The 576,716-nt window shown below is 42.8% G+C and overlaps 3 protein-coding genes across 11 annotated transcripts in view; 1 reads left to right on the forward strand and 2 right to left on the reverse strand.

Moving 5' to 3' along the window:
* The first annotated feature begins 84,392 nt into the window (after positions 1-84,392).
* On the forward strand, positions 84,393-210,881 carry MAP3K4 (mitogen-activated protein kinase kinase kinase 4). 7 transcript variants are annotated; one of them, XR_004029408.1, is made up of 28 exons: positions 84,393-86,152; positions 128,222-128,412; positions 142,431-143,794; positions 164,737-164,979; positions 167,593-167,739; positions 174,972-175,129; positions 178,563-178,679; positions 180,424-180,523; positions 180,629-180,712; positions 181,730-181,996; positions 183,342-183,491; positions 185,009-185,170; positions 185,646-185,779; positions 186,551-186,629; positions 187,333-187,411; positions 190,582-190,678; positions 191,785-191,928; positions 195,444-195,544; positions 196,262-196,342; positions 200,040-200,231; positions 201,428-201,498; positions 202,206-202,322; positions 202,414-202,504; positions 203,219-203,378; positions 205,305-205,427; positions 206,114-206,220; positions 208,564-208,743; positions 210,346-210,881. XR_004029408.1 is itself a non-coding variant. In XM_030809934.1 (27 exons), the coding sequence occupies exons 1-27, from the start codon at positions 85,998-86,000 to the stop codon at positions 210,364-210,366; spliced, it is 4,824 nt and encodes a 1,607-aa protein (XP_030665794.1). In that variant the 5' UTR covers positions 84,393-85,997; the 3' UTR covers positions 210,367-210,881. The 7 variants fall into 7 exon arrangements, 6 of the variants coding, with proteins under 6 accessions (XP_030665794.1, XP_030665795.1, XP_030665796.1 ...); XM_030809934.1 differs by lacking the exon at positions 202,414-202,504; XM_030809935.1 differs by lacking the exon at positions 202,414-202,504 and having other exon boundaries at positions 187,333-187,399.
* Positions 210,882-223,848: 12,967 nt separating this feature from the next.
* Positions 223,849-422,534, reverse strand: AGPAT4 (1-acylglycerol-3-phosphate O-acyltransferase 4). Of its 3 annotated transcripts, XM_030809941.1 has the most exons (10): positions 422,166-422,534; positions 417,713-417,978; positions 333,469-333,731; positions 265,064-265,233; positions 252,964-253,125; positions 252,161-252,314; positions 247,994-248,096; positions 245,350-245,425; positions 233,093-233,291; positions 229,866-230,433 (listed from the first exon to the last, which is right to left on the reverse strand). In XM_030809941.1, exons 3-10 carry the CDS (start codon positions 333,644-333,646, stop codon positions 230,339-230,341), a joined length of 1,137 nt encoding a protein of 378 aa, XP_030665801.1. In that variant the 5' UTR covers positions 333,647-333,731; positions 417,713-417,978; positions 422,166-422,534; the 3' UTR covers positions 229,866-230,338. The 3 variants fall into 3 exon arrangements, with proteins under 3 accessions (XP_030665800.1, XP_030665801.1, XP_030665802.1); XM_030809940.1 differs by lacking the exons at positions 417,713-417,978; positions 422,166-422,534 and adding an exon at positions 375,870-376,105 and having other exon boundaries at positions 223,849-230,433; XM_030809942.1 differs by lacking the exon at positions 422,166-422,534 and having other exon boundaries at positions 417,713-418,080.
* Positions 422,535-451,038: 28,504 nt separating this feature from the next.
* PRKN (parkin RBR E3 ubiquitin protein ligase) overlaps positions 451,039-576,716 on the reverse strand; it is a 1,393,859-nt gene continuing 1,268,181 nt past the window's right edge. The window contains exons 10-12 of the mRNA XM_030809943.1: positions 490,203-490,286; positions 462,627-462,744; positions 451,039-453,405 (exon numbers count right to left, since the gene is read on the reverse strand). Coding sequence (XP_030665803.1) covers positions 453,293-453,405; positions 462,627-462,744; positions 490,203-490,286 — 315 coding nt within the window. The 3' untranslated portion in view covers positions 451,039-453,292. The remainder of the gene's footprint in view (positions 453,406-462,626; positions 462,745-490,202; positions 490,287-576,716) is intronic.

Below are 576,716 nucleotides of genomic sequence, written 5' to 3' on the forward strand. Positions count from 1 at the left end.
TGTAAAGAACCCGGTATGGTGCCTTGTGTTGTGTAAACTACTCATTGGACAGGGGACTAGTATCCAGAATATACAAGGAACTCAAACATCTCCACAGCAAAAAACCAACCCAATTAAAATATGGGCAAATGATCTGAATTATCAAAAGAAGACATTACAAATGTGCAAGAAGTGTATGAAAATGTGCTCAATATCACTAATCCTCAATGCAAATGCAAATCCTCAAATGCAAATTCTCAAATGCAAATCTAAACCACAATGAGCTATTGCCTCACCCCAGTAGGATGACTATTGTCAAAAAGACAAAAAATAACACACGCTGGTGAGGATGCCAAAAAAAAAGGGAACTTTTCTACACAGTTGGTGGGAATTTAAACTACTACAGTAACTCTGGAGAACAGTATGGAGGTTCCTCAAAAAACTACAGATAGAAGTACCTTATGATCCAGCAATCTCACTACTGGGCATTTATCCAACAGAATGGAAATCATTGTATCAAAGAGTCATCTGCAGCCCCAGGTTTATTGCAGCTCTGTTCACAATAGCCAAGACATGGAATCAACCTAGTTGTCTGACCACACATGAATGGTAAAGAAAATGAGATATATTCATGCCATGGAATACTATTCAGCCATAAAAAAGTGGAATCCTATTATTTGCAGCAACATGGATGAAACTAGAGGACAGAATGTTAAGTAAGCCAGGAGCAGAAAGGTAAACACTGCGTGTTGTCACTCATAGTGTTGCCATAGGTGGCTAGTAAGGTATGAGCAGGGCAGAAGAGGGCTTCCCCCTACCACTGCCCCAAACACACAACAGGAGTGTTGCCAACCATTAGGTGATGGTCAGGTGGTAATTAACTGTCTTTCTAAAGTAATAATTGGTCACAGCTGGCACCAGTGAAAAGCAGTCTCCCAAGAGACAGAAAACATCTGAAACTGGTCATCAGCAGCTTCCCAATAAGATCTCAGAATTGGGTGACTGGGGAGAAGGAACCTAAGACCCCGGAAGCATGCCAATGTATAAAACCCCCAAGTCCAAAGGTCAAAGCGCACACTTGCCTTTCAAGTCACCCACTTCGCCCTATTCCAAGTGTGCTCTCCTTCCTTTCATTCCTGCTCTAAAGCTTTTTAATAAACTTTCAAATCCCGCTCTAAAAACTTGCCTCAATCCCTCCTTCTGCCGCATGCCCCTCAGTCAAATTCATTCTTCTGGGGAAGCAAGAATTGAAGTTGCTGCAGATGCATATCGATTTGCCACCAGTAACAATATGTGGCAGCTAAAAAAGTTTATCTCAAAGAAGTAAAAAGTAGAACAGAGGACAGTAGAGGCCTGGAAGGGTGGGGAAAGGGGGAATAGGGAGAGATTTGTTAAAGTCTACAAAATTACAGCTAGAGAGCAGTAATATGTTCTAGTGTTCTATACCACTGTAGAATGAATATGGCTAACAATAATATATTGTAAAGTTCCAAGCCACTAGAAGGAGCATATTGAATGTTTCCAACACAAATGAGTGATAAACTTTGAGATGACTGATGGATATGCTAACTACCCCTCTTTGATCTCTATACACTATATGTATTGAAATATCTCTATGTACTCTGTGAACATGTGCAATTATTATTTGTCAGTAAATTTTTTTTTATCTTGATCTCGTAGAATAAGAGAGTAGAATGGTTGTTACCAGAGGGTGACGAGGGTAGTCGGGGAGAGGAGAATGGAGAGAGGTTCGTCAGTGGGTACAAAGATCCAATTAGATTGAAAGAATAAGTTCTGGTGTTCCGTTACACACTAGGGTGACTATAGCTAATAATTATGTGTTGTACTTTTCAAGATAACTAGAAAAGAGGATTTGGAATCTTCTAACTAAGAAGAAAGGATAAATGTTTAAAGTGAGGGGTATGCTAATCACCCTGATTTGATCCTTATACAATGTATCCATGCATTGAAACATCACACTGTACCCCATAAATATATACAATTATTATGTGACAATTATAAATAAAACTTCTAAAAGGAGCTTAGTACAGTGCCTAGTATATAGTGATTAACCAATCAAGTATAGCCATTATTATTATTATTATTCCTTCCTCCCAGTGGTAAATTACAGTGCAATGATTAAAAGTAATAACTTGAGGCCCAGATATTTGCACTGGAACCTGGCTCTCCCAATTTCCATTGATGTAACTATGGGCAAGCGAGTTTCAATGCTCTGATCTATAAAATGGTAATGATAATAACAGAGAAAAATCTGGCGATTATATCATGGTGTGGATAATTCATGGTGCTGTTTGTGCCTGGCACAGACCCACAAACCTACAATAAATAATAGCTAGTAGTAAAATAAAAATTCTAAGCAAGTGTATTTAGATTAACCACCAATGCTTAATTGCCCCCTGAGGTAATAATGTCTTTATCTAATTTCACCTTTCCATTTATTTGCTTATCGGAAGATTCATTCCTAGAGGAAGGCTGAATCCAGAGTGTCTGAGCTCAGTGACAGCTTCCCACATGAAGGTCAAGGGCTGTCTGCAGCCCTTGGTGGAATCCAGGCTGCCAACATTAGTCCTTCCACTTAGAGCAGTTCTTTTTTTTTTTTTTTTTTTTGAGACGGAGTCTCGCTCTGTCGCCCAGGCTGGAGTGCAGTGGCGTGATCTCGGCTCACTGCAGGCTCCGCCTCCCGGGTTCACGCCATTCTCCTGCCTCAGCCTCCGGAGTAGCTGGGACTACAGGCGCCCGCCACCACGCCCGGCTAATTTTTTTGTATTTTTAGTAGAGACGGGGTTTCACCGTGGTCTTGATCTACTGACCTCGTGATCCGCCCGCCTCGGCCTCCCAAAGTGCTGGGATTACAAGCGTGAGCCACCGCGCCCGGCCTGGCTTTCTTTCCTAATAGTTTACAGAAGCAGGAGGCTGGTGAGGTCCCATGAACAGAAAGCTCAGGGGAACACATGACCACGTGCTTAGAAACAGTACCATTCCACAATGCCCACTAAAGAGCAATGTGATCATTCAACCAGGGAATTCTGTCATTCTCATCTCCAGGCCCTGAAGTGAAGGTTGTGTTTGCCATTCTCATCTTGGTTCCCAAGTAAAGGATATCTCTATTGACATCCAGATCTTCCCATCAGTTTCTCCTCTAACCTGTACAAACACTCCGGGTCCTGAGCACAAGGTGTCTGAAGAGCTGTGTGTTGCCAGGACTTGAGGAGCAAAAGTAGGAAGGCAGCTGAGAGTTAGGAAATACAGAGATTCTGAAGAGTTACACATGCAGGAAGATGGACAGAAACCCATTTCTGACCACGCCAGCCTTTCTGCCATGAAGGATTAACAAATACATGGGAAAAGTGTTTTTATAGGTTGGACAATAGACATGATAGGCCTAAGAGAATTGAGAAAGGGAATCAAAGGAGATCAACCCCATCATTAGCCTGGCATTCTGCCTGGAGACCCTTGTTGGATGGAAGGGCAAGGAGATGGAGCCCAAGCCATAGCAGTCTCACTGAACTGAGGAGAGAGACTGAAGTTTGTGATGCCTCAGGCAGCTGAGGTGTTCTAGGCTAGCCAAGAATGAGACGGGATTTGTGGAGAAAGGAGATCCAGGAATATGCATAGAAGTCTCCTCAAGGCTTTGGCTAAATAGAAAGCTGCGTATGCACAGGGAGAGGTTCCACAAAGAAAGGAGGATAAAGGACAGCTACTGGGGAAACAACAACTGCAGGGGAACAGTGAGCACAGTGGAGATGCCAGAGCTCACATAGCACTGGGGGATATTTGAGTTCTGACCACTCTGAGAGAGACACCTCAATGAACATCTTGGGCATTCATTAGAAACCAAAGAAAGCCATATTTTGGGAGTAGGATCATTGTATTCCTAGAGTAAAGGCAACTCCAGAAACACTCAAGCAAACCTTTTCCCAAGCAACTATAAAAGGATCCAAATGATCTCCAGGTAAATTAACTGCCTTCCAGAAGAAAACTCAACCCCCCTTAGAGTTAAGGAACAAAGTCTAGTTGCTCAGTTATGTGGCTTCTTCTACAATGTGTGACCTCAATTAAAGATTTACCAGACACACAAGAAGCATTTAGTGTGATCCATAACCAGGAGAAAAATCACTCAACACAAACAGACCCAGCAATGATAGAAATGACGGCATTGTCAAGAATATTTAAAATGTACCTATGAGAACTGTGTTCAGGGATATAAGGAAAACCTGACCATGAGAGAAACAATTGCAGAATATCAAGAGAAAGAAAAAGAATTAAAGAGCCAAATAGAAATTAAAGAATTGAGCAAAGGTAATCTCTAATGAAGAATTCACTGGATGGCCTTATCATCACTTTCGACATTACAATAGGAAAAGTGAACTAGAAAATAATTCAATAGAAACTAGACAAACCACAGGAAAGACACACACACTCACACACACACACACACACACAAAGACTGAACCAACTAATCAACAGAGCCTCAACAACATCTATGAAAACATCCAAACATTTCATATACATGTTAAGCATGTCACAGAAGGAAAGGAAAAAGATATTGTGACAGAAATTATACTTGAAGCCATGATGGCTGACAACTTCTCAAATATCCAGAAAACAAACTCACAGAGTCAAGAAGCTCAATGACTCAGATATAGAATTCTAAAGAGGAAAACTCTGTGCTCTACTGGGGTACATCATAGTTAAATTGTCCCAGTTCAAAGCTAAGAAGAAAAATCATTTCTAGAAGCCAGAGGAAGGAAAGAGCCTTTAATGTAGAGGAGCAGTGACAAAAAAAGTGTGATGCCATCTCATCAGCAACAAAGCAAGTCAGAAACCATGGAATCACGTCTTTAAAGTGACAAAAGAGAAACAGAAGATTGACCTAGAACACTATGTCCAGAAAAAAAAAATCCCTTAAAAATGAATTTATACAAAGGAATATTCTGTACCTCCCCAAAACAAACAAACAAAAATCTAAAACCCTGTCTGATTGGCAGGTTCCCATAAGAAAACGTGTTAAAGGCCAGGTGCATTGGCTCACGCCTGTAATCCTAGCACTTTGGGAGGCCAAGGCAGGTGGATCCCTTAAGGTCAGGAGTTCAAGACCAGCCTGGCCAACAGGGAGAAACCCCATCTCTAGTAAAAATACAAAAAAATTAGCTGAGTGTGGTAGCGCATGCCTGTAATCCCAGCTACTCGGGAGACTAAGGCAGGAGAATCGCTTGAACCCTGGAGGCAGAGGTTGCAGTGAGCAAAGATCACACCACTGTACTCCAGCAGGGGCAACAAAGCGAGACTCCCTTTCAACAGAAAAAAAGAAAAAAAGGTGTTAAAGTCGGGCATGGTAGCTCATGCCTGTAATCCTAGCATTTTGAGAGGTCAAGGCGGGCGGATTGCCTGAGTTCAGGAGTTCCAGACCAGCCTGGCCAGCCTGGTGGAACCCCATCTCTACTAAAAATACAAAAAATTAGTCAGGCATGGTGACACATGCCTGTAATCCCAGCTACCCAGGAGGCTGAGGCAGGAGAATTGCTGGAACCCGGGAGGCAGAGGCTGCAGTGAGCTGAGATCTCAGCACTGCACTCCAGCCTTTTTTTGTTTCAAAAAAAAAAAAGTAAAGGTGTTAAAGAAAGCTATTTAGGTAGAAGGAAAATAATACCAGGTAAAAACCTTAATCCATACTATGTAATAAAGAAGCCTGGAAATCGCAAATGTCAAGTTCATTGTAAAAGATTATATTCATCTAATTGATTAATGTCTTTGACAGATCGACTCATTGAAGCAAAATGATAGTAATGTACTTTTTTAACATATGTAAAGGAAAAAGTTTGAAAACAGTAGCATCAATAACGTAGGGAACCCATGGAAGTATACAGTCGTACGTTTGTAATGTTATCCATGATGTTAGGTAATATTAGTGTGTGGTTGAATGCAGTAGGTCCAAGAGGGATATTGTGAGTCTTAAAGCCACCACCAGCATTAAAACATAGAGGAATAGATAATTAGACTACTCCATTATCCAAAAGAAGGAACGAAAGGAAGAGTACAGAATAAAGAAGATGAAGTCCAGGCAGAAAATGCATAGTATCCTGACCGACTGAAACTCAGCCCCCTCCTAAGTGAATTCCATGAAACAAGATGACACACTGCATATGAAAGGCAGAGGTGATTGAGTAGAGTAAAAAGCAAAGCCCACTGAGGTTCTTTTACAAGCAGTGCCCTTTAAATGGAAAAACTGGATGGAAAACTAAAGTATGGAAACACTATACCCGGAACATGTGAAGCAGAGGAAAGCTGGAGTGGCAATGTCAAGATCAGACAAAGGAGATTTCAGGACAAGAAATAAGACCAAGATCAGAAGGACATTTCATGAGTGAAAAGGGTTCATCCATGAAGACGTACCAAGGCTAAATGTGTTGTACCCGAATAAGAGCCCATCTGATATATGAAGCAATGACTGACAGAACTCAAGAGAGAAATAGATAAGCCAATAATCAGAGTTAGAGGTGTCCTTCCTTCTCTTTCACTATAGTTATAAATCTTCCCCAAACACAATAGACTAGAACAAATATGCAAAAAATCAGGCAAAATTCTATTATTCCCCCCAAAATGTTGACCTACTAAACACTGTGCCAAACTGCAGAATACACATTCAAGTGTGCATGGAGCATTCGCTGAGGTATACCCTACATGTGGCCTTTCAGCAAGTCTCCATAGATTTAAATGAATTAAAGAGTGTGTTTTCTGAACACAATAGAAAGAAGTAATGTACGAATAAGGAAAAGTTTGCTGACTTCTCAAAGATCTGGACGTGACAAGGCACATTTCAAAATATTCCTTGAGACATAGAAGAAATCACCAAGGAATTTAGAAAAGTTGTGAACTGGATAAAAAAGAACACAATCTATCCAAACTTGTGGGATGCAATGAATGTTTTTAGGGTTTTCTTTAATGTTAGATGCTCTTAGGAGAAAACAGACATGTGAAAATCAATGATTTCAGACTGTAGTTCTCAAAGTGTGGTCTGGAGAAAACTGAGGACCCTTGAGACACCTTCAGAAGGCGTCAACAAGGCAAGGGTACAGTGGAGTTTTCCAGTGGCTCCATAATGTGCAATGGCATCATCTCTCTGATGGCTAAGAAAATAGGTGATTATCAACTTTTTATGTTAAAGAATTTTCAGTTTTGGTTTCTTTCTTTCTTTCTCTCTCTTTCTTTCTTTCTTTCTTTTTGAGACAGAGTCTCGCTCTGTTGCCCAGGCTACAGTGCAATGGCATGATTTCAGCTCAGTGCAGCCTCCGCCTCCCCAGTTCACGCGATTTTCCTGCCTCAGCCTCTGGAGTAGCTGGGACTACAGGCATGTGCCACCATGCCTGGCTAATTTTTGTATTTTTAGTAGAGATGGGGTTTCACCATGTTAGCCAGGATAGTCTCCATCTCCTGAACTCAAGATCCACCCGCTTCAGCCTCCCAAAGTGCTGGGATTACAGGCATGAGCCACCACACCCAGCCCTGTTTTGGTTTCTAATGCAATAAATACTCATCATGTATATTGAAAAATGAAAGCTCCTTAAGATCCCCAATACTTTGTAAGAGTCTCAAGGGGTCCTGTGAGCAAATACTTGACAGTTGTTGATCTAAGATCACAGCTTAAATATCTAGACATGGAAAAGCAAATAAGATTCAAGAAAGTGAATGGAAGGAAATAATCCAAACTAATTACATCCAGTGGACAAGAAAATAGACCATCAAGGGAGTAAATCCATGAAAGAGAAAGTTGGTTCTTTGAAAAGATCCATATGATTGACCAAAGTCTGGCTAAATAGATGACAGACTCAGGAGGGAGCACAACCATCGCCATCGGGAGTAACAGGGGAGAGGCGCCATTGCTATAGCATCCTCCAGGTCTGAAAGCTGAGAAGATATTGAGAACAACTGTACGTTATCAACTCAAGAACATAGATAATATGGACCAATTCCTTAGGAGAACAACAAATCAGCAAACCAGACACCAAATAGATCACATAGAGACAGAGAGCCAGAAGGAGGTACATTTGTATATACATAAAACAATCTACAAGACACACCTCAAAGTCTTTCTTGGGTAATCTGGAGGAACATATTTGGCAGAAGGTGGAAAGAGGGTATTCTGATCCTTTCTTATACACACTGATGTTTTCTCTCAGTTTTCTTCTGGAGCATAGACGACTTTGAATGTGTTATAATAAGAATGATAATCTGTCTTTGAAATGTTCACAGTTGTTTCGAAGTTGAGGACTGTTTGTGCATATTATGGGACCTTTAGTGAGAATATTTCAAAGTCGCTTGTTAACATTTTGTTACAGCAAAACATAGAGGCTTCCAGATGCCCTTGTATCTTCTCCCATCTCTTGTGACCTGTATTGTTTTGGAATTTGCAGCAGCCTGACCAGGAACAACTGCAAGAATCCAGATGCTGAGATTCGCCCTTGGAGTTACACCATGGGTCCCAGTATCAAGTGGGAGTACTGCAGCCTGATGCAATGCCTGGTGACAGAATCAAGTGTCCTCGTGACTCCCAGTGTGGTCCTGATTCCAAGCACAGAGACTCCTTTTGAATAAGGTAAGAAGTATGTGGCCAGACAACCACACCCTTGGACATTGCGATGAAAAGAGTCGCAAAATCTTCGTGACACAGAAGCCTTCCATGCTGCATGGGAAGCTGAATGTGTACTCAGGGTCAGCCAATGGGAAGGAAGCCTCAGCGCCTTCTCTGGGAGAACCAGAGCTGTGGCGTTGGGCACCCCATGAGAGGGTGGTGTCATTAGGAAGCATGCAGACCCTCTAGGGTGCTGGACTTACAACTCCCCTGGTTATTCAACCGATCATTTCAATGTCCTAGCCAAAATGGATATTCTAACCTCCTGCCAAATTTGTGATGATTAACCAAGCCCGTCATAAGCCATTCCTGGCATTTCTTCAACTGCGCAGCATTCATTGCCACCTTCAGCTTTGCCGATTTGGAGGAATGCAATTTCTGAGCCTGTCATCCTTGAGAAACCTAACACTACCTCCTTAATTCCTCATCATCTTGGGTCTACATAGTAGTGCATACCCAGCAAATGGTCCATCTTCTTAGCCTACCTCCATCTTAGGCAGGCCCTGCACACCTAGGCTTTGAGGGGAGGAATTTCTCGGTATTCTTGCCCCTGCTTTTCACAGAACTTCTATCTGTGTAGGTCTTTGAGAAGAAGAGTAGTGGACATCTGCTTTGTTGCAGCGCAGGATCCTGGGCCCAAGATTCCCTGTCTCCCCTCCAAGGGAATAAAATTTGGGCCTGTACCTCTCGCTGAGAGACAATGTGTCTTTGTCTGAAAGTCCTAGATGCAGGACCACTCCCTGCCCCATCCCCCAGAAGCTGAAAGCTTTGGCTTTGGAGGAGCAGTGGCCTAGGCAAGTAGGCCAGGGTTTCATGTCTGCCCCCTGCTGACAGCCAGTCTCACCACCTACAGCCTGTACAGCCTGTTGCATGCCACACTGGTCTCCTGCCTTTTTCTCATGAACACCCAGAAGAGGTCTACGCAAAACAGCATGCACATGAGTTCAATTTTGAATTGTAGGTACTCTGATATGTTTTTCATTCCCTGATTTTAATTGAAATATTTATGACAACTTACTAAATTTCTAGAATCCTTTGAATCTATTGTTTTTTTTATTTTACATTTTGATTTGTGTATTAATATAGAAGCCTGAAAAGTGCTAATCCTCAGATTATTCTGCTTCATGTGTCATAAATTTTTTCATGTTTCTTTTTTGTAGACAATACTGAGCTTGATTTCTTCTTTTTAAATTTCAGCACCAGCTGAGCAAAGCCCTGCAGTCCAGGAGTGCTACCAAGGTGATGGACAGAGTTATTCAGGCACATTTTTCACCATATCACAGGAAGAACGTGTCAGTCTTGGTCCTCTATGACCCCACACTGGCACCGGTGGATTTTACTGTACTATCCAAATGCATATTTCTATCATGTTAGCCATAAGAGGGACAATAATCAACTAAAATTTCTCTTAGCTGACCCATTCTTCAAGCTAACTTTCCAAGTGATCTCAAAATAAATTAGTTGCCCGCCAGAAGAAAACCTGTTCAGAGGTAAACAACAAAATCAAATTGCTCAGTTATGTGGAATCCACAATGTGTGACAGAAATTTAAAAATTTACTGGACATAAAAAAGCATTTAGTGTGATCCATAACCAGGAGAAAAACCAGTCAACATGCATAGACTCAGAAATGATAAAAATAATGGAATTGGCAAGGAGATTTAAAATGTATGTATAATAATTATGTTCAAAGATTTAAAGCAAATGTAAACAAATGAATAAATGAATAATATCAAGAGAAAGAAAAATTATAAAAGGGCCAAATCAAAAATAAAGACCTAAAAAAAAGGCATCTCTGTAATGAGAAAAATCACTAGATGGCCTTAAAGATAAAGCTAGCTAGAAAACATTAGGTTAGTGCAAACCACAGCACACACACACAAAGCCTGAGAAGATAAATAAACAGAGCCTTAAGGACATCTGTGAAAATATCAAGACATTTAATACATGTTTAAAGCAAGTCACAGAGGAGAGGAAAGAGATATTGGAACAGAAAAAGTACTTTAAGCAGTGATGGCTGAGGACTTTCTAACCACGGAGAGAATGATAAACTCACATAGTCAAGAAGCTCAATGGATCAGATATAGAATTTTAAAATGTAGAACCATGATTTATTTGGACACATTATAGTTAAATTGTCCATAATCAAAGATAAAAAGTAGAATCTTATTTGAAGCCTGAGGGAAAAAACGTACCTTCATATAGAGTAACATGACACAAATGACTGATGCCACATTTGTTTGTTATTTCAAGCTTCCCAACAGGCAGTGCTGTTCTCATCCCTGGTGTATGAGGAGGGAGCTGAGGCCTTCCACAGGTTTTGTGCCTAACCATGGTTGCAGCTGATAGACACAACCCATTCAGGTCTTAGGTTGCAAACTTAAGCTATGTGTACACGTTAACATATCCACCTCCCATACCAAACTGTGTCGAAATTACAACATAAGTGAAAATATTTTATTATCTTCAAAATTTATTTATTCCCAGAAAACTCATGTTTTCTGTAATTATAAATTGTTATAAAATATTAATCTTTCCCCCAAATGACTTTATGGTGTATTATTATATTCTCATTCTCACAAAAGAAGGCAAGAGTGGTAGCATTAAGTGGAAAGTGTCTATCTTAATTTTAATTGTTGAATCTGTACTTTTCCCTGGCATAAGGCTAAAGCAACCAAGTTATATATATGCTTTAAAACTTCTGTTTTAGTGTTCAAAGATATTTAGGAATAAATCAATAGACCTCTCTATTTTAGACGTGAAATAAGGACCAGAAAGCATCATTCCTCTTTCCAGGCAGTGAAATTCCTGCCTATTCATTAACTGGCAAAAGAGTAGAGGAGGGAGACCAATGGTCTTGGGTGGAACGCCCTGCGGAATTCCCTGGGATTGAGGAACCACGCAGAACCCTCAAGAAGAACCCACACTGGGCAACAAGAGGGCGGCCCCATGTGAGGGAGGGGGACCTAATCGCATGTCCTGATTTCCTATTTTAGCCTCACTCTCTTCTCTCCTCAAATTCTTACCACTCCCTTTATCCTCTGACTCACCTCGTGGCCCAGTTCCTTAAAGGGGACAGAAGGTGGTGGCAAGTTGAGAAACCAGCAGTGGGCAGACGTTTTATTTTTAATGTGAAATATCTCTTAGGGGGCTAAGGTTGATCTGTTTGAGAAAGTACTTTGGGAAAAAAAAACAGACTCAACTAACTTATAATGTTTCTAGTATGTGTTCATTTCGACTTAAAATATTATTTTAGCAGTTCCTCCTGGATAAGGCACCTCAGGAATTATGTTATCAGAAATTCTGTATCCACATTCTTTTCTTTTTTTTTTTTTTGTCATTTTGGTTTTGACTTGGGTGGTGTTGGTATAGCTTTTGCCCAACTTTCCCCTGGTAGTCGTTGGATGCACTCAATTCTACAAATGTGATTTTATAAATTAGTTGCCCTCCTAATGGCCTCCTGGCTGTACATTCTTCCCGACCTGCATAATCCCTCAGCATCATGAAAGCACAGAGGGACGTTGAGCAGAGCTCTGTGCTGGCGCCACCGCACTCTGTAGCCTGTAAGAGAGCAGCAAAGAGGAATGCGTTGCTCAGGTATAGACGGGGGTGGGTGCATAGAGACTTCCGCTGTGGCACGGCCCTTCATGTCCAGGGTAGGCATGAAGCAATGGACTATTCCAGATTGTGCATAGGAAACCACACTGCACTCTTAGAGGGATTTTTGCTCTAAAGACAACTAATTCAAAATAAGGCGCTTTCTACCTGAAAGAACGGCATGAACTGAGAAAAGTTATATATAGAGAGAGATCTCTGTGTACTACAGTCAGGTTGCGCATATTCTGAGATTTATGTATTCTTATTTAGTTCAATTCCTTATTTATTGACCACTTACTGTGTACAATATTGTATTAGATTCTTTTAGGATTACAGTTGACCCTTGATCAATTTCAGGGGTTGGCACACTGACCATACACAGTAGAAAATCCAGGTATAACTCTGACTCCCCCAAACTTAACTACTAATAGCCTGTTGTTAACCAGCAGCAGTTAATAACATGTATTTTGTATGTTATATGTATTATATACTGTATTCTCACAATAAAGTAAGCTAGAGAAAAGGAAACGTTTGTAAGAAAATCATAAGGAAGAGAAAATACATCTACAGTACTGTTCTATATTTATCTGTACAGTAAGTTTACACTGCCTGTTTACAAGATGAATTGTCTGTCTGAAATGGAAGCAACCCCAGCTGCAGACCTGCCTCCAGTACGTATCAAGCAATTCAACTTTCTCTTGTAATGTCATGACTTTTCTCTGCTTCTTGGGAGCACTTCTAGCATCAGTAGTGCCACTTCATATGGATCCCATGGTGTTATTCAAGGTTTACAGTATTGCACAAAACAGGAGGAAAAATACATGCAAACAGGGAGAGGGCACTTTTTACTGTGATGTGCAATTCACTTGAGACAAACTGCTCATGCCGGGATGTTCAGCATCACAGAACGTTTTAAGTGGATACTCTCAACACCTGAGCTCATTGCAACAGCAACAGGAGGAGGCTACGAAATTATTACAGAGGTGCAGTGTGCACTATGGTTAAGTTTATTCAGTTATAATTTTTTTTTTTTTTTGAGACAGAGTCCAGCTCTGTCGCCCAGGCTGGAGTGTAGTGGCGCAATCTCAGCTCACTGCAACCTCTGCCTCCTGGGTTCAAGCGATTCTCCTGCCTCAACCTCTGGAGTAGCTGGGATTACAAGCACTTATCACCACGCCCGACAAATGTTTGTATTTTTAGTAGAGATGGGGTTTCACCATGTTGGCTAGGCTGGTCTCAAGCACCTGACCTCAAGTGATGCACCTGCCTCAGCCCCTCAAAGTGCTGGGATTACAGGCGTGAGCCACTGCACCCAGCCAATGCAGTTACAATTTAATCCTGCATCTTTATGTTTGTTTACACTTCTCTTGACTGAGAATAGCAGGGCATATGATCTGTGAGTGTGCGCATAAGTTTTGATTACTTTTAACTTTTTGTAATAGTTTCGTGTATATTTAATGGTAGCAAATGATAAAATAGACTAAGTATCTAAATACACTTTATGCATTCATGACATACATAACTTTCTCTTTATTTTTTCAATATGTCTAGCTACGTGGTTTGTCTTTGAGTATTTTTCAAATTGCAACAAAACTCCAAAACATTTCAGACCTGTGTTGTTCAAGGATCAACTATACATCTAAAAAGTACAAATCAGTGTCTACCCTTCCCCAGCCTCTTTACCCTAAAGAAACTACAGGAAACTTTCACGCACCAGATTTGTGGAGATTCTGCTGCTGCACTTGTAGGAGGCATAAGAACATTCAAATAAGATTGGAGACAAATTGAATTTCCTTAGCTCTGCCCAGCATGAGGCCTGCAATCAAGATTCACTGAGGTCCTGTTATGAAAGAATGGATGTCTCTTCCAACATTAAAATGGTAAATTCCTTGCAAGTATTTACAAAGAAAGTCATAAACACTGCCGGGCGTGGAGGCTCATGCCTGTAATCCCAGCACTTTGGGAGGCCGAGACAGGCAGATCACCTCAGGTCAGGAGTTTGAGACCAGCCTGGCCAACATGATGACACCCTATCTCTACTAAAATACAAAAATTAGCCAGGTATGGTGGCACACACCTGTAATCCCAGCTACGCAGGAGGCTGAGGCAAGAGAATCACTTGAACCTAGGAAATGGAGGTTGCAGTGAGCCAAAATTTTCCACTGCACTACAGCAAGACTTGGAAAAAAAGAAAGAAGGAAGGAAGGAAGAAAGGAAGGAAGGAGAGAGAGAGAGAAAGAAAGAGAAAGAAAGAAAGAAAGAAAGAAAGAAAGAAAGAAAGAAAGAAAGAAAGAGAAAGAAGAGAGAGAAAGAAAGAAAGAAAGAAAGAAAGAAAAGAAAGATGAAAGAAGGAAGGAAGGAAGAAAGGAGAGAGAGAGAAAGAAAGAGAAAGAAGGAAGGAAGGAAAGAAGAGAAAGAAAGAAGAAAGGAAGAAAGTAAGAAAAGAAAGAAAGAAAAAGAAAAAAGAAAGAAAAAGAAAGAAAGGAAGGAAGGAAAGAAAGAAAGAAAGAAAGAAAGAAAGAAAGAAAGAAAGAAAGAAAAGAAAAGAAAAGAAAAGAAAAGAAAGAAAAAGAAAAAAGAAAGAAAGAAAAAGAAAGTCATAAATACAAGGAAAGGTCAACCTCACCAGGAGGTGAGGTGGAGTTCACCCTTCTGTCGCACCTGAAGTGGAAACTGCAGCCAGATCACAACTTCCTAGGTGACGCATGTCCGTGCAGTCTGGACTGCATTGCTGGCCTGACATTTGCACCTGCCAGCTCCTTGCCACACCCACGTTCCACCTTCCTCAAGCCCAGGCTCTGCTACCTGGGAACTGCCATTCTAGGCCAGCTCGTTTCATCACCATGAACATCTCTGAATAGCCCCAAGAGGATAGTATCATTTCCAAATGAAAACAGCAAGAACTTAATTAATCTATTAAGGACTCATACGAAGCATCCCTCTGACATCATAAGGGACCTCAGCAAGTTTCTGTCCTCAATGCCAATGTGCAGATTGTTTTTACTGCTGTTTTAGTGCATTAGGGCATATCAGTGAGGAGACTTGTAGTAATTAACCTGGAGGTGGCTCTTCTTTCTTTAGTTGCCCTTTTCCACATGTTAGCCTTTGTTCATCAGTCCCTGGGACCGTGCAATGAGATGCTTATCAGCTCTCATGTCCGGTAAAGAGATAGCTGGCTCAGTTAGCACAGTGGTTAAAATGTAATCCACTAGGGGACACTTTCTTTTTCTTTCTTTCTTTTTTTTTTTTTTTTTTTTTTTGGAGATGGGCTGGCTTTGTCACCCATGCTGGAGTGCAGTGGCACAAACATAGCTCACTGCAGCCTTAACCGCCTGGGCTCAAGTGATCCTCCCACCTGGGAATCCAGAATAGCTGGGACCACAGGCGCATGCCACCACACCCACCTGTGTGTGTGTGTGTGTGTGTGTGTATTTTCTGTAGAGACAGGGTTTTGCCATGTTACCTAGGCTGGTCTTGAACTCCCAGGCTTTAGGTATCCTCCCACCTCAGCCTTCCAAAATGCTGGGATTCCAGGTGTGAGGCACTCTGCCTAGCACTAGCGGACACTTTTTAAGGGAGCCCTGACTAATTTGAGCCTCAGTGAGGTGATATCTTTTTAATTGAGTTGTACTTCAAAAAGTCTAGATACCTATTCATCTTTGAAAAAATTAATTTTCCTTGGCCATGCTTAAGACAAATATTAGCAGAGAAGAAGACAGTCAGTCCCAGATAACTTAGCAGCCTGCACTGAGGTGGCACCAGGACTCACCAGAGGAGAAACCAGGGTCCTTCTGCCCTAAGTTCCAGACCCACCATGAATAAAACAGAGATGCACCAAATCATCCTTCCCATCTCTCACATTCGCTGGTCTCTAAGCTCATTCAGAAAAAAATCCCATCTCACAGTATGTGGGGGAGACCAGTCATGCAGAAAACCTTTAAATCTTTTCAGAAAAGCAAATGAGTGCACACAAAAAAATGGTGAAATCTGAGCAAGGTCTCAGGACTAGTTTCTGACATTGTGCCAATGGCAACTTCCTGGTTTTAATCATGAACTATAGTTATGTAAGATATTGCCTGGAGAAGGTGGGGCCACAGGTACAGGGACCTCTCAGTACTGTATTTATAACTCCTTGTTTTTATAATTATTTCAAAACAAAAATTATGTATTTGTATGTATGTATATATGTATGTATTTGCATTTATATGTGACTATATTTAGATACATGTGCCTATTTTGGGAGGACTTAGGATGATATAACTGCGTCCATACTAGTTATGAGAATTCCCAATGTCCAGGGAGAGTCCAGAGTAATAGAACTTCTAACTCAGGGTGCGGAACTCAGCCTTTGGCTGATTCTCGTGAGCTCAGAGGACACATGGGAGGGACAGAGAGGCCTCTCCACCACCACACTCCCTCCCTGGCTGGAGGCCAGATGGTTAAGGACTGATGGGTGCCAGAGAGCAGCAGCCCCCCCATGTGAGTCCAGAACCCAGAGACTAGAGGAGTCCATGCCTGCTCCTGCCTCCCAGGTTTTCAGGGGAGACCCGCCATCTCCACACATCAGCAAAACAGAGGCCCTGAGTAATGACTTATCCTTCCTCCTCTCCTCCTGCAGCCTGACCAGCTCCTGGGCTCTGCAATCCATAGTTGGGGAGGAGAGAAGGGAATGTCAGTGGAAACCACTTTTGCTATAAACTGTCATCCTTCAGATGTTCTTTCAGTGGGTACAGTGTTTATTGCTGTGCTAGGTGCTGGGGAATCAAGAGTAAATAAGGGGCCACCTCTGCCCTCAGGCAGTTTTTGGTCTCATGGGTTTGGGGCAATGCAGGACTGTAAACTGGAATGGTAAAAGTGAAGTGGCCCAGGTCCCATTTGTTGTAGTGGTGCACAGAGAGACAGTCTTGAGAGGTGAGGAGACACTTCCCAGAGGAAGTGACACCCAAGTCGAAACTTAGAAGACAGCCAGAGGGGTGAGAAAGGAGAAGAATTCCGAGGAGTCCTAATTAGGCAAAAGGAGTCGGGCTGGCAGGACTGAGGGAAAACAGAAAGAGTAAGCAGATGAGCTGTAAGTCTGCCTTTCTTCATAGTCCAGGATCATAGCCCTCCTGCACAAATAACTCACAATCTTCCTGTGCCCAGCTATCACCAGGCCCTCAGCTGATAGAAAAATGCAGGTTATCCCACTGCAACCTTGGCATTATCAGTACTGCACAAAGCCCTCTTCAGCACACAGCACAAGCAGCAGCCTATAAAACCCCCAGCAAGCCTTTGTCTCATGACAGTCAGCTCCTCTCTTGCTGGCCTGCCCGTTGCTCCCTTGCCACATATTTTTATACTTTCTTTAATAAGTCTGCCTTTCTTTATCTACAACTGTCTTGGTAAATTCTTCTTACTGCCCATGGGATACTGGCCTCAGATAGTTACTGATCAGCAGCTACACATTCTCTAAGCAGAAGAAATACATATGCAGGGTCCCAGAGGCAGGAGGTGCAGGCAGATCAGAGGAATTTGGCTAACATGGGAAAATGGTCCAATTGTCCAGGCTTCTCACTCTGTTGCAAGAAGCTTAGACTTCAACCAAAAAAAAGGCAGGGACTACTGTTACTGAAGGCTTTTAAAACCCAAGGGTGGCCTGATCCCTCTGATTGTAGCATGGTGAGGAGATTATAAGAAGCACAGGGTAGGAAGTGAGAGATGAAAGGGGCTGAAGGAAGGCAGTAGAGAAAGAGAAAAGGGAATGGATTAGGGGATGTTGAGAAAGTAGAACTGACATGATTTTGTGACTGATTGAATGTGGGGAATGAAATCAAGGATGCTGCCTGAATTTCTGTCTTGAACATCTGGTGGATAGTGGCATCATTCATTAAGAAGGAACACATAGGACCAAACAAGAAGAATTTATCTGGGGACAATGTCATGTTTGGGAACTTGTGAAATCCCAAGTGGAAATTTCCATAGGGAGTTGGATATCCTGATGTAGAAGAGGGGTTAGCAAACTACAGCCCATGGGGCAGCCCCTATTTTAAAAAATAAAGTTTTATTTACAGCCACACCCATTCTTTTACCATTGTCTGTAGCTACATTTGCCCTACCTTAGCAGAGTTGAGCAGATGTGACAGAGATGGTACAATGACGATAAAATATTTGCTATCTTTTGCTTTACAGAAAAAGTTTGCCAATTCCTGGTCTAAAAGAGAAAGAGATCAGAATTCTAGCCAATTACAGTTAAAATGTCTGCTTTTGCAAACTTGACCAAAGTAAATGACCAAATGGACACATTGCCAGGGCCCCTCCAGAGCCTCAGAAGGGACCTGTTGAAGTTGTCTATTGCTACCCTGTTGAAGTTGTATATTGCTATGGGATGAATCATCCCAAAACACAGTGGCTTAAAATAAGAATTGTTTTATTTCCTCACAATTCTGGAGGTCTGCTGGGCTTGGCCAGGTGATTCTCTTCCTTGAAGTCTCTCAAGAGGATACAGTCAGATGGTGGCTAGGGCTGAAACCATTTCAAAGCCTTCCTCACTCACATCTCATGGGTGAACCCAGCTGTTGCTGGAGCCTCATCTGGGACTATTGGCCAAAACACTCAGAGCTTCTCCATGTGTCTAGGCTTCCTACCAGAATGGCAGTTGGTTTCCAAGAGAATTGGGCTGAAGCTAATTCTCCTTTATAGTCTAGCCTGGAAATCCTCAAGTATCATCTGCATCAGAGTCACAAGCCTGCCCAGATTCTAGGGAAGAACACATAGACCCCACCTTTCCATAAGAGGCATATGGACCTCACCCTGTAAGAAGAGTACATATGGCTGAGGTCTTGTGGCTGCCATCTTGAAAAATACAATCTGCCATTGGATTCATGCAAGGAAGGGACCCTGAGCCTGAGCATTACTAGCTTCCCTGTACATTGGTCTCTATTTACTCATGTTCTATAATTCATCCCCTTCCAGAGCTTGCCAAAAGTGCCCCCCTAAAATCCCTCCCTCTCCCACCTTGACACAGGTGAAATCCTTGAACTTTGTTGCCCAAATAGCTTCAAGAACATCTACTTCTACTGAAGGTTGAGCCAGAGGTTAGTCTCCTCCCACTGGCCAGTGGGGTCAGTGGTGGCACGAACCCCCAATATCACTGTGTCTTTGTTAGGTAAAACGACTTGTATATTTATGGCAGGTGGCACCAGAGGAATAAGCTCTGGCTGCCATTGCACGCAGCAAGTTAGGCTTCCGCTAATTCAGAGGATAGCCCCCCATCATGTTCAGTCGGGGGTATAATCACAGGCAGATTTTTTGGGACTCAAAAGTGCTGCGATCTTTAATTGCCATAAACATGCAGTCCTTCTACAAAGCATGCTGAAGGATGTGCTTTTTGGCACTGTGGTTGCAGGATTGGCATGGATTTTTGGCATTTGTCCCACCTTCTATCTCAAACCAGTAGTCCCTCCAATCTGACATCATGGTATTGGGGGAGACCTCTGAGTGCTTGGCACAGCCAGCCATGTAGTATGGAGCCACTTCTGTGGCTGTACCACCATCTGACTGTAACCTCATGAGAGACCCCAGGGGAGAGAACTGCCTGGTCACGCACAGCCAACCTCCTTTTCCCCTTAATGGAACATTCTCTCAGGAAGCCTGGCTGTTTCTAACAAACTGATCTTGGCCCAGAGCCACCCCAATTTGTACAAGATTTTATATCTCTGCACCTCAATAGTCATTAGAGTGCTGGCATCTCAGTATTTTTCTCCCAGGCAGACTGCTCTGGCCCACCGAGTGAATCAGTGGCTGTGTTTAGATGGTTAGGAGGTTCCTTCCAAGTTTAAAACAGTATCTAAGCCTCAACTGTAAATCAATCGGAGAGACTCCCCAACCCTAATCACCAGCACTGTCACAGCTCCAGTCCTCACTCTACCAAGATGTCCTTTTAGAAAGACAAGGACTAAAAAATGCTCACTGAGCTTGGCGATGAGAGTCAGTAGAGGGGTGGGAAGAGAAGCCATGCCATATGTCTCAGCCCATTTGTGCTGCTGTAACAAAGAGTCACAGTCTTTGATGGATTACCCAGATGACAGCCTGGGTAACCCATACAGGGCAGAAATGTATCGTCTCACAGTTCTGGAGGCTTCAAAGCCCCCAGTCAAGGTGCCAGTTATTACAGTATCCTCACGTGGCAGAATGCAGAGGGTAAGAGGATGAACATTGTGTCTTCACACAGCAGGACAGTGAAACAGCCTGAACCCACTCCCGCAAGCTCACTTTAAAACAGCATTAATCGGCCTAAATTCCCAAAAGTCCCTGTCTCCCAACACTGTTGCATGAGGGATTTAGTTTGTACCATGTCGGGCAGGGCGCACTGTAATCCTGTACTTTGGGAGGCTGAGAGAGTGGATCCCTTGAGCTAGAAGTTTGAGACCAGCCTGGGCAACATGGGGAAACCCTGCCTCTACCAAAAATACAAAAATTAGCCAAGTGTGGTAGCACGCACCTGTAGTCCCAGCTATTTGGGAGGCTGAGGTGGGAGGATCACCTGAGACCAGGAGGTCGAGGCTGCAGTGAGTCAAGATTGCACCACTGCAGTCCAGCCTGGGCCATAGAGTGAGACCTGGTCTCAAAAAAAAAAAAAAAAATAGTTTATAACACGTGAATTTTGAGGGACATATTCAGACCACAGCATCACAGCTGAAGAATCAGTGGGAGACAAAAATGGAAACAGTGTATTAGGATAACTCTGAAGAAATGTGTCTGCAATGAAGCCAAGAGAGAATGAGCTGGAGGCCCTGGGAGTGCAGACGGCATTTCAGTGCTCACAGGGAAGCGTCCGTAGATGGCAAGAAGAGAGGAGTTACCAGGGGTGAGTTCCTGAGGAGAGCAGGGCTGTCACTGGAGGAAAGGTAGTCCTGCGGGGAAAGTAGAAAGGAGTTGGGCGGCGACAGGGAGTCTGCTGTCCTCACAGCACGAAACGGAAGGAGGTTCCCTCAGGACTCTTTTGCCTCCCGGAAGTACAAGGCACCTCCATCTTCACAGCATGAAGGGTGCGGGATGGGGCAGGAAACCGGAGGGAGTCCAGGTTTTGCACCCGATAAGGAGACGCACAAAGGTAACGGGTGGGAACACAGGGCCCCTGCAGCCTCAGGAGTATCAGCTGCGACCTGGTTTGCTCATGTCATCATTCGTCGTGGGCACCTTGTCCCCGGGGCCGGCCAGTTACTTGGCTTCCTGGCCCATCATCCTGCCGGAAGCATCCCCAGCCTGGGGATGTTGGAGGGGCCCTGGCCCCACCTGGCTGGGGATGGAGTGTGTGAGCTGCCCTAGGCTGAATCTGGGTGCGGGAGGAGAGGGGACTTAGAGGAGAGAGGGACGGTGAACTTGGTTTTGTGTGGCTGGCTGGAGTGACAATAACAAACGACTGTGTTTGAAATATTAAATTTCCTTCTCTCATCAAGAATTCATTGTACCTGCCTGGCCCCTGAAGGTGATTGAGTTTGCAATCCCTGATGTTATGGGCTGAACGTTTGTGTCCCCCCAAAATTCATATGCTGAAGCCCTGACTCACGATGTGCTAGTATTTGCAGGCAGGGCCTTTGGAGGTGATGAGGGTTAGATCAGGTCATGAGGGTTAGATCAGGTCATGAGGGTGTGGTTCCCATGATGGGATTACTGCCCGTAAAGGAAGAGGAAGACAGCAATCTACACACACACACACACACACACACACACACCCCGTCCCTTTCCCTCCTCGCAGAAGCCGAGGAGATGCCATGTGAGGATGCAGCAAGGAGTCGGGCAGTCTAAAAGCAAAGAAACAGATTTCATCAGACACTGCATCTGCTGACACCTTGTTCTTGCACATCCAGCTTCCGAAACCGCAAGAAATAAATGTCCGTGTCTAACCCCCAACCCTACCACCCCACCTCCCGTGTGTGGTATTTTGTGATGGCAGCCCCAGCTGACTGAGACACCTGGTTAGACCGGAATAAGCAGGTGAGGAGCACTGGGGGAGGGGTAAGAGAAGAAACTAGACTGGGCCAGATGACTGGGGGAGGGGAGACTGCCTTGCTAAATATTGTGCATTTTAACCCAAAGGCTGTGACAAGCCACTAAGGCAGGGTGTGCCACAAACTTGAGGAGCCCCAGACTCCTTGGAAAAGGAAAGAATGTCATTTGTGGAGAAAAGGGCCCCCCCCCCCCCCCGCCGCCACACACACACACACTTTTCAAAGATCATATGACCTTTATAAAAGGATAGGTCCTCTGGTTCTTAGTGTTACAGCTCAGTAAGTGAAGGTGGTTGCTTGAATTAGTAAAAGCCCTTTTCTGAATCCAACAGTACCTGAGTCCCTTAAGAGTGGCCAAAGAATAAAGAATCCACTGAGTTGACATTCCAGTTCAGTAAGTTGTAGGGACATTGTTTTGAAAGAATCGGTAGGCAAGGGAGCACCAACCCATAACTCACCTCAAGCCCAGTCCCTTCCGGAACCTTTCCCTGTCTGTGAGCAGTGATGGATTATTGCAAATGTTGTTTAGTTTCATTTGACCTACTTTGCAAAACCAAGTTTCAATATACGAGTAACTGTGGGAGCTAAGGCCACTGCATTTGATCTCTCTGAATATCCTTTCTACCCAGGCCGCAATCAGTAGTAATCACCATTGAACATCCATGAAGCAATTCTTCCAAAATTACCTTGCATCAAAGACTGCACAAGAACTGCTCTAAGTGGAAGAACTGATGTCAGCAACCAGGGTTCCACCAGGGGCTGCAGACAGCCCTTGACCTTCAGGTGGGAAGGTGTCACTGAGTTCAGACACTCTGGCAATCCCTAGCAATCAACATTCTGATAAGAAAATAAATGGAAAGGTAAAATTAGACAAAGAGATTATTACCTTAGAGGACAATTAAGCATTGGTGGCTAAACATACCCTTACAATTTTTATTTTACTACTAGCTATGATTTATTGTAGTTTGTCCATCTGTGCCAGGCACTAACAGCACTATGAATTGCCTATACCACACTACAATCACCAGATTTTTCTCTTTTATTATTACCACTTATAGATCAGGACATTGAAACTCATTTGCCCAAAGTATGCCAATGGAAATTGGCAGAGCCAGGTTCTAACCCAAATATCTAGGTCTTAAGTGATTACTTTTAACCACTGCACGGCGATTTACTACTGGGAGGAGGAATAATAATATCTCAACTTGATTGATTAATGCCTACATACTAGGCACTTTACTAAGCTCTTTTTTAAATGTTTCATTTCATTTGTAATTGACACATAGCAATTGTACATATTTATGGGGTTCAGTGTGATGTTTCAGTGCATGGACATACTGTATAATGATCAATTAGGGTAATCAGCATATCTAACACTTTAAACATTCATCCTCTCTGTGTTGAGAAAATTCAAAATCTTCTAGTTGTTTTGAAATATACAATATATTATTATTAGCTATAGTCACCCTAGTGTGTAATAGAACACCAGAATTTATTATTTCTGTCTAACTGGAATTTTGAAACCATGGACCAACCTCTCTTCTCTCCCCAACTACCTTCCTCATCCTCTGGTACCACTATTCTACTCTAATTATATGAGATCAAGCTTTCAAAAAAAAGTTTGTCAACAAATAAGAATTGTACATATTCATAAGGTACATAAGATGTTTCAATACATATAATGTATAGTGATCAAATCAGGGTAATTAGCATATATGTCATCTCAAATGTTTATCATTTATTATATATTTGTGTCGGGAACATTCAACATCCTCCTTTTAGCTATTTGAAACTATTCACTGTATTATTGTTGACATTCTACAGTGGTGTATAACTAGAACATATTCCTCTTTTCAAGCTGTAATTTTGTAGCCTTTAACAAGTCTCTCCCTATCCCTCCCTTCCTGGGACCCTTCTCAGCCTCTAGTATCTTCTGTTTACTTTTTACTTCTTGAGATCAACTTCTTTTAGCTGCCACCTGTGAGTGAGAACATGCAGTGTTAATCTTTCTGTTCCTGGCTTGTTTAACATAATGTACTCTAGCTTCATCCATGTTGCTGCAAATAATAGGATTTCATTATTTTTTATGGCTGAATAGTATTCCATGGTATGTATATACCACATTTTCTTTATCCATTCATGTGTGGTCACACAACTAGGTTGATTCCATGTCTTGGCTATTGTGAACAGAGCTGCAATAAACCTGGGGCTGCAGATGACTCTTTGATATAATGATTTCCATTCTGTTGGATAAATGCCCAGTAGTGAGATTGCTGGATCATAAGGTACTTCTATTTGTAGTTTTTTGAGGAACCTCCATACTGTTCTCCAGAGAGATTGTACTAGTTTAAATCCCCACCAACTGTGTAGAAAAGTTCCCCTTTTTTCTGCATCCTCACCAGCATGTATTATTTTTTGTCTTTCTGATAATAGCCATCCTAAATGGGGTGAGCTAATACCTCATAGTGGTTTTGACTTCCATTTCGCTGAGGATTAGTGATATTGAGCACATTTTCATATATTTGTTGGACATTTGTATGACTTCTTTTGAGAAATGTCTGCTCAGATCATTTGCCCATATTTTAATTGCATTGGTTTTTTGCTGTTGAGATGTTTGAGTTCCTTGTATATTCTGGACACTAGTTCTGTGTCCAATTAGTAGTTTACACAACACTAGGCACCATACCCGGTTCTTTACACACGTTATTTCATTTACTCCTCACTCCAACCCTATGAGGGAGGTGCTATTTACTGCCACTCTCATTTTACCCATAGAGAGTTCAGCAGAGATTCATAACTTCCCCAAAGTCACACAGCTTTTGTGGCAGATGGAGCAGGGTTGGATGCCAGAGCCGGGCCCTCCAGCCCCACGCCTGGCTGCTGCAGGAGCCCGCTCATCTGCAGTCACTGCCATAGGCATCAATGGTAGTACCCAGATTAAGGATTTATTGAGCACCTACTGTATTCACAGAACTCTGATCAGTCTGAAAGCCCAAGCAATGAAGCAAACAAAGCCAAGGAATGATAGAAATCGCAGAGTTCAAACCAGAGTCTAGGGCCTGAAGTGCACTGCATGGGCCGGGTTAAACTGAATGAAACATTCCTATTTTGATCCTTTTCATTATTTATCATTCATACCCATGAATACCTTTAAGGGGATTAGTGTTAGTTGCAAAGTGAACAACAAATAGGCAACAAATCAGCTCTTCCAACATTTTCTTCTCCTGAAAAGGCTCTTTGAAAGCCCTGTTTTGCAGAGACTTGCTCCTTTTGCATAACGGGTAAATCGTAGGAGACTTGGTAGATTATGCTACATACTTAATGTGGAAAGGTTGCTTCATCCAAGAGCCTGGAGTTTTCGTAGACATTGTCCTGATACTTCCCCTTGGGCAATACCAGCGCCTGCAGGCAACAGCTCTGACGCACTTAAGACTTAAATACTACCCACAGAAGTGCTGGCTTGGCTGGGAAAACCTTTTGCTAAACAGAAAAGCAACATTTTTTTTTTATTTTCTGGAATTTGCAAACAGCATTTATTCTCAGCCTTGCCTTCCAAACGTTCCAATTGGACATTGCTGGGCAGCGTGGAAGCAGAAGCGAAAGTCGGCCAGGCCGGCAGGGGGCGGCACACCCCACACTTCGCTGCGCGCCCTCGCCTCCTTGGGAGGGAGTGTCCAGTTCTCAAAACCTGTCGTGGGTTTTGTCCCAAGTGACTTCAGCCAGCAGATGGTTCAAGTCCTGAGGCTGCAAAATTCGGGGTGGAAGGAGTGGGGCGTAAGGCTGAGAGTGGGGAGAGCAATCCAGGGGCACCAGGGTGGGAGCCGCAGCGGGCCCGTGGCCGCCCGGAGGACACTGATGCTTCTGGAGCGCGCGAAGGGTCCCCCGCCGGAGAGGAACAAGGCCGCTTGCGCTCCGCAGAGGTGCGGGCACGGGGCGGGGGCCCGGGGCGGGGGCGCGGGTGGGCGGCCCCCTCCCGCAGGCCCATGATGGCCAGGCCAAGGCCGCTGGGAAAGGCAGGACGCTCGCCCCTGCGCTGCCAGCTGGGCTTTTCTCCTTCTCCCGCCCTGTGTTCCAGGGCGCGACCCCGTTCGGTGCAGCCGCTGGCTCCGGGGCTGAGCCCCAGGTAGGTGGGTCGCAGGCCCTGAGAGAACTGGGGGTTGAGGGCGTTTCTGCTTCTACGCGCAAGCACGGGGAGCCCTGATGCTCCATCCCCTGGACACTGGATTGGAAACTGTCGAGGGCAGGAGATGTTTTGCAGGAGGCCGCCCTCTGTCTTCCTCTGTTCTAACACCTGCTGGACTCAGGGAATCCTGATACCTGTTATTTTTTACCAGAAAAAAATTCTAACAGCAGAAAAGTCAATGTGATGGGTTACGCCCCCTTAACGTGCCCCATTTGACCTTGTAAGCTTCCTTCCACAGACTGACCTTGTTTTGTGCAATCAGTGTGATCTTATGTCAGCTATGCAAAACAATTTTTGTTTACTGAATCTGGTTTAAAAGGCAAGAAGTTGCTTCCCATAGGGCACTTCGATCCTCTGTGGAAAGGGATGTGTATGCCTTGAAACACGGACAGTCACATGCGATGCTTGGTTTTGTGTAGCACTAACATGAGATAATCTTTTCACTGGTTTTCAGAATTGTGGAGAATTCACTTAGGAAAATAAGCATGTGTGTCAATGGATGACTAATATGGACATGTACTTTAACTGATTTCACAGAAGCAGTGCTCCTGATATTTTGAGACACTAATTTTATTTGGTTCTTCTTTACCATATGATCAATTAGCTGCTTACCTTATAAATTACAGAGGAAGTTTAATGCAGTCACAGCAGCACCCCACACAAAGAAGGCAATCAACAAATGTAGCCTTGATAAGGGTCCCTCCCTAGGCCAGTCACCTACTCCCTCTGCTGGATGACAGCCATCCAGTATCTGCACTCAGCTCCCACATTCCCGGAGCTTCTCTTCTCAGACTACACAGCGCCCAGAGCTTCAGGTCTCTCCATATCCTTCATCAACACCTCCTGGAAGTGTGAGACCTTGGAGAAGCCCATGTCCTCCAGGTGTGGCCAGGAGAGCTGAGAAAGAGCCCTCGGGTCCTTTCTTATCATCCCTTGTTCAGGTGTTCTATTTCTGTTAATCCTACAAATAGTCATTTTAAAAAATACCATTCATTTTAAACCAGTAGCTCAGCTGTCCTGTGTAAGCTCCACACCCTCAACTCTATAGCTGATTACATAGTTCATTATTAAGCTAATTTAAGAAATGTTAAATATATGAAAAAGTACAGAGTGAACACTGTAGCAACTTACCAACTTTCCCACAACCTGCAGTTAACAATTGTGAACACTTTGTCCTTTTAACTTTTCCCCAGTCCCTGGAATTTCCTCATCTCTAACCCAATCTCCCTCAGCCACAATCATGATGAAGTGTGTACTCATCCAACCTGCTTTGGAACATTTAAAAATTCTTTTAATTCATTTTTAAAAGTCAACTTTACATATGCTCATAGTTTAAAGTGTCAAAAAGTTCTATAAAAAAGCTTGAATTTCCTTCTCCCCAGAGGCAAACACTTCAACTCTTTAAACTGATCCTGTTGGCATTTACCTTCAAATCTCTAAATAACCTTCTGACCTTGGTACTTCTTTTTTCTGTTTTAATCATTACCTGTGGACTTCCCACCCTGCAATATTAGGATTTAGTTCTCTTTAATGTACCATCAACAATATACCACACACACACACACTGCACACACACACCATACATACACTATGCACATACACCGTACTTATGCCATGCACACACACCATATACACACCACAAATCCATAACACACATAAACTCATAAACACACCATGCACACCACACAGCATGCACACACACACCACACCCACACACTATGCACACCCTACTTTTCATTGTTTGAGGAACCTCCATTCTGTTTTCCATAATGGCCACAATTTACATTCCCCCCAACAGTGTGCCAAGCTTCCCTTTTCTCCATATCCTCACCAACACGAGTCATCTTTTCCCTTTTTGATAAGTCATTCTAGTAGGTTTAGGGTGATATTACTGTGTAGGTTTTTCTTTTGTTTTGTTTTTTATTTTTAGAGATAGATCTTACTCTGTCACCCAGGCTGGAGTGCAGAGGTGTGATCATAGCTCACTGCAACTTCAAACTCCTGGGTTCAAGCAATCTTCCTGCCTCAGCCTCCCAAGTAGCTAGAACTACAGGTACACAATACCATGTCCAGCTAATTCTTTATTTCTTTGTAGGGACAGGGTCTCACTATGTTACTCAGGCTGGTCTCAAAACTCCTGGCCTCAAGCAATTCTCTCTCCTTAGCCTCCCAAAGTGCTGAGATTACAGGCATGAGCCACCATGCGCAGCCCATATGTTTCTTTGATTTGCATTTTTCTGATGAGTAGTGAATTTGAGCACCTTTTTATATACCTGTTTGCCACTTGTCTGTCTTTTGTTGATAAATGTCTATTCAGGTCCTTTGCCCATTTAAAAAATTGGATTATTTGGGTTTTCTTTTTGCTATTGAGTTGTTTGAGCTTCTTACATATTTTTGAAATTAACTCCAATCAGATGTATGGTTTGCAAATATTTTCTCCCATTCCTTATGTTACCTTTTCATTCTATTCATTGTTTCCTTTGCTGTGCAGAAATGTGATGCAATCCCATTTGTCTATTTTGTTTTTGTTACCTTTCCTTTAGGGTCATATCCAACAAATCAATGCCCAAACCAATGTCAAGAAGCTTTTCTTCTATGTTTTCTTCCAGTAATTTCACAGTTTTAGATCTTATGTTTATGTTTTTAATCTATTTTGAGTTACTTTTTGTATGTGGTGTGAGATAAAGGTCCAATTTCATTCTTCTCTATGTGAATATTCAGTTTTCCCGGTACCATTTATGGAGGAGACAATCTATTTCCCATTTTGTGTTCTTGGCACCCTTGTCAAAGATCAGTTGAATGTAGATGCATGAATTTATTTCTGGATTCTCTGTTTGGTTTCATTGATCTTTGTATCTGTTTTCATGCCAGTACCGTACTGTTTTGATTACTGTTGCTTTGTAATATATATCGGAAAATATAATGCTTCCAGCTGTGTTCTCTGCTCCAGATTGTTTTGGCTATTCAGGTTCTTTTATGGTTCTATATGAATTTTAGGATTGTTTTTCTTTTTTTGTAAAGAATTATATTGGAATTTTCATAGGAGTTGCATTCAATCTGTAGATCACTTCAGATGGTATAGACATTTTAATGATATTAATTCTTTCAATCCATGAACATGCGCTGTCCTTATATGTGTCTTCTTTAATTTCCTTCACCAATGTTTTATAATTTTCAATGTACAAGTCTTTCACTTCTTTAGTTAAGTTTATTCCTAAGTATTTTATTCTTTTTGGTTCTATTGTAAATGACATTGTTTTCTTGATTTTCTTTTAAAAATAGTTGTGTATAGAAATGATACTGACTTTTATATGTTGATTTTGTATCCTGCAACGTTACTGAATTCATTTTAATAATTCCAACAGTTATTTTGTTGAGGCCCTAGGGTTTTCTACATATATGATCATGTCATCTGCAAACAGAGATAATTTTACTTCTCCCTTTCTGATTTGCATGCCTTTGCTTCTTTTTCTTGTTTAATTATTTCAGCTTGGATTTACAGTACTATGTTGAATAGAAGTGGTGAGAGTGAACATCCTTGCCTTGTACCAGGAAATCTTTCCATTTTCCACTCTTTGATTATGATGTTAACTGTGGGCTTTTCATATATTACCTTTGTTGTGTTGTGATAAGTTATTTCTATGCCTATTTTATTGAATGTTTTAATCATGAATGAATGTTGAACTTGTCAAATGTTTTTTCTCTATTGAGATGATCATGTTGTTGTTTTTTTTGTTAATGTGGTGTATCACATTGACTAATTTGTGTATGTTGAACCATTCTTTTAATGTGCTGTGGAATTGGGTTTTCTAGCATTTTATTGTGGAATTTCACATCTGTGTTCATCAGGGATATTGGCCTGTAGTTTTCCTTTCTTGTGGTATCTTTATCTGGCTTTGGTATTAAGGTGATGCTAGACTCATAAAATGAATTTGGAAGTTTTCCTTCTTCTGTTTTTTGGAAGAAATCAAGAAAAGTTGCAATTAATTTTTCTTTACATGTTTGATAAAATTTACCCATGAAGTCATCTGGACCTGAGCTTTCCTTTTTAGGAATGGGAGTGGGGTTGATGACTGATTCAACTTCCTTTTGTTATTGGTCTATTCAGGCTTTCTATTTCTTCTTGATTCAGTTTTGGTAGGTTGTATGTTTTTAGGAATTGATCCATTCCTTCTAGATTCTCCAATTTGTTGATGTATAATCGTTCATAAGAGCTCCTTATAATACTTTTATTTCTGAGATATCCATTGTAATACCTTTTTTCATTTCTAGTTTTATTTATTTACATTTCTGTCTTCTTTTCCTAGTCTAGCTAAGAGTTCGTTGATATTATTTTCTTTTTCAAAAAGCCAAGTCTTAGTTTTGTTGTTTTTTCTGAGGGGAAGGGAGTTCTCTTATCTATTTGATTTACTTTTGCTCTGATCTTTATTATTTCCTTTCTTCTGCTAACTTTGCTTGGTTTGTTCTTCTTTTTCTACTTCTTTGAGATGTAAAGTTAGGTTGTTTATCTGATATCTTTATTTTTTTGATAAAGGCATTTTTTCTTATAAACTTCCCTGTTAATACTTCTTTTGCTGCATCCCATTAGTTTTGATATATTTTGTTTTCATTTTCATATTTTTAAAACATTCTTTGACTTCCTCTTTGATCTAATGGTTGTTCAGGAGCATGTTGATTGGTTTTCATGTATTTGTGAGGTTTTTTTTACTGTTATTGATTACTAGTTTCGTTCCTTTGCGATTAGAAAAGATATTTGAAATGAATTTGCTCTTCTTGAATATTTTAAGATTTGTTTTGTGACCTAGCATGTGATATATCTAATGCTATGTGCACTTGAGAAAATGTGTTTTCATTTGCTGTTGGTTTGAGCAGTCTGTGTATGTCCGTTAGGTCCGTTTTGTCTTTAGTGTTGTTAGTTCTGCTGTTACCGCTTTTCTGTCTGGATGATCTATCCATTATAAAGAGTACAGTATTGAAGTCACCTACTGTTATTGTATTGCTGTCTGTTTCTCTCTTCAGGTCTGTCAATGTTTTCTTTATATATTTAGATGCACTTGGATGTTGGGTGAATATATACTTGTAATTGGTATATCTTCCTGATGAATTGACCCTTTTATCATTATATAATGACCATCTTTGTCTCTTGTAACAGTTTTTAAAAGTCTATTTTGTCTGATGTAATTATAGCCACTCCTGTTTTCTTTTTGTTATCATTTTCATAGAATATTTTTTTCTGTATTTTCATTTTCAGCCAAGGTGTGTCCTTAAAGTTGAAGTGAGTCTCTTGTAGGCAGCATGTGTTGGATCCTAGTTTTTATCCTGTTCAACTACTGTATGTCTTTTGATTGGAGAATTTAATCCATTTACATTAAAGTAATTATTGATAGGAAAGAATTTGCTTTTGTCATTTTGTTAATTGTTTTTCTGACTTATGCCTAATTCCTTTGTTCCTTTCTTCCTATCTTTCTGTTGTCTTTTGTTTAAAAAAATTGGATAATTTTTGGAGTGGTATTCTTTGGATCCTTTCTTTTTATCTTTTGTGTATCAACTAGACATTTTTTTGTTTTGGTTATCAGGAGGCTTACAATAAACATTTTATAATTGTAACAATCTATTTTAAGTTGATAACAATTTAAGTTAGATTGCATACAAAAACTACACTTTTACTTCTCCTTCATCCCATTTTGTTATTGATGTCACAATATACATCTCTTTATACTGTGTATCCATTAATACGTTATTATACCTATATTTATTTTTAATACTTTTGTCTTTTATTCTAAAGTTAAAAGTGAAATATATACCATCATTACACTATTAGACTATTTTGAATTTGACTATATACTTACATTTGCCAGTGAGCTTTATATTTTCATGTACTTACATGTTACTAGTTAGCACCCTTTTGTTTCAACTTGAAGAATTCCTTTTAGCCTTTCTTTTAAGGGAGGTAATTCTAGCAGTGATGAACACCCCCAGCTCTTGTTTGTCTGAGAAAATCTTTCTCTCTCTATTTCTAAAGGACAGACTTTTTGTGTGTAGAATTCTTGGCTAACAATTTTATTCTTTCAGCACTTTGAATGTAACACCCCATTCTCTCCTGTTCTGCAAGGTTAATGCAGAAAAATTTGCTGATAGCTTATGAGGAGGGGAGCAGCTGTATGTGATGGTCACTTTTCTTTTGCTGCTTTCTAAATTTACTCTTTGTCTTTGACTTTTGCCAATTTACTTATAATGTGTTTTGGTATAATTTTATTTGGGTTGATCCTCTTTGAGGATTTTTGAGTTTGATATACCTGATGTCCATATTCCTTGCAAGGTTTTGGAAGTTTTCAGGCATTATTTATTTAAATAAGGTTTCTGTTTTTCTCTCTCTTTCCTTCTAGGACTTCCATAATATATATATTATTTCCCTTTATAATATCACATAAATCCTGTTGGCTTTCTTACTTTTTTTCATTTTTTTTCTTTTTATCATCTGACTGGATAATTTCGGTGACCTGTCTTCAAGTTCACAAATTCTTCTCATTTTTATAGAGCCTGCTGCAGAAGCTCTTTGTTGCATTTTTTTCCCATTTCATTCACTGCATCCTGCAGCTCCAGAATTTCTGTTTAGTTCTTCTTTTATGATTTCTAACCTTTTGTTGAAATTCTAATTTTGTTTATGAATTGGTTTTCTGATTTTTATAGATTTATCTGTTCTTGTTCTCTTGTAGCTCACTGAATTTCCTTAAAAATGGTTATTCTGATTATTTGTCATACAGTTCATGTATCTCCATTTCTTTGGGGTCAGTTACTGGAACTTTATTAGTTTCTTTTGATGGTGCCATGTTTGCTGCTTCTTCATGATCCATACAGCCTTGTGTTGATGTCTGTTTATTTGAAGGAGCAAACACTTCTTCCTGTCTTTACATGCTGATTTCTGCAGGTAAAGACCCCCTGCCATGTCCTCAGACTGATGAGACTGCCTCCAGGATTGTAATTGAGTGAGATTGGAGTCAGGTCACATGGATGCTGCAAGGTCTTCATTTGGATCCACTTGTTACTGGAGGGTGCAGGCAGGCAGGGTTACTGCTGGATCCCCAGGTGCATGGGACTGACTCTGGGACCACGATCAAGTAAGGCTGGAGCCAAGCTACAGAGACGCTTCTTGGTCTGCACTTGAGTCCACAGATGGTAGGCCTGAAATCAGGGTAGACAGGTGTGGCTCCTGCTGTGTCCCTGAGTGGTCTTCCACCTGGATGGGTGCCTCTGGGACTGTGGGAGAGCAGAGATGGAGCTGAGTCACAGAGCTGCTTCATGGTCTGCAGTCAGGACCAAGGTCAGCAGTCTTGTTACCAGAAGTGCTGATGGGTATAGGGTGCTCTCACGGTCCCTGGGCGGGCAGGCCTGCCTCCAGACCACCATTGAATGGATCTGGAGCTGGACCACAGGGCTGCATCAGGATCCACAGTCAGGACTGAAGTCAGCAGTTCTACTACCAGGGGCACAGACAGGTGTCACTGCATTCTTGAGCAGGCAAGACTGACTCAGGATGATGGTAGAGTGGGGCTGGGGCTGGGCCACAGGCCTGCTTCAGGATCCACATTCAGGACAGGGGCAGCAGGTCTGTTACTGGGGACACAGACAGGCATGGGTTATTCTGGTTTCCTTACCAGATGGAGCTGGTTGCAGGCTGCAGCCAAGGGGGCCTGGAGCCAACTCCATAGAAGGATGGGGCTGCTTTGGTGTACAGCTAGGACCACATTCAGCAAGCCTACTACAGGGGTTCAGGTCTGCTTTCTTAAAGTACCTCTCCTCCGTCTCGGGCTTTACCGGGGTTTCATAACCTCCTACCTGGATCCTAGAGCTCCCACAGAGGCACTTTTGTCCATGAATGGCTGCCAGATTATTGTCTGTGTCAAGGAGACAGAGGATGCAAGCTGGAGACCTCCTGTTCCACCATATTAATCATATCACTCCAATTTTTCTTTTGTTGCATGTGCTTTTGGTGTCGTGTCCAAGAATCCTTTGTCAAATTCAAGGTCATGAAGATAAACCCTACATTTTCTTCTAAAAGCATTACGGTTTTAGCTCTTATATTTATGTTCTTTTGAATGTGGCTATCCATTTGTCCCACCACTATTTGTTGAAAACACTGTTTTTCTCCATTCGCACCCCTGTTGAATATCAATTGACTCAGTAATCTTAATATCTTGTATGTCTATAAATGTCTTAACTCTACCTTTATACCTAATTAACGGTTTGGCTGGGTAGATAGTTCATTTTTACTCAGAACTATTTTTTAGTTTCTGTGGCGCTGTTAAGATGTCTTATGCCATTCTCATTCTTTATGCTTTGCGTGCAACCTGTATTTTCTCTCTAATAATTTGTAGGACTTTTTTACTGCTAGTACTCTAATACTTCATTATGACATAACTCATGTGGGTTTGTTTTTTGGGTGGGCCATTTAATTACACAAATTCACGTCCTTTAGTTCTAGAGATTTTTCTTCATCTTCATTATAAACACACATATACACACATACATATGCATACATGTGCTTCACTTTTACTTGTTCATATATATAAATACACAAACATTATGACATCTCAGTGATATATACGCACACATTTTGACATTTTACCCAAGAAAATATGGATATTCTTTTACATAACCATGATACTCTTTCAACATACTTTTAAACATTAAAAATAATTCCATAACATTATTTAATACCCTGTTTATATTCTAGTATCTCTAATTGTCCTCAAAATGCCTGTTATAGTCGTCATTGTTCTTTGAGTCAGGATCCAGTCAATGATCACGTCTTACATCAGATTGTTGTGTCTCAATTCTTTCTTAATCTAGACTAGCCCTACACACACACAGGCACACACGCACACACATGCACACATACACACATGAATACATACACACACTTTTTCTCATTGTTCATTAAATTTTATTTTCCTGATTAGCAGGGATTTGATGTTTTTTCTGTAGATTTCTTCCTACTAGCCTGTTGCAAATTTTTATATTGTGATTTGTTTTTGTTTTGTTTTGGTTTTGTTGAGACGGAGTCTCTCTCTGTCGCCATGCTGGAGTGTAGTGGTGCAATCTCGGCTCACTGCAACTTCCACCTCCCAGGTTCAAGCAACTCTCCTGCTTCAGCCTCCCAAGTAGCTAGGATTCCAGTTCACACCCAGCTAATTTTTTGTATTTTTAGTAGAGAGGGGGTTTCACCATGTTGGCCAGGATGGTCTCAATCTCTTGACCTCGTGATCCGCCCACCTTGGCATCCCAAAGTGCTGGGATTACAGGCGTGAGCCACCGTGCCCGGCTGTTTTGTTTTGTTTTTAGACACACACAGGGTCTCTCTATGTTGCTCAGGCTGGTCTCAAACTCCTGGCTTCAGGTGATCCTCCTGCCTCAGTTTCCCATATAGCTGGGATTATGAGCACAAGTCACCACATCCAGCCATTTTTTAAAAAATGTTACCTATCCCTCCCAATGTTCCTTTTCCAAGTCATGATAAAAGCACCGAATAGAACTGGACTGATGTCATGGCCCTCTGGCATGGCACTAGAAACCGCTCTTCAAGTGGATGGCGATCTGTCCAGCAAGAATTTTTGGATACAGTAATGTCACCTGCTATAATTTCACTTCATGCTTCTGCTTTTTGCACAGGGCTAGCGTGAGCATCCCTGTGCAATGGCTTATTGGGAAATTGATGTGCATTGCACCGGAAGCAATCTCCTCATCTTCCTGCTTACTCATCAGACTGAAAAAGGAAACACAGACTACGATTCATTGTGTGGCTACAAGGCACTATGCATTTTCATACAATGTATCTAAAGCCCATAATACTCACCAAAATAAACCATTGCTGCCACAATTTAAGAGATGAGTGGAATGAAGCTCAGAGGTAAAGTAATGGGTTTAAATTATAGTCTTATCTGACTCCAAAAACCATTCTCTTGCTATTCCTTCACACAGCTTATCAGGATCACCATGTCCTGATCTTTTTCTGAGCATTCAGTCTCCTATTTCCTTTCTAAGTGCTCAGCAAAACATTTGCCAGCCCAATTCTTAATTTCATTATCATCAGCAAAATGAATAATCAGAATTAATTAGTGAATGGTTTCTTCCTAGCACCCCTTTAAGAAACTTTCCCCTGCAATCTACATGGGCACTAGCTTCAGCCCTTAACTATAAATAACAGTCAGTAATAAAGAATGTAGAAGCCTAATAATAAAGGGTCCGGGTTTTTAATTATTCAAAAAAAGTTTTAAATGAAATCTCCTCCAAACATAGACACACACACACACACACACACACACACGTACACACACACAATGTGAAAATCTCAAAGACAACTGATGATTACTTTTATGCAAATTTATGTGATAGTAAAGAAATGCACAGTAGGTATGAATCTCCACGTTTTCCTTACCTTTCAAGAAATAACTTTAAAGAAAATAGGAATATTGTTTAGTATAGGAAACTCTGGCCAATAAGATGAAATCTATACCTGCATCTAGAAGCTTCACCTGAGAGATGGCTAAGCCTATTTCCTAGCCCCCAAATCACCTTGGTGCCTATGCCATCTCCTCACGGGTGGTAATCTGAGAAAGCTGTAAAATCCCTTCTTTGATCCCTTCTGGGACTTCACCGATTGGAGTAGCTCTTTTCTTTGGTTCAATTACATCAGAAAATAATTAAACCTGTTGGAATGAATAAATAAGTCAACTTCCGACATTTTCTTTATTCTGTTTATTTTATGTTTTGAGACAGAGTCTCACTCTATCACCCAGGCTGGAGTGCAATGGCACCATCTTGCCTCACTGCAGCCTCAACTCCCCCAGGCTCGGGCGATCCTCCCACTTCAGGCTCCCAAGTAGCTGGGACTATAGGCTTATACCAACACACTCGGCTACTTTTTATATATTTTGTAGAGATGGAGTTTTGTCATGTTGCTCAGTTTAGTCTTGAACTCCTGGGCTTAAGTGATCTGCCCACCTCAGCCTGCCAAATTGCTAGAGTTATAGGCAAGAGCCACTACACCTGGCCCAACATTTTCAAATGCTAATTGCAAAATATTTGTCTTTTGAAAACTTTACATTATAAATTCTTTAGATGGAAACAAAAAGTTATTAGGAAACCAAAATTAAAATGAAAGGCAATAAAATATTGGTTATTCTTCCATGTATTCATATAACAAATGTGTATAGATTGTGCACCATATCATAGGCCTGGGACAAAGCTGAATTGAAGAACAGGCAGGCATGGCCATAGCCCACACTGAGCTCACAGGTGAGTGGGGTGACAGACAAGGACACAGGCAATTACACTCAGTGTGGGAAACCCACAATGGGGAAGCAAGGGGTGGTGGGTGTCCATTGGAGGCCTAACCCAGCATTGGTGGAGAGGGTCAGGAGAGACTTCTGAGGTCATTTCTGTGCTGATATCTGAAGGAAGAATGAGTGAGAAAAGTTGGCTGAGGGTGTGGGGATGGAAGGAATAATCTTTCAGGCAGAGGGAAGAATATTTGTAAGATCTAGAGCTAATTGAAAGGCACGCATATTGGAGGATATAAGCATAACTGATAGTGCCTGTGAGATGGGTATTGCCAAAACGTGAAGCTGGAGAAGTAAACCAAGATCAGACCATGAAAGTCTTTACAACATACCAGAGAGTGACATATTGGGTTGACATATCAGCAGGGTAATGCTGTGGGTAGGAGTTCAGTTAGAAGGATGTTGAAATAATGCAGGTGCAAGGTGACAGTGGCCTGAACCAAGATAATGGTGGTGAGTGTCTAGGGAAGCAGGTGGCCAAGGATGGACTTGGATGGATTGGATTGGGAAGTGGGGGTGGAGTGGTAGGCAAGGAATAGGGAGAGGTGGAGTACAGAACCCAGGTTTCTGATTTGTGTAAAAGGTGATGATGTTCACTGATGAAAGAGAACACAGGAATAGCAACGGATGGCAGGGAATGTGGGAACTTGACGGGTGGGTTGAATATTCAAGTAGAGACATACAGACAGGTATCAGACATACATGTAGTCTAAGGAATATAAGCATGGAGTTCCCAGCACAGAGAGGCTTCTTGAAGCCTCAGGAGTCCACATGCAGGGTGAGAAGGGAAGAGAGGTCAAGGCACAATCCCTGAGGAACTCCAGCATCAAAGGAGGAGAGCTTCAGGAGACGAGGAAACATGGAGGAAGACATAGGCTTTTAGGGAGACAGTGGAGTATGATATCACAGGCTCGACAATGAACAAAGGTATAGTTGCACGTACATTGGTGCACAGAAAACATTCTTTCTGAGATTCAAACATGAGCCCCCTGGTTTCTTGTTCAGCTACTCTATTCCTGGCATATAGATTTAAAGGCTTATAAACAATCCTGGCCTGGGAACTTAAAATCTGTGTGACGAAGCCAAACACAGAAATAATAGCATCAGTGACCAAAACAGTGTATTTATTACAGAACCTGAAAGTGCTCATCACTTTGTGGAATTTTGGTTAAAATGTCTTACTACCCATTCACAGGTAGCCCCCTCCTGAGAGAGGCCCACGACAAGGGTAGTGGAGGCATAAAAAGTCCTTCATTTCTCAACAATGAGAATGAAAGGATAGCCATTGGTGGAAAAGATGGTGGGCTTCCAGTGGGCTGAAAGGAGAAAGAAGTGGTCACTGATGTTCCAGGCTGAGCGAGCCCATATAGACACCCATGATGTGGGGATGCAGAAGAGAGGGCAGCCCAGGAATTCTGGAGAGGCACCGCACTCAGATACAGCCCAGCATGACCCAGGGACAAGAAGGGAGTGATTGAAAGTCGATAGAGAAAGCATTGGCCCTTACTTCACTCACTGCTTCCCACAGAATTCCTAGCAATCAAGACACTCCTCCCACTGCCCCCAGGCAGGAGGGCAGACATTTTATCTCTGCAGAAAGGGAAGCGCCAGAGACAGGCCTCTGGACACTGACAGCTGGGGCTACCCCCAGAAGAATGAGAGTACCCTTCCTGAGCACTTAGGGACACATTTTGTTGGGGTGGTTTTTTTTGTGGGTGGGAGGCAGGCTTGGGAGCCGTGTTCTGTGTGAGGGCTGTGATTGGATGCTGTGGCCCAGCAACAACTCGCATCACCCAGAGGAACTGGGTGCTTTGGGTTCATTGTCTGAAGCCTGCCAACAATGATTTTGGGTAGCAGCTCTATTAGAAAAGCCATGAAATTATATTATGGAAATTGGACCAAGCCCATCTCCATTTAGTTCATTGCTTTATAACCAGCTCATGAGGTTAAAAAAAAAGGAAGTCAACATTAAAAAGTTCCATTCATTGAGGTGGTGTAGACCCTAACTTTTGTCTACCTTTGTTTGCTTGCCTGCTTGCTTTTTGTTTTGGAATCTAATTTATTTGTAATTATTTGTCTTGTATGTAGTAACCATCACTTGCCCCCTAACCATTGAAAAGAGAATTTCTTGACGAGTTAAATCAGAGGCCGTCTCTTACTCAACCTTACCAAATTCATTCTTTCCCAGTTGTAATTTATTGCACCAGCTGCCTCCCCACCTGCCAATTCTCCTTCAGATATGCCTCCTCTGCAGCATCACTTAAGATATTTTTATTAGAATTAGAAAGTGTAGCAAATTACGTTTATTTTTCCTTTCCCTATTGCTTCTATACAAAATCTCCCCATTTATTTTCTTTGAAACTATTTACAAGCAATTGCTTTAACCCTACTCCCCCAGCATACCTGTGTTTATGTTATCTTTCTTTTATCACAGTACATTGAGCTGGCCCTCAGGTGGATTCCTCATTTTGATATTATTGACACTTCTTTTAGCTTTACTGGACTGCTTCTCCGTGTGCTTTTTTGACAGTCATCCTGTCAAGGTTTTCTTTCAATCTATTTGACACATTTTTTCCTTTTTTGTTGTTGTTGTTCTTTGTTTTTCAAGATGGGTCTCACTGTGTTGCCCAGGCTGGAGTGCAGTAGGACCATCATGGCTCACTGCAGCCTTGAACTCCTGGGCTCAAGGAATCCTCCCCCCAGCAGCGCTCTGAGTAGCTGGGACTACAGGCACGTGCCACCATGCCCAGCTAAGTTTTTTTTTTTTTTTTTTTGGTAGAGATGGGGTCTCACTTATGTTGCCCAGGCTGGCCTTGAACTCCCAGCCTCAAGTTATCCTCCTGCCTCGGTCTCCCAAAGTGTTGGGATTACAGGCGTGAGCCACCGCACCCAATCTTCCATGTTATTAAAGGAGAAATCCTAGTAATGAATAAAAAAAGACTTTAAGGTATAATTGACAATAAGTTGGCCTTTGCCATTTAAACAAGGAAAATGAGGGCAACAGATCCTTTGAATGTGTATAGAAAATGCTGCTGGGGAGTGGTTTATGAATTTTTTTTTTTTTTTTTTTTGAGACGGAGTCTCGCTGTAGCCCAGGTTGGAGTGCAGTGGCGTGATCTTGGCTCACTGCAAGCCCCGCCTCCCAGGTTCACACCATTCTCCTGCCTCAGCCTCCCGAGTAGCCGGGACTACAGGCGCCTGCCACCACGCCCGGCTAATTTTTTGTATTTTTAGTAGAGACGAGGTTTCACCGTGTTAGCCAAGATAGTCTCGATCTCCTGACCTCGTGATCCGCCCGCCTCAGCCTCCCAAAGTGCTGGGATTACAGGCGTGAGCCACCGTGCCCGGCTCGGTTTATGAATTTTTAATTAAAGAGATCAGAGCCAGGCAAGGTGACTCACACCTGTAATCCTGGCACTTTGGGAAGCCCAGGCGGGAGAATTGCTTGAGTCCAGGAGATCAGCCTGGGCAATATAGTGAAACCTCTTCTCTGCAAAAAAAAATTTTTTTAATTAGCTGAGTGTGGTGGCACATGCCTGTAGTCCCAGCTACTTGGGAGGCTGAAGTGGGAGGATCCCTTGAACCTAGGAGTTCAAGGCTGCAGTGAGCTATGATCACAGCACTGCACTCCAGCCTGGGCGACAGAGCAAGACCTTGTCTCAAAAATAAATAAATAAATACATAAATAAATACATAAATACATAAATAAATAAAGAGATCGGAGGCATTGCTACCATAAAGTCTTTGCTATTGTTTTCTGGTGTCATTATAACAACCAGCATGTTTTGAATATCAGAATTATCTGTGACATTAAGTATGTATTTGAGCAACTGTTAAAACTATGTGTAATGGTGGCTCACATCTGTAATCCCATCACTTTGGGAGGCCGAGGTGGGTGGATCATTTGAGGTCAGGAGTTTGAGACCAGCCTGGCCAACATGGGGAAACCTGGTCTCTACTAAAAATACAAAAATTAGCCAGACGTGGTGGTACACACCTGTAATACCAGCTACTTGGGAGGCTGAGGCAGGAGAATCACTTGAACCTGGGAGGCGGAGGTTACAGTGAGCCGAGATCATGCCACTGCACTCCAGCCTGGGTGATGGAGTAAGACTCCATCTCAAAAAAAAAAAAAAAAAACTATATATAATCTATTGGATTTCTCAGAAATGGATTTTCCAAAGCAAAAGAATTTTGACTAGTTTATGTTCAAACTATGTTATATTTTATGCATCTGCAGATCAAAGATTACTTATAACTGTGTTAATGTGCCAATGCCCAGAAGAAAGATAAAAATATTTACCAGCATTTCTAGGAAATGAATGATATAGATCAAGCAACAGGATATTTTTATTTTTCATTCACATTTTTAATGAAACCATTTCCCCTTGCATCACGAAAACTTTTTTCTAATCAAAAAAAGAGAGAACTCAGTATCGCATGTGGAAACTACCTCAGAGTTTCCTATGCCTTATTTGTTGTTAGGAATCTAGACATCATAAAAACTCAGAATATCCTCAGATTTTGTTTTGTTTTGGTTTTGGTTTGGGGTTTTTTTGAGACAGGGTCTTGTGCTGTCACCCAGGCTGGAGTGCTATGGTGCTATCATGGCTCACTGCAGCCGCCACCTCTTAGGCTCAAGCAATCCTCCTACCTCAGCCTCCCGAGTAGCTGGGACCACAGGTGCACACCTCCATGCCCAGCTAATTTTTTGTATTTTTTGTAAAGATAGGGTTTCGCCATGTTACCCAGGCTGGTCTCGAACTCCTGAGCTCAAGCAATCTGCCAGCCTGGGCCTCTCAAAATGCTGGGATTACAGGCAGGAGTCACTGTGTGCCACCTGTCCTCGATTTTTACCTTAATGATTTCAACGGCTATTGCCTAGTAGCTATGGAGCAAATAAGTACAAATTCGTATGTTTGCTAGATTGGGAATATAATTAGTGAAATCTAGAAGATACTTTTACAGTTGCTTTTGATGATGGTCTTATGGCCAGTACATTATTATTCAATGGTATCTTAATTTCAAGAAGAATGTAGACTCACAGATACGGGACTAATTAAAGTGGAAAGGTACATTTACAGATAATCACAGTCTGGTTTTTTTTTGAGGCACATGAGTAGAGTTTCAACTTACACTATTGTTAAACGTATAATGGCATATCCATAGCCCTCCGTTAATCATTTTTTTGCCTCTTAGTTTATTTTCATGTTTCCTTTGAAAGAAAAATACTAATAAAATTACATAAAGGATTTATTTTCATAATTTTATGATCTAGAAAAGTAGTTAACATATAAGCCCATTATAGCTAAAATTATCCTGAAAATACATCTTCACACACCTCATACCACTACTACAACATCTATTTGCCTGAGCTCCTTTCCTCTCCACCCGCCAATTTCGTCAAAGCAAAAGGACCATCCCACTACAGAGTAAAACCCTAGGGAGACAGAAACAAAACAGCCAGGGAAGATCTAGAAATCCAGTTAGAGCCAGCATAGCACAAGATAATCAGTCATTAAAAGAAGTCACATATTTAGGTTTTGCAAAACGTTTGTAAATTTTTTTACTTTAGATATAAAAGGCCAGACTCATTTTTCTAGATTATATCTCATATATTTTGAGGTTTTACATTTATGAAACAAAACCATGATTTCCTATGTGTACAATTTCTTGAAAGCATTTCAACAAACATTTTAAGTTTTAGTTTTTGTTAAGGAATTTCACCAAAGGCCTCTTTCTAAATCTTTTTTTTTTTTTTTTTTTTTTTTTTTTAGCTAAGGTTACTGTTTTCCAACTACATGGTACAACATGCAGGCAACTCTGGGCATGTGCACACAAGTGCACAACACACAGCCTCAGTGTCATGGGTAGAAAGCGTATTCACCAAAGACCTATTTTTAGATGAGTGCTGTGCCAAACTATACTGTTTCATTTTTTTAGGTTAAGAGCAATATTTCATTTAAAAAATGTTTTTAAAAATGTGTTCAAGCTTTCTTGGGAATAATCCAACGGTTTTGCTAAACCTTCCCCTTTCTTCGAGGGTACAGAAGTACAAAGAGTATATTCAATTTGTTACGTAAAAGAATACTCAAAGAAGACTGAAGCTACCTCCAGTTAGCAAGTTCTTTGCCATTCAGGTAACAATTCATCACAGTTTGACAAGATCACTTTTTAAATTTAGGCTTAAGAAGGAAGGCAGAAATAGCTCTGGGCAGAGAGGAAAGGTTCACATGGATGTATATAATGTATTGTGGTTTGATATTTTACCCCACACCCATATTATAAATAAACACGACTGAAGTACAGTGTAAAAATCCTCCAAATAGTCACTGTGCTAAAACCAAGCATGTGTGCTATATTAAGAGAAGTGGTATCTATGGTACTTTTCATGATAAAATGCTTATTTTCCTTTCCCCTCTCAAAAAAAAAAAAAAAAGACTATGAACTTCTTCATAGTGATTGTATAGTTTGTAATTTGAAGTTCAAATTACATGTGGTTAGAGGAGTGCAGTCAATTTTCATTTACAAACTTTGTAGATTATGTGTAGGTAGTTTGCTTTCTTTGGCAATCATTTAAAATCTGGCTGGCCTCTGCTTGCTGGCCAAATGCTTCCTGGGATTTCTCTCCTTCCAGAGACCTCTTTAAATTTCCCTAGAGTGTTTCAAAAATAACTGCTTTTAAAGATAGGCAAACCTAATTACAAGAAAGGAGCAAATGCCTGGGGTATCTGAAGTTAATGCATGTTGTTTTGGTAATCTGCTATTTTGAATGATGACATGAGCAGGCAGTGTGTCATTCATGTTACCAGCCCAGGTGCCAGTCTCCTACCAGTTTGTTTACCTCCAGCTCCTCTAGAAACAAGTTAAATGATGACTCAGGCCTGGTGTTGTGCTGTATTTTAGCACTTAAAATGATTCAACAGAGTATACATTGATTTTATAGTTCCTTTGTAATGAAACCTTGGGAACCATTGTGTTTTTTAAATATAGACAAATGTATGTATTATTACCTACCTCGTTGAAATCAGCAACTTTGAGGAAGCTTAAAACAATGATTCCTTTTTGGGAGTCCCCTTTTGGGAAACCAAAGCCCCGTTATTTTACATGCTCATATGCTAATATCACACTCATTTGGGATGAGAATTAACCACATGTACTATTTGCAACAGCCATTCTTTCATTAAACAAATGTGTCCTGACCTCCTATTCTGTATCAGGACCACGCCAGGGGTGAGGCATGCAAAGATGAAGGAGGTAATCCCTGTCCTCCAGAAGGTCAAAAACTAAGAAGGAAAAAAAAAAAAAAAGCTAAGGAGGGAAACTGAGCCATAGAGAAATGATTATAATAGAGTTTAGAATATGCAAGTGTTAGTGTGGCCACAGGGTTTTCTGAGAATACAGAGAAGCTTGGTCTGGGTGGGGCAGGCAGGGAAGGTTTCCTAAGCAAAGACACATGAATTGAGTCAAAGGGGATGAGCACCAGCACGTGGCCAACCAAGCAAGGGGAAGACACAGGTGGGAAGCAGGTGGTACTGGCAGCGGGGACAGACCCATGGGACACAACAGCAAATGCACTAAAGAGCGTGATGCGCCTGAGGACCTATCAGTACTTTGGCCCTGTTGGCACACGGAGTGAGAGATAAGGAGGAGCAAGTGGGGGAGTTGGAAAGGTAGGCGGGGCTGGCACATGGAGGCTTTGGGACTTCAATCAACTTGGACTTCATCTTTAGCCCATAGGAAGCCCATCAAAAGTTTTAAAGCAGGGGAGTCATGTGGTCAGAGGTGCACTTTTTAGGTAGATCAATGTGTAGAGGACAGAACTAAGGAGAGCAGGACTGGACCCTGGAGAAGAGCTGGGAGACTCTTCTAGTAGTCAAGGTGAGCAATGAACTGATGGTGTTAGGAGTGGAAGGGGAGATGGCCTGCAGAAATGGCAACCTTCAGATCAGCAGAACTTGTTGAGTGACGAGATATGAAGGGTGAAGGAGCAAGAGAAGCCAAGAGTGACTAGAAGTACTCGAACTCAGAAGAACTGACGGCTGGAGAGATGGGAGCAGGGAACAGGGTCCATTTTGAGGGCAGATGATGGGGGAGGCTTTCCCTCCACCTCCCAGCACACATACACACACACACACACACACACACACACACACACACAAAATTTACATCTTTGTCTTGCTCCCATAATGCGCCATACTGTCCCCACAAGAACATTGTAGCACTTCATTGTCTGTCTTCCTCACTAGACTATAAGCTAACTGACAACATGAATTGTGCTTGCCTTCTTCATTGTTCATTCCCAGAGTCAGCAGACTGCCTGGCACACGGTAGGCATTAATAAATATGTATTAAAGGAATGTGTTCCATTTCAGATCATAATTAAGAATCAGCCATATATTTTCAGTTATTTTTTTGCAATATTTTTATGACAGCTCTGCTGAAGTTATTTAATAAAGAGACTCCATCTCAAAAAACAAAAAGAAAGAAATTTCTGCTCTTTATAAATTACCCAGTCTTGGGTATTCTGTTATAGCAGCACAAAGGAGACTAAGAAAACATTAGGCACTTTATGGAGTCAAAAAAACCCAGAAAACCAAAAAGTTAGAAAAACAGAAAGCCCAGACTCTGAGTATCATTGCCATGAAACTGTTTCCCAATGTTTTGGATGTATACAGACTCGCTAAATAAAAAATAAATCTATTCAAGGTCGGGCACGGTGGCTCACGCCTGTAATCCCAGCACTTTGGGAGGCTGAGGCGGGTGGATCATCTGAGGTCAGGAGTTCGAGACCAGCCTGGCCAACATGGTGAAACCCCATCTCTGCTAAAATTACAAAAAATTAGCCTGGCATAATGGCGAGCACCTGTAATCCCAGCTATTCGGGAGGCTGAAGCAGGAGAATGCTTGATTCTGGATGTTGCAGTGAGCCAAGATTGCGCCATTGCACTCCAGCAACAAGAGTGAAACTTCAGCACAGGAAACTAACAAAGGTCACAAAAAAAATTAATAAATCCATTCAAGAGTGGCATTTGCTGTTTTCTGTGTGCCTCCCCATTGTCTTATGACCCCAGTGGTTGAACAAGGTAAGAAGTGGGTCCAAAGAAGACGTCAGCATCCATCGTGTGCTCCGTGAGTGCCTGCGTTCTCCCCAAAGCTGCTCAGTGTGTGCTGCAAGCTCTCTTTTGTTGCCAGTGCCTGTCCATCCCTAAAAAGCCTTGCATTGATTCTGCTTCTAAATGGTTTCCCCTTTTTGCAAAGCATCATTTATACCCCCAGAGAAAAGAATGCGAGCTCAGAGGCGTCTTTGTCCAAAGAAACTTCGAAGGCAGATTCCTTGAGCTCTCAAGACATTCCACAGACAGTAGTTCCTTTCCTCATGGGTGCATGTATTTAACTCTGGCAGGAACCTTTGACATATTTTTTCCATAGTTCCTTTTATTGTGATTTCCTAGGAACATTTCAGTGTCAAAAATGTAAGTAGAAAAGAAAGTATGCAATATTCTTGCTAGGTTTCAAACAAACAAGAAACTCTTGTTTTACATTTTTTTGATAATAACTTTCTTATGAAAACTATGGGTATACCTTGCTTACATGGAAAATGTGTTATGAAATAATGTGTACAGATTACATTTCTGTGAATCAAATCCTTCTAGGTGAGATGGTTAAAGGAATTTGTTTTGCTCTTTGTTTAAAGTGAAAAGTGTATTTTATAGGGCAGTCTCTTAACTTGCCTGTGTGCTAATCCTATGCATTATTACATCAGAATAACTACTTCCCCTGACCCTGACCCAAGTCATGGCTACTTCTTCACTTTGATGACCACTAGGGTCTCCTCACCAGCCCCTTAATTCCACCCTTGCCTTTAGTACAGCATCCTTAGTGATCCCTTTAAAACATAAATACATTTTAAAATTTAACTCCTCTATTCAGAACACGCCAACAGCCCTCCATTTCCTTCAGAGCGGAATCCAGAGTTCCTACAATTGCACTCACCTTTTTGACCCAGCAATCCCATTACTGGGTGTATACCCAAAGGGTTATAAATCATTGTATTATAAAGATATATGCACACGTATGTTTATTACAGCGCTCTTCACGATAGCAAAGACATGGAACCAACCCAAATGCCCATCAATGATAGACTAGATAAAGAAAATGTGGTACGTATACACCATAGAATACTATGCAGCCCTAAAAAGGAATGAGATCATGTCCTTTGCAGGAACATGGATGAAGCTGGAAACCATCATCCTCAGCAAACTAACACAGGAACAGAAAACCAAACACCAAATGTTCTCACTCATAAGTGGGAGCTGAACAATGAGAACACATGGTTACAGAGAGGGGAACAACACACACTGGGGCCTGTCAGTGGGGGACGAGAGGAGGGAGAGCACCAGGAGAAATAGCTAATGCATGCAGGGCTTGATACCTACATGACAGGTTGATGGGTACAGCAAACCACCATGGCACATGTTTACCTATGTAACAAACCTGTACATTTTGCACATGTATCCTGGAACTTAAAGTAAAACAAAAATAAACACACAGGCACTGGCTGCTCCCTCCACCTGGAATTCCTTCCCTACATACCCACGTGGCCATTCCCCTCATCTCTTTCAAGACTTCCCTCAACTTTCACCTTCCCAGGAGGCCTGCTGTGACCACTCTGTAAAATTGCAGTCCCCCCTCACCCCCTTCTCCTCCTCTTTCCCTGCTCTGTTTTTGGGGCTTACTTCCTTCTAATACACTATCATGTATTTGCTTACTTATGTTTAGTGTCCTCATCACTAGAATGTAAACTAAATGAAGACAGAATTGTTTCCTATTTGGGTGGCTGCTATGTCTGCAGTGCCTAGCCTGGTGCTAGTACAGAAAAGAAATCCAAACATTTATTAAATGAACAAGTGAATGAGTTCATTGGGTGTTTTTCATGTGTAATCTAAACAGAAGCAAATTTTAATTTTCTGTATAGTTTAAAACTACAAGAAGGGTAAAGTCCATTAATGTGTATATTTTGAAAAGTAGGTTTTGTAAGCCAGGCATGGTGGCTCACACCTCTAATCCCAGCACTTTGGGAGGCTGAGGTGGGAGGTGGGCCTGAGCTCAGGAGTTCAAGACCAGCTTAGGCAACGTGGCAAAATTAGCCGGGCATGACGGTGTGTGCCTATGGGCCCAGCTACTCAGGAGGCCAAGGTGGGGGGATCACTTGAGCCTGGGAGGCGGAGGTTGCAGTGAGCCGTGATTGCGCCACTGCACTCCAGCCTGGGTCACAAAGCAAGGACCGATCTCAAAATAAGTAACTAGAGAGAACATTCTTTCTTTCTTTTTCTTTGTGGTGGTCCAAGAATTTCCTAAACTTGGGTAGGCATAAGAGATAGTAGCAAGAAAGCCCCGACTTAGGGCTTGGTCAGAGCATTTGACCACTCTCAGGTTTTGTCTCAGTAAAATATGCGTAATGATAGCTGCTGTTGTTGTGAGGATTAGAGATAATGTACGTGAAGTGCCTGGCCCACCTCGATGACTACTCCCTAAATAAGCTTTATGTCATTCTCTGGATCTGCCCTCAGCAGTCCCAACAACTTAAGACATCTAGAGAGCAAACAAACAAGCAAGCAAACAAAAAACTCCTGTTTCCTACCCGGAGCCCTTTGCCCGCCACACCCTGAAGAGTTCTTTTGAAGACTGCATAGTGAGGACATCAAAGCTATGCACCATCCTGCAGTTAGGGAGGAACAGTGAGTCAAGGACCAGATCCTCTCCACTGGCCCAGGATAAAGCAACTGCTTCCTTCTGTAGACTTGGTGCGGCTCGCATTTTACATCTGTGGGCTTTTGATGTTTTCGAGTCTTTTCCTTGTATCATTGTCCCACAGTAGTCCTGTGAAATAGATAAGGCAGCTACAGATACTCTCAGCAACAGGCTCCAAACGACTTGCCTGTGGCCACAGGGTGTCCTGGACTTTAAGTGAGTGCCCATTTCTGCAACAAATATTTGACTCCCTGTTTTCTGCCAGGCGCTGTTCTAGGCACTGAGAAGAAAGTAATGTCTCTGTTCTCATGGAACATACATTTTAGGGGAGGGGAAAGGGACAAGAAGCAAATACAAGTAAATATGCAACATGCCAGGTACACAGAGTGACAGGCTGCAGATGTGCTGGGGATTGGCATTTGACAGAGAGAAATCAAGTAAAGCCTTGCTGAGAAGATGACATTTGGGAGGAGACTGAAGCGTGTTGCAGTGCCGACGTGGCAAGGCCAAGGGCCCTGAGGCAGGACCACACCTGGATGCCTGAAGCACAGCAGGGAGGCCAAAGAGCCTGGAACTCGGTGGGTAGGTGGGAGAGAGTCAGGAGAGGTGCTCAGAGAGCACACAGAGGATCGGGGCTTGCCTGCCTCTCTAGGCCATCATAAGGTTGGATTTTCACTGTGAGTAAGATCAGACGGGAAGCACTAAGGGTTTTCAGAAGGGGAGTGACACAAGCTGACCTACCTGTTATCAGAATCATCTGGCTGAGGCCACCCAGACAGGAGGGAGCCAAAGGGAACCAGGGAGAGCAGCTTGCAACAGGTGCAGCCGGGAGGTGTTGGCAGCTGAGACCAGGCCTCTGGCCATGGGGTGTTGAGAAGTGGTTCAACTCTGGCTATATCTTGCAGGTAGAACTGGAAGATTTTGCTGAAAGATTGGACGTGGCGTTCAGAGAAACAGAGATTTTAATGACGAACTCCAAGTTTTTGGCTGGAGCAACTGGAAGAATGAGGTTGCCATGAACCAAAAAGAGAGATTGCAGGTGGAGCAGGTTTTTGGCGTTTTGTTTGTCTGATTGTTCTTCAAGGGGTGTAGGCGAAAGCAGGAATTAAGCTTGGGGCATGTGAAGTTTATTAGATATACAAGGGGAGATGCCTCACAGGCATGCTGGTAAGACGCTGGTAGGAGCCCAGGGCCTCATCTGATATCGGGATTCATCAGTGTTTAGCGTATACAGGCTGCTTAAACCCATGAAAGTAGAAGAAATCATCTTGAAAGTGGTGTAAACAAGGCAGCAGCCAGAGGTTGCAATGCGCTAGGACTCTAGCATTTGCTGGTTAGGGGAGGGAAGGAACCAGCACCGGAAGCTGACAAGGTGTCACCCATGGCAGGAGGAGAGCTGGGGAGAGATGGTGTTTGGGAGGCCAGGGAAGAAAGTAGGGGGTGGGGTGACCTCTGTCTGTCACATGGTGCTGATAAGTCAAGCACCTGAGGTCTGAGATGTGACCATCCTTCCAGCAATGTGGAGGTAGCTTTGGTGAGCTAACCACCCATTCTTTCTCTTCCCAATACAAAAAAAAAAAAAAACAAAAAACCACGAGATTAAAGTCTCAGGCTTTACTGGTAAAAATTAAAGCCTCAGACTTTAATATTATTTTTTATATTGGCAAGAGAAATAAATTGTTTTCTATATTGGAAAGAGAAATATTTTTAAGCATAAAAAATCCAAGGGGGAGCTTGGATTTTTATTTTTAGGTTATAACTTTAAATTTTTTTTATTTATAGAAACAGAAAAATTGCTCATAATCCCATCCTCCAGAGGCATTTTTATGCATTTTTTGTTATATTATGTTATGTTATATATCCATGTTATGTATATATATTTTGGGCATGTGGAACCTTCTTTTATAAGCATAATATATCCCTAGGTCATTGAAAGCAGTATGCACACATTATTTTTAGTGACTGGCCTTCGTATCCTATAGCATGATATGCAATAATTTATTTGATTATTCCTCTTCCACTGGATCTAGGTTCCCAAATGTTTACGCTTATATATAGTATTGATAATCACTTCCAAGCTCTCACTGGAAGTTAGTTGTTTTGGATAGCTAGCTAGAAGTGATGGAAACCAAAGGGAGTCAAGGGTGCAAACATTTAGAGCACCTGCTACATATCACCAAATTGCTTTTGAGAAAGTTTGTATGAATATACACACATACCCAAAACGAAGGAGGGATGCCTTCTTACCACTCTCTGTTGGCTCTGCTATCATCAATTGTGTTAAAATGTTTATTTCTGATTATTAAAGCAATATTTTAATTGAAAATTTGAGAAGTCAGAAGTTCATAGAGAATTTTAAAACACAATAGAAACAACAGTCTTTTAATACTTTTGGGTTTTTTTATGAATTAGAATCATACCTTATGTGTTTACACACACACTGTATATATATATATATATATATATATATGCATATGTATTTATTTCTTAATTTGGCATCACTTGGTGAAGCATTTTCCACGTCATTAAATATAATTCCCAAACATGGCTTTTAATGACCCTGTAGTCTTTCATTCCATTGGAGTGCTATTACTTATTTGCTATCCTCTGATTGTTGAGTGTTTGTATTAATTTTTAGTATCAAAAATAATGCTTATATTCAAATCATTGTATGCATCATTTGATTCTTCAATATAAGCTCCTAGGCCTGGAGTTACATGATCAAAAATGAAAATATATTAGAAATTTTCCCCCCGAAAGACTATACTAATTTTTGCTGCTACCCACATTGTGAAAAAGGAATGCTTGTCTACTGTGGCTCCCCCAACACTGTGTATCAGTCATTTTTCAATTTTTTTGATAGTAGAGTAGAGATAGTTTACCAGTGATGTTTGCCTTTTTTCATGAGCTTATTATGGATTACAAAGATATGGCTTTTGTTCATGTCTTTTATCAATTTATCTGTTGGAGTCTTGTATTCTTCTTAGTTATCTGGCAAAGCCATTTACACAGTAAGGGTATTGATGTTATGCCATATTTGGGGTAAATATTGCCCTCACTTATTTGCATCGATTTCATAATGGCATTATATAATCTATAAAGTTTTAACATCTTATATCATCACATTTGTCAATATTTTTCTTTTCTTTAAATTTTAGAAAATTCTTTGCCATCTGAAAGTAATATACATCTACATGTTTATAAATTATAACTTAAGATTTCTTTTAACTGTTTTAAAAGTTATTTATTTCTATGTATAGCTAAAGGTAACACCCTAAACTGCCTTTTTTTCCCTAGAAGTAACCAAATTTACTCACGTAGGCCAGGAATTTCTATGACATGTTCCAAATTCAGCCTCTCGCTGAACACTTCCAGAGCAAGGCAACGTAAATAGTAAGTGACCTATTTGAACAGTTCTAATAGTGTGGGGTTTTGTCTGGGAATCAGTCAGCATATCACAGGCTATACTGCAGTCATCAACAGCTCGCATCTCTTCTACGCCTTGTCTGGAAGTGAAACCCCTTATTTCTACCTGTAGCCCATGGGCCAGAGCTAGTCACATGGCCCTACCTAATTGCAGGGGCCTGGGGAAGGCAGAGAAGCCAATGGAATGAATGGTTTGGGAGCATCACTCTCCTGCTTCCTGCCATTTGCTGCCTTGTTGGCCCCGAGAACACAGAGTAAAGCTTTTCCATACATGTTTTCAAATATTCCAGAATAGCAATGATATCGCCTTTCCCCACGTATACCTATTGCCTTGCACACACAAACGCTGAATCCTGGGTAGTATTCTGATTTTCAGGAATACAAACCCCTATTCTTTTGATTGTTCGTTCTTTCTATGATGCAGTTTCTCATCTCCTTGCCATCCTGGCGACCCGTTTCTGTATGCTTTGTCACTTATTAATACCCAAAATGTCTTGTGATTAAAACAGAGATGTGTATTCTACTTATTTTTCCATTTCATTAGCTTTTGGTCTTATGTTCTTGAAGGCAGAGCCTGTACCTTCTTCTCCTTGATAGCCCCTTCCACTACACCTTCCTATCCAGCCAGCACAAGGCCTGACTAGTAGCTTCTCAGTTTGCCAAATGAATTGTACACCAGTAGTTTCCATTGACCGGGACTGTGATTCTAACCGACACAAGAACCCATATCCTAGAGCCATTACCAAAAAGCAATTCATTCAGCTGCTCTAACTGCTTTCTGTTATAATCTGCTCAAGTCATACCATTACATGCCATTTCTGTGCTTCAGCTTCTCAGTGCTCACTGCTGCTACATGTTTTCCCATTGGGTCTTGATGAATCACTGGAGTGTGAAAAAGTAGACAACCTAGAAAAACAATGTCGCCAAACTGACAGTGATTGTGAAAATCTTGAAGTCTCTGCTGATTTAGAATGAGGAAGAAGAAGGGACGTTTTAAGACCTCTTCTCCAACTCCTTGTACTATTTTTAGATAGGAAAATTTGCCTTGATCAGTCTTGTATTCCTTGAACAAAAAGCCTTCCTTCTTTGCCACCCTCCCCGACAGGGAGCTTCATTGTTCCCATAGGGGCAGATGGTGACGGTGGGGCCAGAGGAGTCTGTAAGGGCCAGACTTTTTCACAGATGCTTCTGCCAGGAAAATTTGCCCTGGTGACATTTGAGAGTGTTTACAGGGCAGTATAAAGTTGGCTTCTGTATTACCCAATTATCTGTGCCTTATTTATGTTCCAAACCTATTTAAAATGCTGAGCAGAAATACTTGCATCTTACAACCCACGATAAATGCTGTGCTAAAAATCTGTGTGATAGCTAGTCATTACATGTATATTAAATCCTTGTTGGGATCCAGAGACACAGTTTGTTCTAACAGTTAGCCTAGATTCAAACTTTTATTAGGACACCTAAGTATACTGAAGCTTAAGCTTAAATTTCCCCTTTAACCAACCTAATAGTTTCCAAATACACATTCATCTACTCATCATCTTCTAACTTCCTTCATTATCATGACTGAATGCTAGGAGTCTATTTTTCAAAAGAGCGAGACTATCATTATGCCTCCCTTGAAACCAGTGAAGTTCAACTCATGTCAAACTGCCATTCATTAAATGCACACTAAATGCATCTTTAAAACCCAGTAGTTCTATGCACTACCCTAAAGGTATTTTCTAACATTATTTCCAAAACACTTTTTTGTTCCAAGTAATGTGAGTAGGCCTAGCAATTAACTAATTTCCAGCCAAGCCTGAAATATCAAAGGTTAGTCCTCAGAGATGGTAGTGTGCGAAAGAATGGGCGCTCTTGTTTGAAAATTCAGCTGTGTTGATTTTACAAGTCGGGACTGGAAAATAGCCAAAAGACTTTATTAACCTTCTTTTCAATCTTTCCTAAGAATTCTCTCACATCTAAGATGCCAATTACACTCCACAAATTCATGCTTATTTTGTGGTGCCCTGGGGTTGCCTGCCTGCTGTTATCAGTAGAGTTAACTGCAGTGGGTAGAGGTTTGGGACTGAAAGAATCCATTTTAACTCAAGAACAGGGCATCTGTTTCCCCTGGCATCTCAATCAAGTTGGGGGCTCGTAGGATGCCCCAAAGAAGAGGAAGGACGTTCCAACACACATTGATTCTTTGAGGCTTGGCTGGTGGCTTGATGCTTACTATAGCCTGGCTCTGTTGACTACCTGACCCTCCTTTTAGTTCCTATTACTCTTGACTCAGAGGTTGGAATCTTTATTGCTCTCTCAACTGTACTTTTGCTTCTCCATTCCTCACCTCTGGCCCTTTCTATCCTCAGGCCCTAAGACTCTCTCCCTTGGTCTGCCCCAGCTCTGAGGATGGGGTCTGCAGAGCTGCACTCCCCAGGTTTAAAAACGCCTGCTCTCATCACTCAGGAACATTGCAGAGAAAATCCAGATACACTGTTTACGGTATGATGTGTCTCCATTTGCATATACTTCAAGAAGAGAAACATGAACAGTTGAAAGTGCAAAAACTGAAATTTGTTCAGAGATAGATGTTAGTAAACTTTTACATATAAATTCAAAATATATACAAAAATGGTGAAGTATTTTGTGTGGACAGTGACCCCTGCACAGAATTTTTTTTGTAGCACAGCAATAAGCCCAGATTTCAAATAGAGGAAGCTGGGATGGTACATAGACTATAAACCTATCAGTCTTTAAGAAGTAACCTATTCCCCCTTCCCCATCAAAACACATAGTCAAGCACATTCATTTCTCTCTAGTAGTATTCATTCTGGTAAAGACTGTGTTCATGTTGCCATAACTAAAAGTCTACAAATTGAGAAACTTTCATAAAAGCCAACTATCAACATGTCTGAAACATGTAAAATGTTGATATAATTGAAACCCCTCTTCAGTACTTGCTAAATACATGTTTCCCCTCCCTTAACATCAAATACACCATTGTATAGCTATGTTTGGAGTTTAGGATTACAAGGCCTGTTGGATTCAAAACACCACAGAAAAACAGCCTATTCTGGTCTGTTCTAAATTCATCAATTATTTAAAAAATAACTATCAACTACATAACTGGAATGCTTTAAAAAAAGTGTATTTATTAAAAAAAAAAGAAATTGTATCAGATAGACTGGTTATTTGGGATACAATACTCTCCACATGGTAGAAGATAATAAAAAATGGTCCTAAAGCTCACCTGCTCACGAATTGCGAATAACTGAGGTAGATACTCCCTGCCTCAAGGAAGTGGGGCATAACTCTCCACTCTGCAAATGCAGGCTGCTCATTGTATAGTAATTTCCTTCCAAAGTGTACTAAACAGAGCAAAGAGTAACTGTACAGTGAGAAACCTACAAACACTGTCAGGCAGGTGGTCAAGGTGAATGCCAACAGTGATACGTGCCCTTGATAGGATGTGATGAGAAGGGCACTTCACCTCTGTGGTCTTCCTTCCAAAAACCCGTAACCTTAGTCTACCCGTGAGAAAAACATCAGAAAAACCCCAGCGGATGTCCTTTCTACAAAACGCTTGACCACTACTCCTTAAAACTGTCATCAAAAAACAAGGAAACCCTGACAAACGATTAGAGTCAAGAGGTACCTAAGGCTACATGATAATTAAACATAATATGGTATCTGTGAGAGGACCCCTGTGCACTTTAGTTAATAATAATGTACCAGTGTTGGCTCATTAATTGTGACAAATGTACCATACAATCGAGATGTTACTAACCGGGTAAACTGTGTGTGGAGGTTACAGGAACTCTCTGCGCTATGAGTTCACAGTGGTTCTAGAAATCTAGAACCATTAATAAATAGTCCTAACAAACCATCCAAATGGGCCAAATATGACTTTCCCTACAACCAAGTATGCCTTTTAACAACTGGCTTCCAGACACCACGGCTGCTGCCCAGCGACCTGTCTCTAGACCTAATGTGGGACAAAATGTTCCCCACAACATCTTTCGAGTTGTTCCATATATCTGAAGCCAGGTTAGAAATTTCCAGGAGTCGTCTGAATGTGCGTCTACCCTAGAACAAAGTCCCGTGTGGATGTGTTGGGACACATTTGCCATCCATTGCCTGCTGAGACATTCCTTCCTACCGTCTGAGTCTCACTGTGGTTTCCTGCTACAGAAGTTGAAAATCCCAGTCCCCAGCCCAGGGCTGTGTCCTTTGCTCCACTGCCAGACACACCTGTGCCAAGTGTAGAATCAGGAGACAGGACGGAGGCACCTGCCCAGCGGCAGCGCTGTGATGTGGCTAGTGGCAGTGTGGGCTAGCAGGATGGGCCTGTAACGGGGCACCAGCGTCCTCCCTGGGCCGATTCTGCAGCAGCCTGTGGGCATTTGTTCCTATCCATGAAGCTCTGAACCTGGTTTTCTGGCCCTCCTGGCCAGGCTGACGCCATGCAGTATTCTTTATATCAAATTGTTTATTTTAATATGCATATGAAAGGCTGCACGAATTGTACAAATATGGCCTAATTTTCACTAAGCAAACAGATCCTTATTAGGACTCATAGCGAGAAACAAGACGCTAGAAACCCCCTTCACACCCCGTGTCAGTGCTAACTGATCCCATACAGGTAATCACTCTTGTGACTTCTCAGAAAATGGCTGTCTCACAATCTAGTTTTGCCTGTTTTGAAGCGGAATAGTACAGTGTGTACTCTCCAGTGTTGGGCTTTTTTGACTCAGTATTTTGTGGTGAGAAGTTTCCTTCTGGTTCGTGTTATTGTAGCTGGTTCACTCTGATTGAGGTGCTGTTTTCCATTAGAGGAATATACATACTGCAATTCATTTAGCCATTCTACTGTCGATAGATATTTGGCTTGGGTCCGGGTGTGACTCCTATGAGCAGTGCTGCTATGAACATTCTTGTACGTGTCTTTTGGTGCCAGTATTTTAAAAGATAAACTCCCTTTTTACTTAAACATGCCAGAATTCGCTTTTGTTGCTTTTAACTAAGAACTCTTATGCTTGAAGTTACTACAGCTGTAAAATCTTCAGAGTCTCTGGTCATTTCAAAGCTGAAAGCCAAAGACATTTGGAACAGCAAAGGTAGAATTACACGATGATAGCTATGTGTGATGATTCATGGCATGATGCCAGTTCTAAAGTGTTATATATTCTTATGCTTAAGCTTTGATATTTATTTTAAAGATCATTTTGTATCTGCTTTTGCTTTTTTAATCTTGCAAAGCTATTTAGCCAAAAACAGTGCTTCAATCTGACAATGCCAGTTTTTAATGGGATTTAAAAAAAAGATGAATAGCAGTATTTCTTCATCCATCTCTACCCAAGAAACAGTATACTTTCTTGTTATAGCGTGCATGAGAAGATCAACACTGGGCATTTTGCTACATTTTAGATTCATTTTGTTCAGAGATCTTTAAGGATTAGTAGGTCTGAGTTTTTAAAATATTTTATTTCTTGCAGTGCTTAACACAGCGTCTTATTAATACAGTTAATTAAACTGATATTTGCATTATAATCACGTAAGCTTGTGAGAGCACTTTTGAATCAAAGCGCGATTAAGTCAATACTATTATTTTCTTAGGGTCAGCTTGAAAGACAGTTAAAGAAGGGTTACAATAGCAGACTGGTTCAGTCACTTATTAGATTGACTGTTGTTTGTACTGAATCCTTCTTATGGTAGATTAAAATGAATTATTTTAAGGGCTTGGTCCTTTTCCAAGTAATAAGTTTCACGTTGTTATAGTCCAGTGATTTATTATTAATGATTTTATAGTGCTTTCAAGTCACCTCTGAGTTATTTCTCATTCATGTTAATATGGGCAAGGCCCATTCATAACCAGGGTTCTGGAAGGGAATAGGGGAATACTCCTAGTTTACAATTTTTAGCAGGTAGATTTGAATGATATTAATAGCCCTCTATCTTGTATGTTTTATATTGGAAATAGCTTTGAGGTTAAGTATGCATGGGTTCAAATATTGGCTCCACCATTTATTGGGTCTGTGACTTTGAGTCACATAGTGACACAGGTAATGTCCCTAAGCCTCCATTCTATAAATGAAAATGGGGTCATGGCACTTATTTTGCAGCGTATTTGGGAAGCTTAGGTGAAATAATGCATGTAAAATGCCTACACTGTACTTAGTATCAAGTACCTACATGTTAATTTCCTTCCATCTGCATTTCATTTTTAAAAATTCTTCTCTACTTTAGACATGATGCCTAATTCCTAGATGTTTCTTAGTCGATTAGCATACCATGTGATTTCACTTCTGTCTGCACTGGGCAAAGCAAGCCTTTGAACATCATCCACACAACACTTCTAAGGGAACTACCCACTCAGGATCCCTACTGGCTGGGCAGACAGGTGTGGTGCTCCATCATCTCCATCTTCCCCCAGCCCCCCAAGCCATAACCAGCTGGATATGCATCTGGCCTGAGATAAACAAATCCATAGGCTGGCCAGGGAATATATCGTGTTGGAAGTCGAGCTGGGCCAAAACCATAAATCTCTGTTAGGAAAGTGCGCTGGTGAATGCTGGGCAGCAGCTGAAAGGATGTCTGTCGGGTGTGAGAGTTTGGGCCATGCACTGTGAGACCATAGGCTGTGATGAGGTGGAGGAAGCTGGCCAGGAAAGACAAGGGAAGGCAGGGACAGCAAGGAGGGGCTGAGCCTTCATGAGGCTGAGCATCAGCCCCTGACCTGCCTTCTGTCAGGTTCCACTTCCATTCCTCTTGTGTCCTTATGAAAAACCCTGTTTTTCCTGAGTTGGTTCGAGGATGCTTCTGTTCCTCGAAGCCAAAATAGTCTGGACAGAAAACTGCCTTAAACACACATACTGGAATCACAGAATCCTCCAGGAAAACTGTGATTCACTCACATCAAAGTTTCATGGGAAGGAACACCTTCAAAACTGTTAGTTTTGGAAGGATAATTAAGGACACTACAGCATGAAAATGAGATGTTGTTGACTGGTTGATTGATTGAGACAGGATCTTGCTCTGTGGCCCAGGCTAAAGTGCAGGGGCATGATCATGACTCACTGCAGCCTCGACCTCCTGGGCTCAAGTGATTCTGCCCAAGTTTTGGCCTCCCCAGTAGCTGAGACTACAGGTGCAGACCACCATGCCCAGCTTTTTTTTTTTTTTTTAATTATTTTCAGACCACCATGCCCAGCCTTCTTTTTCTTTTTTTTTTTTTTAAATAATTTTTAGAGACAAGAGCTTGCTATGTTGCCCAGGCTGGTCTTGAACTCTTGGGCTCAAGCAATCCTCCAGCCTCAGCATCCCAAATGTTAGGATTACAGTCATAAGCCACCGTGACCAGCCGAGCTGTCATTTAAAGGTTAGGCTTAAAACTATGTTATTTATAGGATTAGATCTGATCTTGAAATGGAAAATAAGGAGTTGGCATGCCAAAAACACCCTACTGATTCCTGTTCAATGATTTTTAGTGAATCATTTCTGTACTTTCCTTCCTGTTTCTCCTTGTGATCATACGAAGCTCTCTTCCTGTGACCACATTCAGATTCTGGGCTAAAAGATGCTGTGAGTGGAAGCATGATTTTACATGGCAAACATGCTAACATGTTGCTGTCAAAGTCTGTGTCAAGTCCAAATGTTTGAGAGGAAGCTAAAATGACAGCACCAAGTAAGAGTATCTTTTGCTCATGTGTTTGCTAACAGCACAAGTGTGTCAAACTTGAGGAAATGCATCTATAAGGCCCTGCGCGATGTTAAAGGAAGCACCTATAAATTCTCATCTCGGGAACTCTGTAAGCCACCAGAATACTTTAACTGATGGCACTGAGTGTTAGTTTGTGCTGAGACAGACATCGTGGCACTGTCTCCTCTCACAGCACTGTGCCTTTTGTACAGCTCGTGGGAACACACATAGACACTAGAGAGGGCACACAGGAATCTTAGGCTGAGCAGGGCTGAAATCAGGGTATGTTGACATTTCTTGTAGGTGCACTCAGAGTTCTAAGTGCTTTAAACTGCTTTTTTCTGATTTATTTTACTCATTTAATCTTACCTAGATATGTTTATTTGTGATTATTTGCTTAGCACCTGCAATGCAAAATCCAGTAAAGAATTCCCAATTAATATCTGTGGCATTTTTTCTTCACTTTCATTTGAGCTCCTGAATCTTTTTCCATCTTTTCCATCGTGTATCCCCAGCACTGGGGGCAGTGGCTGGCTCATAAGGGGAACTCAAAATCTGTACTTATTAAATGAATAACTGTGCAGTGTTTTGACCTCCAAAAGGAACTCAATCCTTTGAGGTTGATTCTACATAAATAAAGCAGAGAGGATACAGAAGGTATTGGACTTTACATGTTGGCTCTGATATTTATTAGCCGTATCTTAACTAAGGGAGCTAACCTCTTGGCCTCGATCCCATCCTGTAAAATGGGAATAATATCTAACTGCGTCGCAGGTTTCCAGCAAGGACTAAAGGATGGAGTGTATGCGATGCTCCTGGTACAGAGTGGTGTTCATGATCATGGCTGTAAGTCTTCTAAGAGTTAAGTGGTTGAGAACGAGGACTTTAGAATCAGACCGTGGCCTAGTCTGCCATTGTCTTGCTGTGTGATACATGTAAATCACATGGCACTGAGCCTGGCACATAGTGCATGATGAGTAAATTAGTGCCATTATTATTAACAAAAGTCAATTATCATTATGGATATTATTAAGTTACTTCTCTAAAACAACATATAACAATATTCAAATCCATTTAGAAGGAAGAGAAATAAAATTTTAGAAGAACTCAGGATGAGAAAATTCTGTAACACAGCACCAAATTTAGCTTTGGGTTTCTGGGCAACCATGGCAATAGAAAGAAACACAACAGGTTACATCATGATTGTCAGTTATAATTAGTTCACTAGAGCTGTTCTTCCCAGTACAGGACCTGGTGGCCACAGTTGGCTGTTGAGCATTTGAAGCGTGGCTCATAGGAATGATGATGTGCTGTAAAAGTAAAACACCCTGAATCTTGAAGATCTACTATGAAAAAATAAAATATCTCATTAAGAAACTTTTATATTGGTTGCACGTGGAAATTGTGGTATTTTGGTTATTTGGATTAAATAAAATGTATTATTAAAATTACTTTCACTTATTTCTTCTGACTTTTAGTATGGCTATAGAAAATAAACAATTTCATGTGTGGCTTACATTTGTGGCTCACATTATCTCTCAGTTAGTCAACATTAAACTTTTTTTTTACTCTCAGTATTCTAAGTAGAATTTATATTATTTGTATTTTTATATTAATATAAAATATAATTATAAAATCATCATATAATTATATATCATAAACATTATAAATATATAATAAAATGTATAATGCACGGTAGAAATATATTAATATATAACAAATATCTATTATATGATTAATAAAAGATTTATAAAATAGAATGTTATATGTTAGTTTATTATTATATACTTTCTGTTGTTTATAAACAGCTTTGGATGTTCAAATGGGTAATATCTTCACCTACAATTTTAAAGAAAATTTGATAACTATCTTGGCAGGGAGAGAAGTATTAATACTAATAACCACAATAGCTACCATTTATTGAATGCTTCCATATGTGCCAGACACAGTCCTAGTTTCTTTACATATATCAGTCGTTTAAAAACTCATAAGTGGTGCAATGAACTGAATGTTTATGTTTTCCCCCAAATTCGTATGTTAAAACCTTATCACTAGGTGATGGTATGAGGAGTTGGAACTTTTGGAAGGTGATTGGATGAATGGCATTGGTGCCCTTATAATAGAGGCCCAGACTGGGCACGGTGGCTCACACCTGTAATCTCAGAACTTTGGGAGGCCGAGGTGGGCGGATCACCTGAGGTCAGGAGTTTGAGACCAGCCTGGCCAAAATGGTGAAACCCCGTCTCTACTAAAAATACAAAAAAATTAGCTGGGCATGGTGGCACATGCCTGTAGTCCTAGCTACTTGGGAGGCTGAGGCAGGAGAATCACTTGAACCCAGGAAGTGGAGGTTGCAGTGAGCTGAGATCATGCCACTGAACTTCTGCCCGGGTGACAGAGCAAGACTCTGTCTCAAAAAAAAAGAGGCTCAGGGAGTTGCCTCACCACTTCTACCAGGTGAGGACACAGCAAGAAGGCACTGGTTATGAACTGGGAAGCAGCCCACACCAGAAACCAAATATGCCAGTCCCTTGGTCTTGAACTTCCCAGCCTTCAGAACTGTGAGAATGACATTTCTGTTGTTTATAAGCCACCAATTTATGGTATTTTGTGATAGCAGCCTAAACGGACTAAGACAAGTGGTATGATTATTCTTACATTAAACCAAAACCCTTCATAACTGGCATAAGATATAAAAATATCTTCTTCTACCTCTTCGGTATCATTCACAGCATTGACCAAGATGCAATAAGTGGGTGTTGGTCAGTAGAATACCTCCTCTTTCCCTATGTCCCTCAGCTTAGTAATAACAAGATATTTAAAGATTTATGAAATTAGGGAATACATTGTCACCTGGAATTTTGTTGTGATTTGCAGTCTGCAAGAAGAACATTGTGTGAGAAATATCAAGTGAGAGTGGAAGAGTCTGCAGAGGGCCTCCCTGGGGCTCACCTGTGCTTTTGCCTGAGCTTCGCTGTGTCAAGGTAAACTGAGTCAGAAAACCATGTGGGCAAAAAGCATCTCCAATTTTTTTTAAAGCTCAAGTACTGTGAAGAAATATGTTACAGCTTGTTTTGAAGGAGTCCATAAAAAAAGTCTCAAAGAGGCCGGGCGCGGTGGCTCATGCCTGTAATCCCAGCACTTTGGGAGGCCGAGGCGGGTGGATCACCAGGTCGGGAGATTGAGACCATCCTGGCTAACACAGTGAAACCCCGTCTGTACTAAAAATACAAAAAATTAGCTGGGTATGGTGGCGGGCACCTGTAGTCCCAACTACTTGGGAGGCTGAGGCAGGAGAATGGCGTGAACCCAGGAGGCGGAGCTTGCAGTGAGCCGAGATCGTGCCACTGCACTCCAGCCTGGGAGGCAGAGTGAGACTCCATCTCAAAAAAAAAAAAAGAAAATCTCAAAGAATAGTTTTCCTAAGAGGTAAAGGTGTAAAAGACAGCAAATGAATCTGGTCCACTTGTCCCCAGCCCTATACACTCAACTGAGACCAGCGGAAAGAAACCACGCAATTTGGGAAGATACATTTTAAAGTTTAACTGCAAGCCAAAAATATAAAGATGAGTCCTGCTCTAATTGTGAATTGCAAGAAGAGCCAAGAAAACCTGTATCTGGTTTAGAAGTCAAGACCTCTAGAGATGGGGAAAGCTTAGAAGTCACTTATATTAGCCTGTTCTCACACTGCTAGTAAAGACATACCCAAGACTGGGTAATTTATAAAGGAAAGAGGTTTAATAGACTCACAGTTCCATATGACTGGGGAAGCTTCACAATCATGGCAGAAGGCAAAGGAAAAGCAAAGGCACGTATTAAATGGCAGCAGGCAAGAGAGCTTGTGCAGGGGAACTCTCATTTATAAAACCAACAGCTCTCGTGAGACTTATTCGTTACCACAAGAACAACATGGGGGAAACTGCCCCCATGATTCAGTGCTCTCCACCTGGTTCTGCCCTTGACACATGGGGATTATTACAATTCAAGGTGAGATTTGGGTGGGGGCACAGCCAAACCATATCAGCATTCAAAAGAGAGTTGCAGAGGTGGGTGTAGCTTTGGAAAATAGGTCTAATGAGCAAAGAATATGGTAGTTTATGTTATTTTTCTGAGGAAAAGCGAGGAAGTTAGTAGTGATTTAAAATGCATGGACATTATTGTACTAGTGTACAGCAGGATTCCATCTGTACTAATGCTGGACAGAATGAATGGTCTTAATTGATCTTAAATGTGGATTTAGGTTTAAAGCTAAAAGAATTTCAAGTCTGAATTGTAAACCATTGGTCTGGGCTAGCAGTGGAAGGTGAATATCTTTCTTCCTGGAAGTCATTCCATCCACTAAGCTCTTAGCTACCTGTGACAGTTTGAAGGTGTTCCATTAGATGAAACTGAGTCCTTGGCCATGCTAATTGGAAAGCAGCACACTACACATAGCGGTCCTCTCTAAAAACAGTGACCTTGACCTGCACAAGACATTTTGACAACAGCTCTCCTAAATTTAGGATGCTTCATCCATGTCTTATTAGTTCTCAAAACACACAGTGAGGTAGGAGGGATGCAGTTACTCATTCTTTTATAGGACTGAGTTTGAGAAAATGAAATATAGAGCTTCGGGAACTGGCCCTCATTCGCGTAAGTGGATCCAGGATCACAAAGAAAACGCTTTCTCTAAAATATAAAGCTTTTCCTTAAGGCTGTGAGACAATTTGCAGGAAAAACTTTTGAATGTTATGCTTTCTGAATTGCAGCAAATACATTTTAATTCAAAACTCCTTGCACTTGACCAGTATAAAATACCCATGACTGAGGCAATGTTTCGCATTTCCACAAGGTCATTCTTCAGTAGTTGATGAAGGCACAAAAATGCACTATGTTGGATCATTAGATCTGTGGAGTCCACAGAGCCCTCCACACCTTGCCACAAATCAGAATACAAATTTGTCTGATCAGCTGGGCATGGCTCATGCCTGGAATCCCAGCACTTTGGGAGGCTGAGGCAGGAGGACTGCTTGAGTCCAGGAGTTAAAGACCAGCCTGGGCAACGTGTGGTACCCCCTCTCTACAAAAAATAAACATTAGCCAGGAATGGTGGTGCGTGCCTATAGTCCCAGCTACTCGAGAGGCTGAAGTGAGAGGATCTCTTAAGCATGGCAGATTGAGGCTGCAGTAAGCCATGATCACACCACTACACTCCAGCCTAGGCAACAGAGCAAGACCCTGTCTCAAAAAACAACAACAAAAAATTCTTCTGATCACATTGGCAAGATTCTGCAGCTTAAAAGTTGCATGGTTTATTCATTTCAATGAACTACAATTTTTGTTCCAATACAAACATCTCAGTAAAGCCATTGATGATCAGAACCTAAAACTACAGCTAACTGAAACCCGACTCCAATGTTGGTGGTTTTTAACAGCTGCATATGTGGAAGCCGGGTAGCAAGTAGAAACCCATTTTCAGCAGACACAAAGGGCTGCTACTGCCATGGCCATGACTCATCTCGATTCATAAATGTAGACGTGGCTCTTAGGCACTTTAGATTGAGATACAAGTTGATTTTTAAAAAATATTTATGTCGAGCTAAGGTAAAAACATTGTTAGCATCAGAGCACAAAACCAATAACAATTTAAGATAAGCATGAGGGGCCGGGCGCGGTGGCTCACGCCTGTAATCCCAGCACTTTGGAAGGCCGAGGTGGGCAGATCATGATGCTGGGAGTTCGAGACCAGCTGACCAACATGGTGAAACCCTGTCTCTACTACAAATACAAAAATTAGCCAGGCATGGTGGCACGCGCCTGTAATCCCAGCTACTCAGGAGGCTGAGGCAGGAGAATCGCTTGAACCTGAGAGGCAGAGGTTGCAGTGAGCCGAGATTGCGCCATTGCACTCCAGCCTAGGTGACAGAGCGAGACTCCGTCACGCACACGCGCGTGCACACATACACGCACGCACGCACACACACACACACACACAAAACATAAGCATGAGGGATCTCTGGCTTTATCATAATTATCTTTATTGAAAGGGTCCAAGGAGAATAACAAAGATTTCAAAAAGATCACTGTGTCTCTTCCAGCATCGCACCACTGGACAGTCTGGAGGCACCTGGGATTGTCACTGAGGTGCTTTTTGTTTATTTGTGGGTTCAGAAATTAGCTCATAATCCACGCTGGGCTGGTTAGGATTGGCCTCAGTGTGATGATGGTTAACCCACTGACCATTACATTCAGAGCCTCCTGCTTGTCAAGGCCACAGCCATTGCCATTGACTCCTTCAAGTTCCTTCTGCTCTCCCGGTTGCCCCTGCTCCTCGCTAGGCTGCCATGGGTGTAAATAGTTGCTCATAAGTCTTGTGGGCTGAGTCCTGGGCTTTATTATTTGACTATTTAGTGAGCCTTTTCCAGGTGCTAGATGTTGAAGAGAATATAAAAGAAATGGGAAACCTTTGCTCCCCCAGAGAATGCAGTCCAGCCAGGGAACAAATGTAGCACACACAAGACAATCAAGTCTCAGGCAAAGGCTGTGCGGGAGGAAGTGGGCATGTGGGCCAGGAAAGCCAGGGCGGGGGATGAAAGGGGCCGCCTTGGAGGCTGAGGACCTCATCACGATGGAGGTGGGGCAGCAGCTGGATCCAGAAGGATGGGGGGGTGGGGTGTTTGGCTGGGCAGAGAGCAGAGCGGACACTTATGTTTGTAGCTGTTACTGAAATGTCATGCGTGCTTGTCTTATCTCCCAGCTGGATTGCACACTCCTTGGGGTAGTGACCTTTCCCTCGGTAATCCGCACAGAGCCATGCATACAGTAGGAGAATAATATACCTCTGCGAAATGAGGTCATTCTGAGAGTGTTCAGCAATAAAGTCAGGAAGTTAATTTGCAGTTATTGAAACTGTTAATATTGGTAATGAGACATCTTTTGAAAATCATTGTTACTCTCTTCTGAGCATCTCAATGCATATATTCATGACAAACCTTGACTGGTTATCTTAAATTGTTAATTGTTTCATGCTGTGATGTTGACAAGGTTTTTTCTTAAACTCAACATGAGGAATGTTTAAAAAACAAACTTTTATCCCAGCCTAAAGTGCATAAGAGCCACTTCTACAAAGCAGGGAGTGTGATTTGCAAAACATGGCCTAGAGGAACTGGCATTTTGTTTTGTTTTGTTATGTTTTGTTTAATAATTAGGAGATGAGATCATTGAACTTGGAAGCCTGATAGCAATGGGAAGCCGACTGTGGACTGCAGATGTAGAGGGTCCACTGGGTGGGATTTGTCCATGTGCATAGAGTGCAGTGAGGCTGCAGTGTAGGTAGTGATGGGGCTCCCTGTCCTCACCTGCTTCACTGGACCTAGGAACTAGAGGTGAAACTAAGAAAGGAAATTACGGCAAAGAGAAAGACTGCATGTGGAAGGCAAGGAGTATCTTCACACAAATGCGTTTTCTGTATTTTTTTTTTTACATTAACCAACAACTCTTACTTCGTATTGATACAAAGCACCTTAGTTTCTTGTCTTCCAAAGAAAAAATGGGAGCAAACCCAGTTCCCAGATAAAAGAATCAGAATACCCTCCCACACACCTGCCCTCATGTGACTGAGGCACTTGGCCAGTTCATAAACAAGCCATGGTGATGACCTACAACAGACGCGTCCCGACCTGGCAGACCGCAGGGGACGTGAAGAAGCTTGGCCTGAAATATTCTGACGTGTCCCAGCCTCACACTCACATAGTTCCTGGGCACCCAGAAAAATGGGGCCTGGGAATACTCTTATTGAGAATCTGGCATGAATGAATCACACCAAAGACTGCCAGCTAAGTGAGAGATTTACAGTCTCCAGCCTTGAGTTCTGAGTGTTTTCAGATGTGGACAGGGTCTGAGACTGTCACATGACAAGCCATGGGCTCTATGCCGAGGCAGACTCCTGCTCTGTGCTGCTACTAGGGAACCGCAGCAGCTTCGAAATGCGTTCTAATCTGCCCTCTTATTGTGACAGTTTGTATAGTACTTAGAACCTAAAATTAAGACTCTAAACTGAGAAGAGTAACAGGCTCTCCAGTAGCCACTGTGGATTTGCATGTGAAGTGCAGACTGACATTTGAAACTCTTCACTTTTTACCCCCCACTCATCTTTCCGACCTTGTCACCCAGATCATCTGAGTGGTCTCCGTCCCTGAATCCCTGCATGCACCTTTGCTTTCTGTCCTTCCCTCTCCCTCAGGTCGCTCCCACCAGCCATGATTTGAGTGCTTGCCCCTTCAAAACTTGGGTTGAAATTTAATTGCCATTGCAATGGTATTGGAAGCTGGGACCTTTAAGGGGTGTTTGGGTCGTGAAGGCTTTATTTTTCTTATTGTGGGAATGGGTTTGTTATCCTGGGAGGGGAGGGGGTTGACCCCTCTTGCTGCCTCTCCCTCTCCCCCTTTCTGCCCTTCCTCTATGTGATGCCTTCTGTCGTGTTATGACAGAGCAAGAAGGTCCTTGCCAGATGCTAGCACTTTGATCTTGGGCTTCCCAGCTTCCAGAACTGTCAGCCAGTAAATTGCTGCTCATTGTAAATTACCCAGTCTGTGGTATTCTGTTATAGCAACATAAAACAGATTAAGACACCACCCTTTCTGTCTAGTGACATCCCATTTGTCTCTCAAGGCCCTACTCAAATGCCACCTTGTGCTTGAAGCTGTTTAATCAGCCTCCCTTAGAGTGATCCTTCTCCTCCCAGAAAGGCCTACGTATATTGCTTTAGAACAATCATGTTTGGTAAAATGAATAATCTACCAATTTTAGCTTGATGACCCATTGCTCAATGTAATTTATTAAGCTCACTTTGCCACATCAGGTACAGAATTAGACACTGGGGGGAACAGAGATGCAAAGAAAACCAATGAGCTAACAGAACACTGGAGTCTAGTTTGCACACTGACGTGCAGTATTTCTAATGTACCCATAAACATATTATTATGCAACATTTATACAAAGGTTTAAATCTCATATCAGTAATTATTCTCTTTAATATAGAAGTATAGTATTATATGTATAATAAATATTTAAACATACTGTATATTTTATATTTAAAAGATACTTATAAATCTATTATTTGTACTTATTTCTAAATGTGAACTGAAGAATTTGTTTAAAATATAGATGCCTGGGTCCTGCCTCAGGGTTCTGATTCACTTAGTCCTGGTTGAGGCCAAACGATCTGTGTTTTCATGTAGAGATTCCTAGGCTAGTGGTCCAAGGACCTGCTGGGAGAGACATGAGCCTGGGATGCCCTGGCACTGCTCTGACCTCTCCTCCTTCCTCCCTTCCTCAGATTTGGTTATCGAAAAAAAGAGCCAAGCTCTGTAAAATATTGGAAGAGATTTATTCAGGGCCAAATATGAGTGACCATGGCCCGTGACACAGCCCTTAGGAGGTCCTGAGAACATGTGTCCAAGGGTGCAGCTTGGTTTTGTATGTTTTAGGGAGGCATGAGACATCAATCAAATACATTTCAGAAATACATTGGTTTGGTCCATAAAGGTGGGACAACTCAAGCAGGGGCCTCCAGACTATGGGCGAATTTAAACATTTTCTGGTTGACAATTGATTTAGTTTGTCTCAAGACCTGGGATCAATAGAAAGAAATGTTCAGGTTAAGATAAAAGATTGTGGAGACCAAGGTTCTTTTGAAGTCTTATACAGGCTGCCCTTAGAGGCAATAGATGACAAATGTTTCCTATTCAGACCTTTAAAAGGTGCTAGACTCTTAGTTAATCTCTTGAGGATTGGGAGGGCCTGGAAGAAAAAGATCTAGCTATGTTAATAGAGATTCTTTACAGATGCAAATTTTCCCCCACATAGGACAGCTTTGCAGGGCTATTTCAAAATAGGGCAAAGAAACATGTTTCGGGGTAAAATATTATGACTTTCTTCCTTGTCGCATAATGTTATGCCAGAGTCAGAATGGAAAGTAAGTCACAACATATAGGGTTAAATAAAACCCATCTCATGAGAATTGATGGTTTGTAGGGCATGACTCTCCAGACCCCTTAGATAGGAATTTGGGCAAGAGAAAAAAAAATCAAAGCTTAATCCTCACGGTCCTCTCCCAGTGCTGGACTCGGTGAGAACCCTGTGTGCTGGCTAATTTTATGTGTCAACTTGGCTGGGTTATATGCCCAGATACATGGTCAAATATTATTCTGGGTGTTTCTGTGAGGGTGCTTTTGGATGATATTGACATTGAAATCAGTGAACTTTGGGCCAGGTGTGGTGGCTCATGCCTGTAATCCCAGCACTTTAGGAGGCCAAGGTGGGCAGATCGCTTGAGGTCAGGAGTTCGAGACCAGCCTGCTCCAAATGGTGAAACCCTGCCTCTACCAAAAAATACAAAAATTACTAGTTGGCCTGAAGTCCAAGCTACTCAGGAGGTTGAGGTAGGAGAATCTCTTGAACCCAGGAGGCAGAAGTTGCAGAGAGTTAAGATCACACCAGTGAACTCCAGCATGGGGGACAGAGTAAGAGCCTGCCTCAAAAAAAAAAAAAAAAAAAAAAAAAAAAATCCATGGATGTTGAAAGCAGTTTGCCCTCCATAATGTGGGCAGGCCTTATCCAGTCAGTTGAAGGCCTGAATAGAAAAAAAGCCTGATCTCTCCTGAGCAAGAGGGAATTGTATCAGCAGTCAGCCTTCGGACCTGAACTGCAGTGTCGGCTCTTCCTTTAGTCTCCAGCCTGCTGGCCCACCCGACTGATTTTGGACTTGCCAGCCTCCATAATCATGTGCACCAATTCTTTAAAATAAATTTCTTTCTATACATGCTATAAACCAAAAAGTGTCTGAAACAGGTCTCAATCAATTTAGAGGTTTATTTTGCCAAGGTTGAGGATGTGCCTGGGAAGAAGAGACACAGCTGCAGACAGGTCTGTGGCCTCTGCTTTTTCCAAAGAGGGTTTTGAGGATGTCAACATTTAAAGGGGAAAAGGTGAGTGGGAGGAGGAAGAGGAACAGTCAATTATGCATTTGTCTTGCACTCCATAAATCTGCATTTTATATAAGATAAATAGAGTAGAAGAAGGTGGGGAGACAATTTCTGCTTGTCTTTGTCCCCTACCTGTGAAGATGTGCTGTTAATTTACATTGTCAGGGTGAGGGAGGCCACCTGGGGAAATATGTGACCTTCTATCTTGTAGCTATCTGTTTAGGAACAAAACAAAGGCATTTTTTTTGTTTTGCTTTGTTTTTTGTTTTTTTGAGTCAAAGTCTCACTCTGTCACCCAGGCTGGAGTGCAATGGCGTAATCTTCAGCTCACTGCAAACTCCACCTCCCAGGTTCAGGCAATTCTCCTGCCTCAGCCTCCCATGTAGCTGGGATTACAGGTGCCTGCCACCATGCCCAGCTAATTTTTGTATTTTTAGTAGAGATGGGGTTTCACCATATTGGCCAGGCTGGTCTCTTGGCCAGGCTGGTCTCAAACTCCTGACCTCGTGATCTGCCTGCTTTGGCCTCCCAAAGTGCTGGGATTACAGGCATGAGCCACTGCGCCCGGCCTGGAAGTCTGTTTTTTTGTGTGACTGAGTTCCCAAGCTTAGCTTTTCCCTTTGGCATCATGAGTTTGGGGGTCCCAAGATTTTTTTTTTCTTTCACAATGCTCTTGGTTCTGTTTCTCTTGAGAACTCTGACTAATATGCCCATGATCATTTGAACTCAGCTCCTTACTGTGGATGACATGCAGTCAAACTTCATGCCCATGCCTCCTGGCACATGTAACAAGAGGCTCAACTCCATCAGAACCATATAGGGAGCCCATGGAAAGTACAGGTTCCTGGTCTGCCTCCTCAGAGGCTCTGACTCAGCAGGGCTTGGTTGGCTCTGAAATATGCAATTACAGAGCAGTTGGCTATTTTTTATGTATGTGACTCTAAATCATTTCAAAATGTGAGTTCCTCTAGTGTAGAGCACTGTGAAAAGCACAAACATAAATAAAAACCAGTCCTTCTGGGGATTTCAGAAATCAAGCAAGAAATTCTATTTTGCAGTATTTTTGAGTAACAGAACCACACTGACCCATTGTGCTTGGTTGAATAGCATCACCCTAAAATACATGTCTTTCCCGGAACCTCAGAATGTGATTATATTTGGAAATATGGTTGTTGCAGAGGTAATTAGTCAAGTTAAGATGAGGTCGTGCTGGAGGAGGGTGGGTCATTCATTCAGCGTGACTAGTGTCCTTATAAGAAGAGGAAAAGAGACACAGAGACAGACACAGAGAGAAGATGGCCATGTGATGACCAACGCAGAGATTGGTGTTACATAGCTGCAAGCCAGGGGATGTCAAGGATCTCTGGCAACCACTGGAACCCAGGAGAGAGGCTTGGAACAGATTCTCTGCTTCAGAGTCCCCCAGAAGGAACCCACATTTCTCACACCTTGAGTTTGGACGTCAAGCTCTTATAACTGGGAGAGAATAAATTTCTGTTGCCAACCAGTTTGTGGTACTTTATTATAGCAGCCCTAGAAAACTAATATGCCCACCCACTGTAAGCAACTGGAAAATGGGACAAAATACATAAAACAACTATTTTCAGACATTGAGCAACTGGTAGTGCAGGTCTGTGATCCTTGAGAGAAGGCAAACCAATGGGGTGGGGCAGCACCCATGTGAACAAGCATCGCAGTCAGGGCTGTGTGGCAAGTTCTGCATTTGTAGTACTGGGTCCCTACTGGAAGGAACTTTTCACAATAGGCAACAGCTGGTTATCTAAACTGCTGCATTCCCAGCTGTAGCCTGCACAGTGGTGTTTAGATTGGGCACTAAGTAAAATAACTGAGGAATATTCTTGGACCACATTTCCTAAGCTGACTGTCTTTGAAGGTCTGGACCTATAACAGTGATTCTCAACCCTGGCTGGACATTCGAATTACCTGAAGAATCCTTTCAACCTGTGGGTGCTGGGGCCCCATCTCAGATGAATTAAATGTAGATCTATTAGAGAGGCAGGATCCAAGCATTACTGTTTTTTACAACCTCCTCAGATGAGTGTATCGTGCAGCCAAAGAAGAGACTCATAGATCTTTATCCTACTTTCCAACTACTCACTAAGCCTCTTTTAATAATCCTGCTAAAACCTAATGTAAACAGATATTTTTCATGTGGGTGTCCTATAAGTTACCATCTAATATTACGTAAGTGCATTCTTACATATTCTTCCAAATAGGTAGACACTTTGTGTCACAGGTTATTGTCCTGTTAGTGTCTTCCCACTCCACTCTAGGCACTTTTCCTCTGAGAGCCACACCACAGCTTCTTGATGCCCACGAGGGGATTCCTGGAGTTGCTGCAGGTCCTCTCATCCACTAATGTGAAAGCAGGTGAATTTGGTTCCCAGGGCCGCTATGGCAAAGCACCACAGTGTGGCTTAAAGCAGTGGCTCACGCCTGTAATCCCAGCACTTTGGGAGGCTGAGGCGAGTGGATCACGAGGTCAGGAGATCAAGACCATCCTGGTGAACACAGTGAAACCCCGTCTCTATTGAAAATACAAAAATTAGCCAGGCGTGGTGGCCCGTGCCTGTAATCCCAGCTGCTCAGAGGCTGAGGCAGGAGAATCACTGGAGCCCAGGAGGCGGAGGTTGCAGTGAGCCAAGATCACACCACTGCACTCCAGCCTGGGTGACATAGCTAGACTCTGTCTCAAAAACAAACAAACAAACAAGAAACAAACAACAACAACAACAAAACAAAAACAGCAGAAATCTGGGCTTTCACGATTCTGCAGGTCAGAAGTCCCAAATCCAGATGACAGCAGGCCATGTTCTCTTTGAAGTCTGTAGGTTAGAGGATCCTTCCTAGTCTCTAGCATCTGGTGGTCTCTCTCGGTCTATTCTCCCCTTCTTTTTTTTTTTTTTTTTTTTTTTTTTGAGACGGAGTCTCACTTTGTCACCCAGGCTGGAGTGCAGTGGTGTGATCTTGGCTCACTGCAAGCTCCACCTCCCGGGTTCACACTGTTCTCCTGCCTCAGCCTCCCGAGTAGCTGGGACTACAAGGTGCCTGCCACAATGCCCGGCTAATTTTTTGTATTTTTTAGTAGAGACGGGGTTTCACTGTTAGCCAGGATGGTCTCGATCTCCTGACCTCGTCATCTGCCCACCTCGGCCTCCCAGAGTGCTGGGATTACAGGCGTGATATTCTCCCCTTCTTATAAGGACACCACCTACACTGACTGAAGGACCCAACCTACTTCAGTATCTTACTCGTGTTAACTTGATTATGTCTCTAAAGGCTGTATTTCCAAATGAGGTCACACTCACAGGTACCAGGGGTTAGGACTTTGGTATGGCTTGAATGTTTATGTCTCCCCCAAAATTCATGCTAGAACTTAAACCCCAACATGATAGTATTAAGAGGTGCTGCCTTCGGGAGGTGATTAAGTCATGAGGGCAAAACCTTTATGAGTGGGATTAGTGACCTTATAAAAGGGCAACTAGCTTGGCATTTTTTTTTTTTTTTTTTTTTTGCCCTTCTGTCCCTCCTGCTATGTGAGGATGCAGCACTTTTTCCCTCTGGAGGAAGCAGCGTTCACTTTGGAAGCATCTTGACCTTGCCATTCAAAGTCACCAGACAGGGAATCTGCCAGTGCCTTGATCTTAGACTTCCCAGCTTCTGTAACTGTGAGCAATAAATGTGTGCTGCTTATCAACTATCCAGTCTCATGCATTTTGTTATAGCAATATAAACAGATGAAGACAGACATAAACATACTTTTTGAGAGATGCAATGCAACCCATACCACCAGGATTGCCACATGCTTGCTGATTTCACCTAGTAGGGGGGCTTAGCTATCTTGGCTTGAATGTAATACTGCCATCTTTTCTCTTGGTCATCCTCTTTAAGCAGAGGACTTTTATCTACCCAAGCAGAATTCTGTGTTCTCGCTATTCGAAGTGCAGCCCAGCCTCCCGCAGCCGCTACATCACTTGTGATGCTTGACAGAAATGCAGACTCTCTGGTCCCACCTCAAACCTACTGACTTGGGAATCTGCAGCTTACCAAGATCTCCAGGTGATCCATGTACACTTCAAATTTTGAAAAGCAGTGGTTTGCATAACAAAAAAGATTCAGCTTCTGATATGGTTTGCATTTGTGTCTGTACCCAAATCTCATGTCAAATTGTAATCCCCAATGTTGGAGAAGGAGCCTGGTGAAAGGTGATTGGATCACGGGGGCAAACTTCCCCCTTGCTGTTATCATGATAGTGAGTGAGTTCTCATGAGAGCTGGTTGTTTAAAAGTTTAAAAGCACCTCCCCCTTCACTCTGTCTTCCACCTTCTCCACCAATGTAAGATGAACTTGCTTCCCCTTCATCTTCCACCATGATTATAAGTTTCCTGAGGACTCTCCAGCCATACTTCCTGTACAGCCTGCAGAATTGTGAGTCAATTAAAACTCTTTTCTTTGTACATTACCCAGTCTTAGGTGCTTCTTTATAGCAATGCAAACATGGACTAATATAGAAAATTGGTACCTAGCAGTGGGGCATTGTTATAAAGATACCTGAAAATTTGGCAATGACTTCGGAACTGGGTAATGGGCAGAGGTTGGAACAGTTTGGAGATCTCAGAAGAAGACAGGAAGATGTGAGAAAGTTTGAAACTTTCTAGAGACTTGTTGAATAGTTGTGACCAAAATGCTGATAGTTATATGGACAAAAAATGAAGTCCAGACTGAGGTCGTCTCAGATGCAGATGAAAAACTTAGTGGGAACTAGAGTAAAGGTCACTGTTGGTATGCTTTAGCAAAGAGACTGGTGGCATTGCGCCTCTCCTCTAGGGATCTGTGGAACTTTGAACTTGAGAGAGCTGATTTAGGGGATGTAAACCGAAAATAAAAATCTAAGTCCCCCCCAAACATCTGAATGGACTTCCTCCTAGGCCATGGCACTTTAAAATTTAACCTGAATTTAACCTGAACCATGACTGGTTCAGGCCATGATAGGAAGTGGGGGTCGGACATGCCTCATTATGCCTATTCAGCATTAACATCAACACATACCTTAAGTCTGATAAGACATATTTACAATATAATCTCTCTGAAGCCTGCTACCTGGAGGCTTCATCTAGATGATAAAACTTTGGTCTCCACACTTCTTATCCCAACACAGACATTCCTTTCTATTGATAACTCTTTCAACCGATTGCCAGTTAGAAAAATGTTCAATCTACCTATAACCTGGAAACCCCTGCTTCAAGTTGTCCCACATTTCCAGACTGAACCAATGTATTTCTTAAGTGTATTTGATTGAAGTGTCATGTCTCCCTAAAACATATAAAACCAAGCTTCACCCCAACCATCTTGGACACGTGTTCTCAGGATCCCCTGAGGGCTGTGTCACAGGCCATGGTCACTCATATTTGGCTCAGAATAAATCTCTTTACCTATTTTACAGAGTTTGACTCTTTTCATCAACAGGTATTTGGCAGAAGAAATTTCTAAGCAGCAAAGCATGAAAGATGTGGCCCAACTGCTTCTAACAGCATAATCTCATGTGTGAGCAATGAGATGATCTGAAACTGGAATTTATATTTTAAAGGGGAGCAGAGCATGAAAGTTTAGAAAATATGCAGCCTGACGATATGGTAGAAAAGAAAAACCCATTTTCTGGGGAGGAATTCAAGCTGGCTGCATAAATTTGCGTAAATAAAGAGGAGCCAAATGTTAATAACCAAGACAATGGGGAAAATGCCTCAAAGGCATTTCAGAGATCTTTGTGGCAGCCCCTCCCATTACAGGCCTGAAGGCCTATGAGGGAAGAATGGTTTCATGGGCCAGGCCAAAGGCCCCACTGGGCAGGCCTTGGGACACTGCTCCTTGTGTCCTAGTCGTTCCAGCTCCAGCCATGGCTAAAAGGTCCCAGATACATCTGAGGCCACTGCTCCAGAAGATGCCAGCTATAAGCCATGGTGACTTCTATGTGGTGTTAAGCCTGTGGGTGCACAGAGAGCAAGAGTTGAGGCTTGGGAGCCTCCGCTTAGATTTCAGCAGACATATGGAAATGCCTGGATGTCCAGGCAGAAGTCTGCTGCAGGGGTAGAACCCTCATGGAGAACCTCTACTAAGGGCAGTGTGGAGGGGAAATGTGGGGTTGGTGCCCTCACACAGAGTCCCCTCTGGGGCACTGCCTAGTGGAGCTGTGAAAAGAGGGCCACTGTCCTCCAGACCCCAGAATGGTAGAGCCACTGGCAGCTTATACTGTGTGTCTGGAAAAGCCTCAGGCACTCAACAACCTTGAGAGTAGCCATGGTAGCTGAGCCCTGCAGAACCACAGGGGTGCAGATGCCCAAGGCCTTGGGAGCCCACCCCTTGCATCAGTGTGTCCTAGATGTGAGACATGGAGTCAAAAGATATTATTTTGGAGCTTTAAGATTTAATGACTGACCTGCTGGGTTTCAGACTTGCATGGGGCCTATAGCCCCTTTGTTTGGGCTGATTTCTCCTTTTTGGATCAGGTGTATTTACCTGATGCCTGTATCCCCATTGTACCTTGGAAGTAACTAACTTGTTTTTTATGTTATAGGCTCATAGACAGGAGTGACTTGCCTTGTCTTAAATGAGACTTGGACTGTGGACTTTTGAGTTAATGCTGAAATGAGTTAAGACTTGGGGGACTGTTGAGAAGGGATGATTGTATTTTGCAATGTGAGAAGGACATGAAATTTGGGAGGGGCCGGGGTGGGATGATATGGTTTGGATTTGTGTCCCCACCCAAATCTCATGTTAAATTATAATCTCCAGTGTTGGGGGAGGGGCCTGGTGGGGGGGTAATTGGATCATGGGGGTGGACATCCCCCTTGCTGTTCTCACAAGATCTGGTTTTTTAAAAGTGTGTAGCACAGCCAAGCACAGTGGCTCACGCCTGTAATCCCAGCACTTTGGGAGGCTGAGGTGGGCAGATCACAAAGTCAGGAGATTGAGACCATCCTGGATAACATGGTGAAACCCTGTCTCTACTAAAAATACAAAAAAATTAGCCAAGCGTGGTGGTGTGCACCTGTAGTCCCAGCTACTTGAGAGGCTGAGGCAGGAGAATGGTGTGAACCTGGGAGGCGGAGCTTGCAGGCAGCCGAGATCACACCACTGCACTCCAGCCTGGGTGACAGAGTGAGACTCCATCTCAAAAAAAAAAAAAAGTGTATAGCACCTCCCCTTCACTCTTTCTTCCTTTTTCTCTGGACATGTAACACGTATTTGCTTCCCCTTCACCTTCCACCATGATTGTAAGTTTCCTAAGGCCTCCTCAGCCATGTTTCCTGTTCAGCCTGCAGAACTCTTAAGACAATTAAACCTCTTTTCTTTATAAATTAGTCTCAGGTAGTTCTTTATAGCAATGCAGGAATGTACTAATACACCTTCCTTTTATACTGGTGAATGATCCTGGTTGTTGGAAACACATAATGCCCTTAGTTTAAATTGAAAATTAACCACTAGACAATCTTTTCTCAATTATCCTTCAAGTATGTATAGTCCTTCAATTATATTTTGAAGTGAATTTGAGGTAAAAGCATTCTGAAGTTAGGATTTCAAATTCTCTTAGTTTAAGCAAAATGACTTTAGTCAAATCTGAATTGTCAAGTAAATTATATAAGCAAAACCTTCTAATAGGATTATCTCCAGCCAGTACTCTCCAAGTCTGAAAGGAGTTGGGGAAGGGAGTGATTAATCTGGAAAAAAAAAAGATTTTTGTGTTGTCATTTTAGGGGAGAACCATGAAATAATTATTCTCAAATGTCAAGTAGATTTATTTTATATAGTCCCAGATAGACCACCAGCTAGACATAATAGGGAGACAGATTTGGGATTGTTACAAGCTTTAATATCCTATGAATAAGATTTGTCAAAATATGGAGCAGACTTCCTTATAGAATTGAGAAATTCAACCATTGGACACTTTTGTGATTGATGGAAAGTCTTGTTCTGAGAATAAGGGTAAATCAGATGCCTTTCAGCATGTTTCCAACTCAAGGACTTCATGACGTGGCAAACTACTCTGAAAATGTAAACTTCAGAAGGATGAGTCCTTGACTTCGTGGAACTTATTTCTGGCCCTTGGTTGGCTCAAAATATTTCTGATGTGCATCAGAGCCATATCTCAATAAACATCAGTGTTTAAAAGTCCATTTCCATATTTATTTATTATTACTTTTTCCTTACTTCAGTCAGAATGATGTTAGAAGCCTTTTGTTTGTTAGTAAGTGTATCTGCACAAGCAGCCAGTGGGACTGTAAGGATTCTGTACTGTCAGTATAAAAATCTAGGTTATTTCTATTCTTCATGATATTTTTGTGACAAAGGGTTTCATGTATTGTGGAGTTAACATGGTTTTTACCCTCTCATACTGAATGTCTATTTTTTTTTCTTTTTTTTGAGACGGAGTCTCACTCTGTCGCCTAGGCTGGAGTGCAGTGGTGTGATCTCAGCTCACTGCAAGCTCCACCTTCCGGGTTCACACCATTCTCCTGCCTCAGCTGCCTGAGTAGCTGGGGCAACAGGTGCTCACCACCATGCCCGGCTAATTTTTTTGTATTTTTAGTAGAAACGGGGTTTCACCGTGTTAGCCAGGATGGTCTCGATCTCCTGACCTCGTGATCCGCCCATCTCGGACTCCCAAAGTGCTGGGATTACAGGCATGAGCCACTGCGCCCGGCCTGAATGTCTATTTTTTAAATATAGGTTTTTCTCCTTACTTGTGTCCACCTTGGTTGTCTCCAATTCTTGTGAATGTCTGTTGAACTTAAAAAAAAAAAAAAAAACTTGTTTATGATGTTTCTTATAGTCTACTTGTACTACAGTAATTTATATCTGGGATTTATTTCCCCATTGATATATCCAGGCTGTTGCCCAGGCTGGAGTGCAATGATGTGATCACAGGTCACTGCAACCTTGACCTCCCAGGCTCCAGTGATCCTCCCATCTCAGCCTCCTGAATAGCTGGTGGGAGCATGCCACCATGCCCAGCTAATTTTTGTACTTTTTGTAGAGACAGGGTTTTGTCATATTGCCTGGGCTGGTCTTGAACCCCTGAGCTCAAGCAATCCTCCCACCTTGGCCTCCCAGAGTGCTGGGATTACTTACTGGTGTGAGTCACTGCACCCAGCATTCATTTATCAATAGACATTTCACTGAACGGTTACTGTCTACAGGGTGTTATTCTAGCTGCTGAAGATACAGTGATAAGCAAGAAATATTGCCTGCTCTTGAGAAGATCACAAGGAAGAAATACACATGTAATCAGTCAAGTATACAGATGCAGATAGGTGATATAGGGCTAAAATAATGGTTTGCCCAAAGTGCTATGGGAACATTGAGGAGGAGCACCTAGCCAGCAGGTTAAGGCAGGCTAGTGGTGGAGGGCAGGGAAGTCTTCCAAGAGTGGTGTGGGAGACACACAAACAGCATTGAAAGGAGAAGTGACTTTGCCATGTGGAAGTGAAGGGCAGAGGCCTCTGGCAGAGGGCATGGGAGCTCCTTGATGTGATGTCATCTCAGTTCTCCTTGCCTGGTTCCATGTCATGCACATGCACTTGGTGATTTTAAGGGATCTGAAAATAATACAGGAACTGCAGCTTGCTGTTTCTGGTTCTCTAGGTCTTGCACATGGACATCTGAAAGAGAAATGAAAGGATGAGAATCAGGCATGGTCTCTAGATGTTTTGGTGGGAAATCACTGAAATCTTGGCTCACAAGAAGAGTGAGCTCCCTCAGGAATTTCCATTTTTTAAGCTATCTGTTCCTCATGTTAGCAAGATCCTGGAGAGGGGTATTGAGAAGTCAGAGCAGGAATGGAGAAACATGGGCTCTCCTGGTTTTAGCTGCCTGCATGTCCCAAAGGAAATGAAGTGGGTGCTCCTCCCTATGGGTTAGCACATGCTCACGTTTTATATGTTGGAGGCCACGTCCTTTCCCTTTATTTGTTTCAATCATTTGGGTAATTCCCACTATTCTAATTATTTTTTGAAAACATGCAATCTTTAATTCTTTATCTAATGATTTGGAGCCCCTGGGGGTTCAGTTTAGATTCTTCATACAGAGGAGAATGTCTGCAATAAGGGGTGATTTATGTCATGGTGGAGAAATAACAAAAACAGGCAAATCACCTCTCAGAAAATAAACAGTGGAGGTTTTCTCCAAATTCCTACTACTCAGCCAAGAAGGATGAGATTTAAGGTTATAAGGACTATTTTAAAAGTGTGTAACTACTATTCACCATAGCAAAGACATGGAATCAATCTAAATGCCGATCAGTGGTAGACTGGATAAGGAAAATGAGGTACATATGCACTATGGAATACTATGCAGACGTAAAAGAACAAGATCATGTCCTTTGCAGCAACATGGATGGAGCTGGAGACCATTATCCTTAGCAAACTAATGCAGGAACAGAAAATCAAACATCCATGTTCTCTTTGATAAGTGGGAGCAAAATGATAAGAACACATGGACACATTGAGGGGAACAACACACACAGGGCCTGTTGGAAGGTGGAGGGTGGGAGGAGGGAGAGGATCAGGAAAAATAGCTAATGGATAGTGGCTTAATACCTTGGTGTTGAAATAATCTGTACAACAAACCCCCATGACACAAGTTTACTTATATAACAAACCTGCAGATGTACACCTAATCTTAAAAGTAAATTTTAAAAAAGTTTACTATCTTTTGTACATATCCAGTATTTCTTTGGTGTTTTACCAGTAGATAGAAATAGATGCCACTGTATCATTATGAAATAAAAAATCAATGTGTGTCATGCTTGGTTTAGATCCTCTCCAATGGACGTGAGGTTTTTATTGCTCTCTTTTACTGAGTCTGCCTTTCTCTGCGTGTGCTGGACTGAAAAGTAATCAGCCCCTCTGGTCATGAGCAGATTGCATGTTTGTGCTGTCTGTCTTTCTGCCTCTGCAAAGCTGGGCAGAGCTGTAGAGGAGCCACCAGAGAGCAGAGGGCCAGAACTGCTGAAGTTTTTGTCTGAATGTTCACACCGGAGTCTGGTGGGGGGGAATTGAGAAACCAGAACAGGAATGAAGAAATGTGGGCTCTCCTGGTTTTAACTGCCTGCACTTCCAGAAGGAAAGGAAGGGATGTGCTCCCTCAGGAATACCACAAGGAAGGGAGGAACTTATTTTAAGTAAAATGCAGCACCACGCTAATAATAATTTTAAAAACTATAGCCTTAGAGGTTTTACTTTTTAATAGCAGACATAACCCTATTTATCATATCACTTGTTTTATTGAGACCATCCTGGCTAACATGGTGAAACCCTGTGTCTACTAAAAAATACAAAAAATTAGCCAGGTGTGGTGGTAGGTGCCTGTAATCTCAGCTACTCAGGAGGCTGAGGCAGGACAATCGCTTGAACCCGGGAGACGGAGGTTGCAGTGAGCCGAGATCACGCCACTGCACTCCAGCCTGGGCAACAGAGCAAGACTCCATCTCAAAAAAAAAATTTTTTTTTTAAATAATCCTGTGGCAAAATCCATAAAATTGATTAATATACTAGCCTTGAAATATGCTAAGATGTTACAATTATGCCCTTTACATTTATATATATATATACACACACACTATATAGAGATGAAATTTGAGACTTCATAATAGTGGTAGCATATGTCCAAGGTTTTTGAGTGTTTTTGGCAAAGCAGAAAGAACATGCATATGAATATGTAACTGGTTTTGTGTATGTCAAAATTGGGCTTTAAACTCATGGTAACCAATGTTCAGAATGTTACGTAGCTCAACCTAGGCTAGGTCTTCAGTAGAACTTTAGCTTTTTAAACTCATTTCAAAGTAAAGAAATTCCATAAGGGCTATGTGGATTCAGTCTTGAGGACAAAGAGTGAAAGGTAATTCTCTGAAGATTTTGTTGTCATTGTTTTTAAGAACATGATTAGGCCAGGTGCAGTGGCTTACACCTGTAACCCCAGGGTTCTGGAAGACTTGAGGCCAGGAGTTCAAGACTAGCTTGGGCAACATAGTTAGGCCTCAGCTCTACAAAAAAAAAAAAAAAAAAAAAAAAGGTTTAAAATTAGCTGGACATGGTGGTATGCATCTGTAGTCCCAGCTACAGCAGAGGCTGAAGTGGGAGGATCACTTGAGCCCAGGAAGACCCTGTCTCCAAAGAAAAAAAATAAATTAAAGGTAATGAGACAATGAGACCAACCATGTGCTAAACAAGAATAAAATTTAAGAGACAAAAATCTAATAACTTAAAAAAATAACTATTTCATGAATGCAACAATATTTACTCAGTTCTACTAACACCATGTTGGGCACCAGAGACATTTGGTCCCTAGGCAAAGGTCAGAAGGAAAAATGGCTTCTTTCCTGAAGGAGCTTACACTATAGCAGAGAAGGCAGAAAAGAAATCTGGGGGCTCTAAGGAGCTCACTGGGAGCCCTGGAGACAAAGTGGGGGCACGGGGTGAGATGAGAGGGTTGTCAGCCAGAGAAACAGCTTTCCTGGACCCAGCGTGGGGGTGGGGCAAAAAGTCACAACACTTACATTGAATATTTAGTACCAGTTAACTTAGGTTTCTATACATGATGTATTACTTGATTAGGTAAGTGTAAATTTGCTTGGTTCCTGCTAAAATAGATAGTATCCTCAAGTGGAAATCAAAAAACAAGAACAAGCCACACGTCTCCCGGATGCTGATTATATTTGCTAAGTGTTTTGTGACTTGGACACACATGTCTGCATTATCGGCTAGCTTAAATTCGCTAGTCATACCAAAGAATACGTAGTACAATGCTGTTTAAAGAAGAGATTTATTTTATTATTTAACTTTTAAAGTCTCTAATATGCCTTCTAAGAAGGGTTCTGGCTCAGAAAATTGCAGCAGAAAATCGAGTGCAGAACTAGAATTACAGAAACTTAAGAAATACTTTTACTGAGCTTTCTTTACACAAGAAAATGCACGGAAATGAATTATACATGGATACCAATTGGTGATTTTTAAAAATTTATAATTTTAAAAATTAAGATAAAAATTAGTTTATTTCTTTTGAATACTTTTTTGTTTTATCTCACCCTTTACTAAGCTGTTAGCTTGGTCTGTTGTGCTTACTGCTACATCCCCAGCATCTAGTACAGTTCCCGACACATATATGCACTTAATAAGTATTTGTCGAATGAATATTGTTGAGTAAATAAGATGAAGGTCAATTCAGAAATTCAGCACTATCAGGCTACATACCTACTACAGACTATTATAAAAAACTAGAATGAAGCAGTTGCTTTTAACGACAGAGAAATGTCAGTAACATACTTTGAGCACAATATAGCTAATTTCACAACTGGTCTTTAAATATAACATACCTATAATCAATTTAATGTTTTTCTTTGTTACCAGAGTTGTTCAAAACGTGCGTTTTACCTATCAAAGCTGAACCAAGTGAGGTTTAAGAAATCTGCACATTTGAATGTACTTAATTTTAAAAGATTCTGGTTTTGGATTAACTCTGGATTTCACCCTATGGGAAATTTTGTAAATATTGTCAACTTAAAAAAAAAAAACTGTGAAGCCCCAGCGCCAAGAGTAAACGATGCATTGGAATTTCAACAGGATTTCTGTAACTCTGAAATAATCTTTAGCATTTCTTCTTCCCCCCACCCCCTCAGTGTAGGAGCATTCCAGTCCAAGTTTCTGGGAGATCGCTATCGAATCTTATGACGCTGGGGTGAGAAGTTTTGCCGGGTTGAAATGAGGGGGTCACTTTAATAGTCTGGAATTCCGGAGACTTTATTTCAAGTCTTAAAAATTCGAGCCTGTACAAGGCTGCGCTGTCAAGAGACCAGAGTTGCGAGCGTCTGGGTGACGTCCGTCCTCCTGGAAGGTGGGATCCGGGTGGCAGGTCCCTGGGCGGCGACTCCGTCCGGGCTCACAGCGCCGCGCCCGCCCCGCTCATCGGCCCTACCCAGCGTCCCTCCCAGACCGACGACAACCTGGGAAGCCTCGAGCGCCCAGCCCGCCGCACAGCCCGGCTCCGCTCCACAGTCCCCCACTGCCACAGGTCGGGGCGAAACTTGGCGAGCTGGCGAGACCCGGCTCCAGGACCGAATCGCGCCGACACTTGACGGCGCTCCCCGCCCCTCCCTGCCGCCGTCACCGCCCCCGTCCGGACGGATTCCGGCGCCCGCCGCCGCAGCCACCGCCGCCGATCTGGGAGGCTTGTCCCTCGCCGCCCACCGTAGCCCCGGCGCTCGGCCGGTCGCCGTTTCCAAGATGGCCGCGGCGCGCACGGCTCCTGCGGTGGGGTAGAGGCGGAGGCGGAGCCGAGTCACTCCCGCACTTCGGGGCTCGGGTGCTCCGCGCCAGGCTGCAGCTTACTGCCCGCCGCGGCCATGCGGGGCTCCGTGCACGGATGAGAGAAGCCGCTGCCGCGCTGGTCCCTCCTCCCGCCTTTGCCGTCACGTCTGCCGCCGCCATGGAGGAGCCGCCGCCACCGCCGCCGCCGCCACCACCACCGCCGACGGAACCCGAGACCGAGTCAGAACCCGAGTGCTGCTTGGCGGCGAGGTGAGTGTGGCGGCCGCAGTCGGTCGCTCGCAGAAAGCGGGGCGGGTCCTGGCCCGAACTCGGTCGGGCCCGTGGGCCTCTGCTTCCCGCCAGGTGGGGAGGGAAGCATCCAGGCTCTGCAGGCTGGGGCGGGAGGGGCGCGGTGCATCCCTGGTTCCCAGGGGACCGCGGCTGAGTCTGTCCGGCGACTCCTCCCGGGGTTGCAGCTCCGCAGGGTTCCGCTGGAGCGTGTTGCCAGCTCCCCTTCCTTTGCAGGCTTCCCCAGCTCACCCTCAACGTTGCGGGGGCTGGGAGCAGAGTGCGGCTGCCTCCCCTGCCACTAGCTTCGGAAGAGTGGCCTCACTGAAATGCCTCTCATCATTGCTGAACGAAAGTGGTCCCTCCCCTCTGCCCTCATTCGAGTAAATGAGACATTCGGAAATCGAGTGCGTACTGGCTATTTCCCCGTGTTCTCCACCTTCTCTCCTTTTGCCCGCTCCAGAGAATGCCTGTCATCTCTTCGGTGAGAAACTGCACTTAGACTATGCAGACAGACACGTTGCTTTCCTTTTCTGAGGGCCCCTTACTGTCCTTTAGTGCTAGTATTGTGCAGATTGTTGCTCACACGTGCACAAAAGTAAGGATTCATTTGTCTAAAACTTTGCTACTGCAGGAAGCTCTAAGGTGGAACTTCGGTAACCAAAGCATTTGTTGCTTCTTCTTCCATACTCTATTAACTTATTTTTATGTCTTTATTTTTTTTTAATTGGGAGAACAAACTCACCATAACCGAGAATTTCCCTCTTTTTACGTGCCTATGTTTGTATGTTCAAATGTCCTCTTACTCCCTGTCCTTTGCATCCCAGAGTAAACTTGCAAACTGCTGCCCCCTGTCCCCTGTAATGAAAATACCTCGGCAGCTCCTATTGGCATCTTATGGTCTTGCTCTATAGTTCTAGGAATAAGGCAGTAAAGTGTCCTCTTTTTCCTGCCTAAAGAAAATTCACACCTGTAGCTGTAGTTAGAACTGAACACAGGACCCATAGTCTTGCTTGTCATCATTCAGTTGGCCCAAACAAATTTGTTTTATTTTATAAGCTGTGAAGAAATTAGTTGCCTCTCTTAATTCTGAGATAGTTCTGGGTACTTTTAAGGAACAGCTTCTCTGAATAATGGTATAGGGTGTAATGAGAATTCCTTTGGTTCCTTTTGAATACATCTAGTATTTTTAGAAATTCTGTCAGAAAGTTTATTATAAATTTGCTAACGGATTCAGTTTTTGAGTGATTTTGATACCTTTTTCTTTAAAATTAATAGTGAACACTTAATGCTTAAAGTAGGCCATTGTTTTTACTTCTGTTAACCCATTTAATCCTTTCAACAACCCTATGAGGTAGGTCCTGTTACACTCTCTTTTATTTACAGATGAGGATGCTGAGGCACACAGGTTAAGTATCTTGTCCAGGGTTTCACAGCCGGTAATGAAGAAAGGTCTGGCTGCACAGCCCATGTCTTTAACCACCGTGAAGAATTCATTATCCAAATGGGCAGATCAGAAATTAGAATTCTGTATAACCCTACTCCAGAAAGAAATGGACATGAACATTCTTAGGTAAAAGCGAGAAGGGCAGAGAAATGAAAATGTGCTGCAAAAATGACTGCTTCTTCAGTGTTAAAAAAAAAAAAAACAACAACTTGATTTTTCAGTCAGACTTTTGTCTTTGTTATAATAAAAATAGGTCAGGATAATGGGTTTCATCCAACTGTAAGTGAACAGCAGTGTACGGAACAAGAAGATCTGAGAAATATTTTTCTTAGCAACATTGCAGTTAATTTTACAATAGAAAATCTGTAAAACAGATTATTTGACAAAGCTGTTGTTTTCTCTTTTTTATGTCCTCATTGTCACCACCTGCTCTTCAATACATAGAACTGACCTCTGACAGAATTACTGTAGATCTTTGGTAAAAGATGTTGCAGGGGCTATCCAGTTGTTTATTTGAACTTTTTTTTTTTTTAACCATTTTAGAGGAGCTCAGTGTACGTGTTGAAAATGTGTGAAATCCACCTCTTTTTTTTTTTTTTTTTTTTTTTTTTTTTTTTTTTTTTTTTACAATTTTCTTTTGTATTTTATTTCAATAGTTTTCTGGGTACAGGTGTTTTTTTGGTTGCGTGGATAAGTTCTCTAGTGGTGATTTCTAAGATTTTGGTGCACCTGTCACCCAAGCAGTGTACACTGTACCAAATATGTAGTCTGTCCCTCACCCTCCTCTGAGCCTTCTCCTGAGTCCCCAAAGTTCATTATATCATTCTTACGCCTTTGCATCCTCCTAGCTTAGCTCTCACTTATAAGTGAATACGATATTTGGTTTTCCATTCCTGAGTGACTTCACTTAGAATAATGGCCTCCAGCTCCATCCAAATTGCTACAGTTGCCACTATTTCATTCTGTTTCATGGCTGAGTAGTATTTCATGGTGTATATATGCCACATTTTCTTTATCTACTCGTTGGTTGATGGGCATTTAGGTTGGTTCCATATTTTTGCAGTTGTGAATTGCGAATTGCGGCTATAAACGTGTACTTGTGTCTTTTTCATATGATTACTTGTTTTCCTTTGGGTAGATACTCAGTAGTGGGATTGCTGGATCAAATGGTAGTTCTACTTTTAGTTTTTAGGTTTTTTTAGTTTTTTTTGAGACAGAGTCTTGCTCTGTTGCCCAGGCTGGAGTGCAGTGGCGTGATCTCCGCTCACTGCAACCTCCGCCTCCCGAGTTCAAGCAATTCTCCTGCCTCAGCCTCCTGGGTAGCTGGGATTATAGGTGCCTGCCACCAGGCCCAGCTCATTTTTGTATTTTTAGTAGAGACAAGGTTTCACCAAGTTGGTCAGGCTGGTCTTGAACTCCTGACCTCGTGATCTGCCCATCTCGGCCTCCCAAAATGGTGGGATTACAGGCGTGAGCCACTGTGCCTGGCCAGTATTTTTAAGGAATCTCCATATTGTTTTCCACAGTGGTTGTACTAGTTTACATTCCCACCAGCAGGTGTAAAAGAGCTCCCTTCTCACCACATCCATGCCGTTGTCTATTTTTTAAATTATTATTTTTAAATTATGGCCATTCTTGCAGGAGTGAGGTGGTATCTCATTGTGGTTTTAATTTGCATTTCCCTGATAATTAGTGATGTTGAGCGTTTTTTCTTATGTTTGTTGAAAATGTGTGAAATGCCACCTTTTAATACATTAGAGACCAATAATGTGATAATTTATGCTACCAGGTTAACTGGTTTTGCCACAGACTAGAATAAAACTCTGTTTGCCATCTTTGTCACGTACTTTATGTCTGTGTGTCATTGATTAGGAAGGTTGAATTAATGCACAGGCCTTTTGTAGAATTCAGGCCTGTACATGTTGGCCTCCAAAGCTGCGCAGCAAGTGCGCCATCGTGGCAGGTGCAGCCAGCCCAGCACATCTGCCTGGTGTGTGCTTTCCTCCTGACCCAAGAGTGTTATGCAGTGACCCAGCAACACAAGACAGGAGGAGAGGTCATAGTACTCTATTCTAGTTTTATTGCTTGCTGTCAGTTGCGGATACTTTTGTCCTTATTTTTGATAAGGAATTCATGATAAGGATAGCTGTTGTTATTGTTAGTTATTTTGAAATAAACATTGCTTATCATTTCTTTTTCAAGCTTCTGGGGCAGTTTTAGGAGGATCCTGAGGTGACTAGGAGAGCTATTAAAACTAATTTGGAACAATTTACCTTTGTGACTTATTGGATCTGTACAGCTAAAACACAGAATAAATTGGATATTAAGGCTGATATAATGCTCTTGTTTACTGTAACCTTTCATTTAAAATATTCATATTAAAAATAGCCTCATTGTTCTCATTGTCCTTATGAGTACATGCTGCATAAATTTAACAATTAACTTTTTTTAAAAAATGACTTTATTATTTACTTTATATATTTATTATAAATTCATTTGAAAAACTGGGTCTCACTACTAAAAAACTAGTTGAATGTCATCACTCCTAGGCGATTTGCTCTGCCTCTCAGCTTGAATGTCCACGTTGAGCCTGTGTGTTTCAGTCTTGACCTTGTATGTCACCTGTTCTCCCTGGCGAAGTCAGCCTCCTGTGGCGCTCCAGAATGTTGGTGCAGCATCAGTGATGGTCATGGCTTTACACCACTGTAACAGTAGATACCATTGGCGGGGGTGGCGTTAGGCAGAGAGGAGTCACCAAACGGCAGTGATGGCAGAAACTTCATGTTTTCAACTGGGGACTTGTCACTTAGGAGGACTCTGTGGTTCCCTTTAATTTTCTGTCATTGTTAGAGGCCACTCTGTTTCCTTCATGTATGCTCTCATGGTGTCCTGCAAATCTTGTTCTGAGCTCTGCTGAAATACGGGAATATAAAGGTCTTGTCTGCTCACTGGATACATTTGTTGTAATAACTTCCTGTTATTTAATAATTCCTCATTCCTCATGACTATGATTTTACTCATAGTATTCTATTGTCTCAGCCTTGTCATTTGACCAGGTAGTATGTATGCTGTTTAAAGACTCTTTAACGTTGCCTATCAGTAGGCTACTGGAAGTAGTTTCTTTAAAGAGAAAATGGGAAACGTGAGAGAAGGAGATTAGCTGAAGACTCCGTAGGTCTTTATAAGCTGGCACTCCCTTGGCACGATAATCAAGGCCCAGGCACTCACTGTGCTTCGCTTCTCAGGCACAGATACTTGGCTTTGTCTGTACACCTGGTTAGTCAGTGTGTTCTCTTGCCTGTAGAAGCCAAAGTATAATTAAGAGATGGATTAGTAAGCATGATATTAGCAAGGGAAATGAGTTGAATGATCCTGGTGACTCATGTTAGCAGACCAGTGAGGTGGGCTTGCATCCCTATCAGGTGCACCCCTGCTTCTGAATGAGAGGCAGTGCGATCCAGACTTACTCTTAGGTTTTTGTTTTCTAGGCATCACACAGGCTGCTTTTTTTCCCTCGTGTCACAAACTTTCTTCAGTTGTTTGAGTTATAGTATGTTTGTTTTTAATCTTCAGTCTTTATAACAAACCTTGCTTTTCCTGCTTTAATTTGGGGGTATATTTTATCCTTCTCCCTTTAAGACTTTTTTTTGTTTTTTTTAAACCTCAGTGGTACGGTACATTTTTACTAACGGTGAGTCTCAGAGGATCACCTTGTCTCCATCCCCCATCCAATATTCTCCCCATAATCTCTATCCCACCACCCCTCGCCAAGAATCCTTTAGCATAGTTTCTCAGAACGGTGTGGCAAAGATGTCAGTGGTTGGTGCTTTCATAAAATTCTTTTTGAATATTGTGTTCAAAAAGGATCATGGTGGTGTGTGGCTTTTCTGGATTTAAGTCATAAAATTAAATTTAAAAAATTAGAACCACATCAGAATTCTGTCCAGTTATTAAAAACTGTGTTTTTAAATAATGTTTAGTGACATGTGAAAATGCTCATGATACAGCTCCTTTTGGGGTGGTACCTGAGTATCTATTTTTAAGAAGATTCTTAAGTATTTCTGATGTATGCATACTCACCACTGTGTTCAGCAAAAACAAGCAGACTATAAAACAGAATTTGCAGAAGATGGGAGCCAAAATTTGAGGTGGTTGTTCATCTTATACACATATTTGTCCACCAGCTGTGTCTGCCCTACCTCACTGTCTTCCTTCTACCTTATTTGGGGGAATTCCTCTCTTGACTCAGACTACATGGTATATATTGGAGCTGCCCTCTTCTTACAGATGCCAGGCCATAGGCACGACACTTGACCCAGTCCAGGCCAATTAGGATTCTTTCCTGGGATTTTTCAAATTGGAGCTGGGAGAGAGAAACGTGCATTTTACTGAAATATATGCTGAGAAGTCATGAGCCTAGAGCTAGCTTCCTGAAGCTCCTACAGAGGACCTGGTCTCAGACAGTGATGTTAATCCCCAGAGAAAAGTAGAGGGGCTGAAAGAGGTCTATGGCCAGTTGCCTTTAAAATAAATAAATAAATAAATAAATAAAGAGATGGCAGTCTCCGTATGTTACCCAGGCTGGATTCAAACTTCTGGACTCAAAGAATTCTTTTGCCTCGGCCTCCCAAGTAGGTGGTACTACAGGTGCGCACCACCACACTGTCAGCCAGTTGCCCTTTTATGCTAGATTTGTCCCTATTTTTCTCTTGATTTGATGTGAGCTAATCTCTATTTGTGCTTAAACTATTAGTTTGAGTTAAGCTTCTTAAAACCCCAATACCCAGTGTGATCCCATTTTAAAAAGTGTATGTGCATAGAAAAAAGATATAAAGAATACATACTAATTTTTCCTAAAACTTTTTATGATGAACATGTTACACATTTTATTTTAAAATAAAAAGCTAATCAGAGAGCCTAAATTCTTAACTAGCTCATTTATAATTTTAAGTTTCCTTACGTTGAATTGTTACTAAAATTGAAATTGATGAGAATCCATGTGTCATATAAAGAGAATATTGTTGCCAAATTTTAAATGATTTTATTTATTTTTGGTATCTGTGAACTATCTGAGCTGGCTGTAGCAAGCTGCTTTTAAAAAACTGTTTACCTCAGCTTGGGTAATAGAGTATGTAGATTAGAAACAACTGCAACAGTAACAGAACAAACACAGGACTTACAGTAGGGTGGTCTTTTACATTAATAGAAATACTTAAAATCTAGAACTGTGTTCTCAACATGTATATTGTGTTAAAATGCTTTCCCCATTTTAAGGGGTGTACTTGAAATGTCTGTATTTTAAAAGTTACATTATTCCACTGGCAGTGAGTATGGTAGGTGCATTTTTAGACCCCTGCAGATCTCACGCTGTGTAATCGAGTGCCTTTGCCTTTAAATATTTACTCACTAGCAGGCAACATCAAGTTTTGTTTTTGAATTACAAGAACATTCATGTTTTGCAGTTTGCAGACCTACCTCAGCAGTATTGGTTTCATGGGTCATATGGATGCCACGTGTTTATAAATTAGCAGGGAAAGCTATTAGGAATATATTAGGCAGTCTATCAAAAGCATTTCATACATGGATTTCATTTCAGACAAAATAAGCCTTCTGTGGAGAAAAGTAGATACTAAGCTTTAAAGCTGATCAGATTTGATGTTTTCAGTGGAAGCTTTTTTGTGTGTGAGCAGGCTATTTGAAGATACTGCTGAAATGTAGAACTTTCTGAATGGGGCTTGTTAGAGGACAGCTAGTTTAGAGTTGTCAAATTAATAGAAATTGTCAACCTTTTTAGTCTTTCAGTGGGGAACTTTTGGACGATAGTACATTTATTTTATTTAAAATCCTAAAGTCTTTTTATGTGGGAACATAAAAATGTAGATATAACTTGGTTTTCTCACTCAATTTTTGGAGTTAGTTTGTTGTTGTATGTGTAAGTATTTAGTTCTTACTCAGGTAAGGATTTAAACATTTGCTAATACAAGTTCTTACGGATGGTAGGACTCAGTGTTCATTTCATCCAACTTCCTAGCCATTGCTTATAGAATTACAAGAATTGAGCTCTTCTAAGATCATGTGGGCTGTGCGTCTCGTTTTAGAGATGAGAAAAATGGCCTAGAGGGGCTGCAGCTTTCCCAGCTGACAGCTTAGGCTCCAGATCTGCAGGCCCTTCTTGCCTTACCCTCGCATCGCCATGTGCTCCCCTGGTCAAGGTCCAAAGCCAAGGTGTTCTCCAGCCACCTGCCATACATAGCCCAGCTTAAGCCCATGTGCACAGTTACTTGGCAACCGTGGAATGCTGTATTTTCTGGATGAATTGGACTCAACAGGATCAAACGAGATGAAAGATTTGTTTTCAGAAAAAAATGCAAATAGAAAATATGAAATCCTCTTAAAACTCATCATCCACAACGTTTTTCCCCCATGAAACTTTTATTTCTTACTCACAGAATGAAGAAGAGCCAATGCTCAGAAATTTTAAGATATGTTGTTATTTTCAGGGGTCAGTCTGTAGATCAATAAGACAGTAAGATTCTAACTTCTGGTCTGTAGTAGTGGTTTTGAAACTGTGGTTATGGTTGTGACCTACAGTAAGAAATATATTTTACGACAGTGTGTGTATGCCTTATAACCAAAAGAAAACAATTTTGAAACAATATTTGACCTTGCAATATATGATACTCAATTCTTATTCTGTTCTATTAAAAATTGTTCATCATAACCTACTAAATTGATTTTATTACCCACAAATGGGTTGTGACCCTCAGTTTTAAAAGCATGGCTCTACCCAAAATAAAATGAATGCTGTTGTACTTTGTACCTTGTCCCTTGAGACTGAGTCAGGAGAACAAGTACACTATTTGTCTACTAAATGATCAAATGGAATTTTGAAGAAGCTCGGCAATACTTACTTCTTGAAGACCGCATTGTTACCCGAAGGCAAGAGTAAGAATGTATCTATGCTTGTCTCTCAAGGTTGTTCTCTTGGCTGCTTATCCTTAAACGACAAGAATTGTAAAGGTCAGCTTAAAATCTAGGATTAATTTTAGAGTAAAATTGGGATTGGCATTATGTGAATAATTTAGGTAATTTGTTGATCTTTCTCTGAAACACTAACCTGTGTTTAAAATTTTTCACATAGAGCAGTCCTTAAGAAAAGAAAGGAACTCATTTCCCCCTGATATATATACACACATATATATGTACACCATATATATATACACATGTGTACACCTATATCTATACACACACGTGTACACCCATCTATACACACGTGTACACCCATATATACACACATGTGTACACCCATATATACACACGTGCATGCACACACATACACATATGTGTACACACATACACGTGTGTACACATATATACATATATGTATATTACAATATACACATATATACACACAATATATAGTGTATAATATACACATATATGCACACGCATATAATATATGGTGCATATTATAATATATAATATACACATATATAATACATGTGTATATAAGTATATATGTGTACACATATATAAGAAATAATCCAAATCCAAATACTGAAAAATTTACAAAAAATGTTTACAAAAATATTTTTATCAAGTTATTAATTACAGGTGGAATCATGTATGTCTCAAACTGTGTTATAAATGTTATCAAATAACTCAAACAGTATATTTCCCATCTATATATTCTGTATATGCATGGTATATATGTCATATGTAGTCTATGTTAGGGTACAGCAGTTTCACTTTAGGTCTTAAGCATTGCTTACTGTAGGGTCCACCTTGACATTTCCCCCGCTTCCCCCTAGAATAGATGAGATCCTTCTGTTATGTGTCCTCAGAGCCCCTGCAGTTTGCCACCATTTGTAATTATATATTTGTGTACCTATTTGTTTATTATATTTGCCTTCAGTAAACTCCACGAGGGCTGGGGCATCGTCTGTTGTTTTGCTTACTTTTATAGCCTAATTCCTGGCTCGTTGCCTAACAGCAGGTTCTTTGCCGACACTTGTATGAAGGAGGCAGAGCATAGGTTTTGGTCGTAGATAGGCTTTGAATGTTGTCTTTTGACTGCTGGCAGTAGGATTGTGGGGAAGTAATTTAACCTCTCTCAGTCTGTTTCCTTATTTGAAAGGCAAAAATAATAACATCTTCCTAGGTTGTTATTAAGATTAAGTAATTTCTATAGTAAGTGCTCAGTATTAGCTGTTATTATTACATTTCTCTTTTCTTCCTCTTTTTGGGCTTAAGGTGAAAGAGGTGAGTCCTGTAGTGATTTTCTTAAAAAGCCACCAAATATGCATTGAGGTTAGATACTTTTAAAAATAGCTGCAGTAATCTCCATTCAAGAAACATTTTCCCCCCCGTGTCTGCAGAAGCCATAGAAATAAGAAAAAGGTTTTTTTTTTTTTTTTGGATCTAGCTTTTCCAGATTCTCTCTCTTACTTTAGTTGTGGTTTATTCTGCATATTATTCCTACAGGTGTTTGGAATTCTGACTGGCCCTTGGATCGTCATAAATCATGCTATTAAATTAAGAACTGTAATGCTACTGATTGTGATTGTTTAGGTTAATAGGCACAGCTGTCTTTTTCTGTGGAAATTCTTTTTAGTTCATTTAACTTGTGTCTTTATAACTTGGATTAATTTTCTTTTCATTTTTTAAATGTTATACACTAAGAGGAATAGTTTTCAGATTGATCTAGCGACTGCCTGAGAAAAGTGAATGAAATCTTCTTGCTTAATAAAACTGACTTAATCAGTTAGAAATTTTCCTGATTATAAAGGCAACCTGTATCTATTATGGAAAACGATGAATCATATAAAGAAGAAAATAACCAATTCTAAATCTGCCGTCTAAAAATAGTTACCATGAACATTTTGGCTTTTTTTTTTTTTTTTTTTTTTTTGAGATGGAGTCTCGCTCTGTCACCCCGGCTGGAGTGCAGTGGTATGGTCTCGGCTCACTGCAAGCTCCGCCTCCTGGGTTCACGCCATTCTCCTGCCTCAGCCTCCCGAGTAGCTGGGATTACAGGCACCCACCACCATGCCCGGCTAATTTTTTGTATTTTTAGTAGAGACGGGGTTTCACCATGTTAGCCATGATGGTCTCGATCTTCAGACCTTGTGATCCACCCGCCTTGGCTTCCCAAAGTGCTGAGATTACAGGCGTGAGCCACCGCACCTGGCCGGCATATTTCTTTTCTGTGTATTTTTTTTATACAGTTTATTTTTACAAGCTGCCATATCGTGAGCATTTTCCTATGACAGACAATGGCAAACTGTATTCCTCTAGATGTATATCCCATAATTTAATAGTTTGAATTTGATCACATGATATAACATATGGTTTGTGACATATGATTCCACTTACAATTAGTGACTTGATACAAATATTTTTGTGAGTTTTTCAGTATTTTGGATTGTTTCTTTAGGATAGCTTCCTAGGTCATAAGATATTTAGAGTCTTAAGGCTTTTGAGAGGTATTGCCATATTTCTTTCTAGAAAGGTATTAAGTTATTCATACCAGTGTGAAAGACAAAATGCACTGGATAATTTTAGTTACAAAAGCATATTCTCCTAAATTGTAATGAGGTATAGATAGCTTAAGAGGAAAGGGCTCCTTATATATTCAGAAAATAAAACATTAATAACAGCAACAATATTCTCAACAGAATCCACAGTCATCCTTGATTAGTTCATTCAGTCGTATGTAATTCCTTTTCCACTTGATCTTTAGTTAGCAGTCTCATGAATTTATCTTCTTCTTGATTAGAGTTCTAGAAATCCTGAGTCCGTCCACTGGTATCTTCTCAAAGTTGTTTAAACGTTACATCAGAAGACTACCGCAAGGTACCTGGCATAGTCCTTTTCCTTGGGTCCTAAGACAGCTCTTCTTTGTTGAAGACAGGCACTCTGGCCTGTAGCTGATTGTAAGTGCTGTCAGGGAAGCAGCAAGGTAAAACGAAAACCTATCTGTAGATGACAAAATAACTTAAAGTGGCTGTGGTTAACTTATTACTATAATTTTGAAAAGTGAAAGATCCAATGAGATTTCATTATAAGAATAAAGCAATTAATAAGGATATTTGGTTGTTTCTTTGTTGTACAAGATTAAAGTCATTCCAAAATTTTTTTAAAGAAAATATTTATGTAAACATAAGGATTCTATTTTCAAGAAAGGGTGGTTATTCCATTTTTATAAATTAGATGCAATATCCACTCTTTCTGGAAAATAGAGTTAATCTTTACTGGGAAATAAAAGTATATAATATATAATTACTGAGAAAAAGAAGTTCAGATATAACATATGATAGTTCTGATATATGCCAACAATATACCAAGCATATAGTTAAAATACACCAAGAATATCAGAGAAAGAAATTCTGTAAGTCCGGAATATGTCTTGAACATCTATCTGTGCGTATTAATGAAACATCATAGGTAAGTAATGTGAATATCCATTTGAAAACCACTGACCTGGAAGATACTAGATTCAAGTTAAGTTGGGACCAAGTTAACATTTAAAAAACAAAACTGAAATTATGACCCATAATGCTGTGCTTTTGTCTAATATCGAACAAAGCAGCACCAGGACTGTGATAAATAGCAATGTATCATTGTCAATGAGAGCACTGACAATTTTCTGTTAACTTCTATAGCAAGCAGAGTCTGAAATATTTACAACATTTTACCTATACACATTTAACCTAGAGACGGCTAAGCATCTCTTCTGACTTGACAACTCATCAATAACAACATGACAGATAAACCTAATTATTTTCTAGCACTTCTTTTTTTAAAAGGTGAAAGAACAAATCTTTGTGATTGTTTTGGGGGCCACCATCTGGGAAATCTCAAAGACAGTTTTAGGTGCAAATGATATTTATGATTTGATTTTGGTAAGGTAAAATATCAAAAGTTGTCAGGAGATTTGAAAACTTTAATTAAGATAGGATCGTGGATTACCAAGAAATAATAGTTGACTTTATATTTAACCCAAATGACAATAAATATTTTGTAAGTAAACATAAGTGGTAACATGATCGTAAAGAAACTTTCCTGAAAGAGAAACTTGTTCCTTAAATAATCAAGGACATAATAAGTCGGCATAAACCATAGAAGGTTTTCATAGTAAAACAGAGAATCTTGCTGTTTGTGCAGATAACGTAGAAAGTAAAGAATAACTTTTACAGTCTTCTATTAAGAGCAAACCAGTAATCTGATAAACATTTGACATTGAAACAGAGAAAACATGATTTTAGTTTTGTATCAGTATAATATTTGATACTAAAGGTCTTTTTAAAAACCTTTTTTAAAACCACCAAACTTACCCAGGCTTGACCATGACAAATAAAATTCCCTTTCCATGAACCTTCTACAGCTTTCTTATCCAAAATGAACACATTCATTAATGGACTCAAAATAAGACACAAAAGTATATAAACTTTTTTTTTTTTTTTTTTGAGACAGGGTCTCACTCTGTTGCCCAGGCTGGGGTGCGGTGGTACCATCATGGCTCACTGCAGCCTCGACCTCCTGGGCTCAAGTGATCCTCCCACCTCAGCCTCCCCAGTAGATGGAACTATAGGCACATGCCACCATGCGTGGCTAGTTTTTAAGTTTTTTGTAGAAATGGGGTTTCTCCACGTTGCCCAGGCTGGTCTCGAACTCCTGGGATCAAGCAATCTGCCTGCCTTAGTCTCGCAAAGTGCTGGGATTAGAGGTGTTAGCCATCATGCCCAGCTTTAAACTTAAATTGTGTTTAATGGTCAGTGTTTTAGTACTCAGGAATGGTCTAGGTATCTAATGAATACCCATTGATTAAGTCAATTTAGTATCAGAAGTTTTAAATTACCTAGAGACCTTGGAAATTATCTTCAAGCTGATGTGATTATTGAAATAAAGTTTGTCAGATAATGATTAAATTTGATTAAATACAAATTTACCTTTTTTAGAATCTTAAGCATTAAGTAGCAGTAATGTTAGCTTATTTGATTAATAAACATGTATAAGTTTAGGAAGGACATGCACAAGTAGAATAAAAATCTGTGTATATTTAACACACTGATAAGTCAGGGAAGACATAGCTGTTTTTTTGTTTTTTGTTTTTGTTTTTTGAGACAGAGTCTTGCTCTGTCGCCCAGGTTAGAGTGCAGTGGTGCAATTTCGGCTCACTGCAACCTCCGCCTCCCAGGTTCAAGCACTTCTCCTGCCTCAGCCTCCCGAGTAGCTGGGATTACAGGTACCCGCCACCATGCCTGGCTAATTTTTGTATTTTTAATAGAGACGGGGTTTTGCCATCTTGGCCAGGCTGGTCTCGAATTCCTGACCTCATGATACGCCCACCTTGGCCTCCCAAAGTGCTGGGATTACAGCTGTGAGCCACTGTGCCGGCCGACATAGCTGTTTTATTAAACCAACAATATAAACTAGTATCAGTTACTAAAGGTTTACCTAAATTGTGTGAATTTGAATTCTTAAACTGTTTCTGAGTTAGTTTCCATGATCCATGCCTTCTTTTTTCTCACATTGAATTAAAGGTTCAATTTCCTTGACTTCTGAGCATTTTAGGACTATTCAATTTATAGAAGGACAGCTGGCCTTCCGTATCTGTGGGTTCTGCATCTGTGGATTCAACCAACTGCAGATTGAAAATACTCAGAAAAAAATTTGCTTCTGTGCTGAACATATACAGACTTTTTTATTCTTATTATTCTCTTAATAATTCAGTGTAACAATCATATACGTAGTAATTATGTTGTATTAGGTATTATAACTAATCTAGAAATAAAGTGTATGGAAGGATGTGCGTAGGTTATATGCAAATATCGTCATTTTATATCAGACAGTTGAGCATCCCAGATTTTGTTTTTCCAAGGGAGGTCCTAGAATCAGTCCCTCATAGATACTGAAGGATGGCTGTACTTACCTGCGAGCCAGTCAGAATTGAGCTCTCTCCTTTAAGGGATTTTATAACCTATTTGAGAATATCATCTAGAGGTAGGAAAATATACAAAATATACACTCACATGATGAGAGGTATAGGCCTTTCATAGTTACAAACAGACACAGAACACAAAGAGAAAGCCTATATATTCAATTTTAAAATTTTAGTCATGGATCAAGCATACGCAAATGTAACATTCTCCAGTCCCGAGATCTGCTTCTTGGTGGTCATGAAATTCCTAATTGATTTGAGCTCAAAGTAGACAAATATAAAAAAATAATCAGGTTCTCTGTCATCTTTCCTAACAGAAAAAATATCCCTATTATAACCCATTAATTTGTTTATGGAGATTGACAAACTGTAAAATCAAAAGTAACCAGCAACAGAAATAAAGCAAATCTCAGAGTAAAAATCAGTTCCTTACTGTGCTGCAGATGAGCAAGGTCCAAAGCAGAGGGCCAGGAATTGTACTCATTGTTGTGTCCCCAGGTCACAGACCAGAAACAAGGCACAGGGGAACCCAGAGGCCTTGTTACTTGGGTGGAGTCAACAGGGATCTGAAGGCAAGGTCTTCATCCTGCTTGAGTCCTGGCATCAAAACAAAGGAAAAATACAGTGGACAGTTAAGGAGACGATTTTATTCGGGATATTACAGTGGAGAAAAACATTCACTATTGAGGAATGTCTTGAAGAGAAGGGAGAAAACTTAGGGTTTTATAAAACGTGGGAATTATTGAGGAAGATGCGGGGGGGGCTAATTTTACAATATGCAAGGACACGGTGGTCCTTTGAGGTTAGCCATTTCTTGGAACACAGAACGTGGATTTCCTATCCATTGCTCTCTTAAGGAGCACAGGGCTCAGATAAATTTAAACAGTTGTCTCAAGTGATGGGTGTGTAAGTGCCCAACTCATTGTGTCCTTTGTAACATTGAATATTTTCATTTGTATCAAATAGTTTGAAGTAATTAATTTTAAATACCCAGACATGATCCTGTATAGCCTCTGAAAATCTAAAGGTTTTTCTCCTTTTTAAAAAAATTGCTTTGGTTCATATTTGGTGCTTCTGCTCTTTAACAGACTTTGTTTCTAGTAAGGTCTTGCTTATTTAACTTACAGATATTGAGCTTTTAGAGAGTAGTATTTCATCAAACATAAAAGGCTGTCAATTGTAATATGCAACATAAATTTTATATGTCACTAAGGAAAAACTGCAATGAAACTGACGCAGTGCTTTTTTTATATCAGTTATAGGGTACGGTGAAATATCAGAGATGTTAAAATTAGGGAAAAACGTGTGTTTTAAAATCAGTGAAATATGGCCTTGACTCTTGCTTCTAATTAAACTCTTAATGTGATAAATATGGTAAGGCATAGCTATTGTCGTCTTCTGTGAAATTCTGGTAAACCCATAAAGAGTAGAAAAAAGGTAGGAAGGCAGAAAGTGGGATAGAGTAGAAAGTGGGATGCAGTGATGATATTTATTACATAATATTTGATATAACTTCAGTCTACCAGTAGGAACTTTTGTTGGGTATCAGTTGCATACTCATTTTTGCTGGGTGTTTTCTGATATTTCTTTCTAGGAAACTGTTTGTGATCTTAATTTAACCGGTCTTTTGTTGGACTTTTAGGATGTTTCTGTTTCTTTTGCTCTTATGAATGAGGTTAAAAGCATTGTTTTTAGCTTAATGTCTATTCAAGATGTTTTATTAGAGTAAAATCCTGGAAATATAATTACTATATCAAAGTGTGTGTGTGTGTATAAATATATGTAAAATTATAATCCATTTTGTTCTTTACAGAATTTTACATATTGAATTTTATGTATAATGGGGGGAGCTGTATAAGCGTTGACATAATGTGGTAATAGATGAAACAGGAGCTGGCAGTTGACCAATTATGTAGGACCTTGTAGGTTCCCCTCTACTTTGTGTTTAAATTTTTGTATGATACTTATTGTTGTATAATTTAACAAAGACATACTTGTGTATATTACATGTGTAGCTTGATAAATTGTTCAAAAGCAAATACAGCGTTATAAAGTTTACCTGTGTGAAGAAATAAAATGTGGGCAGCATCCTAGAAAATCTCTTCCTACTTCCTGCACACACTACCCTTTCTTTCCTCATTATCCTGACATTTACTGATATTTTACATCTACTACTCTCACTCAGCATGGTGCCTGTGAGGTTCATCTATGTTGTTTTGGTTGACAGTGGTGGTTCTTTCATTCTTGCTACTGTAAAATACTTGTTACTGTAAAATGTGTAACATTTTGCTCAATGGGTATAATGTGTATACCCATTGTATAAATGTATCATGGCATATTCATTTTTTTAAGCCATCTGAACCTTTTTTTTTTTTTTTTTTTTTGGGACGGAATCTCGGTCTGTCACCAGACTGGAGTGCAGTGGCACGATCTCGGCTCACTGCAACCTTCGCCTCGAAGGTTCAAGAGATTCTCCTGCTTCAGCATCCCTAGTAGCTGGGACTACAGGCGCGTGCCACCACGCCCAGCTAATTTTTGTATTTTTAGTAGAAACAGGGTTTCACACCTGTTGGCCAGGATGGTCTCCATCTCTTGGCCTCGTGATCCACCCGCCTCGGCCTCCCAAAGTGCTGGGATTACAGGTGTGAGTCACCGTGCCTGGCCTGAACCATTTTTAAGGGTACAGTTCAGTAGCGTTGTTAAGTACGTTTATTTACACTATTGGTGCAGCCAATCTCCAGAATTCTTTTTATCTTGCAAAACTGAAACTCTATACCCGTCAAATAACAGCTCCCCATCTGCCCCGGTAAACACTGTTCTACTTTACAGTTTCATGAATTTGACTACTCTAGATACCTCATGTAAGTGGAAATCATAGAGTATTTGTCTTTTTCTGATTGGCTTATTTCACTTGGTGTAATTTTCTTAAGGTTCATCCATGTTACAGGGTGTCAGAGCTTTCTTCCTTCTTAAGACTGAATAATATTCTATTGTGTGTACATATCACACTTCATTTATCCATTCATCCATTGATGAACACTTTGGTTGCTTCTATCTTTTGGAATATGTGCATTTAAAAAAATCTTTGAAATGCTCTTCAGAATATTTGTGCCAATTTCCACCAGGAGTATATGAGTTTATTTTTGACATTACAATAATAATTTTTAAGTCTTTGCTAGTTTGATAAATTAAAAAGCCCCTGAGAACACATGGACACAGGGAGGGGAACAACACTTACTGGGGCCTCTCGGGGGAAGGAGGTGGTGGGGGAGAGCGTTGGGGAATAGAGCTAATGCATGCTTGGCTGAATACCTAGGTGATGGATTGATAGGTGCAGCAAACCACCATGGCACATGTTTACCTGTGTAACAAACCTGCACGTCCTGCACCTGTACCCTGGGACTTAAAAAAAATAAAAAATAAAAAGCTCTTAAATTCTTCCATTTTAAATTGTGAGGTTGAATGCTGTTTTATGTCACTCAGCTATTTACATTTCTCCCTATTGTGTTTTAAAAATTATTCGTGTATCCTCTTGACTGTACTACTTGAGAGTAGTAACTATTATCATAGGTATTCCATTTATCCCCAAAGTGCCTGGTACTATATGCACCACATGAGATGCCCAGGATGTTTGGTAAATAAATCAGTAACTTTCTTTGTTGATGTATTAGAACCTCATAAAATTGTATCCTTATCATATTTTTTGGTTTGTTACAACTTATTTTTAAAGTATTTCTTAAATAGTTACATAATAAATAATCTCAAGTAATATTTGTTGGAAATTATCCAATTATCCCTATTTTAGGCTAATAAAAATGTTTATTTTTAATAAACATTTCTTGGGCCAAAACAATATAGTGTATATATTTTGTTTCTTTCAAATGTTTTTTAAAAAGTTCACTTAAAAATCATGTTATTCCATTAAATTTCGTTTTCCTACTTAGTCCAAGTTTATTGCACAATTGCCTACTCTTTATTTTTGTTTAATCAGAGCAGATAAGCTTGACTGTTACTAAGCCTAGGTTGAGAATCATTACTAATCACTTTGCTATATTTACTATGACTAACCCCTGTTAAATACTCAAACATTAATAGTTTATTTAAGAAGTTTAAAGAAGAATTTATCCTGCTACATGCGGATGTCTGATAGAACCTACTTGTAGGTCGCAATTTTATGCAATTTTTGAATTCACAACTCTGGAAATTTTGAGTTAAGGTTAATTAATTGAAGGCTGTGAGATTATTTTTATTGTGTATAGCTTTGGGTGTGCTTTTTTTTGATGCCTTTTATTCCCAAGCATATGATCCTTCGAGTACCATAAGGCAGTCACTGAAGAAAGAACTGTACCACCTCTGGTGCTTTTGCTTTAGACCCTTCATTGGTGTGTAATTCTTGAAGTTCTTGTAAGGAGAGTGGATAAATGAAGAGGACAGCAGAAAGAAGGGGGTGGGAAGGAGTTAGGGACTACAAAGAAAGAGAAGATGGAGAGAAAACAAGGTGCTGTGTTACTTCAAATGACATTCATTGTCCTAATAGGCTCATGAGAGGGAAATCTGATGAAGAATTTGAAAGTAAAATGCTTTTAAGGAAAGTTTCTCTGGTAGAGTAAACCCAAATGACTCCTTTAATGCAGAGGTTCCTAAACAGGCATTGAAGTTATCAACCCCCATGTAGGTAAATTGATAAAATGAGTGTGGTGACTTTTTTTCTATAAAGTTAAATTAATTTTTCAGGATTAAATTCTGTGTTTTTGGGAAACAGCGGAGACAGTAGATTTTAGGTATTTTCAGTGTCTGAGTGAAATGGTGGCAGTCTCGTATTGGTTGCCTTTCAACTCCCCTCCCTTCTTCACACGCTTAATTTTAGGTATGTCTTGAACAAAAATAAATAATTTAGAAACTGTTTCTTTATACTTAATTATCTGAAGAAGTAGGAAGTCAGAAGTAAGTGAGGGAAAATGCTTCTGGAAATGCCAGAAACCGTCATGAAAGTTCAACCCCAGAACTGAGCTTTTATTTTGCAAAAGAAGCCCTTAGAGGTTTACTTGGCTCTTTGAATATCTGAGTCTTGTTTAACAGAGACCCAAAGGAGGAGTATGTGTGTATTGAGGAACAGTTACTAAAAAGGGAGAGCAGTTAGCCTGACTGGGTGAATGAAATAGTAAAGCTTAACTGTACTGACTAGTAGTCAGTAGTAGTTCACTGCTCCAGTCCATCCTACCCATCTGGTTTATTCCTTTCCGGACAGACTCATTCATATGTTAAGTGCCGGCTGTGTATCAGGCAGTGCTAGTGCTGGGGCATGGGGCCCCAGCTGTGAATGAAATTGGTATGGTCTCTACCTAGTGACTGGGTCCTTTAAGAACCTTGATTAGGCCCAGAGAGCTTTTTGAGTTGGCGATCTCCCCACCCTCATATTTAGCTGAAATTAGGGTGGCCATGCATTTCAATTTGAGTCCACATTTGTGAAGAGGCCTTAACTTGCCTCCCTACACCAATTTGCCACTCAGTAATAGCTAAGTGTGAGGCTCCTTTAAGCTTGAAATCCAGGCCCAGTAGTCCTGCTGAACCCCTTGCCTCTGAGAATTTAGAGTCTTAATTCACTGAACATCTTCCTAGTTCCTGAACATTGTGTGTTCTTTCTCAGCTCCATTCCTCTGTATGGGTCGGTTCCTATGCGTCAGTTGCCCTTTCCTCTCTTTTCTTTTGGAATCATTTCAAGTGGTGTTTCTCTTGGGAATATTCCCATACTCCCCAGCCAGATAATCTTTTTATTATATAAATCATAATATAAAGCATGCCCTGCCTTCAGAGAATTTATAAGCTAATTGGAAAATACGTAAGGTAATAGAAATTATAATTCATGGTCTGGTGCAGAACTGTAATAAATTTACATCTATAATCTACCTATATGCTATCATATAAGTGACATAACATGTTGCTTTATATAATTATTACAATGAACTTATAAAATACATATGCATTTTCAGATAAGGGAGGTGAGCCTTTAAGAGACGTATTAGTGCAGAATACTGGGAATCTGGTCTCAAATCCGTATTTGTTAGTCTATTTTATATGTTATCTCCTTAGACATACACGAGAAAAGACGTTGTGAAAGATTTAAATAGTTTATTACAGCAGTGAGAGAGATCACAGGAATGATTAATTGCCAAGTAAACTATCCAGGGGTGGGAGGAGGCCCTTTAGGCTGAGGTGGGAATGATATCTAAATGTATTGTGAGCATTTGGCATGTTAATAAAAACATTATAACATCATTTAAAAATGGTCCCATCATAATTCATTTTATGAGTATACCATAGAGCTGGAAGTTACTACTAGTTTCTTCTTCTTCTAGACAACACTGCAGTGAACCTCTCGGTACATACAGCTTTTCTGGCTGCTCTCTTAAAAGAATTTCCTGAAAGTAGAATTTGAAAGGATTTTGAACACTTTTAAAGGTTTTAATATCACAATAATTTCCTCTGGAAAGATTGTACAAACGTATATAGGTCATATTAGTGCTTACCTTACTGTATTCTTTCTAGCTTCCAGTGTTACTAAAAACTGTTTGCTAATTTCCTAGGCCAGAGAGAGCGATCTTGTTTTAATTTGGGTGTCTGGTTATTAGTGTAGGTAGGACAGTTTTCATGTTTCATTGCTATATAAATTTGTTTGCTGAATTGTCTTTTCGTTTTGTTTGCTCGTTTTCTTGTTGGTATTTTGCAGCTTTTCTTCATGAGCCTTTTCTAAATTTAGGACAGTTATCCTCAGTTTAACTTTTAATATGGCTTAGGTAATTTTTTTTATACATACATAGAAGACTTAAGCATTCTCATAATTAAATCTTTACCTTTAAGTTTTCTTCCATTTCTTTAACACTAGAAACCCCAACACATGAAATTAAGGGAAATAATTTCAGATTCATTTTCTAGGAAAATAATTGTTGCAGGGCAGGCGAGCCCAAAAGTGAGGTTTAGCCCGTGGGGGTTCTTGGCTTTGCCCAGGAAAGAATTCAGGGGCACACCAGAGGTAGAAGAAAACAGCTTTATTGAAGAGGCAGCGTTACAGCTCTAGTGGTGTTAAGCTCCGTGACTGCTCCTGCAGAGCAGGGCTGCGCTGTAGGCAAAGAGTAGCACTCAGGGCAGTTCTGCAGTCATATTTATACCTGCTTTCAGTTACATGTAAATTAAGGGGCAGTTTATGCAGAAATTTCTAGGGAAGGGGTAGTAACTGCTAGGTCATTGCCATGGAAAGGGGCGGTAACTCTTGGGTGTTGTCATGTCAGTAGTAAACTGGCACACTGGTGCGCGTGTCTTATGGAAAGCAGCTTCTGCCCCATCGCTATTTTAGCTAGTCCTCAGCTTGGTCTGGTGTCTGAACCCTGCCTCTGGAGTCCAGTCCCGCCTTCGTTGTAAACTCTAAGAGACCTTATAATGTAGGTTTTATGTATTTTGTATATCACGTAGCAGGCACTGAATAATTGACTGGTGGTGGAATGAATTGTCATTAACATGACTTTTCTAATAACCTTGCTGGTTCTTGGCACCTCTTCCTTTATGCAAAATGCTCTCATTTTCTGAGAATTAATGAACTAATAAAAGACAAAGGAGTGCCCTTTCCTTTTAGGCTCCTTATGCAAGATTTCTACCCCTTTTGTACTACTGGGTATTACATCTTATGTACCTGGTAAAACTTTCTTCCTGGAAATGGTATTTGAATGAGAGTTAGTGTAGAACCTGTCATAAAATCCTTATTTCCCCTTGTTTTAATGTAAGTAGGTTTGCTTTCCTTCCAAATTCTGCTAGTTTGCTAGTGCTTTTTCAAATTAATTTTTCAGAATTTGAGTAATAGGTGATTATTAAAATGAGTTAATTTGGTTATGCAGAGAGCTATTCCATATAGTTTCCAAATTTAGTGCTATTCACAATTTCTTCTAGAAATAACAGGTGAGATAGTCCCTTTTTTTGTATGAGGATGCTGAAATCCTGTACTAATCTTAAAGTACATATATTTGAATTCTGGACTACCAAAAAACATTGTGTCTCTAGGATATTAGAAAGTGTTCTCATTGGAATTGGAATTCACATGGAGAGGGAGAGAACTATAACAGTAGGGCTCTTGCCTTTACTTATTTTTTAGATAGCTTTGTTGAGATACAATTCATATGTCATCCACCCATTTAAAATGTCCAAATCAATGGCTTTAGTATATTCACAGATATATGCAACCATTACCACAGTCAATTTTCAAACATTTTAATTACCTTGAAAAGAAACCCTGCACCACTTAGCCATTACCAACCCACTGCCGGGTCCCCAACCCTCCCATTGCTGAATAACTGCTAATTTACTTTCTGTCTCTATATATTTTCCTATTCTGAACATTTTATATAAATTGGATCATATAATATGTGGGTTTTTTTGTGACTGGCTTCTTTCACTTAGCGTAAGATTTTCAAGTTTTGTCATAGTATAAATTATAGTGCATTCATTTATGTGGTTTGAACAGTATTCTATTTAATGTGTATCTTTGTCCATTTGTATTGCTGTAAACTTTTGCCAGGGACATGGATGGAGCTGGAGGCTATTATCCTCAGCAAACTAACACAGGAATGGAAAACCAAACACCACATTTTCAGTGAGAGCTGAACGATGAGAACACATGGACACATTGTGGGGGAAACAGCACACACTGGGGCCTGTTGATGGCGGGAGGGAGAGCATCAGAAAGAACAGCTCATTGATGCTGGACTTAATACCTAGGTGATGGGTTGATCTGTGCAGCAAACCACCATGGCACACGTTTACCTATGTAACAAACCTGCACATCCTGCACACATATCCTGGAACTTAAAATGAAAGTTGGAGTGGCCACCATCACCACCACCACCAACAGAAGAATACTCGAGGCTGGGTAATTTATAAAGAAAAGAGGTTTACTTAGATCACGGTTCTTCAGCCTGTACAAGAAGCATGGTGTCAACATCTGCTTCCGGTGAGGGCCTCAGGAAGCTTCCACTCAAGGTAGAAGGAGAAGGGGAGCCAGCGTGTGCAAATCATGTGGCAAGTAGGAAGCAAGAGGTGGTGCGGGGCAGGGGGAAGGTGCCAGGCTCGTTTTAACAACCAGCTCCTAGAGTAGCACTTGCTAGCACTCATAGAGAGAATTCACTCATTACTATGAGGCTGGCACCAAGTCATTCATCAGGGATCTGCCTCCATGACCCCAGACTCCTCCCATTAGTACCCACCTCCAACATTGGAGATAAAATTTCAGCATGAGGTTTGGGCACCAGATACCCAAACTATAGCAGTGGGAGTACTACGTTTTGTTTTTCCACTCCAGCAGTTGATGGACACTGGATTGTTTTCACCTTTTGGTTATTATGAATAATACTGCTATATAAATTCATGTATAGTGATTTCTCCATATCCTTGTCAACGTGTTGTCTGACGTTTTGATTATAACCATCCTAGTGGATGTAAAGTGCTGTCTCATTATGGTTTTGATTTGCATTTTTCCAGTGGTGGTGATTATCTTTTCAGGTGCTTGTTGACCATTTGTATATCTTTTTTGGAAGGTTGTTTCACTATTTTTTTGTCTTTTTAAAATTGAATTTTAAGAGTTCTTTGTATATTATTTATATAAGTCTCTTATTAGATACATGATTTGCAAATATTTTCTCCCATTTTTGTGGGCTGTCTTTTTTACTTTCTTGATTGTGTCTTTTGCGTAAAAGTTTCTAATTTTGATGCAGTCGGTTTATCTGTTTTGTCTTTTGTTGTTCGTGCTTTTGTATCATATCTAAGACCTCATTGACAAATATGAGATCCTATAGCTTTACCCCAGTTTTCTCTTACACATTCTAGTTGTTACATTTTGATCTTCTATTCATTTTGAATTAATTTTCACATATGGTGTGAATTAAGGGTCCAACTTCATTCCTTTTCTTGTAGCTGGTTGTCCTAGCACCGTATGTGAAAAAGACTGTCCTTTTCCCATTGAACATTCTTGGCATCCCAATTGAAAATCCATTGACCCTAGACATACGAGTTTATAGCTGGACTCTCTCAGTTCTGTTCCACTGATCCCATGTGTCTGTCTATGCCATTATCACACTGTCTTAATTACCTTTGCTTAGTTTTGAAATTGGGAAGGTGAGTCCTCCAGCTTTACTCTTTTCCAGGATTGTTTTGGTTGCCTTTATCTTTTAACGCCTTGTATTCTTGCACTTGGAATAGTGCTTAGCACGTCATAGCTTTTTGTAAATATTTATTGCATGGATGGTTTAAAGTACCCAATGCATGCAGTTTGAATGGTGAATTAATATCTTTAAATAGAATTTCCTAGCTGTGTCTATTTTTCAGTATTTTGTAACATATCCCAGTCCCTTGTTATTTCTATGTTAATGAAAGTTACTAGTAATGATACATATCTTGGGAGTATATTGCTTTATTAAAGGTCTTGTGTGCACTGAAAAAAGAATTGTAGAAGCGAAAAAAGAACAACAAAGGCCTTAGTTTAACTAACATTATATTAAATTACAAGGAAATGTTTAGGTTCTATACAGTTAAAATTATTCTTGGTAGAGGAGGGATACATTTGTATAGTTAAATGTAGGTTTTCGGAAATTGAGTGTTTCTTGTCTTAATTAGTGTATTAGAATTTTTATTTTGATGATCCTAGCTAAGTCAAAACAGTTCGGTGGCATACTTGTTTCTGTTAATGATTTTTCCCCCTCAGTAATAGAGACCAGGGTAATAGAGCTACTAACTGTTTTTCTGACAAGCACTTAAGGAACTGCCAAAAGTGTTGTATATTTGGTCTTCTGGTACCATCTGTAGTTGAGAAGTATGTCACTTTCTGTTTATTTGGATATTTTAAATAGTATTAGCTTTGTAAAAGCCTAAGTTTTAGAGCTTTTATATGCCTAAACATTAGGTCCACAAAAAATCTTTGTGATCTTATGTAAGTTATGGAAACGGGCCCAAAGAGGTTAAATTTTTACAAAATAAATGGGTTGAATTTGACTATCTGTAAGTATTTTAGCCTCCAAAATGAGATGATTTTTGCCTTTTTATGTAAAGTAAACATAAACATATACATATTTTTGAACAAAATTTCCCTTCTCCTTTGCTTCCTAAAGACACTGCTGTGTAATCCTATTATATAATACTTAGCTACATCATGTAGTCAGTCACTTGGAAGGTTGAAGATCAAGTACTGTTTTTCCCATACGTGTGATGAAGCTGATTGTGCATCATTTTATTATAACCCTAAAAATACACGGAACAGTTTTTTTAGATTAAAAAATATAAATATGCTGGGTTTTAGTGATATACAGTAAACTCTTCTTATGCTATTTGGAATAGACTCGAGTATAGAGTGACTGTTTCAGACATTAGACAACAGGCTGTACACGATAGTAATCCCTGAGGCGAGGGAAACAAATAAGGCCAGCCTTTTGATTACCCTGGCTTTTGCCTGGAAGCCTATTCCAGACTGTGTTGCGGGGAGGAATACCAGGCAAAGCGGAGTGAACTTGCCGAGTGGAGGAGGCAGATTGGAGTTTGAGGAGGCTGAGGCAGTTGGAAGTTGAGGATAGAGTTCTGGAGAGGAAGGAGTGATCTAGAAAAAGAGCTCCAGAAAATTTATATAAGGCCTTCTTGAGTCTTTGATGAATAGATTGTGTGGAATAGAAACTCTGCAAATTAGGCAAAGAGCCATTGAGGAGCTGTGAGCTGTGAAAGGTTTGCAGAGCTCACACAGGGCTGGGAGGCACTTGAGTACCAGTTGGTTGAAGTGGAAAGTCTTTGTTGCACTGGACATTTGGGACATTCAGTAAAGACTCGGAAGGATCACAGCTTAGTAGTGAGGTTAGGCTGTTTCTAGAGGAAAAGCTTCTATGGAATTGACTTTAACCAAGCTTGAAAACAAATCTTAAAAGGATAAAAAGGAATTTGAGATAATTTAATAGCCTACAAAAAAACTCAAAGTCTAATCCTCTTTAAAGGAAGACAGTAAAATCCAGATAACAACAGAAAACTCGTAATATCCAACATCTAATCAAAATATGTCAATAAGCAAGAAAATATAACCTATAACCAGGAGAAAAATTAGTCAATAGTAACAATCCTAGAAGTGTAACAGGTGATGGAAGTACCAGGGGTTGCTAAAATAGTATGATTATAATTAGGCTCAAGTATTTAAATGAAAACATGAATATTGGAGAAAAAAGATGTAAAAAAGATCCAAATGGAACTTCTGAAAATGAAAAATACATTATGTGAAATGACAGATCTGCTGGGTGGGATATCAACAGAGTAGACACAGCAGAAAAACATCAGTGAATTTAGGGATATAGCAGTAGAAACTATGCAAAATGCAATGCAGAGAGAACAAAGACTGGAAAAGTGTACCAGAATACCAGTGACCTGTGGGATAGTGTCAGGCGGTTAGCATGTGTTTTGAGTTTTAGGAGAAAAGAAAGAGGAGAACCGAAAAATTTTTTTTAAGAAATAGTGGTTGTAAATGTTTCAAATTTGTTAAGTGCTGTCAACTGTAGATTCAAAAAACTCAGTGAGTTTAAAGTAGGGTCAACACAGAAGAAACCCTGTCACTGGAAGATCACTGCTTAAATCTCTTGTTCGTCTATAGTTTTTACCTTTGTTGCCTGTCTTAAAAATAGCTTTGTTCTTATAGTGGTTTTTTTCCTTCTACTTTTACATCTCTGGTGTTATATTTTGGAAACATTCTTCCTTTCTGTCATTTACCACAGTTTCTTCCATGTTTGCTTCACATCTCTTTCTTTTTATTTTTGAGATGGAGTCTCTCTCGCCCAGGCTGGAGTGCAGTGGCGCGATCTCAGCTCACTGCAACCTCCGCCTCCCGGTTCAAGCAATTCTCCTGCGTCAGTCTCCCGAGTAGCTGGAATTACAGGCGTGTGCTACCACACCCAGCTAATTTTTGTATTTTTCTAGTAGAGACGGGGTTTCGCCATGTTGGCCAAGCCAGTCTTGAACTCCTGACCTCAAGTGATCCACCCGCATTGGCCTCCCATAGTGTTGGGATTACAGGCGTGAGCTGTGGACCACGCCCAGCCTTTCTTTCAAAAGGCTTTTTTATTGTGTTTAGTCATAACCTTAATTATGAACCATTTAAGGAGCTTTCTAATTATTTTTGTTAACTGTTACTAGATAAAATGTTAATTCATGTTAACCATGTTAAAAAAATTTTTTTTAACTCAAATTTGTCCGAATAATTAACCATTTTTGTAGGGTATATGGAGGCCAGTATCACTCCAAACATGAAACAACAGTGTGTCATAAAAAGGTGGAAAATTATTTTATTCACTGAATCTTTTGAGATTTATATGATTTTGTAAAAAAGTCAGTTTTGAATAAATCCTATGTATGTGGGTGGGTGGAGGCGTCTCTGTCCCTGGCTAGTACAACAGGAACTTTGTAGCTTGAGCATCGGCTTTGAATTAGTTATGCATCTGACACCTGTATCCTTTAGGTGTTGAATACATGTCACCATGAGACATTTCTAAAAGAGAACCTTGCTAACTGTGTGATAAATATTAGGTCAATGCGTCTTATCCTTTTTTGGGGTCATAAACTGCATTTGAGAACCTAAGGAAAACTGTGGACTTTTGTTTGTTTGTTTGAGACAGAGTCGTGCTCTGTAACCCAGGCTGGACTGCAGTGTCTCCCTGCCCACATGTGTGTACTTTTCTAAGTGAAGAGTCCTGGGCCGGGCACAGTGGCTCATGCCTGTAATCCCAGCACTTTGGGGGGCCAAGGTGGGTGGGTCACGAGGTTAGGAGATTGAGACCATCCTGGCCAACATGGTGAAACTCCGTTTCTACTAAAAATACAAATATTAGCTGGGCATGGTAGTGCGTGCCTGTAGTCCCAGCTACTCGGGAGGCTGAGGCAGGAGAATTACTTGAACCCGGCGGGTGGAGGCTGTGGTGGGCAGAGATCTCACCACTGCACTCCAGCCTGGGTGACAGAGTGAGACTCTGTCTAAAAAAAAGAAAAAAAAAAAAAAAAAGAGAAAAATGCATGCATGCGTATAACGAAAAATTACATTCAAGTTCAGGGAATTCTTAGTTTTTATGGTTGAAATATAAAGTAATAATGGCTTTGATGCCACAGCTATTTTTAAAATATTCCCTATGTTTTGTACATGTTGCATTTAATGATACACTGTTAGACATTTCTTTTCTAAAACTATATGTGGTATTTATATTGGGAATACACAGGGCCTTTAAGCCCCACATTTCCAGTAAATTCCACACTGACCTTATGTGTTCAACCACAATTACCGATTATGTTCTCCTTAGTGAGGAAAGCTTTAAGGTTAAAAATAGGAGGTTTTATTTTTTCTTCTAAAATTTTTTAGACTCATTTAAATTTTTCTCAGTTTACATAGCTTTTAATTAAGAAAGTTATAGTTTTCATGAGACAAACCTGTGTGTATCTTTGAGTACATCTTTGATGTTGGGTCATGTTTTATTACCTCTTAGTAACTTGCCATTTGTAAGGATTTTATAATTCCAAAAGGCATTGTTCCTCTCAAGTGAACAATTCTTTTCCCTCTGTTAGCTACCAACAGGTCACTTGGTCTTGATTGCTGGAGTATAGACAGAAGCTGTTGGGGATAAGACATAACGTAGTCTGTTCCTGCTCCTGCCTGCTGCTTCTGGGACTAGGATTCACTCCACCTGCCCCACCCTGGGTTATCATGAGCTCCTTTCACTCTCAGATGAGCCCTGCTCTTTCCTGCCTCAGATCCTCTGCACATGCTGTACCTTCTGTCTTAGCGGCTCCCCACTTTCTGCCTCCTTTTTCCGGGCAGTTTCTTCAGAACTTTTGTGTGTCAGGTGAAATGCTCCTTCTTCAGAGAAGCCTTCTTTGTTACCATCTTCCTAGTTCTCCAGGTTAGGTTCTATCTGCTGGTGGGCTTTGTCACAGCACTTTGTTCCCTGTAATCTTCCTTCATAGCATAATTCATAAGTATACTTGAAATACACTTGTGTATGTAATTCTGCACTAACTCTCCAGTTCTCTATAGATTGAAAGCTCCATGAGGGCAGGAACAGTAATGTGTTTTTCCTCTTCTTGTCTGGTGGGGTCATTGTTGAATGAAATAAAGACATGACTGTGATTTCCCTTGAGGAGCTAATAGTGTAATTTGGCACACAATGTGGTATGAAACAGATAGTGTGTATTTTTACCTGTAAACAAATCAATCAAATTATTAGAATAAAGGCCCAAGAAAACAAAAAAAAAGTGAATAAAAGAAAATGGTGTACATTTAACACATTTATATCTTCTTTGTCTCATCCCTTATAGAATCCTGTTTTCAATGAAAAAGGAAAAAAAGAGTTGTTGTTAATTCAAAATTACCGTTCTGTAGTTTAAAAGCCTGTTTTCTATTTCAATACACACACACCAGCACACACCCAGGCTCATGTGAAAGGAACGGAGGCCCAACCCTGATCTGATGAGGCTGTGTTAGAAGTGCTACACATTGACCTTCCTGGAAGGCAGAGTGTAATCCCTACATTTGGTACGGAAGATAAATAGCTATCTGAAAGAGACGATTTCAGTTAGACCTTTTATTTGACATATACAGATAAATAAACCAGGCAGAATCCCCGCTTTTTCTCTCATTTAACTTGTAGCCAAGCTGGGTCTCCCTGGAGCTGAATTTAGATGCAGTATCTTATCCAGAGTAATACCTTTATTTATAGCTGAGGAAATTTAGATCTAGGATGGTTAAAAAGCTTCACCAAAGATGTGAGTCCTAGAGCGGACCAGAGAACTGGCTCTCTGAACTGCCAGTCTATACTTTCTCCTGGTCTCTCTCTTATGCTATGCTCTGTCTCCACCTGGAGGGACTTTGTCCCACAGGGGAAGTGATCCTTATCAGTGTGAGCTACAAGTGAATGGTCTGCTGAAGATGGGAGGGCCTTGGGCCTTGGAGTTAGATCAGGACTCCAATTATGGCCCAGACACTTGCAAGATGAGCCATCCTTTTCCCTACTCTGGGGCCCAGGAATTATGCTAGTACCTGTAGGAGTCCTTGGGTACCTGGCACATAACAGAGCACCTCTCATCATCTATAAGAATCGACCTCTTGTGCAAAGGATCCTTCCCTAAAATGGTTCTATAAGGTTCTGATAAAGATGAAGTGAGACTGTGTGATATCGAGCATAGTACTTACCAAGCATGGTAAGTACTCTGTGCCTAAGGGTAGCAATTACACTGGTACAGTGAAAATTCTTCATAACTTAGTGGGTAACAAATTATAGAGCTGATTCAAAACATAAACAAGTATACATGTTTTATTCCTATTTAACGTTATTTTATTGTTTTTTTGACCATTGTCTTAATTTTGAATCTTCATTCATCTGTCTCTTGCAGCTTTTTATCAAAAGGTAGCACTGGAGTTTAGTACAGCATTTTTCAATCTTCCACCATCTGTGTAACACCTTATAGTTTTTGCTGTATCCTTGTACCACCTATCCTATTATTTTCCTTTTTTTAAAATTTATTCTCTTTTTAGGAAGTCTATTTTAGAAGGAAACTTTATCATGATAGTAAACATGGAAAACCTAAATAATTTTGCCATAAATAGAAAATAATTGTAACAATAAATGACTTTAAGCACATTATACATGTGCCTCCAGAAGTCTTTTAAATACCACATTATGAAAAACATTGCATGTGGTCTTCCATCATGCTGACCTAGAGCCATTAGTCAGTATTTTTAGGTTATGCTTCTTCAGTCAGCCTCCTGGAGGAGGAATGGTAACTTCTCCCTAAGGATGGAAGAGCAGAATTTGCCATTAAAATAGGAAGAAAAGACATGATTTATGGCAGTTGATCAGACTGTGTTTATGGCACTGGTCGACGGATCAGATGCTCCTATGATGATTGTTACAATAAATATTTCCAAGCCCTGTTTCAGACTCTCTGGTCAGAATTTCTTGTGGAAGATATTGAAATCTGTATTTTTAACAAGAAGGTCAAAAATTCTGATGCACATACCAGTTTTGGTAGTCACTGTTTTAAATGGCATTTTTTCAGCCTATCATTTTGAAATTGTTTACAACCACAATTATCAGTGTATCTATAAAGAATTGCTTAATTTTATAATTTTACATTTTTAAGTTTAGTTTTGGCTCTTAGTCTTTTATACCTGTACAGTAACATCACAGTTATTAAGCAGTCATGAAACTATTCCATGTAATGTAATTAAGTCTTAAATAAACTTTTAATTTTGGAATAGCTTAATTTAACTTTTCTGTCTCTTTTTTTTTTAAGAGACAGAGTCTCACTCAGTTGCCCAGACTGGAGTACAGTGGTACGATCATGGCTCACTGCAGCCTCGAAATTTTGGGTTCAAGCGATTCTCTTGCTTCACCCTCCTGAGTAGCCGGGACTACAGGTGTGCAGCACCAAACCTGGCTAATTCTTTTGATTTTTGCAGAGGTGTGTGTCTCACGATATTGCCCAGGCTGGTGTCAAACTCCTGGCTTCCAGTGATCCTCCCGCCTCTGCCTCCCAGAGTGTTGGGATTACAGGTGCGAGCCACCACACCCGGCCCCTAGAGTAGTTTTAGATTTAGAGACAGTTGCAAAGATAGTACATAGAATTCCCCTGTACCCTATGCTCAGTTTCCCCTTTTATTAAATTTTATATAACTTTATACATTTGTCACGACTAATGAACCAATATTGACACTTTGTTGTTAACTAAACTCAGAACTTTATTCAGATTTCATTTGCTTTCCCCAGATGTTCTTTTTCTGTTCCCAGATCCCTTCCAGGGACCACATTAGTTGTGTCTCCTTAGCCTCTTCTTGGCTGTTAACAGTTTCTCACACTTTGTTTTTGATGACTTTGACAGTTTTGAGAAGTAATGATTAGGTATTCTGTAGAAAGTCCCGCAACTTGGGTTTGTCAGGTGTTTTTTTCTTAGTTTGAGGTTATGGGTTTTTAGGAGGAATACCACAGAGATGAAGTGACCTTGTCATCATATCATATCAGGGGCACGTGCTGTCAACATGGCTTACCACTGATACGTTAACCTTGATCGCCTGTTTGTTGTCAGGTTACCCCATTGTAGTGTTACTTTTTTTTCCACCTTTCTGTCACCAAAAGTGTAGCCCACACTTAAGGGGTGGAGAGTTCAACTCCACCTCCTTGAGAGGAAAGTATGTAAATTATTTGGATTTTTATTTTCTGTACAGGAGATATGTATATGTGTATGTATTTACCTGTCTGTCTGTCAGACTGTCTGCCTATCTATCCATCCATCTATCCATCCATCCACCCACCCAGCCAGCCATCCATCCATCCATCCATCCATCCATCCATCCATCCATCCATCCATCCACCCATCCACCCATCCACCCATCCACCCACCCACCCAGGAGTTATTAATATGGGCTCATGGTTGTAATCCAGTGTTACCTCATTTGTTTTGTTGCTCAGAGTGTCCCAGCTTTGGCCAAATGGGAGCTCTTTGCGTTGGCTCCTGTGTCTCTGTAACATACCTGGTGGTTCTGTTTTTGAATATTCCTCACTTGCTGGTGATGCAGGATGCTCAGCTCAGGCTTATACTGCACCTTCCTTGCCCTAGTCCCACAATCAGCCATTTCTCCAAAATTCGCTTTATTGGAGAGTGGTATTGGGAACCAAGATCTAGTCCCTGGATGAACGAGCTCTTTCTGTGCCGTCAAAGCAAAGGTGAGAGATTTTTGTGCCCAGATTGTCCTGATTTGCCTTCCCTACTCTAGTTTCCATTTTCCTTCACCAAATACTTTGGGAGAATATGTCATATGTTCATATTTCCTTGTTTTATCCTCCCAGCAGTTGGAACTAATGTTTTGAATGTGTGATGTGTGTCATAGGCCATATTTACAGTTAACTAATTTTGTAATCCAAATTTTAAGAAAAAGTAACTTCAGCTAAGGAGATCCAGGCAGCTCATCTGTCCCCTACAGAGATGGTTCTTCAGTTGCTTGATTTCTAAGAATGCCAATGATATGGAATGTTTTTTCCACAAGTAAATTTAATTTAGAATAAGGAGATTTTTAAAAATGTTCTTATTTGCGATAAAAGAGAGTGGGTAGAAGATCGTAATTCATTCTTGAATGAATTAACCTTTAATTAAAGTTTTAAACATTTTTCTTGTTTCTCTATAAACTCCTTTATGTTTTATCTTTGGCATAAGTCCCTTTGTTTGTTTTTCCTCCCAGCTTTGACATTTTTTTATCTTCCAAATTTTCCTGTCTTAGCCCTATGGTTCTCTTTAGTTAAGCCTAAAACAACTGTTTGAATGAATCATGATGTTTATTTTTTGTTGCTTTCCTTTGAATAGTTTTTGGTTGGCATTTCATGGTAGAATGTACCCACAGTGATACTGATGTGTAATAATTCTTTTCTTGTGTTTCGGGGACATGCTCCCACCTGTGCTCCCTGCTGTACTGCTGTGTGGTCAGGCCCAATCTAAGAAGGAAGGCTTTGCTTTTTTTTTTGAGATGGAGTCTTGCTCTGTGGCCCAGGCTGGAGTGCAGTGGCGCGATCTTGGCTCACTGCAAGCTCTGCCTCCTGGGTTCACGCCATTCTCCTGCCTCAGCCTCCCGAGTAGCTGGGACTACAGGTGCCTGCCACCACACCCAGCTAATTTTTTTTTTTTGTATGTTTAGTAGAGACGGGGTTTCACCATGTCAGCCAGGATGGTCTTGATCTCCTGACCTCGTGATCTGCCCGCCTCGGCCTCCCAAAGTGCTGGGATTACAGGCGTGAACCACTGCGCCCAGCCAGAAGGAAGGCTTTTCTTACAGTTTTGATTTTCTTCTCGCTATCCTATATACATATGATCTGGTATTTATCCTCAAAACTTTGGATGAAGATAGATGTATAGACACACTCACACAATTTTTGGAGGTAATAGATTTGGTAAAAAATAAGAAAGCACCCCTGCAATATGTCTTATTCTTTGTCCTCTGTTTTTAAGTACTCAAGTATTTGCAACAAAATTGCAAAAATAACAGAAATAATTACGTTTGTCTTTTTATGTGTAATGGGACTCATTTGTATTGGAATGCCCAAAGGGTTCTCTCTCTTTTTCTTTTACTTTCTTTTTTTTTTTTTTTCTTTTTTTTTTTTGTAGTTCTCATTGGAGAGTCTTTCTGGTTAACCAGAATTGAATTAATTAGTATGAAGTCTTTAAAGTGTTTTGTTATGTTGTATTTATATAGTTTTATGAGAGTTTATTTTCTGAAAGCCTTCATCTGAATTATAAACAGCTTATAATTATTTTTATTTCTAATGATGAGTAAAAGTTTATCCATGTGGGCCAGTTTGTTTCTTTGTATATATTTGTTTTCTATTTTTATGCATTCTTTTTTGTTTTATTTAGTTCAGGACTGATAAAATATGCTATATAAATCTATGAGTGAAACAGAAGACTTTATACCAGAAGACATAAATCAGGCAGGCCTCATCCATTTACCTACTTTTCCAAGACCTATTCATTTCTTATATAAAACTTACCAACTGATGTTCACAGCATCAGAATGCTGATAGCTAATAGGCTACTCTAGAATACAGAATGTGATACAGGCAGTGATTTTTCTGTCCCCACCAATTGAACTATATACTTAACAAGAGTTTCTGGTTTGTTCCTAAATCTATTTAGATCTTTACTTTTTAATTGTGATTGTGTAACTCAGTAGACTATTACACAAATCTATGAAATGTGAGTGTGAAAGAGAATTGTAGCTTCTACATAAACTAACTTGGAATGCTTTTCAAAGTGTCAGTATAGGTGAGTAACATGCAAAAAAATTGCCATCAAATTAGGTGTAAGAGAGAACTGTGAAAGCTTAGGAAGAAAAATCATGAACATCCAGAAAAATCGCTCTACAAAAGTCTTTAAATTCTTGTTCTATTTTAGAGAAATAGAGTGGGGATTGTAGATGATGCATTGTGCAACATCTGATAAGCCACAGAGTTGACTCGGAACTTCCATCAGTGGACCCGCACTAAAAGACAAGGCTGTAACCCTCATCAAAGTAGTGATTGATTAAAACCCATTCATGGGTTTAAAGCAAAAATAAAATGTCAGGTTTGTATGTGTGGCAGTTACGTATTACAGTTTAACAAACCATACCAATGTTTAACAGCTTAAAATAAAAACCATTTATTAGCTGTCATGGTATTGAGTGGTTTTTCTGCTACTTACGGTGTTGGCTGCAGAGCAGGGACAAATGGAGATCCAAAATAGCCTCACTCATAGGGCTAGCAAGTTAAGTTGGTGCTGACTGTCAGCTGGGAGCTCCTCAAGTTTGGGCTAGCTAGCTTCTCCTTGATGCGCTTCTCCACCTAAGTTGGGCTCCTTACCTGGTGGCTAGCTTTCCCAGGAGTACACAGGTGGCCTTCTTAAGGTTTAGGCCCGGGATTTGGTCCAGTGTCATTTTTGCTACATTGCATGGGTTAAAGCAGTCACAAAGTCATTCCACATTCAAGCGTAGATATGCAAGTTTGTGACCATGAGGAGGCCGGTTTCATCAAGGACCACCAAAGTAACGGCTGCCACAGTGTATTTTTTTTGTCTGCATGTTTCATTTCTAATGTTTTTATATGTATGTTTAATTAACTGTCCAACCACGAGTTCCAGTGGCATTGGATAAGACTTCTAAATTAAAATGTTTGCAAGAAAACAATAATTTGATTAAAACTTGTATTCTTACTAATAAGTGTGGGGGCGTAGGCATTTCATTATTGGCAAAAATCAACGATCCTTCATTCTTGCAGCCTTTAAAAAACATATTTTAAAAATAGTGAAATGTTATTGTATTTTAAAAGGATTTGGATAACGATTAAATCCAAAGTATAAAAGATAAACTTACTTGATTTGTTTATTCAATCAGCAAGTAGTTTCGAGCACATAATCTGCACCAGCCACTGTTCTAGACACCGGAGAAGCAGTGGTAAGGATGACAGGCTCCTGCTCTTCAGTAATTGTTGGGGAGATAGTTTCTTATTCATTTCCATAGGAAATCTGTTTTTTTTTTAATCTACATTTGTTTTAAAAAGACGAATTTCATTAAAAAACAAGTCTAAATGTCTATCTTGAAAAATAACCAAGATTAGTTAGGTTTGTAAAGGCCCTATGCTCTGAATCAGTGCAAAAGTTAGATAGTAGATGTTGGATAAGCTCAAGGTTTGACCGTTCACCTGGAGGTGAGCTGATAAATGTTCAACTCTAGGTTGATGATAAAGATAACTAACTTATTGATAAATTGACTCATGTAATATGGATAACTTATTAATAAATTGGCTCTTGTAATAAGAACCAAACATACAACCTCAAACTGAGCTTAGCTCCCTTTGATTAGTACTTCAGGCCAAGCAAGCTATGGAAATTGTTTAAAGAAAAAGGAAACCTAGAAAATCTATCCCTTCAGCCTATGTCCCTCCTCTCTTTCCCCCAATAGCAGAAATCTCCCTAATACTTATTACCTAATAGAGAATAGGTGGCGGTAGATGAGAGAACTTCACACAGATGAATGTTGTACTTCACAAGTGGATAAAATATCCATTTATTTCGAAGGATGTCGCTAACACATCGAAGGATGTGTTTTGGTTTTTTTTTGGCCGGGATGGCGTTGGGGGGCGGGGGTGGCTTTTGCAGAACCACAGATGTTTTCAGACTCATCTAATCCGACTTCATCATTTTACAGATAGCTATTTCAGGCACCATTGTGGTTTACCTAATATGTCAGAGCAGAACTATTTAACCCCAAGTAACTTGAATTTTTGTTTTGTTTTCTTTTCACACATTTTTCCTTTAAAACCTACACCAAACTCCCTTGGGTTGAGTTCAAGATGTACTTTGCCTAGACCAGATTGTAGTGTAATAATAGTACTTTAGCGGGGTTCTATGGTAAAAGAGTGAAATGTTGTTTTACATGACTGTCAGAAGTGTAGTACCAGAAAGACATTTCACATTTGTATGTTATTAAACACAAGTAAGACAAATGTTTCAGGACAGCTGATGTAGACCTTGTACTACTTTCCTCATCCCAAATCATTGGTATCCATGTAAACATTCTGAACTGGTCGGCTGACCACATTAGCTCATCTCACATGAACGATTACAAAATGAGGTTTTGGATGCTTACGGTTAGTTAATTGAAATGATGCAAGTTCTTTTGAACTTACCACTAGTATTTTTCTAGATTTTGTGTATAAGTGTTTTGTTTGTTTGTTTTAAAGAAAAAAAGAATAAAACTTTGCTTGACTTCTTTCCCTCCTATTATATGTTACTTCTAAGCTAAAGCCCTCAAACTAAGTTTTCTCTGGCTGCTTTTAATATTCTTCTCTTCATCGTTGGTTTTCAGCAATTTGGTTATGATGTACATAACAACAGACTGGGAGTTTTCTTTATAGTTCTTTAGCTCAGAGTTCGTTGGATCTGTGAACTTACGGTTTTCTCCAGATTTGAAAAATTTTCAGCCCTTCTTCAGAGATTTGTTTCTGTGCCTCCCTTCTCTAGTTTTGGACTTCAAAACACATGGTTAAACTGCTTGATATTGTCACACAGGGCACTGGGACCGTTTTTTTTTTTTTCTCCCAATCTTTTTCTCTCTGATTCATTTTCGATAGTTTGTGTTGCTGTGTCTTCAAGTTCACTGATGTTTTTCTGCTGTGTCTGATCTGCTGTTAAACCCTTATTTCAGATATATTTTTCATCTTTATAATGTCTACTTGAGTCATTTCTGGTCTGTTTCTTGTGGTTTTTCTCCTGGTTTGGATCATATATTTTTTTCTTTGGTATTTTTGTTTGTTTGTTTGAGACAGGGTCTTGCTTTGTCACCCATGCTGGAGTGCAGTGGCACCAGCTCAAGTGATCCTCTCGCCTCCGTCTCCTTGAGTAGCTGGGACCACAGGTGCATGCCACCACACCTGGTTAATTTTTTGTATTTTTTGTAGAGATGGGGTTTTGCCATGTTGTCCAGGCTGGTCTCGAACTCCTGAGCACAAGCAATTTGCCCACCTCAGTCTCCGCAGCTGCTGGGATTACAGACATGAGCCATCGCACTTGGCTGGTCATTTTTTGATAGGCTGGAAAACATTGTGAATGTTATTTATTAGGTGCTAGACTCTTTTTTAAAGAAAGTTTCTTTAAATACTGTTGGATTTTGTTCTGACATGTAGGTGTTTCTACGTTGCTTGGATGGAATGTAAACCAATATCTTTTCCAACAAGTGAGAATACCATGTTGACTGCATTAAGTAAATCCTAAGAAAGTATTAAATTCATTTTAATTATGAATTACAAGTATAGCGGCTGGTAGTACCATATGACATTTTCCTAACTCGTTTTCTGTGATGCTTAATGAGTAAGGAAGGATAAAATAGACTATGTTTTGTCTTATTTTAATATTTTGTTTATGACAGTATTCATCTTCATTTCAGTGTGATTTTTAAATGTTTACTGCTAGAATAATTAGATAATTTAGAAATACTTTGAAGTCAGTAGTTGTTCATTGTATCTATGTGAATGTATAAGGATAAGACAGATGACTTTTGGTTTTGTAATAAATGCAGATCGGAAAACAAGGGATTGTTAGCTTCTGTAGAATTATTACAAGGATTTATTCTTGTACTTTTATTTGAGAGTACAGCCACATTAATTTTTCCATGTGTAGAGAAATAATTTGTCTACAGTTGGAGGATAGCACAACACAAATATTCTTCTGGGTCCCCAGTGTAAAGTCTTCATGAAAGTTAGCCTTTTTATTATATGTACTTTCTTAGACCCTCTTTATCTGCTAAAGCACAGGACTCAATTCCCATGGCATGTAGATCCCACAAAGGTACTTATTTAATTATTTTTAAAAAATCAGCTGTGCTTATCTTTTTAGATCATGACGCTCCTCAGGTCGGGGGGCTTGACATTTGTATCACTGAGGTTTGATCTTATCAGTCCCCCTTCACAAAAATTCTCCACTTTTGCTCTGTATTGCATTAATTCATCATCCACACAGTACTGCTAGACACTAGCAAAACAAGCCATTTTATATTTTTCATAGCCCTTTATTTCCATTACTTTATTTTTTTTAAAGAAAACTTTGCAACTGAATTTCCTGAAATAGTTAGAATGTAGACCTTTAAAATTCCAAGTTATTTGTCTTAATAGTCTTAGAAAGATTCAATAATGGATGCTTCACCCATCCAGGACGGCTGAGACGTGGCCTTAGCTTCTGAGTTTACATGCCTCCTCACCTCAAAGGATGTGTTTTGAAAGAGATTTTGTTTGCTATTTCGTATCTGACTTCATTTTTCTAATTATCCTGTTATTCCCTGCTGTCTGGCTTTGATGTATTTAACTGACTAAACATTTGTGCTATAGTTTCCTGGCAGTTACCATTCTTATGTGTTAAGTGCATTATTATGAAAAGCACTGAATGAGAGCCCTATGCTGGACACTCCTGGAGATTCAAAAGTAATAAAATACAGTCTTTTCTTAGCGTTTCCTTTAAGTATATTACTGTGGAAATTAAATGAAAACAGAAACCTTATAATATTGAGTTTGAAAGAATTCAGCAGATGTTCAAATGTTAAAAGTGCTTCCAGGCCTATACCATGCTCAGCTCCTGGGTGAGCTTCTCTCTTAAGGTGAAGCAGATGAGCAAGAACTCAGGTTCCCTCACTGAGCACAGTGACTTCCAAGGCCTGTGACATGAGTGGTATCCAGCATTTAGTGAACACTTACTATATTCTGACTCTTTTATTAAGTATACATTATTGGATTTCATCCTCATAGGAATAAGTATAAGTCTAAGTATTTATTATCCTTATTTTGTAAATATACATGGTAGAGTTAAAATTTGTCCAAGGTCCGCCCAGCTAATAGGCAGTACAGCTAGAATTTAAATGTGGGTCTACTACGCCACCAAGCCTATGCTGCTTTTCATTCCAAACAGTGTTATTAACCACTGCAACACATGGAAAATAAATAAATGATTTTGGTGCTTATAGCCAGTTCTTTAAAGAACTGTATACACTGTGTATACAACTATTACACAGTGAGTATAGAAGAAGTGAGTGTAAGAAATTTCAAGTTAATATGTAAGTTTACACTTTATTGTGTGATGTTATGAGACTTAAATAATGTAGTTTAAGGAAATAGGTGCATTTAAAACATATTTCTAAATTTGCACGTGGTTTAAAGTTAGCTTTCAGGGCATTTAACTTGCATGTCTTGTGTGTACACATATGTTTAGGAGCACGTATGTACTCTCATAAAGTATTTAGAGTGGTCTTTAAAAATGCGGTTATTAAAAAAATCAGTTTTTGACCTATTAGGGGTCTTTTATAGATTTCAATATTGTAAATTTTTATAATTCTACAATATTTTTATTTTTCAAAAGGTAATTTCATTTCTGCAGTTTTGTTAATCTAATTCAATAATAATGAGATCATACATTGTAGAGTAGCTTTTCTGTTTCCCTCATGACTTTGAAATAGCTTTGATTTTATATCAAGATATAAATTGCCAGGAAGAAATGGATTATATACTGGATATAATTTGGAGTTATGTTTATAAAATATAAAGCATATTTTGTAAATGTTCAGAAAGAGGTAGACTGTGACGGGACATATTTGGAAAGAATTTCATGATTTATTCCTTCTGGTTCACTTTTTAAGAATTGTATTTGCTCTTAATTTGTATCATTAAATTTTATTTTGTTAGCTTTGCAGAAATTGAACTTTGTCAAAATAGTGATATTGAGAAGTTGGCTAGGGATAGAGAATTGGCAGGCAGTGTTTTTAGAGAACAAATTAATGAGAAATTGCATTTTGAAGGTGAAACGAAACAATTTTCTTCTTCCTCTTTTACATCATCCTTCTCCCCTGCACCTTGCTTGAGCTCTGCACTGTGGTTTTATTTTTCCCAATTTTTTATTGTGTTAAAATACACATAAGATAAAATTTAATGTTTTAATCATTTTCAAGTGGTTCAGTGGTATTAAATACATACATAATGTCTGCGCTGTAATTTTTATCAGAGAACTTAGGAAATGGACCTGCCATACTTTCTCAGTACTTCCTGCTTTGCTGTGTGGATCATAGCAGAGTGCTCCTATACATTCTGTTTTCTGTGTGTTTCAAAGAGAGAAAGAGGCGAGGCACTGAAGTTCAGGGCAGGACTGAACTTGCCTACTCGTCAATTAAGCTGTCAGTAGCTAGCACATAAGTACATTTTTAGTTCTGTCTGATTTGTATCTTCTAGTCCTTCGCTGTTTTTTCCTTAAGGCGTAAGTTTTTAGTTCTATATTTCATTTGTGTTAGAAAGAGCTCTATAAACAAGAGAAACAAAGCATAACAGCTCTGCCCACGTGGTACTCCTTGTTCATGGTAAGAGCAGCAGCAGTCACAATCATTACTCTCTTCAAGCGAAAGAAAAGTTCTCCTTTTGAGTTTTCACAGGTAAAAATGGAGGAGCACAGTGCTGAAGAGATTTTTCCGTACAAAAGTTTTACAAAGAATTATTTTAAAAATTATGAGTAAATTTGAATTCACTTAGCTGTGTTACTGAATATTTTCCCTGCGCACTGTCTTTCATAGGCAAGAGAGCACACTGGGAGATTCAGCTTGCAAGAGTCCTGAATCTGATCCAGAAGACTTCTCCGATGAAACAAATACAGAGAATCTTTATGGTACCTCTCCCCCCAGCACACCTCGACAGATGAAACGCATGTCAGCCAAACACCAGAGGAATAATGTGGGGAGGCCAGCCAGTCGGTCTAATTTGAAAGGTGAGTCTTGTACTTTAAAAGAGATGTAGGTGGGAGGGTATGGCACTTGATTGATTCTTTCTACAATAAGGTTAGCAATTTCTTTTATTTTTAATTTGATTTTCATGCTCCTGTAAAGTTCAATTTTTTATTTTTGAATTATTACCATTAGTATTAATAAAAGAGACACGTAGTTTTCCAGAGTTAGAAAGGTTTGTCCTGAGTAATGGTTAAAGCCAGCAATGCGTGGGCATTTGAAGATGTGAAAGAGGGCAAATGTTTCCCAGTGTACTAATCCAAGATGGCAACTGGTTACATGGGATAGATGGCCTTCTATTCTTTCAGTCTCTTAGGCTCAAGTTTCTAGATTTTCTCTGCCCAGAGTGGTGTATTGGGGATTTGAGGAGAGACAGAGCCAGGCTGTCTTCCCCTGGATTCCCTCTGCTCTCTGCTGGTGCCCCGGGGTGCTGTCTTTATTGTGTAGGGCTCTCTTTTTCATATTAAGCACAGTGACGCCACACCTAACAACCATGACGAAACCTGCTTTCTACTTTTCTCTTTATTTAGGATCGTAAAGTCCACATATTGCTCTATTACACATGGAGAGTTTCGTGCTTTTTTTTTTTCCCCCAACTTCCTTTTAGTGGGACGTAACTGTTCTTTTTTTGTGGTAGATGAATTGAACGATACTGCGCTGCAGCCTCCTTGTACCCTGCGTGATGGCCTGGAACCTTGTGGTTTTAGAATTTACCTGTTAATCTTAGCAAACTACTTGTCCTAAAACAAATGCCATATATTCCTGGAATTTATTCAGCTATTACTGCATGAGATGCGGATTTTAGTCTTCATCTTGTCTGAGAAATTTCTCCCTGTTGACCTCACGCTCATTTCTACCTCTCCCTTTCTTTAGTCTGTGTTCATTCTTCCTCTTTGTTCTGCTTCCTCTTTCTATAGATTTATTCCATATACTGAGCTTTGATGGCTGTTAGTGGCATCTTCACTTTGCATTCCCATCAGAGCCCTTCCTCAAGAGAGAAGGAGGGCAAGAGAAGTGGGTTTTGTTGTGTTGATTTGCTTGAGTGAGATGCTATCCAAGGGAAGTTCCCAAGCAGGAAAGAGTCTTTCCCACAAATGATTTTTCCACATAAGATACTTCTTATAAAACTTGATTTGCTGTAATTTTTTAACCTGTAGCCTGTACTTACCCCTTTGGAAATTTCCCACTGCAATTTGTCATCTTGAAAATCATTTATTGTACATTTTCTCAAAGAAATTTCTCAAATGACTATAGAAGTTTCTTATCTGTGGTAGGAATCAGTGAAGTAGCATCTACTGAATCCACATTAGTTAATAAATATTTGCTTTGTGTTAGTAAAGTAAGAAGATGCCGGTAATACACTTGCTTTTTCTTGTTGATTCATACTATTTTAGAACATGAGTTGAGAACACAATTTTCCCGTTTTATAGATTGAGAAACTGAGGCCCAGGGCTTCAGAGCAACTCTTTTTAAGTCCAGAAGGCTTGAGATAGTGTCAGGACTATTTGTACCACTAGTTCTCATGGTACTGTATTTGGACTTTTTCCTAGTACAAGCAACAGCGGTTACGCTTATCCGAAGGCAATATTTGAGTTGACTTTATAGTCTTTCACTAATCAGTGAGACAGCCAGTGTCTAGATGTTTGTTGAGGTTCTGCTGTCCTGCTGGTCTGTGTGAGAAATAGAGGGAAGGGAAAGGATTGGCCCATTTCTTCCACAACTTTTAAAATTGTTTATTTTATGAAATTATAGAATTTTAGAGCCAGAAGGAGCCTCAGAGATCATTTGCTCAAGTTCCTGCCATTTTTCAGATGAGGAAGCTAATGCTCACAGACCCTTTGATTTATAGCTATCTGATAGCAGACGCAGGACACCAAAATCCTTAATAACTTATTTTTCTTACTGCAAAAGATTATGTGTTTGTTGCAGGAAATTGTAAAAGCCTGACTACAGACTTTCTAGCTTTTTGCTATATATGTTTATGTTGTACTATCTTTACTATTTTATAATGGCTTCTTAAATTTAATAAAAAAAGTTTTACAAACTTTTTTTGTCACAGAACAGCCTGTACTTTTAATTTAAATGGCTGCTATATCATTTGTAGCAGCATCTTCACAGTTATCATTAGCAATTACTGGGTGCTTACTATGGGTTAATCACTGTGCTTAACACCTCCAAAGAATTATCTTTTGAATACTGTAATAACCCAGTGAGGTGTTGGTCTTACATAATGCAAATTGAGTATCCCTAATTCACATGCTCCAGAGTCTGAGGCCTTTTGAATACAGGCATGATGCTCCAAGGAAATGCTAATTGGAGCATTTTGAACTTCAGATTTTCGGATTTGTGGTGCTTACTCGGAAAGTATAGTGCAAATATTCCAAAATCCAAAACACTTCTGGTCCCAAGCATTTCAGATAAAGGACTTTAAACCTGTACTTATTTTACGGCTGAGGAAACTGGCTCAGAGAAGTTTTACGGCTTTTAGTTTTAAATGTCTCAGTCACATGTATATTAGAAAGTGGCTTCACATGTATGCCAGCTGGTGAATTATTTCTTGCGGACATTCTTGTTTATGAATACCAAGACAAGGTGGAAATGAGACGCCTGTGGTAGACAAGTGGGCCATTTTAATGTTTTAGTCTTGTGTTGTGGTGGTTAATAGTCCTTGAGAATTTATTTGTTCTCAGACTATTGCAGCACAGCACAGTGGACAAAAGCAGAATCTTGGTTGCTTGATTGCCCAGACTCCAGTCCTTCTGCATATGCAGCCTCCGTATCTCGTTTTCTTTATCTGTAAAATCATCTGCCTCACAGTGTCATTAGGATTCTGTATTCCTTATTAGTTATCATCATTATTATTGTAAACTCAGGGTTTCTTTTTTTTTTTTTTTTCTGAGACAGAGCTTCACTCTTGTTGCCCATGCTAGAGTGCAATGGCGCGATCTCAGCTCACTGCAACCTCCCCCTCTCCGGTTCAAGCGATTCTCCTGCCTCAGCCTCTCGAGTAGCTAGGACTACAGGCATGTGCCACCATGCCTGACTAATTTTGTATTTTTAATAGAGACGATGTTTCGCTATGTTGGCCAGGCTGGTCTTGAACTCCTGACCTCAGGTGATCCACCTGCCTCAGTCTCCCAACGTGCTGGGATTATACAAGCATGAGCAACCGTGACTGGCTGTAAACTCGGGATTTCTTCTCAACACTTACTACTTTTTTTCTTGACTTAAATCTTAAAGCAAAATTAAATAATTACATTGTTGACATATCCTTATTAAATGCCCATTTTTAGGACCCTGAGTCTTAGATTAAATGATTGTCTCAAGTCATGTAGCTACTGTTCCTGCTTCCGTCCTGCCTGGACTACACATTTCCTTGTCTGTCTTCCTAGTACTTTGCTTTATCTCACTACATAATGCTGCTAGTACATTTTTTTGTTACTGTTGCTGTTGCCTGTCTTTCCTTCCTTCCATCCTTCCTTTCATCCTCTTCCTTTCTTTTCTTTCTTCTGCCTTTCTCACGCTTTCTCTCCTCACTTCCTTTTTTCCTTTCCTCCCTCTGTTCTTTCCTTATTTCTCCCCCATTCTTTCCATTGAATCAGCATTTGAGTGACTCTGTAGGCATGTGCTCTTTTGGAAGATGAGTAAGACCTGGTTCCAGGTCAAGTAGGGAGTACACAAATGACCAACAGTACAGGCTCATCTGGATGGACACAGGAGGCAGTATTGAGAAGACCTGGGCTTGGGAAGACTTCTGGAACAAGTGACATTTGTGCTGTGACCTCAAAGCTGAGTCAGGAAGACCAGTATTTCAGACTAGCATGTGACTCATAATAATATATTGGCCCTCTCAGTATTTTGAGGAGGTTTTTAGAATTAATTAGATTGGTCAGATTTATTTAAAAAGCTGTCCAAGGAAATGTGAACTGTTACGTTATTTCTTTCTCACTGCAACAGGCAAAGCCTCTCTGAGTCATACTATTAACTTTAGAACTGCTGTCAGAGTTGGACTCATGTTTTAAACAAACAGTCACCAATAACATTTGCATTTTTCAGATGATCTATTGTTGTGTAACAAACGACCGCGAAACTTAGTGGCATGAAAGAGCAATTATTTTATTGCTCATGATTCTGTGGTTCAGGTGTGTAGGCAGGGCACAGGTCATCCCTGTCCCAGGAGGTCTGGAGCCTTGGCTGGAATAGCCCAGTTGGCTGGAAACATCCTGGCTTGGCTGGGCCCTAAGTCTGAGCCCTCATTTTTTTGTCCGCATAGTGTCTACTGGATCTCAGACATTCACGATGGCTCCCTCACTCACATACATGTCTGTTAACTTGGGCTGAGAGGGCAGGAACAGCTGAGGGTTGCTGGCACAGTTTTCTTTCCATGTGATCTTCCTCATGGCTAGCCCAGGGTGGTCCCTGGGTAATTGGACTTCTTACACGGCAGCTGTCTTTCCTCAGAGCCAGTGTTTTGCGAGACCGAGGTGGAAATTGCAGGCCTTCTTAGGCTTTAGCTTCCACGGTTGTGCAGCATCACTTCTGTTGTGTTCTCTTAGTTCCATGAGGCTGGCCCAGATTCACTGTGGGAGGCGACTGCTCAAGGCAGCGGTACCAGGTCAGGTTTGTAGGTTACTTTGGGAGGTTAACTCCTACATGCATTCATTGTAAAGCTTTGGGGAATTAGAATCTGGTCAGTCACACTGTCTTTGCTTCCCCTAGCCCCGAACCCGCAAAAATGCAAAGAAAAAAAACATCAAGCGCATCCCTGAAGGAATATAAGGACTCAGAAAGGTAACTGAGGGGACTATTTAGAGGAAGAGATATTAACCAGCAATACTGGCTTTTTAGCTATGGTAGCCATGCTTATGAACTAATTATACGAGTATGATTCTTGAAATGTTATTACCGCTGTAGGCTCAGAGTAGCTACTAATGTCCTGTGTTTGTTTTTTGTAATTGTAAATTCAGATCTTGAGAAAATTGGTAGTCCTAATTGTGGTGCATATGTGTGATTAGACAATTGACTCATTGAAATTATTTGATGGAATTATAGTGCTAATTTCCTGCAAATGGTTATCAGTGACATGTTAGAATGGGAAGTTTTAGACAGGAGAAATCAGAGATAAAACATTGGTACTAAGAAGAATGCCTACATATTAATAAGCTCTTAGTTTTATAAAGATAAGAGAGATGCACACCATAATACAGCATTATGGAATTCTACAAAGTTAGTTGAATTAGAACATCCAATATATAACTGCTCTTTTCTACTTAGTAATAGGTGGAGGCCATTGTCCTGTGTAAGCACGTTTAAACTAAGGTATTGTTTGGATCATTATAACCATGTTCCCTATAGCGTGTTTCCATATTTCCAAAAAAAAAAAAAAATACTATTGTGGGGAGCATCTTTGTTCATTTATCTTTGTCATATATGGAGTATTTTTGTAGATTAGATACCTAGTGGTGGAATTGCTGTATTGAATGGTATGTGTGTTTTAATTTGGTAGATATTGTGCATGTCATTCTGCAAAAGGACAGTTCATTTTGATACTCCTACCAACAATGTATGAATACCTTGTTTCTTTGTATTTTCTATACTATTAATATAAAAATCTGCCAGTTTAGCTGTTTAAATTTGCCTATTTCTCGTTTTATATTTATCTTTACTAAGGAGAATACAGTTGGGGATTGTGGTTGAATGCGTAAGGCCAGTATGAAATTTACTGGAAATACGAGGCTACATACAAGTACTATATTATATAGACATTTATATGGTGTGTGTGCAACCTACACACACACAGATATATACAGCTTCAGAAATGTCTCACTTGAATCACAGTATTTAATTGAATGCAACTATTTACAAAATGTGAGGAATCAAAGAAAGTTATCAAAGCCCTATTACTTTATATGGCAATCACAAGGATTGTGGGTCCCTGGAAACTGAATGCAGATTTTATTATGTGCATGTGTGCATTTTTGTAAGGAGTCCATAGTTTTAATCAGATTCGCAAATGTAGTCTGTGACCCAAATAAGGTTAAGAAGCATTGACCTAGATAACATTTACCATGAATTTAACAAAACTGCTTATCCTGACATGAGTTGGACTCAAAAGATAAAGCCATCAGATGCATAGCAAATTCAAAAGTAGTGCAAAGTCTACAAGATTCTACCACACTAGCCAAGAACAGAGATACTCCCCCAGCTCCACATTTGCTGGTTTTACAGAAAATGACTTTTTAAAGGGTCGTAAATGTCAACAAGTTTGTTCAGTAAGAGGGTATTATCTTTGTGTAAATAGGGATAGAAGGGAGGCAGTGACTCCTGTGAGGTGCACCCACTTTCTCCCCATTGATCAAACACTGTTCTCCGTGCTGCTGGCCAGTGGGTTCTGCAGGTGCAGTTAACCTCCCTAACCAGTTGATGTTGCGTTAATGAAAGGGAGATTGTCTTCCACGGGCTGGCTTAATCAGAAGCCTGGGAGCCACCTGGAGGAGAAGGTGAAGCAGCCATGGCCAGAGCGTGAGTAGGAGAAGGCTGTGGGTAGAAGGCCAAGGTGGAGCAGAGCTAGAACTGCTGCCCTGGAAGGAGGGCCTGGTGGCTTCCAGCCCAAGGAACAGCAGGACGACCAGCCCTACCTCCAGCACCTGCCCGAGGGACATATAGCTCTAGGATTCACTTTCTCAGGACCCAACCTGTCTACCTATCGGCAAATCCATGAATGCTGACCATGCTGATGCCTTCCCAGCACCTGTCTGTGGGTAACTATCTCTAACAGGAGCTCCTGGGGGCTGGAGTGCAGGCTACTGGCCTCTCTACGCTGCCAGTCATCCCTGGTCCTTCCCCTAACCCTGCTGAGGCCCAGGACCCTCAGCCCACAGGCATCTGTGAGGGAGCAAGGAAGTGAACCCCTGAGATATGGCCATTTGCAGGGCTGTCGTATGGAGGACGTGCCTCTAGGGGCTTAGCTGGTATGGGGGCAAGGGTAGGGCCAGGAGCCTGTTGTGGGCTAAGGCCCCAGAGAGGACCACGGCCATCGCAGCAGCAGCTTTAGATCTGGTGACTTTCAGGAGCACAGGAAATCATCTTCCTGATGCCTCTGGGGCATGGCCCCCAGGTGCACTTGGGCCTCAAGTGCACTCTGGGGCTGCCCTGTGCAGCCACTCCCACTACAGCTTGTGCAGGGCTCTAAGCTCAAGCTCTGTCACTACTTGTGATACCAGATGGACAGAAGGTGGACAGATTCCACCCATGGACAGGCAGATGCTCTGAGGGAGGGTAAAGGCCTTCAGTTTTTGTTTCTTTTTTTTTTTTTTTTTAGAGATGGGGTCTTGCTATGTTGCCCAGACTGGCCTGGAACCGCTGGACTCAAGTGATCCTCCCGCCTCAGCTTCCAGAGTAGCTGACCCTCCTGGTGCATGCCACCACCACAAGTTTCAGGCCTTCTTTTAAAGGGCTTTTATGTGATTAAGTCAGGCCCACTCAAGAAAATCTCCCTTTTGATTAAACAAAAATGAGCTGGCTAAGGACTTTAATTATATCTACACAGTCCCTTCTTAGCAGCAGGATGTTAGTGTATGTTTGAACAGTGGAGAGAAGGTGCTGTGTACTACAAAATGGCTGCTGCGTCTCATGGCCCAGCCTTCACCAAAAGCTGAAAATTCCTGTTTTATTGGGAAAACTTTCTTAATTTGTATGATGGTTTAAAAAAAGGCATTTTATCTAAAGACTGTGTTTGAGTGTTGGGTAAGGATGATTAGCTCTGCATTACCTGGAAGTCTGCTATCTGACGTTCCAGTTGATGTAACCTACCAGGTAAACTCGAATGAACTCTGAATAGGTTTGATTTCATACTGTGATGAGTATTAAATTTAACACCACAGGAGCTAGCTGTGGTGTTATTTGAGATTATACTTTTGGATAATGGTAGTCATTACCAATTTATAGCAATTAAGATTTTGATAAGTTATGGACAATATTTAGTCAAATATAACTGTTTCTTCTTAAGGTTGGTTTAAGAGAAAGACATTCAAACCATTTTTTTCCTTAAATGTTTGTTTTCTTTTTAATATAGCAGAAGGAAGTACATTCAGTTTATCTCATAGTTTAAATAGGAATTTAAAAGACACCCAAGCCAAAGCCCTTTTCAGGGCATTGCTGGGTGATCATTATCAGCTTCATTTTGCATTTCTATTCTAGTACTGCCGTAGCAGGATGGTAATCAGCCATAGCCGGGTTACAGAGATAGAGCAAATATTTTGCAATTTATATGAGAATTTGCATGCGCGCGCGCGCACACACACACACACACACACACACACACACACACACACGTCCCTGTTAGGAAATATCTCAAGGTGTGTGTGTGTGTGCATGCATGCATGTGCCTATATATGTGTGTGTAAATGTGTGTATCTGCTAACAGTAGTGAAATTAGAATGTTTGATTTTTTTAAGAATATCATACTGTTGTAAAATGGAGCCGGTAAAGTGGTTACAAGTCAGATTCAATCTATATAGCTAGTAAAATGTTTGTGTCAACCAGAGTGGATTTAAATCCATATTTCAGCTCTTTAGTCCAAACTTAGCCTGACTTTCAGGGTCCTGGTTTGTGTTTCCAGGCTTCCATATACAGGCTCAGTGTTCAGCCATACTCTTTTCTTTGCTGCCCTTGTGTCTCTTCTTTGCTGGCTTCAGATATGCTCTTGCCTTCTTTACTTCCCTTATTTAAGCTTCCATTCTTCGAGGCCCCAGATCAAGTACTTGCTTTTACTTTAAGCCTTTACAGACTAGTTAGCCTGTGTAATCTTTTGTGGTACTCGCTGTCTTAGCCTTTCCTTGGTCAGTTGGTACTGCCTCGCAAGCACCCTTGACAGGTCCTAGGATGGTGTGGTGGCACCAACATTGGCTAGGACCCCTGTTCTAACATTAACCATCTGTCTAACCATCTGTGTTCTGTGCTAATCTTCATCATCATGTTGTTATGAAAATTATGACAATGTCTGTGAAGCCCTTACCTGGAAAATAGAAGCTGGATAAAGCAATTTCTCAAAATGTGGACCCATTATAGCCATGTCAGAGATAGTGGAAGCAGGCCCAGGAACGTGCACGTTAGCAGGAACGCAGTGATTTTGAACGTATACTGAAATTTGAGAAGCTCGAATTAGATGATCTCTAAGCCCCTTCAGGTTGCTGACTTGCCTGGTATTCTAGTTCATCATTGCTCTGAAGATCATCTTATAATTAAAGATTATCCATCTGTTTACATCTCATTTGAGAGCTCAAATAAGGCTGGTTTCTAAAATTTGGACAATATATATATATGGGAGAACATAAAAATTGCAAGAGTTTGATTAAAAATACGAGTAATACATATTCTAAAGAGCCATGGTGGGAATTTATTTGTTTGTCTTACATCCGTCAGATGAACCGTATTACTTGTCATTGGTTCCTTTCAGTTTCGTTATAAAGTTTTCTTTTAAAAAAATTTTTATGTTTTTCTGATTTTACCAGAATTATTGGTGATTGGCCAAAGGAAAAAGTATTCCAGAGGTTTGCTTTAATTGTGCTACAAAAATCACACCATTTAATTTATAGTCACTTGGGAGATCAGGTGTCCCATTCATCTTAAGTTATTAGGAACTATTTTTGTAGTCCTGTAATTAGAACTTGCCGAATAAAACATTCTATATAGCTAACCCCTGTACTTTTTATTCATTTTCCTTTTCAGAAGCTTTGTTTGCATTTCACTTTTTTGTTAATTGCAGGGGAATTTAGTATTAATAGGAAACGAAACCAACAAGCACATCTGTCCATTAGTAATAGGCTTTTGGTTGTTACGAAAAAGTTCCTTAGTTATGTCAGAGTGGGCAAAGACAAAATGTAAAATGCTCAGGGAAATTACTGTATCTAAGTCTATAGACTACCCCTGCCCCCAACACCCTAATGTTGTTCTCAGATCTCCTTTAATTGATGAGTCCTTTATGATTTTATAGAGGCCTAACTGGTCATCAGTTGCCAGAAAGCACTCTTGGGTTTACTCTTTGTGTTAGTCCATTTTGCGTTGGCTATAAAGGAATACTTGAGACTGGGTAATGTATAAAGAAAGAGGTATATTTGGCTCATGGTTCTGTATGCTGTACAAGCGTGGCACCAATATCAACCCAGCTTCTGGTGAGGCCTCAAGAAGCTTTTACTCATGGCAGAAGGTGAAGAGGAAGCAGGCATGTCACATGGAGAGAGAGGGAACAAGAGAGAGCTCTCACATGAACTAATAGAGTGAGGACTCACTGGTTAGTCGAGGGAGGGAAGGGCACTAAGCCATCCATGAGGAATCCGCCCCCATGACCCAGACATCTCTCATCAGGCCCCACTTCCAACATTGGGGGTCACATTTCAGCATGAGATTTGGAGAGGGCAAATATCCAAACCAAATCACCCTCTCTCTCCTTCTGTCACAAGTATATTATTTTAAAAATGTAGCTACTGCTGAGGTAGAGTAATTGGTTTATCCTTTTTGCACAGTAGCTAGACAGGAGTTTGTCTAAGTTTGAATTGCATCATTATTTAAACTAAGATGTATGAGTTTATATTTTGTATATATTTTTCCAAAACCAACTTGGGTTTTGTTTTGGGGGGAAAAAAAAAGCTTCTCTGTCCCATCTTGCTCCTTTCCCAATTTGCTTTTCCTTAAATATACTATGTAGGTCCAAATATTAAACCATTGCTTTATGTGAACACAAAATTTCAAAAAATTGTGTAATAGACTGTTTTGTATGCTGTGAGATAAACTTAACAAGATTTGTATTTAACCTATAAAAGTTAGTTTTTCAGGCTTGCTAAAATGAGATTATGTTTATGTGGAAAAATGGGATTGTGGCATTTTTTTTCTCTTAGATTGCTTTCATTGTTGGAATAAAGGTCTAGGGTGAGAAGCTCCATCTGTTACTATTTTCATGTTTTGTCCCTGGTAAGTGTAGCATAGATTTGGAATAATGCTTGTAGCCAGTCTTCTGGGACTATTAAAGTCATTTAATCCTTAGTTTTCCCTTAGGACCTTTCAATCATAGATTAGAAGAACTTGAATAAATTTATATAAGAAAAGTAATACTTTTCCACTGTCAACTATTACTTTCCAATTATAAATTGTATGCAGATAGTCTGTTGGCCATTATCAATAATGCACCACATTAGTTTTATAAAGTATTTTAAAAATCCCAAAACCTAAGCCAACAAGATTGTTTTTTATTTCACAACTGTTTGTTTTCTTTGACTCAGAATCATTTATTTGGGTGTATATAGTAGCTAATCCACATTCTATTCTAGGTCTTCATTGCCTTTCTTCTGCACACTTTTCTTGGATGTTCTTATCTACTATCACGATATTAAATAATATCTGTACATACTAATAATTTCCAAATCCATTTCTCTGGATTTCTCTCCTAAGCCCAACATCTATGTTTTTTTAGTTACCTATAGATATTTCCACATATATGTCCCATAGGCACGTCAAATTCAGTGTATTAGAAACTAAACTCATTTTCTTTACCTCCAGTCCTACACAGTGATACAATGTATATGTCATTTTGTGTTTCCCAGTAATAAAGTATAATATAAATTATCTTGAAAAATATAGTGGAGTTAAATGTGGAAGCACTGGTCATTTTTGCTTTCAAAATACCATTGGTTAACCAAATAGTATGTATGTGCTCTGTTAATAAAGGTATAAAAAACACAGAGTTAAATGCATCAGAGCAAGAGAATTAAAGTTGGTCTAAGCAATTTTTTTATATAAATAAGAGTTGATAAGCATTTATAGCTAGAAACAATAAAACTGTGAAGAAATTTTCTTAAATGGACTATATAAAAAGTTTAAAGACATTTAGAAGTAGATTAGTACTAAAGATAAAAATTCTATCTTGAAAATTTTAAATTTAATAGTAATATTAGTTTGTATACTAAAATACAGCAAAAAATCTCTATGGACAGATTGGTTTAAAATCTTTTTTGATGGATCATAAAGTAAATTTAAGGCAAGTTTAATATAAGGTAAACCAAGCTGTAAGTGCTCTTAGGGAAATTTGTTTAAAAATCCATATTTTAAAACTAATTTGAATCGATTAGGAAGTAAATTTGTTTTAAGCAAATTTTCATTGGTGCATTGGTTTGTGGTATATTGGTTTGTAACCCATGTAAATATACCCTATTCCATCAAATCTGAAGATATACTAATATGTCTTTAGATATTACATTCACAACTAATCTCTTATATATTCACAACTAACCACCTAAAACTAGGTGATATTATATACTAAGAAATTATATAATAATTTCTTAGTATTATTATTATATTAATAATATATAATACAATTCTTGGTATATAAGAAATATATACTAAGAAATTATAATATATTCTAAGGTAAAAACAGCTTATAATTGATGGTGTATTCTTATAATTGGAGTTTTTATTTATTTAAAGAGATCTTTTATACTTTCTGATATGTAGATATATATTTTACTTATGCATATATATATGTTAAAAAAAAATGGTCCAGGCATAGTGGCTCATGCCTTGTAATCTCAGCACTTTGGGAGACAGAGGTGGGAGGATTGCTTGAGCTCAGGAAATTTGGGACCAGCTTAGGAAACATAGTGGGATCCTGTCTCTACCAAAAAAAAAAAAAAATTAGCTGGGTGTGGTCATGCGTGACTGTGGTTCTAGCTACTTGGGAGGCTGAGGCGGGAGGATCACTCGAGCCCAGGAAGTTGAGGCTGCACTCCAGCCTATCTCAGAAAAAAAAACTGTAAATGAAAAATATTGGCAAATTTGTCCCTAAAACTTACTTATATCATCGTTGATTATATATAACATTGTAATTTCAGAGATGTTAACATATGAAAAAATTTGTGTCCTAGATTCAATGAAATAAACTATGCCTTGAGTGTAGAGTGTAGAGGATAGATTGAGATGGCGTTATAGGTTTGGGCATTATCGATATAGGATGTGGAAATGAATGAGATCACCCAGGGAGAAGAGATCTAAGATTAGCACTTGGAGAAACATTAACATTTTATGTAGTGAGCAAAGTTCCAAGGAGGTATTTGAAAAGAAGGGACGTAAGGAAGTGTAAGAACCCAGAAGCAACAGAATGAAAGGATTTCAGTAACGTAGAGCAATTAATAGTGTTAAAAGTGCCATACAGGAAAGAGGATGTATGTGTGTTCATTTCAAAGCTTGGAATCAGATTATAGAACGTTTTCTGGTTGTTTGAAAGAAATGGGTGATTTTTGCTTTTTTCGCATTAATTGTAAATGATTTTACATGCCAGTATAATGTACTAAGCAAATTATACCAAATTAGTCTGTATGTCTTCAGTCTTGCTAATTTTAAATTTAAAATGTTATTGCCCACTTGTTTGTGGCAAAGGAGAAATAAAGGAATAGAATAAAGTCAGTGTTTTTGTCTGTCAGCTGTCTTTCAGTTTTTTATGAGAATAATCTTAGGGTGCCTTAAGTATTCTTGCATCAATGTGCCTAATTTTTTCAATGAGAAAAGTAATCCAGATAATTTACATGATTTCCTCTTAAGTTTACACATTTAGCTAATGACAAATGCAGGAATTAAATATAGATTTTCTCATCCAGGTGTCCGTCAGATCTCCCATGCTGTTTCTTCCTTCTTAAATTGAAGGTGATTACTTATGGAAATTTGGTTAAATGATTTGATAACTATGCTTTGTAGCATAGGGAGAAATAAACAGCTAGTTTAGGTGATTAGTTGTGAATATAAGAGAATACAGCAAATACTGGAAAAATGGATAATTTTTTTTAAAATATAGAAAATGTCATATATATTTTTTGATTCCTTTAATTTTTAGGATGTGGTATGCTTATTTTTCTTCCATTAGCAGTCTGAAAATATGTGAATATCAGTTTTATTGAAAATACTGAGAGTAGCTTCATATTTTAGAGTTATATAATGTTCTGTTTATTTTTTTTAATAGAAAAAATGAATGCACCAAATCAGCCTCCACATAAAGACACTGGAAAAACAGTGGAGAATGTGGAAGAATACAGCTATAAGCAGGAGAAAAAGATCCGAGCAGCTCTTAGAACAACAGAGCGTGATCATAAAAAAAATGTACAGTGCTCATTCATGTTAGACTCAGTGGGTGGATCTTTGCCAAAAAAATCAATTCCAGATGTGGATCTCAATAAGCCTTACCTCAGCCTTGGCTGTAGCAATGCTAAGCTTCCAGTATCTGTGCCCATGCCTATAGCCAGACCTGCACGCCAGACTTCTAGGACTGACTGTCCAGCAGATCGTTTAAAGTTTTTTGAAACATTACGACTTTTGCTAAAGCTTACCTCAGTCTCAAAGAAGAAAGACAGGGAGCAAAGAGGACAAGAAAATACGTCTGGTTTCTGGCTTAACCGATCTAACGAACTGATCTGGTTAGAGCTACAAGCCTGGCATGCAGGACGGACAATTAACGACCAGGACTTCTTTTTATATACAGCCCGTCAAGCCATCCCAGATATTATCAATGAAATCCTTACTTTCAAAGTCAACTATGGGAGCTTCGCCTTTGTTAGAGATGGAGCTGGTTTTAATGGTACTTCAGTAGAAGGGCAGTGCAAAGCCACTCCTGGAACAAAGATTGTAGGTTACTCAACACATCACGAGCATCTCCAACGCCAGAGGGTCTCGTTTGAGCAGGTAAAACGGATAATGGAGCTGCTAGAGTACATAGAAGCACTTTATCCATCATTGCAGGCTCTTCAGAAGGACTATGAAAAATATGCTGCAAAAGACTTCCAGGACAGGGTGCAGGCACTCTGTTTGTGGTTAAACATCACAAAAGACTTAAATCAGAAATTAAGGATTATGGGCACTGTTTTGGGCATCAAGAATTTATCAGACATTGGCTGGCCAGTGTTTGAAATCCCTTCCCCTCGACCATCCAAAGGTAATGAGCCGGAGTATGAGGGTGATGACACAGAAGGAGAATTAAAGGAGTTGGAAAGTAGTACGGATGAGAGTGAAGAAGAACAAATCTCTGATCCTAGGGTACCGGAAATCAGACAGCCCATAGATAACAGCTTCGACATCCAGTCGCAGGACTGCATATCCAAGAAGCTTGAGAGGCTCGAATCTGAGGATGATTCTATTGGCTGGGGAGCACCAGACTGGAGCACAGAAGCAGGCTTTAGTAGACATTGTCTGACTTCTATTTATAGACCATTTGTAGACAAAGCACTGAAGCAGATGGGGTTAAGAAAGTTAATTTTAAGACTTCACAAGCTAATGGATGGTTCCTTGCAAAGGGCACGTATAGCATTGGTAAAGAACGATCGTCCAGTGGAGGTAGGTTTCCAGTAGGTATTAATACAATGATGTCCTTAGTTCCATTTATTTATTGCAAATTATAATGTTGGTGTTATGTACTTTCATATTCTAATATTTTTGAACACAAATGGCAATTATAAATTGCACATATAAGCATTTCTGTAAAGTACTATGATAAATAGATCTATAAAAACTGCATGAAATTTAGTGAATTAAGTGCAAGGTGGTATGTGGAGGGAATAAGTTCAACCATGTAAATACAGGATGGCAAAGGACAGGCTGGGTATAAACAAAGATGGAAGGAAGAAAGCCATAGTCATGGATGACCACAAGCTGCATGTGAGTCAGGAAAAAAGTCCATGTCACACTCAGGTGTTTATAAATGAATAGGGCACCCAAGGTCAAGGAGAGAGTTCTTTCTCTATCCTTTGAAGTTGTTTTCTCTCTTTTGATTAGCATGTCAAGTTTTGGTCACTGTATTTCAAAGAGATGTAAATTATAGAGAAATGTCAGAATGATCAAAGGAAAAAAGCCAACACTATCTCGCAAAGTTAAAGTGTTCAGTGCAGATGATGAAAGTTTAAGGGAAGTCCTGATTTTTGTCAGACATCTGTTTCGATATGTGGAGATTTTTGTGAGAGGAATGTGCCCGCTAGAGGAAGTGACTTGAAAACACTATAGATTTGCTTTTGATAGCTTGACGTGTTATAAATTCCTTATTGTAAAGGGTGGTAATACTAGACAAGGGCATTTTGTGGGATATCGTTCTTGAGAATCCAAAATAGTACTGTACAAGTGATTTTGCTTTTCTGGTGAGTTTGCATGTTCGTCTGGCTAAAAGTGAAACCCAAATCTTTGAAATACCTTATACCCGTGTTAAGTCTGTGATTCTGAATTTTAGTAGCTGTATACATACATATGCGCAATCCCCTCGGTATCAGAGGAGGTTTGGTTTTGGGACTTCCCATGGATCCCAAAATCCTAAAATGCTCAAGTCTCTCATACAAGATGATGCAGTATTTGCATATAACCAATGCACAACCTCGTATGCTTTAATCTCTAGATTATGTGTAATGCCTTATGTAATATAAATGCTATGTAAATGGTTGTTAGTACTGTATAGTTTAGGGAATAATGGCAAGAAAAAAGTTTGTACGTGTTCAATACAGATGTAGTTTTTCTTCCCAAATGCTTCTGATCTGCGGTTGGTTGAATTCATGGATGTGGAACCCACGGATATGGAGAGCCAACTGTATATACTTGTTATTTTTATTTTTTTAACTTCAGTTTTTTTACGCAGCCTGGCTTGCTTTAAATTCATAAACGATAAACAACTTGGAAACTATGGAAAACATCTGAAGAGAACTTGAGTTTGCAAGATTTTAATTTTTTATTCCGACAGCCGGATTATGAGCCCTTCCAGGAGGAAGGGGTTAAGCATTCACATAAATTCAGGAAGATGTTTACAACATGAACCAATGCTTTGTAGCTATATTTTAAGAGATTTACTTTGAATATTATTTTGATTAGAAATCTTAAACATGAATGGCTGGAGTGGTTTAATTTCATTAAGGACATATGTTGGCAAGACAGGATTGATGTTTAATTTGTATCGTGGCCACTGGTTTTGAAGTAACATGAAGAAAAAAGTCCTGGCAGTACTGACATCCCTTGGTATCTCATCCCAGGGAGATTTGTTCCAGGACCCCCATGGACACTCAAATCCTTGGATGCTCCAGTCCTTTTTATAAAATGGTGTAGTATTTACATAGAACCTATGTGCATCCTCCTGTGTGCTTTAAATCATCTATAGATTACTTATAATACCTAATACAATGTAAATGCTATGTAAATAGTTGTTATACTATATCTTTTTTATTTGTATTATTACTATTACTATTTTAGGGACGAGATCTCATTACGTTGCCCAGGCTGGACTCAAACTCGTGGGCTAAAACAGTCCTCCTGCCTCAGCCTCCCGAGTAGCTTGTATTACTTCTTGTTGTTGTATTCTTATTTTTAATGTTTTTTCAAACATTCTTGATCTGCGGATGCATATCCCAGGGTTTCAGAGGGCCGACTGTATAACCTCACCTCTAATTCAGTGGTTCTCATAGGAGAGCAGCACATGAGATGAGGCCACAGTGGGGCGGGGGTGAGTTGGACATGTCGGGCTTCGGTAAACTGCTTCACCCACCCTCCCTCCCCAAATTGTCTTCCTTCCTCTCCAGGCTCTTCGTGGTGATTAACAATTGCTACTAATGAGGATTGTACCCTTTAGATATGTTATAGCAAGAAAAGATTGAGAACCCGTGCCCTACATCTTATATTAGAACTCGTGTTGAAAAAAGACAGTAATAGTTTCCCCAGAGTTCTGAATTCTCATCTGAGTTGTAGTTCTTTGGTTTGACCAATTGAGATTTCGCTGCAGAGGTCATCTTTGTTATAGAAAAAAAGAAACACGAATTCAAAGCTTATAAGGTATATAAATGAAAGACTTTATTAGAATTTTGTGTAGATTGTTTGCTTTTCAAAAAATGAACTACAGAAGCCCCTGTTGTTTTAAATTTTGGTTCATAAAATGCTAAGTGTTCATCAGATAATGAAAGAGTAACAGAGAGCCAAAGTGGAACTTCTTCAGTATTGGTGATTAATCCAAACTAACAAAAGATAAGGCTCTACAATTCTAATTAACTTAGTGGGAAAGTAAGATTTTACTTGTATTCCCACTTCAGGAACATAATTTCTATAAAGGGAGGTGTGTGTGTGTGTGTGTGTGTGTGTGTGTGTGTGTGTGAATATGTGTACAGTCCCCCACTCCCAGGTTTGTTTTAGTCGTTTTATTTGGTATGTCAGGAAAAGAGTCACAATTTTGAAGTCCATTAACTGGGTTTCATTCCTCACTGTGACCCTTTCTCACCATAGAACGTTGTAAATAGGAATCTTTCAGACTCAAAGCCTTTGCATTTATAGAATGGGTATAATACTACCTTCTTACCTACCTCACAAGGTTGTTGTGAGGCTGAAAAAGATACGTGGTAAGTGGTGTATTCGTTCCCACACTGCTATAAAGAAATGCCTGAGACTGGGTAATTAATAAAGAAAAGAGGTTTAATTGGCTCATGGTCCCACAGGTTGTATAGGAAACATGGCAGGCAGCATCAGCTTCTGGGGAGGCCTCAGGGAACTATAGTCATGATGGAAGGCAAAGCCAGAGCAGGCACTTCTCACGGCTGGAGCACGGGCAGGGTGAAGGTGCTCCATTCTTTTAAACAACCAGATCTCTTAACAGCTCACTCACCATCATGAGAACAGTACCAATGGGATGGTACTAAACCACAAGAAACCCACCCGCATGATCCAGTCACCTCCCACCAGGCCCCACCTCCAACATTGGGGATTACTGTTCAACATAGGGTGGGGACACAGATCCAAATCTTATCAAATGGTAAAATGCTATACAAATCAACCATAAACTTTTACTTTTAGAAGTTTTATTACTTTTTCCTCTTTGAAGCTAACTGTAAATCCATATGGGTGCAACTCTACTTTTTATTTTTAAGATATATTCTGCCTTTTAACCTCTGCCAAATAATTGTACATTTTAAGGGCATACATTTTAGGCAATAAAACCTTTTAGGTTTGAGGACTGTTTGTTTTGAGACAAAGTCTCATTCTGTTGCCTAGGCTGGAGTGCAATGGGATGATCTCGGCTCACGGCAACCTCTGCCTCCTGGGTTCAAGCAGTTCTCCTGTCTCAGCCTCCTGAGTAGCTGGGATTACGAGCATGCACCACCACGCCTGGCTAATTTTTTTGTATTTTTAATAGAGACGGGGGTGTCACCATGTTGGCCAGGCTGGTCTTGAACTCCTGACCCCAAATGATCCACCTGCCTCAGCCTCCCAAAGTGCTGGGATTACAGGCGTGAGCCACCGCGCCTGGCCAGTGTTTTTGTTCTTAATTGTTAAAATAACCAACAAGGTACCACAGATTGTACATAATGCATATTTTGCAGTTTTTGTGGTTTCAGTGATAATAGGAATGAATATAGGTGAAGGATTTTGTAGAAAAGAAGAAATATACGTGGGATGTTTGATTTTTCTTATTTATGTCTTTATATATTTTTTTATTATGTTACTTGTAACCAGTGTTTGCAAAGCACATGTGATCTTACGTTTAATTTCCCTTTGTAAGCATGCTTTACAAAATAATTTTTTTTTTGAGACAGAATTTCGCTCTTGTTGCCCAGGCTGGAGTGCAATGGCGCTATCTCAGCTCCCTGAAACCTTTGCCTTGGGGGTTCAGGCTATTCTCCTGCCTCAGCCTCTGGAGTAGCTGGGATTACAGGCATGCGCCACTACGCCTGGCTAATTTTTGTATTTTTAGTAGAGACGGTGTTTCACCATGTTGGTCAGGCTGGTCTCAAACTCCTGACCTCAGGTGATCCACCCGCCTCGGCCTCCCAAAGTGCTGGGATGATAGGTGTGAACCACCGTGCCCAGCCCGAACTAATTTTTCTCTAAAACTTTATTATATTTCAAAATCTTTTAAAAGAACTGCAACTAGTGATACTAAAAATAATCTATTTGCTGTTTGTTTTCATAATATGAATGCCATAAATACCTTTAATGATTTGTTCAAAATTATATGAAGTTGTAGCTCCGTACCTTCTGTAAATTGATTTCCTCAGGACACATTTCTGGTTACATAGGCAGTCTCTAATTGAAACAAATGGATTAGTTTCCAGAGTCCACTTGAGTAGGCAGTTGTTTGGGATCTTGAAAATACTTATCTATAGAAACAGTCTTGTAAATAAGAGAGTCTCAGATTATCAAATGAAACTTATTTAAATCCATGTAACTGAACTAATAATACCAGCTGCAGTTTTATCCTGGCTGTAAGGACTATCATAATAGGAAAAAATAAGAGGAAACCTTACCCTCCCCCATGTCCATTTGTGGACCCAGATACAATCCAAGGTCTTTTTTATATTTTTTCATTTATCTTCTACTTCTCTTATTCCATTGCTGTTTAGAACATCCCAGGATCTTATTGTTTGTACTTATTTTTCCCACTTTGCTGTAATACCAATTCTTCTAGTCTTGAGTATTGTTGATCTTGGGTCTTAGGGATGAATGTATCAGCCATTTCATAATGTATCATGGTCTCCCTATGATAGGGATTGTCTTGCCTCCAACTCTTGCTTCTCCTTCATTAGGTGTGCTTGTATGGTGACCCTTCCCAACCCTGCTTAAAAGTTGACAAGTCATCTCAGCAGTCCAGTAGTTTCCAGGTGTCCTTCCCAACAGTTAACTGTAGCTAAGGATGGGTTTTGTAATACTATTTACAGTTCAATTTAGCTTAGAAATTAAGACTAAGTAAACATGTGTAAGAGATTTATCCTTAATATCAAAACTACTCCATACAATTGTATTTTTTAGAACAAACTTTTCATCTTGGAATAATACCAGATTGAAAGAAAATTTGCAAAGATAGTACAGAATTCTTATATGCTCTTCATCCAGCACTCCTTAATATTGACTTCTCACCCTATACATTTGTTAAAATTAATATATTAACATTGATACAAAGTGCTGTTAACTAAACTACAGACTTTATTTGGATTTCCTACTTTTTCTACTAATTCCCTTTTCTGTTCTAGGAACCAGTCGAGGACACCACATTGCATTTAGTTGTCGTGTCCACGAATCTGGATTTGTCTGAAGTGTTCTCATGATTAGACTGGGGTGATGGGCTTGGGGATGGATGCCACAGAGTTGAAATGCCCTAGTCGCATTACATTGTCACTGGTGATGTTAACCTTGATCACTTGGTTAAGGTGGTGTCTGCCAGGTTTCTCCAGGAGTTACCATTTTTTCCTTTCCATACTCCAATTCTTTGGAAGTCAGTCACCACACACAACCCACTCTCAAGGGGAGGGAAATTAATCTCTACCTCCTGGAGGAGGGAGTATCTAATATATTATTTGGAATTTCTCCAGATGGAAGTTTTGCTTCTCATTTATTTGGTCATTTATATCAGTATGGACTCATAAATGTTTGCTGCTGTTTTTACTTTGAGTTATAATCCAGTACCATTGTTACTGATTTTGTTGCTCAAGCTGTTCTTGTTTTATCGCATTGGATCTCTTTCAGTTGCCTTCTGTGTCGTTTAATATGCTCCCCTCCTTTGTCGTATTATTTTCCTTTTGATTTGCTTTTTGAATCATTTCTTACTTTCTGGCACCACAAGATGCTCTGGGCTTGTCTTGTATTTTTCCTCTTTCTGTCCTAGGATCAGCCATTTCTCCAAGGAGTTCTGGTTCCTTTTACTGGTTAATGGTATTGAGAAATGAAGATGTGGGCACTGGGTGTGTTTGGTGCTGTTGGGGTGTCATTGCTTTTAGGCCTTCTCAGTGATAGAATTAGAAAGTACAGGTATGTCTTCTAACCTGTGTATACACACGGATCTATAATTCCCTATCTATCAATCTAAAATAATCATGAGTTCATACTGATATCTCTGGCTCTGATTCAGCACAAGGTTCATTCTGACTTTCCCCCCTTGCTTATCTGTAAGTAACTTCTCTTATAATGAGAAACCTGGCTCCCATTACTACAATTAATTACATGTTTGTTCAACCCTACCCTACCATACGCGTAAAGTAGTTTCAGAATTGCTAACCGGTACCCCTGTGAGGAATAAATTTATCAACTAGGGTGTAGTGTTTCAGTCAAGTTCCTTTTGTCTTTAGCCTTTTATAGTCAAAACACTATTCTCCAAAGTAACTTAGGTCAGCACCTTTTTCCTTCACCTTCCTCAGTGAGGTGGTATCATACTTTTGTAATTTAATTTGATTCATTTATTTCATCTGGGTTGCATCCTGGGATCCTCCAAAATCCTGATTGACTTTTTAAAATGTGCATACTCTAAAGTTCACTCTGTAATGTATAGTTCTATGGGTTTTGTGCAAGTTAAAATGTTAAATACAAAATACTGTAATATGGTTATTTTGTGCTCCTTTTTTGATTTCCTTATGAACTTTATTTTCAGAAGAAAAAGATGAATATATTATAATCTAATGTACAAAATGTATAATTGTCTGACTTTGTTGCCTCAAATACTAGGAATATTTTTGTCTTGGTTACTGTCTTAATTGCTTTCTTTAGAATTAGAAACGATCATGTAGTTCTTATAAATTTAATGGCCAATGAAATACTCTTTGTCTTTGGATTCTAACAAGAGTTGTGCTAATTTTTTCCTGTACACACAGGAAACACTGAAGAGGTTGCCGTTTATATTCAAAGCAGACAAAGCATGTAGAAACTAGGAAGTCAATAACAGCAGCTACCGTTTATTGACCCTTACAGTGTCCCAGACTCAACAACCCTGTGAGGTGGTGCATTTTCCAAATGCAGAAACCAGTTTAGGTACAGTAGATAACTTTCACAAAAATCACAGATCTATAGATTGTTAGAGGGATTCAAATTCAGGATCCTGGGGTACCAGACTTTATCCTAAATGGTTTCCAAACCTGGCTGCACATCAGCATTACCTAGAGGGCTTTTAAAAATACGTGTGCCTAGCCATTCTGAGAGTAGGACAAGTCAGAATCTCCCAGTGGGGGGCATGAGCACTGACATTGTTAACAAACCTCCTACGTGCCTCACGTGAAGCCAGACCAGCAACAGTGTAGTTCTGGTACTCACTGGCAACACTGATTAGGCTCCAGTGGTCCTCCGCCCCATGCCTTTAAGATCATGCTGCTTAATACAGTTGTTAGAGTTAACTTTTTACTTGTTTCAATCATTCCCTGTCTGATTTCATAAGATTACAAGAACTTTGTAATTGAATGACATGCTAACAAGCACATACTTGCTCATTTGCCTTTAGGTTTTCTGTTTTCTTAAACATACAAACATACAAAGGAAAGTAGGAAGTTGTGTACATTATTTTGGACTATAGTGAGCAAACCGACTCAAACTGATGTAATATTACAGGTAGGATAGAAGTCATCAACTTTCAGCTGAGAACTGGATCCCATGATAACAACAGCACAATAGTAATATTAAGAAGACTAGTAGCTAGCATTAACTGAACACTCGCTGTATGCCGGGGCAAGGAAGAGGGCTAAGTAACTTGATCAGGTCACAAATCTAGAAAGTGGCAGAGCCAGGATATGAACCCAGAGCTCTGGCTATAAAGCCTTGTATGCTCTTGACAGTGTACAGACTCCCAAAGTTACGTTTTGTCCCACACAGTGTTTTAAATATTTTTTTTAACTTAGTGTCTAACATTTTTAAATGGGAAAATCCAGATTTTGGGTTTTCCTTGAAATACTGGGAAGTCTGTCAACACTGGGTCCACATTCCCACGTGACTAGCAGCATAAGGGCTCCAGTTTACCACAGTATCCATCATTTGTCTTATGGCCACCCAAGTACACCTGCTTACATGACTTACTGGGCCTGTGTAGGAATTTCAGTTTGTGATAGGATCCCAGTATAGAATCACAGAAACTGACTTTTGAAGGGTAATGTAAAGCCTATTTGTATCTAACACTTTTTTAAAAAACAGTATGCTTTTGTTTTATTTATTGGAGTATCTTTTTAAAGTCCCTGTCCTCTGTCACTGCTCAGAGTAATTATCATCTGGTTTATATTTTCTAGAGTTTTTTGTGATTCTATAAATAATGTCTTTGTTATGTAACACATGTAATTTTTTTAAAACAAATGTGATAGTGCTATACATATCCTACTACAACTTGAAGGGTTCCCCCCCCGTGTTGTCTACTTTGGATCTGTCCTTATAGATATATATATATATAGCTCTCGTTGTTAAATTCCATTTAACAACTACATGATATTCCATTATATGAATGTACTGTAACTTATTTAATTATTTCACTCTTGATGGAAATGTAATTTTTTTGCTTGTGTAAACAGTGTAGCGACAGACATTCTTGTACACACCCCTTTATGAACTTATTCTGTTGTTTTTGTAAGAATGCTTAATTGAAATGGAATTGTTAGGTCATGGGGTATATGCACATTCACATCTTTGATATATATTGCCAAATTGCTCTCCAAAAAGACTATACTAATTTATACTTAAAACAGTGTAGGAGAAATTTGATTTTTCCTCATTTTTGTAACCATGATCAGCAAAAAATGTAATTTCATTGATTTTTTTTAAGTCAGAGCCTCACACTGTTGCCCAGGCTGGAGTACAGTGGCACAGTCTCGGCTTACGGCAGCCTCCACCTCCCAAGTTCCAGTGATTCTCATGCCTCAGCCTCCTGAGTAGCTGGGATCACAGGCGTGTGCTACTGCACCTTGCTAATTTTTTTGTATTTTTAGTAGAGATGGGGTTTCATTATGTTGGCCAGGCTGGTCTTGAACTCCTGGCCTCAAGTGATCTGCCCACCTTGGCCTCCCAAAGTACTGGGATTACAGGCGTGAGCCACTGGCACCCAGCCTAAATCTTTCTCTTCATTTCTAGTGACACTGAGCCTGTTTTTCATGTTTATTGGCCATTTGCATTTCGTTTGCTTATTTATTTTGCTCATTTTCTGTTAGGCTGTTGGAACTATTTATGAATTTTATTCATAAAAGTTATTCAAAATTTTATTTATTTTATTCATAAAATTTATTCAAAATTTATGAATTTTATTCATTTTTCTATGATGGTTGTAAATATTTCTTTCAATTTGCCTTTTAACTTGTTTAGGATACTTAACACTGTATAGAAATTTCACATTTTTATATAGTCATGTCTGTTATTATTTTATGACTACCTTATTTTATTTGTACTCAGAGATTATTTTAAAATTTTATAATTGTCATGGTTTTCTTTTTACACTTTGAATCAGTTTGCAAATAATGTCCATGTGTTGTCATTGTTCATTATATTTCTAAAATGTTTTAGTCTGTAGATTCCCCCTGCCTTTTTTTTTTTTTTGCCGTATATGAAGAAGCAGGGTCATTTATCCTGTAGGGTCTGAATTTTTATGATTGTATTCCAGTTGCCCCACATGTTTCCATTTTCTGTGTCTTCTCTGTGAATTGGCTGTAAATTAGAGTGGCTTGATCAAATTCAGGATTTTTTAATTGGTTGATTGTATTAACACTACTTTCCCAGGATACACACATATCTGACTATTTGTGCCATTAGTAGTAGTTGATGAACATTGCCTAGATTCCTTAATTCATTAAGGGCTGAAAAGTGAGGATATTCTAATCCTCTCATATTTTCTTCATTTATTAGCTTCTTTATTATTCATTTCATCTATTAGATATTGCTATAAGGATAAACTTTTCCTCACCTATTATATGGTTACTTAGTGGAATAGTTGACACAAATGGCAAGATAAATGTGCTTGATTCTTTCCCTTTTATTTACTGTTTTTTAAAATAATGATGTGGTTTATTGGTGACTAATTAGTGTTATTAGTATGATTTTGAACTCATGAATTTAAACATATTTGGTATGTTTCAATCCATGGATGTCATTACTGTAATGTATTGAAGTAATCATTGTAATTAATGTTCACGTCCCATCTTTGGACAATGGGAACATATTCAATTGGCTTGACTCCTTTTTTCACAGTCCTTTGATAGCTTCCATGTTATTTAGTTTAACTGGCTATTCTAGGCTGACATTGTATACCTGTTCCAGGTTGAGAGTCAGATATATTTTGTTTTCCTTTTTTTTTTTTTTTTGAGGAGTGTCACTCTTTTGCCCAGGCTAGAGTGCAGTGGCATGATCTTGTCTCACTGCAACCTCTGTCTCCTTGGCTCAAGTGGTTCTCATGCCTCAGCCTCCTGAGTAGCTGGGATTACAGGCATGCGCCACCACGCCCAGGTAATTTTTTGTATTTTTAGTAGAGGTGGGGTTACACCATGTTGGCCAGGCTGGTCTCAAACTCTGACCTCAAGTGATCTGCCGGCCTCGGCCTCCCAGAGTGCTGAGATTACAGGCACGAGCCACCGCGCCCAGCCACTGAGAATCAGATACGTTTTTAAGGAACCCTAGTTCCTTTTATTGAGAAATGGTATATTCCAAGACCACAGTCTATACACCAGCATTGTTCATTGCAACTGAAATTGTGGCTGGTCATTGTTTTACTCTTTAGTGGACAGATGAAAACACATACACAAAATGCATCACAAGTCCTTTCTGATAGTTCTGATTCAAATTCAGGATTTGAGAATTTTGCTTAATCTCTTCTGACTTAATCCATATATCACCGCCTTTCTTTTTTATTGAGAAGCTCAATTCTCTGTGATACCAGGTGTGACAGAATATCAAATACTGACTATATTCCAAAATAGACAATCATCTCAGTGTGATGACTAGAAAACAGTTCAAGTTTTGTTTTTGACCATCCTTAGGTTATAATCCTCTATGGATGTAACATCAGATAACTACATTTTAAAGACACTCGGAACATTTCTTCTCGTGGCTCTGCCACTGGCTAGATATATAGTTAGATTATCTTCTTTTTTCTACTGTATTTCCAAAATAATAGCTTTATTGAGATATAATTCACTTAGCATAAAATTCACTGTTTAAAGTGTTCAGTGGTTCTCTGTATTTGGAATTGTGCAACCATCACCACTGCAACCATCCTCACTGTGTAACTTTGGAACATTTTCATTGCCCCTAAGTCCTGTACCCTTTAGCTGTCACCTCCACAATTCCTCTGCTCACTAGCCCCATCCCTAGGCAACCACTAATCTACTTTCTGTCTCTTAATATTTGCCTAGCCATATAAATGGGGTCATATGGTATGTGGTCGTTTGAGACTGGCTTCTTTCATTTGCATAATGTTTTCAAGGTTCATCCTTGCTGTGGTATGTATTGGCGCTTCATTCCTTTTTATGACTGAATAATATTCCATTGTATGGCTATACCACGTTTTGTTGATCTATTCATAGATTTCTTAAAATTTTATTTTTAGGTATTGGTTTTTAATTTGTTTTTATAAGAATTATGTAAAGTACTTGGTTTTACAAGAAAACCTAAATGTATTCTCAAAGAAGTTTAGCTTCTCTGACAGGGATAGTTAATCTTTTAAAACATTTTATGTTTTATACTTCTATTTTTTAGTGTAAACTTTTTGGAAGTATGTAGTTTTGTTTGTTTATTTACTTTTAATGTTTAAGATTAGTTTATTTCCCCCAAGATGTCTTTGTATTAATATCTTTACATAATACCCTTAATATCCCCCCTTCAATTTTTTAATCTGTTTGTTCCCAACTTTGAGCTATATTGGAATTATCCTTTTATTTCCAAAGTTTCATTTGAAGTAATTTTCTTTTACTGCCAGTGAAATGCCAAGGTATTTCATATGCCCTTTCTTTTCCCCCAGATGGTGGTGGTGTGGTATATCTGTATTATCAGATCATACAGCCATGTATGACAGTACTTTCTCCCCCATAGCTATCATTTAGTCTCAGTTCTTCAGGGTTGTGTGTATGTGTGTAGATAGATAACATATTTATCACAGACATGTAGATAGAAGTTTCAGATTTTGTTTAAAGGCTCATTTTTAATTGTTATATCCCAGTCTCTTGAGTCATTCTGGTTGAGTGACACCTGTTCTTTAGTAGGTTTCTGAGTAAGGGTTCAGGAGGACAGCATTTCCTGAGTTCTGCCATGTTTCTAACAGTTTGCAACATTTATACTTGGAAGTTTGTTTGACTGTCCATCAAATCTTTGGTTTGTATTTTCTTTCCTTGGATAAATTTGTTATTCATTGTCTTTTGACAGGAAGCATTGATGTTGAATGGTCTGATGACAATGTGATTTTTTGTTTCCACTTACAAGACCTTTGTTTGCTGAATACCTAAAGGATTTTTTTTCTTTAAACTCTGCTAGTTTTACATAGTGTTGGTTTTTCCAATTTGATATTTTCAGATACATGGTGTACACTTTGAATACATAGTTTTGTTTGTTTGTCAGTCTGTTTTTTAAATTTCTAGTGACTTTCTTAACTTACAGTTTCACATTTTTGCTTCACTGACTCAGTTCTCTTTGGGAACTGCTCTTCATATATTTTGGATCTACTTTGCCTGTCTTCTCTGTCACTTCATTTCAGATCTTTTCTTTTTCTTAGTTTCTTTTTGAGTTATAAAGTTTTCTTTTGTTGACCTCATTTCAGTGAAGGCATTATCTGTTCTGTTTGTTTGCGCTTATGTGCCTTCTAGTTTGTTTTTGATTTTGGAAATAAAATTGATTTTATTTTTGATTAAAAAATTAAATTCTGGGCTGGGTGCGGTGGCTCACGCCTGTAATCCCAGCACTTTGGGAGGCTGAGGCGGGCGGATCACCTGAGGTTGGGAGTTCAAGATCAGACTGACCAACATGGAGAAACCCCATCTCTACTAAAAATACAAAATTAGCTGGGGTGGTGGCGCATGCCTGTAATCCCAGCTACTCGGGTGGCTGAGGCAGGAGAATCACTTGAACCCGGGAGGAGGAGGTTATAGTGAGCTGAGATTGCGCCACTGCACTCCAGCCTGGGCTACAAGAGCGAAACTCTGTCTCAAAAAAAAAAAGGGAAGAACAAAAGATGGAGAAGTAAAATCAGAAGTATATACACATTTAAGAAGTCAGGGCTGGGCAGGGTGGCTCACGCCTGTAATCCCAGCACTTTGGGAGGCCGAGGCCGGTGGATCACGAGGTCAGGAGATTGAGACCACGGTGAAACCCCGTCTCTACTAAAAATGCAAAAAATTAGCCAGGTGCGGTGACGGGCGCCTGTAGTCCCAGCTACTTGGGAGGCTGAGGCAGGAGAATGGCGTGAACCCTGGTGGCGGAGCTTGCAGTGAGCCGAGATCACGCCACTGCTCCAGCCTGGGCGACAGAGCAAGACTCCGTCTCAAAAAAAAAATTTAAATTCTGAGTTCTATCACTGAGTTTTTTTTCTAATTCTGATTTTTGTCATTCTTTTATATTTCTTATGATTTTCTTAATTTCTTTTAGTTTATTTCAGAAATTGGTCTACAATTCTCATCTGCTTAGTGGACATATCTTTCTGGCAAGCGCTCACTGTCTGGAGGGTTATTCACCTTTTTCTCTCTCTGCGTAGGATAACCTTGTGCTAGATTCTACTACAGTTCTTTTCTGTTGCTTATTTTTAAACATGATACTTGTTTCCATGAACGTAAAGGAGAGAGGGAGTTAGGAAAGTGTACCATCTTCTCTGTTATTGTTTGAGGTCTGTGGACTGTTCTTCTTCCCATGTTCTCGATCTCCTCTTCCCTTTCCTCCTGTTGTCCTTTACTGGGGAGTTGGATTTCACTTTTTTTTCTTGGTATGGAGCCCAGAATTCCTGGAAGGGAATTTTGGGTACTAGTTTTAAGATATTATGGGGCCTAAACCACTCCAGCCCTTTCAGACCTTACTGCCAACCCCTTGCCTTTACTCATGAATAGTGCCAAAATCATTCCTAATTTCACAGACGTTCTCTGTAGACTCTGTGAGCTTTTCATAGAGCACTCATCATGACTTGGGAATCTGCCCCTTTACGCCCTTCAGACACCCTGTTAATTTCCTCTGCTTCCCTCCACTAATGCTGATACCACATGGCTCTTGGAACTATTCATTGTTTTCCCGCCACCTCTTCTCTTTGGGGAGTCATGACGACCCCTTTTCATCTAGTTTTGTTGGAGGTTTGTCTCACAGAGTTTTGGTTTTGCTGTCCTCATTGCTCCATTTTTATGAGACGGCGTTGAAGGGAAATTGAAACCCTGTTGCCACCACTTTTTCCCAGAATTCTTTTTTTCAGTTTGACCTGTACTAAATTGCCAGTATTTGATCATTTTCAATGAACGAAAGTGGGAATTTTTATATAGTTTAACCTAATGCAGAGCTCTATCTTTAGATTTTACTACATTGGGAATTTCTTTTTCCAAATATATTGTTCAACATATATATTTGTGTTTAATACATACTTTGATTTCCCTTAATAACCAGTAAGAATTTCTAAAACAGCTGCATAATTTTAGAAATGAATACTTGTGATACTGTGAGGTATAGTATGAGGTAAGCATGTCATTATTTTTCTGTTAATTGCTTATAACATACATTAGATAACCCATTATTTTCCAACTTCTTAAATTGCTGCCTACCTTTTTTTACATTAAATTATAGATAATTGGGTATGTTTCTGTGTTCTGATCTGTTTATTACTGTGCAGGATTTTTCTATTTTAAATAGAGTAGGCTTATTAGTAAGGTTTGGTATCTTGTATGACAATTTTGCCCATTCTTTCTCTTCAGAAGTTTCTGTGCTGTTTTTATTTTTGCACATTTCTTTCTTCCACATGGACTTTATTATGGATTTGTCAAATCCATACAACATGACATCAGAATTATTATTGTAATTACATTGCATGGTCTTAATATAGAATCTCTAAGATGGAGAGCACCCTTTCAAGGATTAGAAGAGACACAAGATGGAAATAAAGATTTTATTACTTGCAGGTTCTGGAGGGTACATGGCACGCCTAGAGGCCACTCATGCAGAGGTCAGGAAGTGCAGACGGAGAGAGGGAGGGACCCATGGGCCAGTGCCTTCATAGAGTCCAAGGTATTGTCCAAACAGGTTTCCCTCAGGGAGGTTTAATTGGTGGGTTTAAAGCAATCAGGCACAAGTTCCAGGAGGTCACGCTGTTACAGAGGTAGTCACAGTGCTGTGTCTGCACTGTCCATGAGAGGTATGAGGGTCAGGGCCAGTGAACTAGGCTGTGTATAGCTGTCCATAGGGAGGTGGTCACCAGGAGGAAGTTGTATAAGGCAGGTATCTGGATCAGCCACATTGAGGAACTGGGAGGCAGTGTAGAACTGCACCCTGTGTCAAGGGTGACAGAACCCTGCTTCTGCTATGAGAAGGTTCCACTTCGATTCAAAGTGCATACTAAGGCAACATAAAATTGTAAGAATTTACTGTGCATTTTATCCATGTCCTTATATTACTGAATCTTCCCAGTTTGGCTAGGCTTGATCTGGGGTTTTACACTGTGTTTGATCCTGTGCTCTTCACTGGAATAAGATGATAACAGATACGTGTTCCTGCACTGCACTGTCCCTTTCTCGGCTCACTGGTTTTATTGTAATAATTTGGAATGCAAGATCCAGTTAAAATTGTGTTTTTAATATTTCATTCTAGAACTCGAATTATAGTCAATAACCAAATTATCATCGTATTGTTGTATCTGCCTATACAGATTGAAAATCCCTTATCCAATATGCTTGGGACCAGAAGTGTTTTAGACTTCAGCTTTTTTTGGATTTTAGAATATTTACAGAATGGATACCAATTGAGCATCCCAAATCCAACATGTCAGTGCTCAAAAAGTTTTGGATTTTGGAGCATTTCAGATTTTGGGTTTTCGGATTAGGGATGCGCAACCTATGTAAGTTTTGTTAAATTTACGGCTTTTATCTTCGTTTGCTATTTTTCTTTCCCTATCTTGTGATTTTCTTATTCCAGTCTAGTTGTCATTTAACTAGACTCTACCATAACCATACTTTGAATAGTTTTTTAGAGAAGGTAAGTGAATTGTACTTTGAGATCATCCCTATTCAGAGGCTGCTGCTGCTTCACATCTTAGTGGTATTTTGACTATGCCAAATGCTTTTCTCCCCTTTTCCTTTTGTTCTTTATGGAACTCTGATTGTTCTTATGTTAGAGCCCCTAGATCTGACTTCCATGTCTCTTGTTTTTACTCAAAGCTTCCATTTCATCTTTTTTTTTTTTTGCTCTGAGTTATAGTAATAATTTCTGCAGTTAATTCTAGATTATTAAATCAGTTTTAGCAGTGTTCATTATATTTTCACTGTCTTTCTTGAGTTTATTTCAGAAGTCTTAATTTATTATTTTCCAGAGGCCTTTAATGAGATCTTGTATTAGAGTATTTTTATTGTTCTCTTCTGTTTTCTACATTAAATCGGTATTAATTGAACCCAGCTGTTCTGATTCTGCCCTTTGGTCTCCTCTTAAGGAAATTGCTGTTTCCTCTGAAGTGCTGAATTTTTGAAACATCTGCTCCTCTCTGTCTGGACATGTATTGACATACCAAGCTCCTCCAGCGGGAAGGGGTTTCCTCTGTGACTGTGGAGGTCTGGCTGTTGGCTCTCCCAGGCAATGTGGTCTTGCACTTTTTTGAGAACTAGGGATTGTGCCTTTGGCTCAGTGAGCCTGCAAACAAAGTCAGCAGGCTGGGACTGCTTGGAATGCCAAAAGAATTATTTAGAATTTTATCTTAGAAAGTTTGCTGAGTTTTACAGAGCTTTATATAAACATTGTTTTCTGATATCATTATACCGGAGGCGGTGGAGGGAATCATTTATAGTGTCTAAAGCCTTCACTTAGACATACCTTAAGCTGTGAACCCTGAATATTTGAGACAGGTCTGTTAATTTAGAAAGTTTATTTTGCCAAGATTGAGGTCGTGTGTGCCTGTGACACAGCCTCAGGATGTCCTGACGACATGTGCCCAAGGTGTTTGGGGCACAGCTTGGTTTTATACATTTTAGGGAGACATGAGACATCAATCAGTATATGTAAGATGTACATTGGTTCCATCCAGAAAGGTAGGACAACTCGAAGCAGGGATGGGGCTTGCAGGTCACAGGTAGGTGAGAGACAAAACGTTACATTCTTTTGAATTTCTGATTAGCCTCCTTATGCATCGGTCTCAGTGAGCAGAGGGAACAGGCTGGGAGGCAGGTTTGCCCTAAGCAGTTCCCAGCTTGACTTTTCCCTTTAGCTTAATGATTTGGGGGCTCCAAGATTTATTTTCTTTTCACAACCCTGACCACATTTATCACAAGTAATTATTTTAGTGGCTATTTTAGAAATTCTTGCCTGTTAGGGAAACCCAAGTGTGTACTAATTTAAGTGCAAAAGTATGTATTAAATGTAGAAGGATAAATTAATCTTGTTTTCCTTAGTGCTAATGCAGATTATTAAGTGGAAACGGTGTGTTCTTCCAACTTTATATTTTAGTGGTTATATACTAACATTGTTTGATGTCAGATTATAATAAACTAAACGTCTGTGTTTTAAGAGACAAGAATTTTTTCCTTTCAGACATTTAATCTTGATGGTAATTTTATACTAGGAAGAAGGCATATCCTCGTTTCTGTCATTAAGTGTATCTCAGTTATGCCAAGTATATATGTTATTTTTGAAAATCAAAACATCCACTTTTAAAACTGTAGACCTTGTCAGTCTATCACTAACGTAATTACTGTTGGCATTAAAGGAGTACAATAGGGAATTTGAGAACTAAGAGCTTGTTAACAAGGTTGATGATATCATATGTTCCATTCTTTAGTGTTAGATTGTTAATAGCAGGGGAAGAAGAAACACTGGCACTTTTATAGGAGTATTTACCTATTAATTTATTCATCAACCATTTGTTCAGCATCTATTATGTGGCAAGTACCGAGCTAAGTTTTAGAGACCCATAGTTAACTGGAGATAAACAGTCTTTTTCATGGAACTGATGGTCTAATGCGTAAATAGATAAAATAATGCATTACAGTAAAGCATGATAAATACAACAGAGGAAGCATTTGCAAGGCACAAATACTGTGAGAAAAGCGAGAGATTAAATGAGTTATTTGAGGCAGTCACAGAAAACTTCATAGAGGAGGGTGGCATCTGGGCTTCTTCCTAATGAGAGGAAGAGTTCACCAGGGACAGAACACTGTCAGCAGATCAGAACTTCTGATAATAAAAGGAATTAATTTGTGCAGAAGCACAGAGGCAGGTTTGTTATGGGTAAAGGAGGAAAAGGTGGTGGCAGGAGATAAGGATAAGATCTATGCAGAGACCAGGCCATTAGGCTAAATAAAAGTGTCTGACACTTAGGGCTGTCAGTGAAGCATTGCATTTTAAATTAGAAGGGCTAAGACAAGCCTTTGAACAAAATCACTTTGTGGGTTATTGAGAGGTCAATGGATTCACATGTTGTAATCAGAAAAACAGTTGAAGATCCACTGTGAGTTAAGGCAGAGTGTAGAGGAGAAGGTGGATTTAAGGAGTATTTAGTAGAACTGATAAAGCATGTTAAACATCTGCATGTATGGTTCAAGGAAAGAAAAGTGTGGAAGGCCATGAATGAGCATTAATTAGTGAAAGCCAAGCTGTCCGTTGGAAATGGGAAAACACGGAAACAGGGAATCATCCTGAAGAAGATAATAGCCATAAAAATTAGTCCACTCTGCAGCTAAGGCTCTTTGTGATTCCTTGAGTCCTCTGACAGTTCTAGATGTGGGGGTTTATGCAAACCTGACTTAAGATATGGCTGCTTCTATTTGCTGTAAAGCAACTAATGGTCCAGTAGGAGAGACCAACATGTTAACAGTAGTGATTTTACTAACGTTATATGTAGTATGTTTTTAGAGCGTTTTCCCCATGTATACAGCATGCTGTTTAATCTTGATAAGAGGTGGATGATGGCTCTATTTTTAAAATGAAGAAACCAACCCTGAGAGACTACTCAGTGCTTCCAGAATCAGATCGCTAATTGACTCAAAACCAGCTTTTCTGATTTTCGGACCTTGGTTGTTTTCTCATTAAGCCACACCGTCTCTATCATGAAAGTCAAGGTAAACTCAGGGTTTAGAGTATTTTAGTGGGCATGCTGTTGGGGGCCAGAAGAAAGTCACTGGAAAGGTATCATGAGGTGAACCTTGAAAACTAAGGATTTTGAAGTGGAAAATAAAGAGGCGAGCATTTCTAAGTGGGGAGGCAGCATGGGCAGCGAGGCTGGTGACAGCACACGTGTGTGAGGGTTGGTTGAGAGGTCAGGTGGAGGCAGGAGAGAAGGCAGCACTGGAGGGTGAGACTAGGTCAAGGAGGGTCTTCCATAGCAGCTCAAGTTGTTTGGGCCATATTTGGTAGATGGGCAGGTCAGGGACAGTGCTTGGAAGTGTCAGATGAGGATATCATTCATGAATGCAGCAACAATTACTGTCCGCTGTAATCAGTGCCAGGCATGGGGACGGTCCTTTTAGTATAGTGGTAAGGAAGTGAAAGTCCTTGCCCTCAGGAAGTTCTGTCACCAAGTTATGGTGGAATGTGAAATACTCTGATGGCAGGGAGTAGGGGTTCTGGTGGGGAATGATGGGGAGGGGAGAAATAGCTTCCATGGAGCAGAAAGAAGGTGGGTGAGGACCAAAGGGAGGAGAAGCAGGGGCCTTGGGGAGCCAGGGAGGAGTGGCCAGGTGGGGAGAGAGAGTGCTCCCAACATTCCAGATCCCACTTTATGGGGAAAGGTGTAAGGAATTTGAGAGGAACAGCTAAAAGATCAGGGGTGGGGGCGAACAATGCAACACTAGGGTTCCCAGGAAGCATCACATAACAGATAACTGAGTCATGCCAACCAGGTTGATCTTAACGATTTTTTTATTTTTCTATCAGCATCGTTCATTACTGCTCAGGGGAACAAATGGACAGAAGAATTAGTGGAACTGATTAGTTTTTATGTTTTCATAAATGGCTACTTAGGATGAGCTGTTACTTGATTTTGTAATGTTTTCTCTAATTTTAGTAATTCTCTTTTTTTTTTTTCCAGTCTAGAGATAGTTGTGGATAGTACTGTATATAACCTGAAAAATAAAGTGTTCTGATCATTTTAAGTGTGAGGCAAAAATGTTAAAGATGAACCTGATTCTTTTTCTAATATACTTCTTTGATAAAAGTATTGGAATTTGGTTTTAGTTCTCATTATGGTTTCCAGCATTCTTAGAACTTTTTGGATCTATGTTGAAAATGTTGAGTTATTAAATTCATTAAATTATTAAATATTCTTTTCCCTGTGAAATTAGAATTTTTGTAGATTTGTTAGCACGTTGTAGAGAATAAGAATTTATAACCACAACCATAGGGCGTTGTCTTGTATGCTCTTTTAATCTGTGCCTGTTGAATTTTTGTTATAGTTTTCTGAATTTCCAGATCCCATGTGGGGTTCAGATTATGTGCAGTTGTCAAGAACACCGCCTTCATCTGAGCAGAAATGCAGTGCTGTGTCGTGGGAGGAGCTGAAGGCCATGGATTTACCTTCATTCGAACCTGCCTTCCTAGTTCTCTGCCGAGTCCTTCTGAATGTCATACATGAGTGTCTGAAGTTAAGATTGGAGCAGAGACCTGCTGGAGAACCATCTCTCTTGAGTATTAAGCAGGTTTGCTTCAAAGACTCTTTAAAATATTTAGCAATTATTATATTTTCCTACAGGCTTATCATTTTTATTTTAAGAGTTCCTTTTTTTTCTTAATTGTTGCAAATAGTGAAAAATGAGTGTTTGTCCATGGTTTTAAGCTGTTATTTTTTAGGGTAATTAATAATGTTCCTTATATGCAGTCCTCAAAGGTAAGATTGTGGCTCATCCTTTCTGTCATCCACTTCCTTGTTCTAAGTATTTTAAAGTTTCAGTCTTTGAAGACTAAAATTTAAAATTCATTCATAAGAGGTAGAATATAAGATTCTTAAATTTATTTATTTTTTCTATTTGAAGTACATGTAAACAGATAAATGTCTAGAATAGGCATAGGGGAGGGGTTTGGACTTTTTGCTTGCTTAAGCAGTGGTGTGGTTTAAACAGTAGTGACAGCTTATGATTTCTTCGTTGTTGTTCATTCTGGATGGGATCTTATGGATGTTTGATATCCCAGGAGCAGCAGAGGAATGGGTGGAAGCAGTTGTATCCAGCAGAATGAGTGCTGAGGAGGGTCCCTATTTATGATTTATGATATTAGCATATTGACATTCACCATATAAAATAAAAATTTCCAGACCTTGTCCCCAAAAGAAGAAAGGTTGGTATGTTTTTTGTAGACTGTACATGTCTATCCCGTAGGGATTGGAGGGCTAAGAGCTACCCGGCTCTGTGAATGGTTAAGACAAAGCATAGGCGAACAGTACAGATTGAGGAAAGACAGGTGAATACAGGTCATACAGTAGGTACAAAATATAATTTGTTTGCTTAATTAGGAGTAGAATAGAATGACTAATGAAAGTCGTTTGGAGATTGTCCCCTGCATCTCATTTCCATCCCTTTGGTTCATACCCAGCACCAGCCAGAGTTCTGTTTCCACATTAGCTCCCCTTCCTTCTCACCCTCTTGTTTCTGGTTATTGTCTTGCTGTCCACTTTGGCCTTGCTTTTAACTCATCCTCAGCATCGCAGTGGTTATCTAGGACATTTTGGTAAAAAACTTCTCAGCTCCCTTCTTTATAAAAGAAATACTTCAGAAATATAGCCTGGTAAAGCAGGGTGGAGTTTATCTTTTGCTGATGGGGCTATTGTGAGGACTAAATAGTAATGTATGTTGTAATACTTTGAAAAATAAAAACAATACTTAGATTAATGTAGCACTGCTAGAGTAAAAAGAAAGTAGAAATTTTGGTTTAAATGCATTCAAAGATCAGTTATAAGCACCTAAGTGACATCTTTAATAGAGAAATTGATAATTATATAATCTGAACAGAACACTTTTTCTTAGATTTAACTGTAGCCATAGCTCTCTTACAGTGGATAATTACTTTTAAAATATTTCTGGGAGAGACTTCTGTCAATAAAAGCAATCCATGTTTGTTTTAGAAATTTAGAAAAGTACAAAAAATGATACAAAAATCAAAATCAAAAATAATTTTAAAAACCCTGTTATTCTGACATTCAGAGACAACTGCTATAACATTTTGGTGTATTTCCATCCATTTGTTTTTCCTGCACATACATAACTTCCTACACATACAAGTAAGTATGTGTATGTGTGATTTTTTTCCCTTTAAGTATTTTTGAAAAGCAAGAATTTAAATGGCTGCAACAGTATTCTACTGTATAGGCACATCACAATTTATTTGGTTAATCACCATTGATTTAAATAACATTGTGATAAATATGCTTGTATAGAAATCTTAGTTTAGATCTCTGATTATTTCTTGAGTGTAAAACGTAATAGTAAATAGATGAGTCATACATTTTTAGACTCTAGAAAGTTTGTATCAGTTTACCTTTCTATTAGCAGCGGTGAAGGTTTGGCTAACATGTATGAAAACGAATGTGACTGTGTGATCTCATACTACAGTCCCTGTTTATTAGAATTTGCGTACGTTGTGTCTCAGTCTTTTTATTAATGGTAAGGGCTTTCTAGGTTGTCTCATTTCAACCTTCTGCCCACGTTTGGCAGGTTATTACCTATTCGATCTATATATTGCAAATTTGCCCATTTTTTGTTTTTTCCATTGATTTTTATCTATTTCATCACATAGTATTAAGTTGGTTGGTTTTGGTGGTCATTTTTTGATGGTAGACTGGGCCACAAATCACAGTAGGTAAACTATGCTAAATTATTGCGAAGGCCGCCTGCTTTTTGGTATATAAGTACCTTTGAATCTTTATTATGTTTTTGATCATTAGGAGGTTTTTCTTTCTCACATTTCTCATAATGTAAATTAGTAGAAAAATTGATTTTATTCCATGGGATTTACTTTCTATATAAGTTTGTTGTTAAGAGAATTTATTTTAGCAAAGCAGTAATTGCCTATATGGTATTTTCTCTGTGTATCCATGCTGTAGTATTAAATTCTTTTATTTTCACTGTTTTGTTGCTACTCAATTGAGACTACTAAGGTATTTACATAAAATGAACCGATCAAGAATCTAGAAACTATTGTAGGTTTTTTAGAGACAAGGTTCCCTCTGAGTTTTTTGAAGATTTAAGTAGGAAGGTATAAAACACGGATCGTCTGGTTGGAGTTTATGGCTGCTGGAACCTGTGTGTGTTGTTTTGCAGCTGGTGAGAGAGTGTAAGGAGGTGCTGAAGGGCGGCCTGCTGATGAAGCAGTACTACCAGTTCATGCTGCAGGAGGTTCTGGAGGACTTGGAGAAGCCTGACTGCAACATTGACGCTTTTGAAGAGGATCTGCATAAAATGCTTATGGTCAGAAGCAGTGGGGAGGAATTTTTCTTTCTTTCTTTGTTTCTTTTTTAAAAAAAGTAAGCCTGTATTTCTTTGTTTTGCAAACAGCGTTGGCATACATATTCAGATAAACTTCTCTAGTAATGAATTATAGAAATGATCCCTGAAAGTATAGCTTGTGTGTGTGTATTGCCGGGGGCGGTGGTGATCTTGAATCAGTCTTTCCATCTGGTATTAGATTACATTTGTTTCTCTGAAATCCACATTTAAAAAATTCTCAATTGTTTTTCAGTTGGAAGTTTTTGACAAATGTTAACCTAGTTCATTCTTTACTTGTAGAATAGTTCATCTTATGGCAGAATGGCCCAGAAGTAGAATCAAAATATGGTCCTATGTCAGTGAACCATCTGTCATCAGCCATTTTTATAATACCTAGGATGTGCTAGGGACCTTGCATGGCTCTGGGAGTGTTGAAGATCAACAAGACACTCATAGTCTGGTGGGACTAGGCATGGTAGATGCTAACACCCCTGAGGGCTAGGTGCTAGCAGAGAAGCTTGCTGAGTTGTCTGGGAGGCACTTCCAGTGAGGAAGGTGAATCTTAAAAAGATGAGTTAAGGGTTAGTTAAGGAACCTGGCACATTTGAGGACTTGTAAATAGTTTGATTGGGCAGGAGTAGACCTATTTTTATTTTGTCCTGAAAAGAGACCTCCTGTCTTCTCACGTACACTGAATGTGTCCTGTGCTTTTAACCTCTGTTCACATTCTTCTTTCCTGTTAGAAATGCCCCCTCCTCTGCTTTATCTGCCTATTTAAGGCTTACTTTCAGGTTTTATTTTTCTCTAGAAAGCTTTATCTTACAGTTTTAACTTTTAGCCTGTGTTTATACCTTCTTTGAACTCTTTTTAGCAGTTACAATTAGAACTATATGATTTAACGTTTAAACAGAGACTCTTTTCTCAGGTTGCCCTAGTTAGACTGAAAGCTTCATGATCCAAGGGCTGTAACTTGAAATTATCTTGTTTTCCATAGTATCTGATAGTGTTCATGTATCGTAAGTACACGTTAGATTCATTAGGGTATATGCATAGATGATTACGTAATGTGACAGGTTAATGAAATAATAAAGAAAACTGTATCCTTGTAGGTGGGGTGCATTCATTCTTAACATTTACTGTGTCCTGCCTAAGGATGGTTGCAGCACCTGCAGATACCACTCTCACTTTCTAAGCGGGAAGAAAAGGGGAAACAGACCTTACCAGCTAAGTCCAGACCTTTTTGTCAGAGCAATAGGAGCTCTCCTGGCAACACCACCCAGCATGTTTCCCCTGCCTCTTGTTGACCAGACCTGTTGCGTGGCCTCACTGTTGCCGTGGAGGCTGGGAATGCACATGTTGAGCTTTCCAGCCTCTGTAGTAGAAGTAGAGAAGGAAGAATGTGGCTGGGAATGAGACATATTATATCTGGCATATTGCAAGAAATCATTTTAATGAGTTAGAAATTATTCTCTATATAAAAGACCTAAGTGTGTAAAATGGCTGTATTTTGAAATACTATATATTTATTTTCTTTTTTGAGATAGGGTTTTGCTCTGTCACCTAGACTGAAATGCAGTGGTGTGTTGACGGCTTCCTGTAGTCTCAACCTCCTGGGCTCAAGCGATCCTCTGCCTCAGCCTCTCTAATAACTGGGACTACAGGCATGTGCCACCACATCTGGCTAATTTTTAAAAAAATTTTTGTAGAGTCAGGGTCTCACTATGTTGCCCAGGCTGGTCTTGAACTCCTGGGCTCAGTGATCCTCCTGCCTGGGCCTTGCAAAGTGCTGGGATTATAGGCATTAGCCCTCACACCTGCCCACTATATATTTCTTATGTCAAAAAAATCTTTATCTTGAAAAGTTGTGGAAAAAAGCAACAAGCAAATTATTATTTTTCTCTCTTTATGGGTAACTAAACCAGAAGTTTAAGAAGACAGAATATGCTTTGCTTCATAAACTGTCTTTGCTGGCCCTTTATCCTGTAGTGGCGGGGGAGCAGGGTGAGGAGCACCAGGCATGTCAACCACTCCTTCCTGGTCAGCCAGTTTCTGTGCCATTGGTGAGCCTGTGTGATAGTGGAAGCCTAGGCTAAGTGACTTACCAACATTCACAGCTAGTTAGTTTTAGAAAGGCTTAGAGTTTAGTTTTGGCATTACTGTCAATTATCTACATCTCTCTTCTCACAGATGAAAAAACTAGCAACTGTCAGTGTTTTAAAATTATGGCCTATAATGTGCTAGAAGGATCAGGGCAGAGGTGTGTTCTAAGGACTAGGGGAGCCCAAACAAAATCAGTGTTTCTATTAGGAAGGAAGGAAAGAATAGCAATTGAATTGGCAGTCAAATTATGTTTAACACAACACCCTTGTCTGGAGACCCACCGAAAACAGCAAATGGAAAAATTCCTTCTTCAGGGAAGGAGGAAATTGGCCACAATATCCTTTCCCATACCCTTCCAAAAATAAAAAGACTGTTAGAATTATTTGCCTTGAAATGTAAACTAAAATGAAGGTGAACCCAAGCTCTAAATACTTTTCCACCTTAGGCCCAGAAGGCCCACCCAGAGATTAACTAGAGCCTTGACATCTAGGCGTGTGACGGCCATGACCGAAGCCGAGCCTGTCTCTCCAGGGATTCTGTTGTTGACTGAAGAGCTGCCCGACAGAAGGAGCGCGAGCGACACCGCAGCCTTCTCTGGTTGCCAGGAAGACTTACCGAATGGGAGCTCTCTTAGCAGGGCGAGGGGAAGCAGTGATTAGCAAGTTATGATGCAGAAAGTTTGTGACCTTGGGGGCTTTACTCTGTTATGACATCCACTGTACTCGAAAACCTGAGACACTTAAGCATGTAGGTCAAAGGAAGTAACTTGGTGAGCATTTGGAGCGTCAAATCTAAATCAAAGCTGTGAATTGTTATCTCATTTCCTGGGTCCCTGGCCTCAGAAGTAACCAAGACAATAAACAGAATAGTACATGATGTAGGAACATGTGATAGCCTTAAGGAAACCACTTAAAAGGATTTATAAGGATTGAAAATATGAAAATGATGGGTGAGATGTGGTAGTTGTAGAAGAGACATGAGAGCTCACATGTGCACAATTTGAGTTTCTGCAGAAGAGCAAAGGAGCAGGGAAGCTCTAAGTTTTCATCCTACAGGTTAATTATTGAGTATCCAGTGTGTGCCAGGCAGGCACCATGCGGGGACCGAGGAGCTAGTGTCGAGCATAAACTCCCTCTTAGAGTTTAAGAATGGGGGGGGCCATGGTGATTGTAGACCATGTGAACAAGACTACAGCTGAGAAAAATGCCCTCAGGAAAGGCACAGGTCTTTTGTGGACTGCAGTTAGATTCGACTTTGTGTGGAGGTCAGGCCTCTCTGAGGGGGGGAGCATTGCAACTTACCGGAAATTTATATACGTTATAATCCAGTTTAGGTAACAGATGAAAAACTGAGACCAAACAATACTATATATTGTAGTTTCTGTAATAAGAGATTGTTTAAAAAAGCTTATAGACTGGAAGGAAATGTACTCAGTTCATGATCATTGTTGCCTCTAGGGAGGAAGAAAAGAGATAGAAGTGAAGAGAGAACAAAGGAGAAACTAACTTTCTGGTGTCTTATTTCTTGTTGAAAAAACATCTACATGTACCCTGGAACTTAAAAATTAAAGAAAAATCAACAGCAACATATCTAAAGCAAATATGACAAAATACTAACATTTGTTTATTCTGGGTGATACTTGTAGAATACTTTTTAGAATTTTTTTAGCCTCTTTGCTTTTTAATTTATAAAGAGAAAGATCAAGAGAAGCCCCTTTTTGGTAGCAGGTGCAGTCCGTGTGGGAGCCCGGCAAGAGCAAGGAACCCCAGGCAGCCCGTGGGGGCTCTGGCTGCAGATGGAGAGTAGGCTGGGGGTCCAGAGCAGATGTGAGAGGGACAGTTCAAGGCCATTCCAGGAATGCACATGCAAGTTGTTGGATTAGAGGGTGTAATATACATTCAGAAAGAAGTATAAGGATTCAAAGGAAACGTAGGCAGTGAAATGGCAGGACTGGGATGGATCAAATGTGGACAAGGTGTTGGGAGTGACTGTGGGTGTCCAGCTCCTGCAGCTGGGTGAGTGGTGAAGATGTGAGTCCGGTGAGGAGTTTTAAATTGGGCTGAGGGCATTTGAAAGCCCCAGGCTTGACTTTGCTAAGGGAAAGAGATGGGAAAAAAAAAATATATATATATATATATGTATTAATATGTATATATGAGAAAAGGGTGAGGTTCCTCAGACTTTTGGGAGGAGATGGGTCTCAGACTCAAAGCACAAGCATTGGGATTTGGAGGAACAGTAGTTCTTCTGCTATACACAAGGGAGGAAGAGAGGATGTAACCCTGTAGGTTTGCGTGTTTGGGACCAGGAAGATGAAAGATTTTATACCAAATGACTTCTATTTTTGTGTGGAGAGGTAGAGATCATCTGCTGAGAATGGGTGGGGGTGGGTATTAGCGGTTGGAGGAAAATGGGGAAGTTTCAAACTAGTGTTCTAGAGAGAAGGAAAGTGAGCTAAGTAGAGATAGAAATATAACTCCCAGAAATGTTATGTGGCTGGTGATTATGATTAGTCCCCCCAGCTTCTTGAGTGTGGGCAGGGGGAATGGGATGGTAGGCTTAAGCCAGCTTTGGGGTCTTGACCAACAGGTGAGATGAAGAGACAGTAAGGGGCTGCAAGGTGCAGGCAGCATCAGGGATGCCAGCATGCTGATTGCAGTGCTGTTGAAAGGATAAGCCCATGGGATCTGAACTGAAGCCAGAGGAAAGCAAACAAAGAAAGGGGTTGTGAGTTGCAGAAAGATGAGCAGTCAGTGGACTAGGGTTCCAGACAGGGCTAAAACAAGTTGCAGTGGTAGTGGTTGAACAAATCTCCTGGAAGGAGGAGAGGAGGCTTTATTATTGGTGTTTGAACTGGTGATTTGGGGATGGAGCAGTTCTGGCAGTGACAAGATCTAAGGTGGAACCCCATCAAAAGTGGAGGAAGGGCCACTGGAGATGGAGGCAGTCGGGAAGCTGGACTGAAGAAGTGTTCGGTGGGTTTTCCGCGTGATGCTAAGCCACGGCAGGGTGGCTGAGCCCAAGATGGAGGGAAGACTGTTAGATGAAGGCCGATTAGAAGTCCATAGGTGACAATCTGAAGAGGGGGCCAGTGGTGTGGCTGATGACATAAATCTTAAAGGGGCAGGGTCTTTTGTTTTGCTTTTTAAAGAAGAATATGTACAAATTATGGTTTAAAAGGAGCAGTTGGGGCCGGGTGCGGTGGCTCTCGACTGTAATCCCAACACTGGGAGGCCAAGGCTGGTGGATCACTTGAGGTCAGGAGTTTGAGACCAGCCTGGCCAACATGGCAAAACCCCGTCTCTACTAAAAGTACAAAAATTAGCCGGGCACGGTGGTGCACACGTGTAGTCCCTGCTACTCAGGAGGCTGAGGCAGGAGAATCACTTGAACCTGGGAGGTGGTGGTTGCAGTGAGCCAAGATCACACTGTTGCACTCCAGCCTGGGAAACGGAGCAAGACTCTGTCTCAAGAAGAAAAAAAAGGAGCAGTGGGAACAGGAGGAAGCTGACTTTGCAGCCTTAGAGTATATAGAAAGACCAAGAGTTGGCCAGCCGCGGTGGTTCACGCCTGTAATCCCAGCACTTTGGGAGGCCGAGGTGGGCAGATCGCCTGAGGTCAGGAGTTTGAGACCAGCCTGACCAACATGGAGAAACCCGGTCTCTGCTAAAAATACAAAATTAGCCAGGTGTGATGGCGCATGCCTGTAATCCCAGCTACTGGGGAGGCTGAGGCAGGAGAATCGCTTGAACCCAGGAGGTGGAGGTTGTGGTGAGCCAAGATCTCGCCATTGCACTCCAGCCTGGGCAACAAGAGGAAACTCCATCTCAAAAAAAAAAAAAAAAGAGATAGTTTGCCCCTTGGGGGCCGCAAGGAAGAAGCTGTCCTCAGGAAGGAAAAACACAGAGATGGGGAAGCTCACCAAGAAGTGAAAGGGTGGTTCTGAGCCTGGTGTTGAGGATGGTAGACCCATGAATTACAGATTCTGCACACACAACTCTAGTCATAACAGACCCAGAACTGCAGTCACACCACACACCTGGAGGGTGGAGGACTCAGACACAGTGAACGATACAGCAGAAGAGAGTTGTCTTGAAATAAAGAATAGACTTCAGATTTGCCTACTGAAAGTTATTACCAGATCTCAGAAAAATATCTTTCCCAACAGTGAAGTCCGAGATACAGCCTGGCGAAAACACCGAAACCTAGGATAGAGAAAGGAATCCTGTAAACATCTGAGTGTGGAAACCCGAGTGTAGTCACCTTCAGGATGTGGGAGAGCAGTGGTGGGTGGGCGCTCAGGCTGGCGACAGACTGCTTCACGCTGAGTCACAGTCGGGGTTGGAAGGGAGTGGAGTGATGTCTGAAAAGTTCCGAGAGAGAGAATGTGTGACTCAAATATCTCCTACCCCGTCAAGCTATTCTTTTAAGTAAAGGAGTCCATAGACAGAGTTGTTCTAGAAGGCGGCCATTGCAGACCTGTTGAGAAAAACTGCTTGATAGTTGAACCCTGCTGATCACAGGATAAATCCAAAGGAGGATTTAAGAACAGGAAGGCTGTTGTAATAGTACTTGTGGTGGGCATAAATCCCACGTCAGAACAACTGGATATTTTGGTTTTAGATCATCATTTATATGTTGCAAGCCTTGAAAGCATTTTATCACACAAATCTGGATGTTAGGAAGGGGTGGTGTGAAGAAGGGTGTTGACGTCCTCCTCTCTGCACATAAGGCACCATCTCAAGCTGAAGTAGGTCATTAAGATCCTAACCTCTTAAAGGAATAATGTTGACAGTACATTCATAATGAAAAGTTCTGGGTGCTGTCTTTTGATTTTTTCCCCTTTATTGTAGATTGTGAACATTTTTCTTGTTAGGATTTTGAAGGGGTTGTCAACAGTATGTTAAATTGCTGGGGAGTTAGCTTTGTGATTTTTTAAAAAAAATCCTCATTTAGACCTCAGCTAACAGTGGTGAGAACCTTGCTTCTCTCAATGCGACGTGCCTGTGACATCCCCCTCCCACCTTACCCTGCTGATGTGTAGCTTTCAGGTGAGAGCACTGAGTTGCCAAGTTCCACTCTCAAATGTCTCCCTTTACTTTTTGTATTTTAAGGTGTATTTTGATTACATGAGAAGCTGGATCCAAATGCTACAGCAATTACCTCAAGCATCCCATAGTTTAAAAAATCTGTTAGAAGAAGAATGGAATTTCACCAAAGAAATAACTCATTACATACGGGGAGGAGAAGCACAGGCCGGGAAGCTTTTCTGGTAGGAATTCTTGTGCTTCTGAACGCGACACTCCCACCTTCTCGCTCTCACACCATTTACTCATGGATTCTCTCCTATGCGTTTGTACGTTTAGTTACATGAAAATTGCAGTTGTCCATATCTCATATGTGCGCCCTCTTCCAAGTTTTGAGTGGTATTTTTCAATTAGGTGTGATTTTTTTCCCCTTGGGGACATTGGGCAGTATCTGGAGACACTTGATGGTCATGACTGGGAAGGTGCTCCTGGCAGCAAGTGGACAGTGGGGAGGGAGGCTGCAGCGCATTCACGGCACACAGAACGGCCCCACAACAGAATTATCCACTCAGATGTCAGCTTTGAACTTGAGAAATTCTGCCCTAGAGTAAACCCTTTTTTCCCCCAATAAAAGGAAGGAGATTTTAAGTCCTTCAAGAGTAGAATATACCCGCATATGTCAGTCTTGGTGGGGACATGCAGAACTTAAGAAGTATTTTAGATAAAGTATTTTTACTGCCACTGTTTGGGGAATGTAGTGCTCATCACAGACTCTATGAGTTTGGTGTATGTAGGGTGAAGGAATAGAAGTATAAACAAGGGGGAATCATGAAGAGAGCAGTGCAGTCACAGGGCTGAACTGGTCTGTCAGTTCTAGGAAATAAACATCTTGCATGCAAGCTTGGGATCGCTGGGCACAGGCTGCTTCTCCATGGTCTTTGCTGGTGGCCGCTGCAACTCGGACTTGCTTTGGCTCAGATGAGGATCAGTGTCCTTCTGTGCTTTAGATTCTGCTGCTGTCTGTTGGCACCACCTCCTCCCACTTGTCTCATCAGGCATTTTATTTTTTCTGTATCCCTTTTATAAAGTCTTATAAGAGCACGCCTATTCTAGTCCTGGAGCCCATTGCATTTTGTCTGTTGTATCAGAGCAGCAGCTTCTGCTGCCTACCCTGTCTCCCGGTTCCGTCGGTGTGACTTCTGCAGGACTCTGGCTTTAGCTTTGTTCTTGACTCTGCTGATCTCTCCTATGTTCAGTCTCTCAGAATCTTGTATCCACTTCTCTGTTCTAATGGCCAGTTCTTTTTACATCCTCTGTCTTTATTTGGAGTGGACAGTGAACTTGCTCCCCTCTCATAACTCCATCCATCAGGCTGTGATCCCCAGGCTGTCTTTGCTTGTCTGTTCAGCTTGGTGCCCATAGTCAGCCTTTTTTAAAAAGGCATTCATTGTCATTCACAACATCTCTCCCCCCTTACTTTTCCATGATTCTGCTTTGCCTAATTCCTTCTGTTTGCATTTTCTGTTTCCAACCTGTCAAGCTTTGTTGAAGAAATGTTTTTAAAAAAGTTACTGTTCAGCTTCACTACAAATTCATGTTGTTTAATGTCACTGTACCCTCACTTCCTCTTGTCAGTCTTTGTGTTTCGATCTTTTGCTTGTCCTTCAGATTCCCTAGAGTGCAGTCTCTGGCCTTTGCCTTCATGGTCCTTGCTCTGAGAAGCTTTTTCATTCCCCCTTCTTGTGAGCAGTCCACTTTTATTCTAGTTCTCGACTCCAATCTTTATCTGTTGTATTAGAGCAGCAGCTCCTACTTCAAACACTGTTTCTCCCAGGGTCAGTCAGTGTTGGAATCAACCCTGACTCCTTTATTCCCTGCACACACTACCTCGACTCTTTTCGGCTGTCTTTTGAGTGTATATCCAGCATCTGACCTCTGCCTCTCAAGCACTCCACACTTCACTCTTCCCAGGTTGTCATTTCTCACGTATGTTATTGCAGTAGCTCTCTAAACAGTCTCCCTACTTCTGCCTGAAGCCTCCTAGAGTTTATTCTCAACACCACAGCCTGAATGGTCTGGTTAAAGTGTGTGTTAGACCATTGTCTTCTCTCAGTTTCCCAGTGGCTCCCCATCTTAGTCAGGAAACGTAAGACTGCCTAACAGTGGCCCGCAAGGCCTGACATGGTCCTATGTCTCATTACGTCTTTGTCCTCCTTCTAGACCCTCCTGTGCTCGCTTCCCAGCCACAGTGGCTTCCTCACTGTCTCAGGCCAGGCATGTTCCAGCCTCAGGCCCTTTTCACCAGCTAGCCCCTCTCCATGGAGTGCTCTTCCTCCCAGTTATTTTCATGACTTGTTTCCTCAGGTCTTTATCCAGATGTTACCTTCTCAGTATATTTAAGATGGAAATTCCTGCCCACAACTCCTTAGTTTTTTCTCTGTTCCTTTTCTCCATAGCACTTACCAATAACCTGAAATACATTTCCCTTTCTTGTTTTATGTATTGTTGTTCTCCATCCACTGGAGGGCTTTTACCTGTTTTGTTTGCTGCTGCTTAGTACATAATAGGCACTCAATCTTTGTTGAGTAAGTACATTCTAGTATTTCTGTATAATGTTCTTTTTAAAAGCATGTTTCCAATCAGACCCCTTTCCCAATCAGATATTTTACTCTCTTTGCTTATCAGATGCCAGACTAATGAGCATGATATCCATTGCCCTCCACAGCATGGCCCCAGGACTTTCCCCTGTCCCTTTGTAGCCTAAATACCCACTACTCTTCAGATTGGATGATTTTCTTTTTTCACGAACCTGCTTGCTTGACCACATCTTCATGCTTTTTAATCATATTTATTGTTCTTCCTGGACTTTCCTTCCGCCTTTTCCATTTTCTTCCTCGCAGATTTTCCTCTTCCCACTGTTAGTCCACCTGTTAAAATTCTGCATTTGCCTGCAAGGCCCATCGCAGGGCTTTCTGGACATGAAGCCATGCCTTCAGCTGGGTCTGAAACTGCCTTCGGGGTTGGTCTTTCTCCTCCTCAGACAAGCCTAGCACTTACCTCCTGCCGCATCTGATACTGGTTCCATGCTTACCTGCTCTCTGTTTCTAGACTAAGTTTTTTTACTTGAACATCCTAAGTCAGTAAACTGTTGTTGAATTTTACTTCACTCATTTAGATTCATTTTATATACTGGGGTGTGCATTTTGACACTAGTATTTAGAATTGTGTACTCAATGAGAAGGATCAGCGAGATAGTGTTTCATGTTTATTGACTATACAAAGCTAATTGTGGGGGAAATTTGTAAAAACAGTTGCATTTAAGGAATTCCCCTCCCCCCTTATCCTGTCATTTAGTCTGAGGCCATTTTATACCATTTTTAATATTTAAGATGGAAATAACATTGGTGTACTAATCCCAGAGCTGCTATGAATACAGTTTAAGATTTTGAGGTTTATGGTGAGATACTGTGGTAATAGAGCAAAGGTAGGTATGTGCCATAATCCAGATTCCTATTTTTCCACGTCCAGGGTTTTATATTAAAAGAAGAGAAATTTTTCATTTTTGATTTTTAAACCATCAGAGCAGTAGCTGAGCCTTTCAAGTTTCTCAGTCAAGAATTAGGCTATGAGTAGGGACAGTTTTTCTTCTCTGTTTTATTTTTATTTTTGTTCCCTTAGCGACATTGCAGGAATGCTGCTGAAATCTACAGGAAGTTTTTTAGAATTTGGCTTGCAGGAGAGCTGTGCTGAATTTTGGACTAGTGCGGATGACAGCAGTGCTTCCGACGAAATCAGGTTGGAGTTAGGCTTCCTTTCCTCTTCCACTTCTTATCTCGTAGTTTTCTTCCTCATGGTGAGATCCTAGAAGGAGCCTTGTTCAAACCAAATTGTGTTGGCCTGGAAGAATTTGGGCAGTAGATGTAAAAGGATTTATTTATAACTGTCTTGTCTTTTCATGTGATTTCTTAATTATGGTTTTATGTGAAATTTTCTTTGAAGGGGAACTTAGAATTTATTTAATGTGATAAAAATAGTGCCAACTGGCTGGGCGTGGTGGCTCACGCCTGTAATCCCAGCACTTTGGGAGGCCGAGATGGGTGAATCATGAGTTCAGGAGTTCAAGACCAGCCTGGCCAAGATGGTGAAACCTCGTTTCTACTAAAAATACAAAAAAAATGAGCTGCGCATGGTGGCACGTGCCCATAATCCCAGCTATTTGGGAGGCTGAGGCAGATAATTTCTTGAACCCAGGAGGCAGAGGTTGCAGTGAGCCAAGATCGTGCCACTGCACTCCAGTCTGGGTAACAGGGCAAGACTCTGTCTCAAAACAAACTAGAGATAGAGAAAGTTGACTATAAAAAATGAGTAGAATTTTCTTTATTTACATTGTCTGAGATGCCTTTTATATTAGTTTCTGTTCTTTAAAAAATCTATGTAGTGGTCCATTAATACATTTTAATGACATTTGGTACATTTTTATTCTTAGTGCATTCCTTCTGTTGAACTTTAAACTTAAGTGTGTGAAACTATGGTTTCTCTGTTTAATTTCCTCCAATTCTGTGCAGATAGTATTTAGGTCGAACCTTTTGAAATTGCTACTCTTTGTGGTATATATATCAGGCATATAGCAACTTTATGGCCATAGAATCAGCAAGGTCATATGAGTCAAACTTAGCGAATGCTCAAATAGAACTGACTTCTCCAAAGCTAAAATGTTTTCGCTCACCATTCAAGGTTTGATGAAAAACACATTTTGAGTTTCAGAACACCTGGTATGTTTTTATGCCAAGGTTAAAGAAGTTCCCACATGGGTTCTCACCTCGGAAAATATTGAATAGCTGAGAAATGGAATAAGTAAGTTTGTAGGTCTTACAGTTTTGAGAGCTAACATGGTGGGTTCAAAATAACCCCAAGCATGTAGATTCCAAAGAAACATGAGAAAGCAGGAATGAAGATGGGGAACTAGAGAGCGGCTCCAGTTCAGGGGGCCATGGGCAGTGGTGTGCTGGAGCTGCTTCTCCCAGCTTGAGAGCTGATCGTGCACATCTCTTCCCATTCATTGCTCAGTGACACTGTACTGCTGCCTTGACATTAGCTATGATGGGAGTATTTACACCACAGAAATCAGCATGCACTGCATAAGATAGTAATTTAGGGGCAGCCAGTTGTTAAATATTTCCCAGATCACACTGTATATATTTCTTTTTAGATTATGAGCCAGGAGTTAAGAACTTAACCTTAAACTCCAAGAAATGATCATAATGAAATCTTGAGAAAATTGAGCTTCCTATTATTTGAAGGTTATTAAATGTGCCCTGCTTACATTGAAAGGATATGAATATTTTCTACAAAACTGTCAGGAGCAGGCTTCTGAATGTTTTGACTACATCTTCAATAATTGTTCGTTCCCATTTAAAAAATCCGCAGTCTTTATTTATTACTGTGATTTGGAATTTGCTTCATCTTTATTGTTAAATCCCTCTTGCACCTCTGGAATATTCCCTAATGCGTTCTAACTGGACTTGAATCCACTTGGCAGGAGGTCTGTTATAGAGATCAGCCGAGCCCTGAAGGAGCTCTTCCATGAAGCCAGAGAAAGGGCTTCCAAAGCACTTGGATTTGCTAAAATGTTGAGAAAGGTAAGCTTGCAATCCTGATTAATTAGTACCTTTTTTCTTATTTTTCTTTTATCTTATTTTTTTAATGCTAACCGTAAAGAAGTTTCTTTGTAACTGTGATCCTAGGACCTGGAAATAGCAGCAGAATTCAGGCTTTCAGCCCCAGTTAGAGACCTCCTGGATGTTCTGAAATCAAAACAGTATGTCAAGGTAAGTACTTCAAATGGTGTGATTGAAACATTTTGCCTTTCCTTCTTTATTCTAAAACGGGCAAACTTTTTCTTGAAGGCCCAGATAGTAAATACTACAGGCTCTGAGGGCTGTACCACAACCCCGGTTGTAAGACTGTCCTGTAATTCACCAGTGGAATAATGAAACAGTCTTTTTCATACTTGACTTATTAACTTGTCTTCAGAGTCTAGATAAATAATAAAAAGTTTACTCATGCTGTTTATTAATTTAGTTACACATATTTAAAGTAATGTGTATAAGGAGATAATATTCATTTTAAATAATGGTTTTGTTTTTCACCCTTATATTTCCTGATGCAGTTCAGAGGTTTTACAGTAAATCTTTGACATCAAGATCCTGGTCATCACTAGAGCCACTTTTTGAGTCAGCAACTTTACGCCACTTTAAGTTGTTTGAGATTTAGCACTGTTAGAATCCGTATGTGATGTCATCACTGGACATTTTATCCCAAGCCCACGGTTGTATCCCGCTCCCATACTGAGAGTGGGAGGGATGACCTGCACCGTGCCACCACATGTGTACCCTTTGAGAAACTGATCTCAAAGAGCCTTCTTGTGATGACCCCCCGGCTCCCTGCCCTGGAATAATTAGAGAATCTGTATTAACAATTTTTGCCTTTTTCCCAAGCCGGTGACTTTCTGTAAGCATCACAAACTGGCAGTGGTTCAGGTTTTTTCAGGCTGTCGTGCCTCCCCATCGAGTATTTTCTTTGTTGTTGAAAATAAAGCAGTGAGGAGGATGTCCAGTAATCGGGGAGACTCTGTAAGGCCTCTCCTCCAGTGCATTCAGACTCTCCTCCTCCTGCCTCCTTCAGTCACACTGAAGCCGGCTACCTGCAGTTCCCTCACTGCTCCAATTCAAGCCCTTCCCACATCCCCTTTCCGAAACCTGCCTCTCCTTTCCTAGGTTTGTTTTAAATAACATATTTATCTAATGTACAGTGTTCCTTAAGATTTGGGATTATTTCTTTTGCAGATACAAATTCCTGGGTTAGAAAACTTGCAAGTGTTTGTTCCAGACACTCTTGCTGAGGAGAAGAGTATTATTTTGCAGTTACTCAATGCAGCTGCAGGAAAGGACTGTTCAAAAGATTCAGATGACGTACTCATCGATGCCTATCTGCTTCTGACCAAGCACGGTGATCGAGCCCGTGATTCAGAGGACAGCTGGGGCACCTGGGAGGCACAGCCTGTCAAAGTCGTGCCTCAGGTGGAGACTGTTGACACCCTGAGAAGCATGCAGGTACATCTCATCTCCAACTTTTCAGCAGTGTTACTTAAAGGACTTTTAGTAAGAATGAGGGGTTTGACTACCATAATAATTACAAGTATATACTTCCCAAAAATATGCCTCAATGTGTTAATAGGTCATTTTGCAGCATAATTTGTACAATATATCATTCTGTTAAGTTAAATTATACTGGAATATTTGAAATAAACCATCTATCTGGTTTATACCTTTTCTTAGTTCAGTCATATAGTTAGATCTGTGGAGCTATGATCTAAAAGGAATTATGTCACTAATATAATTTGTAGTTCTAGAAATCCCAGTTCTCCAAGTACTCAGGTTTACTGGTTATTTAATTTTAATTTTTTGTAGTGAAGGCTATCCCCTCCCTACCTAACAGGGACCTCGTGACAGTTTATATAACTCATTAGTTATAAACTATGAGAAGCTTTCTCATTGATCTGTGTTCAGCTTAGGAACAGTCATAGTGAGTGTTCATATGCACCATGAGCTCAGCCTCACCAGAACTGAGTATACACTGGCTGCTGTATCCCTCACCCCAGCAACTCTGCTTTTATATTCCATCTCAGTGAATGGGTCCGTGTTCACTCACATGTTTAAACCAGAAGTGTGACAGCTAATACAAATTCAGCCTCCCATCTTTCCAGTTGATACCTTGCCCTGGCAAGCCAGAAGCATTTCCAGTAAATGATCCTTTCCCTGCATCCCCAGAGCAGCTGCTATAGTCGGCACTTTACCATCCCTCTCCTGAACTATTGCAGTTTCTGACTTTGAGTTTCCTTGCTTCAAACCTCACCTTCTGTCTCTCCAATTCTGTGTTTGTTTTTGTACTTCTGGAATGATCATTATAATACATCTGATTGCATCACAGATCTACTTAAAATACTGCAAGGATTCTTTATCTCTTGAAGAACAAAAGTAATAAAGTCTTGATTTCTTAATGTTTTATATAAGGCCCCTCATCTGATCTCTGTCTTATTCCTACATTTTCCTTCTTCACATGCTGCTCCAATACACACACACACATGCACACACACACACACACTCACACACACTCTGCACTAGCAGTACTGAACTACTTGAAGTTCTAGGATATCTCAAAGATGTCATGCCTGCAGTCCCAAAGGGTTCTTCTCCATGGTGCTGAATATCCCAGCTGTCAATGCCCACTGAAGTGTGTTGCTGTGTAGGAGAAGCTTTGTTTAAAAATGACTTTCTGATCAGATGGTTGTTGGCCTGGTATCCCTGAGATTGGCATTGTCTTTGGACTGGTGTTGAACTAGAATAACAACTAGTAGCTGGGTTGGTTTTTATGTCCTGTGCTTGATTTTCCTCCCAGGTGGATAATCTTTTACTAGTTGTCATGCAGTCTGCCCATCTCACAATTCAGAGAAAAGCTTTCCAGCAGTCCATTGAGGGACTTATGACTCTGTGCCAGGAGCAGACATCCAGTCAGCCGGTCATCGCCAAAGCTTTGCAGCAGCTGAAGGTACTACACTGTCCTCTACATTAGCTGAGATTTTTCCTTTTTGATGAAAGTCAGTGTGTGGTAATGTGTGTAAGGTAATATCATCCAAGGAACTTGAGCTCTTAAATTGCCCGCCCACTCACCTCTCTTCCCAATACATATTTTCTTATGTCTAAACTACAGATTCTGAGATTCTTCCTGAAGCTGTAGAATTATAATTGGAAAGGACAGAGAATTGAACTTTATGTGACTTATTCATAATGACTACATGACTGGTTAGTGGCAAAGTTGAAAATGTAGTAATTTAGGTCTCTTCATTCCCAGTGTAAATTTCATTCTCCTTTCACAATCCCCAGTATTTACTAGAGGTACTCCATATCAGCAGTGTGTAATAGAAGATTGATTTATTGTTTTGTTTAGTAAATAATTCAACCAAATTAAATATAATAGAAAAAAGTTGCAGAGAAGCACAAAGGCCTTTCAAAATTTATGACAAGCCCCAGCCTGGCTGTCTTTTTCCATTATTTTCTGTTTTTGACACTTTCTATTTTGTATCCCATTTATCAGTCTTGATCTCATCCACACTTTTCCAGGCCATCAGTTATGTCTTCTCACTCACATTAAGGCTTAACTTCTTGAAGAAGAAACACTCTCTGAAGTTACAAGTCATTTCGTAAACATTTGTTTTTCTTCTGTCAGTCTGATTTGTCTAATTTATCTATAAACATTTATTAACTAAATATTTAGGTTATCTCTCTATATAGATTGCTGAAAGAATATTTTGTAACCATAGTAAGGGGATTGCCTGATGGAGACCTTGTGTGCACTCGTGTGTAAGGGTGGGTAGAAAGGGAGACCAATTTGGAGCTATTGTGGTGTTGCTGACAGAGGTGATGAAAGCTCGAGCTAGGGCAGGGCTTCTTAGCCTCTTCAATGTGGACGTTTGGGCCAGTAATTCTTTGTCATGGAGGTCTGTCCTGTGCATTGTAGGACGTTTAGCAGCATCCCTGGCCTCTACTCACCATATCCCAGTAGTTCCACTTTTTCCTCCAAATTTCGACCATCAAAAACTCTCTGGACAATGTCTCCAGACGTTGAGGGGAGGGGGAAAAATCTGCCCCAGAAGAGAACCCCTGGACCAGGGAGTAGCAGGGAAATGAGGACAGCATGATTCGAGGAGGCCATCTGGAAGTACATGGACTTTTTCACTCTGTGGAATTGCACCCATACTTAGGGTTGAGCAACCGTCCAAGAGGAGAAAACAACAGGTGGTTGATGTATAAAAATATTGAAGATAAAAGCATCTATTCCAAGAGCAGATTATAACTAGACTATCATTTTAAATGCATTTTTTCTCTTCTATTTAAGAATGCCAAATAAAATGACATAACTTCTTCTATATTTGGTAATTCCTTTACCAAGTGGCTGACTTGTTTGTAGTGGTTAATGTCTGTGTGATGATGAACGAAATCTTCCTTTAAAATGTGGTATTGTATGATTTGCTTTATTTTGCATTAATCATGGTTTGGACTCTTTAGAATGACGCATTGGAGCTATGTAACAGAATAAGCAATGCCATTGACCGCGTGGACCACATGTTCACATCAGAATTTGATGCTGAGGTTGATGAATCTGAATCTGTCACCTTGCAACAGTACTACCGAGAAGCAATGATTCAGGGGTACAATTTTGGATTTGAGGTAGGTTCAAAATAAGAGGAAACACATGGTACAATTTAGTAATTGCTTGATAACTTACAGAAAGTTTTTGGAACCTTTTACAGTAAATCTAATATTGTAATCACAGTTTAATCAAGAATATCATCTTACATCACTGCTGTATATCAGAGATGTTAGTTTACTTTTAAACTGTTAGGTAATTGTCCAACTTTTATTTTGTGATAACAGCCATCTACTTATATTTTAAAACTTTAAAGAGATGTTTTAGATCATAAAAGCACATTCTTAATTTAAACTCAGGAGAAAAACATTTATGAAACTGCATTTTGAAACACTATACTTTCCATAATTCTTCATAATATTCAAAATATAGAAATTTTAATTGGATTTCACTTTTTGCTTTTAGAAAACATTTTAAACAGACATGGCATTATAGTGTGTGATATTATTTAATGATCATTTCCTTAATTTTGATATACATGAAATCTTCTTACAGTATCATAAAGAAGTTGTTCGTTTGATGTCTGGGGAGTTTAGACAGAAGATAGGAGACAAATATATAAGCTTTGCCCGGAAGTGGATGAATTATGTCCTGACTAAATGTGAGAGTGGTAGAGGTACAAGACCCAGGTAATGACTAAGTAGGATGTTTCTGAAACGTGTCATGTGGGGTTGGTGGTATTTGTTCATATATGTTCTGTGGGATTCTTTTCGAGCAGATGACACAGAAGGGAACACTCTAAACTCTTCGGTGATCAGGTTTTTTTTTAATGGAAAAATATATAGAGAAAACTGCTTTTTTTAAAAATTTGTTCCAAATTGGAGTTACCTTTAAGGGAACTCATGTTCATGTTCTCCTTTGACAAGTCTTCCTGATGACTAATGTGTTTTCCTCCCTCATGAAATTTGTTCATTAACCATGTTGGAATTTGTGAGGCTCAATAGTAGCTCCACTAAAGTAAACATAGTTATTAAAGTGTCATGACTGTGTGAAACATAGCTGAGTGTTCTGTAATTTGTAATGGAGGGATAGCATGGGGCACTTTTTTAAAGTCATTAAGCAATTTCTCCAAGTTAGAGAAAACACATTTGCTGCATCTGAGATTCAAAGTAGGAACTTTGTGTTATAAAACTCATAAATAATTGTTGAATTACAGATGGCACCTATCATGTCTAAAATCCTCTTCCATGCTTCCCTTGGTTTCAAAACAAAATTAAATTTTAAAAAATTATTCTTCTTTCCAAAAGGTCACACTGTAAACTTACTGAACCCAAGCAAAAAAAATGTGTTGTGTCCTAAATAGTAATTATAATTATGTTACTTTTCAATATTGTACAGGCTAAAACTGCTACAGCATTTTCTTGGTTGTTATGTGATTACGGAACTTTTTCATGTACCAGGTGGGCGACTCAAGGATTTGATTTTCTACAAGCAATCGAACCTGCCTTTATTTCAGCTTTACCAGAAGATGACTTCTTGGTATATAATATTCTAAAGTTTTTTTCATTATAAAATAAGCCAGTCACTCCTTATTTTCTGGTTGTATATGTTTTATATGTAATAGTGGTTTGTAAATATTTTTCGTGTAATGATAATGCTGAGAAATTAAAGTACTCCTCATAGCAGAGTAAGATTTTTTTTCTTTTTGTTTGTAACATTAGTGTTCAACTAAGTCAATGTCTAGTTTGTAAACCCTGGCCCTTCTAAACTATTTGTTAGATTTATATTTTTACTGCCATCATAGCTGCTGCTTTGGGGCAGAACAAGGATTAGCTCTTCTACCTCAGTGTGCATCATTTGAGAGCATCATGCTCGTGTTAAATATTATCACTGTTAGTCTGATAAGTGTCATCAGATTAGCATGATGTTGCTCAAAGTGTGAATTCATTTATTTTATTCTCCCAGTAATAGAGACGATTACATGAAAAGTTCTTTGCTTGTACACGTTATTGTGTTACGGGAAATTGACAGCTAATTTGCTTTTACTTATAAAAATGAAATACACTGTATTATTTTAAATTACATACAATTTGTGTTTATACCTATTTTCTTTTAAACTAACTGAAAATATTTTGGGTAGCATGTTTTAAAAAATATACTGAAAATTAATTTGTGCTACTTACGTAATTAAGAAAGTATGCATGTTTTCTCTTTACCTTTCCCATTTTCCTTCGGTTTCTAGAGTTTACAAGCCTTGATGAATGAATGCATTGGCCATGTCATAGGAAAACCACACAGTCCTGTTACAGGTTTGTACCTTGGTAAGACAGCCGTTACAGCATTTCTTCTGGAACATGATGATTTGAGTAGACAAATCCTCTTGTAATTGCAGTGGTTTAAAATGGTATAAGAGGTGTCTTAACGGTATTCACGAAAACGACAGTGAGAGGGACAGAATGAGGTGTGTAGACAGAGAACTCCACAGAAACCTTTCTAAATCTGACAGGAAGATTAAAATGTCAGCCATAAGCTATTCCATGCTAGCCAGCAGTATTCAATTATACATTTTTTTCTATACCAAAACTACTATTCTTTTTTCCCCCTTACCATCTTTTCTGATGGGGAGGAAAGACTGGAAGAGGGCGTTGTCTGCCAAGCAGCAGACAACTTCCCTGTCCCCCCTTCCTCACCTTTGAGGAGAGCAGTGTCCATTTCTCCACAGCTTTCCCAAGTACCCACCTTCCCACCAGCTGTAGTAATTCTGATTTGGTTTTGCTGTTTAAAAAATCAAGTTAAGTTATGCTGCTATATATATTACTTCAATTACAATTTTTGATTACAGTTTATGTACAATTTTACAGTCACATTGAATGAGTAACACTTTTATAGTATATGCTGAAATATTGAAAACAAAATATATGTCAAAAAAAGCTATGTCTTATGCCGTTCTTGAGATAGTTTGTAAATAAAACAAAACTGTATTTGTAAGTAATAAACACCCAAAAAAGAAAACTTAGAAATTTTATGCAATTTAAATTACGCAAAATATAATTCATAAATGGTAAATTTATTGAACACCAACTGTATTTCATATAGGGTACTTGCTAGCTGCAGAAAATTAAGTAGAATGAGTTTTAATTGTTGATTTTTTAATCTTCAGTTTATACCTCTTTTTCTCCCAAGGTTGTTGTGAAAATGGAAGTTACCATTTGTAAGACTATTTGAGCATTTTATATAAAGCATGCTATTGTCTTATCAGGCTTTTGCTTAAGCTATGAATAATTTTGATTTTCTGATATCTTAAAACACTTCTGTAAGAACATGTGATCGATAATTCAGTAAGAATTATTTTAAAATATTTTATTAGATAAGGAATCATTTTCATTGTGGAAAAATTACAACATAGAAAAAGTATCTAGAAAAATATGGAAGATGTTCATTTAGAAAATTTATCAATGTAGAAAAAGATTACAAAGGACAAAATGAAAATGACTTATACTTCCTGAATCCAAAGGTAGTCCCGGGTAACATCTGAGTCGCTCATCTTTCAATATGCCTGCCACTCCAAACTGCAGTGGGACAGTTAATTAATAGCGCTCTCTGGAGACTCACATGGTCCTTTGTCCTCTCAGCCACTATGGGTTAGTGGAACTGAACTGTCGGGGGCCTGGACAGCAGTTGACCTGGGGCTGCTCATTTAACATCATTGAGCCTCTCTTTTTAATGAGTGAAACTGGATGCTAATGAGGATTAAATAAGTAATAACATTGTGTAAATTCTAGTGTTCCATACACAACAGGGGTCATCATTTGGTTTTGTGTTCTTTTCTTACAAAAGAAATGAATGAAAATGAGAGCACATCAATTGTCATTTTGTTGTTATTGTTGCTTACTTTCTTCTTTTCCCCTCTGTTGTAAGCACATAACAAATAACAACCTGGTATGTAAGCTTCCATATTTTCTATAGATTCATATAGTCACACAAATGCATTCTCCCTGTACCTTTCTCTGTGCCCATTTCATCACATAGCCATATATAGGGTGGTTCATTTACAATTGGAGAAATGTCTCCATGTCAACAGTTATTGATCTCACTCGTTCTTTTTATTGGCCACACTGTGGCCGTCATGAACGTACTGTAATTCTTTCTACCATTTTTTATGGGCTTTTGTTTATTTTGGCTGTGAAAAGCATCTGTATAATCAGTGTTTACCAGTAGTGACATTTGAACATCCATTTTGTTTATTAGCTATTTGAATTTTCCTTCCAATGAAGTGGAAAGTTTTGCAGTGTTACATATACCTACTGTTAAAATAATTGTTTTGTTTCATGCAAAACATAATATGTGCACATGGTTTTTTAAACAGAATGTCTTTATTTGTAGGAAAATTTTTACTAATTTTTGACTAGTTCCCAGTGTCTTTGCTTAATTAAAGACTCACCAAACCTTTTTTTTTTTTTTTTTAACCTATGTTACTATTGAATTTCTTCCATTTGCCATTGTAATAGCTAGGATAATGAATCAGAGACACCAATTCCCTGAGGTTTTTTTGTTAACAATCCCTTAAGTTTTGTTTAGTAAGTTCTGCAAGGGAACTTCAGATCTCTCCATTTTTACTACTTCTGTCTCTCTTGTTTCCCCTTACTAATAGGAAACAAAATCATGAAGAAACAGGATTTCCAATTAGGATAAAACCTATTTGGGATAAAACATATATAGACTAAAATTATTAACATGAAGAGAAAATATGACATTAAAAAATACTAAGGAGGGTTAAAACAGATTGTTAAAAGTAAAGCAGAGAAAAGCATGTTACGGAGAGTAGGCAAAATGTAACACATGTCCACTAATATTGACATCTAGTTATTGGGAAAGTGGAATTGTCAGCATATTTGTAATCACTAGGTAAGATCTCTAATTTTAAATTTTATCTAGTTTTAAATTTTTATTTTAAATTTTATTCATATTTACCTACTACCAGAATATTTAAAAGCAGAAGAAAACATGCTCTTGAAAAAAATAACTCAGTTAAATCTACCTTATCTGGTTTAAAGGAACTGAATAAAACTCCATGCACTCAGGAAAATGACAGTGACCTCCTCTCGAAATGTCTCCAGTGACCACAGTCTTTTTAACATGTAGACAGCATAAAGAACTCCTTTTTATTAGGGAGATACCACATTTTCATGTATCCCTAAAATGGGTTAAATCGTTTGTTTAGCTCACATTGTGTATGTTTTACTCCAGGATTTTTAAAAATGTTTTTTGATGGAGAAAACTGTATATATATAATAGGGCTTTACTGACTTTTAAAAAGTGACATTTTCCATAATATTTGTGTATGTAATGTTATTTTTTACTTATATAAATGGACTTACCTTGGTCATTGGCCAAAATAAGTGACATTCCATTTTCCATTTTGACTGTTTGGTTTGATGATTTTCTGCGGACTGTATTAACAAGTTGCATTTGTTGCCATTTTTGCTGGCAGCCATTCATCGGAACAGCCCCCGTCCTATGAAGGTACCTCGATGCCATAGTGACCCTCCTAACCCACACCTCATTATCCCCACTCCAGAGGGATTCAGGTATTTGGTGCTTATCTAGTCATTTGCTTTACAGAGTGCTCTCCGATATGCATGCTGATACTTTTGAAGCTACTAGATGCTTGCTCTGAGAGCTAAACACCTTTTCTGCGTTGTTCGTACGTTTGTAAAAGCTCTTACTTGCATTATCTTGTAGCCTTTAGTCTCAAAAGAAAAAGACATGCAAATTTAAGATAACAGACCTGTACCTTTCAAGATAACTTCGTTTCTCAGCTTATTTATCACCTCAAGCTACTAAATGCTTGCTGGCTGTGGAGTCATTTTTTCCTTTCCTGCCTTTGAAAAATAACCTTCGGAAAACAAATTTGAATGTGGATAGTGTAGTCAACGTTTGAAAACAATATTAAATATCACTAAAAGTGGAGAAAAACTAGAATGACCTTTCCAGATTCAATTTTTATCTGCATATGTAATTACAAAGCAACTTAAACACTAAGTGAATTCAGAAACTATAGTACATTCACGATAACTGCCTTGAATGTGGTGGCATTTCTGCATCTTGAGGTAGTGAGCACCTTCTCTTGCCTGTATAATCACTTTTTAAAAGTTTAATTTTATTTGACAATATTTGCTAGATGAGGACCACAGTTATTTTTTTTTTTAAAGCTTTGGGGGAACTGGGGTGCAGTGACTCATGCCTGTAATTCCAGCACTTTAGGAGGCCGAGGCAGGAGGACCACTTAAACCCAGGAGACCAGCCTGGGCAACGTAGCAAAACATCATCTCTACAAAAAATACAAGAAAGATAATAGCTGGGTGTGGTGGCCGTGCCTGTAGTGCCACCTACTCAGGAGGCTGAGGCAGGGAGGATCACTTGAGCCCAGGAGGTCAAGGCTGCAGTGAGCTATGATTGCGCCACTGCACTCCAGCCTGGACAACAGAGTGCGATGCTGTCTCAAAAAAAAGAAAAGCTTTGAAGTTAGGTTTTTTCTTTTTTACACCTAGACTCAAATCTCAAAGAACAATTTGCATTTTATATTTTTAAATATATTTCACCCCCTTGCCATATTTTATTTTTAATTGAAAATGATTTTCAAGTCCGTTCCCTCTTCTCACATGTGTTCCTGAAGCTTTTCTTCTTGTCTTAGCACTCGGAGCGTGCCTTCCGACGCACGGAGCCACGGCAGCCCTGCTGCTGCTGCTGCTGCTGCTGCTGTTGCTGCCAGTCGGCCCAGCCCCTCTGGTGGCGACTCTGTGCTGCCCAAATCCATCAGCAGTGCCCATGATACCAGGTAGTCTCACCCCACCAGCGTCCCGTACCCTCACCACCCCTCACATGCGCTTGCACAGTAACCATAGTGTTAGGGTGTGTGCCGGCTGTGGTTGGGCTTCTTTGCTGTGGTGTGTGAGTGATGCTCTAGGGCCTTCCGCAGGTTGTCCGCAGGTTGTCACAGTGCCGAAGGCTCTGGCACTGACCAACACGAATAGATAAGTGTCTGATGTCAGTATTTCTTTGGAGCTGATATTAGCCAAAATGACCAAAGACTTTGCGAAGAATAACTTGATGGAGTATCATAGGAAAGGACTGGTCCACAACAGAAGGGGGCATGAGCATTTTGCCTCACAGAGCCTGGAGTCACGAGGTTAAAAGATGGCATCTAGTTAATGATCTGAGGTGGTAACATTTTATTTTTTGGGAAGATCAGTTTTCTAGCCAAATACTCTTATTTTAAATAATTGTTGATTAGAAGTAGTTTATAGAAGTGGAAAAGTTTGTTCATGGGGTTTGTATGTCATACGGAGAATAGATCAGTACTTGAGAGAACTCTCAGACAACTTGGTAAGCCCCAGAACAATTAAGTCTCGCATTGTCTTTTGTGTAAGTAAGGAGGGTCTTGTAGGTTTCCCATTCTGGTTATATTTTGGCAGAGGATTCCATCATGTTCTCCTGTCCTAAGTGGAGGAAGAGCTGTTGTTCTCTCTAAATTTCACCCTTGTACCTAAGTAGGAAGAACGCTGTCAGTATTCCCATCTTCCAATGCAAGTCAAACCAAACTATTTAGGTTGGGGGTATGTGATCTAAAAAGACCAACTTGTGATAGAACCCAGGACTCTGTGTTCAGCCCCGAGGAGAAAATAGTAGAGTTAACAGGAAGATGATGCCTGGCTCTAGATTTTAAAATAGACTAAAATGTTTTTACACTTACTTTAATAACAGTCTAAAGTTTCTACAAATATTTGCAGTCTTTTCACTCATTAAAATAATTAATACTTCTAAATTTCAGTGAGAAATGTCTATAACCTAAAAAATATCAAAGCATTTTACAGCTTAAGCAGTCAACTAAAAAAATTAACAACATTGAACAAATTCCCATTTAGCTTCCTTGTTTTTATGTTGAGAGCTTTTCATGGCAAATATCTTCATATATGCTTTTATATCCCTGTGAGGGCTGCCAAAACTGTTTTCTTTATTCATGCAGTACAGACTGAAGAGAAGTGATTTGGCCTAAAACACAGTTGTAATTGAGGAGGGCATTGGCCACCCTGTGCCCCCCTGCCTCCCACACCTGCTGTGTCCACGTTCACGTGAGACTGCTCCCGAACTGGACAATGGGGAGTGACCTGCCTCTTTTTAAAGGTTGATGCACTGTGTTTTAAGGCATTCGTAAGCTGGTAGTGTGGTACATTATGTATATTTTAGTATAAGAGTTAAATACTACAGTTAGTCTTTTCATGGAGTTTAAGTCTTTGCAGAAGCAGTTTTTCAGCATTTCATCTTAAATGCTTATCAGTAGCATTTCATAAGTATTCATCTTAAGTTTGTACATACTTAGACAATCTTTGATGTTTAGAAATTTTAGTAGTATCATAGTATGGTATCTTGAAGGACATTTTTTACACAGGATTCTCATTTACTTTATGACCGTCTGTGTGTGTGAGACGGTAGGTAGAGAAGAGCACAGCCATGTGAAGAGGTGTGGGGTGGTTGCCAGACTCCCTTCTGCATTCAAGCCCTGCGTAAGCCTCGGTGCCTTCACAGTGAGCCTGGTTCGTGGGCCCGTGAGTCACTGGTGGATTCGGCTCACTGCTCCCGAGGGAGACTTCACATACCCATGGGCTTGTGTCTCAACACAGCTGTAGGTTTGTGAATGTGCCATGGGGAGGTAGAATGAACACCAGTGCGTGTATCCCTGCCACAGCCACGGGGTGTAGCCCTTGCCCGTCTTACAGATACATCAACCAACGTTCAACTTCACTCGACCCTAGAGGTTTCGATAAGGATCTTTAATTGATTTTACTTGACCTAGGAAATATCTGTTCTGGGCTGAAGTTATCTTACCATCGTTGGTAAAGACACTTTGCAGTGGTGCTCTTGTTGAGGCTTGCTCCTGCTGGCTGGCAAGAGCTGATGGCGAATGTTTGAGAAATTTTGCAAGTTGTTGCACCACAGAAATTGGCAAACTCTACAACCCACCTCCCCATCCCCAACATCCCCCACCAGAGCTAGTGGTTCAGCATTCCCCAATACGCCACTTTATGAGTATATGTTCTTGCCTTTTACCCATGCAAAAATCTCTTAAGGACGTGGAATTGGCCAGTCTCACTTGTGGGAAATCAGGAAAATTAGAGGTGTTTAGTGATTTCTTGTGGGAAATCAGGAAAATTAGAGGTGTTTAGTGATTTCTTGGTCTCACCAGTGGTCTTTGGTGCTGCTTAGGAGTGGAATAGGCTTCCTCACTTCAACACCAGTGGTTTTCCCGTCAGATAGTGCTGAATTTTTGATGAACTATATGGCAGTAGAAATGTCCCCATCACTTCAGACTTAACAAGTACTATACTAGATTTGAGGGCTTAGGGAAATACCAGAAAAAAATGCATATTTTATAATTTGTAAATGTCTGTGCAATAGATCATGTTGCCTTCAACCTATCAATGTATAATAAGAGCATAAATGCTACCATACTTCATTATGCCATTCACTTAAAAATATACACTAAATGACTTTAATAAACTAATGCCATATTTATTTGAGGTTCTTTCATTATTCGAATTACAATTTTAACACATTCCTTATTTACTTTTAGTTTTTACTCTTTATGGGTTCATTCTGGTTGCTGAACATTTCACTTTATTCTGGAAAAACACCTCATTAACTTTGTTCTTTAATATATTAAGCTTCCTGCTCTTTTGCACTTTTGCTTGGCTACTGCTTGAGAAACCTTTAGGTATTCCCTTCCATTTTCTTATTAAGAGATTTGGAATGTTTTGGACCATGAAATGATTTTAGTACTTTAAACATAATTAAGTACATAAATATAATTTGATGGTAACTTTAAAGATCAACAAGATTTGGTTAATACGGTTTTGTTCACCCTGGGCTTAAGTTATGGAGCTTTTCACACGTCAGTAACACTTCAATAGTGTTGTGTTTTTATTTCTGTTGTTAATATAAGACAAGGTTTTATGCAGGCAGGTGCTCTCAGGCTCGGGTGTTGGCTATGGAGAGATGAAAATGGAGGCCTCCTTCCAGACTCTAGAGCTCTAACAGACTCCAGAGGACGGTCTCCACAGCAGCGCAGTTCACTTAGGGGGATAATTCTGGTGGGTCTGTCCTGTGCATTTTCCGCTGCCCACTAGATGCCAGTAGCACCCTCCCAAAAGTGTCTAAGACATTGCTGGAGGCAGAGTTGTTCCTGGCAAGCGAAGTTGTCCCCAGTTGAGAATTATTGCTCTAGAAAAATCTCACAGATCTTTCATTTTAAGTTCTATTGAATTGATAGCTCAATTGTTAAAAATATTAAAACAGGGGTTCCAGCGTCCCTGAAAATGATCGATTGGCTTCCATAGCTGCTGAATTGCAGTTTAGGTCCCTGAGTCGTCACTCAAGCCCCACGGAGGAGCGAGACGGTGAGTGTTTTAAGGTGTTAGCTGCATTCACAACCAGCCTAATCATTTGTCTCAGTTCACCAGTTTCTGTTGTTAATGCCTTTATGAGGATTCCTTGAAGATTCCTTTTTTTGGTCCTTTCTAAAGGAATGAAGAGTAAGAAGCACAGAGCTTTATGAGAAGATTACTGCTGAGCACGTTGGCCTTTTAATACAGATGGCTTTTAGCTCTGTAACATTTTATAGGTCTACTTTTGTTGCTTTAAAAATATTGTTATTCTAGATATTTTAACTGTTGAATACTTTTATTCATTTAAAAAATACAAAAGTGGCACTGTGTGTGTTGATGGTATGTGGAAGTTTTATTTATAACGCAGCCCTCAGGGACCTTTGCTCAGCAGCCACGTGGCTGCTTCTGTTGGAGTAGGGCTGGGGCTCCTGAAGCGGACATCTTGAATGAAGTCCCTAAGGAATCCACTTTGTGCACAGTATTCTGTTGTCTGTTACTCGTGAAAAGATGAGTGTAGTCAAAATCCTGTAACCCCATTAACTTCTTAGTTGGTGCAATTTTTAGAATTGATTGCAAAGATAGTTTCTCACACCCACATCAAACACACTAAAAATTAATAACCAGAAAGGAGAACAGGTTGCTTTTAACCATTACCTTGCCTTTCAGTTGTTCTCAAATAAGCATATTTATTTCATAAATCTTAATTTGTATAAAAATAACTTCCTGCAGAACCAGCATATCCAAGAGGAGATTCAAGTGGGTCCACAAGAAGAAGTTGGGAACTTCGGACACTAATCAGCCAGAGTAAAGGTGAGAGAAAGAGTGTTGAAGTTTAAAAAAAAACAACACGGTTACACATAAGGGGAGCAGTTCCAGGTAAAACTTGATTTAGCTTCTGAATTATTAGACCTCCTCTATTACTATTTTGTGATCTCACACCTCTGACATCACTTTCCATCATGTACTGTGTTTATGTACATTTCCTATTTCTTGTAACAAACTGCATGCTCCTTTGGGTCTATAATATGTTTTACTCATCTTTATATTCTTAAAGCAACTTAGCATAATTTTTTGTCCATGGTAGGAATATAATAAACATTTGTGAAATAACCATTCATAAATTAGACATTGAGGAAAAGAACTTATGAAGCAGGTGATTAATATTAATCAAAAGAACAAATAGCAGAAAAATCACTGGTCTAGTATTTAATGATCTGTAAAATGCTTTCATGTCTTTTTTTGCACAACAATATTGAGCAATAGGCAAAACAGATGTTCTCTTTTTATAAATGATAGTTTCTAAGCAGCCCAATAATTTGGCCAAGGTAGTAAATGACAGAGTGAGGACCAGAGGGCACTTCTCTCAAGTCCAGTGCACTCCATGGCAGCTTCCCTTTGAACTATGTGTGACTGACCAGAAGAGTATTTGTCTTCCAAGGCCCAGAGATGTCTGGAAGGATTTTGTGGAGGGAGGAGACTGGGCTGGCCCTTTGAAGGGATGACAGGTCTACAGCAAGCCAGGAGGCAAGGAATAGAAGGAAGTGCACCCGGAGGCCTCGTGACTACAGAGGAGAGCCACTGGGTGCAGATGCCAATGCAGGAGAGACTGGAGGGTGAGGGGAGATCAGATCATGGACAGCTGTCAGCGACCGGCTAAGTAATGAAGGCTTTGCCCAGAGGTGGTGGGCAGCCCCAGAGGCTCTTGAGCAGCTGGTGTGTTTGGAATGTGGGAGGCCGGGGATGAGTAAGATGCTGAGATAGTATAGTCTGCTAGCCAGGACTGAGGAGAAAGTGGGCAGATTGGTTAAAATGCCATTGCAGAAATTCAGTATAAATAATACGATACTGGACTAACATGAGATTTAAAAGACGTAATGGCAGCAAGAAACAACTTTGGTGCAACCACTGACAAGCCTGGTGACAGAGTAGGTATGTGTCAAGGGTTCAAGTGGGGGAGTTTTCCTAGGCTTGAGCCTGATAACAGGAAGACAGTCTCTTCAGTGGCTCACATGTAATCAGCAGTTCCCACGGATACCAGGTCTTTGCCATATTTTTCAAATCAAGTACTTTGTGGTCAAGTAAACTTGGGAACCACTTGGAATTATGTTTCTCTTGTGAGAGTTACAGTTCACATTGACATATTAAAGACCAAGGGCTGGGTGCCGTGGTTCATGCCTGTAATCCCAGCACTTTGGGAGGCCGAGGCAGGAGGATCATCTAAGGTCAGGAGTTCAAGACCAGCCTGACCACCATGGAGAAACCCCGTCTCTACTAAAAATACAAAATTAGCCAGGCAAGATGGCACATGCCTGTAATCCCAGCTACTCAGGAGGCCGAGGCAGAAGAATTGCTTGAACCCAGGAGGCGGAGGTTGCGGTGGGCTGAGATCGCGCCATCACACTCTAGCCTGGGCAACAAGAGCAAAACTCTGTTTCCAAAAAAAAAGAGCAGGCACAGTGGCTCACACCTGTAATCCCAGCACTTTGGGAGGCCGAGGCAGGTGGATCACGAGGTCAAGAGGTCGAGACCATCCTGGCCAATGTGGTGAAACCCCATCTTTACTGAAAATACAAAATTAACTGGGCGTGTGGTACGCGCCTGTAGTCCCAGCTACTCGGGAGGCCGAGGCAGGAGAATTTCTTGAACCCAGGAGGCGGAGGTTGCAGTGAACCAAGATCGTGCCCCTGTATTCCAGCCTGGTAACAGAGAGAGACTCCATCTCAAAAAAAAAAAAGGAATCTTGAGAAATTTTTTTTTAAACGTTTCTCAGAAATATTTGTCAGTGGAGCCCATGGCCTCACTGCTGTTAAAATCTTGCACCGTGCTGGGTAGATTTGCAGTGTTGTATATTGAGGCAAAGGAAACAAACTTGGATCCATATTATAAAGAGATGAGTGTAATAAGAAATTATAACTGGACCATTATAAATCTTAGAATTTCTCTTTTCAGATTAACCTTAGAGTCATCCCAGCCTTCAAAGATCTCTTCATCTGAGCCATAAAACATAGGCTCTTGGGTAGCTAATTAGGATATGGTATGAAAAGTGTTGTCATAGAGAAGTGGACAAACCATGGTTTTCAAGTTACGGGTTGTGAACCATTAGTGGGTTGTAAAATTTTAGGAGTAATCAGCATTTTTTTAAAAAAGAACAGGATGAAATCAGAATCACATGTAGTAAGGGTAATAGCTCACAAAACTGTTAAATGTGTGAAAGGTATTTCTTACTGTGAGTCATGATAAAACAAGTTGGAGAAATAGAGATACACTGCCTGATGGGAAAATGAAGAATAATGGCAATAGCTAATATTTATTGAGTTTTACTGTGTTCTAGCCACTGGGCTAAATGCTTTACAGGTATGATTTCGTGAAATCACAGCAGGTCTGTGAGATAGGTATTTTTACCTTTATTTTACAGATTAGGTTTTTAATGTATGAAGAAGTTAATTACCTTGCCCGTTGTCAAACACCTAGAAAATGGCGAGGCCAGCATTTTATCCCAGGCATTTTGATTCTAGAGCCCTTTTTCTGTACTCTTCCCAGAGAAGGGAAAATCCTTCTCATCAGAGATGGCTTCCTAGAAGAGGCGTGGCATTTCAGCTGCACTGTGTGAGTAAGATTCACTCAACAGATACTCAGGTATGAAGAAGATATTTTAGGCAGAGGGAAAGGTGTAAAAGTAATGGAAGTGAAAAGTAGTTTGGTGTGTTCTGTAAGAGTCTTTCAGTTTGGCTAGTGTGAAAACATAGAAAAGACAAACTGGGTCCACATTCTGCAGGGGTTTGCATATTTGGTTAGTAGGTAGTGGAAAACCATGAATTAAGTTTTTTTTTTTTTTTTTTTTTTTTTTGGAGACCTGGTCTTACTCCATCACCCATGCTGAAGTGCAGTGGCGCCATCTTGGCTCACTGCAACCTCTACCTCCCGGGCACAAGGGATCCTCCCACCTCAGCCTCCCAAGTAGCTGGGACTACAGGCATGCACCACCACACCTGGCTAACTTTTGTATTTTTTTTGTAGAGATGGGGTTTTGCCGTTTTGCCCAGGCTGGTCTTGAACTCCTAGGCTCAAGCGATCTGCCCGCCTCGCCTCCCAAAGTGCTGGGATTACAAGCATGAGTCACTGCTCCAGGCCTCGTTAATTAAATTTATGTAGGACAGTAACATGATCACATTTTATGTTTTAATAATAAGGCAAACGAGTGTGGAATGGAGAGAGGAAAAACTAGAGACATGCATATTACTGCAAGATTTTAGCCAAGGTTCTTGGGAAAGGAAAGCATTTTTGTGTGACTAGCTTATATTTTATGTGTGTACTGTATAAGGGGTGGCATATGCTGGAATTAGTAGCATTTGAAGAACTTTAATTCACCTGCTGTTTATCTGAATAGATAATAAGCTTTGCTGTAATGGAGTGCTAATATATATTGCTCTGTTTTTATTGGTTTCTCTTTTGGAAACTGACTTGATAACAGTGATTGGGACTAATGAGGTTTTGGTTCTCTCTGCAGATACTGCTTCTAAACTAGGACCCATAGAAGCTATCCAGAAGTCAGTCCGATTGTTTGAAGAAAAGAGGTACCGAGAAATGAGGAGAAAGAATATCATTGGTCAAGTTTGTGATACGCCTAAGTCCTATGATAATGTTATGCATGTTGGCTTGAGGAAGGTGACCTTCAAGTGGCAAAGAGGAAACAAAATTGGTAAGGAAATTAAGGAGCATAATGTCAAGATAGTCCCTGTTAGAAGTAGCAATAGTTATACTTCTTTAGGTTGAATCTTATAGAGTTGGCCCTTTTTTCTTGTAGACATAGCAAATATGCATTGTTATCTTTTTGCAGAGTCGTCTGGATTTTTTTTTTTTGGTTGTTTAATTTGTAAAATGTATTCTAAGAGCAATACAAAATGAGATTTTAGAATGAGAAAGAGATTTCTAAATGGTTCATTGCATTGGATTGTTTTGCTTAATAACCCTGGAAGTTGCCAGTGGAGAGGTACCAAAATTTGACCCATTTGTTCTAGTTTCTCTCTCTCTCTCCACACACACACACACACACACACACACACACGCAGAACATGATTTGAAGAGAGACTGGATACAAATGAGAGCAAGACAGTCTTCTTTTCTAAAACATTGCCTCGTTAATTAATTACTTTCCAGGTGGAATTGCTTCATGTAAAATTAACTGGTGGTAAATTATGTGAGGGAAGAAGTCTTGTTGTGTTTCAGATCCTTTCCCCACTTAAATGTATTTATCTGTCACACATCTAGGTCTGAAGGGGCGAACACAGTTGTATTAATAATATGGGACTTTGTCAGCCTGAGGAAACCTGATGTTTCCTTAGAGCTATCAAAGAGGGCAAAAACCACTGTAAACAATCAAGTACTTTATAAATTGGATTAATTATGTTATCAGTCTTGTTCAGGCACATATCCTCTTGCTTTAATGTCCCAGAAGGTATGTTAGGGGACTGTCTGCTCCCACACACTCCTGGACATGTGTCAGTGCGGTAGACAATGGCCAGGCTTAGTCTTGGCTGTTTTCTTCTGCTCCCAGCCCCAGCCAAGATCTCCTTGAGGGGTGTGAGGGCTTAGAAGTGTGCACCAAGGCTGCTTTTATTGGTCATTTTCATGCTTCTCCTGGAATTTACCAAAGTCGGTTCTGCTCTATTTAAAGATACTTGTAGGTAAGACATATTAAAGAGATTGCCTAAAACTTTAGTTATCAAGGAACATTTAGAAAAATTTTGGATCTTGCAATAGTAAACTGTGGTAAACATAATTAATAGATATATAAATATACATACAAAATAATTGGACAGTATTATTACAAGTTTAAGGAACGTAAGACAGCCCCCTGCAGTGGCTGGAAGTGCAGCTTGTTTGCATTGTTCACAGGAGAAGGCCAATATGGGAAGGTGTACACCTGCATCAGCGTCGACACCGGGGAGCTGATGGCCATGAAGGAGGTGAGTCACCTGGCTCCCTGGGGCCTTTGGGCCTGGCGGCTCTGGGTGATAGAAATTCCGTATAGACGCTGGCGGTGATTCAGTTCTCTGTGTGTAGAGCTGTCTTCAGCACCAGCACTGCGAGTCAGGACCAACCAGGCAGATGCACTGAGATAACACACACAGACAGTGAAGGGGCTTACGATTCCAGAGAGGATAATAAGTCACAGACAGTTCTAACAGCACAGGTGTGAGAAGGGCCTACGAGGGTGGCAGAGCTAAGTCTGATGAAGGCTTAGAGGAGAGGATTAACAGTAGTGTCTTATGGGGACACTTTGGGGGAGAAGATAACATTTTTTGATAAGCTTCAGAAACAAGTGGCATTGAAACTGCAGACATCCGGTTTGACACAGAAGGAGGAGAGGAGTGGAGAGGGGAGGCTCCAGCGTCTTGCACTTGCTGTGGAGCCGCTTCCTCCTCCACGTGGCGCTCCTCACTCCCTCTCGGAGCGGGGCCTCTTCCTCCTCTGTGCCTGGGACCTGCCGGCACTTCCATGACTTCACTCCAGCTTGGCTAAAAACTTCCTTTTTACTTAATTTTTTGTTATTTTTAATTGACAAATCATGATTATATATATTTATGGGGTGCAAAATGATGTTTCAATGTATGTGTATAATGCAGAGTGATTAAATCAAGCCAGTTAACATTTTTGTCACCTCACTTTACAGATTCGATTTCAACCTAATGACCATAAGACTATCAAGGAAACTGCAGACGAATTGAAAATATTCGAAGGCATCAAACACCCCAATCTGGTTCGGTATTTTGGTGTGGAGCTCCATAGAGTAAGCCAACCCTAATGCCACTCTTTGTGTGAGGAATCAGTGAGGGCACAGAATGGAGTCCTGTTCTACATCACAGGTCTTCTCATTTCAGAGCACAGTAACTTTGCCTAATTCTCAGGAAATCTCCATGAGTTACATCATTTCTGCCTTCTCTCTGAAACTAGAGGAGTTCTTCCTAAAATGTAAGTTGTAGACTGTAGTCATTAACCCGACATCATAAAGCACTGAAACCCATCCTGCCATTCAGAAGATTCTTCTAAAACGCCCCTTACACCACTTCTTGTGACTTTTTTTTTCAATTTTTTTACTGAACCACTGTTGAGTACACTGTTAAGTAATACTGGTTTTTCTCTTGTATGTATTTAGGGAACCGTTGTGAAATGAGAGAAAATTCAAACCTCAAATTGAGTTTCCCCCTTGTGTTTAGAAATAAACACGTCGAGGGAAGGAGGATAACTTGGAGCATCGTGGTGTAGAGCATGAGTTCCAGGGGAAGTTGGAAATGGATCATTTTTAATGTTTTTACAAATTATGTTTAAAAAGGATGTGTTTCAGTACTTAATAATGTATTTGTAGGGACAGCCCTGTTGGTCCCTGTCTGAGATTATATAGCAGACTTAATTTCAGAGGATAATAGAAATTGATCCCCTGTGATTTGGAGATGTTCTTATCCCCAAGAGCTGTATAATTCCAGACAGAGGAGGCAGGCAGACACCTCTGTAGAGGACTTAAAAACGACTGTTATGAGACACATTCAGTACTCAGGATGGCAAGTGTAGTATACCGTTAGAAAGAACATTCCTTTGGGGTGTGGCCTAGGAAGTTTTCCAGATTTTTCACTAGCGTACATGTAAGGAAAACTGTAAGCACAGAGCTGCCCTTTATTCCTCCCACAGGAAGAAATGTACATCTTCATGGAGTACTGCGATGAGGGGACTTTAGAAGAGGTGTCAAGGCTGGGACTTCAGGAACATGTGATTAGGCTGTATTCAAAGCAGATCACCATTGCAATCAATGTCCTCCATGAGCATGGCATAGTCCACCGTGACATTAAAGGTAATCCCACACCTGCCTGTCTGCTGTGGGCCAAAGCCACTGGTACCCAGCACGTGGGAGGTGCTGTGAAGACACTCATCCCATTCCCGCATACGATTTCTCTAGATGGAAATACCTTTCATTGAAATATGCCTCTATAAGGACCCTGTATTCAGAAACAAGGTAGAACTCATGTTTCTCTACCCAGGAGTTCGCTCTGTCTTTCTGTTCAACACTGCTTTTAGAGAAATCTGTTTTCCCAAAATGAAGTTTGCTATTTTTATAAGCTGATTTGGCATAGCCCGTGTACTTACCAGACATTCGTGATCAAAGCAACCTTTTTTTCTCTCGTGTCAAGATTCTTGTCTATTTATATATGAAAATCATGAATATGTAAACCGACAGTAAATCAGATCAGAAATGCACATATAAATTTGAGGCTACGTTTTTGAGACAAGAATGGGGTTTGTTTACACAAACCTTGAAATTGAGTTCTGCTGAAGGTTAATTTGGCCATGCTGATGGATTAAAAGTGCTTTTCTCATAGCATGAGGGGAATAGCTGGGCTTCTGTCTGAGAACGGTCACCGTGGCATTTGCCTTAACCACGCCATGCCCCTGACCTTTGTATTTGCAAGTCTTGAGGATAATTAAAATGGGGAAGTATTTTTGTGCCTAATTGGCCCTAGGCTGAAGAGTTCCATTCTGTCCCATAGTCTGAGGCTAACTTAAACACATTAACTTAGGAACCGACCTGACTTCTGACCAGGGACGAGGCCCAGTGTGGGGGGTTATTTTGGATTACACCAGTCTGCTTTGGTCTGGGTGTAAGAATTGTTCGTGCTCTGTAATGTGGCTCACCCTGAATCACCCAGCATACACTGGTCTCACTGGCTGCCTGCCTGTCCACTACCTTGCTTTGGTGTCTGGGGTCATCCTGGTGTTGGCTTAATTGGCTCCTTATCAGGCCGTAGCATTGCCCGTTTCTAGTCATTCTGCCACAGACACCATCCTTAGTCTCTGTCTACTGTCACAAAATGGTGTTTTCACGTTTTACTCCGTGGCAGGAAGAGACTCCCTTAGAATCTGAAGCAAGTCAGCTCACTGGTGTCCTTATCAAATGCTTTCTAGTTCAGCATGGCTAAGAAGGTACAGATGTACAGTCGTTCGAGAAGATCAAGCTGCCCCTCATAGTCAGTTGTGGGGAGCATCAACTCTGGGAGCACTGAGTTAGGAGGATTCGCTGTTGACCTCAGCTCATCAGATGGCTGCTTGTCTAACTCCATTGGCTCTGTGTTGTTGCTTTTCGAAGGAGGTACCATAGAACACAATGCCAGAGATGTGTGACTTAGTTGGAGCAATAATGTCTTGCAGCCTAGAGCAAAAGGCCAAGCTGTCCTGAGAGATGAACAGTATTCCCAAATTCTAACTAGACTACAAGTTAAGCATATGTGTTGCTTGTAGGAATATTTGAAAATTGCAGAACAGTTTTCAGTCACAGTCATATAAATCCAAGGGCCTCAGCTGGGACTCTGGAGAACTGCAGTGCGTGTGCAGCTCTCATCTACATGTCGCTTCCTGTTTCAGACACTGCTGATTGTACACATCTCTAATTCTCCAGACTGCCACCACAACAAGCACTTGTGTTTTGTATGCGATTTCTTTTTAAGTATCTGTGTGGGTTATTAATGTTAGAATTTATGCATGTATTTCAGTTCAGAATTTATTGGTCAAGGCTACCTGCGCTGGTGTTAAAATTTTGTTGCTTTGTATTAAAATTTGTGAATAAGGCTTACAAATCTTCCTATGATTACACTTTGTAAGTCAAGTTTCATAAGCCTTTCTATTGTTTAGCTTGTGAATGAAGTTCCTGGTAGTTTAGATTACCATGTAACCTTGCCCACATTGTGTTTCAGAGGCTGCGTAACAACTACTTCTTTCTTTTTAGGTGCCAATATCTTCCTTACCTCATCTGGATTAATCAAACTGGGAGATTTTGGATGTTCAGTAAAGCTCAAAAACAATGCCCAGACCATGCCTGGTGAAGTGAACAGCACCCTGGGGACAGCAGGTAGGGACCAGCCTGGTTGTTCTTTGCACTCTGACTTCATGCAGTGTGCTTGGGGCCTTCATGTTCCCTTCAACTTTGTTTGTCAGTAGAGATGGGAGAGTAGGGAAAGGTTTTCAGTCATGAGAAGGACCGCTTCCTCACACACTTGGGCTCCCACGCAAGAGCAGCTGTCAGATTGATGATTAAATGACTCCTCTTAGGTTACAGGAGAGAGGACAGCCTCTTTTTCTCACCAGAACAACTCTTTTGTTGTTTGCATTGTTTGACATTGTTTGTGCTCTGTAATGTGGCTCACCCCGAATCACCCAGCATACACCAGTCTCATTGGCTGCCTGCCTGTCCACTACCTTGTCTAAACAACACTATGATTAAATGGTAATGATTCGTTTTGATCACTTAGTGCCATGAAATTTTGCCTCCTCCTTTGCAGGTTAAATTTTCAGTTTTCCTTGTGAATACAATTAATTTGAAAATGTGTACATTCAAAAATTGTCTTTTAAAAGAGAATTTGTCCCCTAAAAAGTTCGTTCAACAAGTTGATTTGAACTATCTGTAAATTTTTGGTGTTTCTCATTACTTAATGCAGGAAAATAATATTGTACAATATTAATTTATTGCTTGGCTCTATTAATACATGGTGATGTGTTTATAACCCATTACTCTGAACATATCTGTGACTTTTAAAGCATACATGGCACCTGAAGTCATCACTCGTGCCAAAGGAGAGGGCCATGGGCGTGCTGCCGACATCTGGAGTCTGGGGTGTGTTGTCATAGAGATGGTGACTGGCAAGGTAAGCGGAGCCCCCACACCTGGCAGAGCAACTTCAGAAGGGCACTGTGCATTGACAGAACAGTAGTTATGGATTGATTATTCATTGCAAACACTGTGGGCACTAAATAGCGAACATTATTAGAGACAAAAATCTGATCCATCGAAAGAGATTAAGACAAATGACAAAGCAGAAAACAAATATTGGTAAGATATCTGCCACAGAGAACTCTTATGAGTGAATTTAAGAAGCATAAACCTCTAATTAAAACACAGGGAAGCAAGCAGTTACAAAAAGCAACATTAAGTTGGAAACATGTCCACACAAAAACCCGCACATGAATGTTTACAGCAGCTTTATTCATAATTACCAAAACTTGGAAGGAACCAACATGTTCTTCAATAGATTATTCATACAAAGGAGTATACTGAGCTTTAGATAAAAAGAAACATGCTATCGAGCCACAAAAAGACGTGGAGGAACCTTAAATGCATGTGGCTAAGTGATGAAAGATGCCAATCTAAAAAGCCTGCACACTGAGCAATTCCATCTAATGACATTGGGAAGAGGCAAAACCACAGGGACAGTAGAAAGATGAGTGGTTGTCAGGGACTGGGGGAACAGAGAGACGAATAAGTGGAGTACACAGAATTTTTAGGAGAGTAAACCTACTCTGTAGGATACACTGATGATAGATACATGTCAGTATGTGTATGTCCAAACCCATAGAATGTGCAACAGAGTGAACCCTGATGTAAGCTATGGACTTCAGTTAACAATAGTGCATTGACATTGGTTCATCAGTTCTAAAAAAATGGAGCACACTGACGCGAACTACACATAGTAGAGGAAACTGTGGGACAGGGAGGGGGATATGGGAACTCTCTGTACCTTCCAATTAATTTTTCTATAAACCCAAAACTGCTCTAAAAAGATTGTCTGTTAACAAAAGAAAACATGAAAAGATGACAACCTCATTAACCAGAATTATATATTTAAAAGTGAGATCATTTTTTTTTTTACTTAGCATATGAGTGACCTTTTTTTTTTTTTTTTGAGATGGAGTCTCTCTCTGTCGCCAGGCAGGAGTGCAAGTGGCATAATCTCGGCTCACTGCAACCTCCGCTTCCCGGGTTCAAGCAATTCTTCTGCCTCAGCCTCCCAAATAGCTGTGATTACAGGCACCCGCCACCATGCCTGGCTAAGTTTTGTACTTTGGTAGAGACCAGGGTTTCACTCTGTTTGCCAGGCTGGTCTCGAACTCCTGACCTCATGATCCGCCCGCCTCAGCCTCCCAAAGTGCTGAGTGACATTTTTAAAGATTGAGAATACTCACTTTTAGAGAGTATATAAAGAAACAGACATGTTTTGGACAGAAATTCCATGTGGTGGGGCTGCTCTGGAGACGTTTCCAATCTCTATCAAAATTTTAAATGTGCATAGCACTTAAACCAAGAAGTTTTCTGCTTCTGAAAATGTATCTTATGATGATAATATTAATGAGCAGTTATACAAATGTAAAAAGACACGCACGAACTGCGCATGGTAGCTTACCGTACACGTACACTATTATAGCAAAAAAGTTAGAGACCTTCGTTTCTAAGTTAAAAGTTAGTGTTAAGTTACTAGTAGGAAATCAGTTAATTATAATGTAGCTATGCCTTGCAGCTGCTGAAACAGATCACATATAAGTGCTCAATAAATATTAGCTAACATTATTTCTATTAGCATTAAAATAGAAAGGCAGTTGTGATATCTGTGTTATTCCAGTAAAGCCACACATAAAAGAACAGGTTCTCATATTGAAGAATACATATTGGCAATGACGAAACAATAGTTTAGAAATTAGAATGCCATACACAGTTCCTTCCCCTATGAATCTCATTTTTCATAGGATCATAAGAAATAAGCTTTGCACTAATGGAATTTTTATTTTTCAATAAGGTAGCATATTAACCATCCCTATAAGAGAATTGGGTTTTATAGACTTTTTTATGTCATTTTATATATTATATTTTTTAGTTGCATGATGATGGCTTCTAGATAATGTTGGACTAAATAGTGCACCCCAAATGGAGTAGGCAAACTATGCTGGCCACCTGTTTTATAAATAAAGTTTTGTTGGAACAGTCATACTCATTTATATGTTGTCCATAGCTGCTACCATGCTGCCATGAGATAATTGAATAGTTGTGATAGAGATCATATGGCCTGTCAACCTAAAATATTGTTTGGCCCTTTCAATAAAAATTTGCTGTCCCCTGATATATATTAATTATGAGATGCTTAAAAAGAGACTGAACGTTTCCATTGCTTGTGGCTGTATAATATTAAAATCTGATTTTTTAAAAACATCTTTTTTAGAGGCCTTGGCACGAGTATGAGCACAACTTTCAAATTATGTATAAAGTGGGGATGGGACATAAGCCACCAATCCCTGAAAGATTAAGCCCTGAAGGAAAGGACTTCCTTTCTCACTGCCTTGAGAGTGACCCAAAGATGAGATGGACCGCCAGCCAGCTCCTCGACCATTCGTTTGTCAAGGTTTGGCAGATTACTGGATAGTCTTTCTCATTTTTAAGTGTTTAAGTTCTGTTTTGCATCAAGACGTTAATGAAATTTTGAAATTTTAAAGTAGCTACATCTGAAGAAGAAAGGAACTAAATGTATTATTAATGCCAGGGATTTTTGTATGTGTTTTTTCATTTGGAAAGGAACTAAATGTATTATTAATGCCAGGGATTTTTGTATGTGTTTTTTCATTTGGAAAATGTTCACTGAGGTTCTTCTACTTGATCTGTTTTGATGGTGCGTTTGAGATACACCAGCGACAGTAAAATGGACTTTTAGATGGGACTGGATTAAAGAGTTTCCACTCTTGAGAGTGTATAGTCTACTTGGAGGGTCAAGATGGTAATGACTAATCATTATACTAAGAGCTGTGATAATGGTATATAAGGTTACTCAGAAGAGGAATTTAATTAAGTCAGCCAATCTCAGTTCTTTTTTCTCTAGAATGTACTTCTAGAGAAGGTACTTCTTAGTTGTTTAAGAGCCACGGCCAGGTCAGAAGTGGGGGAGGGGCATGGAAGACAAAGTAAAGAAACTTGGAAACGCTCAGCCTTCAGGGAGAGCCCTGTGTAGGTAGATCCTGGTGAACACAGGATGTGGACAAGGGCAGGAAGATAAGGCTGGAACAGTAACCAGGAGCAACATGAAGGAGTTTCCATTTTATTGTAAACATAAATGATGACATAGTGTTTTAGAAAGATCACTCTAGAGGCAAAGGAATTGAGAAGGTTCCGATACAGCCAGGGGGTTGGGAGAGGGCATTCCGGGTGAGTGAACATCGGCATTTAAGAGTTAGAGTGCCGTGGCTGACCCCTGATTGGATGTGAAAGGTGAGTGAGGGGAGGAGTCTAGGGTGGCTCCCAGGTTTCTGGTTTGTGTCATCAGGTCATAGACTCCATTTGCCAGAGTAGAGAAAGAAGCAGCTAGGTGAAGGGTGGGTCGGGAGGTGGTGGGTCCTCTTTGGTGGATGAAGCTTGGGATACATTTGGAACATCTGCTTGGAGATTTCACATGGGCATTTGGGTATCTGGGGCTGGCACTCAAGAGGGATTTGGGGTAGGGCACAGGTGTGGGAGACAGAAGTATTGCTGGGAGGGTCCACAGAGGACAAGGGGATGAGAACAGAGCCCTGGGGAAAAGAGCCTTGTAAGGGCCCTGCAGGAGAGAGTCCCTGGGAAAGGAAAGAAAGGGGCGGAAGAGTAGGGTGATGCTCTTACTGGTAAGTGGGAGTAAGGGACAAGCAGCTGGATCAGCTATGGAGACATTAGGGATTTGTAGTTAAATAACAATTTATGTCTTAGTTATGAAGTGCATAACAATTTATATTGACCTGAGAGTGCATATAGGCATTTTAGAAAATGCTTTCATTAGTCAATTCCCAGGCTTAACTTTAGAGCAGTAACTTACCTCTGCCATTGTTCATTACATTTCTTAAGCCTTTCTCTCTGTGCCCAGTACATTGCTGGGAGCATCAGGATGAGTGGATGGGGCCTTCCCCGTAAGACTCATACTGCCCGTATGCACAAGCACACACCTGGCTCTGCAAGGGCTCAGCTCTCTCCTGCTTCCTCACAGGTTTGCACAGATGAAGAATGAAGCCCAGTAGAATATGGACTTGGAAAATTCTCTTAATCACTACTGTATGTAATATTTACATAAAGACTGTGCTGAGAAGCAGTATAAGCCTTTTTAACCTTCCAAGACTGAAGACTGCACAGGTGACAAGCGTCACTTCTCCTGCTGCTCCTGTTTGTCTGATGTGGCAAAAGGCCCTCTGGAGGGCTGGTGGCCACGAGGTTAAAGAAGCTGCATGTTAAGTGCCATTACTACTGTACACGGACCATCGCCTCTCTCTCCTCCATGTCTCGTGCGACTGAGAACCGTGACATCAGCGTAGTGTTTTGACCTTTCTAGGTTCAAATGAAGTTGTAGTGTTATCAGGCGTCCCATACCTTGTTTTTAATCTCCTGTTTGTTGAGTGCACTGACTGTGAAACCTTTACCTTTTTTGTTGTTGTTGGCAAGCTGCAGGTTTGTAATGCAAAAGGCTGATTACTGAAATTTAAGAAAAAGGTTCTTTTTTCAATAAATGGTTTATTTTAGGAAAGCTCAGTTATATTGTCTTTTAATGGTTAACAGCTTATGAGCCAACGCAGTATGATACAGAAGTCTGTCATTTTCACTTATCTGTTCCTCAAAAGGAGGAGCACAATCATGTGTGCTAAAGATGGTCACTGGGTTTGGTGTCCCTTTAGGATCGCCTCACTGGAAAGCAAAGGAAATAAATGAAGCAACACTAATGACGTAAGGTGGTTCCTTTTAATTATTTTCTATTAACCAGCAAATTTATAACAGATAAAAGTTTAAGCCTTGTTATCACATGTTGGGAATTCACTTTATTTTTAAAGCAAGATGTATAGGTGCTAGGTCAGTGTAAATACTGCTGAATGATCTGATGAGAAAGCATCTTTTTCAGAAGTAAACATTTCAGCAGTTAGCTTTCCAAAACAGCCCAAATTATACATCATTGGTGTTTTGTTTTGTTTTTGTTTTTGCTATTAAATTTTTTTAAAAGATTGACCATAAAGCTTCCTGAAATCTTTTTGGAAGATCACTGACTCTCACTCCTTACACGTAGCCATTGACCCTGCGCAAGTAATTTCTCAAGCAGGTTTTGTATTAATCTTCCTTCAGAAGAGTAGATCCCTTCAGCCAAGAAGTTAATGTCCAGAGAATATTGGCATCACAAAAGGATTTATACAACCACTTAGAATTTTAAGACTTCTTCAAATACAGCTTTTTGAGTTATATTTTGCATAATATTTGAAGGGTACAACTTTTAGTATAGTTACATAGTTGTGCAATCATCATCTCAGTCCAATTTTAGAACATTCCCATCACCCCCAAAAGAAATCTCATGTCCATTTGCGGTCACTCCCCATTCTCACCCCCAGCCTTAGGTAACCACTAAACGATTTCCTGTTTCTATAGATTTTCCTATTCTGGACATTTCATATACATAGAGTTTTATAATATGTGGTATTTTGTATCTGTCTTCTTTCACTTCACGTATTTCTGAGATTGATCCAAGTTGTAGCGGGTTTCAAGACGTCATTCCTTTTTATTACTGAGACTGTTAGACTGCCAAACATTTATTTATCCATTTACTAGTTGATTGGGTTGTGCCCACTTTTTGGTTATTATAAATAATGCTGCTTTGAATATTCCTGCAGAAGTCTTTGTACAAAAATGTTTTCATTTTTCTTGGGAGTAGATTTGCTGGGTCATGTGGTATATCTCTGTTCAACATTTTCAGAAACTTCCAAACCGTTTTCCAAAGTGGTATACCATCTTATACCCCCACTAGCAATGTGTGAGGGTTCCAACTTCTCCATCCCCTCTCCAGTACTTGGAGTTGTGCTTTTTTTTTTGATAATGTCCATTCTAGTTAATGTACAGTAGTATCCTGTTTTGATTTGCATTTCCCTAAACTTCCAAACTTTTTCAAAGTGATGCACCATCTTATACCCTCCGACTAGCAATGTATGAGGGTTCCAACTTCTCCATACCCTCTCCAATACTTGCAATTGTGCTTTTTTTTGATAATGTCCATTCTAGTTAACGTGAAGAGGTATCTTATTTTGATTTGCATTTCCCTAATGATGGTGAACATCTTTTCATGTGCTTGTTGGATATCTTCTTTGGTGAAACATCTATTCAAATCATTTTAAAATTGGGTTATTCATCATCTTATTATTGGTTTGTAATAGTTGTTTTATGTGTTCTGGATATAGGTCCATACAGGACATATGATTTGCAAATTTTTTTTTTTTCCCCAGTCTGTGGCTTATCTTTTCATTTTGTTTTAACAATGTCTTTTGAAAAAGTACTATTTAAAAAATTTTTTTGAAGTCCAGTTTATCAACTTGGTCTTTGTTGCTTGTGCTCTTGATATCATATCTAAGAAATCATTGCCTGACCCAAGGTCACAAAGATTTACATCTATGTTTTTTTTCTAAGAGTTTTGGAGTTTTAGCACTTACATTAGGCCTGTCATCTATTTTTAATTTTTGTGTATGATATCACATAAGGGTCCACATTCATTCTTCTGCATGTGGATATTTATTTGGCCCAATATCATTTGTTGAAAAGGCTATTCTTTGTTGAAAATCAGTTGACCATAAATGAAAAGGTTTATTTCTGGACTTCCAATTATATTCCATTAATCTCTATGTTTATCTTACACCATACTGTCTTATACCATCCTGTCTTAGTTACTATAGCTTTGTATTTAGTTTTAAAAAATGGGAAGTGTGCGTCCTCCAATTGTGTTCTTCTTTTTCAGGATCATTTTGGCTATTTGGGGTAATTTGCATTTCCATATGAATTTTAGGATCATTTTGTCAATTTCTACATAAAAGCAAAACAAAACCACCTGTGATTTGGATTGGATTGCAAAGAATCTGTAGAACAACTTGGGGAGTATTGTTTTCTTAATCTGAAGTCTTTCTATCTGTTAACACAGGATATATCTCCATTTATTTAGATATTTCTTCAGCACTGCTTTGTGATTTTTGTCGTATACCTCTTGAACTTGTTAAGTTTATTCCTAAGTATTCTTTTTATTGCTACTATGGGTGAAAAATAATAATTTCATTTCCAGATTGTTCATTGCCCCCCCATATATATATATATATATATATATAAAATTTTTTTATATATATATATATATAAAAATAATGTGTGTGTGTGTATGTGTGTGTACCCTCCACACACATACACAGTACACACACATACACAGTGTGGATACACACACACACACATATATATAGAGTGTAGATATACACACACACACACACAATTCATAAATTTTTATATGTTTATCTCTTATCCTACTCTGAATTCATTTTATAGTTCTATTAGTTGTTTTTGTAGGCTCCATAGGATTTTCTACAAATAAAATAATGTTTTCCATGAATAAAAAGTTTTACTTCTTCCTTTACACTCTAGACTCTAGATACCTTTCATTTCTTTTTCTTGCTTAATTGCACTGGCTAGACCTTCCAGTACAGTGTTGAATAGTGGTGATGAGAATGGACATCCTTGTCATATTTTTGACATTTTTATCTTAGCTGGAAATTACTCATTCTTTCACCATTAAGTGTGGTGTTACAGGTTTTCATTAATGCCCTTTTTCCATTGGAGGAAGTTCCCTTCTATTTCTGGTTTGTTGAGAGAGTTTTTGTCATGAATGGGTGTTTTATTTTGTCAGATGCTCTTTATTGAGATGATTGTAAGGTTTTGTACTTTGCTGTGTTGTAATATGGTATATTACATTAATTGATTTGGGGGTGTTAAATCAATCTTGTATTCCTAAGTCCTAGTTGATCATTGGGTGTATTCCTTTTTATGTGTTGCTGCATTCATTTGCAGTATTTTGTTGAGGACCTTTGCTTCCATATTATATGAAGGATATTGCTCTTGTAGTTTTTATTTCTTGTGATGTTGTTTTCTGGCATTGGTATCGGTAATGCTGGCCTCATACAGTGAGTTTGGAAATTTTCCTCTTCTCTGTTTTCTCAGAGATTGTGAAGGATTGGTTGTGTGTGTGTGTGTGTGTGTGTGTGTATTTTTAACCAAATTCTTTTACATGTTTGATAGAATTCAGTAGTAAAACTAGCTAGGCATGAGTGAGTTTTCTTTTTGGGAATATTTTAAGTTACTAATCCAGTCTTTTTGCTTCTCGCAGGTCTGTTTGGGTTTTATTTCCGTGTGTGTCACTTTTTTTTTTTTTTAAGATTTTTGGGGAACAGGTAGTGTTTGGTTACATGAATAAATTCTTTAGTGGTGATTTCTGAGATTTTGGTACACCCATCACCAAGCAGTGTACACTGTACCCAATGCGTACTCTTTTATCCCTCACCGCCCTCCCACCCTTCCCCCGAGTCTCCAAAGTCCATTGTATCATTCATGCCTTTGTGTCCTCATAGCTTAGCTCCCACTTAAGAGTGAGAACACACGATGTTTGGTTTTCCATTCCTGAGTTACTTCACTTAGAATAATGGTCTCCAATTCCATCCAGGTTGCTGCAAATGCCATTATTTCATTCCTTTTTATGACTAGGTAGTATTCCATACGTATTCCTGAGTATTCTTTTTATTGCTACTATGGGTGAAAATAATAATTTCATTTCCAGATTGTTCATTGCCTCTATATATATATACATATATATACACATATATATACACACACACATACATATATGTATGTGTGTGTATATGTGTGTATGTATACACGTATGTATACATATATGTATACATATATGTATACATGTATGTATACATGTATGTATGTATACATATATACACATATGTATATACGTATATACATATATACACATATGTGTATAGAGAGTGTGTGTGTGTGTATATATATATATATATATACACACACACACACACACACATACATGCATACATACGTACACACTAGATATTCTTTATCCACTCATTGACTAATGGGCATTTGGGCTGGTTCCATATTTTTGCATTTGCAAATTGTGCTTCTATAAGCATGCATGTGCAAGTACCTTTTTCATATAATGACTGCTTTTCCTCTGGGTAGATACCCAGGAGTGGGACTGCTGGATCAAATGGTAGTTCTACTTTTAGTTCTTTAAGAAATCTCCATACTGTTTTCCATAGTGGTTGTTCTAGTTTACATTCCCACCAATAGTGTAAAGATATTACCTTTTCACCACCTCCACACCAACATCTATATTTTTAAATTTTTTATTGCCATTCTTGCAGGAGTAAGGTGGTATCTCATTGTGATTTTGATTTGCATTTCTCTGATCATTAGTGATGCTGAGCATTTTTTTTAGGTTTGTTGGCATTTGTATATCTTCTTTTGAGAATTGTCTATTCGCGTCCTTAGCCCACTTTTTGATGGGATTGTTTTGTTTTCTTGCTGATTCGTTTGAGTTCCTTGTAGATTCTGGATATTAGTCCTTTGTCAGATGTATAGATCGCAAAGACCTTTTCCCACTCTGTGAGTTGTCTGTTTACTCTGCTGATTATTTCTTTTGCCATACAAAAGCTTTTTAGTTTAATAAAGTCCCATCTGTTTACCTTTGTTTTTGTTGTATTTGCTTTTGTGTCCTTAGTCATAAAGTATTTGCCTAAGCCAGTGTCTAGAAGTGTTTTTCCAATGTTACTGTCTAGAATTTTTATGGTTTCAGGTCTTAGATTTAAATCTCTGATCCATCTTCAGTTGATTTTTATATAAGGTGAGAGATGAGAATTCAGTCTCATTCTTCTACATGTGGCTTGCCAGTTATCCCAGCACTATTTATTGAATAGGGCATCCCTTCCCCATTTTATGTTTTTGTTTGCTTTGTCAAAGATCAGTTGACTATAACTAAGTGTTTGGCCTTATTTGGGGTTCTCTATTCTGTTCCATTGGTCTATATGCCTGTTTTTATACCAGTACCATCATGTTTTGGTGACTATGGCCTTATAGTTTAAAGTCAGGTAATGTAATGCCTCCAGATTTGTTCTTTTTGCTTAGTCTTGCTTTGGCTATATAGACTCTTTTTTTGGTTCCATATGAATTTTAGAATTGTTTTTTTCTAGTTCTGTGAATTATGGTGGTATTTTGATGTGAACTGCATTGAATTTGTAGATTGCTTTTGGCAGTGTGGTCATTTTCACAATATTGATTCTACCTATCCATGAGCTGGGGATTTGTTTCCAGTTGTTTGTGCCATCTGTGATTTCTTTCAGCAGTGTTTTTGTAGTTTTCCTTTTAGAGGTCTTTCACCTCCTTGGTTCAGTGGGTTGTTTTTTTTTTTTTTCGTCAGCTATTGTAAAAGAGGTTGAGTTACTGATTTGATTCTCAGCTTGGTCACTGTTGATGTACAATAAGACTGCTGATTTGCGTACATTAATTTTGTATCCAGAAACTTTGCTGAATTCATTTACCAGTTCTAGGAGCTTTTTGGAGGAGGCTTTAGGGTTTTCTAAGTATACCTTCATCAAAGGCAAACAGCAACAGTTTGATTTCCTCTTTACCAATTTGAATGCCCTTTATGTCTTTCTCTTGTCTGATTGCTCTGGCTAGACCTTTCAGTACTATGTTGCATGGAAGTGGTCAAAGTGGGCATCCTTGTCTTGTTCCAGTTCTCAGGGGGAATGCCTTCAGCTTTTCTCCCTTCAGTATAATGTTGGCTGTGGGTTTGTCATAGGTGGCTTTTATTACCTCAAGGTATGTCCCTTCTATGCCGATTTTGCTGAGAGTTTTAATCATAAAAGGATGCTGCATTTTGTCAAACACCTTTTCTCTTTCCATTGAGATGATCATGAAATTTTTGTTTTTAATTCTGTTTATGTGGTGTATCACATTTATTGGCTTGTGGATGTTAAACCATCCCTGCATTCTGGTATGAAACCCACTTGATCATGGTGGATTATCTTTTTAATTAAGATTCATGTTGGATTCAGTTAGCTTGTATTTTGTTAAGGATTTTTGCATCTATGTTCATCAGGGATATTGGTGTCTAGTTTTTTTTGTTATGTCCTTTCCTGCTTTTGGTATTAGGGTGATACTGGCTTCATAGAATGATTTAGGGAGGATTCCCTCTTTCTCTATCTTTTGGAATAGTGTCGATAGGATTGGTACCAATTCTTTTTTGAATGTCTGAAAGAACTCAGCTGTGAATCTGTCTGGGGCTGGACTTTTTTTTTGTTGACAATTTTTTTATTACTATTTCAGTGTCACTGCTTGTTATTAGTCTGTTCAGAGTTTCTGTTTCTCCTGATTTAATCTAGGAGGGTTGTAGATTTCCAGGATTTTATCCATCTCCTCTAGGTTTTCTAGTTTATGCACATAAAGTTGTTCATATAGCCTTGAATGATCTTTTGTATTTCTGTGGTATCAGTTGTAATATCTCCCGTTTCATTTCTAATTGAGCTTATTTGGATCTTCTCCTTTCTTGTTTTGCTTAGTTTTGCAATTGGTCTATCAATTTTATGTACCTTTTCAAAAACCAGCTTTTTATTTCATTTATCTTTTGTATTTTTTTGTTTGTTTCAATTTGATTTAGTTCTGCTCTGATCTTGGTTATCTCTTTTCTTCTACTGTGTTTGGGTTTGGTTTGTTCTTGTTTCTCCAGCTCCTTAAGGTCTGACCTTAGCTTTTCTGTTTGTGCTCTTTCAGACTTTTTGATGTAGGCATTTAATGCTATGAACAGGATTTCCTCTTAGCACCACCTTTTCTGTATACCAGAGGTTTTGATAGGTTGTGTCACTATTATTGTTCAGTTTAGATAATTTTTAAATTTCTATCTTGATTTCATTGTTGACCCAGTGATCATTCAGAAGCAGGTTATTTAATTTCCATGTATTTGCATGGTTTTGAGAGTTCCTTTTTGAGTTGATTCCAATTTTATTCCACTGTGGTCTGAGAGTACTTGCTATAATTTTGATTTTCTTAAATTTGTTGAGACTTGTTTTATGGCCTATCATATAGTCTGTCTTGGAGAATGTTCCATGTGCTGATGAATAAGAGCAGTTGTTGAGTATAGAATATTCTGTAAATACCTGTTAAGTCCATTTGTACTAGGGTATAGTTTAAGTCCATTGTTTGTTGACTTTCTGTCTTGATGACCTGTCTAGTACTGTCCGTGGGTTATTGAAGTTCCCCCTAGTATTGTGTTGCTGTCTGTCTCATTTCTTAGGTCTAGTAGTAATTGTTTTATAAATTTGGGAGCTCCAGTGTTAGGTGCATATATATTTTAGAATTGTGGTATTTTCCTGTTGGTTTAGTCCTTTTATCATTATATAATGTCTCTCTTTGTCTTTTTTTTTTTTTTTTTTTTTTTTTTTTTGAGACAGTTTCACTCTTGCTGCCTAGGCTGGAGTGCAGTGGTGCAATCTCGGCTCACTGCAACCTCTGCCTCCCAGGTTCAAGCGATTATCCTGCCTCAGCCTCCCCTCTCTTTGTCTTTTTTAATTGCTGTTGCCTTAAAGTTTGTTTTGTCTGATATAAGAATAGCTACTCCTGCTTGCTTTTGGTGTCCATTTGCATGGAGTGTCTTTTTTCACTCCTTTACCTTAAGTTTATGTGAGTCTTTATGTGTGAGGTGGGTCTCTTGAAGACAGCAGGTACTTGGTGAATTTTTAGTCATTCTGCCATTGTGTATCTTTTACTGGAGCTTTAGGCCATTTACATTCAATGTTACTATTGGCCTTAGAGGTACTGTTGTATTCATTGTGCTGTTTGTTGCCTGAATCCCTTTTTTTTTTTCCATTGTTTTGTTTTATAGGTCCTGTGAGATTCCTGCTTTAAAGAGGTTCTGTTTTGATGTGTTTCTAGGATTTGTTTCAAGATTTAGAGCTCCTTTTAGCAGTTCCTGTAGTACTGGCTTGGTAGTGGCAAATTCTCTCAGCATTTGTTTGTCTGAAAAAGACTATCTTTCTTTCATACGTGATGTTTAGTTTTCCTGGATACAAAATTCTTGGCTGATGATTGTTTTGTTTAAGAGGGTAAAGATAAGACCCCAGTCCCATCCAGCTTGTAGGGTTTCTGCTGAGAAATCTGCTGTTAATCTGATAGGTTTTCCTTTATAGGTTACCTGATGCTTTTGCCTCACAGCTCTTAAGAGTCTTTCCTTCATCTTGACATTAAATAGATGACTATGTTCCTAGGCAGTGATCTTCTTGTGATAAATTTCCCAGGCATTCTTTGAGCTTCTTTATTTGGATGTCTAGATCTCTAGCAAGGCTCAGGAAGTTTTCCTTGATTATTCCCTCAAATACGTTTTTCACACTTTTAGATTTCTTCTTTAGGAACACCAGTTATTCTTAGGTTTGATCATTTAACATAATCCCAAACTTCTTGGAGGCATTGTTTTTAATTCTTTTTTATTTTTGTCTTTGTCAGACTGGGTTAATTTGAAAGCCTCGTCTTCAAGCTCTGATGTTCTTTCTTCTACTTGTTTGATTCTGTTGTTGAGACTTTCCAGTGCATTTCGCAATTCTCCAAGTGTGTCCTTTGTTTCCAGAAGTTGTGATTGTTTTTTATTTAGGCTGTTTCACTGGAGATTTTTCCATTCATATCCTATATAATTTTATTTCTTTAAGTTGGACTTCACCTTTCTCTGGTTCCTCCTCGATTTAACAGTCGACCTTCTGAATTTTTTTCTGGCAATTCAGAGATTTTGTCTTGATTTGGATTCATTGCTAGTGAGCTTGTGTGATCTTTTGAGGGTGTTAAAGAACCTTGTTTTTTCATATTACCAGAATTGTTTTTCTAGTTCCTGCTCAATTGAATAGACTGTCAGAGAGATCTTGGACTCAAGGGCTGCTCTTCAGATTCCTTTGTCCCATGGGGTGCTCCCTTGATGTGGTGGTCTCCCCTTTCCCCTAGGGATGGGGCTTCCTGAGAGTTGAACTGCAGTGATTTTTATTTCTCTTCTGGATCTAACCACCCAGTGGAGCTACCGGGCTCTGGGCTGGTCCTGGGGAGTGTCTGCAAAGAGTCTTGTGATGTGATATGTCTTCATGTCTCTCAGCCATGGATACCAGCACCTGCTCTGGTGGAGGCATCAGGGGAATGAAGTGGACTCTGTGAGGGTCCTTGGTTTTATTTTTGTTAAGTAAGCTTGCTTTGTGTTCGTTGGCCTCCAGCCAGGAGGTGGTGCTTTCAAAAGCGTTATCAGCTGTGGTGGTGTGGGGCGGATGAAAAGCCTATCAAGCTGTGGTGGTGTGGGGCGGATGAAAAGCCTATCAGCTGTGGTGGTGTGGGGCGGATGAAAAGCCTATCAGCTGTGGTGGTATGGGCGGATGAAAAGCCTATCAGCTGTGGTGGTTGGGCGGATGAAAGGCCTATCAGCTGTGGTGGTCTGGGGCGGATGAGGTGGTGGGCAGGGCCTTAGAGCTCCCAAGACATTATGTTCTTTGTCTTCAGCTACCAGGGCGGGTAGAGAAAGATCATCAGGTGGAGGCAGGGTTAAGCGGGTCAGAGCTCAGCCTCTCCTGGGCAGGGCTTGGTGTGGCTGCTATGGGGGACAGGGGTGTGGTTCCCAGGCCAATGGAGTTATGTTCCGAGGGGGATTGTGGCTGCCTCTGCAGTGTCACACAGGTCACCCAGGAAGCAGGGGAAAGCCGGCAGTCGCTGGCCTTACCCAGCTCCCAAAAGGCCGGTCTCATTCCCACCATGTCCCCTACAAAAGCAGGGAGTTTACTCCCAGGCAGCCAGTGAGCAGGGCTGAGAACTCGCCCCAGGCTACAAGGCTCGCAGCTGAGAAAGCTAGCACTCACAGTTCCGCGGCCGCCCACAGAGCCTGCAGCGGCAATCCACCTCCTTCAAAACCTCCTTCAAAGGGTCTGTGGATTCTCTTCGCTTTCCTGGTAAGTGTAGTTCTTGGAGCAAAAGTTTATGGTGTGAGTCTCCACACACTGTTCTGTCCATCTGAGAGGGAGCTGCAGGTTAGTCCTGCCTCCCATCTGCCATTTGCCCTCCCCAAACTTTCTCCTCTAGTTAAAGTAATTGAAGTCTGTAGGAATTTGTCCATTTTAGCTGAGTTGTCTAATTTGTTGACATACAATTGTTCATGGTATTCGCTAATAATACTTTTAATGTTTCTAAGGCTGGTAGTGATGTCTGCTTTTGTGCTCTTTTTCTTGGCTAATAATCAATTTTGTTGGCCTTTTCAAAGAATCAAATTCTGATTTCATTAATACTCTCTCTTGTTTTGCTGGTTTCCATTTTTTTTCCATACTAATCTTTATTCTTCTGCATACTTTGGGTTTAATTTATTCATCTTTTTAAAAGTTTCTTGAGACAGAATGTGGTCAAGACAAAAATGATGGTAAAAATAATCTTCCAGAGCATTTTTTAAAGTAGTTTGTAAATAGAGCTTATATCTCAAACACATTCTAAAGGTGGTTTCTCAATAAGAAAAAAAAAGTAATAATATAAAATCAAGTAGTAGCTTTTTTTTCCCTTCTACATATCAGCCTCAGTCTGCTGGGATTATATTCCTTAGCGCAGGGTTGGTGGCCCTTTCCAGGAAAGGGCCAGAGAGTGAATATTTTGGTCTTGTGGTCCATACAGTCTTGGTTACAACAACTCAGCTCTGCTGTTGTGGCACGAAAGCAGCCGTAGATCATGTGCAGGTGAATAGATGTGGCTGTGCCCAGCAAAACTTTATTTACAAAGCAAGCTGCAGGCCAGGTGGGGCTGTAGCCAGAATCAGCCAACCCCCACTCTAGAACACTAAACACAATTAAGAAACAGTGCATTCTTCTTCGTCTAGCAGAGTTTATATAAAAGAGTATCGTCTTTCGGAAGCAGTCCCCTCTGGGAGCTGGATGTATAATGCTACCTTGTTTTCTATACTGCAGTAAAAAGGTGGACTACACTGCTCAGGTGTGGTGGCTGAGATAACAAGACTGGTTTCCTGGGCTTATACAGGATACTGAAGGCAGCTCTAAAGCAGGGCTTTCAAAGGCGTGTTGTGTGGTGACACGGGAAATGAGGTGTCATCTCCCAGGGCACAGCAGCCATTAAGATCCGTGGACATTCCTTTATGTTTACAGACCCTGTTTAGGTTTCAAGAGCTTTACAAAACTCCAAAATGGCCAAGAAGAGTTTCAGCTTGCTTTTGAAGACTGCATTTCTACCTACGGGAGTATGAGTCTGTCCTTTGAAGCCTGCTCTTTTTTTTCCTGTTAAAAGATCAGTGTATTTTCCCAGAAGGGATCGGTTTGTTATTGGCTATGTGATGAAGCAGGTTAACTTGTTAGTGTGGTGTCTGAGGTCATGGCAAGTCACAGATTTAACACTGTGATGGAAATTCCCATGACATGTGCTGCTTGAAATGTTTATCACGTCACCCATCCCTGTCATCTAATAGCCTCGCAAATTCCCAGCCTCCCCTGAATTAACAGAAGGGTCACAGGCTTTCCACTCTGGGGCGAGTCCTCTGGTAACCTGCTCCAGTGTTCTGGCATTTTGTCAAGTCACTTTTTCTCTTCTTGAGACAGCTATTGTCAGTCATAGGAGCACAGTTCTTTTCATGTATCATTAGGTGGTTTGTTCTAGTCTGTTGGAATCATTCCTGTTGCAGAGTGACTTGCAGACACATGTGCAACTTCAGTGGTTTTCTAACCACCTTTTCATGTCATCTGTCCTCAAAGTTGGCAGGATTGCTTTGTTACACAACTCCAAGATATACTGTTTCTATTGCATTTTATTCTTTACTCATAATCTTCCTCCATTGCCTCTGCGTCCACTTCAGAATTAATTACTGTAAAATATGTGTTTGTTTTGGGCTGAAATCAACCTCATCATCTTGCTTGTTCATGCTGTCTATACTTGACTATTCGTGTACGTATTTGAATATTGCTGTCTCCCCTCACTGGAAGTCATTCATCTCTGCTTCCCAAGTTAATAGTTTTCTAAAACTGTCTTGGCTTTCCCAGGCCTCGCTTCAGTTTGTTGATACGTTTTTAGAGAGTGTCAGAACCAACGGTTGCTGTAGGTGTTCTGACAGTAGCAAGAGCGCTGCATTCTGTGCCGTGGATTTACGCTCATCTTCATGCAACAAAACAGACATCCCTGCCCTCATGGAGTATGTAGTCCGTAATCAGGGAGACAGACAGATCTTGCATAGGTAGTTAAATGTGAGACATGCCCCCACCCCGGCCCCACCCCCAGCCTTTTCTGTCATCCTGGTAAGAGATGATGGGAAATTTGGTAAGAGATGATGGGGAATTGGCCTAGAGAGGGAAGTTCAGGCCAAGTCTCTGAGAAATGCAGTCATAAGGAGGGAGAAAGAGAATGAAGCCTGGGGAGAGGGGCGGGGAGAGCATGGCATCATGGTAAAGCTGGAAGAGGTGGGGCAGTGGCGCAAAGGGCTAGAATGGCCCAGACCAGGCAAGGGAGGTAGCAGGGGTCCACTGCAGGGCTATTCCACTTTCCCTGCAGATACTGGCTGAGGCAGTGTAGAGATGTGCATTTTTCCAAGTTAAAGTTTCAGTCAATTTTATTTCATCCAATCCAGTAAGCTGTGTTGTCTAGTAGTATCCACACATACTTTATTAGTTTTATCTTTGTTCAACCCACCAACAAAAATTTGGAAAGATTGCTACACATGACAGAGCGACAGTACCCTAGGGTGACATGACAGCCCATATATCAGTTCTCTGTTTCACATTAAAAAGTTACCATTCATTCAATCCAAACATCCACCCAATCCACACATTCTCTCAAAGAGTAGCATGGTTCTGTCCAATACCTTGCTCTAATTCCAATTCATTCGTTCTGATAACTTATTTGAAAAGGCACATTTGGTCAGTCTGATGTCATTCTTAGGGCATCTTTGCTCTCTCCTGGCCATTACTGCTTGCTTTTATGTACTGAAAAGTCATCCATTGAATGGTCTGTTCCTGAATGTGGCCACAAAGCAGTCTGTAAAACCCACTCACTTTCCCTCCTTAAATTGCCTCCCTCCAGGTCTGTTTCCTCAAAGATCGTCCCTTAGTGGGTCACAGTAATCATGAACCCTGGGTACAACTGATACAGGCTGAGAAGTAGGAATTCACTGTTCACTTAGAGCAATTCATTCCCTGACCTGAACCGGGTGTGTTCCACCCTTGCCCATGGTTAGGTCTCTTTCCTTGATAGAACAAGCAAAAGAGGGGCTGATCCATCTCCCGTGAACATCTGTTGACTGTGGGCGGCCTGGGCCAGCCTTGCTGTGTTTGCCTCAGATGCGAGTAAGGAAGCTCCAGTTGTAGCCTCGGCGCAGCCGAGGCCATGCCATTGTTACCCGGAAGCTGGCTCTCAGCGTTGTGACTTAGACACTTTACAAGTCTGAGCCATCCCGTACTAGTTCAACAACTTTCCTTCCTCATCATCTGCAAAGATACAGAGAGAATGGCATTCTGAAATTCCATGGATGACTTTTCTGAATTTCCTAGAATGTTTGGCAAAGATCTGGCTAAAACTAGTACTATGGAATAGAAAAGGAAAAGTGACATTTGCATAAATTATTTTGGAAATGCAAAGGAATTATTATCCAGCAATCTTAACTTTGTGTACGTACCACTCACCCCCCTTAAAATTCAACAGAACCAGAGGTGCCAGAAATGGCAAAACATATCTAGTCATTCCAATATGTAAAACAAGACTGCCTTGTTTTTTTAAAAAAAAATTAAATGTAAAAATCGTATGACTCTTACCCAGTGAAAAGCTTTACTAACACAGCCCTGGGTGCTATTTCCAGATACTGAAAAGATCTAAGTAGGTGCTTAAGAACTGCTTTTTAACCCATTCACAACCTTCATATTAAGCTAGGATGAGGCTGCAGGAGCTGAGGAAGGCAGGCCTGGGTGGGAACCTGGATGTCCTTTCCTGGAGAACAGCTTTGCTATTTTCACTGGTAACTCCGAAACTTCAAAATATTGACCGTACAAAGTACTCAAGTTTATTTTGGCCTAATTATTCTTAAGAAAGGTGATTCTTTTTTAGAAAAGGGAAGCAGAAGCTAATTGAAATTCCATTACTCAGGCCTCTAGTAAGTGCCTCCTTCATGTAGTCACTATTCACGGAGGGCCATGATGGCGAGGCCCTGCTGGGGGGCAGGGCAGGGCCGTGAGCTCAGGAGCCCATCCCTGTGCTCAGAGAGGTGGGGCTCCAATCAGGAGACACACTATGTAGGTGCAATTTCTTATTTCTTAGTTTTTGACCAAAATACCAGTAATTTCAAAACAGGTGAATGTCGTGATCGATACTGTGTCAGTTGGTGATGAATGCTGTGAATGGTATTGAATGTCCTGGACCAAGAGGGACAGCAGCGTGTCCTTAGTCCTCCGCCTAAGAAGTCCATCGAGTCCTTCTCTCAAGTTGTACGTCTGTTGTTTTCAAAAGCCGTTGTAACAGGTCAAAACCGTGGAATATTTGGTTTATGTTTAAATGTACTTGACACTCCGGAAACACTCAACCTAAGCCCTGGATGCAGGAGGCAGGGATGCTGAGGATGTGAATTAGAGTGCTGGGATGTGCTAATGCCTAGGGAGGCATCAGGCACTGTGCTGGCTCGGGGGATTCTGTGATGACTGGGCCCTGGGCCTTCATTACGGTTTTGGAGTGCAGAGAGATTGGCATTTGTCAAGATTGCTTGCTTACCCTTTGTCTGGCATGCACATTCAGGAATGTGACTTCAGCTTCATTCATCCTGGCCAAAAAAAAAAAGTTCAAAAAATTGTTTTCAATTAAATTTCTGAAGATATTTGTAGGGAAACACCCTTCTGAGATGCAACCAATTTCTTGTCCACACAGCCACCATATCCTTATATAGATGGGGAAAAATCCAGAAAAGGGGGATTTTCAGCAGCTGGCTTGAAGACCCTAAATGGTCCCTTGGCAGAGGCAAAGAATGAGCCCAGAGCCTGAGATTCAAGACGCTGGTCTCTTCTGAACGCACTGTGGAGCAACGCGGTGCACCTGCAGATGGCGCACTCAGCAGCCTGGAATGCCAGCTCTCATGCCCTCACCTAGAAACGCCTCCTCGTCTGAGCGGCTGTTGTCTCTCAGCAGCACCTGTCAGCATAGCTCAGCCGCTTCTGCCCCGTGCCAAGGCGTGACTAGGACCAGAAGAGTCAGAAAGCATGGCAAAGCCAGCATATCTGTGAGCACGTTGCACATGGGCTTGTCTAAGTATTTCCTTCTCTGTAAACATCACTTAGGAGCTACGTCAGTTAAGGCGTCGTAAGACACAGGTGTGATGAAGGCATTATGAGGGGACTACTCCACAGGACCTTCGGGAGTCGCATTTTGGGGGGCTTTCCTAGAAGCTCTGGGGGAAGGAAGGAGTGGCCTCCTGGTCAGCTACAGAAACAGGCGGGTTAGGGCCTGTCTTGCTTTCATGTTCTTTTAAACACAAATGGCAGCTCACAAATATTCCTCTAAATATTCCTCCATACAGCCTAGGGCCCCCTCAGGAGACGTGCAAACCAAAGTATTTGTTTTTCTCACTTTATCTTTAACCTAATATATGAAAAGTCTGGACCATTGCTTTAGAGCAAGCTGGATTAAATCTCTTGTTTTGAGCAGGAGTAGAGACCCTAGAGAATCTTCACTGGATACCTTTGTTCACACTTTGGTCAATATTGATGAGTAAGTTCTAAAGCCTATGCGAAGCCCATTCTGTTTTGCTTGGGGACCAGCCAGACCACTCCTCCACTCCAGTGGGGCCTTCTTTGTCTTGCACATCAACTATTACAAGTTTTGGCTGGACAATTAATGACATTTAAATCACTGTCCCACATATGGATATATTAGGAAAACCCTAATGTTTTAACATTTTTTTTAATCATCAGCTACTTTTACAAGGCTTTGCATGCATTTGTTTAGGGAATACAGCAGTCGAGATATTCCAGTACTACTGTGTGCTCATATGAAAAAAGTTGGTTTTCTCTTTGTCGAAGTCAATAGGGTGGTAGACTAACTCACAGAGTGCCTTACTACTTCCTCCCGATTAATCGTGTTCACTATATAGTGGCAGAATCAGTCCAGTTCCGCAGACCTCAAGCTGCATCTTCCAAATGGTTGGTGTCTTTTAACAGAGTCCCCATGGGCTGGCTTTCCTGGAAGAAGTCCATTAAATTCCCTGCTTCTATAAGCTGCAGGAGTCGCCTAGGATATGGCCCGTCATGTCTGGGGATGACACTGCATTGCTCCAGATTTCACTCAAGGTTCGTATTTTTCTCTGCCACCTTGAATTACAGAACAGGCTCTCAGTAGTGTGATAAGCTTTAAGCTAGAATGAGATGGAAAGGTGGGAAAGACAGGAAGTGTAGCTCTCAGTCCACGGGGCCCTCCTTAGGGGACAAAAAGATGGCTTAGGCTCCGTGGGTTTTCAGCTCATAGAAAAACTAACACCCTGGGGACCAAAGCAGTTCTTTGCTGAGGAGATGGTGACCTCCGTGTGACCTGAACATGGGTGAAGATATCTGAGGAGGAGTGATGAGCTTCCGTGCAGGAGTACCCGTGGTTGTCTGTCTGTGTCATTAAGGGTGCAGGGTGGAAGGAAACCAGGTTCCCAGGCCGCATAACAACATTGTTCTTTGTGGACAGGTCAAATGACTGATGAGAAAGAGGTCCAGATCTCTCCCCAGCACACCACATTCTCTTTCGGCTCTAAGGCAATTCAAAACTTAGCGCTCACTTAGTTATTTCCTAAGAGAATTCTGCCTGCATTCCTCCAGCCTGGCACCCAAAGGCCCTAGCAGGCAGCCTGTTTGCTTGCTTGTGTGTTGTGTGATACCAGAGCCAATTCAGAAGAAAACTGAATGTCTGTGGGCCACCAGATCTATGTTTTTAGAACTTGATTACCTCTGTGTTGGATGGATGGAAGAATGAAAATGAGAAAAATAACCCATTTTTAGTACAAGAAAATTTCTGAGCATTTTTGAGAAGTAGCAACATAGAGGCAACTTTCTAGTCTTTCATCCTTGGCTTAGTGCTTTAGGATTCTTAAAGTGTGCCTCTTTTACCCTTGACACACCCTAAGAGGGTAGATATCGTCACCCCCATTTTGCAGATGGGGAAATGAGTCAGCAAGGAAAAGTGTCTCACCCAGATCCTACAGCCGCTGAGTTGCAGAGTTCAGGTGAATGGTTTAACTCAGCATCACGGACCCCTCCGAGAACCAGCCCGGATAATCCAGGCGCAGGTCCACTAGGGCGTGCTCACAGACACACAAGGCTACACACCATGCACACCTCCACTTCTCCAAGGGCCCCTCTTGTCTAAGGTCACGTCTTTTGCCCACAGATCTCTGCACATGGTGCTTCACGCCCTGTGCAGGGTGGGCAGATGTGCTGGGCACTCCCATCAAGCCTGCCTGCAAGGCCACCAGCGAGTTAACTCAGGCCCTGGGCTCTGCAGTACGCCCTTCCCACAAGTCAGCCAGGATTTGTCCCCTTTTTCATTTCTGCGGATTCAAATTCATTTGTATCAACAATGCATTATTGTCCTGTAGGCGGAGGGAGCTTCTCTAGAGCTGTCTTGTAACTCCTTGGCTTATCTAGTTTGGTTGTGCTTGATAAACAATGACTAAATAGCCAAAAACATGACTGCGTAGAATAGGCCTTCTAATGTGTGGCCAGTTTTTGTATGGAGCAGTTCATTCCTTCTCATGTTACCACAGCAACACAGGCAGCTTTTCTCGGCAACTTGCAGCTGCACACCAGGAGAAAGACGTATCCTTCCAAACTCATGCTCCAAATACCCATCGGTCCAAGTGCCATTGGTGTCTTGGCCTAAGATGACTTAATAGCTAGTATTTAATTGTTCTGCAAAAATAGCACTGCTTTTAGTTTCTTCTTCTTTTGCATTTTTGGCACCTGTTGGCTGACAGCAGTCTGCAAAGGCCGCTGGAGATGCTACAGGGCAGAACTATTCCGTGGAGTAAAATGGGAGCAGACAGGAGCCTGGAAGGAAGGCAGAAGCCTGGGGGGTTTTTTGTACATGGGATGTCGCTCTGATTTGACCCTGATCAGAGCAGGACCTGGCTCCTTTAGGGCTGCAGACAAGCTCTACATGCTGGGAAGGGGTGAGGCATTTTATAAAAAGTGAACCTGCATTTTATTAGGGGTGACTTTGGCCATCACTGCTGAGAGGAACAGTCGATGCAAGCTCATCTCACAAATCACTACAGAATGCCCAGGCTGTACGCTCATGACGTTTATGTTCAATTTCAAGATCAGTTTCTTCAGGGAGTTGGGTACATATTCAAGACTTACGCCGGGAGACTGCATTGCAGAGACCAAGCGAACCTCTCCCTTTGCTGTGTGCCAGGGACACGCTTGGTTGGTCTCCATGCACGTGCTTGCCATCTCTGCCCTCACAAATGCTCATGGGCTCCTGGACCTGTGTCTCCTGCCAGGAGCTGTGCTGGCCTGCCCACCCCTCTCAGCTGCCCACACCTCTGTGGCAGCTGCCTCCTGTGAGCAGGATCTGAAACACCGAAGCCACAGGCAAGGGCAGGATGGAGGGGCAGCGGTCTATGTAAACATACACCACAGATGACCCAGACAAGCACTTTAATTTTTTTTTTTTCTTGGAGGCATAATTTAGTCAGTCATCTCACCTAAAGCACTTTTCACTTTATCTCTGGCAACCAAGGGTTACAGAAAACTCAGCACCAAAGGATGAAAGGGGAACTTGTCCCCTTCGGTCCCCAGCCCTGCCCTCCCCTGCAGCCTAAAATACCCTTTCCATGATCACAGAACAAAGTTCACACTCACCACACAGCCATTCTCACACACACTCACACAAAAAGAAAACCAAAGCCCACTAAAGCACATGGGGAAAAAAAGATTACAAAGCATCTTCCTCCCCATCCGGCCTTGAGACCAGACTCCCTGGCTGGAGAGGTCGTGACTTCCGCCGTGCCCAGCAGGGGCTCACCCAGCCTTCGTCACCGTGTCCCACTAAGGAGGATATGCAGAGGCCACCAGTTCCCCAAGGTTCCCTTCGGATGGTGACACCTCCCTGAGTCAGTCATTCAGTTTCTGCTTGCTGTCAGAGTTGCCGTAGGCAGAGCCCTTGTCAATTTCCGTCACACCAATCATCCATCGAACTCCCATGGAGGCTGCAGAGACAGGGAGAGCAGAGTTAGGAGTAGCCCGAACAGACTACAGGGCCGTTACCCACAGAGCATGTGAGAAGGCCCGTGGCCCCAAATCACAAGCACCAGCTGACAGCTGGCGGGTTTGAGGTGCCATCATCCTCCTGGCTTTACAGTCATCCTTAAGTGTGGACAGCTATGTGACATTAAGACAAAGCAAGGCTGCTCTCGTGGGGGTTTTCCTGCTTGGACCCTGAAGGTGAATGATTTGGCAGGCCACGCACAGCTGTTCACAGGGACTCAGAGAAATCCCTGGCTGCTTCTGCTGGCCCCCAGGTAAAGAGGATTCTTTTGTGATTGAGGGACAGGAAGTTAACAGGGCATGTTTGGTGAAGTTTTATAAAGAACAGACCAGGAGCCTGGAAGATGCAAGAGCTCGAGTATCGAGTGCCCAACAAGTTTCAGCACTGCTTTTGGTGCAAGTGTTAGAGCAGTGAGAAAATCCCTGCCCTCTCCTCTGACGGCAGGATTTGTCTACACCAGAGAATGGGCAGGACCCTCGTGGGAGCCCAGTTTAATATAGGAAGCTGGAAAGCAGGGCCTAATGCTCAGAAGTTGCAATTTCAACTACTCCCTGTGGAGAGGGCAGATTTGGTGAGGTCCTTGGGTGCAGGGCCCAAGACTTCATCATTTGATGTGCTCAGCACTGGGCATGGGGCTTGGAAAACAGTCCGTTTATAATACATGTTTAAGAATGGAGAGACGAATAAGTGAATGAAATCCCCCGAATCATGATGCACAGGATTACCTAGCATTAGCATCGTGGTCGATAAACTAACTGGGACATGGATGGAGGAGCCTGGGATGGGCGAATCCAGCCCAGCCAGCAGGACCCACGCATCTCCCGTGGGTCATTTACAAACGGGAGGGCTCCTGCATGGAGCGTAACAGTAGCAGTGGGAGTGGAGTTATTGTAGAGCAGAAAGAAGTGAGTAAAACATGGACCATGTGGCCTTAGAAGAGTAAGACACAAACACAAAGTCCTTCAGGGAAGAATGCAGTCAGGCGCAGGCTCAGAGTAACGGGCCAGGGCAGTCAGCAACTCAGATGCTCCTGGAGACGCCCTGTGTCCACACTGCACCCCTCAGATGCTCCTGGAGATGCCCTGCGTCCACAAGGCACCCTGGGCAGTGCTCGGGCTTCTTTTTTTGGTACTCGCTACACACCTGGGTGGCCCTGTCTGCAGCCTTCATCCTGAAGGGGCCCTTCTCCAAGACGGCATGGGTCTGTGTGCCTTGCTGTTGCCTGCTATTGAAGCAGAAGGGCTGAGCTTGCTCCCGCCCTACCAGGGGCCCTGGCATCTGCAGTCGCCCCGGACCCTTGGCCAGCCTCAGCAGCATGGCGGGGAATGGGGGTGCCCCTGGGCCTGCCTTAAGGAGATGAGGTGCTTTCTTCTCCATCCTCTTATCTTTTTTCCTTACAAGGTATGGGTGTTGTTTTAATATTTTAATTTTTAACACTAAAATACATCTTAATTTTTCAAAAGACTATATAGCAGGGTCTATTTGAGGAACAGGAGCCAGCTTGTCTACTGCACCCATATGCTGTAGAATTGGTTGGCTCAGTCAGAATGAATGAGATAGGTTTATGTGCTGTGACCTGTTTTGGTGGTTATGATTGATCAGGTGAAAAGGCGAGTTGAAGAAACTCCACTGATGTGAGTTTATGTATGTATGTATATATGCTGGAAACTGGAACAACCATGTGCATCAAATTGTCATTAGCGATTATCTGGGAAGTAGGCTCAATGGGAATTTTCTCCTGACACACTTTCCATTTTTGGCGCTTGTATGTTGCTTGGGCCTTTTATAGTGAGCATTCTGCATCTTTGTGTTTCACAGAAAATAACTGAGTCCCGTCCATTTGGAAGAAGCACGTGATCTCTGTGTGCTTGGACAATGTGCCATCTCTCCCGGGCTCTCCAAAGCCTCAGAGAGGATGCCAGGCTCAGGGAGACAGGGCCTTTCACAGGGAAATCCTGAAGTCTTCCTTGGTTCCAGGAAGCACGGGCCTGCTGTTCATAGGGCAGGAAGCAGGCACGACAGGCTGCCCCACCATACAGGCAAGGAGTAGGGTGCACAGAGGCTTGCTGCCAAGAAGCAGCAGTAGCCCGAGAATACTGGTCACCTGGAGCCAGCGCAGATCCGTGAAAAGCTCTGTCACCGAGCGTCTCCACTCAGTGCCATCCACCTGCAGCAAAGCAGAAGCCACAGGCGCCCCCAGAGGAAGGCAGGGAGCTGCCCATCCGTCCCCGCCAGGCTGCAGCACAGGGCTTTCTTCAGGAAATGATGCCAATGGGCAGAGCTGTCTGCAGAGGACAGGGAGGGAGCACTCCCGGCTGTCCGAGAGTGAAGTGGCAGCTGCATCACCACCCAACAGGGAACGTGTGGAATCCAGCCCCGGGTGGGAGGCTGGACTGTCCAGGCTGCGGAGTGGGTCCCAGGCCTGGTATTCGAGGGCCTCGTACTCATCCTGAAGTCTAATTTTTCCCTGTGACTGCAAGCTGAGCCTGCTCCTCATCCACGGCACAACTGCCTACACAGATGGCCTTGGTCCCAGCCCTGATGCCACCTCTCCCAGGGTGGTGCTGTCAGCACCCACCAGCCCCGTGCCCTCCACTCACCCACGAAGAAGACGAGGATGAAGCTGGCCAGCGTCAGGGAAGACCCGCTCCTGATCATGCTGACCAGGAACTGGAAGAAAGGGTAGAGCACCAGCGAGGCCCAGAACAGCCAGTTCACGAGGGTCCAGGGCCGCCGGGGGGGCACCATGGGCGTCTCTGGGAAGGTGCCCGTCCTGTAGTACTCCTCCTGGAAGGCATCCTGGGGGACAGGAAAGAGGACCCTTAGACGCCACACAGGGCTCGGTGGCAGGTCCCTCCCGAGGCCCTGCTTCCAAGGGAATCGCAGAGGTACACAGGTGCCACTGGGGCTCGGCAGAACTGGGGTCTGCAGCTCCTTCCAGAAAGCATTTTGTAGGCAGCTGCTGTCTTCTCAAAGCTGCATCTGGCCGCCCCTCCCACAGGGACACTGGGAGTGGCAGGGCCGTTGCAGCTGTCACTGAATGCAGGGCGTGGAGCATGAGCCCTGGCGCCAGGCCAGCCTGGCCTAGGAGCCACCCTCTGAGGGCAGTCATCTGCATCCCTGAGCCCAGGCCCCAGTCTGTCTAATGGGGCAGCAGTGCCTTCCACGATAGGTTGGCGGGAGAATGGAGTGGATGCTGCACCGAAGCTGCCCACAGGGGACACTCCGTGACTCGGATCGGGACTCCCCACTTCCTCTCAGTGGGACCCCGATCCTTTTCGGGCTCAGTCCAGACCCTGGCCGGTCCTCACCCATTTTCCTGTTCGCCGAGCTCTTCGCCCACCACCGGCCTCATCTCGGTAAGTAAGTTTTCCCCTCCCGGGCCTATCTCTCGGGCAAATCGCCAGACCCTAGCCGCTCCCGTGACGGACACATTTTGCCCGACGCCCCTACGGCAGTGGTAGGCCGCTATCATTCACTTCTGCCTCGGCCTGCAGGGAACGGAGTTTTCTCCCTCTCCTCCTCGCGCCTCCGGCCTGGGTCCCTTCCCCTTCTCGCTCCGAAAATCCTGGTACCAGGTGGCCCACGGCCCTCGGCCTCTACCGGCCTCTCAGTCCTTTCGTTTTGGTGACGACCAACCCGAACCTCTGCCATATCACCACCCTCAGCCCCACCCTCCGGCTGCCGCCCGGCCAGCGGCGGCCCCACCCCTTACCACTTCCCCCGACCTCTCTCTTCCTTCCCCTTCCTCCGCAACCTCTCCGGCTCCCTCCCCTCCGCCGCTCAGCCCTCCCACCACTCGTTCCAGATCACACCTTCCCGTCCTCGCCCCTCTTAGAGAAGTTGCAGGGGCAGAAGGCATTGTTCGTGTCCATGTACCCTTCTCTATGGCTAACTTATAGGCTCTTACACTTCTAACTATGCCTCTTATATCAAAAAATTGCAATATCTCCTCCAAGCCTATAGCCTCACTTTCCATAATATCTATATAATTCTCTCTAACACCCTCCTTCCCGAGGAGCGCAGGCGAGTCTGAGAGCAAGCCCGCACTTATGCAGATAAAGTCCACCAAACAACCCCAGCCTTACCCTTAGGCGCACAGGCAGTGCCAGAACAGGAGCCTCACTGGGATTATAATACAGACAATGGAATCGCCTCTCGAGACCATTTTGCCACCTGCCTTGTAGCCGGATTACGTAAGGTGGCCCAAAAGGCTGTTAATTTTAAAAAACTACAAAACAAACATGAAAACCCGTCCGCCTTTCTGGACCGCCTTACAAAATCTCTCCAACAATATACCAACATAGACCCCGAGGGCCCCGATGCCAGACAACTTCTCATGTCCCACTTTTGCACAAAGTTTTCCCGACATTAGAGCTAAACTAAAAAACTGACAGGGGCCCTTTCACCCCACAGACTGAGATCCTGGCAATGGCATTCAAAGCTTACCACAATCGGGACGAGAAGACCAGGAGACAAAAGTGCCAAATGCTGGCACAAGCGCTCCAAGCCTCTCTCCAGTCCACCCCAGGCCGCAAATCAACATCTGTCAATCCACAACGGCAGCCCCCTGGGCCCTGTTTTAAATGTGGTAAAGAAGGACATTGGGTTCGAGAATGTCCAAATCCCAGGCCCCCAGTCGGCCCTGCCCAAAGTGCCACCAGCCTGGTCACTGGGCTGTGGACTGTCCCGGTCCCCGAAGGGGGGCTGAGCTGGCCCTCAGCCCAACTCCAGACCTTCTAGGAATAGCCACTGAGGACTGACGGGGCCTTGGGACTCCTCCCCCGACACATGTCATCACTTCACAGGAGCCCAGGGTCTCTCTAACAGTGGATGGGCGTCCCGTTACCTTTCTCCTTAATACCGGGGCCACATTCTCGGTTTTGCAGGAGTTTTGGGGTCCCACCTCCTTCTTTGGACCTCCTATAGTCAGGGTTGGAGGCCAAACCATACGCCCCAAGGCCACACCTCCTTTGTCCTGCTCCTTCTCAGGCCACATTTTCCCCACCGGTTTCATACCTCAATGTCCCCTTCCCCTACTGGGAAGAGACATTCTCTCTAAATTTAAAGCTTCTATCACTTTCCACCCAACTGCCATCCCTAACTGCACATCCCTCGTGGCCCTATTAGCAAGCTCCACAGACCTCACCTCCGCTCCTACTCCGCCTCCACTCCTACCACACGTCAATCCTTCCGTCTGGGATATCACTACCCCTTCTCTAGCACAGTGTACCCCCGTACAAATATTTCTCAAAAACCCACATCACTTTCACTTTCCCTGTCAGCCACAATACCCCCTTCCCACCTCCAGCCTAAAAGGACTACAACCAATAATCTCAGACCTTTTGAGGAAGAAGTTCCTTAGGCCAACCCATTCCCCGTTTAACACTCCCATTCCAGCCGTCAAAAAACCCAATGGCAAGTTCCGTCTCATCCAAGACCTTAGACTCATTAATGAGGCCGTCAGGCCCATCCATCCTCTAGTTCCCAACCCGTATACTCTTATCCTCCACCCACCTAATGCCACCCATTTCTCTGTAGTAGGTCTCAGAGTTGCTTTTTGTACCATTCCCCTCTCCCCTCAATCACAAAACCTCTTTGCTTTCACTTGGACTGACCCAGATACTCAACAATCCCGTCAGTTAACATGGACAGTACTCCCTCAAGGATTTCGAGACAGTCCCCATATCTTTGGCCAAACCCTCACCTCCAACCTAAAACTACTCCGTCTTCCTCAGTCCACCCTTTTACAGTATGTAGATGATCTTCTCCTGTGCAGCCCATCCTTAGCCATCTCCCAAACCGACACTGTTTCCCTCCTCAACTTCCTCGCAGACAAAGGGTACCGGGTGTCTCCTCTTAAAGTTCAACTCTCATCTACACAGGTCACCTACCTAGGAGTCAAAGGCGATCACTTTGGCTTTATCCGGAGCCTCCCCACCCCCAAAACCAAACAAGTTCTTTCATTCCCAGGACTAGCAGGTTCCCCAACTACTCTTTATTAGCCAAACCACTCTGTGATCTGTCCCGAGGAGCCCCGTCCGAACCCCTGGACACCACCATCCGACAACCCTTCTGAGCACTCCAACAAGCCTTACTAAAGGCCCCAGCCCTACACTTGCCCAATCTCCAAAGGCCTTTCATTACGTATAAAAGCCATATACTTTCCCTTCTAGTCTCATTCCTACATGACCCCACACTTTTCTTTCAACCATGTGCTCCCCTCCTGCCATCCTCCTCCCAATCAATCCTCAGTGCCCCCCGCCAACACAATTGTATTGAAATCCTGGAATCCCTTCTACCTTGTCCAATACAGAAGGGCCCTTAGACAACCTCTATGTGGTTCTCAGATGGGAGCTCTTTTTCCTTACAAGGACAGCACCTTCTAGGATACGCCATAGTCTCCCTCACTCAAATCATAGAAGCAAAACCTCTGCTGCCCAATACTACTAATCAACACACAGAACTCATTGCAGCCACCCAAGCTTTCGAGTTGGCAGTGGACACCTCACTCACACTTTCCAAATATGTTTTCCATATCATCCTCTCTCATTCGGCTATCTGGAAGGAAAGAGGACTACTTACCACAAGAGGAACCTCCATCACTAACGCAACTCAAATCACCCGCCTCCTTCAGGCTTCCTTACTTCCCACTAAAATCGGGATTGCCCATTGCAAGTCCCACCAAATTAACTCCTCTCCAATAACACAAGGTAACAACAAAGCAGACCCAGAGGCCAAACAAGCAGCACTCTCAACTCTACCTCCCACCATAATGCTCATCACTAATGAGCCACCAGATCCCCCACAGCCCACACAGTTAACACCTACACAACCACCTGACCCATCAAACACGCCCTCTTTACATACCTTCACTCCATTTTCCACACCGGCCCTCAGGCCCTAAAGGCATTCCTCAGTTCTTTCTTCACTTTAAGCAACTCTGACTTATAATTTCTAAAACAGCTCACGTCCACCTGCACCATCTGCCAACGAACCAACCCACAAACCCCCTTAAGACCAGGACCCTTCCCAACTCACCAGGCTAGGGGACACACTCCAGGGAGCAATTAGCAACTCGACTTTACTCACATGCCCTCTGTAAAAAGGTTTAAATACCTTCTAGTCATAGTCGACACCTTTTCCAGGTGGGTTGAGGCCTTCCCAACGACTAACAAGAGAGCAGGTACAGTTGCTTCAATCCTCCTATCCAAAATCATCCCACGGTTCGGAATTCCCTCCTCTCTCCAAACTGACAATAGCCCCGAGTTCACATCCCAAATCTCACAAAACATTGCAACTGCTCTCAACATTCCCTGGCACTTCCACATCCCCTACCATCCGCAATCCTCTAGCAAAGTTGAGCGAACAAACCACACCCTTAAGGAAACGCTAACCAAACTTACCCTAGAACTACACCAAGATTGGGTAAAACTATTACCCACTGCCCTGTTTAAACTTCGGGTCCTCCCAAAAAACCTACCCTGTTGTCTCCCTTTAAAATCATGTACGGCAACATTCTTTTCCCCTTAAACCTGGGGAGTGGGTGTTCTACTCCTTACCAAACTCTACACAATCTATACCCCTAACCCCAAAGTGGAAAGGCCCCCTCCAAATTATACTCTGCACTCCCACAGCCACCAAATACACCTGCACACCAATACCTGACAATCCCCTCAAACTCCGCATCTCAAAAACGCCTTCACTTCCTCCCATCTCGGAAGACTAACTATCCACCCACATGCATCTTCCACGTTCTCTTCTCTGGCTTCCCATCCTCTGCATCACCTCACTGTCATCCACCAATAAACCCTCCTCCCAGCCATACTATCTCTTCACTGTCAAAGAATCATATAACCTAAACAGACGGACACGCACCAACTTTATCAGCCACACTCGGTGCTCCATTAATGCCTCCACAGTTAATCTTCCCCTCCCCAAACTTTCCATGATAGAAAATGGGTGAGACCCCCTCTTCCACATGTTTCATTTTGCCGTCTGCTTTCCACATCAACAAACTAACACAGCCTGCAAAACCGAATGGCCCCAAAATTATAGTTGTCCGTGGTCAAGCTGTGTCATGCAGTGGATTTTCCAAAAAACTATCACACACACCCCCTTTTATATTACACCACCAAACAAAATGCTATTCACATCACCAACCCCACAGACCCCATCTGGGTCCAATCTGTTACAGGAGGCATATACCCCAGTAACGCTTGGTCATACCCCACACAAACCATAACCATCTCTCGATCCCTCAAGACTGACTCACAACAAGGCTTCTCCCAAATTATTAAACACATTATCCAAGGAGAGACCGAGCTACAATCACAACTAGACTCACAAACAAATCAAACCCCTCTACGTTCCTCTTGGTTATTCTTCTTAAACCAAGGATTACACCTATTAAATGCCTCCAAAGTCCCCACTTCCGATTGTTTCCTATGCACCAACCTCAACAAGCCCCCTCTTGCCGCCGTTCCCTTAGCTGAGCCCATACCCACCAATAAGTCATCTACCCCCTCAAATAGTTTTACAATTTCTGATGTTCCTCGCCTTACAAACTCGTTTCCCCATTTGCTACAACACCAGCAGCTACCACGAGGCTTTTAACACCACCTTTTGCAAACTCCTCCTTACCCGGCCCCTGTATACTGACTACATTAGTCAACTCACCTTACTCTCCTTCACCGAAAGCTTACAAGCCTACCAATTCAATCACCCAAGATCTAACTCTCTCCAAACTAGCTGCAATCTTCCTTCCCATCATGCTCGGAATCTCCCTAACAACCTCCCTCCTAGGAACAAGACTCAGCGCCACCTCTCTAGGATATAGTGTTTCCCAACTCTCAGATTTCCAGATGCAAATGCAAGATGCCATTGAGGAAACAGCACAATCCTTAGCTGCCCTCCAACGCCAAATCACATCTCTAGCTGGTGTAACCCTACAAAATTGGCGCGCTATTGACTTACGGCCGAAAAAGGAGGTACTTGTATCTTCTTACAAGAAAATTGCTGTTACTACATTAATGAGTCTCAAGTAGTTAAAACCAACATAAAAAACCTCAACCAAATCAAACGAAAACTAATGGATATAAGGTCCCAGGCCTCCTTATGGGAAGCCCTAAAGACCCCCCTCATAGCCTGGCTTCTCCCCTTTTAGGCCCAGTAATGGGCATCGTTGCCTTTTGTGCACTCCTGCCTTGCCTCATCAAATTCATGAAAAAACAAATTAATTCTATATCTAACCAAACATTTAACCAGCTTCTCCTCAGAAATTATCAACTGCTGGCGACCTGCGAAGACACAGCAGAATCCAGGGACAGTCTCACGCCCTGTTAACTGGCAGCACACCAAACAACCGGTACCAGTCCTCCAGACGCTGTCCAGCCCGCGTTGTACACCCCATTGCTCACCGAAAGTAGGTCTACCAGGTGCTAAACGTAGCTGTCCTTTTCTTAGACATAACTAATGTTTTCCCTCTTTATTTTCCTCTTAAAGTAGATTGCCCTACAAAATGACTACAACTCCACTACCTACAGCCTACTGCTTTTGCCAGTTCTTTTTTTTTTTTTTTTTTTTGAGATGGAGTCTTGCTCTGTCGCCCAGGCTGGAGTGCAGTGGCGCGATCTCGGCTCACTGGAAGCTCTGCCTCCCGGGTTCACGCCATTCTCCTGCCTCAGCCTCCCAAGTAGCTGGGACTACAGGCGCCCACCACCACGCCCGGCTAATTTTTTGTATTTTTAGTAGAGACGGGGTTTCACTGTGTTAGCCAGGATGGTCTCGATCTCCTGACCTCATGATCCGCCCGCCTCGGCCTCCCAAAGTGCTGGGATTACAGGCGTGAGCCACCGCGCCCGGCCCGCTTTTGCCGGTTCGTAAACTGCCTTCGCACAGATAGCTAGCTCATCACCAACCTCTCCTTACCTCTCAACTGGCTTACGTCATTAGAAGACCTATACCTACAAGGAACATTCATGGACCTATACTCTTACTGTGCCCCGTATATAACCTCAATGGCCCTCCTGTACCCCTTCCTCACGACGCCGCCACTCAGCAGGAAGCAGCCAGACAGATCACGGTGCCCCCTTCCCCGACATTTAAAATAAAAAAGGAGGAATGTTAGGTAACATGGGCACAGTAAGATGGCGCCGGTTCCGGGTTCTTCACCCCCGGTTCCCAGTTTTCCACCCCGTGAGCCCGCCAAGAGAAGGCCAATCAGGGAAGAACACCTCCTGCCTTTTACTCAAACCCCACCCCTAAGCCAATCACCGATGCCCGCGTAGCCCCACTGAGTATAAAAACCCAGCACCTAAGCAGCTCACCCCTTCTTCCTTCCTTCTCCTCCTCCGTGTGGCGTCGCCTTGGTGCCTCCAATAAAATCTCTTGACCGCGACCAGCGTCTTTGGTTTGAGCCCGATCGGGTCCGACTCTTTGAGTCAGTCCGACTCTTTCACTGACCTCAGGTGATCTTCCTGCCTCAGCCTCCCAAAGTGTTGGGATTACAGGCGTGAGCCATTGCACCCAGCCCCATTCACTTTAAAGTTTTCTTTGTCTGTGGTTTAAAACACTAAATCTCACCCCTCCCCTCACTTACGGCCCATGACATTGCCGCAGCACCTCCCACTGACTGTCGGGGAGAGAACAGCACCGCCAGCTCTGGCCAGACTCCAGGCTCTGGCAGAATGTCCATGGCTGATCTTGGTCATGGACCCATTTTGTAATAAAATTTGCCCCACGAGGAAATGACTCATTTTTTTTGTTTCTGTGTTACTGTGTGGCATAGTATAAAGTTGGAACTGGGAAATGTAGTTATTGAACAAACGAGAGTTGGTTTGTTTCCAGAAAGATGCATCAATCTACGAGCCGAGAGGAGGACGGGATCCTATCGAGAGGCGGCAGATCCCCGGATGAACACCCCCTGCAGCCCACAACAAAGGCACTGGGGAGGAAGCGTGCGAAGGAGACGCCCACACAGCACATCGGCTCAGCTTTCCCAGGAACTCAGCTCAGCAAAGAAATTGTGTCTTAAGGCCCGGGAGAAGAAAGAAGGGAGCAAAGGACAGGAGGAAGAACAGGAAAGAACAAAGAATAGAAGAGAAAGTTGAGGAACAGAAAGGAAGAAGTGGCTCCTCTTAGTCATCAAGTCTGGGTGAGAGAGGCTCCATGAGAAGTGCTCGCAAGCCTCGGCCTCAGCCCGCAGACATCACCCGAGTGCACGGCCAGGACTTGCAAAGGACTTACCATGGGGGCCAAGCCTTGAGGCTCCCTGCTGCCCTTCTAAGGAGCAATGCCCTTATGGTTTAAGTGAACAAACAATTGCCAGTCCCCAAAATGGTTCTTGTCCTTGAAGGCCAGAGCAGGAGAGCACAGTGTTTCCCACGGGCCACCATGCCTGCACCCCACCCAGAGCTGCTTCCGACCTTGGCCTCCACAAGACGGCTCTGAATGTAGCTTTCTTTCCCTTATTTCTCTTTAGAGACAGGGTCTTGCTCTGTTGCCCAGGCTGGAGTGCAGTGGTGCAATCATAGCTCACAGTAACCTTGAACTTCTAGGCTCAAGCGATCCTCCCACTTCACCTTCCCCAGTAGCTGGGACTACAGGTGTGTACTGCTAGGCGCAGCTAGTTTGTAAAATTTTTTTGTAAAGAGAGGTTCCTATTATGTTGCCCAGACTGGTCTCAAACCCCTGGCCTCAAGTGATCCTCCAGCCTCAGCCTCCCAAAGTGCTTACTCCCAAAGGGATTACTGGCTTGAGCTACTGTGCCCAGCCTCACCTATTTCTTAATTTGCACCATTAATGGCCAATTTATAGTCCCTTCTGCAAATGTCAAATTACAACCTGAAAAAGTACTTTAAGTTAGAAATGAAAAGTTAGAATCTGTTCACCCCATAAAATTAAGAAACCATGATGGCTATCATGACCTCCCTGGAAAAAAAGGGGGTTCTGAGGTTGTAGGTTCAGCCTCAGAGCGAGTTCATTTGGGAACTGCTTTTGTCCACAGAAGATCACACAAGGGCATGAATGGTTTCTCAAAGCCTTCCAACAACATGAGTCCCAAATGCTAACAAGCAAGAAATATTGTGCATTTTTCATAAAGCTAAATTAGGTCAACTCAAAGGATGGCCCTGTTTTCAGAGATGATGCCTTTCCCATATTAAAGAGTTTCTCTTTCAGTTTCTCTTTATGTCCATGCTTGGAAAGACCAGAATGTTGGCACACCTCTGTTGGCTGCCTGCCATCCCCTCCCATTTCGCAGAAACTTTACTTGTCCATGAAATTGAAAAGTCAGAGAACTACTGCCCTAAAATCCCAAGGTCAAAATCAACAGAATTGTCTTTCGACATACACCACACTTCTGACTGAAAGGGTGATCATTAAAATGAAATCCTACTTTGACACCCAGATTTGGGGCACGTAAAGCTTTAGATCTAGGCTCCTAGCAAAATAGGCTGATACAGAAAGGAATTGTCCCTTGACGTCTATTCACCACTCTGCTTGGAGAAACCATGCACCACTTCCACTCACTGGTCAGCGATCTTCTCGGAAGGGCAAATGGCCAGCCTCCCAGGCCTGCTTACAGACACATACTGCTTAGAGAACTCGGTGTCGCCCCAGCCCCGCATGGATAAAGGGCCTGGGCTCCAGCACCGGGCTTTGATCAGTGAGCTGGAAAACTGGGTAAAGCACTTCATCCTTAGGACCTGAATTTCCTCATCAGTAGTGTAAGAGCTTTGGAGTAGATGATGATCATTTTGAGAACCCTACCAAATTGAACACTATCTTTTAAATGTGAACATAGTTTAGAGGAAAACACCCTAAGAGACTTTTAACAAGAAGGAGATGTGCCTCTTAGCTTGGTTTACACGATGACCACATTCTGCCTGAATATAGGAGAGGAAGGGCCCGTTGAGAAAAATCTCCTTTGCCTTGATGGGCTTGAGGGCCCACGTTTGTTGTAGATTTATGTGGCTCTTTACAAAAGAGGCTCATTTTCTAAACCTTTTCGTAGCATACTCTTCTTTCAGCTAAAAGTAACATTTTAGGCCAGGCACGGTGGCTCACGCCTATAATCCCAGCACTCTGGGAGGCCGAGGCGGGCAGATCACAAGACCTCGTGAGATCGAGACCATCCTGGCTAACACGGTGAAACCCCGTCTCTACTAAACATACAAAAAAATTAGCCGGGCGTGGTGGTGGGCGCCTGTAGTCCCAGCTACTCGGGAGGCTGAGGCAGGAGAATGGCGTGAACCCAGGAGGCGGAGCTTGCAGTGAGCCGAGATCGGGCCACTGCACTCCAGCCTGGGAGACAAGAGTGAGACTCAGTCTCAAAAAATAAAAGTAACATTTTATATGCTGCCTCAATGATTAGACCAGAAAACAGAGCAAGAAAAATACTGCCTCATGCATGAAAACAGAAGGGGGGATCCATATGGTTTTGTGTTTCTCTGTCGGGGCACATATGTGCATCAGCACAGAACCTTGATAACTTAGAATCTTGTTGTTAAAAAGCTTCAGGCCTCAGACCATCTCCATCAAAGCCATCTGCATCAGAAACAGTTTGCTAGAAGTACACATTTCTAGGTTCCACCTCTAGCCTGCAGAGACAGAATCACTGGGGTTTGGGCCCGGGAATCTGCACAACTCATGCTCTAATGACAAGGTAAATGAGTCCATACATATAAGTTGTAATTTGTGTATTTGTAAGGGGAGACCAGAGAGCTATGCCCATAACCCACACAGGAAAGAGGCCCACATGGCCAGCTCTGTGCGGTGATGGCATAAAGGCATCATCAGTGAAAAAAGGTATCAGGATCTTGGTTCCAAAAACTGAGCAAACTTACGAGAGCTTCTCTACTAAAGGTGATGGCGAGTCTTTTGGACTGAAATTTGCCTAAAGGAGGCACATTTATCTTCTCCATCACACTGGAGTCTGTTAAGAGTCTTGTGGACTAAAATCCTAACACATGCCAAGTGTAGGTAGGGTTACGGTTCTTACTCAGCTGCAGAGGGCATCCTGCGAAGCTCTGGGTAATTCTCTTCTTTGAGGAACAGAGAAAAACAGAACCCGTGTCAGCCAGCCTGCATTTATGGAATTTGGGGTAAAGGTCATCAGAATCCTATAGAATATATCTGATTCTAGGGAATGACTTGTTTGGGTTTAAAACATATGGTGAATCAGAAATAATTCTTTACTGGTTAATGAGACCTGGCCATGAAAGTGCTTTTCCCACCAAGTAGAAGCTGAGCTTCACTCCTTCATAAGATCCAGTAGTTATGAGACTCCCCTCCTTGCATATGCCTTTGGAGGGAGAAACCAATGAAAGCAAAGGCCTTGCTCAGAGGACAGAACAAGTACGGGGACCCTGGGGAACTGGACCACAGACAGGAACAGGACAGGAGGCACCACAGCAGGTTCGAGCCCAGCCAAGACCAAGGTGGACCCTTGTAGGGGCTTTATCCTGCTTATTCTGGAGATGTTTTGAGACCAGATTGACAACCGAATTGTTGATCCAGAAGCAATCAAGACCATGTCCATTGCTGCAGAGAACATCCACCCCACAAGCACATCCTGCCTTAGGACCAGAGGCAGGAAAATGCGAGCAGGGGCGATTGGGGCCATTACTTCTTTCTTGGTCCACTACAGCTAGAGAATAGCTTCATTGTGTGTGTGTGAACCCTCCTTAAAAAATATTTTGCTATGTTCTTTATTGCCAAGAGAGGGGCAGCTCCAGACTCACTAATAACTGGCTCTGTGAGATCTCGCCCACCGGAGAAAGGCCTGCTACCACACAGCCACACGGCGCATCCACAGCTGCAACATGAAGGGACCCCTGGCACCCAGTGCACTGACCTTCTCCTGGTAGAGCTTGTGCAGCCAGGCCGAGCACCTGTCATCGTCTTCAGGGATGTCTTCCAGTGGGATCCTCCTGCAAAGGCAGAGAACAGCTAGCAGGGAGAAGGTGATGCCCACCCCCAACTTACACTTTCCAGTAACGGTGCTGCCATTTTTTATCTGGGTCGCCTAAATAACGTGGAAGTGAAGAGAGTAATGCAAGTGATAGAAAGAAGGGGCGTTCCACATCCACACTGGAGAAACACAGGCCAAAATGCAATTATGACCCACGAAGGAATAATCCAGGGTCCAATTCAATGGCACAGACAGATGCTGTCAGAACAGGAGACACTTGCCTCATTCCATCTTCCCTCCCACCTCACAAAAAGGCCCCCAAAACCTGGTATTTGCCTCTTCCAAAGAGGACAACACTGCCTCAGTTTCCACATGAGACAATCCAATATACACAGAATCGATGCATCAGAGACAATATCCTAGCAATTTCTTCTTAGCCAAGTAACCGACTTACTGGTAACGGCAGATTATCTCCCATCAAATGATTCCTGTGGCCTCTTGGTTAGCCTTGAGGCAGACTTTCTGCAGAGGTTTTGACAAGTCAGTGATGTGGATGGTGGGGAATTAAAGTTCTCCCAGATGGAAGTAGCCAGGGCGTCTTCCCCAGGCTCCATGGCTCGGACAGGGGTCCTGAGTCACTGCACCAGCGATAGCTCAGAGACTTGGGTGGCTCTGGGGACTGCTGCTGGCAAGGGGACTCGATCATCTGCAAAGAGCCCATACTGAGCACGGGGAGAAGTCACTCCGCCCCCTTTGCCATTCCTATTTGTTCTCAGGTTGTTGGCTCTTGCGATTTCAAGGGACGTTCATTTATACTCAATTTTGTCCGTGTCAAAGTATGCATCTGGCTTGATTTCCCAGGTCATTTCACTCCCTTCTGTGGCCTACGAATATCTTAGTAAGAAGATTTGAGAGCTTATCTATCACACTAGAGTCTGTTAAGAGAATAAAGGATGGGGTTCCGTCTTACAACAGGTTATAACGAGGCACTTCAAGGCAGTATTGTACAGAGGTAAGTTTTTCACATAATTAGAACTTACCCCATAAGCTCTTCCGGAAATATTCTTTCACCTTTTCTGTTCCTACACACACTGTACTTCTGTGAATCCTCTACTTCTTTGCTCTTTGATCTACTCCACTTTGGAAATGAGATCTCTCAAGTCTGCCTAATATTTCTTTATTTGGATAGTGGGAATGTAGTGAGTTTTGCCCTATTCAGCAACTTGACATTATCGCCCTTGATGTTTCAGTGCTTTGTGCTGATGTATGTTCAGAAAAATGCCTCAATCATTTTTAATGGGCAGGTACAACAAAAAGATGTGTGTTGAATAGCATCAAGGCTAACCTTCGTCTGGGGTCAAGAGGGTGATCTGGCTTCAGTGAGTGAACGTGCCAGTATCATTTTTGGGCTGATTCTCACACATGCTTTGGAGAGTTGCAGCTACCTGAGAGGTGAAATAATCTTGTACACATCTTGGGGTTTTCCCAAATAACTGAGCCCAGCTGGCCATCGAATGGAGCTCCTGCCAGCTGTCAGAGAACATGGGGAATAAAACTTCACTTTACTCCTAGGAGAAGATCTAAAGGTCTCCTTCAGGCAGGTGGGTGATTCTCCTGCCTTCATATGCCACAGAACTGAGTCACAGGGCAGACTCTTGCCTGCACCATCAGACAAGAAGTCAGTGATGATGACGATGCTGTCCTATTTTGATGGGAAAGCCAGAGTCGTTTTTAGATCAGAAGCTACTTAACTTTGGCTGCCAGTCCACCAAAATATCTCCCAGGAAAGCTTGGACGTTTGGTGTGGTCTGGTGGGAATGTAGGGCCCCCGGATTTTCATGGTGCTGTGTTGTAATGTGGCTTCTGTAAGGTCTTGAATCAGAAGGTTATAAGCCCCTGGGTTAGTTCTCCATTAGTGGGCATTTCAGATTCTCTTGATTAGCATTCAGAGAAGATGACCCATAGCACAACAAACCAATACGATCCCTGACCCCTGGGTTTTAATGCGTGAACTGCCATTGTGTTTACTATCTGCAGCACCTTCCAATCCTGTTTCCCACTGATTTTGGTGACATTCTGGAAGTGTTTGGCCCATTCTGTAAGCAGGCAAAGAGAACTAGTTTGACTAATATGTTCTGGAAGTGTCTTCAATAAAATCATTAATAGCCTGGAACGTAACACATAAGTGAGACACTGCAAAAGAGTTTTGCATTTGTGTCTAGACCGCCTTATATAAATACACATCTGTGTGCATTCCACACAGCAGACCCATCGCCCAAGAAAAGGGTCAATAACATATTCTCTTCACACCAACACCAAAATAATTATAAAATATGGCCTTCCATTTGTTCAACCTAAGCTCTTTGATACGAAAGAGCTGGTTACAGAGGATCCGGAAGAAGCTGGGATGGAAGGAGACTTCAGCAGATCATTCACAATAGTAGGATGTGTCAAGTTCAATGCAAAACAGACTGCAAAGAAGTCAGTGTGACCCAGGGATCCCTGGAAGAAAGTCTCTAGGTCATTTGTGATGTGTTTACTTTGAAATGGGCACTGTCTTTTCTGGAAAGGAAACAGTTCAACTTACCTAACATACAAATCTGCATGGTATTTCTTTCCGTTTAGGACTCCCAGCAGTGTTGGATTTTCATTATTTCTGAAATTGAGTGTACAGTCATATACAGCTGAAACTATAAAAAATAAAACAAATACAAAGCAGTATATAGCGTGTGAACCCAATTTTGTTCTGTAGATACACACATTGGAAGACAATAATCAAATGGCTAACTGCTTATCTAGAAATGGTGTGGTCAGATTTCTTTTTTTCTGTATGGTCCACATGTTCTACACTGAATGTGTATTATCTTTTGTAATCATAAAATCCCACTAGAACCTAGTAATAGAAAACAGGGTCATTGCTGAAGCCAGATCACTTTTTTCTTTTCTTTTGGAGATAGAGTCTCACTCTGTCACCCAGGAGTGCAGTGGTGCAATCTCGGCTCACTACAACCTCTGCCTCCGGGGTTCAAACAATTCTCCTGCCTCAGCCTCCCAAGTAGCTGGGGTTACAGACACCCACCACCACGCCCATCTAATTTTTGTATTTTTAGTAGAGACAGGGATTCACCTTGTTGGTCAGACTGGTCTTGAACTCCTGACCTCAAGTGCTCTGCCCGCCTCAGCCTCCCAAAGTGCTGGGATTACAGGTGTGAGCCACCGTGCCCAGCCCAGATCACTTTTAAAGCAATACTGCAAAGTCAGGTCTAGAGATACTGCAACGATGATTTGTAAGTTTCTAATGTGCCCAGCCTATCATTTCAGTCAAGAAACACTGAAATTTGAACAAGTGCGGATGATAAGAAAAATTATTCCAAAGGAAACTAAGGATGTGTCTCAGTTACAGCAACATAACCATTCTATGAGCATTATTTCCCCCTAGAAAAAGAAGATAGCTACAAATTATCCTAGATAAGATACTGATGAGAAACTCCTTAAGGAATTGGATTGTAGTCAGTTGAAGCTTCTTGGATCAAAGGATGAAAGAATATAGGAAGGAACGAGTGAGGGAACAGAGGAGATAAATGCACAGTGGAAACTGGCCACTTGCTGAAGAGTAAGAGCACCAGACGGTAGGAGGAACGGGTGGGAACCCCAGCAGCTGCCACCGTTTCCCACCGGTGGGATCTTCTCTTGGGCAGCTGGGGCTAGGTCTTCTCCTGGAGAAGGGAGACTCTGTCACACAGCTGCTGAGATGACGGAGGTCAGGCACTTTCTGCAGGGCCCAGCACATGGTTTGTGTTCAATAAATGATGAGCCAGACACTTCACTGGGAGCTTTACATACGTGCAAGTATTAATAAAAGGAGTGGGAGAATGGCAGGAAGGAGGAAAGGCCCTTGGTCTGGTTGGGAATACGTGGAACCAAGATTCAGAAAACAATAAATCACCATCTGTTTTCTTCTACCTGCTGCCTGACCACCGTGCGGGGTCTGCAGGTCCACTGTCTGCGCCAGCGGGCAGGGGGCCTCCTGCTGCCCTGCAGGAGAGCCTGGAAGCAGGGTCCGGAGTGCCCGAGACCACGCACCCTCGCCTCGGGGCTGAAGGCAGGACTGTTCTCCTGAGCCCTCCTGAGGAGTAGCTGCCTGGTCAGGGTGGCTGGGAGAGAACCTGGATGCTCATCACGTTTCCCAGGCATGTTAAAGCATAAATGGGTGTCTACAGGAACAGCGGTTCAGGCTGTGTGGACCATCACTGTAGTGTCCTAGGGCTTCCCAGTAAGAAGGGGCCACAGAGCTCACGTAGTTCAGCGGTTCTGACGACACCTTTCCTCCGACCTGCTCACACAGGGACCCATGCAGACAACAGAAGAGGCTGACTCTGGTTAAGCAAAGGTGGGGAGAACCCACGGGTTCCCCAAAGAGCCACCTAAAAATCAGTGACTTGTCCAACTGTCTTATTTTCCAGAGGAAACCCTCAAAAAAAGTGTCTTGAATGGAGAGCCAGCCTGATTCTAACTGCAAGGCGCATCAGAAGGAGTGAGAGCAGCCGCTGCCAGCCCCCGCCAGCCAGGAGCAAATCCCAGCTCGCCACGTACTGGCTGAGTCACATTGCGCCAGCTCCTTAACGTCTCTGAGCCCCATTGTCTTTATCTGTGAACTGAAGGCAAAAAGAAAAAGCAATGTACCTTCCTGAGTCCTGTGAGGACATCCTACACGCACAGTGCGCACAGGGCTGGCACGTCAGACGCACCCGAGACCGGTGGTGGCTATTATTGGAGAGAGCCTTGTTAACTCTCCATGATGAACAGCACAGAGCTGGACGGCCTTGCAAAGCAAAACTGAGGCAAAGCTCAGTCAGGGAGCCGCGCTGGTCCAACCCAGAGGGGATGGATCAGGAGGGGGACACATAGCCCTGTAAGCTGGGCAACCCCACCAGGGGCAGAAGGTGAGACGTGCAGTGGGAGGCAGGGGGCCCCTAACAGAAGCAGCCTTTGATTAAATGTTTATCATGTGCCAGGTGGGAGGCTGAGCCCTTTACCCAGCTTTTCGCATTTAATCCTCCTTGCAACCCTAACAGATTTTGCAGAACTCAGAGCAAACTTAGGACCAGAGAGGTTAGGTCACTTGCCCAGAGTCACACAGCTGGTCAGCAGAGGAAACAGGATTCAGTGAGGTCTCCTGTTCAGGGAGCGCACAGCGTCTTGACACTGCTGGACAGTGCAGAGCGCAGCAGCCTGGGAGGTGGAGCGGGGGACGAGCAATGGGGGCATCCTTGGCCCTGGGGCCCAGGGTCGCTGTAGAGGCAGGGACTGCAGGGAGCAGGCTGATTCTGGCCCTTGGGCTGAGCCCAGAGCAAAAGAGACATTTAGGCAGCTAGTGCCCCTCTGTGCCGCCACCTTCTAAGAGGCTGGGCAGAGGGGAAGGACCTTGGAGGCGGTTGGCCTGGTGGGCCCTCGGTTCTGCAGGCCCGAGTGAGCTGCCAAGACTCCAGAGCCTGCCTTTCTCTCTTCTCTCTGGGAGTTAAGAGCTGCCTGCCAGGATGTTGTGGGGATTGAAGGTGACACTGTGTGTGGAGTACATGGCATTGTGCCAATAGAGGTCATCAAAGAATGCTGGTAACCAGGAGAAGAGGGATGATGAAGCAAGGGAAGAATGTGGGGAAGAAGAAACTGGTTAACAGGGCTAAGGGCAGGGCTGACACACAGAGGGGAGAAGGGGCCAGGGGTACAGCCCGCCTGGCCTGGGTTCCTGCAGCCCCAGAAGGGAGTGGGGCTGGCGCTGGCCTGCGTGTGCGGGGGTGTGTTAAACCGGCAGCAGAGGCCAGCAGGGAGGGCTGCCCAGGACCTTAAACCACCGCTGCAGCCGGTGGGTCACCTGGGGACTTTTAGAGGTACAGATTCACCAACTCTGTTGCTCCAGAGGTCCTGGTAAGGGCTCGGCCATGGCTGGAGAAACCAAGGGGCCCCAGATGCAGGCCTGGGGAGGAGTTTGGGGCCCCCTGCCCTTTGCCTCAGAAGGAGGAGAGGAGACAAGAGGATAAGGCCAAGGAAGGCAGCAGCGTGGGGCCGGGAGCCGCATTCAGCTGGGTTCGAGCTCCCTCCAGGAAGGAGCCAGGTTCGCCTGAGGTGCTTTGCCTGAGAAAGAGCACAGGAAGCGGCCCCCAGGGCCTGCAGCCCACGGAAAGGGCCAAAGGTCTGCGAGGGCGTGGGGAGGCCGGCTGTGCAGGAGACAGAGGGTGCTTCTGAACTGGAGACAGAAGGGTCAAAAAGAAGACAAAAGCATGACAAGAGGCCACAGGCACGTTGTTACTATGTTGTTCTTCTTACCGATGGCCATTTAGGGTTCCAGACTCCGAGGTCAGCTGTGACAGACCACAAGGTCAGAGTTCAGCTGATGCCAACAGGTGGGCAAGAAATACCCCCCAAACCCAACTGTGCTGTCTTGGGCCTGTGGGCCTGGACCCAGGTTACCCCATGGGCCATCCAGGTACCCAGCGCATTTACACAGCAGAGGGCAGTGCTGGCCCAGGCATCCCAGGAAAAGCAGGCATAGGCCCATCCTGGGTGCCAGCCAGGGGTGCAGGTGCCATTTGTCCTTGGTTCCCAGTTCCAGAGACCGGACTTGAGCAGCCACTCTGAGCTCCTAGCCTCAGGTCAGCTGGGAAGTGCTGGCAGGAAGCAAGCTCTGCCCATCCAGAGCTGGGGCTTGTCTTCCTTGCTGCCACGGGGAGGCCCAGGGCCACGCACTCTTCCTTACCTACATTTCTCAAGCTCCTCACGGTGATGGCGAAGCCCTTGGTTCGTGGCAACAGGTGGTGCTTGAGGCGAGGCAGCCCCTTGGCTCGGGCCACCTGCATGCTGATCTCATGCTTCTTCTCCGTGAACCGCGTGCCCTCACAGTGGATCAGGAACTGGAAGGAAGGAGGCAGGAGTCACACGCAGCCCCGGGGTCACACAGAGCCCTGGGGTCATGCGTGGCCCTGGGGTCGCACAGAGCCCCAGGGTCACATACGGCCACATGATCACACACGGCCCCATGGTCACATACAGCCCTGAGGTCACACACAGCCCTATGGTCACACACAGCCCCGGGGTCACACACAGCCCCGGGGTCACATATGGCCACACGATCACACACGGCCCCATGGTCACATACAGCCTTGAGGTCACACATAGTCCTGGGGTCACACACAGCCCCATGGTCATACACAGCCCCACAGTCATACGTGGCCCCACGGTCACACATGGCCCCACAGTCACATACAGCCCTGAGGTCACACATAGTCCTGGGGTCACACACAGCCCTGGGGTCACACACAGCCCCGGGGTCACACACGGCCCCATGGTCATACACAGCCCCACAGTCATACGTGGCCCCACGGTCACACACGGCCCCATGGTCACATACAGCCCTGAGGTTATACACAGCCCTATGGTCACACACAGCCCTGGAGTCACACACGACCCCACAGTCACGTGTCCTGTGGAAGTCACACGGGGGTCCCACGGTCACAGTCCTGCAGGAGCCTCTGGGACACAGCTCCTCTGGTGCCTACGTACAAAATACTTCTCGGGGTAGTCCCGGAGGTGCTGCAAACTGGTGGCAACCGTCTTGCGATCCTGCTCCCACTTGCGCGAACAGAAGACCATCTCGGTGAAGTACCACATCCAGCCGATAATTGGGACATAGGCCAGCTCTTTCTTGGCCAGGACCTTGGAGCCCTAAAACAGAAGAAGGAGCCCAGGTGCCCATGAAGGAGACGTCACAGCCACCTCCTGGGGCTGCTGGAGACTTTAGTAGAAAAAGAGGAGGGGACATTCACACCAGACGCCTCGGGACAGTCCCAGAACACATGTTGTTGAGGCCATGGACCCTGGTGCCCTCCCCACCTTTCAGCTAGAGGTCCAGGTTGTGCTCGCCCTGCCAGTGTGGGGGCAGGGGGCAGGGGCACCCTGGTTCTCAGTGCAGACGGCAGGAGTCAAGAAGGCAGCAGCGAGCAGTCACGGGTATTCAGGGTCCTGACGATTCTCCCACCACCATCCAAATGGTTTCTAGGTTATCACCGTCACGTACTCGCTAAGCCCACTGTACAGCTGTGTGACACTAATTTGTGCACCTCTTTTCTGCAGATCTCACTGAGTTTTGTAATATTACAAAATATAGTAATCCTTGATCGCTGAAAATGTCAAATGCTAGAAAATGTAGCATTCTTAGGCATGAGGTTAACATCCTTCTCGAACAGTTGTTGGCCAAAGATTCATTTGAATCGGATTTTTCCGAGACAGCTCGACCCACTCTGCTGAGCTCTGCAGAGGCAAATGGGCGTCTCCGCTCAGAGTAGGCTGCGGAGCCCAGTGGGATCTCCAGGTACAGCTGGTCCAAGCTGGGAGTAAAACCCAGACCAGGAGATATGCTCGGTGCCCTCCACACCCGCTGCCAGCACGTCCTTGAGGCTGAGATGGGGCAGAGGCACCTGCCAGAGACCTTCTTGAGGCTGACACGGGTGCACGAGCTAGGCCCCAAAAGGTCCCCTCTGGGGACTCTCAGGGCAGTCCTGGGTCCCCAGGGCTCAGTGTGGCCCTCCCCAGCCAGGCGTCCACTACATCAGTCCCCCTACAGTGAGGAAGACCGGGGCTTCAGTGGGGTGGATGGGGCAGCGGAGACACAAAAACTGCTTTTTATCTGATGGATGTTTATCTTTTCACCTTAATTTTGGAACTGGCCAAGATGCTCCTTGATCAATGGGTCGATGCCTAAGCCGGGGATGTGAGCCGTCGGGGCAGCCCTAAACCTAGGATGGCCAGTGTGGACAGCTCCGGCTTCAACACAGCCCTCTCTCCTCTCCTCCCCATTACACCCATGCCTCTCCGCAGCTCCAGCTCGGCACAGGGTCTTAGTAAGCCGTGTCCCCCAACCTACTCGCAGGACAGAAAAAGGTCTAAACAGCCAATTGCTACCCTACTTTAAAAAAACAAGAAACTTCTTCCCTGACATGGGGTAGAAAAGGCAGGTACCTTCTATGTTTAGCATCTCCATTTTCTGATGGACTTTGTTTTTCACACAAATCCAACATGAAATTCTCTCCAAGAAAACTCAGCCATGAAATCGGAGGCGCTATCCCCAGGGGACTCCAGGAACATCCCCGTGGGTGGGTGAACCCACTGGTGTGGGTGTGAGGGCTTACCGTGTGCTGTGCCCACGATATTTTTTAAAATTATATTTACCTGAACTCATTCCAAACATGCAGTAATATGAAGGAGCTATAAATGATGATTGGTTCTGCAGCCAGGAGGGGGCCACAGACTAAAGCAGCAGCTGTTGGCCCTGGGAAGGTGACAAGTCCCATGCAGCCAATCATGGCTTCTGCCGGGGAAAAGCACTCTCAGGGATATTTCCCGTTCACAATTCTATCCTGCAAGATCCCAGTGGGTCCTAGTGGTTGGCCTCTGATGACCTGCTGCTAAATGGAAACGACAACTTTGACAGTGATGCGGGTATCTAGACCTGTAGATGGTCACCTGGGATGGGAGTCTCTATTTCCATCCCTCTTAGATCACCAAAAATGTTTAGATGTCCCACGGTAGACACGTCACGTGGGTTATGGTGTGCACCAGATCTTGTACAACACTAGAGAGGAGTCAGCAAGCTGCTGCCCTCGGGACAAGCCTGCTCCTCCGCCTGCTTTTGTAAGTGACATCCTGTGGCCACACAGCCTCTTGCCCATGTGCCTATTGTCTGCAGCTGCCTTCACGCTACACACAGGTGTGTTTTTTGACAGACACGCTGTGGTCCACAAAACCTAAAATATTCATTCTCTGGCCCATTCCAGATGACATTTGTCAACCCCTGATTTAGAGCCACTAAAACTTGTTTTCTATGAGTAGGTAATGGCTAGGCAATTGTTTACTGTATAATACTAAATTTTTAAAAGATCTGGAACAAAGGTGAGTCTATAGCATGATTATGACTTTATGAAAAAAGTAAAGCAGAGAAAAATAACAGTAGTTGTTGCTGGGCTGTTGGGAACAGGCCCCCCAAAATCTGGCCATAAACTGGCCCCAAAACTGGCCATAAACAAAATCTCTGCAGCACTGTGACATGTTCATGATGGCCATGACACCCACGCTGGAAGGTTGTGGGTTTACCAGAATGAGGGCAAGGAACACCTGGCCCACCCAGGGCAGAAACCTGCTTAAAGGCATTCTTAAACCACAAACAACAGCATGAGCGATCTGTGCCTTAAGGACATGCTCCTGCTGCAGTTAACTAGCCCAACCTATTCCTTAAATTCACCCCATCCCTTCATTTCCCATAAGGGATACTTTTAGTTAACTTAATATCTATAGAAACAATGCTAATGACCGGCTTGCTGTTAATAAATACATGAGTAAATCTCTGTTTGAGGCTCTCAGCTCTGAAGGCTGTGAGACCCCTGATTTCCCACTTCACACCTCTGTATTTCTGTGTGTGTGTGTCTTTAATTCCTCTAGCACCGCTGGGTTAGGGTCTCCCCGACCAAGCTGGTCTCGGCACTGGGCAGTCATTTATAAGTGATTTTTATTTTGTTAGATTTTCCAGTTTTTTTATTATAAACATATGTCACAGTATCCCTGTAACAATGTCACTTTTAAGAAGGGGTTGACATCAGCATGCTTTCGCCATCTGCTTTGGGAACATAAGTGAGGCTCTGGGTCAGAAACAGTTTTGTTTTTTGTTTTGTTTTGTTTTGAGACAGAGTTTTGCTCTTGTCACACAGGCTGGAGTGCAATGGCACAATCTTGGCTCACTGCAACCTCCGCCTCCCAGATTCAAGTGATTCTCCTGTCTCAGCCTCCTGAGTAGCTGGGATTACAGGTGCCTGTCACCACACCTGGCTAATTTTAGTATTTTTTGTAAAGACAGGGTTTTACTATGTTGGCCAGGCTAGTCTCTAACTCCTGACCTCAGGTGATCTGCCTGCCTCAGCCTCCCAAAGTGCTGGGATAACAGGTGTTTTTGATGATCAAAAGGAACAGAAGAGACATAACTTTCTTTATACTGGCTTAATCCATCTTTCAGCCTTAAAATTTTGGATATTATCAATATATCTAGGTTTTGATGTTAATTATGTTTGGTAAGAAACCTGTTAAAATATTAAGGTAGAAGCTTTTACTTCTTCAAACTGAAGAAATGTCACTCAATTATCTTTCCCTGGCAGGGCTGCATGAAAAGCTCTGGAATGAGACAGTCCTGTTTCTAACCAGGCTCTACCATGACCCACCTGTGTGACTGTGCTCAAGACACCCGACCTTTCTGAGCTTCTGTTTCCCCTCTCTGTGATGAGGAAGACAACACATATTCCCTGGTGTCCCTGTAAAGATTGAATAATGTATGGAAACATCTACAAAAGCACAAAGTTGAGACTCGTAGCTATTATTTTCATCCCAGAGCAAGCAGTATCTGAACACCTCCTTATTCAACCCATTTTCTCTGCCATGCTTTAGTGTAATAGTAACAACAATAGATTACATTTATTTAAGCACAACTGAATAGTCACCATGCACAGAGTTGCCCAAGTTAACTCACTTATGACAAAGAGATTAGAAACTGCTATTAAGACATACTGACAGTTCCCCCGGCAAAAGGTTCAATACGCTATAACTATCAGGGCTTTCCCAGGCCACTCAGAGGCTTCCATGTGTGATGCCGACAGCTTTCAGAGAGAATGTACAAGAAAATATAACAATTTCATCAATTCTGGATTTATTTCACAGGTCAACCTGAAAGGATTTACTGATGAGTTAGATTTATTAACAGATCTGTCTAGATACAAGCAGATTTAGACAATCTAGAATTTTCATATGGAGTAACCCACTGTGGAGAAAGAGAGTGAAACAGAGAGTTGTCTTAGGGCAGGTGCTTGGGGCTAATCTAGTTGAGCGGCCCATCCGGAGGAACCCCACAGCTCAGGGAAGCAGCCAGCCCCATGACCTGGTCTGCATCCCTGGCAAGTGGGCCAGCCCTTGCGGAGACCCTGGACGTTGGGAACAGCTGATGCAGAGAGGGCCTGAGACCCAGTACTCTGACCCTGACCTTCAGAAGCTCCACAGCCTCTGGGGTGAAAAGGGATCGGAATGAGGCCATTCTAGGTAAGGTTTTCTCCAAAATGGCTACCCATCCAGGCTTCAGATGAAGATTCCAAACCCCGGTGGCTGCATGCAGCATGGCTGGGAGCAGCAGGGTGTCCTGCTCCTGCACCGCCTCCACCCCCACTAACACCAGCAAGGAACCCCTCAGCGGCTGAGGATCTATGGTCAGCTTTGTTTGCAAACGTCCAGTGATTCGCGAAGGTTTCCCAGTAGGGTTACCAGTTAGTCAAATGAGCCAAGGTCATTTATTTCTACTAAATATATAAAATGAGGTATGTGAAGTGGAACTTCGATAACAGGTGAGATGTTCCTTAACAATAAAGCAGGCTAAGCACCCTGCCTTCGAGTCCTTTGACTGTTTTCTTGACTACCAGCTGGAGCCACTGTAGCAAATGGTTCAGTTCCCTGGAGCCAAGACAAGCCATCCAGCCCTATCACTCCAGAGTCCTCACAAGCCCCCACGGCACAGCCTCCATTCTGATGTACGGTGCGTAAGCTCATCGGATTGGAATCTTCAACCCAAGGCTGCTCCGTCCCTGCAAAGGTATTGATTAAGAAGCCCCCTATGCCAGGCATTGTGCAGGTGCCCAGAACTCAATGCTGGTTATGATTACCTGTGGCCTTGAGGTGCCCAGGGTCTAGTGGGAAGGGAGAAGCAGAAAGCTTTCAGTTTCTGTGTTCCACTTCTGCCACTAAACTCTGCCGGTAAGTTGTTGTACAGACCCCTTCTGGCAAGAAAGGTGTGCGCGAGAGAGGATGCTATGGGCCTGGAATCTCTGAAATCTGTCCCTAGTTACAGCAAAATGCAGAAAAGACTGGAGCTCAAAATAATGAACCAGTTTGTGTGCACGCGTGCGTGTGTGTGTGTGTGTGTGTGTGTGTGTGTGTTCATCAAAAGGTGAAAGACTCCATTCTTTTTTTTTTTTGAGACAAAGTTTCACTCTTGTTGCCCAGGCTGGAGTACAATGGCACAATCTCAGCTCACTGCAATCTCTGCCTCCCAGGTTCAAGCGATTCTCCTGCCTCAGCCTCCTGAGTAGCTGGGATTACAGGTGCCTGCCACCATGCCTGGCTAATTTTTCTATTGTTAGTAGAGACGGGGTTTCACCATGTTGGCTAGTCTGTTCTCAAACTCCTGACCTTCAGGTCTCCCAAAGTGCTGGGATTACAGGTGTGAGCCAACATCCCTGGCTTTTTTTTTTTTTTTTTTTCTTTTTTTGAGATGGAGTCTTGCTCTGTTGCCCAGGCTGGAGTGCAGTGGTGCAATCTTGGCTCACTGCAACCTCCGCCTCCCGGGTTCAAGCGATTCTCCCACCTCAGCCTCTGGAGTAGCTGGGATTACAGGCACCAGCCACCACACCCAGCTAATTTTTTTTTTTTTTTTTTTTTGTATTTTTAGTAGAGACAAGGTTTCATCATGTTGGCCAGGCTGGTCTCAAATTCCTGACCTCAGGTGATCTACCCGACTCGGCCTCCCAAAGTGCTGGGATTATAGACTCCATTCTTGCCAAATGCGGTAGCACAAGTGTGCCTGGCCTTGCTCACACTGCATTCCTTTCTCTTGCTTTCTGCCTTCTCTGATGCTGAGAGGAAAATGGTGTAGACCTTACACTGCCAGAAAAATCTCAAGAGAGTCTCAAAACAAAATGTACGCTGTTCCACAATTAGTCACAGCTGCAGGGGAAATGCATAAAGCAAACATTAAATGAAAGCACTCTCTAAGAATTCACCTCAGACTGGAATTAGAGACTTATCCTCTATCCACGTGGGGCAGAGTACGCGGGGTTCTTGCACTCCTGACTGGCCTTCTCCAGTCAACCTCCCTCCGTTTACCAGGCCCCAAACTATTCTGGGTTTGACAGGCATGCAGATGTGCAGAGAGGAGAAGAGGACCACACAGGCTTGAAGCAGCAGGATACTGATCACTACTGGCTCTGCTTTGAGGGGTCATGGTCACGGCTGTCAGGACACAAAGATGGGAGAGGTGCTCCCTGCACAAAGCCCTTGTCCACCCTGCCTGGACACAGGTCCTCATGGCCCCTTCCCAGTTTCTCTTCTGAATGGGCAGCCCAGCCTTTGTGGGATGGCGTTAGCCCTGCAGATGGGAAGACAGAGCAGAGGCATTACAGGGGTAGGTGGGAAAACAGGACGTCCCCAGGGCAGAAAGTAATAGGAGCAACTGGCCTTGCCCAGCACCGTGTAGCTAATAGGCGCTTGCTAAACAGTTGCAGGAAGCACAGGCAGACAGGGCATCAGAGGGCCCTAAGCACAGAGCAGGTGGGAGTGAGAAAGGGGGACAGTTCATGGGATGATACCAAGTCAGTGTACAGCAGACAGCACAGGCTGTGACCGTTTGCTGAGGGCTGCACACAGAGGAGGAGGAAGCCCCAAGCTTTCAACAACCCTGGCTTTATGATCGGTGGGATCAGACTCTGGCTTGTTAAAGACACTGCCAGAGGATCCTGGTCAACAAAGAAGGAGACCCCAGTGTGTCCAACGTGGGACTAGACTTTTACAGATGAGCATGCGCTGCCACCTCCAGGATGGTAGTCGGTATGACCCCGTGGTGCAGCCATAGTCCTGTGAGCTGCCCACTTCTTGCCCTGGCCAGTGGTTCGCCTGCTACCTCGGTCGCCACCATTATCGGGTTCCTCATCCATGTGACTTCAGATCCTGGCACACCTGCCAAACCAGTGAATGGTAAGAGGCAGAGGGTGGCATCCCAGCCCACTCCTAGTGCAAGGTCCGTGCCTGCAGAGCTGAGGATGAACTCGCATGGTGGGGGCAGCACAGGGCATCTGCCATACGCTCAGGTGATGCCAGCAGTGAGCAGGGTGCAAGACCACCCTACAGAGCTGACAAAACCATGGCGGTGGGCACACCCGCCGAAAACACCCTTCTGTATCTGGAAACTTCTAACTTGTCTTCAGCCAAACAGCCCTTGACAAGTGCATGTGTATGAAGAAGCTGGGGTAAAGGCGGTGAAACAATGCTGTGTTGCATGAACACGGTCTCCTAGAGAAACCACACACAATCAACACTCGCCGGACACGTATTTTGAAGGTATATCAATTGCTATCGTTGTCATCATCGAAAATCCTTCTGTTTAAAGAGGCAGTACAGGGCTTTATGGGCGACCTCACGCAAAGGCACTCCGCCTAGAAGGGATAATGCCACTCTCCTCCTCTCACCTTTCTCTGTGCAAAGAAATGCAATGCTGTTATTTTTCATTTGTTTTATTTATTGATTTATGTTTGTAGAGACAGGGATCTCACTATGTTGCCCAGACTGGTCTCGAACTCCTGGCTTCAAGCCCTCCTCCCATCTTGGCCTTCCAAACCACTGGAATTACAGGCGTGAGCCACTGTTCCAGGCCCGAAATGCAACATTTCGATCTGTGTTCAGGCCCAGCTGCATTACATATTTACTAAGAGGGCAAGGGAAGGTCTCAGACCAAATGTCATGTCACCGTGGGGTGGGCAGCCGCCAAGGGGCCCTGTGATCCTGGCCCCCTGGCATCCACGCCCCTGTGCACCCCACCCCACATCCCTGGGGCATGGGCTATGCTTACTGATCCACTTCCAACAAACAGTATGGATAGAAGGGATGGGAGGTCTCTCCCAGGTCCCAGTTACAGAAGCTTCATGGCTCCTGCAGGCGCCCGCTCACTCTCTCTTGCATGGCTCACCCTCAGGGGTGCAGTTGCCATATTCCGGGAAATGCTGTGTCTTAAAACAAGCCTGTGTGGCGAGGGATGCAGGCCGGGCAGCAAACCCGTGAGCAAGCTTGGAGGCAGATCACACACAGGCCCCCCACCGAGAGACCCTGCCAGATCCCCCGCTCAGCTGCACCTGGATTCCTGACCACACAGGCGGGGGACCTTTACAGCACGCTTGTTGTTTTAAGCCGCTGTTTTGGGTCTCGTCACGCTGCCATGGATAACTAACCCACATGGCTTCTCTAAGGATCTGAAGACAAATATTCCAGTTGGCCCGGCAGATAAGTATTGATAATATAATAATAGCTACTGCTCATGGTGTGCTTGCCAGGGCCTGGCGCTGCCCAGACACTGAACGATCATGCTCTTATGTAACCAGCCGGGGCCTGCTAAGGGAAAAAGATAAGCAAATGGGGACGTGAAGCCTCAGGAACCTGACCTGCGCTTGCACACCACGGTTTGTTGGGCACCTTAGTGACTTGTGCCCCAGCTGACTGTGTGTCACTCTCATCTCCAGGGAGGAAGGGTTCAGCGTGTGACTCCAAGATCAACCAGAGCCTTCAGAGCCCTGGCACACGCCAGGAAGCGTCGGCTCCCAGGAGAACCAGAGCCTCTGGGGACAGGCACTGCAATGGGCAGTGGCCACATGGGATCTTGAGTACATTTAAAAGGTTGAAAGCCTCTTTGTTAAAAAGACAATTCCGTTACTTTCCCCAAAAAGACCAACTTTACATTTAAAAATGCCACCTTCACGAATTTCTGCAAATTTCATTGACTTCAATTTAAACTCATTCCTCTTGGGCTGTGATAGGTAAGGATGAAAAATGCCTGGTCAGGAACCTTCTTCTGTTCCTTTCCTCTTTAAAAAGCAAATTCCACAGACTCCAGAAGGATCTCAACATCATGTGTTAGTTAAGAAAAAACAGAGAGATGAATGAGGTTTTGTTTTTGTTTTTGTTTTTTTTCTGAAGGTCATTGAAGACAAAAGCTGCTGCTGAACAATGAACATACGGCAATGCTGTTCCTTACCCCTTCCAGGGTGGCAGAGCTGAGCACCAGGCATCTCACCCACCGTCATTTGTCCACCTGGGCCACAGCTCTCCAGTAGATGGCAAAGCTGTTCCCTGTGACATGGGGAGGGGTGACCCCTGGGAGGACACAGGCTGGCAGCTCCCATCCGCCCCAGCCAGCGCCTGCCATGTGCCTGCCCCACTCCGTCCTCTCCTGGCGCCTGCGCTCTCTGGCACCTTGCTTTGTGAGAATGTGCACAGCAATGGCACTGGCTGTTTCTGTGGCGTTTGGAGAAGAGAGGACTCAGGGCTTAAGGAAGCACTTTAGCAAGAATCCAGAAACCCCAAGGCCCCCACTGAGCAAGGCTCCCAAACTTCCAGTGAGAACAGAAGAGGCATCGTCCTGGCCCCAGGCTCCCAGACCTGCCTATTTCACCTGTAGGGGGAGTCTCCGTAGACTCTGATCCTAAGCACAGTCTCCACCGTCAGCAGCAGGGCGCAGACCCCCTGACACACAGAATTAGTTGTTTGGGTGTTCGTAGTAATGAGTGAGGTCCTATAAATACAGTATCACGGATGAAATCAAGGGTGGAGAGGTGCGGTCCCTATGCTGCAGGTGGGATAGGCGTGCTGTTGACTTGCTTTCCCGCCATCAGCGCTCCCGCCTTTATGCTCAGAGTTGTAAAGTGATCACGGATTCGGAAGCCTTTGGGAGTAAAACCCTAAATGCTGCTGAGATTAAATTCCCGCTCCATGAAAGTCTCTTCCCGTCTTGGGGCTATGTCCTCTCTCTGGGCCTGGGTCCCTCCCTGCACGTGTTGCGGGGCTCACCTTCTCCCTCATCTGTGCCTGTCCCCGTGCCTGCTAGTGCTGGGCATCTGGGTGCTTCTCCAGCATCTCCGTGCATGACCCTCTTCTGCCAGCTCCTGCAACTCCATCCCCAACCCCATGAAGGTGCAGGTGACTTGCACCCCTCGAATGAGGCCTTTGCACATCATCAGCCAGGAAGGTATTAGAAGCCTGGTCCTTACTGCAGCTGGTCTGGGTCATTTTAGGATGGTCAAGGTCCTGTTTCTGGAGCAGGCCTTGGGCCCCAGGGCCCCTGCTTTTGTGCCCCCAACATCTTCTAGGGGAAAGAGCAGAAGCTTTGAAAACAGACTTAGGAGCTATTGTCCTCGGGCAAATCACTCAGCCAGACTGAGGCTCTGGGGGTTTATTTATAAAATGTGGATAATAATATCTTAAGGATTAGAAACTACAGAAATAAGGTGAACAGAACACGGAGTGAGCTTGTGGGCATAACGCCACCAAGGGGCAAGCAGAGATTGGAAGGCACCCCCAAGTTCAACAGGCTTTCTGCTCTACCTCAGAGACTCCTGGTCCACGAATTATGAATGTTTGCACATTCTAAGCATGAACACTACCAGAAGGTACTTACAAAGCCTGGAAAATCACCAGCTGCCTCTAAACTACGGTTTGAATTCCAGGAGACTCTGGCACCTCAGAAAGCCTAGCTGTAAAGGTGGTAAGACAGGTGACTTGACAGTCAAGACGCACCGGCACCCCATACCCTTCCCTCTTGGGCAGAAGAAGAACCCTGCCATTCACCCCTGGTATCCATGACGGGGTTAGGACGATGACATTCTAAGGGGCGATCTCTCATCAGAGAGAATAAATCCACAAAGCTGTAACTCAGATCTCTGCCCAAGTTCTCCACATCAGAGAATGGTAGTTACTAGAATGTTTGCTCTTGTTCCTAGAAATATATTTGCACACACACACACACACGCGTACACACAAGAAGATATCAAGTTAGCACTGGGAGAATAGGAAAACAAAAGGAGAAAACAGTGGGCAGGAGGCTATTTTCATCTGTCTCCAGGAACCAGACCCACTGAACCTTCTAGTCCCCTGTGTCCTCCATGGCCTCATAGCCCCGTCTCCAATCTTCTGTATTCTAAACACCACAATTTTGTCTTCAGGGGTTACCAAAAAACAAGGTGATTTCAGCAGCCCCCTTATCTATTCTACAGGGCATTGTTCCCAGGTGCAAAACGTGATCTGCAAGTTCTGGTGCGAACTCTTAGGACCTTTCCTGGCCCCGGACCAATGTACGCTGTGATTCCTACTGGAATACCTGAGTACTGCAGATGACTTTGGTTCAGCTATGTGACACAGGCTCAACCGCTACACGCTGCAGTGTGTTAAAGATGACAAAAGTCAACTGAAGAGATCCAGTTCCAAAGGCATGCAAGCTATGTGCAGCAAGTCAAGCTAGTTGGAACAAAAACAGAATTTCAGAAAAATTCTGAATTTTGCAGTTCACTCTCTCACTTAGGGACTCAAAGTTCTTAAGCCTTCAACCATCAAAATGCAGAGGTGATGTCTGCCTGTTAGCCAAGGAGGCAGTAGAGCACGGAATTAAGAAATATGGATGGGAGTGAAATCCAAATCTAATTACAGCTGTGTGACTCTGAGCCGAATATTAAGCTCTATATAACTTAGTTTTTTAAAAATGGAGTGTGGCACATCATCTATTCATGTTGCTGTAAGGATTAAATAAATGAATCATCTGTAAAACGGCCGGCAAGTAGCAATTGCTGAGTACCTCTTATGATTGCCCATAAGAAGCTGTTAAGCCTGACTCCAAGCAAGAATAAAAAGCAGTTTATTAGGACCATTTCATCAAGTAGAAACTCTGTTGATTCTTCTGCGAGTTCCGAATGACCAGGAGCAAAAAGACAAGCGGTGGGGCTGAACCAGAGAAATGTGGGAAGCAGGGGTGAACGCACTTCTGACTTACCCCTAACAGCCCAAAGCGTTCGGACAGGCTCCAGCCACAGAGAAAGTCAATTTCAAACTTGTGGTTGAGAACCACGATGGCATTTTCCTTCCCATACTTGAGGTAGGCGCGCGGGTCCGTGAAGATGGTGCATTCCGTGCCCGACCACCACTCCAGCAACATCACCAGCTCTGGAACAAACCACAACAGACAGACGTTTACTACATGCAGCCTTGTCCTGGGAGCCCTGCTGAGAGCAGGGCTCTGCCCTCCCAGCTAGGGGAGAAAGCAACTTCTAGGGGCAAAGTTCTGGATCGTTGCAGCACAGACCTCGGTCCTTGAAAGGGTTCAGAAGCGGAAGGAAAAACGAGAAAGACTTCACAACATTCTCCAGGGAAGAAGAGGAGGATGCCTGGAGAAGGTAAATGACTTACATTCCTTGATTAAGTACCTTGGGGGAAAATACATCAGAAAGCCAGAATCCGTCAAGAATTCATGCCCTTGTGTTTACTGAGCTCTGTAAGGCAGTGTGAGATGAGGTATAGAATGCTTGATATCCTGGAAAATGACTAATTGGGATACTTACAAACTCCATCAAAGAATATTAAATACCCAACTTTCCTCTCCCATTTCTGACACTTGAGGGCAGGGGAAGAATGGAGAAGGGTAGATGCAGCGGCAAGAGCCCCAGCCCCTGCAGGGCAGGGGGAGTGAGAGTCAGCCCACGGCAGGTCTGAAGATAACTATTAAAATAGTCTCTGTAGGGGCTTGTGAAAAGAAAAAGATTCTTTTTTCAGGCAATGATGACCACTTGCAGTTGATTCTTCAGTGACGCCTCCCATCCAGGAAACCTATTCCCAATCTGGCAGGCTTAGGAAGAGGCTCTAGGGTAGAAACTGTCCAGAAAAACAGTGGAATGTGGGTGACGGACTTCCAAATAGACTCTTAAAGTTGACGGTGTTCAGTAGGGGGCGAGCGCCTGAGTGCTCTGTGAGGGTTGTGCCTCCTCCCCCTTTCTTTTGAGACGGGGTCTTGCTCTGTCACCCAGGCTAAGTGTAGTGGTGTGATCACGGCTCACTGCAGCCTCAACCTCCCAGGCTCAAATGATCCTCCTGCCTCAGCCTCCTGAGTAGCTGGGACTACAGGTGTGCACCACCAGGCCCAGCTAATTTTGTTGTATTTTTTGTAGAGACGCAGTTTTGCCATGCTTCCTACTGGCTAGACTCCTGGGTTCAAGCAATCCTCCCACCTTGGCCTCCTAAAGTGCTGGGATTACGGGCGTGAGCCACCGCGCTGGGCCATGTGCCCCCCACTTTTAATCACCAGTTAGTGAAGCGTACATGCAGCAGAGGACTCACTCCCTCCCCACCCCATCCCTACCCTATAGGCAGGTGGATTTGGCCTTGACTCCAGGAAGCCTAGTGTTGTAGCTCCAGTGGCTGTCCTTGGAAACTTTTCTCCTCCAGGCTGGAGGCTGGAGGCTCGATGTGGAGCACCAGAGCCCTCTAGAAGGCATCACCGTCTAGTTTTTACGCAGTGAGCGCTGTGGGACTTTGGACAAACTAACCTCCTGACACCACAGTGCCTTCATCTTCGGAATGGGGTTGCCCCGAAGGGTTTTGTGAGCATAAAGCACCTAACACATAGCATGTGCTCAGTGTACAGCACGTTGTAAGTTCCCAGCGAATTGAAGCTATCGGTCTCCTTAAAAACGAAGAAAACCACTCCCCTTCCTTCTCCAGAAACGAACAATAAAAAGTGTCTACCTATTTCTAGGAACTGAGAAAATACCAAGCTCCCAGTCAGTTGTCCCACTAGGCCATAGCAGTGGTGGAACCAGAAGCACAAGTCAAGGAATAGTGACGCGTCCTGGGAGTTGGTTGTGGGGGCAGGAGGCGGGGAGGGGGGCTCGGGTAACAACACCCAGCCTGACAGGCAGCCTGACAAAGGGACGGAGGGATAATCTGTTACCATGGGGTACAAAGATGCCTGTAGTGCTGGGCTGAGTTTTTCTAAGCGTGAGGATGGGAAGGATCAATCTATTCCATTACTGGCCAAGGAGCACAGATAAGCACCAAAGCACAACTCCACAGGGAGTCAGGGAGACAAAGCTGATGCTTCCGAGAGACTCACATTTCCTATGTGTCACAGGCCAAATGTCTCTCTGTGGGACTCCTTCCTGCCTAAGGCCACTCTCACTGCCCCCTACCCCATTCACATGTTCCCCAGCAACCCCCACAGCCCGATCACAGCTGTGACCACAGCATGAGGTTATCTCCCCTACTATAGAGCACGGGCGCCACGAGACAGCAACTGTACTGTTGGGTTCACCCGACCTTAGCCTCGACTCCAAGACTCAGCAAGAGCCTGGCACACGGATGCTTTCAACAAATGCTGCGTGATTACCTGACGCGTTCAAGCACTCTGCGAGGTACAGGAGGTGATTGAACATTAGATCAGATCCCGGCCTCCCTCCAGCTTACTGTCCAGGGAAAAGAAAGCTACACAACCACAAAACAACATGACAGGGAAAGGAGAAAGGCCTGCTAATAGGATGGCTGCTGAATATTGTCTTCATGCATTTGGGAGTCAGACACATCCAGGCTCCGATCCTGGTGGAGCCACTTACTAGCTGGAAGACTTCTGGCATGTTTCTCAATGTCTCCCTTCTCTGTAAAATTAGGGACAGGTAAATGCCCTTAGAGATGCTGTGGATATTAAATAAGAGCATGGACTCAAGGCACCTAGCATGACATGGGGCGTAGTAGGCAATCAATACATGGACAGCTTTTTAACTACTATTATATGCATGATAATTTTATCACACACAAAGGCTCTGTGACCACTGAAGGGGAGAGGAAGGGTGCGGAGGAGACAGAGGCAGATGGAGAGAAACCCAGAGAGAGAACATCACAGAGACTTCTGGGTTACCAGGGTAAGGAGTTGATTTATTATTTCATTCTAAAGGCAATATAAAAACCACTGGAGCATTTTCAAATAGACACACACCAACATCCAATTTGCATCTGAAAAAAAAATCACTCTGACTGAAACAGGAACAGACTGGAATCGGGAGGCCAGTTAGCTGGTGACTACATCAGCACAGCGAGAGGGGATGGTGCTGGGACCAGGTGGGGGAAGACCAAATTTCCCACTCACCTCAGTAGGCTGTTCACTAGACAACTAAACTCTGAACCTCACTGGATAAAAGAGCTTTATTTCCCTTTTTTCTTTTTTCCTTTCTTTTTTTTAAGATGGTGTGTCACTCTGTCATCCAGGCTGGAGTGCAGTGGCCCAATCATACATAGCTCACCGCAGCCTCAACCTCCTGGGCTCAAGCAATCCTTCCACCTTGGCCTCCCAAAGTGCTGGGATTACAGGCATGAGCCACCACGCCTAGCCCATTCTTTTAATCAAATGATTTCACTTCTTTTTTAATTCACAGAAACACATTTATACAGTCACACTGTAAAATGATTCAAACAACCCAGAAGTATGTACAAGAAAATATAAAATTCCTCTAAATAGCTTCAGGATGTGTTACGCTGGCCGGGACTACATTTCCCAAACTTCCCTTTCTTGGATATTTCTGGTTAGAGGGCACCACAAGAGACACTCTTGGGAGGTTTGGAAGGTGGAAAGGAAATACCACCATTTCGTAGGTCATGCATGTTTTTGCTGATCTGCTGATTCACGTCTTTAGCATGAAGCAGCGGCTAGGCCTACTACTGCTCCTCCTTCCCCTGGATCCCCCGCCAGCTTCTCTGAATCCCAGGCCAGGTGGTTGTATTTTGCTCTGTGACGAAGATCGCAGCTTCTGCAGGACATCCACACCACCCATGCCAGATGCAAAAGAACTGATGCAAGTTTTAGCCCATTCTCAGGGGCTCCAGCTTGTGCTCGGTGGTTCCAACATCTTGATCTCTCCCAGTTTATATCCATCGCCCCTTCCTGACCGCCTGCCCTGTGGACTGCAAGCTCCAGCATCACTTGCAGATACAACTTCCCTACAGAGACGCGAAACAAGCCCCCACAGCTGAATAAGGCCAATGAGATGATGGCCACATATCTCCCAGTGGTTTTGCTTCTCTTACTGAACCCTGACTGAGAGGCATTTCCTCTTTACTTCCCCAACCTCCCTCCCTTCTCCAAGGTTAACCATTATGAACAGTTTGGAAAATAGTCTTATAGTTTTTTCCCCTAGGCATTTATACACATGCACGTGCACACGTGCACACACATACATACACATACTCAAAAGCTTTGCCTTTAGTTGAATGGCTTACCAGCTGATGTTTTAGTTGGATGTTCTTATGTAAATATACTGCACACAACTTACAAATATCTCCATGAATTTAGGTTTCATTTCCTCTCCTGTGTGGTTGCTTTCAATGCTATCAGCCAGAGCCTTCTCTCTACAGCTGCACAGCCAGCTCCACCTGGCAGGCCCTTCTTGTGCTGAAGAGCCTTACAGAGCTGCTTCCATTTGAGGTGGGATGTCTGTCATTCAAATTAGATGCCTCTTTTTACCATCACGCATCAACTGCCAGGGCTTTCTAACTGCTCGGGGCTCAGGGCATGCAGCATTTCAAGCACGTTCAGCCTGTCCTTCCACTCTCACCATCAGTTCACAGTGGCTGCAGATCTTGGAATTGCTCCGCCTCATTCTCTTCCCACAAGATTCTGTCCCTGTACACTCACTCCATGGAAAGGGCAGTGTCACCTCCTTTCAAAGGACATATTATTTAGAACCTCCAATTTAACTTAGAAAGTTACCAATGGGCACCTGAGCAATCCTTCCTGACCAGAAGCTATCAGCAGGTGCTGCACAGCAGAGAGGACTGTGAGAAAGCAGGGCTTTCTGTTGTTTAGTTAAGGGAAAATCACTTGTTGAGAGTTTCAGGTTGCAATCCTGTAACTAGCGTTACAATGCCAGGAGCCCTACCAGGGTAAATCAAAGAGAAGCAAAGATAAGGTATTTGCTCTTTGTCTTAGTCCATTTTATGCTGCTGTAACAGAATAGTTGAGACTGGGTAATTTATAAAGAACAGAGATTTATTTCTTATGGTTCTGGAGGCTGGGAAGTCCAAGGTCAAGAGGGCTGCATCTGGCAAGGTCCTTCTTGCTGTGTCATCCCATAGGGGAAGGCAGAAGGCAGAAGGGCAAGCAAGCATGTACTCAAGTGAGAGAAATAAGGGAAAGGGGCTGAACTCATCCTCTTAGCAGGAACCCACTCTCTGAATAACTGACCCACTCCTGAAATAATGGCATTAACAAGGGCAAAGCCCTCATGACCTAATCACCTCTTAAAGGCCCCACATCTCAACACTGTTGCATTGGGAATTAAATTTCCAGCCAGGCATGGTGGCTCACGCCTATAATTCCAGCACTTTTGAAGGCCAAGGATAGCAGATCACAAGGTCAGGAGATTGAGACCATCCTGGCTAACACAGTGAAACCCTGTCTCTACTAAAAAAAAAAAAAATTAGCTGGGCATGGTGGCGGGTGCCTGTAGTCCCAGCTACTCGGGAGTCTTTGGCAGGAGAATGGCATGAACCCAGGACTCTGCACTTGAATTGAGCCAAGATCGCGCCACTGCACTCCAGCCTAGGTGACAGAGCAAGACTCCATCTCAAAAAAAAAAAAAAAAAAAAAAAAAATACCAAAAGTTTCCAACACATGAACTCTGGGGTACACATTCAGACCATAGCACCCCTGAAACATTTACCTTCTTGTCTAGGCATCCAAACTAACACACATTAAACAACCAGAAAAAGCAACCAAGGCTTTAACTTCACAAGAATTGGAGCCATTTGGTAGTTAATTGAAAAACTGTATATCTGGGAATGAAAACAATGCATCAAATCAGAATAAAAACAGAAGAGGAAAGAGGGAAGGACTTATGACCTCCTAGAGAAAAGCTCAGAAGCTGTAAATGACCTGCACTAAGAGGAACCCTCAGTGGGAGAAGTGTAAGGAGGAAGGACATGGTCAGCGGAGATCCCAGGATCTGGAGATTCTGGGTCTTGCCCTTTAGGTGAGTGAATGCGTGGCCCAGCATGTCCACTCAGGGCAGTGCCCACCACACCTGCTGAGCACAGGGGGCAGCCCATCCAGGCCTGGGGTACACACAGACTGTAGGACTCACCACAGTGTGGAGAGGGCATCCCAAGGTGCACACACTACAGGGGATCCCAGATAGCCAGAGCCACCAAGGAAGCCTGTCCCTAGCCAGGACGGCCACCTGGGAAAGGCCAGCTGGACAGAAAGACCACAGGACAGAAAGGGAAGCCTGCCACCCGCAGAGATGTGGCCAGGGCTTCTTCAATATCATATGGCAATTTTTGAAACTTTTGACATATTTTTATTTATTATTTATTATTATTATACTTTAAGTTCTAGGGTACATGTGCACATGCAGGTTTGCTACATATGTATAGATGTGCCATGTTGGTGTGCTGCACCCATCAACTAGTCATTTACATTAGGTATATCTCCTAATGCTATCCCTCCCCCCTCCCCCTACCCCACAACAGGCCCTGGTGTGTGATGTTCCCCTTCCTGTGTCCAAGTGTTCTCATTGTTCAATTCCCACCTATGAGTGAGAACATGCAGTGTTTGGTTTTCTGTCCTTGCAATAGTTTGCTCAGAATGATGGTTTCCAGCTTCATCCATATCCCTACAAAGAACATGAATTCATCCTTTTTTATGGCTGCACAGTATTCCATGGTGTATATGTGCCACATTTTCTTAATCCAGTCTATCATTGATGGACATTTGGGTTGGTTCCAAGTCTTTGCTATTGTGAATAGTGCCGCAATAAACATATGTGTGCATGTGTCTTTATAGCAGCATGATTTATAATCCTTTGGGTATATACCCAGTAATGGGATGGCCGGGTCAAATGGTATTTCTGGTTCTAGATCCTTGAGGAATCGCCACACCATCTTCCACAATGGTTGAACCAGTTTACAATCCCATCAACGGTGTAAAAGTGTCCCTATTTCTCCAAATCCTCTCCAGCACCTGTTGTTTCCTGACTTTTTAATGATGGCCATTCTAACTGACATGAGATGGTATCTCATTGTGGTTTTGATTTGCACTTCTCTGATGGCCAGTGATGATGAGCATTTTTTCATGTGTCTGTTGGCTGTATAAATGTCTTCTTTTGAGAAGTGTCTGTTCATATCCTTTGCCCACTTCTTGATGGGGTTGTTTGATTTTTTCTTGTAGATCTGTTTAAGTTCTTTGTAGATTCTGGATATTAGCCCTTTGTCAGATGAGTAGATTGTAAAATTTTTCTCCCATTCTGTAGGTTGCCTGTTCACTCTGCTGTGCAGAGTTTCTTTTGCTGTGCAGAAGCTCTTTAGTTTAATTAGATCCCATTTGTCAATTTTGGCTTTTGTTGCCATTGGTTTTTGTGTTTTAGACATGAAGTCCTTGTCCATGCCTATATCCTGAATGGTATTGCCTAGGTTTTCTTCTAGGGTTTTTATGGTTTTAGGTCTAACATTTAAGTCTTTAATCCACCTTGAATTAATTTTTGTATAAGGTGTAAGGAAGCGATCCAGTTTCAGCTTTCTACATATGGCTAGCCAGTTTTCCCAGCACCATTTATTAAATAGGGAATTCTTTCCCCATTTCTTGTTTTTGTCAGGTTTGTCAAAGATCAGATGGTTGTAGATGTGTGGTATTATTTCTGAGGGGTCTGTTCTGTTCTATTGGTCTATATCTCTGTTTTGGTACCAGCACCATGCTGTTTTAGTTACTGTAGCCTCATAGTACAGTTTGAAGACAGGTAGCGTGATGCCTCCAGCTTTGTTCTTTTGGCTTAGGATTGTCTTGACTATGCGGGCTCTTTTTTGGTTCCATATAAACTTTAAAGTAGTTTTTTCCAATTCTGTGAAGAAAGTCCTTGGTAGCTTGATGGGGATGGCACTGAATCTATAAATTACCTTGGGCAGTATGGCCATTTTCACAATATTTATTCTTCCTATCCGTGAGCATGGAATGTTCTTCCATTTGTTTGTATCCTATTTTATTTCGTTCAGCAGTGGTTTGTAGTTCTCCTTGAAGAGGTCCTTCACATCCCTTGTAAGTTTCATTCCTAGGTATTTTATTCTCTTTGAAGCAACTGTGAATGGGAGTTCACTCATGATTTGGCTCTCTGTTTGTCTGTGATTGGTGTATAGGAATGCTTGTGATTTTTGTACATTGATTTTGTATCCTGAGACTTTGCTGATGTTGTTTATCAGCTTAAGGAGATTTTGGACTGAGATGATGGGGTTTTCTAAATATACAATCATGTCATCTGCAAACAGGGACAATTTGACTTTCTCTTTTCCTAACTGGATACCTTTATTTCTTTCTCCTGCCTGATTGCCCTGGCCAGAACTTCCAATACTATGTTGAATATGAGCAGTGAGAGACGGCATCCCTGTCTTGTGCCAGTTTTGAAAGGGAATGCTTCCAGTTTTTTCCCATACAGTATGATATTGGCTGTGGGTTTGCCATAAATAGCTCTTATTATTTTGAGATACGTCCCATCAATACCTAGTTTATTGAGAGTTTTTAGCATGAAGGGCTGTTGAATTTTGTCAAAGGCCTTTTCTGCATCTCTTGAGATGATCATGTGGTTTCTGTCTTTGGTTCTGTTTATATGATGGATTTACGTTTATTGATTTGCATATGTTGAACCAGCCTTGTATCCCAGGGATGAAGCCAACTTGATCGTGGTGGATAAGCTTTTTGATGTGCTGCTGGATTCGGTTTGCCAGTATTTTATTGAGGATTTTTGCATCGATGTTCATCAGGGATATTGGTCTAAAATTCTCTTTTTTGGTTGTGTCTCTGCCAGGCTTTGGTATCAGGATGATGCTGGCCTCATAAAATGAGTTAGGGAGGATTCTCTTTTTTTCTATTGACTGGAATAGTTTCAAAAGGAACGGTACCAGCTCCTCTTTGTACCTCCGGTAGAATTCGGCTGTGAAGCCTTCTGGTCCTGGACTTTTTTTGGTTGGTAGGCTATTAATTATTGCCTCAATTTCAGAACTTGTTATTGGTCTATTCAGGGATTCAACTTCTTCCTGGTGTAGTCTTGGAAAGGTGTATGTGTCCAGGAATGTATCCATTTCTTCTATATTTTCTAGTTTATTTGCATAGAGGTGTTTATAGTATGCTCTGATGGTAGTTTGTATTTCCATGGGATCGGTGGTGATATCCCCTTTATCATTTTTTATTGCATCTATTTGATTCTTCTCTCTTTTCTTCTTTATTAGTCTTCCTAGTGGTCTATCAATTTTGTTGATCTTTTCAAAAAACCAGCTCCTGGATTCATTGATTTTTTGAAGGGATTTTTGTGTCTCTATCTCCTTCAGTTACACTGTGATCTTAGTTATTTCTTGTCTTCTGCTAGCTTTTAAATGTGTTTGCTCTTGCTTCTCTAGTTCTTTTAATTGTGATGGTAGCGTGTCAATTTTAGATCTTTCCTGCTTTCTCTTGTGGGAATTTAGTGCTATAAATTTCCCTCTACACACTGCTTTAAATGTGTCCCAGAGATTCTGGTATGTTATGTCTTTGTTCTCATTGGTTTCAAAGAACATCTTTATTTCCACCTTCATTTTGTTATGTACCCAGTAGTCATTCAGGAGCCAGTTGTTCAGTTTCCATGTAGTTGAGTGGTTTTGAGTGAGTTTCTTAATCCTGAGTTCTAGTTTGATTGCACTGTGGTCTGAGAGACAGTTTGTTATAATTTCTGTTCTTTTACATTTGCTGAGGAGTCCTTTACTTCCAACTATGTGGTCAGTTTTGGAACAAGTGTGATGTGGTGCTGAGAAGAATGTATATTCTGTTGATTTGGGTGGAGAGTTCTGTAGATGTCTGTTAGGTCCACTTGGTGCAGAGCTGAGTTCAATTCCTGGATATCCTTGTTAATTTTCTGTCTCATTGATCTGTCTAATGTTGACAGTGGGGTGTTAAAGTCTCCCATTATTATTGTGTGGGAGTCTAAGTCTCTTTGTAGGTCTCTAAGGACTTGCTTTATGAATCTGGGTGCTCCTGTATTGGGTGCATATATATTTAGGATAGATAGCTCTTCTTGTTGAATTGATCCCTTCACCATTATGTAATGGCCTTCTTTGTCTCTTTTCATCTTTGTTGGTTTAAAGTCTGTTTTATCAGAGACTAGGATTGCAACCCCTGCTTTTTTTATTTGTTTTCCACTTACTTGGTAGATCTTCCTCCATCCCTTTATTTTGAGCCTATGTGTGTCTCTGCCTTTGAGATGGGTCTCCTGAATACAGCACACTGATGGGTCTTGACATTTTATCCAATTTGCCAGTCTGTGTCTTTTAATTGGAGCATTTAGCCCATTTACATTTAAGGTTAATATTGTTATGTGTGAATTTGATCCTGTCATTATGATGTTCGCTGGTTATTTTGCTCATTAGTTGATGCAGTTTCTTCCTAGGATCGATGGTCTTTACAATTTGGCATGTTTTTGTAGTGGCTGGTACCAGTTGTTCCATTCCATGTTTAGTGCTTCCTTCAGGAGCTCTTGTAAGGCAGGCCTGGTGGTGACAAAATCTCTCAGCATTTGCTTGTCTGTAAAGGATTTTATTTCTCCTTTACTTATGAAGCTTAGTTTGGCTGGATATGAAATTCTGGGTTGAAAATTCTTTTCTTTAAGAATGTTGAATATTGGCCCCCACTCTCTTCTGGCATGTAGAGTTTCTGCCGAGAGATCTGCTGTTAGTGTGATGGGCTTCCTTTTGTGGGTAAATTGATCTTTCTCTCTGACTGCCCTTAACATTTTTTCCTTCATTTCAACTTTGGTCAATCTGACAATTATGTGTCTTAGAGTTGCTCTTCTCGAGGATTATCTTTGTGGCGTTCTCTGTATTTCCTGAATTTGAATGTTGGCCTGCCTTGCTAGGTTGGGGAAGTTCTCCTGGATAATATCCTGAAGAGTGTTTTCCAACTTGGTTCCATTCTCCCCGTCACTTTCAGGTATATCAATCAGACATAGATTTGGTCTTTTCACATAGTCCCATATTTCTTAGAGGCTTTGTTTGTTTCTTTTTACTCTTCTTTCTCTGAACTTCTCTTCTCACTTCATTTCATTCATTTGATCTTCAATCACTGATACTGTTTCTTCCACTTGACCGAATCAGCCACTGAAACTTGTGCATGTGTCACGTAGTTCTCCTCCCATGGTTTTCAGCTCCATCAGGTCATTTAAGGTCTTCTCTATGCTGTTTATTCTAGTTAGCCATTCATCTAATTTTTTTTCAAGGTTTTTAGCTTCTTTGCGATGGGTTCAAACATCCTCCTTTAGCTTAGAGAAGTTTGTTATTACTGATCGTCTGAAGCCTTCTTTTCTCAACACATCAAAGTCATTCTCCGTCCAGCTTTCTTCCATTGCTGGTGAGTAGCTGTGTTCCTTTGGAGTAGAAGAGGTGCTCTGATTTTTAGAATTTTCAGCTTTTCTGCTCTGGTTTCTCCCCATCTTTGTGGTTTTATCTACCTTTGGTCTTTGATGATGGTGACATACAGATGGGGTTTTGGTGTGGATGTCCTTTCTGTTTGTTAATTTTCTTTCTAACAGCCAGAACCCTCAGCTGCAGGTCTGTTGGAGTTTGCTGGAAGTCAACTCCAGTCCCTGTTTGTCTGGGTATCACCAGCGGAGGATGCAGAACAGCAAATATTACAGAACAGCAAATGTTGTTGCCTGATCCTTCCTCTGGAAGCTTCGTCTCAGAGGGGCACTTGGCTGTATGTGGTGTCAAATGGCCCGTACTGGGAGGTGTCTCCCAGTTAGGCTACTCGGGGTCAGGGACCCACTTGAGGAGGCAGTCTGTCCATTCTCAGATCTCAAACTCTGTGCTGGGAGAACCACTACTCTCTTCAAAGCTTTCAGACAGGGACGTGTAAGTCTGCAGAAGTTTCTGCTGCCCTGCCCCCAGAGGTGGAGTCTACAGAGGCAGGCGGGCCTCCTTGAGCTGCTGTGGGCTCCACCCAGTTCAAGCTTCCTGGCCGCTTTGTTTACCTACTCAAGCCTCAGCAATGGCAGATGCCCCTCCCCCAGCCTCGCTCCCGCCGTGCAGTTCGATCTCAGACTGCTGTGCTAGCAATGAGCAAGTCTCTGTGGGCGTGGGACCCTCTGAGCCAGGCGCCGGATATAATCTCCTGGTGTGCCATTTGCTAAGACCGTTGGAAAAGCGCAGTATTAGGGTGGGAGTGTCCCGATTTTCCAGGTACCATCTGTCACCGCTTCCCTTGGCTAGGAAAGGGAATTCCCCGACCCCTTGCACTTCCTGGGTGAGGCAATGCCCCGCCCTGCTTCAGCTCACACTCGTGTGGGCTGCACCCACTGTCCGACAAGCCCCAGTGAGATGAACCTGGTACCTCAGTTGGAAATGCAGAAATCACCCGTCTTCTGCGTGACTCACACTGGGAGCTGTAGACTGGAGCTGTTCCTATGTGGCCATCTTGCCATGGTTGATCGCTTTTGTCATATTTCTAAAATTTCAGTTTGCCCAATTTTGGAGATGTTATTTTGACTGTGCTGCTCTCTGAGGGCTCAGTGAATGCCATCTCTCTACAAAGCAGTCACACTCGGATTCTGCTCTTCCAGCCACATCTGGCTCTGACCAGTTGCTGCTGCCTGTTCTACAAACCCCACCTGGAAATCTCACAGAGCTGGTGCCCAGTTCCTCAGGGTGATGACCGGAGAGGGTGCAGAACGCAGTAGGTGACCTCTGCAAAGCCCCAAACCATTGCCTGCTATTTAACCATTGCCTGCTATTCAACCATTGCCTGCTATTTAACCATTGCCTGCTATTTAACCATTGCCTGCTATTTAACCATTGCCTGCTATTTAACCATTGCCTGCTATTCAGGGGCTGACTGAAGAACAAAACTCAGGGGGCCATAAAGAGGTATAATCAGAGGCACAGATTTGGTTTTATTATATTTACTATTGTGCTGTTCAGCTTAAGAGGTTACTAATAGGAAAAAGTAGATAGACAAAAAGAAAGTGAAGTTAAGGAAGAGAAGCCCCTGCTGTCCTATCTGTAAAGATGGAGGAGGAAAATGATGGCAACTAATGTTTACTGAGTTCGTTTCCAACATGCGTGGGTTGTGGCCCATGCCCCTAGAGTTAGGACATGGGTGGCTGGGAGCTGAATCCAGACACAAGGGCCCAGCACCATTCTCTAAGGTTGCTGAAGACCCTAAAAGCCATGATTATATAAAAGACGATTGCGGTGTGGGGGGCTAGAGAAGGGAAATAAAAGGAAGATCAGAGTATACAATCACACCTTGACCTCAGGCAGAGCTGTGGTCAGTTCCTTACCTAGGACATAAAGATTAAAATGCCCACCTCAAAGGTTTGGTGTGAAGAGCAGATGCTAAAATATTTAAAGCACTGAATATGTGCCCTGCATCAGCCAGTACATTTTTCTTCTCCTGATTTCTACTACATTTGACCTTTGAACAACATGGGTTCACACTTCATTGGTCCACTTACATACAGATTTTCTTCCACCTCTGCCACCCCTGAGACAGCAAGACCAACCCCTCTTCCTGGCCTCCTCAGCCTAGCCAACGTGAAGACAACAAGGATGAAGACCTGTATGAAAATCCACTTCCACTTATGAATAGTACATACATTTTCTGTTTTTGATGATTTGCTTAATCATGTTTTCTTTTCTCTAGCTTACTTTAGAAGAATACTGGATATAACACATATACAAAATATGTGTTAATCAACTGTTTGTTATTGGTAAGGCTTCCAGTCAACTGTAGGCTATTAGTAGTTAAGTTTTAGGGGGTCAAAAGTTACATGTGACTATTTGACTCCAAAACAAAATAAACAATTTAAAATCAGAGAAAGACAGGAAAGAAATTAAGAAGCATGCCCTGAATCCACTTCTAGGCAGCCCTGAATCTGCCATCCCCAAAGCCCTCCTTGTTCTCAGCCCCTATTCCTCTCTAAGTAGTGGCAAGACCTGGCTGCATTCTGGTCAGGATCCCAGGGGTCCCTATCCTCCCTGGAGACCCCAACAATATTTCAAGCCTCCAGGCAAGCTCTTCCCTGACGCAGGTAGAGAGGGGTCTTAGGCTCCCCCTCCCCACCATTCCCAAGGCTCCTGCTCCTTCCTCGCTCCACTGGGTGGGCCCAGCTCCTCTCTGCAGCCCATCCCAGAAGTGCCATGGAGAATTCTACTAAAACAGGGGAGGCAAGGACCCTGTAGGAAAGACCTCACAATCCAAACACTGCTGATGGAAGCCTTGAGGAGTACACAGTTCATTGTTCAAGCACACGCCAACAGTCAGAACCTCCCGCAGCTGCAGATATGGGCGCCATGTTACACGGGGAAATGGCCTTATGATCATTAGCTCTATCCAACTTTAACAATTATATAATTACATAGGTGATTGCTATGAAATAAAACAAATGTATAATTATATATTTATAATAACCTTTTATCATTTAGCTTTTAACTGATAATAATTTAGGTTAAACATTAAAGCCCTCATCCTCAGAAGCATCCAAAATGCAAAAGCAAAGCTACTAAGTTTCTGGCGCCTGAAAGTGGTGTCATTCTTCCCTGTAGCGGTGCTGGAGGGCCGGGTCTCTCTCCTGGCATCATAAGGAGGTTTGGGAGACAGGACGGTGCCTTCACACTCACAACACCCTCACCTGGAGGTCAGTCGTCAAGTTACAGGGTGCCCACCAGACCCTCCCTGTGCCTGATAAATAAAGCCAAAACAGATTTGGTTTTATCATATTTGCCATTGTGCTGTTCAGCTTAAGAGATTACTAATAGGAAAAAGAAGTAGATAGACAAAAACAAAGTGGAGTTAAGGAAGAAAGGCCTCTGCTGTCCTATCTGTAAAGATGGAGGAGGGAAATGACGGCACCCTCTCCAGTCATCACCCTGAGGAACTGGGCATCAGCTCTGTGAGAGGGTCTGGTTTTTATTAATAAAAATTAATAAAAGCACAAAGTGAAACGATTAGCACGGAATAAACGGAAAGGTGCCACCCAGCTCTAGCCCAAGAGTTCTTGCTGTAGGTGTTAAGTGGGCCCCAGCAACGCAGTGAAGGGGAACAGTATTCAGCAGCCCAATGCGTCTCGTGTCCTGGTACTCAACACAGTCTGGGATTGCTGAGGGAGGAGGGCTGCCTGCTGCTCCCATCGCCTGCAGGTTCTGTTGTGGTGCCAAGCAGTCCCTTTGTGCACTATGCAGCTAGCTCCAAGCTGTACCACACTTACACTTCCTCCCTTGTCCCCACTCTGTCCCTTCTTCTAAGCTTCCCCATCCCTCCAGGCTCAGTTCACACCCATACTTCCAGGAAACCTCCCCTGGGCATTAGGCCATGCAGACACTGCGGCGGGGGCAGGGCAGGGGGGCGCTTCCTAACTGCCCACCACTAAGTGAGCTTGGCTCCTGTGGGCATTTGCTGGTATTTTATTTTTACTTGTAATTTTTGTGAGACAGTCTCGCTCTGTTGCCCAGGCTGGAGTGCAGTGGCAATATCATGGCTCACAGCAATCTCTGCAACCAGATTTCAGCACTTTCTGTGACACCAAACTGGGAGCCCAGCTGTGCCTGCCCCATCCCAGAATCTCCCAAGCATCTGCTCTTCCCACTCACATGTCCACACCATCAGAAGGCGCTCAGGCTAGAAGCCGAGGGCCCAAGAAGGCCAAGCTCTTGAAAGCCATCAGGATTATATTAGGGGGTGATTTTGCCCCCAAGGGGACAAAAATTGGTTCTTGGAGGGGGCGTGGGGTGGACAAAAATCTTACTCTTTTATGTGTAAAGCACAGATATGTCCACAGCACATGAATGATAGTCCCTCTGCAGTACTAAAGCATCATGGGAGATGATTAGGGAAAAAGAGTGTCTGAAAAGGCTCCTTAGAGGGGAAACAATGAAAACATTTGAGTAGCACCACAACCCGTCTTTGACCCCGACCAGTCTGCTCTGAACGGGCAGCAGGGCAAAGCAGATTCTCGATGACACCAGTGCTCAGCACAGCCCAGCCCCTCACCCCAGTACCTCGTCCCAGCCTCTCACCCTATCCCCTCACCCCAGCCCTGCATCCCAGCCTCTCACCCTATATCCTCACCCCAGCCCTGCATCCCAGCCTCTCACCCTATATCCTCACCCCAGCCCTGCATCCCAGCCTCGCACCCTATCCCCTCACCCCAGCCTCTCACCCTATCCCCTCACCCCAGCCTCTCACCCTATCCCCTCACCCTAGCCTCTCACCCTATCCCCTCGCCCCAGCACCTCATCCCAGCCTCTCACCCCCTCACCCCAGCCCTGCATCCCAGCCTCTCACCCTATCCCCTCACCCACCCCTGCATCCCAGCCTCTCACCCTATCCCCTCACCCTAGCCCTGCATCCCAGCCTCTCACCCTATCCCCTCACCCAGCCTCTCACCCTATCCCCTCACCCTAGCCTCTCACCCTATCCCCTCGCCCCAGCACCTCATCCCAGCCTCTCACCCCCTCACCCCAGCCCTGCATCCCAGCCTCTCACCCTATCCCCTCACCCCACCCCTGTATCCCAGCCTCTCACCCTATCCCCTCACCCTAGCCCTGCATCCCAGCCTCTCACCCTATCCCCTCACCCCAGCCCTGCATCCCAGCCTCTCACCCTATCCCCTCACCCCAGCCCTGCATCCCAGCCTCTCACCCTATCCCCTCACCCCAGCCCTGCATCCCAGCCTCTCACCCTATCCCCTCACCCCAGCCCTGCATCCCAGCCTCTCACCCCCCCCCACCCCCCCACCCTCACCCCCCCCCCCCCCCCCCCCCCCCCCCCCCCCCCCCCCCCCCCCCCCCCCCCCCCCCCCCCCCCCCTCCCCCCCCCCCCCCCCCCCCCCCCCCCCCCCCCCCCCCCCCCCCAGCCCTGCATCCCAGCCTCTCACCCTATCCCCTCACCCCACCCTGTATCCCAGCCTCTCACCCTATCCCCTCACCCAGCCCTGCATCCCAGCCTCTCACCCTATCCCCTCACCCCAGCCCTGCATCCCAGCCTCTCACCCTATCCCCTCACCCCAGCCCTGCATCCCAGCCTCTCACCCTATCCCCTCACCCCAGCCCTGCATCCCAGCCTCTCACCCTATCCCCTCACCCCAGCCCTGCATCCCAGCCTCTCACTCTATATCCTCACCCCAGCCCTGCATCCCAGCCTCTCACCCTATCCCCTCACCCCACCTCTCACCCCCTCACCCCAGCCCGCATCCCAGCCTCTCACCCTATCCCCTCACCCACCCCTGCATCCCAGCCTCTCACCCTATCCCCTCACCCCAGCCCTGCAACCCAGCCTCTCACCCTATCCCCTCACCCCAGCCCCTTGAGGTGCCCATTTCCATGCTGCATGTGCCCCTGGCAGGGAGTGAAGGAACCAACTCAGCCTGGAGTGCTCTCTGGAGCTCACAGGTAAAGGGCTGCTGCCACAGACACTCTCTGGAGCTCACAGGCTGCTGCAGACCGGCTCCTGGAGCCTTCCAAAGAGGGCGGGCAGCCAGCAGCTGGTACAATAAGGACTGAGAGGCGGGCACTGCTGCTCCCTGCCCATGACACAGCCTCCAAAACCCAGGAGAGGGAAACTGGGCCCTGCTTTTGGGAGACAGCCCTGACATCTGGAGATTACAGCACATGGACGCGGAGTGGACAACTTCCGGAGTGGACACAGCTTCCCACCCCATGGCAGAAAAATGCTCACAGGTGGAGCTTTCAGAAGAGGAAGCACCGAGGCATGCCACTGGCTTGAGTGAGGATAACAAGAGGCAGGGAGAGGCCCGGCACTTCCCACCCTCAATGCACCTCAATGGGAGAAGAGGATGAGGAAGGGCCTAGAGCTTCCCCTCGCCCCCACCACCACTGCCACTCTGGTGCCCTGACATTGAGATTTTAAACTCCCTTCCCATAGAGCAGCCCAAGATCATGAAGCCACAACACCATGTGTTTCTGATGACCCAGGCCTGGACCAGTCCATTTGCTTATCCATCAGGTGCAGATGTGGAGCCTGCTGACACCCAGGGCGGCACACGAGCTTGGATGTGGCAGGGAGCAAAACAATCCTAGTGGCCAAGCAATAAACACACAGCCAGCCACGTAACTACAGAAAGTGCTGTGAGAGGCCAGGTGCAGAGGCCCACAACTGTAATCCCAGCACTTTGGGAGTCCCAGGCGGGCGGAGCACTTGAGGCTAGGAGTTTGAGACCAGCCTGGCCAACATGGTGAAAACCTGTCTCTAATAAAAATACAAAAATTAGCTGGGCGTGGTAGCACATGCCTGTAATCGAGCTACTCAGGAGGCTGGGGCAGCCGAATCGGTTGAACCCAGGAGGTGGAGGCTGGCTGCAGTGAGCTGAGATCACACCACTGCACTCCAGCCTCGGCGACAGAGAGAGGGGCTCTAAGGGAAGGGAAGGGAGAGGAAGGGAGGAGAGGAGAGGGGAGGGGATGGAGGGGAGGGGAAGAGAGGAGAGGAGAGGGAGGCTGATCCTTTTGGGGGGCCCAGAAGGCCTCTCAGATGACCCGTATGTGAGGAGAGACCTGAGAGAGAGGGGAGCCAGGCTCGTGGCTCTCTGGGGACATGGGGAAGCAGGGTGGGATTCCACATTCAAGGACAGCAAGGAGGCCCAGGAGGGTGGAGCTCAGTGGGCAGGGAGGAAGGGGAGGAGAGGGTGCCAAGGGGCCTCTGAAAGGGGTCTGGCTCTTACTCTCGGTGAGACAGGAAGTCACTGGAAGTTTAGCATGATGTATAACTTGATCCACCTGAAATATGGTCTACTAGAAGCTGTGCCACAAAGGGATTGGTTTTGCCCACTGGTGTACACCCAGTGCCTGGAACCGGGGACACGTTTCAGAGCGTGACTTTGGCTGCTGTGTGGAGAAAGAAGTGCAGCAGGATATGTATGAGTGGAAGCCAGCTGTTGAAGCTACTGCAGTCAGCCCAAGAGGGGTGGCAGACTGGGTGGGCATGGTGGGAATGGTGAGAAATGATCATATTTCGGAGGATATATGCTACGGGCAGAGCCAGTGGAACTTGCTGTTGGGTTCGACATGGTGTAAGAGACAGAGGAGGATTCAGGAGTGAGGCTAAGGTTTTTCTCCTGAATAGCTGGGGAAGGACTTGCTGTTAACTGGGTTGGGGACCATCGGGGAGAGGCAGGTGTGTGGAGGGAGATAGAGGGGCAGGTGATGGAGGAGGCTGGCATTTGGGTTTGAACACATCAGTCATCCTTGGCTTAGTAGTGGGTGCTGGTGATGTTCTGGGTAGCCCTGGCCTCCCCTGGCCCTGCCCCGGACCCCCCGTTTCCACTCATCATCCTCTGGCCTCTCTGTCCCTGCTTCTTCCCAGGCTCTGTGGTCCACCTCTGCTCCTCTCCTACACCTAGCGGCACGTCTCCTCACAGCCCGTGCCCAGTCAGTCATCAGGGACAGTTTACCTGCCAGGTTTCCACCCATCTGGGCACTTGGCAAGACTAGAAATCTGACTACATTAAGCCCAGGAGCGATGAGAGCTCGGTATCCATAAATACCATTAGCCCTTAGATTTTGTTCCCTAAACACCGTACCTGTGGTGTGCGTAGTATTCCTGGGAAAACTGTCAAACTCAAAAGTATCAAGCACCCATACGTAACTTCTAGTTAACAGGCAGGTTGAGAGGAAGGAGTAGGTTAAACGCCCTCGCGGTGATCACCCACACATCCAGAACACAGGAGGTTCTACCAGGCAGTGCTGGGCTTTTCACAAATTAAGGAAAAAAGAGGTTGGGTGGGGGTCTGTTCTAAACTAAGAGAAACTTCAGAGACATAAAAACGAAATGCGGGCCGGGCGCCTGTAATCCCAGCACTTTGGGAGGCCGAGGCGGGCGGATCACAAGGTCAGGAGATCGAGACCATCCTGGCTAACACAGTGAAACCCCGTCTCTACTAAAAATACAAAAAATTAGCCGGGCGAGGTGGCGGGTGCCTGTAGTCCCAGCTACTCAGGAGGCTGAGGCAGGACAATGGCGTGAACCCCAGGGGCGGAGCCTGCAGTGAGCCGAGATTGCGCCATTGCACTCCAGCCTGGGTGACAGCGAGACTCCGTCTCAAAAAAAAAAAAAAAAAAAAAAAACTAAATGCAATGTATGGGCCCTATTTAAATCCCTATGTAAATACTCCAAATATTAAAAAAAAAAAAAAAAAAAAAAAGAGAGACAGTTTGGAAACAATTAGAGAAATCTGAATATAGGTGGTATTACATTATATTAAGAATACCATTAATTTATATTCTTTTGATAATGACATTCTGATTACGTTTTTAAGATGTCTTTTTTTTTTTTTTTTTCAGACAGGGTCTCACTCCGTCACCCAGGCTGGTGTGCAGTAGTGCAATCTCAGCTCACTGCAGCCTTGACCTCCTGGGCTCAGGTGATTCTCCTGCCTCAGCCTCCCAAGTAGCTGGGGCTACAGGCCTCCCAAAGTGCTGGGATTACAGGCCTGAGCCACCACACCTGGCCAAGATGTCTTGATTCTTTATAAAACACATCTCATGACAATGTGGGGTGATATTTCATGACATACAATGTCTGGAATTCAATTTTCACATTTTCATCAATCAACTCGATACCTGCCAGTAGGATGAAATATTTAAAGTGAAATCTAGATTCTTTGACTTTGGAGAATCCTTATGCTGTTCTCTTTACTCTTATATAGATTTTAATAAAAAAGTTCAAGAAACAAGTTGCCTCTTCCACAGAAAATAAGTCCAGGAAGCAATGACTCATCACGGCAGAGGCATCACCTGAAATCTCTCAGTCCTGGCTTGGACACCGCTGCCTCTTCTCTAGGAGTAGCTGGGAGAGAGACAAAGACAAAAATGGCATAAAACTGTTTATCCCTAAAATATAGATCAAGGCCATGCCTGGATTTTCTTTTTTTTAATTTCTGAAAGAGATGAAGATTAAAATGCAATTTGAAAGTACTTTGCATTTCAATGCCACTATATTTGAAGCGATTAAAAGGTCTAAAGTTCCCAAAGAGTAAAAGTAGTCCCTTTTCTGCCCCTCCTTTGTTTACTGTATGGAGTAGTGAGAAATTCTCGAAATCTTCCATTTTCTCCTCACCCTATTACCAAGGCAAGTCCCATTGCCTACTCTGGGCTGCAGGGCAGTCAAGCCACTGAAGTTGGACCTTTGAGCCCCCCACTTCTTGGGAGGCTGACTGACTATGGGCAGCTCTAACCCCCATGCCTCAGTTTTCTGATGGCTAACCTGGAACCCTCATGCTTAAGATGAGTGAATCAGAGCCTGACTAACACGATGATGAATCACATTTCTTAGCCTACAAATCTGGGGATCAGACTCTGGAACGAGGTACAGGCAGTCCATGAGAAACCCTGCTCCCTCCCTGCTGTCTCCCAGGGCTCCTCTATTTGCAGCCACATGATATGTTTCCAAGAATTTTAACTTAGAGCAACTCGTGTTCCTGTGCACACCACCGACGGCCCCTGAAGTCCACCAGCTCGCTGCCGTCACTGGTTCTGTCCGCCCACACCTTCCATGTCCACCACCGCCTGTCCTCCCTTCCATCTCCGGAGCTGCCCTCCTTATCCCTTGATGACCTTCTACCCGGTCTGTCTGCCTCCAAAGCCACCCGCTCCACATGCCAGTCTCATGCCTTGCCACCACTTCCTCCTGTTAGACACCTCTGCTGGCTCCGCGCCATCAACCAGATGACTGCAGGCTCCCCAGCAAGCCCCAACTCCAGGCCACCCTCTCCTTCCTCCACTTCTCCCCACCGCACTTCCTGAGCTAAAGCCCAGAGCAACTGCAACGCTGTTCCTGGAACTACCTCGAATTCTCTGTACCTACCCCAAGCTCTGGGTTCTTGCTCAAGCTGTTCTCTTGGCCCAAAAGACCCTTCCTTTCTAAAGGATGGCCAGCCTTTTCTGTTTTCCAAGTTTCAGTTCAAATAAGACCACCCACTGCCCCCTCACCTCCCTTAGGAGTAACATCTCTCTCTTCAACTCTCCTAAATCCCCCATGAGGGACACAGCCTCAGACTCTGAAGTCAGACCTGAATTTGAATTCCCATTCCACGATTTACTAATAACATCGGCATATTACTTAACCTTGCTGACTTTCAGTTTTATCTGTAAAAATGGAATAATATGATAATCACTCACAGAACTGCTGTGAACATCTAAGAAGAGAAGACTAAGGTTTGCAAAAGAACTGTGAGTGGCGATGACGTTGGTGGTCACCTTTTTCCCGGAACCTCTCGCTCCGCCTCCCGTACTTTCTTTCTCACCTTCTAGTCACAGGCACGTTTTGTCTTGTTCAGTACTCTTCTACCACAGAGTGTGCTTTCCTCAACAGGAGGGTCTTGTCTTGTTCATTTCGTTGTTGTTGCTGCCCACAGCATGCAAGGCAGGGTTTGCCCAACCGTGGGTCTCAACAAATATTGGAATCCAACAGTATGGGTGACAGCAGGAGTTGTGTAGCTAAGGAAAAATTCACCAGGATCCGAATCACAGCAAAAATCAGTTAAGGATGGTATGGTCCTGAAGCCTATTTATTTATTTATTTATTTATTTATTTATTTATTTATTTAGAGACAGGGAGGGTCTCGCTCTCTCGCTCAGGCTGGATAGAGTGCAGTGGTGCAATCTTAGCTCACCGCAACCTCTACCTCCCGCATTCAAATTCTCCTGCCTCAGCCTCCCAAGTAGCTGAGATTACAGGTGTCCACCATCACACCCAGCTGATTTTTTTGTATGTTTAGTAGAGACAGGGTTTCACCATGTTGGCCAGGCTGGTCTCAAACTCCTGACCTCAAGTGATCTGCCCAACTCAGCCTCCCAAAGTGCTGGGATTACAGGCGTGAGCCACCATGCCTGGCCCAACTTTTTTTATTTTAAAAGCACCATTATAAAATTACTAACCTGTTTAGGAATATTTAAAGCAAAGTGTAAAATCTACATAAGATAAATACCTGCTCTAAATTTTCATCTAATTAATGTCTTCTCTCACCTTTCCCTTACTGAAATATAATTCGGCTTATTTTCATTATCCAAATTCATTACCCACAGAGCAGAGAAATACGTATACATTAAAATGCAGTTTTAATGTGTATAAATATATATAATAAAATGCTATATATGTACATTCTAATTTTGAAACGGATAAACTAAGACGCCAAAATATACACAACTACCAAAATAATTTTTACAGGCAGAAATGTGGAAGGGACTCTATCCCAGCGCTGTTTTTTAAAAAACATTTTCTTCACATGAGACATTGATTGCTTCCCTATCTCAGCCTAGGAAGCCTCAGGATATTTAATTTTGTCTCTTCTCTAGGAGAAAACCAACTTTTTCAGTAGAACAGCTTTTAATTATTAAGGATTATGTATAAATTGCGCATTTTTCTATCAGACTTGTGATAAATTAGGTCACCAGATAATTCTGAGATCCTCTCCTTACATCAGTTGTTTCAAGTGAAACTTCCTAGTGTTTCCAACAACATAATATTCTGTCCCTATTAAGATGACCAGGTAAAAAACAAGGTACCCCGTTACATTTGAATTTCAGATAAATTACACATTATTTTTTAGCATAAGTACGTCCCACGCAATACTAAACGACATTATGAAGCATGCAATATCTGGGACACATACTAAAAAATCATGTGTATATGAAATTTAAATTTAGCTGGGTGTGCTGAATTTTTATTTGTTAAATCTGGCGATTCCAGTCCTTGTTAACCCAGCAGTCGCCATGGTAACAAGCACGGCCCCGGGAGGGCACCTTGGGAGGAACTGAACAGGGCACCTCTGGGTTGAGCAGCCAGCGGCCGTCGAATGGGGCTTCCGTAAACATCATTCCCTAGAGTCCCGAGAGCGACCTGGCGACATCGGCATCGCTATCTCATTTCACCAATGGCAAATGGAAGAGAGATGGCTTTCCCAAGGTCACGCCCATTCTGGGGAGCAGAATTCCTGTGCCAGCTGCTGCTGTCCCTGATGCTGAGGGCTCAGTCCTCTTGCTTTGCTGGCCTCGTGCACGGGCAGAACACGTGTTTCTTAGAATCTTAATAATTTTGAAGTAATAAATCTGTGCCTATTTTATATCCCCATCTTTAAAACATCCCTGATAAATCATTTTGCCAGGGTTTTATCTACCAGGTGAGCTTTATCTAATCAAGCTATGATGCTGGTGAGTGGGCATGCAGCAGTACTGCTAAACCCGGATTGCCTGGCAGCCCTGGGAAGACCAAGGTCAGGAATTAGGAGGCTTGTGCATCTGCGGACTGTCCTGCCTCCTCCCCATCTGGCTCTTGTGGTGAAGTCTAATGAGTGTGCCAAGACCAGCAGGGTGCCCTGAGGTCACAGCTCAGGTAATGGGTGGAGTCCAGGGAAGGGGCACCAACAGGATGGAGGAGCAGGGAAGAGGAGGAAGGCATTGAGGAATCGGGGTGAAGAGAGAACCCACATGTATTGTACACACACTGTAGCCACACAGCGAGCAAGGCTCGTCACATGCGGAACTCACTTACTTAGATCCTTAGTTGCCTGTCAGGACTATTCCTCCTCTGCACAGATGAAGAAGCTGAGGATCTGAAAGTCTTAGCAACTTGCCCCAGGCCACTGAGAGCGTGCGGACTTCTGTCTGTGCTGTGCGCCTGCACACAGCAGATCCAGGCCAGCTGCACATCCATGGGCTCCTCCATCAGTCTCTGGCCCTCTCTTCCACCTCACTGTCTCCACCTGCCCCTTCCTCACCCGCCGCCCTCCTAACCCCTCTCTTCGCCACCCAAAAAAGGGCTGAATGCCAACCTGAAATGCAGTTCTCTGAGTATTTGTTTTCATTTTCAAGATAGCACTGAGTTTTGTGCAGGCCCAGGCTCTGTTCTGTCTTATCAGTTCTGAAATGCTCCGTTGGTTCACATTTTAACATGCTGAAATCAGGGTGTGTCTCACTATTGATGGCATCCCTTAGTTTAATTGGAGCATTTATTTTCCTTTCTTAGAGATGGATGATAAATACGCACCTTACGATCAATGACTAGAGTCTATGAAATACAGGAATTAAAACAAAACAGGGTGACCTTAGGAAGCTGATGTCATTTAGATGAGCTGTATCTGAAGTGCAGCCATGTATCTGGGAAGTGCCAGGGTCGGGGAAGGGAGGGATGAACAAGGAACACGGGATTTTTAGGGCAGTGATGCTCTGCTGCAGGACATTGTCATCATGGGCACATGACATGAGGCATTGGTCAAAATAATGTATCAATATCAATATTGGTTCATCAATTGTAACAAATGTACCAGACTAATGGAAAAGTGAGCGAGCAAGCGAGAGAGAGAGAGAGAGAGAAACTGAGTGTAAGAGAGTATATGAACTATCTGTACTTTCTTCACAAATTTTCTGTAAACTTAAAAGTGCTCTTAAAAAATAGCCCATTAATTTTTTAAAACGCAGAGTGATTTGATCCTTTTATATTTCTCCCATTAAAAAAGGTTAAAGAAAATACATAAAATACTATTTTATGTTTCTGATTCTCCCTCTACCTCCCAACTGGTTTTAGCTATCTGTGACCAATCAGCAGAGAGCTCATGGGAAGCTTTACCCAGAAGAAACCAAGGGAAAGAAAAAAAAAAAAAAACGATCCTTAGACCTTAATATATTGATCAAAGGAGTAGAAAGATTCTCATTCCACCTTAACTTCTGAATATTCCAAATCTCACTCTCTAATCATGCCAATGGGAAAGAAAGACAAGCAATATGCCAAGATAGGTCTGAAGGAAAAAGGAACAATTTACATATGATCTAAAATACCCATCTCTAGAATAAAGACAAGCAGAAATAAATTAATCATTAAAAGTCAATTTTGTGGTTCTTGGGTAGTAATTAGATGTATTTATCCAATAGACTGTAATCTAAGGTTATAACAATAGTCAGACTTGGTTCTTTGTTCCCAATAAATATATCCAGATGTCCAGAGGAAAAAAGTTTTTTCCAGTCTGGATTTCCATTGAGACAGACTGGTTAGACCCATGCTAATCTTGGTTCAAATCTCCTCAGCACCCCTGCATTGGTTTTTTAACTCCTTAAGAACATAATGTGGAGAAGGCTAATCATTTGATTCCAAATACAATAACATTCATTAAGTGCTTACTATGGGCCACACCTAGTGACAAATGTTTTACAAACATTATCTATGTAACAAAGCAGTTAGCATACACTTGACAGAAGAGAACACCAAAATGTAGAGGAGTTAACATAAATACCCAGGATCACAAAGCCAGCAGATATCACACCCAGACTCAGCCCAGGCCTGTCTCACTTCACATCCCACACTCTAACCCACTGTGCTGTGCTGCAAATTATGAATAAGAAGTATGTAAAGGAGTTAAAATGTACTTAGGAACTGAATAAAACCAGGAAAATTATACCATTGCCATATAAATTCAGTTGGAGAGACGTCATTCTGAAAGCTGGCTCAGACCAAGGGGGCCAATCCCACCTGCCCCACCATGCCCCTAAAATTAGAATATCAAGGGGAATCAAGCATCTGAGACACAAGGAGGGACACTGTCCACTTCCAGCAGCTCTGGAAGTGGGTGAAACTATAGCCAGACAGGACTAAAGATGTATACATATTTTTTCTACCTGTCATAGTCCTGAAGATGTTGATTAATTAGATTAAAAGTACAAAGTTAAATTGCAGCTGTTTGACTTTTGTGGAGTGACATTTAAAATATCAAAAACAAAGATTGTGTCAGATACAGATTACATGAGTTGGGAGATTGTCTCTACACCAATCCATTCCGTAAGGATGCAGGTGCAGAAGAGAGTTACACATAGTATGGACAAAACTAAACTGCAAGGAGGCCATTGTTGCCTCAATAAGCCAAGGCTGGTTTGATTTCCTGACTATAGTATTTTCTAGCTGACGATCTTGAACAAGTGATTTAACTGTGTTTCTTTCCATGGTACTTTCAATTCTCAATTCACCTTCCTCTCCCCTGGTTAGGACCAGAGTTGGGGCAGTGTGTAGGGAGGTGTAACTCTTCTTGGATTTACAAGGATTGTCCTATTTTGTGCATTCTTTTTTTTTTTTTTTTGTCTCATGTTTCCAAGGTGCCTTTCTTCTCTCTTCCTTCTCACCTTCTTTTGCAATAACCATTTTTTCCCTCTACTAGTTTCGAAGTTATACTTTTTTTTTTTTTTTTTTTTGGAGACAGAGACTTGCTCTGTTGCCCAGGCTGGAGTGCAGTGATGCAATCTCAGCTCATTGCAACCTCTGCCTCTCGTGTTCAAGTGATTCTCCTGCCTCAGCCTCCTGAGTAGCTGGGATTACAGGTGCCTGCAATCACAACTAGCTAATTTTTGTATTTTTAGTAGAAACGGGGTTCCCCCATGTTGGCCAGTCTGGTCTCAAACTCCTGACCTCAGGTGATCTGCCCACTTCAGGCTCCCAAAGTGCTGAGATTACAGATGTGAGCCACTGCGCCTGGCTGGAAGTCATGCATTTGTTAAATATCTCAATTTATCCTTCCTAGTGTCTTTTATGTTATTCTGGCCTAATGTTCTAATATTGTCCGTCTAATTTAACTCCACAAGACTTTATGATTGTTTATACAGTGTTCATTTACATCTATCCACATATCACCTTTTTTCTCTTCTTTCATTCTTGTATCTCAGGTCATCCATCTGAGATCTTTTTCCTTTTCCTGAAAATTTATCTTCAGCATTTTCTTTAGTGAGGATATGACGGTGAAAAACACAATTATTGTTTATCTGAAAATGTGTTTGTTTTGCCATTATTCTTGGAAGTTATTTTTGCTAAGTGTAGAGTTCTAGACTAGAACTTCTTTTTCTTTCAGCACACATTAAAGATACGATTGCATCATCTTCTGGCTTCTGCTGCAGCTGGGAAGAAGTTAGACTCTAGGGTGTCGCTCTTTGGAAGGTGGTCTGTCTTTTCTCTTCTGGTGATATTTAATGTCTTTTATATTTTGGTGTTCCACAATTTCACTATGATGCATCTATGTGTGACTGCTTTTTTCTTTTATTTTCCATGGGTTTCACTGGGCTTCTTGAATCTTTGGATTAGTATTATTTGTCAGTTCTAGAAAATTCTGAGCCATTGCCTCTTCAAATACTGTCTCTTTCTTCCCCCCATCCCCATCTTCTGGAGGGACATACTTAATCTCTTTCCCATGTTTGTTAAAAAATATTTTTTCATGTCTGTATCTCTGCTGCATTCTGGATATTTCCTTCTGATGTGTCTTCCAGTTCACTACCAGTCTTTCCAGCTGTGTTTAAGCTGACATGAAACCCATATGGTGAGCTTTTCAATCCAGTAGTTTCTTATTTCTACAGGTTCTTTTGATTCATTTTAAAACCTCCTAGGTTAATTTTTACAGTTTATTGTTTCTGACAGGTGCCACATGCCCAGTCCAAGACTATCTGAAGCTAACATCATGGTTGGAGATTTCCAGAGCATCCAGGTGATTTGAATACATGGTGCGAATCTGCAAGCAGGCCGCTCTGTGGTCACCACTTTTCAGAGACTTTTATTATCCTCAGCTCAACTCAGACCAATGCAAATTTCCTAGTTGGCCACTAGACCTGTGGGGTGACCAACCTTCCTTTTGGTTCATCTTTACATTGAGGTTACAGCCTTTCACGGTTCCAGTTTTATGGAGGAAGAATCCCTGTTAAGACTCCAGGGCAGACTCTGGAGTTGTCTGTGTTGACACTGCTGGAATGCTGACAATCAGATCTGCTTGGCTTCGTGTATATCCGCAGCAACTCTGCAGTGCCCTGACTGTCTGCACTATCTTCCCTTAGATTTTGCCTGGTATGTCCTTACTATCTTGACAACTCTTTGGTACTTTTAAGAAGATTTAAAAATATATTTTATCCAATATTTTTAAAAGAAAGGTTGGGCAAAATAACCTAAGCTGCCATATTGTTAAAAATGGAAATCAGTTCTGCTGAAGGTAGTTTACTTTTCTAAGCCATAATTTTCCTGTATGTAAAAGAAGGTTACATGCAATCATTGTCTACAGCTGTGCTGTCCACTCCATTAGCCACCAGCCACATGAGGCTGCTGAACATGTGAAATGTGACTAGTCCAAACTGAGATATTCTGTAGGCATAAAATACACACTGGGTTTTGAAGATTTCCAACAAAAAAATAAAATGCCAAATATCTCATTAATTTTTATAATGGATACATTTTGAACTAGTATTTTGAATAGATTATGTTAATCAGATATATTAAAATTAATTTCACCTATCTCTTAATCACATGTGTAGTTCTCATTGTAATTTGGACGCACGACACTAATCTAAAAGATAAAGCTTCTTGGCAATGTTACAACAATGCTTTATGAGCCGCTCCTGTCTCCTCTGTCAGCCAAACCTGGTCCCCATTCCTCTGCAGAGTAGTGTATGTGTGTGTGTGTGTGTGTGAGAATGTGTGCATGTGTGTATATGCATGTGTGTGTATGTGTGTGTGTGCATGTAAGTATATGTGCGTGTCTGTGTGTGTCTATGTGTGTATGCATGTGTATGTGTGTATGTGCATGTGTATGTGTGTATGTATGTGTATTATGTATGTCTATGGATGTGTACATGTGTATGTGTATGTGTGTATATGTGTGTATAGATGTGTATGTATGTATTGTGTGTGCGTATGTATGTGTATGTGTATGTGCATATGTGTGTGTGTATTTGCATGTCCTTGCATGTGTCCTCAACAAGGCTGTTTCTTGACAGAGGAAACTTACTTTGTTCATCTTTAAGTTATCAGACTTGGTGCCTGTCACATTGCAGGAGCTCCTTAAACACTTGAGAAATTAATGAATAAAATGGTTTCCATGGATGATCTGATACACTTAGCTTTTAAAGAGGAACAACTTCCTTACTTTTAGTTTCCCTTAGAAGGGATCCTTCCTTAAATTCCTGCCTTCCTGCACCTTACCTGCCCCGGGAGATGCTTTGGCCGCCACCTTCCAAGTCCTTGCTTAATTTCTCAAATTGTTTAGAAATATAACTGTGAAGAATACTATTTATTGAGGCCTTTCTGGGGATCTCAACATTAAGTACAAAATTAAATATATTCTTCTTTTCTCCAAAAGAATATAATACAACTTAATTTAACCACACCAGAAACATAATTCAGAATTTGAAGCAAATTTCTCATTTAACCAAAAACCAAGATGAAGGATAATTCAAGACAAGAAACTGGCTCCTATTTTCAGGGTAAGAGTCCAGCTTTCCCTTTCCAGTGGCAGTCTTCCCAAAATAAAAGAAAAAAAGTAATTATTCAGAGAAGACAAGCACTGCAGGACAACCATTGGGCGGGTTATAAACACCTTTTAAATGAACATTCATTATATGGCATGTCCTGCAAGGAATGCTCCCATCATTCCAAGATTTAAAGCCACCTAGAAATACAGCAACTTCATGATCATCAGAATCAGAAGTTTGTACAGTAGCCAGTCATCTTTAAAAGCCCAAAGTGCTTCCTAGCGCACACTTCATGTAACAGTTCACTCAGCACGTCCATGATGCCCGTAGTAAAAGCAAACGTTGCGGAACTTCATCCCATGGTCAAAGCCGCAGAAGGAGAAAGAGACCTTGCATCAGGCTGTGTCATGCCTCAGTCACCTCTGACTATTCCGAAGAGGAAAGAACTCTGAGAAGGCCACCCTCTGTCTCTCAGATCCAAAACTACACATGCAGAGAACCTGGAGACACGTCGGGAGGCATGCCAGGCCCTCGGGGCTCGTCACACAGGCATGGCTCTACGCTGCTCTCTGGGGCAGGTGTCAGGGACAGCAGGCAGGCTGATTGTCTAGCATTGGCATTAGGTCAAGTCTTGAATGTGAATGTTCTCAAGGTCCGCTCCAATCCTATCTTTTCCCAAAGCCTCCTGACATTGTTCAGGCTCTCCCCACCTTGTGCAGAGGCAGCTCACACCCACAAGGCTCTGTGATTCGTGTGCTGGATATTCTAGAGCCCTTGAAGGTGCCAGGACTTTAGGACTTGCATAACTTAATGAGGCTTAATGACCCACAAACCCAAGCCAGAAAGATAACCCTGACCTCTTTCTAGAATGGTGTGGTTCGCCATCTCAAGAGCACTGTCTTTCTAGGAGAAAAGAAATGGGACCTAGTAAGTTAAGGCATCAGACACTGAGTGGTGGCGCTTTACCAAATAACAGCAAGGTTAAGAAAAAGCCAGGAACTGGAGAGGCTGGGAGCTGGAGGGAAATCTGCAGAAAAGGTGTCCTGGAAACTGTGAAAGTGTTTGAAAAGGAAAAAAGGAGGCAGTCAGGACAAACTCAACAGATAAGTCACATCAAATAACACCTAGTGCCTGGGTTGGGGATGATTAAGTCAGTGAGGGGTAGGACTGTGGTCCTACCCAGGGTCCGAAATAGGTCTGAAGCAACGGAGTTAGGGTAAAGACTAGAGTTACGAGTCACAGTTCAATCTAATGTGTTAAGAAGCAAGGAGAGGGTCATGCGCGGTGACTCAATGCCTGTAATCCCAGCATTTTGGGAGGCCGAGGCGGGCAGATTGCTTGAGGTCAAGAGTTCGAGATCAGCCTGGCCAACATGGTGAAACCCTGTCTCTACCGAAAATATAAAAAATTAGCCGGGTGTGATGGTTTGCACCTGTAGTCCCAGCTACTTGGGAAGCTGAGGCAGGATAATCGCTTGAACCTGGGAGGCGGAGATTGCAATGAGCTGAGATCGTGCCACTGCACTCCAGCCTAGGCGACAGAGAAAGACTATCTCAAAAAAAAAAAAAAAAAAAAAAAAAAAGCAAAGGAGAGGAAAAACTAGAGGAACGAGTGGTCAACTGGATGGTCAAGAAAGTCACATCGGGACTTGCTCACTGAGCAAATACTTGGGCACTTACTGGGTGCCCGGAACTGCTCCAGGCACTGGGGAAGTCAGCTGTGAACAAGAGGCAAAGACTCTGTCCTCTTAGAATTCTGTGTCCAATGGAGGAGGCAGTAATAGAAGGGCACAAGAGGTGAGTGCTTTACAGGAAAATGATACCAACCACTTTCCCAAACTTGTTTCATGGAACGGATCCAGGAACACTTTAATTTGCCGATACTAACAAGTGTTTTAGGAGATGGCTCATTTGGAAAAAAATGAAATAAACCAATGCTTTTCCCTTTGGCCTTCTCCGAACATTGAATGTGCTAATGGACAGTGAGCGCTTTCAGAGAGGGGCCAGGGCACATAAGCCCTGACCTTGCACTGCTAGCGACATTAAAGAACTAGCGTTCCATAAAACAGTTTGGGAAATGCTGCTCTAAGTGATTCTTGATGGAGTAAGTACACCTGCTTATGTTTATTTCTTAACATGTTATTCCATGTGGCTGTGGTAAATATTTTCACCATCTAAACCTAGTTGGCCCCTCCTCTGGGAAATCTTCCACAGTGATAGCTGCCTCTTCCGACTCCCAAATGCTCCCAATGCACCCAACAGGCTCTCTCTCCTCCTACCTCAGCCCTGTAGGAATGTACCGACTGATGCATGCATTACTCCTGGGGCTCATGTTTTCCTCTCCTGAACCACGCAGCCTCCTTGCCAGACATCTTTACATTCCCTGCTGCTCCTAACCTAGAGCCGTCGTCTTGCAGGAGCTCCTAGAAGGACTGGACAGGTGGAAGGGTGGGAGGCTAGAAGGAGAGCCTGGGAAGGAGACCACTGGCCCAGCCCCAGGGAGGTCACCCACAGAGGGCACCCAGGAGAGTTAAGTGCCTGCTGGAGTTCTGGAAATAAAATTACTTACCTGGACTCTAGAGGAAATGTCATCATCAATAAATACCCACTGCTGATTGATTGAAATGTGGTCTTGGCCTCACTGTCAATAGCAATGAAAAGCTACATGTAGGGTTTACCCAGACAATTTGGGCTGGCAACTTGTTGGTTCTATTTTAATAAGTTCTCTTTTTGACACGATGCATTTTCTATTTCTGTTTACCCCAACTCTTCTTCAGTCTCTCATACTTCATTCTTCCCACTCTTCTTTTGTTTAATATTTTAAAATATTTCCCTTCACTGTTCCATAATAAAGAACACATGTCTATTGTACTAATATGCTTATTGAAGAGTTTTGTGTTTCTTATTCTCAATATTAAAAGTGGATATGCAAAATATATTTATATTCTTTCCTAAATAGAATAAAACCCTCTAAATTATACTTCTTGCTTGTACCTAAATATAATCCTCAAGTAATTTTTCATGCTTTGGCAAGTGGCTCTCAGTTAAGAGTGATTTCACAATCCCCTCTCCTCCGGGACATTTGGCAACGTCTGGAGACACTTTTCATTGTCACGGTTTGGAAGGGGGATGCTATTAATTAAGGGTAGGAGCCAGAGATGCTGTTAAGCATCCTGCAATGCACAGAACAGCCCCATGACAAGGAATGATCCAGTCCCAAGTGTCAACACAGCTGAGGTTGAGAAACCTGTCTTATGGCCATGACAGTGAGAAAAATAAACCAGGTGGCAAACACTACCTTCAGGGTAGAATTTAGACACATAATTGCTCAGGCTGGGTTACATCCTGGGCCCACCATCTACTACTTGTGAGACTTTGGACATGCTATTTAACCTGCTGTGCCTCGGTTTCCTCATCTGTGATGGTTGTTATTAGGTTTAAATGAGCTCACATGTAGAAGGAGCTCCACAGAGTGCTGGGAACACTATATGCAGTCTGACCGTGTTTTCCTTTACACTGACGGAGTGCGTGAATGTTAATAGGGAAACTGACCTGGAACGTATATGTTGTTTCGAGTAAAGACAAAATTACATAGCTTATTAAGGGGTAAATATCTTGTTTATATTATCTAAGATTCTGTATTTTAAACTCCAGAAACTCCTCAAATATATGCCAGAATTACTGCTGATATTGATTCCTTTTTTGAAGCCCTAAGATTTGCTTGTTGAAATTCATGATGCAATAAGCATTTGGGACAGATTACGTATACTAACTCTAAAGAACATCTGGATATAACAGAAATGCTTAATAATGCAGGTTTTAAAAGGATTCTAGTTTGGTAATTATAGAGGAATTACAAAAAAAACCCATATTAATTGGCCTCAGTCTTTTCTGCATAAATAGCACATTGCAACACTGTGCATCAGACTTGCGGAAACACACAAAAAAGCTTTTCTATAGGACTGCGAACGTTGTCAGCAGGCATTTGTTCACCATCTCAACACATCTTCTTGTCATGCCCACCCCTCCTACAATTCTTTCAGTGTTCAAAGCTCAGGCTAACGAGACCAACTTCAAGGGCTCAAACCACATGGCTGGTGTGATGGTCAGTTTTATGAGTCTACTGACTAGAGTAGAGACCCAGTTATCTAATCAAATACTAGGTGTTTCTGGGAAGGCTTTTGGTAGATGTGGTCATACACATACACACATCGTTTCCTAAGGGAATGACAGATTCTGCTGCCCACACCGGCCCCTTGTTGATGACAGTGGCAGGCCAAGCTGCCTGGGGTTATGGCCCTGGGCATGTGATATGGTTTGGCTCTGTGTCCCCACCCAAATCTCATGTGGAACTGTAATCCCCAATGTTGGGGGAGGGGCTGGTGGGAGGTGACTGGACCATGGGGTGGATTTCCCCCTTGCTGTTCTCGTGACAGCAAGTGAATTCTCATGAGACCTGGTTATTTAAAAGTGTGCAGCACCTCCCCCTTCACTCTCTCCTCCGGCCATGTAAAGATGTGTCTGCTTCCCCTTCGTCTTCCGCCATGATTGCAAGTTTCCTGAGGCCTCCCTAGCAATGCCTCTTGTAATGTGAGTTGATTAAACCCCTTTTCTTCATAAATTTCCCAGTCTCAGGTAGTTCTTCATAGCAGTATGAGAATAGACTAATGCAGCTTGACATCAGTGCTGTGTAAAGACTCTGCCTCCTGCCCCCCGAGAACACCGGCTTGTTCCCTAAAAGGCTCCCAGAGGCACAGACTCCCTTAACGCTGCCAGGGCAACAAGGGGAAGGAGAGAGGGAAAAGAAGGGCACTAAGGAGGGCTTCTAAGGGCCTAACTTTGCATTGCGACGAATGTGGACAGAAGGAGGAAGGAAGAAATGAGGACAGACAGCGAAAGGAAAAACTAGAAATTCTGTGTTCATCCTTCAGCCACGTCCCCATGAGAAAAATGCCAAATTGTACATCACTTCTATGAGAAAATCACAGCAGAATAATGCTAATGAGTGAACACTTAACTATTGATTACTCATGTAGAAAGCATTCGATAAGTGTTAACTAATATTTCACATTAAGGCCTGTGTGCCAGGTACTATAGGAAGGGATGCACAGTAAATGATGGAGTGCGCTGTCTGAATTCAGAGAGTTTTATCTTAAATAATATGCCATTTTATCTCCAAATAACCACAGTAGAATCCTAATTATCTATGAGAAGGCCTGCACTCTCTGGCTCCTTCCATTTCCACCCAGTATCTAACCAGAGCTGGTCTGGACAAGGGGAAAAACAGTGTGTGTGCTTGGGCATAACCACAGGGCAGCGTAATCTCATTTTTTGATTGCTCAGGATTACTCTGGAGGGAATTATCAGCACCTCTTCTTTTCTTCAGTAATCATATTTACTATGTTGACCAGGGACACCATAGGTCCCTCCTCTGCTCTTTGTAAAGAATCAGGGACAAACAAGTGACATACTGGAATTCAAATGAGGCTCCATCTGTTCCTGGAGCCACGTGGTCCATGTGTTACACTGCCCTCGCAGGATGGCTCTTGTCTCTGAGAAGGTTATTCTATTTGGCCACAATTTCTGATCCATCCAAACTCATAAACACAGACACCCTCTATTGCCTCATTTTAGAATGGCAGATCCCAATCACACTTTGCATTTTGGCTGGAGCTAAAACAACACATTTCAGCCTGGGGTCACTGCAAAGCTGGGCCAGCCTGTGATCCTTTCCATCAGAGCAACAGGGAGAACGACAGCTTCCTGCAAATGCATCATCTTGCTCTCTAGCCTGCCACCGCGATTACAGCTCAGCCGAGGAAGTCATCATGAGCCATGCGGTGTTGCAAAGGAAATCTTGTCCCATTGATCAACTCAGGTTCCTCTGCAATATTGATCCTCCAGGTCCTTTCTGGAGAAAATGAGCTGGCAGGGGAGTGGGGATTGGAGGCTGTTCAAGAGACTTAATTCTGCACCTAATCAGATAAGGTGAAGGTTAAGAAGCCATTAATGAAAAATGACAATTTTCTTTGGGACTGGATTAATGAGCTCTACAGTCCCAAGAGAGAGGTTAAAGTACCAGAAGAAAAGGAAATTACAGGAACCAATTTACCTTTTTTTTTCAGTCTTATTTTTATTCAAAGAGCACTTCAGGTTAAAAATAGAATCTAGAAGTAAGAAAGTCATTTGTAAAAACCAGGAGAAATGGTTTTCTGTTCTTTAATTAGTTACTTCTGGTTTTCAAGGCTGTCATCCAAATTTCCCCACCATGAGCTCTACCTGCGATGTTCCAGGAACTCTCCTGCAATACAGAGCCTCTGTCTTCTTCAGCAGGGCTTCTCAAACTCTCATGTGCATTTGCATCACTGCAACCTGTTACAATGCAAAGTCCTACATCTGGAGAGAGGGGCCTGAGATTCCCCATTTGTAGCAACTCCAGGGTGATGCTGAGGCCCACTTCAAAAGATAGGGGTAGGTAAATTACTATGGCCCAACTAGGGCCAGGTCCTGCTCTCAGCTCTTTAGATACTCTGGCTCTCTTCATTCTCTAACCAGTGCAAGAGGAAGTTCCATTTCACAGACTATTAACTGTACTTTGACAACCATTCACCCATGATTCTTTTCCCATTTCCAATGTTCTTGGATATGCCAGTGTCCACATTAGATGTGTCAACTTTGATATGCCAAGTAGGATGCCAGTAAGAAAGATGCTTACTAAAGGCCAGTATAAGCCATTTAAGACTTATCATAAGTGTTCCTCCTCCAGGAAGTCTACCTGACCCGGGAAGCTGGACAAGGTGGCTCTCATATATACATCCAATACACACTCCTGCATGCCTATATGTCAGGCTGTAGGTACTGGTTATCTATTGCTCATAACCAAAATATGATGGCTCAAAATAACAAAAACACTTATTATCTCCGACAGTTTCTGAAGGTGGAGAATTCAGGACTGACATGGCTGAGTGGTTCTGGCTTGGGGTCTCTTGGGATGTCCCAGTCAAGATGTCAGCTGGGGCTTGCCTGAGGCTGGCAAGGTGGTGCTGGCTATTGGCTGTAGATCTTAATTCCTCTTCTCATGGGCCCGTCTGAGGGATGCTTGAATGTCTTCATGCTTGAATGTCATGGCGGTTGGCTTCCTCTGGATGAGAGAGGACAGAGGGGAAAAGAGAGAGGAAACCAGGCAGAAGCTATGGCCTCACCTCGAAAGTTACAAAGCACCATTTATGTCACTTAGTTGAAGAGAAGAGAGTTACTAGCCTGCACTCAAGAGTTAGGGAAATGGGGTTTCACTTTTTTCAGGGAAGACTGTCAAAGACATATTTAAAAATTACCATCTATAACAGACTGTATTTTCCAAAGATGGCTACAACAATATTGTATATCCCGCAGGCTCTTCTAGAACGTTAAGTCATTCCCCCATCAAGAGGTGAAATGGAATTTCCCCTTTCTTGATCTAAGAGGGCTACTAACTTGCTTGTAACCAGGATAATGTGGCAGAAAAAATGCATGACTCTCAAGGCCAGGTCATAACCTTATGCCCCGTGAATGGGGACACTGACTTTTGGAGCCCTAAACTACCAGCTAAGAAATGCTACTCCCTTGAAGCTGTCTGCCATGGGGAAGCCTGGGCTACATGGATAGGTTGCTCCAGCTGACAGCCCCAGTTGAGGTCCCAGCCAACAGCCAACATCAACCTCCAGGCTTGTGAGTAAAGATACCAGCCCTTGATTTCTGTCCCCTACTCTCGAGTTTCCCCACTGGGAACCAGGCATCCTGGAGCAGAGCCTAGCTGTTCCCATTGGGCTCTATTAAGAATCCTGACCCAAAGAATCCATGGGCACAATGAAATGGCTATTTTAAGCCTGTAAGTGATGGGGTCATTTGTTCCTGAGCATTTAGTAACTGGAATATATCCTGCATTATCATCGTCTGTTATAGTCTCTCTCTCCCATTAGGTTGTCGGATTGTAAGTCTTCTAGGGCCTAGGGTTGTGTCTAACTCATTGCTATAAAGCCAGCACCCAGCATAATGCTTAGTATGTAACCCAGGCTCAACAAGTGTTCGTTAAATGAATAATGAATCAATAAAAGTGCTTTCTTTTTCTTTTCCTTTTTTTTTTTTTTTTTTTTTTGAGACAGAGTTTCACTCTTGTTGCTCAGGTTGGAGTGCAATGGCATGATCTCAGGTCACTGCAACCTCCACCTCCTGGGTTCAAGCGATTCTCCTGCCCCAGCCCCCCGAGAAGCTGGGATTACAGGCGCCTGCCACCAAGCCCAGCTAATTTTTGTATTTTTAGTAGAGACAGGGTTTTCACCATGTTGACCAGGCTGGTCTCAAACTCCTGACCTCAAGTGATCCGCCCGCCTCAACCTCCCAAAGTGCTGGGATTAGAGGCACGAGCCACAGCGCCCGGCTGGTGCTGGGATTACAGGTGTGAGCCACAGCACCTGGCTGGGAGAGTTTTCTTTGTCTGGAATTTATGAGACCCCACTGGTTTGAAGTCCTCTTGTTGAGTTATCACCATCTACCTGTCCAGGTCAGTATTATATGCCATTTCTCCACCCCTCGTAGAGTTTTTGTTGGTTGGTTGGTTTTCGTTTCCCCCTGCCCTTCGTTTGACCTTCTAAATTCACATTGAAAGCATTCAATCAGGGACTCTTTATGATGCTACACAAAGACTTGCATACCATTAACATAAATAAACAGTAGTAATAATCATAAAAATCGTTGTGACCTTGAAGCCAAAGACACTCATGATTAATGTTGATCCTGGGTTGTTAAATGTTTAAAAACAATTTCAGACACTTGAGTTGACTTTACCTTCTCAAGACTAAACACATACTCAGGAATGTGTGCTTAAAAAAACTTAAATTTTTCTCAGTTGCATTTGGAGATGAATGCATTTAAATTTCTCACTAGTAAGTGTACATAAAAGGGATTTGTGTGTTTATTAATAATTTTGTCTTTCTAGATAAAGGTAGAGTATGTCTGAAATTTGAGGAGATGATCTCTAAGTTGGCCTGAATACATTTTCAATCACTGCATTCTCAAAATTTCTTTCAAACTGAACCAGTGCCTTATTATTTTATTGGATTTAATAGTGATGCATGCCTCCAACTTAATACGCACATAACCAATTTTATCACCAGCTCCAACCTTAAAGGTAAATACTTCAGTTACTACTTAGTACCCCCTCCAAAATTCTCCTTTTCCAGCTATATTTATCCTTCAGCTGAAGACAATTATCTAGAAACAGCACTGGATTCTTATTATCTCATGATGAAGTTTAACTCTCCCAAATTTTACAAATGTTAATTAAATCTTAAAAGGCAAACAAAATGTCAGTCAAAATTGATGTACGGTTGTTTGTCATCAGCAGCTGTTAAAAAAAAGTTCCCCAAATTCACAGAATATGAGTGCAACAGTGCCAAGCAGAGAGGATACAGACCACGATGGGGCTGATCAAAGAGGCAGGAGCTTTTTCCCCAGAGTGAAACACATATTTTCAGTGAAGCTATTCCCTTTTCTCCATTGTGCTACTTTGTAATGATTATAGAGTCAGCTATAAGAATAATTTCAATTGTGGTTAAGAAAAAAGAGTCACCTCTAAATTAGAATGATCAACAATTTTTTACAATAAACTGGGTATGAACAACGACATGACGCTGTTGATGAAAAGACACTGGACAGAAACCAGGAAGGAAGCCAACCTCGGCCTCACCACTGGGGACTGGGCAGAGGAGTCTGAGTGTCGATCTGCGGACACTCTGTGCTGGAAGGGACGTTTGGGAAGCACAGCAACGTCGTTTTGCTCAGAGTCAAAACACATCACGATTCTCTGGCACGACTGATCCTAACAACATAACAGTCTAATAACATAATTCCCCAAATGTCCAAGATACAATTGAAAAATCACTTGACATGCCAAGGACCAAGAAAATCACAACTTGAAAGAGAAAAAGACAATTGACACACGCCAACCCTGGGATGACACAGACATGGAAGATATTTCAGAAGAATTTTTAAATGGCCATCATAGAACTCTTTCAATAAGCGATTATAAACAAACTTGAAACAAATAAAAAAAAAAGTCTTCACAAACTAAAAAGGTTTTCAAAAAAAGAACCACGCGGAAAAAGTAATTAGTCAAAATAAGACACTCAGTGGATGAGCTCAGCAGAAGATTGAAGGAGACAGAGGAGAGAACCAGTGAACTCACAGGCAGAACAATAGAAATCAGCCCATCTGGACAACGGAGAAAATAGGCCAAAAAATAGTCGTTTCAGTTATCTAATGGAATATTCCAAGGACTTCCTGGTTTCCTTGAAAGTATAAAGCTACTGGCTAGGGACTTTTTCCAATGCAGATATGAATTTAAGAGTCTTATGTTTCTACCAAATCTCTGTAGACAGTGTTATCTCTCTTTTGCAAAGAAGTGTGGACAATCAATTAGTGATTCCAGAAATCCCCCAGAAGTAAAATTGCTAAATGTCTTTAACTGCTTAAAAGTAGTAATGAAATCAGTCGTTGAAGACATAAGAGCTCCTCTCGCTCCTAAATGCTCTTTTTGTATCCATCTTCTCTCCAGTGAGTACCAGTGCCCTGCCTAACACAAAGACAGGATCCGTGAGAAAACAAAACTCCTGGGTTACGTGATCAGTCTCCGGGCTTTTTTGGGTACCAATTACCATGCAGTACACTGACCCATGCTGTGAAGATGCTATAAAGCTGGGTGAACACATTTAGTAAGAAGATAAAACAAGTATAGTGCAAGGAATTTATGCTTTCAACAAATATTTATCAGTGCCTGCAAGGTACAAAGCACTGCTCTCTACGGTTGGAGCCCTAGACAGAGATCCCTCCAACAAGCTCCACTTCCAGTGAATGGGGACCTGTGGAGGCGGAGAGAGATGACAGTAAACCACCGCCATAAAAAGTAAATGAATTAGTATGTTAGAAAGTGATATTCCTTTGATAATAGAAGGAAAGGTAGAATAGTAGAGGGGAAATGGGGATGGAGTGGAGGTTGGATATGGGACAAGGAAGATGAATTCACTGAGAGCAAGATTCAGTGACCCAGTGTTGGGGAAAGGGAAGCAGGAGGAGTTGCAGGGGAGAGAGGGATTCTGAGCAGCAGGTTGAGTGGGTGGGGACAGGAGTGTGGCCCCAGCCTGAAGCTTGAGTAGGAGCTCAAGGCTTAGCAAGATGGATGCGGATCACTGAAGGCATGCCTTGAAGACCTTTTCTTGGATATTCTTATGAGAGGTAGAACAATGAGAGCTGAGAGAGATGGTAATAACCCTTTCCTAGGCTTTATTATTAATATTTCCCCCACCTCACAATCCTGTTAGTCTTGTTCAAAACAAGGCTAGGCTGAATTCCAATTCTAATAAGAAAAAAACTGAACTGTCAGAAAAACAGATTTTCTGAAAATCAAGTATATATTTTACATTTCAGTCTCCTTTTTTATACGAACGTTAGCTACCAAGACAAGCACTGTGTTACTAAAAGTAAGCTTCAGTATTCAGAGACTCTCTCCAGATGTGCCCTCTGTGGAACTACCCTAACAATGTGCTCTTGTACATTTATCATCTTTCTGGCTTTGGCAAGATCTCCCTTTTGTTCCCACCTTGAAGGCTTCTTGTTCTTAACAGCTCAATGAAACTCATGTACACACTTATGTATACAAATGCACATGCACACACCCACCCCCAACATCTGCAGGTTTAAGGATTTTTTTTTCCATAATGTTCACAAAGTTTAAGACAAAACCCAATAAAGCATACGATAACCGCTATCTCCTTAGGTCAAATTTGAATTCACTTAAAACAACAATAACAAAAAAATACTTGCAATGAACAACTTGGTTAAAAAAAGGTAACTATCATTCATCACTTAGATCTTCAAGATTCACAGCAACAGAAAAAACAATTAAGAAAAACGAACTGCAAAAGAAGTCTATGTGTTCAAAAGAAAATTATTTGGTGCTGATTTATTTAAATAAAAAATTATTTCCCAAATATTTACGTAAGGCACAATAAAATTTGATTTGAAGTCTATCAATTCATAATTTGTAACAATTCAAGCCGAAGGCCAGGATGAAATGAATGCACAGCCGCCTAACAGGAAAAAAATCATTAATAATCAAGTGAAACAATGTAACCAGAACTACCATTGGGGAACACGAGCAAACCCACACCAGAAAGAGTCCCCAAAACGGTAATCATGACCTTGTGTTAATTACCGGGGAAAAAAACGCACATCAAACAGGAAAGGCTGACTTCAAGGAAACAAAAGTGTAAACCAAATGAAAGAAGTTGGGTTGCCCATAAATCAGCTTGAAACCTGGTGATAAGTGGGCAGACATCACTTTGGTGCTAGAACAAGGCATTCCTCATCAAAGTGGAACTCTGATGAGTGACATGAGTTCCCCCACTCCAGCACCCTCTGGAGAAGAGCTGAGCAGAAAGCCACAATCAGGACTCCCAAAGGCTTGCCCGGAGGTGACGGTTGCTTTCTTCTCTACTGGGCTTCAATTAATCCATGGGCACCTATCAATTTCACCAACAGCTGTGACACTGTACGTGCCATGGGGTTGGATAAAAGGGCTTCGGTACCACTCCTCTATAAGGAAAGCCTCGCCAAGCTGCTAGAAAATTTTTTGCAAATTTAGCTGTAAAATACATTGATAGTTCTAACAAAGGCAGAAAGAGAAGGGAACTTTTCTGTTCCCTTTGTTGCTGATCTTGATACTCTGTTCCACAGCCTTGGGCATAATGAGGAGTTGGGACCAGTAGAACAGGGGGACTCTGAAAGCACAGACCAGGAGAGACCTGAACTGAGCATGTTCATAGCACGTTCATTGCAAGACTCCATGTCAGACCCTAATGGGCTCCTCCAGGGTCAGAGAGGCGAAGCCTTGGATTTTCCCACGGAGATATAAGCCCCCAAAGAGCAGGGAATGGGCCCTCATTTGTCTGTCCAGCTTTTGGAACGGTATGTACCTTAAGCAGGTGTTCAACCAATGTTTGCTGAATAAATGAATGAAGTCAATCAAGGCATAGATGATTCGTCAGAGACCAGGCAGGAGGTGATGAAGAACAGAAATGTCAGGAGGTGAAACGGGGCACTGGTATGTTCACACCCCAGGGACACAGATAGCCAAGACCCCTGTGTTTTGTTTTGTTTTGTTTTGACTAAAATAGTTGCAATAGAGGTTACTCTTGGATTTTTAAGGAAGAGTATGGTTTAGACACTTAGGAATGTCTTTGTTTAAAAAAAAAAAAGCATCTAACCTCGTAATAATTCTCCCTTTTTGAAGACCCAGGATTCAGTGTGGGTTTTGCCCAGAGCTCAGAGATCCAGTTAAAAGATAGGAAGTCCCTATCTAAATAAAACTGGTCTCCTTATACAATCCTATGACAGATTTCTGTAATTGTATGTTTGATTTGGCATCCATCTTTAATTTCCCTCTAGCACCACCAGACTTTTTCTCTGTGTACTTTATAATGTAAATTTTGCTATCTGATTTTCACCTTAGTTGTTTCCTTTAATATGCAAATTTAAGGCTATTTAGCTGACAACTGCCTAGGATTGTGAAACAGGTTATCAAGAATCTGAAAGCCTAAGATAGGATAAAACAAAAAAGGTTTTTGTGAATCTATAAGATGTACTTCTATCGGCCTGCCTAATATGTCAATGTATTTATGTGTTGTGTACACAATGTTTCACTACTGAAAATATATAAAGAGCTCCAATTAATTAGTTTAAGAAAATTAAAGCACTTGAATAAAATACTTTATCAGGAAAAAGAGACTAGTCAAATGCTTTTTCAAGTTTATGTAACTTAAGTAATATATTTAAATAAATAAGCTAGCTTTAAAATTATTGGTAAAGTAGTATTAGAAATGTCTTAAAAATTGCCAGCATATATTTTTGTTTGCATTTATTAATCAAGCAATTTCATTCTTATCCCTGCCAAATACTATAAGGTGTCAAAATTTTGGCATAGGGGTTACAAAACTATAAACCCAACCCAAGTCAGAATGATCTTTTCTTGTGTAATCTTTAATAAATAAAACATTAATATTGGTTAAATAAAAATAGCTACATCTCAAATTTAGTAAGATTACCATAACTTCTAATCTTGTGGCTTTAGGCAGTCTAGCCCACAGGCAGTAAAATTTGTTATCATCTTTGTTTCAAAACTAAACTATAAATTAAGTTCCTCCAAAAGTTAATTCAGCCTATGCCCAGGAACGAGCAAGGACAGCTTGGAGGTAAAAAGCAAGATGGAGTCAGTTAGGTCAAATCTTTTTCACTGTCCCAGTTATAATTTTCCAACAGTGGTACCATAACTTTAAATGATGACTATCACAGTTTCCATAAATAATCTAGGTAAACAAATAAAATACTTAGGTAAATGTTATAGGATAAATACTTGTAGACAAACTCATCATAATTTAGAATCTAAAGTTATATTAAATAATAGATATTTCATTATTTGGGTATTTGCCAATAAAAATATATCTGTGGGAAAACATTCTCTCTAAAAACAGTGTCCTTTTAAAAAAGATGAACAATTTTTGTCTAATTCAAAGTTTATTTAAAAGTCATGTATAAAACAAGGTAAAAGGAACAAGAAAATAAAAGAGATGTAAAGAAAGTTCTAAAAATAAAGAGGTTTCTTTGGCAAGAAAGCTTAAAGAGAAATAATTTCATATGAGGAAAAAATCTTGTATGGTAAATTTAGTCCTAGAGTAAAATGACTGGTTATTTAAGAAAGAGGGATGTTCAGGACAAACTAGAAAGTCCAAGCAGGTCATGAACAGTCTGTGTGAGTCACAAAAAGAGGATTTATCAAAAAAAAAAAAAAAAAAAAAAAACTTTTATATGATCAAGTTGTCATATTAAGTTTGGTTTACTTAGGAAAAAACTGGGATTAATTTTTTTTAATTAAGGTTATTACATCCGTGCATCACTCTGTATGTACTCTTAAAGTATTTGTGACACTGAGTTACAGGGCTTTGAGTCCTGGGTCTAAAAATGACACCAAATCCTACTAAATTTTAAACACTGACAGCAATTAAAGCCCCATCTTCGGGTCCCGTAGAAGATGCCAATCAAAATAAACTACATTCCTGAGACACAGGGCCAGAAATTAAAGCCATTTCAACTCAAGGCCCAGAGACTATCGTGGAAGAGGTGGGTGCATGAGATTGTAAAGGTCGATTTTGAAAGAAAGAATAAGTTCAGTTTCTCTATAAATTAATCATTAATGTTGAAGGGCACACTGATGTAAGACTAGCATATGGGCCCCTGTGTCAAATTAACAAAGTTTTCTTGAAGCATTAACTGACTCTTCAATAAATGTTATAAAGGTTATAAAAGGCTTATGGAAGCTGTATCTTATGGTCAAGATTAAAATTTTATAGATTGTTTACAAAATTTTGAAAAACAAATTTAATTGACTTTGTGCTATTTTTATTAGGGCTTACTGTTTGGAACATTAAGCCTCCTCTCTCAAAGAATGAAGATGTTTGCCTTTTTTGAAATCCTTGAGTTATCACTTTGGTTAAATAAATGACCCTATTTTATGATATCAAGAGTATTAAACCTTTGATATTTGACAAACTTTCCAAAATCAAATTAGAAATTATGTCTTTTTCTTACCTAATTAATACTTTAAGACATTAGATTCCCTAAAGTCCAAAAGTGACATAATTTGGCTTATTTGGTATAAAAATTATACAGGAAACACTGTCAAATATGAAATGGTGCTTGGTTTTCTTTAGGTTGTATTTGTATAAATATGTTATTGGTATGTGTTCCAAAATCAGGGTAAACTCCCGTAATTCCATTATGACTTAACGTACATTATCAGTGATAATTATAATTTTTATGTTAAATTGTTGTGTGCCACAAGGTAACAAATTTCCTTGTCAATTGTGTCTTTCACTATGGCTACCCTAAAACGTTTTGTCATCCATGGACAATTGCTTGTTTTGGTCCTCCTTAGAAGGTGGTTTTACAATCAGCTATAGAACTCTAACAGGGTTTCTGACAACTAACTTATGACAATACAGTTATTTGCATAAGTGCAGTAAGAATCAATTTTCACTTCTAACAGGCCACAATCAGAGAAACTGTTTAATTTTACCAAGACTTTGACTGGAATGGTGTGCTTTCCTTTAAGGAATAAAACTTGACTTATGAAGCCAATAACAACCCCTTGGAAAAAACTGGCCTCAAACCTTTGTCTACACAGCCCCTGCACAGGGTTCCTGACCTGTGGTAGGTAAACAATGTCACTTTCTGACAGATCCAGGAGCCTCAAGTTTATCTTGGAACCTCAAGAGGAGCAGATCACCCAGCTCATAGGTATTTGATGGCACACATCCGTGGCTGGGCTCGGCTTTAAAAAAGTCTTATCTGAGATTCCTCCTATGGAACACGGTTCCATCAAAGCCAATTTAAAAGCCTTTGTAAAAATAATTATTCTTGCTGCACCGTATACAAATAATTAGGCCAAGTATAATAAAGCAAACCAGTCCTACCATGATTTGTCTTTAGTAAAAATGGGAAACTGAAGAGAGAATAATTATGTTTCAAAACTATAGTACACCTGTTGTTAGATTCTAGTCTTATCTAATGTTTTTCAATTTTTATTATTTTCTACAGTTTGGACTGAATTCTAAGTTTTCTGGGCTACAAGTATTCAAAATAATGTTTTCAATTTTTTGTTCCTTCCTTTTTTTCCCAATTTTTCCTAATTTGGAGTCACTGAAAACTAAGCTGTGCTTTTTTGTAAAGCCCTGTGAACTGAAGCCAGACAACTGAAACTTCAAAAGAAAATAACAACAATCTATTTACATACATAAGCCACTTTCATACCTGCCTACTGATGTATGGGCTTCAGAGTAATGTGGCCTATATTGATTTTTCCAGGATTGTTCTTTCGCTTGTTGTTGTTTGTCTTCCTTCCTCTATTTTCTCTTCATAGAACAACCTTATAAAAATGAGCTTTCCTAATAACTTAGATCCTAGCTGTCTAGGAATAAGCCATCCTAGCCATGAGAGGTCAGACAAAACCTGGGAACAGAGACTCATCTTCTTCTAAAATGCTTTCTCCAAAAAAAATTTTTAAAGTGGGGCGGGGGTGTTGGGGAATGTGAAAGGAAAATATCTTAGGCCCCCAAAATCACTTAAAGGGAAAATTCAAGCTGGGAACTGCTTAGGGCAAACCTGCCACCCATTCTATTCAAAGGCATCCCTCTGCTCACTGAGATAAATGCATATTTTACTGCCTCCTTTGGAGAGGCTCATTAGAAACTCAAAAGAATGCTACCATTTGTCTCTCACCTACCTGTGACCTGGAAGCCCCCTCCTTCCTTTGAGTTAGTTGTCCTGCCTTTCCAGACCAAACCAATGTTCATGTTACATCTGTTGATTGATGTCTCGTGTCTCCCTAAAATGTATCAAACCAAGCTGTGCTTTGACCACCTGGGCACATGTCAGGACCTCCTGAGGCTGTGTCACAGGCACGCGTCCTCAATCTTGGCAAAATAAACTTTCTAAATTTACTGAAGCCTGTCTCAAATTTTTGGGGTTTCAGAAGCCTGTTGCTCCTAGGCTGCTCACCTGTACAGCATGTGACTGTACTGAATACTGTAGGCCACTGTAACACAATGGTAAGTATTTGTGTATCTAAACATAGGGCTGGGCGTGGTGCCTTATGCCTGTAATCCCAGCCCTTTGGGAGGCTAAGGCAGGCAGATCACTTGAGGTCAGGAGTTCGAGACCAGCCTGGCCAACATGGTGAAACCCTGTCTCTACTAAAAGATACAAAAAAATTAGCTGGGCATGGTGGCACACACCTGTAGTCCCAGCTACTCGGGAGGCTGAGGCAGGAGAATCGCTTGAACCCAGGAGGCAAAGATTGCAGTAAGCCGAGATCGTGCCACTGCACTCTAGCCTGGGCGACAGAGGAAGACTCCATCTCAAAATAAATAAATAATAAAATAAACATAGAAAAGGTACAGCAAAAATACCATACTCCAATCTTAGCAGACACCACTGTAAATGTGGTCTACTGCCTGAAAAGTCATTATGGGGCACGTGACTGTATTTCAAAACTATCTACGTTGACCTCCAAACCTGCTCTGCTGGCCTTCCTTAGATAAGACTAAGATAAAGGCAACGGGCCCATCTGCAGTTTCAAAAAATCAGACCATATCCAGCTTCATACTAACAGTTTTTTCTTTGGTAAGACCTACCAGCTATGTTTTTTATGTGACATTTTAAATACTTATTTAAATACCCCATAGAGACTGTCTAGATGCTTCACATTTCTATAGGCTTGAGTACAATTTTAATACTATTACGAGAGTCTTCACAATTTGGCAAGCTACATTAATGACCCTATTTAACTTATGATCCTACTCTTCCATAACTCATACGCTGCATGTGTTGTAATCCGTTGCCTAGTTAGCAAATGTTCCTGTAGAATTAAGCTTCCCCGTATCTGTGGGTTGAAAACGTTTACACATCCCAGCGGACATATTTGTGCTGAATCTCAAGGTTTCTGAGGCCATGGCTCATTCCTTCTCTGCCATTTCCCATACTCTTGGATTTACAAAACATACGCATATACCCAGCAAACACAGACTGACAGTGACGCACCCTGATCTCACGCTTGGTAATCAGGTTCAGATATCTTGGTCCTTCAGCATGAGTGTGGTTCTCAGGTCTGTCTGTCTGGCACATATTACAGGCAAAACCCATATTTTAAATGCGTAACAAGCTCTTTTTGAACCTAAAACATTCTAGTCTTTATATTCTGAGGCCTAGCACATGCCTGAAACACTGAGATCCTTGCAATAGCTGAGGGGTATACCTGCTTGGACCACACAGTAGAATAACCTCCCTTACCTTAAAAAAAAAAAAAAGAAAAGAAAACACAAAAACACAAGATCCAAGTTTCCTGTTGACAGCTCAAACTCTAAAAGTCCTACCAGCCACCAACCCATTACAATTTCTCCTTTTTAGGTAGATATACCCATTATTTAATTCTTAATACAGCATTACCTTTCAAACTATATACCAAATTGAGTAGAGTAGACATAGTCCAGTTCATCTATGTCTGCAAGCAAGACTTTTCGCGTGCACCCTGCCATGAAGGGCTATCAACCCTCCTCTGCCCCCAGAGCTGGAAAGCTGTCCAGGCTCACACATGCTTGCCTCTCTCAACTGCTCCATGTCCAGTTGACGAGGATTAAAGAAAACAAACAAAAAATACCATTCAGCTAAAGGCAGATTTGCGAGGCTGCCAAGAGCACGCTTCCCTCCTGCCTTGACAAGGCTTCTTCATAGTCTGACAAAGGAGACTAACACTCTTAGACACAAATACAAGTTGGAGATGTCTCTGTTTCAAAAAGAGTTCTGAACCCACGTTGGGGCTGGGTGGGAATAACTCAATGCATGACGGAAGCAAAGGGTCAGTGCTTTCAGGGCTCTCAGAGTAAAGCCATGAAACAGAAGAGGCAACAGCAGCCCCCCAGGCTCTTCTGTCCTCAAGCAAATGTCTGCAACAAGTGCGTCTCTTGTCCAGGACGGCAGACACCCTCTGCGGCTGCCTTCTTCAATCTTCAGGCTCACTCTCATCAGGACAGTGAAACGCCTCCGGGCAATCGTTCTTTCCTCATTCTTTCCCAACTTCCTCCCTGTGCTCCACTGTGAAAGCCAAAATGTTGGGGCATCATCAGCCCTGACACCCCGGGGCCCCACCCCAGCACTCTCTTAATTCAGATGATTTTCCCCAGTGTATTAATCCGTTTTCACACTGCTGATAAAGACATACCCGAAACTGGAAACAAAAAAAGGTTTACAAGGTTTAATTGGACTTAGAGTTCCACATGGCTGGGGAGTTCTCAGAATCATGGTGGGAGGCGAAAGGCTCTTCTTAGGTAGCGACAGCAAGAGAAAATGAGAAAGAAGCAAAAGCGGAAACCCCTGATAAACCCCTCAGATCTTGCACGAGAAAGACTGGCCCCCATGATTCAATTACCTCCTCTTAGGTCCCTCCCACAACACGTGGGAATTCTGGGAGACACAATTTAAGTTGAGATTTCAGTGGGGACACAGCCAAACTGTATCACCTAGTGATCCCAGCTTCTGTCTTAATCTGACTTTCCCCTCACACGTGGCTTTGAGTCACCTTTGCCCACCTGCTGATACGGTTCTCATGTTACACGTGTTCTTCACCTTCAGGCTTTCCTGTCCTTGTCACAATTTCCGTTTAGGTGTTTTATCATTAGGGCCTGACTCAGCGTTTCAGCAATGAAAGATGAGCGGACAGTGGAGAAGGCAAGCCAGGGGAGGGGCGGAGTGAGCACAGGCGTGGGGACGCGAAAGGACAGGGGAACACCGGAGAACTCGGTCATCCCCTTGGGAGCCAGGGAGATGCTGAGCTGGAGAAAACCTAGCCTCGGGTCAGAACTGGGCTCCCATCAATGCCTGGTACATGGTAACAGAAGGTGCTCAATAGATGTCCACCAAGTTGAATCAAAGGGCATCTCATGAGCGTGCTTTAAAAAGCCTTATGGTGTGTCAGATGGAAGACGCATTGGGAGAGGCTGTGGTGGAGACCTGTGTTAACAGCCTGTCACAACGTTGCAGGCGATATCCAAGCTCAAAAGAGATGCTTCTCCCTGTGTGTCCGTGGGGGAGTCCATCAGGTGCATGGTAACCCAGTATGAAGACACTGGCGTTATGCCTACGTTTTCTCTCACTAATCCTGTTCAGCTCTAGTTGGAGACATAGGTATATGTAATCTGTACCTTTCCATGTAAAGAAGTTGGCCACTGGTGTAGAAATTGTACATGAACAATCTCAATTTATGAACATCATAATTACCCTGGTGAAAGGACTGGCTGGAAGGGGCATGGCATATTCAGAAATCCTCAAAGCCCTGGAATTGGATCAGGGAGTCCAGCCAGAAACCTCCTCCCCTGACCCCGCCTGCCCAGACCACTGCCCTGGGACAGGCCTCACAGGCAGCACAGCTGGTGCCTCTGCTCCTGCAGGGCCCTGCGCACACCAGCTCTGGGTTTGCTCTTGTTTGGATAACATGCAGAGCTCGCCGTCACTAGACTGTGATTAGGTTGAAGGACAGGGTCTCTTGCTCATCTCCCAACTCACCTTATAGCATAGAGCATGTTCTGTGTGATGCCTGCAAAGACCAACTGAACGCGCATGCATTCACCCGGAATGCCCTGCGATGGCCGGTGTCTGCGTCTGATGAGTTGTTGCCTTGTTCTTCTGGCAAGAGAACCACATGCCCTGGGGTGGGCATGCAACCTGCACAGGATGACTGTAGATCTGTGTCCCCGTCCCCAGTGACGGTGCCAATGGTGCTGTGCTGGAAAATGTTTAACAACCAGCTCTTGTGTGGCAGGGGAGGCAGCAGGTGGGAAGGAAAAAAGCCCTGATTTATGGTTCTGCCGATTTCTATGGTGCAAATATTCCCACAAAGGTCAATGTCAAGCTATCTATATGAAATCAATGAAGAAGAAGCTGGGAAGAGATTACCAAGTTACCAGGGCTCCCTTTTAAAACATGCACGACTCCATCTGCCGGCATGATGATCTGACCAAGTGGGGAAATCACAGCAAGAATACCTTCACTTTACGTCTGTCTAGCACTTTACAATTTATTCCCCTCATCTTACAATAAAAAAACCAAGCCCAGGTAAGTTGACTGAGTCACCAAGGTGGTTAGGCCACTGTTCAGAAGCCAAGACTCCAGGCTCCAAGTGCGTGTTACCATAACACCGGGGCAGGATCCTCTGCTCCACGGCCCTAGCACAGTATGTACACATCAAATCTACCCAAAAACAGCCACATGAAAGCTATAAAGGGAGCCATAAGGATGCTAGAAAATAACTGCTCTCCTCAACACTTTCCATATCATGTAACCATATACTCTGAGGTGGCAGAGGTGAAAAAACACTGTATCTTCCAAACAGTATGATAAAACACTGTGTCTACCAAACGGTATGATAAAACACTGTATCTACCAAACGGTATGATGAAACACTGTATCTACCAAACAGTATGATGAAACACTGTATCTACCAAACAGTATGATGAAACACTGTACCTACCAAACGGTATGATGAAACACTGTATCTACCAAACAATATGATGAAACACTGTATCTACCAAACAGTATGATGAAACACTGTACCTACCAAACAGTATGATGAAACACTGTATCTACCAAACAGTACGATGAAACACTGTATCTACCAAACGGTAGATGAAACACTGTATCTACCAAACAATATGATGAAACACTGTATCTACCAAACAATATGATAAAACACTGTGTCTACCAAACGGTATGATAAAAACTGTGTCTACCAAACAATATGATAAAACACTGTATCTACCAAACAGTATGATAAAACACTGTATCTACCAAACAATATGATAAAACACTGTATCTACCAAACAATATGATAAAACACTGTGTCTACCAAACAATATGATGAAACACTGTATCTACCAAACAATATGATGAAACACTGTATCTACCAAACATTATGATAAAACACTGTGTCTACCAAACGGTATGATAAAACACTGTGTCTACCAAACAATATGATAAAACACTGTACCTACCAAACAGTATGATGAAACACTGTATCTACCAAACAATATGATAAAACACTGTATCACCAAACAATATGATAAACACTGTGTCTACCAAACAATATGATGAAACACTGTATCTACCAAACAATATGATGAAACACTGTGTCTACCAAACGGTATGATAAACACTGTATCTACCAAACAATATGATGAAACACTGTATCTACCAAACATATGATGAAACACTGTATCTACCAAACAATATGATAAAACACTGTATCTACCAAACGTATGATGAAACACTGTATCTACCAAACGTATGATGAAACACTGTATCTACCAAACGGTATGATGAAACACTGTATCTACCAAACGGTATGATGAAACACTGTACTACCAAACAATATGATGAAACACTGTATCTACCAAACAGTATGATGAAACACTGTATCTACCAAAAAAAAAACATGACTACCAAACATATGATAAACACTGTTCTACCAAACAATATGATGAAACACTGTATCTACCAAACAATATGATGAAACACTGTGTCTACCAAACATATGATGAAACACTGTATCTACCAAACATATGATAAACACTGTACCTACCAAACGGTATGATGAAACACTGTATCTACCAAACGGTATGATGAAACACTGTATCTACCAAACGGTATGATGAAACACTGTATCTACCAAACGGTATGATGAAACACTGTATCTACCAAACGGTAGATGAAACACTGTACTACCAAACAATATGATAAAACACTGTATCTACCAAACGGTATGATGAAACACTGTATCTACCAAACAATATGATGAAACACTGTATCTACCAAACAATATGATAAAACACTGTATCTACCAAACAGTATGATGAAACATGTACTACCAAACAATATGATGAAACACTGTATCTACCAAACAGTATGATGAAACACTGTGTCTACCAAACGGTATGATGAAACACTGTATCTACCAAACGTATGATGAAACACTGTACCTACCAAACGGTATGATGAAACACTGTATCTACCAAACAATATGATGAAACACTGTATCTACCAAACGGTATGATAAAACACTGTATCTACCAAACAATATGATAAACACTGTGTCTACCAAACGGTATGATAAAACACTGTATCTACCAAACGTATGATGAAACTTACTACCAAAATGAAACACTGTATCTACCAAACGTATGATGAAACACTGTATCTACCAAACGGTATGATAAACACTGTATCTACCAAACATATGATGAAACACTGTTCTACCAAACGGTATGATGAAACACTGTATCTACCAAACAGTATGATGAAACACTGTATCTACCAAACGGTATGATGAAACACTGTATCTACCAAACAATATGATAAACACTGTATCTACCAAACAATATGATAAAACACTGTACTACCAAACAATATGATAAAACACTGTATCTACCAAACGGTATGATGAAACACTGTATCTACCAAACGGTATGATGAAACACTGTATCTACCAAACGGTATGATGAAACACTGTATCTACCAAACGGATGAAACACTGTATCTACCAAACGGTATGATGAAACACTGTATCTACCAAACAATATGATAAAACACTGTATCTACCAAACGGTATGATAAAACACTGTATCTACCAAACGGTATGATGAAACACTGTATCTACCAAACAGTATGATGAAACACTGTATCTACCAAACGGTATGATAAAACACTATCTACCAAACAGTATGATGAAACACTGTATCTACCAAACGGTATGATGAAACACTGTATCTACCAAACGGTATGATGAAACACTGTACCTACCAAACAATATGATAAAACACTGTATCTACCAAATGGTATGATGAAACACTGTATCTACCAAACGGTATGATAAAACACTATCTACCAAACAGTATGATGAAACACTGTACCTACCAAACAATATGATAAAACACTGTATCTACCAAACGGTATGATAAAACACTGTGTCTACCAAACAATATGATAAAACACTGTGTCTACCAAACGGTATGATAAAACACTGTATCTACCAAACAATATGATAAAACACTGTGTCTACCAAATGGTATGATAAAACACTGTGTCTACCAAACGGTATGATAAAACACTGTATCTACCAAACGGTATGATAAAACACTATCTACCAAACAGTATGATGAAACACTGTATCTACCAAACAATATGATAAAACACTGTATCTACCAAACAATATGATAAAACACTGTCTACCAAACGGTATGATGAAACACTGTATCTACCAAACAATATGATGAAACACTGTATCTACCAAACGGTATGATAAAACACTGTATCTATCAAAGCATTTCTAGGATTTTTCCTTCCAAACAGACTGTGGAATTGGAGAATACTTTTGATCTAATATTTTCCCTCCTTTCAGGAGAACCAGAATAGGACCAGAGAAGGGAGGACTTGAAATGTTTGACAATGCCTCAGATCCCATCTGGGCCCAAGATAACCTGAAATAGAGAAAAATACAAAAATACCTTTTGCCATTATTTTCATAAAACCTATTTCTCCCTTACTTTAAATGTGCTATTTAAATTCTATCTCCAGTATGGCGAAACCAAAACCCATAGGATAAGGCAGTGGTCTTCCAATGTTTTTGATTCCTTAAAAAAAAAATTAAATATGCATCATTAGCATATAAAACTTTTATACATGTAAAATTTGTGTTTTATATAACTTAAAAAACATATAAAATGTCCTATCCGGACATCTATAATATGATATAATATGATGGTATGACATGAGATGAGATAAAAGGAACATAAACAGAAGCTCTCAGGTTTGTTTTTTCTATACCCCAATGGCTTGTCTTGTTTACCTCCTGGAAGTAGGTAAACTTCCTACCACTGCACCGTGAAGACCACACCCGATTGCCTTATAAAGTTACAAGACACCAAAGTCAAACTCACAACCTAATTTGAAAGTCGTAACTTAAGTCACAAGCGAAATTTAATGCTTCCAACAACAAATGGGCACCTTGTCTGAGAATTAATTTATTTATAAACCGTATGAATAGCTAAGACAACTTGACTTAAGCCAAGCATCCATTCATACAATTCAGTATCACATGTGTATTCCTAAACTTGCTGATTCTTTAGGGCTACCTGTTTGAAATTTAGAGTGACTAAATTCCCTATTTAAAACGTAAGGTCATTTCTTGTACCAGGGACACAGATTCACAGTAAAAAAGATAGAGATTAGATAGAAAGATAGATAGATAGATAGATAGATAGATAGATAGATAGATAGATAGATAGGCAGACAGGAAGGCAGGCAGATACATTTAAAAAATAAATGGATTGTTACTGAAAATACACAAGGCTTGCTATCACAGTTACATTATTCCTGTTAAAAACTTAGAACTCCAGTGTCCTTGCTTATCACTCTCCATTGAATCAGCTTCATGAGACTGATTCATTTGGATATTTAATATGCTTCCAATCACCAGGCATGTCAGCCACACAGCCTATCAGCCACACAGCATATCACCGGATGATCTGAGCTAATAACACACTAATGTCATCATCAGACCTCACTCCTGATACCTCCTCCTTTCTACTAAATAAACAAAAATGTGTTGGCATGAAGGGTTCATTTTGGAATAAGCATCATATGGAAAAGTTTAGCCAAATAAAAGCCCAATTCTAAATAAAATCATTTCACTAGGAATTGGGCCAGAGTGTAACAGTAACTATGAAGAGAAAACATTACACCTGAAATGAGCTGGAGAGGCAGATAGACAGCTTCCCCGATACTTCAGATTAAAAACCCTAGAAGTACATGGAACAACAGAATGGATGGCCTTGGTGAGATGACTTCATTTTATAGTTCCTCAAGCAGAGCAAGTAGAGGAACCAAAGATTTGTTGCCCTCTTTTTGGCCAAACAGAGAGGCTGCCAGTAAGACAGAACCGAATATTGCAAAATGGGCAGGCAATGCCCCCACCTGATTTGTGAGGGGTGTCCCTCTCCTATTGCCCTTCTGCTTTTCTCTACGTTTGAAGGACAGAGTTTCATTCTATCTTTCCTATGCAGACTGCCCCACTGGTTATGCAAAGCCATTCTGAAGACTCGGACAGTGTATTTATAAATTTTATTTTATTTTTATTTTTGAGACAGAGTCTCGCTCTGTCACCCAGGCTGGAGTGCAGTGGTGCAATCTCGGCTCACTGCAACCTCTGCCTCCCGGGTTCAAACGAGTCTCCTGCCTCAGTCTCCCAAGTAGCTGGGAATACAGGTGCCCGCCACCACGCCCAGCTAATTTTTTTATTTTTAGTAGAGACAGGGTTTACCGTATTGGTCAGGCTGGTCTCGAACTCCTGACCTCAGGTGATCTACCCGCCTCAGCCTCCCAAAATGCTGGATTACAGGTGTGAGCCACCGCACCCAGCCCTGGACAGCGTATTTAAAGAGATGACACAAACGCTGGATGAACATGCTGAGCAAGGAACACATGGTGAAGGAAACGTGTGAGGCTTTCCCTCCAGTCAGCAGAAAATCCACCCCATGGGGCTGGGTTTCCAGCATGGCAACCACTGGCTAGACCTGAGTGGGGCAACTGGCCCCAGGTGAGGTTACTACACAGTTTATATACAGTTTGTCACCTTCCCCCACGTCCAATGTCACCAGCCAGCCTCACTTTACTCCTTTGAGTTCCTGGATTTAAGAGGTGGGAAAAAGGATTTCTTGGCCTTGTCCATGGATAAAAGCAAAGTATTTTATTGTATAATCTCTCATTTCCTATCTTACCAATAAAATAAAGGTAGGGGTGGGAGAGACAGAAAGGAGGAAAAGGGAGAGGAGAGAGAAATAGATACCATATTAATGTGTCATTTATCAGGAAACTGGACTTCACTTTGGACTTCACCTCCACAGTAGAAGAAAAGACTTAGAACGCAGACTGGATTCATTTCCTGGGGCTGCCAAAGGACCACAGACTGGGGAACTTAAGTAACAGAAATTGATTGTCTGAGTTCTGGATTCCAGGAACCTCAGATCGGGGTGTTAGCAGGGTTGGTTCCTTCTGAGCATGTGAGGGAGGATCTGTATCACGGCTCTCTCCCAGCTGCTGGGAGCCAGGTGTTCTTTGGCTTGCAGGGGACATCGTCCTCGTATCTTCACATCGTCTTCCTCTCTGCATGTCTTTCTCTGTGTCCACATTTCTCCTTTTTATAAAGACACAGTCTTGTGGGATTAGGGCCTACCCCAATGGCCTCATCTTAACTTGATCACCTATGAAGACTCTATTTCCAAACACAAGCACTGGGCTTTCAACATCTTGGAGGGACATAATTCAGCCGTGACACCAAGCATCCAGCTCTTTCATCTCAGTTCCTTTCCATGAATGACAGCAATATTTGGGACAAGGGTTGACTATGCTCTGCTCAGGTCCTGAAAGGCACAGCCTGAAACACGCTCCTTTGTCACCCCTGGTCCCGGGGCCTCTGCCACACCCAGCCTGGAAGAAGCAGTCAATCCATCCATCAATCAATAAAAGGTGCTGATGAATTTCACCACACCTGATTTCACAATGGGCTCACTTTATATTTTCCTTTTCTACTCATTCCATAAGCCCTTCCTTATTTTGTCCTTTTTTGGTGTTTGGATTTTATTTTGTATTTTTTCCAGTTTATAAAATACATGATCATTGTGTAAAATATAAGACATCCAGATAATAAGACAATTTTCTAAAATCATCTCTAATTCCTAAAGATAGCACTCTGACAAATTTACTTCCAGTCTATATTTATAAAATTAGTATTAGAATGTACCAACAGTTTTGTATTGTGCTATTTTTACTTAGTAATATTTAGGGTATAACATGGTTCAAGGAAATAATGACCCAGCTGGGCATCTTTCTATAAAAGATTATGCATGGACAGATTTTTTTTTTCAAATTCAAATTAACAGTTTCTCAAGGCACATTTTGAACAATTGTTCGGGTCAAGACAAAAATGAATCTTGAAGTAAACTGATGGTCACAATTATTGAAATTTCTGAGGGATGGATACTTGGAGCCCATCTAGTGACAGAGGGTCAATGGCTGCAAGTTGCTGCTAGGCGCCACTGTATGCATTCCTGCTCTCCTGCAGGTGTCTGTGGATGCTTCCTCTGGCCTCATTCATTTGCATGGCAGCCTCATGACACAGCAAGGTCATGATGACATTTGATAGTTCCATCTCCTTTGGGTGCCTGGCTGCCTGAATAAACCCATTTAGCCACTTGGTGATGCCAGCATATGCTCCTTCCACCTACTGAACCACCTTTCCTCTTGCCAACATCTCACAATTCCACTCATCCCTCAGCACCTGGCTTGTGATGCTGCTTCACAGGGACGTCGCTGCACCCTGCACAGGACGGCTGGGCTGTCCCGTTCCCTGCACTCCCTGTGTGCCTCCAGTCTAATCGTCAACTCACTGCTCTACCATGCTGGGTCTATGAACCTTCTCCACTAGACTGGGTCCCTACCGAGGACAGCAGCTGCACCCCTCTCATCTCTGTTCTCCAGGTGCTGACCTTAGTGCCTGGCCCCCTGGACTGAGCTTGGGTGCACGTTTGTTAAAGAATGCCTGCTGGGCGGCAACAGGCATTCTGCAGCCAACTAGCATGCACAGGTTTGATCCTAGCAGATGTTTGCTTAACATCATCCTTGGGTGTTAAAATAAAAACTTGCATAGCATTTGACGTTTGCTTATTTCAAAGTGTGGTAGAAAAATGGATTTTGGAATCTCAGCTCTTCTGCTCACTGTTCGGCCTTAGGCAAGTCATCCAACCTCTCGGCCTCAGTTAACAGGGGAGTTGCCTGTTCACAGAGTGGTGGTGTTAGTAAATGAGGTAATGGCTAGGAAAGGTTTAGCACAATGCTTAATACACAGTCAACACGTGACAAATGTAGCAAGTGTAATGACTGCAGCTGAAAATAGCTGCCCATTAATGAGTATGCTTCTCTTTTTATTCCATAGCCCCGTGGAGTGGCACCCCAGAGGTCACAGGTTTGAAAGCACATCACTTACTACACTGACCAGTTGGACACATGGCCTCACCTCCAGAGCTTGGCTCCTCAAATGCAGGGCAGGGCTGGGTTGTGCTAAAGTGAAAGGCTCTCCACTGAAAGACTTCCTGGCCCCAATCTCTGCTCCATCACTTCCTGTGTGACCCTGGCTAAGTCACTTAAACTCTCTGTGCCTAACTACTCAAAACAGTTCCTGGAACAGTAAGTGCTCAGTAAATACTAGCTGGCTAAAAGTTCATAGAATAAAAAGGCAGAATCAGGAAGTGTTGTTCCTCAGCTTGCACAGATCGTGATTCTTTTATTTTTCTCCCATCTATCATTCCAGTATCATGTAAATTCAGATACTTAAATTCTTTAACTTGTAAAGAATTTTAAGTGAGATCTAAAAGCAATTTCTGGATTGCTTCTGCTACATTCCATTTGGCATGCTGACTTGCTAGCCTCGTATGGTCTTTTGTTGTTGTTTGTTTGTTTGTTGTACTATACATAAAGCTTTACTAAGAGAGGAGAAAACAGAACAAGGTCCATTTGTGCCCAAATATGGGATGGATGGATGGTTCTGTCCTGTTAATGCTGATTAGTATAACATGTGGCAGGTAGCACCGTTTTGTAAGAGATTATGATAAGATCTTTAGAAAACCAGACTGCAGCCGGACGTGGTGGCTCACTCCTGTAATCCCAGCACTTTGGGAGGTCGAGGTGGGAGGATCACTTGAGGTCAGGAGTTCAAGACCAGCCTGGGCAACATGGTGAAACCCCATCTACTAAAAATATAAAAATTAGCTGGGCACGGTGGCACTTGTCTGTAATCCCAGCTACTCGGGAGGCTGAGGCAGGAGAATCATCTGAGCCTGGGAGGCAGAGGCTGCAGTGAACCGAGATTGGCCACTGCACTCCAGCTGGGTAACAGAGCAAGACTCCTTCTCAAAAAAAAAAAACAAAAAACAGAAAGAAAGAAAACCAGACTGCAAGCTCTTTGAGGGCAGGACAGTAGCTGCCTTTGCTTCCCACTATTTCCCAAGTACCAAACGCAATGCCTGACACATATTTGGTGCTGAATACTTCTTGAATAAATGAGAAAATGACTTGGATGTAAAAGTAACATCTTTGTTGCTTGATTCAACATAGCTTTCTCATTTCATTGGTCCAGTTATAGATTCTGTTAGATATGAGTTCTAAATTTCTTTTCAAAGAAATAATATGTCAGTATGTTCAATTCTTTGCCTTCTACTTTTAAACGTAACTTCCTCGTAAAGCAACCTGTTTCGATTACCTGCTCCACCCTGACTCATTCCAATTACCTCCTCTACCCTGACTCCTTCCAATTACATACCCTGTCATAACCATTTTTCCCGCCAAACCACTCACCCCCGTCACTCTCTTTAAATTAGCCAATCAGAATTAGTTTAGCTTGTGCAGTCTAACCCTAGCCAATGGGGGAAGGACACAGCAGCAGAGGCCATGGGCTTCAGGGATAAGAACCCCTTCCCTTCTCTTGTCCAAGTGTGCGCTCGCCATTGCTCCATCTGTGAGGGTGCACCCTTCTATAGAAATAACTTGCCTTGCTGAGAATTAAAAAGAAAATTTTATATTCGAGTGCTATTTCTTTTGCAGCACCGAAACTTTATTTATAACAATTCCCTGTCACTCACGAGGTCTTCCAGGAGATACACCCCTTAGAACTAGAAAAGAAAAGAAGGAAGGTTGCTTTTCGTCAGTTTCCGGAAGCACCCCCGCTAGCCCGTCACTGGTGGAAGCGGAGGGATCTCGTGACGTCGAACCATCAGGGTGTGTGACTCCAGGTGAAGTCAGGCTGTGTTTGCTTGTTTCAGCTGTGCAGGTGGACACACTTCAGAAGTAAAAGGTACCCGCAGGTGACAGAGGAAAAAGAGGAAAAGGCTGTCCCAATAGATAAACTCGTGGGCCCCTTCCTCTGTTCAGGGGGCAGGGCTTTGCCTTTGGGTTAGAATCTTAGACCCACAGGCAGAAGGAGGCCTGGGCGGGTCTGAGAGGCTTTAAATTCCGTTTGTCATGGGTCACGGGTCTTTTAAATTCCTTTCCATCTGACTTGACTCACCAAAGCCACTGTTGTTCAGCTTCTCTGAAGGGGGAGATGACCAGTTTTAGGATCATGTCCACCTGCAGCCAGTTACTGAACCCTCTTCTGGGAGGTGATCACCATCTGGGAACTGATACGGATGACTCTTTGGACCTTCAAAGAGGGGACCCAAATTTGAGGCTGTGTCCTCCCAGCAGAGGTAGCCAGTAGGTCCTGCCCAACTCCACATTTTGACAGGTTCAAAGGCAGTGATATGAAGGGTTAGGACAGGGGCCACTCAGGGACACTCCCTTTCTGACATCTTGGAGCTGAGTAACTATCAGGACAAGTGAAGGAGTCAAAACCTGTTTGGAACTCAAAGAGCGAAAACTCCCGCTTAGATTGAATTGAAATGAGAAAAAGCAAACCTGTCATTAATCAGGCAGGGAGGAGAAGCATAGAGGAAGCCGGCTGCAGAGTTAGCAGAACAAACTGCTTCTCTCAAGGTCATGCAGCCGTTGGAAAGGCCACAGCGACACTCCCTTTGGGGGATCAACAGCTTTCTTACCGAGCACACCACAGACTTCCCTTGTATTTTCATTTGTGGGGTGCGGGGGTGGCCCACACCCAGTTGTTGCCTGGTCAAGTTGACAAACATCAGGAGGCTGCCACCCTCCGTCTTCTCTCACTTCTCAGAGAGTCAGAAAGGCAGCCAGGCAGGGCTGGAGAGCTAGGTTCACTTCGTATAAACTTTTAACACACAGAATGAAAGCAGATGATAGCACATTGATGCGGCCAGGATTCCCCTCAGAGAGTTACCATAGAGGAGGCTCCTGAGACGCCACCTTGCCTTCCCTGTGCTGCCAGGCAGGAGGGTCTGCAGGCAGAAGGAGCGTCCCCAGCCCAGCAATGACAGCAAAATGAAAGTGCTGGCCCAGCACCCACACCATCAGAACGACTGCTGACCTCCCTCATGGGAGCTCCTAGGCAAAGCAGGGAAGAAGAAGGAAGAAGGAAGAAGGAAGAGAAGAAGGAAAGATTGTTTTGTTTTACAGTTTGAAAATCCAATGTGCAAAAAGTACTTTATCCATAAGGAGGAGGAAATTCAAATTCAGGCCTCACCTAGCAGGTCACCTGGCAGCCACACACCTGGAGACAGTTTCCAGTGCTGGCAGAAAAGTGAATCAGTCTGCCAGTCTCTGGGATTAGAATGGCATACACAGGAAAGCACACAAAACCAGCAGGCCACACACCTTTCAGGGCGGAGATTCAGAAACACCAGCCTCTAGTAGGTCTCATTTTATGACTCATGTGCCAAAGACCGCTCTGTCCCACTAGCTTGTCTTGTTAGGTTTTCAGACCTACCTGGTGACACCTTGGTCGATAAGCACATGAGCAGATTCAAAATTGAGGCACCCTTGCCCAGAGGAGGGGCTAAAGCACAAGTCCCCAACCCAGATGGAAGACCTGACTGCCTTTTTGCCCCAAGGCTCTGGCTGGGTGGAATATCTGCTTCCTCTCAGGAAAGCAGAGTTGAGGACTCCCATTCTCCGTAATTTCAGACAGGTTCTGGTAATCGCATGACTTGCTCTGCAGTTTCTCCAGCAACTCGGAGCTCCTAACCTTCTTGCATGTACAGCCCTTGCTGCCGCTGTTCCTAACTTGTTACCAGGCCCCGATCCCACCTTCCAGATAGGAGCAGACCAACTTCTGCCAGGTCTCCTGACCACTGCCAAATCCCTTCTCGAGTAGCAAATCTGAAGTGACTTATACATCCTGAAGTATGTTACAAATGTTTATTATTATTCCAGCGAGAAACAGATACCATTTTCACCACTACATGCAGTAGTGTTGTAAGAGGCAATATAGAGCTTACTCTCCTTTTGTGAGCCTTATACAAATACAGCGGCACTCATCAAGTGTGGGGTGCGGTGGGGGTGGTGAAAAGGAAGTCAACAACTTCCCAAGAGGAAAATAAAAAATTCGAAACCCTTTATTAGAAAACTATTGGAATCTTGGTCAACTCTATTCCACCCCTTTACTTCAAATGTAGCTGAGGGTTTTGAAGTTACCTGTCCAAGTGATGAACCAATGGGAAAAAAGACCAAGACACCCTTGCCAACCCCCGCCACTCTTCCTCCTTCCATGGACACAAATTCCAATTTCCATCCTAAATTTGATGTACTTTAAGGAATTTCTAAAGCACTTTCAGACACAGTATCTCATTCTGCATTCTGAAGCAGCCATGGTAATTGGCCCTGTTATTTGTACTCAGAGAGTTTCTGTGGCCGCCAAAGGTGACGCAGCCTGTAGCAGGGGAGGCAGGATGTGTAATTTCGCAGGCTGGCACTCCAAATTCTCACTCCCTTCTTGCCACCATGTGGCCTTCCCCATTAAAGGAAGATGTGTAGCTGTGCATCCAACAGCCGTTTAAAACCATAAGCGTCACAGTCCAGGAATATTCAGTGGCAGGCTCCAGCTCATAGAGCCTGTTCACAGCAACACTGAATTTGGAAGCGGGGCACCAGGGCTGGGGGTGCGGGGTGGGGGCGGTGTCCACTGTGTTTCATTTCACTGGCGCTTTCCAAGACAATTAGGTCATCGGCAATCCTTCCCATCCCCTGCCTTTTTTTCTTTTTTTTAACCCTGACATTAATAGATTCTCCTAATGTGTCAGTTTTGTTTTGAAACCCACAATGTCAGAGAGGAAAAAAAAAAAAAAAAAAAAAAAGGCCAGTCTTGGCCACCTTTCCCTAGAGATTAAATGGCATATCCTGCTTAGTGGAAAGGCAATGAAATTCACCCTTCACCCCACTTCTTCCAACTTTCTTCCTTCTTTTTACCTTAAAGAAGCTGGCTCCATCCTCCCTTCCTCCTTCAGCATGCCAAGCCAGCCTGACTTGGCCTTTTCTGCCTACAAATCTAGGCAAAAATAAGACAAAGCAACCCTCTAAAAATCATCCATCGAGATTACATTACTTTCAAGTTGTTATTCATGAGGTTGGTTGCTGCCACTAGAATAAAATTCTCTGCTCAGTGTCTCGCTGTGTCCTGCTGTTAGCCAGGCTGTCTTTACTGCTTGTTTTGTCTCTATTTGTCTTTTATATCAGCGTGGCCTTTTGCATGAGAGCTTTACCATGCCAGGGCTGGTAACTGCTTTGAACTTACTTGGTAACACACCAAGCTCTTAACAAATATTTAATGAGAAAAGAGACAAAGATATAGCTCTGCTAGATAAAAGCGAACACAGAGATGGAAGGGCTCCGTGTCTCAAGGAAACATTTTTTTCTGCCTTTTCCTTAGAAAATCAGCTGGAAATCATGAATGCTGATGACTGTCTAAGCTCAGAGTGACTCATACGCCAGAAGACACAATTAAAGCCATGAACAGTTTCTATCTTAACTCAGAGGGAAGCAGAGAAGAGTTACAGCACAGACGCTGCAGAGTCATCTCCTAGTTAAGCTGCTGAATTCTCCACAAACTGTCTCCTCCTCTGGCTGACCAGTGGCCCAGCAAGGCTTCCTAAACACTCTTTTTACATGGCCTTGGTTACTGTGAAATAATTGACAGAGGAAGTCTGTCAGTTATCTAGAGCAAGGAAAAGGAAGCAGGAAAAGAGAATCCTATGGGGATACCAGAAATGGAGAATCCTGGTGAGGATTCTCTCAAACCTGGGGATAGTTTGCACTGGCTTATCACCATGAGGTGCCCATGAGCCACCCAGGATCATCACCCTCTCTTTCTACTGTATTCTCTTTTTCCAGCAGCCAGGACTGCTCCTCTAGAGGGAGAAATCTTCTCTTCCCACTTCAGATTGTTTAAAAATGCATCTACTATTGCTTGGCCCAAAGCCCTAGGAAGCCCTCCTCGGGGGACGTAGGCAAAGGTCATTGCTGGGGTGCACCTGGATGGAGGTACTTCCTCTGGGGAAGAAGGCACAGAGCATCACTGGGTATACCTGGATGGAGGTGCTTCTAGGTTCTTCAGTGAAATTAGACTGCCTACCCTTCATTGCACCTGGCATTGAGATGCCAGTTGTCTTATATGGTTAATTCTTGAGTTTCATTTGGAGTTTGTTCTAAACAATTTAATTAATTTGTGATGGATAAAAATCTGCCTTGCTTTCTGAATTTGTTGCCCATCTTAATTTCCACCAGAAACAAATACGCTAATGCATCCTGCGAAAAGTATCTCCACAATCCTGCTCTAAACTTAGCATGTCTTTACCATCAATCAAAAGAAAAATAGAGTACTCTTGTGGACTCTGATTCCAAATCCTGTTTCTTATTTCTTAACTCCAAATGAGAAACCCAATTCATAACCATCCACTTGAAATTTGGGTAGGGGTTATGACAGTAGAAACATACAGGATTTCATATTGCAAACTAACAGATTTTGGAATCTCCATAGGTGCATGCAAGTCACATAAATGCAGGTTTCAATGAAAAAGCATAATCAGCATTGCTTTGTTAAATTTAAATTCTGCTTAAATAGATACCAACTGCTAGAGGGTAAAAAGACATTAAAATTATAAACATCTTTTAAATCTCAGTCAATTATCTCCTTTCCCTTGATTACACAAACTCGTCTCTCTTCAAACAGCTACAGTTCCTGTCCAAATCATCTCCTACTGTCTCTGCCCTGTTGGACAAGTTTTTCCTTTTTCTATACCACTGTAGAAGCATACATACTAGGAGACCAATGTTGAGTGAAGTCTATGACAAGGAAAAAGTACATTGCATCGTATTGGATTGAATTGGTGGTTAATAGGCCACAGACAAATAGACTAATGTTGCTGTTTTACAATTATAACTCAATCTTAGGATCTTATGAACACTTTCAAGACATATTTCTATAAAGCATTGTAATACAAGACATGGAAGGTCTTGCACTCAAACTATATCCGAAATACTATCAGGCATATCTGCAAGTTCTGAGTTGTGAAAAAAGTCATAAATAGAGATATGTCTATGACTTTTTTTCCCTTACAAGTTAGTATTCTGAAGTTTAACAAATAAGACTGGATCAGTGGTAATCCATTTGGATAGTTATACACAGCTTGAATTGTCTTGATTCAAATTCAAATTTGATCATTTTATTTAAAGGGTATCAAAAATGTACCAATAATTTTGGACTCTTGGCATAATCTTAGATAGCTGATATTTTTTAATAGACAAATTTTTAAAAAGCTCATATTTTGGCCGGGCGTGGTGGCTCACACCTGTAATCCCAGCACTTTGGGAGGCCGAGGCAGGCGGATCACAAGGTCAGGAGATCGAGACCATCCTGGCTAACATGGTGAAACCCTGTCTCTACTAAAAATACAAAAAATTAGCCAGGCGTGGTGGCGGGTGCCTGTAGTCCCAGCTACTTGGGAGGCTGAGGCAGGAGAATGGCACGAACCCGGGAGGTGGAGCTCGCAGTGAGCCGAGATAGTGCCAATACACTCCAGCAAAAGAATGAGATGCTGTCTCAAAAAAAAAAAAAAAGCTCATATTTTGAAATATATTCATCCCACATATATCATTATTAATATCACACTGCATTCTCTACTTTTAAGAATAGATATAGGCTTAAGGCTAATCAAAATCAATAGCAAAATGCATTTCTAGATGTCCCAATACACTCATTCATCTTTTCAATTGTTGAAGCTCAGGCCAGTCAAATTAGTCATGTTTGAAATAGCCTAGCATAATCAAACATACACGGACACATACACACACACACAAATGAGTGTACTTAAAAGTGGAGAAATAGGAATAGGGCTGTGGATTGTATCAACGTCAATTTTCTGGTTGGAATATGCTATTCCAGTTGTGCAAGATGCTACCATAGGGAGAAACTGGCCAAGGAGTATACAGGATTTCTCAGTATTATTTGTCACAGCTTCATGTGAATCAATTATCTCAAAATAAAAAGCTGAAGAAAAAAGGCAAGGAAGAATACAATATAGTATACTGCCACTTAGTTTTTTAAAAAAATATATGTATGTATACGTATCTATATAGATACATACACAGAAAGACACACATGCATTTACAAGTATAAGAGCTATATGTATACTATTTCTGTAAGGATAACTAAGAAATCAGTAACACTGATTGGTTCTGAGGAGAACTAAAGAAACTAACAGAATGCATATTTACTTGTCATAGTATACCTGTCTGTGGCTGTTGAATTTTGAGCTACTGGCATTATTCATTCAAAAAATAATTTTGGGGGATTGAGAACAAAATAGCCATTTGAAACCTAAAACAAAAACAAAACAAAAAAAACAGCTCAGCACACAATGAAAGCCTAGTGAATCCATATCAAGAGCCATAATTCTGATACATCCACAATGAAGACGAAAATATAGAATCTTAAGTATCTTACGGCTTGAGATGCAGTAGGACAGTCTGCAGTTGATCTTCCGGAAGAGCTGCTTGTTAATTGGCCAGAGGAGGAGAGTGAAGAGCTGAATGGTGTTGATGATTAGCCCCGAGGCAATAAAGACGTAGCAGAAGACCAGGTGGCACAGGAACTGTGACTTCAGCAGTCCCGTGAGGTCCATGATGCGTGGACGCTCTTATTCAGAAATAAATACCCACAGTCAAAGATTTCCAGAAGGAAGAAAGATCCAGGACTCAGGAAGGCGTCTAAAACACAAACAAATAGGAAATGTTAGCAAAAACACGACATGCTTTTAGAGTCAGAAAAAAGGTGCCCTGAAAAGAAAAATATACACTTGAGGTTAAACTCATTGTGCGTTAGTTGATGTATCTTTATGCAAACATTGATGTAGTGCTTACTTCCCATCGAGCATGGTCTGAGCCCTTTAACAATGATCCTTCCTTTAATTCTCCCAATATCCTCTGAGGTTGGTACTTTGATTACAGATGAGGAAATTGAGGCCTGGAAGGTGGAGCCACTCGGCCAGGGTTCACCACTTCCCAGCTGGGCAGTAGCTGAGCCAGCCACGGAGCCCTGGGTCCCACTTGAGTGACGGCTGCCCACAGGACAGGCCGCAAATCTGGCCTCCCTTCCTGCTGCCATCGCGGCCTGATCCCCATTCTCTCATCCCCAGCCCCACGCCGTCTCCCTCCTCTCATTCTCCTCCTCCAGATCCCTGCTCACCCCTCACTTCCAGCAGGACTGCCCTGAAGTCAAGCCTGCCCTGGACAAGGACGAGGACATTCCCAGAGTGGGTGCCACCCCTCAAGCAACTGGGACTAGGGAGGCATTTACTTGAAAACCACCACTGTTTCTCCAGCACATGAGAGCCACCATTGGCACAGGGTGGGAGCTTTATTTTAAAAAATATTTGTAGAATGATTTAGTGAAGGTACACAAGGGCTCAACTTCGAGGATATCAGTAAATACAAGTAACTAGGAAGGTAAGAAAACTACCCCCACCACACCCCGGTCACACACACACAGACACACACACACACACAGATACACACATCCTTAAGGGTTCTCAAATCAGAAAGAAACTCAACACATACATACAGTTAGATTCACAGTCCTGTAATCAGTCTCCAGCTCAAAACAGAGTAGTGAAATGACTTTACAGTTTGGGAAATAAACGGTTTCCTTTGAGGAAAAGGGCAGGAGTTTCAAATACTCTGATGAAAAGGAAAGCTGAGGGCAGCGGACTCGCTTTTCCTGGAAGCAGAAGAGCCTGGCAGATTACCCCAGGAAGACGCCTAATGTCACCACAAACTTTCTAACAATAATAGCCGAGAGACCCTAAAATTGTTACAATCTTTATTAATAATGAACAATCTGTATACAGATGGTCCTCAACTTATCCTTCCACTGAAATTTGTTCTTTTTTTTTTTTTTTTTTTTGGAGACGGAGTCTCGCTCTGTCGCCCAGGCTGGAGTGCAGTGGCGCGATCTCGGCTCACTGCAAGCTCCGCCTCCCGGGTTCACGCCATTCTCCTGCCTCAGCCTCTCCGAGTAGCTGGGACTACAGGCGCCCGCCACCACGCCCGGCTAATTTTTTTTTGTATTTTTAGTAGAGACGGGGTTTCACCGTGGTCTCGATCTCCTGACCTCGTGATCCGCCCGCCTCGGCCTCCCAAAGTGCTGGGATTACAAGCGTGAGCCACCGTGCCTGGCCCCACTGAAAATTTCTAGCTTTACGATGGCGTAAAAGCAATATCCATTCAGAGAAATTTTAATTCAAGGCCCTACAACTCCTGATTTTCACTTTCAATACAGTATTCAATAAATTACATGGCCTATTCAGCACTTTGTTATAAAATAGGCCTTGTGTAAGACGATCTGGCCTAACTGTAGGCTAACGTACATGTGCTGAGCAGGTTTAAGGCAGGCTAGGTGAATGATGATGTTTGGTAGGTGAGGTGTATGCAATGCCTTTTTGACCTACAATATTTTCAATTTACAGTGGGTTTATCGGGATGTAATCCCATCATAAATTGAGGGGCATCTGTAAGAGTTTCACACATATGATCTCATTTTAAGGCTCCGATGAATCCCACAAGATGAATATTCTTATCATCCCATTTTTCAGAATAAGAAACTGAGGCAATGGTGAGGCTGGGCAACTTGCCTAAGCTTGCCACAGTCGGTAACTGATCTTGGGGCTCAGTTTTAACTCCGAACTCTTTCTCCTGCACGTGTCAGGGGTGTTTTGCTTCTGAGATGTGAGGCGGGAGCCCTCTTGGGCTCACAACTCCCTTTTGCAGAGCAGCCCAGAAATTCCCCCAAGGGCAGAAGACAGCACAGCTTTGAGTGCAGTCACTCCTGGGTCATGCAGGTTGGCTCTGAGGACGGTTTTGGGCATATGGAGAGTCACAGGGAGGCATGTTTGCACTTACTGGGACTATCTGGAAGGCAAGCTGCATTCCTGCAAGATTCCTATACATTTCTGATAGGAGGGAAATGGGAAGAAGCTTTTGGCCTGATTTCTCTGAAATCATCTTAGCTCCACTGAGACATCCCATTCTCTAGGCCCCAGAAGCTCCACTCTCTGGCACAAATCCAGGCCTTGCAGGGTCTGAATCATCACATCTCTGGCCTTTTGCAGACGGCATTTCCACAGATATTTCCAGGCTGGAAAACTGCTTACTGAGTTTCAACACTCCCAGGCTCCCACTGAGGAATAGGCGTTAAGCTGGCAGCCCCCGCTCAGTGCACTTGACTTTGGGAGCCACATAAATAGGAGGGGTTTACATGGGTTTGCAGCTTGGCAGCAGTAACAGTTTGATGTTGAATATTCATGCAATTTGCCCATTGTCCCCGGATTAGCCACTAATAGTGTCAAGACAATCAGGCCAGGCCAAGCTTGGGTTTTTCACTAGGTTTCTGGGGTCTAGCGTTTGTAAATTACTTGACGAATCCTTTGCTTTGCCAATTCTACACTAAGAAAAGGAAGCCAGCTGACGTCGGAAATGCAGGGGGTTAAATGCTGCCTTCCTCAGTGTCCAGTTCAATATTAGGGCATTAGGAAGAAAAATTAAGAATTCTTTTTTCCTTATAAAATTTCAAGGTAAATTGAAATTTTACCGTGCCCTTGGGTAAAACCCTCACTAGCAATGCATGAACAAGGGTCTCACACGGCATTGGTGAAGTGTGAAGAGGAACCCCAAGCAGATGAGCCTAAAGAGAAATCAGACAAGGCTTGGTTTGTTTTGGGTCTTGAGTTTCAGCTCCACCTCTGTCCTCAAGACCCATTTCCTAGCCTGCTGTGGGGTGGTTGCATGTGGGCTTGAGAGTTCAACTGCCCAAGTTTGCAGCTCTGCCTTCTCTCTTATTCGTTGTCTATTGGTACCCTATATTGGGCACATTAACTATTCTGCACCTCAGTTTTTCTATCAGTAAAAAGGGACAACAGATTCTAATCAAAATCCCAGGGAGGCTATTGCTTTTTGATTTTGTGAAACTTAGGCGGATTCTCAAATTTATATGCAAACGCCAAAACAAGAATAGTCAAGGCATCCTCTGAAGAAGAACCAGGTGAGAAGTGCTTGAGTTGTTAAATAATTTAACTGACTTTAGAATGAGGGCTGATTATTAAAAGAAACATGGCTGAATTATGTAGGGGCATGTCTGGAGGACAAACGTGTGACATACATCTTAAGTTCATTCCAGACAGACGTTTTGGGGACCCATCTGGATTAGTCCATTCTCGACTGCTATAAAGAAATACTGGAGACTGGACAATTTATAAAGAAAAGAGGTTTGTCTCATGGTTCTGCAGGCTGTGCAGGAAGCACAGAGGCTTCTGCCTCTGGGGAGGCCTCAGGAAGCTTTTACTCATGGCAGAAGGCAAAGGGGGAGCGGGCATCTTACAAGGCAGGAGGAAGAGCGAGACAGAGAGAAGGGGGAGGTGGCACACACTTTTAAACAACCAGATCTCAAGAGAACTCACTCATTATACAGTACCAAGGGGGGACGGTGCTAAACCATTCATGAGAACTCCGCCCCCGTGATCCAATCATCTCCCACCAGGTCCCACCTCCAGTGCTGGGGATTACAAATTCAACGTGAGACTTGGGCAGGGACACAGATACAAACCATATCAGCATCTTTCCCACCTTGAATAAAACAGCACTTTCTCTTCTAACGTGGCAATTAGCCAATTTCATGTCATGCTGAGGAAAGATGGTATAAATATCTGGCCAGCGATGAAAATAGCTGGAGAGAAACATTTTAAAAATACTTTGCCTATTTCCCTTTTAGCTTTGCAAGTACCTAGAATGTGACGGAAAGAGTCTTTCCAGCAAATCCACTTCAGTGGCTTATATGAGGCAAGAATATGACAAAGAATTTATGCTGTTTCTGAGCATATCAGTGCGGTACTTATGGAGTTTCTAAATCAACAGAGAACTAGGAAACTGCTGCTATGCCATATTTCTGTGAAAAAAAAAGATGTTTCTTACTATCAAGGCCAAAAATGATGAACTCATGTGCTTGACAAAGCAAAGATGATGTATTGCCTTTTTCTGGGTTTTGATACTTATGAAATGAAACAGCAGGTGTTTTCCCATCAGTGAGCTCAGAAGCAGCGTTTAACCTTTACTTTTTCCTGAAATACACCCCATGACCTTGAGAGACCCTAGGGATGGGAGTGCAGGAGGCCAAATCCTACTGGGAATTCTCTTTCAACAGGTTCACACAAAGAAATCTGGCTACAGAGGCCGGCACAGTTACCTCTGGGGGCAGACAGGCAACCCTATGAGGGCTTAAAGCATTGAAAGGCAGGGGGAGGCCAGGAGCAGTGGCTCACACCTATAATCCTAGCACTTTGGGAGGCCCAGGTAGGCGGATCACTTGAGGTCAGGAGTTCGAAACCAGCCTGGCCAACATGGTGAAACCCCATCTCCACTAAAAATACAAAAAAAAAAAAAAAAAAAATAGCTGGACGTGGTGGTGGGTGCCTGTAATCCCAGCTACTCGGGAGGCTGAGGCAGGCAAATCACTTAAACCTGGGAGGCAGAGGTTGCAGTGAGCCGAGATTGTGCCACTGCACTCCAGCCTGGGCGACAGAGTGAGACTCCATCTCAAACAAAATAAATAAATAAAAGGCAGGGGAGGCTTCTCTCCAGATAATGAGTCCCAGACAAACCACAACCCAGTGAACTAAGGCAACATGCAAAAGGGATTGTGGAAACACAAAGACATTTTTAAATCATAGAGAATAGGAAAAATGCCAGGAAACCCTATCTGGATATATTATTGGAATTTTCCAGAAGGCCGCATCTGACCCATGAGCTCAATATACATCACCTGAAAATGACTGCACCAGCATTTAAAACATAGACAAAAAGCAGTTATCGCTAGGAATCACAACAGGTTCAAGGAGAATAATCTAATCCAAATTACCTTTATTTCCCAGGCCACTGGTAGATTAGTAGATATTGAAGTTAGCCAATCATTTGGCAAAGTCTCTGGCAGTCCTCAAGGGCACATATTGAAAAAGTGTTGGCTGTGGGTCTGTGTGAAAGGGGTTCATGGCTATTTGAGAAGGTAGGTAACCGTCACTGACATTAGCAAGGTTTCCTACTGAATACCAAAAGGAGTCTCCTTCAGCATCACTTGGATGTAAAAACTGAGTCATTCATATAAGGATGGGAGAGACAAAGGGGATTAAATACATAGGGGATGTTGACTATGAGCCAACAGTGTACCAAAGGGGTTAAGTCAGCGGGTATAGACCTTTAGAGAATATTAGAATACACTGAGTGGGAAAAGTTCACAAAGAAGTATAATTCTTAACTGTAAAATAATAATGTGTGCATATATGTCATTCATACCTACATCTATTACTATATCTATAACTATCTATTAATAGTGGCTAAATGTTGGCAGAAGGATTATGGCTGATCTCCTTTTCTTCTCTGTGTTTTATTGTCCTTTTTTATGACGAGAACGAAATCCACCCCATTCTGGGCACAGAACTGGACAGACTCCGTTTCCCAGCCCCCGTGAAGGTTAGGTGTGAGCAGATGATGGGCATATGCCACAAAGGTGAGATGCTTGCCAGTCTCTGAGGGAGAAAGGGTACACTGCTTGCTAACTTGAGGAAGGACCACAGGGTTGGCATGCTCTATTAAAGTGAGCAGAAAGGTGATCATCCGAAGCACCAGACAAAAGAAATTCTGAAATGTGCAGGCAACGCGAGACCACCCAGAAGCCAAGCACTGCTGTGTGTCGGGGGGGTGAGGGGGTAATGGGGGGTGGGGGGCGGAATGCAGCATAGTTGTTGGAGCTTCCGCTGTGGAGAGGGCACTGAGAGTCAGGCAGTCTGGCTACAAATCCAGGCTTGGCCACTTCACAGCTATGGAAGTTGATTAACTTACTTGACCCTCACTTTCCTCATGTGTAAAATCAGAACAATAACTTCAGCATGAGGTGCCTGCAAGGATCAAGTATAGTAAAGCATTTGAAACACTTGCCAGGATGCCTGGAACAGGGAGCACCCAAGTAATGGGGGATTTTTCTATCATTTGCAAGAAGGCAAAGAAGGAGCAGCTAAGATAGATGACTTCATCTCTCCTGGGAAAGCCAATGAGATGGTCGTCAACTCAGTTTTCCTTCTGTACGTATCTAGATCAAGACATTGCCTTTAATTTACCTGTAAAGTGTTAAAGCATCCTCCCCCATATGTTTTCATTCTAACCTATACTTTTCTGCTAGTGACTCAGAAATGGGAAATAATGCAGTCACAAGCACCCACGTGTACTTTCCCTTCCTTAACTATGTAATCTTCCCAAAGCGTGGGATGGAGATGAGGTGATAGGGTTTGGCTGTGTCTCCACCCAAAGCTTACCTTGAATTGTTATTCCCATAATCTCCACGTGTCGTGGCAGGGACCCAGTGGGAGGTAATTTAATCGTGGGAGGGGTTACCCTGATGCTGTTCTTGTGATAGTGAGTTCTCATAAGATCTGATGGTTTTATAAGGGGCTTTTCACCCTTTTGCTCGGCACTTCTCCTTCCCGTCAGCATGTGAAGAAGGATGTGTTTGCTTCCCCTTCTGCCATGATTGTAAGTTTCCTGAGGCCTCTCCAGCCCTGCAGAGCTATGAGTCAATTAAACCTCTTTCCTTTATAAATTACCCAGTCTTGAGTATGTCTTTATTAGCTGTGTGAGAATGGACTAATTAATACACATAAGAATATGTTAAAGTGCAAGCGAGACAAACGCTCTCACTCTAGCACTGAATTTCTCAGGTACCATTTCTACCATGAAGTTCTACAGACACAGACAGCCAGGCATACACTCTCCAGCACAGCCTTCGGTCGATGGGACTCCTGAAGTGAGTTATGTATGGTGGAAGGCAGATGGTACCATATGCTGCCCAGCCTATGTTGGTGAAAACATAAGCAAATGAAAGAAAACTCAGAATTTCCCCATGAAAGAATCCAAACCGCATCCTTCTCTGTACAGAGAGCTGTCAGTTTAATGCATTAAATTAGGCAACAAGATAACCTTAGTTAAGACTTCATATTCTGTCTTATTCAAAATTCTGAAACTATTAAATAAGCATGAACTTCAGTCATACTCAGGAAGACAGGCTAAACCTGAAGTGGGATTAACTCTGCCACTAGCTGGATTTAAAAGGTATTTATTTGTTTGTTTTTAATATAGATTCACACTGCAGCACTCATCCAGGTCAGGGTGGTAGAAAAGGCACAATTTTCTTTCTTCCAAAGAAATCAGTCCAAGAAGAATTGCTGAAATAATGCTTCTGCTCACTTTAGCATCATCATTAAAATCTAAACACATTATTGAAGCTCTTTTGAGCTCAAAATCCAGAACATACAAAAAGAGATCAAAGAAATGAATGCAAATTATTGTATACTACTTTTTACATTCCAAACTAGGCTTTTTGTTTTTAATGATAATACTCCATTCTACAGAGATGAGGTAGAATGGGACTCCTAGCTTCAGTGTGAGTACAAATCCATCTTTTTAGTAAGCAATTTCACACACATATTAGGGCCTTAAACAGCTTCATACCACTTAATAGTAAACCAATTTCTGACTATCTTAAGGACAAAATTAACTTTCAGAAAATTCCCTATGTATAAAGATATTCAACCACTACTGTTTCCAATGCCAAAAATTAGAAACAATTTGTATTTCTGACATAAGGAAACAAAAAACTGAATTATGGAAGACCAACCAAATGGAATAGGTGAAGTGTCACTAAAATAGGTTTGTAGTAAAATGGATACATTTTCATTATGATATTAAGTGACAGGATACAAAATCATGTGGAGAAAATAATCACAACTCTTAAAAAAAACCGGAAGAAAAGAAAGCCTTACCAAAACACTAACAGCAGTTATCTTTGTGTACACACACACACACACACACACACACACACACACAAGTCTGTCCACCTGGAAGCCTGGGCTGGGTTCAAGACTACAGCTTCAGCATCTTTATCCTTAGGAAGAAGCTGACAAGGGGCACTCCAAGATCCCTTCCAAGTCAAACACACAGATGCCCTCCCAAGGCAAGCTTTTTCCTCTGTGCCACTGCACTCTTCCTCAACAGTGCTTAAGGGATCCAGCTCTGCCACTCTTCCCCAACTCCCATCTACAGAGAAGATTCCCAAGTGGCCCAGGTTAACCAGACGAATAAAAAAAAATAAAAACTTCAGGGATTGGCAAAGACAGCAGCACAGCTAAAGTGGGGACAGCTGGCAGATTCTGTTTCTGAACCAATATTTTGGTCTCCAGGACACAGAATCCCCAGGGACTGCGGTGCCCACAGAGGACAGGGGAGTGGATATAGTCCCAGGAGGAATGAGGGAGCTGGTGTCCAGCACACACTACATTCAGATCGCCAGCACTCCTTCAGGTTGGATGAATGTGGCCAAAGTCTCCACCAGGGCGGCAACTAACTTGTGCAGGCCTGAGGAAGGTGCTCAGTTCTCACTCCTGGCAGACAAGGCTGGGTTCAGTTTTGGCTCCCTTGGAGTTCGGTTGGCCTAATTCCTACAACCAAACAGGAGAGAAAGTATTCTAGACTGGATTTAACTGTATTTGGGACGAGCTCTAAGTAACATAGTCCTCAATTAAAAAAATCATCATCATCAGCCAGGTGCGGTGGCTCACACCTGTAATCCCAGCACTTTGGGAAGCTGAGGTGGTCGGAGCACGAGGTCAGGAGTTCGAGACCAGCCTGGCCAACATGGTGAAACCCCCATCTCTACTAAAAATACAAAATTTAGCTGGGCGTGGTGGCAGGCGCCTGTAATCCCAGCTACTCGGGAGGCCGAGGCAGGAGAATTGCTTGAACCCAGGAGGTGGACGTTGCAGTGAGCTGAGATCGTGCCATTGCACTACAGCCTAGGCAACAAGAGCGAAACTCTGTCTCAAAAAAAAAAAAAAAAAAAAAAATTATCATCATCTCATGATATGGCAGAAGCCTATACAAAATTCACGTATTTTAAAATTTCATAGAATAGTCCTTTGTCCAGTACATGATGTCTGTTAAAACAAACCAAACTCTGAAGAAACCATAAATCATACTTAACTTTTTCACTATGTCCTCTAATAAATAACCTTTAGTCCCTCTTCAAAGCCCCACTGTTCCATGATAAAAACTCAGGTCTATGGAAAAGTGATGCTTCTAAGTTTATATTTAATAGTTGGTTCTGAGTAGCTTGTGAGAGAAAAACAAATTGGCCAGAGCTTTTATACCTAGTCCACAGAAAGCTAGACTCAGAAGCAAACACAGATGGAAAACCTTGGTAACTTATTCTGTCATGAGAAGAAGTAAGGCAGAGGGAAATTAAGTGTTCTCTAAGGCTTTCTGTAGCTTTAACTGCTATGAGGTGAAAATGTTTTTGTTTTTGTTTGTTTTTGAGATGGAGTCTCCCTCTATTGCCCAGGCTGGAGTGCAGTGGCGCAATCTTGGCTCACTGCAACCTCCGCCTCCTGGGTTCAAGCAATTCTCCTGCCTCAGCCTCCAGAGTAGCTGGGACTACAGGCGCGCACTATCACGCTCGAGTAATTTTTGTAATTTTGGTAGAGATGGGGCTTCACCATGTTGGCCAGGCTGGTCTCGAACTCCTGACCTCAAGTGATCCGCCTGCCTCAGCCTTCCAAAGTGCTGGGATTACAGGTGTGAGCCACAGCACCTGGCCGAAAATGTTTACAGTTAAACATCACAGGGCTTCTGAATCGTAACCAGTGCAGCAGCATCAGTATAAGAAATGTTTAGCATATATTATCCCATTGGTTCTCACAAAAACCCGCTATGGAAGGTATTGCCATTCTCACATTATAGATGCGAAAACCGAGGTTTAGTTAGAGGAGGTGAAGTGTAAAGGGCTAACGGTGAGTAACTGTGGGGGCCCGGCCTGGGCCAGTCTCACGCTTTTAACCAGTCTCACACTCTTAACGCTGCCTGTAAGACAAGAAGCCCAGCATGCTAGACTTCATGAACTTCAGCCTTCCGGGACACCTGGGATTTCAGACCATGGTCTTGTTTCTGACTGTTGGGGTGCTCATGAGTATTTAAGCGACTTCCCTTTCACAGTCAGTCCTGGGAAGCCTCAGTGGCACCTTTTCTCCAAGTAGAAGGCCACAACCTCCAAACCCCATCCAGACCGCCCACAGCCTTGTGGGGCTGGAGGGTGCAGACCTCAGAGTCGGTACACAAACCGAGGGTGCCAGCTGGCTAGATGCATTTCCAACAACCGAGGGAGTATGAGCTATTTTAAACAATGCTCAGCAGAGGCATATTTTAAAATTATGCTCAGTCTGTGAACATCTCCAAAAAATTTTATCAACTCCTGATGAAAAATCCAATATGATAAATCCAAACAGAAATGAGAAAAATTAATCTTCCAAACAGGGGAAACGTCCACAACATTATATTCTGGTTAATAAGGAAACCTTGGCCGGGCACAGCGGCTCACATCTGTCATCCCAGCACTTCGGAAGGCCGAGGTGGGTGGATCACCTGAGGTCAAGAGATCGAGGTCAGCCTGGCCAACATGGTGAAACCCCGTCTCTACTAAGAACACAAAAAATAGCCGGGCATGGGGGCACGTGCCTTCCAGCTACTCGGGAGACTGAAGCAGGAGAACTGACTGAACCCAGGAGGTAGAGAATGCAGTGAGTGGAGATTGCGCCACTGCACTCCAGCCTGGGAGACAGAGCCAGACTCTGTCTCAAAAAAAAATTTTTTTAATTAAAAAAAATAATGAAATCTTTTCAAACATGGAAAGAAGGCAGAATGCATGTTGAAATTGTCAATTTCATCATCGTCATTGCTGCTACGTGGCCGTCGCTGTCAGCTCAATACTAAGCCTGTGAGGGCTGGAACGACACAGGAGCTGGGGACAGTGAAGGGGCAGCTCTCCCCCTGGGGTTACCAAAGTGGGGAAATGGCCCAAGACCCAGCCCTGGGCCAGCAGAAGCAGGCGTGAGGTGGCTGGCATCCCCAGCCGGCACTAAAAACAAAAAGAGAGAGCTTTATTCAGCACCTAAACCACCTCCCACTCTGCCCCCACCATCACCAAGGCAACGTGGTCAGGACCGGCAGCTCACGTCAGAGCCTCGGCCATTCTGCGCACTTGACCCACCACAAGCCTGGGTGGCCAGAGCCTGCAGGAGAGGCCCTGTTTCCTAGCTGTGTAATCTTGGGTCAGTAGCTTATGCTCTCTGAGCCTCCAGGTCTGCATCTGCTAACAGAGGTGAAATGCCCTGCCTCCCACCGTGCTGTGACAATTACACACAGGAATGCACAGAAACGGCACAACGGCTGCATGAAGAACCCTCAGTCGAAGCCCCTGCCTCCCTCCTGGGCTGACCGGTCTCCTCCTCCCTTGACCCCTTCTCCCTGGCCCCCAACCATCACCAGCTTTTCTTACTCACTTCTCCACTGCGGCTCTCATGATCCGTTTGTTTATTTCAGTAAGATTTTCCTCAGGTGGACATTTTTATCCTGACATCCACTCATCTCCAGGGCGAACCTGAGCTGAATTGACCCTAAGACCCTCAAAGCCCACTCACAAGTTTTAATGAAATGATTATGTCCTTATTCCCAGCCCAGAGGAAGGCAGTTCAGAGTCATTGGTTTTGAGGCTCTCTTCCTAATACCAGGTTAACTGTCAATTCCCTACATAAATCTCATTGAAGAAATGAGTTGCATATTCGATGTAGGGCTTGTTTCCACCTTGTGGAAGGGAGTAAAAACTGGTAGTGAGAAGACCAAGACCCTCATCACTTTGGTGCTCTCTGAATATACCTGTGTTTTCCTGATCTCAAACAGACTTACAGCGAGGAGCTGAGGACACGATTCTAAGACGCAAAGAACAGGTAGGTCACAGTGCCGTCTGCCTCCTGCAAAGAACCAGGAAGTCTTCCGGGCAGGGGTGAGGACGGGGCTGACACCAGTGCAGACAGCACGTTCCTACATCACCAGCAAATCATGGCACCAAAGAAGACTTTTTAATAAAATCTGATCTTTAATATTTCAAAATACAACAAAAACAAATAATAAAAAGCCTTTAAAGTTAAGGTTTATGGCGAAATTTAAAATGTTGGCAGTTTCCTTAAGCTTATTTTATCAGTTAGTATTTTCATGTTTAATAACCATTGGGGAAAGGGTTACAAGCGTAATCTTTTCAGTATTTCAGCACTCTACAACCCTTAAGCTGGCTCCATTATGGCTAAATAAACTCACATTTTGATGCTGTGTGGGCGGACAGGCCAGGAAACCATGAGGATAATAATACTGAACCATCAAACAGAGATCGCGAACTGCATTCTCTGACATCTCTGATCCAATAAGGCCGATAAGGTTGCACACATCTCTCCCTTTGGTCTGGCCTAGCCCACCTACTCTGTCTGGGTCAACTGATGCAGTAAGAGTGATACCTTCCACCACTTAGCCTAGGATGGAACACTGTCTTTGGCCCCCTGAGCAAAGCTCCTAATCAGTGAAGGTCACCAACCACAGACAGATGGGCCAAAACCCCAGGCCTGGGGAGTCCCAGTGTCAGAGACAGGCTATCTCAGAAAACCAAGGAGATGCGAAGTGACAGCAACCAGAGCCAAAGGCCACGTAGCAAAAGCACGTGGGCATGAGAACTCTCCTGCAAATGCTAACTTAATTTCGCACACATGCCTACTAGCAAGCCGTGCACCAACTGGCAACTTATTTTGCACTGGCCTGTGCCAACCAGGGTAGAAACCTCCTTGGGAACCGAGAAATTGCGACTGTATTCATGGTGGAATAAATAAATGCAGCCGGGGAGGTAGCCAGTATTTAGAGTCAGGGGACCTGAGTGTGATTCTCAATCATCGATCCTCATCCCCTTGGTCACGTCACCTCTGCCGTGCTCAGCTTCCTCCTTTGTCAATAGGACATACTGACATGCACGCTGGCCCCACAGGGGTGGTGGGAGATTTCAGGAGGTGATGGATGTGGAAGCCTTCTGCAGGCAGATGCTTAGGTGTCGGACATCAATCCCAATTTTATGGTTCTGGAAAATGGGAAATGGGGCCACTTGTGCACGTGCCTTTAACCACAGTGCTTCTGATTCATGGACACTAGTGTGGCATTCAGCACCCTAGAGGGCTTGCCAAGAGTAGAGCTCAGAGGAAGCATTCTGCTGCCTCTGCTGTGGCCACAGAAGCTCACTTTTAGTGGGGTGGTTCAGCGAGGGACTGCTCAGGGGAGCAGTTTAGGGGGACATAAGCAAGTGGCCGTTCATTTTCTTCTGCATCTCAGATACCAGAACCTGGGCTCTTTTCTCTTTGGTGGGCCCCTCCCTCTCCTCCTCACTGTCCGTGACGTGCCCTCAATCCTTGAGTTCTTGGAGATCCTGTCATTGCCAATCCTAGTTTCTGGTAAGGAGTGTGAGGAAGGCGGGACAATCAATATGGCTGGATTTTAAATCTCTCATTTCTTTGATTTTCATAAAGGATGCCAAATGAACCCAGGCAACTTCCCCAACTTGATTCATGCATAATGGACCTGAAGAGAGACTTAGTAGAAAACAAATGCACTTACATGCTTTTCTGACATGAATCATTTATTGACAGAATTGCTGGCTTCGAGTGCCCAAAATAAGTTGACCTGCAGTATCTTTGTTTCTAGATAGCTCTGAAAAATGGCCACAAGAATACTGAAGTACTAGGATATGAAGGATGCTTTTGAGGGCATTACAGACTGGCTATTCCTCGAAAAGCTTCATTAGCAGCAGCAGTGATCAAACATGTGGCAGGGCTTTCTCTCTCTTTTCTTACTTCAGTCATCAAGCTCAGAGCAAAAGATGCTTGGAGAAATGGTGAGGTTCTTTCCAACTTCTAAGCAGAATCCAGGACACAGTTGTTTAATTCACGCATACATTCATTCGTCCATTGAGAAGTATATTCATTCATTAGGTTCCCATCCAAGGAGCTACCCGTTCATTTATTCAGGTAAAAATTCATTGATTCATATTTAAGTTCTACTATATATTAACATTGCATTAGACTGCTGAGCACAGGCACAGGGGATTCTTTTTTTTTTTTTTTTGAGACAGAGTTTCACTCTTGTTGCCCAGGCTGGAATGCAATGGAGTGATCTCGGCTCACTGCAACCTCCACCCCTCGAGTTCAAGCGATTCTCCTGCCTCAGCCTCCAAGTAGCTGGGATTACAGGCATGTGCCACCACGCCCAGCTAATTTTGTGTTTTTAGTATAGACGGGGTTTCTCCATGTTGGTCAGGCTGGTCTCAAACTCCCAACCTCAGGTGATCCACCGCACCTGGCCTAGCACAGGGGATTCTTACAGAGCCCCTTGCTAGGTTTTAAGTGGTAAGTACCACGCCCAATAAACTAAAGCACTTATTGAGTAAAATACCCTGGGCCAGGATAACTTCCACCCTCTCCACTTCTTACAGAACAATGCTCAATAAATACTGATTCCATCTGAGTCTCTAGATGACCTAACATAATTTAATTTTCATAGTGGTAACACCGAACTGTCAAAGACAACGCAAAAGTAAGAGCATAAACTGATAAAGTCCTGTGTTTCTTTCCCATCATATTAAGCACAGGGCAGATGACGCACCAAGTTATTCTCCCTGCAAAATCCACGCAGATGAACCCACAAGATTGCTCTCCATACCATTACATGCTGTAAGCAGCCAAGTTGAGTCCTCTTCCTACCAGCACTGAAACTGCATGAGGCAATATGTTAAACTGACATGAAATAACTCAAATAAAAGCAAATTACCTGCGGAATCCCCTGTAGAGGAGGAACTCAGATGTCGGTTGAGGAACACAGAGGTGACTTTTTTTAGAACAAAGAATCTCCTGTTAAAACACAAATCCAGTAAAACTAAAGGAAATTATACTCGCCGTGTAAATCACTTAGGCAAAGCCAGGAATTTCTTGAAAGGTAAAGTCACTCCATTATAACAGTAATTCATTATACAAAATGCGTACAATTCTAAAATGTAGACATTTTACCACCTAGAACAGCTATTGACAACATTTTGGTTTGTTTTCTTCTATTCTTTGGTGAATGCATAAAGCTTTCCCCTCCCCTTTGCTAGATAAAACCATTTCAGAGGCTTTTTTTTATTTTTAAATATATAGTAGTTGAACTCCTTCATGTTAAAAACTCTCAATAAAGTGGGTACTGAAGGAATGTTACTTAAAATAATAAGAGCCATCTATGACAAACCCACAGCCAACACAGCATACTGAATGGGCAAAAGCCGGAAGCATTCCCCTTGAAAACTGGCACAAAACAAGGATGCCCTCTCTCACCACTCCTATTCAACACAGTATTAGAAGTCCTGGCCGGGCCATGGTGGCTCACACCTGTAATCACAGATTTTGGGAGGCTGAGGTAGGTGAATCACTTGAGGTCAGGAGTTCGAGACCAGCCTGGACAACATGGTGAAACCCCATCTGTACTAAAATACAAAAATTAGTCAGGTGTGGTGGCACAAGCCTATAATCTCAGCAACTCAGAAGGCTGAAGCAGGACAATTGCTTGAACCCAGGAGGCGGAGGTTGCAGAGAGCTGAAATTGTGCCATTGCACTCCAGCCTGGGCAACAGAGTAAGACTCTGTCTCAAAAAAAAAAAGTCCTGGCCACACCAATTAGGCAAGAGAAAGAAATAAAGGGCATCCAAATAGGAAGAGTGGAAGTCAAACTATCCCTGTTTGTAGATAACAGGATCCTATAGCTAGAAAACCCCAGTCTCAGCCCAAAAGCTCCTCAAGCTGATAAACAACTTCAGCAAAGTCTCAGGACCCAAAATCAATGAACAAAATTCAGTAGCATTCCTATATACCAACAACAGACAAGCCAAGAACAAAGTCAGCAACAAACTCCCATTCACAACTGCCACAAAAAAGAATAAAATACTGGCCGGGCATGGTGGTTCACGCCTGTAATCCCAGCACTTTGGGAGGCCGAGGCAGGTGGATCGTGAGGTCAGGAGATCGAGACCATCCTGGCTAACATGGTGAAACTCTGTCTCCACTAAAAATACAAAATATTAGCCGGGCATGGTGGCGGGCGCCTCTAGCCCCAGCTACTTGCGAGGCTAAGGCAGGAGAATGGAGTGAACCTGGGAGGTGGAGCTTGCAGTGAGCCAAGATTGTGCCACTGCACTCCAGCCTGGGTGACAGCGAGACTCTGTCTCAAAAAAAAAACAAAAAAAAACCTAGGAATAAAGCTAACCAGGGAAGTGAAAGATCACTACAAGGAGAACTACAAAACACTGCTCAAAGAAATGAGAGATGACACAAACGAATGAAGAAACATTCCATACTCATGGATAGGAAGAAACAATATCGTTAAAGTGTGCATACTGCCCAAAGTAATTTACAGATTCAATGCTATTCTTATTAAACTACCAATGACATTCTTCACAGTACTATTAATAGAAAAAACGATTTTAAAATTCATATGGAACCAAAATGAGCCTGAATAGCCAAGGCAATCCTAAGCAAAAAGAACAAAGCTGGAGGCATCATGCTACCTGACTTCAAACTATACTACAAGGCTACAGTAACCAAAGCAGCATGGTACTGGAACAAAAACAGACACATAGACCAATGGAACAGAATAGAGAGCCCAGAAATAAGGCCACACACCTACAACTATCTTATCTTCAACAAAGCTGACAAAAACAAGCAATGGGGAAAGGACTCCCTATTCAATAAATAGTGCTGGATAACTGGCTAGCTATATGCAGAAGATTGAAACTGGACACCTTCCTTATGCCATATACAAAAATTAACCCAAGATGGACTAAAGACTTAAGTGTAAAATCCAAAACTATAAAAACCCTGGAAGATGACCTAAGCAATGCCATTCTGGACAGAGGAATGGGCAAAGATTTCATGACGAACACACCAAAAGCAATTGCAACAAAAGCAAAAATTGACAAATGGGATGTAATTAAACTAAAGAGCTTCTACATAGCAAAGGAAACTATCAACTGAGTGAACAGACAGCCTACAGAATGGGAGGATATATGTGCAAACTATGCAAATGACAAAGGCCTAAAATCCAGCATCCATAAGGAACTTAAATAAATTTACAAGAAAAAACACACAACCCCATTAAAAAGTGGGCAAAGGACATGAACAGACACCTTTCAGAAGACATATGTGAGGCCAACAAACACATGAAAAAAAGCTCAACATCATGATCATTAGAGAAATGCAAATCAAAACCACAGTGAGACAGCATCTCACACCAGTCAGAATGGCTATTATTTAAAAGTCAAAAAATAACAGATGCTGGTGAGGTTGCGGAGAAAAAGGAACACATACACCATTGGTGGGAGTGTAAGTTAGTTCAACCATTGTGGAAAACAGTGTCGCAATTCCTCAAAGACCTAAAAACAGAAATACCATTCGACCCCGCAATCCCATTACTGGTTATCCACCCAAAGGAATATAAATCGCTCTATCATAAAGACACATGCACGCTTATGTTCATTGTAGTACTACTGCAGCTATTCACAGCTATTCACTATTGCAGCTATTCACAATAGCAAAGACATGAAATCAACCTCAATGCCCATCAATAGTAGACTGGATAAAGCAAATGTGGTACATATATACCGTGGAATATTATGCAGCTATAAAAAATGAGATCATGGCCTTTGCAGCAACATGGATGGAGCTGGGGGCCATTATCCTTAGCAAACTAACGCAGAAACAGAAAACCAAACACCGCGTGTTTTCACTTACAAGTGGGATCTAAATGATGAGAACACATGGACACATCAAGGGGAACAATACACACTGAGGCCTATCAGAGGGTGGAGGGTGGGAGTAGGGAGAGGATCAGGAAAAACAACTAAGAGGTAGTAGGTTTAATACCTGGTGACAAAATAATCTGTACAAGAAGCCCCATGACACAAGCTTACCTATATAACAAACCTGCACATGTACCCCTGAACTTAAAAGTTAAAAATAAATATACAGTAGTTGAGATTTTATTTTAAATCTACTTTATATGCTCTTTTCTAGCCTTTAACATGAAATCATATTCAGTTGCCATATTAGAATATAAATGTCCTTCTCGTAGTTATACTAGACATATCATAATTATTACCTAATTGCCTCATTATTATATTTAGGCTTGTGTTTTTTCAAGAATAAACAGTGCAATGTTTAACAATTCTGGGCACAAACCTTTTTTTTCCTGAATTTTGGGTTATTTCTTTGCAATATATTCCCAGAAACAACATTTCTGCATTCCAGAAACAAACATTTTAAGGTACCTGGTGAATATTGACAAATTGTTTGTATTGCCAAATATTGCCAAAATATTTGTAGCTGTTTATATTCTTACTAGCAATATATATAAATACGCATTTCACTACATGTTTGTCAGCAATAAGAATTCTCATTTAAAAACAATGAAAAACACAATTAAATCTTTATACAGTCTTACATTAAACTGCATTTCTGAATGGCTATGAAGCTGCATGTTTTAAAGTATTTATTAAATGCTGTTTCCCCTTCATGACTTTTTTATTGATTGCGCCTTTATCCTTTGCATATTGCTTTCTTAAATAGAATAACATCTCGCCTATTCCATTTAGAGTGACCAACTTTTTCAGTTTGTTTATTTTTATTCTTAGCTTATTGGAGGTTTAAATTATGATGAAGAACTGTAATTTCTTTCATAATGAAAGAACTCAGGGCTTCCTTCTACCCTTATTTCTTATCCTGCAGAAAACTGATAAATGTTCACTCATTTAGTCTAGTTTTTCTATAGTTAATTTTGTTTTTAGCTACTCGATCCATCTTACACTTATTTTTGGTTACAGTCCTCTGTGAAGATTTAAATGGATTTATTTCCAAATAACTAACCAGTTGTATCCAAGGCATTTGTTGAAAGATCTTCTCTACCTCATTGATTCCTATGCAGTCTCTCCTACATTGAATACCAATAAACAGAGATGAATTGAACTGTGTAAGGGTCAATTCTCTAACTGTTCCTTTTATAGATGAGAAAGCTGACAGCTAGAGTGTTAAGTGACCTGCCTGTCACTCAGCTGGTCAGGACAAAAGAGGGCTCCCCCAAGCTTGTGTGCCCCCAGCTCTTTCCTTGGCCTTGTTCTCTTGGCCTCTCCACCTGATTTCCTCTTCCTCTCCCAGAGGCTGCACAACCTTACCCTGCATTACAGACCAGCTGTTCCAGCCACCGGTTAAAGACCCGCAGGGGGGATGGAAGCTGCGCCTGAGAGCTCCTGCAAGTTCATTTGTGCCAACGTATTCCCAGGTGGGAATGAGGGGAGCCAGGTGGATGCCAAGCCCACTTCCCGGGCCTTACGTTTCCCATTCAAACCTGGGAGACATGCTCTTGATACACATAAGGGCATTGATAGTTTACAAATCTACCCATAGGGCAGTTTCTGCAGGAGGAACAAAAGCAGAGAGGTGGAGCAGCAGTTTAGATTCTTCTACAGGGATACATTACCTGTTACAGATTAGGGAATGGAAGGCCTATGATGGTAGAGAATTGTAATTATCTTCTTAACCCATTTATGCTGGAGAGCGTAATTTTTTGAATTTTTGCATGAGTGAAAAATCAGACCTTGGTGATGACTTTGAGCAGGAGGATATAAATAATTCCCACATGCTTAGTGTTCCAATAATGGAACACTAGGCAGAAGTGGGTTAAAGGTTCTAACTCAAGTGCCAGAACAGGAATGTGTGCAGCAGCAGAGGACGTGACGAGGCCTCTAGAGGCCCCGAGACCACCTTCCTTTGACAAAACTACGGCCTCTGACATGGGGTCGTGGGCGGCAGTCAGTGACTCGTTTCTTGCAGTGGTAATGGGAGAGTCCTCTCTCCAACCCAGACATTTGCTTGATTCATGGTTATTTTGGGTAAAAGTAAATAAAAGTTTCACGTTGTGAATTCCCAAACTTTGGGGAATTCCTTCATAAATTAGATGAATTCTGTGTGTCTTGAATTTTGCTTTTGCTCTTAGGTTATGAGCTCCTTCGGGGTCAAATATAGTATAAATGAATTAGAAAAAATTGTGACAATTATAAATGAATAAATAGAAAATAATTATAAAATCTGAAAAGGAAGATTCAGCAATTTTGCTTTTTCTAGAACTCTTTGAAAATACAATTGGACGGGCACAGAAGCTCACGCCTATAGTCCCAGCACTCTGGGAGGCCAAGGCGGGAGGATCTCTTGAGCCCAGGAGTTGGAGATCGGTCTCAGCAACATGGTGAAACCCTGTCTCTACAAAAAATACAAAAATTAGCTGGTCATGGTGGTGCACATGTGTGGTCCCAGTCACTCAGGAGGCTGAGGTGGGAGGATCACCTGAGCCTGGGAGGTTGAGGCTGCAGTGAGCCAAGATCATGCCACTGCATTCCAGCCTGGGTGACACAGTGAGACTCTGTCTAAAAAATAAAAGAAAATACAATTAAGTTGGAACAGAACGACTTAGGAGGGTCAGGAAAAACAATGAGGAAGTGTATTTAGTGACGCAAAGATGCTTATAATACAGAGTCAACAAAAATGTATATGAGTCCGGGCGCGGTGGCTCACGTCTGTAATCCCAGCACTTTGAGAGGCCAAGGCAGGCAGATCATGAGGTCAGGAGATCGAGACCATCCTGGCCAAAATGGTGAAACCCCGTCTCTACTAAAAGTACAAAAATTAGCTGGGCGTGGTGGCAGGCACCTGTAATCCCAGCTACTGAGGAGGCTGAAGCAGGAGAGTCTCTTGAACCTGGGAGGTGGAGGTTGCAGTGAGCCGAGATTGAGCCACTGCACTCCAGCCTGGGTAACAGAGCTAGACTCCAACTCAAAAAAAAGAAAAAAAAAATGTATATTATATGATCCAGCTTTCTTTTTTTTTGAGATGGAGTCTTACTCTGTTGCCCAGGCTGGAGTGCAGTGGCACCATCTCTGCTCACTGCAAGCTCCGCCTCCCGTGTTCAAGCCATTCTCCTGCCTCAGCCTCCTGAGTAGCTGGGGCTACAAGCGCCCACCACCACACCTGGCTAATTTTTTGTATTTTTAATAGAGACGGGCTTTCACGGTGTTAGCCAGGATGGTCTCGATCTCCTGACCTCGTGATTCCCCCCACCTCGGCCTCCCAAAGTGCTGGGATTACAGGTGTGAGCCACCGTGCCCGGCCAATATGATCCAACTTTTAAAAGGCAAAAAAATTGTGTATCTCTCTACTTAAATTTTAAAAAATTACAAATATTTTATTTGTGATATAAATAAATATATTGCACCCCCCAAGATTGAAATTCATGTGTTTCCTTCTATGTTTTTATTCTTTTACTGTATTATTTAACATATGTTTTCACAAACAATATGCAATTTATAATGTTTGAATCCTTTTGTAACCTCTTTTCCACATTCAACACTGCGATTTTGAAATGTTACATATCTAGTTTTAGTTATTTTAATTGCAAAGAGTATTCTTTTGGATGTCTACCCCCCAATTTTTTTTTTTTTTTTTTTTTTTTTTTGAGACGGAGTCTCGCTCTTTCACCCAGGCTGGAGTGCAGTGGCGTGATCTCGGCTCACTGCAGGCTCCGCCCCCCGGGGTTCACGCCATTCTCCTGCCTCAGCCTCCCAAGTAGCTGGGACTACAGGCGCCTGCCACCTTGCCCGGCTAATTTTTTGTATTTTTAGTAGAGACGGGGTTTCACCGTGTTAGCCAGGATGGTCTCGATCTCCTGACCTTGTGATCCGCCCGCCTCGGCCTCCCAAAGTGCTGGGATTACAGGCGTGAGCCACCGTGCCCGGCCGTCTACCCCAAAATTAATCTATTCCCATACTGACCAACATTCACGTTACTCCCAATTTGTTTTCAGTGCTACAGACAATGCAGTAATGAACACTGGACTTGGAACTGCTGCCTCATTCTGAAATGCACACCTCTGATTTTACTACATATTAACAAATTGCTTTTTAAAATGGTTGGACAATTAACACTTCAGGTGAATGTTTGGGGTTGGTGAGATAATAGGAAATACTCATTTTCTTCTTTATGCTTCTCCGTATTTTCTAATTATTCTACCAAGAGTATTAACCACTTGGTTAATATATTTAACTTCTTTTAAAAAAAGAAAAACTTTTCTACTGCATTTTTTAAGATCACATGAGTATGTTAACATATATCACTTGATATTGAAAAAGCTCTGTGACTTACTAGTGGACCCATTGCACAGCTAAGAAAATAGAGGCTCAGGGAAGTCATGTGACTTGTTTTCTTTGGTCACTAACCTGCTCAGGTCTCTACCTTCTCTGATCCTCAGCTTCTTCCTGTCATTCACATCGGCCTAATTGATAACACTACTGAGGGCATAAAATAAGATGATCAATTAGAAATACTAAAAAATATTAAGTGATTCACATACGTATATACACACAGATGCAACTCATTCAGCTAATATTTATAGAGCCTCTGCCACGTGGCCCTGGTGATCTCTTCTCACGGCCATGTTCTTTACGTCCTTTCACTCCTCTGCTTACAGTAACAAATAACTAAGTATTGGGAAACGGAGGAGAAAATGCCTTCCTACAAACCCTCCAGCTTCCATTCCACTCAGTCCTTCTCATGGAAAGCAGCATGGGTTAGCAAATCCTTAGATTTATTGAGGCTACTTACAACTTCCTCTGTTAATCCTTGGTTCTAAGCTCTAACATTCATTTAATTCTCAAAGATCTGTAAATACTGACTCAATTTAGAGAACAAAAATGGATTCAATACTAAAAGCCACTGCGTTTGGGTTTCATATCATTGTCTTCACAGGACTTCCTGGTTTCTAAGAAAGCAAATCCTGGCAAGGCTGGAGAGCTCCAGAAATCCAGTGCCTGGGCTCACAAAAGCCAGCCCTGACTTCGCTAAGAAAAAGCCTCAAACTGCAGAACACACCCGGCAAACTGTTCTTATCATTCTGAGGCCATGCAGAGCCAGATACGGTTACGCAGCCCTTCTGAAGCAAAGATACACTACGTCTAGACAGGCCCTGGTTCCCTGTGATAAACTCCAGATCATCACCACCGCAGGGCCCTGCTCCCAGCTACTTCATCTTTCCTGTCATACCTCACGCATCCAGCTCTCCTTCATTAGCTCTATGACAATAACTTGACGTAGGTCCAAAGAGCAAAGGAACCTGGATTTGAAAGTCCGAGACCCCTCTGCAAAATACTATTGCTTTGGATTTGAAAGTCCGAGACCCCTCTGCAAAATACTATTGCTTCTTTGGCTTCAGAAAAGCTTTTGGGAAGTGAATGAAACACACCCAGCTGTAATTCTTCTGATGTTAGAGTTATCATATGACCCAGAAACTCTACTCCTAGGAATCTACTCAGGAGAAATGAAAACACACATCCACACAAAATCTTGTACACCCACATTCACGGCAGCATTGGTCTCGATAGCCAAAGGCCGAAACAGCCCCAGTGTTCATCAACTGATGCGTGGATAAATACAATACAGTATATCCATAAAATGGAATATTCTCCAGCCACAAGAAAGAATGAATGAATTACTGATACATGCTACAACATGGATGAACCTCAAAAACATGTTAAAGAAACCCGTCACAAAACACCACATACGGTACGATTCGGTTTATATGAAAGGTTCGGACTAGGCCAATGCGTGGAGACAGAAAGTGAACTTGCGGTTGTCTAGGGATGGAGGGGGCAGGACTGGGGAGTGACTGCCGATATGTACGGTTTCTCTCTGAGGTGCTAAAAATGCTCTCAAAGTAGATAGTGGTGATGGTTGCACAACCATGAATATACAAAAAGCCACTGCACTGCACACTTGCAATGGGTGAATTTTATGGTATGTAAATTATATCTCAATAAAGCCGTATGTAAAAACAAAGGAAAAAAAAAAAACACTGGCGGCCGGGCGCGGTGGCTCACGCCTGTAATCCCAGCACTTTGGGAGGCCGAGGCGGGTGGATCACGAGGTCAGGAGATCGAGACCATCCTGGCTAACACGGTGAAACCCCGTCTCTACTAAAAATACAAAAAATTAGCCGGGCGTGGTGGGGGGCGCCTGTAGTCCCAGCTACTCGGGAGGCTGAGGCAGGAGAATGGTGTGAACCCAGGAGGTGGAGCTTGCAGTGAGCCGAGATCGCGCCACTGCACTCCAGCCTGGGAGACAGGGCAAGACTCCGTCTCAAAAAAAAAAAAAAAAAAAAAAAGAAGAAAAAAACACTGGCCCCACAGAAGACAAAACATAAGCACAGTCAGCCTTGAGTCCACACAGCCATGTCAACACATAGAGGGACACGCTGTTTAGATGGAAGGAAATGTGCCGCAGAAAGGAGTCAGGGAATTTCAGCCTGCAGGAAAAAGCCACTCCAGCCTCACCCAGGCAGAGCAAGGTGTCCTGGTGAGGCCGGCTGGCAGGATGTTACTGCCCACCACAGCACTTGCAGGAAGTAAAACAGACCCCCCTCAACTAGAATGATCTCGGAGACTGGTCCATAAGTAGGACTGGCCCTTACCCTGGATCCTGAGTACAGGCAATGGGCAAAGCTGGAAGGACACGAAGACCTGGCTAACACCCTAAGTTTCCCGGGCCAGAGGAAATCAACCCCAGGCACGCATGGTGACGGCAGCGACTGCCACCATCTAGAAGAATTAGGCTTTGTGCCTAAGATCGGGGGAAAGTCTTCTGTGGATCAAATATTTTCTTCTCCTTCCTGTGAGGCTGCTTTGAAAAGCTGAGATTAAATGCTCTGCTGATGTTTCTCACCACCAGCGCTGCTCTCTGCCGTGTGTCACGGATGAACACGTTTGCTGTGTTCACATGAAATGTGGGGAGAAGTTTCAGGGCTGAAATACGTGACAGACATGACACTCGTGTTATGAAACCAGTTTCCTCTGATAGCCACAGAGCGGGGCTGACACGTCCTCCCTGGAGCAGACTCGGGAGGTAGAGACGGTGTCTGATGGCTCCCCGGGTCCCTGCAGCCTGTACGCAGTCGACACTGACAAAGAGGGTTCCCGAAAGAAACCTGGTGGATTGCCAAAAGCTTCATTAATTAATGAAATCAGTGGTGAGATAAATAATTGAAGGGAAAGAAATGGGTTCATCAGTTTGGCAACACTGAAATTTTCATGCATTCTGCCTAGGAGACGAATAAGCTCACAAGACAGGCATCAAGAATGGATGTGCCCTTTTCTCCAGTTTTAGGTCTGGGAGAGTTTCCACTTTCCCAAAAGTTAGCCTTTGGCATCACGTTGGAGATGCCTGTTGCGCTCTTCCTGCAGACCAGCCACCTTAGCCAGTGGGCATGGAGGCGGCTGTCTTGACTTTTCCTCTAAGTCCTTACCAAGAATTTTCCTGTGCCCTAAACGGGATGTTGGAGATGGGGGTAAAGTGGCAATGAAAACAGCACTTGTTTCTAACATGAACTTTGGATCAGGATAAAAGTAGTAAACTTAAAATTCAATGAATGCTAAAATATTCCAAATATCCATCACCCGGTGAATGAAGAAACAAGAGATGGTACAGCCACAGGACGGAAGGCCACTAACAAGAAGGAACCAGTCCCGGCTCCATGCACGCCATGGGTGGACCTCAAGCATATTATGTTAAATGAACAGAGCCAGACACAGAACAATACATAGTGAATTATCCCACTGATAGGCAATACCTACCAAAGGCCAAATTACAGACACAGAAACTGGATCACTGATTGTCTGGGCTACAGACACATGTGAGGATGGATCCCATGGGCATGAGGAGACTTTTGGGATGAGAGAGGCCTTCTAAGCTGGATTTTGGTGATGGTTACACCACGCCAAATTTACCAAAACTCATTGAACTATATACACTTAAAATGGGTGAATTTATGGTATGTAAATTATATCTCAGTAATGCCATTAAAAAATCAAATGAAGACAGAAATTTTTAAAACTGCTGAAATCCAACATCAAAAAAATGATCAAAGGGTTCTTGAAATATGAGAAGTCAATTTAAATTAATTTTCTTCATGGAAATTAAAAAGGAATGTGGGCAAGAAGGAGAAAGAGATGTGAAATAGAAAAAAAGAAAAGACAGCGTTAGTCCCACCTTCTATTTCATATGGAAGTAAATACAAGCTTATTCTGTTGTTCCATTAGCTATGAACCCACCTGGTCCCAATCCCCAGGTCACCATCGGATACACAAGGATGTGGTGATGCAGTCTGTCAAATGCTTACTTTACAGTATCACCCTTGCTCTGGCACTTTCTCAACTGACTCACCCAATAATGGTACCAATGGAATAAGTGAGGTTAATTCAACATGATTTAGTTTTGGTGCACACATGCTGGCTCCATGGGATCATTTATTGCTTCCTACGTTAAAACACTTGGAAGGAAAAACTCCTGCATGCCAGAATGAAAGTTCTAGTATTTACACTTCCCAACTTTTAAAAACAGGGAATTTTACTTATCTCCAGTCTTATAATACTTTTCTTCCTCCATAAGACCTCAAAGACTGAGAGTGGCAGTTCAGAGATGAAAACTCTATGTCCATTCTCTTCCCTAAAAAGTGACTTCCCTTGGCTGCAATAACTGAAGTAACTCAAAATGACTGCACTCCCATCTTCAGGCTGTTCTGTCCTTTCTCATTTGAAAACAAATTTCCTGCAAACGGGTTGGCAGATTCTCCAAATATCTGAGGGTATCCAACAACCATTTTTAGACTTTTGTTTTGTACAAAGTTATCTTCTCTGGATCTATAAACTTTTCCACCTCTTGGTGGAAATTTTCAAATGTTTATGTTCATGTCTTGAATCATAAGACAAGCAAAATACAGAAAGAAAAAACACAACTAAAACTGACGCAAGAGAGCAATAACCTCTCACAGTCCTGGAAAACAGGAGAGTTCTCTTATTTGGGGCAACTTCAGCCTTAGACTTCACCACCTATATATGTTGGGAGATGGTTCTTATTTCTTCTCCCCACCCCGCTCCCCGCAAAAACCACAGAAACACCATCCACGGAGAGTCATTATTCAAGCTAGGTTGTAGCAAGACTTGGTTGAAAGTTTAATCACATGGCTAGATGTGAAAGACATGGGGACTATTTTACCACAAGCATTTTTTTTTTTTTTTTTTTTGAGAATGAGTCTCACTTTATCGCCCAGGCTGGAGTGCAATGGCGCAATCTAGGCTCACTGCAACCCCCACCTCCCAGGTTCAAGAGATTCTCATGCCTCAGCCTCCTAAGTAGCTGAGATTATAGGCGCCCGCCACCAGGCCCAGCTAATTTTTTGTATTTTTAGTAGAGACAGGGTTTCACCATGTAGGCAAGGCTGGTATCAAACTCCTGACCTCAAGTGATCCTCCCGCCTCAGCCTCCCAAAGTGCTGGCATTACAGGTGTGAGCCACCGCACCCGGCCTTAAATTCTTTTCAATTGACAAATAAAAATTGTACATATTTATGGTGTACAACATAATGTTATATGTTTACATTGTGAAATGATTAAATGAAGCTCACTAACGTATCGATCACTTCCCATACTTATTTTTCTTATGATAAGAAAGTTTAAAATCTATTCTTTTAGCACTGTTTAAATACACTTATTCTTAGTTATAGTCACAATGCTGTATAACAGATCTCTGCACCCCTGAGGCTTTAACAGCACCAATCATCCCTTCTATACTGAGATAGTCCTAATATGACCTTGGCTGTGCGTAGTGCATATGCTTTGAGTTGCTGGTGATCACGGACTTCTGTAGAGCCACCCGGTCTTTTGCAGGGCAGTCTGGAGTTGGTTGAGTCTCGAGTTAGTGAGTTTTCACACGTGCGCCACGCTACCAGCACGTGTGAAAACGCGCTAACTCTATACTCAATGCAGGAAAGGCTACATCATTTGCCAGGCCTGGTCAAAATGAGAATATGGGGTTCCTTTTTCAAAAACTATCAAGAATTTCAACAAGGGAGAGCAGAGCCTTACCCCAAGTGTGGGGTCCCAGGTCACACGCCCAGGAGGACTCTCTGGCTCAGTGGCACCTTGAGCTTACCAACAGGGCAACTCCTCAAATGTGACCAACTCGGGAAGCGAGTTAAGAACTGCCAAAAGAAAATGAAAGTCTTCTGGACAGGGGTCCACTTTTTACAATGTCAGCACCTAGCTCGATGGTATCTATGTGCACGCTGCACCCCCAGGGCTGAGTCGTAAGTTCACCATTGAGTCACACTCTGGTTCTTGCCTCTCTTCTCAGACCCATCCAGGAGTTGTACTGGAAGAAACTTCCATTCACCTGGCGCTATACATGTTTGGGGCTGGGGAGTCTCTGGAAGTGAACTGCATGCCACTATAACAAGCCAAGAACAGCATGTGGGGACAGGGCTTTAACAAAAGCACAGTGGGATCCAGCAGCCTCTCACTGCTTCGGGCTTCAGTGAACTGCTAGGATGACGGAGGGGCCATTACTCCCACCACACATGGGAGTGTCCACTTTCTCTTAACCCTTTCCATAGGTGATGCCTTTCATTCCTGCAGACAGCGTTTATGAAAGAACCAGCCTGGGGAATGAACACTGACCAGTCCCAAGGAGCTTGTCAAACTGCAGGAAAGCAAGATAAGAAATTCAAGTTGTAGAGTCCAAGACTAACTGCTACTCTCCTGGAATGTGCAGCGTGGTTTGAAAATAAAAACCCAGGCCCGGCTCACACCTGTAATCTCAGCACTTTGGGAGGCTGAGGCATTTGGATCACTTGAGGTCAGGAGTTTGAGTTCAGCCTGGCTAACATGGTGAAACCCCATCTCTACTAAAAATTAGCCAGGCGTGGTGGCACACACCTGTAGTCCTAGCTACTCAGGAGGCTGAGGCAGGCAGGAGAATCGCTTGAACCTGGGAGGTGGAGGTTGTAGCGAGCCAAGATTGCGCCACCGCACTCCAGCCTGGGCCACAAAAGGAGACTACATCTCAAAAAAAAAAAAACAGGATTCAGCCTGGGCAACATGGCAAAACTCCCTCTCTACACAAAATACAAACATTAGCTGGGTGTGGTGTTGTGTACCCGTAGTCCCAGCTACTTGGGGAGGGCTGAGGCAGGTGGGTCACTTGAGCCAGGGTGGTCAAGGTTGAAGTGAGCTGTGTTTGAGCCACTACATTCCAGCCTGGGTGACAAAGTGAGAGCCTGTCTCAAAAAAAAAGAAAAAATAAATAAACGTCAGGGCTAGAACACCTGATTTCACCAGGCAGGGCCATGAGGAGGTCAGGAGATCTCCTTAGAGGAGTGCACACCAAACCACGTCTTCGCCTTCTAGAATTTCCTGAACAGGGCTCGCTCTGGTGCCCGAGCTCCTGTATTCCATTCCACCTGCCTGATGCCCTTCCCTCCCCCTTTTCTCCCACTGTTGACTTGCCAAACATGTGTTTATTCTTCCAAACCCTGCTTAAGCCAGCTCCTTCTCCTCCCTGCCTCCCGCTGAACAGTCAGGTGCATCTTTCCCTGTTTCTCACGGCCCCTTCTCTATCAGCCATGGAGCTCACTGTCACAGAATGTGGCCACTTACTCACTGCACGAGTCCATGAGACAAATAACAGAAAAGACCCAGCACAGTCCTGGGCCACATGATATTGACAAGTGCTATTTCCCCTCGTGTGTGTATCTGCCATCCCACAAAGCAGGCTTCCTGAGGAGTTAAGTGTCTTTCACCATCCTATCCACCGCTCCCAGCACAGACCTGGCGTACGAGGTGGTTAATAAATATCCACAGAATGAATGAACTGAATGGTCAGTCACATCCACCGCACTGCTCCAGGGAAATGCCCAGCTCATGGCTGACTCATGATGGGACCTGTCAGAGGGATGTAGCTGTTACCCTGCGACCAGGTAAGGCATCATCATTAACAAAGCCAAAGGAGGGATATTTTACCTTCCACAAATCCAGCTAATCATGTAGTGTTTGTAAACTACATTTGACATGGCACAAGTTAGTAATTGAGCTCTACCTCTCTTCTAGGAATACATGTTTGTAAGGGGGTTTCCTCCGCCTGGTTTTGCCCTCTTTATTCCTTTTCTCTTTCTCTATGAGTGGACTTTCGGCTTCTGACTGCATTTTCCTAGCACAGAGCTGAGAATGCTGCATATCCAAAGAGGCTGGAGAGTGAACAGGCATTGAACTTCACACCTGGGTAGGGGCTCCTGGGCCAGAGACCCAGTTTGCCTGTATGAGCTGTGCAGCCCTGGGAATGCTGACCCCCAGGCTCCCCATCTGTGAAATGGAGATAAGAAGAGTTCCTAGTCCAGGGCTTGTGGTGAGGATTATCCGTAGGCCTTTGCCTGGCACATCATCTTAAATGTGGCCGTGGTCATCATTATCGTCACTGTGCCATCACCACGGCCTGGGTCCTGGCTCTGGGTTTCTTTTGTTTTCCAAAGTCACCCTCTTCTTGCTAGCCACCCTCCTTCTATCCTGAGGTTCCAGTCCTCTCAGCCCATAATCATTTATAGAACTTTAAAAAAAAAAAAAATGAGCCTGAATTGGTTGGTCCATAGTGGGGCCCAGGGAGGCCTTTTTAAAATGCTTCCTAGGTGACCCTCGTGTGCAGGCAATGTTGAGAACATGGGTTAGACTCTGCTGCCAGGACCTGAAAAGCGTGATGGAGCTGCAGCCATGGTGGCCAGTCTGTCCCTGCCACACAGAGGCTGCTTCCCACTGCTGTGTGTGAGCTCCCCAAACCCCAAACTCTTCCACAGCTACTAGCTCATTCCTTTTTTTTTTTTTTCCCCTCCTCATTATTCTCTCATAGCAAATAAAACTTGGTTTGCTTGTCCCTGGGCAAAGTCCCCAGCCCAGAGTTCCTCCTTCCACGTCTTATTGTAAAAACACAGGCTTACTGGGGCTGTTAGGGGCTGAGTTCTCCCCTTCTGACCCACTGCAAGCTCTACCCCACTTCTTCCTTTGCTCAGAAGGTTTCAGCCCGATTATTCTTCAGTCCCACGGGGAAGTGAGACCCTCATAGTGAGGGGCACCCTTTGGGTAGCTTCTTGGGACTTGAACTGGCACATTTCACATGCCTCTTTTGTTTCAAGTTCAAAAGATAACTCCAGTGCAAAAAACTTCTAGGAGAACATGAGGATAACGTCATAAACAGTGCTGATGAAAGATGCCAGTAAGCCATGAGAGCTGAGGCGGCCAGTCCTTGTCTCCAGGGAATGACAGAGGAAGAGAGGCCAGGAGGAGCAAAGCAAGCCCTGGGCCATTCCAGAGAACACGAGGGAAGGCCCACCAAGGTGAGTGACCAGAGGCAGAAGAGACAGACCCAAACCACCCTCCATCCACCCATCAGACCATCAGAAGAGATAGAGAAGGAAAAAGAGCAAAGGCAGGCATATTCTCGGCGGCGGTGGGTGGGGTGTTTCTCACACCTGCCTGCCCCACCCCACCCCACCACCAAGATTCCCAGCCACCTCGGATGCTTAAGGAAGGTGCATTTTCCCTGGTGAGGAAAGCTATATAGAAGCTGCTGAAGACCAGGCTCTCTTTAAAAAGACAAACAACAGGCTGGGCACGGTAGTTCACGCCTGTAATCCCAGCCTGGCCAACATGGTGAAACCCTGTCTCTACTAAAAATACAAAAAATTAGCTGGGTGTGGTGGCAGACACCTGTAATCCCAGTTACTGGGGAGGCTCAGGCAGGAGAATTGCTTGAATCCGGGAGGCAGAGGTTGCAGTGAGCCAAGATCATGCCACTGCACTCTGGCCTGGGCAACACAGCAAGACTCTCTTGAAAAACAAAAACAAACAAGAAAAAACAGTTCAGCCACTGGGGAAGACAGAAGGAATGGAAAGCAGGAGATAAGTCCTAATGTGGCAAAAATTGGAATGAATATAAATAATTAAAAGAATTGGGCACATTTAAAATATCTCTCTGGTCCTCTCCCCCCCACCTCCTCTCAAACTTTAACCCTATTATTCTTCTAGAGATGGAGGCCAAATGAGGATTTTAGTGACACCACCACATCTTCATTACATCATTTTGTCTTACATAACTTCCAGATTTCCACATGATTTAGGGGGCTGTGATGGGAAGTTTCTGCACATTTTGAAACAATGGGAAGTCTTTTCACCCTAAAAGAAAATTCAGGAAAATTTCAGGAAAGGCAAGAATATGAAATGCAAGTCCATGTGATTCTGTTACAATATTTAGCGACAGTGTGCTCAGGCATTGCTAGCTCTGGGGCCTTGGGAGAGTTAGTTAACCTCTCTGTGCCTCAGTTTCAAATTAGATTAGAGAAAATAATTGGCAACCCACAGGGCTGGGGGCAAGCTGAAATGAGATGCTATACAAAGCAGACAGCTTCCAGTAAGTGCTGCGTAACACATGTTGATTACAAAGTACATAAATGATTACCTTATAAGGTGTAATATGATAAGTGACCATTTGGGAAGAATATGATTGGAAAGTGACCTTTTTTCCCCCTATATTTACTATCTCAGGGCGTCAAAGACACCCTCCATACGACAAGTTACCAAACCCTGCTGGCTTGCAGACCTGTGCCTCATCTGCGCCTCCCCTCCCAGAGCTGCAGGACGCTCAGCCTCTCTCTGCTTCCTGCCGCGCCAGCCCACCTTCTTCCTCTGTGGTCTAGGAAACCTCCAGCCTCCCGCCCTGTCCCACCTCGCCCACCGGCCCACTCCTCTGGTCTCTGGCACTCCCTGAGAAGCGTGCACACTGGGACCAATACTCCCCACTTCCAGACCTAACGTGGGGGCTGTTCTTCTCTAGGAAGTATTTCAGGAAGCCCAGACTGGGCAGGGGTGGTGAGGCGTTCCCCCTGGTGTGCCCGCGCATCCCTGCCCTGCGAGTCTTATCCACTGCGTGGGAACCCCTCGCTGAGGCTTCCATCTCGCCCTCTGGGCAGCGGGCTCCTCAAAGGCACTCGCAGGGTCGGCTTCCTCTTTGTATTCCCGTGGGCTGAGTGCACGGGTTCCCTAAGAAACGCTGAAAGGGGATTCTGGAGTTGGGTGGGGAGTTGGAATAACTGGCCCCACTTCTGTCGACCTTTGAGAGCCTGAAAGCGAGGAGGGAGAAGGGAGATGGGAAGATAAAAGGAAGGGACACAGCAGTTATGGAACCCCTAAGGTCCCCCAGGACTAGTTATGGGACCCCTAGAGTCCCCCAGGGCTGGGGAGCTGAAGCCTAACTTCAGGCAGGGCAGGGTGCTGGTCCTGGGAAGGAGGTAAAGGTGGCCCCTCCAGTAAGTGAGAAGCACCAGGAACGGAAAGGAAAGAAAGGCTTGAAATACCAGCAACTGTGAGGATGGATGCTAGGAGGCAAAGTAATACTAGTGAGACCTGGGTGCTGGATTAGTACCCACGGCTGGACTGGGTGTTGGATTAGTACCCACGGCTGGACTGGGTGCTGGATTAGTACCCATGGCTGGACTGGGTGCTGGATTAGTACCCACGGCTGGACTGCAGTGGCTCAGCGCTCACTGTGAAGGTCAAGGACACAGCAATGAAATCCCCGGGTGGGAGCAGGTTTGTGAGTGCCTCTCTCAATTTGTTCCTGAGATATGTTAATCTGTTCACTCTAGGGAGGTGTGGGAAAGGAGGCTCCCTTAGCTGGTGGGGAGGGGAACGAGGAGGGCCTGTCTGCACAGATCTGGGTGTGGAAGGGGTCCTATCAGACCACCAAGCCTGGTCCAGTTCCTCACTGCATCGGGCTGCCTTGGTGCCAGGATGACCCCCACGCAGACTTATCAGGGCAGAAAGCACTAAATATTTGAATACTTTGCGGCCACGTGTCTACTTTTAAGTTGGTTTACTATTATTTTTCAATTCCCATGTAAAGTACTTCTTCATTTAAATTAATGAATTGCCACTTTGGTTGGGACCCTATTAGTCCTCAGAAATGGGTTTGCTTTGATCAGACCAACCAGATCCCTGAGTGTACCTGACAGAGCCGGGAATTCCCCTTCAAGCAGTGGTTCTCAGTTGTGGGCAAGTTTGTCCCTCTAGGGGATTTTTGGCTGTCACAAGTAGAAGTGGGGTGACTACTCCTGGCATGTAACAGTTAGAGGCCAGGAATGCGGCTGAGCATCCGATTCTGCACAGGTTGGCCTCTTCCAAAAAAGGATTAATGAGCCCAAAATCTCAACATCGAGATTGAGAAACACCCCGCCCTCAAGGAATGTCACCCTTGAGGCCCTGGCCAGGAGGCCAGCGATGAGGCAACCCTGATCACCTGACTTCTTGTGCCCATCTCTTCTCTAGGCCACAACACATATTCAGTGCTCTGCTCTATGCTACAAACGATGCGATTACACCTCCATGCCATCAGTGAGCACCCAGTGCAGTTATGAAGAGAGGACTGTAATCATTGTCATGGAATGCAATTACGCATCTAGAAAGAGTGACTGTTTTATGAAGGATGAATGGGGTGATGGGAGAGCGTCAAGAAAGCAGAGGCCGGAGGCAGATGCTAGAAATGGACTCACAGGCATAGAAATGGTTCCTATGCAGGCTACCCACACAAGAGGCCGAAGAATCTGCTCACCATCCGCCTTGCAACCTGCCCTTCCCCCAGCAGAAAAGAGACAAGAAAAGAAATGAGCCCGATGACTTACTCCTGGGAGGCAGGACACAGTCTGAGATGATTGCATTGATTGTCTGCTGATGGCTGCAGTATCCTGGGAAGAAGATGTGCTTGCATAGACAGATAGTTCTTTAAAATTTCATCCGCCTCGGTTAACCTCTACCCACAGAAGACTGACAGCTTACGAGGAGCCCATGGAGATGGGCAAGAGACCAAATTTCACTCTAGGATCAATTCAAGTCTCCCATTCTCATTTCAGAGTTCATCTAAGATAAGCACTGGCAGGGTCTTTGCAGATAATAATCTGCCTTTAAACTCAGTGGTGGATTTGTGGAAAGTCCACTGAAGAACAGAAAGCCTCTGACTCCATCCACCCACCGCCTTGGGAACTCTGAGAGCAGCCACCACAGGTATCCTTGAGAGCAGCTGCTCAGTCAAGTTCAATCCTTGGTTAAACATTGGTTTTGAGAAGAGTTCATCTTTAATTTAATGTATGTACTGCATTGTCACTCAGATGGTTTTAATCACAAGGCCCTTTCCCTTCTCCCACCACCTCTGGCTAAACCACAATAAAAACAACACTCCCTGAAAACTATAGTAGCTTGTCTTATAAAGTACTGCTGTTAGTTTTTCTCCAAGTTCTAAAATACTATCCTTTCTTGCAGTAATTTTGCTGCTTTTAACAACTGGGATGAAAGGCATGCAAAGGTCTACACAGTAGAGATTTGTTCATTATTTGAAAATATTAGCTTGGGGCCAGGCCAGCCGCAGTGGCTCACATCTGTAATCCTAGCACTTTGGGAGGCCACACTGGGCAGATTGCTTGAGGTCAGGAGTTCAAGACCAGCCTGGCCAACATAGAGAAACCCTGTCTCTACTAAAAATACACACACAAAAAAATTAGCCAGGTGTGGTGGCGCACCCCTATAGTCCCAGCTACTCAGGAGGCTGAGGCAGGAGAATTGCTTGAAACCGGGAGGCAGAGGTTGCAGTGAGCCGAGACTGCACCATTGCACTCCAGCCTGGGCAACAAGAACAAAACTCTGTCTCAAAAAAAAAAAAAAGAAAAGAAAAATATTAGCTGGGCATGGTAGCACACACCTGTAGTCCCAGCTACTTGGGAAGCTGAAGCAGGAGGATTGCTTGAGCCCAGGAATTCAAGGCCGGCTTGAGCAACAAAGTAAGACTGGCCTCTTAAAAGCAAGCCCAGTCTCACTTTTAACATTTTAAACACAACTGAAAAATAAATTTACTACACATCTGTTATGTGCCAGGTTCTGCACTGGGCATGGGAGATAGACTGTGGAATATGCCGTGGCAAGGTGTGAATGAAGGTACAGGGGAAAGCAGAGCCCAGATGCTCTGGGTTCACATCTCAGCTCTACTCCTTCTTATGACCTAGCTGAGTTGCTTCATCTCCCTCATCTTTACTTTCTCTCTCTGTAAAATGGAGCATGATGAGAGTTGTCCCATGCTAGCTTTGTTATGAGGCTTTTAAAATGAGTTAATAAATGTGAAGTCCATGTACTGGCACATAGGAGGCCCTCAGTGAAGGCAGGCTGTCATCATTCTCCCATATCCTGTAGGTCAGCCAGTCACCTCAGTGTCTCTAATGACCTCTGCAGGTTACCTGGCATATCCTAGACTGAGGCATCATCTCCTACAGGAATTTTTTTTTCTTCTATAAAAAAACAAAACGGGATACATGTGCAGAATGTGCAGATTTGTTACATAGGTATGCACCTCCTGACCCATCCTCTAAGTTCCCTCCCCTCACCCCACTCTCCAGCAGGCCCTGGTGTGTGTTGTTCCCCTCTCCTTACAGGAATTTTAGTGTCTGGCTTCAAACTACCATAAAATTCAAAATGCACCTCTCGTCTTGGAGGATCCCACACAGAAATGACCATGAAGTAGTTATGATGTTTAACCTAAAGAGAGCAGAGATGCCCGTGCCAACCAGAGTTATTGGGAACAGCTTCATGCTGATATCATCTGAGTTTAAAATAACCAAGAAAAAGAAGAACTTGCTAAATGTTTTCTCCCAAGGTCAGCCAAGCAGAGGAGTGTGGTTTCCAGAGGAACTTTGTCATGTTGCCCATATAATTTCCAGGCTGACGGTGGAACTTCAGTGGGGGAAAATAATTCTACTAAGAAGAGTTTCATGACATCAGAAAACACAAAGAGAAAGTGCTGCAACGAGGTCTCAACACTCTTCGTGTTGGGTCTCTAGAGCCTCCACTAGTTTCTGGATGCACTGCTGTTACTATTAAGAAAGCTGTAGGGGGTTGAAACCCACTTGTTTTTATCAGAACAAGACAGAGACTTGCAGTGTATTATGGGAAATCAGTTCCAAAGGACATGAGGATATTCAGTGAACTAATGGGTATGTAATTGGACGCAGGTAGCTTTTCTTTTTTAAAATGCTATACTTTGAGTCCATGTGGGGGGAGCTGTTGTCACTGGGAAATCTATGAGTAATTCACTATGAATGGGAACCTTGAGAGATTCTCTCTCTCAGCTTGTTCTTTCAGAAAGAGAATACACAAGACTTCTCTTCCTCTGTGTCTCCAGCGTTAGAAATTCCACTCTTCCCATTTAGTTAATTAACAAATGTTTACCATCCTTATGCTCAACCAGCATGGAAGATACAAAAAACATATAAAATGGACAACAGTCAACAGCTAACCACTTGATCCCTCCCTGCCCAGCACAGTGTATGCTGTGTGTGAACAATTTATAAAATTGTTCAATGAAAGAAGTATCCTGTTTCATTAGCCAATAAATGCTTCTATTAGAAGTAATACCCCCAGGGCAGGCGCGGGGGCTCACGCCTGCAGTCCCAGCTGCTGGAGGAGGGGGACTGAGGCAGGAAGACTGCTTGAGCTTAGGAGTTAGACGTCGCAGTGAGCCATGATGGCGCCACTGCACTGCAGCCTGGGTGACAGAGCAAGACCCTGCCCACCCCGCAAAAATAGTCATACCCACATGGTTTAGGGGCTGCTTCCACATTGTCTTCCTGATAGTTCTTAAGCTTCTTTAAGGAAAAACCAGTTTCCTGTTTATTGCTGTAATACATAGTGCCTGAGACATGATACTCAACACTATTTGTTGAATAAATGAAGGAACTGGGGGTGGATAGAGGACCGATGGATGTATCATGTATGTGTGAATGGATGAAGGAATGGTGACTGAAAGGTAGGACTTAGGATCAAAGGAAGGAGTACAGCAAATTAGATCGGAGAAACAAGATAAAGACAAGCAACGAGGCCGATGGGAAATCTTTGTGGGGCAAGAGTGTGCCAAGGAAAAGCAGACAGGTTAGATGGAGTGTTCCATGATAATGTTAAAAAAAATTATACTCCTTTTAAGATAGTTCCTCTTATTCAGTCAATAGAAGAAAATGGGTATCTGCCAGTCACGGGGTTTCCCTTGTAAACCCATTTGAAAACTATAACTATTTCAGCTGTATCTTGTTTTGCTCACAGTTGCATCTGTGGGACCTGACACCTATTAAACACATAATAAACAGCTGTTGAAGAAAGAGTTCATGCTTTAAGCTTCCTCTTTCCTACAGCCTGGCAGCGACTGCAGACCTTCCCAAGCCCACGCGTGAAGCCAGATTTCAGAGTTCCAGTGCTTCCTTTCCAAACTGATTCTCACACAAAAAATAATGAATGAGTTGCCCAAGCTCTAGGAAATGTTACATGATTATTATGATTATATTTCAAAATGTGAGTGATGAAAGGTGTTTCTCCAAAGATTTAGATGTCAAACAACATTCAGAAATGTGAATGTGGGCTGGGCGCGGTGGCTCGTGCCTGTAATCCCAGCACTCTGGGAGGCCAAGGCAGGTGGATCACCTGAGGTCAGGAGTTTGAGACCAGCCTGGCCAATACAGTGAAATTCTATCTCTACTAAAAATACAAAAAAATAAAAAATAAATTAGCTGGGCGTGGTGCCACATGCTTGTGATTCCAGCTACTCGGGAGGCTGAGGCAGGAGAATCGCTTGAACCCAGGAGGGGGAGGTTGTGGTGAGCCGAGATCATGCCATTGCAGTCCAGCCTGGGCGACAGAGCAAGACTTCATCTCAAAAAAAAAAAAAAAAGAAAGAAAGAAATGTGAATGCAGCTTTGTCCCATAACCATCAGACCTCCTTTCCAGAATAAAGGAGACTGCACAAAATGTGTGACATTTACCAAACCCTCATTTGAGCATCCAATAATTTAAAACAATGGCAATGGCAGGAATTACGAAGATGACATTCTGGGTAAGTTCCTGGTTCCATCTTCCCCAGTTTCGTACCTGTTTAAAGTCTAGTGTAAGTCTGGCCTTTTGTTAAGCTGAAGCTAAAAAAGTATTGGATTAGGAAGGATTCTGCCTTCTGTTCAGTCTTCCAACAGTCTTTCTTTTTCTGATTAAGAAAAACTTCTGTCCCCAAATTTACATCTGCTTATGCTTTCAACCAGCACAGAGTATACCTGCTCTACTTCTATACTAAAGACTGACTTCTCCCTTCTTGGAGTTAAGAACCCTGAACCATGATCCATTTCTTACCATCCACCTTTGCTATCTAGGACACCCTCTCCTTCTTCCCTTGATTCGTCTGCCTCCTCTCCTATAAACCTTCTGCGGCAGGATGAAGACTCTCCCACTAGTATTCTTCTCATACTAATTGCATCTCCTTGACTGGCTGTTGCCTCCCCCTTCCTTCCAGCTGGGTGCTCATCTCTTCTTTTCGCCACCCATTTGGTGGATTTTAAACTTGAAAGCACAGACTACAACTGCTGCCTTCTTCACCAATTTCACAGCAGAGCCTTGCAGACAGTGAAATCCCAATAAAATGACGACTGACTCACCCTCTGGGTGTCACCTCTGTCAGCCTCATCCATGGGACCCTACATTTACTTTATACTCACAGCTCCACTTACCTTCCCCAGACCAAAGCTGCTAAATGTTTTAACCTCTACTCAGCATCTGAATATCAGACAGTGTTTTACGTTTATTGGGTTTGGGTTTTTTGTTGTTTCTGTTTTGGCTGTGCTTCCGAGGAAGTCTTGCTCTTTTTCCTTTGAATTCTATTCCATTAGGCTTTTTGCTGTGAAATTTTGAATCTGGAAACTCAAGAGAACCGACATCGCAGACTTTGACTTACATGCTGTCAATCTGCTTTGGAAGGTCATGTGGCAAATCTGCCCTTGAGGACCATTTTCAGGCAGGAAAAACAGTAATTTCAGCCTGGCTGCTTTTCACAATTCTTTGCAAACATCAAACACAATCCAACCGTTTCTCTGTGTACTAACATGTGCTTTTCAAAATGAGTGTCATATTCTTTTTAGTAATACTTTTCTATGTGCTATGCCCTTTAAATAGTTCTCGTCTTTAACTCCATGTAGCTTTAGTTTGTTTTGTGCCATGCTATTTTGCCCCATTTTCAGGTAACTTTTCTACCTGAATTACTTAGGACCTCTGGATTTATAGCAGATTTGATAAGACATAGATGATAGTATATTTAGATAAGGATCACGGCAAACAGAACCTCACTGAAACCACCCATTCTTCCTGCTTCCACATGGCAGGGTTGCTCGAGGTTTATAAGTAATGATTTTGGCTTTAGCAGCTGGAAGGTATGAGGGCTAAGTGACCTTCACACATGTTTATCTTAAATTATAGATAATTTTAAGAGTCAAGAATGGGATTACTACTTATCTATTTTATAAAGGCTAATTATTTGGGATGCCCATCAGAAGAATGGTATCCCTTATCAAACACTTCCTTAGACGTACTGAATAAAAGCGTCAGTTTAGCCGGTACCCGTTAAGAGGCCCACTAGGACTGTCTTTCTAAGAGATGTGTTATTTCATTCTAATTATACTTAACTTTGCTTATTACTAAGTAGATAATAATTTTCTCATTTCATATTTTTTCTGAATATCAATTTTTCTCCCCATAGAGAACATTCAGAAGATGGAATCCTTTTAACGTAGAACTCAAGATGTGCCCTGTTCTCCCTGCCCGCCTCCCATTTCCCTAAACACACACACACACACACAAACACAAACACACACATTCTCCCTTCTCTCAAGATACTTTTTTTCCAACTGAGAGTGGTTGACTAATCACAGCTGAGTTAATCCTTCCACAGTTTTGAAAAAGTCTAGCAACCCTCACCTTGAAGAGAGTGACTAGCGTGGCTAATCCATCTAAGAACAATGCACGAAAACGAAAAACGGAGAATCCTGCCAGGCAGTTAATTTGTTATTCATACTTGTTGAACTTAAGATTTTCAGCTAAATAAGTGCAGATGAGAGCAAAGACCTGTCTTTTAAATATTTAAGCTTTTAGGCAAACCTGGGCAGGCAATATCACATTTATCAGTGCGAATTCTCCAGTGCTGTCTAAAACTTTATTTCAATGATCTCACCTCCTGTAAGGAATTAATTCCCCCTTAGCTTGACCACAGGATCAATATCGTATCTTAAGAAGTGTTTAGGTTTTCTAAAAAAAGACCAGACACTGAAGACTTACATAAACATCAAAGCATTCCTTTTTTAATTCCTCGATATGGAGAAATTCATAGGCCGAAAATTAGGTAAATAGAGAGGTAATTACCAATGCCTGTTTCCTTGACAACTCCCCTCCCCCACCCCTCCTGTGATAGGGAAAAACCAAAATGAAAGTGAGGAGGGGTAGCCACAAGCCATGCTGGATTTGAGCAAACCAAAGCAAGAAGCAGAGCAGAAAGCTGCAAACTAGACACGAAATACAAATAAATCAATGTATATCGGGGCTGCATATTGTGTAGTATTTTTGTGGTTGCCATAGAAACGTCAGCGACGGAAGAACATGTTGCATGACACAAAAGAGAGCAATATGTAATAGGCACATTCCCCCCCCCCACCACCCCCCGCCCAGCTTCGTCTACAGCAGAGAAAATGCCTTAGCCCCGGGAGGGGGCTGGGTGGGTGGGTAAATGAAGCCAGGAACAGCAGCTTGAAATCACAGCCCAGAAAGGGACGCTCACCCGGCCCAGCACAAAGCGAGGGTCCTTTTGTACCAGCAGAGCCTCTCCTCGCCTCCCTCCAGGCGCCCCCTGCACCTTTCCCCCGCCCGCCTTGCACTCCCCCTCCCCCGGAGCCTACCCCTTCCAGAGGTCCTAAGGAAATGCAGCCCAGGAGAGAAAAATATGATAGGAAGAGGAATGCAAACATCAGCCACACCCAGCGGGGAAGGTGCCTGCGAACGGCACCGGGAGCACATACCTCCTTCCTGGCAGCCTTTGGCACATGGACTTAGAAACCAGAAGCTGAGACGGGGCCGGCTGGGTTCAGAAATTGCCACTAGTTTATAAGAGCTGTAAGTCAGCCAACACTGGAAAGAAAAAGCGAGACTCCACCCATGGGGTGGACCCTTCAGGAAGAAAAAAAAAAAAAGTGGTCCTCAGCTGACGTCTCTCCCCACCCATGTCACTTCCTTTTAAAGCTACAAGTTAGCAGTTGCCGAGAGAGAAGAGCGAGCTGGTGTAATATGAGTCACTCCCTTCCCCTTCCAATTAGTGTAAGGCAGTGCTTCAGTTGGCTTCACGTTTGAAATCGCTTTTGAAATCTGGCTCGGGAAGCTGCCAGGATAAAAAAAAAAAAAAGCCCCCTAGAAGTGGCCTTGCTTTCTCTCCCCTTTCTCCCAAATCCTGTTGCATCCCTGCGCCCTAACGGCTCCTCCAACCTCAACCCAGACTCCGGCTCCCGTCTGTGTTGCAACCTGGAAATTGTCCTCAGTTGGCTCATTTTTAATTCAGCAAGCATAGGATCAATATCCCCACCCTCAAAACTCTCCCCTCACCTCTCTTCGGTCCGCTGTGCTGGAAGGAGATTGTGTTGCACTCAGAAGAGTCCAAAAGCATCTTAAACAAAATAAGCCTCAGCACTCAAGGGATTGAGATGTTAAGAACTGGGATGAAAGAAGCTTGGAGGTCGATTGATGTATTTTCTGTTTTCAAACCCTGGCACCATGGTTGATTACCACTGCACAGACGTGCACAGGCATGCACACACACACTGTCGCATGATCACATGCACGTGGCATTTACACAGGTGTATTAGAGAGGGTCTGGGCAGACCTTTATAGTAAAATAGTGTCACAATTTTAAAAAAGGGTGGGCTGTTGAAAGTCCAGAAATGCCAGGATCTAGAAAATTATTTCAATTTCAAAATACTGAGGTGTATTCCTTTCAAATGTCCACTATTACAGCCATTGTCAAAATAATATTTAACTATTTACTTGACTCCTGGGTTAACCCTGTTCTTTAGATGTTTATAATCTATAAAGGAAAAATACATGTGCTCACAAATAGCCTGAGCACATTGCAGAATTACTAAGAGCTGTGCAAGTGTCAAAACCAGTGTGTCATGAAGACAGAATAGAAAGTGCTTTTTTGATCGCGATGGGGGAAGGCATTGATCATTCAGGAAACAGGGTTTGGAGTGGGTCCTATGGGAGGTGGCATTTTTCTTGTCTGTGATGAGAGAGAGGGAGAGTGAAGCAGAATGGGGTGGAAGAGGAAGGATATGTGAGGCAAAAAAAAAAAGGGATCAGAACAGAAACCCATTTGTGGCAATAATTTGTTTCAATATCCATGTGAAAATAAATTTGACCACAGAGTAATGCTTATAAAAGATGTTTATAAAAAGTTCCTTGTAGTCATCATCTCTCATAACTTTTCGAACTATGTTTTACGACCCATGTGCTTCTAGGTTTGGTGGAAACTTGAGTTTTTCAAAGTGTTTTTCAAGTAGAGTTACACTGTTTTTCACGGTTGAATTCTGAATGGTAATTTATTTCAAAACCTACAAATTGCATAAATTCCTGCCAATATTATAAGTACAGTCAGTGATTTCAGTGGAAACGATAGGAAATTTAAAATTTGGACAATTGTAACTTTTATCCTGATCTCAGTACTTTAACATCCTCATTCCATTATTACATTACAATTATTATTATGCTTATTATCGCTAACGCTTTGGCTATCTAGACAATGTCGCTCAGCCTCAGTTATCTCAGATATAGCCGAGAAATATGGGAGAAAAAGTTACCATTTCTAAAAATTTAGCATAGAAATTCAAAATTCATGGATTAAATCCTATGCTTTTTTTTTTTTTTTTTTTTTTTTTTTGAGACAGAGTCTTGCTCTGTTGCCCAGGCTGGAGTGCAATGATACGATCTCGGCTCACTGCAACCTCCACCTCCTGTGCTCAAGCAATTCTCGTGCCGCAGCCTCCCAAATAGCTGGGATTACAGGCATACACTACCACACCCAGCTGATTTTTTGTGTTTTTGGTTGAGATGAGTTTTCACCATGTTGGCCAGGCTGGTCTCTAACTCCTGACCTCAGGTGATCCGCCTCCACCTCCCAAAGTGCTGTGATTACAGGCCGGGAGCCACCACGCCCGGCCCTATACACATTATTGAGTGCCATTTAGAGTCTATCCTTACATGCCCTTATTTAGCTATTTCTATCTATACAAGGAATCGTGAATATTTCCAGGTCACAACGTAACAATTCAGTTCAATGAATGTTTACTGAGCATCCATGTTAGCTGCTGAAGATACAAAAACACAGATAAGACATGGAAATCGCCCAAAAGTGCTCAAAGTCTTAGAAGGGAAAGCGAAATGTAAACAGTGAAGACACAATGGAGGCGATGATTGACATTTGCACAAGGTTCAGAGGTGGTTCGAGAATGGGAAAAGGAGAGGGAGGATACAGCTACATAGTTTCTTAGCTAACAGTGGACTCTAAAAGGGGTGGGGGTGGACAGTATACTCATCGGTGAGATGGTAAGAAATAAATACTGGCAGTTGGAGAGAGTAGAAACAAATTGGAAAGGAGACACAAATCATAAACTGGTAACCTAAAAAAGATATATAAGTGGTCCGTAAACAAAGAGGCAACCTTACATAAAAATCCAAATCACGAAGTAAGGATGTTATTTCTTTGCCTAGTCACTTGTCCAACACTCAAAAAGCTAGAACGTGCAGTGCAGAGAATGCAATGCCATGGGTTCTCTCTTCTGCTGGTGATGGCAAATTGATACAATCTCTGGAATTCAATTAAACAAGATTTTTCATGAGCCTTTAAAATGTTCATACCCCGAAATCCAATAATTCAACTCAGAATAATTTATACCAAGGACATAAGCAGAGATAAATTCAAAGATTTGGGAACATGTATATTCATCAGAGCCATTTATAATAGTAAAGTCTGGAAACCATCTGAGTGTTCGAAGCAGCAGGTTAGCTATGGAAATGATGTAATATTCATATGATGAAACACTCTACAAAAAATTAAAATTCTATTTTTGAAAGACCTAGGGAAATTCATGGTGTCCTAAGTGTAAAGGGAACTAAGCTATATATCAATTATGGTCCCCTTTTCATGATTCTATAAATATATATTACAGTGTGTGTAGTGGGCTGAATAAGTGTCCCCACAAATTCATGTTCACCCAGAACCTCACAATATGAAGTTGTTTAGAAACAGAGTCTTTGCAGATGTTTAATCAGCTGAGATGAAGTCATTCTGGATTAGGATGGGCTATAGACCCAATACCTGGTGTCCTTATAAAAAGAGGAGAGGATGCAGAAAGACACACACATAGAATAAGGCCATGTGATGGCAGAGGCAGAGATGGGAATGATGTGTCTATGAATCAAAGATTGCTGGCAAACACCAGAAACCAGGAGAGACACATGGAACAGACTCTCTGAGAGCCTCCAGAAGGACCCAACCCTGCTGATGCCTTAATTTTAGATTCCTGGCCTCGTGAACTGTGAGAGAATAAATTTCTGTTGTTTTAAGGCACACAGTTTGTGGTAATTTGTGATGGCAGCTCTGGGAAACTTAATGCAGTGCGTTAAAAGATCATGAAACTGTTAATAATCATTACTTCTGGAGAGTGAGACTGAGGATGATTTTTATTTGCTTCTTTATATGTGATTGCACTTTGGAGAACTTTCTACAATGGATGAACATGTGTGACTTTCACAGTATTAAGATTAGGACTAAAAACCGAATAACCCAGGGTTTCTGAAACTGTTTCTGCAGTTTAGAACAGACATAAAAAATAATCAGTGATGCTTATGACATGGTGAGTCCTGAGGAGTAACATATTCTCAAAGCCCAGTGAGAGGTAGAATTCTGCATATCTCAGAAACTTCTTTAAACCTAAGTTTTGCTACTTAAAATGATGGCTATCACTTATCTGAAATGTGAACTTACACACTATGTATTAACTGTTGTGCTAGATAGTAGAGTCACTGATGGCATTGTTACAAATTGCCCATTCTGTTAGCACAACGTTACTACACATTAACAATATTTTTGCTTTATTTCCATTTGCCTCGTGTTGTGAACATTGATACAATATCCACACAAACCTATACACTGAGTTTAAAAATGTTCTCAAGTTATAAAATATGAAGATATAGATTTGCAACTATGATGACCTCATTATGTGCTACATTGGAAATTGTGGCTGCTTAGAGGAGACAAAGGAAAATTGTAAATGCTAAAGTTAATTTGATATTTGGGGTCTATAATCTTATATTTAATAGTTATATATGTCAATAAAAACTCAACCAAGTTTTTTAAATGTCATATGTTTTTATGACCAACAAACTCTTAAGGCTTTCTTGTTATTATTACAATCATTTCAAGTACAATCAAAGAGATGTAACATTAATATCATTGGGGAAAGTGCAGAGGAACTAAGGAAAATTTCCTCCTTTGCCAACAATGCTTATGACCTAAGTTATTCCCGTAAGATGGATGTATTTACAGAACCTTCAGTTCTGTTGATTAGCTCTCAATGAAGCTTAACACTGAATTTTATGCTAAAAATTGTTCTTGATATTTACTTAGCTTTTTTCTCTTATTGACATCTTCAGGTCAATTCAGCCTGGCTGAGATGACCCCAGAAAGCCATCCACTACCCTGTCCTGAATTCAGGCAACGAGCAACTTGAAATCATACGATGCAGAAGCAAATCTACCACAACAGAAGGAACTGAATTCAAATCAATTAATGCATAACTAATTGGTAACAAATTGAAAAAGATACCAGTTTCACAACCTGATTTTAAAAGACAAGGTAATATGATGCCAATACTGAAACCTTGTATTCTTCATAGCCAAGTGACAGTAGAGCACATCAGTTCAAGTGGTATTTAACTTGGGATGATTTTTACTGTCATGGCATGGTATGTGATTTTTAGAACAATTTTCATAAGCATGCGTTACTTTTACAAACAGAAAATTAAAGCTATATTTGTACCAGCCTGGGCAACATGGCCAAACCCTGTCTTTACAAAAAACACAAAAATTAGCCAACCATGGTGGTGCATGTCTGTAGTCCCAGCTACTTGGGGGACCGAGGCAGGAGGATCACCTGAGCCCTGGAGGTCGAGCCTACAGTGAGCTGTGTTCATGCCACAGCACTCCAGCCTGGCTGACAAAGTAAGACCCTGTTTCAAAAAAAGAAAAAGCTGTATTTATTTTCTAAAATAAGCATTTATTGTTATCCATTGTTGACGTAATGCTTTTCTTTATTTGGTAGCTGTTATAGCTTACAGCATGATGGCACCTTGGAGGGTGGCCTAATTGGAGTGTGACCCTGAGCGAGCAGCATCAGTATCGCCTAGGAGCTTGTTGGAAATGCAGAGTCTCAGGCCCCACCCCAGGCCTGGTGAATCACACACTGCATTTTCACAACATCCCCAGAAGATTCACTAAAGTTTGAGAAGTACTTGTGTCAATCCAAATCCCTCGTTTAACAGAGGATGGATCAGAGCCAGGGAAGCTGGGTTTGCCTGTCCAGGGTCACACAAGTAACAGGAAGCAGCACTGAACCAGACTCAGTGTTTAATGATTCTCACCACAGAATTCTTTCCACTATATTCCCTAGGATTTCAGATCCAAAGGCAAGGCCGAAACAAAATTCTATTAACATGAAAGAGTAAAAAGAGAACTTCTACTTAAACTCATGATCATTCTACAAAGTGTCATTAAAAGTCCATCTGTAGTACATGCGTTTTGAGTTTATACAGACAGAGTCAGTTTTACACCCAAAAAATAGCACTGAAATTAGGCAACTATCAGACAAAAGTTGGCAGAAGGTATAGGAGATCTTTTCTCCATGATCGCTCATTTTATCTTGGTTTAAAGCCAAAGCTATGTCTAGTTCAATGAAACTTAGCTTCCAGATTGATTTGCAAGAGAGGCAGCAGAAGAGAAAAGGATCCCAGCTGGCCTCCGTGTCTCTGCTCTTGCCCCCTCCAGTCTGCTTCTCACCCACAGCCTTTGCAAAAATGAGTTTTGCAAAACAAAAATGAGAACATGCTGCTCTCCTCTCTGAATTTGGGTACCCCGAGAGTCCCCTGTATTCTTATTATAAATTCTACCATTAAGCTAGCTTTGTCATTTGCAACCAGAGTCCTAATTCTTAAGCTTTTGGAGACTCACCTTCCTTATACACAAAATTCATGGGTCTAGTTGTGATGTTCAAATGAGACAGAATGTGTGAAGCACCAGAAATAATGTAGAACCTCAAAAAATGACCACTCTTTCCTCCTCCCTTCACTCCATCCATTAATATACAGGTAACTTTCAGATCTATATTTCCAGTTGGCATTTTTTTCCTAAACCTCAAACAGTTATCCAATAACCTGGTAAATATCTTCTTTATCTGTCCTAAAGGAAGCTCAAATTGAACAAGTCCAAAAACAAATCTTTTGGCCCCAATTTGGCCAGTTCTCTGGAGTCCAATTTCCCAACTTTCTAGTTCCACACTTTGGTGCAACTGATGACTTTGAAGTTATCTTTTATTCTTCCCCGTTCCTCTTGCTTCTTCCCCCCCCCACCAACCCCTAAAGCATCCTATTAATTCTCTTCCCTCACAGCCCTCGAAGCATCCTGTTAATTCTCTTCTCAAAGATATTTCTCCACAGTCCTCTCCTCTCACCACCACTGCTCCTGGGTTAGTACAGGGCCCCTCTACTCTTGAATGACTTCAAAGAAACCTCTTCTTCTAACTTTTCATTTCAGGAGAAAAGTCAAATTCTTTAGAGTGACATGCAAGACGTTTCATGATCCGGCTCTCTCTCTCTCTCTCTCTCTAGTTTCATCTCTTATCTCTTTCCATACTGTCTGAGTCTGTTTTTCACTGCTATAACCAGTTACTACAGACTGGATCATTTATAAAGAACAGGGATTTACTTGGCTCACAGTTCTAGAGACTGCGAAGTCCAACAGTATTGCATTGCATCTGGGAGAGTAAACCCGTGGCAGACGGCATCACATTGTGAGGAAGCACGCACGAGAGACAGAGAGAAAATGAGGACCAAACTTACCCTTTTATCAGGATCCCACTCCCATGATAGCAAACCCACTCCCCCAAAACAGCATTAATCCATTTGTGAGACTACAGCCCTCATGACCTAATCACCTCTTCAAGGTCCCACCTTCCAGTTCTGTTACATTGCCAGTTAAATGTCAACATGAATTTTGGTGGGAATGTTCTTCACATCACAGCACATACTTTTCCAAGGACCACCCTTACCTCATCAATTAGCTAACCTCCCATAGCCTTTAAGACTAGCTTACCATCCCCTCCAGGAAGCCATCAGCCCAACTCCTGTCAGAGATAGGGTTGCCTTGTATTAATCTCTATTAATGCATTTCACACAATAGAATTGAATTGATTGTTCTTATATGTTTATTCCCTACTAGTTTGTGAGGGCAAGATACTTGTTTTCAAAGATCTGGAACAATAGAGTCCAATAAATGCTGACTGAATGAGTGAACATTATCGCTTGCATCTTTTTTTTTTTTTTGGTGAAACAGGGCCTTTCTTTGCTGCCCAGGTTGGAGTGCAGTGGCATAATCATGGTTCACTGCAGCCTTAATTTCCTCGGCTCAAGCAATCGTCCCTCCTCAGCCTCCTGAGTAGCTGGGACTGCAAATGTGAGCCAACATGCCTGGCTAATTTTTAAATTTTTTTTGTGGAGACAAGGTCTCACCATGTTGCCCAGTCATGTATCGAACTCCCGGGCTCAAGTGATCCTGCTGCCTTTGCCTCCCAAATTGCTGGGATTACAGGTGTGAGCCACTGCACCCAGCTGTGTCACCTTTTACCACGGGCAGTTGGGACATTCTGTTTCCACTCCTATAACTCAAATGAGTTTCTTTTAGACATCACTTTTATTCTTGGTTTTTATACATTATACATACATTTAAGAAAAAGTTTTAAGTCTCCATAAAATCATCTTTCTCCTTTTTCTTTAACACATTCTTTTCTAGTCTTTGTTTATATGCATGCATATTTTATTTAGCTATAATCGTAGTGGATATAGAAAATTGTTACCATATTTTTACCTAGCACAACCTAAACATAATAACTTATCAGAATTGTCCTAATTATCTTCTCGATGTTTTTCAAGTATTCTACCTACTTAGCATGTAGTATTTTTCTTAATTGCCCTCCTGTGGGATATTGTGGGCGACCAGCCTTCACCTACTGTGGCTCATTCTTCAATGGCACTTGCTTCTATGTAATGGGCACTAAGCACTTTGTGTCAGATATATTTTTTTCTATTTTATAAATGAGGACCTGAAGCTTAACTTTGTTTAGTCAATTCCTCCAGGTTAGCTAGTAAATATCAGAGGCAAGATTTCAAGTCAAGTGTGCCTAACTCAGAAGATCATATTCTTTACCTCTATAGTATACCACCATGACAACACACACATTTTTCTTCTTTTGGCTAAATTTCTAAGATGAAGTCCCAGAAGAAGATGGTTTTGTGACTAACTACATGCACTACTGAATGTACCAATACTCGTCGCCACTTTACTAATGCCTTAAAAATGTTTTGAAAATTTTATAATTTTTATGAATATCAATTTTAATTTTTGTACCTTACATGTGAAGTTTAAGGTCTTTCAAAGTGTTTATCTATCTTATCATTTACATTTATTCTTGTGTAAAACCTATTCTTATTATTTATTTATTTATTTATTTATTGGAGACGGAGTCTCACTCTGTCACCCAAGCTAGAGTACAGTGGTGTGATCTCGGCTCACTGCAACCTCCACCTCCTAGCTTCAAGCAATTCTCCTGCCTCAGCCTCCCAAGTAGCTGGGATTACAGGCCCTTGGCAACATGTGTGGCTAATTTTTATATTTTGAGTAGAGACAGGGTTTCACCATGTTGGCCAGGCTAGTTGTGAACTCCTGACCTCAAGTGATCCACCCACCTTGGCCTCCCAAAGTGCTGGGATGACAGGCGCAAGCCACAGCACCCAGCCACCAGCAAACATTAGAAAAGATGGTCAGTCTCACTTGAACACATCCATCAGAATGATTCAAATACAAAAGATGAAAAACACCAGCTGTGGCAGGAATATGAAGCAACTGGAGTTCACATTTCTGGAGCAAAGAAAAGGAATGCAACTGATACAGGAAAGTCATGCAATGGGTTCTCCTAAAGTTGAAGATAGGCATACCTGTGACCTGGCACTTCCACATTTAAGCACACACCATTATAAACAGCACTGGGCCGGGCTCTATGGCTGACGCCTGTCATCCCAGTACTTTGGGAGGCCAAAGCGGGCAGATGACTTGAGGTCAGGAGTTCAAGACCAGCCTGGCCAACATGGCAAAAACCCATCTCTACTAAAAATACAAAAAAATTAGCAGGCATCGTGGCGCACGCCTGTAATCCCAGCTACTCGGGAGGCTGACGCAGGAGAATCGCTTGAACCCAGGAAGCAGAGGTTGTGGTAAGCTGAGATCGTGCCACTGCACTCCAGCCTGGGCGACAGAGTGCAAACAATTGCAAAAAAACTGATATTCATAAAAACTACAGCAAGTAAATAAATTGTGGTATGCTTATGCTGTAAGATACTACTCAGCAATGAAAATGAATGGAACTCAGCTAAATGCAACAACATGAAAAAATATCACAAATATAATTTGGACCCCAAAATTATCACTCTACGATTCCAAGAGAAGTTTAAAACTTCTATGTGTCGAGATAGTGTTACAAATCTTTGTGGTTACCTTTGGAGATGCAGGTGGGGTGGGGAGTGGGAGGGGTAGGAAGGGGACTTCGGAGGTGCTGGTAATATTCTGCTTCTTGTTTGGGGTCGTCATCACATGGCTGTATGCGCTTTGGGGAAATTCATTGATACGTGTACACTTATGGTCTGTGCCCTTTTTTGTATTCATGTGATTTCAATTAAAAAGCTAAAAAGAAAAATTATTCACTCCAACTTCTCCATCTGTTGTCCAAGACAAAACTCTAGATCTCCCTCCAAAACAACAGATTTTAGTCTCTCCCAGTCCTATACTAATTTTAAAATATATTTCTCTTTATTTAGGTTACCCAGGAATGAAGTTGATTCTAGCTTTGGTTTCTGAAAAGGGCTTCAGAAACACTATCATAGGTAAGCCTGGCCTATGTGATATGATTGGCATACACTATAATAGTTTCCATTTGTTGAGACAACCTTTACCATTATTCTGGGTTTTTTTTTTACTTGGGTCTGTTTTGACACCTTTCCTTATTATAACAACATGTCATATAATTTAGCATTCTTTTTAACAGTAAAAATATATTTTATCATGCCTCTGCTACTTGATACTAACCCTCTGAAGACAGCTTGATAAACATTGCCAAGAACTACTTACATAATTCATAATTCAGTTTGATTCTAGAAAGAGGTCTCATCCTATATGAATGTAACTTGCCTAAAAAGAACACTGGCTGGAGTATTGCTTTGAGTACAGCCTGATCTTGTAGTATCTTTGTGGAAACAGTCAAGTATCTTGCATGAGCAGAGGTTTCATACAGAAATTCCTACTTGATTTCTAAACATTCGCAACATTGAGTAACATTCATTAAGGCAAAAGTAAACCTTTAAGGAAAATGAATTTCTTTCTTTCTTTTTCTTTTTTTTTAGATGAAATCTCACTGCAGTCTCCAACTCCTGAGTTCAAGCGATCCTGCCACCTCAGCCTCCCGAGGAGTTGGGATGACAGGCACACGCCACCACGCCCGGCTAACCACACCTGGCTAATTTTTCTAGTGTTTTGTTGTTGTTGTTGTTTTGTAGAGAAAAGATCTTGCTATTTTGCCCAGGCTGGTCTCGAACTCCTGGGCTCAATCGATCCCCCCCACCTCTGCCTCCCAAAGTGCTAGAATTAGAGGCATGAGCCACCACACCTGGCCTGAATTTCTTTCTTTCTTGGGACAATTGTTATCTTGTTTTCTTAGAACCCAGCATCTAGGAAATGGGAAGATGTTTGTCTAAGTGCATAAACTTAGTTAAGAAATGAATAAGTTCTGCAGACCTAATGTACGGCATGGTGACTACAGTTAATTATGCATTCTATACTCGAAATTTGCTGAGAGTAGCTCTGAAGCATTCTCACCACAAAAATAGGAATTATGTGAGGTGATGGATATATTAATTAACTTGGTTGTGGTAAGCCTTTTAAAATGTATTCATATATCAAATTTTTATTTGTCAATTATGCCTCAATAAAGCTGAAAAACAACACAAAAACCTAGCAGTCGGCTTACATCCCAAAGAATTAAATCCCAAAGAATGAGCGTGTCTGCAGTTTATTGTATACTCACCCTGTTCCGGGAAGAACAAACAGAAACATATGCCAAGTATATTGCATACGTATTTCATTTGTTTCTGTGTTTCACAAAGCTATGCTTTGATATAGCATCACTGATTTATGGAAGAGGAAACAGGCTCAGAGAGGCTGAGAACTTCCTTCAAGGGGAAGCAGAACTGGACCTAACTCCAGGGCAGTTAGGCCCTAACCCTAAGAAGTTCTCAGAGAGGCTGAGAATTCCTACAAGGGTAAGTAGAGCTGGACCTAACACTGGGGAAGTTAGACTGTTAAAGCCTGTTGCCTCAGGCACCATGTTCCCTTCCCTGCTCCACCCTCTCACTAAGTAGATTCAGGGGTTTGTCTCCTTTGCCTTTTCTTTTTTGTCCAGATGCACAAGTCATTTTAGCAAGCAATCTTGATAATTTCCTCTCTTATTTCATCCCCCAACACATGACATTCCAAGGATCCTCCAGAACGAAAACTGACAACTTAAGAAAATACCTGTGACGGTCAGGCACAGGGGCTCATGCCTGTCATCTCAGCACTTTGGGAGGCTGAGGTGGGTGGATCACCTGAGGTCAGGAGTTCGAGACCAGCCTGGCTAACTTGGGAAAACGCCGTCTCTATTAAAAATACAAAAAAATTACCAGGGTTCAGTGGTGCGCACCTGTAGTTCCAGCTACTCGGGAGGCTGAGGCAGGGCAACTTCTTGAAGCTGGGAGGTAGAGGTTCCAGTGAGCCGAGATCACAGCACTGCACTCCAGCCTGGGGGACAGAGCAAGACCCTGTCTTAAAATAAATAAATAAATAAGAAAGAAAGAAAGCAAATACCTGTGGTGAGCCAAGTAACCATGCTTGTAGCCCCAGTTGCAGCAAGATTGATTTCAGTGTATTCTGTTGGTGCCTGTGGCTCCCCGTGGGTGCCTTGGCCTCTTACATGTGAATATAGAGCCACAAATCCCAAGAACAAATAGCTGTGACACTGATGACCGGCCTAGAGAAGGCTTGTCTCTGGAAAAGCCTGAGGTGGCTCAGTGGTGAGATGTCACTCTTTCCTGGGGAGTCCACCTAGCTGGAGGTACAGGGCAACCCCTCTTCCACCTGCATTTAACTGTGAGGGACAGAGGAGGCTGGTGGGGAGAAGAGTCAAAGGTTAACTTCTACAAACTATTTCACCCAGTGCCCAGGAAGGAGCAGGTGTTTCCTGCAAGCAGCTTAGTTTGCACAAGCTCATTCATTCATTCATTCATTCATTCCACACACATGTGCCTGCTGGGAGGCAGGCCCTCTTCTGGGAGCCTGGCATTCTTCAGGGAACCCAACAAAGATTCTGGGCATTGTGGAGCTTTCCTTTCTAATGAGAAGAGACTGAAAACAAAGAACAATTATAATGAAGAAATTGCCTAGTAAGTTAGACATTGATATTTATGGAAGAGTGAAAAAGAAGAGTTGGGAAGGAGTATCAGAGTCCTGGCAGGTGAGCAGTTTGGAATGTGAATAGGTCAGTGATGAGGTCAGCGCCGGCCTCACTGAGGTGAGGTCTGAGCAGCGATTTGGGGGCGGGCAGGAGCTATCTCCAGGATGCACACCTGAGCCAAGAGCATTCCGGGAGGAAGGAAGGAGCCGGGGCCACAGCTCCGCAGCAGGAGCTGGTGGGAGCACCCAGGAGGCTGCGGGAGAGGGAGTGGTCTAGAGGAAGAGTGGAAGAGTGAGGGTTCCAGAGACCACAGAGTCACGGGGGCTTTGCAGGATGGGGCAAGGACCTTGGGCTTTTACACCGAGTAACATGGGGACCTGCTGCAGGGCAATGGGCTGAAAAGTGACATGGCATGATAAATGTTTTAAAAGAGTCATTCTGGCTGGCATGTTGAGAAAAAAACCATGTGAGGCACAGGACAATGCAGGGAAAGGAATGGGAGGTGGCTGCAGTGACCAGCAGGAGGCACTATTGGTGTAGCCCGGGAGGACCAAGGACCTCCTGGCAGATTGGATATGGGGTGTGAGAAGAACAGAGTCAAGGCTGAGTGCAAGGCTTGTGGGTGAGCAGCTGGGGGGACGAGACTACCTGTGAGAACGGCAAGGAATTGGGGGAACAATGAGTGTTGTTTTTGACACATTCAGGTTGAGACACCTATTCATTACCCAAGTGGCGATGGGCTGGAGGCAGCAGGAGTCTGCAGTTCAGGAGAGAGATCTAGGCTAGAGATAAACATTTTCGGATGAGTTGCACTAGATGGTATCACCACGAAACTGAAATCATCGTAGGCTTGGCCGATGAAACCCAGCATGCCCAGAGACATTTGGACTCAGACAAATAGTGAATCCTCTTTAGCATAGGTATGACTTGTGCAATTTTTACTTATTAACTAAGTAAATATTTGGGGCCATGCAATATTCGGGACATACTTATGCCATGAAACTCTTTGTCGTTGATCTGAAATTCGATGTCACTATGAATAGGAGGGCTGGATTTTTATTTGTGGATGCTGGCAGTGCTGCCTGGGGACAGAGAGCAGGCAGGGCAGAGGTCTGAGGATGGAAACCCGGGCTCTGCAGCACTCATAGGAGGGAGAAGAGAAGGAACAAAGGAAGGAGTCTGAGTGATGAATGAGGCAGAGGAAATGATCCTAGAGTAGAGCGTCTTGGATGCCTGGGTTGGGGGTAAAGAGCGTCACAGAGGAGGCAGTGATCCGCAGGCCTCCAGTCAGACAACGACTGGAGTTAACTGTCCGATTTGGCAGTGGGGAAACCACTGGGCACCCTGACAAGGCAGTTGCCTCCCAATAGCCTGAGCATTTTGGGAGCTTTGTGTTTCCTGCAGCAGGGGCCTGCAATGCTCTGAATTAGTTCATCCACACTCAATTGGTAAAAGCATTCAAGGTGACTTTCACCTTTGTGCTCACTGTAGAATCTTTTTTTTTTTTTTTTTTTTTTTTTTTTTTTTTTTTTTTTTTTTTTTTTTTCAGATAGAGTCTCACTCTGTCACCCAGGCTGGAGTACAGCGGGGCAATCTCGGCTCAGTGCAACCTCCGCCGCCTCCCAGGTTCTAGCAATTCTCCTTCCTGAGCCTCCTGAGTAGCTGGGACTACAGGTACATGCTGCCACGCCCAGCTAATTTTTTTGTATTTTAGTAGAGACGGGGTTTCACCATGTTGGCCAGGCTGGTCTCAAACTCCTGAGCTCAGGCAATCCACCTGCCTCGGCCTCCAAAGTGCTAGGATTACAGGGGTGAGCCACTGCACCTGGCTTTTTTTTTTTTTTTTGAGACAGTCTCACTCTGTCACCCAGGATGGTGTGTAGCGGCACGATCTCAGCTCACTGCAACCTCTGCCTCCTGAGTTCAAGCGATTCTCCTCCCTCAGCCTCCTGAGTAGCTGGGGTTACAGGCACAAGCCACCACCCCAGCTAATTTTTGTATTTTCAGTAGAGATGGGGTTTTGTCATGTTGGCCAGGCTGGTCTTGAACTCCTGACCTCAGGTGATCCGCCCACCTCGGCCTCCCAAAGTGCTGAGATTACAGGTGTGAGCCACCATGCCCCACCTGAATCCTTCCATCTTGAAGAGGCCCTAGGGGAACACAATCAGTGGAGTTTTCAATGGATTCACCATGAGCACCCTTCAGAAAAGGGCAGCCTTGCATACGGGTGAGGAATTGAGTAGATAAATGGTAAAATGCACTGATAAAAATAGGGAACTGGCCGTGTGAGGTGGCTCACACCTGTAATTTCATCCCTTTGGGAGGCCAAGGTGGATGCATCACTTGAGGTCAGGAGTTCAAGGCCAGCCTGGCCAACATGGTGAAACCCCATCTCTACTAGAAATACAAAAATTAGCTGGGCGTAATGGCACATGCCTGTAATCCCAGCTACTCGGGAAGCTGAGGCAGGAGAATCGCTTGAACCCGGGAAGGAGAGGTTGCAGTGACCCGAGATCACACCACTGCACTCCAGCCTGGGTGACAGAGCAAGACTAAAAAAAAAAAAAAAAAAAAAAATTAGGAAACTGACTGACAATAAAACTGGAGGAGTTTCCCACAGGGAGCAGCAGGAAGTGAGGCCCATCTGGAAACTGGAGTTTGCAAGAGCAGGGGGAGCTGGAGGTGCCCACCACCTACAACACACCAGAGCCACCTTCCAATGCTCAAATCCCACATATGTTTTTCTGGAAAAAGTAAGCATTGTTGGTACCACTTGAATCTTCTACATCTTTTAAAATATCGTTGTTTCCAGCCAGGCGCAGTGGCTCACGCCTGTAATCCCAGCACTTTGGGAGGCTGAGGTGGGCAGATCACTTGAGATGAGGAGTTCAAGACCAGCCTGGCCAACATAGCGAAACCCGTGTCTACTAAACATACAAAAAAATTAGCCGGGCATGGTGGCATGCGCCTGTAAATCCAGCTACTCGGGAGGCTGGGGCAGGAGAATTGCTTGAACCTGGGAGGCGGAGGTTGCAGTGAGCCAAGCTCTCGCCATTGCACTTCAGCCTAAGTGACAGAGTGAGACTCTGTTTCAAAAAAAGAAAAGAAAAAAAAGAAAATTAGCCTGGGAGCACATCTGTCACATCTGTACACAACTGCAAATTATCTACTTGCCTTTAAAAAAAAATGTTTACTCTCACAACGTTGTGACTAACTATAGAATCCGTGTACTTAAGTCTAAATTCATTTGGTTATCATGAGTTATCCCCCTAAAAAACTCAATGACATAACTTTGAAAAATAATTTGCATAGAGCATTATAAGCAAATTATTATATGGCTATGAAAGCTTTTTGTGTATTGCACATTTAATCAGAAAGGGATTTCTGGTTAACTATGCTGCTGGTTCTTTCAAAAAAAAAAAAATATTTGGTCAAACACAGTGACTCTCGCCTGTAATCCCAGCACTTTCGGTGGCCAAGGCAGGAGCATCGCTTGAGCCCAGGAGTTTGACACCAGCCTGAGCAACATAGTGAGAGTCTGTCTCTACAAAATAAAATGTAATTAAAAATAATTATTATTGACTTAAATGGAAAATATTACATATTTATAAATTGTGAAAACTTACTTATTCTGGTACTGAAGCTAATGTGTCTAATGTATTCTTTCCAATATTCTGTGATTTTTTTTGAAATATTATTTACTCTTTGTTATCTGCCTAGTAGTAAAGTGGTGAGGCCCTATTCCACACATTCTGTGACTCAAACTTTTCATTTCTATTAAAGCAGTGGCTATAAAACTTCAGAATACACTAGAATGCCCTGGAGGGCTTGTTAAATCACAGAATTTCTGACTCTGTAAGTTGGCAGGGGGAATTCTGAGAATTTACCTTTCTAAGTTTCCAGGTGATGTACCCGGAGAATGACTGCATTAGAGCATATTTATTAAAAAGTTCCCCACACAGGGCCAGGTGCCGTAGCTCAAGCCTGTAATCACAGTACTTTGGGAGGCCAAGGCAGGAAGATCACTTGAGCCCAAGAGTTTGAGACCAGCCTGGGCAGCATAGGGAGACCCCATCTGTACAAAAATAAAAATAAAAAACTAGCCGGGCGTGATGTTGCACACCTGTGGTCCCACCTACACAGGAGGCTGAGGCAGGAGGATCACTTGAACCAGGAGGTCGAGGCTACAGTGAGGCATGATTAAGCCACTGATCTCCAGCCTGGGTGACAGTAAGACCCTGTCTCAAAAAAAAAAAAAAATCCACACCCACAAATAAAGTTCCCCATACAGAACCACGCAGGGGCCATGAGGAACATCTGTCCCCATTTACTGCTTTACGGATGAGAAAACCATGATGCAGATAACCGTGATGAATGAATGTCAGCATCGCTCCAGGGTCCATGTCCAATCCCCCAGAATTCCAGAGGAGCTCATTGCCATTTCCATCCACTGACATTTCCCTCGTTATCTGTTCCAGGCAGAGAGGAACTAATTTTTTTTTTTAATCTCTCTTAGTCAAAAGGGAACCTATTTTTAAATATGTTTAAATTATGCAAGTTTGTTCTTTCTTTTGATAATAGGCAAAAAGGAGTTTGAATCAGGGCTAGAAGAAATAGCCTTGTAAATATCAAGGACTTTCACGTGTCTGGCTGTCCTTCTTTGAACTTGAACCTCAGCCTTGCTTCTCCATCTGAATTAGATAAGCCACACCTTTGATGCCCCATGGTCCTTTGGGAAGTTCCTCCCCACAGACCCCTGGGGAGATGCCCTGAAAAAATCCCAGCCACTCTCACACACGGCTGCTATCTTGGCCTGTATGACTTTGTCCCTCTGATTGGAGGAAGGGGCTCACCCCTGTCACCAGGGAAGGCATTTGGCTGCTCCCTGAGCCCTCCCAGGACCATCAGAACTCTACAAACCTGCCCCAATCCCTGCTGCCTGGCCCCCACCCAGGCACCCCTACTCAGGTCCTGGTGGCTCGGGGAACCCTGGAGGTAGGTCCCCATGGACATGGGGCACTCATTCCCCCATGCTGGGATATCCACCTATCTGGGGGGTTCTGCTGCCCCCAGTCAAGGTTCCACACAGGAGGCTGATGCAACAGGCAGTAGGTCTCCTCTGACACACTTGAAAGAGCCTTCGCAAAAATTATAACTAAGGAAATAATGACAGCGAAAGAGATCAGACCTAACTGACTCCATCTTGTTTGTAACCATTAAGCTGTCCCTGTTCATTCTTGGGTATAGGCCAAACTAACTTTGGCAAGGAATTCAGTTCATGGCTTGACTCTGAAACAAAATAGATAACGGCCCTTTCCTGAAAAGACCACCTTTTTATCTGGGGACCAGTCTGTCTTCGTAGGACTAACAAATTAGTTACAAGATTAGAAATTATGGGCCGGGCGCGGTGGCTCACGCTTGTAATCCCAGCACTTTGGGAGGCCGAGGCGGGCGGATCACGAGGTCAGGAGATCGAGACCACGGTGAAACCCCGTCTCTACTGAAAATACAGAAAATTAGCCGGGCGTGGTGGCAGGTGCCTGTAGTCCCAGCTACTCGGAGAGGCTGAGGCAGGAGAATGGCGTGAACCTGGGAGGTGGAGCTTGCAGTGAGCCGAGATTGTGCCACTGCACTCCAGCCTGGGCGACAGAGCAAGACTCTGTCTCAAAAAAAAAAAAAAAAAGGATTAGAAATTATGGTTTAGGGGTCATGTAACCTCTGGCTCCAAGAGTCTGAACCTCCCCAAATTGTTCTTGGGGATAACATCATTATTGTAAAACCTAAGATCACTGCTTGAGATATTTTGTGGACCCTACACTGGATGGATCAACTAACATCACCCAGTCCTGTAATCTGAACCAGCTCTGCCATCGCACCCAGGAACAGAAGACAGTAAGGAAACCTCACTTCGACCTCTTGTGATTCCACCTGCAACCTGACCAATCAGCACTCCCCACTGCCTAAGCTCCTACCCACCAAATTATCTTTAAAAACTGGTCCTGGAATGCTCAGGGAGACTGATTTGCATGTCAATAAAACTCTGGTCTCCTGCACAGCAGGCTCTGCGTGAATTACTTTCTCCATTACAATTCTCTTGTCTTGATAAATCGGTTCTGGGCAGTGGGCAAGGTGAACCCATTTGGCAGTTACAATTTTGGGGGCTCATTTGGGATTGCCCGTGGCTGCCCATGGTTTGGTATCCCCCCTCTGGCAATGGATCCGGAGGCCAGCCCAAGCAGGTGCCTAGTTCTCTTGATCTGGGGGCTGAGTCTGGAACCAGCCTCTACCAGCAGAGCACTGCTGACCCAATGAACATGGATTTAACTGTAATGGAAAAATAATTCTGGGGAAACATCCCATAACTGTAGCCCTATCACAGGGTGTCTGTCTGTAGCCCCATTGCGGGTGTCTGTCTGTAGTCGCATGGTGGGTTGTCCGATTTGGTGAGTATCCTGGGCGCTGCCAACAGCCTCTTCCTTCTCCTGATTTGTTGGCGTCTCTGGAGGTGCTGCTGTCTCTTGGTAGCCTCTCAGGGTGTCTGTCTGTAGCCCTATTATGGGGTGTCTAATTGGACAGAGAATAGGATACTTGTTTGAAGGAATACTCTTGGTTTGAGACTGGGTCTAGAATCTGTGTCGTGAGGGTCTTCTGTTCATCTTACTCTGTGTGTATGTGTGTTTATATGTGAGAGGAATTGCTGATGGGCGTCCAGCAGGCCTAACTCAGGGAGGCTGTCTGTTCTTCTGTGCTGCCTAAAGACGTCACTGGGTCCCTGGCTGGAGGTTATCTCTCCTCCCTGTGAGAGAACTGCAGACAAGGACCAACAGGAGAAAGTTTGAGCCTGGCCAGGTCGATATTGGGTGCCGAATGAGGTGAATAGTGTCTGTTTTGTGTATTTTGCCTGTTTTGTGTACTTCCTGTATTTATTTTAACGTATTTATTATGTATATTTTGTTAGTGTATTTTGTTACATGTCTTTTACTGGGATGGAAAATGTTAATTCCATTCTCCATAGCCTGCTGGGCAGCATCTTGCAAAATTAAGAATCTTTTGCCTAAGGTTCCATAAAACAGAAAAGGGTGAATTTTTTTCCTTTTTTTTTTTTTTTTTTTTTTTTTTGGTAAAGTGGCTCGATCCCCAGAGCTAAGACACAGGGATCAAGGTAATCAAAAGCTGCTTTGTTCTTCTGGAAGCTGCAGAGAAAGGGAACGTGGAAACCTAGTGTACTGGCAAAAAGGGTAAGAATGTCTTACCAGCCAAGTTTCTGGTAACCTTCTCTCTCTCTCTGCGTGTGTATGTGTGTGTATTTGAGTGCAAATGGTAAACCTCACTGTTTGTCTCCTCTGAAAAGGTTTGATTAATAGAAAAAAAGGATTTGTGAGACTAGTCTTGGGGTATAACAAATCTGGTATACTTTGTGCTAAGAATTTGCCTTTCTGTATTGTTCTGTAATGGAGAGAGGATTATCACAAGATAAAATGTGAGTGTAGAACCCCTATAAGCCTGCTTTTCAAGCCAGCCTGGGAGGCTGGTCAGTTACAAACTTTACTGAGGGTCCCTGAAACCAAAACCAGATGAAGTTTCTCTTTGTTTTATGTCCTAGAGAGCTTAACCTTGTGACCATGTGGGGATACCTTAGTCTCTGCCATCCAGGGGACTGGAATTTTGGGGATCATGTCATAGTTAGCCCTAAAAATCATCTTGAACAGTTAAGAGGCTTTGCAAGCTTGAAATGGACTCCTCTAGAATCCTTCTGGAGTGAACAATGAAACCCACTCAATTCTGTAGCTCAGTAGCCAAAGCTTTGTCTACTGACAGTGTTCAGATTCAAATCTTGGCTTAGAGAATGACTCCTTTCTGGTTTCTCATTTGTGTAACTTTTTGCCATTTATTGATTATTTTCCCACCATGGATAGCTTTTGATTTCCTGTCTTGAATTTTCCTTTCTCTGAACTACCTTTGGGAAGATTCTCAAACTTCTTTAAAAAAAAAAAAAAAGAAAAGAAAAGAAACTGCGTACTATCTCTTTGGGAGACCTTATGCGTCCCTGGTTAGGTAATAACCTAATATTTAAAACTTACTAATTTCGGCCAGGCGCAGTGGCTCACGCCTGTAATCCCAGCACTTTGGGAGGCTGAGGCGGGAGGATCACAAGGTCAGGAGTTCAAGACCAGCCTGACCAACATGGTGAAACCCCGTCTCTACTAAAAATACAAAAATTAGCCAGGCGTGGTGGCTTGTGCCTGTAATCCCAGCTACTTGGGAGGCTGAGGCAGGAGAATTGCTTGAGCCTGGGAGGCAGAGGTTGCAGTGAGCTGAGATCGCGTGACTGCACTCCAGCCTGGGCAACAGAGTGAGACTCTGTCTCAAAAAAAAAAAAAAAAAAAACAAACTTACTAATTTCACATAAGAGGTTACCTGTGGTAAAGTTCAGAAGCCAGAAATATTGTCTGGCCTGACTACAGTCTGATAATAAGAAACTTAAAAAAAATTAAAAGATCTCTATGGTTAAAATAAGCTTAATTAAAAACAGATATCTAAGCACTCTCTCTATATGTTTTTTTAAAGGGCTTTATTTTTTTTTCTCATATCTTGGTTGTTTTTAAGAAAAAATTTTTATTTGTTTGTTTTTCTTCTCAGTCAACTGAATTATTTCTCCATTTTGCCCTCTTGCTATCCTTGATGCCCACGTGAGAAAACCTAAGATAATTTCTAACAACTTCCATTATGGAAAAAACAAAATACAAACAAAAAAACCCTCTGTTTTCCTCATGGAACCCTGGAAGTTGGAAGCAGATAAATGTCTCTCAAAATCTAAGGCTTTGGTTGGTTTGACATTATGTTACCTAACATTTTTTTTTCTGTGACTTTTGGGAGCATCAGCAATTTCTTTACATTATGGGAGAAGTTTTAGCCTTGGTGTGTAATGGCATTTCCCTTTTTTTTAGGATCCGGGATACAATATAAAAATGGGACCCTTAACTTTGGGGATTTGTTTTTTCCCTTCCAGCTGTGCCTACTTATTATCCCCTAAAAACTACAGGCTCTCCTGACCCTGTCTCTTGAAGGGCTCCACCCTGAAACCAGTAATCCAATTAAGAAACTTTAAAGAATTGGCAAGTGAAAAAAATCTTACAACTACTGGACCTTCTGTCTGTATTTATATGTGTCGTGTATGTATTGTTTATATAAAAGAGCTCTAATTAATTGGCTTAAAGAAATAAACACTTAAATATTTTGTCAGGAAAATTAAAACTAATGCCTTTTAGTTGACATGACTTTAACAATCTTTCAGAAATACAGTTTTAGAGGTTATCGGTAAAATATAAATGTCTTCAAAATTTAGACATTTGGTCTAAATTAGGTCAGATATTAAGTTTCCTAAATGTTTTAAGGTCATAAACTGCTTCTTTGACTTTTGAAAATTGTTTATCTACCTTGAAACCATTAAATTCTAGATAAGGCCTAGAGAAACGTAGAATTAACCATGCCCCCTAAATATGCAAAAAAAAAGGGTTATAAAGAAAAGAGATTTTATATAAGAAAAGATCTTGTCTGGTAAATTCTTGTCCTAAAGTAGATTAACTGGCTATTTAAAAATAGAGATGTTCAGGGCCAGACAGAAAGTCCAAACATATCATAGACGGTCTGTGTTTTAAGTTGTAAAAATATTCGTGAAAGGGAATTTATACAAGAAATGTTATACAATTCAAAGGTTGTTAGGCCTCCTAAATGCTTCATAAAATACTTCATAAAATGCCACTATGACTCTTACTGTACAACTTGCCTACTTTACAACTAAATAAGGCCTGGGACATGTGAAATTAACTGTGCCCCCTAACTATACTGGAAAGAGTCAGACCTTCTGGTGTCCCACATCCATACCTGGTATATAATTATCACTTACTAACCAGGTTTTTTAACAAAAATAAAGTTACTAAGAGTTAACAGTGTAACATGTATTTGAGACTACTGAATAAAGAGTTCTACACACAAGGTGTGTAAGGAAAGTGGAATGTACTTTTGGTATAAAAAATTATAAAAAGCCAGGCGCAGTGGCTCACGCTTGTAATCCCAGCACTTTGGGAGGCTGAGGCGGGCGGATCACAAGGTCAGGAGATCGAGACCATCCTGGCTAACACAGTGAAACCCCGTCTCTACTAAAAATACAAAAAATTAGCCGGGCGAGGTGGCGAGCACCTGTAGTCCCAGCTACTGGGGAGGCTGAGGCAGGAGAATGGCGTGAACCCCAGGGGGCGGAGCCTGCAGTGAGCCGAGATCGCGCCACTGCACTCCAGCCTGGGTGACAGCAAGACTCTGTCTCAAAAAAAAAAAAAAAAAAAAAAAACAAAAAAATTAGCCAGGCGTGGTGGCAGGCACCTGTAGTCCCAGCTACTCGGAGAGGCTGAGGCAGGAGAATGGCGTGAACCCAGGAGGCGGAGCTTGCAGTGAGCCGAGATCGCGCCACTACACTCCAGCCTGGGCGACAGAGCGAGACTCCGTCTCAAAAAAAAAATTATAAAAAGATCTGGGAATGTGGATTTCTTGCCTCAGTTTAGAGGCTTAAAGGATTGTTATAAGCTGGATAGGCAAAATCTAAAGGTTTGAACAAGTTGTGGAAAGTTTATAAAAAATTAGTTGTAAAAGATTCTGTGTGTGAACGTATTGACTAAAGTTAAAGTGACATTACTCAGTTCTCCCATAAATTGGACATTGGAATAAAAGCACAACAGAGTTTTCTGAGAACATTGTTCTGCAATAAAAAAATGTAAAGGATTATAAGAGGCTTATACAAATCTTACAGTCAAACTAATTAAAACTGGATACATTCATAGAATTTTATCAAAAACTAGCTTTAGCATTAAAGATGCACTAATACATCCATGAAATTTGTTTTTCTCTTTTGAAAAAGAGTTTTACATAATATTGAGAGACACTGAAAGATTTTTGTTTGCCTTTTAAGTAAACTACAAAAATAAGGGGAGGGGAGGGGAGGGAAGAGAGAAGAGGAGAGAAAACTGGCCTCAAACTATATTCACTGGGACTTGTTGTTTAGAAAGCCAAGTCTCCTCTTCATCAGAATAAAGGTTTTCTTTTTCCTTTTTAAAATTTTTGAGTTATCACTTTGGCTAAATAAATGACTTACGGTAACCTAGAATCCTATTTTGTAATCTCCAGTGTTTTAAATCTTTGATATTTAACCAACCTTCCAAAATCAAACAAGTTAAAAACAAGAAAAAAAAATTAGGTCCCCTGAAGTCCAAAAAAGACATATTTGACTTATTTAATGTATTAAAATCATACAGGAGACGTAAAATATAAAATGGTGTTTAATTTTCTTTGGTTTATTTGCATATAAATTTGTTATTAGTATGTGTATACATAATTACATAAGATTCCTATAATTCTGATATGCCTCAGTATATGTCATCAGTAATAACTATAATTGTTATGTTAAATTATTGTGTGCCACAGAGGTAACAAATTTCCCTGTTAATTGTGTCTTTGACTGTGGCTTCCCTAAAACTTTTCTGTCATCCACAGAAAATTGTTGTCTTGATGTGGTCCTCTTTAAAAGTTGTTTTTATAATCAACTATAAAACTGACGAGTGCTCTTAAGTACAAGTTCTGATAACTTTAAAGATTATAACATTAAAGGAAAAAACCTTTCAAGACTCTCATAGAGAACTAAAATATTAATGAATATCAAACAGAATAAGAATTACCTAAATGGACTGAACTAATAGAAAACTGAAGTAATCTTTTTTAACTTTTTTTGCTTAAAACATTGCTGATCCTTTTCATTTTTCAGATCCAAGGAAACTTTTCTTTTGAACTATTTCCAACTTCTAACAATTGAATAAAATATACTCCTGTGAAAAAAATTTAGAACACATATTTTTTCTCTCTACCTAATTTCTCCACAATTTAACAACTTTTGTGAGCATTCTTTACTTATGACAATATGGTTATTTACATAAGTACAATAAGAATGTTTTCTTTTACAACATAACACAATTAGAGAAACTGGTTATTTCACCAAGACTCTGACTAGAATGACATACTTTCCTTTAAAGAATCAAACTTGACTTGTAGAACCAATAAAAACCCCTTGAGAAAACTGGCCTCATACCTTGTCCACACAGTCTCTATACAGTGTTCCCGACCTGTGATAAATAAAGAATGTCACTTTCTAACAGGCCCAGGTGCCCCATGTTATCTTGGGACTTCAAGAGAAGAGGAATTTACTCAACTCATAAGCACTTGAGGCTACAAACCCATGACAGGACTCGGCTTTAAAAAGTCTTATCTGAGATTCCTTATGGAACAGAGTTCCATCAAAGCAAAATTTAAAAGTCTATGTAAAAAATAACTATTCTTACTGCACTTTATACAAATAATCAGGCCAAGTATAATAAAACTAAAATTTATTTTACAAACAAGTCAATCCTATTATGATTTGTTGTTAATAAAAATAAGGATTAGAAGGAGAAAAATTGTGTTCCAAAAACTATAGTACATCTGTTGTTGGTTGTTTTTGAGTTTTTATTTTTATTTTTCTTCAATTTAGACTTAATCCTAAATTATTTATAGACTACAAGTCTCCAAACTAATATTTTCAAATCTTTACTTTTAAAACTGAGAATTATACTCCTTACCCTATAACTCATTTTTTTACCTTATAGTACATTGTTCACTTAAATCTGTGCTAAAACTATAGATGGGAATACTAACACGTTTGTCATAAAAGCCTTGGAGGCCAGGCGCAGTGGCACACGCCTGTAATCCCAGCACTTTGGGAGGCTGAGGTGGGTGGATCACCTGAAGTCAAGAGTTCAAGACCAGCCTGACCAACATTGAGAAACTCTGTCTTTACTAAAAATAAAAAATTAGCCAGGCGTGTTGGTGCATGCCTGTAATCCCAACTACTCAGGAGGCTGAGGCAGGAGAATTGCTTGAACCAAGGAGGCGGAGGTTGCAGTGAGCCAAGATCACGCCATTGCACTCCAGCCTAAGCAACAAGAGCAAAACTCTGTCTCAGAAAAAAAAAAACAAAACAAAAAACCCTTGGACTCCCAGCCCAGCCTATGTAAGCATGCTCAAAAAACTCCGACAACTACAAAGTGGCTCCATTCCTCTCACCTGGAAGTCAACTCCTACCCCCACTATGCCCCCTGTCAGGAGGAAGAAGCCAGAATGATTGATGGCCGTTTCCCATCTGCATAGCCCACACCTTAAGAATAAGATGCTATGAAACCCAAAGGGAGGGATTGAAACTGCTTTTGCAAAAATTACACCTAAGGAAAGTATGACAGTGAAAGAGATCAGAACTAATTGTCTGCATTTTGCTTCTAACCTTTAAGCTGTCCTTGTTCATTCCTGGGCATAGGCCAAACTAACTTTGGGAAGAAATTCAGTTTATGGTTTGACTCTGAAACAAAATTGATAATAGCCCTTTCCTGAAAAGACCCCCTTCTTGTCTGGGGACTAGTCAGCCTTTGCAGGACTAACAAATTAGCTACAAGATTAGAAATTACAGTTTAGAGGTCATGCAACCTCTGGCTCCAAGAGTCTGAACCTCCCCAAATTGCTCCTGGGGATAACATCACTATTGTAGAACCTAATATCAGCGTTTGAGATATTTCGTAGACCCTACACCGGATGGATGAACTAACACCACCTAGACTAGCAATCTGACTCAACCAGTTCTGCCATCCCACCCAGGAACAGAAGACAGCAAGAAAATCTCATTTCAATCCCGCTATGATTCCATCTCCAACCTGACCAACAGCACTCCCCCCTTCCCAAGCTCCTACCTGCCAAATTATCTTTAAAAACTCCAATCCCCGAATGCTTGGGGAGACTAATTTGAGTAATAATAAAACTCTGGTCTCCCACACAGCTGGCTCTGCATGAATTACTGTTTCTCTATTATAATTGTACTGTCTTGATAAATCAGCTGTGTCTAGGCAGCTGGCAAGGTGAACACATTTTCTCCCCAGTCTAGAGAGAGAAAACAGGATCTTACATTATCACGAATTTTCTAAACTCTTTCATGACATAAACTTGGCTCTGGAAATCCTGTATCTCTTTCTCTTAAACTATTATCTTGGTTTATTTTGAAAGTCAGAAGCTAACCCAGCATGATTCACAATAGCCAAAATATGGAAACTACCTAAACATCTATCAAGAGATGAATGGATACACAAAATGTGGCATAGCCATACAATTTAATGTTATTTGGAAATATAAAAGAAATAAGTACTGACGCATGCTACAACATGGATAAAGCATGAAAACATCATGCTGCATGAAATCAGCCAGATACAAAAGGACAAATATTGTATGAATCCATTTATATGGGCCTAGAATAGGCAAATTCATAGAGACTATGTGATAGAGGTTACCAGGGGCTGGAGACAGTGCGTACAGGAAGTTATTATTTAATGGTGTTTTAATTTGCTATGGCTACTATGACAAAATACCAAAACCTGGCTAGCTTAAATAAAAATAGTTAAAATGGTAAAATGCATTTTCTCATAATTCTGGAGAACAGAAGTCTGATATCAAGATGCTAGCAGGGTTGGGTTTCTCTCTCCTTGGCTTGCAGATGGCTGTCTTCTCCCTGTGTCTTCACATGGTCTTTCCTCTGTGCCTGGCTGTGGCTGTGTCCAAATCTCTTGGTTGATTTCTTTATTTATTTATTCATTTTTGAGACGGAGTCTCGCTCTGTCGCCCAGGCCGGAGTGAAGTGGTGCAATCTTGGCTCACTGCAACCCTGCCTCCCAGGTTCAAGCAATTTTTCTGCCTCAGCTTCCAGAGTAGCTGAGACTACAGGCAGGTACCACCTCCATTTTTGTATTTTTAGTAGAGATGGGTTTCACCATGTTGGCCAGGCTGGTCTTGAACTCCTGACTCAAGTGATCCGCCCACCTCAGCCTCCCAAAGTGCTGGTATTACAGGCGTGAGCCACCAAGCCTGGCCCAAATCTTCTGTTCTTATAAGGATACCAGTCATATGAAATTAAGGCCCACCCCAATGACCTTGTTTTGACCTACTGACCTCTTGGAAGAACATGTCTCCAGATACAATTGCATTCTGTGGTGCTGGGGTATAGGACTTCGACAGAGAAATTGTGGAGACACAGAGCAGCCAATAGCAAATGAGGACCGAGTTTCTGTCTGGGATCATGGAAAAGTTCTGGAAGGGGCTAGCCATGACTGTGCAACACTGTGAGTGCACTTAATGCCACTGAATTGTACACTTAAAAATAGTTAAAATGATAAATTTTATGTTATGTTTTACCAGATTTCTTTTCAAAGAAAAAATCAAAAGCTAAGCAATGTCTCTTTGGGTCTCTTCATGTGTGGAAACTGTTAGCTTCCTGGGCTGGAGGGAAGTCCAAGGGTGAAGGGGGAACACAAAGCTGTTTTTGGTATCTCAGTGTTGACGGCCGTCACGTGCAGAAGAGCAGACTGTGCCCTTATCAAAGCCCACGGATGTGCCAGTGCAAGAGCTACCACCTGGGGTGTCGGGCATGGAGAGGGCGGGCCTTCAAGTTTGGAAACAGCACATGCCCAGTGCGTGAAGCTGCTGAGCCCGCTCCTGCAGCTATGGTCAGCAGGAAAAGACAGGAACCCTCGCATGCTCAGGCCAGGACTTAAATGGCTGGATTCCAGTCCTGTTCTGCCAGCAACATATTTCATAACCTCTCCATCGGGCAAGTCCCTTCTCTAGGAACTGAGGACTAAACTCTGATGTTTTTTATCTTGCCCAAATTCCTAACTAAGGGGTCTGGGGAGTCATGCCTTACAAACCATAAATTCTCATCAGATGGATTTTATTTAAATCCATATATCGTGACTTACTTTCCAAACTGACTCTGGCATAACATTACAAGACAATCGAAGAAAATAAAAATATTTTACCCCAAAGCATGTTTCTTTGCCATATCTTCAAATGGCCCTGCAAAACCGTCCTTTGTGGGGGAAAATTTGCATCTGTAAAGAATCTCTATTAGCATAGCTAGATTTCTTCCAGGCCCTCCCAATCCTAATGAAATTAACTAAAAGTTTAGCACCTTTTAAAGGTCTGAATAGGAAACATTTGTCATCTATTGCCTCTATGGGCAGCCACAATGATAAGACTTCAAAAGAACCTTGGTCTCCACAATCTTACAATCTTTTTTTTTTTTTTTTTTTTTATAGTCTCACTCTGTTGCCCAGGCTGGAGTGCAGTAGCGCGATCTCGGCTCACTGTGACCTCCGCCTCCCAGGTTCAAGCAATTCTCCTGTCTCAGCCTCTGGGACTACAGGCACCTGCCACCACACCTGGCTAATTTTTTTTGTATTTTAAGTAGAGGTGGGTTTTCACCATATTGGTCAGGCTGGTCTTGAACTCCTGACCTCAGGTGATCCACCCGCCTCGGCCTCCCAAAGTGGTAGAATTATAGGCATGACCCACTGCGCCCAGCCAGTCTCCACAATCTTTCTTCTTAACCTGAACATTCCCTTTCTATTCATTCCAGGTCTTTGCACAAACTCATCCAATTGTCAGCCAGAAAATGTTTAAATTTACCTATAGCCTGGAAGGCCCCCCACCCCCAACTTTGAGTTGTCCCATCTTTCTGGACCAAACCAATGTATTTCTTCAATGTATTTGATTGATGTCTCATATCTCCCTATAATGTATAAAACCAAGCTGTGCCCCAACCACCTTGCGCACATGTTCTCAGGATGTCCTGAGGGCTGTGTCATGGGCCATGGTCACTCATGTTTGGCTCAGAATAAATCTCTTTAAATATTTTACAGAATTTGACCCTTTCCATCGACAGAACTTTAGTTTTCTCACCACCAAATGAAGGCATTGGACCAGATTATTTTTGTGTCTTCTCGAAACTCCAACATTCTAAGAGTCTACCTAAAACATTAGTGTTCTGACAAATGTTTGTTGAATGAGTCAATGTAAACAGAAGGATTTGTGTTCCCTTGAGAGAAAACTGGGGGAGGTCCCGGGTCCTTTTTAGGGCAGGGAGGAGCTGGATGAACCTGGGCCTCTGCCGCCCTCGCCACCAGGAGTTGTGGGAGTGCTCCCTTCCCCAGGAGGTCACAGAAAACAAGCATGTCCGGTGTGCCAGAGGATTCGGACCGAGAGAAATACTCTTCTCCCTTAAGTGTGATTGTTCATCTCAGGATAAAATGGGAAAGAATGACCAAGCCAACAAAACAGAAGAAGGAAGAACTCAAGAGTCCAGGAAAGTCCTGGTGAGTGAGGGTGGAGGAGACAGAACCGTGGAGAGAGGGGCATGTCCTCAGGAGAGGCCGGGTCTCTCCCTCCTCTGGACTCTGCCCTGGGTTCTGCAGCTGTAGGTCAGGCGGGTAGGCATCTGTGGGCGTTGTGGTGGTGCTCTTGTCTACTTGGAGGGCTGTGGATTGAAAAACGAAGATGTCATGTGGCTTTAGCTAAGAGGGAGGGAACAGAGATTCAACCACTAAATCCCTTTCAATTTTGCAATAATTGCAATTTTTAAATCATTTTAAGACAGATAGATTCTTGGTATTTGGAAAGCACTGAGTTCTTAGGAAAGAAGGTGCTGACTGCACTGTAAATACCCAACTTCTGTTTTCTGGGAAAATCCAATATTCTGAAAGAAAATTGGAATTAGATATGGCATGTCAACTTTAAGTGCTATTATACACACAATTATAATATGTTCTTTTGGCCTCAGAACTCTCAACTTGAAAAGGCGCAATTTGCAATCTCCTTGTGCCCAGAAGGCTCTGAAGAAGAAACACAAGTGAGATAGGTACAGTTTGTGCCCGTTGTGCACCATGGGGGATGAGAAGCTCCACTAAAATCAATTTTCCCGTATCTGAACCTTTCATCTGGAAACAACAAAAATGGTTTTCAGACTCCAATAACTTTGAAACATTTACACAATAGAGTACAGGCTTGCCTGTTCTCCCAGCTAGCATATTCGGAACATAATTTAACCTTTTTCTTGTTGACTCACTATGAATCATCATTATGAATCAAAACTATAGAATTTTAGTACAAAAAGAGACCCTAGGGATCAGCTAGCTCTGATGTTTCATATTCTAGATGCCCAAATGCTGTTGTGATTGGAACTGGGTGGGGGAAGCTGGTCTAGAACTCACAACTTCAATTCTTGTCCAGGCTCAGAAGGCCGTGTCCTGGGCCTGGCACTCATGGCATGTTAACGGTGGGGGGGGTGCCCCTGTGGCTGTGGGCGCCACCCAGGCCCGCTGCCTGCTGGCGAAATGGGATTGGTCTCTTCCTGCTCTGCACACTTTGACATCGGCTCGTTGTGGCTCCCTGTCTCTGCTCTCCTGGGTGGCCGGTGACCCTGTGCGGGGTGCAGCGCCTGTGCTGTCTGCTTCTGAAGGTAATTCTCCCCTCCTCAGGGTACTCCGTACACTCTGTGGGCAGGGGCCTCCCAGGGCCTCTCCTCTAGGAACCCCGACTGCGCTCAGGCCTGCTGCCTCTGGGCCCAGGGCCTGGTGGCTTCCTTTCCTCTTAACAGCCCCGTCTCCCGCACTTTCTGCTCCACTTACAGGACTGGCCCCAGGTGGGTCGCTCAAACCACAGACATTGATTTCTCAGATCTAGAGGTTCGAGGCCCAAGAGCAAGGTGTCATCAGGGTTGGTGTCTCTGTGGCTTGCAGACAGCTGTCATCTCCCTGTGTCCACATGGTCTTCCCCCCGTACCTGTCTGTGTCCCAATCTCCTCCTCTTAAGGGGACACCGGTCATATTAGGGCCTATCCTAATGGCCTATTTGAACTCAATCAACTCTTTACAGACCCCATCTCCAAATACAGTAACTATATGTTAGGACTTCAACATACAAATTTGCAAGGGTCACACTTCTGCCCCAAATGGGCCCCTTTCACCTTTCAGCTTACCGCAGATCACTCTGAGAAAACACACTTTTAAGGTTCCAGAATTGTGTACAATTCTTACAGCCAAGATCTCTGAATTACAGTTTTAGTCTTACTTGCAAGATGGTAAATGGAATGAGGAAGGATGGATGGAGTCACTCACTGATTCCATGAGGATTTTTTCACACATTGCAACACAGGCAGTGACTGACGCCACCACCTTTGCCCTGGAGACTGGTTTCTGGGCTCTGCCAGTGCAGGAGGAACATAAAGGCCAGGGGGCTGCCTCTGGGCTGCAGAGCAGGAGGCACAGGAAGAGCAGGGGTTGGGGACATCCAGGAATGGCAGCCCTGGAGCCAGGACATGGCTGGGGGCCTCCTGGGTTGGCAGTATCACTGGGGGTTTTAACCCCTTTCTAGTCCTGTGCCCTTCCCCTTAAGTGACAGTGGGCTAAGAAAAGGCCAGAGAAAATACACTGGTCACCTGGGTGCTAGGGAGTAATTAAAAACCAGCTGAGGCTGGGGGCGGCAGCTCATGCCTGTAATCGCAGCACTTTGGGAGGCCGAGGCGGGTGGATCACCTGAGGTCAGGAGTTCAAGACTAGCCTGGCCAACATGGTGAAACCCCATTCTACTAAAAATACAAAAATTATCTGGGCATGGTGGCAGGCACCTGTAATTCTAGCTACTCAGGAGGCTGAGGCAGGAGAATCACTTGAACCCGGGAGGCAGAGGCTGCAGTAAGCCGAGATCACACCACTGCACTCCAGCCTGGGCAACAAGATAGAAACTCTGTCGTGAAATAAAATAAAATATAATGAAATAAAATAAAAACCAACTGAAAGCCAGGTGCAGGGGCTAATGCCTGTAATCCCAGCAGCTTGGGAGACTGAGGAGGAGGGACTGCTTGAGCCCAGGAGTTAGAGACCAGCCTAGGCAACACAGCAAGACTCCATCTCTTAAAAAAAAGGTTAAAAATTAGCTGAGCGTGGTGGCACATGCCTGTAGTCCTAGCTACTTAGAAGGCTCACTTGAGCCCAGGAGTTTGAAGGTGAAGAGAGCTATGATTATGCTACTGCACTCCAGCCTGGGCAGCAAATGAGACCCTGTCACTAAAAAGAATAAAATTTAAAAAAATATAACTGAGCAAGTTTTTCTTCTCAACTATGTCTGAGGAGAACAAAAAGTTCTTTGTAGGTACAGTGGATTCAGAACTCGGCATCTGGTCCCACAAAACCAGATGTTCATCCAGCTGAGCCCAGGAGCCCTGGGTGCCTGTCTCTCCATCCTTCCTGACACAGACCTCGGTGCCTGCCAGCCTGTCCTTCTCAGTGGCAGGGAGCTCCGTCCCGGCCCTTCCCACATCCTGCCCAGGACTGGCCTTGCAGGGAAAGTCACCCCTCAGTGTCTGCCCACTCTCTAAGCCCTGGACCCAAGCAGGGCACCCAGGCCACCCCTCTTCCTTTACTCATTTTCTTATTCATCTTAAAAGGAATAACTGAGAAGCTGGAGACTAACCCTGCAGGCTGGATGTGCTGCTTGAGAACTAACAGCCCCCAAAAAGAGATCAAAGATGCCAGAGAAAAGGGGAATAAATAGAGCAACCTCCCAGAAGATGCATGAAGGATGCAAGAACAGAGATGACAGAGGGCTTGGTTTTATCAGCGAAAAGAAATAATTCTTACTCAGCAAGAGAAGGAAAGGGGAAGGAGAAAATGGAGGGGCTCAGTTGACTCAAGGATGTGGGCATTAGCAAGAGGTAAAGTCCAATACTTTTTACAACTAAAAGGGACCTTGAGGACCCCCTGACCCAGCTTTATATGCAGCCAGGACTCAGAAAGAACAAGAGCAACAAGAGCGTATTGCAAGTTATACTGAGGCCTCATTGGAGCTTTAGGGCATGCATTTGGGGTGGAGCAAATCTACCAAAACAGAATTCTGGGGTTGGAAATCCAGATGGTAGCAGGGCAGGGGTTCAAGTTAGGTCGTCTGCGAGGGTCAAGGATGGGGGCATCGTCTAGGACTGCCAGCTGAGGTGGCCCATAGATAGAAGGCATTAGAAGGCCAAGGAATGGCCAGGTGTAGTGGCTCATGCCTGTAATCCCAGTACTTTGGGAGGCTGAGGCAGGCGGATCACAAGGTCAGGAGATCGAGACCATCCTGGCCAACATGATGAAACCTTGTCTCTACTAAACATACAAAAATTAGCTGGGTGTGGTGGTGTGTGCCTGTAGTCCCAGCTACTCGGGAGGCTGAGAGAAGAGACTTGCTTGAACCAGGGAGGCAGAGGTTGCAGTGAGCTGAGATGGTGCCTCTGCACTCCAGCCTGGTGACAAAGTGGGACTCTGTCTCAAAAAAAAAAAAAAAAAAAAAAATGAAGAAGGCCAAGGAACGCTGAAGTTGAGGCATGTATTAGTCAGGGTTCTGCAGAGGGACAGAACTAAACTAATAGGATAGATGTATATATGAAGGGGAGTTTATTAAAGAGAATTAACTCACGAGCACAAGGTGAAGTCTCACAGTAGGCCGTCTGCAAGCTGAGGGGCCAGGAAGCCAGTCAAGTCCCAAAACCTCAAAAGTAAGGAAGCTGGCAATGCAGCCTTCAGTCTGTGGCCAAGGGCCTGAGAGCCCCTGACAAACCATTGACCTAATTCAAGAGTCCAAAAGCTGAAGAACTTGGAGTTTGATGTTCCAGGGCTGGAAGCATCCAGCACGGGAGAAAGATGGAGGCCAGGAGACTCAGCAAGTCAGCTCCTTCCACCTTCTGCCTGCTTTATTCTAGCTGTGTTGGCAGCTGATTAGATGGTGCCCATTTGGATTGAGGGTGGGTCTGCCTCTCCCAGTCCATTGACTCAAATGTTAATCTCCTTTGGCAACACCCTCACAGGCACACCCAGGAACAATACTTTGCATCCTTCAATCCAATCGAATTGACACTCAGTATTAACCATCACAAGGTGTCAGAAAGGTCAACCTGAGTGTGAACATCCCTACGTGTGATCTGGCTGGCTGGCAGCATCCCATGCCATCTTCCATGGTCTTCTGGAAAGCCCTTCCGAGCCAAGACAAAGCAGGGGGTTTGGTCCATCTTCTTTCTGATTTATATTTGTAAGCGTCCTCTCTGCTTTCTCCTTTACTAAAGACCCATCCAAGTGCTGTTGGGCCATCCGCATCTGTGGTGCGCCTGCAGCACGAAGGCCTGGCACAGGCTCAGGTGAGGGACTCTGTATAGCAGGGGCCAGGAGAGGGGCTCTGTAAAGACTTGGCCAGGAGACCCTGTGATACAGCTCCGATGAGTGAAGGAACACCAGGTTCTTCATCTCATGTCAAATTGGAAAAAATGACAAGGACACACAGGGAGTGGTTTTAAGGAGCGGAGAGTTTAATAGGCAAGAAGGAAGGGAGAAGAAAGAAGGAAGAAGTTCCCCTGTTCAGAGACAGAGGGAGGTGGGCTCCAAAGCCTAGAGAGAAGACCCCGCATGCTAGGTACAGGAAGAGGCTGGAGGAGGCGGTGTCTGATTTGCACAGGGCTCAGGGGATTGGTTTGACTAGGCATGTCATTCACATAGGCCGGGAAACAAACTAGCCCTCCCACCCTAGCCTTTTAATATGCAAATGCAGGGCACCTTGATGTTATCCGCACATGGGGATATGTGGGGGCAGCCATGTTGCCAGGCATATGCGAGGGCAAGGAGAAGAGGGCGGGAATCACCATGTTGGAATGGAACCAGTTTCTAATGGCCTGCATTTGCATATCAAAGGTTTCCTGTCTGGCTCTAAATGCTGGGGCTTTCCTGTTAGACAAGAAACGTTTGGGCCAGGCGTGGTGGCTCACGCCTGTAATCCCAGCACGATGGGAGGCCGAGACAGGTGGATCACCTGAGGTCAGGAATTCGAGACCAGCCTGGCCAACATGGAGAAACCCTGTCTCCACTAAAAATACAAAACAATTAGCCGGGCTTCGTGGCGGGCACCTGTAATCCCAGCTACTCGGGAGGCTGGGGCAGAAGAATCACTTGAACCCAGGAGGTGGAGGTTGCAGTGAACAGAGATGGCCTACTGCACTCCAGCCTGGGCAAGAAGAGCGAAACTCCATATATTAAAAAAAAAAAAAAAAGAAAATAAACATTTGAGGAACTGCTTTAAAAGAGATGAAAACTTTCCAAGGACCCCTTTTCCTATCTGCCTAAAATTATTTCTTAATAACTCCTACCACATTTGGACTCTTGGTCTTCTGAGGGCCTCCACTGTGGGCCAAAGAGCCTGCCCTGTGCCCACCCAGGGCCCAGCCCAGTCCTCAGGAACCTGCTAAAACCTCTGGGCAGAAGCAGCGGCTCAGGAGAACCCAACCCATCTGCCACAGTCCCGCCTTCTGGGAGTTGGGGTTTGTGGAGGCAGCTTACTCGTGCCCCACCAATGATTTCTGACCCTATGATCTAGTCCTCTTCATCTTTTTATTAAAAAAAGATATTTGGTCTGTAGATTGTAAGCTCCTTGAGATGAAAGATGATATCTTTTCTTCTAATTTTGTATTGTGAAAAATTTCAAAACAACAAACAGGTGCATGATAAATACAACGAACACCCCTAGACTCCATCTAGGTTCACCGATTTTTAATATTTTGTAATATCTGTTATCTTTATTTTTTATTTTTTTATTTATTTTTGAGAGAGTTTTGCTCTTATTGCCCAGACTGGAGTGCAATGGTGCGATCTTAGCTCACCCGCAACCTCTGCCTCCCAGGTTCAAGCAATTCTCCTGCCTCAGCCTCCTGAGTAGCTGGGATTACAGGCATGCGCCACCACACCCAGGTAATTTTGTATTTTTAGTAGAGACAGGGTTTCTCTATGTTGGTCAGCCTGGTCTCCAAGTCCTGACCTCAGGTGATCTAACCACCTCAGCCTCCCAAAGTGCTGGGATTACAGGTGTTATAAAGTTTTGGAGGTGCAAAAGAAATAGCACTCAAATATAAGATTTTCTTTTTAATTCTGAGCAAGGCAATGTACTTCTATAGAATGGTGCACCCTTACAGATGGAGCAATGGTGAGCACACACTTGGACCAGGGAGGGGAAGGGGTTCTTATCCCTGATGCACGTGGCCCTTGCTGTTGTGTCATTCTCCTATTGGCTAGGGTTAGACTGCACAGGCTAAACTAATTCCGATTGGCTAATTTAAAGAGAGTGACGGGGTAAGTGGTTTGGCGGGAAAAATGGTTATGACACAGCAGGAAATTGACATGAGTCAGGGCAGAGAATGAGCAGGTAATCGGAAAGAGTCAGGGTGGAGCAGGTAATCGAAAAAGGTTGCTTTACAAGTTAAGTTTAAAAGTAGAAGACAAAGAGTTGAACATACTGACATATTGATTCTTTGAAGAGAAATTTAGAACTCATATCTAACAACCCCTCCTCTTGAATTTCCTTACAGTTCTTTCTCTTCAAACTTCTTTAACATGTCTTAGCTTAGTTGTTCTGCTTGATTTTCTAAAAGAAGAATCTTCTCTGGATAAGGTGGAGGATAGTTAAGAGAGGTTTTAGTAAGTGCCGTTTTTATGAGCCTCTGCACCAACCCACGGATGCATGGTGTGACACAGCACCCGACAAGAATAAGTACACCCATTACAGCTGCGAGGGAAGTAAGAATTGAGGCTATTATTCCTTTCCATTTACCAAACCACTCTTGTAGCCATCCTGTAAAGGGGTCATTTACCCGTAAGTTGTTGGCTAACTCACTAGACAGAGCAGTCAGACCTTGCAATGCCTTTGTTATACTTCCATCAGGGGCAGTGTTGTTTGGGATGAAGGTACAACATTCAGTTTTAATCATGATGCAAACCCCTCCTCTTTCTGCTAATACCATGTCTAAGGCTATCCTATTTTCCCAAGCCATCTGTCCTGTAGCCCCTAATTGCTCAGCTATTCCTTTAAAAGCATCTCTAGTGTAGTTACTAAATCACTGTTGGTTGTAGTAGATGTAGTTTGTCCAATCTACATTTTTATTCATTGTCACCCACCAAGATATTGACTCAAATCCTGCAGCTATTTGATTTCGGGCTTTAAATTGATCTGGTATTCCCCGTGGGACTCCAGTTGCGTTTAAATAGACATAAGAGTCGAAAGACCCATAAGGGGCTTCTCTCGCATTATGATGTCTTATTTTTCCTTCCTCTGGTTGATGAAATGCCAGGGTGAAAGGGATAGCCAATTGGACTAAAGCACAAGTGCCACTCCAGTTATTTGGCAGAGTGTCCAGTAAAGGTCCACCACAATACCACCACACATCCACTAGGGGATGAACGAGGGCTGACTGATGGCTAAGTTCTTGAAAATTCTTAAGCTCACTGCATCCCCTCAGGTCTCCAAGGAACGCTGTTTCCTCCCTGTCGTGAGAGATATGAAGTTACCTTAGTATCGGGAGACAGAAGCTGGATGGCCCTTGGGGGCTGGCCCATAGGGCGCCAGACTTCGGGATATAGCAGAGAGAGAGCATGATGCAACTTGTTACTCCAGGCTGTAGAATCCTGGAAAAGAGCTGCCATGCAGCCAATTCCTGGTCAACTGGAGGACCACCCTACTGGAAAGGGGACAATCTGGGCCTCTGGCCTGCCATGCGCACAGGCATAACAATTGCTTTTGTTTAACGTGCGGACGGAATATTTGATCCATTCCAACCAGGCATTTGCATCTTGGTATCCTGTTTCAATTGCCAACGCTTGTTTTAAGTCTTTAACTTCTACGATAGCTATCTTGGTCTTGTGGTTAGACGGAGGAGGAGCAATTATTCCGTTGTGAGAGGTTTTGGAAGAAGGCTTAGAAGAAGGTGCAGGCAGTGGGGGATCAAAGAAACGCATTTTAAAGAATCCAATAGGGTCTGTCCCTCAAACCTCAGCCCCCATACCATAAAACTGGCTTAAAGGAGGGAACCGGCTTAGAAAAGGGGAAGAACTTTGAGGATTCGAGATAATAACCTGTATAGGATTGCACTATATAGGACTAGGGGCTGTCCCTCTAGTAACATGAATGTACAGTTTTACGAAATTACAAAAACCAGTTGGGGCAGTCCATCCTTGCTCTTTAGTGGTCCACAGAACATTGGACCAACTATGGCATAAAAGCTGTACATCGGGAGGGCAAGACTTCTGGTTGACGGCGGGGTCTTTATCAAAATCTCCTCAGATTAAACGGTCCCAGTTCACTAATGCCTAATCTGAGGAGAGTCGGGAGGGACAGAGGTACTTTTCTGAAGTAGAGAGCTGTCTCTGTCTTGGCAAGTTCCCACAGGGTGTAACAAGGCAAGCACCAAATGCAATCGTTTGAGGCGAAATTGACTTGGTTATGTTAATAACTAGATGGTCAGCAGTAGAGTGAGGAAAGAAGAAAAAGTAATAGAATAGATGAAAGAGAGTTAAATTTTTCTTAGCTTTCGTTTGGTAGGGTTTTCCCCTGGGACTATGGCCCACGACTCTGGACGGGGTGGCGCTTTCTTGACCCGGGTGTGATGAGTCCATCCCCTTTCTACTGTACAAACAGCAGTCTCTGTGATTAGTAACACAAGGTAAAGTCCTTCCCAGGCTGGCTCCACTATTCCTTCTTTCCACCCTTTGAGGAGAATGTGATCCTCAGGTTGGTGCTGGTTTACCGGAAATTCTAGGGGTGGTACCTGTGCTAAAAGACTTTTAGTTTTGAGGGAAAGGAAAGTAGAAGATAAACCAAGTATATAATTTCTAAGAAACTGATCTTCTGTCTTAAATGTGGGGACATCAGCAATGGACTTTATAGTCCTTGGCACCTTCTTGCTGAGAAATTTTCTTTAGCACCTATTTTTATTATTTTTTAGACCAAAGAAAGCCAAACACTGTTTTATATTTGCCAGTGCTTCCTGTATGCTATTTATACCAGATAAGCTAAATTTCACCTTTATATTAATGTGTTATTAATGTTAAACTTAATTTTAATAAAATCTTGTAGCCATATTTATCCAATTTTTAATGTCTGACCATAAGGTAAGATCTGTATAGACACTTTTTAACCTTTTATAATTTTCGCTAAAAAGCAGGTTAGTGCTTTAAGAAAAACCTGTTGTGCTTTTATTTTAATGTCCAGTTCTCAGAAAAACTGGGTAATACCCCTTTAACTTTAGCCAATATGTTTACACACAGAATTTCCTTTTCAATTAACATTTCAAAACTTGCTTAAACCTTTAAAACAAAATATTTTTTAACCGTTTTCTGTAGGTAAAAATCCACATTCTTATGTCTCCTTATAATCCTTTTACCAAAGTACATTTCACTTTCCTTACACACCTTGCACATAAACTGTTTCTTCAACAGTTTTATATTCAGGAGGCCTAATTACTTTTAAATTATACAGCATTTCTTGCATAAATTCCCTTTTATAACTTTTTTTTTCACAACTTTCACAGACAATTCTTCAACATGCCTCAACTTTCTGACTTGTTGCAAACATCCCTTTCTCTAAACAACCAGTTCATTTATTTTAGGACAAGAATTTACCGTATAATATTCCTTTTTACATAAATTCTCCCCCCGACCTTTGTTTTTTTCTCAAAAATGATAACCATTCTTTTCCAAATCGAACTTCCTTCATTTCTGTGGACTAGACTGTCTAAGGCCACAAGATTAGAAGTTAGGATAATACATGTTACACTCTTAACTTTTAGCAAACTTTACTTATGTTGAAAACCTTGTAAGTTTGGGATTTCAATTATTTGCTATTAATAAGACCTCGTTCAGTCCATATTAACTTAGAATTATATAGATGGCTCCTTCCTGATTCTGTAAGTACTTTAAGGCTTGGCTGAGTGGAAACAGCTGGCAAGCACATTTGAGCAGACCAATTGTTAGGCAATTTTCCTAACTCTGCTTCTGCAAGAGTTTCCTTATCACTTACTGAATACCCATTGTGTCTTTTTCCTTCAATCACCCAGGAGGAACCATCGATGGTCCTGTCCTGAAGGGAGTTCCTCCTAGGTCTGGTTGGACCTTTATATGGTAATTAAGATTTAGATGCCCTGTTAGGAAACCTGCTGGGGTAAGGGAATTTTCAGTGGTTAGTGTTAAATCAGCTTTTTCTAACAGAATAGCCTCATACTTTAAGGTTCTTGGGTCAGTAGGCTATCTTTTATTTTTTTCTTTTTGACTTAGGATAGTTCTGACCTGATGAGGTGTGCTCACAATGAAGTTTACTCTAAAAGTTATTTTTCTACTTTCTTCTGTTAGCGAAGCAGTTTCCGCTACAGAATGAATGCATCTGGGCCATCCATGGGTTACTGGCTTAAGGATTTTTGATTCGGAAGGCTACAGGTTGTCAGTCGCCTCAGTGCTTTTGGGTTACAACCTTGTTTACACTGACAACAAGGTGGTATTGGAGTGTTACAGGGTCACGGAGAAGACCTTCAATTATTAATTATAGGTTTTAAATTTACCCTGGCTTTTAAAGTAATAGGGTACATTGTTTTCTCTTTACTACTTCTGTCTTTCTCTCTCTCTGTCTCTGTCTCTTTCTCTCTCTCTTTGACTCTCTCTCTTTCTCTGCCTCTGCCAGTGGCTTATGCTGCCGTTCTCCGCTCTCCTTCCCCTTCCCCTAGGGGAGGGACCTGTGGGAGTGGAGCTACTCTTTCTTCCCCCGAGAAGAAAGGAAAGGGGAGTTCTGAATATTTTTCTAACTACAGGAGGTTTGTGTGAGGCTCAACCCCTCAAACCAGGGGCGTCTTGCCTTGCCTGACCCAGAAGCCTCAACCCCTCAAACCAGGGGGTGTTTTGCCTTGCTGCTCTAGAAGGTTGATCTGTTTCCTCCCTTTCCCCCTCTGAAGGTCCCCTGCACACTTCCCACTCGTGTTGTCCTCTCTGGCTGCTCCCCCAAGGGAGAATTAGGCCCCTCTTAGTGTTAGCGTGCCGGTATAAGTCTCATGGCAGGATCCGCCCTAAGCTACATGAGGTAGCTAGGGAACCCCAGAGAGGTCCCACTCACTCCGTCCGGCAGTAGGACTTGTCACCATCCACATGAAGAACACCACAAGTAGGGTTGTTTGTGATCATTCATGCACACACACATTTAGCCCTCCAGAATTTGACCAACAAGGAAGTACCTTACCGGCTCCCGTGGCTTCTCCTTCCTTGGTCTGTGCACAGTCATCGCTGCAGTATGTGAGGATCCTTTAAGCTACGTTGTTGGCCAGTTTCTTTCCGCGTTGCTGAGAGCTCGGGTTATTCCTTGAACTGGGTGGGTCCTGATTTCACACCCCTGAGGCCCCCACAAGGCGGCGGGGCGCGCGTCCTCACCAGAGAGAACCAGAGACTGCCCAGAAGGGGAATGTATCACGAGGGAGCCCCCAAATTGTTATAAATAAAGTTTCGGTGCTGGAAAAGAAATAGCACTTGAATATAAAATTTTATTTTTAATTCTCAGCAAGGCAATGTACTTCTAGAGAAGGGTGCACCCTTACAGATGGAAGAATGGTGAGTGCACAGGGAGGGGAAGGGGTTCTTATCCCTGACGCACATGGCCCCTGCTGCTGTGTCCTTCCCCTATTGGCTAGGGTTAGACCGCACAGGCTAAACTAATTCTGATTAGCTAGTTTAAAGAGCGTTAGACAGCACAGGCTAAACTAATTCTGATTAGCTAATTTAAAGAGCGTGAGGGGGTGAGCGGTTTGGTGGGAAAAATGATTGAGGCAAAGCAGGAAATTGGAATGAGTCAGGGTGGAGCAGGTAATCGGAATGAGTCAGGGTGGAGCAGGTAATCAGAAGGCGTCAGGGTGGAGCAGGTAATCGGAATGAGTCAGAGTGGAGCAGGTAATTGAAAAAGGTTGCTTTACGAGGAAGTTAAGTTTAAAAGTAGAAGGCAAAGAATTGAACATATTGACATATTTATTCTTTGAAGATAAATTTAGAACTCATATCTAACACAGGCGTGAGCCACAGCACCTGGCCCGTATCTGCTATCTTTAAAGAGATACATATACACATTTTATGTATATATATATATATATATATATATATATATATGACAATGGTCCCCTAAAATAATAATGGAGCTGAAAAATTCCTATGGCCTATTGACATCATAGCTGTCCTAACATCACAATGCAGCACTGTAAACACATCCACGGTGGGGCCAATCATATAAAAATCTAGCACATACAATTATATACTGTGCATAATGCTGGGTAATGATAATAAATGACAATGTGGCTGATTTAGGTATTACTAGCCTATACTTTTTAATCATTATTTTAGAGTGTATGCCTTCTCTTTATAGAAAAAAAGTTAAGTGTAAAACAGCCTCGGAGAGGTCCTTCAGGGGGTGTCCAGAAGGACAGTGATCATAGGAGATTCAGCTTCATGAGTGGCCTTGCCCCTGAAGCCCTCCCAGTGGGACCAGACGTCAGAAGACAGTGATATTGGTGATCCTGACCCTGTGTGATCTTAGGTTTAGGTGTGTGTATTTGTATATTAGTTTTTAAGAAAAGGTTTTAAGAGTAAAAAAATAAAATTTAAAAATAGAAAAAAGCTGATAGAATAAGGACATAAAGCAAGAAAATTTGTTACAGCTGTACAATGTGTTTGTCTTATAAGCTGTGTTATTACGAATGAGTCCAAAGTTTTTTAAAAATGAAAAAGGTTTTAAAGTAAAAAAGTTACAGTAAGATCAACTTATTATTGAAGAAAGAACATTTTTAAATGAATTCAGTCTAGCCTAAGTGAACAGTGTTGAGTGGAAAGTCATATCCTCGGCCTTCACACTCACTCACCACTCACCCACTGACTCACCCAGAGCAACTGCCAGTCCCGCAGGCTCCAGTCAGAGTAAATGCCCTACACAGGTGTACCAATTTTTTTCTTTTATACTGTATACTGGATTTTGCTGTACCTTTTCTTTTTTTGAGATGGAGTTTTGCTCTTGTCACCCAGCTTGGAGTGCAGTGGCATGATCTTGGCTTACTGCAACCACCTCCTGGGTTCAAGCAATTCTCCTGCCTCAGCCTCCTGAGTAGCTGGGATTATAGGTGCCCGTTACCACACCCAGCTAGTTTTTGTATTTTTAGTAGAGACGGGGTTTTGCCATGTTGGCCAGGCTGGTCTCAAACTCCTGACCTCTGGTGATCCACTCACCTTGGCCTCCCAATGTGTTGGGATTACAGGCATCAGCCACTGCTCCAAGCCCTTGCTGCACCTTTTCTATGTTTAGATGCACAAAAACCATTGTGTTACAATTATCTACAGTATTCAGTAAGGTCCCATGCTGTACAGGTTGGTAGCCTGAGAGAAACAGGTGCCTCATGGGCTATACCATCTAGGTTTGTGTAAGTGCACTCTATCATGTTTGCACAACAAAGTTGCCTAAGAATGCATTTCTTTCTTTCTTTTTTTTTTCTTTTTTATTTGAGACGGAGTCTCGCTCTGTTGCCCAGGTTGGAGTGCAGTGGCGTGATCTTGGCTCACTGCAACCTCCCTCTTCTGGGTTCAAGCGATTCTCCTGCCTCAGCCTCCCCAGTAGCTGGGATTATAGGAGTGCACCACCATGTCTGGCTAATTTTTGTATTTTTAGTAGAGACAGAGTTTCCATGTTGGCCAGGCTGGTCTCGAACTTCTGACCTCAGGTGATCTTCCCTCCTCAACCTCCCAAAGTGCTGGGATTACAGGTGTGAGCCACTGTAACAATGGATTTCTCAAAACACCTGGCCCTAACAATGGATTTCTCAAAACATATCCTCATTGTTAAGAAAGGCATGACTGTATGTACACAGTATATACACATATATATGTGTGTGTGTGCGTGTATGTGTATATGTACATATATATACATATGTGTATGTGTATATGTACATATATATACATGTGTATGTGTATATGTACATATATATACATATGTGTATGTGTATATGTACATATATATACATATGTGTATGTGTATATGTACATATATATACATATGTGTATGTGTATATGTGTATATAGTGGCAATGATCGTGCTGTCAGGTTCTACGAAATCTTCTTTGTACCTGAACACTGCTGATCCGACGAACGTGACCACAGTGGAATCTGTATGTGTACATACACACACACATATGTATATACTTTTTGCCAAACTGTTTGATGTCGTAGACATCATGATACTTACCCCTAAATATATATCTCTCAAGAATAATGACATTCTCCTACTCAATTACAATATAATTATACTCTTTGGGAATTATACATTGCTTCAATAGTAGGATCTAACACAATGTCTTCTACAGCTCGTTTTTTTTCCAGAGATGATGTAATTTTTAACTTTGATTCTGCTCTTTTGCCCCTCTCTGCTTAACCTGCTCCACTCAGGATCTAGCAAGAGATGTCACACATAAGGCCCCAAATAATTTACGGAGTTGAATGAATGAAAGGATGGATGCATAAATGTGAAAATGCTTTCTGATGTGTCTTCAGGACGTGGAAAGGTGCATGACCCCATGTGGGAATTCAGTGACCTTCAAGCCCTTCTCACTGGTCTAGACAGAAACCTTACACCTGGCAGGATATGCATTTTGCAGCTGAGGCTCTTTGTGAGTAGTTTGGTGATATTTAAGTTCCTGTTGATTAGGGAAACCGTCAGGAGCTTGGCAAACCTATTCAAAAGCATAACATATTATAATTCCTGTTAATCATAGATCTTAAGAGCACTGGGCTACAGCACTTTGTTAATGTACCAAAGAATGCAAACCAGTTATTATGAAAACAAAGCCAGGGAAGTAGGTGGCACTGCATTGTAGGAGTCCACATTCAGCAACAAAAGAGGGCACAGGCTCTACTGTGGTCACATTCATTGCATCAGCAGTGTTCGGTACAAAGAGGCTTTTGTGAAACCTGACGGCACGATCATTGCACAGGGCACACCATTGAACGAAGGCAGACTTTCCCCTTCTATGAAAGGATAATTTTCTTCTCATATTTGACACCAATTAGCTCTAGCAGAGAATTCTATTTAAAGCAATCCCTTGAAATTAGACCATGTATGCCAAGGGCGGGGCTGTGTATTTGGCCCTCTCTTCCTAGCAGCTCTAGCGATGTGTCCTAAGTATGGGAGGAGGGCATTGAAAAAGTTAGGCATAAAAGAGATACATTTAATAATCATGACTACTTAAGTATCACAACTTAGAAGACATAGTTGGATTTCAATCTCTTTTCCCAATCCGACGGTTTGTTATTTTCCTTTTTTCTTCCAAAATTTCATACACCTCCCAAGTTTTAGCATAATGATATCAGCAGCAAGTTGTTAAATAAGTTCTGTGGGCTCATCAAAGCAATTATCTTAAAGTGTTCTATTAAACAGCATTGGTTTAGTGCTGATTGCATTATAAACTTTGAAATGAAGAGCACTGCACTTTAGAAACTCCAGGTTATGTAGAATTTTCTGTTTTTCATTTTGGCCTCCTTCTCTACTAACCAATGTGTTTGAAAACCTATAATGTGACTCTTCAGGTTAGAGGGTGAGTTTTTTAACCCTTCCCCAGTTCCCAACACTATTCCTCTCCATCTCCAGCCTTTGAGTTCTGTCTAGCACTCACCATAGGATATGTCCTGATGAAAGCCTCATTGTTCCACATCTGAGAAGATCAGTTGCTGTGCACAGCTGCATGGGAACTGGATCCAGTCCCCATCTGGATCTAGGAAGAAATCGGTCCCTCGCAGCTTGACAACTGCTCATTGTCTAGTCAAGGGGGTTGCTTTCTTTTCCTGGAAAACGTCTTCCAGAGTACATTTGATAGGAAGTTTTCACTGCTCATAAAGTTAGGGGGAAGGAGACTGGAAGCTCAGGGCAGAGGTACCACAGTTATCAAGTTCTATTTGTTTTGCAAACTCTAGGTTTTCTTTATTATGTGTTTCCTTTGTCCACATGAATCTTGTGGACATTTCTTAGTCTAAATTCATGGTGTTTTCTCCTGAACAGTGGTTCTTCAAATATTACCCAAAATGAAGGAGGGAAGGATCATTTTTAAAAATCCCAAGTAGTTCTATTTTATTCGTAAAAGTGAATAATTTCCTACAGGATAAAATAAAAGACATTGATAATAAGAATACTAGTATCTATTGTTTAAGAAGCAAGGTTACTATTACAACAGTGGAATTTAAGGACATGTTTTGGTTATTTTATAAATTGCATTATTCTATCCTGTATCTTTTAAATTGAGTAATAGATTTCTTAAAAGAAGCTTATAAGATATTAGTTAGAACAATCAGCATCTTTGATAAATAAAATGACAACCAGTAAAACTGCCAACTCCCTGGATGAAAAAAGCATTGTATTATTCCCACTGTGAAGGGAGGATAGTGACATTAGATAAGAGTTAGGAAAGTGAAATTGTTGGCAAAATCAGCCGGTGTCTTTATGAAACATTGTCTTCGTGAAACATTGTCTTGGATGACATTTCACCTAGTCACCAATGTCTTCCAGTGACGCCACCTGTTTGCTTTCACGCTCCCGTGGGAAGACAGAATGTTTGATTCTGGCATATTTTTTACAGTTTGAATTAACACCAACTGACGGAACTTGATGGATTGAGTGAGAAAATAATCCTTGTAGGAGAATCTTCTCCACCTGGTAGTGATGCTCTCACTTTGAGGCTAATGATGCAGGTGAAAAAAAAAATCTTTGCTTTGACAACTCCTGTCCCTAAAGAAAGTACTGTGCAGAGAAGCAGTTAAGATCCCAAACCCTGGACTCCAACAAAGTAAGGTTAGACTACTTTCTAGCTGGGCAAACCTTAGTAAGTTAACTTCTTCAAGAATCTATTTCTTCCTATGCTAGATGAAGTCAACTCTTTCAGAGGGCTGAAAGAGAAAAGCGAAATTAGATCATATGTATGAAATTCTTACATGGTGCCTGGCACATAAGTGCTTAATAAACAATTGCAATTAGTATTATTAACTCTAATCAGATATTGTTTTAAACAAGGGAGTCACTCAAAAAGGTATATGCAGACTTCTCTGTAAGAAAAAAAATATATATATATGTTTACACACACATACACATATACACACAAATATATAAGGCTAGGTCTTAATGCCTCTTTCCTCAAATCAAAGCAAAAATCTGTTTCCTTGTCCAGTTACTTCTATTTAGTTTGGGAACTAGGCCTCCAGTCCATGCATTTAATTCTATTCCTGGCCTGCTTAAATTAGAATGAGCCTCAAAGATAGAAGACCAAGACATACAGGTACTTGTATACCTATATACAAAAAGGTATATAGGTATTTATTTTCATATTCAGAAAAAAATCTAGTTTTTACCCATACATTCATTCAAGACACATTTATTAAACACCAAATTGGTAGCAAGAATGAACATATTATTAATAATTTTTCTCTCAGAAAGATAGATCCTATTTTCTATATTTCTTTTCTATAGATTCTCTTTTAATGTTTGTTTGCATCTTGCAAATTTCCATGTTACTTTCTGGCTTAACTACCTCAGGCTGGGCATGGGAGATGATTTTATGGAGAGTTAAAACTTTTTCTTTTTCTTTTTTTTGATACAGAGTCTTGCTCTGTTGCCCAGGCTGGAGTGCAGTGGCGTGATCTCAGCTTGCCGCAAACTCCGCCTCCTTGGCTCAAGTGATTCTCCTGCCTCAGCCTCCTGAGTAGCTGGGATTACAGGTGCCCACCACCACGCCCAGCTAAGTTTTGTATTTTTAGTAGAGACGGAGTTTCACTATGTTAGCCAGGCTGGTCTTGAACTCCTGATCTCAGGTGATCCACCTGCCTCAGCCTCCCAAAGTGCTGGGATTACAGGCGTGAGCCACTGAGCCTGGCCAAAACTTTCTTAAATATATGTATAATATATAAAAACCAAGGATGAAAGTGATGCCTAAAAATAAACTCATTTGAGTTATAGGAGTAGAAATGGAGAGCCCCAAATGTCCCTGGTAAAATGTGATGCACCCAGGCACAGTGGCTCACATCTGTAACCTCAGCACATTGGGAGGCCAAGGCGGGTGAATCACTTGAGCTCAGGAGTTTGAGACCAGCCTGGGCAACATGGTGAAACCCCCATCTCTACAAAACATTTTAACAAAATTAGCCAGGCGTGGTGATGCACATTTGTCCCAGCTACTCAGGAGGCTGTGGTGGGAAGATCGCTTGAGCCCAGGAGGTCAAGGGTGCAGTAAGCCATGATGGTGCCACTGCACTCCAGCCTGGGTGACAGAGTGACACCCTGCCTCAGAAAAAATGAAAATAAAAGTAAATAAATACAACAAAATTTAAAAGCCTACCTCATATTTGAAAACAAAGTCTGTATCACTGTACTAATTTTATGTCAAGTCGAAATTACAGAATACCCAATGCTTGTGAACATTTTTAAAAGGTTTCTAGGCCGGGCGCGGTGGCTCACGCCTGTAATCCCAGCACTTTGGGAGGCCGAGGCAGGCGGATCACGAGGTCAGGAGATCGAGACCATCCTGGCTAACACGGTGAAACCCCGTCTCTACTAAAAAAAAAAAAACAAAAAATTAGCCAGGCGAGGTGGCAGGAGCCTGTGGTCCCAGCTACTCGGGAGGCTGAGGGAGGAGAATGGCGTGAACCCGGGAGGCGGAGCTTGCAGTGAGCCAAGATCGCACCACTGCACTCCAGCCTGGGCGACAGAGCGAGACTCCATCTCAAAAAAAAAAAAAAAAAGGTTTCTAGAGGGACAAAAATGCTAGCACTCATTCTATTTGTGACCAATCATCTTTTTTAAAGTGGAAAATCTAGAATTTTCTCATCTAACCTAGAGACTCTGCAATGCCCACTAATGGAGAACCAGTCCAGTGGTGTATAACCTTCATGTGTGACCTGGGATTCTGTGGATCATGTGTCTCATCCGCTGTATTTCAGTGGTTTTGTTTTGTTTTTTTGTTTGTTTGTTTTTGTAGAGCTGGGGTTTCACCATGTTGCTTAGGCTGGTCTTAACTTCCTGGGCTCACCCGCCTCAGCCTCCCAAAGTTCTGGGATTACAGGGCTGAGCCACCATGCCTGGCCAGAATGGCTATTATCAGAAAGATAAAAAATAACAGATGCTGGGGAGGATGCAGAGAAAAGGGAACTCTTATACACTGTTGGAGAGGATGTAAATTAGTACATCTTCTATGGAAAACAGTATGGATATTTCTCAAAAAACTAGAAATAGAACTACCATATGATACAGCAATCCCTCTACTGAGTATTTATCCAAAGGAAGATAAATCAGTATGTCAAAGGGATACCTGTACTCACATATTTATTGCAGCACTATTCACAATAGCAAAGATGCAAAATCCACAATAGCAAAGATGCAAGTGTCCATCAATGAATGAATGGACAAAGAAAATGTGGTACTGATACACAATGGAATATTACTCAGCCATAAAAAAAGAATGAAATTCGGTCATTTGCAGCAACATGGTTGGAACTGGAGATTAGTATGTTAAGGTAAACACAGAAGGACAAATACCACATGTTCTCACACATATGTGGGAGCTAAAAATGTTGATGTCATGAAGGTAGAGAATAGAATGATGGTTACCAAAGGCTAGGAAAAACGTGTGTTGGGGAGGGGGCATGAAGAGAGATTGGTTAATAGGTACAAACATGCAGTTAGATCAAGGGAATAAGTTCTAATGTTCCATCGCAGAGTAGGGTGACTATGGTTATCAACAATGTATCACATATTTCAAAATATATATTCCAAATAGCTAGAAGAGAGGACTTTAAATGATCCTAACACAAAGTGATGACAAATAGTTGAGGTGACGAATGCCACAAACACCTTGACTTGATTATTATACAGTCTCTGCATGTAATAAAATATCACTTTTACCCCACAGATATGTACAAATATTTGTATCAATAAAAAATTTTAAAAACAACAAAAAAGCACGAATGGTAAAATTCCACCCTACTAATCATCTCTTGATCACCAACCCAAAACATCTAGTAGGCAAGTTCTGGCTTATGTCCAAAGAAAAGCCATTGCTTACTTCAGCAAATTGAGGTTTTTGGCTCAACATCCAAAATGGAATGGAAGACACAGCTAGTTAAGAAGTGGTACTGGTGGCCAGGCACGGTGGCTCAGGCCTGTTATCCCAGCACTTTGGGAGGCCTAGGTGGGCAGATCACGAGGTCAGGAGATTAAGACCATCCTGGCTAACACAGTGAAACCCCGTCTTTACTAAAAAAGTACAAAAAATTAGCCAGGCATGGTGGCGGGTGCCTGTAGTCTCAGCTACTTGGGAGGCTGAGGCAGGAGAATGGTGTGAACCTGGGAGGCGGAGTTTGCAGTGAGCCGAGATCACGCCACTGCACTCCAGCCTGGGCAACAGAGCGAGACCCCATCTCAAAAAAAAAAAAAAAAAAGAAGAAGAAGAAGAAGTGGTATTGGCCAAGCACGGTAGCTCACACCTGTAATCCCAGCACTTTGGGAGGCCAAGGTGGGCAGATCACCTGAGGCTGGGAGTTGAAGACCAGCTTGACCAACATGGAAAAACCCCATCTCTACTAAAAATACAAAATTAGCCAGGCATGGTGGAGCATGCCTGTAATCCCAGCTACTTGGGAGGCTGAGGCAGAAGAATCACTTGAACCTGGGAGGTGGAGGTTGCAGTGAGCTGAGATTGCACCATTGCACTCTAGCTTGGGCAACAAGAGTGAAACTCTTTCTCAAAAAAAAAAAAAAATAATAATAATAATAAAGAAGCAGTACTGACAACAGAAAATGATATTATTATATGTAGGTATCTGCCAAGTATGTAAAATGAGAAGCACTTTGAAATAATAGACAGTAGACTCCACTTGGTATTGTGAAAATAATGTGTGATAAGAGGTCCTGTGGATGAATTTTGCCCTTGACATTATTTTGTACCTGGGAAAGTGATTTGATAAATAGAAACATTAAAATATGTCACAGTGCATTTTTATTTATACAAACAATTCACACAGTCTTTTTTAATTTGCAGAACATCTTGACAATTAGAAAGTCCTCAGTGGAGCTGGGAAACTGAAAACTTTCCAGGGGAAGCAGAAACCCAGGTTCTGTTACTTTGCTTCTGGAGACTTGAGCTTTGATTCTAAGTGAATTCCAGCCCTCTTGGCAGGTAGGGGAAGGAGCCTGGGATACTCCTACATAGTCCTTATTTATCCATAGGCAAAGTACAGCCTGTGGAAAGATTTTACTGAATTGCCTTAATTTTATGTTTTACCTCTGCTCTGAGGCCAATTCTCCTGTGGCTAAAAGAACAGTTTACAATTCACTACCAGAATAACCTGGGCTTTCTCCAAAAATGTTTGTGCCCAGTACCTCTTCCCACAGGAATTACACTGCTGCTACCAGATGATTTCAGCCAGACGAGAAAACAGTCTGCAGCCAAGAAATTTAGGTCAAAAAGTGCCCTGGTGAAGACATACGGGGAATTTGAAAGGAAGACATGAAATAAATCTAAACATACAATGTTGTAGAAATAGTGTAGGGCATCACATTCACAATGGGGAGGTGATTTTGCCCCCAGGGGACATTTGGTAATGTCTAGAGACAATTTTGGTTGTCACAATTGGGGGTGACAAAGAGGGTGCTACTGGCATCCAGTGGGTAGGAGCCAGAGATGCTGCTAAACATCCTACAGTGGACAGGACAGCCCCACAGGAAAGAATTCTCCAGCTCAAACGTCAACATTGCTGAGCTTGAGAAACCCTGTGTTAGAGAAAGCAAAGTAAGTTTGGATTCATGGGACAAATGTGCCAACGAGGAGTTTGCATGGATTTGTATAGATTTGTGAATTTGCAGGGGGCTTTTTGCACAGCTGTCTTTTTGCAAAGAGTTCACGGCACTCTGACCTGAATCTGGGGTGCAGGTGAGAAGGGAGACTGTCCCATGTGAAGCACTATTTAGGGCAGGCACCTGAGATTTTTCCAGAAGTCTGTAGTGATGATGGCTGGACAGGTGGAGCACTCTCACTGCTGGCCCAGGCAGGACCACCTTCTGCCCCAGTCCTTTGAACACACCCATGTTTGGGGGCAAACACGGGCTGAGACCCAAGCAGGGCTGAGACCCAAGCTTTATGGCTGTGATTGTGTGATTCCAGGTTGGATGAATCAGAGTGTGGACGCAGAAAATCTGAGATGGGTCTCAGTTAATTTCAAAAGTTTATTTTGGTAAGGTTGAGGACACGCGCCCGTGACACAGCCTCAGGATGTCCTGACGACATGTGCCTAAGGTGGTCAGGGCACAGCTTGGTTTTATACATTTTAGCAAGATATGAGCCATCAATCAATAAATGTAAGAAGTACATTGGTTTGGTCCGGAAAGGAGGGACAACTCAAAGCAAAGGCAGGAAGACTCAAAGCGGGGAGGGGGCTTCCAAGTCACAGGTAGGTGAGAGACAAATGGTTGCATGCTTTTGAGTTTCTGAATAGCCTTTTCAATAATTAAATTTGTTTTTCAAAATTTTGTAAACAACCTATAACATTTTAATCTTGATCATAATATATAACTTCAATAAGCCTTTTATAATCTTTAATAACCTTTATTAAGGAATTGGTTAATGTTTCAAGAAAACCTTGTTAATCTGACACAGGAGTCCATATGCTGGTCTTGCATCAGTGTGCCTTTGACATTAATGATTAATTTACAGAGAAACAACTTATTTTCTCTCTTAAAATTGGCCCTTATAATCTCACATGCCCACCTCTTCCATCATAGTCCCTGGGCCTTGAGGAATTGAATGGCTTTAATTTCTGGCCCTGTATCTCAGGAATGTAGTTTATTTTGATTGGCATAATCTACGATGCCAATCAATAAAGATGAAACTTTGACCAGGCACAGTGGCTCACACCTGTAATCCCAGCTCTTTGGGAGGCCGAGGCGGGTGGATCACCTGAGGTTGGGAGTTCAAGACCAGCCTGACCAACATGGAGAAACCCCATCTCTACTAAAAATACAAAAGTAGCCAGGTGTGGTGGCACATGCCTGTAATCCCAGCTACTCAGGAGGCTGAGGCAGGAGAATCGCTTGAATTGGGAGGTGGAGGTTGCAGTGAGCCAAGCTGGCACCATTGCACTCCAGCCTGGGCAACAAGAGTGAAACTCTGTCTCAAAAATAAATAAATAAATAAATAAATAAATAAATAAATAAATATGAAGCTTTAATTGCTGTCAGTGTTTAAGATTTAGCAGGACTTGGTGTACTTTATAGACCCAGGAGGCAAAGCCCTGTAACTTAATGCCACAAGTACTTTAAAAGCACCTACAGAAAGACACACAGATGTAATAACCTTAATTTAAAAAAATTTCAGTCTCAGTTTTTTCCTCGGCAAACCAAACTTCATAATAATAGCATTGAAATTATTTTGATAAAACATAAAATCCGTTAGGCCAGTTACCAAAAGGCAAAAGAAAAAAATTCTGTAGCATACAGAATACTATGTTGGAAGAAAACATTTCCTTTAGACCTTTAAGAAAACACGCCCTTTAAAAGGGGAGAGAAAGTCGAAAAACCTGGGATGCAATAAGAGTTGAACTTTAGGTTAAAAAAAATTAAAATCTCTTGTAATTTATTAAGAGTAAATCAACCCTTAAGAAAACCTCATTGTTCTAACCAATATTTTAGGGTATAAGTGTTTTTTTTTTTTTACATCAAGCCCAGTCTCTAGGAAGATCATTATAATTTCCCTTTGATTATAACAATTTGATCATATAAAAATGTTTTTTTTTTTAAATAAATCCTCTTATTGTGACTTACACAGACCATTCATGACATGCCTGGACTTTCTGGTTTGTCCTGAACATCCCTCTTTCTTAAAAAACAAGTCATTTTATTTTAGAACTAAATTTACCATACAAGATTCTTTCTTATATGAAATTATTCCTCTTTAAGCTTTCTTTCTTTTCTTTTTTTTTTTTTTTTTGAGATGGATACTTACTCTGTCACCCAGGCTGGAGTGCAGTGGCATGATCTCAGCTAACTGCAATCTCTGCCTCCTGCATTTAAGCAATTCTCCTGCCTCAACTTCTCCAAGTAGCTGGGAATACAGGTGTGCACCACCATGCCTGGCTAACTTTTGTATTTTTAGTAGAGATTGGTTTTGCGTTGTTGGCCAGGCTAGTCTCTAACTCCTGACCTCAAGTGATCCATTCACCTCGGCTTCCCAAAGTGCTGGGATTACAGGTGTGAGCCACCTTGCCCAGCCTAATATAACTTTAGATTCTAAATTATGACAAGTTTGTCTAAAAGTATTTATCCCATTACATTTACCTAATTATTTTATTTTAATTTTTTTCCTAGATTATTTATGAAAACTGTGATAGTCATGATTTAAAGTTATGAAACCACCATTGTAAAATTATAACTGAGACAGTGAAAAAGATATGACCTAACTGACTGCATCTTGCTTCTAACCTCCAAGCTGTCCTTGTTCATTCCTGGACTTTGGGAGGAACTTAGTTTATAGTTTAGCTTTCGAACAAAGACGGTAACAGTCCTTTTCCAAAACAAACCTCCTTACTGCCTGTGGACTAGACTGCTTAAAGCCACAGGATTGACGTTATGGTAATTTTACTAAATAATTCAAGATGTAGCTATTTTTTAAACCAATATTAATGTTTTATTTATTAAAAATTACACAAACAAGGATCATTCTGTCTTGTGCTGGGTTTATAGTTTTGTAACCCCTGTGCCAAATTTTGACACAATATCCCTGACAGTATTTGGGAGAGATAAGTATGAAATTGCTTGATTAATAAATGCAAACAAAAATGTATGCTGGTAATTCTTAAGACTATTACTTTACCAATAATTTTAAAGCTAGCTTATTTATTAAATATTTTACTTAAGTTACATAAACTTGAAAAAGCATTTGACTAGTCTTTCCCTTTTCTGATACAGTATTTAAATGCCTTTATTTTTCTTTAAGCCAATTAATTAGAGCTCTTTTATTATATTTTCATAGTGAAACATTGTGTACACAATGCATAAATATAGGTGTATTAGGCATGCTGATAGAAGTACATCTTACAGATTCATAAAGACCCCTCCATTTTTTCCTATCTTAAACTTTCAGGTTTTTGATAACCTGTTTCACAACTGTAGGCAGTTGTCAGCTAAATAGCCTGAAATTTGCATATTAAAGGAAACAACTCAGGTAAAAATCAAATAGCAAAATTTACATAAGGTACAGAGGGAAAAAGCCTGGTGGTGGTAGAGGGAGATTAAAGGTGGATGCTAAATCAAACATAAAATTATAGAAATGTATCATAGGATTGTATAAGCAGACCAATTTTATTTAGATAGGGACTTCCTATCTTTTAACTGGATCTCTGGGCTCTGGGCAGAGCCTATGCTGAATCCTGGGTTTCCAAAAAGGGAGAATTATTTTGAGGTTAGACTATGTGATGTTTTTACAGTGCACTTAAAAAAATTTTTTTAAAGTGTAATCCCAGCACTTTGGGAGGCTGAGGCGGGTGGAAAACGAGGTCAGGAGTTCAAGGCCAGCCTTACCAACATGGTGAAACCCTGTATCTACTAAAAATACAAAACTTAGCCAGTCGTGGTGGCATGCGCCTGTAATCCCAGCTAATCGGGAGGCTGAGGCAGGAGAATTGCTTGAACCCAGGAAGCAGAGGTTGCATTGAGCTGAGATTGTGCCACTGCACTCTAGCCTGGGCAATGGAGTGAGACTCCATCCCAAGAAAGAAAAAAAAAAAAAAAAGGACATATTCCTAGGAGAGAAAAAAGTAAAACAAAAACATGAAGTCCTTTTGAATACAAACACACACACACACACACACACACACATCTTGGATGTTAGCTTTAAATTAAGCTGATTTTTAACCATTGAGCTTCTTTTAAAAAATATTTTTAAATTTCATTACTATATTTCAGCTAGGACAAATTGCTGCTATTTCAGAAGCACCAATGTAGGACTTCCTGAGTTTTGTCACAGGCACATCCTTAACCTTGGCAAAATAAACTTTCTAAATTGATTGAGACCTGTCTTGGATATTTTGGGTTCACAAATTGGTAATCATGAAGGGATTGTGAGTGGAGGGGCCCCTGACCTTTGACAAATCTCTGGTCGTTGCTTGGTACCAGCTTGAGCTATCCCTACAGCTCAAACCAACAGGAAAATTTGCTGAGGCCTGGGCGGCCCCTCCCACCAGAGTATCACTGTTCTCTCAAAATTTGGTCAAGTTCTAAAATTTATTTTGCTGTGCAAGTACTTTTGTGGAGTTTTGCTTGCTTCCAACAATGAAGGCAAGTTTTCCTGCTTCCATGATGATGGAAGGCAGGCAACTTCTTTCTGGACTTGCAGCTCACTTCCAACAGGCAAGGCAGGTTTAAGTTTTTCTCCTGTTTCTAGGATATTAGAGAGCAGTCTTCAACCTGGGACCCATTCCTAGGTAAGTAGCTGAATTGTTCTTTTTTTTTTTTTGTCTTGGAAATTCTTCTTAATCACTAAAGTTAAGGTTAACAACCAGCTAGTATTGGCCGGGCGCGGTGGTCATGCCTGTTATCCCAGCACTTTGGGAGGCCGAGGCGGGCGGATCTCAAGGTCAGGAGATCGAGACCATCCTGGCTAACACGGTGAAACCCCGTCTCTACTAAAAATACAAAAAAAATTAGCTGGGCATGGTGGCGGGTGCCTGTAGTCCCAGCTACTCAGGAGGCTGAGGCAGGAGAATAGCGTGAACCCGGGAGGCAGAGCTTGCAGTGAGCCGAGATCGCGCCACTGCACTCCAGCCTGGGCAAGAGCAAGACTCTGTCTCAAAAAAAAAAAAAAAACAACAACCAGCTAGTATTAATTACGCCTTACCATTAGAGCAATTCAGTAATCGTATAAATTGTGCAATTGTTTGTTTTGCTTAACTCTTTTGTTGTTGTTATTTGTTTCTGTTTTGTTGTTGTTTTGGTCTTTTTCCCATTGGGTTTGACCAACTCCATCCAACTTGATCAAATCCAAAGAAAAGTTTCAAATTATGGGGAACAAGGCCTCTGAATTGGCTAAATTCCTGCAGCTGGAAAAAAAAAGGAAAAAAAAAATGGCCAGCAAAAGGGAAAAAAGGGGAACGATTTTTGATTTTAACTACCCTAGGGGCTTTATTTCCATAACAAGGCCACGTTTTTGCTAGCCAATTAATTAATTGGCCAGACTGAAAGAGAGCAATGGCTGTCGCCCTACACTGCAGTTGAGTAACTTAGTTCTGCCCTTTTTTTTTTTTCATTACTACTGCCTGGGTTTGGTTCCTAAATCAAGTCCTTTTCGGATTGATATTTCTGCTACTTTTGAAATATCAGCAATTTGTCCCAGCTAAAATATGGTAATAAGATTAAAAAATTTTGTTTTAAGGAGCTCAGTGGTTAAAAGTCAGCTTAATTAAAAGCTAATATCCAAAGTGTGTGTGTGTGTGTGTGTGTGTGTGTGTGTGTGTGTGTGTATTTAAAAGATCTTTTTTTCTCTCATAGAACCTTGTTTTTATAAGAAAAGTTTTTTTCTTTTTTTCTTCTCAGTCAACTGAAATCTATTTTCTACGTTAACTTTTGCTGCCTCTCCTTGCTCTTGACACATTGCTACATGAGAGACCAAAAACATTTTCTAACAGTCTGTGATTCCTTAAAGAAAACAGAGAAGGTGTCAGACTCCCCTTTGGGGTGAAATCTCTGTTTTTTATTTTGGAACCCTAAAAGTGTAAACAGACAAGTTCATCCCATATCTTAAATTTCTTGCTTTTGTATTGCATTACCTGATTTTTTTTTTTTTCTGACTAAAATAGTTACTTCAGCAGAGGCTACTCTTGGGTGTTTTACTTAAGGAAGAGTGTAGTTTAGACACTTAGAGAAATGTCTTTATTAAAAAATAGGTACACTGTAAAAGCATCATGTGTTCTAGTCTCAAAAAATTATGTTTTGGGAGACACAGGATTCAGTGTGGGCTCTGCCCGGAGCTCAGAGATCCAGTTAAAAGATAGAGACTAAATTTAGAACTACCTATCTAAATAAAATCGGTCTCCTTATACAACCCTATGATAGATTTCTATAGTTTCATGTTTGATTTGTCATCCGTTCTTAATCTCCCTCTAGCACATCAGACTCTTTCCCTCTGTACTTTGAGATGTAAACTTTGACATCTGATTTTTCCCCCTAAGAGCTGTTTCCTTAATATGCAAACTTAGGGCTACCTGGCTGACAACTGGCTAGGGTAATAAAACAGGTGTAAAAAGTAGAGGTTCCTCTTCCATCTAATTAAGAATAAATAGTAACTTCTCTTAGAAGCAAAATTTATTCAAAGGCCTGTGCTAACATTCTTAAATATCTGCTAGCCATAATAAAGAAGTCAATGTGCTTTATGTTCTTAGCTCCCACAATTTTGCCTAAATACTGGCCCTGACATGCTTATACTGGTCCAAGCAAGCATTAAGTCGTAGCCTGTTCCTCTTCCTTATTTGAAGGTGTTTTTACCTTTCTCGGCATTCCACAAGTTACTTCCTCCTTCCTTTGTTCTCCTCTGCCTTTGCCTCTTTTAAAAAGTTGTAAGTTGCTAGCCAATCAGGACAAATATAGAATGTGAGGTCCCATTCCAGCCGATGGAAACCAGGCACAACAGTAAGGTGGACGCGTCAGGTTACAAATGACCCTGTCTCCTTTGTTCGGTGTACTCTTGTGGCAAAACTGCTTGCGAGTGTACCCTTTCTGCACAAAGTAAAAAAATGGCCTTGCTGAAGAAATTAAATTTATGTTCAAGTGCTATTTCTTTACAGCACCGAAGAACAAACATTTCTAATACAGGTTATCAAGAAATTGGAAATCTAAAATAGGAGGAAAAAATAAGAGGGCTTATGAATGTATAAGATCTACTTCTATCTACATGTCTAATACGTCTATGTATTTATGTGTCATGTATATGAGGTTTCACTACTAAAAAGATATAAAAGAGCTCTAATCAACTGGCTTAAAGAAAAAAAAGCACTTAAACCGAATACCTTATCAGAAGAAATGGAGACTTTAACAAAGGCTTTTTCAAGTTCATGTGACTTAAGTCAATCTTTAATAGATAAGCTGATTTTTAAAATATTGGTGAAATAGAATTGGAAATGGCTTCAAAATTGTCAATGTACATTATGGTTTAAATTTACTGGTCAGGTTTTTTTTTTTTTTTTGAGACGGAATTTTTGCTCATGTTGCCACACTGGAGTGCAATGGCGCAATCTCAGCTCACCGCAACCTCCGCCTCCCAGGTTCAAGCGATTCTCCTGCCTCAGCCTCCTGAGTAGCTGGGATTACAGGCATATGCCGGCTAATTTTGTATTTTTAGTAGAGACGGGGTTTATCCATGTTGGTCAGGCTGGTCTCGAACTCTCGACCTCAGGTGATCCGCCCGCCTCAGCCTCCCAAAGTGCTAGGATTACAGGCGTGAGCCACCATGCCCGGCCTTGGTCAAATATTTTTATATTTATCTCTGCTAGGTGTCAAAATTTGGCAGGAGCTTATAAAGCTATGAACACAGCCCGAAAGAGAATTATCTTTGTGTACAATTTAACAAATAAGACATTTAACTCTGGTTAATGAAAACAGCTAAATCCTGAGTTACTGGCAAAACAGAAAAAAAAAAACAAAAAAACACTTCATTTATGTAACCTTAAGATTTTCTTAGGAAAACCTTAAATTCACAGGTTATAAAAGTAGTTAATGGGGAAATAACTTTAAATGATAACTATTGCAGTTTTCAGAAGTAATCTAGGTAAACATCAAGTCCTGCTAAATCATAAATTATTTTAAAAAATTAATTAGGTAAATGTAATGGCATAAATGTCTGTAAACTTGTCATATAGTTTAAAACCTAAAGTTATATTAAGTTAAATAATAGAGTCTAATTAAATGTCTAACTTCCAATTTTAAAAAAATTATAGGAAAACATTTTTCTAAATGTGTTCTTAAATGAAAATAACTTTTGTCTAATTCAGAGATTATTTAAAATTTATTTATGATGGCCGAGCACGGTGTCTCACGCCTGTAATCCCAGCACTTCGGGAGGCTGAGGCAGGTTGATCACTTGAGATGAGGAGTTCAAGACCAGCCTGGCCAACATGGTGAAAACCCATCTCTACTAAAAATACAAAATTTACGTGGGTGGGGCATGCCTGTAATCTCAGCTACTCGGGAGGCTGAGGGAGGGGAATCTCTTGAACCTAGAAGGCAGAGGTTGCAGTGAACCAAGATCGCTCCACTGTACTCCAGCCTAGGCGAGAGAGCTCTCAAAAGAAAAAAAAAGAAAAAGTTATTTATGAAACAAGGTGAAAGTAACCAGTAAATAAGAGCAATATAAAGAAAGTTACAAATGTACAGAGGTTTTTTTTTGGCAAGAAAGGTTAAAACGAAAATAATTTTGTATGAGAAAGAATCTTGAATGGCAAAACTTTATTCTAAAATAAAATGACTAGTTATTTCATTTTTTTCTTTACTTTTTTGTTATCTTTTTTCTTTATTATTTCTTTCTACTATTTTCTGCTGGCAGGAAGTGGCTGGTTATTTAAGAAGGGGGGATGTCTATAATAAAACGGGAAGCCCAAGCATGTATAAATGACTTGTATCGAGTTTTCTATAATTAAAGGGAAATTATTTATAATAGTTTTCTAGAGATTGGGTTTGATATAAAAATACACTTATACACTAAATAATTGGTTAGAACAATAACATTTTTAAATGTACTGATTGACTCTTCATAAAATTACAAGAGATTTCATTTTTTTTTTTAACCCAAAGTTCAACTCTCATTGTGTCTTGCTGTTTTCAGCTTTCCCTCCCCTTTGAAAAGCCCTGAGATAGTAACTCTCTCCTTCAACCCATTTTCAGCTCCTGGAATTTTTTTCCTCGGGTTCTAACTATTTGTTGTAGCTTGATGCTAAAAATGTGTTATCTTAAAGTTCAAAAGGAAACGTTTTCTTCCAACATAACATTCTGTGCTTCTGGCTTTAAATTGTTCTATGAATCTGAAAATTTGCACTTACTACCCAGGAAACACTTCTTATGTCTAATTGAAGTACCCTTTTCATTAGTTTTGACTTGCAGGTTACCTAAATGGATTCCCCAGAAGGAACAACAATCGCGCTGTAGAAGGTCTTCTCTTTGCCTTTTGGTAACTGGCCTAACAAACACATTTTATGTTTTATTGAAGTAATTCCTACGCCATTGTTATTTAGTTCTAATTTTGCTTAGAAAAAAAAAAACTGAGGTTTTTTTAAACTTAAGGTTGTTACATCCATGTAACTTCCTGTATTTTGCTTTTAAAGTCCTTGTGCCATTAAGTTACAGGGCTTTGACTCCTGGGTCTAAAAAGGATATCAAGTCCTGCTAAATCATAAACACTGAAAGCAATTAAAGCCTCATCTTCAGACCTAGTAGAAGATGCCAATCAAAATAAACTGTGTTCATAAGACACAGGGCCAGAAGTTATAACTATTCAACTCCAGGAACTGCTGTGGAAGAAGTGGGTACCTGAGATTGGAAGTGCCAAATTTGAGAGAGAAAATTAGTTCAGTTTCTCTGTAAATTAACCATTAATATTGGAGACACACTGATACAAGACCAGCATCTGGGCCCAGTGGCAGATTAACAAGGTTTTCTAGGAGCATTCACCCACTCCTTAGTAAAAACATTGTAAAGTTTATTAAAAATTTATAGAAATTATATCTTATGGTCAAGATAATTAAAATTTAATAAATCTGTTTATAAAATTTTGCGATACATATTAATTGGCCTCATGCTATCTTTATTAAGGCTTATTGTTTAGGAAATTAAGTCTCCTCTCTCAAAAAATTAAGGTTTTTTTTTTTTTTCTTTAAATCTTTGAGTTACTACTATGGCTAAAGGAATGACTTATTTTACAGTGACCTGTGATCCTATTTTGTGACCTGTGATCCTGTTTTGTGACCTGTGATCCTATTTTGTGATGTGAAGTGTTTTAAACATTTTTTTTTTTTGAGATGGAGTTTCACTCTTATTGCCTAGGCTGGAGTACAATGGTGCGATCTCGGCTCACTGCAACCTCCACCTCCCAGATTCAAGCAATTCTTCTGCCTCAGCCTCCCGAGTAGCTGGGATTACAGGCATGCACCACCATGCCTAGCTAATTTTCTATTTTTAGTAGAGACGGGGTTTCTCCATATTGGTCAGGCTGGTCTTGAACTCCCGACCTCAGGTGATCCGCCTGCCTTGGCTTCCCAAAGTGCTAGGATTACAGGTGTGAGCTGCTGTGCCCGGCTTTTTGTTGTTGTTGTTGCTTTGTTTTGTTTTTTGAGATGGAGTCTTGCTCTGTTGCCCAGGCTGGAGTGCAGTGGTGCGATCTTGGCTCACTGCAACCTCCGCCTCCCGCATTCAAGCGATTCTCCTGCCTCAGCCTCCTGAGTAGCTGGGATTAGAGGTGTGTGCCACCATGCCCAGCTAATTTTTGTATTTTTAGTAGAGATGGGGTTTCATCATGTTGGTCAGGTTGGTCTCGAACTCCTGACCTTGTGATCTGGCCATCTCAGCCTCTCAAAGTGCTGTGATTACAGGTGTGAGCCACTGTGCCTGGCAGAAACTTTTTATATTTGACAAACTTTCAAAAATCAGATTCAAACTTTGGTCCTAATTAATCTTTTGATATTAGATCCCCTGAAGTCCAAAAGAGACATATTCAAGTTATTTGATATAACAAAATCATACGGGAACTATTGTCAAATATGAAATGGCATTTAACCTTCTTTGGATTATATTTATATAAGTGTGCTATTAGTATGTGTTCCAGAATTGTATGAGATTGTTGTGATTCTGATATGTCCTAGTATATATTATCAGTAGTAACTATTATTGTGTAAAATTGTTATATGCCATAGAAGTAACCAAATTTCCTTGTCAACTGTGTTTAAAAGACTGTTTTAAGACTTTTATTATCCACAATTGTTGTACTCGTATCCTTTTCAAAAGGTGGTTTTATAATCAGCTACAGGACTCTGACAGGTGCTCTTGAAAGCAGGTGTTTAATAACTTTGGAGACTGTGACACTAGAATAGAGGAAAAACTTCCAAGACTGTCATAGACAGGTAATGTATTCAAAAACATTAGACAGAACAAGAGTTAACTATGTAGACTAAACTAACGGAAAATCAAAATAATCTTTTTTTGACTTTTTTTGAAATATTACTAACTCTTTTGTTTCTGAGTCCAGAAAACCTCTTTTCTTTGAACTATTTACAGCTGTTAACAATTGGGTTAACTACTCTCCCGTGAGCAAAATCTAAAGCATATTTCTCTCTACCAAATTCCTCCTAATTTGAAAGCTATTTGCAAGCATACTTAATTTATATCAGTATAATTATTTGCATAATTCGACAATAATCTGTTTTCTTTTGTAACAGGATACAGTTATTTTACCAAGTCTTTGAATGGAATTGCATACTTTCAGATATAAAGAAACTGCTTTAAGGGATCAAAATTGACTTAGAAAGCCAATAAAAGCCCCTTTGGAAAGCTGGCCTCCTACCTTGTCTACCCAGTTCTTGTACAGTTTTCTGACCTGTGGTAACTAAAGAATGTTACTTTCTGACTGGCCCAGGAGCCCCAAATTATCTTGGGACCTTGGTGAGGAGTTTGCCCAATTCATACCGGTATTTGCAGGCACAGATAAATCTGTGGCTGGGCTCAAGTCTTGGAAGTGTAACCTGAGATTCCCTATGAACAAAGTTCCAGCAAAGTCAATTAAAAAAATAAAAGAAGCTTTGTGGCAAATAATTATTCTTGCTGACTTTAGGCAAACACTCAGGCCAAGCATAAAAAGACTAACACTTATTTTACACATAAATTTGTCCTATTATTTGTCGTTAGTGAAAACGGGTACTGGAGAAAGAAAAATTATACTTCAAAATGAACTATAGTACACCTGTTATTAGATTCTAGTCTTGCCTAATGCTTTAAAGTTTTCTTTGTTTTCTAGTTCGGACTGAATTTTAAAATTTTTCCTGGCTATAAGTCTCCAAAATAATGTTTTCACTTTTTTCCCTTCTTTCCTCCCTGCCCCTCATTTTTCTTCATTTGAAATTGCTAAAAATTAAGCTGTGCCTTCTTAAAGGCTAGAGCCTGGAGCACATGAGGAGAATTCACAGAAGTGCCTGGAAAGGGAACTGTGGTGGATCTTACAGAGCCTTGAAACATGTGGAGGAGTTTGGCTCTTATTCATAAAGGACAAAGTGCTGCCTCCACCTCCCCACCTGTCTAGTTTTATTCAGTGATGTCTATCCTCATGACTTGGGCCATCATCATCATCACGTCTATTCGGTTAGCTAGGTCTGCTGTTTTTTTTTTTCCCAAATGCTTTCCACGTAAGATGGCCTGCGTGTCAATTGCTTATCTCGATGGAGTCATTTCTACTCACCTATAAAATGGGAATAATAAAAATGCTATGTATCCGATTGTTGTGAGGATGAAATGGGAATGCTTGGACATGGGGTTGCTGGTGGAGGCGTCTGCTCTGTTCCCTGCTGCATCCCTCACTTCCTGCTGTCCTCTTGCCCGACTTCTGCAGTGCTGAGTGACAGGCCCACAGCCTCCATGCCCTCCTGTTCGTTCCTTCTCTGCGGATCTTTTCTTTTTCCAGACACATCTGCCACTACTGTCTGGTCCAAACACTCTTTCACCTAAGAAGTTTAAGCACGTTGTTGAACTAGAGATAATTTATTAACTCAGTTACTTATAAACACATTCTTTTCCCACTCATTAAAAGTGGTTTGAAAAGTTTATTTCATTGTTCTTAAAGTGCTGAATCAAGTGTTGTTCCTTTGGTTGGGAAAGGCCTTTGCCCTTTACCTTCATCCACTCATTCATTTGTGAAGATGTGTGTGCAGGCCCTATGGTGACAGTGTCTGTCTAAAGTGAAGAGCTCAGCACCCAAACTCTAGAACATCTGAAAACATAGCTAGATCATGTGTTCTCTTCTCTAACAGAGTTAAAGTTACGGTGCATTTACTCAGTGCCTAGGGGGTGAAAATGTGCGGTTCAGACTTCAACCATGTGGGTGCTCTGTTTTTACCTGGAACACCAACTGATTCCAGGAAAGAGTATTAGGAAATTCAAGATTTCTATTTCTTTTGAACATATGTTATTAGAGTTAATTTTTAGGAAACTATTTTAAAGATAATGATTTGAATACTGAAAATGGCTTTGATTTCTAACAGGAAGCCAGGCTCACTTGTTACTTCCACGTATGTGATGAAGGCAAAAGACCACAGTTGTATACATTTGAATAGTTATCCTTGAGACTGGAAATGTCTGTAAGATGCAATTGATTGACCTGCCGACTGTCTTTCCTCATGTGAGCATCTTTTCCATGTTCATGACCCACCACTGATATTCTGTGGAACTGAACTAAAACTAGGGTCCCCAAAGCCTTGTTGGGGGTGTGGAGGAAGGCGAGAGAGTGGAAGGGAGGGGATGGACACAGTATTCCTGTCAGGGTGCAGCTGCAGCTCTGCTCCGATGCACACTTTTTCTCTGGATTCCACAGAATTTCTCCCGGGGTCATCGTTCTCCAGCAGCAGCCCCTCCACCTGGAGCATCACTGGTGGGTAGTTGTGGCGTCAGGCACTGTCTCTGCCCTCATCTGCTCTGGCTGGGGCAGCAGGATTGATTTCATTCAAAAGACAACTGGTTTTCATGGCAGGGGCAATAGGGAGCAGAGCAGAGAACAGGCACTTGGGCGTCCTGCTGGCTTTCTTCTTGCCTGAGGCTGGTCCTCCTTGAGCCAATCCTATGTCTCCTAGAGCACTTAGTTGCTCCTCTGTACTTTCAACTTCTGGCTCCTGCCCTATAGTCATAAATGTGCTAGAGGCTTAAAACAAACACCTCGCCACCGCCTCTTATCTCTCCTACCAACAAGTACCCCTCAAAATTAGGGTTAGCTGAGTATGGTGTCTCATGCCTGTAAATCCCAGCACTTTGGGAGGCTGAGGCAGGAGGATCACCTGAGCTCAGGAGTTCCAGACCAGCCAGGGCAACAAAGTGAGACCCTGTCTCTAGAAAAAAAAAAAAAAAATTCAGCCAAGCATGGTGGCACACACCTGTAGTCCCAGCTACTTAGGAGGCTGGAGGATCGCTTGAGCCTGGGAGGTCAAGGCTACAGTGAGCCTTGATTGTGCCACTGCACTCCAGCCTGGGCAACAGAGTGAGACCCTGTCTCATAGAAAATTAAGGTCATATTTGCTGTTTACTTCTCTATCTTCCGTTCATTTCTTTTTGGTGACAGCTTAATTGAGATAGAATCCAACACATCATACAATTTACCCATTGAAGTGTATAATTCAACAGTTCTTAATATATTCACAGATTGCCATCACCCCCAAAGGAAACCCTGTGGCCATTAGCAATCACTCCCATTCCCTCCTCTGCCCAGCTGTAGGTAACCACTAATCAACTTTTTGTCTATTCTGTACCATTCATATAAATGGAATCATACATTAAATTCATGGTCCTTTGTGTTTGGCTTCTTTCACTTTGCAGAATGTTTTCAAGGTTCATCCATGTTGTTGAAACAGGTTTTATCATTCTTCATTTAAAATATCCACATGTAAGGTATAATACATGTGTAGGGATTCAATTCTTTGGGCCATTTGCCAATAATTTAGCTTATGCACATGTAGTACAAGCAAAATTAAGTACAACTAATGAGTATTAATATAGAGATGTAGCAAGGCATAGGAAAGGAAATTCAGCAGTTGAAGAGGTTTTGTGTCCTGAAAGTCTTTATAGAATTGTTTGATCAAAAAGGCCCTGAGATATCCTCAGGTACATCGTCGGATCTGCACAGTGACCATCCATTCTACCACCTGGTGTGGGAGGGCCTGGTGATAATTCACTCACTAATCAGACCCATTTGAAGACATTCAAGTCAACAGAAGCACCTTCAACTCTAACAGAACACCTGGGGCACCCCGGACACCATCAACTTCTCTACCTTTGAGGACTACCCAAGTGGAGACTGTAGTATAGCCATATTTCCCACGTGAACCCCAGTAAAAACTCCCTACCACATATTCACAAAGGAGGCTGGTCAATAGATTTCTATTGGCCTTCTCTCTTTTAAGTAATGACTTTCATTTTTGTCTTTGAAAATGATGCATCCTTGTGATGAAAATATTCAAGTGATATAGAAAAGCATAAAGAAGAAAAGAAAAATCACCCCAAATTTCACCACCATCCAAAAAGCCAGTATCACCTTTGGTAAGCATCATTCCTGTCATCAATGTTGGCCAAGCATACAGATGGAAGGATAGATGGATGGAGGCTAGAAACCCAAAAAACAATGATTTTATTTTATAAAAAGGAGATCATACTATATGGAGCTCTTTTTTTCATGTTAAATAATAATTTTTGGCCTGGTGCGGTAGCTCACACCTGTAATCCCAGCACTTTGGGAGGCCAAGGCAGGTGGATCACGAGGTCAGGAGTTCAAGACCAGCCTGGCCAACATAGTGAAATCCTGTCTCTACTAAAAATACAAAAATTAGCTGGATATGGTGTCAGGCACCTGTAATCCCAGCTATCTGGGAGGCTGAGACAGGAGAATCACTGGAACCCAGGAGGCAGAGGTTGCAGTGAGCCGAGATCACACCACTGCACTCCAGCCTGGGCAACAGAGAGAGACATCATCTCAAAAGAAAATATACATATATAAATTTTTGTTTCATAGGAAATTAGAAGAAAAAGAAAACAAATGAAATGGACTGGACTGCTAAAATTATGTAAGTATTTCTTCAGATTAGTTCCCAAAATTTGCCTCTAATGTTACGTAATTACAATAACCACAAAGGGGTCAAGACTCTATACTCTTTTAGCCACAGGTTTAAATTTTAGACAATCTAGATCAACTCTGCTGTATAGAACCAGGTGAGAAGCACTCTTCTACCTCTCCCAACCTCTCTTCCCCAGCCTCCTAATTTTTTTTTCCCTTATGTACTGTAAATGTAATTCCTCCAGGGTTGGTTTGTTTGCTGTTACTTAATTATTTCTTTGGGTTGATGCCCTGGGAATCCATGTTCACCTTAAGCCATGGCTTCTGTTCTTATCACTGAAATTACATGTTCGTCTCTGATCAGATTATTAATTTGGAAGGAAAATATTTATTCTAAAATAACAAGCAATTAGAGATGACTTCTAATCTTGTACGAGTAGGTTAACATAACAAATTCTCTTGAGTCATTTCTTTAAGCTATCATCTAAAATTATTAATTTTAAGCTATCATCTAAAATTATTATTTTGAAGGGTCTATTTATTAAAAATGATTCATTGGTAACACAAAGAGCTACATAGAAAGTATTTCTAGGACTTCTCTCCTAAGATTCAAGTGTTTACTGAACCTGACCATTGGAGGTCTCACAGACCGTCAGATTCCAGCAGGTGTAAATAGAGCCACATTTTTCCTGCCACCCCCGAGTCTCACAGGCAAACTTGGCTCTGGCTCTGCTCCTGTGCTCTGCAGCCTGGCTCATGGGACTCCAGGCCCACAGCCATCCAAGAAGAACTTAAGACATATCCCAGATTCCTCTCTTACTTCTTGGTCACATCCATTCATTACGTAAGTAGAGACTTATGGCCTGCAAAGCCTAAATTATCTACTATCTGGTTTGTACAGGAACATTTGCTGGCCCCTGGAATGGACTATGCTTTCTAGTCTTCCTGAACACACTTGAGTTCTGGGATTCTCTGATTGCATAATGTTATTACTAAAGAATTTTCAGACCAGCGTCGTTCCCTTGCATGACCATGGCATGGCGAACTTCGCAACTGTCATTTCTGGAATACTTTTTTCCCTATCAGTGTCACCATCAGGGACAGGAATAAACATGCATGGGTGAGCCAATTCAAATAAAAGTTTTGCGGTATCTACGAAGCAGGTCTGGGAACCATAGGACCTAGTTGCTGTCACCTCGTAACTCACTCTTTCACATGAACCTGCTAAGCAATCATGATTCTCCTAAGGGATTGAATGAGGAGGCCAGCGTCCTCTGACATGATTGGATGATGCTGTTGATAGGTCACTACCAGTTATCAACTGCCAGGCATGCTTCCAAGTGCTTCTTGGTGTTCGGTGACCCACGGTAGAAATGAGCTATTTTCAGAGTTACTTACTTACGAGGATGTGATTGCTGTGTGTGTCTCTGAATTCTACCGTGGTGTCTCTGACTCCCATCTTGTGCCCACTCGAAACTGAAAAGTGGTTTTGCATTTATGTTTTTGTTGAAATTGTGCTGCCCTAGGGGTTGTCAACTACTTTCACAGAAAAAAAAAAACTGGTGGGAGGTGCTGCATCCCATTCTTCAAAGAGAGGTAACTAGTATTTGCTAAACCAATTAGGAGACCCTTTTTAACTAACATTGCTTGGGCTACCAAGATAAAAGGAATGAAAAAGTTTGGTGACTAAAAAATTTCACCTAGAACAATAAATAAGCAGGAAAGGCAAGAAGAGAAAAGCAAATTATAATGACTTTTCAATTATACCCAAATTAAAAGGAACGATGGCAGTTTTTCTAAATGAGAGTTTCATTGGTGGCACTTGGCATGTGTGGTTCTACAATCCCACAGTTTCCAACTGTTTTGCACAGATTCAAGGTGAGTGGGCAACGAAGGGGGGTGGAGTGAGCCCCTTAGCTGATGACTGTTGATGATTGGTCTCTACTCATCCATGAAATCAATAAACACAGCAAGGAACTGCCCTCATGGAGTTAGCACTCTAGCTGGGGAGACCAGCAAAAACCTAATAAATAAGTAAAATGTATAATATGTCTAGACATAGGTGAGCACTATGGATGTGATGGGTTTACCTGCTAGGCCTTCAGGAAGGGACGAAGCAGACCGATGTGTGGGAAGAGCATGCCAAACCTAGAGCCCCACGGGGAGCTCATTCCAGGAAAATCAGCTGGAGAAAACGGAGACTCAGTGATGGCTACATGGAACTCCAGTAAAATCATGAACTCTAAATGCCTTTGTGAAAAATGGTCCTGAAGATAAAGCCAGGTGCTAAATGAGAGCTGTTTCAGGATTGAGAGATTCTCAAATACCACGTGGCAGGTCCTTTGGGAGTATGAAGCCTTCCCAGGCTTCAGTTGATCCTGTTTTTAGTGGGATAAACTTCTTTGAGAGGCATCAGTATTGGAAGTGTCAGCCTCTTGATTAGTTTGGCTTGAGGGAGGATGGGGGTAAATTTCAGAGATGAGTAGGAGCTTGTTAAGTAAGCAACCTGAGCCAAAGGGTGCTGAGCCTACAAGGAGGCCTGTGAGCGCACGTTGCTGCTTGGGGCCTGCTTCTCACAGGCAGGGTGACCAACCCACTCCCCTTTGCCCCTAACTGTCCAGGTTTTATTTTATTATTATTTTTTTGAAACAGAGTCTTGCTCTGTTGCCCAGGCTGAAGTCCAGTGGCGCAATCTTGGCTCACTGCAACCTCCACTTCCTGGGTTCAAGCAATTCTCCTGCCTCACCATCCCGAGTAGCTGGGATTATAGGCGCCTGCCACCACGCCCACCTAATTTTTGTTTTTATAGAGACGGGGTTTTACCACATTGCCCAGGCTGGTCTCAAACTCCTGATCTCAAGTGATCCACTCACCTCAGCCTCTTAAAGTGTTGGGATTATAGGCATGAGCCACTGTGCATGGCCTGGACTTTTAAATTAGATATGGAAATGTAAAAGAAACATTTATTAAATTAATTCGCATACAGTAGGTCATAATGAATTCCTGAAAAAATGTCACTTTAGAAATCTATTGACATGGAAAGATGCTCATCATATATTTTTAAGTGGAAATGAGATGCAAAATTATTTCTAGATGGTAGTTTTTATGTTTTCTTTTTTGCCTTTTTTACTTTCTATAATGGACATGTAACCATGTAATAATAATTTTGTAATGAAAAAAATATAGGCCGGGTGTGGTGGCTCACGCCTGTAATCCCAGCACTTTGGGAGGCTGAGGTGGGTGGATCACGAGGTCAAGAAATCGAGACCATCTTGGCCAACATTGTGAAACCCCATCTCTACTAAAAATACAAAAATTAGCTGGCCGTGGTGCTGCACGCCTGTAGTCCCAGCTACTTGGGAGGCTGAGACAGGAGAATCGCTTGAACCCAGGAGGTGGAGGTTGCAGTGAGCAGAGATCACGCCATTGTGCTCCAGCCTGGATGACAAAGACTCCGTCTCAAAAAAACAAAAAACAAAACAAAACAAAAACAATATAAAGAAAACCTTACAGGGAGACATACTGAGCGGTGATTTGATGCTAAACAGCATCTCTCAAAAAAGACACTCTTTGAGTTTGAAATTAAAAATCCAAGAATTGTGGATGAAATAAACTGTACACAGAAACACACTAGAGTTTCATTCTGCGCATGCAATGGGAGTTTTCAGGAACACCCAGCATTCAGTTGAGATGACGTGAGGCACTGGGGAGCTGGGGGAAGAGCTCCAGGGCAGATCCCTTTGACCAGGTATCTCAGGGACTCTTTGAGATAAGATTACCCTGATCTGAGAGCAAAGGTTTCCAGTCTGTGCTAGACTTATCTTTGTAATGGAATTTTTTTTTTTTTTTTTTTTTGAGATGGAGTCTCACTTTGTTGCCCAGGCTGGACTGCAGTGGCATGATCTTGGCTCACTGCAACCTCCACCTCCAGGGTTCAAGCGATTCTCCCACCTGCCTCAGCCTCCCGAGTAGCTGGGGTTATAGGCGGGCACCACCACACTCGGCTAATTTTTGGATTTTTAGTAGAGATGGGGTTTCACCAGGTTGGTCAGGCTGGTCTCAAACTCCTGACCTCAGGCGATCTGCCTGCCTTGGCCTCCCAAAGTGCTGGGATTACAGGCGTGAGCCACTGCGCCCAACCTGTTATGGAAATTGGTGCATCTGGGAAGGTGACACTATTCAATAACATCATGCAGTTAACGTCATTTAGCTCTGAGTCTAGGCTCAACAAGAAAGCTTTCCACTATAATTTTATTTTCCACATAGAACTGCTCAGAATTTAAAAATGCAGTTTCATAGTGATAGAGTGTGATCTATGCTAGGCATTGTGCTAAGTATACACCAGTGAGTGCATAGCTCTCTTCTTCTCTGTCCCTAGGCGAGCAGAGGTAAGTAAATAAGTGATTAAAGTGTTGCACGTTCAATGCTATGATTGGGGAAGTAAGTGCGCACCAAGAGCGTTAATGTAGACCAGGAGTTTAGCAAAGATTTGCTGGACAAATTCATCAAACTGAAACCCACAGGTTGGCCCATCAAAAGGAGAAGGCAAGGGTTTTAAAGAATGACTCCAGGCAGATGGAAAAGCACGTGTGAAGCATCAGGAGGGAAGCTTCTCATGGTAAATATAAATTGTAAACTGACATTTTAGATTTTATACCCCGTTCTCTTAAGAGTTATGTTAGTGTTAGTCTTTTGGGGCCCAGTCACCTCTTGATATAGTGACAAAATTGGTCCCCTCAGCCTATGCAGCTGAGGATGAGATCAGGGAGCCTGCTGGGTCCCTCAAGCCAGTGCCACCCATCTGCATGGTCAAGCAGGTCTTCCCGGACAATACTCCCTGCTTTTTTTTTTTGCATGGTTATTTAAACCGCAGCAACATTTCTTATTTTGTGTGAGACAGTTTATTCACAGTGGATTAAAAATAGGCTCAATGTTGTTTTGAAATAGGATTTTCTTAAAAAAACTGAACATCAATATTCTCCATGCTATCAGAAATGTTCCAGTAAGGGCAGATGGAGATGAGGCATGTCCACTACCCAAACAGGGATTGCCGGCTCTACCCCATGTCTAATGGTGTCTTCTGCATAAGCATTTCACATTTGTGCTTATTCACTTCCACTCACAATATTAACCCGAATTCACACCCTGGACATCATCTGCATATATAGCATGCGCGCGCGCGCACACACACACACACACACACACACACACACACACACACACAGCTAGCATAGCAATTTACCTTTATAGGAACACTTCTGGGGCTGTCTAGAAGATAATGCAATATACGTATATGCAACATGAGTCACCCGCCTCTAACATGAATCCCTAAATCTACAATTGTGTGCTCAAATAGATATTCCTGGCACTTGTCATCACTTTGCATTAGTTTTGTGTTTTCTGTTATTTTATTCTGTAGTTTCCAATGACCGGTTCATTTTTTAATAATAGCGAACAATTACACAGTGCTTCCTTTATCTTACGCACTGTTCTAAGTACTTTAGGTAAATTAATCGACACAACAACCCATTGTGGTGCATGCTATTATTGTCCCCAAAGTTCTTACACAGGTGAGTTTTGGAGGTGGGGTTCCCACCCTGGCGCCCGGAGTCACCCACTTTCTCTGCTCCCTTTTGCTCTATCATCACCTGGGCCACCATTCCCAGGACCTTTGCATATCCTCGGAGTGTTTCCTGTGGCTACTGGCACCCAGAGGACCTCAGTGTGTGCTTCTTTGCCTAATGTATGTGCAGGCCCTATCTCGGAATGTTCCATTCCAGATCCCTCCACCATGGGCTCATTGTGAAATAAACAATGCGTGGCCACTAAAGCAGTTCTTTGAAAATGCAGCGTCAACACACCCACACTGACAGCAATGCAAAGTCACTGAAATTTTCTAGAATGACATGAGAAAAAATCCTTATAGATAGTCTTTTCCAATGCAAACTTCTCTTTTAAACACTTATTAGAAAAGTTTGCTAGTAAGGCAAGAAAGTAACTTTTAGATTTTTTTGAATGAGGGTCTGCTTTTTGGAACCCTTTCAAATTTTGATAGCCTTAAAAAACTACTCTTATTTAACAAAGAGAAACAGCCAGGGTTAATCTGGAGCTTGGAGTCGACATGAGAGTGGCTATTTCATCACCAGGCAATTCCTCCAGGCCACAAGCGAGGCCCATGGAGTAACACAGCCTGTGATTCCCTCCCTCACCCTTCACACTGATTGAAAATGTATCTTCAAAGACACACTCAGAAGCTCTTTTGATGCTTTTATTGACAATTTAAGTACAATCTTAGAGTTGTCAGATAATCAACACACTTTAGAGAAAAACAGATTTTTTCTGCAAAGACTTTATTTCTACTTTTTGATACATTCATATTTTGTTACACCCTTCCTGTGCAAATAATACTGTGATTCATGTTCATGTGTAGTGGATGATTTTGCTCTTTTTTTTTTGAGACAGAGTCTCACTCTGTTGCCCAGGCTGGAGTTCAGTGGCGCGATCTCGGCTCACTGCAACTTCTGCCCCCCGGGTTCAAGTGATTCTCCTGCCTCAGCCTCCCGAGAAGCTGGGATTACAGGCGCCTGCCACCATGCCCAGCTGATTTTTGCATTTTTAATAGAGACGGGGTTTCATCATCTTGGCCAGGCTGGTCTTGAACTCCTGACCTCGTGATCCACCCACCTCGGCCTCCCAAAGTGCTGGGATTACAGGCATGAGCCACCGTGCCCGGCCTGCTCTAACTTATTCTAAGAATCACTGTTCTATTCTGGGAAGGGAAAAGACCACCACCAAGAAAGGAAAGAGACCATGCTGGACAGCCTAATAGTCTAACAGGGGATCCTAGGGTGCCTGAGCTTGTGGGAGCAAACCTTGTTCAGGCACCGCGAGCCTAACGCAGCATGCAGATTGGGAAGGCGCCATAATGCAAACATCATCGGGAACAAAGCTATGGATGATGGAGAACACTGTGTGCGCCACGTGATAGAAGGGAGCCACCTGATTCGTCGCATCGGGCCAGTGTAAGGAAGTGTAATTTAGTGGGATTGCCAGTGACACGAAGTCAGGCCCTGATCGGGGTCTGGACTCAGTATGGACACGAGCCACTGGGTGCAGGGGCTCATGCCTGCGACCTCTCTTTTTTTTCCCTTACTATAGAGACTTTGATCTCTCCACCATTTCTACGTGAGCTTTGGGCTTCCTGTCGCAGGTCTGTTGTCACCGTGGGGCCATGTTGGAGTCGGTAGATTTTCAGACAGTGAAGCCACATGAAGCTGTGAATGCTGACGTGGCTGCTGCAGAGCCCAGTCTCTCCCCGGCACAGGGCCTCTGAGGGGACAGGACTGTCCTCAGATGGTTGGAAGAAATGGGTTATCTTACGCAGTTAGGAAAAGAGGGACAGGTGTCCCGGGATGTGGAAAATTTGAGTTCATCCCCTCTCTTCCCTCCAGCAAGGATTTCAGGTGCTACATCTAAAAAGAGAAGCCCTGTTGCCGATTTCGTAATTTACAGAGTCTCTAAATCCAAAAGGGCCTCCATGTGCTAGTGAGACTCATGCCCTCATTTATGGTCACGATCTTCCTGAGAAGTCAGACAATACAGGTAGAACAAAAGATAGTGGTTGTACTTTCTCTTCTGCGTAGTGTGCGTAAGAGCATGCGGTTTGCCACATGCGGTGTTGTTAATCTTTTGATTGTGTTGTTAATGGCTGAAAAAAAAGCTGAAAGTTTGATGGAACTGAAATCCAATCCTTGTCAACATAAGGAATATTCAAGTGAGTTTACTGTCCTAAAAGAAGGTCTCTCCTGGGGAACCCCTGGTGTGCAGAGCTCCTTGGGACTTGCAGATTGGACAGAGAGGGTGTGCCAAACCCTTCTGATGGAGAGAGTCAGGCATGCTTTCATTTTGGTAGTTCTGGAAAGGCTCCTCTTTAAAGATTCTGATTTAATAATTTTCACTTTTGTTAAGACTGAATATCATTTTGAAATCATTTCTAAACATGTCTCCTTTATAGGCACTTTATCCATTAAATTTACAGTGGAGCCAAATGTATTAGCAAAATCTCCAAGCTGCAAAACGAATAATCAAAATCAAACTATAGATGTTTGGTGATACTTTCAGAAAAACAATTTCTTTCTAAAGTTGCAAATCATGAAAGGGAATGAAAGTACATTAACTTGATTTCTTCCCTGTAATTCAAACATTCAACATTCAAATTAACTTTCATAATTTCTCACTTAGTGACAAGTCAATTTATGCATAGTTGGTATTTCATTAATGCAATTTATATAGATGGAATTCTTAAGGATAAACAAATGTTTTTGACTATTGCCTGGGGTTCTTTGGGAATAGATGCTTTCTGAAAATTTAAATAAGAACATTACTGGTAAAGCCATGAATCTAGTTTTGAGAACCCACTGCAGTTCATTTTACAGAGAAACACCTTGTCAATGGCATCTTCATGGTATTTACTGAAGGTAAAATGCAGGATATTAAATGTGAGAACTCTCTCTCCAGCTACTGATTCTGCCTGACTCGAATTCAGGTGAGAATGACCCATACAGATACATGGATTTCACTTGAATCTGTGCTCCGGTATTTGTGTCATCTGGAGGCTGAGAACGCCTGTTGGTGGTGTCACAGATGGCTCTGCTGTTTTGTGTGGACAAACTGAAAGGGATTCAGGAGCTTCTTCTGTAATGTTGCTCTGCTGTTTTTCATGGACATAGTGAAAGGGATCCAGGAGCTTCTTCTGCAATTTGGCTGTAGTTGGACTTTGAAAAAAACTTGAAGAGTGTGTGTGTGCGTGTATGTGTGCGTGTGTGTGTGTGCATGTGTGTGTGTGTGTGTGTGTTTGAAAAGAGAATTAGCAAATGAAGGTAGGACACTGGGTATGCTCCCCCAGGATGGGGCGATGGGGTACCCGGCTGCCCTGGCTACATGTCGAACCAGTGGTCCCCCATGCAGACGCGGTTCCACTCGCAGCCACAGTTCCAGCACCACTCGAGCCTGCACTGGGGCTGCGGACACTTCATGTGCATGCAGCCTCCTGTTGGGGGCAGAAAACAAAGGTGTGGTGGGTTCGCAGCAAATACCTGGAAACCACGCATTCCCAAACCAACGCGCTAGCCTAGACACCACTTTCTAAGTGAATAATCACAAGCAATACAAGGGCAGAGAGAAACTTAACTGAGGGGGAAAAAATCATAAAGCACAATAGGGCAGCTCTAAAGTGATGATATTCATTAAGAAATGAATGAAATTGAAGCATGTCACTTTTGTCGGGAACAAATTTTATTGGTAAATCTGACTTTATTCTCCTGAAAGGGGATTTAAAGACACACACTTCATGTTTCATAGATAGGGGTCAATCTCTCATTTAAATATATTTAAATATATTAATACATTCAAATATATTCAAACATATCAATATATTTATATTTAAATATATTAATTAATAAAATTTGATGACATAACCTAATATAATGTATAACAATTTAAATATATTTTGATTTATTTTTGCTCTTTCTATAGTGCTACTTACTTGGCTTGGCCAAATTCATAAAACAGGAACTGGGATAGCATATTATAATTATTATTATTTCTATTTTTTTTTTTTTTTTTGAGACAGAGTTTTGCTCTTGTCGTCCAGGCTGGAGTGCAGTGGCGTGATCTCGGCTCACTGCAACCTCCACCTCCCAGGTTCAAGTGATTCTCTGGCCTCAGCCTCCCGAGTAGCTGGGATTACAGGCGCCCACCACCACACCCAGCTAATTTTTGTATTTTTAGTAGAGACAGGGTTTCGCCATGTTGGCCAGGCTGGTCTCGAACTCCTGACCTCAAGCCATCCTCCCGCCTCAGCCTCCCAAAGTGCTGGGATTACAGGCGTGAGCCACTGCACCCAGCCAGCATATTATTTTTAATAGGGAATATGTTCCTTAATGCTATCCAAAATTTTAATTAAGATGAGAGGGACAGAAAGGAAGTAACCAATAATGTTAGGTGTTCTATGTATATTATCTCATTTGCTTCCCAAAGCACTTTGAGATAAGAGCATCACTCTGCTATAGAGTTTCCCCAAGGCGAAGCACTTTTAAATGGTGAAGACAATAATTTCACCAAGGTCTGTGTGATTCCAATGTCCTTTCGTTCACAGAACAGGTTCTTTTCAGCATGAGAGGAAAAGTCCCTTATCTTGGGACTTATTTTGGAATTATTCACCTCCCTCACTTGTTAAACACAGACTTCGTGAGTTTCTGGAGTTCATACACCCCTGCTTCAGTCGCTGTGGGGGAACTGAAGGGAGGAGGAAGTGATTTGTATGAGGATGTACAGAGACTGTTTCTGTCCGAATTACCTGGATAACCCCGGCAAACACAGTTTCTTTGCTTGAATCCTACCTAGCGCTGAAGGTGCTGCATTACTCACTCTTACCAATTATCTCGTTAATTGATTTTTCCTGCCAAATTTTCCAAGTAATTGGTTCGGTGCTGTCTCACTTTTATTATTAGAAACCTGGCATGAGAACTTTCATTAATTTAAAATATTTATGAATATAGAGGAATAGGCATTTGTTTTAAGATAACTTCCCGACATGTAAAATCTCCTGTTTTCCTAATCCTTTCTGGCTTGTTTTAAAATCATAAATTACAGATGTGTGGAAAATAAAGGAGAAAACTTACAACACTTTTATCTTCATACTTTCCACTTAGTTTTGTGCCATTTTCAGCACATATTGAATGGTTGTATATTTATGATGTAAATAATATGTTATATGGTGTGACATTATAAAACCACTTAAGTTTCTCTAACATATCATAAATATTTTATCATATCATAAATATATCATTATTATATCATGTATCGTAAAATATATTCAATCTAAATTATTGAGCAATACATTAAAACTTAATGAACTATTAAAGCAATTCTAAATGAAAGAGTAAGTTTCCTATTGTGAGGTTTAATATATATAAGCATATATAAACACAAATACGTATGAAGTGTGTGTGTGTGTGTGTATTTTTTTTTTTTTTTTTTTGAGACGGACTCTTGCTCTGTTGCCCAGGCTGGAGTACAGGGCGCGATCTGGGCTCACTGCCAACTCCGCCTCCCGGGTTCAAGCAATTCTCCTGCCTCAGCCTCCCGAGTAGTTGGAATTACAGGCACCTGCCACCACGCCTGGCTAAATTTTGTATTCTTAGTAGAGACGGGGTTTCACCATGTTGACCAGGCTGGTCTCAAACTCCTGACCTCGTGATCCACCTGCCTTGGCCTTCCAAAGTGCTGGGATTACAGGCGTGAGCCACCGCGCCTGGCTGATAGATGTGTTTTTCATACACAGTCCCTGGCTCATAACTCCCATAGCTCTTGTTACAGTCTTTTGTCATAATGTTGGGGCAATTCAGGCCTCAGAAACAGGCCCCAGAAAAGAGAATCCCTCCCTCTGACCTTTCCTTGCCCTCCTTTTACCAGCCCAGGGCAGGACTGGAACCTTCCACAGCTGTTCTGACTGTGGGTTTTAAGACCCGGATTTCAGAAGAGTCCTGTCTACCCCCTGGAGGAAGGAATGCTGCACAGAGAGGCCGAGAAGAATCTAGACCAGCAGGCCTTGCAGGGTCTCCCCACTCCATCTTTTAGCGTGAGATCAAAGCCTTTCTGTCCCATCGCATTTCAACATGGCTGTCCATGCTTCCATCGTGCCTATCCCAGGAAGTCTCCATAGAGGGCCCCAGAGGACAGGGTCTGGGGAGCTTCCAGGTTGCTGAACACATGGAGGCTTCTGGTGGGCGGAGCACCCAGGGAAGGCTTAGAAGCTCCGCGACCTTTCCCCCATACCTCGCCCTCTGCATCTCTTCATCTGTATCTTTTGTAATATCCTTTATAATAAACTGGTAAATGTGTTTCCCTGAGTTCTGTGAGCCACCGTAGCAAATAACAGAACCCAAAGAGGGAGTCATGGGAATCTCAACTTGAAGCCAGTCGATCAGAAGTTCCGGAAGCCCAGACCTGCGACTGGTGACTGGCAGTCCTGTGGGACTGAGCCCCCAGCCTGAGGGATCAGACACTACTTCCTGGTAGACAGCGCCAGGGTTGAAGAGCAGGACACTAAGCCGGTGTCCACTGCAAAACTGATTGCTTGTTTGGTGCGTGGGGAAAAACCCCCACACATTCCGTCACAGAAGTCTTCTATGCTGACTGTTGTTATTGAATGAGAGAATAGAAGAAGCATGTTGTTTGTTCTACTCTTAGACCGAATGCCAAAAATTAATACCAAGCATTTAATGAATCTGGGATACTAGCATTGTAAATAATATCTTGTTGCAGAAGCTAGAATTACAATGGCCTGGTGCAGTAAGAATGGAAATGGGAAGAGAGGATATTCATGTTATTAACTTTCTTTCCTCCCTAGGGCTTAATATACACAAGGCCATATAGCTAGACCCCAGGCCATGAAGGAGCATGGAGGACCACGATTCTAGAAGCTTTGCCACTTAAAAGTAAGTGCATAGAGGAAGCCGCTGAAACTTCATGCAGATTTGTGGATATAGACATGAAGGGAATGTGGCTTCCGTTGTAGTGAGTTCTGTCTGCAGATGGACGCTCAAACCATGAAAAGCTCAGCCTATGCCCGGCAGTCGACATCATGGCTCCGGCCAGCAATTCTTCCATTAGATTTAATGAGAGCGTGGAAGTCCCTGAACAACCTGAAGGCACATTTGAGGAGCAGCACACAGTCGGAATGGAGCCAGAATCTCATCTGCTTGAGATGGAAGTGAAGAAATTTCTGGAGACTGAAGAGGATTATAGGAGAAAGTATCAGGGTTTAGCCTATGCTTAAAATGGAAGTTCCTCGCATTATCATCTCAGCTTCTCTGAGGGAAGACGGGCATTCCTGAAACACAGCTGAGTATGTAACAGGCCACGAACCTTGGTGAGAACCAGGTAACATCCTTGGTCATAGAGGCTATGTTGGTTTTGGTTATAGTGATGCACTTTTAAATGGTTTAGGCCATCGCTAATAAGCTTCAGTCTCAGCTTTTCCGTTTGTAAGTTAAAAATTTGGAGGTAAAATTTTTTACTTTCATTTATAGTACATCACGATATTTCCAAGAAACAGCCCGACGGGGAGAAACTTTGCTACAGTCACGAACAATTTGACTCCTACAACTCCATCTTTGGAGGCTGCCGGCATGTTCTGAGTCCAGGGCAGATCTGATGAATAATTTTCCTGCTTCTCGCCCTAGAATATCTCCCTGCCTCACAGGATCAAGTCCAAACCCCAAAGCTGCCATTCAGGGACCTGAATTCTGCATCCTACCTACTGCTTCAGCCGAGGCTCCTGCGTGCGGTGCCTGGAACACCAGCAGCAGGGGCTGCCTCCACACACCGGGGCACGCACACCCGGTGTCTTTGCTCATGCAGTCCTGGGGCCTAGGACGCCTCCTCCTGCTCCTCCTTGCCTTGCTCATGTCTGCTCATTCTTCAATTCTTGGCTGGTATCATCTATTCCAGGAAGCCTCCTCCTCCGGGTCTGTGTGCCCTGATAGCTTGCTTCCTCTATGTTATTTTATTAAAAAGATCTGTTTATGTGTGTGTCTCTAAACTGTTTACAAGCTAAGTTTTTGTTTGTTTGTGTTTTATTTTTTTTGAGATGGAGTCTCACTATGTCACCCAGGCTGAAGTGCAATGGTGCAATCTTGGCTCACTGCAACCTCCACCTCCTGGGTTCAATCAATTCTTGTGTCTCAGCCTCCCGAGTAGCTGGGATCACAAGCACCTGCCACCATACCCAGCTATTTTTTTTTGTATTTTTACTAGAGACAGGGTTTCACCATGTTAGCCAGGCTGGTCTTGAACTCTTGAATTCAAGTGATCCGCCAGCCTCAGCCTCCCAAAGTGCTGGGATTACAGGCGTGAGTCACCACACCCAGACTAGAAGCTAAGTTTTAATTCAGCAAATATTTTTTGTCCGGGCTGCCTTCTGGGATTGGAGCCTAGACAGTCAAGGTCCCTGATCTCACCGGCTTATGTTCTAAAGAGCGACAGACAGGGAACATGTAAATGAACAAATTAAGCAATGATCTGGGAAGGAGGTGGTGCTATGAAATTATTATCAAACTGGTGGGTGGGACTCGTTGGGTAAAGGGGGAAGCAGACACAGATGGAAAGGAGGAAGGCAGGCTGGGCAGAGGAGAAGCCCAGCTCAGGCACAGCCTGAGAGGCCTGAGGTGACGCCCAGGAGCTCTGGGGCTGGGGCAGCTCTCAGGGTGGTCCTGAATTTGGTTAGTGGGTTGGGTATTATGAGCAACCAGTAGTCCTGGGACATGAACTCTCCGGGGAAGGGGAGGAAGCCAGAACTAATTCTCTTGGCAGAGATGACTGCCCAGTAGGCTCAAGGCCATCCACAGGCAGGCCCCCTGCAGAGGGAACGGCAGTGCCTCTCCCTTGAGAGGTGGGATGGTGCCGACAGTGCCCCCCACAGGAGGGCAGGGGTCTTTGGCAGGGTGGTAAGGGGCGGGCTCACCGAGAAGAGGTCAGCTGGGCTAAGATCTGAAGGACAGGAAGGAGCCAGCCATGGGACCCGTGTGGTTGCAATGTCGGTGGGGACCCCCGGGGGGGAAGGGCAGGACTGACCTGGCCTTTGAGAAGTCTACGCATCTGTGTAGAGGATGGATCATAAATATGCGAGAGTGGAGGCCAGAGCCCCTTTAGGAGGCTGAGCTTGGAAGAGGAGGTGGGCAAGCAGGGCACTGGCTGGGGACGAGGAGTCAGAGGTGGGCAGACGCTGGATCAGAGCATGGGGAAGACCATGGTGACCGGGGATTGAATGCAGGGTGAGGAAGAGCGTGGAATGAAGGATGAGCTTTAGCTCAGTGGCTTGAGGAACTGGGCAGTGCTGTTGACTGAGGTGGGGTGCACCCTAGAGGAAAAGGTTTTCTAGGAGCAGCTGGCTCTCTGTTTTGTGAAATTTGAGCTGTCCATTGGACAATCTGTGGAGACATTGAGGAAACAGCAGGCTATTTGAGTTGGACCCAGGGGTGAGATGAGGGTGGGGTGTAGATTTGGGAGCCATCAGTACGTGGATAGTATTTAAGGCCACAAGACTGGGCTGTGTGTTATGTGTCACAAAGGTGAAGTGTCTCAGGTGTCCCCACAAGCTGGCAGTAAGTGCTGAACCAAACGACCACGGAGGAGAGAGAAACAGAAAGCAACAGGTCCAGGCTTGCTGACCACTTGACCACTTCCTTTTTTTTTTTTCTTTTGAGACAGAGTCTCGCTCTGTTGCTCAGGCTGGAGTGCAATGGCATGATCTCAGCTCACTGCCAATTCTGCCTCCCAGGTTCAAGTAATTCTCCTGCCTCAGGTTCCCAAGTAGTTGAGACTATAGGCATGCACCACCATGCCCGGCTAACTTTTCTATTTTCAGTGGAGACGGGGTTTTGCCATGTTGGCCAGGCTGGTCTCGAACTCCTGACCTCAGGTCGATCCGCCAGCTTTGGCCTCCCAAAGTGCTGGCATTACCGGTGTGAGCCACCACGCCCAGCCTCGTTGACCACCTCTTATCTTGCAAACTGCCACCACCAGAGCCTGGGCTAACAAGGAGGTCACTAAGGCATGGACGCCACACTTGCTGGGTAAATTCTCCACCTGCCATGCCTGTGATGCCTGCCAGAAGTGGGAACATGGGTGGATGTTTAAGGAGCCCCTTTCCCTCCCCACTGCAGACAGAGACCTGGCTGATTTTTACTAATTTTCTAAGGTTATACATCACGTATGTTTATTACAGAAAAGCATAAAAAGAAATAAAGTCCTCTTTGATCCTATTATGCCTAGAGCTACTCACTATGACATGGTAACATCTTGTTTCCAGTCTTTTTCTTCTGATTCTATTTTTTCCCACACATACATTTGTTTCAAAACAGACATCATGTGCCACTTGCTTTGAAATTCTGATTTCTCATTGAGGATGGATGCAAACCTTTCCGCCATGCCTTCATAACCTTCATCCACATGAACCAGCGCACGTCTCATGGAGCGTGTTTGAAACACCGTCTCCGTTACTCCTCCCGCCCATGCTGTGGGGAAGTCCCATTGAAACCCATCTTATGAATGAGGAAACTGGTGCTCACACAGCCACAGTCCATGGCAGAGTCCTAACTCCTGCAACACTGCAGTGCCGGGCTGTGTGAAGCTTTACCACGGATTTATCACAAAATAAACCAATCTTTCTCATACTGAGGCCATTAGACACTTCGATGATTTCCAGTTTACCGTAATACAAATAATGCTGCAGTTGGCACCTTTTTTCCTAAAATGTGTGTGGGGGTGTGGCTGTATTTGCCTATTATATATTTCAGGTTATTTCTTTAGGATAGATTTTCAGAGGTAGAATTATTGGGTCAAATAATATAAAGTCTTTATATAGGTATTGCCAAAGTGGTTTCCAGAAAAGTTATGCTAACTTATGATGTCCTCACCAACCTTGAGAATTATTATTAAAAAACAAAACAAACAAAAAATTAAGGCTGGGCACGGTGGCTCACACCTGTAATCCCAGCACTTTGGGAGGCCAAGGAGGGTAGATCACCTGAGTTCAGGAGTTTGAGACCAGCCTGGTCGACATACAGTGAAACCCTGTCTCTACTAAAAAATACAAAAATTAGCTGGATGTGTTGGCATACACCTGTAGTCCCAGCTACTTGGGAAGCTGAGGCAGGAGAATCTCTTGAACTCGGGAGGTGGAGGTTGCAGTGAACCGAGATTACGCCATTGCACCCCAGCCTGGACGACAGATCAAGACTGTCTAATCTCTGTGTTTTACACCCTTGTTAGTGAAACACCAGGCCTGTTTATCCCAAACCATCACACATCTTCTCCTGGGAAGGGCCCTTCCATGTTCTTTCCCTCCCACTTCCCAGTGCACCCAGTGGTGGTGGAGACTAGGGAAGCTCTTTCCTTCCATCCCATCAGTGCCTTCTGCTCTTTTTATTTATTTATTTTTTTGAGATGGAGTCTTGCTCTGTCGCCCAGGCTGGAGTGCAGTGGTGCAATCTCGGCTCACTGCAAGCTCCGCCTCCTGGGTTCACACCATTCTTCTGCCTCAGCCTCCGGAGTAGCTGGGACTACAGGCGCCCGCCACCACACCCAGCTAATTTTTTGTATTTTTAGTAGAGACTGGGTTTCACCGTGTTAGCCAGGATGGTCTCGATCTCCTGACCTCATGATCCACCTGCCTTGGCCTCCCAAAGTGCTGGGATTACAGGCTTGAGCCACCGCGCCCAGCCGCCTTCTGCTCTTTATAGGTGCATGCCAATCCCTGCATTTTCTAGGAGCATTGCTGCATGCAACGGAGTAATAAGGACACTCTGGGTAAATTATTTTCTCTGCAGGAAGCCACTGATACAGCACTAAGACTTGGACTGAGCTAAGCCAGCACCTGCGGCTCTGGGATGTGTTCAAGCACACTCTTGTTTGTATTAATGAAAACTTCCCGAAGGACATAACTGAAAAGAGAGAGGCTTGAGTGCCCATCCTGGGATGGCCGGGCTTCCCTCCCACAAGTCAGCTCTGGGCAACCTGCCAGCCAGGGCGTAGCTGATGCTGATTGAGGAGAAGCTGGGAGAGGCTGCACCTCGCGTCGTGTCATTGCTTATCTGTGATGGTGCCGCTGACTCTGCCTTGCTCACGTACAAGTGCATCACATTGAGAAAGGGCTCTCTGATCACTGGTTGTGGTGGCTTTGCCCTGAGTGGCATGTCCAGGATAGACAGCAGGAAGTCCCCCACTGGTACTGTGAGTCATCAGCGGCAGGCCACAGGGATCTTTAAATATGGACGAGAGTTTAAATAATGTTGCAAAGCTGGGGAAGGCTACAGACTGACGGCCGGCAGACAACAGGGTCATATGGTGCAGCCATCAGCGCTGGGGAAGGTCACCAGGGAGGACGGTAAAACCACAGCTGCCTCCTGACTGCCACTTATCCTCAATGACATTCCGTATCTTGGTTCTAGTTTCTATATTTATTCCCTTTCCAACCACATAAATGCTAACTGTGTACCTCACATAGCTATGGAACTACTCACTCATTAAATATTTCTGTGTCACCAAAACAATAATAATAATGATAATGGGTAACATTTATCGAGGGGTTACCCAACACACCAGGCACCTTCAGACAGCATCTCCTTTAATCCTGGAATCCCTGACTGATGTGATTCTCCCCAAAGAGCCCATGACATCCTCATTCTCTGCTCAGCACAGACTCACCATTTTTTTCCACTGGTACATGGCAGCGGGGACAGGGCTTGGTGGTTTTCTTGATGGTTTCTTTGGTGGCTTCTTCCCAACGAGCCTGCTCTGCGGCTCTTTCATCGACTCTGTAGGCCTGGGGAAACAAAGAGGAAAGGCGTTTGACCTCAGCTTTCTATTACTGGGATCGGAGTTTAGGTTCCCTGTACGCTGGTACACGAAATTCTTGAAGACAGGAGTGCCTTCGGGCAAGAAGCCTAAATATCAACACACTTGACAAATGCTAGACAGCTACTAGGCAGATGGGGACACTGTCCCTGGCATGTGGCATATGCGTCGGAGCGGGGAAGAGATTGTTCAGTTCTGTAGTGTGAGCTCCTCTATTCTGTTGTTTTGCATAATTGTAATAAATAACACCTATCAGGTGCTTAATATGCAGGCAAGGTGATCAATGCTCAAATACACTTCTCATTAGACACTTCGTCAGATGTGAAGTGAGGATCTAGTTTTTATTTCACATTGAAGATTAGATGGGTGAAAACATGGCCCAAAGCTGATAAGTGGGAGCATCAGTGTGACTCTGGAATCTCTGCTTTTAAACTTTGCTCTAATCTTGTTATCCTTCCTTGCACCTGGCAAAGGGGGAACTCCAAATGTTGTCACAGAAGGGACAGGTGCAAGAACAGGAAATGAAGTCGATGTGCCAGCAAGGGCAGTGGGAGCTGTGAGTGAAGACTGTGGCCCTGGAACCAGCTGTCTGGTTCAAATCCCAGCTCTACCCAGAGGGGTGACTCTGGAAACATTCCCTAAGCTCTCTGCCAGTCTTTATCTCTTAGATGAAATGCCTTGTGCATTGGGGGTATGGAGGATTCCATGAGTTAATTTCTTCAAAGACTCAGAATGACTCCAGTGTGCAAGCTTTTAAATACATTTGCTGACATTATTCATGTCACCGAGAGCTGGGTGGTGCCTGCACCATCATGTATAAGGAGGTTTTCTGGTGGGAGTGGAAGCAGGAGGTCCTGGGCTAGCTGCGTTTGACATCTGTGACCTTAAGGAGCAGCCATTTGCTGATTATCCCCAGATAAGATGCAACATCACCAAAAACATGAATCCAAAGTTTGTCATTTCACTTTCAAATTCCAAGCCTTTTTGAAATGTTAAAGTTTTTGAGTCTTTATAGATGAAGTATTATGAGTAAAATAACCGTACTGCATTTAATAGTTTCTTTAGGAATTAGTGTTCACGTTTCTGTTATTTCTGTGGAAAGTCAATTCTTCCAGAGCCAAGATCACATTTGAGACATCCTCACATCTCCAGTTTCTGGCATAGAATCTGGTACACAGCAGGCGATCAGTACATTTCAGGCGAGTGAATGAATGAATGACGCAGCCCAGGGAGGCACTAAACTTTCAGGGGTTACCAAATTTCAGGGGTTACCAAACTTTCAGGGGTTACCACTAAACTTTCAGGGCTTACCAAACATCCAAAATGGGACCCTGTGAAATGGGCAGGGCACGTGGCTGGCATCCCTGACAGTGGTGGGGGCACCACAGACAAGCTTTGCCCAGGGCTAGTCACTGGGTGAAGCCAATTTTGTTTTTGTTAATGAACCATCATGGGCACAAAGGAAACACCCTTCGATGACTGCCAGGGTGTCACGTGATTTGTGAATACTTGTTAGAATAATGCGGAGTCAGCTGCTAGGAGGCAACGGTAGGTCTACGAGTGCTTCCTTTGCTAAGATCCACTCACGGCAGAGGCCTAGTGAGGGTGCTGTTGTTAGTGAGGGCCATTTCACAACTTGGTAACTAGGTATGCGTCTTCATGACACGTCTTCCAGTCACCACAAAGTCTTGTGTGGTCCTAACCGTCAGTGACACGTGGCAAACACCCATCCCCCCACCGACCTGCACCCCAATGCCACCCCGGCCTCATGTTCCACGCTGTTCTTTTTCAGGTCTAGGGGTCTGTAGCTCTGTAGCAATGGTTTAGATTGCTTGCTGGTGGCAAGTTGGTAAGTCATACAAATCGGAGAAAAATACAATTTTACTTAGCAGAAAATAATTTCAAAATGCCATTTTTTAGCAACATGGCATACTGCATGTGAAGGGTAATTTCTCCCGGGTCCACACACCTAAAAATGCTGGATCAAATATGGAAAAAAAATCTTTTTTAAACGTACGGCTGATAGGGTTGGAAGGTAAAGGAAATCCTTGAAGACAGCAAATTCTCCTGGTTCGGGAGGAAGGAGCCTGGCATTTGCTGTGGGGCTATCTTCTTAGTCCCGGGCTGCCCATCATCCGGGCCTTCCCAGGCCCTAAGGGCACAGGCAGGAGACAGAACCTCCAGCCAGAGCAGGGTGGGAGGTGGAATCCAGTTTTACTACACACAGAGGACCTGGACTCCTGAGGGTGACATTCTCAGTGGAGGGAGCCAGGGCAAAAGCCTGCCCAGAAGAGAGAATTGACAGATATGTGCTGGTCTCAGGCTGGGTTCTGTGATGTGGCAGGTTTGGAAAACATTTTTCTGAACATTCCTAACCATCAGGACTCAGACACGAGGGAAAAGAATTCATCCTATCTGATTAGCTTTAAAACACCTCAAGCCAAAAATTAATTTGAAATATTACCAGATTGGCATATACCCTGGAACCAGGTGGAAGCAAAAATGTCTTTTGTGGAGCACAGCACTTTAAAAAGCCAAACCTCAAGGAAATTACACAAATAAAATTCTAAGAAATCTGGGATCTAAAAAAGTTTAAAAGTCACCTAATACAGGAGAAAACTAGCTACATGAGTGAAAGTCACAGAATTACAGAAACTACAGAATCTAACCAGCAAAGGTTGTAGATATTGGAATGGCCAGAGACAGAGTACTGGCCAGGCATGGTGGCTCACACCTGTAATCCCAGCATTTTGGGAGGCTGAGGCAGGTGGATCACTTGAGGCCAGGGGTTCGAGATCAGCCTGGCCAACATGGTGAAACCTCATCTCCGTTAAAAACACGATTAGCCAAGCGTGGTGTTGTACACCTGTAGTCCCAGATACTTGGGAGGCTGAGGCAGAAGTACTTGAACCTGGGGGGCAGAGGTTGCAGTGAGCCGAGATTTTGCCACTGCATTCCAGTCCCAGTGATGGAGTGGGACTCTGTCTCAAAAAAACTCAACTGAGTATAAACTAAATATGTTTGTTATATTTAAATAAATAAATAAAGGTCACAATAATGGAATAAGAGACTGTCACAATTAACCAGGGAGATGTAAAAAAGAAACAAATTTCTTCGTTTTGTCCATTTTTCTGGACATGAAACACTAATAATTAAAATTAGAAACTCAGTTGATGAGTTACATAACAAATTGGATACAAATGAAGAGAGAATTTGTGAACTGAAAGATGGAGCTGAAGAAATTACGTAAAATGCCAAGAAGTAAAAAATATGAAAAGGAGATTAAGAGATGGGGGGATAAGGTGAGAAGGTCCAATGTTTTTCTAATTAGAGTTCTAGAAGGAGATAACAAAGAGCATGAGAGAGAAACAGTGTTTGGAGAGAGTGGCAAAAAACCACAGAAATTATCTACAAAGAAGTTACAATTATTCCCCCAGCTGATTTCTTAATGCATGGGTGCTGGCAGACAGTGATGGTATCTTCAAAGCACTGACAGAAAATATCAGCCCACTTCCAAGCAAAATTAATTTTTAAGGATGAGCATAAATAAAAACACAGTCATAAAAAACAGCATTTCCCATCAACAGAAGTTCATTAAAGAAACATGGATTTGGGGCCGGATGTGGTGGCTCATGCCTGTAATCCCAGAACTTTGGGAGGCCAAGGCGGGTGGATCACGAGGTCAGGAGATCGAGACCATCCTGGCTAACATGCTGAAACCCCGTCCCAACTAAAAATACAAAAAATTAATCCAAAAAATTAGCTGGGCATGGTGGTGGGCGCCTGTAGTCCCAGCTACTCAGGAGGCTGAGGCAGGAGAATGGCGTGAACCCGGAGGCTGAGCTTGCAGTGAGCTGAGATCGTGCCACCGCACTCCAGCCTTGGTGGCAGAGCGAGACTCCGTCTCAAAAAACAAACAAACAAACATGGATTTGAGAGGCCGAGGCAGGCAGATCACGAAGTCAGGATTTTGAGACCATCCTGACCAAAATGGTGAAACCCCGTCTCTACTAAAAATACAAAAATTAGCTGGGCGTGGTGGCGTGTGCCTATAGTGCCAGCTACTCAGGAGGCTGAGGCAGGAGAATCGCTTGAACCGGGAGGTGGAGGTTGCAGTGAGCCGAGATCATACCACTACACTCCAGCCTGGGCAACAGAACGAGACTCCATCTGCCACCACTCGCCCCGCAAAAAAAAAAAAAAAAAAAGAAACATGGAAATACGAAAAGTCCAGAAGGAGCCAGTACTTGCAAGAAGAAACTGTGAGAAAAGAAAAAGAAAACGGGTAATGTATGGTAAATCGTCGGAAATACTGATTGTATAAAACTGTAAACGATGCTTAATTTGCTGGTTTAAAAAAAAAAATCCAAGTAGGCTGTGTGTGGTGGCTCACGCCTGTAATCCTAGCACTTTGGGAGGCCAAGGTGGGTGGATCATCTGAGGTCAGGAGTTCAAGATCAGCCTGGCCAACATAGCGAAACCGTCTCTACTAAAAATACAAAAATTAGCTGGGTGTGGTGCACACACTACTCAAAAGACTGAGGCAGGAGAATTGCTTGAACCTGGGATGTGGAGGTTGCAGTGAGCCAAGATGGTGCCAGTACACTCCAGCCTGGGCAATGGAGTGAGACTTTGTCTCAAAAAAAAAAAAAAAAAAAAAAATCAAAGTAGAATTAGATGCCGGACAAGAATAGTACAGAAGTGTGAGAATTGGATGATTCTAATGTGCTGGCATGATTCAGGCAGAGGGTCATTAGATTTTTTTACATTAATATATGTTTACATTCTAGGGTAATCAATAAAAGAGAAAGCAATTTTCTTCTAAACAAGGAAAAATACAGTGGAAATGGCAAACAAAAGAGTCAAAAGAAAGGCAAGAAGTAAAACTATAGAAATGAAGAAGGTAATAGAAAGTATAAAATAAAATGGCAGAAATGACTGCAAATATCCCAGCACTCCCAACCCGTGTGGACAGATTATCACTGACGGCAGGTCTTGCTAAACTCTAGAGTCTTAGCACTGATCTGGGAGGCCTTGTCTGCAGGAGGAGCATTCAGGGACTAAAGTTTCTGGCTCAGGTGTATGCACACCTAAAGCCTTTGTTACATGCTGCCAAGTTAAGAGCATTTTCAACTGGGCGAATACCATGTTTATTCTAAAAAAGGATGTTATACTCAGCCCAAGAGAAAGATTCAGAGCTCAACTTCAAGAAACCTCCTGCCTGTCAATAGCACATTACTGGAGAGGAATTACAAACCGGAAAATTGCAAATTTATATTAACATGCTTTGTTCTGTCCAGGAAGAAAGATTAAAGTTATAGCAAAAGAAGAGAAGTAATTACTTTTCAAAATACCAATTTTCTCTGACTTCTGATCCCCCGAGCACACGAGGCAGAGTGGGTATAACTTGCAGGCCCACCAGAAAACCACTAGGATTTCCCCAAACGACTCTGGATGTGACACCTCCAGCAGCAAGCATCCTTCAAATCAGGACACTGCAAGTTTAATACCTAGGAGTGATTACAAAAGACTCCCCGTGTAAACCTTTCCACACTAGTGTGCACTGAGCTACTGGATGGGCCAGTTCACTCAGGGGAGAGGGAGGTAGCTAGGAGGGTTTGATCCTTAGACTGGAAGAGGGAAAATTGAGAGCAGCAATATCTGGTTTCACCTGCAAGGATATGTACCTTTGTCATTTCCTTCACAGACTCTGCAATGGGGCAAACGTTACTCTTCCCCGGATCAATATGTTGAAATCCTACCCACCAAGGTGATGCTACTGGAAGGGGGGGCCTCTGGGAGGTGATTAGGTCATGAGGGTGGAGCCCTTATGAAGGGATTAATGCCCTTATTAAAGCAACCCCAGAGAGCTCTCTTGCCTCTTCCACTATGAGAAGATACAGTGAGATGCCAGCAGTTCGCAGGAAGAGAGACCTCCCCAGATCTAGAGCCTGAGGTTGAGGCTTCCTGGGCTGAGCTTGAGTTCCTGTAAGCCATGGGCTGCAGTGTGGGTTAAGAGGCACCCTCATGTCCACCGCACGGGACACTGGAGCTGCTGAGGGGCCGAGGCACACGTGACCCAAGGGGTCAAGGACCCCCTCATGGAGATGCCCACACTGAAGGTCAGAGACAGAGGAGAAAGCCTGGGGAAGAGAAAATACCCCAAACCCTAGGAAAAAACCAAAATGCTGATATCGCAAAATGGTTTTTAATACTGTTAAAGCAAACTACGTACGGCCTAAGGACTCCACACTTCTGTAGTTGAGTCCTTGTGGTCGAACTTAGCCAAGATTAAAAACCCAACTTAGGAGTGTGTCTAACTTAATATGTAGACAAGATTGAAAGCCTAACTTTAGAGTATGCATCTGTAACAATAGCTGGGTCTTGGCCAATCCCAGCAGCCATGCTTCAGCCACTCATACACTGCTGAGTGTTCAAACTGTGTTCAAATAAGGCTGACGCCAAATTGTAACCAACCCGGGTGTTTCTGTACCTCACTTGCGATTTCTGTATGTCACTTCCCTTTTTGTCTATAAATTTGTTCTGACCCTGAGGCATCCCTGGAGTCTCTCGGAATCTGCCGTAATTATGGAGGCTACTCAATTTACGAATCGCTTTTTTGTTTTTTTCTTGCTCAGTTAAACTCTGCTAAATTCAATGTATCTAAAGTGTTTTTTTTTTGTTTTTTGGTTTTTTTTTAGGCAGAGTGTGTCCCCGTTGCCCAGGCTGGAGTGCAGTGGCGCGATCTCAGCTCACTGCAAGCTCCGCCTCCCAGGTTCACGCCATTCTCCTGCCTCGGCCTCCCTAGTAGCTGGGACTACAGGCGCCTCCCCACCACACCCGACTAATTTTTTGTATTTTTAGTAAAGACGGGGTTTCACCATGTTAGCCAGGATGGTCTTGACCTGCTGACCTCGTGATCCGCCCGCCTCTGCCTCCCAAAGTGCTGGGATTACAGGCGTGAGCCACCATGCCCGGCCATGTCTGAAGTTTTAACAGTACCAAGCTAGGGGAGTGTCTTTTAGCCGGCAGGACAGCTACCCACTTTCTTTTGCAGTGGGGGTGGGGTTCACTTTGACCTCCTGGGACTGACAAGGGCCTAGGAAGATCATGGCCTTGACTGAAGAGTTAAGGGTTAAGGTATAGAAAACTGATAAGGTGTGTCTTTTTTTTTTTTTTTTTTTTTTTTTTCTGGTAGACAATATGTGCTCAAAGGTTATGGTTTTATTCCTCCATGGGGCATGAAGCAGTTCTGTTATCCAACTTAGAAGTCAAATTTCAGCATTCCTTTCCCAATGAACAATATGGCATTCTGTTCCTCAAACGCTGCCTGTGCTGATTTTCCCATTAATTTGATGACTCAGACCTTGGCACGGGCTAACATAGAATTGTGTAGGCATGGCGCTGTGACAGCTGCAGGGTGTTAGAGGGAGGGGCGTCCGGTGGGTCCGGGATCCCGGTGCCCAGGAGGGGAAGGCTTTGAAGAAGAAAAGTAAGGATGCTTCCGGTACGTGCGAAAGGGCACTGTGCGGCAGGTGCTCTGCCCACATCACGGAATGTCGAAACTGCGGCGTCCCTGAAGGATGGAGCTTGTCATTAACTATTTCAGCTGGAGAGATCAGAGTCTCAGGAAACTAAATAACTTAAGACCCAGGCCGCCTGGCCTGCGAGCAGTTGGTTCAGAATCGGAGCCCTGAGCTGCCTGGGTTCATACTCCAGGCCCCTGCAGCCTCGATTTCTTCCCGTCGTTATCAAGTCACATGCCACAAAGAGGGCTAAGGGACTAAGGCTAAGATGCTGTCATAGAGATCTGAAGGGCCCTGGGGACTTTTGAGAGAGCAGTTTTCAAACAACTTGTGGCCGGGCGCAGTGGCTCACACCTGTAATCCCAGCACTCTGGGAGGCCAGTGTGGCAGTCAGGAGTTCAAGACCAGCCTGGGAAACACGGTGAAACCCTGTCTCTACTAAAAAATAAATATATATATATTTATATATATATATTTGTATATATTTATAGATATTTGTATATATACTTATATACATATTTGTATATATATTTATATATATATATATAGCGACCTCAGTCTTAAGTTTTATATATATTTATATACATATATATATATGCTGGGCCTGGTGGCACACACCTATAGTCCCAGCTACTCAGGAGGCTGAGGCATGACAATCACTTGAATCCAGAAGGTGGATGTTGCACTGAGCCGAGCTTGTGCCACTGCACTCCAGACTGGGCGATAGAGCAAGACTCTGTCTCAAAACAACAACAAAAGCAACCACCACCACCACCACCACCACCCAGCTTGTGGTAAAGGCAGTGGGAGAAGCCGCCCAGTCCCCCTCCCCTCACTGCAGCGGCCCACCTGCCCTCCACTTGCCTGCTTCCCCTGGCACCAGCACTGCACCTCTACTCCCAGTTGCCCACCCGCCCTTCTGCCCTGGGCCATCACTGCTGTCCGGCCGGTTCTCCCTTCCCCAACCTGCCGAAAGTGCTTTCAAGAAGGACACCAGGAGGCCCCGGCTGCCAAAGCTCATGCCCTTTCTTTGTTATCGTCTCCAACCGTCCTACCTAACATGTGGGACAGGGTCACCAAGAAGGCCCTTGGAGTTCCTGCCCTTCTCAGCGTTACAGCTATTCCTGTGCTTCCTATCCTCATCCAGCGGATCCATGGGGAGGGAGGGGAGTCCCAGACCCAGTGACTGCTGCCAGCCCCGGGGACCCTGGGGAGCAGGAGAAGCAGCTCTACGACACCCTGGGAGTGGGCGGTGCCCAGGCCACTGGTTTAGACCTTTGACTGCCACTTCCCAGAGGGGATTTCTACCAGGATGAGCACATCTTTGCTTTGCTTCCTTCATGAGTGTCTTAATGCTGATGTTTAAATCCTTCTAGAGTGATCCCAAGCAGTGGCTGGGTACCCACAGGTTCAGGATCACCAAAGGGATTCTAAAAATGATGCCAAGGCTTGTGTCCAGACCCTGGAGATTTGGATTCAGTAGGTCTGCGGTGGGGTACAGAAATCAGAATCCCTAAAAATGCCCCAAGGGGTTGTGAGGGGCAGGAGGTTTGGGAACCATTCATCCTCTGGAGGGCGATTCTCCCTTTGGGCCTGAAGAGGAACGTGGTGAGCTGGGTAACTTACCCTCTGTTCCCGCCTTAGTCATCAAGCTCTAAAGCAATGCCTGCTTATTGTGTTGCCAGGAGGGGAAGGTTTTGTTGTGATTCAGCATCACCGCCCGATTGTGCAATAAAGTGTGTCTCTCACGGGGCAGTGTAACAGTTAGGTAATTGTATAGAACTCTGTGCCTGTCTACTGCTCACCCATGGCAGGAAGAATTGCATGCATGCGTGTGTGTATGCACGCGTGGTGGAGGTGGGGGTGGAACAGGAAAAGTCGCTCTCCTAACATACTTCCTGGCTGAAAATAGCAATTTCATACATATATGAAACATCTATAATATACTTATATATAGATGTTTCATATATATATTTCATATGATTATAGGAAATATATTTCATATATATATATAGAGAGAGAGAGAGAGAGACTCAAAATTCCCTCAGAAAGGTAAAGGCATGATCGTCCATCTGTGGCTCAAGAGGAATAACCTCACAAGGGTCATCGTGAGTAAGATCAACACACAAACGGCTTAGCACAGAGCCAGGTGCACCCTGAATGCTAACTGTGTGTTTTCTATGATCACCACCATTATTACTTTGTTACTGTAATCATCACGATCATCTCTAAAGAGATGGGAATATGAGCCTATGGGAGTTCGTACACATAGAAAAGACCACTGAAGGCTTGGATTGGCCTTAAATCTCCTTTAAAAACACAAGTATGGGAGGCTGAGGCAGGAAGAACACTTGAGTCTAGGAGTTCAAGGCCAGACTGGGCAATATAATGAGACCTTGTCTCTATAAACACACACACACACACACACACACACACAACTCCACAGGTAAATCAAAATGTACTTATATAGGTTTTAAAAGCCGAATTAGGCCGGGCACGGTGGCTCACGCCTGCAATCTCAGCACTTTGAGAGGCCAAGGCAGGTGGATCACGAGGTCAGATCAAACCATCCTGGCTAACACGGTGAAACCCCATCTCTACTAAAAATACAAAAGAAAAAAAAAATTAGCTGGTTGTGGTAGCAGGCGCCTGTAGTCCCAGCTACTCGGGAGGCTGGCATGGTGCCTGGGAGGCGGAGCTTGCAGTGAGCCAAGATTGCGCCACTGCACTCCAGCCTGGGCGACAGAGCAAGACTCTCTCAAAAACAAAACAAACAAACAAACAAAAAGCTGAATTAGCGCCCAGGAGACACATTGATACATATTGAAGCTAGAATAACTGGAGGAACTGCATATGTGTTATCTTTCCTGCTTTAAGAGAAACTCATTTGTGACACCTGTGTAGCCAATCATTAGACAAGTATATTCTAATCCTACAAATCAATTTAAGCCTGTTTTCCGAAAAAAAAGCAGATCACCGTTAATCATGAAAACAGAGTTGGCTTAATTCAGCTATGAATGCTTTCAGGTGAATGGCAGCTTTTAAATGTCAGCTTTCTCATCAATGATCGCCTCTCTTCTCACAGACACTGAAACCTTCCACCTCTGCAGACAGCAGCCTTCCCGGCTCACAGTCAAGCAGGTGGGCTGGTTGAGCACCGCTGCGTATGAGCAGCCCGCCTCCTGCTGGTGAGTAAGAAAATGACATCACTTTTCAGGGGCCTTGAGCTAATCAACGTTACTGCTTGGCAACGGGTGTCACCGAAACATGTTTTGTTGTTCTCACATTGTCTTATGACTATCCCTTTTTAGAGAATATGTATATATGTATATATTTAAATGTATTTTTTTTTGAGATGTTGTTTCGCTCCTGTTGCCCAGGCTGGAGTGCAATGGCGAAATCTCCGCTCACGGCAACCTCCGCCTCCTGGGTTCAAATGATTCTCCTGCCTCAGCCTCTCAAGTAGCTGGGATTACAGGTGCCTGCTGCCACACCTGGCTACTTGGGAAGCCGAGGGAGGAGACGGGGTTTCACCATGTTGGCCAGGCTAGTTTTGAATTCCTGACCTCAGGTTATCTGCCCACCTCCACCTCCCAAAGTGCTTGGATTACAGGTGTGAGCCACTGCTTCTGGCCTATTTTGTTATTTTTTTAAAAATAAATTATCAGAGTGTTGGGATTTAATGGGGTTAGGTCTAGCCAAGGGCTCGGGGGAATACAAGGCTACACTGTAAGCAATACAAGGCTACTCCACTAAGCTCCAAACTCCCCAAGCCATGCTTTAGAATGCAATTCAGAAGGGCATTTGTTTTTATTTATTTATTTATTTTTGGGACGGAGTTTTGCTCTGTCACCTAGGCTGGAGTGCAGTGACGCAATCTCGGCTCACTACAATCTCCGCCTCCTGGGTTCAAGGGATTCTCATGCCTCAGCCTCCTGAGTAGCTGGGATTACAGGCATGCACCACCCCACCTGGCTAATTTTTGTATTTTTAGTAGAGATGGGATTTCATCATGTTGGCCAGGCTGATCTCGAATTCTTGACCTCAGGTGATCTACCTGTCTCGGCCTCCGAAAGTGCTGAGATTACAGGCATGAGCCACCATGCCTGGCCCAGGGCATTTTTGACGATGATTCTAACAGTGGTGATTTCTGCTAGGAGTGGAATGTGTGCCAAGTGCCACAGACGAGATCTTACAGAGTCTTGCCCCATGGGGCCTTAAATGCTTCCTAAAGGGGAAGTGAAGTAAAATAATATCTATCAACCTATTTTGAGATTAATGGGGGAAATGGAACAACATAAATATTAAGTAGCAGAATTATTAATAGGTACCATTTATTGGTTATTTTAAAAGTGCTTTGTGTTCAACTATTGTTACAAGTTGACATATGGGAAAAATCTACACTTGAGCTAGAAAATCTGCTGATTTGTATTTTTGATAATGACATTCTCTAGTTCATGGTTGGCTTACGTCAGCAGTGACCAAAATTATCCACATAGATGGGATTCTGAATGTGGAATCATCACTAATAGGATGCGAGAGGGAGTTAAAGCCAACAACACGGCCTGCCTTTTATGCGAAGTATAGTTATGCTGGCACAAAGTAGACTATTATTTTTGCTAGAGTGAATGCAGAAATATTTTCATTCAAGAAACATGTGCTGGGTGTCTAAGACGTGCCAGGCACTGTCCTGGACCCTGGGGATACATCCCAGTAAACAAGAGAGACGACAAATAGCAAGCCAACAATCCCTGCCCTGTGGAGCTTCCCTGTTAGCAGAACGACGGCTCTCACACCAGCGGCACCAGAAGCGCTTGTTAAACACACATTGCTGTGGCTCCCCCACTGCCCCTCTGGGTCTCAATCTGTAGGTCTGGGATTGCGCTCAAGGACTGGCAGTTTAACAGATTCCTAGGTGATGCCGACGTCGCTGGCCTGCAGAGCTTTGGAGAACCACTGCTCGCAGAAGGTCTATATACACTGTGGCCAACAAAGACAGAGAGATCTTTTTTTTTTTTTTTTTTTTTTTTTGAGATGGGGTCTCGCTCTGTTGCCCAGGCTGGAGTGCAGTGGCACGATCATAGCTCACTCCAGCCTGGAAGTCCTGGGCGCCCGAGTAGCTGGGAGTACAGGCACATGCTTCTGTCCTCTGCTAATCTTTAAAAAATATTTTTCGTAGAGATGGGGTCTCGTTTTGTTGCCCAGGCTGGTCTTGAATTCTTAGCTTCAAGCGGTCCTCCCACCCTGGCCTGCCAAAGTGTGGGGCCGCCAGCGTGAGCCACCGCACTCGGTAGGGCAGAATTTCTCTCTTCTCTGGGAAACCGAGGTCTTTGCCTGTCAGGCCTTCCATGGACTGGGTGAGGCCCACTCACATTATAGAGGGTCATCTCCTTGACCTCAAAGTTAACTGAGTATAGATGTTAACCACGTCTACAAGAATACCCTCACAGCGACACCTCGACTAGTGCTGGATCCAACAACTGGGCTACGCAGCCCAGCTACATTGACACAGAAAATTACCCATCGCAGCTAGGCTGAAACTCATAAGACTAGATATGTTTGACTTCAAGCCCCCTCTGCTTCTCTTGGATTCCTCAGACATGGGTGAGAACACCTGGTCCTTGCTGAAAGAAGGTAAACGCAACCCTGGAGAACAGCAGTGCTGAGCCTAAATGGGCTATGCCTCTGTGCTTACAGGGGTGCTGAGTTTAAATGAGCTATGTCTGTGTGTTTGCGGGGCTGATGAGTTTAAATGTGCTATACCTCTGTGCTTTGCAGGAGCAATGAGTTAAATGGGTTATGCCTCTGTGCTTGCAGGGGTGCTGAGTTTAAACGGGCTACGCCTCTGTGCTTGCAAGGAACAAGTGTAGAGCAGGTGAACCGTTTTCCTCACACATGGTCAACATGCTTTTCTGTGGCGTGACAATATTTTGCCCCCCCTCTCTGCAAGCCCCATTTTTAATGAAGGATTTATGGGGGCCAGGATCCAGCTGTTAGCTTTTCAAATCTGCACACCTCTCAGAAATGCTCCTCCTGGGGCACGGTCCTTCCATTCCCTCCTGCCTGTTGTCGTCTGGGCCACTATGCAGGCGCGGCTGGGGTGCCTTTCAAAGTGGCGTTCTCTCCCTTTTCCCCCAGCTCATTTTTTTTTTGTTTCCGGCCAAATCCAGCGTTTTCCTTAAGGGTTTAGCGCCATCTGGTACATCAGAGGCGCACTGCAGCTGCTTCCCTCCTGATACTGAGTGGGGTGCAGAGAATTGCCAGGAGCGCTTTCCTTTGAGGAGATCCAAATGCCCGTGGGGTATGCGGTGTGTGTGTGAGTGGCGAGTGTGTGCACTGTTATGTATCTGTGTGTGGTGTGTGTTCTGTGTGTATGTGTGTTGTGTATATGCGTATGCCGTATGTGTAGTGTGTGTGGTGTGTGTGTGTGTGGTATATGTGGTGCACGTGTGTGGTGTGTGTAACGTATGGTGTGCATGTTATGTATGTGTGTGTGCCGTGTGTGTTATGTGTATATGTGGTGTATGTGGATGTGATGTGTGTTATGTTTATGTGTGTGTGGTGCATGTGTGTGGTGTGTGTAATGCATGGTGTGCATGGTATGTATAGGTGTGTGTATATGTGTGATGTGTGCCATATACGTGTGGTGTGTATGTGTGATGTGTGTGTCATGTTTGTGTGTGGCATGTGTGGTGTGTGTATATGTGTGATGTGTGTTATAGATGTGTGATGTGTATGTGTGATGTATGTGTTATGTTTATGTGTGTGGCGTGTGTGATGTATGTGTGGTGTGTGTGTATATGTGTGATGTGTTATATATGTGTGATGTGTATGTGTGATGTATGTGTTATGTTTGTGTGGTGTGTGTGTATATGTGTGATGTGTTATAGATGTGTGATGTGTATGTGTGATGTATGTGTTATGTTTGTGTGTGGTGTGTGATGTATGTGTGGTGTGTGTGTGTATATGTGTGATGTGTTATATATGTGTGATGTGTACGTGTGATGTGTTATGTTTGTGTGTGGCATGTGATGTATGTGTGGTGTGTGTATATGTGTGATGTGTTATATATGTGTGATGTGTATGTGTGATGTATGTGTTGTTTGTGTGTGGTGTGTGTGATGTATGTGTGGTGTGTGTGTATATGTGTGATGTGTTATATATGTGTGATGTGTATGTGTGATATATGTGTTATGTTTGTGTGTGGTGTGTGTGTGTATATGTGTGATGTGTTATAGATGTGTGATGTGTATGTGTGATGTATGTGTTATGTTTGTGTGTGGTGTGTGATGTATGTGTGGTGTGTGTGTGTATATGTGTGATGTGTTATATATGTGTGATGTGTACGTGTGATGTGTTATGTTTGTGTGTGGCATGTGTGATGTATGTGTGGTGTGTGTGTGTATATGTGTGATGTGTTATAGATGTGTGATGTGTATGTGTGATGTATGTGTTATGTTTGTGTGTGGCATGTGTGATGTATGTGTGGTGTGTGTGTGGTGTGTAACTGTGATAATAAGTTTCTAGAAAAATATTTTCCACATTGCGAACTTGTTCTAGCTGCTTGTTTATGGAGTCTAGTACACAGGGTATACAGGGTATAGACTTGCAAAATCAGTTTCGGAATTTACATTCAGACCTCTTTTACCAACTCTGCTGGGATCCTAAAACCCCTCTGGGATCCAAAAGCCTCCAGGACAGCATCATTTTCAGGGGAGGGTCCCATGTGTCAGGCCAGGCAGGCATCTGGTGGAGGCTGCACTGTGGCTGTGCAGAAGGAAGATTTAGGGGACCCACAGGCCATGACCCCCACAGGTGAGAGAGCGCAGGGGACCCACAGGCCGTGACCCCCACAGAGGAGAGAGTGCAGGGGACCCTCAGGCCATGACCCCCACAGGTGAGAGCTCAGGGGACCTGCAGGCCGTGCTCCTCAGGGCAGAACTCCTGCGGTGGAGGGAACCCCCCCGGGGGTGCTGAGGCTCCTGCAGAAGGAGGATGCCCCTGGCCGGAAGCTGACATTGCAGGGAAGTTTGCAGAGGCTCAGCGCTCTGCTGTGCTGGAGTGACAGTCCGGAAGAGAAGAAGGGTTTCTGCAGTACAGAAGTGTGCTTGAAGAGCCCCAGCCCCGGGTCTGCATGGTCAGGATCAGCCTCCACGGGCAGGCGTGCGGTGCCACTGTGTGTGTGCGCACACAAACATGCCTTCGTTTGTCTTTCAATCCCAATCGATCTTATCTTTCCTTTCCTCTGTCCACAGTGCCTGACATTTTTAGCATTCAGCCTTAAAAACCCAAACCGGCAAGTTTCACCATTTTGTAGTACTTTGCAACTTACAAACGGCTAAACACACACTCATTTCATTGTTCATAGCTGGGTAGATCTTACTGGCCCTGTGTGGCAGGTGACAAAAAGGCTGTGAGCCTTTGAGCAACTTGCCTGGAAGAGGAGGAAATCAAACGGGGCCTTTGACGACTTGCCAAGGGCCATTTCTGCTGCCCCAGAGCAAACCTTCGCACACAAGCTGAGTGCCTTGGAAACGCACTGCAGAGGGGCTGGTGCTGTCCTGGCACTGACTCAGCTTTTCACAGTGCAAGGCTGAGCCCGAAGGATGCGCTGGCTTTAATGGAGATCGGTCGCAGCCGTTCCATCCCATCTGTACGTCCACTTAGGCGGCGGGTCCAGGGTCATGGATTCAAGAGAAGTGGCATCAAACCTGCTTGACTTAAACCAACAAGCGGTTCAGAAAATACACTCCCAAATAACTGGGGATCTAGATCTCCGGGAATAATAAATTACACCCGTCTTCCAATACTGGGACTGCATTTGTGTGTGAAGGCAGTCAGTGGCTGAGAGACGGCTCTGCGGTGAGGTGCTGGGGCAAAATATATCAAAAGATCTCGGCTCCCCGGAGCCACGGCTGCTTCAGTGTCCTCCACTGAGGGAGGTGCACCTCCTAGCCTCTCCTGGACTGTAACTCTGAAGGGGTGGGCGTGGGTGTGGGGAGCATGGGTAAGGGGCAGTTCGTTGGAGATTGTCAATCTTGCATCTTGATCGCTGGCTCCAGCCTAGATTCTCCTCTGAGGTGGTCTAGGCATCCACTCCTTTCCCCACTGAACCCCAGCTGAGATGTCCACAATGAACGTGTGTCTCCCTGAAAAACCTGCTTTTGTTTCTGTCTCGTCTTCCAGCCAATAGCACCACTGTCGTTCCAAGCTAGACATCCATGCATCAACATTAACCTGTCACCTCTCATCCTGTCTCCTAATCCACTGCCAATTTCTGCGGATCCTACCTCAAGCCCATCCCCTCCTCTGTATTCCCTGGCCAGATTCCTGGTGCCTAGTGTGTCTCTGGTTTGGCCCTTTTAGGGAGTGCTCTGCTATGCTCCCAGCCCAACCACCTTGGGACTGAGGTCACACCGTCACATCACGGTGGTGGGACAGCTCACGCCCAGTGGTGGAGGGTGGATGCGAAGGGCCCACCTCTAGCCTCCTACCTCTGGCTCCCCTCAGTCTTCTGTGGCAACCACACTGCAGTGGGACTCCACGTCCGCCCAACCCTGCTTCCTTCTCTTCCTGAAGGTGCTGTTGAGGGCACCCCTGAGACACTCCCTGCCTTGCAAGTCTCAGAGCCTGTTCTCCTGGGAACCTATAACCTGTGGCATTTGGTGCCTGGATAGTCCTAGGAAGCAAACTCTAAACTGGAGTTAGAGCTGGAATCCTTCCTGCCAGTGGCCAAAGAGGAGCCTGTCACTGTTGGAAGACAGTGCTGGAAGCTCTGAGTGGGGCCCCGAGGAGCCAAGGGCAGGGTCAGGCGGCATGCAAGCGCCCTGTCTCTGTGGCTGTGCACACAGGCAGACCCTGTGGATTCCAGGTGTCTGTGGAGGAAAAAGAGGTCATGCGGGGCTACCTGCGGGCCAGTAAGAGCATCCCAGTAAAGATTCTGGGGGTTCAGGAGCTGAGAACGATGGACCATTTGAAAAAGAGCCCCTGGCATGCTACTAAGCCCTGTGGAGTTGGAGCATCAGTGCAGCAATTGTCATAAGACAGAAGTGGGGCATCCAGGCCCAGGCCCAAGCAGGCCCATGGGGCATGAGTGAGCTGCACAAGCAGGTCCTCAGACCCCCGTGCCATCCACACTGTGGCGTGACTGCCTCTCGTCAGGCTCACAATCATGGCCCCATGGTGGTGGTGGCTGGGCTGGGGAGATTCCTTATGACATGGTGAGGGATCCAAGCTTGGTTCACAATTGAGTTAGCTTAACGCACGGCTGCAAGCCAAAAATGCACCGTCGCCATCCTGTAATCCTCTTTAGGGTTGAAAGAGAGTGGCAAGGGGAGACCCTGTCAGTAGGCAGAGCCTTGGGCAACGCAACTGCTATGGTCCGAGTGTTTGTGTCTCCCCAGATTCCTATGTTGAAACCCAGTCACCAAGGTGGTGGGATTAGGAGGTGAGGCCTTTGCAAGGTGACTGGGTCCTAAGTCAGAGCCCTCAGGAATGGAATTAGCGCCCTTATAAAGAGAGGGCATTAACCAGTCACCTCTCATCCCGGGAGGCCCCACAGAGCTGCCTTGCCCCTTCCACCATGTGAGGGTATAGCTAGAAGACATCATCTACAAACCACAAAGTAGTCCCTCATGAGACCCCAAATCTGCTAGGTGCATTCATCTTTGACTTCTGAGCCTCCAGAACTGCAAGGAATAAATGTGTGTTGTTTATAAGCCATCCAGTCTATTGTATTGAGTGACAGCAGTCCAAACAGACGAGGCAGCGGCTGACAGTGGACCGTGTGTGGAAAGGAAAGAGTCCCGAGTTAGGAATAGATACAAGCTCCTAAGCAGTGGCAAACACCTTGGCAGCCTCCTTAAGGGCAGGGACAGAGAAAATCTGGAAGACTGAGGACAGGTGAGCCAAGGGACCCTGCAGAGCAGGCACGTGGACAGACCCGTGGGAGGGGCAGGGCATGTCTGCATGTTTGCACAGCACGGCAGAGCTCACAGGAGAGCGTTTCAACAGGCAAAGGGAGCGACCCGGCCAGTGGACCCGCTGCCAGCCTCCGCCACTGGCCACAGCAGTCCTGGGCCAGGGCACCCCTGCGTGGAGCAAGCGTGGTGGTGAGGTGAAGCCCTGCCAGGCCCCCCAGCTCAGGCATCCCCCCATCTGCCACACTGCCAACATTCAACCTGCCGGCAACAAAGAGCGGCACTGAGCCCTGCGTGTACTCCACTCCTCGAGGAGACCAACTAACTGGCCAGTGGGTGTCAAGTGGATCACAGTGATACCGGGGAAGATGAAGACACTCCATCTTGACAGGAAGTGACTCCTATTCTGGGTGTGAGTTTGCCTTTCTTGGCAAGAGAGCCTCAGCCAGCACTAGCATCTGCAGGCTACCGGCACCCTGCATGACACTGCATTGTGTCCCAGTGGGCGCACGCCCATGGGAACACTGGTCCTGTCACACATCCTACTGCCCAGAAGCTGTTGACCTGATGAGACGGATGGACCAGGCTTGCACGATGCCGCTGGAGCTGCACTGTGATGTGGGCACTGTCCTCTAAGGTGGGGTTTACACTCTGTATCAACAACTACCACGGTGCAGGGTGTGCCTCCAGCAGGTAGAACGCAATGGTTCAGGAATCAAGGGGTGGGAGTAGGGATGGCCCCACTTCTCACTCCCAGTGGCCCACTTGGAGTTGATGCTCTCCATCTGTGCAACCTGGCCTTGCACACGTAGGGGCCCTGGCTTCCAGCATGAGACTACTTTTGCCAGAGAACGCAGCAAGAGTTCTGGTCATTTTATGTTGCATTTGCCAAGGGATTAGCAGGTTAGAAACGGAGTCGCCATCCTGGAAGGGATAACCGACTCTCGGGAGCAGGCAGGGCTGCAGTTATAGAATGGGGCATTTAAATGGGAAGAATGCATTTGGCACCCAGGTGGGTCACTGTGGCATCTCTTGGTCCTCCCTTGCCCAATGTTGATAGCAAATCGTTCAGTAGTCATGGCTTTAGAATGGCACCCAGGGGCCTGGACCCATCAGGGATATGTCTGTGTCACCCCACCAGGTAAGCCACCTAGAGGTCTTCTTTGAGGGCGAGGGGAATCTAGAATGAGTAGGAGAGAAGGAAGTCAATGGGAGTCAGCTGCAACTTCAAGACCAGCTGTGGCAGCATGAGCTGTATATAGTGTACCCTGCTAACCTTCCATTTGTACATTTCTCCAGTCTCTTTCATTCCACAAGCAAATGTCTCCAGGCAGTGCAAGGGGTAGACAACAGCAGATGCTGTGAGGCTGGCCAGACCCCTCCTCCAGGACTGACACCCCTGCTGCTGGTTGTGTCCGCAGCAGACAGCTCTCTGCCAAGTCTCCACTCGGGAAGTGCCCCCAGCTGAAGAAAGCTGCTTCACCCAAAGCCATTCTTCCTTCTGGGGGAAGCCCACATTGAAAACCTGGTCTATGCATGGGGAGGTAAGGCGTGACCGCCCTGTGTCCACGCACAACACCTCAGAAGGCTCATCCAGCTCCAGAGCTCCTTCTAGGACCTGCTGTGGCAACTGCACGGCAGTTCAGCCTTCGTGCGATTCCCCACAGCATCCTCCAGTACACAGTCTGCATTCGAATCTCAAGCAGCTCAGGGTTTTCTTCCTGGAAAACATGTACTATTACAATTCCCTACTAAGTGTTTTTCGTATTTCAGCCAGAGATCTTTCGAAAGCACCCATCTGATGACGTCAATCTTAAAAAAATCTCCAGATGCCTTCTCACTGCCCTAAATCGCAAGCTCCCGCCTGTGACTGATAAGGCCTTTCATTTCCCGGCTCCGTCTCCAGCCTAGCCTGCGGCCACAGCCACCATCACTTTATGGCACAATCAAGGGAGTATCTTCCACCTCCCTGAACATGTCATTCATGTTCATCTCCAGAACTTTGCACACCTTGTCCCTTTGCTTAGGACACCCATAAGTTCCTTCCTTGCCTGAAGAGCTCATCCCTGTAGGTCTCAAATTTCACTACTTCCAATGAACAATTCCTCCAACCCTGTGGAGAACTGGCCAGGTCCCACTTTTATGCTTCCAAAGCATCCTGAACACTCTCTCTTGTGCCTCTTAGCATACGACATTTTAATTATTTGTCAAACTGGTTTTCTACTTCACTAGATTACAAGCCCTATGAGAACAGAGGCCAAATCCAAATCTATCTTTTTTTTTTTTTTTGAGACAGAGTCTCGCACTGTCGCCTGGACTGGAGTGCAGTGGCAACCTCCGCCTCCCAGCTTTAAGTGATTTTCCTGCCTCAGCCTCCCACCAAGTCTCTCTTTAATGTTGTATCCAAAATGCCTAGTACCATGCGTGGTAATAAAAGGTGCTTTATAAATGTGTACTGAGCATCCTTCTTCTTCCTTCTTTCCACTAATTATAAGAAATTCACAGTCGAAATGAGGTTCAAAGGCACATAATGTAGGAAGTGTAACACAACATTGCAGCCAAAATTCCACTTATGGATGTGTTTAAGATTTTAAAAAATGTTAATTCTCAACATTTAAAAATAAAGATATTTAACAAAAACACATGGATTTTATGCTACTGACATCACAAAATCACACTGGAAGGCCTGGTACCATTGGGCTCACATTTCTGCTGGGTAAACATGGACCTGAACTGGGGAGCTGTGTAGTAGGTGTCTCCCCAACCCCCCACAACAAGCCATGCCCACTCCAGTTTGCCACAGACCACCCCACCCACCCCGGCATGGGGCTATGTGTCATTATGCTTGCAGGCTTTTATGTTGATGTGTTTTTGTTGTTCTGTTTGTTTTAATAGGAAAAGCAGAAGAAAATGAAATTTATCTTTGCATCCTTATCAAAATATTGACAGGTCCATGAAGCAGGCTTCAACTCTGCCTCACTCATTTAAGGGTTGTGTTGCTGTTGGCATCTGAGTTGGCCATCCCTGGTATTGTGTCTGACAAGCCAACAACAGCCCACTCATTCCCCTCTTTCAAAAGGCAGAGTGACCAGTAAGAACAATGGAAGCACATTTCTGCTTCACTGGGACTGGAATGGTCATCAGTGCTGGCTGGTGCAGCTCCCAAAGACCTGGGTAAAATAATGGTCAGGGGCCTGTCAACTCTATGCCCCTGGCCACTCTCCCTCCCTCTCACTTGCCTATGGACAAAATCTATCACAAAACCTTGAGATAAGGCTCAGAATAAGATGGTGTATTTGAAAGTGCTTTGTAATCAAGCATGATACAAGAGCACATTATGATATTTATCCCAAGCAAATGATGGGTTTATTTTTCTAATTTAGGAGGCAGATGGAAGGAACTGAGGTTTACTGTGAAAATCTAATTTTCTTTTATGATTCAAAAGATTACTGAGACATAATCCAGCCCTGAAGCTACTGTCCATTCTTTTCCTGTACTTACCCTGCTTCATGGTAGGGAGGGAGGTGTGTGGATGAAGGAGGGATTTGTATTCACTCAACAAACACTTAATGAGCACCTACTCTGTGCCAGGCACTGAAGGATACAGGATGCGACCGGCACAAACCCTGCACTAACAAAGCCCAGACTTTTTAGGCCGGGCGCGGTGGCTCACGCCTGCAATCCCAGCACTTTGGGAGGCCAAGGCGGGTGGATCACGAGGTCAGGAGATCAAGACCATCCTGGCTAACACGGTGAAACCCCGTCTCTACTAAAAATACAAAAAATTAGCTGGGCGCAGTGGCAGGTGCCTGTAGTCCCAGCTACTTGGGAGACTGAGGCAGGAGAATGGTGTGAACCCGGGAGGCAGAGCTTGCAGTGAGCTGAGATAGCACCACTGCAGTCCAGCCTGGGCGAAAGAGTGAGATGCAGTCCAGCCTGGGCGAAAGAGTGAGACTCCAAATCAAAAAAAAAAAAAAAAAAAAAGAAAAAATCAAAACAAAAACAAACAAACAAACAAAAAACAAACAAAGCCCAGACTTTTTGTGAAGAGACAGAGAAACAATACTTCAAGTGATGAATATATCAGAATGTACAGTTGTCTGAAAGCTTACAGGATGTAGTGGGGAGGGCAGATGGCTTCTGGGAGGAGGTAACAGGATCTGGGCCTAGAAGGTTGGGCAAGAGGCATGGTTGGTAGGCAGGCATGGGCACACTCCCCTCAGACACTGTAGATATATTAGAGAGAGCAGGTGCTGACCCCCAACTACTTGGATCAAGTATAGCCACTGAAATTGATACCCCCTGTGGCTTTAGATAGCACCACTAAAAATCCGGAAGTCTCAGTCTGCACTCTTGTTGAATAGGGAGAGGAATATCGACTACTTAGAACCAGTTTATGTGGCTTGCAAGAGCAAGTGTGTAGTTATTAGCAAGTCTCCAGGGGGAATACGCGGAAGGAACTGGAACATGGGGAGGAGAAGAGCAGGGAAAAACAGGGAAAGCAAATGGGATTGGACTCTCATTAGTCTGTGATGGATTGATCTTCTGTCACTGCTTTCCCAAACTCCCAGTAGTTTCAGCTTAAAGCTTGTTCAATATTTTAAAACCAATTTAAAGCCAATTTTTGAGTTCGCTTTAAAAAAATTACTGCATTAATCAAAAAATGCATTAAGTTTTAGGTCCAACAGTCTAACTGATAGGAAAAGCTGATTGGGACTCAAGAGAAATGGGCTCGCCTGGCTGGAGCATGTAATGTGCAAAAACAGAAACCAATCAACGCTAAAGGGAAGAACAGCAGAAACGAGTCACAAATGGCTCAAAGCAACCCCGCAACTGAATAGAATTGAAAGAAAGTGTGAAGAGGGCTGATGAGGGTATTTAGTTATTATTAGCAAAATTCAGACGTGAGAACACATCTAAAGCCTTCAGTTCCAAGGGAGGCTGCAATTGGGCTTTTATTGTGAGATGTGTAGAGTGTCATCCTTTCAAAGATTTCAGGTCAATGAAACTGCAGAGGTCATCCTCCTGGAGACCATGCTGCTTGAGAGAAATGCAGGGAACAGAAAACAAGCCGGCTCTATGAAAATAAAAACCCTTCATTCTGTTATCAAATCGAATTGGGTCATGAAATTTGAAGAAATAGCTTGTTTGGTTTGTGCCTTCCCACATCCAAGAGCAGCTATGGTTGAAATAAGGAAACTTGGGAAGACTGGTAAATTCACTCATAGAGAAGGTGCTGGTGATTCTGTATTCTTCCCCCTCTCTGCTCTGCACCTGGAAGGCTGACTCCCATGGGCTGTGCCCCTAGGATCCCTTGTGTCTGGCTTCGGTGGGGTATGGCCCATGGGAGACATTAGCAGGAGATCAGATGGCAGGAGGCAGGAGGCAGGATGTCCATGCTCGCTCCCTTCCTGTGTGGGGCTATTTCTGGGCAACGCTGGATGCCCCATGATGACACTTCCTGTCATGAGGCCCCTTCTCCATGGCTGCAGCTCACGGGGTTCACGGGACTCTTCCTCCCCCTGCCTCTGCAGGCCCGGGGTGGTCATGGCTCCCCACTGACGCTTGCTCCGAGGCCCTCAGCCCTGTGATGGTTCCTGCGGCCCCAGCCTGCCTCTGCAGGTCATCCCTTCCATTAACATCTCCTCCTGTGCCCATCTGGGTTGGCTTCTCTCTCCCAAGGGACCCTGATCGAATCAGAGACGTAGGAAAACATGGCAGCAAAGACCCCAATTAGTTGCTTTCCATTGTCTGGCAACTGTTCACCAGCAGACATCTTTTTAGTTTGGCTGGTTGGTTTGCTTTGTTTCCAAATAAGAGGAATTGGAGGCTGGCCCTGTGATCAGGAACGAGAAGCAGGAAGGGCCTCATCTCCTGGGGGGCATCTAACTGCAGGGCGGCTTCATCCTGAGTTCTTTCTGGGATGACGCTGATGTGGATTAACTATACCTCCTCAGAATTCCTATCATATCAGTTGCTTGTGCAACCTCTGTGGCATCTATTGAAGCCATAGCAACTCCATGGGAGCAGGGACGTTGTCTTGCTCTTTGTCCGGAGGGCCTAGAACCATGCCTAACATATTACAGGTGTTTAATGCATATTTGTTGAACGAATGAAATAATTGTCTCATGGGGCGCAGTGGCTCACGCCTGTCATCTCAGCACTTTGGGAGGCTTGCTTGAGCTCAGGAGTTCAAGACCAGCCTGGGCAACATGCTGAAACCCTGTCTCTACAAAAAATACAAAAAGTAGCCTGGTGTGGTGGTATGTGCCTACAGTTCCAGCTACTCGGGAGGCTGAGGTGGGAGGGTTGCCTGAGCCAAGGATAAGGAGTCTGCAGTGAGCCAAGATCATACCACTGCACTCCAGCCTGGGCAACACAGTGAGACCCTGGTTAAAAAAAAATGAAATAATGTCTCTTTCTTTATAGATGCTACCATCACTCAATAAATGATCTATTAAATGTCTATGCAGCAGATGTCATCTTGGGCCTAGAGACACAGGGGCACAGAGGACACAGTCTGGTTGAAGAGGTTCTGACTTCTGCAACTTTGCCCATGTGGCACCCTCTGCTGGAATGTCCTTTACCACACCGTCCTGCTGTCCTGACAAACTCTGACCCATCTTTCGTGGCTTTTCCAGGGAAGCCTGGAAGCGTTTTATATAAAGCTATAGAGTTGCTAAGCTTTGGTTTAGCATATTACTGTAATTACGATATTCATTTTCCACTACACCTCCCCTCATGGCTCCCCTGTGAGCCTCTGAAGAGAAACACACTTTTCTTTTCTTTTTTTTTTCTTTCGGTTTTTTTTTTGAGATGGTGTCTTGCTCTGTCGCCAGGCTGCAGTGCAGTGGTGCGATCTCAGCTCACTGCAACCTCCACCTCCCCGGTTCAAGCGATTTTCCAGCCTCAGCCTCCTGAATAGCTGGGATTACAGGTGCACACCATCACACCCAGCTAATTTTTGTATTTTTAGTAGAGACGGGGTTTCACCATGTTGGCCAGGCTGATCTCGATCTCTTGACCTCATGATCTGCCCACCTCGGCCTCCCCAAAGTGCTGGGATTACAGGCATAAGCCACCGCGCCCAGCCGGGAAATACACTTTTCAATGCATTTTTCTAGAGAGTCTAGCAGCTGCTTGACCCACTCAAATCCTCAATTTAATGTCTGCTAATTGACACTGTTTGCAGACATGGTTCCCTTGATACTGGACATCTATGGTTTAGGTCATCTCTAACTTTCTTTTTCCTATTTTTCTGAATCCAATATTAAGGTTTTAACAATTTAAAAACATTTAATTTGGGCTACCTCTATCTTTAACACCAAGGCTGGATGGTTCCCTTTGACTGAAGAATGAATGGGATTAGAGGGAGGGTCAGGCGCCTGGATGGCTTTAGGTTAAGCAATGCTCTTCTTTCCCTTACAGCTACTGTTTCCAAATAAATACTGTAGATGCCAGAGTATCACTTTGTGGAAGCCTCTGCCATGTTTGCAGTCTCAGAGCATATGGATGTAAATTGCTAGAGTAACTCCGTTTCCCAGAGCCTCAGGTATACCTGCCTCCATTACAGCGGTCGTGAGGCAGGGGTCTCTGGGCCATTATTGCTTTTGCTGTCAGTACCTGATAAGCTCGCGTTTGAATGTCCCTGAGCTAAAACAAAATCAACAGAAGGAGCATTGCTGCCTGGGCTATGGAAATGGCAACTCAGTCCTAAATCCACTCATATGCTCATGGCTGGCAATTTAGGAGCAGATGAGAAGACCCAAATTCACCAGTTCTATTTATTTAGTTATGCTAATATTGGATAAACTCATCTGCAGAATTCCATATAGGGATACACTTATTCATGCTCTGATTTTAGAGCATCCAGATCTTTAACATTCTCTACTGTAAAATCAAAATATTCTGGGATTTCTATGTCTGTTTACTGGGTTCCCATCAGTAAAATGACTAAAGGATTTATTTGCAAAGATTTGATGTTTAAACCCTTGTTAACATCTACATTGGGAGAAAAATAATGAGCAAATTCATCTACTGCAATGACAGTTTTATTCTTTTTCCCTGAAGGTTTGGTTGATCCTAATTAATAAATAAAATAGGCCGGGCGTGGTGGCTCACGCTTGTAATCCCAGCACTTTGGGAGGCCGAGGCGGGCGGATCACGAGGTCAGGAGATCGAGACCACGGTGAAACCCCGTCTCCACTAAAAAATACAAAAAATTAGCCGGGCGTGGTGGCGGTCGCCTGTAGTCCCAGCTACTCGGAGAGGCTGAGGCAGGAGAACGGCGTGAACCCGGGAGGCGGAGCTTGCAGTGAGCCGAGATTGCGCCACTGCACTCCAGCCTGGGCGACAGAGCGAGACTCCGTCTCAAAAAAAAAAAAAAAAAAAAAAAAAAAAAAAAGTAAATAAATAAAATAAAATGTATTTGCATTTTCCTAAGACTGAGATAGCACCTTAGAGAGTGAGGCTCAGTCAACACATTCTTTACTTAATGAGGACTGAAACACCAGTTAGCATAGGGCGTGATGCTGCTAAAAGACAATGATATCCTTACATAATGTACTCTTTCTGTACATGCCACTCATAGAGGTATTTTCACTAGAGATTCTAAACTAGGGCATTAAAAAAATTGAAGTAGAGTTAGTATGGATTTCTCTGATTTAGAGACTGTTAAATTGTTTTATTTCCCCTCTAAGGACTCCCTTGAAAATGCCCACATGCCTTGTCCCTGTTCCATATCTGCCCAGGGAAAAGCTATTTTGGACATGTCCCAAATGGCCATTGGGAAGTCTACACAGTGCCCCGAGGAGGGGAGTGGTTTTGGGAGAAGCCAGGGCCCCATTCCCATGGCTGTCAGCTACCAGTCTGCTTCTTGCTTTTTTAGAATGGAACTCTCTCTCCATGACTTCCAGGAAACGGCTCCAGTCCCCCACCGTGTCCAGAGCCCTGCTTGGAGGAATGAGTAGGGCATTCTGTACCTGAGTAGTTGTTCCTGAGGCTTCAAACAGGGCACTGCACTCCCCTTCATGGTACGCTTCTTTACATTCCCGGCAGAAGGCAAACTGCAAAAGAACACACATCCATTAATTAGGGACATTAGGTTGCATTTGGCAATAACACATTTTTCCTTTTCCAAATTCATTATATTCATTCCTCTGGCTTGTGTGATAGTTTCTGTATCAAATTACTTTTTTTGCAAAGAGAAATCAAGTTATATTTTGATGGGACTGTTCACTCTTTACTCAAGAGTGTTCCAAGCACCATAGCAGGGCTACAGAGATGACGGGTCACATTTCCTTCCCTCAAGATGTTTCCAGTCTAGTGGAAGACACAGTGATATGGTTTGGCTGTGTCTCCACCCAAATCTCATCTTGAATTGTAGTTCCCATAATCCCTGTGTGTCATGGGAAAGACCTGGCGGGAGGTAACTGAATCGTGGGGATAGTTTCCCCCATGCTATTCTCGTGATAGTGAGTGAGTTCTCACGAGATCTGATGGTTTTACAATGGGCTTCCCCCTTCGCTCGGCTCTCATTCTTCTTCTTCCTGCCACCATGTGAAGAAGGATGTCTTTGCTCTCCCTTCCACAATGACTGCGAGTTTCCTGAGGCCTACTCAGCCCTGCAGAACTGTGAGTCAATTGAACCTCTTTCCTTTATAAATTATCCAGTCTCGGGTATGTCCTTGTAGCAGTGTGAGAACAGACTAATACACACAGTAATGCAAATAAATACCCACAGCAAAGTTTAATTGGTATTAGAATGTAAGGAAAAAACTTCATTCAAGACATTCACATTCAATATTTGTTTGCATTCACAGAAGATTCATATGCCCGTGTCAGTGGACTTTCGTATTGAAAGCCTATTATGGAAAAAGAAATGGGTGGCTATGGGCTGAATCGTGCCCCCTCATAATGGATGGGTGGAAGCAGGACCTCAGAAAGTAACTGTATTTGGAGATACGGCCTTTAAAGTGGTAAAGGGAAGATGAGGTTGTTAGGGGAGGCCTTATTCAATCTGACTGCTGTCCTTACAGGAAGAGGACATTAAGACAGAGACACACGGACTGAGACATGATAAGCAGCATTCACCGTGGGACTGAAGACGCCCAAGGGACCAATGCCCTCTACCCGCCATCTGACAAAGAAGAAAGCTGGAAGAGTGAATGCCAGTGAGGCTCGTTCAGGGCTGTCTGTCTGGGATCCATGGACCTCTCCAGAAAGCACGTCCCATTCTCATCGCCACCAGCCATGCTCTGAAGTTGCTGTCACGGTTGAGTTGTGGGTCAGCAGTGGAACACACCGGACTGGAGTCATCATCCCATCCCCTGCCACCTGAAACACTTTGGGAAAGCCACCTTGGTTTCTGTGCCTTGGTTTCCCCCTCGGAAATGCCAGGATAACAGTGATAGCTATCTCATATGACCCCTGGGAGAGGTAGTGAGATAGCACATGCTGAGTGGCTGCAACCACAGCATACAATGTGTTCTAAACTTTAAGGAGATGAGAACAACAGTGACTATTTTGCCCCTACTCCATTTCGTAGGAAGGAGTTTCCTCACCAGAAAACTGGTTTCTTTCAATGCAATTTTCTTTAATAAGTTGTGGGCAACATCTCCCACAGCAGAAACTGTATTCAGAGAAGGCATTTCAGCAGAGGAGAGAGTGCCATCCACAAGTATGGTGTGTGGATGATGGTGGTGGTCTTAGAGCATGGAGGCAAACTGACAGTATCCTCTTTCCCTTGAGAGGTGGGCTTTATGTCTCTTCTGCTGACAGCCAGATGGGTTGAGTACTTGACTACTAGAATATGGTAGAAATGATGGTGTACCACTTTCTAGGCCCAGGCCTCAAGAAACCAGAAGCTTCCATTTCCTCTTGGGACACTTGCTCTTGAAGCCCAGCTGCCATATGGTAAGGAAGCTCAACGGCCCACAAGAGGCCCACATGGAGAAGAACTACAGCCTCAGCCACAACAACAACCCTGTCTGAGCTTTTAGTAGACAGCCAGCACCAACTTGCCAGCTATGTGAGTGGGTCATATTCCAAGTAGACTATTGTTATTTGAAATCATTAAAGTTTAGGGTGGTTTTTACACAGCAGTAAATAACTGATACAGTAATAAATAAGAATATCATATGCTGAAAGTGGTGTCTGGAAGATTCAAAAGATTTACAGAGACTTAAAAGTTCTCAAACTAATATCTTATAGTATAAGTCAGGAATTTAGCCTAATTTTGCTTGAGACAGGACTGATTTGAATTGAAAAACAAAAATAACAAAAAAACAGGTTATAAAACCAACTCTGTCCCAAAATATACTATAATTCCTCCTTGCCTCAAAAAAGAATAGCTTTTACTCAGCACTATTTTTCCTTCATGTTGTCTTCACCATGTGAACAGAGTTTTCTCCTTTCCTATGTCCAATTTCTTGTTTTAAAAATTCGTCTGAAAAGTATTTTAATCTCAGGACATCAGAAACAAAAAGGAAAAGCATTTTATAAGGAAACAATCTCTTCAGAGATATGCCCCAATTGATCTTCAAGCCATCACTTTTAGCATATTATATTCTTATTTCTTCTCATAGCAGAGAGACTGAACTCAAATTTAGTGAAATGTAAACTTTATTTAAAGGTTGGTGGGAGACCGTGTGTGCGTCAGAATGTCCTTACACAAATCACCAACATTACCCGGTTTCAGCTTCTGACATCTTATTTTCTCTGAACTAAAAGCAAATTCACTGAATAGTGAGTTGGGTTCTAGGATTTTCTCCTATTTTTAAAAACATTTATCTGTTAATACTTGGGTCTGCCTCACACTCATTTCCCTGCTCTTACATGCTTTGTTGGAAAAGTGTGGACGGAAGGCCAAATTATGGAGAACTGGCAACGGGGTCTCAGCCCACTGCTTTCTAGAGAAGCAAATCTGATCTGTTGGCGTGAAAGGGAAAATCATTCACATCTTATTAGCTCATGGATGAGATATAAAATCAGTTTCATGGTAGAGGAACACCCTGGAGGTTGATCAGTTTGTCAGAATAAATAGGCCTTTCCTGACACAAAGACATTAAATTCTCTTTCACACCAGTACTACAAAGAATGGACTATTGAGAAATAACAGAAAGGGAAGAGCGTATCAAATGAAAGCCTCCGCACTTTAGCATGGCAAAAGGCAAGCAAATGCTGCAGGAATATTCCGGTGATGACTTCACAGGAATGCACTGGCTACTTTGCTTCTATTCAAAGTATAATTTAAATTTAGATCTATCATGCAGTGGTCCTTCCCAATTAAGTAACATGAACCTCTCTCATGTGCAATGGGGAAACGTCTAGAAGGTCTGATTTGATCTTGAAAATGTTTGGGTTTTCAATTACATTATCCAGGACTCAAGACTCTCAACCTTCAGTTCTCATGCTACGCACGAGAGTGCCCTGTGGTACTGTAACAAACTCACAGGAGTGCCCTGGGATATTCTAGAATTTTAAGTAAAACACAGCGTGGCTGATGAACACTATGTGATTTATCAACTCAAGGTAGTTCCCAGTGTCAATGTAGATTGTGCTATTTTCCTTTTGGTGACATTGTATCTTTGCAAAGCTGGGCTTTTGGAAGTTACCAGAATAGAAAACAAGTACCAGGTAAACATCCATTTGGAACAAAGATGTGATTTGTTTATTTATTTATTTATTGAGACAGCGTCTTGCTCTGTTGCCCAGGCTGGAGTGCAGTGGCACCATCTCGGCTCACTGCAACCTCCGCCTCCCGGGTTCAAGCAATTCTCCTGTCTCAGCCTCCTGAGTAGCTGGGACTACAGGCACCTGCCACCACGCCCGGCTAATTTTTGTATTTTTAGTAAAGACGGGATTTCACCATGTTGGTCAGGCTGGTCTTGAACTCCTGACCTCAGGTGATCTGCCCGCCTCGGCCTCCCAAAATGCTGGGATTACAGGCATGAGCCACCGCGCCTGGCCAAGATGTGATTATTTTTAAGAATAAAATAAAGCTAATTTTTTCCTTCCATTTGTGTGAATTATCATTTCAGATAACTATTAAGTTGTTAGGACATTAATTCTTACTATGCTATGTGGTACAAAATCTTTCATAACCACAACTGTTAGGCATTTCTTTTGGCCTAGAAATGCTGTGAAAAATGTACTGAGCTGCTAAGGGCATGGTGAACAGAATTCTGGGGAACTCTGGGTTAGGCAGATACAAAACTGCTTAAGACAGTGTTCGGGCCAGTTTGCAAACACTTCCCATGGCATAGCCGTTTCTAGAGAAAAAGCTTGCTGGGGAAGAAAGCAGACCTAGCTCCAACATTTTCACATCCATTCTGCTGACCTGCATGTCTCCTATTTAGGGGCGCGTGGATCCTTTTTTAACCAACCATGTAGAAGGCTGAAATTTACCCAGGGATTTGCTATTACTTAAAAATGGTCTTACATTTGCTGAGGCTCCCTTAAGCTGCATAATACCTCTCCAAACCTTATGAGTCAACATTAACCGAAAGGAAGTTAGTATACCAGGAAACATGGAGCATTGTTTATACCGCATACATGTTCAGGATTATCTCCTCTTGTGGTGGATCTAACAAATGCCACCCATTTCTGTAGTTTTTTTTTTTTTTTTGAGAAATTTTAAACGTCTTTAAACAATTATAAAAGTAACACATACTTATTTCATTGGCTCTCTAAAGTCTATTCCCTTATAGATTTGGCTAGAAGGCAATCAAACACACGGACTGTATTATATAGTTCCTGTGACGAGAGTTTATGTACTAACTTGGCTAGGCTATGGCCCTTGGTTAGTCAGGCAGACACTAATCTAGGTGTTTCTGTGAAGCTTTCCTGTAGATGTGATTAGGGTCTATAGTCAGTTTATTTTAAGTAAGAGAGATTATCCTAGATAAGCTGAAGGGGGCTGATTCAATCCGTGGAGAGACCTAAGAGCACAACTGAAGCTTCCCTGAGGAAGAAGAGATTTCGCCTGGGACAGCAGTGTCAGGCTGTGCTCAAGAGTTCCAGTCTGCCCTTCCTGAGGGCCACTCTGTGGATTTAGGAGGTGCCTACCCAGCCCTGAAACCATGTAAGCCACTTCCTTCCAGTAAATCTCTCCATATATATGTGTATATACAGATATATATAGATACAATGTGTGCCTGCATGTATATATGTAGGGATATACACACACATAGGCATATATGTGTGTATGCGTATGTATATTTGATATAAGCATCCTGCTGGTCTGGTCTCTCTGGTGAAGCTCTGGCTGATAAAGCTCCTATAGAAAACAATTATTTTTAGTAAAGACGGGGTTTCACCAGCTTGGCCAAGCTGGTCTCGAACCCTGACCTCGTGATCCGCCTGCCTCGGCCTCCCAAAGTGATGGGATTACAGGTGTGAGCCACCAACACAAAAATTAGCTGGCATGGTGGCAGGCACCTGTAATCCCAGCTACTTGGGAGGCTGAGGCAGGAGAATCGTTTGAACCCAGGAGGCGGAGGTTGCAGTGAGCCGAGATCACGCCATTGCACTCCAGCCTGGGTGACAGGGTGAGACTCTGTCTCCAAAAAAAAAAAAAGGAAAAGAAAAAATTTAACAAGGTCACTTTATTCCCAATCTTTTGCAAAGAACTGAAGTAATGAAAACTATTTAAACTTTCCCTGTTATTTGCAAAATTATAGTTCAAACCTCTCTCTCTCTCTTTTTAAATTCCAGGTAGCCATATGGCAAATTCCTCTCAGAATTTAACACCAGGAGAAAGTTCACCACTTCCAATAGCGTGGTGGTTTCCTTTTATTTGACAATGCACATGGTCACCTAATACATTCTTCTTGGTATGTTTTCAAGCTTGAGAGCTTGGTGCCACACTTTTAACTTAATTCTCGTCATCAGCTTATCCTAAATGCCTAAAAGGAGGTATAGAATTTAAAAAAACTATTTAATAAAGGCTAAATTCAATAAGCCAGTTTTTTTCTATTGCATAATAGCTAAACTATTCTTAATATTGAAGTCATATTTTTGTCTTGCAACTAATATGTGTTGAGTATTTACTTTTAGGATGAGTAAAATCTTGGCCTTAGGCAACATATAAAAGAATAGCACATTGTAATCTGTGAAATCATGTACTAGATCTTCATATGTTTAAATACCAGATGTAGATTAGTGTTTAGAAGTGAACCCTTTGAAGTAGAGAGACCCGGAGTCTGAGGCCTCCTGGATCATTTATTATCTGTGTGATCCCAACATCTCTTTGCTTGAGCTTTTTTGCATCTACAAAGAAGAAATAATAAGGTAATGAATATTTAACACAGTTTCTGGTACACAGTAAACACAACAACACAACAAATAGTTTTCTCCATGGGGCTATGATGTTTAACAAGTGGTAAGAGTCTGTAGAAAAATAAGAGGGTAGTAAGCACCTTGTTAATTAAAGCAGTTCCCAGTATACTGATAATAATGACTGTTATGTGAATCTCGGGTAAAACTGAAACCTCCCCAGAAATGCCACACTTGTACACTACTCATAAGACATAAGACTGCTGTCTAGAAAGGGATGAGGCCTCTCTTTGCTGGTATACATGCTGAGGTAAGTCACTGTCAGCCCCCTTAGACACTCTGTACTACCAGAGAACTACGTGAATGGCCCATCATATCACTCATTCAATGTCATATCAGTGCAGTAGTCATTTGATTGATGTTTGAGTTTGATTTCCCATATTTCCATAATGAACACATGCAAAAGGGGCTGTATGTGTACTTTCTCTCTGGAAGCATGAAAAGGAACCAAATGAACAGCTTCTAAGGCAATCAGAATATTCCAGTGGCTGCTGATCAATCAGGTTGAGAGCCAGTAGGTACCTACAAGCAATGACCCTTAAAACAAGGCTTGGATCCTTAAAGTTGAATGATCTCTCTATGAAAGCCAAGATTTCTTTGTGCCTGTTTTCGATCATGGCTGCATCTATTATAAAAGCATTCTATTATGTGCATTAATTTTTCTTCCACGGCTCTGAAATTCTGTGTTAAAAGAATAGGAGAGAATCAAATACCATCTTAGGACCCCTTACTAGAGTCAAGGGAAACATCAAAGGCATGAAGCACACATTTGTACTTCTTTGGGAATAGATGAAATATTTTTCTTTTTGGTGTGTAGCTTTCCAGAAGATGGCAGCAGAGATATGTAAGTCCAGCCTCAGTGTGTTAAAAGGAATATATCAAAAGAGGAAGTTTCCCTATGAGTGATCAGCCGCTGATAATATACAAAACTCGTTCTGATAAGACAGTGCCACAGAACGGAGATGGTGTTAGACTATAACGCATTAAAACACAATTTTGAAAAGAAGAAAGTAAGGTTATTTCCTTTCAAGTACACAACATCTTAAAATCACAGACTCTCACGGTGTGAGGCAATCTTAAACTGTGCTAAGCTCCAAATGCAAACAGACGAAGACAGCGCTCTACGTGTGGTCTCCAAAGGGCTAAAAAGAAAGAATTTTCAGGAGGCTGGTTACAGCTCTGTAGAGTAGCCATGTTCCTTTGTCTTTCACAAATTCTGTACTAATCCCCAAGGATACTAAACAATGCCAATTAGTTTCCCACAAAATATTGTGACCTCTAACACCCTGCAGCCCTAGGCTTATTTTTGTTTTAGGTTTGCTCTTTGAACAGGCCCTTACTTTCTTTGACTTAATTTCCATTCACGCAAGCTCTTAAAAGATCCCCGAAAATCTCCTTTTCTTACACCAATATCTATCATCAAGTGCGTGCAAGTAACCATCCCGTCTTTCAGTGGTACAGTCTGCACTGATGCACTCACTATGAGTACCGTCTAGTAGGAAACTTTAGTACCACCTGTCTCAGAACTGGGACCCCTCAGAGAAGATGAGTTCATGCAATGAGGAGCAAAGACCCACTGAGCTTACTTTGAACAGGCTGACCTCAGCACCTCACATTAAAAGATACATGATAAGGTGGTGCTCCTGGCAATGGTTCTGCTGGGAATTAACTATCCAGTCTATAATTACAGACAAAGATATTTACATTTACTTCCTACTCCAAAATAGTTTTGATTTTTGCCATAACTTAAAGGGAAAATAAACTTTAAAATGTTTATTGGCCATTGATTTTTTTCTTTTAAGAACATTTCTGAAATATCATTTGCAGAGTCATGGGTTTTTTAAAAGTAGGTATTCTTTGAATGCAAAATACGTGCAGGTAGCACACATTCAAAAGGTACATTGTGAAAAATGTCTCCTTTCCTCCTTGGTCAGCTACATAGCTTCCCAGAGACAATCACTGTCACCTGTTTGTATAGGTATTGTTCCAGAAATATGTTCTGCACTCAGTCATCAATTTATGCTATTTTCAGACAAAAATACCCTATAAAATATTGTATAATGTGCTGTACTCTGCTCGTTGGTTTTTCGTTTAATGCATGTTACGGATGGCTGTCTATTAGTACACGGAGAGCTGCGCCATTCTTCCTGAACAGCCACACAATATTCCAGTGGATAGATGTGCCTTTGTTCATTTCACCAGCCCTTCCGATCAGCATTTAGGTCCTTCCAGTATTTTGCCATCACAAACAAAAAGCTGCAGGGAATGTCCTCCTCTTCAGGTCATTTCACACATGTGAAAGGGAATCTGTAGCAGAAATTTCTAGACATGAAATAGCTGGGTCCAAGGGCATATGGACTTTCCATTTCGATTGCTTTTGCGAGCCTTGTCAGTCACAGGGTTAGCAGCAAGGTGTGTGGAAGCTGCTTCCCCAACACGCTGTGCTCTCGACGGCGCCTTTGTCAAGCTGCATTGAAAGAATATCAAATACATCCCAGCACCTTTGCTGAGACCTTCTTTATACGTGTTTTGTCGCCACAGAGTTGTGTTCCTAGCCAAAGCAATTACTCTGAGCCACGTTTAAGTCTTGTCTACACAGCCAATGCCAGGTCAGGAGTGGCCCGTGGTCAGGCCCACTCTGACCTTCCTCAGCTCAACACACATGGAGCTGGTCGTCTCATTCTGACGGGCCTGAACCTGGCCCGCCTACCAGGAAAGGACTTGTAATGCATTTAAGCTCAGTGGCTTTAAACACAGCCAGCCAACAAATTAGAGGTGCAGGTTAGAGAGAGAAACAGCAAATGGGGGAACGGCAGCTTCCCTCACTTGTGGCTGTGTCCTGAGCCTCAGCTTTGCAGACTTGGCTCTCAGTGTCACTCGCCAGGTGCCCTGACTGCAGCAGTCCACTGAGGACAGGGGAAGCTGGGGTGGGAGTGCTGTATGCTCTCGGTCTCTAATCCCCCACTTCCTTTCTTACTCTTTCTTTACTGTGACCATTTCTGAAAATAATTCCTATGGGGACAGTCCTTATCTTCCAAGGTCCCCAGCTCTGGCATTTGTGTCATGGCTTACCTTGTTCCCAAAGGCTGAGGTGAGACCTGGTTACAAGCTTGCCACTGAACTCTTGTTCAGTGATACGTTCACACCATCCTGTTCATCTAAACAAACTTCTTGGCGGGCGAATTTCTATATCTAACGGAGAATTCCCTTTACCATCCTGCAAGGCCTGCCCAATTTTGCTTTAAAATGGGCATTTCTCAGGCCTTATGGAGTAGTTGGCTCCTTCTAGAACTGGAGCACTGGTCACAGAATATCAAATTCAATGCCACTTTCAAATATCGCCATTCATTAGTGGGCCCATTCAAATATTGCCATTAATTAGTGAACATGTTTGAATATGGCCATTCATTAGTAAAATGCACAGCATATGTCTTCTATAATTTTTAACTGGTCTCTAATCCTCGTGACCTTATCATTTACAATCTGCAGCAAGGCACTAGACTCTGTAAAAATGATTACGCTATGCCAGTAAAAATATGAAATCCAAGCCATATGGCAATTTGAGCCCAATTTGTCCCATGTGCCTGTGGGCATCCGTATGCTCTCTAGCACAGCAGGGGAGGCAAAATGCTTTCCCTGAACACCTGGGCCCACCCTGGGCAACTTGGGGCAAGGCCAGCTTTGGAAAGAGGCCCGACCATGTTTGGGGACACCCTGCCAGCATATCTTACAGACTTTTGTCTTTGGAGGTTTTACAGCTCCTCAATGATCAATCAATCAATCAGTCAAAATGATATATTAACCCTTTATTGTATGCTGAACAGTCTCATAGGTGCCCTGCAGGTATACCTGTCCTGGCCCCTTTCCCCTGCAGCCTCAGCCAAAATGATCAAAGTGTTTTCCTTCCAAGCACTCTTTCTTACACATACCTCTATTAAACTGTTTGACCCTCTCTATGAAACTGTCTCCACCTATCTCCTCTTCTAAATGGATAGGATTTGTATCTTATCCATCTTTGTCTTCCCAAGATCCAGGTGCTAGAACATAGTAGGTGATCAGTGGCTCTTTGTGGCAAGCCAGGTGCCAGAGTCAAGTAGCTTACAGCTAAGGTGGATATTTATAAGGAACAAAAGAGCTGGAGGACAATTGTGTACTCCATGATACAATGTACAATCACGGGTTGAATTGAGTATTCTTGTGTTAGTCTCAAAGGTCCCATAGAAGAGATCCAGGCGGGTTGAGGTCGATGGGCAAGAGCACGTGGAGATGGCATTTGTTTTTCTGCCCTTCACATTTGCCCCTTCAGGGAGCATTCTAACATCAAGCTTAATTGATTGCCTCTCTTCTAACAACTTCTCAAAATCTATTCCACCCTTCCCAACTCCTCTTTTAAGATGCACTTTGCCTACTGCATATTTCCATTTGGATAGGTTGCAGTCACCTCAAATTCAAGTCACTTCTAATTCCATGTGATTACCATGAAGTTGCGAGGAACTAACAGAGTAATGGGAATCATTAAACCTTTGCAGAATGAACAAGCAGTAGTAGCTGGAAAAGCCTCAACTTCTGAGAAGCAGAGGAGGATAGTGCAGTGTTGAGGAAACCCAGCACTGAGAATGGAGAGGTCCATCCTGAGTACAAGAGGAATAACTAAGACTTTCTGCCAGGGAAAATACTTTAGTGACCTTGGAGGCCACAATTTTGGTCCAATGGTTCAATGGTTAGTTAGATTCAGAGGCTAAGATCACAGGCATGATGGGGTGGAAAAGGCTTCACAACAGAGAGCTCTGAATCAGTTTGAAAACAGCAAAAGATGATGAAAAGAGAGAGAATGAAGATGCTAGCAAGAGAGGGGGCAGGATGGGAGTGAAGTCCCAGAGAAAGCTGAGGCTAGGGAGACATACTCAAAGGTTTATGGCTTTCAATGGAGGAGGACAAGGTTTTGCAGCAAAATCCTAGGAGAGTCACATTGATGAGAGGGTTTTCTCAAGGAGATGACACCCATGCCCTTGGTCTTCCTAACAGAGCACCATAGCAGCTCTGAATCTTCTGGAGTCTAGGGGGAGAGGAGAGTCACAGATAGAGGAGGCTGAAACAGTCACTGTCAGTTGGAGCATCCATGAGACATGAATTGAAGGGACTGCCATCCATGTCAATAACTAAATTCACATCACAGCACTGGCTCTAGTTAGTTCCCTAGAATGTGGTTCCCAGACTAGAAGCAACAGCATCACCCAGGAGCATGTCAGAAAACCCGAATCTCAGGCCCCACCCAAGAAGTACTAGACCAGAATCTTTCATTTTACCAGGATCCCTGAGTGACCTGTGTGCACCATTTAGAGACCCTGTTCTAGCTCATTCATTCAACCAAAAGTTCCTACTCAGGAACTCCACTCAGAATGTATGCTGTGCATTGCTGGGGCCTGCAAAGATGCAAAACATACGTAATTTCCAGTTTCAGAGGAGTCACAATTCACCTCTCCCTTGCTCTACCCAACCCTCCCTCCATTCCACAAGTACTCATCAAGCATGTACTATGTGTGAATGGTAAGGCACTGGCCATTCTTCATGGCCTCACAGAGTTCACTGTCAGCTGTGTCCTGATCACATGATGGATGTGAGGTTCCATGGGGGCACAGTGTTGAACCTGGGAGGTGCAGGTTGCAGTGAGGAGACAGGAGTGAGGAGGTTACAGACAGGAGACAGGGAAATATTGGGTAGAAGAGGGCAGTTCCCCAGCAAAGGCCTGACCCTCAAGCCTGGAAACCCATGGCCCTAAATGGGAACAGGCATTCCTGTTTTCACACCCAAATGTTGCCTTTTGGCCTGTCATGCCCCCCGATCCTGTCCCTATATAAACTCCAAACCCCAGGCTCCATGAGCACAAGAGCAGCAGAGAAGGAGAGAAGAGAAGGAATATCTGAATGTCAAGAGGAGTTCTGCTGCAGACAGTTAGAGAGGAGATTGGCTGCTGGACGGCCAAACTCCAGGAGAAGATCATCTTTCTACTCCATCCCCTTTCCAGCTCCCCATCCATCCATCCCACTGAGAGCCACATCCACCACTCAGTAAAACCCTGCATTCACCATCCTTCAAGTCCAGGTGTGACCTGATTTTTCTGGATGCCAGACAAGAACTTGGAATATGGAAAGCGTCACACTGGCCCTCTGCTCTTGTAAAAAGGCAGAGGGTCCACTGAGCTGTTTAACACTTAGGCTGTCTGCAGACAGGAAAATGAAAACAGCGTGCTGTAACACACAGCCACTTGGGCTTTGGGAGTCACAGGCACCCACCCCTAGACGCTACTGTGGGGCCAGAGCCCAGAAGTGCTCGTCCCGGCTCCTGCACGTGCCCATCTGCATGCTCCCCCTCCCATAAGGAGTTTGAGCAGTGGTGGTGGCTGAACTGATGAGCCATACACCTGTTGCATGTCCTGTGACGGAGGTGGGTCAGGGAACTCTCCCGTTTCAGCAGGAAGAAGAGGAAGGTGAACTGGGACCAATGGAGTTTGCTGGAAATGATAGCCCCCAGAAAGTACCAATCCCAGTGCTAGGGATGATGCCAGCATTCTAGTGTAATTCACTCTGGTAGTGTAATTCTGCAACAGTTTTGTCTTTTTGATTTTGAAACCACCGTGAAAGGATACAGCCTAGAACAGTGCTGTCCAATTGAAACAGCAATAATTTTTAATGGTCTAGTAGCTATATGAAAAGAGGAAAAAGAAACAGGTAAAATTAATTTCAATATTTTACTTAACTAAATATATTCAAAATTGTATCATTTCAACATTCAATCGATGTAAAAATTGGTAATGAGTTATTTTACATTCACTTTTACTAAGCTTTTGGAATTGGGTCTGCTTTTACTCTTTCAATGCATCTCAGTTGGGACTAGCCCTATTCCATGGGCTCAGGAGCCTCATGTGTGCACCCTGTTGGACAGGAGCCTCACGGGGCTGGTGGCCACCACGCTGGACTGCACAGGTCTACAAGGACCCTGCAGTCTGAGGACTCCTTGCACCATGCAGAGTTCAGTTAAGGGGCCACAGAAAAAAAGCGACAGAACACCTCCAATATTTTAGAAGAAAGTAGGATAAGGTGAGGTGGGGACACGGGGAAGATTAGAAAATTAAACCTAACCTTTTTTTTTCTTTCGAGATGGAATTTTGCTCATCACCCAGGTTGGAGTGCAATGGCACAATCTTGGCTCACTGCAACCTGTACCTCCCGGGTTCAAGCAATTCTCCTGCCTCAGCCTCCCAAGTAGCTGGAATTACAGGCGCATGCCACCACGCCCAGCTAATTTTTGTATTTTTAGTAGAGATGGGGTTTCGCTTTTGCCATATTGGCCAGGCTGGTCTCGAACCCCTGACCTTAGCTAATCCACTCCCCTCAGCCTCCCAAAGTGCTGGGATTACAGGCATGAGCCACCACGCCCGGCCGAAAATTAAACATATTCTAAGACAAAGAAATTCAGATTTTTTTTTTTTTTTTGAATAAAGGATGCTCTATTTATTTTCAGCCTTTGGACGACCCATATGAGTTTCACTTCAAACTGTGTTGAAGAAAAGAGCTGCAGGGGACAGAAAATCAGTCAAATTAAAGAAAATATGAGGCGTAACTGTCCTGCAGTGAAAGCATATGAATTTTTCTGCCACACACTCTGAGTCATTTGTTAAAGAAAGCCAGAGAATAAGAACTGTCCTGGGTTATCGCTAACTTTCACTGTGTCTCTGGCTGTCTGATTTACTTGTTTGCACACTTTGTCAAGTCTTGGACCAGGGACAGATAGTGTTCAGGCCATTACTCAAGGGGAAGACTGTTGATCAGAGTACGCTGCAAACAGACATCTGTTTCTGATGGCTGCAGCACCATCCTTCATTATAGAATGAGCTTAATAAACATGAAGTCATAGAAATCCACCATTCACATTAAGTTTTGGCCTGGTGTTATTACAGTCTCTTAATTTAGCCAACAAAGAAGGTTGGGTCAAAGACACCTGCTTTTGCGTGTAACCTATCAGGCTGGAAGGCTTGGTCGGGCATGGTTTTAGCAACAGGACTTTCATTTGTGATAGTTCAGTCACATCCTGGGGAATTGAGGAGAAGATCCACCCTACCAAAGGCCAGTCATGCTTTAGCACCAAAGAATTAATTTTAAAAGTTAGAGTTGGCCAGGCATGGTGGCTCACATCTGTAATCCCAGCACTTTGGGAGGCGAAGGTGGGCAGATCACCTGAGGTTAGGAGTTTGAGACCAGCCTGGCCAACACGGTGAAACCCTGTCTCTATTAAAAATACAAAAACATTAGCAGGGCGTGGTGGTGGACACCTGTAATCCCAGCTACTCAGGAGGCTGCGGCAGGAGAATTGCTTGAACCCGGGAGGTGGAGGTTGCAGTGAGCCGAGATTGTGCCACTGCACTCCATCTTGGGCGACAAGAGCAAGATTCTGTCCCCCCTAAAAATATATATATATATTAGAGTACTGATTTGGATTTTACATTTGAAGTTAAGCACACACTAATGACAGAAGCTGAAATAAATCCCCCAAATGTCTCAAACACTTTCTAGGCTCGTGTCTCTCCATGAGATTCTCAGACAGCTGCATTTGGATTTCTGGGGGCTGGACTGGACCTCAGATGTTTCTGGCCCAGAACCTCTGCCCTAAATGATTATTCATGAATGTTCTGGCTCAAAGGAGGAGAGAGAAGATGAGAGATCCAGGGGTCTGAGATGTTTATTCACACACCAATCTCTGGAGCAGAAGCCGTTAATGCTTCTACTTATATTCTTAAGGCCTCTTAAAGAAGGTTCCCAGCTCGGGGCTGGGTAATAATGGTGGGAGCATTTCCCACATTATCCTCCCGATATGCATCTCTGCCCTGACTATCAGACAATGGTGAGAGCCAGAACCACTTAGAATGCTGATTGTCATCACGGCCCTGACAGTCTCAGCGGCAGGCCAGGCTCTAAAGGCTCCTCTGGATGCCTATTGGCCAAAGATAACTCATGCCTCGGGGGTCTTGAGCAGGAGGTGAAGCCAAATGCCTTCAGTGACCTGAAAAATGTTATCTCCCAGCAACATGCATACCTCGCAGTGTCTTACGAAATTATAAAATAAAACCCAGACTTATAAGACTCTTCCCCTGCCTAAGTTTTTTTTTTTTTTTCTCTCTCTCTCAATTTTATTGCTTTGCTAAGGACATAGAAAGCAAACTAATTAAATGACAGCTAAACAGCAAGTACCTCGACTGTGTCCCAGGGTGGCTGACATAATGGGCGGATCTCAGGTGAGTCAAGGAAATGCCACAGACATTGCTGCCTCTCTACTAATAAATAGCTTTTTGGTCCCATAACATGAGAGACATTCCGGAAGCTGTGAGGGAGCAAAAGATGGCTTCCCTCTACCCTCCCAGGTTCTTTGGCTGGGCCATTGATTAAAATGGCATATAAACAGATTAACAGGAGAAAGAGCATATTCAAGCCTACAGAGCTATATCCTAGACAAGGAAAAGAACAGGGGCTTGGGGATTCTTGTGGGAAGGAGGAGGTTAGAGGAGGGTGAGAAGAATTGTATGGTGAATAAAGGTTGTCTTGTTATGTAGATAAACAATCTCTCAGGTAATAAAAGTTGTCTCCGAGCAGCCCTGAGCAGAACAGGCAGTAGCCTCTCCAGGCATGGTGCGCACCTACTCATCTTCCCCGGCTGATACAATTCCCTGGGAGGGGGTTCACGACAACTGAGGTCCATCAATTGCATTTGCAGAGAAGCAAGTTCAGAGAAAGGCCCTCCCTGAATCTGCTGTTCCCCAAGTGTCCTCTGTTAAGGAGTCAGCACACCAAAGCACCATATTTTGAGGTGGCATTTCCTGAACTCCTGCAAAGCTGAATAACAATGGAGAGTGAAGTATCAACTGTTCTCAGTGCTGGGTGCCCTTCCTCCCTCTCGATTTAGTGGCACAGACTGTTAGGACTGCAGGGCCCTCAGAGAGCTGATCATCTGTAGGGTAGAATACTGCCCCTTTTTCTTCTGGCTCTCTTAATAATATTGAGACCTAATATTCTATACTTTTAAAAATTGCCTAACCACCTAGATCATGGCAAACACTAAAAAAGCACAAAAAAGCAATATTTTTTTTGAATAATAACAATGATCTAACTCCTTATTCCTTGAAATCCCATCTCTGTGATGAGAACCAAATTTTCAAAAGGCTAATAGCTCATAAAGGGCCCTTTACTGTTGTCCTGTGGAGAAACGGAAAAACGTTCATGGGGTCAGTTATTGTTCCGAATCAAATCATTCCTTTATCTCACAAGCATTTGTTGAGAGGATGCTTCTCTCTGGCAGTGCAGGGCCTCAGGACAAGAGCACGTAATGACCCTGCCAAGTCTCTGTGAGAATCACTCTCTGGAGAGCCACGCTCGTATCCTCTGCCCCTCAGCCTATCTTCTCCCTAGCCCTCCTTTGCCAAGATGACTTGGAATAGGGATTGCTATGGTTTGAATGTTTGGCCTCTCTGGAACTCATGCTGAGATTTTATTGATGTGAGGTCTTTCAGCAGTTATTAGGTCATTAGGGCTCCACCCTCATGAATGCATTAATGCTGTGAGGTGGGAGTGGGTTACTGTGGGAGGGGCTTTGTTACAAACCTTCTCTCTCTCTCTCTCTCTCACACATGCCCTTGCCCTTCTGCCTATCTGCTGTGGGATGATCCTGGCCAGATGCCAGCTTCATGCTCTTGGACTTCCCAGCCTCCAGAACCAAGAGCCAAATAAACTTTTCTTTATAAATTACCCAGTCTGTGGTATTCCATATAGCAACAGAGAACATTCTAAGGAGTACTCTGATTCCCCATTAGGAAATCCCCTTGGGCAAACCTCCCTGACCCCAGGCCTGGGTTTGCTGTTTTTCCTGTGTGTTCTCACCACTCTGTACTGACCTGACCCTAAATCCCTCCACCCTGCACTGGGTATTTCTTTATCCATCATCCCCACTAGACTCAAGTTCCCGACTGTCTCACCCCATGTGTTCTGAGAGCTGCTATCCTAGTACTTGGCCCTGAGTAGGAGCTTAATAAAGGTTTATTCTAAGAAGAAGAGAAAGAAGAACACAGGCACCTAGACAGAAAATTGTGTGGCAACGCATAGGCAGGATGACAGAGCTTGGAGCAATCACAGAGGAGGAGATGATTGCTCCCCCTGGACAGTCTGTCCAAGTTCCACAGCCCCAGTGACACTTCGTGTCTTGAACGGTAAACAAGATTCATCAAGATGCAAACAAGACAATTCTATAAATTGAGCTAATATCATCAGTGTCCATGAACCACTGAACATAGTTTCTTGTCTCAATGACCCCAATGGCATCTGCAAAATTTAGTTAAGATTCAAAATTAAGAGAACAAAAATGTGTCAGGGTGTCTCTAAGTTTACATTATCTGTAATAATTCATTTCTATGGCTCTGTGTTCAGAAAGACTTTTCTGCAGGAGAATTTATCATGGTGTATATCACTCCCTGCACAATGACACAAGTCAAAATGAAATATTTTCCATGGGAAGGCTCTGTTTCTAAGGATTGAAATGCTTATTCAGCTAAGTCACTGAAATGGCACAGATGGCCACACCTGTCTTTTTATTGCTACAGAGAACCTGACATCCTCTTTCAAGTCAGTAGCAACATACTTCTAAAAAACAGAAGGTAAAGCTGTAAATACTGCAGTGGAATGGAGTTCTAGCAGAAAAGTATATGTTCCTTCAAAATCATAAAAAGGGGGACGACTAATTCTTCTCTTACTGGGATGGTCTGATATAGGTTTAATGTTTTATATTTTCACTGAAGGCAGGAAGATTGACTAAATGATAACATTGCTTCCCACCTTCTCCTCCAGCTCTGACTCTTTAAACTGAATGCTGATTTATCTCTCCAAATATCTCACAGGCCTTCACTTTATTATGGGCCAGGAACAAATGGCAATGGGTGAAATAGGCTTGGTCACACAGTGACAAGATTTACAATGGGATTTGGGGGAAAAGTCATTAGTTGTCATTTGTCATCCTGTGTTCATGCCCCTCTTTTTCAAGACTGCTGTTTAAAAGTGGGTCCGACCGGGCATGGTGGCTCATGCCTGTAATCTCAGCACTTTGGGAGGCTGAGGTGGGTGGATCATTTGAGGTCAGGAGTTCGAGACCAGCCTGGCCAACGTGGTTAAACCCCGTCTCTATGAAAAATGCAAAAATTAGCCAGGCGTGGTGGCGCACGTCTGTAATCCCAGCTACTTGGGAGGCTGAGGCAGGAGAATTGCTTAAACCCAAGACGTGCAGGTTGCAGTGACCCAAGATCGTGCCATTGCACCCCACCCCAGCCTGGGTGACAAAGCAAGACCCTGTCTCAAAAATAAAATAAAATAAAATAAACATAAAATTAAAAATAAATAAATAAATGTGGGTCCACCATAATCATCATTTTAGGCCAGCTTCCAGGAGAAAGGGAAGGGAAACTGAGGATCCATGAGTTCTCACAGCCAGGCAGGCTCGTGTTCCAAGTCTTGTACCCATTGGGCAATTTGAGAAGTGGCAACACGGGATCAGCAGAAGGGTTAACTGCCAAGTCTACTCCTGTTCCTACCAACTTGGCAGTCCAAATAGATTTTTTTTTAAAGTAGACTTTTGCTCCCACTAATTTGGAAAACGATGCTTTTCTTTGCTGAAGACAAATGTCAAGTTAATTTCAAGAATCTATAATAAACATATATTTGACACTGGCTCAGCACTGGGAGTTAACCCACCTCCTTAGAGCACTGGGAAAGAACCTGATAAGGGAAACTGGAGATTGGTCTGTGGATGGAAACAACCCTCACAATCTCCTGGCTTTATGTTTTTTTCCTATATTCATATGTATATATATATACACATATATACATATATACACACACTTACATACATATATACACACATATATACATATATACACACACATACATACATATACACACACATATATACATATATACACACATATATACATATGTACACACATATATACATACATATATAACATATATACATATACACGTATATATACGTGTGTGTGTGTATATATATATATATACTTGATTTGAGGTAGGTGTTGGTTTACAGTAAAATCTTCCCACTTAGCATCTACTTTTCTCATTTTTTTTCAAAGTCATGAAGTTTAGTTTGATGTTATCTAAAAGGGTGCTGATCCACTATGGGCACATTTTAGCTATTTTTCTCAAATCCACCAAAAACGTAAGGTGGTTGCTTTCAAGTTCTTCTTTTAGAGCGAGATGTCTGCTCAGTATATAGAAACTTTTTAAATGCTTCAATCACTGTAACTTGATAGGAACTTCCTATTTTGTTTCTTTGAATGGTACCCTAAGTTCTGCTTTATAATATCAGTAACAACAGGATTTTGAGTGCAATGCTTTATATAGCACAACAAAGTGGCTTCTTAGTATTAGCCCAAAGGAAATGTATTTTGGGTTAATGGCAATACAGTGACTTTCAACAAAAACTCCTTTTGCCCCGGTTATTTCCATTCTCTGCAGGCAAAATGGATCCTTCTCTCTTTGTGTTCAGTGATGAGCAAGCATTTCAAATGTACATACAACTTGTTTCTGTCAATCAGTGATTCACGCCGAGTCATGTTCAATCATGTTACCATAATCTGGAATTTGCAAATCTGTAAGCATTTCTCAGACAATGAATTATGTCAACACATTTGCACCATCATTGATGGACTTGGAAATGCAGATAGAACTGAAGAGGAGCGTCTCGGCACTGCTGCTACGGGTAAGGACAGAGCTTCTTGCTGACTTGGAAACATCATGAGCTTAGGCCAGCCAAGGTTTAGGCTTGGTGGATATTTTTAACAAAATGGGACTTCAGAGAAATTTAATTAAGATTTATTTCAAATTAAGATCACCAAATTATATTTACATAAAAGCCTCTCTAATGAGTATGCTATATTTGTCATTAAAATGTCCTTATATTTTTATAAATATGGTTTCACAATTTTTTACAGTCATAATCTACATGGAAAACAAAAAGTCATACCAAAATTATAACTGCTAAGAGATATGTCAATGGTAATTAATCATGAGTGAGTCATAAATATAGAAACGCACTGACTTGATAAATAAGAAATAATATTGCTTCTCATTTGGCAAAGCTGAAAAGGGAGGGGCTGGGGAAGGGGGTGGCTGCACTGGGTGGGAGGCTCTGCACACTGGCACAATTGTTTGCTGGGAGGTAATTTAACAGGACTGAAATGCCTTCATTCTAAGATGACATTAATGGTAAAAAGCACCTTCAATTTAACAGTGGCTTGACCAAAGAAAGAAAAGCTCCATTATACTACCATTGTAAACATCCACATCAATTTATAATATCCTGATTTCAGAAATGTTAAAATACACAAAAAAGTACTTCTTAGAGTTGAGGATAAGCGTTGGATGCAAAGCTGTCAGGCCTCTGAGCCGAAGCTCAGCCATTATAACCCCTGTGACCTGCACATATACGTCCAGGTGGCCTGCAGGAGCCAAGAAGTCTGAAGCAGCCAAAGAAAAACCACAAAAGAAGTGAAACAGCCAGCTCCTGCCTTAACTGATCGACCAATCTTATGACCTTCCACCATTATGACTTGTTCTGGCCCTGCCCCAACTGATCAGTTGACCTTGTGACATTTTTCTTTTGGACAATGAGTCTTATGATCTCCCCACCATGCACCTTGTAACCCCCTCCTCTGCTAACAATAGTTAACCTCCTTTTAACTGTAACTTTCCACTGCCTACCCAAGTCCTATAAAGCTGCCCCTCTCCTATTTCCCTTTGCTAACTCTCTTTTCGGACTCAGCCCATTTGCACCCAAGTGAATAAACAGCTTTATTGCTCACGCAAAGCCTGTTTGGTGGTCTCTTCACATGGACGTGCTTGACAAAAGCCTTAAAAACATGCACATACTTTGACTCTCTAACTTCCTCTTCTAGGAATTTTAGAGAAAAGTCAGGAACACAGGAAAAATTCGGCCACGGAAAAACTATCATTCTGCAAGATAAACATTTACATAAGTCATGGCACACCCTGACGAATGGTCATCATTAAACATGGCGTTAGAGAAATGCAAAGACATTTACACACAATTAAGGGTGAAAAACTGGTAAAAAACCCTATCAGCATAAACTCGTCTCTGTTAAAATTGTGCACATGTGGGTTTGCGTATACATGTAAAACATATCTAGAAAGCTCTACAGCAATGAGTCAAAAATCCCATGTCCAGCCACGTGGGACTGTTTGTTTTCTAGGTTTTCCTTTTTTTTTGGTACAATTTACTGACATTGTCTAAGGAGTATGTAGTGCTTTTGTAATAATAAAAACTCTTTCATTTTTCCACTTAACAATACTGAGGGCTGATGAGCCTGTGCCATTGGTCAGGGGGTTGGCGAGGCCGATACCGGGAATGGACATGCGTGGAATGCAAGAAGGATCTGCAGGAAGAAAACAGTTGTGGGAATGCTGCTGGTGGCAAGATCTGCAGTATATTTTTTGTCCCCATACGATGTCACTTGAAACCATTCATGGACGTTAAAAAAGAATCCATAATGACATCTCTTTTCATTACTTCATTAAAATAAAACATTACGAAATAGCCAATGAAATCTTATCTAAAATGAGGTGGACTTTGCCCATTTATGTGCTATCTCCCCAAGTAATTCACAAGCATGCATCAAGACTTGCAGATGCTGTATTAAGGAGGCTACATTTTTATTTTTAGTTTTATTTTTTGAGACGGAGTCTCGTTCTGTCACCCAGGCTGGAGTGCAGTGGCGCAATCTCAGCTCACTGCAACCTCTGCCTCCTGGGTTCAAGCGATTCTCCTGCTTCAGCCTCCCGAGTAGCTGGGACTACAGGCACCCATCACTATGCCCGGCTATTTTTGTACTTTTAGTAGAGACAGGGTTTCACCATATTGGCCAGGCTGGTCTTGAACTCCTGACCTTGTGATCCACCCGCGTTGGCCTCCCAAACTGCTGGGATTACAGGCATGAGCCACCACGCCTGGCCAGGAGGACACATTTTTAAACACTGTGTTGAGAATACTCTTCAGTACTATAAGCATTTTGGACAGAAAATCTCTGAGACAATGAGAGTATTGTGTGTTCTCTAATGTGCCAGGTTATAACGGCCATATGACTCCCTGAGTGGGATCTTCAAGAAGAAATTACCAAATGGCACACAAAAATGCAGTGTGCTGACACTAATACATGAAGCGGGGAAGGACCCAGCCTTTCTGGAGTGCCCCTTCCTCAGGGCACAGAGAAGTAGCTTTTCTACTGACAGCGCCTCTTAGTTCAAAGGAAAGTGGTGTGCTTGCTGAATATTTTTAGATTGCCAGGATGTTCAATGGAATCACATAAGGCCATCACTATAAAAATGAAAGCAAGCCCAACCTTGGTGTGATGTTTTGCAATAAACGGCAATCTATGGAATAAGAATTTAAGACCCAATGTGAGGTCACGTGCTACAGACCCAGTGTTCTTTCAGAGTCTGGTCGCTGCTAGATGACAACCCCTTCAGCACCGGCCCGAAGAAAGCGCAGGCCCAGTGGCAGTCTGCCTTCTGTTAATTCCCAAGGTTCTCAGCGTTCCTCAGATCAATAGAACTGTGATGTATCTTTATAAATCTGAGTAGCAAATCCATTCTCATAAAGTTTACCCTGTCTTGCTTTTCAGGTGAGAAGCAGAATTGGAAAATATTTCAGGGAGTATTTGAAACAGGAAGATTAAATTCTGTCTCATGTGTATCATGAATAAAAGTGCTAAGCCAGGCACAGTGACCTTTCCTGTACCTGTGCTAGGATGAAAAAGATCATAGGTGTAGGCTCTGGGCAGCCCGTGCGTCTGCTGGGTCAGCGATCTGGCACTTTTTTTGAGTGTCTGCTGCCCTTGAAGAAGGGGATGGGGAAGGCTTGCATAAGTCGTGGCAGGGGGCCTGGGGCAGGTGGGTGGCCAGGAACCTGAGTGAGAGTGAACATGAGTGAGAGTATGAGCATGTCTCAGCTGGTAGCCCTTGTCCCAGAGCTGGTGGCCTGCTGTGTCCTCCTCCAGTGTATCTGGGAGTGGTGGTTGATGTGAATGCCATGCTGAGCCCTGCTCATACCCACTGGGCCCAGCTCTTTTTCAGTCCTTTCCTGGCCTTGGGGAGGCACGTACAACCCCCAAGCTATGAACAGTGGCACCGGCTTTTAAGTAAGGATGAGGGCCTCCCAACCAACTGTAAGGGGGCTGCTGGTTTGAGCTTTCCAGGCTGCACAGCAAGCTCATGGTCCCCTAAGGCCCTGCTCCTGGCAGATACTCTGAGGAGCCCGGGACTGAGCTCGACACATACAGCAGCAAGAGGGGAAGGGCGAGCTATTTCCTTCACTCTCGTGCTCATCATGGGCCATGTGTTGGTTACAAGGAAGCAGATGGAGCTGGGGAAGCATGGAATGGAGGATGGGGAGGATGCAGCGAGGAGAATTGGGGTCATTGTAAGGGAGGGGCAAAAGCACCATGGAAAATGCGTCATTGGTGCTCATGACAATGGCACACCAAGGGGCTTGATGGCAGCAGCCTCAGGTATGGGCAGAACGTTGAATCCTCAGAATGATATGGGATTCCTTAAAACCAAGCAAAGCAACTCATCACCTACCCATAAGAATAATAGAAAGGGCCACTCGATGGTTTGGTAATGTTTACAAAATCTGGGTAAACAGGAAATTTCATCCTGAAACCAGTTTCCTCACGTGGAAGGAAGGCAGTTGACTCATCCTGCTTCCCTGTAGTAGATTTTATTTTTCAGATCAAAAACCAAGTATTATCAGTGGTGATATAAACCAGTGCAGGGCCTCCAGGATGCTGGCAAACTCTAGTTTCACTGTGAGGCAGGATTTAGGGCCTCCATTTTTACTCATGAGACCCTGCAGGCTCTAGGTCAGTGACATGGCTTGGCTGTGTCCCCACCCAAATCTCACATTGAATTGTAGTAATCCCCACATGTCAAGAGTGGGGCCAGGTAGAGATAATTGAATCATGGGGGTAGCTTTCCCCATACTGTCCTTGTGGTAGTGAATAAGTCTCACAAGATCTGATGGTTTTATAAAGGGGAGGTCCCCTGCACATGCTCTCTTGCCTGCCACCATGTAAGACGTGCCTTTGCTCCCTCATTGGCCTTCCGCCATGATTGTGAGGCCTCCCCAGCCATGTGGAATTGTAAGTCAGTTAAACTTCTCTCCCTGATAAGTTACTCAGTCTCAGGTATGTATTTATTAGCAGTGTGAGAACAGACTAATACAGTCAGAGAGTCTGGGGGCCATGGCGATAGGGATGCCTAAGAGACCAACACAGTGTCTGTCTGCGAACTCACTCATTCCTTTCTCACTCACTCCTCCACTCATTCATTCCTTCCTTACTCATTCCTCCACTCACTCATTGCTTCCTCGCTCATTCCCCCACTTACGCATTCTTCCACTCACTCCTTCCTCACTCATTCCTTCACTCACTCATTCCTCCATTCACTCACTCCTTCCTCACTCATTCCTCCACTCATTCATTCCTCCACTCACTCACTCCTTCCTCACTCATTCCTCCACTCATTCATTCCTCCACTCACTCATTCCTTCACTCACTCATTCCTTCCTCACTCATTCCTTCACTCACTCATTCCTTCCTCACTCATTCCTTCACTCATTCATTCCTCCATTCACTCACTCCTTCCTCACTCATTCCTCCACTCATTCATTCCTCCACTCACTCACTCCTTCCTCACTCATTCCTCCACTCATTCATTCCTCCACTCACTCATTCCTTCACTCACTCATTCCTTTGCTCATTCATTCCTCCACTCACTCATTCCTCCACTCACTCATTCCTCCACTCACTCATTGCTTCCTCGCTCATTCCCCTACTTATGCATTCTTCCACTCATTCCTTCCTCACTCATTCCTTCACTCACTCATTCCTTCCTCACTCATTCCTTCACTCATTCCTTCCTCACTCATTCCTTCACTCACTCATTCCTCCACTCATTCATTCCTCCACTCACTCATTCCTTCCTCACTCATTCCTTCACTCACTCATTCCTTCCTCACTCATTCCTCCACTCACTCATTCCTTCCTCACTCATTCCTTCACTCACTTATTCCTTCCTCACTCATTCCTCCACTCACTCATTCCTTCCTCACTCATTCCTTCACTCACCCATTCCTCCACTCACTCATTCCTTCCTCACTCATTCCTTCCTCACTCATTCCTCCACTCACTCATTCCTTCACTCACTCATTCCTTCACTCACTCATTCCTTCACTCACTCATTCCTTCCTCACTCATTCCTTTCTCACTCATTCCTCCACTCATTCATTCCTCTACTCACTCATTCCTTCACTCACTTATTCCTTCACTCATTCATTCCTTCCTGACTCATTCCTTCCTCACTCAGTCAGCAAGAGCTTATTAAGCAGCAGCTATGCATGTGTCCCTGTGGCCTGTGCTGGAGAAGGAACAGTAATCAGAGACAGGCTCTGTCTGCTCTCGCCTGCCTTCCTGACTGCTGGACTAGAATCTCGCAGGGATTGAGCTTTATTCTGGCAGCAAATTCAGCACCTTTGGAAATTATATTACCTTTTATATTACCACCTAAATAACACCAGGAGGTCAAGTACGTGGAAGTCTGAGGGGCGGAGGACTGTGCATTTAGGGCCGTGGGACCCCTTCCCATTTATTTGTGGAAACCCACTGTCTCCCGGACACTGGCCTCCAGGGCATGGTCTGGAGGGTCTGTAAGACTCCCCGTGACATTCCTGTTCCTTGTGCCACTGCCAGGGCCCTGTCCTCCCTCCGCTTTCCCTTCACTTCCTGAGTCTCTTTCCATTAGAAGAAAAATTCATATACTCATACTACAGCAAAGGGAATGACAGCTGTAGCAGGTCGCCAGTGCATCAACACAGGGTAACCGAATACATCAGAGAGGACGTAGGGATCTGGCTAGCTGGGAATGGAAGCCAAGTGGGCATGCTGCAGTGAGAATTGAGGGAGAAGGCCGGAACCTGGCGGGCTCATGTGGGCATGCTGGCCGTGGTGGGATGGCAGCGTGGACCAGGAAAGCCTGGGAACTGGGGGTGTTGGCATGAGATGAAGCTCACAGAGGCATGGGCTGTACCAGGTCCTAGGGACACCTGAGCACATCTCAGGGCGCCTTCTGTTCACAGCTTCCCACAGGAGTCCAGCTGAGAAGGAAGCCACGTGGCCGTTCCTGAGAACAAAGATAATGCCAGACAAATGAGATGTTCCAGCTCCCCAGCTCTGAGGCAGCTCATTCAAAAATGCAATTTTTAATTAAAAGGGAAACTTCCTGAGAGGACAGGGAGCGTTTACAGCACGAAGTCAGGCAGGGTGGGCCTCACCCAGCTGCTGTTCCTTTCTCTTTCCCGCCTTCGGAAGAGGAGATTGTGGAAAGGGAAGGGAGGCAGAGGTGGGAGAAAGAGATGATAACTCCAGGAAGGAAGGGGTGCCCGAGAGGAGCATCCAGGCAGAGTGGTGGGACGTGAAACTCCACAGCACTGTGCCCTGGGCAGGGGTGGGGAGGGTCAGTGAGGGCAGGGTACTGGTGTCATTTTAATTCAGACTTCTCCCTTTCTTTGCTGCAAATAGCTCTCTGGAGTGCAAACTCTCAACAAGGTGGAAACTCGACACTATGCTCGCAATCTCCATGCACAATTTTGCAGAAGAGGTTCTTTCCAGCATTTTCTCCCCAGATGTCAGAGCCGTGCACCCTTCTCCGGAAGGCTGGAGGGTGTTCAGCGTTGTTTGTCACAGGCAGCAGCCAGTCTCTGTGTTCTCGGGCGCTGTGTGTCAGGTCCTGGTATTTATTCCCGGATTCTGTTTAGATGCACCCGAGGCCCCAGGCAAGGGTTTCTGCCTGAGACAGTCCTTGGCCGCCAGCCACAGCTTCCGTGACATGTCCCAAATGCAAAGTGCCACTCTCAAATGTCCTCTGATCTTCTGTTCAAAGCAAATAACAGAGTGCTAAAATCTTATTTAGAGGAGTCGTGGTAGAATTATTTATTCACTTCTAGCCTTTTGGCCGAGACTGTTTTGAAAAACAGAAAATGGCAGGTAATTCAGGTGTCACCCTTCAATGGCATGTGTTCTTCTCGATGCTTCACAGCTACTGCACATCGGGTGAAGAGGATTTTTTTTAACTGAGTAAGGTCATCTTTTCCTGATGAAGCCCCAAAGTGCAAAAGGCATGAAAGGCACATTATGCTCCTCCATCAGAGGACGGTCTCTGCAGGCAGGGCAGCTGCTGAACAGCACCGGGAGGGTCTGTAGTTGCCAGATTCTATTATTGTGGGCTATAAATTAAGAGGCTTCCTTTTCAAATACAAACTCTCTCATCAGTCACAGGAAATTAAATGCCTTTTGAAAGGGAGCTAGGCATAGGAGAAATTCACTTTCTTCCACCTACACACTGTTGGCAGCTCCTCAGAGGGAAGGACGGAGCCTGCCATTCTGCGGAGCGTCACCTGGTTCTTACCCACGACTTCACTGTGAGTGTGGAGTCAACAGGACTCCAGAGCTCTGTGGCCTGACTGCAGGGCAGTCCGCTCCCAAAGAGACCCGGGGAGAACATGGCTAACTCAACAGAGTAACACCGGAGAGGGGCACCAAGAGAGTGGTGATCACATAATTGAGACCTAGTCAGATCCAGTAACATCTTACTGTGTCTGTGAGGAACCATGCATGCAGAGAGGCCTCCCCATTTTCTGCCTTAAACTCATTTTATATACGTGGGGAATTGAGACTTCGAGATTACAAACATTTTCAAGATCCTCTGGCTAGTAGGTGATTTAGCTTAGAGTCAAATCTAGAATTGAACAACTCCATAATCATCATAATAAACAATAACGACACTACCTACATTAACTGAGCAATGACTGACTAGTAAGCACCTGCTGAACCCTTTACGTGAGTCAACTTCGTTGATCCTCAGATAATCCTGCGGCAGAGTGACTGTTCCAGCCACAGATGAGGAAACGCAGAGGCTTCGAGGTGTTATAACTCTTTTCTCACGCCTCTCTTACAATCCTCAGGAAATATCATCCACCCCCACCCCCCCGCCAGCCCCTGAATGCCCGGAACTAAGCCACAGCCACCTCCTGCCCTGGTTGCTGCAATAGTCGAATCTCTCCTAGAGTCTGCCCGGCCCCTCCTGACCTTCGTCCCAGACAGCAGCCAGAGCAGGACTTCTGATGTTGTCAGTTCTGCTCTCATTCCCCGCCACTGCCCATTTCACTGGGAATGAGAGCCAGGTGTCCTCGCCAGGCCTCCCCACTGCGTGCCTCTCTCCCCACAGTGTCTCCTGGAGCTGCATTGCTCTCTGGGTGTGCCAGAACATGCCGTGGGCTTTCATCCTGCGTCACTCGACTGGGAATGCCCTGGGATCCTGCAGATGCCCACCCAGCTGGCTCCCCCCTGGGTCCTGTCTTTGCTCAAATCTCACCTTCTCGATGAAGTTTACTCTGAAGTTCAACCTGCCCTTCCCATCCTCCTACCCCAGGCACAGCAGATCCCCCTTAACTGGACTCCCCCACTTCGCTCTCACGGCGCCTATGGAAATGCTCTGACACAGAGCTCAGCGAACCACTTTACAGTCACATTTCACTGGGACACAGCCACACCTTTTGGTTCATGTATTGTCTGTGGCCACTTTCACAGAATGACCAGTGGCCCTCAGAGCTAACAGACGCACTGCCTGGCCCTTTACTGAAAAGTGTGGCCACCCCTGCTCTAACATACTGGAGAGCTTGATGATGGATTGGGCTTGTTTTTCTCCGTCTGTTTTCCCCCCAGGAGCGCGCACACTGGGCGGCAGGAACTTTGTTTCTTTTGAGCACTGATGTCTCCCAGTGCCTAGAACAGGACCTGGCTCGTAGATGACGCCAGTTCGTATTTGTTGAATAAATGTGTGAATGAGGCATGTATTTGCTAAACGACTCACCCAAAGTCACTCTAGTGATAGGCCCATCAGCTCTCGGCATCCAAATTCAGACCCAGGCAGACCAACAGAGAGTAACAGCAACAGAGACCCGTTCTCACCAGCAACCCCCGACCAGCCTCATCCGTGCCTGCCTGCTGCCATGCAGGAGACAGCGTCCTATATTTGCTCATAAAAACCAGGCAGGGAAAAAGGCAAGCTACCAGCTTTTAATCTTATTAATATGGGCCAGAAAGAATGGTTCATGGTTCTGACCATAAGACAAAGTGCTTCGAGGCAAGGCTTGTATCAACCGTGCTAGGGAGTGCGGTCACACCAAACTGTCACCCGTCCTCCTGCCCAGGGGCCTTGGCATTTTGAAGACTCCCCCATCTAGACGTCCAGCAGTTGCTGAGCACACAGGAGAGAGGTCGGAATGCAGGATTTGCATTGAAAGCCACGTCTATTGGGGCAGCAGCTAAAGCTCTGGGATGAGGTACCAGAAAGAGAAGAAAGGAAGATGGAGGAAAGAACTCTGGAGGGAGATGAGGCCGAGGAGGGAGAAGGGAGTGTGGCTATGCTAGCTCATGCTCACCCCTCGTTCAAGCTCCAGACCCGGGCCAAGAGCAAGGAGAGAGCTTGCCTGTGGGCCCAGAGTTTCTGATGGCAGCGGGTTTTTGATGGCCTGTAAAGTCATCTAATGGGCTTGGCGCAGTGGCTCACGCCTGTAATCCCAGCACTTTGGGAGGCCGAGGCGGCCGGATCACGAGGTCAAGAGATCAAGACCATTCTGGTCAACATGGTGAAACCCCGTCTCTATTAAAAATACAAAAATTAGCTGGGCGTGGTGGCACGCGCCTGTAGTCCCAGCTACTTGGGAGGCTGAGGCAGCAGAATCACTTGAACCTGGGAGGCGGATGTTGCAGTGAGCAGAGATGGTGTCACTGCACTCCAGCCTGGCAACAGAGTGAGACTCTGTTTCCAAAAAAAAAAGTCATCTAATGCCTCCAAGACTGTGTGCTATTGATTTAGTCTCTGAATTAAAGTGTATAAATGTACCTTCTCCCATAACTCTGAGAATGGGGTTTGTGTCTTAAAAAAAAAAAAACTCACAGGGTTGGGGGTTACATCTATTGTTTCCTGTAATTATCACAGCAGTACTCAACACACACATTTTCACAGGCAAGGAAACTCAGGTTAAATAACTTTCACAACACATTGGAGATTTAGGCTGCCAATTAGTCATCCCTCCGGCCCCCCTGGGTTTTAACCTCTAGACCCAGAGAACCAAATTAGATGAAAATACCAGCTTTTGTAAATCAACAGTGTCTAATAATTCCCCAGGGACAGGGCCCTAGGCAAAGCTGAGCTGGGGGAATGTAGACAGACCTCCTACTTTCCACTCCAAACCTAGATGCAGACTCAGTGGCCCGCCCAAGGGCATGAGCAACGCTGGGAGCTGCAGGCTGGCCTCCCACGCTCCCTCCTGCGCCTGGCCCCCAGGCCTGGCTGACTCCATGGGGGGCCTGGCAGTATCACAGCACAGTGCTGTCACACTGCCAGCCGAGCAGCTGTTGTGTTTGCAGTTGCTTATTCTCCCTAAAACTTCTGATAAGGCCATCTGGAAAAGTATTACTGTATATTAATAAAAATATTTAAATAAAGTTACAGAATGGAGAGATTTACTTTGGAAGTATTAATATGTAATGAGTTAGACAAATAATGTGTTTGAAGCAGCCTCCGCCAATCTGTTTACTCCATGGAGAGAGGAAAAACAGGGGAGTCAAGCCAAACATCTTTCCTTGGCACTTGAACTGCCTTACTTGGGGCAGCTCTGACGAGCTTATTTTTGTGGTGGTGGTTGGGGGGAACCCAGCATTTTTAGAGAAGAAAAGAGCAATCTTCACTCCAGAAAGTGAATTTGTCTGTATTCACGTTTATCGGCCTTGACGTGGTTTGATTTTTCTTTTTAACTCCAGTGTTGGTTCTTTGCTCTTTGAAATCAAAACATTCTGTATTATTTCTGGGATTATATACAGCAAAGTGAGAACAGGAGCTTCCTTTAGTAAATAAACGTGATCATCTTCCACCAGTAGGTGTCACTGTTCATTTAGCACAAACCATACCCGAAAGCCAAGGCAATTACCTCGGCTAAAATAACAAGCATGTTTTCTGGAAATAAAATAACCAGTAAGTACTGGGAAAAAGATTATTTTCTTTCACAGGTGTCTCCAAATCAAAGCTGAAGTGTGAACAACAATTCACTCTTTCTATGGCCTCCCACATGGTATTTGCTTCTAGAACTTTAGCACCATTGTAAGAATTCCTTCTAAACCATGTTTGTACATCAGATCTAACTGCCTGACCCCTATAAACATTTTGCGGTTGACTTTGCTTATAAAATGCATTGGCATTTTCACATACAGGCGGTGGAGTTTTCTAGCGTTCCAGCCTAAATCGGAAAACAATGTCTGGTGTTGCCTACACAGAAACAATCGTATATCGGAGAAAATTAGAAGTGAGGCAGTAAAGCGAGTTTCTGAAAATATGTTTGATGTAAACACACCGTTTGCATGAAGGACGTGGAATTATAAGTTCACACAGTGGCACACAAATATGTAAGGTCATTAGTGTTCACTAAATGCATAGCTATATAATGAAAATGGTGAGAATCCTTTACGAGCTAACGTGCTACACAGAGAGTTTGATGCTTCAAGTGCGTGATCTCACCTGTTCCCCCTCTTAGGTGACCATTTTACAATGAAGAAATGGATGCTTAAAGAGGACAGTGAGGTCCCTGGGCCACAGTGGTAGAAAGTGACCAACTAGCACACAACCAGGCAATTTTGACCCTAGAACCTGAGGTCCTAACCACAACACAGAGGGCCTTTCCTTTTTTTTAAACGGATTCTCACTCTGTTGCCCAGGCTGGAGTGCAGTGGTGCCATCTTGGCTCACTGCAACCTCTACCTCCTGGGTTCAAGCAATTCCCCTGCCTCAGCCTCCTGAGTAGCTGGGATTACAGGCATGCACCACTGCGCCTGGCTAATTTTTGTACTTTTTTAAAAAACGGGGTTTCACCATGTTGACCAGGCTGGTCTCAAACTCCTGACCTCAAGTGATCTGCCTGCCTCTGCCTCCCAAAGTGCTGGGATTACAGGCATGAGCCACCACACCCAGCCTCCTCTGACTTTTGTAAGGGAAATAATTAGATTCTGTTTGTGCTGAATAATTCTAGCCAGGCCCAAGTTCAGTTCTAGTTCCCCTGCTTCTGACTGATAGTGGCTCTGAGTAGTTCACTTACCATCTCTGAATTTCCATTTATTTCACTGTGAAAGGGGGAAATTGGCACCTACTTGTGGGATTGCTGTAGAGATTCAAATACCCTGTTTAAGAAAGTTCCTAGCACTGCGCCTGGCATGTGAAAGGAATTTGTTTAAGAACTTGACAAGGCTGGGCGTGGTGGCTCACGCCTGTAATCCCAGCACTTTGGGAGGCTGAGGAGGGCGGATCACGAGGTCAAGAGATTGAGACCATCCTGGCTAACATGGTGAAACCTCCGTCTCTACTAAAAATACAAAAAATTAGCTGGGTGTGGTGGCACGTGCCTGTAGTCCCAGCTACCTGAAAGGCTGAGACAGAAGAATTGCTTGAACCCAGGAGGCAGAGGCTGCAGTGAGCTGAGATCACGTGCCACTGCACTCCAGCCAGAGCGACAGAATCAGACTATGTCAAAAAAAAAAAACCAAAAAGACAAAAAAAAAAAAAAAACCAACTTGATAAAGTAAAAAAACCTGATTTTTGAAATAAATTAAGAGTAATGAATATGCAATAAAGCATTCTTTTCTGAAATGCATTATGAGAGGTCAGGAGTTAGTCTTAAGCAGTTTTCAAAGGTGCAAGGGCTGGAGTGGCCTCAGTTTATCTAGATAAAATGACTATATATGAACAAACAGAGATGCCAACTGTTGGTGCAAGGCATGGCTCATGGGCTTTGGGCATGATGAACAGTTTTCTTTATTTTCTTCTATTCTTTCTTTATTTTTGAGACAGGATTCTGCTCTGTCACTCAGGCGGGAGTGCAATGGTACAATAACATCTCACGGCAGCCTCCACTTTCTGGGCTCAGTGATCCTCCCACCTCAGCCTCCTGAGTAGCTGGGACCACAGGCATGCGCCACCATGCCTGGCTAATTTTTGCAGTATTTGTAGAGAGAGGGTCTCCCTATGTTGCCCAGGCTGGTTTCAAACTCCTGGGCTCAAGTGATCCCCCCACATCAGCCTCAGTTTTCTTTACTTTTTAAAAATTAAGATCCTGATTTTACAAATGAAGAAAGCTCAAAGATGAAGTTACACGTCCAAGCTCACATAGCTGAAGAGAGAATTTGCCGGGCTGCCGGATCTTGTTTTTTCCATTTGCCGTGCTAAATCACGTGCTACAATATTTGTGGTTTTCCTCAACTCCACAGAGTTTGCTTCTCTGAAATTCCTATTCCTTGCTAGCCCCTAATTTTGTACCTGAACCATTGGAGACAGGGAGCACAAAAGGACAGCAAGAGGGAAAGCAATAAACTAAGTAGAGAAAGGAAGGGTCCTCCTGGTCCTTATGCCTTTGAGTGATGATGTAAGAAAATCACGTGAAGTTCACCTGGGTGAGCCTTTACCCTCCAGGCACTCGAGGACCCATACCTGACACCAGGAGAGTTGAGACATTCCTCACCTCAATTTTGAATTGATGCTTGAGAGGGAGTACTTAAGTATTAATTGAAACGTGCTGAATTCCCAACATACGTGGAAATTCTCAGGTGACTTTGAATGGCAGAAATCAGTCCTTTCTAGACAATTAATGAGCGGATAAAGAATTTCCATCCAAAAGCTGTAGAAAAGTGGTTAGAAGGGAGTTGGGTATTGGCTGCTATGCCTGGAGTTTACTTTCTGGGTCAGAACCAATGTCCTGAGTCCATGCAGAAATTGCATTCAATCTTCACTCAAAATTAAGCAGGACCAGCCTGAGGGTGAATAGAGAGTATGTTGTAACTTCTGTAGTTACAGCATAACTTCCTTTCCCCATGTCCACAGTACCATTAACGGGGGAATGGAGGGGAGTCCCGAGATCACAGGAAGAGTTTGTTCAGATACAGACATTTACCTCTTGAACTGTTTCCAACCCTGGCTGTTGTATATTATTCTAAAGAGACTACATTAGATATTTAGGGAAAAATTAAGGATAGTATAAAGTTAATGTAAGAAGAACTTTTGTGCAGGGTCTACACAGAAGAAATCAAATAAAGAGCTTAAAAAGTATTTTTTAAAAAGTTAAAATTTTGAAATATGTTCTTGAAATTCTGGATTCAGTATAGTCAGAGATTTACTATCAGTGGTGTTGAAGAAATTCTTGGTATATTCTTCAGCAACAGAGTGGCTATGATAATGGAAAAAGGTTAGAATATAGTGAATTTCAGAAGTAAAGAATTTTGATAGAAAAGAACAACTTAAGTTCTTTGGATTTCTATGTAGCATTTCTGTTTGACGAGTTATCATTATAGAAACATAATCTAGTAAAGGAAAATATTTTTCAGGTTTTACTCCAAGAAATCATTTGAGATAACTGGGGCAGGATCCACATAAAACTTACTAGCCAAGGATTCTACTTAGTTGCAGTTGAAAGCAAAACAGTAACAACCCAAAATAACCAACTAAGGAAACACAAATAAAATCTTTTTTTTTTTTTTTTTTTTTTTTGAGATGGAGTCTCACTCTGTTGCCCACGCTGGAGTGCAGTGGCATGATCTCGGCTCGCTGCAACCTCTGCCTTCTGAGTTCAAGTGGTTCTCCTGCCTCAGCCTCCCAAGCAGCTGGGACTACAGGCACCCACCACCACACCCAGCTACTTTTCGTATTTTTAGTAGAGACGGGGTTTCACCATGTCAGTCAGGCTGGTCTTGAACTCCTGACCTCAAGTGATCCACCTGCCTCGGCCTCCCAAAGTGCTGGGATTACAGGCATGAGCCACTGTGCCTGGCCAGAAAACACAAATAAAATCTTAAGAAAATTAACTTTACACCTATCTCCTCTCTTTCTTTGACTAATGCCTATATTCTCATAGATGCTCTGTTTATGCTTCATTTTCTTGTTGCTTTTTTATTCCCCCTTTCTCTGCTGAAAGAATTATGAAGAAGGAAGAAAATTTGAAAGACAGAGGAAAAAAGGAAGGAAGGAAGAAAGGCAGGCAGGCAGGCAGGGAGCAAGGAAGGAAGAAAGAAAAAGGAAAAAATGCCCCAGAGGCAAATGACATATTTTCAAAGCTACTTCTTCTTCTAGGCTGGTAATTTCCCAGTGCCCTGACCTTGCATTCCAGACTTCAATGAATAAACACGGACGATGCCAATGATCGAGACGCCAACAGCAGCCCTTTGCTAGGGCTGACATCGACTGCCACATCGCTCACAGCATGTGGACCATAATATGAGACGAGCTGGGCATGCATTCAGACATTTTATTTGTGGCTTTTAGAAAGCATTTATATTTCCTATAAATCCATTTACATGTCAGTATCATAGTAAGTGAGAAATGCACGCACTATGAGAAGGCCTTGAAACATCAGGAGCCGCAGCACTCTTAGAGCAGACTTGACAGCTGCGTTGGGCGTGAGAGATACCAGCATCTTTAATGTATGCCAGCCTTGCATGGGTTTGGTTGGACGTCCTCATCTGAGAAGACGTGGCCCCCAAATGAATAGGGAGGCACTCATGTTAATTTTTCTCAACTAGTATCTGAAGGGTTATCATGTTCTCTCTCTGCTTTCTAATGTACATAGAGCTGTCTACATGCAAATGGATAGCAGCTGAGACATGCTGTGTAACTTGCAGCTGACGTGTAAATAATTTGGAGGTGAGTAATGCGATGCAGTTACACATCGTAACCACCTGAATTTTATGGGGGAAAACTTCTGCACGTATTCATGTATGAAGAACACACGTTTGAACAGGGGCATAGGCAGTGTTTGTCAAGCTCTGGAATGTGGATGACAAAGGACATCTTAAAATTCCTTGATTTGGGGCCAATGACAAGCAAAACATTTACAGAGTTAGATGACTTGTCAATCCCAAGCTGGAATTCATAAAATTTGCCGGTCTGTTTAAAGCTGCCTCTTTCTGGAAGCCTCCTCTGCACACTCTAGCTACAGCAGGGCCTTACCATGCCTCATTGTCCCACCAGTCCCTTCCACTGCTCTTGTTCCTGCTCTTACAGGCTACATCACAACCACTATCATCTTTCTCCACCATTTGTCTAGAAGAGGGAGGGGACTCTGCCTGGGTCTCATCATTGTGTATGAATTGACTAGAACAGTGCCCAGTTTACAGGCAGTGCTGAACATAGATCAGTTAAATGAATGAATATGATCTTTATTATTAGGTTTCTGGTGATTTTCTGAAGTCTACAGACAAGAAAAGCACTGGCCAATGAAGGTCAATGACAAAGCGCAAGGCTGGTATTGAGACTGGAGTACAGCCTGTAGCGTTGAAGATAAACTGAGGCACATTAATATTAAAGAGTTGATTTGATGCCAGCTGTGGTGGCTCATGCCTGTAATCCCAGCACTTTCGGAGGCCGAGGTGGGTGGATCACTTGAGTTCAAGACCAGCCTGGCTGACATGGCAAAACCCTGTCTCTATTAAAAATACAAAAATTAGCTAGGCGTGATGGTAGGTGCCTGTAATCCCAGCTACTGGGGAGGCCATGGCAGGAGAATCACTTGAACTCAGGAGACAGTGGTTGCAGTGAGCCGAGATCATACCACTGCACTCTGGTCTGGGTGACAGAGGGAGATTCTGTCTCAAAAAAAAAAAAAAAAAAAAAAGAATTGATTTTGATTTGAGCAAACAGCAATCATGGGTGGGCCAGCTCTGGATCACAAGTGGTTCATGGCTCCACAGAAGGGGCAAAGAGGAAGGCTTTTATGGGGTGAACTCAGAAGCAAGGCAAAGAATTCATCCCAGTGGAAAGTCCCAAGTCAGGGCTTAGCTGGCTGTTTCAGATTGTCCTAGAACATGACCACTGAGTTGGGTTTCAGATTGCAGACACAGGAACTTAGGGCATTGGGGCCACCTTGGTCTAGCAGGCTCCCATTTAATTACTTTAATAGCAGGAACCACAGGACACCTCTAACTGTCCTTAAGAGTGTAATTACAGCTCTATGGCCATGCCCTGTACTAAAAGGAGGAGTGGAGAGTTTGGAGAGGATGTAGGCAAAACCACTGGGAGCAATCAAAGTATCAAAGGAATTAATTCATCTAGGAATGCATGTTCCTTATTCTGCAGTACCTAGAAGGGCTTTTGGTGTGTAACAGCAACATGAAGTGTCTTTACATCTTAATTCTAAGAGACGGCAGCCACGACGTGGGAAGAACTTCCTAGTTAAATGTGCTCTGAAAAGTTGGACTGTATTGTTGGGGGATACTATGTGAGTTTCTTTGTTCAGAAACACTTAAGAAAATACTCATAGGCCCACATTAAGTAAGTGATGCCTACAGGTGTCTTCTGTTTCTGTGAATCAGTGTGGAGAACCCAATGTTTATTGAGGGCCTATGTGCTGAGTTAGGCATGACTCTCTCTCTCTTTCTCTGTCTCCTTCCCTCTCTCACACACATTCACTTTAACATAGGAGGAAACTGCATCCTGAGAGGCTGAAGTAACTACTTTGACCCCACTAGTCTTGGAAGAGCTGAAACTCCATCCTAGATTGAACTGTACAGCCCACCATCTTTCTACCGACTCATGTTAGAGAGCAGTGGGCAAAGAGTACAGACTACATTGAGGTTCTCTACTCCACAGCGTTGCCTTACAACACATCAAAAATGCGGCTCCTGAAAGGTTATCACTGCACCCATTGCACTCCTGATCTGAAAGTTCACAGTACTTGTTTGTCCTGTCTACCGGGAATCCTTCAGAAAGAGTCTCCACTGACTTATTTCAGAGGCAACAGAATGAGCTTCAGGGAGAGACGGTGTAGGTCGCTGATCCGATCGGTGTCCAACGCTGGTCCCAAATGTCTCAGCTGTCCTTGTCTTTTGAGATCAGAATCCACAGATTTTCATTTCTGATGCACCAGATCAAGGACTAGTCCCCCTTGGCTACTCCCCCGTCAGACACGATAAAGGTGCCTCATCACCCACTGGAGAGGTGCCTTCGGGGGGAAGTCAAGATTACAACTAAGTACCTTTTGGGCCAACATGTTTATAAAGTATTATGAGGAGATGAATTTGTCCAAATACTCAAATTCTGTGCTTTGTAAAACACAGTAGGTTGTATAATATAGACGAGACACATTGCCACTTCAGTAATTCCCCCATATTCACACGGTGCCCCTGTTCCTTGGAAGACATGGTATTTTTTTAATAGCTCATGTTGGGCCCACAGGATTCCTGAAAAGTGCAGTGGTCTGTCCTGTCCTCCTTTTAGAGACTGATACCCAGCCTCAGTTCCAACACTGAGCAGGAGTGACAGTGGAGTGTTCCCACACTGGATGCTCAGGGGAATTAACAAAGATGAGTGATGGCGTCCCAAGTGGTTAAGAGGGTGCCTGCGTACAGAGTTGTAGGAGCAAAAAATGTGATGGGGTGACAAATTTAAAGGAAAACAAAAAGAGGAAGAGAGAAAAACGGAGATTTGTAAAAAGCAAGAGAGAAAATGAGATATCCCGCTGCCCCTGAATACCCAAGGGGGCGTGCTGAAGTACCTCAGGGGTATTATTCTATGTTATTGTGATGGTTAATACTGAGTGTCAACTTGATTGGAATGAAGGATGCAAAGTATTGATCATGGCTGTGTCTGTGAGGGTGTCGTCAAAGGAGATTAACATTTGACTCAGTGGGCTGGGGAAGGCAGACCCACCCTTAATCTGAGTGGACACCGTCTAATCAGCTGCCAGTGCAGCTAGAATATAAAGCAGGCAGAAAAACATGAAAAGACTAGACTGGCCTAGCCTCCCAGCCTACATCTTTCTCCCGTGCTGGATGCTTCCTGCCCTTGAACACTGAACTCCAAGTTCTTCAGTTTTGGGACTCAGACTGGCTCTCCTAGCTCCTCAGCTTGCAGATGGCCTATTGTGGGACCTTGTGATCATGGGAGTTAATACTACTTAATAAACTCCCCTTTATACACATACACACACACACACACACACACACACACACACACACACACACACACCTCCTATTAGTTCTGTCTGTCTAGAGAACCCTAATACAGTTATTTATTTATTTATTTATTTATTTATTTATTTATTTATTTTTGAGACAGAGTCTCACTCTGTGGCCCAGGCTGGAGTGCAGTGGTGCAATCTCTGCTCACTGCAAGCTCCGCCTCCCAGGTCCACGCCATTCTCCTGCCTCAGCCTCCCGAGTAGCTCGGACTACAGGCGCCTGCCACCACGCCTGGCTAATTTTTTTGTATTTTTAGTAGAGACGGGGTTTCACCATGTTAGCCAGGATGGTCTCGATCTCCTGACCTCCTGATCCGCCTGCCTCGGCCTCCCGAAGTGCTGGGATTACAGGTGTGAGCCACCACGCCCGGCCTACTTATTTATTTTTTTGAGACAGGGTTTCATTCTGGTCCCCCATGCGGGAGTGCAGTGGTGTGATCATAGCTCACTGCAGCCTCAACCTCCCCAGTTCAAGCAATCCTCCCACCTCAGCCTCCCTGGTAGCTGGGACTACTGATATGCACCACAACACTCAGCTAATTGTTTGTATTTTTAGACGAGACAGGATTTTGCCATGTTGCTCAGGCTGGTCTTGAGCTCTTGGACTCAAGCCTTGGCCTCCGAAAATGCTGGGATATTACATGTTATTATTGGGCCCTAAACTAGTGCTTTATGCGAATCATCTTTTTAAATTCTCACTGCAACCCTAACTGGTAGGTACTATTATCATCCACATTTTTCAGAGGAGGAAACTGAGGCCTACAAAAGTTGAATAACTTACTCAAGCCCACCAGCTTGTAAAAGACACAGCTGGGATTAGAACTCAGGTAGAACTGACCCAAGGATTTTCTATTTCCTTCCAGTTGCTGAAAAATCACTAAACTTATGAGGCAATTTCATAAATCTATATCTTGTCTGGGTTGCTAGTAATTAGCAATTATTACATGAAATCTGACATGTGAAAGTGAAACACAATTGGAAGATGTTTTGTGACATGGGTGTAAAATATATATTTCTTGAGGGTAGAGTTGTTTCACTGCCACTGTGTTCTACATTTAGGCCTTTGCTGAGATTGGAAGTATTCAAATAAATAAATAAAGTCATATAATAATCCCACGTATCAAGTGTCATGGAAGAGTACACAATCAGGTTTTTGATGAATCCCACATTTCACTTGCAGTCTGCAGATTTCCATATGCTGTGGCTCAGCGATTTGCACTGGCTTCTCAAGCAAATCAGTCATGACTCCAGGCGTGACTCCAGACTGAAATCACTCTTGTCGATATACCTGAAAACAGAGGTTTCCACCACTGGAGAGAAGCTTTGGTGCGGGGATGGGCTCAGAGGGTCCCGACAGAGGGTGACAATTGCGTAGTTGCAGAAGGAAGCTTGCTGCAGTCTGAGTGCATCTCTGTGGAGCTTGGCATTTGGACACAGCTCACACGCATGAGTGATGCTCTTCCACCTGCATCTTCTGGCACTTGCACTGCAGGGGCCTTCCTCAAAGCCGTGTGCCTCCATCCCAGGGCAATATAGGGCAACTTCTTTCTTCTACTCACATTCTGAATGAAATACATTAATAACTGGCTTAAAATAATCCAATCCTTTATCAAAAGACCCCAGCGTTTTTCCTTCCATTGACTGCTACCTGATATTGAGGAAGGTGTAAGGTGTCAGATTCCTGCTGGGACTGGCAGAGAGGGGCAGAGAGAGGCAGGACGGGCTGCTGGGGTGGAGAGTGCAGACAGAAGCCTGCCATCCGCTGGAGTCTGTGGGCTTCAGGGTCCACACGAGCCTCATGGAGAGACAGGCGGCTGCTCCGTCCATCTTCCAATCCGGCTGGCATCGCAGATGCCCGTGCCCGGGGCAGCAGCCATAAAGGCCGTGGCACCTTCTTGCATCTCTTAAGTGTGTGGCATTGTGGCTGCCTTTGATTGTTTGGAGGTTTGCTGTGTTCTCTGAGTGTTTTTCCACACATCTGAAGGGCAGTTATTTGTCAACTGTTACTGCCTTGCTAAAGAATCAGCAATTCACACATATAATAAAGCTCACAACCAAAAAAAGCACATTCACATTTTTTTCTTTCATTTTTCTGCCTGAGTACCTCTACCTTGGAAAATCTCCATCTCGTCGTATATGGGCAAGCATTCATGTATTTCAAATCATGTTTTTTGCAGGCAGATGACTGCGTAAGTCCTACATGGCCACCCTGCCAGTGTTTCAAGCAGGCCTCTATCATGTGCTGACCTACGGCTAGGGGTCCCTGGTTTCTCCCACCTTCTTCCTGATGGCCAGGCATACATTCCTGCCCTAAGACTGGAAGGCGGGCAGACCTGCTCAGGTCAGCTGGTTCAAGAAGGGGGAAAGTTTTGCTCATGTCCAAGAGATCATGTAAGATGCTCCCGAAGCTAAACTTCTCTTGGACAGGACACCTGCAGATGGCACCTTTGCTAACCTTGATTGTGCCTTGAGATATTCACCTTTCCTTCAAAGTGAATGCTCTAATCACCTATATCACACTTCATATGATGTAAGATATAACTTATATATTCTTGCTGATTTACTCATTTATTCATTTATACATTTACCCAGCAAATACTGATCAAGTGCTGAGACATGCTAGGTGCTGGGCTAGGTGTGGAATACACTGGTAAACAAGATAGAGAAAGTTCCTGCCCTCAGGGAGCTTATAGTCAATCATGGGCAAGTAAACAGGTCATTATAACAAAGCAGTGCCCTAAGTGCTATAGCTCTATGTGTGGGAAAACAGGCAACCCGGGGAGCCACGGGTAAGTGGGATGGACAAATAACACGAATGTGGTGAGGCAGGGTGGCATCCCCAGAGCTGAGACCTTGCAATGGCTAGGATGTTGCTGGAAAAAGGAAATAGAAGCAAGTTCCAGAGCTCAGAAAACATTCTGAGATGGAACTAGAAGAACCTGGATGTGAAGCAGGAGGGCCAGGGAGGCCACGGAGATGGCTGCTGGTTTCAGGTTTGGGCTACAAGTAGATCAGTGGAGAAGGAGGAATGCAGAAGTTCAAGTCCGAGGGTGTGTGGGAGGAGGGTGAGTTTTAGAGTCATTAATGGGCCTTTTCTTCAGTAATTCAGAATATTCCTAAGTGAGTATGGCCACTTGGATACCTGGAAGTGGCTCCAGGTAGCTACCAGGAGAAGAATTCATTTTAATTCTTGTCAAGAACTGTAAAGGATCTAAGATTTTGCTTTCTTTGCAAGCTAACAAGTTAGTCTGCTTAGTTTTACGGAGGCCAGGAGAAGACCAGAGGTTCCTGGGTCAGAGACAAAGGACCATGCATTATTTACAGCAATATCTTTTTTCCTGTGCTGGTTTCTCAAATCCCAGTTCTCACAGGGTGGTTTGAAATGGACCAGATGGCAGCTGCACATGGCATGGGTTGCATTACAGGTGTGAGGACTCTGACTTTAGGGAATCTGAGTCTTTTATAATGGGCTGTGAGTAGGCCTGCCATTGTCAACAGAGGGATACATTGTCTTTGTTATAAGCAAACTTCCCCTTTGCTGCGGAAAGAGATAGTATCTCTATCTTCCAAGGCTGTTCACTGTACAATTATTATTGAAACTATATTATGAAACACAGGGCATTAATTCATCCACGAGGGTACAGTCCTTATGACCTAATCACTGCCTAAAGGCCCCACCTCTTAACACTGTTACACTGACATTGAAGTTCAACATGAGTTTTGCAGAGAACAGTGAAACCACAGCAGAATGATAGCAATTTTCACCAACTTCTGTTTAATTGCTTAACGTCTTCTCTCTTGGGATTGTCAGTAAATGCACTGCCCTTGGGGAAAAATGTAGTGAGAGCAAACACAGAGAGAATGGATAAGAAATACTGAACGCTGGCCAGGCACGGTGGCTCATGCCTGTAATCCCAGCACTTGGGGAGGCCAAGGCAGGCAGATCACCTGAAGTCAGAAGTTCGAGACCAGCCTGGCCAACATGGTGAAACCCTGTCTCTACTAAAACTACAAAAAAAATTAGTGAGGCATAGTGGTGCGTGCCTGTAAGCCCAGCTACTCAGGAGGTTGAGACGGGAGAATTGCTTGAACCCGGGGGGCAGAGGTTGAAATGAGTCGAGATCGTGCCACTGCACTTCAGCCTGGGCAACAGAGTGAGACTCTGTCTCAAAAAAAAAAAAAAAAAAACAGAAATATTGAATGCTAAAATCTATGTTTTCCCATGTATTTAATGTAAGCAATTTTGATTAGCTAATCTCAATACTTATTTGTAGAGTATATCACTAACTGGAAAGAAAGAAACCTTGAACCATTGAAGAAATGGCTTTTTCTATAAGTTAAATAGTCTTTCAAACATAACAAATATTTTTAGGAACTATGAAATTTTTAAATTTAATACTAGATCAAATCAGCAGATAAACATTTTATGTGGTTCCTTTCAGATGTGGTACGCATTAAACAAGGTAGTTAAAACGTGTTTTATTAAATCACATCATAAAATTTTTATTCCCAGTGCAATCAATACTCATATTTTTATATTATAAAGTGTTTAATATTTCCACCTCTTATTAACAACAAATTAAAATTGTTTGCTAGCTGCTGAGTCAGAATATTTTCTTTTCTTTCTTTCTTTCTTTATTTTCTTTTCTTTTCCTTTTTTTTTTTTTTTTGAGATGGAGTCTTGCTCCGTTGCCCAGGCTGGAGTGCAATGGCGCGATCTTGGCTCACTGCAACCTCTGCCTCCCAGGTTCAAGCGATTCTCCCGGCTCAGCCTCCTGAGTAGCTGGGATTACAGGCGCCTGCCACTACACCCTGCTAATTTTTGTACTTTTAGTAGAGACAGGGTTTCACCATATTGGCGAGGCTGGTCTCAAACTCCTGACCTCAGGCGATCCACACCCGCCTCAGCCTCCCAAAGTGATGTGATTACAGGTGTGAGCCACTGCACCTGGTATTAATATTTTCTATCTATAGCTATATCTACGTTTAAGCTTTTCACTTTCTTGACAATTTTTGATCATGAATAAAGTTATTTCTCTTTATTACATGACTCTTAATTATTCACAGATGCCAAACACTGGGGTGCATTTAATGCATGCACACATGTGTACCCACCAAAGGACTCCAGGCTATCCTTGCTTCATAAATAACTATAATTTAAGCAACACATAATATTCCTTTATTACAAATCAAGTACAAGAACAGATAGGTTTATCTGAGTTTGTTAAACTTTGTGAAATGGTTAAATGAATATTCTATGCCATTCTGATCCTGACTGGTTTTCATAACTCATCTTGTGAGATGGATATCGACTTTTTAGTGACCCCCAACAATATTCCTTGGAACACATGTTAGCATATTTTGACATTAACAATATTCACTTCCTCTGAATTCTTTTTTTTTTTTTTTTTTTGAGACGAAGTCTCACTTTTGTCATCCAGGCTGGAGTTTAATGGTGCCATCTTGGCTCACTGCAACCTCTGCCTCCTGGGTTCAAGCAATTCTCCTGCCTCGGCCTCCCAAGTAGCTGGGATTACAGGCGACCACCATCACCATGCCCAGCTAATTTTTTTTAATTTTTTATTTTTAGTAGAGATGGGGTTTCACCATGTTGGCCAGGCTGGTCTCTGACTCCTGACCTCTGGCGATCTGCCCACCTCGGCCTCCCAAAGTGCTGGGATTACAGGCGTGAGCCACTGCACCTAGCCTCTGATTTTAGCTATTGGTGTGAAGACTGAGTTTGTTAAATGTTTTACTTTTTCCATAAATTAAATGACTCAGCAGCTTCCATTTGGGTAAGAATACATTTAAAGCACATGACAAAAATATTCTATCAAAAGATACTTTACTGGCAAAGGTGTATTGAAAATAACAATATTTAACATTTTTTCAACTCTTTCTGAATGTATTAAATGAAGGGTTTCTAAATGCACAAAATAAAAGGTACAGTTCATAGTTATTTGTTAGATCCTCATAAAACCTTTTTGGCATACTTCTAAAAAACTGAAAAGGTAAATTAGTGTGCCAATAATTTCATGGCAAAGGGCAAAAAATACTTTTGCTTCTAATTCTTTGTTCCTGAAAATTTTGAAAAATAAAAATAGGTTTTGATGATAGACTATCATGTGATTTTGGCATATAACTGCAAATGACTTTTAAAAAATAGAATGATATTGCTAAAAGACTTCTTCCATTGTAATCTACTTATTTATATCAACAAAGTTGTTTAGTGCTTACATTAATTAAAATGAAAAATGGAAGAAATTCATGTTGAACCGTCTTATTCTAGCTGTAAGTAGTATGCATCTACAGCATCTCAGTAAGCTGGATATTCCCACTGCCATTTTACTTTTTGTTTAACAAGTATTCATCAAAACTTATAATGTATTTTTGTTGTTTTGATTAACTGTTTACTATTAATAATTTTAATAACTCAAGTAGGAAAACATGTTAACCTCAGAACCTCATTTTTAATTCTAGAAATTAAAAATTAAAGGCTTTGTACATATTTTCATTACAGAGATATATATTGGATAACCAATAAAATATTTTCAAATATAAACACATGTTAGAGAATAAGAGAAGTGAAATGGACTACTAGGAGTATGAGGCCTGATAGAAATCTCCATTTGATAAGGAAGAGCCCATTCATATGTTTACAAAATGAATGATGTGGACCCTCTGGTGTACAGATTCTATTTTTGTCATTTAAAAGATTGCTGTCTCTCTTCTTTTATAAAAAATTTGTCAGTATTAGGCCAAGCACTGTGGCTGTCACCTGTGATCCCAGCACTTTGGGAGGCCGAGGCAAGCAGATCACCTGAGGTCAGGAGTTCAAGACCTGCCTGGCCAACATGATCAAACCCCACCTCTGCTAAAAATACAAAAATTAGCCAGGCATGGTGGCACACGCCTGTAATCCCAGCTACTCGGGAGGCTGAGAGAGGAGAATTATCTGAACCTGGGAGGCAGAGGTTGCAGTGAGTTGAGATCACACCATTGCACTCCAGCCTGGGTGACAAGAGTGAAACTCCATTTAAAAAAAAATTGTCAGTTTTTATAATACTCCAGGAGTTTCACTTTTTGCTACTACTTAAGCCTAGGAAAAATTTTATAGATGGACCTAAACACTTGTGAGGAGGTAATTGTTTTCAAAATTTTGTACGTGGGGAATATATTATAAGGAAAACAGTTTGAAGACCACCACTCCATACCATTCCAATAGTAAGCATTTTATTCACTTGCTATTTTACTCAAGAGATTTTGCCAGTATGCTCTTCCAGTTCAACATTGCCATAGATCATAGGGAAAGCCATTACTTATTTCTGTGTCTGCTTAAAGTTTTCTGTGTGCTTTTTCCCTCTGCCATTATCCCAGGCTAACGTCCACAGTGCAGGGTGAGGGAGGCTGGCATCTGCCTGCCGGGTGTTGGGGAATTTCCTGAGTTTCGCTTTGCACCCAGAGTCTGTCTTCTTGAAGCCAGAGCCGCCCAAGCTGCAGGAACTGGACCCCGATTCCTCAGAACAACATCCTCTCCAAGGCTGGGGTGTGCGCTGACTTGTGTAGACACAAGACTATAATGCAGACTGTTCTAGAATCAACACACAGTGGGGTCTTTATTTTCCTACTTGTGTAACTGCTGAACAAGTCATATCATCTCCCAGAGCTTTAATTTTCTCATTTGAAAAATGAGGATTTACAAAGCATTTTTCACCTATTTCTTCAGGATTACAGCTGAAGTAGGTAAAGAAAGCTCTTTGAAAAGTTTAATGCAATTTGAAACATGAAAATCTTCAAGGTCCTAAAATTGTGGGGCATGCTGAAGGAAATTCAGTATCACTTCTTTCTGTAATATATTCATCTTTGAAAATAAAATAAAAAAAGACCACGAGTTTGGCGCGGAAAAACACCAAGGGTAACGTAGCATGCCTGTTTCTGGGAGGAAGGAGAGGGGAGGGTTAAAGAGTTCCTGGGAAGAAGCCCAACTTCTTGGCTGAAATTTACTGAAAGCCTTTGCCCGGCATGATCTTGCTCTCTTGTGCTCATGACGAAGAAATGTAACCTTTGGCAAATTGCATTTTCGTTCCACTGGTAACTAGGTTAATGTGAACAGACAGGTCTGGTGAGACAGCATGGGAAGAAAGAACACATGGGCTTTGGTGCAGCTGGGTATAATGAAGGTAAACTGGGTGGAATTCAAAGATTTGCCAGAAAAAAGAGATGATTTCACTCTAAAATCATTTTGCAAGATAATATTTTACAAGGAACCTTTTGGACATGCATTATAAGCGGTTACATTCCCATTGTCCTAAAAAACTCCCTGCATAGTTGTACTCTATTTTTATCAAGCCATGCTCTGACACCTCCTGCCTGATTGGCGGTAATCCCTAATGCAAAGGGTTCGTGTGAAGGTAAGTGAAGTCATTTTGTTACTGTTGTTTATAAAGAAGCACTGAGCTCCTACTTTGTGCAGAGAGCTTTACAAATATTAATATGAGCTTTGCGAATATTTACAAATATTGGTGCATTAAAAAAATAAAATGTGTTCATTTTAAATATGATAATGTAGGTGTCATTGCTATCCCCATTTTACCATTGCAGAAATGGAATTGCAGAGGTGTCAGGGGCCGGCTCAAGGTCGCTGATGAGTCAGGACCCGCTTATCCAGCTCTCTCTGCCTTCAGAGCTCTCTTGACTTTTCTGCATCACTTCCTTTACCAGGAATAATATTTAAATTATTCCAAAATGTAAAATATAGTTAGTTTTCCAGGCAGTTGTATTTATTTCTAGATTTTTTTTCCCCTAAATAAAACCTGTATCTACATGAAAACTCCTCCAGGATTTCCTTTCCTCATGAAGTGTGTGGTTTCCTCAAGAACTGCCTGGGAGGCCCTGAGGCCGACTCATTCCTTCCAGCAATGACTTGGGGAGGTGGGAGTGTGGGAAGACAGAGAGCAGGGGGGTGGGATGGGAGGGCAGAGAGGAGGGGGAGGAATGGGAGGGCAGAGAGGAGGGTGAGTGATGGGAGGGCACAGAGCAGGGAGCGGGATGAGAGGGACAGAGAGGAGGGGGCAGGATGGGAGGGACAGAGGGCAGGGGCCAGGATGGCAGGGCAGAGGGGAGGGGGCGGGGTAGGAGGGCAGAGAGGAGGAGGTGGGATGGGAAGTACAGAGAGGAGGGGGCCAGGATGGGAGGGCAGAGAGGAGGAGGCGGGATGGGAGGATAGAGAGGAGGGGGCGGGATGGGACGATAGAGAGGAGAGGGTGGGATGGGAGGACAGACAGGAGGGGGTGGGACGGGAGGACAGAGAGGAGGGGTGGGATGGGAGGACAGAGAGGAGGGGCTGGGATGGGGGGACAGAGAGGAGGGGCTGGGATGGGAGGGCAGAGATGGAGGCAGAATGGGAGAGCAGAGAGCAGGGGAGCAGGATGGGAGTGACAGAGAGCAGAGGCTGGGATGGGAGGGCAGAGAGGAGGGGGCGAGATGGGAGGGCAGAGAGCAGGGGGTGGGATGGGAGGGACAGAGAGCAGGGTCCGGGATGGGAGGGCAGAGAGAAGGCGGCGGGATGGGAGGGCAGAGAGAAGGCGGCGGGATGGGAGGGCAGAGAGGAGGAGGCGGGATGGGAAGGCCTGCCGTGTTCATTCACTGGGATGGAAGAGCAGGCATGGCATAGAGACATGAAGTTCTAGAATGTTTTTGGCCACTCTCTGCAAACTCAAGACTTTTTTTTGGGTGGGGGGGCGGAGAGTGCAAATAATGCCTTTTTGGAGTTGTAATTGCTCCCTGGGAGGGCTAAATTTTTGGTGATTTGTAACGTCCTGGTAGGTTCCTGCATTCGTGAACTGCTTGGGTGAATGGCTGTGATTTGGAAGTGAAGATGGGAGAGAAAGAGAGAAAGGCATGATGGGAACGTGGGTCAAATTGAAACTCCTGCTCTGACCTCATCCCTTCCGGGGGCTGACTCTTATCCTGGTTGGCTACTTGCAGGCATGTCTATACACTGGCCACCTGGATTAAGAGCCGTTCCTCAGGGTCTCCTGGCTATTGAAATGTCTGTATCTGTAAGAGTAGCTTCCAGTGTCTGAAATTGGCCTTTCCTCTCTCTCTCTGTGTTAGGTTCCACCTGGTATTCACTTAGGGAGACCGGTCACTCTCTACAGCTCTGTCGCACTACTGGGTACAGTGAAGAGGTTTACAAGCTTGGTAGCAGCGCCTATGAAAATAACACCTGGGATGCTTCTGTTACTATCACAGTCACCTCCATTATCCAAGGGGGATACGTTCCCAGACCCCCAGTGTATGCTGAAATCACGGGTAGTACCGACCCTAGATATGCTGTTGTTTCCTATACATACATGCCTACTACGAAGCTTAACTTACAAATTAAGCAAAGTAAGACATTCACAACAGTGCTACAGCAGAGCAGGTAAAATGGTGCGAGGGCCGCGACACAAGCTACGTGAATGTGGACTCCCTCTCCCTCTGAATATCTCATTGTCCTGCGCTCATCCTTCTTCTTGTGATCTATAGCTCTGCTATCCCAGATGGCTACTAAGTGACTTCTGGGCGCGTGGTGTCTACAGCATGGAGATGCCAGACAAAAGGAGGATCCACATCCAGGTGGGAGGGTGTGAGATTTCATCGCACAACTCAGAACAGTGAGCAATTTAAAACTTAGGAAGTGTTGAGCTGGTATTTTCCATTTAATATCTTCGGGCCTCGGTTGACTGTGAGTACCAGAGACTGTAGGAATCGAAACCATGGGTAAGCGGGGACTCCTGTATGTGCTTTGGCAGTGACTGGTGGCGTGGATGCCACAAGGCAGGGGAGCCTGGGCTGAGCTGGTTGCTGTCTGGAAAAGGGGCCCCCTTTGGCTTTTTACACGGGTATGGCCAAAGGATGTGACCCCACCTGAGCTGGGACAGGCTGTGTGTAAAAACCAAGCATCATAATTCTGACATCGTATATTAATGTGTTCCTGAAAGGAATATTAAATAATGCCTTTCTCAAAGTAGTAACATTAGTGTATCTACTAAGCTCACCTAAGTGGGGCTAGTCTGTGACATGCAGAAAATAAGCATAATGTAGTCAAAGGCATATTTTGAAAGTGAACATTATGCAACTATTAAAATAAATAATACCTTTCCCCAAATAGGAACACTAGTATATCTACCAAAGGCAGGTTGCTGGTGACTACTTGATTGGTAAACATTTGTTTATTCTTCCCTTGTAATTGGCACAGTTATTATACGAGCCCACATCTATCCTCATCCGTTTAAATACAGAGCTGTTGTGAGTCGTACTAAGTCAGGATGATGGTATGTGGGTCCGTGATGCTATATTCCATGGGTTAATATAATCTGCACATCATTTAACTAATTCACCAAAGGAGCTGGTCTGTCCCAGAAGTTTTGTTATTAAATGGAATAGTCAATGTTCTTGTTTTCTTACAAATTCACTTACAGGGAGAATTCTGTTAATTTTTTTTTTTTTTTTTTTTTTTTTTTTTTTTTTGAGACGGAGTCTTGCTCTGTCTCCAGGATGGGTTGCAATGGCGCGATCTCGACTCACTGCAACCTCCGCCTCCTGGGTTCAAGCGATTCTCCTGCCTCAGCCTCCGGAGGAGCTAGAACTACAGGCGCACACCACCACGCCCGGCTATTTTTTGTATTTTTAGTAGAGACGGGGTTTCACCATGTTGGCCAAGATGGTATCTGTCTCTTGACCTCGTAATCCGCCCACCTCAGCCTCCCAAAGTGCTGGGATTACAGGCATCAGCCACTGCGCCCGGCTGAATTCTGTTAAATTTTATATACAGCATACAGGGCAGAAGACATATTTTATACTCATAGGTTTTCTCACTTTCACTCAGAAAGCAAGGGAAAACAGTACAATTCGGCGAAATAGGAAATCTAAATCTCTCAATGCATGGGTCATGTGGAAACCGAGAGAGAGAAGAAAATCGAAGAATAGATGATGGATGTTGTTAAGGAATTAGTAAACCGTTAAGTGCTCTATCATTATTAGATATTCGGGTGATCATGCCGCATGTAGCTATTTGACCAATGCTGCTTGTAAATTGGCTTAGGAAAATTAACATACATTTTATTAAACTGACAAGTATGCCTTTTACAGAAAGCAAGGAATAGACATAGCCATTTTGTTTAAGAAATATAAGCACATGAGATGCTTAAAAAGGTAGGGGTTGTATGTTCTCAGCACTGTAGCTAAATTCTTAAATGGAAACTGTTCTTTTAGCAATTTCAGAGTAGGCTATCTCAAGCTGATTGCTACAGACTCAAATTTTAAGTCGCATTTCTTTCAGAAACAGAAGGAAGGTCAATCTCACTTTCGAAAAGAGAAAGTAAGGTGACTTTTGTCATGGCAACATAATGCAGCAGGTCCCAGGTGTAATCCGGAGGAAAAGGCAGACAAGGTCCTGCGATGCCGCAGCTGAAAGGAAGCTGACGCCAGCGGGCTTCTCAGAAGAACAATGACTCATTAGGCCCGGGCTCACGGCAGATGCGGTCTCCCAACAACTGGCCTCCCTCCAAAAACATGGAGGAAATCAAGAGGGCAGAGCCAGGAAGGAGGCTGCATCCCTCGCCTGATGGGGGGCACTCCTAGCAGGCACAGGGTAATCAGAAAAGTGCTTTGGAATCACAAAATTAAAAAACAAGTGTCAGCTGTGGGAGATGTAGAAATGCAAATAAGTACGAATGCAAATAGGCCGGATAAATGACAGTGTGCAATCACCCAAAGCTCTGTTTACAACCCAAAGGCAGCTCCGTCTGTAATTATCCGGGTGCCATTAACTGCGTGGGAGCAGCTCTCAAGGAGTACAAGAGAGATACCACCTGAAGTGAAATGTCCTCTCCGCCCCGATGAAGCCAGATCTCCGAGAGATTCCGTCTACGCTGAACTAAACCGGTTTGTGCCAAAGAGCTAGAAGTGTACCTTTGGTGAAACGAGTAAGCTGGATTTTTATTGCTTACTGCGCATCTTAACGTAATTCTTGCCATTAATTAAGAAAACAGATGATAAAAGATTTGGCTTCAATAAACATGTGCTGAAAGCCACCACATCATTGAGTTTAATTATGCAAGCAACCTTGTGGGGCAGGTACTATGAGCTCAGATAGACTTGGTCAAGGTCATCCGACTAGAGCTGAGATTCGAGCATCAGTATTTTGGGCCTAGGTTTTTTTTTTTTTTTGACAGAGTCTCAGTCTGTTGCCCAGGCTGGAGTGCAGTGGCGCAATCTCGGCTCACTGCAAGCTCCACCTCCCGGGTTCACACCATTCTCCTGCCTCAGTCTCCCGAGTAGCTGGGACTACAGGTGCCCGCCACCACGCCCGGCTGATTTTTTTGGTATTTTTAGTAGAGACGGGGTTTCACCGTGTTAGCCAGGATGGTCTCGATCTCCTGGCCTCGTGATCTGCCCGTCTCAGCCTCCCAAAGTGCTGGGATTACAGGCGTGAGCCACTGCACCCGGCCTGGGCCTGTTTTTACTCTTCCCATTATGTCAGAAGTTCTCAGTTGACAATGTCGGGAGACATTTTTCACTGTCACACTACAGAGTGCCACTGTAGACAATGGCCAGAGCAGACAATGGCCAGAGACTCTGCTAAACATCCTACAATGCAAAGAACAGTCCCCCTGACAAAGGATTATCCCACCCCAAATGTCAAGAATGCTGACACAGAGGTTGAGAAGCCTGGCATTTCCCTATTGCTGCCGCTGGGAGCCTGCCCCTCGGGATAGATTGAATTGTTCTACAAAGACATGGTGGGCAGACACAGAGGGTCCCCTCACCAGGGGTCTGGGAGTTGCTGGAAATGGATAAGAAAATCCTAGTTCTACCTCGCAGACAGGGAGGAAGTGAAGAGGTGAGGCAGTAAAAATTCATAACATATCTATCACAAATGCATTCTGAGATTGCTTGGATCTAAATTGCCCTTTCCAAACCCAAGAGGTATTTCCAATGCCACCTGAAGGTCCTGAGAGCTCCCTGACATCATTCGGGACTGAAGGTAGAAAGTAGAACGGCCCTGGGTTTTCTGAGGGTTCTTTATTTGTCTTCCAGAATATTAAAGACCAGCATCTCTCCAGAATACAAATAAGAGTCTAATGTGATAAGAGGCTGTACTGAAGGTGTCCCTAGAAAATTTAAGACTAAAATGTCAGCTGAAAGACAAAGAGAAAGATGCGATTGTTCTTGCAAAATCTCATTGGTGAAGAGAGAGAGGATTTTCCTAACAAAAATGTTCTGAACTAAAAGCATCTCAGAGGGATTTTTGAATTTCGACCAGCTAAACACCGTCAGGGGTTCTAGGGGGTTAGTCAAATAAAGTCAGAAAGGGCCTGTCTGCGGCACAAAACACAGCACAGCCAAAGCTGTGACCACCGCAGGAGGAGCAGGAGAGAACCTGGTGAAGAGCAAGAAAGAGCAGCTCAGCTCTGCGGAGAAGCGTGGTGCTCAGCCATCACTGCTCCAGTGTGAAGAGAAGCGCAGTCCATGGCAATTTGGGATGTGGTTGGAAGTTCTGCATCACAGTTCACATATTTACTAATTTTGTTGATTTGTGAGCTACAGAAAGAGTCTGGGGTCCTGTCCAGGCGCGGTGGTTCATGCCTACAATCCCAGCACTTTGGGAGGCCGAGGCGGGCGGATCACTTGAGGTCAGGAGTTTGAAACCAGCCTGGCCAACATGGTGAAACCCCGTCTCTACTAAAAATACAAAAATTTGCTGGGCATGGTGGCATGTGCCTGTGATCCCAGCTACTCGGGAGGCCAAGGCAGGAGAATCACTTGAACCTGGGAGGTGGAGGTTGCAGTGAGCTGAGATCATGCCACTGCACTCCAGCCTGGGCGACAGAGCAAGACTCCGTCTCAAAAGAAAACAAACAAACAAACAAAAAAGTATCTGAGGATCTGGAGTCCTGTGAGCTCCAGTTCTTCCTGCAGTTCCCGGAGCTGTTCCTGCTGATACAGGTTCTGCTGCCAAGGAATCCCGGGGCCTCAGGGTCCCAGGAAGGGCCAAGGCTGCAGCTGCCGCCTGCCTGGGGGTTCCTCAGCCATCCGGCATCTTCCCTCCCTCCGTCCCTGGCCTGCTGTTCTGAGTCTCTGAGAAGAGGGTCTGGTGCCTGGGAAAGGGGCTACCATGGAGGAATGGTCTTCAGGAAGTGGATAAAGCTGGCCCTGCCTCATGCCAATCAGCCCAGCAGGCAGGGAGGACGTCGAAATGAGTTTCTGGTTATCACTTCAGAAGTTATGGAGACGATGTAAGACGAAATACTGTTCAGTGGGCTAATGCAGCCACACGAGTCAGTTTTATTTTCATCCCTACTTTAATAAACATACATGTGCCAGGCTGGCTCTGAATTATTTAAAATTACAGCAGTCAGAAGAGAGACCTTCTCAAAGTCTGTCAGAAAGATTCTTAATCATCCTTAAGTAAACTTCAATTTATCTGAAATTGAAGGAGAATTATTTCTCCACTTCAAAAGTCAGTACAGAGCTATTGAAGGGGCTTTCCGTCTCCTACGATAAGTAAAAACAAAATGATTAGCACAAAAAATACACCGTGAAATGAGTTTAAAGTCCTTAGTCTTGAAGGCTAGATTGAAGACACTATTCCTTACTGTCCACAAACAGGTTTACTTTAGTGATCATAACAAATGGCTTTTATTCAGAACCATTTCTCAGTATGATTGTAAAATCTTGGGCTTCCTCTTTTGGATAATTCACATGACCTTCTCCTTAGTGGGCCAGTACAAGAAGGCACTGAATAGCGTGCCGTTCCTCACCACCAAGCGGAAGGGCAGCACTGCTTGTATCTAAGGTGGCGATCTGGACCAGGGGTGGCCTTCGCTGGCTTAGACTGGACGGGCTGGACTCCCAGCTGAAGGTGGCTTGGAATTTAGCTGTTCCTTCGGGGTCCTGCTTACACACAAACACCCATGAATGCTTTTCAACGAAGTTGCTAGAATGCAGCCATGGAGACGAACAGCTTACTGAGAGCCTCTGCCAGCAAGCAAGAGAGAGGTTCTCTTCCCTTTCGTTTTGGACATTGTAACCAGTAAACGCAACATTTATATCATTCTCTGTCAGCAGTTTAACATAAAGCCTCTCATTTACTGCCCATGTGTCCACCCTGCTCGTTAGGCAAACCATTCTCCCCAGTGCACAGACGAGGAAATGGGGGCTCTGAGAAGTTAACTGATTTGCTCGAGGTGAAGAAAATGGGTAGATATTAGAATCATGGAGCGAGGCCGGGCGCGGTGGCTCACGCCTGTAATCCCAGCACTTTGGGAGGCCGAGGCGGGTGGATCACCTGAGGTCGGGAGTTTGAGGCCAGCCTGACCAACATGGAGAAACTCCATCTCTACTAAAAAATACAAAATTAGCTGGGCATGGTGGTGGTGCATGCCTGTAATCCCAGCTACTTGGGAGACTAAGGCAGGAGAATTGCTCGAACCCGGGAGGTGGAGGTTGCAGTGAGCCGAGCTTGCGCCATTGCACTCCAGCCTGGGCAAGAACAGCGAAACTCCGTTTCAAAAAAAAAAAAAAAAAAAGAATCAGGAGTGAAGTTCCTCCAACATGCATGGTCTTATACTATGTCACTGTGCCTTACCACATGCCCTGCCCTGCATGGAGCAGGGAAACTGGCGTGCATTGCCTAAATCAAGTGCAAGAGTTTGATGGTACCACGAAGCGCTGCAGGGTGTGGGAGCCTGAGAGGTACTCACGCAATGCCCACTGGAAGATAAGTTCATTGTCACACAGACTTTGTAATGTTGTAAGGAAAGAAGCCTGACAGCAGTTTTATAAATCACACCATACAAATTATTAATCATAAACAGATAACCCAGAGTGGACAGTACATACTGCAATGTACAAGAACAACCAGTTTTTTAAAATGGTCATAACCAAAACAAAACAAAAAAAAAGGGAGAAACAAATCCTCTGCAGTCATTAGTTCAGTCAGTTTTACCTTTGGTAGAAATAAATGTGCTTCAGCTGCTAATATTACTCCTGCCTAAACTGATGCCCCAGTAGGCAGAGCCAAGGGGTTAATGGAAAGAGTGGAGCACGCTGAGCATTTTGCCATCACATATGCCTCTCTAAGCGTCTCTAGCTCAAGTAATAACGGAGCTGCCTAATTGCAGTCATTAACGAGCCTGTGACTTTAAATGACAAAGGTAGAGATGCTGGCATCAGCAGGCTGTTAGCATTTAATTTACATGAAATTCGATTCGGTGTGCACGAACTAACTAGGAGGCACCAGGCTTAGGCCTTAGGCAGACGAAGAGCAAAAGTGTGGGAGGCTGGGTGGGGCCGGTGAGCTCTGAAGCTTCTGGCTCCCAGACTGGGAATCGGCCAGGCCAGGCCCAGCTGGTGGGAGCTGCAGATACCACTTCTTCAGGATCCATCCCAGGGCAGCTTCATGGGACGGGCCTGGCTGAGTGAGCTTCCTAAGGAAACCCTCTTGCCTGCAAGAGGCTCCCAATCATCTGTCAACTTGTCCTTCCTATTTAGCAAATGATTGAGATTCTCTTCCATGAAGACGCATTATCTGAAGAACAGAATGTGCTCTGTAATGGGTTTAGCCAAAGCATCCCCACCACCTTCCTCCAGGAATGTGTATGTCTGTGGAAGTCCTCAAGGTCATTAGATCTCATGAATTTACTCCGGCATTTCCATTTCCATGCATGCTTTTTCCATTTAGACTAAACTAGTGCTTGGGGTGCTTGCCATGCTCCAAGAAGTCCCTGCAGCCCTTGGTTAGCGGGAGACGCAGAGCAGGCATTCAATCAGCAAATATTAATTGACGTGGTGAGGTTGTGCTCTGAAAAGCTGAGTTCCTCCTGAGAGGCTAATTCACTGTGCTCAGCCTGTCTGCATGTAGCGGGGGCTCCTGAGTAACAGCGAGCTTTGGACGAGCGTGGCGGTGGAAACATTTGTTCCCCTTGATGAATGAAACGGCACTCTTGACATGCTGTATGGACAGAATCTTTACATGTCATTTATTTTGCATTTCAATTGCTTTGAAAAAAGCCTTCCTGTGGTTTTGGCCAGAGGTATTTGTTATCAGTTTAATGGATTTATTCCTGTTTTGCTAAGGTAAGTAATATTTATTTTTTAAAAAAGCCAGTACCTCTCCAGTGTTCATTTTCATTTATCCTTAGCATGGTCTTTTCTAATAAGGGTGTTTGGCACAATATCTTTTTTTTTTTTTTTTTTTTTAATTTCTAGGTAACCCCTGCCTACATTTTACTCTGGATTCCAAGAGTAGACTGGGCTTCAGGGACCAGATGCCAGGGCTGACACATCTGCCTAAAACCCATAATTCTTGAACTTGACATGCTCAGCCTCTCCAAAGCCCCGGCGCTGACACAGCTCCCCCTGCACGAGTGTACAGCAGTCAGACAGGAACGGGGAGACAGGGCTCAACTTTCTGACGGCCACTTAGAGGCTACCTGACCCATGAAGACAGGACCGTAAAACAAACACCGCATGCGACCTGCTGGTGCTCGGCACTGACCCAGGGGAGGAGGGCCACTTGGGCTGGAATGCAGTTGCTGGGGGCTCCTGAGGGGTTCAGTGTTGCCCCTGGCCACCGAGTCAAGCAGGGTAGATTGATCAGAGGAGCTGAGAGCTGAGGCCCACCCTCCCCTTTCTCCTACACATGGACACCTCTGAGTGGAATAAGGGAAGACTGTCCTTTCTCCAAGCTTGAAGGAAGATGTCTGTGACCCTTTTCCTGGACTTCAAGGCATCTAAGTGTCTGCTGGCTGCCATCCCAGCAGCTGACAGGGCAGCAGGAGAAAGAGGCCACCTGTACCACCCACCCATGCTGCAGCTGAATGGGATCGGTGCAGCGTGCTTGAGGCCAGCTGCCCCGCACCAGGTCTGCATGTCACAGGGCAGAGTGCATGGTCTCCCTTCACGTGTGGGGCCAGGGGACTGCATGGAGTGATGAGCTGGGCCCACTTTCCTGCTATTGGCCACCAGCAAAGAATACAAGGGGTTTCCCTTCCCTTCCCTATCGACAGCCTTGCAGAGTGGTGGTTTCCTTTGGCCAGAGAGTTCAGAGGCCTTAGTTCTGGAAAGCCTCCTGTGGGGAGATGGAGTGGTGGGGATAGGGACCAGAGCAGAGAGGGCAGCAGCATAAACAAAGAGGATAGGCAAACTGTTTGAGCCCAGGAGTTTGAGACCAGCCTGGGCAACATGGTGAAACCCTGTCTCTATAAAAAATATAAAACTTAGCTGGGTGTGGTGGCACATGCCAATGGTCCCCGGTACCTGGAGGGTGGGGTGGTGGGAGGATCATCTGAGCCTGGGGAAGTCGAGGCCGCAGTAAGCGAGGATTGCATCACTGCACTCCAGCCTTGGCAACAGAGAGAGATCCTATCTCAGAACAAAACAAAAAAATCAGAGAAGGGATTTCTCTGATTTCTCCGATTTCTCCCTTTGGGAAGGGAGGCTTGGAGGCTGCCTGGGGCTGAGCGGAGAGCACCATGCTTGTAGGCCTTTGGGGAGGTTTCGAGGTCCAAGTGTGACTTGGAGGAACTGGGAGATGCCAGCAGACACTGTGACCCAAAGGGGCCTGGCTTGGGACCTATGCAGCTGTGGGAGGGGAAAGGCCCTCCCCGCTACCAGATGCAGACTCTGGTGCCCTGAAGCCTGGCGTCTGAGCCAGAGCTGACTTTGCGTAGAAGCATAAAAGGAACAGGATGTTTGTGATGGCTGAGCGTCATGGAGGAATTCATACCTGTTCCTGGAGCAATCTATTTTTAACCTTGTTAACCTGAACTGTACTTTAAACTAAATGCAGCCTCTTTTCTACCCATGATTTATTAGACCTCCCCTTTCTATCAAATTAAAGCTCTGCACAAATGAAACAATTTATCCTCATCTAATTTATAACCACCCTCCCACACTAGGAATACGGAGCCAGGAGTGAGGGAGGTTCACGTGGGAGGTGGCAACTGCAGAACAGACAGCTCTTTGGATTTCTTTAAATCGCCATTTAATTCCATCCATCAACCCATTTTTCTGCCGTATACATAGAAAAGGACAATAGCCACTCCCTCAACCAAATATCCCTACATTCAGTTAAAAGCTACTCTGTACCCCAGGACACGGGAGCAGCTCCTGTCCTTCCCAGGTGAAAAAGTGGGCTTTCTTCCCCCTTAAGGCTAAATAGGAGTTCTTTTCTGTTAGCTGTGGGTAGGTGACTTCTTAATGATCTTTAAGGAAAGAAGCCAATACAAGGAAAATATCCTTTTTTAATCCCATTTTCCTTCTCACCCCACGCTGAGCGTTACTATAGCAACATCTTTCCTGCTACTAGGACAGTTACGTCCCCCTGTGAAGTTAACCGAAAGCTGCTTTTTCACTCAGAGAAGGGGCTGCTGTTGTTCATTGACCAGCTTTTCCCTGCGTGTCTGAATTCTTCAATTCTCTCTGACATGCTTAATCTAGGGTTTCCCGTGGCTAAACCCTAAAATTCACTTCGAAACTCCTAACAGCAGAATTCCCCAAACCTTTTCAGAACTGAACTCATTAGAAATGAATTTACATTTTGATTTAGTTATAAATAACTTTTCTTCTGTGTATTGGTTTAAGTTTAGAAAAGGCCCCCTGTAAGGAAGACAAGTTGGGGAATAATCTCCCATACTCCTCTGCCATCCTTTCTTTCCTTCCTTTCCTTGAGATGGAGTCTCTCTGTCGCCCAGGCTGGAGTGCAGTGGCGTGATCTCAGCTCACTGCAACCTCTGCCTCCCGGGTTCAAGCGATGCTCCTGCCTCAGCCTCCTGAGTAGCTGGGACTACGGGCATGCACCACCACACCTGGATAATTTTTTGTATTTTTAGTAGAGACAGCGTTTCACTGTGTAAGCTAGGATGGTCTCGATCTCCTGACCTCATGATCGGCCCGCCTTGGCCTCCCAGTGTGCTAGGATTACAGGTGTGAGCCACCGTGGCTGGCCTCCTTTTTCTTTTAAAACATACATACATATATGTAAAAACAAAAGAAAATTTCAGGACCTTCCAAATTTCATAGGCCTAGAGGAAAGTTAAGCCCTGGAAATGGAGTTGTGAGAGCAGGCTGTTTTTCCTCTCTGGTGCGTGACCACTGCTTCCTGATTTTTGTTTTGAGATCTTAGACATTAACCAGACTTACAGCCTTCATTCAAACCAGACTGAATGATGTGAGAGGTAGAGACCTTGGTCATTGTTATCTCTTTATAATAAAATGCTAAGCAACCCCCTTAGAGTGAAATCAACAGTAGCCAATCAAATCTTATATCTGTGTGTTAGCCGTTGTATGGAAAACGCTGTGATTCTGTTCAGCACCTCCCTTTTGCCTCCATAAAAGATCTTTACTTTTCCCCACACCAGGAATATTTCACTGGATTTTTAGAATATCAGAAGTTCATCATTCTTTGTTGTCTGCATATCTCTGAATGGCTGCTCTCACACAGCCCTTGAATGAATTATTTAACTGGATCCCAAGCATTTTGATTATTTTAGATGGACATATACACATGCATATACATGTATGTGTATGTACACACATGTAATGAAATTGTTCTAAAACACAGAAAATATAAAGACTAATGTAATCAGGACTCACATATCCACATCTTAGATTTAATGCTGATTTTGGGGGGCATTTTTGCTTCAAATTTGTAAAAAGCAAAGGTTACAGACATAAAGATCTTGTGATTCTCTTATCCCAGTTTCTTCCCTCTTTCTTTTCTTCCTTCTCTTTCTGTGTCCCGAGAGGTAGCATCTATGCTGACATTCCTGTATATCTTTTCCATCCAAATATTTGCATTTTTGCTACACATTATGTGCAAGGCTTTTATTTGCTTCCTCCTAATTTGTGGGGGCAAGAGGCTAGACATCTCTGGCTGGAAAGGCACTCCCTGCAAATCTGGGAAGCCACGAGCCACAGGAGCAATAGCTGTTCCTCTACTCTTTCATTTCTTTGCTGGACAATCCTTATAAGCTGGAGTCCAAGTTGACCTTCCCAAATGAGTGGCACTATTATTTTAAAATAAAAGCGTTCAAGGTAGAGGATGACTTTGGGACTCTAGCAACACAGGAAGCCCCGTGTTTTCTCCCCAAGATCACATTAAAAAGGTGGTGCATCTGAGAAGCTGACTGCTCAGAATAAAGTGGTAAGGGGTCAAAAGGGGGATGGCTTACTTACAGGTGTTATGAATGAGACCGTCAGGGCTCAGGTAAGAACGTTGTCTGGGATAAATGGTTTGTGGTTATTGATCTGGACCAACCTGACAGAAAAGACACTGTGTGTATTATTATTACAATTACTTGGCTTATGCTTGCAATTTATAATTTGTATGCTCAGTCAATTCTGCCAATACAAAATAGTAATGCCTCGGTTTCAAAATCTGACATTGGATTTTGTCCCATGATTTAGCATGTCCTCTAAGCAAAATAACTGTCAAACCAGGTCACTTGCCTTCAACAACTTAAAACACAAGTAACTAGGGAGAAAAACAAACAAAGAAACATAAACTCAAAGAAGGTTTCAAGATTGACATAGAGAAAAATCTTTTTTCATCTATCCGTAGGTACTCTCCCACTGCTCGTCATGGGCCCCAGGGAAAGGCGATTTTATTCAAAGAAGGTAACTCTGAACGTACTCAGGGCTGTAATATGTGAAATGTCTCCTAGTGTTTGACAAAAAGACTCTTTTCATGTTCATATTCCATGGAAATCTAAGTCAAAGCAACAATAAAATAAGCTGACCAGTAAGTGCACGTGGTGAAGAGGCTCAGCCAAGAAAAACTGTTTGGTAGTTGCTGAAAACTGGGATCTAGACCTCAAAGAGGAAATCAGAACCAAAGTGAAGATTTGTCCCACCAGAGATGGTGGGTGTTGGACTGAGTCAGCGACAGTGAGGCACTGACTAGACTTCTAGAACCAGTCATACTTTCTAGTTTATAATGATATTCATGGTTATTGTTCTACACACACAGGTGTAGGGAAGCAATGAGAAAGTGCAGGAAAACAGAAGCACTGGGAATGGAACATCTTTGGTTTCTCCATTTCAATGCACTGCCACGACCCCCACACCCACCCACGAGACTTTAGTTGTTCCAGAGCCAAGGGTGCCTGCCTCTTTGCTGATCCATTACTCATCCTCCCTACAGCTGCCTCATAGCTTTGGCTCCCAAGAGGTAAGGTACAGGTGGTCTGGCTGCCTGCATTATCCTCCAACCTCAAAATACACAGGGAAATGAAAATAAATAAACTGTTGATTCCTTGAGCTTAAGAAGGCCTCATTGTGTTCCTTTATACCTTTTTGAGTCTCTCCTAAGATCAGAGAGAGGAGTGAAGAGGGGGAAGGTGTATGGCCAAAGGCGGACTTGCCCTGATTGCCATTGGCAAAGATGCTGAGCCTTAGGGACCATCCAGAGGCATGCAGGACCCCTGCTGCAGCATTCGTGAAAAATGATGTCTTCCTACGCCTCCCTGACTCAACCAGAAGCTCACTGGTAAGAACACATCCCATGTTGCGAAGCTCCAGCTATTGTGAGAACTTCTGCCCTGCCAGCTGCCTCTGACATGCCACATGCAAGTGATACCATTTACCCCACTTTGCAATACGTAACAATCTGCACTGGTGTTTCCAATGCCCAGTTGTTTTCTTGCCTCCTCCATAAGTTTCAGCATATCTGTAAACCACTCATACCATGATTTACTTAATGCTTTCTTTTTCTTTCTTTTTTTTTGAGATGGAGTCTTGCTCTGTCGCCCAGGCTGGAGTGCAGTGGTGTGATCTCAGCTCACTGCAACCTCTGCCTCCCAGGTTCAAGTGATCCTCCTGCCTCAGCCTCCCGAGTAGCTGGGACTACAGGCGCCCGCCACCACGCCCAGCTAATTTTTGTATTTTTAGTAGAGAGGGGGTTTCACTGTGTTAGCCAGGATGGTCTCGATCTCCTGACCTTGTGATCTGCCCACCTTGGCCTCCCAAAGTGCTGGGATTACAGGCGTGAGCCACCATGCCCGGCTTGTTTTCTTAATTTCATTAAAATTATTCCAAAATAAATATCATACCATTAACGTAAATAGAAAACACTGAATTGTGTTACTTGCCACGCATAGAAGACAACTGCAAAAAATCAACAATACGAACGATATGAAAGTCAAACACTTTTGCCTGTGGAAGAGCCCAGGGCCTGCGTTCTTGTTTTTAAAGAGGCAGGTAAGCAGGTAATGGAGAAGCCTTGAGGACTAGAACAGAACCGACGGGAAGGGAACTGGCAAGGGGCTAACTTTGGCCTGATGTGTTTCCATGTGATTTCTCTTAGGTCCCAGCACTGCAGAAAATCGTCTTGAACACCTCCCAAGGCCAATCTCCCATTGCAACAAATGAACTATTAAAAACAGGGGTCTCTTTTATCCTACCGTCATCTCATTTCCACATAAAATAGCTCCAGTTTCTTCAATGACTTCCACGAGAAGACCTCTCTGGAGAGGTCTGAACATTGTCTTCTGTCAGCTCCCTTTTGATTTTGGGACCAAGCATTGAATATAAAGTTAGGATGTGGCCTGATTAGCATAGGCAGAGCACTGAGAAGCCTTCCTTGTGCCTGTCACTACACTTCCATCAACAGACTCCATCAACAGGAGGCAAGGCAGCCTCAGGATGCCACCTGCCCACGGCCTGCCCGAGGGAACCTGCTGCCCACAGCCTCTGCTCCCGGAAGGACCTACCCAGTCCCAAAGCTGAGGCACCACCCATCCTCGAATGGCCAGAGTAACCTGTCTGAAGAATATGAGCAAGATGATTCCAAGAGAAAGTGGCGGTCAACAGTGGTTTTGTACAATGCGGATAAATATTAGAAAGGCCATCCGGGATGCGTCATTTGCAAGCTTGGGTGGGCAGGGAGCTGCCAACAGTGACAGCAGGTGGCCCGTGAGTGAAACTTAGAGAATTAGGGGACTGCTTTGGTCTTGGCAGATTTCCTGGCCAGTCCATGGAACCCTCAAAATAGGTCCCTTAATTTTGTAGAAAAATGGTGTCACCTTTAAACGTTGTAAACTGCATTTATAAATTTAAGACATTCTTTTTTCTTTTCTTTTTCTTTTTTTCTGTTTTTTTTTTTTTGAGATGGGGTCTCACTCTATTGCCCAGACTGGAGTGCAGTGGCATGATCTTGGCTCACTGCACCCTCCCCCTCCTGGATTCAAGCGATTCTCCTGCCTCAGCCTCCTGAGTAGCTAGGATTACAGGCACACCACCACGCCCAGCTAATTTTTGTATTTTTAGTAGAGATGGTGTTTCACCATATTGGCCAGGCTGGTCTCGAACTCCTGATCTCAAGTGATCCACCCACCTCGGCCTCCCAAAATGCTGAGAGATTACAGGCATGAGCCACTGAGCCCGGCCTTAACACATTCTTAAGTACTTCCAAAGTCTGATTTAAAAAATAGTTGTTTTTTTTTCCTGAGGACTTAAATAACCTACGAATAAATCAAAGCAATAGAGATAGTGAGCCTTAAGTTCTCCGAATGGCTTTGATACTGTTTACAAACTTTGTCAGAGTTCAACTTAATATCCCCAGCCTCAATCAATTACTCAATTGTGTTTCAGGGTAAGTCACAAGGCTGAGCTGTTTGATTAATTAACCACATTCCTTTAGAAGTTCAAGTATGTATAAATTCCTTAACACAAAATATTGGTTCTGTGTTTTTTTATTCTTTAAAACATTTCTCTACTTAATTCTAAATCTTTTAGGGTGAAAGATGATTAGCTACTAAGGAAATTATTGCACCATCCCACACAACTATTTTAGGTTATGTTCCTGTATTATTTTTGGGATTGTCCTCTCAATTTGCTTGTAGTTGCGTTATAATCAAAACGTTTAGCTGGGGTGCTGACTAGATTCTTCATGGTGACCTAGGTGGGATCCACTGAGTCCTATTTATGGTTGCCATAGTGATGATTCCATAACTCATAGGCGAGGGGCAGGGAGCCCTTGACTTCAAATCCAAATTCTCTCTCTCTCTCTCTAATATCATACATATTTTATATATATATAAAATACCTCCACTCAAGTCACTTGGCAGAATTTTGCACTATTGTGCTCTTAAGACATAAATATATTTCCATCTCAAGATCATATCAGGCTTAATAAAATTCTGTATTGTCATAGTCTATATAGGACCACACACATTTTTCATGTATTCAATCGTATTTTTGATATCTCTCATAGCCATTTTTGATAGTTGCAAATTCTAAGGCCATTAATTCACACAATCTATTTGATGAAAGTTTTTTAAAAATGGAATATTCAATCCTTTATAGCCATTGAGGGCTTGAGCCTTGAACAAGTGAACAGTACTGAGTAGCAGTTAGGAGGGCGGGGAGTCAGACTGCCTGGGCTTAACATCTTGGCTCTGTCACTCATTTCGTACTCTTAATCATCATACTATAGAAACTCTCTTAATCATCATACTATAGAAACTCTCATAATCTGTGTGTGTGTATGTGTTATTAAATCCTTCAAATACTTCTCAGACTCTTGCCTGTGTAGATAAACAATGTGTGTTGTGTATCATCTTGGCTTGCCTTTATTACCCGGTTATTAAACCAAACATTACTCTGGGTGTTGTGGTGAAGGTATTTTGTAGATGGGGTTAAAATCTACCATCAGTGGGATTGCCCCTTGGTACTTAACGGGCCTCATCCATTTAGTTGAAAGGCCTTAACTGAGGTTTCTCAGAGGAAGAAGAAATTCTGTTTCAAGATTATAACATCAGCTCCTGCTCCATCCCCAACCTTCTGGCCTGCCTTGTAGGATTCAGACTTGCTGGCCTCCATGGCTATGTAAGTCAATTCTTTGAAATAAAGAGAACTCCAACTAATGCACAATGGTCGGTCCATCCCTCCCTCCCTCCCTCCTTCCCTCCCTCCCTCCCTCCTTCCCTCCCTCCCTCCCTCTCTCCTTCCTCCCTTCCTTCCTTTCCTCCTCCCCTCCCCTCCCCTTCCCCTTCCCCTCTCCCCAAATTCAAAAAAAGTTAACTTTATGATTATCCTTTCTGGGAATACTAGTAGTTACTATACACATTATTCACATAGAAAAATCAGTAATGTACCAGTTGGTAGTTGAATTCTTCAGAGGGAAAGATTTGTATCTTATTTTTTATTTAGTGAGATGAGGAACTAAAAGAGCATTACTATTCTTTACTACAATATGTAACAGAAGTGTTTTCTTGGTGTCTGCAATGCAAATTCTGATGTCAGTAAATACATTGAGAGACTAATTTGTCAAGCAAGCACAGACCACACATGGTTTCTTTTTATTTCTTTCTTTCTGAGATGGAAAGAAACCTAAAAGTAACGACGCACGCAACTCGCTAGGGTTGCCAGCAGCATTTTGGCGATGGCCCCTTGGGTCACAGAATGGCAGCATGGGTTCTATAGGTCGGGGTAGCATTAGCACTGACAGCACATAGCCTGTGTCTTTTGAGCTCACTTTCTGTATTATCCTAGGTCCTGTGAGAGAAAGACCTCAGGCTCACATTATTAGATCCTTGGGTAATTCTCCATACTCTGAAGTTCTTGAAGAAGGCACTGGCTGGGATTAGGGTGGCTTTGGGGAACCCTTGACTGCTTGAGGAAACCTTTCCAATTCCTTCCTTAACCAGGCAGGAAGAACAGCAGTTCATTTGTGGTCTTGAGCCCAGGTTCTAAGCTTGGTCTATGCTTTTGGTGTGCTCTCTAACTCAATGATAATGATAGTCACGGGAGTTTCTTAATATCTGGGGTTTTGAAACTGTTAGTCCCTAGGGCAAGCCCAAGTTTATTTTGGGGGAACTTTGTGCCAGCATTGTAGTTATACTGAAATTTAGAATATGTGGGTTGAAAAGCACCAAAGCCAGTGTGAGAAATCCAGCCCACCATTAGGGCTACTGAAGTCCCATTAGGTTGACTACTTTCTGGAGGCCAATTGCACTTAACTTGGATTCCTGAGTGACTTTCTCTTGTCCATAACTTCATCTAGGTCACTGCTGAGACATCACTTCTCCAGTAAAACCATCTAGCCTGTCTAAAAATCATCCTTCCACCCCCCCAATTGCCTCAGTTTCTCTGTATCTTCTTCCCCAGCTATATTTTTCTTCATAACACTGGTTTCTGTAGACATTATATTACATCTAGATTTGTCATATCCTGTCTCTCTTATTAGAACATAGATTTCTTGAGACCATGGACTGTCAGTTTGGTTTCATTTGACACCTGTTTTTTTTTTTTTTTGAGATGGAGTCTCACTCTGTCACCCAGGCTGGAGTGCAGTGGCGTGATCTCGGCTCACTGCAACCTCTGCCCCCGGGGTTCAGGTCATGCTCCTGCCTCAGCCTCCCGAGTAGCTGGAATTACAGGCGCCTGCCATCGTGCCCGACTAATTTTTGTATTTTTAGTAGAGACAGGGTTTCATCATCTTGGCCAGGCTGGTCTTGAACTCCTGACCTTGTGATCCACCTGCCTTGGCCTCCCAAAATGCTGGGATTACAGGTGTGAGCCACCACGCCCGGCCTGACATGCTGTGTTCTAAACACCCAGCACGATGGCCAGCATGCAGAAGACACTGCAGAAATATTTGCTGCATGAATGACTTGCTATTTACATCAGCCTACTAAATGCTACCCAGTGAGTAGACAAATTTCAAATGAAAGCATCCTAATCATTCCTTTTTTTATAGAGGCCTATCAGTGTAGGCTATTCTAGCTGAGGAAATCACATCCAGTCCCTGGTGCCATGAAGTTATAGAAATATTAGGTGTGGGCCAGGTACAGGGGCTCACGCCTGTAATCCCAGCACTCTGGGAGGCTGAGGCGGGCAGATCACAAGGTCAGGAGATTGAGACCATCTTGGCCAACATGGTGAAACCCCATCTCTACTAAAATACAAAAAATTAGCCAGGTATGGTGGTACATGTCTGTAATCCCAGCTACTTGGGAGACTGAGGCAGGGGAATCTCTTGAACCCGGGAGGCGGAGGTTGTGGTGAGCTGAGATCGCGCCACTGCACTCCAGCCTGGCGACAGAGCAAGACTCCGTCTCAAAAAAAAAAAAAAAAAAAAAAAAAAATTAGGTGCATACAAATAAATATACACATACTTTAACTCATATCAACATATTATAGAGAAGCAAATATTGAAAAGAATTTCAAGCCTGGCCATGTGTCTTTATAGTTTCTTCCCATTCAAAATCACTATGAAAAAATGTTTTTCTAAGGAGAACGTTGGCTTCTAGGGGAAGTGAAAGGGTTCTGCATTGTGATGGTTAATACTGAGTGTCAACTTGATTGGATTGAAGGATGCAAAGTATTGTTCCTGGGTGTGTCTGTGAGGGTGTTGCCAAAGGAGATTAACATTTGAGTCAGTGGACTGGGAGAGGCAGACCCACCCTCAATCTGGATGGGCAAAAATCTAATCGGCTGCCAGTGGGGCTAAGATAAAAGCAGGCAGAAGGGCGTGGAAGGCCTAGACTGGCTGAGTCTTCCAGCTTTCAAATTTCTCCCGCATTGAAAGCTTCCTGCCCCTGGAACATCAGACTCCAAGTTCTTCAGCTTTTGGACTCTTGGACTTTACACCAGTGGTTTGCCAGGGGCTCTCAGGCCTTTGGCTACAGACTGAAGGTTGCTCTGTCAGCTTCCCTACTTTTGAGGTTTTGGGAGTCAGACCAGCTTCCTCGCTCCTCAGCTTGCAGACAGTCTATTGTGGGACTTCTCCTTGTGATTGTATGAGTCAGTTCTCCTTAATAAACGCCCCTTCATATATTCATCTATCCAATTAGTTCTGCCCCTCTAGAGAACCCTGACTATACATCCATTCTCTCACATCGCCAGCTTGAATCTTGCCCAAGAATAAAGAGGATCAAGGACAGGGCACTGAACTGTCCCAAAAGAAAGCTGCTCTTTGGGTTTGCGAATGCTGACCTGGGTCTGCTTTGTATGGATGGTCAGAGGGCGAAAGGGTCTGGGGTACATGCACATGACCCTTCCTCTTCCTCTTCCACCCACATGGCCAGAGAGCTCAGGGCTTCCTCAGGAGAAGAGATGGTCTCATTGCTCAGGGAACCTTTTCTCCTAGGCAAACCAGAGGTAGTGTGGCAGCTGGAGGAGGCCTGGAGTGGTGCTAGGACTTTGAAGCCAAACGCTTGCCCTCTCAGAGCCTTTGCCTCCACTGTGGTCCTGCCAGAGAGCTGAGTTCAGGACCTGGGTTTGGGCATGGAAGGGCAGTGTGAGAGCAAGGCTGAATAGTCCAACTTCCTCCTTTAACAAATATCCACTGAGCGTCTTCGCTATGAAAGGCTCTCTTCCAGACCTCTTGGTTCTTAGGAGTCCAGGAGTTCTTCACTCAGTACACCCAGTTTTACCAAAGTTAAACCCATGAGATTTTGTAATAAAGCCAAGGCTAACAATAATGCATTCCATTACTTTTCCTACACATGTGTCTCTGTTAAGCGCTTTGCAAGGAGGATGGGCAGCTGGGCCAGTGCAGGATCCAACTATTCAAGATCCCTCCACTTACACAATATATTGACACTAACTCTGAATGCATCCCCACTGAATATAGAACTCTAGTAATTTCTACTGAAAACATCAAATAAAAAAGCTACTAATTTAATAGAAATGACCTCTTCTAATTGCCCTACAATGATACAACTGTATTCTGAAAGGACACATGGATGTCATACAAATAATTCAAAATTCATGTTTATATTTATGTACAGTGCCTAGAACAATGATAAGACATGACTGCTGAATGTGTGGATAGATGGATGGGAGGATGAATGGATGCATGAATGAATTAATGAATGCTCTGTGATCTGAGGGCTGAGGATACATTACTGAAAACTCCAAGAAGGTCAGAAAGCAAAATCAAGGAATATGAAAATCTACTGTTAGGTACAAACGTGTCTCTAGAGACGAGACTGGTTCTGAAAATAGGGAGAATGAGAATCACCAACTTCCTGTGTGTGTGTTACCATACTCCTAATATGAAAACGTGTGATAAGAAGTCCAACATTTTGTAGATGATCGCACATGTAAGTTAAAGAAAAAGTGGCCTTCTTTTGTCTTTCCTTTGTAGTTTTTTGGGAAAAGGATGCCAATAATCAAAAGACCTGCAAAAAAGGTGATTTGGTGTTTCAAGGGTCGTGGGCTTTTATGGGACACAAGCTGAACTGCCATGCAGACAATGACCGCCTTCTGATTTACACGGGCCGCTCAAAACTCTGGAAAGAAAAATAGACTATCCCAGCTGTTATGGGAATACTTATAAGAAGAAAAAGAGAAATACAGCTCTTTGTACATTCAGATTCCCTTAGCTAGAAAGAAAAAGGGTAGTCTCCTTTAAGAAAACCTTTGGGTTTGACAGAACATAAATAAATCTTAGCGCAGCTGCTTATTGAGCTAAAGAAGGCCTGGTGTCTCTGCTGCCACTTACAGATTTCAGAAACGTGTTGTCATTCTTTAATCATGATCATTATTGGAGAATACGATTGAAATATTAATTATTAAGTAGAGGGAATTGTGAAGCACTTTCATCCAGAATCTTGGGTGCCTGGTGTGATCGACCATAAGTGCAGCTGATGCGAACCTTAGAAGCCGTTATCACAGCTCCCTGGCCCTCGCCGCGGTGGAGGCAGCCATCTGTCTACCTCCTGCCGGCTGCCTGTCTCCTAAAGTGTCTGCATGCTGTTTACTGCAGAGCCAGTGTTTGAACCAAATGCTCAGTAATGTGAAAACATCAATTATTTCCTTCCTACATTTAAATGAACTGATTATCCTTGATTTAATAGCAAAGGAGCATTTCCAAGGTACAAAAACATTTCAGCCATTAAGCTCAAAGGTTGTGTTTAAAATATATGTTTGTTTTCTTCTACAGAGCAATGGGCACTAAATTTATTAGCTTCGCGCTCACCATGACAGTAACTCCATGTCTATGGAATTCTGTACTGTCTGCATGTGTTAGGCTGTGGGTAGGCAGGCTTGTCAATGGAGAAATACTGACTTTGCCAGAAATTTGTAAATTTTTAGGAAAGTGAAGAGCATATGGTCACTATGACTTGCTAGTATCCTTGGTCTAAACCTTATAATTACCAGAAGCCATTTTCATGGTTTTTGTTTTCTTTTTAAAGTGCATATCTTTATCTGGACAGCCTCAAATCCCTTCATCTTATCTGGAGGGAAGACATGATAGTATCCGGGAAGGATTTTAAGGCAAGGCTGAGCTTTCTTAAGCTGCAAGCACTTCCTTCCTCAGAGAGTGTCTGCTGACAGCCAGGGCCCTGTTAGTGGCCCAGTAGCCAAAAGAAGCTACTTTCAGATGTGGTACTTAGCACTGCCCTCAGTGATCACCATTTTTCAGGTAAGGCTTGTTCTCCAGAATAATTACAGTGGAAACCTGATTGAACTTGACAGTGGGTGTGTTTGCGGGCTGCAACCTAAAGGAAATGCTGTGTTCTCTCTCTTAAGAATGAGAACATTCTCGGAAATGCCCTTGAAGTGACTGTTAATTCCAGAATATGGTGTGAATTAAGTAATTCATTTGGTTTTAGTTTACTTTTGAGAAAGTCCAAGCTGTGCACATGTTGAAATAAATCAGAGGCCTGTTTACAAATGGAGCCACCATTTCTTAGCGTGGAGTGCAGGGACCTGGTTCTGAGCAAAGCAGTGGGAAGGATGGAATTTCCTGAATCCCTGGATCTGTTCACAGGAATGCCTAGAGCTTCTGGCCCGCAGGGTAGCAGGCCTTCCTGACGCCCCAGCTTCTCTGAGACCCACCCTGCTGTCAGCCCTAGAACTCCCTCACAAGCAAGCTATTTTCCTGATTTTTCTCATCTCTATTTAGAGGTTTCCACTTACATGTAGATTTCTCCAGGGTCCTCGGAAACTAGCTAACTGGTGCCACTATAACATTTGCTATAATTATAACAGTTCAGTTATTTGGTTTTCTCTTTGTCTCCTTCTTCATAATTTAGGGGCTTTCAATGACTTACCCCTAATGGGAGATTTCTGGCCCAGAAATGGGTCAGCAGAAAGTATTACATTGAAAGTTGGTTTCTTGGTGCTGCTTACATTATTTTATTTAGATAGGGAAATGGCTGTTGATATTTTGTAAAAAAAAATCTATTTATCCATCAAATCACATATGCTTCTTTCTTTTAATTCAACTATCCATCTATCAGTCCATCCATCCATCCATTCATCCAACCATTCAACATTTAATGTGTCCCCACAGGGTGAAGCAGGCATGGTGCAGGAATAGTACGAACAAATATAAACAGCAATTGATCCTACCCTCAATAAGTCATCTGCTTAGAGTAGAAGACAGATTTTGGAGGTAATACAACCAAAGTTTATAACAGGACTACAATCCGTGTTATTTTAGGACGTCACAGAGGTTGCAACAAAAGATTATTTTATTTAATTCTTATCGATGGGCACCGTGTGTTTACAGAGGAGAGTGCCTTTGACCAAGATCTTGAAAAGCTTGGGAATAATGGGCAAAGGAGGTACAATACTCCCTCTGGATAGTCTCAGGTCCAAATATCCATTTAGGATCTCTGGAATATAACGGGCTACACTTGGCATTGGAGTCAATTAGAAGGACACAGGACAAGCAGCAGCATATCAGCAGGGAGGGCCAGGGGACACTTCTCGGAACCCCCGTGATCACTTGGCTTTGGGGAAGGAGACATGCTGGTAGGTAAGGAGCAATGCTGGGGTAGATGCCCCAGGTGCCACATGTGCTGGCAGGAGTTCCAGAGGCACAAGGCCAAGCTGAAGAAGACACAACTTCATCGCCGTGAGCATGACTTCCATGGACATCCACAGCTGTGGCTTCTCCCAGGTATTTATAGTTCATTTACAGTCCTGCCTGTCAAGATCCCACACACCAACCAAGAGTTATCTTTTTTTTTTTCTTCAGATGGAGTCTCACTCTGTCGCCAGGCTGGAGTGCAGTGTTACGATCTTGGCCCACTGCAATCTTGGACTCCCTGGTTCAAGCAATTCTCCTGCCTCAGCCTCCGAAGTAGCTGGGATTACAGGTACGCGCCACCACACCTAGCTAATTTTTCTTTTCTTTTTTTTTTTTTTAGTAGAGACGGGGTTTCACCATGTTGGCTAGGATGGTCTCGATCTCCTGACCTCGTGATCTGCCTGCCTCTGCTTCCCAAAGTACTGGGATTACAGGCGTGAGCCACCATGCCTGGTCCAAGAGTCATCTTTATCATAAGTACTTACTGCCTATTAACCCCATAAACATTCCACCTGCATCAGTTTTCCAGAAAACAGAACTGAAGGTCAAGTTTGTCCTCAGGGACAGAGAAAGAGTTTTGCTAGCCAGTGGCTCAGAGGAAACAGCAGCCTGTGCAAAGGTCTGGAGGTCTGAAAAGTACTCAGTGAGTTCCGGACCCGGAAATGGTTCAACATGAGTTAAGTATAAGGTGTTGCTGGAGATGAGGGGGATGGTAGAGGGGGAGGGTAGGTGGAAGATGAGGCCAGAGGGTCCAGAAAACAAACTAGATGGTGTTAGGGAGCTGAGGTTTTTAAGTTCTAGGGAATCACTGCATGGGAGGTGTTATGATCATATTGTATGATATGGGGATAAAGGATGGATTACTAGGGGGAATACACTCAAGGCAGGAAGAGTGTAGGTTGTTCCAGTAGTTGAGGTAAAGAGTGGGGGACCCTGAGTTAATAGGAAAGAGGAGGTGGATGCAGGAATCATTGGCCTTCAGAATCAATCAGTTATCAGTCAGCCACTGGAAATAAAAGGGTCTGGAATACGTGCATAGAGGATTCTAAGTGCCACTCGTTGCAAGGACCGAGGTAAGAAGAGACAGAACAGGGTTGCATGTGGGTGAGGGAAGAGGTGGAAAAATGAGCTCAAATATTGACATTTTACATTTGAAATGCTTATGAAAATTCCAAGTGGAGGTATCCAGTAGGCAATTTGAAGTATAATCCAGGAGCTCAAGAGAATGGTCTAGTTAGAGAGACAGACTTGGGGTCTATCAACTATAGGCAGTCAGAACTGCAGAAATACATGAGAAGGTCTGAAGGAGGGCTTGGCTTGAAGAGAGGACCAAGGATGGCCACCTTGAAAATAACAGTGGTTAAAGGGCAGGTGGAAGACCAGCTTGTAATATGGGCTGCGAAGGATGGCAATGGGTGGGGGAAGATGGCTGGAAAGGTGGGTGAGAAGGGCACCCACAAGCTAGCAGGGGAGGGAACAGTCAACAGGGCCAAATACCGCCACCTGCAATGAGCGGGGACTCACCATGGTAGGGACCTACACATGCTTTGTCTCATCCTTTTCATCTTTGCACAATATTAGCCTGTACTGTCTCCCAATATGACCAAAGTGTAGTCCATCTAGAGAGATCAGATCAAAAGTGAGCCTGAAATCGTTTACATCTAACAATGTTATCCTGACAACATGCTTTTATTCTGAAACACCTGAACTTCCAGCTATCTGTGGTTTATAAGCTGGCATTTTTCAGTCGAAATACCACAGGGGGAGGTATTTTAGGAGCTGATTTGGTATTCAGTTAATACGGTAGAACGTGCTCTTCCATTACCTTGAAGCTAATGACTAGCTATATTAGTTATATGGCCCAAAGCAAAGATAAGACGGTTAGTATGTTTGACCAGTCATTAAAGTGTGTCTTTCTGGAAAAATATTTTCTTAAGTGAAATGACACCATGATGTCCGATCAGCAATATAGCTCACCCTTATTAAAAGGTATACTTTGAATGTCTCCCCAGGGTGATCATATAAAAAAAACCAAAATTTAATATGTCATTAACAGAGGTTGACTTGCTGAAAAATAAGCTGAATTAGTTGGGAATTGCTGCTAAAACATTCTGTAGCTGGAAAATATCATCCTGTTTCTCTGGAGAACTGTAGCAATAAAAACACACAGAATACGCTTTGCATCCCCAAATTGGCATACTTTAAATAATCCATGATTTTTTTGCTCAAAACTGGCTTAATAGGTCTGAGGCGAAGAATATTTTCCATTTCCTCAGGAATTCTTCACTCAATTTTTTTGTTTGGTAGAGCACTTAGTATTAACAAGGCACTACAGTAGGCTATAGGGGTATGAAGATGTCAGAAGTTCTATGTATAGTAGACTGCAATGTACTAGAAGCACCAGGAAAGTCAGAGAGATAAATACTTACATAAATACTAAATAGAGAAAAAACTACCTAATGAGAATTATGGGTGACTGAGCACGAAGGGGTTCCAAGGTCAGTGTGAGCCCTTCTGGCTGGAGTGGTCAGTGAGATATTATTGAAGAAGGTGGCAGGGGGCACCAGTAGAATTCCTGAGGCATCCAGATTCAGCACGGCCTCTGGAAGGTGACTGCCAGGTCAGCTTTGCTGTCAGCTAGTGCCTCTCCTGACCCCCCTCCTCCCTTGTTACCAAGGATGCCAAAACTTTCCCAGCTTTCAGAATGACGACTGTTTAGTTCTGCCTGGCTTTTCCTTCCTGATCCTGCCTAATTGGCTCTTGAATCATATTTTCCAGAAGTCAACTGAGTCCAAGAAGACATTAAAAATCCTGAAATTGGCCATATAATCCTGCCCTTCCTTGATTTTGGACAGGATGCATTTGGGATCTGGCAGCACTTTTCTGAGGGCATCAACTACCAAGGTTAGAGGGATCTTTCCATCAACCTGCACTATACCTACCAGATGCTTTGACCATTTTGATATCCAGATATGGAGTATTCCAATTCCTTGGTCCCCATGGACTGAAACTTTACAGGTAAAGGCCAAAGTTTTGATTCGGCATGAATCGGAAATTCAATGTACTATAAGCCTGAAAGACTTGGCTGAAACTCAGCCCCAGCTAAAGCAACATCAGAACTGCATACACAGTGGTGAAGATAAAGTGTCCACTTTGGAAGTATAGTCTTTATCTAGTGATCACTTTTCCAACATTTCCATCCAAATTTTGGAAGCACCTAAATCCAAGCCCTGCAACCATCCCGCAATATTATAGTATTATTCACTTACATTTAAGATACTGTACTCCATAGAGCTAGGATGGTAGACATCAACATACAGAGACCTTTAGGTACTTTTTTTTTTTTTGAGAAGGAGTTTTGCTCTTGTTGCCCAGGCTGGAGTGCAATGGTGCAATCTTGGCTTACCGCAACATCCTTAGCCAGTTCAACCCACAAAATATCTCCTTGGAAGCCTTAGCTCTTCAAGGAGGTGACAACTGCTTCTGCAGAGCTCAGGTCCTTGTGGTCAACGAAAGCGATAGGCTGCAATGCTCGCCAGCTGAGATGCAGAGGTTAGAAAGCCCTTCAATCACTGACTCTAGCAGCTTGGAGTATGCAAAAAGTGGCAGTGACAGAGACAGCAGTCTAGACGGTGAGTCTTCTTTCATACTGTCGTCAAGACTGGCCCATGCAGGACCTGCTTTAGGCCTTGCTGCCTCAGTGTCTGCTTATTGCTCTAGTTCTTTTTGAAAGGCGACATGCTTTCTGGCTTGCTTCTTTTGGTAATAATGATGACTTCTTAACATTGAGATTTTTAAAAATCATCTTGGAGCTGACCTACATTTTTATATGTTCTGATGTTCCTCATTCCTTCCTACAGATCTGGGCTTCACTTCATATCCTTTCAACCTGCAGAAGTGATTTCAGTATTTCATGCAGTGCAAGTCTGATGGATTCTGTCAGCTTTTGTCATCTGAAAATGTTATTTTTGGGGGCCTTTCTTTTGGAGATTTTTTTTTTACTAGATACGGAATTTTAGTATACGTTTTTTTCTTTCCATATCATTCCATTGTTTTCTGGCTTCCATTGTTTTTGATGGAGAAGTCAGCCCTCATTCTTATCACCGTTCCCTCCATACAATGAGGTTCCCTCTGGCAGCTCTTAACATTATCTCCTTATCTTGTGTTTTCAGCATTTTGACTGCAATTTGTTTTAACACATTGTTTTCTTTGTACTGCTACTGCTTACGATTCACTGTGCTTTTTGGGTATTTAATTTGATGTTTTCCATCAGTTTTGGAAAAGTTTTCACCATTATCTTTTCAAATATTTCTTCTGGTCCAATTCTCTTTCTTTTTCTTCTTGGATTCCAATTACACAGTGTTTGATATTCACCAGATCTTGGATACTCTGGTCTATGTTTATTACTTTTTTTCACTTTGTGTTTCCTTTTTATCCACCTTTATTAGGTATAATTGATAAATAATAATCTTATATATTCAACACATACAACATAATGACTTGATATCTGTATACACTGTGTAATAATTACAATCAAATTAATCAACACATCTATCACCACACATAGTTATCCTTCTGTGTGTGTGTGTCTGTGTGCGGAGGACACTTAAGACCTAGTCTTAGCACATTTCAAGTACACAATACAACATTATTAACTCTAGTCACCATGCTGTACATTAGATCCCCCTGTGTTTCTATTTGAACAGTTTCTATTGACCTCTCTTCAAGATCATTGATACTTGCCTCTTCTGCTCAGTCTTCTGTTAAACTGTTGAATGATTTAGTCAATTCTGATAACATTCTCTTCCAGAAAAGTCTTATTACTTTTAGTAATTTTCTTCACTTAGGTTTTTTTTTAATCTCAGCTCTCTGATGGGTTAAAAAATCTCTGAAACTATGTAAGCTGTTTGGCTTGTTCTTTTTGTTATGGTAGAAATCTAGAAAATAGTTTTATCATTTCTTCTTCAGTCAAATAGTTTCTATTTTTGCACTCATCTGCTCTGATCTGTTTAGGCAGAAGCTTAAACAATTCTGCTTGCTCAACTAACTCAGACACTGTGGATGTTAGGATTTGAAGGTACAGTTTGCATATTAAAAGATAAGCCAGTACATCTCTGAGATTTGCCATCCTCTCTGTTAAGGACCACACTCAAAGTAACAGGAGGGCCTACCCTTAAATAAATATGCAGCCATACTGCTAGGGCAAATATCCACACACAAACACACAGAGAGACAAACAACCCAAGGACAGGCTTTCTGACAAGTGATTGATAGATTTATTTCAAAGCTGCCAAGTAGAGCCCAAAAAAAGTGGAATCTCAGGGTTCTCTTGGCAAGACTGTGGTTCTCAGATAGGCATACAAGCTTTTTCCTTTCTGTGACAGTCACACAAAGTTAGATAATGAGGGATTTTTATTCTTTTGTTTCTGGTGGCAGAAATAAAATATTCTTTTCAGGGCAAAGGAAAGAAATCTCATCAAGAGGTTCCTGTCTAGATTAGTGTCCTTATATACAGGCCAACTTCTCTCTGCAGAATGTTCTACATCCCAGAAACCAGGCTTGTTTGCCACTGATTTCATTTTTCTTCTCACTGTTGCCTCTGGATTAAAAAGCCTCTCTCATTACTGCTCATCAGTGTCCTGCTGCTGGGGGAGCCATTTGTGCTTATGAATAGTTGTTTTTTTCAATGTACTGGGAAAGTGGCATTTTGAGAGAGACTTCTTCCATCTACACCCTTCTGTCTTAAATATAACTCACTCATTCATTCATTCGTCCATTCATCAGTAAATATTATGGAGAGTGGACTGTGTGCCTGGCACTGCGTGGGGAATTTGATATAGACACACATAATACGAACACGATTCCAGCCCTATGGAGTATATACATTATTAATTGATAAGTTCAGTTCAGCACACATTTACCAAGTTCTTGTATGTGCTGGGCATTTAAGAGTGTAATGACGAGTAAGATGGGCATTTCTCTGTAAGCGTATGGTCCAATGGGGAAGACCTAGATACAATTTTAACACAATGCTTTACTGTTGTATAACAGAGAAACATGCAGATTGCTATGGGAATGCAGGTTGAGAGGTGCTGAGCCTAAAAGGAGGATACAGGGAAGCCTTCCTGGAGATGATGGCACTTGAGAGGAGTCTCAAAGGATGTGCAGAAGCGACAGAGGCTGCAAATGCCTGCCCAATATTCATGTTCCTCTTCTTCCTCAGTAACAGAACACCAACTATGTGCCCAGCAAAATTCTACTTTTCCAGCCTTGCTTGCATTAGGGCTGATTGGTGAGCTGTGAGTAGAGGGTTTCCTGGGGATTCCAGGGAGCTACATTCTCAGGAGGAAGAGCCATGGGTCCCTTGTGACCATGGAGGTCCCACACTTTCCCTCAGTTGCATACTTCCAGCTTTTTTTTTTTCATGTGAGAAAGAGTAAAATTCTATTCCTTCTCACTCCCTTAGCCTATCCTTTACTTTTATTTTTAGTTTTTTTGAGACAGAGTTTCGCTGTTTTGCCCAGGCTGGAGTGAAGTGGTGTAATCTCGGCTCACTGCAACCTCTGCCTTCTGGGTTCAAGCAATTCTCCTGCCTCAGCCTCCTGAGTAGCTGGGATTATAGGCGCGCACCACCACACCTAGCCAATTTTTGTATTTTTAGTAGAGACGGGGTTTCGCCATATTGGCCAGGCTGGTCTTGAACTCCTGACCTCAGGTCATCGGCCTGCCTCAACCTCCCAACGTGCTAGGATTACAGGCATGAGCCTCCATGCCTGGCCTCTTACCCTACACTTTAAAACAGAAACAAAAAAACAGCCAAACCTAATCTTCAGCCTGAAATAGTGTACTAGGCCAGGTGTAGACAGAAAGAGAGAAGAGGCAGTGGGTCTGGGAAAAGCAGTGTCTGAGGTTTCAGGAGGAGCCAGGCACACAGGTGTGACAAGCAGGGTGGGCAGCACAGCACTGTGGTGTCCCCTGAGCATACTGTGGGAGCTCAGCACGGTGGGAGATGAGGCCGGGAGGGTGGGCACGAGGGCCTCCCACACCCCACTAAGGAGCCTGAGCTTTCTTCTGTAGGGCGACAGAGGTGGTGTCAAGATTGTATTTTTTCACCTAAGAATATCCATCTGGGGCCGGGTGCAGTGGCTCACACCTGTAGTCCCAGCACTTTGGGAGGCTGAGGTGGGCAGATCACGAGGTCAGGAGTTTGAGACCAGCCTGGTCAACATGGTGAAACCCCATCTCTACTAAAAATACAAAAATTAGCTGGGCATGGTGGCAAACACCTATAATCACAGCTGCTCAGGACACTAGGGCAGGAGAATCACTTGAGCCTGGGAGGCAGAGGTTGCAGTGAGCCGAGATGGTGCCACTGCACTCCAGCCTGGGTGACAGAGCAAGACTCTGACTCAAAAAAAAAAAAAAAAAAAAAAAGATACCCATCTGGGAGGAGTAGAGAAAATGCATTCAGGAGAGACTTGGGTGTTCACACGGTAACTACCACACACAATAAACAGACAAACCTATTCAAATATGTGCAATGAGGTGGCTGGATTTCTCAGGCATTACGGTGAGTGAAAGAAGCCAGACAAAAAAGAGTAGGTACCACACGGCTCCATTTAGAAGAGGTTCAAAATCAGATACAACTCACTGACGGTGACAGAAGTCAGAATAGGGTTACTTCTGACCGGGAAGACATGTGAAAGATGCTGGCAATGCTTGATTTTTAGATATAAGAAGCTTAGATCATACATTAGAGCATAATATAGTTATGCTCCTGTGAGAGGGGATGGGGGGCAGGGAGGCACACTGTCCGTCAAAAGGCATCTAGATTCACCTGCTCCTGTTCTGTGTGCTTGAACACATTACACATCCGTGCGCCCATGCCCTACCTACGACACCTGCAGGAAGTAATGAGATTGTTATAAAACTATTAGAATAAATACAAGGCCCCAGAGAAGACATCATCTTTAATCTATCCTCCTCCAACAATAACAAGAGGTGTAACGGAATTTTCCAGCTGGACAGTTTAAAAAAAATTTCTTATTATAGTTTGGCGTAAAAAGGCAACTGAGACAGAGTCCATTCTGAATGGGAACCCAGGGATACACAGTGATTCTCAGGGGGTTGAGTAAAATGATACTGAGTGAACTTCATGAGCTAGAAGCTGAAGTCTACAGAATAAATACAGGGACAAGCAAGAATTGGCTCCAAGGTTGGAGTCACATGTGCTTTATTTAAGTCACTTGATTATGGGGTTATGTGTTCTCTGTTGTCCTTGTTGGCTAAAACTAATTATGGCAGCCACCAGAGAAGGCTGGACTAGAATAAAACCACTGACTACTTACTCAGCCTTGAAAAGTCAACCATAATAAATGTCAAATCCTACAGAGCATCTTTAAATGGCAAGGGGGTACTTCAGCCTGATTCCATTTTTGCTTCACTCCCCATTTATTGACATGTGCTTATTAATATGTTTAGAAACTGAAAGTTAAAAATGCATTCATCCTTTACTGAAATATGCCCAATGTCATCTGCTATTATTTCAAGTACTCATATTTCAGGAAGGCTCAGATTTAAGTGAAGGTGTCAACACAGTCTAAGTTACCATCTCCCGTCCTTGCATCCATGGCCTGGGAATTACTCTGCTATTTGCGACTAATGCAGCTGCTGGGAGGACCCAGCCTCAGAGGAGTCGGGTATGTTCTTCTCAAGGACGGGAAAGTCATGCACAGTGTGTGTTTATTCATTTCTTAAGTTGTCCTTGTGGCCACAGCTGAAGGCCCTCATGCTCACTGTCAGCCTAGACACCCCTCAGTCCTTCCCATAAGACATACTGAACACTTAACCTGGTTAACTGGTAATGCTGATTACAACCAAGGCAACTTCCCCTTACTTTAAAACCCAGCAGTACACAAATGGGTGCTCCCTACAGGCCAAGTAAAATTCCTTCATACAGCTCCTAATGACTCCCCACCAAAATGCTGCCAGAGTCAATACTGCCAACCCCCCATGTCTGTTTACTCATCCCTGGAACTTGTGAATATGGTAGCATTTATGGTTTGGCTCTGTGTCCCCATCCGAATGTTACCTTGAATTGTAATAATCCCCCGTGTCAAGGATGGGACCAGGTGGAGATAACTGAATCATGGGAGTGGTATCCCCCAGGCTGTTCTCCTGATAGTGAGTGAGTTCTCAGAAGATCTGACGGTTTTATAAGAGGCTTCCCCCTTCACTGGGCACCCATTCTCTCTCCTGCCACCCTGTGAAGAGGTGCCTTCTGCCATGATGTAAGTTTCCTGAGGCCTCCCAAGCCATGCAGAACTGTGAGTCAATTAAACCTCTTTTCTTTATACATTACTCAGTTTCAGGTATTTCTTCATAGCAGTGTGAGAACAGACGAATACATTGCAAAGCGAGCTTGCAGAAATGAATAGGTTAAGGGTCTTGAGGTGGGGAGATAATTCTGGACTATCCAGGTGGGCCCAGTGATAAAGAGAAAGAGAGAGAGAGAGAGAGATTGAGAGATTGAGAGAGAGAGAAAGAGAGAGAGATTGAAATCTGAAGATTACTTTGCTGGTTTTGAAGATGGAGGAAGGGACCTCAAGCCAAGGAATCCAGGCAGCCTCAAGAAGCCAGAAAAGGGAGAAAGGAGGATTCTCCCCCACAGCCTCCAGAAGGCATGCAGCCCTGCGACACTTTAACTTTAGGACTTCTGACCTACAGAGCTGTAAGAAAATAAACCTGTGTTGTTTTCAGCCATTACATTTGTGATAATTTTTTATAGCAACCACTGGAAACTAATACACATATTATTGAACTGTGAGAGGTAGAGGACCACTAGCCTGCATTTTCTCATAGATGCTACAGCATAGCATTAATAATAGTGGTAATAATAATTGTTCTACTTAAAAATTAGCTAATGCTTGCAAAGTGCTTACTATGAACTGGGCATTGCTAGGCTGAGCATCCAACATACATGGTTTCCTTCAATTCACCAAGGTAGGCACTCTTAAAAAACACCCATTTAACAGAAGAGGAAAGTGAGCCATAGAGAAGTTAATTTGCTCAAAATCGCATAGCTAGGAAGTGAACTCTGGCTAGGGTCTAAACCCAGGCAGTCTGAGCCTTGTAACCTAAACTAAAATAACGGTGTACAGTCTATGCCACATAATTTTTGTGTTTGATTATATGCTTTAGTTATATCACTACCTTTGCTGTCATAGGCCCATTAGGGTATTATTTAATGTAGTCACCCATCTAAATCTTCATTCCCCTCTTCAACGGCTCTACCCAGTGCTCATCACCCTTCTGCTGGAGCTGGGAGTGGTGGTAGGACCATGCTTCCCACTCCTGAGGTCTTCCTCTAGGTAGAGGGAACTCCCATTATGAACACTCAAGAGTAATTCTCAATGGATCCGAACTTCCTAAGAGCAGGACACTCTGGATTACCTGAGAATCACTCCCAGTCTAACCCTTTGACCCACTGAAGAGATGTCCTATCTCTTAGAGGGTTCTGCCCTGGCCCTCTTCTGGCCACACCCCTCTTCCTGGAGCAAAGAGTCTGTGGAGCTAAAAAGCTGCACCCACAACAGCACACGCTCACCCTTCAGACTATGCCCCAGGCACCTGAGCCCCAGAATTCCCTGCCCAAATGGCCTGGGCTTGATTCAGGGCTTGTGCAGGCAGCTTCCTCCCATCTGTCCTTCTGAGAGTGGACTGCTCCAGCGGTGTGCCTACCCCGAGCCTGAGGGCTGCCTGAAGGGCTGCCACATGTAGGGGATGTGGATGAATCTGACATTTGCCGTCTGGGTGTCTACCTATGTGTGTGCAGAGAACCTTCTAGGCAGGGCAGAGCTGGACAAGAGAAGGGGTCTGGGCTGACTCTCCCAGTTCCACTAAGTTCCGGTAAAGAATTCTGAGGGGTCAGATAATTCTAAGTTGGAATCTGGCCTCCCAGGTCCTTATGAAGGTGTACTCCTTAAGGTAAGAGGATAGCACATATTTTATTTAACAGCTTGCTAGTGTGATTTAGAATTTTTAAACATTGAGATGATGGCCATGTGAACCCACACTCGTCTTCTTGTCCCAGGTCCTGCAAATGTTAGGACTGGACTAACCACTCCCTTTCAACAGAGGGAGAGACAGAGAAAGGCCATGTAATGAACAGAGTGAAAAACGTACTTTAGAAAAACGCTCTTTCAAAAAGCCTAGAAAGAAATATAGCCAAACATTAGCAGAGTCTGCAGTGTCTGAGTTTTGGGTTACGGGGATGTTGTTTTATTTCACTCACAGATATACACCTACATAAGCAGCTTTATAATAAGAAAATATTTGTTTATGAAAAAAAAAAAAAAAAAAAAAAAAAAAAAAAAAAAAAAAAAAAAAATATTTTTATGAATTCAAACTTAACGAATATTCAATAAGTTCCCAGTATAATGTCAGCATTAGACTAGGATGAAAAACCAAACTAAACCAAACCAAATCAAAACAACAACTCTTCAAGACATGAAAAAGAAAGAAATGGAGAAATATGGATTGGGTAATGAAGAATGCATCCTCTTAGGCACTTTCATTAACAACTTGAAAATAGACCTTGACAGAATGATGACCTACTTTCTATATGCTCTTGAATTGGATGGTCTATCGGAAACAGAATCAGGATTCAAAAACATCCGCCCACTGTCTGAAATCACTGGGTAATCTAACAAGATTAACAGAGCCGACTTTTCGAAGAGAGTTTAAATCCCAGTACTAGAGTATATGTAACAGCTATATTGGCTGTGGGAGCTATAGCTTAACAGTGTCATAAAGAGAATTAATATACAATAAATGCATCTATGAAAGACTAATCTAAGGTAACACTAATAGAAAAATACAGCATAAACAGAAGGCGTGGATAGTTTTCTTTTGCTATGCGGTGACAAGACCTCACCTGGAATCTGTTTAATTTCAGTATCAACTTTGGGAGACATAAAAAAAAATACTGAAGCCTATGAAGAAGTTCTCTCTCATTTGAAAAATTTTTGAAAAACCTAACCTAATATTTTGACCATGTTAAGAAGGAAGGACACATGTATGTTTGGACTAGGGTGTTTTGTAGAGTTAGTAATCTTCTTCATGGCCTGCTTTAATGACTGAAGGATAAGCCCTTCACAGAAGGACTAAGGCTTCCAAGTACCCCAGGACAACAGAGGGAGGTTGATTTTAGCTAGATATAAAGAAAAGCATTGTAAAAATCAGAACTGTTTGAAAATAGAATGGATGCCTTCAGAAGACAGCAAGTCTTAGCTGCAGAAGGTGTTGGAGTTTAAGGAAACCCAGTCCATGACACCTACTATCCCTGTCTCAGTTTGAAAAGAAAAATGGGTCAACTAATTTTTGACAAAGGCACCAAGAAGACACAGTGGTATCCGGATAGGATAGTCTCTTCAATAAATGGTGTTGGGAAAACTGGATATCCACACGTAAAATAATGAATTGAACCCTTCGCTTGTATCATACACAAAAATCAACTCAACATAGATGAAAAAACTTAACATAGGACCTGGAATCATAACATTCCTAGTAGAAAACACAGGGAAACCTCATCGCCTTGGCAATAACTTTTTGGATACCACACCAAAGCTCAGGTAACAAAAGCGAAAATGAACAATTGGACTACACCAAACTAAAAAGCTTCTGCACAGCAAAAGAAGCAATGAACAGAATCAAAAGGCACCTGACAGATTGGAAGAAAATATTTGAAAACCATGTATTTGATAAGGGGTTAATATCCAAAATATAAAAGAAATGCCTACAACTCAATAGCAAAAAACCCCAAATAACCGATTAAAAAATGGGCAAAGAACCTGAATAGACATTTCTCCAAAAAAGATACAAAAATGGCCAACAGGCATACAAAAAGGTCATCAACATCTCTGATCATCAGGGACAGGCAAATGAAAACCACGAGATAGCAACTTATACCTGTTAGGATGGCCATTATCAAAAAGACATAACAAGTGGTAGTAAGGGTTGGAGAAAAGGGAACCCTGACTCGCTGTTGGTGGGAATGTAAACTGTTGCAGCCTTTATGGAAAACGGTACGAAATTTCCTTAAAAAATA

This window comes from Nomascus leucogenys, chromosome 3 (genome assembly GCF_006542625.1).
Source record: "Nomascus leucogenys isolate Asia chromosome 3, Asia_NLE_v1, whole genome shotgun sequence".
Lineage (NCBI taxonomy): Eukaryota > Metazoa > Chordata > Mammalia > Primates > Hylobatidae > Nomascus > Nomascus leucogenys.

Excerpts from the sequence above, each read along its gene's own strand:
- AGPAT4 (XM_030809940.1), bottom strand. The coding sequence starts at position 333,646 with ATGGACCTCACGGGACTGCTGAAGTCACAGTTCCTGTGCCACCTGGTC. Across the intron at positions 265,234-333,468 it reads GTCCTACTGCATCTCAAGCC|AGCTGGTGATGTTGCTGGAG; the intron begins GTAAGATACTTA and ends GGTTTGTTCCAG. Across the intron at positions 230,434-233,092 it reads CATCCTCGTCTTCTTCGTGG|CCTCCATGGGAGTTCGATGG; the intron begins GTGAGTGGAGGG and ends CTGTCTCTGCAG.
- MAP3K4 (XM_030809934.1), top strand. The coding sequence starts at position 85,998 with ATGAGAGAAGCCGCTGCCGCGCTGGTCCCTCCTCCCGCCTTTGCCGTC. Across the intron at positions 180,524-180,628 it reads TTGCTAAAATGTTGAGAAAG|GACCTGGAAATAGCAGCAGA; the intron begins GTAAGCTTGCAA and ends CTGTGATCCTAG. Across the intron at positions 202,323-203,218 it reads TTGGTGTGGAGCTCCATAGA|GAAGAAATGTACATCTTCAT; the intron begins GTAAGCCAACCC and ends TTCCTCCCACAG.